The sequence below is a fragment of the Eulemur rufifrons genome, chromosome 7 (assembly GCF_041146395.1).
Source record: "Eulemur rufifrons isolate Redbay chromosome 7, OSU_ERuf_1, whole genome shotgun sequence".
Classification (NCBI taxonomy): Eukaryota; Metazoa; Chordata; class Mammalia; order Primates; family Lemuridae; genus Eulemur; species Eulemur rufifrons.
In genome coordinates, this window is record NC_090989.1 from 10,935,225 (window position 1) to 11,485,061 (window position 549,837).

Sequence of the window (549,837 nt, forward strand, 5' to 3'; positions counted from 1 at the left end):
TCCAGTGGGGATTTGAGTCATGGGGGGACAGGAGCCCAAAATGGAATTAAGAGTCCAGCTTTGCATCATCCTTCTGAGCTATTTGCATTACACGGCACACACCAAGGCTGTGGGGAGAATTTTTGTGGAGAAAGGAGAGTTTGGAAGAGGAGTTCTATTGGCCTCAAGGACTGGATTTGAGCCTCAGTGGAAAGTCGCAAGAGCTTTCTAGTTTTTCATAGATGGGGTGAGGCTGGGGGTAATGGGTGAGACAAAGGTGACAGTGGGTGACACAGGTCATGTTGAAGACCATGTCATCCCATTCTAACAAGGACGGTGCAGCTTTGGTGCTCCCTGGACTCAGGGACACTTCTGATTGGCCATCCTTTGCACATAACTGTCACCTGTGATTAAAAAGCTCCCTTCTCCCTCAGACCATAGTCAAGGCCCTCCTCAAGTGTCACCGCCTCACAAGACCTTTCCCAGACCCACCAAAAGTGAACCTCCATACACAGTCCCACCCCGTGTACCTGGCTGTACCTCCTGACAGGGCCAAGCACAGAGTCTGAGGACCTACCTTCCGATTCCAATTAACCTCGTGATTTGTGCACAAGGTATGTCTTCTTTTTGGATGTGGGGATAAGAATTTTTTCCAGAACTGTCTCTCAAGGCTGTTAGTTGTGAGGCTAGAATGGATAATAAGCGGGAAAATGCTTGGCAGCTATGATGCCCTGGGTGATTGTCAGGTTTTATTGTGACCAGGTTCTAGTTTCCTGAGGGCCCAGGGACAGGTCTTTGCTAACTTTTGCAATCCCCATAGCACTGAACACCCGACCTGCTCAAAATCTGGACCCCAGAGTCCAAAGCCCCAGAGGGCAGTGAGCCCCGGAAGGTGGGGAACGCGTATACCTGGCATTATGGGTTGACTTGTGTACCCCCCAAATGCATAGGTTGAAGTTCTAACCTCCAGTACCTCAGAGTGTGACCTCATTGGAAATAAGGTCATTGCAGATACAAGTTAAGAAGAGGTCGTATCCAGTATGACTGGTGTCCTTATGAAAGAGAAAGTTTGGACACTGACACTCACACGAGAGCACCATGTGAAGATAGAGGCAGAGGTGTGGGTGATGCTCCTATAAACCAAGGAAAGCCAAGGATTGCCAGCACCGCCTGAAGCTGGGGGGAGCCTAGAACAGGTTCTCCCTCACAGCCCTCAGCAGGAGCCGACTTTGATCTTGGGCTTCTGGCCCCCAGGACTGTGGGACAACACATCTGTGTGGTGCAGCCGCTCAGTTTGCGCTACTCTGTCTCTCGGCCCTGGGAAACTGACACACCTGGCAGCTCCCGTCCTCAGAGTCCCCATTTGCCACACACGGAACTGGCAGCAGGTGAGGGGAACCCTGGGAAGGGCTGTTGGACTGTTCCTCCGGGGGTTTGAGCTCCCCTGAGGAGCTCCGTGCAATACCCTGCAGGGTGTGGTGAGTAGTGTGTGTGTGCATGATGTGTGTGGTGTGTATGTGTGATGTGGTGTGATGTGTATATGGGGGGGTGGTGTGTGTGTGGTGTGTATGGGGTGTGTGTGGTGTGTGGTGTGTGTGGTGTGTATGGGGTGTGTGTGTGGTGTGTGGGGTGTGTGTGGTGTGTGGTGTGTGGTGTGTGGTGTGTGTGTGGTGTGTATGGTGTGTGGTGTGTATGGGGGTGTGTGGTGTGTGTGGTGTGTGGTGTGTATGGGGGGGTGTATGGGGTGTAGGGGGGGTGTGGGGTGTGGTGTGTGTGGTGTGCGTGGTGTGCGTGGGGTGTGTGTGGTGTGTATGGGGTGTGTGTGGTATGTGGGGTGTGTGTGGTGTGTGTGGTGTGTATGGGGTGTGTGTGGTGTGTGGTGTGTATGGGGTGTGTGTGTGGTGTGTGGGGTGTGTGTGGTGTGTGGTGTGTATGGGGTGTGTGTGTGGTGTGTGGGGTGTGTGTGGTGTGTGTGTGGTGTGTGTGTGGTGTGTATGGGGGTGTGTGGTGTGTGTGGTGTGTGGTGTGTATGGGGGGGTGTATGCGGTGTAGGGGGGGTGTGGGGTGTGGGGTGTGGGGTGTGCGTGGTGTGTGTGGGGTGTGTGGTGTGCGTGGTGTGTGGTGTATGACGTGTGTGTCTGGGGCAGGCAGGGAGGGGGCAGGGCGTGCCCTGGTAGGGGGATCGGAGACAAAGCTTCCCCTTCCAGCCTCCTCCCCCAGGGCCCCACCAAACCAGGCTGCTTTGATTTAATCCCTGTCAGCCTGGAGCAGAGAACTGGAGAAGGGAAAAGAAGAAAAATATTAACCCTTCCTGGGCTCCTCTCCACTTCTTTTTCCTCCCCTTCCTGCTCCCCAGATCTAGTGCCAAATGTCAACCCGGAGAGTCTCTTAGCAAGCACTTCAGGTCTGCGCCGCGCAGCAAAAAATAGACATCTGTCTTCATTGGCTGAAAAAAAAAGTTGGCAAGACATTACATTTTTTAAAAGAGGTAAAACCAGAAGATTCGGCTGCCCTCCCACTCTTTAGAACCCCTGCCCCTCCCAGACGGATAACTCGGAATAGAAAGTGCTTCCGAGCCACAGCACAGCTTGGGAGATGGGAACAGAATTTCCACGAAGATGAAGGGCACACCTTGTCCCGCCTGCGCGGGCACTAGAAGGTATCCTTTGCCTTGGACTGTGCAGCCCGCACAGACCCCACAGGCGGGGAGAAGGCCAAAGGTCAGGCCTGGAGGCAGATTGCTACACAGACAGGCAGGCGCCCAGCGGACACCTTGACAGGGGCCTCGAAAATTATGCAGCCTCATGTGCCACGCGGGTTTCGCTCATGCGCCCGCATATTTTGGGCCTTTCCTTAGCGGATGGGGACGGCTTGCATGGAATGACCCGGTGCTGCTGGGTCAGGGACAACTTTGTTTTTGAAAACATCGTTTCCTGTAATAGGTTGTGAAGAACTAAAAACCAAAAATGGAATGGAACCGGGTTCCAGAAACTCTCCGCAGCACCTCCCCGTCAAAGACGATGCTTCTCCCCGGACAGTACCGTCTCCTCAGCCTCTTCCTGCGCCGGGGCCCATCCCCAAAGGTGGTTTGGGCCAGGCACTCCCAGAATGCGTGGTGGTCTTCAAATGACATCCCCCGTGAAGAGCAGGGGACTACTTTGGTGGTCCCAGGCAACTGTGCTAAGACATGGCAAGGCTATTCCAGTCCCCACCCCCCAGGATAAAAATGCTGCCACGTGACAGAGGGTGCCCAGGCACGGCTTCTCATTCAACCCCTCCCGGTGACACAAAGGCGTGGCTCTACTGGAGTTTCTGTCCCCATGTAAGAGAAGAAGAAAAGGCGATGGGAGCCCACTGTCACACCGGCAGACTGGGATCCTTTGACCCCACTTTTTTCCCGGCACTCCAGAACATTGAGATTAAATAATACATTTACTGAGATAATTCATTCTGGTTGGTTGCATATAAATGAGTTATTGTGGATTACATGTGTGACTTATTATGAGTTCAAGGCCATGTGTTTGAATATAAACTGGGATGCCCTTTCTTCTCACCTAAGAGATAATGGAATGTTCTATGAGGATCAAAGAGGTGTAAGAGCCAGCCCAAGGTGGGAGAATAAGGGGTGTGGAGTAGAAAGGGAGTGGGACAGTGTCTGGGAAACGGGGAAACTGGAAGCACCAGCAGGCCCATTAAGGCAGGGCCAGGAGTTGCCGGAAGACGTGGGCTCAGAGCAAACAGACCCCCAGACACAACTCCTCAGACAGAAGCTCCAGGGAGGAGGTGAGGAAGACAGACTTGATTCAGAGCAAGTCCAGGAACCATGGGAACTGTCCCCATGCTGACCAGAGCTGTCCTCTGACTCCGTGACTGCCTGAGAGATGCCAGCCACTGCCTCCCCATGTCCTTACTGCCAGGGCCAGCACCAAGGCTCTAGAAGACCTGCCTGAATGCGTGTCCATGGTGACCCACCAGGAGAAGTCACCAAGGGGATCAGAGCGGGTCCCCCTGCCTGCTCCCAGGGCCTCTGACCGCAGCAGGAAATGAAGAGAGCAAGCGGCTGGCTGGCCCGGGACACCCAGGCCAGCCGCAGGAGGGGATGTTGCATTTAATAAACCAAGTGTTAAAACATTACCCAGGAGAAATTGGAAGCTTCATACACTGTTGGTGGCAATGCAAAATGATGCAGCCACCGTGGAAAACAGTTTGGTGGTTTCTCAAATAATAAAACACAGCACCACCATAGGACCCAGTGATTCCACTGCTAGATATATACCCAAAAGAATTGAAAGCAGATGTTCAAACAAAAACTTATACAGGAATGTTCATGGCAGCACTATTCATAATAGCCAAAAGGTGGAAATAACCCAAAGGCTCATCAGCAAATAAATAAACAAAATATGGCATATCCGCACAATTGAGTAATTATTCAGCCACAAAAAGAGAGGAAGTATTGACACATGCCACAACAGGGACGAACCTTGGAACATTGTGCCAAGTGAAAGAAGCCAGACACGAAGACCACATGTTGTACGATTCTATTATGTGAAATGTCCAGATCAGGCAAATCAATAGAGACAAAATGCACATTCGTGGCTGCCAGGGGCTGGAGAAGGGAGTATGGAGAGATGAGGAGTGGCTGCCCAATGGGTATGGGTATTCTGTTTGGGATGATGAAAAACTTCTGGAACTCGAATGTACTTAATGCCACTGAATTGTACGCTTTGAAATGGTTAAAATGGTAGAGAGAGACCCCAAGAAATGTAACCAGCAATTTTCCTCCTTCCTTAAGTTCACAAACTTTGATTTATTGAAAAGGAACTTGATCTACATCCAATTGAAAGCTAGGTTTCCAGCTTTTACTCATTCCGTGATGTCAGGTTTGCCTCATCTGGAAGCACCGTGTTGGAGGCTCTGCTCCGGAGAGGCTGGTGCCAAAGGAGAACAATCCGATCCTCTGCGAGCCTCATCCAGGTTACTGTCCAGTGACGTCCCTTAGCTCTGTGGAGGGTTTGCCAGGGAAGAGGCCTCACTGTTTACCTGTCAACCTCGCTTCTACACTGTGAAATAGACGGGGCCGTGAGTATTTCCTTCCTACAGAAGAAGAAACTGAGACTCTTGGGGATGAGGGCAAATGACTTGCCAAAGGTCACACAGCCTCGGTGTGGAAGCTTCCAGACTCTGGCCCGGTGCTCCTCCTCCCATGAGCACCTCCGTGTGTCCTGACACATCATCTCTGGCCGAAAGCCTCAGTATCGCTGGCGGAAAACCTCAGCCCGACACTGTGAACCTCCCCGGTCCGTTGCCTGAGCTCAGTGGTGACATCAGAGGGACTTGCATTCTTTCCCCAGTGCTGCCCCTAGAGAGGCAGCTGTTCTGCCCAAAGGCAGAAGGGAGCAGTGAGGAAATAAAGCACAACTCAGGGCCTTAAAACTAATACTAGAGGGTTTTTTCCTTTTTTCTTTTTTTCTTCTTTCCCTGAGATTAGTCACCTGGCCATGTCCTTTAAAAAAAAAATCTTAAGGACCCAAGTACTCTTAGACTGAACCATGTGAAATCTGTGTGCTTGAGTTAATGGGTAGAACTTCATCCTCCAAAAAGATATATTCACGTCCTAACCCCCAGGCACCTGGGAATATGAACTTATTTGGAAACAAGGTCTTTACAGATGTCATCAGGTTAACAAGAAGTCATACTGGCTTAGACTGGCCCCTAATCCAATGACTGATATCATTATAACAAGAGCAACATTTGGACACAGAGACACAGAAGAGCCCAGGGATGAAGGCATGTGATGACAGAGGCAGAGACCAGAATGATGTGGCTCTAAGCCAAGGAATGCCAAGGAGTGCGGACAACCGCTAGGAGGTAGGAAGAGACAAGGAAAGGTCCTTCCCTAGAGCTTCTTTGGCAGCACGGCCCTGCTTACACCTTGGCTTTGGCTGCATCCCCTCTAGGACTGTGAGAGAATACATTTCCATTGTTTTAAGTCATCTGGTTTGCAGTAAATAGTTCTGGCAGCCCTAGGAAATTAATATAGTATGGAAAAAGATGGTTGGATGTCAGCCATTCCACGTGGCTCACGGTGGGTGTGCCTGGTCTGGGACAGTCGACTCAGCCAGCTACAAGGTGCTTAGCCGGCCCGGGGGTGGCAGCCAGCAGCCTCGTCTTGGCACCGTCTTGGCACCCTGGATTTACAGACTGTTGCTGACCCATGACGAGCCCTGGCCAGATGTTGTCCCTACATCTCTTCTCTTTCTTCCCTCGTGACTCACTCCCCAGGCCAAGAGCCACCCAAGTGTCCATAATGGGGGTACAGAGTTCTGGACATTGGTTGCACGACAATGGCAATGTACTTAACACCACTGAACTGTACACTTAGAAATGGTTAAGATAGGCCGGGTGTGGTGGCTCAGCCTGTAATCCCAGCACTTTGGGAGGAAGAAGACTGGAGGATCGCTTGAGGCCAGGAGTTCCACAGCAGTCTGAGCAACATGTCAAGATCCTATCTCTGCAAAAAAAAAAAAAAAAAAATAGAAAAATTAGCCAGGTGTGGTGGTGGCGCCATAGTCCCAGCTACCTGGGAGGCTGAGGCAGGAGGATGGCTTGAGCCCAGGAGCTCAAGGCTGCAATGAGCTATCATGATGCCACTGCACTCTATCCTGGGCAACAGAGGGAGATCTTGTCAAAAAAAAAAAAAAAAAAAACAAACAAAAAAAAAACAGTTAAGGTAGTAAATTTTACATTCTGTATATTTTGCCACAATTAAAAAAAATCCAACTCTTTCTATGTTCTCTGGCCCCTCTTCCATGTCCGACCTCGTGTCCTTCAACTCTCCCTACTCCCTCAGCTCTGGCCATTGTGCCTCCTGGTTGACATCCTCCTTTCCACCCCGAATGTTCTTCCTCCAGAAGTTCTCATATCTTACCCTTCCACGTTCTCAGGCCTCTGTGCAAGGAGACTGTCCCCAAACACCCTTTCCGGAATGGCAGGCATCCTCACTTTATTCCTCCTCATGGCACTTCCCATACTTGACACCGTGACACCGTAAGTGCCATGGTCTGCTTGTTTACTCTTTCTCTGTCCTTGCGAGGCAGGGGTTTTGTCTGCTTCGCTCACCACGTAGCTCCCGGCACATGAGAGGTGCTTGCTAAATGCAAATGCAGTGTGCTGAGAGTGACTGTGACCCCAGAGCACAATCTCCATTGCATGACAAGGGCAGGGGCCCAGGGGCGTCAAACCACCCTCCTACTGCTCAGTAAATCCAACTTCTTCCCTGGACAACTAGATCCCCTCAGATGCCTCAGAAACTGACATGGTAAATGACAGGATGGCATATGCATAATACTGACAGCTCTTAGAGAAAATAGTTACAAAATGTGTAACAACCGACACATAGCAAAGCTCACATCTGTGGAACGAAGATCTTTAGTACGGGCATGATTTAAAAATTCAAACATAACCTGTTTTTCCATGTTCTCCAACCACATGTAAGGCTGCTGGTCTGGGGTCAGGACACCTAGGCTGGTGAGTCAGGACACTTGGGTGACCAGTGCCACCACTCACTTGCTGTGTGACCTTGGGGAAATCACTATCCTTCTCTGGGCTTTAGTCTTCTTTTTGGTCCTGTAAAAGGGCCAGGTTGGTGTCCTATAGGTCCCTTCCTACTTGAACATTCTAGCAACTTTGAAAAGTTGTAGTTCATTCTCTTTTAAGATGTCTGGGATTTTAAGTTCATCCCAAACTGCTAATTGATCTGATTCCTTTCCTACTCTTCCATCAGCTGCAATGCAGTAACCGTACAGAAACAGTTCTGCCCAAGAGTAAAACCACAATGATTCATGTCATGTCTAACCTAAATGCCATGGGCGGGGAGATATGCAGAAGAATAGGGAAATTTACTCATTCTTGGAATAAGAAGGAGTTTGAACTCAAAACTGCACTATTCACCGTGGCATCATTCATTGTGACAAGCTGCTGTTTTTCTCGGGATTGTAAAATGTAATTTGTCAGGCATTCAGATGATATTAGAACAACGGAGTCTCATCCTCTCAATAAAAACGGAACCAATTCTGTCTTCAGAGAGGCCGAGTGTGCCTTAAGGGAAGGGCACAGGGAACGAAACTGTTCCCAGAGCAGTTCCTGAGGCTGGGACAGAAAGCGCTGGGGTGGGGTAGGGGGGACTGGGCATCGGGCCCAGAGACGCTGGGTTGGGGGTGTGGGCGCCCCGTGCCTCCCCGCCCCTCCCCACAAGCCGCCTTGGCTCCCCGAGCAGGAAGCAGAGCCAGCAGTCCCTGGGCCCCACAAGCTCAGAGGCAGGCAGGAGGGCAGCGGGGACTTTCAGTGTGTGGCCGTAGGAAATTTACCAAGTGGAACAGGGGACTCTGAAAGACTTCATGTGCTTTTCCGAAGAAGGGCCCGAAGCTACTTAAGCCAAAAATAGATGAGTGAGTGTGTGTGTGTGTGTGTGTGTGTGTGCGCGTGCGTGTGGCAGTTCTGGTAATCTACAAAGACAAGGCTGTGGCTCTCCGCACCTCTGTCCCCATCCTCTTCCCATTGAGTGTCTGGCAGGGTGTGAGGCCAGCCCTCCAGGAGCTTATCTGCAAGGTGGCTCAAGCAGCCGCAGAGGAGTATTGGAAAGGAAAGTTAGACCAACAAGTTTGGCCACCCTCCGGAAAAAAAATCTGCTATCATCAAAGAAAAGGGACCGTTATATTTACAGCCTACCCTGACCTCTGTGGCCAGAATTTGTCTCTGTGGGGTGTAGCCAGAGACGTTACAAGTAAAAAAGAGGAAGTTGTTGTTTCACTTAAAATATCAAAAACTGTAAATATAAAAAACTGTAAAAAACAATATTAAAAAACTGTGGCTCTGGCAGTTTAGGTGCCTACCACTGCCACTGTCACTCAGGCAGAGATGGCTCTGTGGCCTTGGTTTTCGGAGAACCTCAGAGGATGTGGGATCACTCTGGCCCTCTGAGAACGCCTTATCGCTTTGGCTCTGTGAACACGAGTGGCATTGGTCATCTGACGAAGTCGCAATGACCAGGAGGAGACAACCTCTGTTGAAGGCGAAAATGAGAGGGTTTCTCGCAGTTCTGAAGATGGCTGAGAGTCACAGGGCAGGAGAGGAAGACCATGGCCATGCCCTGGGTAATAGTGGACAAGTTATGTTCACGAACACACGTGGTTGCCCTCTGGGTGTGCCCAAAGATAACTGGAGTTGGACATATTCAACGACAACCAGACATCCAAGAAGACACGACACCATGAGTGAGAGCCAGCAGACAAAAAAACAGGCTCACAAAGGCTTCAGATACTTGAATCATGAGACACAGACTAAAACAATTCTAGCTACTGTATTCAAAGAAATAACACGTTTGAAAATTTTAGCAAGGAACTGGAAACGATAAGAAATGTCACAGTCAATACAAAAAAGGACTAAAAACAACTTCCAGATGTGAAAAATACACTAACTAAAATTAAAGACAAAATAAATGGCTTTAACTACACTTTGAACACAGCTAAAGAGAGAATTTGTATGCCAAAATTAAAGCAGAAGAAATTATCAAGATTGCAGTATAAGGAGACAGAAAAATTAAAAAGAGAGGGTAATAGACTTAGAGCATACAGTAACTAGACCTAATATACATTTAATTGAAGTATCAAAGAAAGTAAAAGAGGGAAAGGCATAGAAAACATATTTGAATATATTAATGTAATGATGGGGGAAGGAAGGAAGAAAGAGAGGGAGTGAAGGGGTAGGGGGAGGGATGGGAAGGGAAGGGAAATTTTTAAAACAGCCTGAGGGAAAAAAGAGATTGCCTTTATAGAAGCCATAGATAAACAGTCAACTGACTTCTTAAAAGCCACAATTGAAGCCAGAAGACTGTGCAATCATGTCCTCTATTAGCCCAAAGAAAAGCCCAGATCCTCTACCCCTGGAAAATAGCCTTCAAGAATGAAGGTGTGAGCTGGTGCGGTGGCTTGTGCCTGTAGTCCCAGCTCTTCTGAAGGCTGAAGCAGAAGGATCACTTGAACCCAGGAGTTCAAGGCTGCAGTGAGCTGTGATCACACCGTTGCACTCCAGCCTAGGTGACAGAGTAAGACCCTGTCTCTAAAAAAATAAATAAATAAAAAGAAAAGAAAAGAAAGAATGAAGGCAAAATACAGACATTTGGGACAAGAGAAAACCCTACAAAACCCCAAGAGCATTCACCACCAGCAGATCAGGTTGGAAGATTAGAAGTACAAGAAGGTGCCGGGACCGGTGGCTCATGCCTGTAATCCTAGCACTCTGGGAGGCCGAGGCGGGAGGATCGCTCGAGGTCAGGAGTTCAAGACCAGCCTGAGCAAGAGCGAGACCCCGTCTCTACTAAAAAAAATAGAAAGAAAGTAGCTGGACAACTAAAAAAAATAGAAAGAAATTAGCTGGACAACTAAAAATGTGTGTGTGTGTGTGTGTGTGTGTATATATATGTATATATATAATTAGCCAGGCTTGGTGGCACATGCCTGTAGTCCCAGCTACTTGGGAGGCTGAGGCAGGAGGATCACTTGAGCCCAGGAGTTTGAGGTTGCTGTGAGCTAGGCTGACATCACGGCACTCTACCCCGGGCAAAAGAGTGAGACTCTGTCTCCAAAAAAAAAAAAAAAAAAAAAAAGGAAGTACAAGAAGCAAAGAGAATTGAAGAAATGGTAAATATCTTCACGGGAAAAAGTGACTGGATTGTCATCAGATCAGAAGTGTCTTTGTGGGTGGGGAGGAGAAAAAAAAAAAGAAGTGTGTTCGGAGCTACCTAAGCTCACTCCAGGCATATGAGAAATTGACTGTCAGGGGCACTGGGCAGACTCCGAGAGGGCTGGCGAGCAGCCATCCTCCGGGGGTGGAGGCTGAGCTCCCCTCTCCAGGAGACTGATCAAGAGGGTGCGCCCTATCCAGTGAGATTCACAGGAAGCAAACTGGGTTTCCAAATAGGAGCCACAAAGGAACCATCATGAGGACGCTAGCAGTCTAGGCAACAAAGAGTTTGCAACAAAGCTGATTCTCTCATGACACTACCTAGTGAGCCCCAGGGTGACAAACTTCAAGGATCTGTTTATTTAACACCGGGTGAGTAATCACCTAGTCCATCGTATTCAAAGAAGAAAACTACTATGCAGAGTTAAAAACAAATTCTGTAAAGTCATACAAGTGGGAGGTGACGTTGGCTTGGAGCAGGGTGGTAGCAGTGCACCGGGAGTAGAGTGAAACAAAGCTCAGCTGCAAATGAATGGGACAGGAAGCCTGGGGGTGAGTAGATCAAAGATTACTGAAAAAATCTAACTTGAGAGACTCAGGGGTGCCTTTTACTGAGATGAGAAACACACAGAAAAGAGCACTTAAAATTTTTTTTGCACTCCAGCCTGGGTGACAGAGCAAGATCACATCTACAAAAGAAGGGTGGGGGGAGAGAGAGAAGGAGGGAAAAGGAAAAAGAAGAAAAGAGAAGAAAATTGGAGGACAGGAGTGAGGAGAATGTAGATTCAAGATTTCAATTTTAGGCTTTTTGTTTGTTTGTTTCATTGGTTAGTTTATTTTGAGATAGAGTCTTACTCTGTCTCCCCAGGTAGAGTGCAGTGGTGTCATCATAGCTCACAGCAACCTTAAACTCCTGGGCTCAAGCGATCCTCCTTGCCTCAGCCTCCTGAGTAGCTGGGACTACAACTACTTGAGCCCCTGTTTTCCCTGGGGTTGCATTCGCATTCCAGGAGGCTTTGTGGTGCCAAGGCCTGTGTGGGGGTCCATCCAGTTCTCACTGATGTCCACGGTGGTTGGTCCACACAGGTCACCAAGGAGCAACTCCCCTGCTGGAAGCTCTGAGCAAAACATCAGCTCAGTGTTCCGCACTGTCTTTGGTGCCACACTCAGGACCCGGGGACCCTGCCACTGCTTCTGCCCACAGCAGGGGCCAAGGGCCCTCCATCCAGATGCACCTGGCTGTTTTTCCTCCTCTGGGTCTGGGCCCCCTCCTTTGCTCTCACACGGACAGAGAGGCCTGGGAAGCTGCCGCCATCAGACTCCATTAGGGGCTTGGCCCAGCACTTGGTCTGGGGCGGGGGGAAGGCCCTTCCTCCTGGGGCCCACCAGCACCGAATGGCCCACTGCTTCCCTCTGGTCCTCTTCCTCCTCCCATTCTAGGAGGACCTTACCTAGACTGGGTGTTCTTCCAAATCTGTCATCTGGGGATGGTCTTGGTCCTTTCTACACCCCTTGGGGACTCAGAAACTAGAAGACATTCTGTTATCACATCCCTTTGCTGGGCAGTGGGCCTCGAATGGCCTGGCTGCTGCCTCCAAAGGTTGGAGAGAAGAGAGGGCAGAGGAGTAGACGGAAATCATGGGCAAGACCACTGTTTGTTATTCAGTAATAATATCCTGCCATGCCATACATACGCTTATATATGGATAATTAAAATTCTGGAAGACCGAAACACCTCATTGTAAATGTGATTTCTCTTTTTAGATGATGGACTATTTTTATTTTCTTCTTTTTAATTATCTATATTTTCAAAATACTTATACACATTCCTGTTAAATGATCTCATCCAAATCTGTAGCTTTACATACCATCCATAATGTGCTAATAATTCCAGTATTTATATTTATAGCCTCAACCCCTCCTCTGGGCTCCAACTGCAGACAGGCTGTCTCCACGTGGAGGTCTCACAAGCATCACTAATTTAAAAGTCTAAAATTAGGCCGGGTGTGGTAGTTCATGCCTATAATCCTAGCACTGTGGGAGGCCGAGGCGAGTGGACCGTTTGAGCTCAGGAGCTCGAGACCAGCCTGAGCAAGAGCAAGACCCCGTCTCTACTAAAAACAGAAGGAAATTAACTGGACAACTAAAAATATATGGCAAAAATTAGTCGGGCATGGTGGCGCATGCCTGTAGTCCCAGCTCCTTGGGAGGCCGAGGCAAGAGGACTGCTTAAGCCCAGGAGTTTGAGGTTGCTGTGAGCTGTGATGACACCGCTGCACTCTAGCCTGGGCAACAGAGTGAGACTGTGTCTCAAAGAAAAAAGAGTCGTGTGCCAACCAGAGAATGCAGACCAGACCTAGCCAATCGTCCTTACCTGCTCTAGACAGGTGAGGAGTGACCAACTCATCCCACTTTGCCCAGGACATTCCCAGTCTTAGCACCAAAAATCCCACTAGCCAGGAAATCAACCTTCAGTACCGAGCAAACCAGATGGCTGGTCACCTACACTTCAACAAAAAGATCCTGAGGAACAACAGTAAAACGAAAACTATTAGTACCTTCAGAACAAGTAGCTCCCCGACAGAGGGACAGAAGCGGGCAAATTCCTGGTCCTCGGTGTCACGATCAGAGCACTGGACTCGGAGTCTGACCACATTTGCTTGTGACTCTGAGAAGTCACTCAGGCTCTCTGTTCCCAGTTCCCGTAAAGCGGAGAGTAAGACCCCCAAAGTTACATCTCAGCCACGCCCTGGGTTCCTAGAGGAGTCTTCAAAGGGGAAAAGTCCTTAAAGCACCTCCGAAGGCAAGGAAAGCCACACAGAGGCCAAGTATGGCCACGGCCTCAAGTCACTCTTTCAAGTGACTGAAAGAGTATCAGTTGGGCTCAAGCAATTAAACAAATGGCAAACACACCGTGATGTCACAGACACAGGTGAGAAGGAGCCCAGCAGTAACTCCTCAGGTTGTGAGTGGACTTAGGGGTGCCCTAAGTTCCTTGGGAGACCCCGTATCTATGTCTGGCCCCCTCTGTTAGCTTCTCCTGCCAGGAGGCACCTGCACAGACCGTGGGCTGTGAGTTCCTTCGTCCTGGCTTCTCTCAGGTAACTCCCAGCGCCTCTGTGCCCAGCGGTTGCCCCCCAGAGGCCAGAGGGGCCAGCGATGATTCCAGAGAAGTGGCTGCACACACAGGCCCCAAGCCCACCACCGCCCTAAGGGTATGGAGAGGAATCTTATCCCCGGGGAAAACAAAACTTTGTGGAGAAGAGGGATGAAGTAAATATTAATACTCTCTGGGCACGTGACCATACTGCCTTCTTGAAAACAAAGGACAGCTGCGTGTCTTCTCTTTCTGTGTAACATCATAACTACCAGTGAATATCCAGCTCAAGGAAAAAGCAAACGCTATTTGCTGCTGTTGCTAGAGCTGAGGCCCCAAATGCATTAAGACGTTTAAAGGGGGAGTTGAGCCGGCCACATCCCAACATTACAGGGGAACCAGGCACTATCAGATCTGTAAGTGGCAAAAATAATTTTCCCACGTAGGAGACATTAATCCACATGCTCAAATAGAGTCCTAAAGTGAGGTCGTCTCCCCCTGTCGTGAGCATTCAGGTGCCTTTTCTCGAAGCATCTTCCGCCTTGCTCTGGGCCTTGCTCCTGGGGTCAGCCTTTGGCCAAAGCTGCTGGCACCTGAAGCCACCTTAGCCTCTGAACATACCTCAGCCACACCCGTCCTGGCTCTGTCATTCCTCGTTGTGTCCATCCGGGCAAAGGCCAGCGAGTGGGAGGTCAGACCACCCCCCTCCCACTTTCACAAATTTTACCTTCTTTCATTTTGTGCCCTTTAGGGTAGGAATTACTAGCCCTACTTAATTGATGGGCATGGTAGACAGAATAACGGCCCTCAAAGATGTCCACACCCGGATCCCTGGAACCTCCGAACGTTTCCTTCTATGGCAAAAGAGACTTTGCAAGTGCCATTAAGTCAAAGATCTTGAGATGAAGATATCATTCCGGATTATCAGGATGGGCTCTGAATGCAACCACAGATGTTCTCCTACAAAGGAGGCAGAGGGAGATATGACAAAAAGAAGGCAATAAAACAAGATGCTACACTGCTGGCTTTGAAGATGGAGGAAGGGACCACCAACCAAGGAACACAATGAACACAGCATAGTAGCTGGAAAAGGCAAGGAAACGGACTCTACCCTAGAGCCTCCGGAGGGATCTTGGCCCTGCAAACATCTTGATTTCAGCCCAGCGAAATTGATTTCAGACTTCTGACCTCCAGATCGCTAAGAGAATAAATGTGTGCTATTTTAAGTCAACAAGTTTGTGCTAATATATTACACAGGCAACAGGAAACTAATAAAATGAGTAAACCAAGAGGTTTAATGACTTGCTTCATGTCGTCCAACAGGTTAAGTAGAGCTGGAATTCATACTCTGACCTTTGGATTCTAAGCCTCATAGTCTGCTACACCATGCTGCTTCTGACTCTGCAGCAACTTGGGGTACAATAATTGGAAAACAGATAAATTAGGTAAACATCACGTGTGCAAGTGTGTGTGTGTGCGCGCGTGTGTTAGCAAGAGGAAAGAGAAGCATGAGAAAGAGAACATATCATTGAATTGTATTTATCCCTCAAACTATCCAATGGAAAATTGAGATGCACCAAATATAACTTCTTTTTTTGAGACAGAGTCTCACTCTGTCACCGGGTATCATAGCTCACTGCAACCTCAAACTCCTAGGCTCAAGCGATCCTCCTGCCTCAGCCTCCCAACTAGCTGGGACTACAGGGACATGCCACCATGCCCCGCTAATTTTTTTCTATTTTTGGTAGAGACAGGCTCTCAATCTTGCTCGGGCTGGTCTCAAACTCCTAAGCTCAAGCAATCCTCCCACCTTAGCCTCCCATAGTGCTCGGATGACAGGCGTGACCCACCACGCCTGGCCCCAAATACAACTTTTAAAGAGATGTCATTAAGCTCACTTTCATGCCTCTGTTTTCTCTAGTCACACTGCCATCGGTCTTCCTATTGCAATACAGGGTGATGATCTTGTTCTGTCCATGTGTTCACCTAAAGTGGTGGCCTTATAGAAATGCTAGAAAGAAAACAAATTACTGTCCCTCGTGTGTCCTATTAAATAACAGAATGTGAATAGAAGAGATACAAGCCAGGCTCAGGTCCTGAAGGCCAAAGTTCAGTGGATGCATTTCCTAAAGGAGACCCAGGATGAGCACATCCCTAATGGACACTGGTCGCTTTTGTGCCAGAGCCCATCCTTAAGGCCTTGCTCACCTGGCACATGTTCAATTTTCTTTCACATTTAGCTTCTCAAAAAAAAAAAAACCTAGAATTGCAAACTGGGAAGTTACCTCATTTAACTTAATGAAGAATCTGAGGCCCAGAGAGGTCAGGGGCAGCTCAGAAGCTGCAGGTTGTGTTCGCAATCTGATAGATCACCAGTACTTGCAGGGAATGAGGAAAGCTTCTCTCATTTTCTTAAAACTCTGGATGGAAGCACTACAAGTATCTCTCGCTTTATCATCTTCTGAGAAAGGACTTTGTCATGAAATCCTATCTGTTGCTGAGCTGCCCGGTGCTCTTTTACATATGAAAACTCCACTGTGCCCTACTCCCATTGATATAAAAATTTTGATCTCACCTGGCTGTTTATATATAAATACATCTGGTTAGTTATACATGATGCCATAGTATTATCTGAGGGGTCACAACACATTTCATGTCCCTGTTTGGAAACAGAAAAATAAGAGCACAAGCCCCCTAGCCAGAAGATGGTGGCATGGAGGCAGGAATTTAAATAGCATGGCAGGGGAAACCTGGAGCCATCATAGACTCTGCTTCCCTGAACCGGTGGATTTTGCTGAGGGACACAAGCTTATTTGGTCAATAACATCTCCTGGCAGAGAATTCCAAGGCCAGGGAAGCAGTAGGAGTTCCCACAGGCGAGGGGGAGCCCCCACTTACTTTAGCACATGCACGGTTTCTCTTCATAATCAACAGCGTGGTGGCATTAGACATCATCTTCTACAATGACATCTCCATCCTCACCTTTCTGTTTCGAGTCATTCTCTTGGGAAACTCTGCTCAAATTTTGAGGAGCTGAAAATGCACTACCAGAGCTTAACATTATGGAGCTTTCGTTTCTATTTTGGGCACCTTTAACTTCTTAGGCAAACATTCCATCTAACAAACACCGGGGACGTGTAAGTGGGAAAAGTCCCTCTAGTTTATTAAATTCCCTCATTCTTTTCCAAGGCTCTCCCCTAAAACTCTGAAATCCCCTTATCAGCTCTCATAAAAACAACAGAAGGAAACGAGCATTTTCTAAGCCCTTAATCCCACTCCCGCCTAACCTCCCTCACTGTTTCTGCTCAGGCTTCCTGTTTCTTTAAAACTCAATCCTCATCTCTGATTGAAAAGCCACTAACACCTCTATTGTTGCCAGGAATTTCCTCTAGCTGGGACCCCCCCCCCCCCAGTCTGCTGTTTTAATTAGGAGATGTGGCTGTCTGAAGCCCACCTGGAGGGATCCGTGTAGAATCAGGTAGAAGATTCCTGATGGCCAGGTAGCCCGTCCTCCACCTAAACAGGTCCTGCCTACACCATTGAACTGCCCAGTGTGCCACCGCACTGTGACAAGATGTGTTGGTGATCTCTTTCCTCAGGGCTTGCACCTTGCACGCTGCAAGTACTCACAGTTGCTGACCCCATGCTGGATGGGAAGGCAGGAATTTAAATAGCATGGCAGGGGAAATCTGGAGCCATCATAAACTCTACTTCCCTGAACCGGTGGGTTTTGCTGAGGGACACATGCTTATTCCGTCAATAACATCTACTGGCAGAGAATTCCAAGGCCAGGGAAGCAGCAGGAGTCCCCACAGTCAAGGGGGAGCCCCCACTTACTTTAGCACATGTGTGGTTTCTCTTCATAATCAACAGTGTGGTGGCATTAGACATAATCTTCTACAATTACATCTCCATCCTCACCTTTCTGTTTTGAGTTGTTCTCTTGGGAAACTGTTCAAATTTTAAGGAGCTGAAAATGCACTACTTTAAATCCAACTAATGCTGAGATTCCCAGATTTGCTTTGAGGAAACCACTGGACTGATGGTGAGTTGTTGAAAATTCTGCAGCTATTCTATTAGGTCCAATTCAGCAAATAGTTAGTTACTGAGCGATTGCTGCTGTAGCCAGATTCTGCCGAGCTGGGAGTCTACTGGTTGTTGGACCTCATGGAGCAACCAGTCTAGCTGGGAAGACAAAGTTGAGTGGTGATGAGCATTGCAAAGTGCACTATAAATAGCAAAGGGATTCAAACTAATCTAGAGATCCAGCTGTTGCTGCTGCTGCTGCCACTGCAGCAGATTGAAGCCAAAAAGAGAACCAAAGAAAATGCAGGAAATGTGCCTGAAAAAAAAATAATAATAGCATGGTGGCCACACACAATGGTGATTAAGTTTTTTTCCAAGTTCCTATGAAACATCCATTCATTTTTATTTTGTGAGATTGAAGCAGTAATAGCTGGGTGCACAAAGAATTTCCTGTAAATTAATATGAAGCTGGAAGGAGTTGATAGACTTCAGCAGCAATTTGGGCTATTAATCCAAGCCAGTCATTCATTAACCCTCAGGAAGTTTTCTGTGCCAAAGTCATTATTATTATTATAAACTAAACCCCAAGCCCCAAATGGGTGTATGGCTACTTTTCTCTCCAGGATGCTGAGGGTGTGAGTCAGCCAGGGAGACTGAATGAATCATTTCCTAAATTCCCTTTTGGTTCATGAGGAGTTTGGCTTTGTACAATGCACTTGTTCCTGAGGGAATCCAGGGAAGAGCCCTTTTGAGAAGTAACTATCACTCTTCCCTTTTCTCTGAGGTCCTGAGTGCCTATGGCAGGCTGTTTCTTGTCCTCCAATTTTTGTTTTTCTATTTTTGTAGTATAAATGTTAGCTGGCAACATGGCTGTCTAGCTAAAGACTACATTTCCCAGCCTCCCTTGCAGTAGATGTGGTCACGTGACTAGATAAAGTTAGCAGACGTGAGGAGGGTCACGTCTCGATCTTGCCCTCTAAGAATTGGTGGTATAATTGACCCCAGCCCTTAGTCCCTTTCCCCCTTTCCACTACTAGAAGGAGATGACAAGAATTGGCGTCTCCCTGGATGCAGAGATGGAAAGCACATGTTAAGGGTGCAGAGCTGACCTGGCAGCCCTGAACTGCTGACCTCTAGACTGTTACATGGAAACAGATCACAAGATCAACTTGTATCTTGCTAAGTCATCGTATTTTTGGAGTCTTTTTGTTACAGCAGCTAAGCTGGGTCTCCTACAAACACAGGGCCTACCAAGCAAACCCTCTGGTCCTAGTTCTGGGCCCCTTCCACGGCCTAAATCATATGCTAATGCATCCAGACAGTAGCGTTTATTCCAAGCATAAATAATGTGGGACACAGACTATGTACCGAGTGGTTTCTATCCATCACCTTGTTTAATACTCCCAACAGCCCTCTGTGGTTGGTATTACTGCTGTTCCCTTTTAAAGATGAGGAAACTGAGGCACAAATATATCAAAAAACTTGCCCAAGATCCCACAAGCAAGCAGGTGGTAGAGGAAGGATTCAAACCCAGCGGCGTAACTCCAGCTGCCTCTCCCCAGTAAGATGCCATGTTCACATACACAGTCCTTTTGGGGCCCAGGTAAACATGTACGTCAGGTTAAACGAGTCCAGACACCCACATATCTTGCCTTTCTAAAGGCAGCATTGATCAGCGCCCTCAAAAGCTCTGCCTGGTGGTTCAATAGTTCAGCAGCTCCACACTGATTGAATTCCTATTGTGTTCCAGCCATTGAGTTTGACACTGGGGACATAAAAATGGATAACACATGGCCCTGAGTCTCAAGGAACCTGCTGCCTGATGGAAAAAGAGAGAGAGAAAGACTTAAATGGATGATTTCAGCATAATGAATGTGGCAAGTGATAAGGTAAGTGAATGCACATGGTATCACTGCAGGCTGTCACAGTTTGCTTTTCCAAGGCTGGAGGGGTAATGAATTACACAGTTGGTACTTGAAAGGGAAAGTAAATGAAAGAAAATCTGCTGAGACCTGTGCTATTTGGAAAAACATGTTACTTATCTAACTCTTACTATAAAACTAAGAGGGGTATAATTTTATGCCCATTTTACAAATGGGGAAAGTGAGGCCAGCTGGACCTAAGTAATGTTTCCAAATTCCTACTCTCCCCAGCAGAGGCAGGTTTGAATCTAGGATTGTCTGACTTCAGAGCCCACATTTTACTTATTGCTCCCAAAATAAGAAAGAAGCCGATCCTTGGGCTGGGAAATTTTTCTTCCCCCAAGCATTTTGACTGGAACATGAAACACCTGGAATTATGGAAACAGCTGAGAGAAAGGGCAAATTATAAGACAGTGCTTTGTATCAGTCTCAGAAAATGTCTCTTGTCAGCACGGAGAGAAAAGCGAGATTACAGGCAATTGCTGTTTCTGTTTCCTGTTTGTGGGGGAGCTGCCTCTCCCCAGTACTGATGGGATTGGTTCTGCGGGGCTGAGGCAGTGCCTGGCCCCCTCAAGGCCTGGTCAGTCAGACTACCCCACCCCTCCTGCCAACTGGGAGGCCTTAGGGAGGGCCGCGTGACCAAGCAAGGCCAGTGTAAGCTCATCTGTGATTTGACTTGGGACTGCTGGGAGAAAAGGGAAGCTCCCTTTGCCCCTCTGGGCACTAAGCCGGAGGCCTGGAGGTGAGGCCCTGTGTTCAATCACAGAAGCAACCAATCAATCAATCAATCAGTCAATTCCCCGCTGTCCTGGGCTGAATTCAGTTTCTTTTACTTAACCAATTAAAGCATCCTAATAAGGTACGGAATGTCTGACTACAAAAAGCAAGCTCACAATGTAATTTCAATTCTCACATTCCTTATGTTCATTTCTGACTTAATATATTATATTTTCTATGCATTATATTCATTATAATATATTTATTATTATTAATATATTCATTTTAGTTTAATTGCATTATATTAATATATAGTAATGTGATTAAATAATTATATTAATCTAATTATATAATTGCTTTATGTTTTGTAAAGTAATTATATGTGTGGCATATTTATATGTAAGTAATATGTGTGGCATATTTATATGTAAAATATATATGTTTTATATATAGAATATTATATTTAGATATTTGTATATTTATTATATATTTTTATATATTTCTTATATTTATTATTTCAATACTTAGAAGTTCTGAGAATTTCAGGCACCCCACCATTTTCAAATGAAACCACAAAGACAAATGCTAAGGTCAAGTATTTGAAATCACCAGATTTTTATGTGGCTCCTATAGCAATGGTTTTTCATGTATTTCTTTTTTTTTTTTTTTTTTTTTTTTTTTTTTTGAGACAGAGTCTCACTCTGTTGCCCAGGCTAGAGTGAGTGCCGTGGCGTCAGCCTAGCTCACAGCAACCTCAAACTCCTGAGCTCAAGCGATCCTCCTGTCTCAGCCTCCCGAGTAGCTGGGACTACAGGCATGTGCCACCATGCCCGGCTAATTTTTTCTATATATATATTTTTTAGCTGTCCATATAATTTCTTTCTATTTTTAGTAGAGGTGGGGTCTCGCTCTTGCTCAGGCTGGTCTCGAACTCCTGAGCTCAAACGATCCGCCCACCTCGGCCTCCCAGAGAGCTAGGATTACAGGCGTGAGCCACCGCGCCCGGCCTCATGTATTTCATAAGTAAGATCCGGTCCCTGTTTTTATCTTATAAGTTCCAGAAGATGCAGACAGTAACTTCTGATTTAATCACCAGCTCCAGCCCATGAGATGTCAGCTGTGCATACTTAAGAGTTGTTAAATTTGTGTTTCCACCTGAGTTGCCATCTTTGTCTAACAAAGTTTACCCTGTGGTTAGCTACTTTCATTTTTTCTTCTTTCTTATAAAAGGTATTGCTTAAAGTGGCTTTCCCAAGCATTTTACGGCTTTCTAGAATCTGTGGCCTAAAGTGGGACTATTTTCCATTTCTATTCTCAGGGCCTGGCCTGATGTGTAGGCAGATTTAGTGGCACCTACATGGGGTGTCTTCAGGGCTTCAGGGTCCCTGCCTCACCCCAAGACCCCAACACCTGGTACCTGAGGTCTGAAAGTCCTTCTCCTTGGAGCACTGCCTCTCATTTCTCCTTAGAGATGACTTGAAAATGCAGTTCTGCCTGGGAGAGGTGACACATGGATAAATCCACAATAAGAAATAAATAGCTTTCTAATTCTGCAAGGAGAAAAGGGTGAAGTGAGAAAAGGTGGGCAGAGGCTGCCTGAGCCTGGGAGAAGCAGCCCACAAATGGGGAGCAATTCTGAGGGAGAAGGCTGAGTATACAGGAGCTGCCCCCACAACTCAGCCAGGGCATGGATCACTCACCACATGACCTTAGGCAATGACTTGACTTCTCAGCTTCTCATCTGGAAATGGGGACAGTCATACCTACCTTATACGACATTGTATTCCTAAAATACCTCAAGTCTGTGAAGTGTCCAGCATAATGAATGAGGCTCACCATCAGTGTACAAATATCTTAATTCCTAAGGATATTAGGTAAATATTTGTTGAATGACAATGACTGAATGAATGAAAGAATGATCAGCCTTCCCTCCATTTAGTTGACCAATCAGCAATCATTTATCGCACATCCACTTTGCAAACCACCACATTCAACATTCACCCAACAAATTACTTACTGAGTACCTACTATGTGCCTGGAAGTCAGGACCAACTACCTAATTTGCAGGATCCAGCATAAAAGGAAACAGGAGAGGCTTGTCCAAAACTTATTAAGGATTTCAAGACAATGACAAGAGAGCATACAGCTGGCCATGTAGTCAGTGTTTTAGGAGCTGGGTACACAACAGTGACAAAATAAACAAGCACGTCTACCTTTGTGGAGTTTACACTCTAGCAAGAGGAGATAGACAATAAACAAAATAGGATTTTTTAATTTATTTTCTGCTTGGAGGATCTGTCCAATCCTGTCAGCAGGGTGTTGAAGTTTCCAGCAATTACAACATTGCTGTTTATCCCTCAGTTTAGATCTAGTAGTGTCTGCTTTATGGACACACCTGTGTTGAGCACATAAATATTTAGGATTGCTGTGTCTTCTTGATGAATTGTTTCTTCCCTTTATCATTATATAATTACCATCTTTGTCTTTCTTTACTATTGTTGATTTGAAGTCTATGTTACCTGATATGTGAATGGCTATACCTGCTTTCTTTTGATTTCCATTTGCATGGAATATTTTTTTCAATCCCTATACCTTGAGTCTAAATGAGTCCTTGTGGGTTAGATGTGTTTCCTGGAGACAGCAGATACTTGGCTTGTATTTTTTTATCCATTCAACCAGCCTATGTCTCTTGAGTGAGGAATTCAAGCTGTTCATGTTTATTGAAAGAATTGATAAGTGGATGCATTTCTATTCATCCTGTTGGGTAGAACCTTACTGCTTTATTTTTTTTTTTTTTTTTTTTTTAACCTCTTGAGGATTCTAGAGCAAATAGGCCTAACAGTCATTTACAGAACATTCTACCTAAAAACTACTGAATATACATACATTCTTCTCATTGGCACACGGAACATTCTCTAAAATTGATCACATCTTAGGCCACAAAACATGTCTCAACAAATCAAAAAAGCAGAATCTTTTCAAGCCATAGTGGAATAAAATTAGAAATCAACTCTGACAGAAACACTCAATTCTACACAAAGTCCTGGAAGTTAAACAACCTACTGCTGAATGATTATTGAGTCAAGGAGGAAATTAAGGTGGAGATCGAAAGATTCCTCAAACTAAATGACAAAGGGGACACAAGTTGTCAAAATCTGTGGGATTCAGCAAAAGCAGTCCTAAGGAGAAAATTTATAGCTTTAAAAATGCCTACATCAAAAAGACAGAAAGATCACAAATCAACAATCTAATGAATCATCTCAAGCAACTAGAAAAGGAAGAGCAAACCAATCCCAAACCCAGCAGAAGAAAAAAAAAAATAACTAAGGTCAGAGCAGAACTAAATGAAATCAAAACAAAACAAAAATACAGAAAATTAATTAAACAAAGAGTTTGTTCTTTGAAAAGATAAACAAAATTAATAGACCTCTCACTAGATTAACCAGAAATAGAACAGAAAGGACCCAAATAAGCTCAATCAGAAGTTAAAAAGGAGATATTACCACTGATACCACAGAAATACAAAATATCATCTGTGAACACTATAAAAATCTTTATGCACATAAACTCAAAAACATTGAGGAAATGGACAAATTCCTGGAAACACTGAAACTTCCAAGGCTCAGTCAGGAAGAAATAGAACTCCTGAACAACAAATTACAAGCAACAAAATTGAAGTAGCAATAAAAAATCTTCCAACCAAAAAAAGCACAGACCAAATGGTTTTATCTGAATTTAGCTGAATTTTATCAGAACTACAAAGAAGAATTGGTGCCCATACTGCACAAATTATTTCATAACATCAAGAAGGAAGGAATCCTCCCCAAATCATTTGACACAGCCAGTATCACCTTGATACCAAAGCCAGGAAAGGACACAAGAAAGGAAAACTACAGACCAATATCCCTTATGAATATAGATTCAAAAATACTCAATAAAATTCTAGCAAACTGAATTCAGCAGCACATCAAAAACATAATCTACCACAAGCAAGTGGGCTTCATCCCAGGGATGCAAGGATGATTCAACATATGTAAATCCATAAATGTGATTCACTACATAAACAGAAGCAAAAACAAAGATCATATGATCATCTCATTAGATGCAGAAAAAGTATTAGACAAAATTCAGCACCCTTTTGTGATAAAAAACTCTTAACAAAATAGGCATAGATGGAACATACCTAAAATTATAAAAGCCATATATGATAAACCCACAGCCAATATCATACTGAATGGGGAAAAGTTGAAAGCATTCCCTGTCAGAACTGGAACAAGCGTAGGATGCCCACTGTCACCTCTTCCATTAAACAAAATGTTGGAAGTACTAGCCAAAGGACTGAGAAGGAAATTAATGGTATCCAAATGGGGAAACAGGAGGTCAAACTATCACTCTTTGCTGATGATATGACCTTATATCTAGAAAACTCCAAAGATTCTGCCAAGAGACTCCTGGAATTGATAAATAAATTCAGCAAAGCCTCAGGCTATAAAATGCATGTACACAAATCAGTAGTATTCCTATACACCAACAACAGTAAAGTTGAGAATCAAATCAAAGATTCAATACCTTTCACAACAGCTACAAAGAAAATAAAATACCTAGGAATATATTTAACCAAGGATGTAAAAGATTTCTACAAAGAGAAGTATGAATCACCAAAGAAGGAAACTGTAGATGATTTAAATAAATGAAAAAACATATGCTCATGGATCAGCAGAATCAACATTTTGACAATGTTGATTTTTGGACATTTTAACAAATGTCTATACTTCATCATTGGTCTCTGTTCTTGAAAAAAAAATTGTCCATACTACCCAAAGTGATTTACAGATTCAATGCAATCCCCATCAAAATACCAACATCAGTTTTTACAGGCCTAGAAAAAATAATTCTGTACTTCATTTGGAACCAGAAAAGAACTCAAATAACCAAAGCAACCTTAAGCAAAAGGAACAAATCTGGAGGCATCACTTTACCAGACTTTAAGCTATATTTCAAGGCTACAGTAATGAAAACAGCATGGTACTGGCACAAAAATAGAGACATAGACCAATGGAACAGAACAGAGAACCCAGATATAAAACCATCCATGTATTACCATCTGATCTTTGACAAAGTAGACAGCAATATACACTGGTGAAAAGAATCCCAATTCAATAAATGGTGCTGGGAAAATTGGATAGCCACATGTAGAAGATTGAAACAGGATCCATATCTCTCATCACTCACAAAAATTCAAGATGGATAACAGACTTAAATCAAAGACATGAAACCATAAGATTCTAGAAGAAAATGTTGGACAACCCCTTCTAGATTTCAGCCTAGGCAAAGAATTTATGAAGAAGACCCCAAGGGCAATCACAGCAACAACAAAAATAAATAAATGGAATTTGATTAAATTAAAAAGCTTCTGCAAAGCCAAGGAAACAATCAACAAAGCACAGAAAAAACCTACAGAATGAAAGAAAATATTTGCATGCTATACATCCAACAAAGGGCTAATAACCAAAATCTACAAAGAACTCAAGCAAATCAGCAAGAAAAATTAAACAACCCCATTAAAAAGTGGGCAAAAGACATGAAGAGAAGCTTTTCAAAAGAAGATAGACGGATGGCCAATAAACATATGAAAAAATGCTCATCATCACTAATCATCAGAGATATGCAAATCAAAACCACAATGAGATATCACCTAACCCCAGTGAGAATGACTTTTATCAAAAAGTCCCAAAATGATAGATGCTCGTGTGGATGCAGAGAGAAAGGAACATTTATACATTGTTGGTGGGACTGCAAAGTAGTGCAACCTCTATGGAAAGTAGTATGGAGATTCCTCAAAGAACTAAAAGTATAACTACCATTTGATCCAGCAATCCTACTACTGGGTATTTACAAAGGAAAAAAGGTCATTTTATAGAAAAGACACTTGCACTAGAATATTTATTGCAGCACAATTTACAATTGCAAAGATGTGGAATCAACCCAAGTGCCCATCAATTCATAAGTGGATTAATAAAATGTGGTATATGTACACCATAGAGTACTACTCAGCCATAAAAAAAGAATTAATACCTTTTGCAATAATCTGAATGGAACTGGAAACCATCCTCCTAAGTGAAATATCATAAGAATGGAAAAACAAATACCACATGTACTCACTATTGAATTGGAACTAACCGATCAGCACTCGTGTGCACAGAAGGAAGTAAGACTCAATGGAAATCATGCGGGGGGGCGGGGGGGGGGAGGAGGAGGAAGGGGATGGGTGAAATCATACCTAACAGGTAAAAAGTACACTATCTGGGTGGTGGGCACACTTAAAACTTTGACTCAAGCAGTACAAAAGCAATCCATGTAACCAAAAAATTTGTAGCCCTGTAATATTCTGAAATAAAAATAAAAAAACAAAATAGTTTTGTTTATTTATATTAACATTAGAAATATATATATAAATAACTCAGAAAAAATATATAAGATGCTAGAGGGAGATTAGCATCTATGGGGAAAATGGATGAGGAAGGTGGGGTAGGGAATGGAGGGATGGAGTTACTTGTGATTTTAATTAGGATGATAAGGGAAGACCTCATTAAGAAGGGGAATCTGAGTGAGGAGTAAAGGGGGCCAGGGATGAGCTGAGCAGATATGTGGGGGAAAGTCTTCCCAGCAGAGAGAACAGCAAGTGTAAAGTCTCTGAGTAGGAGCATGCCCAGTGTCTCCAAGGAACAGCATGGGGCTCAGAGCAGCAGAAGATGAAGTCAGAGAGGTAAAAGGTCTGGAGGACTCTGTCTGAGGCTACTGTGATTATCAAGTGACAGTTATGGTGGCTTGAAGCTTAGTGGGACGGGGAGGTGGTGAGAAGTGAGCAGATTCTGAATTTATTGGGAAGGTAGGGCCAAAGGATTTGCTGACAGACTGAGCATGAAATGTGAGCAATGGAGAGAGGTTAAGAATGTCTCCACAGTTTTTGGCCTGAATGATGAGAATTAAGTCTGCCATCAACTGAGAGAAGTTGGGGGGGGGAGGAGCAGTTTTGGGGGTGTCGTAGGAGCTCAGCTTGGAACACATTAAGTCTGAGATGCCTGTTAGTTGTTCAAATAGAGGCGATGAGTAGACAGTTGGAGATAGGAATTTTGGAATTGGGGGCGGGGTACAAGCGGGAAATAGAAATGTGGGTGTCATCAACAGCAGTGTGGGACGTAAGAGGAGTGAACCTAAATAACAACAGAGAGAGACAGGCTTTCCTGGGAAAGAGCTTATTCATTAATAGCAGGGAATTGGGATCTGAAGTCCTCATGCTGTGATGGATCATTGGCATATCCGAAGAGGTTGGAGCTCAGAGACAAAACACAGTTGTGGGAGATTTTGGAAAAATTTTATGTAAAAAGTTATCCAACCTCCTTTTTATTTTATTTTATTTTATTTTTTGAGACAGAGTCTCACTCTGTCACCCTGGCTAGAGTGCAGTGGCATCATCATAGCTCACTGCAACCTCAAACTCCCAGGCTCGAGTGATCCTTGAGTCCCAGATAGCTGGGACTCCAGGCGCACGCCACCACACCCAGCTAATTTTTTCCGTTTTTGTAGAGACAGGGTCTTGTTCTTGCTCAGGCTGGTCTCAAACTCCTGACCTCCAGCAATCCTCCCGCCTCAGCCTCCCAGAGTGCTAGGATTACAGGCGTGAGCCACCACACACAGCCCTCCTTTTATTTTTATTATGAATATTTTAAACAAATAGAATGTAATAGCAAGTAATAGAATTAACTCACATGTATCTACCACCTGCTTCTATTTGTATTTGCTTCATAGTGTTTCGACCTTTCTTTTTTTTTTTTTTTTTTTTTTGAGACAGAGTCTCGCTCTGTTGCCCAGGCTAGAGTGAGTGCCGTGGCGTCAGCCTAGCTCACAGCAACCTCAAACTCCTGGGCTTAAGCGATCCTCCTGCCTCAGCCTCCCGAGTAGCTGGGACTACAGGCATGCGCCACCATGCCCGGCTAATTTTTTCTATATATATTTTAGTTGTCCAGATAATTTCTTTCTATTTTTAGTAGAGACGGGGTCTCGCTCTTGCTCAGGCTGGTCTTGAACTCCTGACCTTGAGCGATCCACCCGCCTCGGCCTCCCAAAGCGCTAGGATGACAGGCGTGAGCCACCGCGCCTGGCCTCATAGTGTTTCCTTTTTCAATCTCTGTCATTATATTTAAACCAGGTTTTTGTAGACAGCTTATATTTGGGTCTTCTGTTTTATCTAATCTGACAATTGGTTTCTTAAGTGGTGTGTTTAGATCATTTACATTTCATGTAAATATTGGTTGATATGGTTGGATTTAGGTCTATGATTGTATTATTTGTTTTCTGTTTGTCCCCTCTGTCTTGTGGTTCTATTCCCTCATTCCTGCCGCCTTTTCAATTATTTGAATTTTTTCAGTATTCCATTTTAATTTATATACATTGAGAATCTATCTACATTGAGAAACTCACCATTATAATTTTGCTTTCAAGAATCATACATATTTAAAGAACTTAAGAGGAGAAAAATAAATCTATTATATTTACCCAGATATTTACCATTTCTGTCATTTACCATTTCTGTCATTTACCATTTCTGTCATTCCTGATGTTTCAGGTTTCCCTCTGTTGTCATTTACCTTCAGCCTGTAGGATTCCTTTTAGCATTTATTTTATTTTTATTACTCCCTTCCCTCCCTCGCATTTATTTTAGAGCAGGTCTAATATCAAAGAATTCTCTTATTTTTCCTTAATCTGAGAATGCCTTTCTTTTATTACCTGACATAATATTCCTAAAGGATATTTTTTTCTAAAATATAGAATTCTGGATTAACAGTTCCTTCCTTGAAGCACTTTAAAGATGTTATTCTACTGTCTTCTGGCCTCCATGGTTTCTGTTGAGACATTCTCAGTCAAATGAATCATTGTTCTCCTGTATATAATATATTATGTATCTCTGGCTGCTTTCAAGATTTTTCCATTATAGTTGGTTTTCAACAGTTTATGATGTGTCTGAACATGATTTCCTTTTAGGTTATTGTGTGTGAGACTTGCTGAGCTTCTTAAATCTGCAAATTTATAGTTTTTTAACAAATTTAGGACATTTTCAGCTATCAATTCTTCAAGTTTTTTTTCACTCCAGTCTCTTTTCTCTCTCCTGGTGCTCCAATCACGGGAATGTCAAACCTTTTGATCTTGTCCCACAGGCCACTGAGTCTCTATTAATTTTTTTCCAATCATTTTTCTCTCTGTCCCTTAGACCAGATAATTTTTATTGATTTGTCTTGAGATTCAGACTCCTCTGCCATCTCCATTCTGCTATTGAGCCCATGCGATGAATTTTGTATTGTAGATATTATAATTTTTATTTCCAAAAGTTCCGTTGTGTTCTTTTTTAATAGTTTCTATTTCTCTGCTGAACCCTTCTTTCTTTCCATTTAAGGATGTTTACCCTCACCTTGTGGGCTTGGTTTAAAGTATTGACAACATACGCTAAAGTATGTGTTAATTTCAATGTCTGTGCCATCTCGGGGTTAACATCACTGATTGCTTTTTCCTTTGAGAAATGGTCACATTTTCCTGGTTCTTTATATGTCAAATAAGTTTGGATTGTATGCTGTACATTTGTAATATTATTGTGTGAAACTATAGATCCTGCTTTAAAAACCTCTAGAGAATGTTGGTTTGGTTTGGTTTAGCAGGCTCTCAACCCAGTTGGGCTCAGATCACAGGTTGTGTCTTGCCTTCTGTTAACAGGGTTCCAGTGTCAGGTCAGTTGTTGAAGCCTTTGCAGTATTGCTTTTAGGTCTGTCCTGGGTGTTATGCAACCTCGGGCAGAACTGAGGGATCCCTCTTCTCCAGCACTTTCCCTGCTCTCTAGTTCCCAGGGACCCATTTACTCAGTCCTCTGCCCAGAAAGAAACAGAGTTTCTCTCGGGATTTTAGGTCCACAGCTAGGCTGCTCTCAGATCAAAGGTGGTAAATAAAAGAGGGAGAAAAATGACAAACTCAGTCCTGAATGGTTCATTCTTTAAGCTTTGACTCCCCTCCCCAATCTGCCTGCTATGGGTTTTTGGAGTCCTCAGGTAGTTGCCTTTTTAAAGCTTTAGCTATGCCAGGTGTGGTGGCTCAAGCCAATAATGTCAGCATTCTGGGAGGCCAAGATGGGAGGATCCCTTGATGTCAGGAGTTCGAGACCAGCCTGGGCAACATAGTGAGACCCTGTCTCTAAAAAAAAAAAAAAATTCTAAATTAGCCAGGCATGGTGATGTGCACCAGTGGCCCCAGCTACTCAGGAAGCTGAAACAGGAGGATCGCTTCAGCCTGGGAGTTCGATGCTGCAGTGAGCTATGCTGACGCCACTGCACTCCAGCCTGGGCAACAGAGTGCAACCCTATTTCAAAAAAAAAAGCAAAAGTTTTTATTATAATCAGTGGGAGAGATAGGATTAGAGGGTATACTTAGACCAGGACAGGAAGCTGATCTTTTCATCTAAGTTTTTTTTTTTTAAGCACTACAGATACTATTGAGGCCCCCTAATATGTCCCTCCCTCATGCCCTTTTCCTCCTTCCATCTACAGAAAAACCTATAGCCTGAATTTAGTGTTTATTGCTCCCATGTGTTTTACGCTTTTATGAATATAATATCTATAAATATGGTAAAGTATAATTTTATAAATTTTTAAGCTTTACATAAATGACCTCATGATACAAATATCTAGTACATGGTCTAATTCTGCATATTTTCTGTATTTGCTTAGAAAGAATGTATATTCTTTAATCATTAAGTGTAAAATTACACATACAATTATTGTTCAAGCTTGTTGTATCATTCAAATATTCTCTAATCTTACTAATTTTCTATGTTCCTGGTTTATCAGTGAATATGAGAGGTATGTTAAGATCTTTCACTGTGAGTGTGGATTTGTCAATTTTTCTTTCTAATTATGTAAGTTTTTGCTGTATATATTTTAAGGTGATCTTGTTAGGTGCAATGGAAGTGGATGTATTTTAATGAACTGTCCCTTTTATCATATGTAGTGACTATTTTTCTCCATAATAGTGCTTTTATATTTAAAATCTATTTTGTCTGATATTATTATAGCTGAACTAGCTTTCTTTTTGTTAATATTCTCCTGGTATATATTTTCAACCTTTCTATTTCACTCTTGTGAAAAACAGACATGCTGTATTGTGTGTGTTTAACTTACTCTAATAATCTCTGTCTTTTAACTGAATAATTTATTCTATTTATACTTATTATGATTACTCATACATTTAAGTTTATTACTGTTACCTTATTTTGTACTTCCTACTTACTCTGCCTTTCTTTGTTTCTTTTCTCTTTTTCTCCTATTGGGTTGAGTTTTACTGATTTCTCCCTTTTTGCTCTATACTACAGATGTATTTTTTAACATTCTGCTCAGAACTTATTTGGCTTCTTGATTTTTAGGATTTTAGATCTTTAACACATTGACTGCCACATTAGAAAAAAAAATTTTCCCTGGGGCCATGGTGTTTTATTAAAACAAAAGGATCCTTTCTAATTTGTTATTTTTTATTGTTTTCTGTACATGAGTTATATGCAACACAATCCATATTTTTAGAATTAAATTGTCAATATTAATTGTAACAATAAGGACATCAACAGGTAAGATTTTTATGAAACAACTGCAGGATTTTGCTTCACAAGGCCCCCAGCTCAAAAGTAGCCTGAGTTAAATACAACTCACATGGTAGTCAATGTGTTAGTCAATTGTAAAAATTTCTTGGCCATTATCACTTTGAGTACTTATTCTTCCCTATTATCTATATTCTTACCTTCTGAAAATCCCATTATATGTACATTGGAACTTCTCATTCTGTCCTTTTTGTCTCTTAACCTCTTTCTTATTTTCCATCTCTTATTCTCTCTAAGTTGCTTTCTATAAAATTCTATAAAATTTCCTCTGCCCTAACTTCTAATTCCTTAATTCTCCTTCAGCTGTCTCTAATCTGTCCACTGAGTTTTTAATTTTAATGACTATATATTTTCATTTTTATTAATATTATATTATTCTTCAAATCTGCCTCTTTCTTTTTTAATAATGTCTTATTCTCTTTATATACTTGCAATGCTTTCTTTTAAATCTTTAATCAAATCACTTTAAATATGTTTATTTTAATTTGATAGTTCTATTATCTTAAGTTTTTGAAGTATAATCTGGCAGTTGCTTGGTCTGCTGACTCTTGCTCATGGTAGGTTGGTTCCTTGTATGTTTTGTAATTTTGGATTTCAAATTCATATTTAGTAGGACTCTCTCTGTTTGTAGTAATCTCGAGCTGCCTGGATTGAGGGCCTGTTCCTCCAGAGAGGATTTTTTATTTGCTTCTGATAGATGTTGCAGGAATATCACCACTGCTTGGGACCACTTCTATATTAATGTTTCAGCTTGGGAATTCCCAGACCAAATGGATAACATAAATTGGAACCGTGCACCTACATGAGGAATTTACAGTATGTTGTAGACTGAATATATGTCCTTCCAAAATTCACAATGTTGAAGCCCTAACCCCCAATGTTATGGTATTGAACATGAGGTAATTAGGGTTACATGAGGTCATGAGGTTGGGGTCCTCATGATGCTATTAGTGCCCTTATAAGAAGAAACATCAGAGAATGTTCTCTCTCTCTCTCTCTTTCTCCATATACACATACAAAGAAGAGGTCATGTGAGCACACAGCAAGATGGTAGCTACCTGCAAGCCAGGAAGAGCCCTGACCAGGAACTAAATTGGCTAACACTTTGATTTTGAACTTCCCAGTGAGAAATAAATTTCTGTCATTTAAGCTACCCAGCCTATGATATTTTTTATAGCAGCTTGAGCAGACTAATATGTAGTAACATCAAAAACCTACGTATTAATGTAATGGAAGTTGTATAAGAGTTCTACCATTCATATATTCAAAGGTTTAATATTATAAAGATATAAACTCTCTACAATCTGACACATCTAGAGATTCAATATAATACTAATAAAAATTCCAGCGGATTTATTGTAGATGGATGTGGAAATTGACAAGCTGATTCCAAACTTTGTATGAAAATACAAAGGGCCAAAAGAACCAAGACAATCTTGAAGAAGAACAAAGTTGGAGGACTTTCTATTTGGTATCAAGACTCATTATAAAGCTAACTAATGGTATACAATATGATAATGTCACAAGGGTAAACAAATAGACCAATGGAACAGAATAGAATTCAGAAACTGACCAATACCTATATGGTCACTTGATTTATGACAAAGGTGGACAATGCAGTATAATGGGGGAACGAATATTCTTTTCAGTAAGTGATGTTGAATCAGTTGGATATTTAGATGTAAAAAAATTAATATCAACCTCTACATATCAGAAAATCTATAATTATAAAATATCAATTCCAGATCAATTGTTGATCTAAATTTGAAAATGAAAAATGAATAAAGCTTCCAAAAGAAATTATTGGAAAATATCCTTATTACTTTGGACTAAACAAACATTTCTTAAATAGATCACACAAAGTAATAACTATAAGAAAAAGTCAGATAATAGGACTTTAATAAAATCAAGGATATCTGCTCATCAAAAAACACCATTAAGAGTGAAAAAGCAAGCTAAAGAATAGAAGATATTTGCAACATTTATCTGACAAGGGTTTATATTTAAGTTATATAAAGAACTATAAATCAATAAGAAAAAGACAGATAACCCAATAGAAAAATGAGCAAAATCCTTGAACAGACACTTCACCAACACATATACCAAATTGCCATAATACTTATGAAAAGTGCACACTCTTAGTAGTCATCATCCAACCACGGTGACTAAAATGAGCCTAGGAAAAAGAAAATATAAATTGTTGGGGAGGATATGGAGCAACTAGAATGCTCATACACTGTTATTTAAAATAGACAGCCACTTTGAAAAACTATTTAGCAATATCCCTCAAATCTGAGTTTATACATAGACTAATCATTTTTCTCTTAGATATTTGTCCAACAGTAATATCTTATGTTTGACTAAAATTCACGTACTATGTACAAAGCAACACTATTCACAAATCCCCAAACTGGGAACCACGTAAATGTCCTGGATGAACTTTCAAACCTAAGTGCCCAGGTTACCAAAATCAGCCTGTACACCCCCTACGCCACCACCGAGAGATGCCAGCATATGAGTCATGTACTTGATGCCCTGACTTTCAGTTCCCTCTTCATGTGACCCCTGGAAATTTCCTTTACTTTCTTATGAGAAAAGGCTGTATGTGACAGTTCATTCTGAAAGTCGGAGGTCTTGTAGCAGAAGTATTACCAGGTTACACGGTTCACAATATGCCTCATCATCTTTCTATGTCCCCATCTAGATGTGAAGATTCTTCCTGGCACTGTTTTTGCAGAATAAAGGTAATATTTGGTTGTAAAGGAAGAGGAGAAAGCAGAGAGGAAATAGAGAAAATATGTTCACTTAACTCCCTGGCTGTCCTAAGAGTCCTTCTCTGGTCCCATGAGGCTGGCACCTACTTCTGGAGCCTCCCACCACCCAGCCAAGTAGCTCTTCAGCTCTGTCAGGCCTTGGGTTGCTCTGTACAGGGCTGGGATCCAGGCTGCCACACACCACCCACTGGGATGTGCTGAGAATGGGGGTCTTAGAGAGTTGCTCTCACCTTCCGCCCTGTCGCTGGCTCCTGCATGGACTCCCCTTCAAGATCACGCTTCTCTGATAGAAGAACCAGTTTAATCACCAGGTGCAGCTTGTACTTCTTGTGTCCTAGTTTTAAAATAGCCCATGAGGCCCCAGTGCTCTGCCCCAGACCACATGTTGGCAGGCAGGGGACAGAGTGTTCCCCCCAAGAGCTGTACATGGCCATAGAGGTCCTGATGGTGAATTTTCTGCTGACTGCTTCTCTGTGGTTGAGTAAAAAGGCTTTCACATTTGGGGATAGAATTGGGGTTTCTTAGGATCCACTGTCACCTCCAACCTCTGGCTAAAGAACAAGCGCTGGTGAACAGAGAGGTGTTGAGGCCATAACAACAAAAAAGAGTTGACAGTTACGGGGTACCCTACATGCCCGGCACTGTGCAAAGTGCTCTACATGGACTAGCTCATTTCATCGTCAAAACAATCCTAAAGGTATGTATGTAATTACCCCCATTTTTCTGAGGAGCAGCTGAAGCTCCAAGAGGTTATGTCACTTGCTCTAAGTGACACAGCTCAGTGATAAAGCCAGGACGGAAACCCAGCAGGCCTGGCTTATGTCCTGGACCTCTGCTGGTCCCAGACTCTAAGTCATCACTCTGCATGGTTTAGAGTCCCAGGGAGCCCTTTCGTGGGGACAGGGGTGGGAGAGGGGTTCACAGGGACTCTCCCTGGCAGGATCTCCATGAGCCACTTCTCATTTCCCTCTTCTGGGCCAACGAGGTGTCCCTCTGCCATCCCTTGTAGCTAAGGTCTCCTCCGTGCAGTGGCCTTTCTGTCTCCCTCAAATTCACTTTGCCCATCAACCGGTGAGTGTCCCCTCCTGGCTCTGACCCAGAGCAAACCTAGACCTGGCCCCTCGTTCCTCCTCTCAGGCTCCTAATGAGGAGTCACATGCCCAGCGGGACCCTAAGGACGCAACAACCTCATGCTAAAGCTGCTTCTTCCTTCACTGGGAACCAGAACAGATGTTCCTCCGGGAGGAGTCGGTTTCTCTGAGAGGCAAGGGTGTGCATTCTGCAGGCACCGACCATCTTCAGTGGTGGTGGTTTAAAACCCAAAATAAGAAAGTCCCCTTCAAATAAGGCATCCTACATATCTCCTGTTTAAGAACTCAGCTTTGACTGGGCATTAGCTGTATCTCTTGCGTAATGGCTCAGCGCAGCAGTAGCATAAAGCATGACAGAGACGGCCAAGGCAGACCTAGCAGAGTCATCCTGCCCCACTCCTGCGGCACATCCTTCAGCTTGGCCAGGCCTCAAATCAAATTCCAGGTCTTGACCACCAGAAAAAGCCTGCTGTCAGCCAAAGGCTCCTGCTAACTAGCCTTGTTGGGTTATTTAAGGAGGAACATCAATCTACTGTAGGCCCCAAAGCCAAGGGATAATTTTAAGAAAGGAGGACAGCAGATATCATAATGGGCCCAGAAGAAGGACCACTGGGCCAGGAGTCTGAAAACAGTGCTTACAATCCAACCCTATCACCAAGCCTCGACTCTGCGCAGACTCCGGCCATCCATCCGAAGCTTGCCCTGCTTCCCCCCAGAGAGAGAGGGGATTAGAATTCCTTGTTGGGCTGAACCAGATGACATCTTAAATACCCTTCGAACTGGGACTCAGCTGTGATTCACTCCATCCTTGCAATATCTGCCATTGAATAAGCACCATGGGTGGCCACACTGATGCACTGTCACACTGTCCCAACAACCCACTGAGATTGTTCTTATCAACACCCTAAACGGGGGCAGTAATTTGCCAAGACGCCAGAGCGGGCTGGGGGAAGAGAAGGGCTTTGGGTCCAGATCTGTGTAACTCCCACACGCTCTGACACGCTACCAGCTCACACAGCCTGCTGCCTCTCAACAGGAAGTGGAAGGCACACACAGACGGTGCCCTGGTGGAGACCTGCCCAGAAAATGGGCACTTCCGGAGCAAAACTGCCACAGCGACAGGCCTGGTAAACAGCAGCCTCCAGCCGTTAACCACAGAGCTGTCTCCCCTCTAGAAATAGGCTCCCCTTTCAACTGGGGTGTGCCCACACATCCCAGTACGCAAACAACAGCTCCATCGCCAGGAGACCACAGAACAAAGGGAGCGAGAGAGCCAGACAGAACAGGGCATACGTAAGGTGCTGTTTGGGCAGAGAGAAAAAACGATTTAAAAGCAGAGCACAGCAGGATGTATTAGAAAGGCATATTCGACATGCAGGCTTTTAAAATTATGCCCACCCTCCTTATGTGAGCAGTGTATACAAATGAGTCTGTATTTTCAACTACGTCACACACACTGCCTTGCAACCAAAAACAATATTTGTGCTTCGTGTGCTGCACTGGGCTGTTTTATACACAGAATCACCTGGCACGGCTCCTGTCCCCAAGATGCAATTTAATGTTTTCATGGGGGGTGGGGAGAGTTGGAGGGGAGGCGCGGGGGAGGGGAGCAGTGTGCTCTGCAGGCCACACTCAGGCGCTGACATCGCTGGGCATGATGGATGCTGCCAGTGCTGTTGCTTAGCAACGCAATACCCTTCAAGAAAATCCAGCAGCCTCGCTGGCTTGCAGAAGCAGGCAGGGCTGTTCAGCATGGCACTGGGCATGGAAAGATAATAATGGGTTTTTTCCAGTTGTTAATAATCATTCTTCCTGATTTCCCGTATAGATCAACATACCTGAGGGTACCCGGAGTCCTACACTAGATTGGGGCTGGAAAAAGCCCAGGGTTTTTAAATTGCCTCCCAATTGGCTTCAGAGAGTAGTGGAATTTTACTGGCTGGTCCCGTGACACTCCTTCAGTCCCAGGCCCACACCGCAACGTAAAGGCTGATCTCCACGGCGTGACTCACCAGCGTACCTTCAGATAGTTGTTTTGTTGGCCCTGTCATGAGTCATGGTTTCTTCAGCTTTCTTTTTTTCTCAAAACTGAAACACTTGACATTTTAGAATGGGGTTGGGGGAAGGTTTTTAATTCTTTTTAAAAGACATTCTGTGGCTTTGTGTGCAAGTGTGGAGGTGTGTGGGAAGAGGTGAGTAATGGCTGTGTGAACAGGTAAACATGAGTGAGGTTCTCCATCAATCGCCTGGAAAGCCATCAGAGTTGGAGGAAGCTGTCATTTGTGTCGTGGAGGAATGGGAAGGCCCCTGGGCTGTATATCCTAGGGGGGACAAGGTGCCGGCCAGCATTCTGCCCTCCAGCCTTTCCATCCCAGCAGCGTAACCCTCCCTCCATCCCCCAGCAAAGAGGTCTGCTTCATTCTGTGCAACATGATGACATTACCATGTAAGGCTTTAAGAAAAATCCTGCAGGAGTTATAAGAAACAAAGAAAACTGGGATTTAAGATGAGAAAAGAGCAGTGGAACTGCCACATGGAAATTGTGCTGGACCAGACAGCTGGTGGGTCCCTGGGTTTGGGTTCTGGTCTGATATAAATCGGTGGGCAATGAACTTCTGCTTATTTGCGTGGGCCAGCACAAGCCTCATCCTCTCCAGGAAGCCCTCGACCTTTCAGATTTATTCATTGAGACAGCACAGTCTTCCCCCCTGGAGTGTGAGCCCACCCAAGTCAGGCACTGTTTTATGTATCTCTGTTCATATTAATATCAACCCAGCACCACATCGGATATATGTAATAATAGATGCTCAATGCATGCTGCTTGTTTGTATGGAGAGATGGATACATGAAAGAATTAATTAACTAAATCCAATTAACCTCTAGGAATCCTTATTTGTTCCCATGCTTAACAGGATGGATTTGATATGCCCTGTCAACTCCCAGAAAAGTAATGAAGATCTAGGGGTTGATGCAACTGAAAGCATTCAGAATGTTACACAATACCGCACCATTATATGAAGCATTATTAGAAAAGGTAGTAATTATCAAAAGTGTCCCCAAAGTCAGGGATGAGGACCAATTCTATACATGGGTAAATTAGGGAAGAAAGTTCAAGCTGATACAAAATATTTCCCCTATCAGATTTGGGTAATGCCTGAAATTTCCACAATATTTGCTTCTTGGATTAAGACACTGAAAAATCCATGTTAAAAATGTGAATGCTTTCTTGCAGCAGCAATTTATTAATCCATTATCAACCTCAGGTGCTTGAGTTAAATTTATTAAATCTGCTCCCGGGGTATAAGGGATCTAGGGGTTGAGACATGAGACAGGTAATTATTTTTTTTACTTTTTATTATGAAAATGTCCAAACCTATACAAAACTAGAGATAATAGCATAATAAACCCCTATCTGCTCAACAGCCAGCTCCAACAATTATCATCCTATGACCAATGTTGTTTTTTCTACTTCCCCACCCCACGTACATTGGATTATCTTGAAATAAATCCAAAACCTCACAGTATTTCATTCATACATAGTTCAGTATATAACTCTAAAATATAAAGACTTTTTTAACATAAGCACAATACCAGTATCACACCTAAAAAATAACTATAATTCCTTAATATCAAATATCATCAAATATCTGATCAGTAATCAGTGTTCAAATTTTCCTGATAAAATAGTTTATTTTTTTTAAATTAATGGACTTTATTTTTAAAAACAGTTTTAGATTCACAGCACAATTGAGCAGAAAGTACAGTTCCCATACACCCCATCCCCACACATGCAGAACCTCCTCTGCTGTGGATATAGGGGTACACCTGTTACAATGGATGAACCTTACATTGACACATCATAATCACATAAGTCCATAGTTTACATTGGGGTTTACTCTTGGCATTGTACATTCTGTAAGTTTGGACAAATGTATAATGACATGTATGCACCATTATAGAATCATACAGAATAGTTTCATCACCCTAAAAATCCTCTGTGCTCTGCCTATTCATCCATCCTCCCCACAGCCCCTGGCAACCACCATTCTCCATCATTTTGCCTTTTCCAAAATGTCATATAGTTGGAATCATACAGTATGGGACGCCTTTTCTACTTAGCTTCTTTCATTCAGTTAGTAATACGCATTTGAGTTTACTTCATGTCTTTTCATGGCTTGATAGCTCATTTCCTTTTAGTACTGAATGATGTTCCATTGTAGGGGTGCCCCACAGTTTGTTTATCCATGCACCTATTGGGGGACATCTTACTTGCTTCCAAGCTTGGGCAATTATGAATAAACCTGCTATAAACATCCACGTGTAGGTTTCTGTGGGGACATAAGTTTTCAACTCATTTGGGTAAATACCAATGAGCACAATTGCTGAATCATGTGGTAAAATACATTTAGTTTTGTAAAAAAACTGCCCAACTCTCTTCCAAAGTGGCTGCACCCTTTTACATTCCCACCAGCAAAGAATGAGAGTTCCTGTTCTTCCACATCCTTGCCAGAATTTAATGTTGTCTGTGTTTTGGATGTTGGCCATTCTGATAAAGGTGTAGTTGCATCTCTTGTCATTTTTATTTGCAATTCCCTAACAACATATGATGTCGGACATCTTTTTATATGCTTACTTGCCATCTGTATATCTTCTTTGGTAAGGTGACTGTTCAGGTCTTTTGCCCATTTTGTAATCAGACTGTTCCTTTTCTTACTGTTGAGTTGTAACAGTTGAGTTTTTAGGTAAAAGTGGTTAGACCCAGAACATGGCAGGGGCTGGTCCTAGGAGTACACCCAGAGGAAGAAGGTATGTGAATTTCACCTGCTTCACTGTTTTGTTTTCTTTTCCAGTTTCACAATCACTGAGAGCAGTCCTCACCTGGGGAAGGACGTAGATGTGGAAATGAAACTATGAATTGCTCTTCCTAAGAACACACATCAGCTTCCCCCAGCTGTTATAAAAATAATAAAGATCTGGGTTTTCTTAACCTGGCAGTAGCAGAACTTGATTATTTAATCCTGTTGTCAACACCACCTGATTGTAGATAAGCCAGACATACTTGTCTAAGCCTCAGTTTCCTTGTAAAACGAAGATAATAATAGGACCTACCTCATAGAGCTCTTAAGAGAATTAAAGAAGATAATGTATGTAAAGCACTTAGAAAAGCTCTTGGCACTCAACACCCATAATGAACATGAACTAGTGTGTTGTTCCTCCCCGGTCTCCCTGGAAACCAAAGCTGTGGGCAAGTTGGCTCGGGGTGCAGATCCTAATGGCCTATCGTGGCATGGCCTCCCCTCTGTTTGACAAAATACCGAATCTGAACTATTTCAAGCTGGTGTTCCTCAAAGTGTGGTTTTCAGACCACCTGCATCCAAGTCACTCTGAACAATTATTTAAAATGTAGATCACTAAGCCCTAGGCAATTCTTAAGAACACTAAATTTTGAGAACCACTGCCTTAAGCTCACCTGAATGGTTGTGGAGTGACTTAACCAACCAGAGAGAAAATGGGGTGCTGAAACTGAAGTGTAGCAGTAGGGACCCAGGTCCCAGCTTGGAAGGCTGTCAGTGGACCCTGGCCATTCATTACCTGTGGAATGCAATTCATAAAGACTCCGTCATAGAGCCACAGCTGGGCCAAATGAGATTCCCCAAGATGGGCAAATAGGCTCCATTGATCAATGAATGTACCATGTTACTTGTATCATTATTATTCCAATTCCAACAACCTAAATTTAGAATTCCTACTTGGTACTTCCAAAAGAAGACCATGTGGTCTAATGATTTCCATAACAAAGGACATCGCTTCTGAGAGTCTGATCCATTCATTCATTAACAAATATTTATGGGGTATCAATTCTTTGCCAGGCACCATGCTGGCAAAAACCAGGGACCAAAGCAGTCACATTCCCTGTTCTCTTGTGTAAAGTGCCCTGAAATATCCAAGGACAAAGAAAGCACTGGGAGAAATTTAAACAAAGCTCAAAAACCTTAGAGCTAGAAAAGGACCTTACTGGGCACTCTCTCCAGTTCCTTTACAGAACTGGTGAGGACCCAGAGCCAACGAGGTGAAGTAGCTCCACACCCCACCATGAGTCAGTAGCTAGAAAAGTACTTGTTCCTTAGTTCTCGGAACTCTTCTTACCTTGTCTGTTGTGCAAAGAAGCAAAGCAAATATTGAGTTGCTCTGTCTGTGTCATTGGAATGAATCTCTTGAGTTGACGTCAACAGAATTCTCCCCACTTACTGCAGCTCTATTAAATCTTGATTTTTCATTTAATTTAAAGTAGATTACAAAACAGTATAGAGCATGGGATCTCATTTTGGAAACAATATGTATGTGATGTTTACCTGTGCGTAGAAAAATGGCTGTACAAATCCAAGATTATCAATACACAGTTCCTAGGAGTTAGGATTATGGGAGCTTTTGATTTTCTTCTTTATATTCCTGGAACTTTCTCAGAATTTTCTAAATCTATGATGAACACAAGTTACAGTACTTCTATAATGAAAGGTTATTTCAAAAATAGTGCTTGGCTCTTTAAGTCAGTGTGTTTTGCCTTTTTGATACTACATCCAATCTCATAAGAGGTTTCTAGAATCTTCTTGTCCAGGTTACTCCTAAAAATTAAACTCAGAAGAGATGCAGCACAAAACAGTGACTTGTTACCAGAACTCCTCTAAGATATTCCTGGGTTTATCCACGCGAAGACTAGCTATGGTCTTGAATGGAAGCAACTAATCTACAAACACTTCCGGATCCCTAACAAGCACAAGGAACTGTACGGTGCTGGGAGGCCTAAGTCACATAAGATATGAGCCTGGTCTTCAAGAAACTTGCAACGTGGCTGAGGAACAAAGGTTGAGGAACACATGCAAAGTTTATTAACCAGACATGCACAGAAGTGTGATATTAGGAAGCACCCTGTGTGCTAGACCAGGAGATGGAGGTCTAGCTCCTGGGTGTTTTGGCAGGGCAGTGACATGATGAGATCTGCGTTTCAGAAAGATTAGGTCTGTGAAATGTACAATCCTATTGGAGCAGGAGGAGACTAAGCAGAGGGAGGAAAACAATTTCAATAAACACCCAGTGAAAAGCACACTGGGTTTCAGGCCCAGCTCAGCCGCCAAGCAGCCCACTCTGGACGTGTCGCTCCTACTGCGTGGGACTAGCTGCCTCACCTGACGAGTGAGAGAGTTGGGCTAGAATCTCTAAGGTCCTTTTCAGCTGTCAAAATTCTTTAGTTCCGTGACCCAAGCAGGAGTGCTAAAGGCTCGAACCAGTGTGTTGGCAGTGTCGGGGACTGGGATGGTTTTATTTCATAAATGCCTTGCCGAGGGAGCTGCTAAATCATCTTCAACATAGGTACCAGCAAAAGAAAGTCAGATTTTTGTCTCTTACTCTTATTTTTAACCCCTTGGCAGGCTTTGCAGCATTTGCTTTTTACTTTTTTTTTTTAATCGAGGTGTAATTTACATATTATAAAATTCACCCTTTGAAAGTATAAAATTTAGTGTTTTATAGTATAGTCACAAAGTCATGTAACCATAGCCATGAATTCCAGAATATTTTCATCACCCCAAAAAGAAATGCCTTACCCATTAGCAGTCACTCCCTATTTCTCTCCCCCTGGTCCCCTGATACCCACTAACCTACTTTCTTCCCTATGGACTTGCCTTTTTGTGGATATCTCATATAAAGTGTCCTTTTGTGTCTGGCTTCTTTTACTTAGCATCATCTTTTCAAGGTTCATCTATGTTGTGGCATATGTCCACACTTTATTCCTTTTCATGGCTGAGTAATATTCCATTGCGTGGATGTGCCACATTTTGTTTACTCGTTCATCCACTGATGGGCATGTGAGTGGTTTCCACTTTCCTTCAAGCACACTGAACCTTATCCTCTAGTTTACCAGAGGAAAGCTGTCATGTAAGATTCCAATATTTGAATTTAAAAAGTAGAACTTGGGGGTGAAGGAGGGTATGGTCACTCCTGGACAGACGCAATCCTGTCTTCATCCGCACTAACATTCATTCTGGTAAGTCTCACCACACATACTGTGGGGGTAACTGACATATCTCTACCTCCAAAGGCTGTGTGACTCTAAGTGAAAATTGTTGAGCCCCAAAGCCCATTCCATGGATTAAAACATGCCACAGGATTAGGGGATAATCTTTAGCTTTCATGTTCTGCCAACAAGAGGGAATTGAGTTTGTAGATTCCCAGGCACAAGAGAGGCCGAATCCCAGCCTATGTGTGACCTGCTTTTCATTCTGTAAACAACTAACTCAGACCCGTGTGTAGCAGAATTTCAGCTTTACTTCTTCTTTTCCCACAGTCCAAGCTGTGAATTTCCTCACTGTATTTTTATGAGCTAGAAAGAGATGAAATATCACTGAAGTATCATTGTTCATGTTACAATAAGACTCGAGATGTCCTTGTCTTTTCCTAAATCAAACTGAATTAAAAATAAGGCCAATAAAACATTTATCCAATTGACATAAGACCTCTGAGTTTAGGCCTTCCTAAATGGGAGGGAGGGGGAAAAAAAACTCTCTATATAAAACTCTATATTATCTTCTTCTAGTCATTTAACATAATTTTAAAATTATCATACAGACCAGAAAAAGGGTGGAGAGTCTTAAAGTTGAGAAATTTCATCACCAAGAAAAAAATGTCCTAAGTTACCTACTGTATGCCAGGAAGAGAAATGAGTTCTGTGGTCTCTTGTAATGTAATTGAAAAGATATAAGCATTAAAAATCATCAGAATTTGCCAGGGGCAGGAGGGAGGAGGAAGTGGGAGTGACTGCTAATGGGTGCGAGGTTTCTTTGCAGCTGATGAAAAGGCTCTGGAATTAGACAGTGACGATGGCTGCAGAACCTTATGAATATATTAAAAATTATTGAAATGCACACTTTAAAAGGGTACATGAATTCATGGTATGTGATTTATGTCTCAATGAACAAAAAATTAAAATAATAATGACACATCCTAATATTTTTTAAAGAGTGAAAACACACGCCTGGGGGTGGGGTACAGCCGCTACTGAGCAAAATCTCTGTCTAGTTCATTTCCTTGCACTGTTGTCACGACCCAGATTTGTTGAGGCTCCCCCAGCCGTGCCCACTGCAGGGCCCAGCGGCAGGGCCCTGGCATCCAAGATCCCCTGATTTCCCTGGTTCAATGGACACCTGAGTCCACAGACCTCGGTGGAAGGTCTCTTAACTGCTTTGCCCCCAAGGATGTGTGTTTCGAGAAAACGCTGGCTGGCTTACAAGGTGATTTGGAAATACGCTGCTGGCTGTGTTTTATGCGTTTTATCAAGTGTTTTTAACTTCGCGCTAGCTGGGACCATGAAGGGCACAGTTTTGGAAGGTTGAAGTTAAATAATTTCACACCAGAAAACGTTCAGCCGGGGCGGCCAGGCAGCAAGCTGCTGGGCACTGGTCAGCATTCTTGAGCCCTGGAGGCAGCCTCGCTGAGCTGCTGGTAGAGTTTTGGGCTGGATAATGTAGTAGGCAAGCCCAGGGTCTTTGGAGACAAGCCAACTGACTGGTCAGGTAGTCTTGGGATGTTCATTAACCTCTCTAAAAACCTCAGTTTCCTCATCTGTAAAATGGGGGTGATTTTATCCATAGGGAACCGATGGGTTTTGAGAGGATTACATGAGTAAATGAATATAAAGTGCTTAGACAGTGCTTGTGAAGTGGCATCCGCTGTTAGAATTATTATGACTTCCTGTGCTGTTGTCTTCTGACTGGTAAGGAAGGAAGGAAGGTGTTAACCACAGCTAACAACTTTCGAGGATGGTGGCAACTTCCTGGCTGGGTATATTTTGATTGTCATCCCACTTAGACACATCACAGTCTAAAATAAGACAGTGCAGCTAAGGAACATGTGTCCAGGGACATTCAGGGGAACTTAGGTGAGGTTCCATGATGGGACCAACAAACCGGTCTTCACAGTCTGCCAGTTTTCATTGTCTTTAGCCTGTAAGCAATTTAAGCCTAAGTTCCCACTCCTCACAGATTCTCAGAGAGCGGCGCCGGATGGTTTGTCGGAAACACGGGGAACACTCATTTAAACTAGGAACGTCCGGGACTGTTTCCCTGGAGCCTCTCGGGAGGGAATCTGCATTTCAGTGAGCTCGTCACTGCCTCTTCCGCCTCCTCTTCTTGTAAGAACTGCAGCCTGCACTTGGGAAAACTGGCCTCTACAGCCCAGTGCCGGGCACGTGGCGAGTGCTTAAGATATTTTTTTCTAATAAATAGAAAAAAATATATAATAAATTAATGAATAAATTTTTAAAGGCTAAACAAAAATCATGAATGAATGAATGAATGAAGCAGCCACATGTATCTAGTTTCTTTGCTCTTTCTCCTCATGTCCCCAAAGGGGACATCATTAACATTTATAGAGGGAATTTTTCCTCAGTACAAAAGCAACATGCGATTGATGCTTAAAACTTCAAAAACACAGAAAAGCACTAAGGAAAAGACCAGCAGAAATCACGGCTCAGAGACTATCACTGTTGACAGTTTGTGAGGTTCCTTTTGGCCTTTTCTGTGATGTATTTGAGTAAGTGATTATTTAACAAAATATCATCATATTGTACACTGAATACTCTTTTTTCAGGCTGCTTTTTTTTTTTTACTTAGCAGTACATTGTTAATGTTTTCTCAGATCAACAAATTCTGCCTCACCACAGCTTTCAATGGCAGCATAGTGTTCCCTCACAGATATATTATGATTTATCATGGAACACTCACGCTCAACAATTAATTCAAAATAAAGTGTACATGGCAGATTCTAATTCCTAAGTCTTCAGTGGACATCTATCATTTTTTAAGTTCTACAGTTGACTTCAATCAGTAGCCAGGATTGATGGCCACCATGAAAGACTACTTCTGGAATATTCTCAGGATACCTTTGGAATTGAAACACAAATAAGGAAAATTTCCAGGCCTCAAGAACATCTGTAAATCTGGGTTATATAAACTGTTGATTCCAAGGTGAACTGTACCGTCACAAATCACAAGAGGAAAGAACACTGGTCCTCTTGTCACTGTCACGAGTGGACCAGTCTAGAATTTCTGATGAACCACCACTTTGAGACCTATACAGTGAGGCTCTGCCAACTGGAGTGACTTACTTTTATTATTTTGTTTTTCTCTTGCTTGCTGTCTTTTGAGCTCAAATGTAGAAGGAATTCCTACAATCTTAAAACTATATTTAAGAAAGCTCAGAGTTTATGAAATTGTGGGCAATTTTAGTTTGATAGTCTAAGGCCCCTACTGGTTTCTCCTTGAATGTAAAACAAAGAAAAGGTGATTTTCAAAAGTTAAAACAGATTCAAAGGGAGCTGGTGGAAGGTCGTTGAAGGCAGGATCATTCTCGGCTGCCTTCCTATTCCGGGCAGCGTCTCTGGTGATCTCCAACAGGCCGGGAATGTAGGTTCAGTGAGTTCATGCCTGCATGAATACGTGAGCAAATGAAGGAATGACTTAGGGGATGGCCTCTATCCCATTTCAAGCCATCCAATAGAAACGGTCTGAACTACCCTGCTTTCCTGAAGATTTGGCCTCGGTCTCCAACGACCACCCCAGTAATAGCCCCTCATTGCTTGAAAAATCAAAATAGATGGTGCTCTTTTCCAGCCTTGCAATTCTATCCACAGAACCAAAAATCCACAGAAATACGCTGCCAACCCAGTCTCTCCCCAGGAGGTGCTCAGCAAAATGAAAAGCGTGGCATTCTTCACCACTCGCCGGTGGGAGGGCCATCGGCAAGGTCACGCTAATTTATTCGCTACGGAAACTGTGGCTGCCTTTAAACCCTGGGGTAGAAAAAGCCTCCTTTATTTTCCAGTCCCGTCGTCTACACACCCCTCGTCTACACTGTTCCCAGCCTCTTGGCTCCGTGGGGTCAGCGGTGACCCCTTCCTTGGTACTAAACTGCATCCCCCAGAGCTCCAGCCTGATTTACCAGGAACCTCAAAGCAAACGTACCTCCCTGTGTGTTCTCTGCAGATAAAAATAACGAAAGGATTGCTCTGCCACTGAGTTTTGCCAACAATTCCTTGGGCGGCGCGTCCCACTGTGGGGTCCAGGAAGATCTTATCACCGCGCTAGGGCATTTCAAAATCGCACTACGCCATGTGCTGTCCCACATCTGGGAGCACTTTTCCAAGTGTGTGAATGTTTTCCTTGCCTGACTTTTACTTTCACTTTTGCTATGGCTAGGTAATTATGTAAAGAAAAAAATGTATAATTTCCTTTTTTTAATTATATAATTTCCTTTTTCACGCTGAACCACAAAACCTCAGCTGTTCTCACATTTTTGTTTGTACCAAACATAAATACTCTTTTTATTTTTAAACTTTTACAGATTTAGGGGGTACAAGTGCAGTTTTTTTTACGTAGATACACTGCGCAGTGGTGAAGTCTGGGCTTTTAGTGTACCCGTCCCCTGAATAGCGCACATTGCATAAATACTCTTTTTCTGAAAAGTAAATCATGCTCGATGCTTGCTTGCTTACCAGTGTGCCTTCATTGCTGCTTGTTCCAAAACCACTCGTGTGTCTTCCCTTATAAACCTGAAGACTCATGAGGACACCCACTCCTGACTTCCCTAGCTGGGGTGCCCTGTGGCCACACACCTCCAAAATGGGGCTGGGGTTGACAATAATCATTTCCCAGGTTTCAGAAAGAGATCAGGGAACTCTGTGGTACTTTCTGAGCCACAGCTCAAGATGAAACAAAGCATAACATTCCGGAATGAAGAATGCTGCATGTTTGTGTTCATCCTGCCTCTGCAGAAAGACAATACTGTACGTAGAGGGACCGCATCTGGAGGATGACAGGAATAGCTCAAGTTTACAGTGTGCTGACTACAGCTGCTCTGTGTTAAATGCTTCACAGGCATTAATGCACGATACCTGCGGTTACTATCTCCATTCTCCAGGTGAGGAAACTGAGGCAGGGGCCAGGTGACTTGCCCAAGGCACACAGCAGCTGAGGAACAGCGTTGGGATTCGAACCTGGGCCTCGGGGCTGCTGCCACCTCTGCAGGGAACAATTGGATCATAACCAGGCCCCCAGGCCCGGTCTGACCAGAACTGCTGTGCCTTCCTAACCTCAGGTACAGTTCACTACATTCACTGCTCACCGAAATTTACAGTCCATGTTTTGATTCACATCAACGAGCAGAAGAACGTTCTGCAGTTTATCATGTGTCCATTCCTTCTGTCGTTACTGCCCTCCAGAATAGGGGACCCATTTAGTGGCATAACTTTCCCCTGAACTGCCCCAACCCCAAAAGAAAAAGGACTTTGATAAAAAGTCATAGATCTGCTCCAACCCAGCAGCATTTTTCTGTGAAGGCAAATGTCAAAACCTGGTGGAGATGACCCAAACCTGGGTTGCCACGGGAAGTCTGAGGGCTGCCCGGAGAGGGGCTGTGGAATTAAACATTAGAAGGGGTTGTTTCTAGGGGTTTCTAAGGCTGACTCCGGCCTGGAGGCTGTGGGGCCAGGGGACAGGAAATTGTAGCTGTCTGGGCCCCGAAACACCAGGAGCCTGGATGACGGCTTCTTCCGGGGATCCCTTTTGTTTCTCGATCTCACAATACTCCGATTCTTTCTTGCATATATGAGCACCGACACCAAGATTTGGACGGGAAAAGCTCTAGAAAGAAATTGATCCCGACGCCAGAGGCCAGTTCACAACGTGAGGAGATGGCGCCCCCTAGTGTGCGGATGGTTCTTCAACAACCCGGACCAGGCAGTGAGCGGTGACCTTGAGCGCTGAGCGGGCGGCGTGACCCACAGCCCAGGAGGAGGGGCGGAGGGGAGAGGCCTGTGCCGGGGGTGGGTGACCAGTTCCCGCAGCAAAGGGCCCTCCCTCTGTTGCCAGGAGTTCTGTGCTGCAGACCTCCTAATGCAGCTTTCTCCAATGACAAAAAAACCACCAAGCCATTTTTTAATGTGTTTTATTTGCTCTTTTCCTCTGTAGCAGAGGCACCAAATCCTAAGGATAAACAGTTTAAAGTAATGTGGTCACAGTACCTGGAGTCCCACTGTCCATTTTTGTCAACATTTTTTCTTGCTTGGAGCCTGATCAGTTCAGCCCAGCGACCTCTGCAGATGGGCAGGACTGCCCTGAATCCCCTTTAACAGTCAAGTGCTACAGACCCTTGCTGAAAGCTGCCAAGGTCATTATTCCCATCCTTTGGGTGTAAACATAAAGACCAGCTGCACGTAGAAGCCCTGCTCTAAGTCAGGGCTACCAGCCTGTGACCCCAAGACAGCAAGTGGCCCCGGTCTGCTAGAAAAGATCCAAGTACAGTTCTTAAAAAATAAACTCAGAGGAGAAAAGAGCAAAAAGAAAGAAAATTCAAGAATTCCTCCAAGATGAACAAATACTTGAATAATGCAAACATTTCCCAGGTCCTTTTGGTGTAACAAAACTTATAGGGAAACGTTATTACCACCCTCTGTCCTGAACAGATAACATCCTTACTGTGTGTTCTGCAGAACTAAAGAAAATTCCCCAGGCTGGTGAAGTCTGCATTGAAGCTAATCTTAGGAAGGAACCTAGGAGGTCCTCTGGTTCAACTCAACCTTTCATGGAGCTCAACTTGAAGTAACTGCCTTTCACGTCAAGGCTGAGTGTCATCAGAAACCACAGCAGTTGTGTCTCTCCCTTAAGGGGCACAGTAGTTAACAAGTGAAAACAAGTGACAGAATCATGTCATCCTTTTTTTTCCTGATTATAGTAGTGACACATGCTTATTGTAGGAAAACACAGGATGTGGTTTGTAATCTTTTCCTCATGTTATTAAATATTTTTATGTCATTAAATACTTTTTAAAATCTCATTTTAATGGCTGCATAATATGCCATTTTAAAAAGCCATTTTCTTATGTTCCCACACGTGTTTGCAATTCTTTGCTGCGTTAAAGTGAGTGCAATGAACATTTTGCTCATTAACCTTCATCCAGATTTCTGATTAGTGTAGTTGGAAGGGTTCTTTCTGGGTAAAAGGGAAAGTCACTTCATTTTATAAAACACATGCAGTGGAGGGTCCAATGCTGTCACACTGCTAATTTCTACCACAGCACATGGTTTCTTTGTAAAGAAAATAAAACAGTGAGCAATAATTGTTTTGAATGGAATCAGCATAAACAAAAAGGTCAAGATTAGATGTCTGGGTTTTGCTCCCTCTGGCCCTGTGCTGTGGCCTTGGGCAAGTGTCTTTGACTCCATTGGCCTCAACTGTCAAAATAACTGGTTTTTAAACAATTTGAGTGTGTGCAGAGGGAAAGCACTATAACAGCAGAGTGCTAAGTCTTTTCCTTGCTTCTATGGGACAAAATTCTTTTTTCCTTTCCACGTTCTCGGTTCCTGCACAGCAGAAGGTATGGCAGTCACACAGCTGGGAAATTGCTGCCAATTGCCAATTGCCGTCATGAGACTTTGCAATATGGGGCCCTAGCCTGTCATTGCAGTGATTTATTTGCCTACAGGGGCCCAAGAATTCAAGAGCAGGCAGAAGGGAGGTTTGAATGCAGAGGCATCAGGCTTCAGGGCTTCCTCTGTGTTTCTCCCTTTGCCCACATCACCAAAATACACTGGCATCAAAACCCCATCCCCAGAAATACATCCTGAGGAATTCACTCATTCACTCACCCAGGGCGGTGGAAAGAGACTGGACTTGGTGTGGGGTGCCAGGGTTTGAGACATAGATTGCCGGCTCCTAAATGAGCTGCCTAAGCAGAATCTGAGAAGTTTCACCGTCTATGAAATGGGGGACTACCAGGCCTACATACATTTTAGAGTTATCCTGAGTCTGAGAGTAAAAATGAAACCGTATATGTGCCCCCACTTAATAAACCCTAAAATTAAAACAACCATAAACTACTATTTTGGAGATATACCAGGGGCTGGAGTGGAATGGGGTAAATACAAAATAAACAGAGGGCATCTCCCTGCTGCTATACAATTTTACAGTTTACTTGTAATTAATTTTCAGTGCCATAGAGAGGATCTAGAGTTTCCCAAGTGTATGTGACCCCAGAACTTTTGATTTGCATTATATCTATTAACACTGACGTTTTAGGAAACACAGGTTTTACAGTTTGATTTCAACTGTAAGGTTGATAAGGGCAAGCACTTTGTCTGTCTTGTACCCTGCTGTATTTTCAGGGCATAGAACAGCTGCCTGTACATAATAGGTGTTCAATAAAATGTGTTAAATTATGTGTTGAATACTTTTTATCAGGCTTATTTGAAAATAGTCTCTGAAAATAGTTTGCAAAGTGAAGTAAAACAAGGGTTTTCATGCACTGCTACTAAAAGTAGAAACTGGTTAAAACTTCTGAAAAACAGCTTGGCCTCATGCATCAAAGGCTCTTAAAGTGCTCATACTCTCTCATCAAATTGTGCCAGTTCTAGAAATCTATTTGGAAATTATCCAAATATTTTTTAAAAAAGTGTTTCTAAAGATGGTTAGGAGATTCAGTATTGTTTAAAATGGGGAAAAAAAAGGAAATCATCTGAATTATGTTCAAAAATCATGGAATGATTAAATTACATAATATTCACTTGATAGATTATCTTGCAGCCATTACAATGATGCTTATGAAAATTTTATAACTTGGAAACATGTTTATATTGTATTGTAAGCATGCATTCACAACTTACATGTTGTATCCTTTTTTCTTATACTAATATTGAGGAAAAAGGCAAGATACTAAATTGTATACAGATTGTGAATCTGTATGTATAATAAAAGCAAACAAAAAACTAACATTATTAAGTGCCATTCTGTCAGGCAGTTCTTCTAAGTACCTTATAAATATATTAATTTCTTTATTTTTTTCTAACAACCTATAGGCAGGTACTACTATAACACAAATTTTAGGCCGGGCACGGTGGCTCACGCCTGTAATCCTAGCACTCTGGGAAGCCGAGGCAGGTGGATCGCTCGAGGCCAGGAGTTTGAGACCAGCCTGAGCAAGAGCGAGACCCCGTCTCTACTAAAAATAGAAAGAAATTATCTGGCCAACTAAAATATATATAGAAAAAATTAGCTGGGCATGATGGCGCATGCCTGTAGTCCCAGATACTCGGGAGGCTGAGGCAGTAGGATCGCTTAAGCCCAGGAGTTTGAGGTTGCTGTGAGCTAGGCTGATGCCACGGCACTCACTCTAGCCCGGGCAACAGAGCGAGAGACTGTCTCAAAAAAAAAAAAAAAAAAAAATCCATTACACATTTTATAGATGCGAAAACTGAAGCACAGAGAAGTTATATAATTGGGCCAAGGTTACAGAACCAACTGGGATTCAAGCCTGGGCAGTTCAGGCTACAGCCTAAAAAATATTGACAAACAATATCCCAAAACATTGACAATAGCTGCCTCTGGGAGGTAGAAAGAGGGCAATTACATCCCTTCTACTTTGCTGCATTTTTAATAGTTTCTTGTAATGATAAGAAAACTGTACTCTAAAAGAGTAAATTAATTAATCTGTGTTCCTATAATAAATCTAAGCAGAAAATTTTTCTAAGTTGATCATAGAACCCCATTATTACAATCAAGAACCCCATCCCTTGTTCTGTCAGCCAATTCACTTCTCTACAAAATAGAAAGTTAGATGGGAATGGGTCTAAGATGGGTTGTTTTTATGAATGTGGAGAAACTGACAAAGGCTAGTGTCCAGTTCTTAGTTTCAATATCACATTTGCTCAAACCCAGTTCTACTATTTTACGTCTGATTCTTGGATGGTCACTCTACCCTACCCAGAACCAAGAATTTAGGCACCAGATCTCACATCCTCTCAAAAACTAATAGGTCAGTTCTGCAGTCAAGTGTGAAGAGGGGAGCATAATAGAGGGTGACAAGGATTCCTTGCTTGGCCAAACTTTAGTCAGGCTTCTGACCCTTCTCCTAGGCCCATCTGTGCACTTCCTTGTAAAATCCAGTTTTAGCAAAAGAACCCTGCTAAGTTAGAACCCCCATCCTTGATATTTGATCACTATCAATACCTGATCAGGTTCCTCATCCACCACCATTCCCCGGGTGATGTCTGGTCACCCTGGCCTGTTTTCAGCAAGACTCCTGGTAGGTGGGTTTAGCTAAAACCCCTCTTACTCCTGATGTTTCCTCTTAGTAATTTTCTATCCACTGACCCCCTACCCTGCTCCGTGGCTACAAATTCGCACTTGGCCATGCTGTCTTGGGAGTTAATTAGCCCAGTTGCTTTCCCCCACTGCAAGACCCTGTTGCAGTGGTCCCTATACCCATCTGGATGCTCCTGAATAAAGTCCCCCCTTGCCCTGCTTTAACACGCATCATTGAATAGATTTTTCTTTAACAAGGGGCAGTCACGGCCCAGGTAAGAGAGAGGTTGTGTCTATTCCCGGAGGTGTAGAGCTCCTGGGGGTTTTGTTTGTTTGTTTGTGGTTTTCGTGTTTTTAGTTTTGTATGCAGCATGAGAACAACCACTGATGCAGGCTTTGGCATGCTAGGAAGGAGTAATGAAGCCTGTGATGCTGGTAATGACCGTGAAATAGAACAAATATCACCATATTTATCTAAATGAAAATTTTAAAGAAAGGAACAGCAAACCCTTTCTACAACAAGAGCCCTTAAGTCAGTAACTTAAAAGATTTCATTTTCAGGTGCAATCAGCGCCCGCTAGCTCCCAACGCAGCCCGCTGGGTCTGGCCCTCACCAACAGCTTCTAAGAACTACAACTCCCAGCCTGAGGGAGGTCACTGCGCATGCGGCATGATGACCTAGGCCTACGTTTCCCAGAGAGCCAAGCAGTTACGCCAACGCGCGCGTGCGCTCTTGCGCGCTTCTCTCTTCCTACTTGGGTTTGACCTACAGCCACCCGGGAGAAGATGGCTGCCCCATCAGTGTCCGGCCTCTCTCGGCAGGTGAGAGAACGGTGGTTCGGAAAGACAGCGGGAGGATCCCTCCTGGAGTGACTGGTACCAGACCCCGAGCGCCAGGGTGCGAGGCTACGATGGGGGAAGCCTGGCCGTCGTTCAAGGTCGTGGGGCCCAGCTAGTGGGGGCCACGTAAAGTGACCTAGCTTTTGTCCCCCTGCCCCCGTCTATTGGGCAGTGGGCGCGGGGCTGCGCGTGCAGTGACCTTGGCGTCCTGTCCTCTGAGCACAGCCCCGGAAAGCAGCTGACTGGAGGGACTCAGGAGAGGGGGTTAGGGCTTCCCTGGACTCCCAGAAAAGGGCACTGGCTCGCCCCGAAATCAGCTTCCTTTGCCATTGTGGTAAAACCTGTCAGTGATTATTAGTAATGCTAAGGAATATTCCTAAAGCGCATTTCACTGTTTTATAAAGAAGATGATACAGAAAAGTTTAAGTGACTTGTCCTTGGCTGCTCAGCTAATCAGTGGTAGAGTTGACATTTGAACCCACAGTCACGCAGAAGATGGAGTTGGAAAATAATTTGTGCTCTTACTAGTGCATCTCACCATGGTGCTTTAACATATCATGACCCCTTGCAGCTTATGTAATTTTAATGCAAGTGCTAAAAAAATCTTTTAATCCTCACAACCAGTTTTGGTATAGTACATTCCAGATCTAGAAGTATTTGAAGGTGACCTGTGCCCTTGTAGGTGCTTTTTAAATTATGGATTACAACTCCAAAGTTGGATGCCTTTTGATAGACAAGACACCGTCTCTCAGAACTAGAGCCTCTTGTCAGGTCAAACTCTGTTTGCTGCAATACCCAAAGAATTAGTCTTTTATTTTCTGACAGCATTGGAATCCCTAAGAAGGTACATCTGTTGCAAATCATGACTGGAATCCTTCCACTTTTATTGAAATCCTGCTCAAGGGTGTGGTAATATTAATGCCAAAAATTTTGTTAAATATTTTTGAAACGTGCACTCCCTGGAACAGAGTGTTTCCTCTCTCATGAGTGCGCTGGCCTCAGCCCATTCCTAGCAAACTAGGAAGTTGGTGGGAAGGTGATTTCCCAAGCCACTTGGGATGATTCTCACTAGGGAAATTCACTCCTAAGTAATAAAGACCAGCTCACCCTCATGTAATGTATGTGATGATACAAAGAAACGTACAAAACTAATTCTTTAAAAGTCATTAAACATTTTTTTTATTAGTAAGTTAAATGCAGAAATCCTTCAAGTAATCTCATTTGATCTGTTGTCCTTTATTTCAAAGGTGCGATGCTTCAGTACCTCTGTGGTCAGGCCATTTGCCAAGCTTGTGAGGGTATGTTAATTTTTCTTTTATAATTGTAAAGCAGGTGAAAGTGTGAATCAAACAGCAATACAGTTACGGCATGGGCTTTTGTGTAGTTACTGTCTAAATCTGCACGATTTGTGGTTCCCAAAACGTGATATGTGCATGGGATGGAGAAAGAAATGATGTTGAGTGCTTGCTGTGCGACAGGCCCGTGTATAAGCTTTGACTGTGAGAACTATTTTTTTTAATTATTTGTTTTTCCATTAACCTTCCAACATAGGCAAGCTAGTGTTTACTTATTTTGTTTTAATGAAAGAAATAAGTGCAACAAAATAAAGCGACATGTCCAAGTTCTCACAGTAAGTTATTATTAATACAGGAGTTGATGTTGAAATCGAGTTATCTCGGTTTCTGTTAACAATCCTGTTGTAACTCTCTGTTCCATCTTGCCTTCCACCTAACTGGTAAGAAATAGTCACACTCTTTACACCCTTTCTCCAAAGAAAATCAGTGCTGTCAAAAGGATTTCTCCACTGGGTACCATAAAGACTCACTATTTCAAGGATCTGCCAGTCCCTTGCTTTTCAAACCAAAAGTAGTCTAGTTTATCCCTGGTGAAGAGGACTATTAGTGGTAAATAAAAAATGGAGTTCACCATGAAGGGCACAGAAGTGATACACGGCTAACAGCCGGTAACAACCCTATTGGAACAAGAAGTTTGACTCCATTTCCATGGGTCACTTTGTCATTCTTTCTTTAATTATTAGTTCTTGTATGACAGAATTAATTCAACTCTGAGCAGGAACTTCAGTTGGCCCACGGTCCAAAGATGCGCTGACCTGTCTATCCTGTCTACCCACCTACCGCCCCCTGCCCCCTAGTCAACAGTGAGCCAGTCCTTCCCTTGGCAAAATAGTATAAGGAAAAGATCAAAATACCAGATCTATGTCCTTAGTGAATTACATCAGATGGAATTTGGAAAAATAATTCTTACACTTCCACCCTCATTACCGGCACCAAATCTCTCAAAACCATTAGTTTTATCCTTCATGTGAGAACTTAAGACCCCCAAACAGGGATAGGGAATAGCTAGTCTTCCCATTTTACAAAAGGGGAAACTGGGGCTCAGGAAATTTGCCCAAGATTACTCAGCTTAGTCTTAGAGCTGGACTGGAACTAAATCTTTCTCATTCAAAGCCTAAGCTTTCCCACTACAACATACAGCGCCACTAAGCATATGTAGCCATACACTGATGGTAGTGTGTAGAAAAAGGTCTGTAGTTTATTGTGAAAAATAATTCAAGCATCAGACACTTTGTAAATTGCTAAAGGGCTCTATTAAGTTGAACATCGATGGGGAGGCTCTGTAAGGGGAGACTTACAGTATCACTATGAATTGTATAAAGGTATATTTGTATGTTTCACAAACACCTGTTTTCCTGACCCTAACATGTTCATAACGGCCTGCTTTCAGTGTTTAAAACTTCCATACGTAGAATTGAACAGTTACTGAGTTCAAAGGAAGCATAAGCTCATCTCAAAATAAGTACAGGTAATTGAATTGTAGGTAGGTGGAGCTGGAAGGGACTTGAGACATTATTACTAAAGCCCCTCATTTTACAGATGAGAAATTGGAGGCTTAAAGATCGAATGACCTGGCCAAGGAAACAGCCTTAATTTGTTTGTGAATTGCCATTTAGGACAGCTCTTTGATGACATATTTAAACTATTTTGTGTTATAAGATATATTTTTTAAATTATAAATTTGTAATTCTGCAGTATAATATTGTCTTAACTGATTTTCCTTTTTTCCTTCCTTCCTACCCCACCCTTTTTTTTAAAGCCGCCCGTTCAGATACACGGTGTTGAGGGTCGCTACGCCACTGCTCTTTATTCGGCTGCATCGAAACAGAATAAGCTGGAACAAGTAGAAAAGGAGCTGTTGAGAGTATCAGTAAGTAGCTTTCCTTTTCATTACATATTAAATTCCTCTTTATATATTTTTTGCTTTAGTTATTTGACTATGCCTTCCTAATGAGGTATATCGTATGAGAAAAAGACCTGCAAAAAACTTTCTGTAAATACTTTGTTAGTGATAATATTGGGTTTTATTTTGAAACCTATAGGAACAGATACATATAAGGATGTTAATATTATGAACCAAGATTCCAGGCTGAGGTAGAAATATAAGATAAAAATGTAATGCAGTAATTTGAGAAAAATTACCATTTCAGAAGAGAATTAAAAATTCACCTTCAAAAATCTATGCTAATGGTCCAGGTATTTCTAAAATAGTCTTTAGAATATATTATGGTTTTGTTTTACTGAGAATTTATTTTCTTCATGAAACCTTTTCCTTGATTTTAATTATTATTTTGTTCCCAACATGTGAGGGGAGAATGACTGAGCAGACATGCTGGGCAGCAAAACTAGTAAAGTGTGTGTGAATTTCGCAATGATAGTAGAGAACTGACGCGGAAAGACTGGGAGGCTGCCAGGGGACGTTTATTTTTACTTTTTTTTTTTTATTTCCATGAAAAGAGTAAATAAACTGAATTATCAGAAGCCTACAATGTAACTGAAATAGAATCTCTGCTTTAATTTTCACTGTGTTTTCTAGTTAACGAGTTTCCCTCTCCTTTTATTTTCTAGTTGCCACCTGTGGCAGTAAGGTCTGCATTAAAGAAGGAAGGGGAAGGGGAAAGACAGTCTAATTATAGTCTCTTCAGATAAAGTTTTGTTCTTTCGTGAGTTTTTGTGTTAAGAATACCTTTCATTTTTTTCATCTACATATTTGTAAGTTATTTTATTTAGAAAAACAACTCAGGCTAATTGTATAGAATAATAATACTTAGTTAAGTATTGTTCTATGCTCCTTATATTTTGTTCATTTTTCATTTTGAGCTTTTATTGGAACCTTTGTCCTAACAGAATAATTTTAGCTCTTCATTCCTTCCTTTATCCAGTGATCTCTGCAGATAATGCTTAAGGTCTTAGCTGGTGTGATAAACCTGGTGATCCTCAGAGAGCCTTAGGCCCAGCCTCACTGTTGGAGACACGTGGGGGAGGGTGTGCAGGAGCAGACGGGATCTCATCCGGGCATTTTTGGAGGTGGTGATGACTGTCTGCTACTTGTCGGTTATGCCCACTTTAAACCCAAACAGTTGTGTTCACAACAGAGAATGACCTGGATTGTGGACGTTAGAATGGGGCTTGACCAAAACCTGGAAGTTGGTCAAGACATGAAGAAAAAGGAGGAGGCAATTACCTTAAAACTCCTTGTAAATCAGCGGTTTTGTCCCTGAGGGAAGTGTGATACTATAGAAATGTCACAATAAATGTCCACATTATGATGCCGTAAAAACAGATAAGGAACATGAAAAACGAGCGAGATTCCAGAATGCTTTTAATTTGCATATACCTACAATTTTTATGGAACAATGTTGTTTCTATGGGACCACTCAAGTGGAAATGTTAGCGTTGGATAGTAGTGTGTGAGAAGAAACCTGGCCCAGAGACAGAATTCTGGCCCATAGCCTGGGGAGGAGATGCCAGCAGAGTAACTGAAAGGCAGATAGAAGTATGAAACCAAAAGACACCTGACTGGAAACAGCTGGTGTTGGTTCACAGGAACTCTGGCCTAACACTAAGGGCAGCACAGTGCTGGAAGCTGCACTTGCTCGCTGAATTCGGACATTTGTGATACAACAAAATGAAGGCTAAGTGGTCTCCCATGGTGGTTGTGCTCCCATGTTTGTCACTCTGCGCCCCCAGACTCTCTGAGGCTGCTCAGGAAACAGCAGAGGTCTCACAGAGTTGGTGGGGTCTCTGGAGGTCTGTAAGGGGCAGGACAGAATCAGGGTTGGCCTGGGACAGGGAGGCCCCTCCCAGGGAGTGGCAAGGAGCTCTCCTGTGCAGTCACGACACTTACCATAGGTCTGCACTTGAGGAGTAGCATCTCTAGAAAAACCAACATATCACCTATATTAAACACATTAAAATATACAGTGAATTGAAGCTGTTGGCTGCTTAGTTTTTTATAATCTTTCTTGAAAAGTAAAAATAAATTTAAGCAACTACTTAAAGTATTTTTAGATTTTTTTCAAGGAAATCACTGTATCCTGTATAAAGTCATGGTGCAATGTATTCTTAAAGGCAGTCAGAGAAGATTGATTGTAAACTTCATGTGTTCTCTGAGAGTGTTAATTTAATTCATACAATACCTAATTCACAAGAAAGTGTGTGTACGACAGATCCTTCATGCGCTCTAAAGAATTTAAGAAATTATTTTTTTGTCACTTTTAGCAACTCCTGAAGGAACCCAAGGTGGCTGCTTCTATTTTGAATCCCTATGTGAAACGTTCCGTTAAAGTGAAAAGCCTCAGTGACATCACGGCAAAAGAGAGGTTTTCTCCCCTCACGTCCAACCTGATTAGTAAGTATTAGCATCTTTCCATTTGAAGTCTCTTAAAACGTCAGGGCCGTAACGTGGTCCGTGGACAGGGAGCATCGGCATCACCCGGGAGCCTTCCGCAGAGAAGATGCTCGGGACTCACGCAGCCTGCTAAATCAGAATCTGCACCTCAGCCAGCTGCCTAAGTGAACTGTTCGCACATTAGAGTCTGAGGAGCACGGGCTAAAGGATACTAAGATGTAAGGACGTCTAATTGCATAGTTGGCAGTTTCACCCCATGGGGGAGACCGGTGAGATTCATACCAAGAAAATGGTTCTTGGTCAGTGGCTGTACCTCGTACCTTGAAGACATTTACATCCTTTGGTACATTTGGATTTGCTTTTCAAACCCTCATGACCAACTCAAAATAAGAGTTCCAAAGAAAGTGTATGCATGTCATCATCTTTGAATGTAGACAATATGTTAATTTGTAAATTTGTAGCCAAACATTGGGATCTGTAACACAAATATGAAAATCAGATTGCAAGCTGAGTGTAAAGTCTGTTGCAGATCTGTGTGGGTGAAAACCACCCCCCTCCCGCCTTACTAATTTAAATGCTTCTTGGTACAGTCTTTTTTTTTTTTTTTGAGACAGTTTTGCTCTATTGCCTGAGCTAGAGTGCCATGGCGTCACCCTAGCTGACAACAATCTCAGACTCCTGAGCTCATGCAATCCTCCTGCCTCAGCCTCCTGAGTAGCTGGGACTACTGGCGAGTACCACCACGCCTGGTTAATTTTTTCAATTTTTAGTAGAGACAGGGTCTCCCTCTTGCTGAGGCTGGTCTCGAACTCCTGACCTCAATTGATCCCCTGCCTTGGCCTCTCAGAGTACGATTACAGGCATGAGCCACCGTGCCCAGCCCGGTACAGTCTTTTTTTTTTTTTCTTGATAGATATGTTTTTTAAATAACAACTTGTATCTTCTCCATTTGCATTCTTAAAGGACATTGAATATAATGTTTTAAGGACATAAATCTAAGTTTGCTTTTGGGGTAAATCATGAATAACCTGTTCAGATCAGTTTCATGTTACTAAGAAACCTTCACTTTCCCAGATTTGCTCGCTGAAAATGGTCGCTTAACCAATACCCAAGGAGTCATTTCTGCCTTTTCTACCATGATGAGTGTCCACCGTGGAGAGGTGCCTTGCACAGTGACCACTGCGTCTGTAAGTAACAGGTGGCTGCTGCTGCACTGCCCCTGACGTTACATGCATCACCTTTTGCAGAAAGAAAAGAAAAAACAGGGTAAAATCAAGAAATTGGGAAAGGTGACTTGTCATTTGGGGTGTTTGTTTCATTCTTGCATCAGCCTGTGTGACCCTCTGCTTTGGAAGGGTCAGTGTGTATCTTACCAGCACTTCCACAACCAGCGGTTATTCATAAGGACCGGGTTAAATATAAAGACCATCAAAGTGTGTTTGAAAATAGTGGTTTATGCTCCATTCTAGGTTTGAATTATTTTGTAAATAACGACATGAAGTAGTTTACTGAAACAAGAGTTTCTGATCTTTTATCTTTTGTGGTGGTGAATGGGAAGGAGTGGGGTGGGTGATGGGCCCTTTGAGCTTTTTGGCTGGCTGGAGAGGGCTATCATAATTAGCCACCATTTATTGACCCCTACCATATGCTGTACTTTATAATTTATTATTTTATTTTATATCAAAAGATCTGGCCGGGCGCGGTGGCTCACGCCTGTAATCCTAGCACTCTGGGAGGCCGAGGCGGGTGGATCGCTCGAGGTCAGGAGTTCGAGACCAGCCTGAGCAAGAGTGAGACCCCGTCTCTACTAAAAATAAAAAGAAATTATATGGACAACTAAAATATATATATACAAAAAATTAGCCAGGCATCGTGGCGCATGCCTGTAGTCCCAGCTACTTGGGAGGCTGAGGCAGTAGGATCGCTTAAGCCCAGGAGTTTGAGGTTGCTGTGAGCTAGGCTGACGCCACGGCACTCACACTAGCCCGGGCAACAGAGTGAGACTCTGTCTCAAAAAAAAAAAAAAAAAGATCTGTGTGGGGTAGAAGTATAATTATCCTTATTTTACAGGTGAGGAAACTAGAGCCCAGGGAAATTAAGTGGCTGGTCCAAGGTCATACAAGGTGTGGGACCAGGACTCGAACACAGGCCTCTTTGTCTCTGAAGTCCATGTTCCTTAAACTATACTACATTGTCTCCCCAGAAATAATTTTGTGTCTTAAGTATGTATTTTCTTCCTAATGTAGTTCAGTCAATACAGGAAAACAACAGAGTACAATAGTACAATAGTTACGCGGCACCCGACCTTACCTAGATTAATCGTTGTTGTGTTTTAAAGACGATCGTACTCTCCAAAGAGCACAGCTTGGAGAGAGGCACTTTGCACATGATGCCTATTTGCACGTTGGTAGTTCGGTAGTTGGTGCCCCCAAAACACATCCCCGGGTGAGAATCCTAATGGGGAGCCCACTGTGACTGCACGGGTTGTCCCTGACAGCACAGATGAGGTGTTCGCCAGCCACACCATCACCTGTCACCGAGCACTTCAGTGAATACAGGACATTATTTTTTAAAGAATGCTTGTTTTTGCAAAACTTTTTTAGAACCAACTGTTATTCTTTCAATGTTGATACTCTTAGGTAAATAAATTTCTACCATTTGGGAAATAAAATTATACCTTGATGACTGACTAAGGGCACAGGCTTTAGAAATACACAGAAATAATATTGGTGTTAGTCTTCACTTCCTGATGTGACCCTAGGTGAGTTTCTTAACCACTCTGAGCCTCAGTTCTCTCATACATAAAATAGGGTGATAACCACTGGCCTCTTGGGGTTGTCCAGATCAGGGGAGATGGTGGGTGTGAAATGCCTGGCACAGACAGGCACTGGGCACTCGTACATGCCTCAACGGGAGGTATGTTTATGGTTCAGAATTCTCTAACAAATAATGTTTCAACAAATAATGTTTTGATTGAACACTGGTAGACTTTGACCATCCCCCAAAAGATACTGTTAGATCTTTACAAAGACAGAAATGTTTTTTGCTAGCTTTTGGACTCTTGGAGGAGTGAGTGGGGAGGTAAGATTGTGACAGGTTAAAAAGGGCTTTGCTTTAGCAACCTTTTTCATTTTCATCTAACAACCAACCAGGAGTAAGAGTTGGGGCAAAGGGGAGAGAATGCAGTTTGGATATTTGGGGTGCTTGCTCTGTACGAGCAGATTATGGAGCAGTACTGACTTTAGGAAAAAGCCACCTGCTCCATGATCTCTCACTGAGGTTCAGAGTGAGTGGCATGCCAGGGCTCCAGGTGACCAGGATCTGGGGAGACAAACAGCCAACAGAGCGGGAAGACTTAAAGATTATAGAACCAGGTTAGACTGCAGCTTTTCATCCAAGGAAGTAGTAGGTGCGTGCTGTAACCACGGGGCCACACAGAGGAGCCCTGCATCTCCTGCACTGGCAGGCGGGCATCTTCAGGCATTGCAGATTTTGAGGCTTTTCCTTCAGAGGTTCCGAGTTGTACTGCTAGTACCACGGAGCAGAGGCAAAGGAGGAGTGGCATTTATGGGCAGTCCCCGAGCTGCCGAACGGGAGCTGCCCAGGTGTTCTGTGAGGCGGCCCTTCTCCTGCCCCCTGAACCACTGGCCTTGTCTTCCCTTTTAACTATGGAAGTTTCTGTTTTGCTAAATTTAAAGGATGGTTTTGGTATTTTTCAGCCTTTGGAAGAAGCCACTCTCTCCGAATTAAAAACAGTCCTGAAAAGCTTCCTAAGTCAAGGCCAAATATTGAAATTGGAAGTTAAGGTAAGTTTTTGATTATTTTTGATATGTTTCCTTGGGTTATTTGAAACTTAAAATGGCTATAAGAAAGTATGAGTGAAAAATCATATCTGATTCTTTACCCATTTTCCTATACTAGGAATTTTATATTTATTTTAAGTTTAAATTATTATGAGATTCCATACAGTTTCACTTCTTCCTTTTGCTCGATGTAATTATAACATCTCACAATTGTATAGCACATGTAGCCTTTTCAAAGCACTTTTTCATCTACCCATTTGATTAGTGGAGTAACATCGATGCGTTTTCACATTTCCAACCTGTTTTCTTTCCTAGACTGATCCGTCAATCATGGGTGGAATGATTGTTCGTATTGGAGAGAAATATGTTGACATGTCTGCAAAAACCAAGATTCAGAAGCTGTCCAGGGCTATGCGAGAAATTATCTGAAAGTGTTGATTTTCTATCAGTGAAAATTCTTAAACTTGAAGCAACAATAAAATGCTTCCAGAACAGACCATATTATGTTTACTGTCTTTTAAAGTAGAATACAGGGGGCCTTATTTTTATATTTTTCTTTCAGTTTAAAGGCCAAAAAGCCCTCGTGGCTAGAGAATTTGGTTTGTGTAGATTATTCTTAGGAATTGATTGATTAAACGCAGCACCTGAGACAGTCACTCAGCAAAGCCCATCTGGTACTGCCTACCAGAATCTCATGCCTTGAGGGGGTTGTTCAGATCGCCAGGTCCCTAGAGTCAAAAGTCTATTCCTGCTCTGCCTATGCCCTTAATCCTGACGTGACACACCTAATCGTAGGATACTGTGTAGTTTTCAAGGCCATTGCATGTACATCTTTCTTAAGCTTCATGACAACCTTGTGATACAGGTGGGATGTGTATCACGTGCCTGGACAGTTGGTGGGGCCATGGAGCCCAGGCCTTCACTCCACATCTTGTGCTTGTCCCACCAGGTAACTGACACCGTGCCCTGGCACACTGCTGGAGCAAACAGGCAAAGCTACTCCTAGTAAGTCCCATGCTCCTTCCCACTTCATCCCTAAGATGCCCCCGATTGACCAAAATCAGCGCCCAGGTCAGGTCTTCCCTTCCCCAGGCAGCAGCCATCTCAGGTACCTATTCTTTGGTCACCTTGCTTTTGGCCAACAAATCAATTCCCTTCCCAGAGCTATCCCTGGTTGGGCAGAGGCAGGACCACTGGCACTCGGAAGTCCCACAGGGTAGTGACAGGGCCCAGGGCGACTCCCTGCACACTAGTTTTGCACCAGTGTGTCCTGCACTGGCACAGTGTCCTGGATGTCATGCTTGGCTTAAACTCTGGCTTCCTCCTGGCAGCTGTATGATCACCTAACATGATAACCAACAGACACTGTTTGGAGACCTCTTAGAACTTTCCCAGAACCAGGAGTGTTGAGACTGCTGGTTGACCAGATGTCCATTCACCTAACTTAGGTGAGTGTGGGGACCACATGGCTGGAAACCACGTTAATCAGCCTTTCTTGCAGCACCTGACCATGGGGCTAAGTTCTAGCAAATGGGAGAGGAGAGGAAGTGATGTGTGCCCTTCCTGGACTGCTCCCTGGAGCAACAGGCGTGGATTCTTCTTGGTCCCTCTGGCTATGCAGACGCAAAGGTGGGAGCTGGAGCAGCCATGCCAACGGCAGAACCACCCTGCCAGGCCTGAGCGCTGCTCCCTGACTTCTCACTGAAGCCACGAGACAGAGTGGGACACCCTGTCTCAGCAGCTGAGTCTGCACCTAACCATATGCCAGGCTCCCCGAGACTCGGGCCTGCCCGGCCTGCCTCCCACTCTGCGCAAGGTCACACACACTGTACGACCACAAAGCTCCTGCACAGGTGCATGGCGGCTGACGGACAGACCGCTTTGGGGAAACCCTCTTGCTGGTGCTACTGCCCAAATCCTCTAGAATCAAACTCCCTGTTGATTAAGCACATAGAAACTCAGGGAAATGAAATGCTGCAAATATTGCCTTGTGAGGTCGTCAGAGAGAACCCAGAGATCTGTGTGCAATGGTTTTCCTCACAGCATTTTTTTTTATCAAGGTGAAACTTTTAAAATAATCTAAACGTGGCCATTCAGGATTGTTTAAATGAATTAGGATACAGTCAGACAATGGGATACTATACAGTCCTTAAAAATTAAGCTGTGGGAGAATATAAAGAACTGATTTAAAAGGCAGCAATCAAACAAAATGTGAGATTATTTGCATAAATCATGTAATGGAACAATGCCTTATATTTGGCATGTGCTCAATGCATATTCATTATTAAATAGTACCAGAGTATTTAAAATGCACACACCCATAGGAAAAAATTACAGAAATGAAGCACATCAAAACTTTAACCTTTATTTTTGTGTGAAAGAATATCTTCATTAAGTGATTTTTACCTCCTTTGCATTTTTCTGTGCTTGCCGAATTTTATTTATGCATTAACAAGCATTACTTCTGTAATTAGAAGCAAAACAATAAATATTCCAGAATAAAATAGTGGCTTGATTATGCTGGCTACTAAATGTGGTTAGGTAGGTACCTATTACACATGTTTTCTACCAGTTACTCCTCCCATCCCCTAGGCTGTGCAAGGGAGACCACATCTGACTTGGAGAGAACTAGGTGTAGTTTGGGAATGTAATTTATTTTTTTTTTTTTTTTTTTTTTTTTTTTGTTGTTGAGACAGAGTCTCACTTTGTTGCCCAGGCTAGAGTGAGTGCCGTGGCGTCAGCTTAGCTCACAGCAACCTCAAACTCCTGGGCTCAAGCGATCCTACTGCCTCAGCCTCCCGAGTAGCTGGGACTACAGGCATGCGCCACTATGCCCGGCTAATTTTTTCTGTATAGATTTTTAGGTGTCCATATAATGTCTTTCTATTTTTAGTAGAGACGGGGTCTCGCTCAGGCTGGTCTCGAACTCCTGACCTTGAGCAATCCACCCGCCTCGGCCTCCCAGAGTGCTAGGATTACAGGCGTGAGCCACCGCGCCCGGCCTTATTTTTTGTTTTTAATGACATTTAATTTATTTTTAAAACTTCAAATAACAACTGAGAAAAGGGCATAGAATCTTTACATTTATCAAAAATGGGGCCTTACTGGTTTAAAAAAGGCAAAGATACACTGCTTTAGGGTCAATTTTTCAAAAATGTGCTATAACAATTTAACTAGTGTCCAAGCTAGCTAGAGAATTTAAAGGACTTAATGATAGTCTGTTAAATCGGTGATGAAAGTGGGAGGAATTGCCTTAAAAGCAGGACAGAAGGAAACACTATAAATAATCCAATAAAATACAGGTAACAATAAAATTCAGTGTTGGATTTGCTAAGGGCTCTCAGAATTAAAAATCAAAGTTCTGAACATGTGGAGTTGCCTGTGCTAGAAACTTCTTCCTGGAAATCCAGAATGATTCTTCTGAATCTTAGCTTTTTGCTCTTCCGCCAACCTCCCACGGCATTTCTCACACTGTGTGACACAGAACTCACATTCTCAGAAATACTTCATTCGGGGAAATCTAGTTCCACTTGGTGCTAATAACATTTATCCGAAGAAGCCATACGAGAGTTGAAAGGGTTGTTGGTTTGTTTCATTTTGTTTTTCAAGTTTATTTTTGCATAATTTTCCTCGTACAACTACAGCCAAGGAAGAGACACCATTTGCAAGGCTGTTAACTTTCTGTGTGCTCAGAAAGGGGGTAGGGCAGAAAGAATCCAAAATAATCCACGGTAACAGGGTTGCCTTTTCTCATTTTATTCATGAACTATTTGAATTTAAACCATACAGGTCAAAATGACCATAGAGTTGTTTTGAAGAGATTGTTCTTTTAAGTTCAAGATACACAGGAATAGCAATTTGTACTGATGTTGCTACTGGTTTAAAGAAAAATAAAAACAAATCTCAGTTACCATAATCTGAATCGGTAAAATTTAACATTTCACACATAGTAAGTTGCCAAAGGAACACTCAAACAGCAAAACTAACCCCAGCTTCTTTTAAACGGAAAAACTTAAATGTTTTGGCCCTGTTTCATCAAACCTTAGACAAATACATAATTCTACAATTTATAATAGTGTCTAGTAATTTTTAGAATTTCATTAACATTACATAGCAGACAATATAGTCTCTCTTTTATGGGAAATTAAACATTACCATTATTTGGCAACAGAAGTATATTACAATCAATAGCACATCCATCAAGGGGGTGGCCTGGTCCTACCCCTGGGCAGGGCTGTGAGGGAGCAACATGCCACCAGCACTGTGGCCCACCCATCACTGGAAACACAAGGTCATGATTGGTTACATTCTTTTCCAAACAAGCAAAAGCTAACTGGGAGGGCTTGCCAGCATGACTGGGTAGGGTGCCTGGTTCTGGCTTTTTTTGAAACCACCAGGGCCCAGGGCACAGTTGACTGCCCGACTCATTCCCATCCACAGTCTATTTCCCCCCCAGGCAGACAGCAAACCGTTCTAAGGAAGAAGAGTCAGGGCCTTAGTTGTGTGGGTGGACCAGAGCCCTCGCCTTCTACTTGCTGGCCCCGAGATGGCCTTCCCAGGCAACACCTGAACAAAGAGATCGCTAAACGGCTCCATCTTTGAGAATAAAGCCAGTCTGGACCACATGGACAGTTCCTCAAGGCGATTTGCAGATTATTCATATGCCTCAGCGGATTCCAGAAATCACAGCTTCCCACACTCCAAAGTCCAGCAAGTCACTTGGACTCTAGCCTTACCAATGTCAGGCCTATCAAAAAAGGGACTTCGGCTGTTGATTGGCAGCATTAAGATGCACACGGCTTATTGAAAGAAATGTTGAAGAGCTAACACACACTGTCCAGATGTCCTTTCAAGCCACTGGCCCTGAACTTTCCACAAACAGTGATCGCTATGCAATGCCCCCGAATCACCACGAACCAGCTTTTCTCATTGCTGTAGTGTCTCCAGCCTGCTAGACGAGGCGGGATTCATGGGGTTGCCCGCTCCTGACATACTTCTGAATGCATCTCTCAGAGGTTTAGACACAGAGTTTCATGGATCCTCTTTGGGTGGCCTATAGGGACATTTCTGGTGGCCGAGTGTAGAAGGTCTGTGCCCCAGAAGCAGCCTGAACTTCTGAAACTTTTCTGGGAAGGGGAAGGGAAAGCGGAGGAAGGTCTCTTGCCCCTGGGGTCTCCATCGGGGACACTGCTCTGTGCTGCCTGTTTTGCCTGCCCCAAAACAGCCTAACCCAGAAACCCTAAACTTCATGCATCCACCCACTGGCCGTGCAACAGTTAGAGATGGTGAAGACGCACCAGGAAGTTTCATGGACAATGCAAACACTAAAGGGATATGCTAATCCATCCAGATAGAGAAGTGGAAAGGGTGACCCAGAAGTCAGGGAGTGGCCTCCCTGAACTCTCCTGAACGCTCTAGTGGGACAGCTAGGTCAGCCGCACATTCCCAACTAATCCACGAACCCAAGGAAGTTTCTGTGCGCATGGATCTCATACAAATCAGGCTCTCAAGTCTCTCCTCCTTCCCGATGCAACCACCCTCCAGAATATGTTATCTGTATAAATCAGTTTTTAACGCAACACCAAGGTCTCATCCGCTGTTATAGCTATAGGAAACTTCATTTTATCACACCACCCATTTCACTGAAATTCATCACATTCCCTGCAGGGGGAAAAATGACTCTTTTGCATTTCTAACATATACAACTTGGAATTTTTTTTTAATATAAGAAATTTAGTTGAGTTGAACCCAAGTAATCTGATTAAGCATTTTCTACTCCTGGAATAGATTTAAAATTTGTTTCTATAGTTTTATGCACTTAAATTAGATTCCTAAAATACTCTCATATACACACAGAAAAATAATCTCTCAATGACAAATCACATTTTACAGTAACAAGTTAAATATTTTCCACTACAGAATCTGTGTTAGTTTATGCAACATTTGACAGCATAGCCTCTTACGTACCATGTATACATTTAGTCATGGCCATTCCCAGGAACATAACGGCAGAGATTTCATGACAAACCACTTAAAGAGCACAACCCTTTCCCTTTATATAGCAGGATTCTGCATTTTTTTTTTAGCTGCAAACAGCATAAAATGCAGAAAACCAGATGCCGAGAGCTGATTATCATACACAGAACATTTTTTGTTGCAGTTTCTCATCTGTATACAAGTATTTACACATATGTTCACCACCTATACAAAGCTTACGGGGCTAAGGCAATACAACAGGAGGGGAAGGGGCCCGACTCCCCTGTCTATGCGGGGGTACGAAGGGGTAAGAAGAAGAGGATGCGAAGGGCACAGACTTCGGCTTGTGGGGCTACAGCAGACAAGATCTGGGCTTCATTTCACAGTTCAAATATACTTAGGCTATTGGCCATCGATGTTTATGCATGTCTAAAATTAAATATCATTAACATAGATCTTGCTAGAATATCTACTTCCTGACACAGGGAATATTTACCAGATGACATTTTAAGGATGTTGATTTATAAAATGTGCCTCAAAATGTTCATTCATTAAAACGAATGCTGACACCATATTGATTAAGTGTCCTTAGAGGACACTTTCAGAACCTGCCGTAGTTTGGAAGATTGCATGACGCATGGAAACCAAGCTATCATTTGCTATCTCATTCAAGGTGATGCAATCCAATCCATGTGAGATGGGTTTGCAACTCCTGTTTGACCTTCTGTCAACATTTTCACCAAGCAAACAAACATAATCCCAGACAGAACCAGGAAACATAGTGAGGATTATTGCTCTGTGTATAGAAATAGGACCTAGTTGCAAAAAGCAAGTGGAACTGCAAGAGTTTTGGAGCTTCCAGGCAGTGAGAGCAAAAGCTTGTGAAAGAAAGCAACAAGCACACGGCAGGACCATCAACTCCATGGTCAGCTGCCTCCTGGGAGTCGTGGTCTTTTAGAGCTGAGGCCAGTGGGTTCTTTTCCCTCTCCTAACATCGCCCTACCTAAAAGCCATACGTAGGGTCCTCTGGGAAGAATGCAGCTGGGAGGTCACAGCCTCGTAGAGGCAGGCTCACTCCCAGACACCTGCAGACATTTGGAAAAGTACATCCACCCAGCTCCCTGCCAGGGAGACCTTTCAAAGTAAGATGACCTAAGATGAGCCCACCTGCCTCAGAAACCAACCAAGAACACAGTGTGTGGCCACGGGTGTGTGGCCTGTGCAGTCACCCCGGGGTGCCACACTCAGAAGGGCCCCGAGCTTGGCTTCATGCTCTGCTGTCACCATCTTGAAATGCTTCATCATTTTGAACAAGAGGCCTCACATTTTCATTTTGCACTCAGCCCACAAATCACGTGGCTGGTCCTGACTATAGGATGGTTGGAGCCACATGGTCACTGTTTCCCCGTCCAATCCGCACAGCCATTCTCCCCCAGCCCAGTGCACACTCTTACACACACCCCCATACACAGAGGAAGGGGCTGCATCCCACCAACAAACAGTTCTCTCCATTTAAAATTCCAGAAGTCTGAGTCTACGAGTAGAGACTCTGTTGTCCATTCCAAGTAGAACAGACTTGACTTCTAGGACCCTTGTTGGGGACAGGGTCCTCATCAGGCACCTGCCCTAAGGATGCCTCCAGTGCACACTTGAGGCATCCACTAAGCAGAAAAGGGAGGAGGGCTAAGGACCTACTAGGCACAGGCCTGACTCCAGCAGCAGGGAACACAAAGCCTAACCAGCTTCCTTCGCTCTCCAGCCTCTGCCTGTGCCTCCCAGGCCCACATTCCTAGCTCTGAGTCACAGTTTTCCTGCCCTCCCTCCACCCCACACAACCACCAGCAATTTCTTCAGCGCTTTGCACAAGAGCAATGCCCCGGAGCTGCAGCAGGTGGAGCAAGCACCTTGGGATCGCCAGTGGGATCAGCAAGTTTCCGACAGGGAGACGCCTCCACCCCAGCGGTGACGATATACAGAAAGGCAGCTGCTGCCACTCAGCCAGACGCCGCAAAGCCACCACCCTTTCTTTGGTTTCTGTCTGCCCTAGACCCCCATTCTCTTTAGATACAGAGACGGGAGGAAATAAGAGATTTGAGTATAAGAGGAGAAATGCAAAGGAACATAGTTTTAGAAGCAGTCACATAGGAATGTTATTCTTTTAAAAGATAAAAGTAAAAAACCAGAATTCCTGGAAGAAGAAAATATGCATTCCTACCACTTCATAAAAAGAAACCTTAGCTACCGGTTAATTCTCAGGAAATATCAGAGAAACACCGGATTTTTTTCAAGGCTGACCAAATAAGCCCACTTCTGAACACAGTTTTATTTGGTGGGCTTTGAAGACTAAAATATCCATATTAGGCAGATAATATTAATAGCAACAATATAGGCTGGTATAGAAAATAGAACAGAATCCTATTAAAACACAACTCACAAAACACCCTGACATATGGTAGGGGCAAACTGACCCTGAAATATGACAACCACACACAGTGTTGAAAAATTATTATGTGAGTGTTATCTGGTTCCCCCAAGGCCAGAGTAAAGAAGGATCCTTTGAGTAGAGGAACTCACTGAGGCTGCATGAACCGAAATAGTTATTTGGAGGTGGACATGAATTTTTATAAGCATTGGGTATTATTTCAATGACTTAAAATTTGATCTACAGTTAGGGTCGAAAGCCACAAAGGCAGGCCCATGCTTGCTGCCCACCAGCCCTCGGGCGGTGGCCTAGATTAGGATGAGGACGACTCCCTGAATGAACAATGCACTATGATGATCCTACTGAGAGATCACAACCCAGAGATAAGACCGTGTGCTGTGTTGTCGGCTGGGTTTTAACACTCCCAAGGTAGAGAGCTGTTGGATGTTCTAAGTTTCCATGCTCATCAGGAATAGATTCTTTTTTGGCTCCTACAGACAGAAGGTTAAGCACCTTACTGGAAGCCTGATGACCTGCAAACATAACCTGGATCTGTTATCAGGGTGAAGAAATGGGAGTTCTAGAACTTTCCTTTCCTCTAGCTCAAACACCTGCTTTCCCAGTTCACAGGAGCTGGAGCTTTACTCAGAAAGAGGCAGATGGGTGGTCATTATGCTACCTAACCATAGAGGTCGTCATTGTTTCTTAGAATAATCCCATACAAAACAACATTAATCAGAACCATTCAAAATAGAATCAAAATACACAGGGGGTCATGGGAAACACCCACTCTAGAAGGCTGGTCCTGGTCTAGGGGCTACTGCCTAGGAAGGACAAGCCACGGTGACAAGGACAGCAGAGACAGAGCCACGACTTCATCAGAGACGGGGCTGGTGAGCCCGTGGGGGTGGCAGAGGTTGCAGATGGGTCTAGGGCTGCTTCCCCTGGAGAGGTCTGACCTGCGGGTTCTCTCCTCCAAGGAGGGAGTGAGCGCTCGGCCCCCAGGCCAGCTCTCCCCAGGCTCTTCTTAGCCTGCAAGGCCAGTCTGCCCAGCTGGAGCAAGCTGCTGTGTTTTCTTTTCACCCTCAGTCTTTCTGATGCTGCTTTACAGTATCACCTTGCAAGTGCGGCCTGATGGACGATTAAGGGCTGCCTTCCTCTAGAAGGGGGCCCAAGGCAGGGAGGCATTGCAGTGTAGTTGCAAAAAAGAAAAGAAAGAAAGAAAATGCCTCCATTTTATCAACACTGAACGTCCCTAGAGGGAACGGTTTATGTACGGAAGGTAGACAGAGGCTGATGGATCAATGTCACAGTTCCTATGTTGTAATTCCTGCCCCTCCCGACTCATCCAGGGAGGTCAGGGCTGTTCTAGGGAAGTACTCATCATTTGTACAAGCCCATTTCTGTCCCTGAGATCTGTCTCAGAACATGGGCTGGCCAATCAACCCTGACCTGACCCCAGCCTTCTCAGAAAAGGATCCATCTTCTGTGTGTTCTTAGAATGAATGAATCGGAAACAGAGAGAAACACAAGCATTCGGTCTCACCGGGCCACTCCAGCGGAGAGGAGAATGAACATCCCAACGATATTTACACAATACTAAGTGGCTCCTACAAAACATGCCCCAGGGCACTGGCAGAGGAGTCTTGGCAGCCGACCTGGGCCGTTCCGGCAGTGAGGGGAAGGCCCTGGCAGGCATTTCAGCACCCCAGGGTGCAAAGAGAAGGAAGTGTGAGTTTTACCAAATGCTTCTTAAGATGGATCAAACCATACTGTCTGAGGGCTTCACCGTGCCACTGGTGTCTGGGGCTACCTATTACGCTCCTGTCTGCTATGAGCTAAAGCTGTTACCCTAAAAGGAAACAGAAACATCAAGGTACGGTTGTTTTCATTTCCTCACTTTCTGGCATAGGATGCTCTAAACTTATAAAGCATAAGTGTATCTGGACCAAGCAGCCCCATTGCTAATCTCACACTAACCTCAAGCCTGAAATGACCCTGTTATAACTAACGTACACCACGTGTCCACGGAAAAGTGCTCGAGTCTACTATAAAGCATGTCTCCAACCTTGAAAGGAAAGGGAGAAGAACAAAATCAAATCAAATCATACTTCCTGCTTCCAATGGAAATTCTTACAGTCGTTACACGAGCAAAGCAAATTTTCTTCTTATGAATCAAAAAGGCCCAAACAACTAGAAAACACTACATGGAGTAGAGATAGAGAAGTCTTTTTCTCCTCATACAAGCTATTGGCAAACTCTAAAATACACTCCAAGATCTCCACCTTTCAAAGAAAACCGGAAGTCCCTTATCTATTTCTCCTTAATCTCCAGCCTCATCGGATTCTAGAACACGCTCTTTCTGTATGGTCAGTGGTTCTGTGTTCGCCCAGCCAGCTCCTGGAGAGAAAGCCAGTCGGCCTGGCCTTGGAAGACAGACCTGCAACCGTCCTCCCCCAGTGGCCCTAGCATCTAACCCCCCGACCTCCAGAACACACCCCTGGGGGACACTTGTGGATTTGGCACCAGGTCACTGAGATGAGATATTTTGCACGTGGTCAATTTGCCCATTTTCTATGGTTCCAATTTTAGTATATGTGCTGCCGAAGCGAGCACTTTATCCATTTTCTAATGGAATTTTTTTTTTTTCAATTAAATTCAGGGCTACTCAACCAGATGAAATCGATTACTATCATATACTTAGGTCAGACTTTAGGTTGTTCAAAAAGCAGAAAAGAAAAAAAATGTCCTCTCTTACATTAATGTTCTTTGGGAGCAGAGCTTTCACCTCTGCTAGCAGAGGATAGGGACATACTATCCAATGAAACGAGGGACTCTGGCTCCAGTTTCTCAAGCATTCCTGGTGACCCCAGCCTAGCAAGGTCCCTTTTCCCAGGTTAGGCCAGGCTGGATCTGAATGGCCCACATCTTGTGGTTCTCATGGTCACAGCAGCCCTGGTTCTGGGAGATGCTGCTGTCTATCTACCCGCCAGGCGCGGCAGCAGCCAGAGAAGCCCTGCCCCAGAGGACCAGGATGTGGCCTGTCCTTGCGGGAGAGCTGGTCTATAAGGAGGGCCCATCCCAAGGGCTCCTGTCCTCAGAGACCCCAGAATAGTTCTCAGGGACGACTGAGGGTCAGAGCAGAGCCATGTAACCAGGAAATCCCGCTCTCGGGTGAGAGGACGTCAGAGTGTGCAGGAAGAGCTGGCAGTGTGGCTCAGAGAAGAGCCACGCTTGCAGGGGGCTCTAAAAGGGTGGGCACAGGACGCCAGCATGCAGTGGCCTAGAGAAACTCTATATTTAGAAATCAAAGAGCTAGGAGACAGGCTCCTTATTGACAAGAAATCATATTCTGCATATTTCTATGAAATACAGCCCTCATGGTCAAGAAGGTAGCAGTGAAGGAAAGATGCCCAAGGGTTTGAGACTCCACGTGTCACCCACGTTCCCCCCATCCTGTTGACACCACCGTGAGCTTCACAGCCGGATCCCAGGCCCAGCCTAACTCATCCCTCAGCGCAATGGGTCACATGACAAATTACACCAGTAACTACAAGGACATGAATCCAGAGCCTGCTACCCCGGAGGAGCATCCCAAGGGTGCTCACTAGAGTCATTTGGGGAAAAAGACTCACATATTGCTTTTTCATGCTACGTTAATTGCAATAATGGGACACTATGAGTGGGTGACCTGGGACCTAAAGGTCATGCTTGTCATTGTGCATACCACACCCTACGGACGTGAACAGTGATGTCCAACATTGACACGCAAATAAAGTCAATGAAGAAAAGACAGAGTAGAAAAAAAGAGATTAGAATGATGACCCATACTCCTCCCACTTACACATTTAATACTATTTTTCCTATCCTGGTAATATGTTCTTCATAAATATACTGAACAAGCTCTATTGGTTATAGAAATAGGAAAGCATGAGTTGCATGTCTATTTATAGGTTTAATTTAAAAGTTTCTTAACAATGTCAAAAAAATATAAACTTAAAGTATTTTAACCATGTTTTCTGCTGGGAAGTGGTAAACAAATGCATGCCTGAAGTTAAACTTGGTCTATAACATGTTCTGTTGAAAGTTTCTAACATCTGCTTGTTTCAAAAAATACTTATGTCTGTTATTCTCGATATAAAATTCTACACTATCTTCAATAAATAAATAATAAAGTATTTCTTAAAAGTATGAAATGTAAACTTTGTTGTCCTTTCCAACACACACTTTTTAAAAATTGCTTGAAATGTGACCGGGCTCTTATGGGAAATTAAAACACTACGCATTCAGGTCCCAGCAAAGTGAGTACGCTGCCACTGTGCTGGCGCTGTCATTTAGAAAGCACTTCTACAATCCTAATTAAATTCTAAGGACCTACGATCAAAGCGAACACCATCTAATGCAGGAAAGCTAGACTCTGGTACCAAGAGAACGTGCAAAGAACGTTTCATGACCACAAGAAACTGGGATTATGAGAACATTAACATGCGCACAAAATACACAGCCCACGCTTTTCATTAGCAAATCAAGTTACTATCTAATTAACCAGCCTGTCCCCGGACACTGAAGGGGGAAAGAAATCAAAGAACTCAAACCAAACAGCTTGGCACATGGTGCTGCCCTCCTGACTCTGGCAATGGGCACGTGCCTCTCCCTTACTGAGAGGGTGGCGTGTGCACGGCCAGCATGGGAAAGAGTCTGCCATCTTCCGCGCCAGGTGGGCGAGGCTTGCGTGCTGCTAGGGCTTTCCCTCCCCACATGATGGATTTCCTTCCTTTTCTTTCCCCACCTCCAGCTTGACATTTTTCCTTTGTACACCTTTGGGATCCAGAACACGGCTTTTGGGGGAACATACCAGCAAAGACAGCTGTTGAAATTTCCCACGGCAGGCGGGATCCAGCACATTGGAGCACAGGATAGGCTTGGAGTGGTTACCAGTAACTATTCTCATCACAAAACATCACAGGGCTCTGAGCCAAAGGGGAATTTTCCAACACGGACCCAATGACATCCCAAAGTTGCCTCTCCGGTGACCTGCAGGGATCTGATCCAGCAGAGACTAACTGTGTCGACAAAGAGCTTCTGTGACCATACTCTAAGCACGCTGGGGTCAGAACTGACTCACGCAAAGGTGTGCCGGCGTGTTTTCATCAACATACATCGACACAAGGCCTAGAGCGGGGTGGAACGGCTATCACAGCACACATGCTGGAACTTTCCTCAGACCAGCTCCTCACAGAGCTAAGCCAGGGCCCAACCAGGAGACCACCACGCCAAGGGATCAGCCCCAGGGCAGCACCCCCCTGTGTGGGTGGGATTCAGAAGCAACCACGGGACCATCATCATTGTTTTCAAACATACACCCAGGACCGAGCAAGGAGTCTACTTGGGGGCTGATGGAGGTAAGAAGTAAAAGGGTAACATGAGTTCTCCAAAAATACAGACATTGCATTTATAAATCTACTTTGTAATAACCAGACCCATCCCTCAAACTGAGGGCCGGGCCAGACTTTCGACAGCACCCCCTGGGGGCCGTGGGACTCAGACACCCCAGGAGCCACGATGAGATCTGCAACGAGGACAGAGGAAAACACAGTTTGTTTCACAAAATGGGAAACTCTTTGGGGGGTGGTGGAGAGGATTGTCGAGAATTATTCCTAGAAGCTTTTAGGGGCCTGTCATTGCTGTCCCATATCCCCACGGCTGAACACCCAGCAGTGGTTTCTTAGAAGAGGAACACGATTTCCAGACGGCAGGTGCCGCCTGGGGCTGGAGCTCTGCCGAGCACATGCGCGCCCGTCCCCTACGGCTCATCAAACAACTGCAGGTCCAGGCGGACCACAATCTCTCCTGTGGGGACCTCGTGCAGCAGGAGACACTTTGTGACGGGCCCCTTGGAGCCCTGGTCCTTCTTGATGTCTGCCACACGGATCTCCGTCCGGCCCAAAAAATCTGAAAGGAGAGCAAACACACTCTGCTCAGAGAGAGAATTCCTTCTCTGCAAGGCATGCGTTTGGCATATTGGGAATCTCCCAGGGAACTGCTATACTCTCCCCTCTTCTCTGGTCGCTCATGCGAGACCAACACTAGGATTTCCAACTTACTCCCCAACAGAGTTGTCACTGCGTCATGATATTTCATTTAAAAAAAAAAAACATCCAACCCCAAATCTTCATCTTTCAGAATTAGAAGCTGACAGCAAGCATAGTGGTGAAGAACCCAGACTTGGGGGTCACATTCTAACATTTAAACAGCTACGTGACTGTCTTTGGGCAAACACCAACAATCCCTAACTCATGGTGAGATAATTCATATAAAAAGAACTAAAAGCCAAAGGCTTCATGGAGCCATTTAAGCCTCACGCAGATGATACCAGGATCAGACCCTCACTCCCAGCACTTACATTCCTTTCACTATAATTAAATTGAGGCCATAATCTTTAAACTTACTCTCTGATTTTTACTGGTTTGGGGGAGAGGAGAGGGATAGTGTCTTTGGGTGGTTGGGCAGAGACTGTTCTTCTCCAGGCTCCAACAGAAACGGAAAGCTGGTTGAAGGAATCGTACAGCCAGCACAATTGCATCCCTTTGCCTAACCAAAAACGTCACCCAAAGGGCACTGATTGATTCTGCTGCACCTGTCGTGGGCTAATGTTCTTCTTGCTCCATTTGCTGGTTTTATGCATTTCCAGCATGGCTTTTTGCCAAGGATTGAAGAACCACGCTGAGGCTCTTTGCAGTCACCTGCTTTGGAAAGACTGTGTCTGTCCAGGGCAGCTGGCACAACAACAGACCAAGTAGGCTTTGGCCACACTAACTGAGACGCCCCTGGAAGGCTTCTCCGGGGGTGCTGAGTCTTGTCCTGTGCCAACCTCCTCTCTGGGAGGGAAGCCCAAAGAACTCTGGGTGCCAAGTTCTCAGGTAAGAAAACATTTATGCACACAGCCAAGTGACAGGGAAGGAGGAAGGGCCACAGGGGCCACATCCCACTCACCATCTGGTGAGAACTGGTCCCTCTCGAACACGGTGATGCAGAGGACCTCCTGCTCCAGGTCTCTGATGAAGAACTGGCAGTTGGAATTCCACTTGGGGTTCAGAGTGTCCTGGATCGTCTTGGTGATGTGGCACTGGGAGCCCATGGTCACCTCGCAGTACGGGTTGCTCTTGCCTGGAGTGAACAAAAGCCTTTGCCGGGCAGGAATGACACTTCACGTTGATCCCCCCTTTGTCACGCTTAATAGGTGGCATTAAATAGAGCATCTCAGCGAAAACTCCAATTCAACATCACACTTAAACTAAGAACAGATAGTTAGACAAACCGCGTTTAAATTAGGCCCTGCCTGTCTCCTCACTTTGTGTCACATCTACTGTGGATGCAGCCACTCAGATCGCTCTGAAGAGCACAAAGGTAGAAATGATAACAAAAAAAAAAAAAAAAAAAAAAAAACCTCCAGGTTTTGAGTAAATGCTAGAAAAACCGATTCTGAAAGGAAATTGGGGAGTATGGAGACAGGACATTTGGTTGAAAGCAGGTGGGGTGTTGGGAATGAGGCTTCCAGCCCCACAGCCTGAGCTTTAAAGGGGGCTTCTTGGGGCCTTACCGTGTGACCGACAGGGTTTCAACTCAATGCCTTCAACCACATTCACCATCAACCTTCCAATGCCTGTTGCTCTTTGGGAACGAACTATGATGGCAAGAAAAACAACACAAAATACTTTATTTGAACATGACTCCTGTCCGATCTCTGTCTGCATCGCAATCCATTTTATGTTCCTGTCCGTACTCAAAAGTAATTCTCCCCTCCTCTCCTTAAACTCCTGCTTCCCTGCCCCTGGACTGTGTCCTCCATCTGCCGTCTGCATCCCACCCCACGCTCACATCCATCCCGCCTCACGCCCTGCTCTGGGCCGGGGGAATCTTCTACCCCCAGGATTCTGGGTCCAGCCAAATGGTCCCCTGACCCCTGCTGTGCAGGGGACCCAGCTGTGCTGCCGAGGGACACGTTACCTAGGTACGCCTTCTCCCGCTTCTTTTTCTCAGTCTCTATGTAGAGTTCAGAAGCAGCTTTGATTTTCTGCACCCAGGCAGTCCTTGGACAGAAAAAGACAGGAGGTTGCCAAACAGAACTCAGGAAAAAGGCTTCAGGTCTGTTAAAATTCTGTTTCCAGGACTCTATTTTCTTTGTTCCTTTGCTTTGAACAACAAAGACTCACGAAAGAGTCTGATTTTTATGTCACAGGATGCTAATACTTATTCCTACCATCAATAAGAAAGGCATGAAGGACATTTTTACGTGTGTACTCAAGACCCGCATTCATGTCCCCGTAGAAGAAAATCTATGATAGAAGCTGACTTGGAAGAGATGGCACACGCCTCCTCTTCCTCCCTTGCTGAAGAGCATCACAGATCAGCCTAACCCCGTAAGGACAGAGGGATCTCTCTCATGAAATCACCCAAGGGAGGAACAAAAACCTTTTCCCAGATTAAGAACCACTTCATGTGAAAGAGCAAAGCACCCGCGCCCAAGAGGAAGCATTTGGGGATGGCGTCTCTCCTTCATTTTTTCTGAGAACCATATGCACGATAACTTTAGCCAATTTTCTTGCTTGGCACAAATGCTCTTTGGAATGTTGTTGGCCTCGTGTCAAGTTCACCCTTCAGAAAATGATCTATTTCACTTGGCTCCAGGGCAGAGTCTTGAAGACACGATGGAAGCCAAATACCCACAGCTCTGGGATCCAGAATGCCTGTCCCAGTGAGCCAGGGAAGGAGGGGTTCAGGTTTGGGTGGTCCTGTTAATCCCCAAATCACTTCTTTATTGGCCTCTGCCACCTGGGAAATCCGGGAAAACTTGAGATGCCCCATTTATCTCAAAGAATGCTGAAAATTTCTAAAAAAAAAAAAAAAAAAAAAAAAAAATTTCAAGCAAAATTAGTTTCAATCCATTTTATTTTGAAAAATTCATGCCATGTGTCAAACTTCTGAGAGGCTCTAGAAGAGAGTGTCATGCCCCCCCCCAGGGGTTATGGCATTGCAACGGGGGAATATTGGGACCTGCTGATTTATCAACTGCCCCTGATGTGTCTTAGACCTGGCGGAAGCCCGGGGCCCAGTGCCAGGAAGGCAGCAGGTCTTACCTTTCGTTTATGCTTTCTGCTCGGAGGGTGTAGACTCGGTCGATGTGGGAAATGTGGAAGATGGGTTCATCTCCAGAAGGGTCGGTGGGTAATTTTACCAGAACCTCATTTAGGAAGATAGGCTGGAAGGTGATGCACAGGCGTTACAAACGTAGGCTGCGGCTCTGCGTGTTCCAGTACGCTGTGAGTGTGTGTGCTTCCGTGACCGTGTCCTAGTGAGCGAGACTGTGTGTGTGCACCACATGTGTGTTTCAGTAACCTAGACTGAGCGAGTGTGTGTGTGTGTGTGTGTGTGTTTGCAGGTGTTTTCCAGTAAACCAGACTACAGGTGTACGTGTTTTCCAGTAAGCATCAGAATAATGATTTTGTGTTAATATCGACTTTTATATATTGCAAATTATAGATATGAATTTCCGCCCCGCCCCCCCCGCATTTTGCAAGTACTGTTAAGTCCTTCCGAAAAAGATTCGACTGGCCTGTGTTTCCCAAAGTACATCCTAAACAGCAAACAGTCTCAATTCACTCTACCGCTACATCCAAGCAAGTCCCTCCAAAGATTTTCACACAGTTTCTAGTAACAATCTGTATAAATACATAGCTCTTTTTCCCAAAATAAAGCTAACTGCTGCTTCAGAGAAAATTCTTCTGTAAGAACATCTCCACACAGACAAACTTAGAAAAACAATATCCCATGACTCAAAGACACAAAAACACAGCCAAGCACGTATGAGCAGACCACATAGACAGTTTAGGGAAATTCTCCACACCTCGACTGTTTAGAGAGGCCTTTGCTGGAAACGTGAGAGGCACAGACGTTGCAAGCTACCTGGAGAAGTTTGAGGGGGGTGCTTTGGGACCATTTGGAAGGTGACGTGGGCAATTGAGTTGATGGCATGTGAGTGTACCTCTACTCACAAGCTTTTTCCTGCCTCATCTGTACACTAGACTGTAACCTTTGTCACATCCCAGGGGACCCACGGCAGCCATTTGGGAACGAATAGATGTTCCATGAATCGAATTGTGTGTTATTGGAACTGCCATGGGACTCATACCATCCCCCACTTGGGTCACCCTAAATCCTTTGCCTTCTGCTCCACACCACAGCCCAAAACCCTGCTAAAACTCTGGCTTCTTTTGGAAACTTTTTCCTCCCTGAACAGGTCAACCCTGATAGTACAATGTAGAATCGAACTTACTGTTTTGTACATTTTATACTGCAGATTGGATTTGGGGCTGAAGACCTTGTCAGTGCCAGAAGACCCCAAGGGCTTCGTGATTTGAGTCAGCAGGAGGAAGTCGTTGAAAAGGAAACCATACAGCTCCTTGTTGCTCTTGGCCTTGTAGAGTTTCCCGCTGTGCAGAAACTTCCGTGGCCCCAAGCAATTGGTCACTGAATTGAACACGAGTTGCTGAGAAAGGAAAACAAAACCCAAAGAAGACACGCTGTTTTGGTTTCTCTGTAGCTGAAAGCCTGGGCTCCAGCAGAACCTGAGGCCCGTGTCTTAGGCACAGAGCAAGGACAGCTCTGGGGACTTCAGGCAGTGCCTTTTGGTGCCAAAAAGTCAAAGTCAGTCAAAACCGTGGTTGTGGGGGTTCCGAGTATCAAGAGGAGTCTCGGTTACAATGCCGAAGGCTCTCCCCCCAGGGCTGTGCTAGTGTCTTGGGGTGCGATTGGTGCGCTTTGTTATTTACTGGGGAACCTGGGCAGCAGGAAGAAAAGGGCCCAGTGGGCTCCCGACTTGGGGGCTGCCTGTTCTGCGCAAAGCGCTGTGCTGGGGTGCTGGGAACCGGCTCCAGCGAGAAGGCCCCACACAGGCACAACAGTCCTTTGCTCTTCTAGAAACAGCGGGGACTCTCCGTGTACATTGCCATGGGACAAATGCTGCTTTCCAAAGTGCAGTTGGAGTCTAGGCCCCTAGCACAGGTGTGACTGCAAAACTCAGTGGTGTTTAGTGACACCTCGATGCCAAACAGAACAGACACTGTACTGTGTCTCATCTGAACCACTCGTTTGGACAATGCGAAGGGGACAGCTGTGTCCCTCCACTTACCGACCCTCACTGAGGGCCGCTCTGACATCTTCCTGGGGTCTATCCCCTCATGCCAGCAAGTTCTGAAGAGGCAGTGGGGGGCTGGGGTGCAGATAACCCACGAAGGCCCCTTCTGGACAGCAGGGGGGAGACCGAGGAAGGCAAGGCGAGGCTGTGACCCAGGCAGAGGCCAGACTCTCACGGCCCCACCTGCCCACACACCTGGCCCAGGGGCCGCTCCACCCAGCAGCCCTCAAGGCCAAGGTTCTCTCCTGAGCTACAAGCTCTACAGACTTCTCTGAGGAGAGTATTCGTGAAGGGTTGATGGGTTCACAACACGTGTCCTCCCAGAGATGCTGGTGGCCACCTGTCACCTCCTCCACCTCCAATGTGGGAGGAAGATTCAGTGGCACCTCTGTGACTGGAGACCTACAGGTGACAAAGGAAGTGGCCACTGCCCTCTGCTCTCAGCCACAAAGAGGAAGGACGGCCTCTCACCTCCCAGAGAGGCTCTGAGGACCCGAAAGACTGAAGGCAACACTACAACGGGGGCCTCAGAGTATGTTCTTCGCCCCTTGCCCTCTGAACCGGAGCCTGCAGACCAGTCTAGCCCTTCCTGCTTGTCAAGAGAGGGTGCAAGCCGCTTGGGGACAATGAGTCAAGAGAAGGCAAGTGTCACTGGATCCAACGACATGAAGGATGACATGAAGGCCAGGACAACACCGAATATATGTGAGCTGGAAATAGCAGTTACATTTTTCTATCTTCAGACAAGAATGCCAAAGACAGCAGTTATTGAATCACTGGTGTGTGTCCCAACATGGGCCACCCGGGGTCCATACTGTGATCGTAAGTCAGGAAACAGAAGCCAGCGTGGCCCTTCCCGTCACCATGCACACCATAAAGACAAAACCGAAGCAGGTGCCAAATAGCTGGGAATGACCAGTCAGTAAAGAAGGACAATAAAAAAATCGGATTTCAAAGGGAGCACATAAGCTGAAAAAATCTAAGGACGAGAACTTGTGAACATCGTAGGATGAAGACCTCAGTCCTACTGAGTCCCTCTCGCTGTAGCTGTCAGACGCAGGGGAGGAAGGGCCCCTTCTAAAGTGCATGTGGCCACCTCAGCATTCCTGCCCGGCAGCTCAGGAGCCACTCGGGTCCCTTGTCTCAGGATCAAGTCATAATAACATCGCTTTGAATGACACATGGGCTTTCCTTGCCGGGCCTCAGCCTGCCCCATACTCCTGCCCTGTACCTACGGCCCCGTCGTTGCTCTCCGTTCCTCCCCGATACCCTGTTCAGCGTGGGCCCTCCACACCTAATGCTCCATGCCCCAGCCTTTACTGGAAGGCCATCTGCATCCTGCGACACCTGGCCACCTTCTCCAGGGCTCCCTGAATACCCACCCCCTCCCATCACCTGTTCCCACAGCGCTCGGCACCCGGCTCGGCCTCATCGCTCTGCACGTGGTATCGTCAGTGTCGGTTTAGCCCCCAGCTTCCTCCAGGACCAAAAGCTCCCAGAGAGGGGGGGGTCGTGTCTTACTTATTTTTACGTCCTCAGGGTTTAGCACCGAGCAATGGTACAGGAATGATGGCACGTGGGCGGATACTCAACAAATGCTCGTGGGATGATTGAACAGCTGAGTGAATCCGTGAGCCCGTCCACCAAAGCCTGCCCCGGACTGCACAGCACACGGCAGTCCACAGAGGGGGCCCCCCGGCCATCGCCTCCACGTCCACAGTGCTGCTTCACAGCTCTGCTCATCCCACTGCTACCAAAGGTGGACGAGAGGTGGGTCTGCAGAGGAACCAGGGGTGGTGACGTCCCCAGGCAGTGACTGTCTTTGAAGCTTATGAGAGGGAAGAAACCACAGGGCGAGTGGACGAGGGAGACACATTCTCCCTGAGCATTTGGGATGTCCTAGTGAATGGGGGGTGTGTGTGTGTGTGTGTGTGTACATGCCTGTTTGTATGTGTTCGCGTGTGCACACATGCATGTATAAACAGAAGCACAGAGAAAAAACAGGCAGAAAGAATGAATGAGACTGGAGGAAAAGTTAAATGACAAGAAGAGAATTAAAAACCAAAGGAGAGACTTCTGTTTCTGGAAGTATGCTGGACTAGATACTTTGAATGACTCACCCAACAAAAACTAAAAAAAAAACAAAAAAAAACTGAGTAAAATACAAAGATTCTGTTTTGAATGCAAGCAATCTGGCCATAAAATAAAACAAAAGAAAAACAGAGTAAGAAATTTGCAGAAGCCAAAAACAGAATGAAAATGGGAACGTTGGAAGATAATCGAGCGCCAAAGCCAGCTGTGGCTCTTCGGGTCTCTCTTGAATCTGGTGATGTTGAACTTCCATTTTAATGGCTACGCAGGGTGCAGAGACAGACGTATCCAGGACCAAGGTGAGGGGTCTAATAGGAGATTTCCACAAAAAGCTGGAGCCAGAGGGGGAAGGACAAGTAAGCTCAAGCACAGAAGGAACGAGCAAGAAACTGTTCTGGTTTTGGCCTTGGTGCATTGAAGGAAAATATGCCCCTGAGAATCTGTGACCACCAGGCAGCTCTCACTCAAGTTTATAACCATAATGCACACAACTGGCGTGATCTCCCCAAGCCCCTCTAAGTTAACTTAGGGTGACCCTGGTAGCAATCCTCTCAGGAGGAATGCCACTTCAGACAGCAAAGATGCCCACGGGTACAGTTCCAAGGAACACTTGAGTTCACAGTCAAAAATCGCAATACATGGCCAGGTGCAGTGGCTCACGCCTGTAATCCTAGCACTTTGGGAGGCCAAGGTGGGAGGATCGCTTGAGGCCAGGAATTCGAGACCAGCCTGAGCAAGAGCAAGACCCCCATCCCTACAAAAAATAGAAAAATTAGCTGAGTGTGGTGGCTCACACCTATAGTCCCTGCTACTTGGGAGGCTGAGGCAGGAGGATCACTTGAGCCCAGGAGTTTGAGGTTGCATTGAACTATGATAAAGCCACTGCACTCTAACCAGGGCAACAGAGCAAGACCCTGTCTCAAAACAAACAAAACAAAAATCACAATACATGCAGAGACACAAGGCATGTTGAGCAGAAGCTAGCAGAAACAACAGGCAAAAATATGAGACCCATAAGTTTAGGTATTGTGATTATCAGATGCGGAGTATATAGGAATATGTTTAAAACGTGTTAAGAAATAAATAAGAAGCATGAACATTTTAGCAAAAAATAAGATACAAGAAAGAAACCAATAGACAGGAGAAAATAAGTAGAACTTCTGGCAATGGGAAATAATATAATTGAAATAAAAATCTCAGTGGATGGATTCAACAGCAGGGGAGAAACTGCTGAAGGGATTGGGAGCTGCAGGCTGGATCAGGATTTCTCGTGTCCTCTTCCAGGCTGGCTGCCCAGGCTCAGCCAGGGGAGGCCGGGTCCCAGCCCGGAGGCGGCTACCTCGGACAGGCCTTCACACTGCACGTGGGCTTGGATCCACTCCAGCCGGTCCGAGTTCTCCTTCTCACGCACTCCTTCGTTCACCTGGGAGCACAGCTCTTCCGCCTTCTCCAGGGCGTGCTTCAAGTGGCTGTGGTCGGGGTGGTTTTCTGGAGTGTTCTCCAGGATCTACATAGGAGAACACAAAACAAGCCCCTCCTTGTCAGGTCACCCTCTTAGGCAATGAGGGTGGGCCTGGCGTCCGCTGTCCTGGAGGAGCAGGCCCGGCAGAGGCAGGGCACAGTTCTGTCCTGAACGGTGCCCACTCGAGCAACCGCAGCTCTGAGCGCCCACCGTGGCAATGACACGGGACGTGAGGGCTGCTTTTTGTTGGCTCCAGTGGGTGGCCTTGCAGGAAGCCTCTCCTCTTCGTTGGCCCACTGGGGGCTATGCCTCCCACCAGTAGGCAATGGATAGTCCCACTCTCAAGGCCTCAGCCTAGCCCCACACTCCTGAATGTCCCAGGGCAAGCTGTGTGACCTGTCCTGCAAAACACTAGCATCCCGGGATGACCCCTAAACCCACACACACACTCGCAGCATCACAGAGGGTACCTATAACCACAGAGCCAGAAGGGCCCATAGAGTTGCTCTTTGAAAATCTTCACCCTGTTTCACAGAGGAAGAAACTAGGCCCAGAGACCGGGACCAGAACCCAGGCATCCCTGTCCCAGTTCTGTGCTCCTTTAGCACCTGCTCACTCACCCGGGGGAACTTAACAATTCAATTCTGGTGTTTGAACTGATGGTGTCCCATCAACCCATTGATGAGGGTCTGAGGGCAGCAGGGTGCCGCATGCTGGTTAGCATTGGCATGCAGATGGGGCACGAGGGGAGCAGTGGCTGCAGCAAGGGCAGTGGGCACCCTGCACAGATGTCCCCTAGAGACTGGCTTTTTCCTGGGTCCATGCACAGCTGCAGGCATCCGTGCACCTCTGGAACTGCATGCAGACAGACACATCGGAGCAAATGTGTGCTTTTCTGAGCGGACCTTCCCAAGCCAGCAGTGAAGGGTGCTAGTTCTGAAGCTAGACCTCCTGGTTACAGTCCCTTCCTAGCCACAGACCAGCCAGTATTTGAGTCAGTCACATAAATGCTCTGAGCCTCGGTTTCCGCATATGAGCAATGAGGATATTAATAGCACCTCCTTTGTAAGGTTGTCTGAAGGACTAAATGACTTGGTACAAGTGGAGCACCTCGGCAAAGCACCTGGTCCTTAGAAAGTGCTCAATAAGTGATAGCAATTTCCATCAGATTTTCAAAGGCTTTTGAGGCCTCTAAAAATAGTCATTACCCTGTCCTCTAGAATGTACTCTAGAAAAGACCCTAAGCCACCTTTGAAATGCACCAGGAGAGTGTTGAGGACATACTTCCCCAGGCCTTGTCCACATTCAAATAATTTAAACAAACCTTACCCTAAATAATACCTCATCTCAAAGTTATACCCTGATTTAAAGTCCTAAGCAGGTGCTCAAACTGAGCAAAACACACACTGGGTCCTGTGTGTCCACCAATCAATTTCAAGCAACACTCTCAACCTCCAGACCAATCCTGAGTGCACATTAGAATCCCTTTGGAAAATCTGATGCCTCATCCCCGACGGTGTCAGAATCTCTGGAGGTGGAACTCAGGCTTGAGAATCTTCTAGAATTCTCCAGATGACTCTAAAGTGTAGCCAAGTCTGAGGACCACCACTCTGACTGGGAGCCCACACTGCTGGCTTGTGTGAACTGATTCATTTTGTTTCAAAATGAAAACAGGTTTATTGACATTTCTAATTATAAAAGTAATAGTGTACAATGTACAAAATTTACAAAATTCAGAAAGTTATAAAGACCCTAAAAACCACCCATAATCTTCTCATCCGGAGAGAACCTGTATGTATATATTTGTGAATACACTTTGCTAAATACAATACATATATAATTTTTTAAAAATAAAATTAGGTCACGCTACCATTTGATACACTGTACTATTTTGTACACTGCTTTATAACACATCACTTCATGTCCATTTCCTATGATTCTATACTATCATACCTAAGGGTTCTACAATGTATCATTGCAAGGGTGAACCTCAATGCATTGAAATAGTTCCCTTTTCATAAAACTTCATATTGTCTTCAACTTTTCAATATTCCTCAAATTATTTCCTTAGAATAAATTCCTAGAGGTGGGATTGCTGCACCAGGAGAAAGGGCAGTTTGATCTATATGTTGCCTCCAAAAGGCTGTACCACTTTACCTTCCACCAGCCTCCCTGCCAACACTGGGGACCCACAGTCTTTCCAACATATGCCAATCTAGAAAGCCAAAGTATTTTCTTGTTTTGTTATGCATTTCCTTTATTACCAATGAACTTGAACTTTTTGTACATAAGTATACTCAATGATAAAGCTAACATGTATATACTGCCTAGTATGAGCTAGACACTTCACATATATTAAGTCACATATATTAATTCTCACATCACTATGGGGTAGGTACTATTAGTGTCCCTATTTTACAGACAAGAAACTGAGGCCCAGAGAGGTTAAGCAACTTGCCCAAAAGCACACAGCGTTGGTATGCAGATGCAAACCTAGTCAGTTTGGCAGCAGTCTATGGGCTCTTCACTGCTCTACACTGCCTCTCAGCAACTTCCACATATATATTTCACCTGTTTTTCTATTGCAGCATTTGTCTTTTTTTTAGTTGTAAGAGTGCTTATAAGAGCTATAGATACCTATTTATGTTTTGGTACATATTTATGTACAGTTAAAAATGTGTATATCCAGTTTATATTTGTCATTTGTCTTTTTATTTTTTTTATTTCTTTAATTTGAGACAGAGTCTCACTCTGTTGCCTGGGCTAGAGTGCCGTGGCGTCGGCCTAGCTCACAGTAACCTCAAACTCCTGGGCTCAAGCAATCCTTCTGCCTTAGCCTGCTGAGTAGCTGGGACTACAGGCACATGCCACCATGCCCAGCTAATTTTTTGTTTCCATTTTTAGTTGCCCAGCTAATTTTTTCTATTTTTAGTAGAGACGGGGTCTCGCACTTGCTCAGGCTGGTCTCGAACTCCTGACCTCAAGTGATCCTCCCGCCTCGGCCTCCCAGAGTGCCAGGATTATAGGCGTGAGCCACTGTGCCTGGCCTGTCATTTTTCTTTTAACTTTGTTCATTATATATTGTTGTACAGAAATTTTGAAGAAAAATGTTTATGCAAATATATTAACACATTCATGATATGCAAGATTCAATCAATTCAGAAGTATGCAAAGCAAATGTGAAGATTTAGCCCAGAGGTATAATGGCTACCAATAGACTGAAGGACATTCCTTTAGATGCTCTTTATATATTTAATAGTCACGTGAAATTTTTTCCCTCTTTTTGCAAAATGGACCATATTGTAGGATTGCTTGATGAGTTTAGTTTTGCTTTTATATGTAGATATCTTTCCATGCTAATAGAATAGAAGTTATCCTCTATCTTTTAAATTTTTTATGGTATAGATCTACCACACTTTATTTAACCATTCCCCTTAATGAACATCTAGATTGTTCCTCAGAATAAACAATTTTTTAGGTTGCTCTGACTGTAAATCCTTTAAGGTTTGTTTTTGATAACACACTAAGAATTTCTCCACCTCAGTATTATAAAAATATTAACTCTTAGTATTTTTGTGGTTTTTCATAGGTAACTTATAACTGACCACCTCTTCCAATTCTCTTCTTAGCTCAGCTCATTCTCCTGGGTGCTCTGGGGCAGCAATCGTGTTTCTGCAAATAACGGTAGCTTGGTTTTTTCCTTTTTAATATTTATGTCTCTCAGTTCCTTTCTTGTTTTTGTTTTTCTCCCCATTGGCTAGATGTAGAACACCTATTTTAAAAGCTTGTTTCCAGCTTCAATTTGCAGTTAAACATTGGGAGAAATAAAGTAAGTATTGAGCTAATTAAACAGTCACAGTGGCATTGGAGGAGAGAAAACAGTGGGCTGGAAGCTTCTTTCTAATCTTAATTATTTAACTCAGCCAAAGTGTCCCTGGTGGGGTCGAGCTGGGGCTGGACTGAGGACATGGCTTCTGTGGGAGGCAGACGTGTCCCATGGAAGGAGACTGAACAAGTCAGAAAACATGTTGAGGATGATGAAAGCCAGGCTCCTCACAGAGTAGGAAGTTACAAACATAACAAGGGGAAGGCTGGAATAAATTTGCAGTACTGGATTGGAATAGCAGGTATCAGTGTGAATTCATGGGTTTCAATATATGGGATAGGCTGATCTAGAAATAGATACAAATATGTGTGTATGTACCTATGCATATGTAAATATGTGTATATGAATAGACATACGGATAGTTCCCGGCTCTGCTGCTGAGAAGCCCAAAAGGCAGAAACACCTCAGTAGCAATAAGCCCACCAGTGCCCAGACACAGGTTTCTAAATACCATTTTCCGCTAAATGGAACCAAATCTGAAACCTCTGTCCAGGAGCTATACTCCTACGGTTTCATAATCACAGGCTCAGAGGACATGTAAGTCTGCTCTCTCGTTTTACAGAAAGGGACACTGATACCCTAATTTTGTTATTTTCTTTTGGTATTGGCTTTCCTGAAGCAACAGGAGAAGAACAATCATCTAATATGGACACAGAGTATCTCACGATGGCCTTCTGAAGGTGGGTGGTAGGACTCATGTTTCTTTCTCTCTTTCCTGCTAGGGAAATCAAGGCATAGAGGCACTGTCCCTGTCTTTAAAAAAAAAAGAATCAAGAACTGAGCTCTCATTTTCTGACTTCTAAGGCAGACACCACTTGGTCACACAACTGAAGGCTGTGCATTATTAGCTTTTTCCATGATGAACCTGTTTTTCTTTCTGAGTTACCAAGCAGACATCCCCCACAGCCTGTTGGCATATGCTCTCTACACGACAGCCACCAGGTGTGCTGGCTGGGGACATGCCTGTGACCCCAGCCCCCTCTGACACTGAGAAAGCATTCCTCTGCTTGAAAAGGCAAGACGGGTACTTACATTTTTAATGATCAGTGGGTATCTTGTGACCCGTTGCATAGGCTTCAGAATAAAACTAGAGAGGGGCATCCCTTTGCACCGAGGGTCCATTGCCAATCTCTGAAATAAGAGATTTTTTTTTTAAGGGTACTTTAAAAATCTGCAAAATCCCACGTCAGTGACATCAACACTAATGTCATTTATCTCAATTATCCGGATGACAGCTGAGGGGCCTGGGTTTGGAAGAGCCTGCCTAGTGACCCAGGTCCAGGAGGAAACGGTTCCGGATGGGGGCTGGGCGCCCCCTTCTCTGCATCCCCCACACCTCCCAGGGGACACGTGCTTCCTTACTCACAGAGATACACTTCTGGCTTTGCAGAGAATATTTCTTCTGCAAAGTGATGTCTGCAAAAACGTTATAACATTCCCGGGAACAAGAAAGTCACAAGTCTATATGGTCAGAAGAAAAATTCCCCTAAGTCCTAGCAACGACAGAAGGGCTGAACCTCCCAGTCTAGTCCCGATGCAGCCAGCTCTCACCTCTGGGAGTGCCGAGAGGGGAGCAAGAGGTGTGGCTTGTCCCCACCCGGCTCCCTGCCTCTTTCCTCCCACTACGTTTGCCCATTCTGTCAACCCTCTGGAGGACAAGAGTCTGCCCCCAAAAGGCGAGTCCTATCTACAAGTCACAGGGGTTCTCTGGTGACTCAGCTCTTGAAAGCTCTGGTCCTGTTTCATGCCTGAGAAATGGGCAGCTGCCTTGGGACCTGCCCCAGCTATGGACATCATCATCCCAGGACACTTCAGAGCTGGAAAAGGAGAGCCACCCCCACCCAGCTGAGGCAGGAAGAGGTGAAGAGGACAGGGGCGGGGAGGGACAAGCCCCTGCCCAGGGCCAGAGTCAGCACTTCCCTGAAATTCAAGTGCATCCAATGATGGGGCCCCTGGTACCTGTGGCACCCAGCAGCCCAGCACCTGCTCTCCCGTCTCCACCTACTCCAGGCCTCTTTCTTAGCAACCTTCCTCTCCTTAGAATGACCTCAGAGTGCCACGTTCCTTGACCAGCAAATCTGAGCTTTTGATGCAGAGAAATGCTAAGCTTATGTGAGGCTATGACCAAAAGAGGTCATATTTACACCTTATCTTGACGATTCAACAAGCATCACTCTCGAAGGTGGGCACAGCCTGCCCCCAAAATGCATACGGTCCAAAGAAATGCCTATTACTATGAATTTGCTGTTTATTCATCAAAATGTACCTGCTTAATAGAAGCTATTTTATTTTCTTCCTATTTTTTTCCTCTAGGAGAGGTGGGGCCTGTTTAAATGTCCCAGCGTGGCCAGCAGGGACCCACCCTGGCTCAGGGCCTGGGGCCTCCAGCAGTGTTGGCGCCACCTCCCCCAGTGTCCCCTGGTGGACAGAGGTCCTGGCATCCCACGCTGACTCCCACGGGCTGCCTAGAGCTGGAACCCACCAAGCAGAGACAATTGGGAGAGGAGCAAAGGGACCCCGGGGGCCCCCAGGCCACTCCCTCTGTAGGTAAAGGGCCAAGACCACAAAGAACTGAGGGTGCTGAGATTAAACAGGGCAGGAAACCTGAGACCGCCGTGGGCCTGGCGAAGGAGATGAAAGATTCAGACGTGTGTTCAAATAACACCACTAACACCTGGAAAACAGATCCTCAAGGACACTTAAATCTTCCAGGCCTGGGGCTGGCCCCTATTCTCCAAGCCCAACCCTTTGGTGACCTGCCCCAGCTGTGGACACCATGTGGTTACATCTGCCAGTGAGTGCCAGGCCCTGTGGTTTAGCCAAGACCTCAGGCCCTGTCGGCAGAGATGCGCATCAGCCCCTCACACGCCCAGCTGCCCAGAGGTCGCCACTCTGGGGCGGGGTGTCACACAGCCGGGCTCCTTACTTTGACGAACTCCTTGAAGTCAGGGGCCTCGTCCGTCTTCTGCTGGATCAGGGAGGCGCCGTTGAGCTGGCAGCTGCAGAAGCGGATGTAGGGCTGCATGTGTGGCAGCTGGGCGCTCAGGATGTCCCCGATCATCTTCACGGGCATCTTCTCCCCCGACATCTTCTTGCGGACCCTCAGCGCTCTGCACGGAAACACGGGAGGTGAGCCCTCGCCTGCACGCTGTCTGACAGCCCACCGCGCACTTCTGGGTCGCACAGAAACTGTGTGCGTGAGGGGCCAGACCCGAGGGCCACTAAAGGATCTATTCGGGAAGACGACGACGAGCGGAGAAAGAAACAAGTCTGGTGCTACAGAGAGGTATCGCCAGGGCGTTTTTTTCTTTGGCCTGGTGGCTGTTTGCCGCCATTTTTTTCCTTGTGGAGAAACAGGGAATCCTTTGTTTAACTCAGACAGGATCCCTGTGTTGATGTCTCACTTCACAGATTATCTGTGGTGAAGGCCCCAGGCTGGCGTGGCTCAAGGGCTGAGCCTATTTCTGGGGTCACTGCCCCCCAAGGGAAGTTGCTTTCCCGCCAGAGGATAAGGAGGCTGATCTTCAGGCTAAACAGAACACAATGAAGATGGCAAATCAACTGCCATCCCGTTATGTTCACCAAGAGCCAGGTGGGAATGACTGTTGGACTGTCTCTGTGGTTCACTGCCTCATTGCCTGTGGCTAATTTGAAGTCGACTAGATTAAGAGGGGTTCTGAAAACGATCAGCGATTCCACCTCAAGTGGAAGCCCTCGTCGGGGGAGGTCAGCACGGGCTGCCGGGGCTGTGAGATGTGGCGGCGGGGTGTCCTCAGCACCAGCCCAAAGCCTCTGCCCAGTGACAGGCTGGTGTGGAATATCCCTCAGCATGCAGAAATTTGCTCAAGGGTAATGCCACCAACAATTTGGGGGGATGAGAGCCCTGACTAGCCATGTTACAAATTGGCCATGGATGGAAACAAGGAGAAATTCTATCATTCCATCATTTTCCTACGAGGAGCATTTTTTTTTTTTTTTTTTTTTTTTTGTGAGAGGATAAAAGTACTTTCACCATCCTCCCTTTTTTAAAATGATGGGGGAGACAAGAAAAAAGGAAAAGAAGAAAGACTAGATGCAGTCATTGGCGAAAGTGAAAGCAGTTCCGGGTTCTGGAGGCCACATCCGTAGCCTGGCGTTGCCCGCCCAGGAGGCAGGCCTGACATCAAGGCCTGATGGACTACGGACCTACGTGGTTCCCTTACAGGTCCCCTTCCGGGTTGTCCCACTGCACAAGCAACACTTATGAGGACCACAGCGTATTACTGGGGCCACGGGTCATGTGACTCCGTTGTTGCAGCCACAGCCCTGGGAGTACCCGGTCCTATGGTGAGCTGCTTTGCAATCTCACAGGAAGGTTTACAGATCAGAGGCCTTGAACTGCAAGGGGCAATCGCTCAGCTAAAGAACATTTCAAAAAGGGCTCAATGTTTGCTGAATGCACAAGTGTCCCTGACCCTCTGAAGTCTGCAGACCAAGTGCACAGTCATGGAGCTGGCATTTATTAATGCTTCTTATGTGTCTTCATATATATGTATATATATATGCAGACTTATCTACATATATATAAACGTATTATCCCCATTTCCTGTTGGGGAAATTGAGGCACACAGAAATTGGGTGACTTGGCCAAAGTCCCACAGCTAACAGGTGACAGAGGTGGTCCTTGAACCCAGGTCTGACTCCGGAGTCTGCAGTTGGGACCACAGGCCCAGGGGCCCTGCCACACCTCCCTGCCTGAGCTGCTCTGGGCACCGGCCTGTCTTCCCAGCAGCAGCTGCACTGCGTCCGCCACCGCGCCCTCCCGTCTGTCTCTGCTTCTCTGAGTCTCTGAGTCACAGCCTCCGCCTCCCTCCCCGCTGTCCTCTCCTCCGCCGATGCTCTCTCTTCTTCCCTCTTCTTTCTCCCAACCCACAGTTCCATGTTTTCTTCTTTCTCCCTATTCTGTCTTTACCACCCAACATATACTTTTATTTTTTAATTTTCTTTTGTTTTCTGCTTAAACAAAATGGTGTCCATTCTTTTTAAGTGAAAAGGAAGGTGAGTGAGATACTTCCTATTTAAGAAAAACACTTTTTCTGGGGAGAAGCTCTTTCATTTTTTTTCTTTCCAGCAAGGAGACGGGAAAGGATCTTGATAAAAAACAGTTCCTGATACCGGGGTTGACCATCCCCCTCACCTCTGCTATCACTTCTGACAGCTGCCCTGAGTGGCCCGCACCTGGGCTCTGGACATAAAAAGGTTCTAGATCTTTCTGCCCTACCCTCCTTATGAAAGGTATATTTCTCAGCTCTCAGCCTCCTAGCAAGAGAGCCAATCATTTGTTCTAACCCCCAGTGGGGCATCATTAGTAGGAAGTCCCTGGGTCCCAGTTGGCCACTTCTTCTTCTTCTTCTTTTTTTTTTTTTTTTTTTTTTTTTGAGACAGGGTCTTGCTCTGTCACCCTGGCTAGAGTGCAGTGTCATCATCATAACTCGCTGCAAGCTCAAACTCCTGGACTCCAGTGATTGTCCTGCCTCAGCCTCCCGAGTAGCTGGGACTACAGGTGCACAGCACCACATCCATCCGGATAATTTTTCTATTTTTAGTAGAGACAGGTCTCCCTGTTTGCTCAGGCTGGTCTTGAACTCCTGGTCGCAAGCGATCCTCCCACCTCAGCCTCGCAGAATGCCAGGATTACAGGCGTGAGCCATGCGTCCAGCCCCAGTTGGCCACTTTTAATTTTCCTTTTATTTATGTATTTGTTGATAACTCCTATGCTTTCCCCCCCAAATACCAGGGGGGTGTCCTTATCCTTGGATCAGGAGTAGCAGACACGTGGCTGCTCACTGGCGGCATTCCACGGATGGCTCCCTTCAATTCTCTTTATCCCAAAGCACCTCCCTCTTCCAGGCTGCCAGGAGCCCTCAAACCTCTCCGTTGCCGGGTTCTGACTTTGCATGAAGAATTATGTCTGTGTGGCCAAGCAAACACAGCAAAACGGTCCTTGTCCGATTTATGATGTGGGTGTTCACTGTGTAATTCTGTCAAGTTTTCTGTGTATGTTAGAAATTTTTCATAATACAATATTAAAAAAAGAAAAAGAAATGAGGTCCCCAGAAGGCTCCTATTAAATTACAAGTATTTTATCTGGAAGATAAAAACATTAGCGAGTTAGCCCAAACTAGCTAATCAGGTAACCAGAGAAAGGGGCGGAGGACAGGGCCCTGGGGCGGGGAGGGGGCCAGCGACACACGTGCACCTCTACACAGCCATCGACAGTGTGCCAGTGGCCCTGCTCCTGGGACTGCCCCTGCGTGGTAGGCAGGCCAGGTACCCTGACTGCAATTCACTACAACAAAGGGTTGGAGAGTTCCCTGTCCAAGCTAATTGCCCCAAACAAGCTAGAAAGTGCCAGAGCCCTTGGGACATCAGCCTCCTGGTTCCATGTTCTTTCCATGGGAGCAGGACTGGGTGGAATCACAGTTCAGGGACCCCAGGATCCTTCACAGAGCAGTCCACCTACTGTGTGACTTCGGGCAAGTCACTTGACCTCTCTGAGCTTTCCCAGCTGTAACAGGGAGGTGGAGCAAGTCAGAGCTAATAGGCGGAAGCAGCCTGCAGGCCTGGCCCCAGTAGACCTCAAGAAAGGGGCTGCTTCTCCCCCCACAGGGCGAAAAGTGGGAAGAGAACAGAAAGGCTCCAATGCCAGCCCTCAGTTACCTGGCGGGAGGGAGCAGCCCCTCTAAGGGACACTGGGAAACTGACACACACCTCCCACCCCCACTGATAACTGCCAAGGAGCGGGCTTTCAACTTAGGCATGTATTTTCAATAGAAAACCTTTGTGTCTATTTCAAAACAACACATCTCCAACACTTTAGGTTTCGTACTTGTAGGTTCAGGGGTTAATGACCCCCTTCCCCCAGGTGACAGGGCAGCGGCTCTCCGAGGCAAGGGTGGGTGCTCAGCATCTCCCAGGAGTGTCCCCAGCACCCCGCCCAGCCCTCACTGTGTACCAGGCAACCACCAGGCAACAACGCAGGGACCACATCTAGGAAGTGGCGGCTTCCCAGTGGTGACCGTAGAGACCGGGAACAGATGCAAAGTTGGGGCGGCTGCGCCACACTCTTGGCGGGGGAGACAGCGTCCCTCCCTCCCAGCTGGGTGTATCCCAGGCCCTGCACGCTGTGACTTCATCTGCTGTCCTAGCAAGTGATGCTGGATGTCAGCCTGGTGGATACAGGTGTTGGATTTTGATTTTTTTCTTTTTTGAATTGGAAGGGGCCCCTGTGATGATCTAACCCAAGTCTCTCATTTTACAGATGGGGAAACTGAGGCTCAAAGAGACAGGGCAGTGAGTCGGAAGCCAAAGCCAGGTCTCTGGACTCCTGGCGCTGCAGCTGCCTCTACAGCTAAAACCGGAGCAAGACTTAAGCGGCCCCAGGCCAGCGCCTCCCAGCTCTCCCGAGGAACCGCGCAGTCGGCAGGGAGCAGGCCCACACTTTTCCACCCGCAGGAGCCAAGAACGCTCAAAAGACCAACATGTCCCCTGGGATCCCCAGTCTGAGGGAAGGGGCAGGGGAGTGAGCGGCCAGCGAGCAGGAGCCAGAATGGGCCCAGCCCTGGGACTTCTGGAATCCCAGGAAGATCGGAACGGGGGGGGGGGGGGGGGGGGGGGCTGGGCGACTCGCTCTCCACAGCGAGAGATTTGGGGGCGTTTCCGGCAAGCGTGAGGGCACAAAGCGCGATGGCGCTTGTGAGCGCGGTGAGCAGCGCAGGCAGGACACGCGGGGAGGCGGGGCGCGGGCACAGGCGACACACACAAGCGCGAGCGGCGGGAGTTAGAGGAGAGGCTTACTTCAGAAGTTTGATATTACACATAATCAGCTCCTTCCAGTTGACAAAAATCATAGCAACCTCTTTCTCTGTCAGCAGCTCAGACTCCATCAGGGGTTTCTGAAAGATCTACAGGTGCAGAAAACGAAGCGGTTCAGAAGCAGACAGTGAGCCTGGCGCTGGGCACACGCACGCGCCCCCTGCTGAGCGCGGGGGAGGGGGCCCTCCTGCTCCCACAAGGAAGGCGGGTGGGCGGAATTCTCTAGGGGACAGTAGGAAGCAGGAGGCCAGCACCAAGTGTCACCTGCCCACTGGGAGGAGACAGGCCCAGGCTGGAAAGTGGGGGCGAAGATGCACGTGGTGTGGGCAGTCCCTGCATTCTCTCTGGCAGCATCTGCTGCAGGGACAAGCCTCGGGCACCCCGCCCAGGGCAGCCCCGGCTGCAGGGCCTCTAACAAGCAGTGACTGACTCCGAGGCCCTGTCCACAGCCTCCTGGGCTGGGCCCGGACTGAGCCAGCACTGGCAGACGGATTACAAGGGGGGGTGTGCTGCCCTTTCCTGGGCTCTACAGAACACATGAGCCCCTCCCAAGCTGTGTGCTGGGACCACTCAGTAAAGCACAGATCTCAGGGGAACCCACGGGCTTGAGCCCCTGGGCTGCAAGGAGGTCAGTCGTTACCTGCCGTGGGAGGCAAGAGGCTCTTCTGAAGGTTCGTTAGGGATGGGGACAGCCTGTCTGTGAAACAAACTTGGCTGGGCTGCGGCTGGTCCCTGGTAGCTCTATTCCACATGAGTCCTTAAGCCAATGTTGAATCTGGCATATGCCAGGGCAACCACATACGGTTGTACATTTTGTGCACTGCACAAAGGTGCTGTATCTAAGGGGTGACACTCACATCTTAGACATCCTAAACTGTATATTTAATAATGGTCAAATGCCTTGAGAAAGGGGCACCTTTTTAAAATTTGCACCAATGGTTCCTGTGTATTGATGGCAGTCTTGTGGGCTAGCAACCCCTCTGTCCTCCTCTAGAACTGGAGGCCCCTCCAGTTTCCTGGACGTTAAGATGACCAGACGAGATGGTTTCACAACTGTCTGGTGTGGTCGTGGTGGTGGTTTCCAGACTATTATAGCACTGTTCAAATTGTAGGGTGGCCCTCGGCTCTGGCTCTGTAAATCTCTGCTTCCTAATACAGCAGCTTCCCACGTAGATGAACGAAGAGGCTCGCCACGGAAAAGCAGGAGTGCCCAACTCTGCACTCCCCATCTTTCTAGACAGGTGGCCAAGCCCTGCAAAGTCTACCTGGGAGGACAGATAAGATGCGGCATCGCCCCAAGCCAGGGGGTTTCATGGGGACCTGGGAGGAAACATCTTCATTCTCGGTGACAGCTTTTTCTCATGGGTAATATGTAACACTGGGAATAACTGGAGCCATCAGCCAGATGGCCGCCATGTTCCGATGCCAACACTGTGGGCAGGGAGAGGATGGGGCTGGCACCACAGCATCAGTGTGCTGGCACCATGGCATCAGCATGCTGGCGGCTGAGCTGCAACTTCCTCTGCCTAGAGCCGAGACTCCCAGTTCACGGCCCACATGTCTCCAACCATCCACTCCTCGGGGACTCATGTGCCCCTTGGCATGAGCGATCTCTGTCCCCCATGGGCGTGACTCAGAGTTGGCCACAGATAAGAATTTAACCGTCTTCTCTGGGGTAAAACTCTCCTGTGTGACGGGCCGTGTAGATGCTCCCACATGTTGGAATCAGGACTCGGCTCCCTGGACAGAGGCCCTCCCCCTCCCTGAGCCCTGCTGTCACCCCCCAACACACCGCCCCCAGTTGCCATTACCTCTGTGACCAGCTGCAGGTCGTTCACGTAGTTCTCCTCAGTGACAATGAGTTCGTGGATGTAACCTTGTCGCTTTCTTTCAGTTGGAGTCAACATATCCAAGAGATGCAAGTCTGAACACCCTGGAAAACACAACCATTTGGGACAATTCAGGACAAGTCTGGACACTGAGATCCTTATGGCTGCTGGGCCCTGTGTCCTTGCTCCACCCCAGCATGGTCGTGGGTCGAATTGTGTCCCCAACCAGACATGTTGAAGTCCTAACCCCTCAGTACCTGTGAATGTGACCTTATTTGGAAATGGGGTCTTTTCAGATATAATCAAATTAAGATAAAGTCAGACTCAGTTAGGGTGGGGCCCTAATCTGATAGGACAAGTGTCCCTATGAGAATAGGATACAGAGACAGACAGGCAGGGGTTGGAGTGAGTCATCTACCAGCCAGAGCACAGCAAGGATTTCCAGCGACACCAGGAGGCAGAAGGGCCAGAACAGATGCTCCCCTGGAGCCCTCAGAGGGAGCGTGGCCCTGCCAACATCTCGACTGCGGACTTCTGGCCTCCAGAACTGTGTGACAATAAATTCCTATTGCCTTAAGCCACCCAGTTTGCGAAATGAATACAGGCAGAACACTCCTGCTTCATCAAAAACACTAAAATAATGTTGAGAAAAGACTTCGCAACAGTTGGCCAACACTTCCTGAGGGCTCACACCAAGCCAGGTGGTCGACTGCATTTAATGCTCACGTGTTATACTAGGATTATCCCCCCTTTACAGACGAGGAAACTGAGGCCTGGAGAGGTGGACTCACCCCAGGGCTCTCAGCTTGGTGGGGGTGTAGACGAGAGCCGAACCCTGAGACTGACCCCAGGGGCCGTGCTCTACCCCGGACACTACTGTGGACCCAGGCTCTGAGAGGCCGGCTTGTGGAGGATGAGTGTCTGTGCTGAGGCTCCTGGTGGCCCTGGGGACCAGGCAGGTGCAGGATACATCCAGACAGTGCTGGGGAAACCGTGCGGGACAGGGCCACCGCCCGTCGCTGTGATGGCCGAGCAGCAGGCAGACAGGGAAGCCCCTCTAGCTGCCGACAGCCCAGCACGAGGCCACCGCAGAGGCCAGGGCTGTCTGAGGGCAAGGGCCACTCTGCTGCCCTGAAGTGGCACTTGCACGGGAGGTGGACTCGCCCTTGAGCCCGCTCACCTAGCCTGTTCTGTCCAGGCTGTCGGCAGAGGTGGCCCCTGCCGCAGGCATAGTGGAATGAGGGGTGCAGAGGCTCGGCTCTCCGGAGCACCCCACGAGCAGGCCTGAGCCCACTTATCAGAGTTCTTTAACCACAGAAGCCAGACTTGTAAGACAGCCTGGGAGGCGCCGGCTGGGTCCCATCCCTTCCTCTTCTCAGCCCCTCTGCTCCCCACAAGGGGGCGCCCTGGAGCACAGGGTGGAAACGCGGCCGGGGACCAGCGGCTCTCGGAGTGTGGTCCCTCCGCCCCAGCATCAGCACTGCCATCGCCTGGGAGCTTGCTAGGGATGCAGTTATCGGCTCCTGCTGGATTGGCTCTGGGGTGTAGCGAGCTCTCCAGGTGATTTTTCAGGCACGCTGGCGTTTGAGAAGCCTGCTCTGGACCACCAGGGCTTCCGCAGTTTCCATCTTCCCCCACGGGAGTTACCTGGGATCATGACTGATCTGGTCTACGTGCTGGAAGCTTCTGCAAATAGAATGATCCCTCTGGGGCAAATGATACCATAGACTTCGCTGCTCTAGAGATTAACTCTAGGGCTGGGGTGCTTCCAGCCCTCGGTTTTGTCCCCTCTCCTGGCCAACTGCCCTTTCTGGGTGCTGTAGCTTCTCTTGCTGGGACAGGAACATCCCAGGACAGGCAGGAGGATGCCGGGGAGCAGTAGGAATGAGCTGTCATTATATCAACACCCTCCACGTCCTTCCATCCTAGACCTCACTCAGAGCCACTCTCGTACCATGGAGCTGGAATTCCATGGGGCGCAAGGTGAGCATGAACCTCCGCAGGCACGTCTGAGCTTGGGCACCCTGCCCAGCCACCAGTTTGGCCCAGCTGTTCTTCCTGCCTATGGGTGGTGATTGTCATTTATTAAAACAGCTGCATCAACAACGAACTCTCAGGAAGGAAGCGAGCCACCGTCACTCACTCATTCGGCTTAGCCCACTCTGCAGAGCGGCCATGTGAGCTCAGGATTGTGGGAAGCTGAGTGATGTCACCGAGTTCTTTGACTTTTATTAGGAAAGTCACCCAGGAAACGGGCATCTCTTGTCCCTGCCCTATTTTTACCCCATTCTCCTGCAAATGAGTCAAAGAGCCCAGGACTCAGGCCATTTCTTGTCAGAGGGTCACATGCAGCCCTGGCCTGATGGGACTTGTGTGTCGCCTCTGCAGTAGTCAGGACGTTCCCTTGTTCAGGGACACTAGAATATTGGCACAGAGCAGTAGTTCTAAAAGTCACCGTACGCTGTGCACTGACAGTTGTAGTGACACAAACATCAGGCTCGCAGTGGAAGCTGGTTGGACCAGTCTCTGGAATGTCCCTTGAGAATGTCCTACAATTCCCGTGCAAAATATGATGGATGCTGTGGGCTCTTGCCCCAGTAAACGCACAAGTGCAACACACACAATATACACACTCATTTAGTGCACAGTCTTTCCGGGTTCGCAGGTCCTCTTGAAGCCTGTTGGTGGATCTCATTCATTCATTTGACAACTATTTATGGATGTCCTACCAGGAGTCTATCACTAACTACGCTGGGTACTCAGGACAGAAGAGGAGAGATGCCTGCCCCCCAGAGGACAGCTAAGGACCTCAGGTCAGGGTTCAGTGATCCTCAGCTGTGGGTGACACTGCCGCCCCACTCTCCACCCAGGGCTGGGAATGAGTGCGCTCTTGCTCCTCCCAATGATGAGATGACTGCTGGAATCCGGGGGGCTGGACCAGGACTCTTAAATGACCTGCAGTCTACAGGACAGAGAAGTGCCCACCCCAAGTGCCAATACAGTAGCCCCCTGCTGAGAAACAGTGAGACTACTTGAAACTGACCACCAGACCAAGATTTATGCTATGCAACAAGGAGTGTCAGTGACCAGAGGGACCAGAAGACACGCTTAGAACAGCGGAGGAACTGGAAACAAGGACCTATGGGGAAAGATGACTGGCTTGCTTTGGATTTCAGAAGTTCTCCTAAGGCTTCAAGTTTTTCCCAGTGCAAGTTGTGAAGAAGCTCCAAGCCGGAGCAACAGAAGAAGGTTCAGGGTAAATTTGGGCCATTGGCCTGCGAATCCCAGGAGCCTGGGGCCAGCTTGGGACAAGTTGGAGGGCTGCTGCGTGGCCTCCTGCTCCGGGCAGCTCTGGCCTCAGGCCCAGACACCCTGCAGGGCCCATGGCAGGGCTGACGGAGCCGAGAGGTCGGGAGGAGGCGCTAGGCGAGTCTGGGCTGCTTGTCCCAACAAATTCCACCCACGCAGGTCCACCTATCAGCCTGCCCAGAGACGGGGGATGGCCCTGATAACCCCTCCAGAACACAATGAAAGGCAAAGGTTTCATGGAGAGATTTGCCTCTGCATTATGTGCCAACAACGTTGGCTTGGAGTGGTCGTCTCAGCCACTAAACTGTCCCGCGGGATGCCGTTTTAAAAATGCTTGCTGGTGCATGCCAGACCAAGAGAACCATTAAAGACTTGAAACAGGCACTTTGAACTCAAAAATATCCTTCCTTTGAAATTTTAATATTTAGAAAAACAAGACAGCTTAAAGCCTCCATTATTCAAGGCAGGGTAAATGGAAAAGACATTTCAAATAAAAGAGTTTTCTTTAAGGGTGGAGGGACGTGGCCCCTCTCTCCTTTGGGTACCAGGACAAACACGGTTTGCTGGCCTCCTTTCCCAGTGCTGAACGAGAGGAGAAAGCACAGCAAATGATTTTCCATGAACATCTTGCTGTGATGAAGGGATTCTCAAAACTAAAATCCACTCACAGCTGAAATAATATTGCAAGTAACTCCAGGCGGTTAAAAATGATCCCCCATTACAGCCCACATAAAATTCCCAATGTATGTGCTGTCCCTTATAATTTTGCAAAGTTAGACACATTTACGGAATGGAGAGAGCCGTGGTGCCCCCTGGAAGGATTTGAGTTGGGGGCGCAGGAGAAAAGTATGGGGGAAAATCTTACTCAAAACAGGTCATCTTGTTCCCCTCCACTGATAGTCACATGAACAGCATAATTTCAATAATGTGTTTTATTACAAAAGTAATACATGAACACAGGCTTCTTGTAAAACGTCAAAGGCTACAGAGCATTTACGGTAGAAAGTGCCTTCCGCCCCCTCCGCACCTCCGAGCATTCTGCCTTTCCCAGCGAGGAGCTCAGCTTTGAAAACCAAACCAGCCCCACAGCAAGCTGCCCATTGAGCAAAGGAAATAAACAGGCCTCGTTCCTGTTATGAAAGGGCCAAAATATACAGTAAGTTGGTCAATAAATATTTATCAAGCTCCTGTGAAGTCCAGGAGACACAGAAATAAGCAAGATACTGTCCTTGTCCTCAGGGAAACTTGCAACCTTGAGGGAGACTCGAGGGGAACACTGAAATCAACACAGCAAGAATTAAAGACCGGCGAGAGCCCAGCTGATGGGGGTGGCAGGACCTCAGAGAGGGAGCAGCTCTGCGTGCTTGGGGAGGCTTCCTCGAGGGGCCCTCCTGGGTCTGGGTGTCCATGTGGGCTGGGAGGCTGAGGCCACATATCGGGGGTGTGGGCACCACGTTCGCCCAGATGCCAGGTAAACAGAGACGCCATGGGAGAGTAGGTGGGAAGGAGGAAGGGGCCAGATGACAGGGGTCACGATGCCGGAACCAGAGCTCAGAGACGAAATGCCAAGGGTCCAGGAGAGAGGGCAACATGGAAGCTCAGCGATGTCTTTTCACCATTAAGGGAAAGGATATACCGATGTCGCTGGGGACACTCAGCCTAAATCCTCTGGCTGAATGGTGCCTGGTCAGCAGGGTACATGCTACTTGGGCTCCTGAGGGTCCCATCTACTCTGCAGGCTGCCCCCTCATCTCCCTATCTCTCCGCCAGGTGAGCCTACGCTGCATTCACTGGATTCTCCTGGGAAAATGAATCTCTTTGAGCTTCCTGCAACATCCCGGGCAGAACCGCATGCGTGGGGTGTCCTGCCCTGCAGGAAAAGCACATGAAGCCCATGTGGGTGTGACAGGAAGAAAGTTCTCTGGTCTGGCACTGTGTCCCTCCACCCTGCAGCTGCTGCCTGAAGCCCCAGCGCTCTCCAGGCGGAGAAGCTGCGGCTCCCTGGGCTTCAGGGAGGAGCCGGGCAGGCTGGGTCCTTGTCCTGCAGGAGGCTGCTATCTGCTGACGGCTCGGGAGTCCCAGGCTGACTCTGATCCTTGCCGAGTTGCGGGCACCTCGTAAAGGACATCACTGCAAGTTGTCATCAGTCCTTGAGGCCTCTGAGTTGCAGATCCTTAAGATGTGATTTTTATGGGAGTCTGGAGACGCCAGTGGGCACGGAGGTGAGAGGCAGGGGATGCCACCCCCTGGCACCAAGACCCGGGTGGGGCCAGCAGAACCCAGACATCCCCCTCCTGCCTGGCCTGGAGACCCATCACGCCCCTTGTAGCTGGATCCCTTGGGGGGCCCCACTCAGTCGTAACCCAGGAGCTTAAAATGCCAACGTGCATTCCAAATAAGCCTTGTTTTTTCCCAGAAAGGGGACTGCAGTCTACGTGGGCTGCCAGGCAGTTTAATGGCCGTTGAGAAGTGGTAAAAATCAAATTCCTCTCAAGGATAAATCATCTCCTAATTTTCCATAAATATGCATGTTGGGGGAACGAAAGGGCACATCACTCATGGCTTTGCAACTGGAATTCCTGGCACGGCGCGACGTCCCCTGTGGTGTGAATTCTGCAGCTCATTCCAGGCCCCTTTCCGTCCCCACCCTGGATTTTCCTTCTCCCTGAGCTCCTGCTTCCCCGTGCCCCCCACCGTGGTATTTTAGGTCTCCTCAGCAGCTCTGGAGACCAGTCCTTTGGGGACCAGGGCGGGTCGAGGTGTTGCAATAGAAGCACAAGCACGTTTGGGCTGGACTCCGAGCCTCGACGAGAGGGATCTGGGAACGTCTGGCAGAGGGGAGGCCTCTGGACTTCAGCAGGCAATGCCGGGCGGGTGGGTGGAGGCGAGCGGGTCAAACAGAGGGAAGAGCTGGAGCAAATGGGGGCAGAGTGGACACCTGGGGCCCCGGGAGCGGGTGGGGAGTTGGAAGCTGATGCTGGGCTGATGTTGAACCATGCGTGTTAACACGGAAGCCGGGCACTGCACGTGTGCTAACGCAGTGAATCCTTGTCGGGATCCCAGGCGGGAGCTATCGCTCATTCCCCGTTGAACAGATGGGGAAACTGAGGCACAGAGACGGTATGTCAGTTAATAAACGGCAGAGTTCTGCTCTCCACCACTGTGTCCAGGCCTTGCTGGACGTGTGGTGCGTCCATAACAAGGTAGCGCGGACTGGGCAGTTCGAGCCACTGCCTTTTGTCACAGCTCTAAAGACAGCGAGTCCGAGTGAGGGCGTTGGCAGGGCTGGTTCCTTCTGAGGCCTCTCTTCTTGGCTGGCACATGGGTGTCTTCCTGCTGTGTCCTCACGTGGTCTTTCCTCTGCGTGTGCAAATCTCTGGTGTCCCTTCATGCGTCCCAATTTCCTCTTCTTATGGGGACACCAGTCAGAGTGGATTAGGGCCCACCCTAACAGCCTCAGGTTAACTTCATTACCCTTTGAAGAACTTATCGCCAAATAAAGTCACATTCTGATGTACTGGGGGTTGGGGCTTCAACATATGAATAGTGGGGGACACGATTTAGCCCTAACAGATGGGGAAGTCGAGTGGAGGAGGCCTTGGCTGCAGAGCAGGAAGGTCTTGGCTGTGTCTGGGGAGATCATGGTGGCAGCTGCGTGTAGGACGGCTGTGGGCCGTAGCCCTGGAGATGGGCTGCACACTGGAGTCACCCAGGGAGCTCTTAAAAATCCCAACTGCTGTGCCCCACGCCAGTTCAGTCACACTTGCCAGGGTGGGGCCCAGGGTCCATCATTTGGAAACTCCCACATGGTTCCAATCTACAGCCAAGAGAGAGAACCGCTCGATCAGAGGAAAGATGGCTTGGAAATGACGCCTGGCATGAAAAGGGAGAGGGATTTGGAAACCAGATCTGTTCGGGCACACGGAGCATGAGAATTGCCGCAACTGCTGAGCCAAATCCAGCCCTTGGCCCCCTCAAGCAATTGTCCATGGGGGCTTCATGGCTGTAACCACAGATCGCCCCGTCCCTGGGAGGCCAGCCACCGGCGGAGCCCCTGCAGCTGCCCGGGAGGCCACACTGCCACCACTGGCCCTCACCTCCAGGGCCGCGGCTTCAAAGGTACTCTGCTCAAGGCCGTCGTGTTACAGATGGAGCCGTGGAGCACAGAGCAGTACGGTGACTTCTCGATCAAGAATGAAACCCTTGCTGGTGGCATCTCTGGAAATGGGCCCATGGGGAAACCACCAGCTTTCAAAGCGTGGGCCGAGGGTGGTCCAGACCCTCTTCCCTCCCTGTAGATTCCTGCAAGATCTGGAGGACAGGATGTGCTTGTTCTTGGATCCAGGGATGTCAGGGGCTGGCGGCTACCAGTCTGGGGCAAGGCGGCCAAGTCTTCTCCCAACATGGCCCTCGGCTGACCAGTCCCGGGGACAGCCACAGCCCACGGGAAGCTCTGGAAGCCAGAGCAGCTCTGGGCTGTCCAGGGGCAGGTGTACTTCTCAGCCCAGAGGAGCTTTCTTCAAAGGGGTCTAAGCACACACAGCCGGGTCCCCGGGGTCTCTCCTAACCCAGCAAACTGACCCCGTCAGAACACGAGAGGCGGCCTGCGCCCGTGACGCGTCCTGCTCATTCTCGCCAGCCGCACAGACCCGCCCGGGCCCTGCTTCCACGGCGCTTCCGTGCTGGGGGAGGGGGAGAGGGAGACAGAAAACCAAACACAAACGTAAATATTGCAGATAGTGTTGAGGGTGGTCATAAGAATGATGAAGGAAGGAAGCTCATTTCCTGTTTTAGGGTCTTTACCTGAGAATTTGTTTTGACATAGGGATGCTGCCTGCCTTCCCAGGCTCAGGCTTGGAAGGGAGAAAGAACACTGTGCCGAGCTGGGGGGAAGGGCCAGGCCTGGGCGACAGGGGGAGGGCCCCCCAGGGCTGTCCGCCACGAACACAGGAGCGAGGTGCTACGGCGGGTGTGCAAGTGTGAGAGGGGGGTCTGGCCCTCTGATCAGCGAGGGGGGGGGGGACCGCGCCTGCAATAGGTCAGCTGCACAAGGTCAAGGAAGGTACCAGCACTGTTTCTTCCTGCCGCTAACTGCAGGTTTGATGGGGATGCAACAAACGTGATGTGGGCCTTGCCCCAGGGCACTCAGTCTAAGGAGAGAGGAAGGAGCATCTACACATTTATGTGTCAGTCTTTCTATCCGGTCATCTGAATACATGATAAGGAATTCAGGAAAGCGCTGGCTCATGGCAAGTTCATGGAGCAGGGGAGGTGGCAGAGAAACCAGGAGAGGTAGAGCCGTGTGGGCAGGGCAGGCGGGGACGGTGGGGCACAGGTGTTTCCGGCTGGGGCTCACCGGCGGCTTAAACTTGACGCAAGAATCCTGGGGCGGTGGTGAGAAGAATGTGGTGATAGAAGGTTCTGGAAGGCCCTGGACAGGCAGGGTAGGGCTGGATGATGAGGGGGAACATGGACCCAATCACCCACACACAACCCCTGACTGGACGGGGTGGGGGGCACACACAAGCCCTGGGATGTGGACGAGGCTGGCGGAGGTTGGGTCACGCTGTAAGGCTGGCGAAGGCTCTACGTCTACGCTGCCTGCGCCCCCCTCACTTCCTCCCGACGTGGGCCCAGTGGGACCCAGGTGTGGCTTCCGACTTCCTCTGGGGGCTCCCATGAGGAACATGAACTTTCCATAAAATGGTTTGGAGGTCAAAGGGGATGGTCTTCCAGAAGGCCAGTTGGAAAGCGATTGGGGCAACAAAAGCCTGGACTTTTGTGAAGGGTCATGACAGTGACTCCAGGCGGCTGAAAGAACTAGAAAGGACACTGGGCTGGGAGCCTGCAGAGCTGCTCTGTGACAGGCCCGGCCTGGGACTCCCCTCTGCAAGCATGAAGGAATGCAGGGGTGAGGGAAGGCTTCCCTGGGGGAGGTGATTAAACTTGAGCACAAATTTGTGCTCAAGTTTACATGAGGACGGGGCAGGTGAGAGGCTGGAGGTGGAGGCAGCAGATCAGGCAGGGCTAGCAGACCAGGTGGGAGATTTGGGTCTTTATCCACGAGGACTGGGAACCCCCTGGATGGCTTTAAGTAGAAGTTGTGTTTTCAAAATAGGTCCCTGCCTGCCACGTGGAGAAGGCTAGAAGGAGGTGAGAGTGGGTGCAGAGACTAGGATCGGCTCATTTGCCCCAGGGCCTTTGCACGTGCTATTCCTCGGGCTGAGCAGGCTTGATCCCCTAGGTCTTCACAGGCCAACTCCTTCTCTGCAGCCAGGGCGCCACCCCTATGGCGCCCCCTTGGAGGTGCCTTCCCAGGCCACCCCATCAGCCACAGCCCTGGCCCTTCGTCACACTCTTCCCTTTTCATCCATCACTAGCTGGAATGGCTCTGCTCACTTCTCTGCTGCTGCTCCCTGCAGGCGTCTCCTCTGCTGGTGTTGGCTGAGCACAGCCCTTTCTACCGCCAGGCTCCGTGCAGATCCCTCAGGAAACTCGAGTAGGCTGGGCCCCTCCCGCTCTCACAGGCCACACAGCAGGAGGGCGGGAGGGGAGGCGGGAGGGAGGAAAAGGAGGGGGAGGGCTGGCAGTTGCACTTCTGCCCCTGAGGATGGGGTGGGGTGAGGCTTCCGACTGGATACCAGTCAGTGGAGGGCCCGTTGCCGAGGGCTCAGATGGGTGGGGGCCTTCCCGTGGGGCCTCAGGGCTCCAAGGTAACACCCCAGAGAGGAAAGAGGCATTCCTGGCTTTGCCTCCTCTGCTGGGCAGACGGCAGCCCTGGGCGCTGCTGGAGGCCTGGCAAACAGAGGCGCCTGGGGGTGCACACAGACGCACTATGGGAAGCACCCCCGGCAGCGCATGCCCCTTATCCAGGCTGCCTGATCGCTTAAAAAACCCCAGCGGCTGGCATGTCTGGGGGCCTGAACGTTCCATTCTTTGCTGGCAAGAGAACACAAGGCCACAGAATGCCGTGATGAGAAATAAAGGACCCAGTGACTCAACGCGTTTGTGACAGGTTTATTGTGGAGCGCGGCATGGGCCTGCCAACACGGTCCAGACGTGACATTTAAAAGCGTCGCACATTCCATCTTCCCTGTTGGCCTCCCCACCGTTAGCGTGTGAAACACGGGCAGCTTGTCCACACCCACCGAGAGTCTGCTGAGTAGGCTCTGGTCTCAGGTCCAGAGAGGGTCCCTGCCCATCGCAGGAGCGGGGGGACGATGTTTAAAAAGCCGCTTGCCTCCACACAGGTGGCCTCCTGCTCGCGGAGGCAAAGGGGCCGAGAGTTCTGCACGGATTAATGGGGCAAATCTTGCAATGAGATGTCTGAAGATTTTTCAGGGAAGCTGTCCAATCTTTTTTCTCTGAAATCCCTGATCCATGAAAGCATGTTTTCTACTAAGTCTTAAAATGCACACAGCCCACCTGCTGTCCAGGTTTAATGCGAGAAAGCCAGCAGGAAGCCACCAGATTGCATTCTGTGATGCCCACTCCCCAGGCTCAAATGCCTTTTCTCTCCAGTAAGGACAGCAACAAAACTCATATCTATTGGAGCTTACTCTCTGCAAGCTGCTGTCATTCTCTCGCCACATGTAAACGAGGACACTGAAGCACAAAGAGGTCGGGTTTTCTTGCCCAGGAACGCCCCACTAGTATGTGGCAAAGCTGGGATTTGAACTTGTGCTCTGACCTGCCATCCCGGATTGCTTCTTAGCCTCTCTGAGGGTCCAGGATGCAGTTAAGTTGACTTTCCCCTCTGAATCTCTATCTTCCTATAGGCAGGTGGCCCATAGGAAAGTAAAATGTTCCAAAATTGTAAGAGAAATGGAGTGAAATATTAGCCTGGTAGAGAAGCTGCGTTTTTACATGGCACAGGGCTTTCCTAGCGGAGGCCAGCAATGAACACCGAGAGGCCACAGCAGCACATGTTCTTACGCTGGCACAGGGCGAGGGAAGCTCGGGCAAGCCTGTGTCTTCGGCAAACCTGCCCACAGTCAAGGGGAGAACAGCTGAAGGTTGAGGCAGGCCAGCAGCGAGCTTGTGCGTGGAAAATGTGCACAAGTGTTGGAATCCTTACCAACGGCTCCAAACTCCCACGGCAATCCCAGAGGTGAGTGAATCGCTCGAGGGAAGAGGGACCCCAATCCCCCTCTTTCCAAGGAGGCAGCCACCAATTCTATGCAGGCAGGGGCTCTGAGGCTCTGGGAAAGATAGGGCTGCTCTGCTCAAATGGTACATCTGGAAAGCGGACTAGCCAGGGAGTCGGAAGAGCTGTGAGGACATCACTGTGTCTCCCTAGACCCCCAGAGTCCTCAGCTATCAGGGCAAGGCTCGTGCCAGTGTTCTCTAAGATCTGGACTTCATCAAATAACCTGCACCCCACCCCCACCCCAGGCCTTTCCGCACTTCTAGGCAGGGCCTGAATACAACGCAGTGGATCATTGCGCATGGGTGTGTGGGGACAGGGACCAGAGAGGAAGGGGACAGCCTGGGACAGGAGGGGAAACCAGGGGCATCAGCGAAACTGCTTCCTTAATGAAAACCAGCAACTCAGAAGTGCTTTCCCGGCTCCTGGGTGAGAGTTCAGTGAAACTACATCAACAGAAGGAACTGGTCAACTTTTAAAAAATATGATAGGCTGAGTAGAAGGAAGGAATGCTTCCTCCTGAGGCTTGCAACATCGCTTGGAAACAATGTGCCAAGCACATGTGGCAATTGCAGTTGTCAGCCTCTGCCAGAATCTTCTATACAGTGGCATCTATTTGCTTCTGGCTGTACCCCGACCTCACTGTTACCAAGCTACAGATGCAGGCATTTAAGTCACCTGTAAGTCACTGTCTCACTGTGTCTGCCAGCCACACACACACACACACACACACACACATACACAGTTGATGCCATAAAGTAATAAAATAATAACATGGTAGCTTCTAAGAGGTAACATGCTTAACAGACAGAAAGTTGCATGAACACTATATATATGTAATCTTATAGCTGATGCTCATTTTTTTACAAATAAAACCTTAATTTTTGTGAATCAGGCCACATAATTTAAAAATGTCTGGGGAGCTTTCAATTTAAAGAATAGACTTCCTGAGAGGCTATGGAACCCTTTGAAATGGAATTGCTAGCTACCCATCAGGAAACATTCTGGAAGCGTGGTTTTCACATGTAAGGTTTTCTTAAAGAAGCGTCCGAGAGAACTCTCGGCTGAAGTGAAAGTCACATAAGGCTCTCGTGACCTTTGCCCTTATTGTGTTTCCCTGTCCTACCAGATCCAAAATATCAGACATTGTGAAGAAGGCGCTCTTTTTCCTTGCATTTTGGGGATCATGGACATTCAACATAGTTCTCAGAAAAGTTCTCTTGGGTATTTTTGGAACTAAAAAGAATGAATAAAATTTATAATTTTGTTAGAAGAAAAAAAATACTGTCTCAGAAATGATTTTGAGTTTTCCAGGAAGCAGGACTGACCGTGATTTGCTATGCGCGCCCCCACCGTTACCCGAGTGTGCGCTTCCCCCACCCCGTGCTGGAGTGGAGACTTGGCCCAGATGAAGGTCCCTGGTCCCCAGCCTCCTTCTTAGACCAAATAAGCAAGAGACTCAAGGGGCAGCCCCGTCCAAGGATACTGTTGCTTTTGGGAAGCTCAGGTCTAACGGGAAAGGAAACTGGAGAGACATCTTGGTTTCCTCTGAGGGTGATGTGGCGTGTCGAGAACTGAGACCCTGTTGTTTTGTAGACAGCCACTGGTTCATTTGGTCCACTCATTCAACAGGCATTTTTTAGTACCTAACCAATCATGTGCAGGTGATGACATATTGTACTAGGTTGAACCATATGAAATTGCTGTTTTTATAGGTAAGAATTGGCAATTTCGTATGGCTAAACTTACCATTTAGAAGCTTTTCCTAAGCTAGTGTTACTAAATTTTTCTTCTGATGGTATCAAAGGCTATATAGAGATAACCCAATTACGACCATTTGCAGTGGGAGTCTGGGTCTGCCCAGGTTCCCTTCCAGGAACAGGGCAGACACTGGTTTCTACCACCCACATAATGGTGTCATATTTTGTAACTTTACAAAGGCCTGAGTCATTGCTTTAGACCAGCTCCGCTCTGCAATGTGGAGTGACGGCTGACCCAAGGCGAGAGATTCCTAAGTGTACAATGACGACCATCTCGTTTGGACTCTTCTTTGCCACCAGAGCAAAACTGTATCCAAAGTGCAGCTGCAAATATATTTACACAGACCAATATGAAACTCAATGATTTAATGACCAGTTATTTTTGTTTAACAAATAACTAACAAGCAAACCAAACCTGACACCTTTACTCTCTGGGGCCAAAGGAGATACCTAGTATTCCTTCACTAATTGATTAGGAGATGCTTTCTTTCCCTTTTGCTCAACTTTTTGCTAACCAGATTCTCTAAGAATATGACTAAAGTAGTTTAATCTAGTACCAAAGTGCAGAGAGTGTGGAAGATAATCAAGAATAAGATTTTTTAGGCCGGGTGAGGTGACTCATGCCTGTAATCCTAGCACTCTGGGAGGCAAAGGCAGGAGGATTGCTTGAGGCCAAGAGTTCAAGACCAGCCTGAGCAAAAGCAAGACCCCATCCCTACAAAAAATAGAAGAAATAGCCGGGCATGGTGGTGGGCACGTGTAGTCCCAGCTACTCGCGAGGCTGAGGCAGGACAATCACTTGAGCCCAGGAGTGTGAGGTTGCAGTGAGCTATGATGATGCCACTGCACTCCAGCCAGGACGACAGAGTGAGACTGTCTCAAAACAAAACAAAAAAAAGATTTTGAAATAAAAAAAAACATCAAGGTTCTGGGATACGTTTTAATGCTGCAGATATACGATATGAGCTTATTAAGTGATTAAATTTACTCAACAGTAGTTGCCAGAGCAACGTTATTGGTTATGAGCAACCAGGTGAACCTTAACCACAGTGGCCAGGGGGGCGAGACTAGGATTTCTCAACCTCAGCTCTGGTGCCATCTGGGCCAGATGACTCTTCGTTGTGGGGCTGTCCTGTGTGTGTGGGATGTGGAGCAGCACCCCCTCTGGTTGAGAACCATTGGGTCAGATGGATGCTCTCTCATCAAATGCAAACAGAATGATTTGTGAGGAGAAAGAGCAGTTTCCTGGGAACAACCTGTGTCAGTTTCACAAACCCAGAAGAAAGGCTGGGGAGTGACCACAGAGAGATACTCGAGAGCGAGTTATGCAGAGTATTGTAGTATTACCCACCTTGTCAACCGTATTCCTTCCAGCCCAAGTCTAGACTGGAGAAGAAAGTCTGGCTTATACAGGTGAAGGGGTCCTGCGGAGCGGGGGCTTGCTGACTCGAATATAGCACCACAAGGGGGTGGGCGGGGGGACAGTGGGAAGGATCTCCTCTCTGCCTACCTCTGGGCCTTTGCACATCCTGACATCTCTGTCTACAGTAGCCATTTCTCTTCCCTGCTTCAACTGGCTCTTCCTTACCCTTCAGGTCTCAGCTTAAGTATCACTTTCTCCTGGAACGTTCTCTGATCCTTTCCCTGCAGTCAACATCCCACTGCCCCCCGCCCAGAGGGCGCTGCACGGCCTGCTCAGGGGTGCCTCATGTCCCTATTTCGAGCACAGAACTTAGCACCTCATCACACACACACACACACACACACACACACACCCCATATCTACTTATATAGACTGCAGGAGTTTGGTTTTCTGCTTGTTTCTTTCATTAAAATATAAACTCCATGAGGACAGGGACCCTGGACTGAGTACCACACTCTCATCAGAAGCCAGCAGGGGCCCCAATACGTGGTAGATGTCTTCCTAAAGATATCTGCTCAACTGATGAAGGAAATCACTTGTCAACTGAATGGCAGGGGCGGGGCCTACTAAGTGAAGTTATGAGGATGGAATCAAGCCCGTGGTCATCGTAGCAAACACCTGCATCCATGTGTACGCTGGGTAATTTCTGCAAAGGCAACAAGACTGGAGTGTGCCAGGCAGAAGCCAATCCTGAACAATATGGAAGAAGTGCCAAGTTTCTGTCTTTAGCCACATGTTTTTGGGGTGTTCACCAGCCCCTTATTATGATACATCTTTTGGACCAGTGTTTTGTACCCTGAGCCAAATCACACACCTTCAATGTGTCAACAACATATACCAAAAGCCCGATGAGATAGTTAATTGCTAAACTGGGTGGTAGAGTTCTAGGTTTCAAAACCGGCATTATAAGGAGCAATCGTTTCTATTGATCAGGGAGCGGGGAAGCAAGGGGAGAGGGAGGGCTGTTCAAGGAAGACTCCGTGAGACCCTGATTAGGTCTGTATCTCAAAGAGCACATGTCACAGTCGCCATGCGGGCGGCAGGCCACCTGCTGACATCTAGTCTGTTTGTTTCCCGACACCACTGCCAGGTTCCAACATTAAGAACACAGAGACATTTCCATCTAACTTTTATATGAAGAATTTAATTATCTATACACGTAACTAATTCAAAAGGTTGTATTACAGTTGTTAAAGCCGCAGGTTTATATATTTATATATTTTACATTCATATCCATGAAAATACTGAAGTGCAACTGAACGGGGAGGAGCGGTCCCCGCTTTCCGCACTGTGTGAATGGAAGAGGACCCCTCGCGACCGCCAGCACAGTCTCCCGAGGGGGACAGGAAACGGAAGGGGAGTACACATTACAAAGTCATTAGTAGGACAGCTAGATTGTGCTTGGGGCTCCCCCACCCCATTTCTGTGCTGTCAGCAGCGGGCATTTTTATTGAGAGCTTCCAACTAGGGTTTAAAAGACAAACAGGGCTTCAGCTACAGCACATCTAACACATAAACGGACCATGAGCTTCATTTCATATTAATCTGTAGAAATTCCACAGTCTAGTTAAAAAATGTAAACATTGGAAATTAATTGCAGGGAGACTTCTATACATTCTTTCTTGTCAAGAAAATTACTTGTTCGAAATATGTCATTCCATGAAAAGTAACTGGAATAAAACTTCATGTAACAAGACTAAAAAGAGATTGTAGATTTTGTTGATGGTAACAACCGTGATGGTGTTGTCTGCTTATTTTATGGCATGAAAACACGCGAAATTAAAAACCCAAAACAAAACACCAACTCAACCAGATAAATCTGAGACCAAACAAAAACACAGAGTGCTGTCTCATGTGGCTACAAGGTCACTGTGCAAAATAAAATTAATGCAATATGATTAGAGCATCATACAAGGTAATAGCTTTTGCCATGGAAAGAACTAATTTCTTATGTACAGGATGTATTACATGCTCAACAAGGTACATCTGATACAAACAAGCACAAAACACCTTCTGTTTAATTGGGCTCATTCTACATGTCTTTAAAACAAATATTCTAAACTCCTCTGAAATTCTACAGTGGGAGAAAAACCCCAAACTACACAATTTAGTTGGTAACACTGGACAAAATGAAAAAATACATCAAGTCTCAGATTTATGGACATTTGGAACAATTTTTAATAGCACATGCAGCATTCCTTGATAGTGGGTCTTTTTGCAAAACCAAGATAGCAAAGAAGTAATTTATTTATTTTGTTTATTAAAAGGCTAAAATATATATTTAAAAATAATTTTAAAACTATTGAAAGCACCTGTGCAAAGGTGGGGGGAAGTCAATTTGAGTAACTAGGAAAGCCACAAAAGGACCCACTACCCTGTGTAATTTTGTAATTTTTGCTCCTATCTCTGCAAGTAATAACTCAAACATTGCGATTACATGCAACTAAGGTAAAATGAGGTAAACTGCTCTGCAGTGAGTTCTTCTACTCAGAAGGCAGTAGGTGATCATGCTGGAAGTCACATGATCAAGGCTGCATCTCCCATCATCCCTCTGGGCAGTGATATGGGATAGTGGGTCTCTTTGAGGACTTTCAAGCCTGAGGGGGGGATGGACAACATATGATTCCTAGAAAAAGGAGGAAAACAACACATAAGCAAAACAAAACAATGAGCAAAATTCAAGCTAGGAAAATGAGTCAGGCATGTAAACAGCATGGTGCCAAAATGATTAAAAAAAAAAAAAAAGGAAAAAGGGGGAAGGAGAGGGAGGGGGCATGCTACAGAAGGAATGAAAATTAAAAAAAAAAAAAAAAAAACCCACAAGATAAAGTCTTGCATTACAGAAGGTCTTCAAAGAGACTGTTGCAAATGCAGCAGTGGTCTAGCTTTAAGTTCTGCAAACAAAGCTCAGCAGAATCAGAGCAATGCTGCATGTTTTACCGGAAGATACCAGAGAGGCGAGGCAACAGAGCCGCCAGGGCACTTACATTGCTGGCTCGGGTCCATGTCTGTGGTCAGCTTCACGTAATTGGACGGGAAGAGCCCCACTTGTCCGTTGACTTCTCCTTTCCACCAGTCGGGGTCTTCCTTGTTGAGGACGTTGATGATCTGGCCCTTGTTGAAGGCCAGCTCGTCGTCGTTTTGCGCGGTGTAATCGTACATCCCGATCACCTGGCACACTGCAGGAGACAGGGCTGGGTGAGCAGCTGCACACCCGCCGCGGCACGTGCGATGCCGCGAGGTTTTCGTGTATTATTTCTGTCCTTTCAGAAGAGGAGGAAATTAAGTGGAAGTGCTCTAATGGGCTTTTTACAACGTGGGCAATAGAGGAAGATGAAGAATTAAAAACCAAGACAACAGCAAAATTTTCACACTAAGTCTTTGGTTTTTATAATATCTTCCTCTTTCTCATGTTTACTAGTCAGCAGAAACTTTAGTGCTAGCTGAATGCCTTCATTTCGAGTCAGTGCAACTCATTTATAACGCTGACGCGGGGAGACCGGCACAACCCCCCACCCCAGGACAGCTGCACAGACGGGGCAGACTTTACTATAGTTTCTTTCTCTTTTTTTTTTTTTTTAAGGTGGAAGGTAATTATCATCCAAACATTCCAAACCTTAGTGAAAAGCGAAATCAGTGTTTTAAAAGATTATTCTGCCATATCCTCGTGTCTCAAAATTTTGCCTCAAAGAAAGAAATCTCCATGTGCACGAACAGTTTTCCTTCTCTCATTTTCTCTCAAGCCAACAGGAGGTAAAATTGTTCCCCTTCCTTGGCATTTCTACTTCAGATAAGTGTGCACAGTTAGGTCACAGTCTGCAGTTAATCTTTCTTAACCAGCCTATACATATATACACACACACACGTACACGTTTATGCTTTTCAAATCCTCCAGCTAATTCAATCACTTTGCCGAATGGTGTCAGTGGGTTTCAGCCAACCCAATGAGGGGTTTGCACACTAAGTGGGGTGGACACCACCAGGGCTCCCCAGGGAGAGCAGATCCAGCTGGCACCACACCCCTCCGCCTACACGAGGCTACAGGCTTAAGCAAAGAGGCTCAGCTGGGGTGGGGATTCGTCACAACAGTGGCCAATCCCTTAACTTCTTGCAAAGGCTGCCAAGTTTTAATCTTATTTCATTGGGGACATAAAGCGCAGACATTTAACCACAAGGTATCGGAGCAAAAATTCCACACTTTCCACAAATGCCACCCAAGAATTGGTGGCTTAAAGACCTACAGCAGAAATCTGCTCCCCTAACCTCGCCCCTCTCAGATATTACCAAAGCATCTAATTTAGTTCCTTCAATCAGAAAATAGCCAACCGGGTCAACTGCAGTGCTCTGGTCTTTCTCAGTCCCTAGGAAAGTGTGGACAACATCCTGCCCATTCAGCGAAGCCCCCTCTGCTCACAGAGAATGCGACAGAGAGTTATTTTAGTCTTCAGTGAACACACATTACAGCCAACAGACCCCCGTGGCCTCCAGCTCCATCTCCTAACCTCGTAAGACCCCGGCCATTTATTTTTAGGTGCCCCTTTCTGTGGTCTCACCCCCAGTCCAAATCCCAACTTAAATAGCTGGAAGGAAATCAAGAGAAAAATCTGGCTTCAATGCCACAGCATTCATGGCTCTGTAGGAAGAGCGTTCCAACAAGGGCTCTGTTGTACCCAGTACAGTAAAGCTACTTAGATATTTGGTCCTTTTGAAAAACATATTCCATATCACATTACTTGGGTGTCAGTTCCAGCAAGGACAAGAAGTGCTTACAGCACGTGTGAAAAAACCCGAGACATTTAATGAGAAAGTTGAGTGGAAAAACTCAAGTGCCACGCAGACCAGGTTCCAATTAGAGACTGCACAGTCCTTACCTGCCGGTAAAGCCGCTGACTTAGGTGGCTCTGTTGGAGTGATTTTGCTTGTCCCGGGGCTTAGAAGTTTTACGTAATTAGCTGGGAACCAGCCTATCTGGCGCTTTTTCCCACGTGCCTGATAAGAAAAGAGTTATATCAAAAATTTTGAAAGGTTCATGTTCTCTTATAAAACAGTTTGCTTGGTAACAGAGCACTTATGCAAAGTTTACATATAACTGAAAGACAAATGGTACTAACACTAACAGTAGAATCTACGGATTACTATGTCACAACAACAAAATACTGTACCTAAAATTCAAATTGTGGCAGTCATTGGTTAGCAAAGCCTGGAATATTTTTGCATGGGCTGGATTGGGTGGGTCACGAATTCAGGATATACTGCAGTGTGTCTAGGACAGGAAATCCTGCTCGTAACATCGGTACTTAGCTGCTAATCTCAGGTAATGTAGAGATTACGGTTAATGCCAACATTATATGTGGGTTTTAGGAATAAAAATAATAATAGCTATCAACACTTTTTATGAGCCAGGCCCTGTGCATATATCCACACGATTCCAGAAGGATAACACTATTACTATTCTCTATTTCCAGATGAAGAAAGTGAGGCTTGGAAAAGTTGAGTGACAGTCCCAAGGCCACAGGCTCATTAGTGGCAAGCTGAGATTCACTCACTTGTCTGTGCTGTTCTTTATGGGTCATGAACAACCTTACATGCAAGGTAACGTATATGCAGATACACAGAACACAGGGAGTCTCAACTTGACACTGTTTTAAAAAACTGTCAGGCCCACCCATGTGACGGCGACAGCCACAGTTTTTACTGCCGTTCCCTTCTCCTTTACTTCAGTCTGACTCAACACAAGATCCATCTATGGAGTGTTTGCATGCCGAGTGCTGTTGGAAAGGGACAGCAGATGACAGGGAAGAATTGAGGAGAAAGTTGGTGAGCTGAGGCTTGCAGCCATTGCACGATCCCATGAAGACTCAGTGCAGGGCTCAGGAGAAGGGCTAGTCTACCCTTCTGCACCCCACCAGGAAGAGAGACCTCCGACACCTGTGCGCGAACATGTGCACCACTCCCACGCACTCACAGAGCATGTTTGGAAACAAAGCTCTGATGAAAACAGTTGCCTATGGGGACAGAGGTGGGAGGGAGGCATGTGTATTCCCTTTCGTAACTTTTGAACTTAAAACCATGGGAATATTTTACCTATTCCAAAAATAAGGAAGTAAAACTCAAAGAAAAGAAAACTTCCCCTGCCTCAGCCCTGCCCTGCCACCTGCCAGTCTATCAAGAGGGATCCCTCCGGGTCACTTGAGAACACAGATCAAATGTCCTTTCCTCGTGGTCTGACAGATATGCCCTTGGCTCGAGGACTAAAGTTTTTTACATTTTTTAAAAGTTGTATATATTATTCACTTCAAAGCTTCAAAGGGCAGTCCAGAAGGACTAAAGCTTTGATGTTCACAGTGAACTTGTCGGTGGTTAAAGCCATTTGTTTACGAGTCTCCACGTGTTTATTTACCTCACACACAGCCATCTGGCTCAGGCGGCTCCACTAGTCCCCCCGCAGCTGTACAGGACAGAACATGGTCATTTCCTCGTCCACACCGAGAGTCACTGTGGGGATAGTGCCAGAAGCTAACCTGTGCATGGCAACTCACCCACTTTATCACAGGTTCTAAGAACCATCCAAAACTCTCTTTTGAGCTGGGTGCTAGGTGCTCGAGGACTGAAAACCATGGCTGCTGCCTTCAAGGAGCTGATCAGCTACGTGAGGAAATAAGAAATATGTGTGGGAAGCTAAGCAACACAAAATACTAGCGAGTGCCCATGGAGCTCAGGGGATGGGGGCGACACAACTCCACATGGGGAGAGGGACCTGCAGGTCAAAGGGCAGGCATGTTGACAAGAGGAAGTGGATTTCTAGGACTCCAGAGGTCAGATTCCTGAGCCAGGCCTGAGGTTTTATCTGCCCACTCCTTCTGGACAGGGTTTTTAGGGTGGCTGCCCACCAGCCAGCTCCCCAGGAGAAGCTTTGCCTTTAGCTAGCTCCAGGCTGTTCCATATGTTCAGCTCACCACGGTGTGGCTCTTCCGCTCCCTGCCCCAGGCTGGCCTAGGGAACAGTGAGTAGAGGAAAGCACATGGCCACAGGCCCTCCCAAGCAAGTCCTTCCTCCTTCCCAAGGCACGTGTCTCCTGCTCCTGCTGTTCCAAGCCCCCGTTCCTAAGCACCCCTGGAGGGTCCATCTTCCATGGCTAGCTCCACGCATGGCAAACGTGGCCTGCCTCCCTCCTCCTTCTCAAACATACCTAATGCCCACACAGTCCTGCTCATGGCCAGACGAGAGCCAGCTGGTCCAAGAGGTCAGTCCACAGGCCCACTAACAGACACCAAAGGGTTACTACAGGCCCCTTCCTCACGAGGCAGTTCTAGAAACCATTCCTTCACATATTCGGCCCATCCTTACAGAGGCCCTGGTGTTAGGCAGCAGGCCCTGTGCTCGACTCTAAAGGAGGATATCGGCTCTGAGCGCCCTCCGCCGCATGGGCCCCTCCTGCACGAAGGCCAGACGGCCGCTGGGAAATTCAGCCCTCAGCAGGCCCCCGTGGAACACCCGTGTAGGTGGGCCACGGAGGACACGGCCGTCCTTCACTTTGGGGGCTGGCAGAGGTCGCGGGGAAGGAGGGAGACACGCTTCCTGGGTAAGAGTCAGTCGGCGCTATCAAGTAATTGCTGCAGTAGCAACTTTTTAAGGCAACTTTTTAGAAATAATTTCAAACTTACGGAGCAATGGCAAGGATAAGAAAAGCACACAGACCGCCCACACGCCCTTTACCCAGATGCACCTATTCTTGACACTTTGCCCCGGCGGCGTCACTCTCGCATTTTCTCTCTCTTCCCCCTGCCCCTTCTCTGTAGTTTCTTTTTCTGAACCATCCGATTACAAGTCGCTTACATCCTGGCTCTATACCCCTGAATACCTCAATGTGTATTTCCTAAAAATAGGAATATTCTCTGATATAACCATAGCACAGCTATCACTTTTAGTAAATTTCACACTGGGACAAGGATTTGATCTAATCTAGTGTCCTTATCCCAACTTTGTCCATTATCCCAGCAGTGTCCCGTAGAGCACGGTTTTCTTTCACACAGCATCCTGTCCAGAATCAGGTATTGCCGTCAGTTCTCATGTCCCTTCACTGCCCTTTTTACAGGTTTCTTTGTCTTTTACAATATTAACAATATTGAAGAATACAGTCACTCCCTCCCCTCTTTCTAATGGAACACTCCTCATTTTGGGTTTATCTAAAATTTCCTCACAATTAGACAGAAGAGTGTGTAAGTGCTATTGTGTCCTTCTCAGGGCAGTGCTTTTGCGTTTGTATACTGTCCACTTGTCTCCCCACTGGGGATGATAATTCTGGTCACCTGATGAAGGTGTTGTCCTAGTTTTCCACTGTATAATTATTGCATTTTCTCCTGCAAATAATAAGCAATTTGTGGGCAGTCACTTTAAGACCATGCACATTTTCTGCTCCTATTCAAATATTACCCTTAGATTTGGCATCCACTGATGATTATAACAATCTTTATTTGCCAAGATGGTTGCATAATGGTAACTTTTTTTTTGAGACAGGTCTTGCTCTGTCGCCCAGGCTGGAGTGGGGGCGCGATCACAGCTCACTGGAACCTCAAATTCCTGGCCTCAAGTGATCCTCCTGCCTTAACCTCACAAGTCACTAGGACTATAGGCACACCCCACCATGCCTGGGTAAATAGTAACCTATTACTATTTGCTAAATAGTAAGCTTTTTAAAAGCATCTTTGTCTCTGGGAATGAGATTTTATGAGACTGACATGCTGCCTACTGCTCTAAGGAGGCAGGTTGGAAATGAGACTCTAAAGATGTATCTGGAATGGCAAAATAAATAACAAGATGATATGAATAACACACACACACAGAGGAACTAAAAATACTGTGATATACAGATGTGGCTTTGAATGCAAAGAAACGTGCTATTGTAGCACATCTAACACCACTGACGAAAAGCTCCACTTCTGCAATGCCCTGACACTTAAGGGTGACTCTGAACAGGTGTCGCTCATCATATAAATTCTCACCATCCCAACATTCACTATCCGAACTCAGGAACGCAGGGATGAATTTTCAGACGAGTCTTTAGCTCTGAGAATTCTGCTACCTGCTGTCTGAAGCTTAGGAACCAGACAGATTCAGAAAAACGTGGTCTCTCTCATTATCCAAATGCAGAATTTAGGCAGTGAAGGGTTATTTATACTTTGCCGAAAAATAGTGTCCCTTTGAGATTTTGCATATTCAAACTTGGATGGAGAATTTTAAACAAATGAAAAAGACACTAACTTGCAGCTCTCCTTCCCACCATCCACCTGGGTTCTTTTTTCGGATCAAAATCAGCTGACCAGGGGCCAGAGTAAGCTGCTCGGGACCGGTGGCGCTGTACGATGCGATGACCTGGGCTATTTCTGAAAAACAAGATCAAACATTGTGGTGCACTGTGAGAGGCAGGAGAAGCAAAGTCTAAGAAGACACAGCCACCTTCCAGGTCCACAGATTAACATCATCAAAACCAATGTATTGGGCTGGTTTTCTACTAAACGAACAAAGCTCCCTACATTGCCCCATCTCCAGAGCTACACTGCAAATGCAGCGTTCAGGGGCTTGGCTGACCCTTTTGTCCTGGCTGATCTGCTGTAGGACACCCTCATCATCTCTCAGAACTTACCATCTTCCCTCCGTGAAGTCCCCTCCTTGTCCCACTCCCTGCACCTTCTGCCACATCCCTCCCACGATCGCTGTGAATACCTCCATACCAAAGCCTGGGCTTCATTCACGGCCCCAGCCCCAGCACTGTGGCACTCAATGACGGTTAAGTGGATAAAGGACTCAAGGGAAGCTTTTCCACCTGCCAAGTGAAGTAGGAAGAGAGAGTCTAGTTTCCTCAGAAACCACCCGGAGCCTGGCAGCAGCTCCTTTGTATGTTGTTGCTTCAGGTTCTCACTCCCACCAACATGACCGTGTTCTCTACTGCTCACATTTTGAGAGTGAACTCTGAATATCAGGTATGAATCATGGCAATGCAAATTTATTTTCTTTTTATTTCAAAGTTTAAGGAAGAACCTGGAGTTCAGAAGGGAATTTTATACAAAAACAATTCAGCACAGAGAAAAAAATGTCAACAGTTCTGTACTTTTTCTGAATGTTAAAAGTCTCATGGGAAAAATTCCAGCAGTAAGTACCATAGACCAGGCTCTGAAAAGTGCATTTCCACTGGCCAGGAGGTTGAGTATGAAAAGACAGAATCCTCCTCTGACTGCATTTGGGTGCATCTGCATCACCTGCTTTCTGAACTTCTAGAAGCAATACAGAACAAACTGTTCTATTCGCCTCCATGGAAGGGAGGGAGGGAGGAGAGGAGGAGGAGGAAGGAGGGAAGGAAGAGAGGGAAGGAAGGGAAGGAGGGAAGGGAGGGGAAGGAAAAGTAAAAAAGAACAAAAGGAAGGAAGGAAAGAAGAAAGATGGAATGGAAGAAAGAAGGCAAAAAGGCCCCATTCTCTGACTGCTTTTCTCTAAGTATTTCCTACTTTTCTACTAACTCCAGGGAATGAATACGATTCCGTCTCTTTAAAAAACCCCAATTACCCTGTTCTGCAATCAGGGTTGGTGGTGCAGGCCTGGCCCTGCAGGATGCTTCAGAGAGCTTGGGGAGGCAAGAAAGCCCAGAGCCCAGCTTACATACACCTTCCTTGGTTCTCACTGGGGGCTCTAGCTGGGAAATCTATGCTGCCAAGAGGACTGTCCTAGAACACACCACGGATTAGTTTTCAGTTTGGAGAAACACCAAATTAGGGTCCCATTTGGCATCAGATGTTCCTGCTCCTCAAAGGACCTAGTAAATGCAGTCAGCGAACTGCCCCAAAATTCTTTGCTGTCTTTTGTGGCCCTGAGCAGTGTGCTAGTTTCAATGCAAAGTTAAGCCCACCTGGGCATCATATATGAAATATCTGGACCCTTAGAATGACAAATGTTCAAAATATAGAAGGCTCACAGTTAAAACACAGATTTGACCGGGTGTCCCAATATCTGGAGTCTGACTAAAATCCTAGACAACCTGGAAGCCCTCTTTTCCCTGCCATGTAAGCCCATGTGGAGCTGAGCACCAGACAGACACACAAATCCCTCTGTCAGCATTTCAGTGACTGTTTCAACCTATAATTTTCTAAGGATATGATAGCATAAAAGCTCAAATGACCTACACCAGGAAGACGTGCCGTACAAAACATATTATTTCACATCTGCTTCCTTCTTCTCTTTTTCATGCTATTATTTATAGAACGTGTGATTTTGTTTAAATAAACTAAAATACTTGGAACTCAGAGGCCTGCCTATAATTTTGTACCTTCAATGTGTACCTGAGGAAAACCACCCAATGGCTCCTAAATGAATGAGACCTACACTGTGATAATATCTGTTGCGCCTCTAATCTCCTCCACTGTTTGTGTCCTGGGACTTAAATGTACTGTCAGAAAATGAAAAAGGGCTTCCTGAGCCTAGTGAGAACGTGACTGAGAAGCAGCTGACCTTGCAATCCCAGAGCGCCACGCATTATAACTTCTCACCACGTTGTCTGAGTTACTCCTGCACAGCCCAAGAGGACACTGTGCCCAGGAGCGTCCCCACTCCCCACGTGGGAAGCAACAGCCAGATTTCATAACCATGTATATACATTGCTAATGGGTTCCAAGGACGGGATCTACTCCGACCACTCTTAGGAAAGATTCTTTTGTCTTTATGTTAGGCTTCTGGCCCTAATAAACAAAGATTGGGAGCAACTATGAATTACATTCAAAACATTGAAAAATAAGCATCAGGGTTTGTAACTTACCAGGTTTTTTTCCTAAACTCCCTGTTTTCCCAGCAGTTCCAGAGCCCTTAAAACAGAGCAAAAGGTCTCATTTGCATGCTGAAGAGATTTGGTCATGCAACTTAAAAAACGATTAATGATGATACAAATCTGCTTGAACCCTCAGACCCCCCTTTTCATTCTGGGGAAACATAGCAGCACCATATAACCTGACATAAGGACATGTATCAGGAAAGCACGGGACAAAATAAGTCATTTAAAACAGGTCACTTTTACTCTTTAAGAGAGAAAACAGCAAAGTGTGTGGCCCTGTAGGATCCCAGAGGGCTCAGGTATTGACCACGTGTACCACAGGTGCACCCTGGACCCAGTCACATTGAACACGAGGCTCCATGCTAGGACCACTATTAGTCTACATCCTAAACACTGTGCTCATGCTTTATTTTCAAATGGTTAATTATGAAATACTTCATACATAAAAAGTACAGAGAATATAACAGACCATGAGCCTATCACCCATATTTAAGACATTAAAAAATTAATATTTTGCTATATTTGCTTTAGGAGCTTTCTTTTGTAAAGAACTAAAGCAGTACAGGGACAACTGGGACCTCCCTTCCCCCACCCCATTCACCGAAGTAGCTGCTGTCCTGTGCAGCCTTTCCACCCGATCGCACAGTGTTTGGACACTGAAACTTCCTGTCAATGCTGGAAGCACAGTCCACAGAAGCGGAGCACATTTCTTTCCAACTACTAAGTGTTCCAAAGTGCTTTGGGGCTGAATTCCTCTCATGGATACTCATGGAATTTTAAACCAGCTGAGTAAGCCAACAGAGACCGCCAGAGTTGGGGACTGGGGCCAGAATGTAATCTGTTGGTACAAAGTGCTTTATTCTGAATTAATTTACACCCTTGAGTCCCTATCTTGCAGTAAATTAAGTATTCCAATTAAAACAAAACAAAAGGCTTCATAAACTAAACAGGAGTTACTGAAAGAATAAAAATATGCCATTCATCTACCAGGAACACAACTTATCATAGGCCATTTGTTTTGGTTATTGAAATTTAATAATTATTTACCAGGAAAAGTTTTGGTTTAATTTTCATTCTGATTACGCTTTCTTTATTAACGAACAAAATTGCACAATGCCAGTCTCTCTTGCTATTTCTTAATAGGCTGTGTATCAAATAAAATATCAATGAAACAAGATTGCAGTGACCAGTTACATTCCCAGTACAGGCTTATAATATACTCCCTATATTCCGTAAAAAGAACAAAGCAATTGGCAATACTCAACAGTTCAAGTGGCTTCACTGCACTCCCTTTGAAAAACCACAGCCAGCACCACAAGCTAGGACATACTCAGAGCCAGGCTCTGTCTGCCCTGAACCTGTAGAAAGCTGCCCAGGCTGTGTGCCGCAACCTCCCCATACAGAGAAGAAAAGCAGGATAGGACAACTTCCCCTCGTGCTCAGAGGTCAATTCTGGTACCTGAAGCTCTACTTCAGATATACACAAGCATTTAGCTATACTATTTAAAAGTATAGTTAAATGTTTGTCTAAAAATCTTTAGTACTGTTAGTTCTTCTGTGGCCAATAATTTAAGACTGTGGTTAAGAAAGTACCTTACAACTCTGCTTACCTTAAAAAAAGGCATTGTGTATTTTTTTTTTTTTAATTTACTGACTCCAGATGGTTTTTTAAAAATAGAAAACTATAATTTACTAAAATACAACACAGGTAATGGCTTTTGTATTTTAACTGATCCAAAAGGTAAAGTTACTTTAAGAGTTTTCAGGCATGGAAATAGAAATAAAGTTTAGTTTTTAGTGTTTTCCCCAAACTCCCCTGAAGTATCATTTGTATGATGCTTATTGGATTCGATTTGCTGGCCTGGAGAAGAGTTTAATTCTCCCTCTCCAGGTCTAGGGAGTCCGATATGCCAGCTGTCTTACAGGGAAAAATTACTTTCTTCAGGCTTCTGTCAAATTCTCCAAGGGTGGGCAGACTTATGCAAATCCACCCATGGGAATTTCAGTAAGCTGCTCAAGGCCACAGCAAGAAAACCAAAAAACAAAACAACAATGATGACACCCCTTAGAAAAACAAAACCCTAGCAAATAAAACCATTTCTGGGAACTGCAGGGAAGGTGACGTGGCTGATGGTAGGACTACTAGCAAGTCACCAGGCCCAGCCTCACCCCAGGAGCAGCTCTGAGCACAGGGGCCTAAGGGGGAGGCTGATATACGACCTCCTAACTGGCATTTAAAATAGAGAGCGAGCTTTGTCCACTTGCTTACACCAAGAAAGCAGCCTCTATAGGGTCTCTGCCAGCCTTTTCTCTCTCAGTACCTAGGAGGTATGAGGAGAAAAAGAAAATAACTGTGAATTGACTGTTGATGCTTTAAAAAAAGAGAGAGAGTTTTTTTTTCATGTGCAATGGATCTGTTAAACAACTACACGTATATCCTGCAACTCTCCACTAATTTGAAACTGGTTATTATACAACAGGCCCCCATACTCTGTGGCAGTCCCAACCCACAGTTTCATTAAACTTGCATTATCTCAAGACTACAGTTTATGCAATCAAATTTTAGGGCTCCATTTAACAACAGTGGGAGCCATTTCCAACTTATAAGGATAACAGCATTTAAAATAAATTCAGTCCCTGATCAGTGGAGATACTAAAGGCCTAGCCCTAGCCCAAAGTGTACCAATCTCTCACATCTTCTGTCCTTATATTGTGTAGGCAAAAATATAAATTTTAAAAACTTTCTAACACCCAATATTCTGGAGCAAGTATCACCAGAATACTTCTGTTTACATGGGCAAAATATTGCTGTGTATCTTTCTTGGGGCATTTCAAAATCCATAACCATGACGAGATAATTAAGAAAGTTCATTCCAAATCCTAAGTCAGTTACATGCAGGAATAGAGATTAATACTGAACGTTATTATCCCAGCTGATGCAGACCAGCCCATCACACGCAGCCTCCACCGAGCCCCGGTGAGTTGTGCTTGTGGGAAGCCAGTGCTTACCCTGCAGCACCGAATGACAAGGTCAAACAATTACAGGTCACGCTGTATTTACTGTCACGTTCCAGAACTTAGCAAAACCCAACAAAGTTCCACTGTCAAACATCGTGACGCCCAACAAAGAGAATCACCGCACAGAAAGGGAGAGGAAACAGTTAATGTGGGTTTACCTCTGAATCTTTAAGCCTCACATAGTTAGAAGGGAAGACTCCGGACTTGTCGCCCACTGTTCCTGTCCACCAGTCACCATCTTTCTTGGTAACCAAAATCACATCCCCTTGCTGAAAGGTTAAATCTCCTTGCTCAGAACTCTCGTAAGTGTACATGGCAATAAATTCTGGTGGGGAGAAATATTGAGATACGGAGAGAGCTTGATTGTTTAAAGAAATCCCAGACAGCTTTGCAAAAGCAAGTTTATGAATAAGGAAGTTAGGGTAAGATCCATTCAAGAGAAAGGCTAGTCACCGATAAAATACGGAGCTGCAGGACACCGTGGGCTGCAAATTCCCCTAATTGCACATAAAAATTCAATAGCTGCAGACAGGGAGACAATTCCTGTGAAGACCCAGCCAAAGGGACAAAAAAAACCAAGTGCATGTCCACTGACACTGAGTACCAAGAGTGATCTGTGATTTAGTGTCATGATTTCTTTTTAAAGGAAAATAGTTTTTACATTTCATTTTAACTATCAATTACCTAGTACCTACTACTCTGTACTGGGCACTGGGTCAGAGGCATTCATCATTAGGTTCTTGGTATGCACATCAAGTATATGTATTTGAGTTTTGAGGGTATCAAGTCATAATTTTATTTTAGATAGAGTATATCCTTTATGTAAATTAGCCATATTTTTTTCATTATTCAAGTGCCTTAGTGAAAACTTATGTCCTATTGTGCCATATACACACATGGTAGGAAGCTATTAGAACACAAAAGAAAACATACTTATTTCTTAGTTAAAAATGGGCATCTACTTATTCAAGTGTATAAACAGGTAGAGTGGACTGATGATAAAAGGAATGTGTCTACCCAATCCCAGAAAATAATCAGGACTGTTTCAACAAGTTAAAAAGACAAAATCAAAATTTATTATATTTTATTATTCATATAGTTTAGTTTTAAAGGATAAGAACTCATGTTCATTAGTGTCTTGAATCTGAAGGGAGTGCATTCCAGTGGAAAATTTTCTTTTTAATTGTAAATAGAACTCTGCATCACTCTTAGTTGATTTCACTAAGGCTCGGCACCAAGTGACACTCTCAGAAAGATCACTAGACACAAAACCCTACACATTACACTAGGTACAGCATAAAAGCTCTACAGAAAGATGGACGTGTTTCTTATTTCTACTTTTTTTCCATTTTATCCTAGGCCTTTATATATATATTTTGAAGGCAATAAAAAAATCATTTACCCGAAAAGTTCATTTTTATGATGGATAATGTTTGTTTCTCACTAAAACTTCAGATGATACTGCTTTAATGCAGAGCCTAATGTTGATTAATGGCAGAAATGTAGTATGGAGAACTCCAGTGGCTAACTATAAGAGCCTCTTGAGGGGATACTAATGAAAACAAAAGCAAACAAAAACACAAAAGCTGCTAACCCCTGTGCTCATGTGGGCAGCCCCTAGAGCTCTACAGGGAGCCTCCTCGGCTTCACAAGGTCAACCTATACGTGCCAAGGCCAGCAGCAACTGCTGGTGGAGACTGCTGGACCCCACCGCAGACACAGGTCACCCAAACGTTCCAGGGAAAACAGAAGACTCTCTGTCTCTCGCCCCAAAGTGCTGGTAACACACACCTCCACAGTGAAAGTTGGAAAAAGGATTTCCCACACAAGGAAATAAATGTTTGGTGGCTTTAATAAGAGCATTTTTTTTTTCATTAATGGGCTTGTTTTTCTGATTTCTCAATATTCTGACCCTTCCTTTTTCACTTTTGCTCCCTGTTACTGTTCTTTAGTTCATATTTGGCCATTTAAGATAGGATCCTTGGCAGTCAGTATGTTTCCCAGTGATTCCTCAACGTAAAAGTCATTTTCCAATGGATCCAAATTTGAAGTAACATTCAAAATGCTTAAGAAACTTTAGAAACACGAACTCTGGCTGAACTTGATACTGCAGCATAAAATATAAAGGAGACGGGAGAGACTGAGGCTTGCCCTGCCCTGCCCTGCACAAAGGCGGCTGCGAGGCGGCTTCGGGGGTACAATGAAACTCAGAGACGTGGTGGTGGACATGCAGAGGTTTCTCATCAGTTTCCGTTTCTCAGGGGACACTTAACAGGACACTTAACAGAGGGCACTGGCCATTCCCAGCCAGAATTTTAAAACATACCTACTTGGGAAGCTCAGGTGGGAAGATTGCTAGAGCCCCGGGCAACGTAGCAAGAACCCATCTCAAAAAAAAAAAAAAATCTGTCCAAAATGATAATCTATTTAATCTGGTTTACAGTTTACTTTAAATTTGATTATGTTCAATCCAGTATTAACAAGAGGCTCCCTAATGTATGTAAATAGCTTCTGCCAGAATTTCAAATGCTAACGTCTTCCCACACCCCTCCACAATGCCAACAATCTTTCCTAATATTTCTATACCTAAGTTGTTCTAACATGGATGTCATAGATACCAGCTAAGATCAGAATTCAACTATTCCATTGCCCAATTTTAAGTATACATGTGGTTCATTTGTGACCTATTTATCGAGCCTCAAATGTCAAGGCGTCTGTATGTATTGCAAACCTAAACATCCCGGGAGGAGGGATGAGTAAATTCATACCTAATGGGTACCATGCACACTAACTACTGGGTGATGGGCACACTTATAACTTTGACTTAAACTGTATGAAAGCAAATTATGTAACCAAAATGTGTATACCCCCATAATATTCTGAAATAAAAAAACAAACATTCCTCCACACTGTAGTTTGATGAGAATGCTCTGAGCTTTGTTCTAAAAGCTTTACACATGTGATCACATAATTCTTGTAATAATTTCCTACCTCAAGGAGTGGTTCTTATACCCACTTTACAAACAAGGAAGTGAAGGCATGACTAGAATCATATGGTTGCTAGCTGGGAAAGCCAGACACAAACTCCAGCCCACCAGTGAGCCTGGATATAAGACACTGAAGTTTTATTTTTCATGGGGGGCAGATAATTTGCTTTTTACTATACTGACTGCATATATTGCCTCGTTCTCCTAACAGTGGCTAAAAAAATCATTAAGGTAACGAGAATGTATAGAAAAATCTGCTAATAATTGTTTTCACGGTAATAGCAAAACTTAGATGCAGTAAAATGCTGGATTTGTTTAGTGAGGATGAGGTTTTATAGTTAAACTAAAAAAAAAAATGTTTACTTTTAAAATTCCTCTTGAAAAAGGAATATGATTATGGTGAATCTGAAATACCACTAAAACGTAAGCCTTTGCTGGGCGCAGTGGCTTATGCCTATAATTCTAACACTTTGGGAGGCTGGGGTGGGAGGACTGCTTGAGCCCAGGAGTTTGAGACCAGCCTGAGCAAGAGTGAGATCCTGTCTCTACAAAAAATAGAAAAATTAGCTGGGTGTCATGGTGTGTGCCTATAGTCCCAGCTACTCTCGAGGAAGCTAAGGCAGGAGGATTGTTTGGGCCCAGGAGTTTGAGGCTGTAGTGAGCTATGATGACACCACTGCACTCTAGCCTGGGTGACAAAACAAGACTCTGTCTCAAAACAAAACGAAACACCTTAATCCTTGCTGTCTCCATTAAAACAACTGTTTTAATAATTCTATTTTTTATTAGGCAAAGTTTCTAAGGAATGCAAGAGTCTCATTATGGGAAGCAGATTAAATAAAACATTCCATCTTCATATAATTTATTTAAGGAACCCATAAAAAATTCTTATACAATTGGCTAGTTACGACATCTGCTAACCATAAACACTGTCCAGACCTCTGCATGGAGAGACTGTCTAACTCAGGTAGCACTCTTCAATTTGTGCTGTGATATTGATTGTGTTCAAAGTAGAAAAGACATGAGATTTTTACCATGAGGGCCTGAATTATGTAGGTTTTGTTTATTTGACATCTATATAATATTTAGGATTGTGCTGCAAAGTAGAGATAGGGAAAGAAAGCAATTAATTATTTATGTAACAAACACTCATAATGAAATTTGTAGGCCTAAATAATCTAGTTTGCCTATTTACATGGAACATAGAAAGCTTCTGTTTCATTTGGGATGGTACAGATGGCACTCATATTACTATTAGGAGATCTCTACTGTGGGGTTAGCTTTAAAAAAAATACTTATCTAGACAAAACTAGACTATAGTAGGGGAAGAAATGACCATAATTTAGCTATAGAGAGGCTCAGAAAACTCAGTCCTCAGTGAATTGACTCTTTCAAAAGTCAAAGGGCTCATGATCAAATATAATTAGTAAATTCAGTTTCTGATGATCAATAAACCTAGTAGTATTTTGTAAGTCTCCATAAAGAACTTTGAGTTTGTAAAGAGCGAAACTTTCATTCTACCTTAGAGTTTACTGATTATAAATTAATGTAGTCTATTTTAAAATGAAATCCAATGTCATCTCAAACTTTTACTGTTTGTATCACACAATGTTCTCGACTCTTCTGAAAAACGTAATACGACTCAGGCCCTCACCTTCTCCCGAAACGACCGGCTTGGCTGCTGGGGAAGCTACTCTCTTTAGGCTGGCAGGACTTTCTGAAGAACCAGAATCCATGCTGCAAGAAGGAAAAAAAAAAGAGTATTTTAACTTTTGTCTTAAAAGAAAATAGTACAAATGACACTAAGTCTTGTTAAAACTGCTTAACTTTTAAAACTTTGAACAATTCATAGCTGAAATAGTTGTACTTCGGTAAATTAAAGACACATACAAGGTGCTACAGAGGCACACAGCTCAGCTCACATTCTTGTTTTTCAGCACTTCGCTGTGCTGGACACACAGCCTGTGGTCTATTTCAAAGCTTGACTGAGAGATGCTCGTCTAATATTTTTGCTATTTTTATCTTCTTAAAGCTCATAATTTATTTTGAGTATCTATGTGGTTGGAATAATTAAACCACCATCTTGTTATGCCTTCATGCTATAAGACCCTAATGAAAAAGATAATTCATTCTTCCAATTATTGCCCCAAATGCTTTGGGCTTCTAAGTATTCACATAAATCTGGTACAATACTAGGTGCTAAGGATAAAAAGAGTCATGATCTCCAACCAATACACAAGAATGTTCCAGGTCTCAGAGTAAAATTCTTTCTCGCATAAAGCAATGAACAACAAGATGTCTAGGTTTCCACAAGGGAAGAAAAAATGACCACTTATCTGTAGGAGGATCCCTTTTCGTATTTCATATACTCTAACTTTTACAGTTAAAAGATCCAGAAGATAAAATAACTCTGAAACTCCTATCGGTGAGTCTTAACTAGTGCAAACAATAATTCAACGCTCAATATTGTTTTCATTGAATAGAAGCAGATAAACACAAAAATACCTTGTAGATTTCCTTATGGGCCCTGAAATGAGTTTCACGTAAGACTTGGGGAACCAACCCTTCTGACCTTGAACTTCTCCAAACCACCACATGTCTTGCTGTTCCAGGACGGTGATGACATCGTTTTTGTTAAAATTTAAATGGTTGTCTTTTTTGGCTCTCCAAGGATACAGGGCTTGCGCTTGTAGCCCCTCCACTTTTTCACCCTTGTGTGGAATGACATAAAGGACCTCTCATTACATTGCGGTTTGTGAGCAATCAAGGCAGACGTGAGCACTAGCACCTCCTCTCCATCGAGCACATGCACAGCCACAAAGGGCCCTGTGTCAGCACGGCATGAGTGCTAGACACTTCATTGTTTCTCAATAGTTGTTTATGTCTAAAAGTGCAGGCATAAACCTTCCAGCCTATTCACAAAGTCACTGTCTAGCCATCTAGAACTCTCTATTTAAAAAAGCCAGGAGGTCATATTCATTCTGTTGCACCTGGCTGTGTGCCTTTTATATTTTGGTTCTATTTTCACTCTCAAGTTGCCCAGGACAACTGCCCATTTCTGATCTCATCTGGATTTTGAGTGGAGGGTTAGCACCAGAGCAGAAATTTATGCAATTTCATGAGATAATTAACTGATATTTTGGTTTATGTGAACACAGGAAAATAGGCCCTGGCCCGGATTGTGCTTTAGTTCCTTTTTAGAGAAGCAGGGGTTTGGTTCACATAAATTCATTGTAATTACCATTTATTGTATATGTATATGCAAGGCGCTGTGAAATTACAAAGATTAAAAAAAATTGTCTCTGCCTCCCCAAAATAATTCAGGGTAAAGCACTTTATTATAAAGCACTATAAAAATGGACAGTATGATATTATCAGCAAGCAACTCACAAGTAATAGGGAAGAAAGAGATAAAAACAACCAAGTATACCACCTGGCAGAATAAAATATGCTAAAAAGGAGTTCCAACTATTCACTGTGGGAACAAAGAGAGCAGGGGGGTGAATTCTGGGCATCAGGGAAAATTTCACAGAGGGGCCAGCATTTGAGTCAGGCTTTGAAGAACGAGGATTTTGACAGCTAGGGCTTCGGAGGAAGGGCGCTTCGGGCTGAGGGCACAGCAGGGGCAAAGGCCTCAAGGTGGAGCATCGCAAGGGGTCCGGGAAGAAAAGCAGAGTCCGGGGCTGCGTGTGGCCTAGTCTCAGGGAGGGGTGCAGCACGAGATGACGCTGGAAAGGCAGGGTCAGGCATTTATTATCTTTTCCAAAAATATAGCATAAAACCATTAGAGTATCTTGAAGCATATACTGAAAAACAAAATGTCAGCTTTCAATTGTATACAAAATTGGACAAGAACAAAGGATAATACCCAAAAAGAGTTAATTCAGAACCAATTTGTACTTGTCTTTGTTATTTTTATATTGACATTAAATTATGATTATGTCTGATAAATGGAGTGTTTACAACAAACAGGTCAAACAGTTTCAGCGTCTATGTTGATAACCTCCAAATCCTGGACTGTGTGGGTTCCCACCTTCTTAAACATACAACATCCCTATTTCCTTCCATTTAGCTGGACACTCCTTCAAGTGCCTCAGAACTGAGGCGGTTTCTCTGGATTTCAAACACCCCCAGGACGGTACATTTGTGAACTTCCATTTTTCCCTCTCGCAGTGAACCTTACACCCTCACCGCTGCTGACCCCACAGTCCTACTGCACTGTCCAGTCCTCTCGGCCACCTCCATAGATCTTTCTGCCAACGGACCCCAGGGGCAGCCATTGCAACCATGCCCCTTGGTGGTTCCAAACCTCTCCCACTGCGAAATCTCCCCCATGCCCTGTGCACCTGTTCACGTGGATGGGCCCCGATGACCCCAGCCTGGGTCGGACAGAACACGCAAGAACACGCACTCTAGGTGTGAGTGCCAGGTCTGCCTCTTACTAATTTTGTGACCTTGACAATTGTTTAATCTCTCTAAGCCTCAGTTTTCACATCTGTAAAACAGAGATGATACTTTCTTCAAAAAGTTGTTAAGAAAGTTTCATAGATCTATGCATATTGCTATGATAGTAACAATAATAGCAGTGGATTACATATTACCGTATCATCCCTAGTCCCTAGCTATGAAGCATTGCTAGAGAAAGCTGAGACTCTGCAACGATCAATTACAGACTCAGGTGACAACCCTTTACTGCTCTTTGTCAGATTGCTGATCTGCCCACTCCTGGCTTCCAAACCCCTCCTATCCTTCGCAGGCCTCGGGGCTCACAGAGAATGCTGCTGTCACGCAGCCCACCCTGAACTTTCTCCACTTTGTCTTCTCTAATCCAGATGAAAAAGAACCCCTGTTCTTTTCTGTGCTTTTAAAGTTGTGTCCACCCCATACCAAATGCATCCTCTAACACTTCACTTTTCAATCTCCGCCTCCACCGACAACATGGTTGGCTGGTGCCTTGCCCAGGGGCCCTCCGCTCTGCTCCTTCTCTTTCCAGATCTTTCCACCTTCTCACCACTCATTTCCTTTTACGACCCTTGCAGTCTGGCTTCATCCTACTCCTTCCTAGGTCGCAAAGCAGTCCTACTGCCACACTGAATGGTCTCTTCTTTGCCTGACCACACTAACGTCCCCCGCACCCTATCACAGAGCCACCATGACTGAGCTTGTGACATGTGCTAAGTGCTGAGCTGGGTCAGATGCAAAGGAAAGTGACGATTCCTGCTAAGTAGCTGCTCCTCCTCCTCCTCCTCCTCCTCCTCTTCCGGGCCACAGAACACACACATCCGTGGACTTGCCATTTCCCCCGATACTGTCTCTCCTTGGACGACCTCCGGCATTTCCTTAGATAGGAGTATGTCCTGTATGGGAATGGCTCCATCCACAAGCCCAGTCTTGCTCTCTCTTCCACCTACAGATCCATGTCCCAACAGCCCGCCAGACGGACTACCTGGACGTCTCGCTTTCACCTTCAACTCAACGCATCTAAAACCCAACTCTTCCCTCTAACTAAAATCCATTTCTCTTTCTGTCTTCCTTGTTTTCCTTGAAGGTGGACCTGTTTTCCCTGCCCCAGCCCTTGTGTCTTTCCTTCGGCTCCCACAAGCTGTGACTCTGCCATCTTCACTCTCCCCTGCAGGCTCTCCCAGGTCCTCTCTGCTTCCACTTCCACCAGCACCTCCTGCTCCGTGAACTTCACTCAGCCAAGTCCAGGCCCTCCCCCGCTCTCTCCTGGACGACAGCAGCAGCCTCCTGCCCAGCGTCCCGCCCTGGGCCCTCCACTGCAATCTGCCTGTGCTTCCTCTGTGTTCCCAGATCGGAAACAGTCCTGCACTCCCACTACCTCCCAGATGGGCGTTTGCTGTTTGGCTTGATTGATTATTTATAGAAATTCCATTCCTTTATCTTCACTGCATTAAGCAAAAGAGAAATATTCAGAATAACCACCTTTATCCTTTCTTCCTTAGCAGGGCATTTCAGAGCTTCACATTAACCTTCAATTGGTCTGTCTCTTCTGATAAGTACTCAATGGTCTAGCCAAATGGAGTGACCTATGATTTTCCTTAAACTCTGATTTTCCGCCTTAAAGCCTCTCCCCTCCCAGCACTTTCTGTCTGATAGGTCGGCCCTCTCCATTTTCCAGTAAGATCTTACCCGCTGGTCAAGATGCAGCTCAAATGCCACTTCTGAAGCGAAGCTTCCCTGACCAACCCAGGCAGCAGGGTACCCCTCTCTGCGCTATGGCCATTCACTGCAGATTTCAGGCTCCAGAACCGGACCCTGCACTGCCGGCCAACCCCGACACACACGACAAGGCCAACTCCTAGGTGACATTGCCAACAAGCACTTGCTGAAGTTGTTGGTCCCAGACAGCATGCTAAGTCTTCACGCTCCCGCTGGCTGCCTTTACCTGGCCTAGCACAGGAGATGGGGAGGAGCCGGTGGCCGTGGCTGGGGTGAAGGCTGACCTCTGCCTTAACTGGCCGGCACCCGGAACGGTGAGAGAGGGCTGGGCTGCCCACGCATCCCAGTTATCCGTTTCCGGTTTATCATTCGTGCTGGTGGGCCACCTGCAGGGAAAAGCACAGCACCATAAATAGCAAGCACTTCCTAACACGCCAGCTTTTCACCCACAGCCCAAAAAAAAACCCAAGATGGCAATTTAGGAGCCTGGGCACCACACATCCAGTACACGTGTGTGGCTCTCACAGTTAAAGAACGAGGAGAAGAAAGCACTGGGCTTAGATTCAAGTCTGAGCTCTACACGCTAGCGACATGGGTAAAATGGGAACAACATTCTGCCACTTATGGTTGTGACAGTCACGTGAACTCTAAAGCACCAGAGAAACATGCTCATGACCATTGTCATAATTTGTAATAACAATAGCTAAATGAGAAAAAAGAAATAAATCATATGCCAAATATGAAAACGTGCCAGCTTGGCAGCTGCAGCTTCTCAACACCATTTCTCTGTCCCATCCATCCTACAGTGAGCACCCAGCCGTGTGCCCAGACACCATGGTAATGACAAGCGGCATCCTTACAGCAACCAGTTGCCCCGATCTCAAGGACGGCTCTAATTTTGTGATTTTATAATTTTAGACAAACACATCTGCATGAATGCAGATCTAAATGCAATTTACTTTTGACATCATTATAAGACATATAAACAAATTTGAAAATCAATATAATTCCTTTGTTAGACTACACATCCTGATTTCTGGGTTGGAAAATAGTTTGCCCATAATTATAGCAGGAAAACTGCACACCACACATTTCTTGAGGAAGAGAGTCATACTGACTTGATCCACGGCAAAAATAAATCCTGAAAACCATGGTATTAGTCTTCTATTTTAGCCTAAGCTTTAGTTTAAAAAGTCAAAACTTTTTAATCAAGATGAAAAGAGGAAGGGAAGCCGGGTGTGGCGGTGGCACCTGTAATCCCAGCTACTAGGGAGGCTGAGGCAGCAGGAACACTTGAGCCCGGGAGCTCCAGACCTCCTGGGCAACATAGTGAGACACCCCCACCATGATCTCTGCCATGTCTCTAAAAAAATTAAAAAAAGAAAAAAAAAATCAAAAGAGGAAGGAAGAGCTTCAACTTGGAAGTCATGCTAATGGAAGGCTTTTTTTTTTTTTATTTTGTTAGCAGAGATTAGATAGGGAGGACACTCTTTGGCACCTTCAACCTTTTATATGAAAATAGAAGTATGAAAAACTTGCTATTCCTCACATCCTTCCCTCCACTTCCTCCTGCCCTGGGTCATTATTCTCCTTTCTTCCCTCGTTCCATCTGATCTTTCTCCAGCCATATGTCTTGACTGCTTGCCTTCAATTTGTTTCTTCTGAAAGATGACTAGATTTGAAAAAAAATTTAAAACGCCTTTTATTCAAATCACTCTTACTCGTACCCTAGTATAAAATAACTTTAGACACCTGCACATCTAGGTCATGGCCCTATCACGGAAGGTCCGGACGGCGCTTTCATCTGTCATTACAAACCTCTGCTCACACACTGTTTTCACAGCGCCGTTTCCGAGGAACCAGGGCACAGCACTAACACAGCCAAGGGCATACACCTCTTCGCTCCCCTGTACATTTATACGAGACCAATGAAAGCCGAAAGCTTTAAAGGAAACAGCTTTCTATCTTATTCAAAACCACATGACTGCATTCAATTTCTGCTTCTGCCCAGCAAAAAAAGGTGCTATTTGCATGCAGGAAATGACTCTGAATATTTGCTGACTGACATGAATGTCAAAACAGATTATTAAGAAACAGTATTTCTCCATTTCTTCTACATGAATGAAAGGTACAAATAAACTACTGAACAAAACAGGATAACAGGCTTTATTTTGTAGTAGGGTAAACCACTGTTGGGCCATGATATCATTAAATCCAGTTCAGAGACTGTAATCTCCAATTTGTCAGCCGGAGAAAGAGATAATGAAAATAAGGCTGCTCCCTTGTACAGAGGGACAACCCAAGACTATAGATACATTTAGAGGAAAGAACAAAAGATTACTAAATCAGGATTTGAAAAATTATCAGAAAAAGCAAGGCTACACATACGTGGAGCTGAAGTCAGCCCAGTTGTTGGGGGTCGTGGAGGGCTCTGACGAAGTCACGGCCAAAGGAGCAGGGGTCTCACGCAAAGCCAGTTTGGGGGCAGGGGCAGATGTCAGATCAGTCACTGGTTTGACTGGAGCAGGAACCTCGTTTTCTGGGATTTTCTCTGCATAGTTTGCAGGGAACCAGCCTGTCTTTCCCTTTAGTTCTCCTCCAAGCCATCCGGGTTCTCCAGTTTGGCTTTCATCCACCTGTGGGAAAGTCGTAACTTTAATTTAAGTGCAACTCAATAAACCCTGAATATACCCAACACCCTACCACAACAAAGCCCTAAGCCTCTGCCCCCTTCAGACTGACACACGGCATAGAAATGTCTTCATTTTGTCTGGAAAAATGGTCTCTAAACATTAAGTCTGGAAACATGGCAAGCACTATAATTCAAGTTCTGGCTCTTTGTATTTTTTTATGCTCTACCCTTCCCCCCCATGACAACAGCAGTTAAGACAAAGTGCCTGAAATCTTTGGGCACATGGTTTAAATTTTTAGAGCTATTTTGAATTGGAAAGTGACCTGACAGGCTTCATCACTCAGGAAGCCATGTAATTATTAAAAACAATTTGACTTAGGTTTATTATCTAAAGTTGAAAGCAAAGGGTACAATCAATATAAATTCAGTACTCCAAAAACCTCCAATAACTAAGTAGTAGTTATTCAGCACAGGGACAGGGAAGATAAAAAATACAGCCTTAGCAATCATTTCCAGGGGAAGCAAAGCTGACTGCTGCGTTTAGCCAAAGAGCTCTAGAGATACATGATGAGAAAATTAAGGAAGTGATTATTTATAGCAATAATCAATTTTATTAAGGTGCTATAGTTTTCTTTTGCACAAATTGAACTTTAATATTCACAAAAGTATACATGAGAACATAGAATTTTGCTGTTTAAAAATCTCAGGGCTATTTATTACACCAAGTGCTTTTAATGTTTGCATTTTAATTTCGACTCAAAAGGATCATTCAAAATGGCCAAAATGATTCTACTTATCTTTACAAGTAACCCCCACTATTTTAGGAGCAACAGGAGAATGACATTGGAGGGCCATCACAGTCATTATTAGAAAAAATTATTTTTATGACTGTAAGTCAAATAAGGTCTATCGGAGATCTTATCTAATTTTTACCCTTTCATATACTGCCTAAAGAGGTAAGACATTGAACACTTCATTGGACATTAACGTTGCCATGTAGAAATCACAGAAATGAGTGGGTAGGGTTATAAGCAACAATGATTTTAGAAAATCTAGCAAAAATACCACTTGTCTAATCTTTTCAAGTACTCAGTAAAAAATAAAGCAAAAAACTATTAAACAAACCAAATATCTATCTGTATTCAGTGCAGAGTGAGTAATAGGGTGTAATTCTTATTAGCTCATTTGAATAAAAAATGTTTGAGATAGGGGAGGAGAAAAGAGAATGCAAGGCTTACTTCTTAAATTCTGCATGTTATTAATATTTACAAAATACTCAGCAAGTAGGGGATGTCTGCTTGCTGCTCCACTTTAGGGAATCTTTATTTTCATGGATAAAAGCAATTTTGAAAGCTGAGAATTCTCCAAACAGCCAAAAAGGAGCTTCCTCAGATAAAGCACAATACTACTTCCAAAGGTTCAGTTTTTTGCTTCACACTTCCCTCCTCAGTGCTCACACTTACACCCATGTGAACACATTAGTCACTTTTCAGCCAACTCCCCCACATTGTTTTGCTCTTACTGTCCTTTATTCTGGGCAGCCCCAACTGTTTCTGTAGATGAGGATTTAGGATAACATTTTTTCCACTTGGATCTTCTTTTATGCTAAACTCAAACGGCCAGATGCCTTTCATTCCTTGTTGTTTAACGGGGATATCAAGGCACACTGTAGCTTTGCAGCTGCTCTGCACTGGAAACATAGCTGGTTCTATCTGAGCCAGGTTGTGCCAGGGCCTCCCCCACTTCTCAGCAGGTTCAGTAGCCAAGCTCAGCTCCCTCTATTCTAGGACCAAAGGTGATGTCTGGCAGAGTGATTGGGAGCTTGAGCCAAATGTTCAATAACTCAACATTAGGAGTACAAAGTGTAATGATCAAAAATAGAGCTCTGCAATTAGACTGCCTCAGTTTAAATACTAGTTCTATCATTTATTAACTGGTTGACTTTGGGCAAATTTAATATCTTGGTGCCTCAGTTTCTTCATCTATAAAATGGGGATAATAACTGTCTTGGAGTTATTGGAGATAGTGACTGACTTACAGTGATGCTAATTGTGAGGACTGATAAATATTTAGACCACTGCCTGGCACAGGAGAAGTGTTTAATGATAGACTTGTTTAAGCCATCTCTCCTGTTGTCCAGCCCTGAGTTTGTGCTGTTGTTCTCGTATTTGGGCTTTTATCTTGTTCTAAAAGCCCGTTCTCTACTTTACCCTTGTTCTAGGCAACAATCTCTGTTAGCTTCTCTGTACAGGGTTCCCTGATCTAGGAGCCTGCCTGTTGCTATCCTGGTCTCTCTGAGTTTACCTTCCTGCCGTAGCAATCTTTCAGGAGTTCAACTCAGTCCCTGACTACTGCCTCTCTGGAACTCCTAGGTCTGCCCAATTTGGACGGCTTCAAATGTCAGCTGCTTTACTCAATTATGTCCTATGATCCACTGTCAACCTCATGAGACACAAGGACATGTGGAATGTGATCTGAAGCCCTGAGGAAATGTCCCACCCTATGGGCAGGGCTAGCCTCCACCCTAGTTAACGGTTACGCCCAGCCTGTCCCCAGATAGGACAGAAAGTGCTGCACCACTGCCGGTGCTCTGTATAATTAGAAGTGGGGGAGGGGACCACCTCAGCCTCTTATCTCTCTCTGCAAACAAGAGCTTCCCCAATCCCTAAGGACCACAATGAAATCAGTATTTCACTTTTACTCAAGGAAATTCACTGGTCTCAACAACAGCCCAAACAAGAGTCTTAATTAGTTTAATTTAGTCATGCAGGGATCCATTAATTTTAATTAATTATTACATTTTAATTTTAAGGTTCATAGGATATAACAGAAACTCACTCTTAACATCTAAATTAAATTAACCATTTAGAAAAAGCACAAAGGTCAACATAGGAAAATGAGAAACACTTATTCCTGGATTTGGGAACCTTTAGCCAGAATGTCAATCCAATCTTAGAAAACATGAATATGGTAGACCAAGAAGTTAGGCACACAAACTTCTTTGTAACATGGCTGGCTAGAATGTGGACTTTTACATAAACTACATTCACTCACTAGTGGCTATCAAGGGGGGATTTTATTAGTAACAGTTTGTTTTTAATACAGTTTCATTTAAGCAGGTCCACTGCAACATCCCAAACTATTTGGGGTAGTTCTAGTGGAACATCATTAAAGTGAAGTAGAAATCCCAATATTGCTTACATTTCTGGGACTATGTTACAGAGCTTGTCTACAAAATGTTAGTAATTATATACTGTATATTACAGGTCACTGACGCAACAGTAAAATGTACATAGCAGCTATTTAGGTTCAAGTTCATTTGGCTAAAGCCTGATAATATTATGCCTCTTTGCTCAATGTTTATATTCTCAATGGCTGCCATCTTCATTAGGTAGTATTAATATTCCTAAAACCTCTGAATGTCACAAAGGAGGGAAACAGATTCCATCTTCCCTCACAGAGTATGACAAATTGGGAAAGTGAACAGCTTCAAACTGTGCACACAGACCGGCTGGTCATGGCTGCATGGGATGTGCCATGGAGTAGCAGCATGTGTTTCACGGATGTGCCAGTTTTGAAACACAAGGTTTCCCCCTAAACTCCTAGATGAGGATATTAAAATTCTTTTCTATTATTTTTATTATTATTATTTTTTTTTTTTATTTTACAGAATCAAAGAGTCTAACAGTATATCTTGTTAGATACAGTATGTCCTCATAATGTATACATTATTTCTTGTACAATGATATGAAATAATATGGGAAATATTCATGATAAATTATTAAGTGAGCAGTGCAAGTTAAAAACAATAGTTTCATATTTTTTTTCCCCACCCCCCTAAAATTCTTTTCTAAAGCTCTAACTTAGAGGTCCACAAATTGGTCCTCTATTGCAACTTCTCAAGTCTGCCACTGTAGCACAAAAGCCGGGCTGTGTTCCAATAAAACTTGATTATAAAACAAGCAGTGAGGCCGGGCGCAGTGGCTCACGCCTGTAATCCTAGCACTCTGGGAGGCCGAGGTGGGTGGATCGTTTGAGCTCAGGAGTTCGAGACCAGCCTGAGCAAGAGCGAGACCCCATCTCTACTAAAAATAGAAAGAAATTATATGGACAGCTAAAAATATATAGAAAAAATTAGCCGGGCATGGTGGTGCATGCCTGTAGTCCCAGCTACTTGGGAGGCTGAGGCAGGAGGATCGCTTGAGCCCAGGAGTTTGAGGTTGCTGTGAGCTAGGCTGACGCCACGGCACTCACCCTAGCCCGGGCAACAGAGTGAGACTCTGTCTCAAAAAAAAAAAAAAAAAAAACAAGCAGTGAGTGGGCCAGACTTGACCCACCCCTGTATTATATATTCATACTGGTCCCTGAAAATAGCAGTCATATTACGGCCAGTTGTTACTAAAAGAGCTGAGTTCATATGTTAAATTTATGGAAATCTAAGGAAGATGAAAAAGGTATTGTTGACTACATTTAAAAAAAAAAAACAAAAACAACTGTCCATCAAGAGAAGAAAAGGAAAAAGAATAAGTTCAAACTGTTACAAGAGTAACACTAAGAAGACAATTTCCAGAATGAATTGATTAGTTGATGGTGTGAGCTATGATGAGGCCACTGCACTCTGTCCTGGGAGACAGAACAAGATCCTGTTTCAAAATAAATAAATAAATAAATAAAAATAAACAAATAAATAAATAAAATAAGGTATTATTTTCTAGAAATGATTTAGGTTTAGCCCTGACAGGAAAAGGAGATTAGGTTAGATGAATGGTTCCTGAACCTGACTCCTTAACAGAACTGCCTGGAGAGACTTTTGAATACTGCATAAGGATTAAAAGTTCCCAGAATCTCTGGGGGTGACCCTAGGCATGGTTATCTTTTTGAAGCTCCCTAAGCAATTCAGATGCACTCAGTCCTGCACCAGCCCAAGGGCAAGCATTTAGATGGTCAGCCTGTGTTCTTAAGATAAACCTCAACAAAACAGCAGTGAGTAGAGGTCTTCTCATTTCTTTTGCTCTTCTAATACATTATGGGTGTCAAATTTGATTTATTCACCTTCCAAGTGTTAGGACCTCCAGATAAGGAAAGAGGCCATATATTTTCACAGCAATCAAGGTCAAACTCAACAAAAAAGCTTCCATTTAGAAGTCTTGGCTGGGCATGGTGGCTCACACTTGTAATCCTACCACTTTGGGAGGAGGGAGGATCTCTTGAGCCCAGGAGTTTGAGACCAGCCTGAGCAACATAGCAAGACCTTGTCTCTATTTAATTAAATTTTTAAAAAAAGAAAAAGAAAGAAATTTTTAAAAAGTAGTAGTCTTCCCTGAGGACATCAGTTCACACTGATTCCTTTCCTCTTTTAAATTCCTAGCAAAGTTAATGGATATTCATTGAGAACTTTATCATATATTGGCTTTTTAACGTATTTCTCTTGATTTTTCTAAAAAGATTTTAAGATATAATGACAGACATCATCTTATATTTCTTTGTGTTATCAACATTTAGAATAGGACTATATACAAGATATCACATTAAATTTTTGTTAACCATGAAAACAAGATATTTTTGGAGAAAACTGGGCTAATAATCAAGTTTTTCTAAAGCCAAATATTTTTAAGGATCCCGCCCCCAAGACTGCCTATATTAAAAAAAGGAACAATGTTGGTTTTCTAAAAATCTAACATATAGTTACCTCTTTTTCAAAGAAGTTTGAAAGAAATCTGAGAATCTGATGATTACTGTGCCCACAAAAGTAAAAGTGAACCCCTGATTATTCAACCAAGAGAGACTGACAGTAATGTTCCACTACACATTTTTCATGCTCAGGCTCCTTCATTGCAACTCCATGAAATAAAAAAAAAAAACCAAAAAACCTGTTGCTATTCATTACATGTCAATTTTAATCTTTTTGCACTGACTGCTATCCTCACAAAGATAATACAGTTGAATGGCACCTGCAGTGTCACAATGCACGTTGTAGTGCAAAACAAAGGCACTGCTAACCCTTCGACAGGCCAACAAATTATGCCTAGCAGTACATTCCACATTTCATTACATATTTGGGATGTCTGAGAGAAAGTAAACACCGCTTCAGTCCTGGGTGGACGTTCTCTGCTATACTTGCCCTTGAAGTTGGATTTATTTTTATTGTTTTATTAAAAATTACAAATGTGATACATTTATAAATATGAAAATAATATAGAAGTACATAAAATTCAACAGGAAAGCCTCCTCTTTACTGCCCCGTGGTAGCCACTGTGAACAGTTCGATGTATATATTTCAAGACTTTACACATATATAAACACTCACATACATACACAGACAGTTTTATTTCTGGCCAAAATGCAATTACACTGCACATATTGCTTCTGCTTTTTAATTGGAGATCTTATTTGTATATATAAATCTATATAATTTTTTAAACTGTATCATAATTTATTTAAACCATCCCTTTACTAATGGACATTGGGCTGTTTTCTTTTTTATGCTTTCACCAATAATACTGCAATGAACATCCGTGTGCACATATATTTGTGCATGTGCCCAAAATGGGCCTAGAGGAGGAAGAAAACAGAATTCCTGGGTCAAGGGGAATGAGGATTTTAAATGTGAATGGGCATTGCCAAACTGCCTTAACCAATTTATACAACGGTGCTGATGATATGATGTATACTATATCCACTTCCCTATACTTTTGACAAAGCTGGACATTATCAAACTTTAAACTTGCTCATTTGATAGAGGAATAATGCTGTCTTGTTTTTTTAAGTTGCATTTTCTGATCATCCATGAAGTTAAGCATCTTTTCGTTTATTTTTTAAATCACTTACTTTTTACTTTTTTTCATCTGTGAATGCTCCTTCCTACTCTATCCCAACATGTCTGAGGCTATGGGTCTCTTTCAAAGTAACTATTTGGAATCTTTATGTAATATGGCTAGTAACCCTTGGTTTTTATGTAGTTTCCAAAATAGAAATTTTAATTTTTGCATACTGTAAGATCTATTTTTTTTTGCCTTTTATGGCTTCTGGTTTTAATAGCTTAGAAAGGTCTTTCTTTGCCAGAAATTTATTTCAATATTCTCCTTTAAAAAAAAATATTTTCAGAATTTTATCTTTCAAGTTTAATCTACTTGGAACTCTTCTTATCCATGGCCTGAGATGGAGACTTGACCTAATCACTTGCCAAATACAGAGCCTTTGAGTTAGTCCTTTTTTTTTTTTTAAATTTTATACATGTGTGATTTTTTTTTTTTAAGGCTAGTCAGAGTTAGTCCTAAATGGAGCATAGTAAATAGAAACTCAGTACACAAACTCAGAAGATTTACAACTTTCTTTTATTCTTTTAAAAAGAACAACCTACTACACAGCCTCAAAACATATTTTTACTGCCACGACAACACCCAAAGATATGTGTAATCACATGGAATTGAGGTGATTTAAAAGAACAAAACATTAAATAAGATGCAGACTTCCTGACAGTTAGGACTTACCCATTCCCCTTTAACCTCCACCAGGAAAGCAAAGTTTTGAAAGCAAGGCAAAATATATATTTAATGAAATGTTTTATTCTCACAGCACATCTAAACTCTACTCATCGAAACAAGATGCTGGTTAACTAGCCAATTTGAGGAAAAGGATTCAATATCACTAAACTGGACTAAGATTACAGGGGCAGGCCTGAATATGTTCCAGAAAAAGAGCAATACTTTCTCACTGAAATATAGATCACCTGAAACATTTCCTTATTATAACATTTCATAGTATTTCCTCATTTTAAATTAAGAGCATTACTTTTCTGCACCTTGTGTTACAAAATCCAGTTTCAAAAAACATTAGGCTTTTTTTTACAGTGTCAAAAAAATTTTGTAATGAGGTCCTCACTGATGTCAACTTGTATTTTCAGAAATTTTAGATTCCCGCTACTGCATGGTTATTTATATATTTTACAATTAAGCTGTTTTAAAAGACATGCTATTTCAAATATGAGGCAGTATGAGTAAAGAAGCTTCAGGCCATTACGAACCACAGTGCAGGAAACGGGAGATGGTGAAAGTCAGAAGAAAGAGGACTAACACCACGGCTGGCTCAAGTCACTGTTCGTGTGCACAGAGCGGTGTGTCCAAACTTAAGAGAATCCCACAGTTCTTTCTATAAAGACTGAGTGAGGCTGGCACCCAGCACGCTCCAGGCATTCAGTAACTGTGTGCTGAATGAAGGCATGGAGTATACTTGAAGAGGTTTTTGTTACTGTTAAGGTGATTTTGACTACTAAAGATTTGGGACCTTTGGCCTCGATTCTTCCAGCCCATGGTAATTACAGAGGAAGCAGCTCTCAGAAAAACAGGTGAGAGGGATTGATTTCTCTGAGTGCCGAACACATTGTTCTTTCTATGTATTTTGGCCCATACATTCTACACAAAGAGATATGATGTGTACATGCAATACGAATGCATGAGTAATAGTTTAATGACCCAACCAACATTTTATACTTCAAAGACATATCGTCCTTGTGTGAGAAAGAGGTTTATCTCAATTCTTAACTTTCATAGTTCTTTAAAAATTCTAAACCATTCCCATCTTTAAAAAAACACTAGGGGGTGACACAAAGTTTTACCAATCCTAAGATTCTTATTCTTAAATGAATAACTAGACAAAGTAACTATTGTTTTCTCTTAGAAAATAATTTACGTCAACCACATTGCTTTATATTCTTTTTTAAAATGGTTCCTATAGCTTTAGTCACCATCCTAAGATTATTGTTATAGTTAAAGGCAATAAATTACAACAAAGCAAAATCCTGAACTTTTTAATCTTTTAATTTACAGAGTAGGAAAGCAGATTACCTGTATTTAATTCATTGCTTTTTAAATAATTCAAAGTTCACATAATTGAAGAAAAAAAAGATGCTTTGACTCAAAGATAAAAAGTTATTGGCAATTATGAGAATGATGATAGAATATTTTGCAGTTAAAACTATTTCTTAAAGACTCATAATATATATTATATACTCATAGTGTATATAAGTAGCAACCTAAACTTCAAAATTACCATTTATACAAAAATACGGTAAGAACACATCATCTTTACTGATTCTGTTTTAAATTGATGTGAGGATACGTTTTTTAAATATTCTGATAGAAAATGAAGAAGATTAAGTTTATATTATACTTCAGAAATCCAGATGCTGGATTATTGGGTTTCATGATCACTGATAATTTCACAATTGTCAAATAAGAGCAAAAAAGAGGACAGATGCCAATCATCCACAGAAATGACACTCTCACTGGAATCTTTCTTACCATGACTATGTCTCCAGGCTGGATAGTGATTTCATCATGACTTCTGGATTCAAATGGGTAGAGCGCTCGGTAATACACCACTTTTACATTGTCCTGTGCGGAAATGGTTAGTGGACCCTTTTCTGTTTACAAAAAGGGTGGAGATGGGGAGAGGGAACAAAAATAAATCATTACAGGGAACACAAATGTATGACAACAAGCCAAACAACTGACATCTCCTCTATTGCCTACCTTAACATCAGAACTATTTCCATCCCTCCAGGGATTTCTGAAACACACACTGAATACCAAAGGAGAGCCAAATCTGACGTCAACAACTCAAATCCATCAGAGAGTTCACTAGCAGACTCTCTCTAAACAAAGGTCATTCCAAGGCTGAGTGCAGTCAGGCTGCCTAAAGGTCCCTTGTCTCTGCCTCTTGGCTTGGGTTCTAGCATACACATCTGCAAAGCATCAACACCCCCCTCCCTCCCCACTCAGAATGCTGAGCACAATGTAGCAGTGAGGATATGACCCCAAATCTGAATCAGCCAAGGAGAAAACTTATTTGGAAGGGGACAGAGCAGCACAACTTTCCATACTAAAAGACATGGAAATGCTGATGTTTTAGGCACTTAACATGGTCATATAAAACATAAGTGCTGACTTCACCAAGAGCGGCTATTACTGAAAATCCCCGGTGAAGTCAGTCTTCCCTACGTTTTTTAGGGAAAAACATGAGCCTAAGTATGGATCCTAGATGGAAATTATTTAGATTTTAAATAAAATAAAGATTTTAAAGATGTTTTCAAGCACAAGATATTTTGGATTCTAGTTAACAATAACTAATAGCCCTCTCTAAGCTTTTTTACCCAAGAGCTACACGTATTTTGAGACATATCTATTTATCTGAAAAGCAGTGAGGGAGACATATTATCTCCATGTAATCTTGAATTGTATGATATATAACACAAAATTTACCACTGACCAAAATGGAAAAAATAAACCCTCATTTTACTATTTTTTTTTCCTTTCTTTTTTTTTTTTTTTTGAGACAGTCTCACTCCGTTGAGTAGAGTACCACGGCATCAGCCTAGCTCACAGCGCGCCTGGCCTAAACCCTCATTTTATACTAGGAGGAAGCACAAGGAACTTAAATTAACTGCCTAACATCAAATAATAATGTAATTATTTTCAGATTTAAAAAAAAAAAAAAACATGGCTGGGCATGGTGGCTCACGCCTGTAATCCTAGCACTCTGGGAGGCCAAGGGGAGGATTGCTTGAGGTCAGGAGTTTAAGACCAGCCTGAGCAAGAGCAAGACCCCCATCTCTACTAAAAATAGAAAAATTAGCTGGGCATGTTGGTGACATGTGCCTATAATCCCAGCTACTTAGGAGGCTGAGGCAGGAGAATCGCTTGAGCCCAGGAGTTTGAGGTTGCTGTGAGCAAGGCTGACACGATGGCACTCTAGCCCAGGTGACAGAGCGAGACTCCGTCTCAAATAAATAAATAAAAATAGAAAAAAAAAAGCTATCAAAAAATAAATTGGTCCCTCCTATGACACGGTCGCTATTGTGCAGGCCTGATGACTTGTCAGTCTTTGCCCCCGGACTGCATGTGTCTGCAGGCAGAATGGTGCCTGGCCCAGCTCTGCACCTCACTCCCATGCCTGCCCACTGCGCAGGCGGGGAAAGAGTAAACCTTTATGGAATAGCTTGAAAGTGTTTTTCTTTCTGTATGCCACAGCACTAAAAAAAGCACGCTGGTGATAACATTCTTAAAAATTGATATAATTTACCACACAAAGAAAAAGTGATCACTTTTTTTTTTCAGCTGAGTATTATTTGCAAAGCTGTACAATATTATGCAACCACACAAGAACTTTAAAAATACACGCTACCTTGCATCCGATATAAGGGATAGCTTTCTGAAGCTATTGCAATGAGATTGATCTTTCATGTATCTATTTTTTAAAAAAAGAGGCAAATTATGTTCAAAGGGCACAATACCATCACACTTTTCAAAAGGCAAAAAACAAAGGTGTTCTGCAGAGTGGACTGGAGACAGTGAATGCCACATGTTGTAGGCAAGGGGGAAACCTGCTGCCTCCTGTTGTAAAACAGCTTAGAAATTCCCAGGGAAAATAAACCAGAGAAGCAGCAGGTTCTTTTTGCAGCATAGGTTAAGAGCTCTATGTGGAATATAGGTATATGAATGGGGTTTGCTAATGGAACTTCATGCCGCTTTTGTTAACGCTGTAGAGGACTCCTGGATGCCACAGTAGTGGGGGCTGCAGGTCAGCACGGCGGTGGAAGAATTAAACAGATCTCGAATAATCCTGGGGCGTGAAGAGCTGCCCTGCCCCAAATCAGAGACTGACGTTCTCGTCTGTTAATGCAGCCAAGCGAGGGTCTGATTAGATGTGGGCATTTCTTAAGAGGATCTGGGAGAGAAGATGACTTATTTTTTAGATTTCTGGGTTCTAATACCTGCGGTGGACCAGGGTGCTTGGACAGCCGGCTTAGCTGGTTCCTGGTGTTGATGGAAAAGCCGACCCAGCTTGTCTTGCACTTCCTGTTTGCCTTTTTCCTCACCATCCTTCTTTTTGATGCTCTCTTCCCTTTTCTGTCTTTCCTCATCATGGAGTTTTCTCGGCCTCTGATGTTCCTCGTCCTGCTGCACGTGCTCCAGCCACTGCCTGTCCCTCTCCTGAGCGCGTCTGCCAACAAACAGGCTTGATTACAGCAAGGAAGCAACTCTAATGCAGCACCAGCGTCGCTTCTTTTCACAGAAAGCTCCAGCTAGTCAATGGGATGATAAACATCAAAGGAATATTGTTCTTCAGATGAAGCAACTGAATCAACGAAACAAAGGCCTTCCAAGCAAGAGGAAACCACAAGATTTAGGAGAACACAGAAAGAAAATTTCTGATGTATTTTATAAAGTGGTTGTAAGAATAAGAAAAATACTTCTTAATGTCAAAACTGGCATTAAACTGCAAAAAGCAAACAAAAAAGCCATAAAACATACACAAACATAACTTCTGTGAAAATAAAGTACGCCCAACACTGCAAACAAAATATTGTTTAAATAAGTCCGTGATCAATCAGATCGTTGAAATTCCTCCCTAGATAAGGGTGCAGCACATTTACATGAACACGTTACTCCCCAAACTTGAAGTTGAAAGCAATAGATTATTTTACTGCCTTCAACTATTGTGTTTTTGTTTTTCAAAGTAGCTAACACAAATAGATAACTGCAATTCCATCTAGGCCTTGAAAAATATTATGGCCTCAACCTGAAAAGACTGGGAATGATTTTTCTCTCATTCCATAATACTTTATAAAATCAGAAAATATTTCAAGTCAAACTAATGTGCAGTAATAAATGATAATAACAACTAGCTCTCCATATTATTACCTCCTTTAATCTTCACACCAGGTAGATAGGCCCCATATTATCCCCATTTTATAGATGAGGCAGCTGAGGCAGAGAGTAAATGACTGGCCCAAGTCACTCACACAGCCATATGTGCCTGTGGTTCAAATCCAGGCAGCCTGGTCCCAGGGCCTTTACCCTGAACTGCTATCCTGTGACATAGTCAATGCACAGAGGTCATCGGATGGAATTAAGAAACTGTCACCAGAACATAATGGAAACAAATTATACTTTTATTCTCCATTGTCAAAAAAATCATATTTATTTCTACTCTGTATGAGTGAAAAATTTTAATGCAAAATTTTTTAAGACTTAAATCTTAAACATTTTACTTATAATTTTTAAAATGTCTTTTAAGAAAACATAAAAACTCACCATTTTTGGAAGAGTAGGGATGTTCATTGTTATTCATAACAAAAAAACATTACAAAAATTACTTTAAATTTTCTGCCAATAAAGGTCACCATATGTATGTATAAGCAACTAATTTATGAAGTTAAATTTGGGGTACTATTTACACATGTAATTGGAATATGTATTATATATCATATTTGTATTATGTTATTTTCTGTATTATGATACTTTATGTTTATTTCTACTTTGTAGGAACATAAAAGGTCATGACGTGCAGTATAGTGTGAATAATAAAAGTAGTTTATAAACTCTGAAGGTAAGAAAAGGATGGAGTTGTAGTTAGTCAACACATCCAAGGAAGTAATCCTTAGTCCCACCCCCAAGAAAACCATAAAATAGTCTTCGAAATTGGCTTGAGACCCCAGCCACCTCCCCACTGACATTGAAAACAAAAATATAAATAAAGAAACAAACAGACACACTCAGAAGACTGTATATACCCCTAACAAAGCATGCGCAGCTCTGAGCAGTTTAACTGAACTCAGCCCTCTACCATCAATGCCTTGCCTCAAGTATCTGTTTCTTCATCTTTTTAGCCTAATTTCAATCAGCAATTTTTATAATTTACAGCATATCATTGGGACATTTTGTCACTTTTGTTTTTTGGAGTCTAAAATTAACAGAAAATTTAAAAGTAAATACCCAATAACAAAATCAGACACACCATAAGTTAAAAAACTTCTATAATTGACTATAGAAAGTTATATGTAAAAATAAAAAACACAAACATTCAAACAAAAACAGACAAAAATGTGTTTGTATCCTAAGCAGCAGTGGCAAATTTTCCCCTTTTGTATTCAAGTTTAATTTGTGGTTGAAGAAAAGAAGAAAGAAGATGGAGGGGCACACTCTGGGCCTGCTGGAGAAGCCCTTGGGGGGAGCTAGGCCAGCAGCCTGGATTTCAAACCAGGCTCTGACCACCACTGTTGTTAAAAGGCTGTGAACTGGAAACGTATTTCGGTCATTAGCATGCAAATGAGCATGCCAAGTGTCCCAATTTCCCTGTATAATTCCATTTATCTACATAGTAGGAGCTTGGGAGAGCTCTGGGAACTAATCAAAAACTTCAAGGGTATTTATATATGTAAAGATTTATACATATGTGTGTTTGTGCTTGCGCACACGTGCACACACACAGCACACTTTCAAAGACGGGAGGCTCTTTCTGGTGCAGTAACTACTTGAAGAAACCAGGCAAAGAATAGTAAATCCTCAAAGTTCCTTCCAGATGGGTCCACAATCTGCTGAAAAGACTCACCTTTGGGCTTCTTCTTTTTGTTTTTCTAATTCTATGATCTTTCGCTCTTGTTCTTTCTGTTTCAGTCGTTCAGCCTCTATGGACTTTTGCTTCTGGAGTTGCTGCTTATTATGGATTTCTCTTAGTTCCTATAAATAATTGAGAAACAGTTCATGTAATGACATGAGGTGACAGGCATTTCAACTGTTTATCAGCATGCAACATTTCATAGCGGGGAAGCTTGGGACACTTAGGAGACAACATTTCAGAGTTGGAAAATGTCCACTTGGAAAACTAAAATCACTCTCATTTTGACATGACTGATTTCCAAGGGCTGCTCAAGATGACATTCTAGAGAACCATAACGCAATATCCCATTTTCCATGGTTTGCTCTAGAAGAAATTTGCTAGTAAAGGGCAGGAGAGGAGCAATACTGCTAAAGGCTCTGCGATAATAATGGAATGTAACCAGTTTTAAGATATGGCGATGACCTTGAGTAAAACCTCAAGGTTCTGATAATCTATCGACACCAGCCTCTACTGGCTCTGAAAAGACACACACCTCGCCACACACTCCCTCCATCAAACCTCACCTTCTCATTATGATATGCTGCCTGAGGACAAATGGACATCTCTTTGCTCCATGACCTTGATTCTTCCCCCCAGGGTCTATTTTTCTTCAAATCATACCTCTTCCAGAGCATCTCCTCTAATAAATCCATCCATGAATTTGCCAACTGCCCCAAACTAAACCAACAATCAGGTTGAAAGCAAAAAACTATAATTTGATGATGACTACACTGGACCCAATTTTCTCACTTGATACTAGCTGCAGGAATGTCTGTAATTTCTTTAGCAGGCTACTGAAAATAAAACGTATTCTATGACATTTAAAGAACTTCAAATACCCAAAAGCATGAAAAACAAGGAAACGCCTGCTGAGGAGGAAACTCTCTGATTCCATAAGAAGCAAGTTGTCACTAACAGACTGAGTCACCAAAACTCCTCTCACTTGGGTCAACAATAAGTAGTTGAGTCAAAGTGCCCAGTACAGGCAGAGAGCATTTCCAGTTGACTTCTCGGTCTAATTAGGGCTGGTCCTCCCAGTGGGCAGCCCAGGGGTCTCTATGGGGAGATTTAAGGACTAAGGCCTTCCCTGCCTTCTATCACCTTGCTCACTGGCAAATCACCAGATATGCAAGCTTCTTCCAGGCTCTAAATTCCTATCTTTAGATTCATTCAGAGATTGAACAACAAAGGTAGAGGGGTTGAAATGCACTTCTTATTAGAAAAAAGCCCTAAGGGTTAGGCTAACCTTTTCCTACTAATTAGACCATGCCCAGTTTAAGGTCAAACTGCATATACAAGTGTTTTGTAAACTGTAAGTGATCACTGAGAGGCCCTAAAAGGAACAATGAGATACAAGAAAAAGTTTAACTGGTGATTAGGGGGTTAGGGGAGGAAACTATTTTGTGGGGTACATTGGAGGGAAGGGAAGGAAGAGAGGGAAGGAAGAGCATCAGTGGGGAACACAATAGATGATGCTGGGAACATCCAAGCAGGACATAGCAGGAAGAGGTGACTTTTTAAGGCACAAATTAGTGGACTATTCCCTGGGCATGTGGCTTCTAAATCAGGAAGGGCACTTGGGGCAACAGCTTGGCTAGGGGGGTAGTGGAGGGAGCAGAAAACACCAAGAATGAAGATTAGAAAGTAGTGACAAAGCCTCACTCTGACGGTTTAAAGTTCTAACAGAGCAGAAAATTAACACTAGGGAAAACGAATTCCACCTTTCATTATCTTTCTCACTGCCATACCGTCAGATGTAAAACTTAATTTTAATATGTTAAAAAAATCAGTAGTATTGGTTTTCAGGGTAATTTGGAATCAAGAATAAATAGTAGTCACTAATAACATGAATGAAAAATCTTGCTAATATTTCAGATTTGATATTTCAGAGACAAAATGGAATAACGGGCCAGTTACTGTAACAGTATAATCTGCACTCTGGGCTCACATATGTATCTTGACATGAAATGGAAAACTGCAGCGGAAAGATACTAAATCAAACTCTAAGTGTCCTAAGAGATGGACCAGAGCCCCAAAAGCCAGCACCACAGACAGGGACAGCCTAGGCATTAGCCCAGTGGCAGAGACCCTTTAAAAGGAAGGGTAGAAAGAGACTGATTTATATTTTTTTTCTATTTTCAATACCATCAAATGCTTAAACAGGTTCAGAAAGCACAATAATTTCTGGCAATTTTTAAAAAAATTAAAAGATACAGAACTAAGCTAGTAATGTGTTAGGAGGCACTGTAAAATGGAAGGCAATACAAAGTAAATTTGAAGAATCTACCAAAAACATGCCGATGAGATAGATTCAAAAACAATTCTTAAGTGTATCAAATACATGAAGAAGATACTTAAAAATTAAAACACATTTATTTTTGAATGTAGCAGCCTTACGGTTGAACCAATCTTTGTAACTAAGTTGCAGCTTCAAATGCCTCCAAGGATGGAGCTTGCAGGAACCATAAAATAACAGATGTCAAATAAGGTAACAGAAGGCGGTGGCATCTTAGGATCCAGATTTCAATCCTGCAAAGTTTTTCTATCATTTCCTTTATCCAAGTCAAACACTGCTGAGATACACAATCAATTGTAAGGACATCAAGATGTTGCAGGCAGGCATCCTGGTCTTTTTCTGTTTTCTTGGACTTGAGTTTAAGATGGTATGAACAAAAATAAGCAAACCATGGATGATTTCTAAGTTGATAAACTTTTAAAAAGTTGAACTTCCGAGAAGGCAATGTACAGAATGAAGGAATACTTACTAAGACCTAGTGAATGACTTGCTTTCCTTTGCCATAACAAAGCCCTTATGAAGCACAAGTCCCTTCACATAGGGGAGCGGATGGCTGCACTAGTCTCTCATTCTTTTTCAATACTGTTAAAAAGACTCATGTACAATTGCAGTTATGTAAAAGTACCCTTTTAATTCTTTCAGGGAAGAAAATATCAAGGTGACAAACAAATCTGATGTCATTAAATTCTTTATTTACTGAGGAAATGAGTGAAGTATTGGGAGAAATGGCCAAGAAAAACTTCACCATGCCAAATATATCAACTTTTCCTGGTGGGCGACCTGATTAAAGTGACCCTGCAAATTCTGTTAAATACAAATGTACTTTATCACAGTTATTTCTCTACTATGACAAAGATAAAAAGAGAACAACTAAGAACTACTAAGCATCAAAAGTCAGTATCTCACTTGTGCTCTTCCTAAAATTATTTCTAAAATCAATAACTCTACAATCACATTTCTTGGCTGGATATTTACCTAGCAATAAGATACTGAGTGTATAACTTTGTTGACTTTTCCTCTATGAGTTCTATTCAAGTATATGATGTTTTACAGTAGATACAGTGTAGATAATTCAATATTATCTCCCAATAAAGCATAATACTTTCATAATAAATAAGTTTTAGCTACATGTTACAAATATTTACATGGGAGAAATAAAACTATAAAATGTGTAATATATGTAAATTAAACCGATAACATACACAGAATTCTAAAGATATAGAGCAAAGTTTCTCAATCGGAGTCCATGAATGAGCTTTGGCCCTGTGAACACTAGGAAACTGCAATGCAAACTTCGGGTATTTGGGCATTTCTCTGGCGGAGAAAGCTCATAGCTTTTATTAGATTCTCAAAGGGGTTTTTGATCAAACACAGATCATAAACCACAATAAAAAATTATTGGTAAAGATTTCGTTTTGTATTAGTTAAATGAAAATCAGCTTGCTTTTAATTTTCTTCCCTAGACCAAAGAGGGAAAAGTCACTTATTTCCCCTAAAGAACTAAGACATTTGAACCATAAAACATCTTTGGACATCCTATGGCATACAGCCAAAGTATTTCAAATGCAATAAGCTTGACAAACTGAATACCCAAAAGATCCAACTATTTTTCCACTGAAAAACGTGGCTCACTTTTAAGTTTACTGAAGATGGTTGTTCTACTGCTGTGCTAAAGGTCACAGAATTACTTGATTTGATAACTGTGATTGTCTCTCCTTCATTTGGTCTGAGAGACACTCAAAATAGATGTATTATGTGACGTTATATTACTCAAAATATAAAGAAGCATTCACCTTAACACTATGTATAGGATTCTTTCTCATAAGCATTACTTTGTATAAATGCTTATGAAGAGAAAAAAATTAACTAGCAACAGGGGCATAGGAAAAGAGACTAGCAATTAATGAAAATTTATTTGCTAATTAGGACATCCAACTTCACTGAAGGATTATTTTACTTTTGGTTTATACCTCAGTCTGTCTCTTAGAAATGAGAGACAAAAACAAACATACCTTCATTAATTTTGAAATTCATGCACTCAACACCAAAAATCAAAATAAAATTGTTTAGGACACATATCATACTTATCATTTTTATACTGGTAATATTAAATTGACCTCATAAGAAATTTATCTAGGTACCAGCATCAGAAATTTCAGGTGTAGGCCGGGCGCGGTGGCTCACGCCTGTAATCCTAGCACTCTGGGAGGCCGAGGCGGGTGGATTGCTCAAGGTCAGGAGTTCGATACCAGCCTGAGCGAGACCCCGTCTCTACTAAAAATAGAAAGACATTATATGGACAACTAAAAATCTATATAGAAAAAAAAATTAGCCGGGCATAGTGGCGCATGCCTGTAGTCCCAGCTACTCGGGAGGCTGAGGCAATAGGATCGCTTAAGCCGAGGAGTCTGAGGTTGCTGTGAGCTAAGCTGACGCCACGGCACTCACTCTAGCCTGGGCAACAAAGTGAGACTGTGTCTCAACAAAAAAAAAAAAAAAAAAAAAAAAAGAAATTTCAGGTGTTTGGGCCAGTCATGGTGGCTCATACCTGTAATCCTAGCACCCTGGGAGGCCGAGGCGGGTGGATCGTTTGAGCTCAGGAGTTCGAGATCAGCCTGAGCAAGAGCGAGACCCCGTCTCTACTGAAAATAGAAAGAAATTAGCTGGACAACTAAAAATATATATAGAAAAAATTAGCCAGGCATGGTGGCACATACCTGTAGTCCCAGCTACTTGGGAAGCTGAGGCAAAAGGATTTCTTGAGCCCAAGCATTTGAGGTTGCTATGAGCTAGGCTGACACCACGGCACTCTAGCCCGGGCAACAAAGTGAGACTCTGTCTCAAAAAACAAAAAGAAATTTCAGGTGTTTGCTTTATCTATAATATCTATAAAAAGTCTGAAGTGCTTTTTATATAAATAAACATTATTTCACACCTAAGGATGATATGTAGCACACAGTATCAAAATTTATAAAAGGCCTGTTTTGTTTTATTTTGTTTTAGACAGGGTCTTGTTCTGTTGCCCATCATCATAGCTCACTGCAGCCTCAATCTCCTAGGCTTGAGCGATTCTCCTGCCTCAGCCTCCCAAGTACCTGGGACTATAGGTGTGTGCCACCATGCCCAGCTTTTTTATTTTTTTGTACAGACAGGGTGCGTCTTGCTCCTGCTCAGGCTGGTCTTGAACTCCTGGCCTCAAGTGATCCTTCTGCATCTGCCTCCAAAAGTGCTAGGATTACAGGCATCTTTTGAGTTTTAAAATACATTAACCTTTTCTGAATTAAATGGTTGTGAAACAAATCAAAAGCTATTAAAGAAAGTCAGTCAATAAACCCATTAAGGACAGAATTTGTCCCTATGTGGAAAAATTTAAAACGTAACTATTTCAAAACATAGAACTTGTACTACATCAATGTAAACTGATATTCTATTTATCACAAAATCTATTCACTCATTTTTAAAATTTATTTATGTTTTTTAGAGATTGCTATGTTGCCCAGGCTGGAGTGCAGTGGCTATTCACAGGCACGATCACGGTGCACTGCGGCCTTGAAATACTGGGCTCAAGCAATCCTCCTGCCAGAGCCTCCATAGTAGCTGGGACTACAGGTGCATGCCACTGAACCTAAGTTTATTCATTCTTGATGTATTAAAGTGAGAGGAGTATAAAAAAAAAGGATATATTGATTAGTTTTTTAAATTCTGAGTAGGAGTATACTAATGGTTAAAAACACGTTTAAATATCCTAAATTAGAAGCCAATATTTAACCAAATAGTAAGCCACATTTCCCATGGCACAAAATGGTAATCAAAGTATTCTAAGTGCTAGAGAAGATTGGGGAAGGGTGTGTGTGTGTGTGTGTGTGTGTATGTGTGCATGTGTGTGTGTAGAGGCATAGAGAAAAGAGCTAGAAGATCCTGTCTCCTCTGCAACAGGAATAGGTTCTTCTCCCATGAGGTTTTGGGAAGTACCCTTCTATAACCAGAAAGAGAAAATTGACTCCAGTTTGTCCTAAATATCTCAATCTTCCCGCAAATGTCTCAGCTTTATTGACAAAGCAACATTTTATTATTTTAAATGCATGTCATTTTCTAAAGGGTAAAGTGGTCAGAGGTTTGGCTAAACAAGAGAATCAAAAAAAAAAGAAGAAAATATCTTTTCAAAAGATTGACTTCTGCTTCTCTCCTTTTCCCAAATCATATTTTATTAAATTTTTTTTTTTTTACAACTTAGAAAGAAAAAACCCACACTATAACAAAAAACTCAACCAACCAACCAACCAGTCTACTGGTATGGCATAGAATCTAATATACAACATCTGTTAACTGTTTTGAGTCTTGGGAGTGCTCTACTTGTCTACATTCAAGGAATCCGTATAAAGTTTCCACAATCACAAGTAATGAGAGTTAGAATGAGAGTCAGAGGATTTTATTAATTCTATGCAGAGGTATTTTCCAAAGGATTATACAGGTAAAAATAAAATTTTATCTTGAACAAAATAAGATAGCAAACCATGAAACAGCCAAAGATTATTCCACTAATTAAGAGAAAGCAACGTTGCTATTTGAATTCACGCTGATTTCTCCTGCTGTCTCTGTATCTCCTCTTTCTGGATCTTTCTTTCCTCCATTGTTTCCCTTGGCATGCATTTTTTTCCTGACTTCTCATTCTGTTCTGTAGTTCTTTCTCCAGCTCTTTTCTTTTCTCCCCTGGTTGCTAAACATTTTGCCTTTCACTGCCTTCATAATGAATGAGCCTGCCATGAAAGCAAGTGTCTGAAACCAAGAGCATAAAAGCCTCAGTTAAGCAAACAAACTTATTTACTATAACTGGCATTCTCATTTCAATATCCATTTAGTTCTTAGGAACAATTTTTAGAACAGGTATCATTACTGGCAGAATTTATACTTCTAATAGCCCCTTGTATCTAATTTAAGAAGCCTGGATTTCCCAAGTATATTAAGAAATATAATTCTTATTTCTGAAATAGTCCTAAATATTCAAATTTTGCTAAGAGATAAAATATTACCCACTTTTGTAATAGTATACTGACCATAATACTATCTCCCATATGATGGAAATATGCACACAGACCCAAATAATAACCAAGTGCTGTCTTTCACATTTTTGCAGACAAGTAGCAAATTCAATGATCTAAAAGACTTGTTATACAGATGAGACTACAGTATACAGTACCTTGTCCAGCTTGTAATTCAGAGCTTACCCCATCACACACACAGCTTGTCAAGAGGAAAAATCCAATCATACTCCACAATAATAATAACTAATCATTATTAACTTTTACAAAGAAGGCTTAGTAATTCATGGTAAATGCTATCTTAGACACTGAGCACTCATCTGCGTAGGGGAAACTGAAGCACAGAGCTGGAGATGGTTCATCATTCTTAGTCTGAGAAAGATGTGCATTGCCTGAGTAAGGCATGGAGACCTTTAGAAAGAAGTCTAAGTGGATGACGCAGCCCAGGAGAACTGCCAGGCACTGCAACACTGCCTCCTCCATTGCCACTGACTGGAAGAAAGAAATGCTCAAATGTAAACGGCCATTCACATTAGGACTTGTCCAGCACACACTGACTAGACAGGAACCAACAAGGACTCAACTTTTCAACATGAAACACAAAATCTTGCCTCTGTGGGTGTTGGGGTCTCTTTATTTGGCATACAATGCAAACCATAAGCTATACATTATGCTGCTGCTGGGTGTTACAGTGAAGATATTAAAACATAGAACATTAGGCTGTGAGTGCCAAGGAGAACTCCTACAGTAACTGCTAATGTTGCCAAGGGCAAGGTGAAGTCAAGTGCTACTGTCCAAAAAATCCTTATTAGTAATGTTATTTGACACTTATTAGAATCATAATTTTACACCTATATGTAAGCCCCATATGTAAGAAAGACAATTATCAGAATGTCTCTGTGTGCCTTTTAGGCATACAGATTCTCCAAAAGAGTTGAGTGTTTTGATTTTCTTGTAAACTGAGGTATAAAGAAAAAAATCATAAATAATCAATGATTTTAAAGTGATGTTTCTGGGACATGAATTTGAGAAGCCTGTTGATTTCTTAACAAGATAAAATATCTGTTACATATAGACTGCATTTTAAAAGCAGAAATTTATTGTGAATAAATTTGATACACAGAATTAAAACTACTTTAAGAATTATTAATTCACACTAGCAATATTCACTAACAAAATCAATTATTCCTGGTTAATTTATTGGTTGAATATTTCATTTGATCACCAAAAAGCTAAAATTTACAATTCAGATCAAAGGCAGCATAAGTACAAAGGCTGCCAAATGGGGAATTTCTAGCACAAGAGCTTCAATATCTCAAGGTGCTACCATTTCTCTTCTTCTTCCACCTCCCCTTTTTTATAGACATATTTAAAAAACAAAAGCAAAGTTTATTCACTATAGTAAGATTCGTCTGTTTCCTTTCTCAAGTAATTCTTGGCTTGGGGTGATACGTTAGAAAGATGCTTACATCTTAGGATCTTTTTTAGAATATATAAATATCACACCTATAAGGTAAATGTCTAGTAAAGTGCATGGAAAAATAGCCTTTCCTGAAAGGAAAGAATAAGCCCTCAATTTCTGTGAGCTCAGATAGAAACTTACAGGTCCAGGACTCTAAAGACCTTACTACTGAAACTGGAGCCGTTTACAACAGATGACTGTAATTGTAAGCACGCTTTGTATTTTCAACATGTGGCTTCCTGTGCGAAACAAACGAATACCTGCTAACCTGACTACAAGAGTAATTTTTTTCCTCTTTAATTAATCACTTGAGAATTTCCATCACTGTTTATCAGGTCTTGAGTAGGGAAGCCAGGAGCATAATTCTTCCTGAACTGAAGAAAATGGGAGAAACCCACAAAAGAATGAATCTGAATTAGATATTCTGGAGGAAAGGAATAAATCAGATTGTATGTTTTGTTAAAGAGAAAAGAAGAAAGAAAGTGATAAAATATACTTATTCTCTAAACTCCTTCTCATTCAAAAAACTAAGTATACTTGTATTTCCCAATCACTGTCTTATACCTCAGAATCCGGGCTAGACCAGGGTATGATTATTCTCTAGCTTACCTTTATACCAAAGAAACTGGACATGACTGTGAGTGAGCATCAAAGTAAGTGAATGACTTATCGTAACTTTTTACCAAAAATAAATAAAAATAAATAAGAATCAGTTTTTGCTAAATGTTATCCTCATTTGTGGAGCCAGACATTTAATATCGATTTAGTATCCTGGTCAACTAATTTTAAAATTTTGCCCTCTGAAAGGTACATCCCCAGTGTCACTGCACTAATGTACTATAAGGAGGGAATTGCATTTTCTTCTTCCAGGTGAACAATCTACATGAACATGAAATACAAATGCTAAGTCCTAATTTCTTGCCTATGCTCTCCAAATGGTTTTGGGAAAGAGAGGTTTAGGAGCTAGCAAAGTCACACCAGCAGGTTAGGAATGACTGGACAATGCCAATTTCACTCTGCAGGTAGAAGTAATTTTTGCATCATTAGTATGAATGGTCTAAAAAGGCAGTGCTGTATCCAGAGAGGCAGTGAAGAAATCCCACAGGTCAGGATGCTGGCTTTTCCTGGTCTATCTTATCATCTAAGAAATTATAGTTGCTAATGAATATATGCTTTAAAGTCAGAAAAAAATGCTTCATATTCTCCAGTGTGGCTACAACAAAGAAAAGTAGGTAGAAGATACTCAAGAGACTAAATATTAAATCATCCTCAGAGTTACCTCAATCAAACCACAAATCTTTGATTCTTCAATTTAACTGTTTCTGTTTTGATTTCACTAGGCTTGAGAATATAAGAAATAATAATTGTAAGAAAACATAACATACTCACTAAGTCCTCCAAATGGGTGTTAAATAACAAAATAATAAAGCTATACTGACTTGGGATTCTTTTATTCACGATATTAATTTAAACTAATAATGGAAAAACAAATAAAAATTAAAAAATCAGAAAGAAAATAAGTATATTTGGAAAAAGGGCTAGAGGAAAAAGGGCTAAAATCAGCCTTTGTATGCTAAACTCTGATACTGAAGGCAGCATTAGTCAACTAAGCACAGTAAGAGTGACTCACACCATAGTTTAAGGGTGTTCTCTTTAGCAATGGTAACAGTAATTCAATTGCCAAAATTATTTAATCCACATATCTCCTAGGCATTTATCAAAAGTCTCCTATTAGTGTATCATTTTCTGATACCTGAACCTTGTTTTGGGAGACAAATTTCTAGAAAAAGGAATCTTAAAATTAAGGCAGGAATCAATACTACTGCCTGGGTTCAGAAGACAGTTGAATACTTAACAGTTTATCTTCCAAGAGATTATTAAAAAGCACTACCAGCTTGCAACAGTGTTATATTCTTTTTGCTTAAAACAGTGACAAGTCACAATGAGAGTTAAAGTGAGCATTTGTATCATACTTATTATCCTAGATATGGAGAACTTACAGCTGTACTTCTAATACTGACAGACCATACATAAATGTATACATATGAATATAGAACATATACAGTGTATACACACACACACACACACACACACTGTGTAAGCATGAAAGCAAAGTGAAGAAAAACACTAAATTAGCTTAAATATTTCCCCTGAGAGCACTTTCCTGGAATTGTACAATTGAGTAAAGATCATTACCTAATACTCTGAAAGAACAGCACAAATACCTCAAACTCAGATGTCTAGACAATTTGGCTTAGAATCTCAATCCAAAGGTCAACTGAAAGTTTCAAATATGCTTTCTAATTAAAAAAATTTTTTTTTTAGTAATTAAGAATAGGAGTTGTACTTCTCCCTATGTTAAAAGCTAAGCTTGCCAGAGTCAATATAAAGAATTCTAAATTAGAAAAGGAAAATAAATATTTTGGGGGAAAAAAAGTACATGACATCAAATTTCTTATAAGAATATAATTGATAAAAACATCAACATCTACTTAAATCTAAAGTAGTACAGGATTATTGTTTATAAGAAATGAGCTGTTTGCATTCTGGTTATTATAAGAGTTAACATTCTTAAGATGATAAAGTTAAATCGAAAACACCAAATCAGAAAGAGGCTGTGATCTAACTATTGTATATTCTCTCAGAGCTTTGGCATTTTCCTGTGCAAATGTAACAAAACCATACACCACTTCTGCCACAGAGACAAAAGCAATTACTCCACTAAACAATAAAATTTAAAAATGTGAGGTAAAAAAAATAAAGATCTACAGTTAAGGACAATCTTGAAGGTAAAAAGTGGCAGAAAAATTCTTAGTTTTAAAAAAGAAAATAATCCCTTTTAGTAGTCTTCAAAGAACACAAGAAAGATAAAGCTTTTGGAGCCTAGCTTTTGGAATTCAACTTGATGTGCTTATAAATAGACAAAAGGATGGAGATGTACAAAAATACGATTCAGGTTAAATAAAGATGTCATGCTGGGGCCACTCACTCAGCCCTAATTTACAGATGCCAAATTCATTTTTACATTTTAAAGGAGAAAAATGCAATTTAGATTGTACAATGTTCATCTATAAATGTGAAGGCTTTCACAAAGGCTGACAAAGCAGCATAATAAATTTTTCTGCCTGGGGTTAAATATCAACTAATCATCTGGACAGTTAGAAAAATCAAAGGGTAAGACATACACGTAGGCACACACAGAATAGTCACCTTCAGCTGATTATTGAAAATATCAATCTCCTGTAGTTTTGATCTTGTTTCTTTCTCGACTTCATCCAGTTGGTCTCGTAGCTGCTGCCGAGCTAGTTCTTTTGCTTCTAAGGCTCTTTTAAGCGTAAGAAGTGAATCTCCTATTTTAGGAAAACATTGTAAGACAAGAAAAAATTTAACTGGCAGTGAGGAAAGTGTTTTTTAATGTTCTCTTTTCACTTAAGGAAATTCGTGCCAGTAAAAAAAGAAAAAAAAAGAAGAGGTCAACTTTAAAAATAAAACACCTACTGTGCAAACTGTTTTGCTGAACTTGTTTTAATTGGTCATTGAGTATCTGTTTTTCTGGAATAAGTCTTCCAAGCATTTGCTGAGATTCCTGGGAAGGAAGAAGGAAAACAACAGTGAAGGACAGGGAAAGTGACCATGTCTACATTAACACCAGGCAGAGTTTACATCTGTTATCTCATCCCTCAAAGACTCTTCTAATCTCATCCCAAATTCTTTACAGTGAAGCTGCATTTAATTGCTGGTCAGGGTAGCTCTTGCTTTCTTGCCAAGAAATTAACTGTTTGCCAAATGCTTTTCTTTAAAATAAAGTTAAGACCGTCATAGCTCCCCTGATATTTCTTATATTTTTGTTGACTAACTGGATATTTATAAGTTTTAAAGAATGTACTTTAACTACAACTCCATAGGGAGAAAAGTGAAGCAATGATCTCTCAGTGGCACCGGGATCGAATGCAAATGCAGTGACCCTCTGTAAACTCAATAGTTTAAATAAGAACTATAATTCTATTCTGAACTTTGATACTTAATGAGGCTGAATGTACGTTTACCATATACCAGAAGTTGGAATAGAAATCAAAGAACAACCAGAATCTTAGCTGTTACATATATTTTTTTATGACACTGGATGGAATTTTAAACAGATTGAATAATTGATGCTTAAAAAAAGAGAATTTTAAACAAGTACCCAAAACTTTTGAACTAACAATTTTTAACTGACACAAAAAAGTTAAATCACACTGTACAGGCTATTTGGAGTTTGTGTGGGTAATTTCCCAAGTACAGTATTTGCTTAAGTGCAGCAGAAATTAGCCTGTATAGTTTCTACACATTTCAGTAAAATGGTAGCCTTTCCGGTTATAATCAGGAATATTTAACTTTTATTTCTACCTTGATAAAAAATTATCTCTATGTACTGAGTTTTGGTCTGAAAAAATAAAAATGACTTAATTAAAAATTTTCATCAGATGTTAAGAACCAGTTTCTTTTGGAACACAAACCGGCTTAAGTGGAATAAATCTTTGCGTAATAGATGTCCGAAAGGTAGAGAGATTTAGCCCAACAGTAAAGATTTAGAAGCATCTTCTCTTATGAATAATCACACCAAAAAAAAATTTTTTTTCAACAAAACGGGATATACAAATCAGATAGTTTTCCCAAAAAAATAGCTAACTCAAGTTTCTCCTTCTCTTATTCTTCTCAATATTTTAAGGCATGGCCTCTTACCTAATCTGTTTCTTTTCTTTCTTTCTTTTTTTTTTTTTTGAGACAAGGTCTTGCTCTGTTGCCAGGCTAGAGTGCAGTGGCATCATCATAGCTCACAGCAACCTCAAACTCCCGGGCTCAAACGATTCTCCTGCCCCAGCCTCATGAGTAGCTGGAACTATAGGTGCATGCCACTTCATCTGGCTAATTTTTGTATTTTTGTTGTAGAGATGGAGTCTCGCTATGTTGCTCAGGATGGTTTCGAACTCCTGGCCTCAAGCAATCCTCCCACCTCAAGCCTCCCAAAGTTCTGGGATTACAGACATAACTCACTACGCCCAGCCCCCAATCCCAGTTTCTTTCCTGTATCAAGACAATGAAATATCAAGAGGAAGCCTGGCTCAAATCATTGAAACTGTTTTACTTATGTAAACATTACCTTAAAATGTATAACTTAAGTTTCCACAATAGGCCAAACCAATATAATGGGCTACCAGACTCATCTGCAAAGCAAATATTTGCTAATCCCTATACAGAAAGGGAATCTAGAATTCCTAAAAAGTAGTGAAGTAAAAAATAACACATGGCCTACTATGTACCCTTCTTTCTTCAAGCCATGTATTATTTTTTTACTTCACTACTTTTTAGGAATCCTAATTTTTATTTTATTACCAATAACTGAATAGTCTAAGCATCAATCTTAAATAATAAAAATGTGTTTGGTCATACAGCATTCAGTGATAATACTAAGATAATAAATAAACATACAGTCTTCACCCCTAAATTTTCCAGGGGAATATTTTATGAAACTTGTCATCAGTATTTAATGAAAGACACATAAAGAGAGTTACCACATAGAAGATTATACTTTGCAAAGGTACATGCATTTTTCAACTTTCTTTCTTTCTTTTTTTTTTTCTGAGACAAGAGTTTCGCTCTGTCACCCCAGGTAGAATACAGTGGCATTCTCATGGCTCACTGCAACCTCAAACTCCTGGGCTCATATGATCCTCCTGCCTCAGCCTCCAGTTAGACTATAGGTGTGTGTCACCATGACCAGCTAATTTTTTCTATTTTTGGTAGAGACAGGGTCTCGCTCTTGTTCAGGTTGGTCTTGAACTCCTGACCTCAAGCAATCCTCCTGCCTTGGCCTCCCAGGAGTGCTAGGATTACAGGCATGAGCTATTCTGCCTGGCTGCATTTTTCAATATTTTAAAACAATTTTCAGCAATGAACTTCTGGTACTTTTTTATATGTTCATATTCTAAAATATCAAATTGAAAAGAACTTTCTTATGACTTCAAAGTACATGAAACAACAACTGAACAGAACTGAAAGACTCTCTCAGTAGCTGATAGAAGTCACAATATCAGTAAGGACACAGGAGACTTGAACACCACAATGAATCACCTTGATCTAACTGACACTTAGGGGGCACTCCACCTAACTACAACAGAGTGCACATGCTTTTCCAGTACACACGGAATATTCACCAAGATAGATCATATGCTGAGCCCTAAGTGTCAAGGAATGTAAAAGAACTAGAAAAAATAAAAGAATAAAGGAAATACAAAAAGATTTTGAATTAAATATGAAAATGAAAGTCATCAAAAATTTGTATTATAGAATACGGCTGTGGTAGTACTTAGAAGGAAATTTATAGCTTAAAATGTTTATAACAGAAATGAAGAAAGGTTCAAATTCAATAATCTAACTTCCTCCTATGAAGCTTGAAAAAAAAAATCCAAAATAAGTAAATGGAAGGAAGCAATAAAGAATATAAATAAAACAGAAAACAGACAAACCACAGAGAAAAGTCAATAAAGTAAAGAGCTTGTTAAAAAAAAAAATCCATACAACCAATAAACAGCTGGATTGATGAAGAAAAGAGGAGGAGGAGGAAGGGGAGGAGAAAAGCGGGGAAAAAAGGAGGTACGGAGGAAAGGTGAGGAAGGAGGCAAGGAGAGAAAGTAAGAATGAAAAGACAAATTACCAATACATTAAGAATGAAACAAGTGACATCACTATAGATACTACAGACTTGCAAGGAATAATTAAAGAATATTATAAATAATTTTGTATAAATAAACTTGATAATTTAGATGAAATAAATTCATTCAAAGATACAAATTATCAAAACAGCATTGCTGGCTCCCTGCCTAGAGCTTGTTCTGCCAGATATCTACAGAGCTTAGCCCCTCATCGATTTCAAATGTCACCCTCACAGAAAGGCCTGTCCTAACCACCTTTGTTAAAATCACAATTCTTCCTAGCCCCAGACTCTATATCTTCTTCCCTACTCACATTCCATAGCACTTTTTAATCTTCTAATAGAGTACAGACTTTACTTACTTAGTGCCTGTCCCTCCTGCCAACAGGGTAAGCTCCCTGAAGGTAGGGCTCTCATCTCTCTCATTCACTGCCGTAGCCTCAGCAGCAGTGCTCAACAAACCTCTGTTGCGTTTATTTACTTGACAGCCTCCTTTTCAGGCAAGGACCCTTGTCTACTTCATCTTTGCTCCCCAGTGCCTGGTACATGGTAGATGTTTAATGTTTGTTGACTAAATAAATTAATTAAATGAATTCGAGAAAAGGATGTAGGCCTAAAAGCTTCCAAGGGACATATTTTCTCACCTGTAATTGTTGCTGTAGATGGGTGATTTCAGCAATTCTCAACTCTCTGGATTTGTTTGTACTCTCAATTTCTTGCCTTTGCGTGGTCAATCGACATCTGATATCTTGAAGTTTTCCTTCCAGTTGATGCTTTTTATCATTCTTTAACAAATGAAATAATAGGAATTATTACCATTTTTAACGGTTCCATGTTACTGTATTTCCAATGCATAATCAAACTTCACTCACTAGAGCTTCTAATTCAAATTCCAAAGTCTTTTTCTTTGCTTTCAGTACAACTATGTCTTCTTGTTCTTTGTTTCTTTGATTGAGCAGTTCTTGCCTTCGATTCCGTTCCCACTCGAGTTGTCGTTGCCTTTCAAGTTCCCGTTTTGCAGCCTGTGACATTTACAGACAGTTTGTTAACAATTTTTCAGTTCTTACACTATACAATGTCTCTTCACAAAAGTGACATCTAGCAAGTCTTTCCTTTTAGGGATGAAATATTATTAGACATTATAAGAAATCACATTACAGAACAACAAAAAGAATTTTATAAAAATACATTATTCCCTCTATGGAAAAGGGAATACAGAGAACTATTGTGCTTACATAAAATGAGAACTGATAGGATTATTTCACCATTAGAATTCCATTTTTTTAAAAAAAATTTTACTGACATAAATATATACACATTTATAGAGTACATGTGGAATTTTGTTACATGTATAGAGTGTGTAATGATTAAGTCAGGGTATTTAAGGTGTTCATTACCTCAAGCATTTAACATTTCTGTATGTTGGGAACATTTCTAGTCCTCTGGTCTAGGTATTTTAAAATACATAATACAGTGTTGTTAACTATAGTCACCCTACTCTGCTAGCAAATATTAGAATTTATGGAATTCCATTGTTTATGCCTTCAAAAATGCATAATGTGCTAAATAAAAATGCTCTTTCTTATTTACTGACTCAGAAAGAGGAAGGAAAATTTCTTTATCAAGTATACTAAAACTAATCCTCCCAGAATTAAAACAAACAAAACTTGGTTTTATTCCCTCAAGAGAAATTATTATTTATCCTTTTTTTAAAAAAAGTCTGTTTTAAAAATCTGTGACTTCCACCTCCCTAATCATTCATTTCCTTTTTACCACAAAGCTTCAGTAATTTCTCTGGAACTGTCAGCTCTCCTCCCCACTGATTCTGCTGACTGCTTGTTAGAGTACGTATCAGAGTACCTGGCATTATTTATTAGAATTATCTCTGACTTACAGGTCTTACAACTAACTACACTATAAGGTCCTGGAGGAGTATCTAGTCACAACTGTATCTCCAGGGACAAATGAACCCCGGCACATGGTAAATGTCTATTAAATAATTCTGAATAAATACTCTAAAATGTTATTTTTTTCACACTGAAGAAGAGAAAGCTTCCATTTTTTGGTTGTCCATTCCTGAAATTAAAATCTTGTTAGTATTTGTGTGTTTCTGCCTAACCAAAAAGCAGCTGATGGCTACAAGCTTTCTAAAGCAATCAGTAGGAGATGAAAGAGAAGTATTATTTTCTTATAAAGAAAAATTCCTCATGTTTATACTTCCCTCACATGAGCGAGTCATACTTGCTTCTGTAGCAACACGCTAAAATTGGAAAGGCAGACAAGAGATTAGCTTGGCCCCTGTCCAGGTATGGTACCAAATTTATGAAGCCTTCCATAGAATACAGGGAGGATTTCCCAGACATATTTTTAAGAGTGTAAAAAAAAAAGTTGCAGAACAATATAATTGGTTATAACCATTACAGTAGCTTAAAAAAATTAGACAACCTCCACCCTCCCCACCATATAAACCTTTATATTTTTATACAGGTGTGTAAATACAGAGACAACAGTCTAGAAAAACACTTAAGTGGTATCAGTGATTTGCAACAAGACTGTATCATCAAAAACTTGTACATGAATGTTCATAACAGCAATATTTATGACAGCCAGAAAGTCGTAACAATCCAATGCCCATAAACTGATTAATGGGTAAATAAAATGTGGTATATTTGTATACTGGAATATTATTCAGCCATAAAAAGGAATAAAGTTCTGATTCATGATACAATGTGGATGAACCTTGAAAACATTATACTAAGTAAAAGCCAGACACAAAGGAACACATGCTGTCTGATTCCACTTGTAAGAAATGTCTAGAATAGGCAAATCTGTAGAGATAGAAAGTAAAGCAGTGGTTGCTCGGAGCTGGGGGAAGAGAGGGAAGGGAATGACTACTTCATGGGTAAGGGGCTTCTTTTGGGGGTGATGAAAATATTCTGGAATTAGTGGTGACAATTGCACAACTTTGTGAATATACTAAAACTCCTACATTGTAAAAAGGAAAAAAACCCACTATTATTTAATAATAGATCACTGGAGTAACTCTGAAGGTGGGGGGAGCTTGAGCACTGACCACCAGATAGATGCTCACCTCCCGCCTCTCGATCTCCTTCCTCCTCTCCTCTTCTCTCTGCCGCTCCAGCTCCCGCTGCTTTTCCAGCTGCTTCTCCAACTCCAGCTGCCTCTTGCGCTCTTGCTCCTGCCGCTCACGCTCTTTCCTCTCCTGCTCTGCCCGCTCCAGCTGTGCCAACCGCTCTTGCTCTTTGCGCTGCTGCTCCAAGAGAGCTTGTCTTCGTTTCTCCAGTTCCAGATTGCCACGTTCAAAGTTCTCCCGCTTCTTATCTTCAAATGTTACTTTAAAACAGGAACAGATCAATTATGAAAAGTCATGATTTTCAACATACTATTTCCGAAGGAGAAATTCCCTGGTCCATATAAAACTTGTACAAATCCAAACCTGGAACTCCCTAAGCTTCCTAACTGTTCCCCGTGTTAGCAGGCACTACGAAAATGTCCTCACCTAACCTCTCTGCTTACATACTCTCCCCTCCACACCAAACATTGTTTCTAGAAAAATCTTCTTCTAACAGTTCCAACTCATCACCCAATCTCTTTTATTCCCCATTCCTCTGTCCCTTCCCTTCTCCATGACCTTGTTTCAGCAACTGACCCCCTATCTCTCCAGGACCACGAATCTCTCTCTCTCCCTCCTTCTCCTTAGCTTGTAACTGTGCTGACGTGTCTTCTAGTCTAACAAGAGGATGTCTCAAAGCAGAGGTAGAAGGTGAGCATTCCCTGTTTCCTACTGAAGAATAAGACATGCCCTAATCATTATGTAGATCAAAATCAGTAAATAATTTTTTCTATTTGATAATTCAGTTTCCTTCTTTGATAACACTATGAATTTTAGAACAATTACCCAGTTCTATCATTTTTTTCTCTAATCCTTGCCAACTCTTTGTTTATATTCATTTTACTATTAATATATCCCTTTTCTAAAACACCATCTTCCATGTCCCTTACTAACTTTGGCAGTGTCTATTCGATTTTGTGTTTGCCTCACATGCTTCTCCTTGGTACCAACTAATACCAGCCGAGCGAAGCTCTCACTGCCAGCCTGTGTAGCATCCCTTCCCATTGATCCAACTCTATTCAAGAACTGTCACTTCTAACTTTGCCTTGAGATCCGTAGCTGTGAGTACCCTTCCTTGGCCTCTTCCCACATTCCTGTTTGGACTTTGCTGCTTTAGACAGACTTCCCTCACATGCTGTAGTCAGGGATTAGAGACCAAAGATGGCAAGTCTGTTTTAGTTTTCTTGTTCTTCTTGTAAGAACAAGATTTGTTGATTTCAGAGGAGGCAGCATCCTCTTTTTTTCTGATACCTTAAAACTGAAAGTCCCTCCATAATGGAAAGAAATCAAGTAATGATCCATGCTACGAGATGAATAAATATCAAAAATATTGTGCCGAGTGAAAAAAGCCAGACATAAAGGGCCCCATATTGTATGATTCCATTCATATGAAATACCCACAATAGGTAAATCCAAAGAGACAGAAAGCAGATTGGTAGTTGCCAGGGACTGAGGGGAAGGGAGAGTGGGGAGTGACTGGGTAGGGAGCTTTCTTCTGGGGTGACAAAAATGTTTCAGAACAAGACAGAGGTGGCAGCTACACAACATTGTCAGTATACTAAATGCCACAGTTATGGATTGAATGTTTGTGTCCTCCCACAAATTCATATGTTGAAGCCCTAATTACCCCAATGTGATAGTATTTGGAGATAGGTCCTTTGAGAGGTAATTAGGATTACATTAGATCATGAGGCTGGGGCCTTCATGATGAGATTAGTGTCCTTATAGAAAGAGTGTCCTGTATTCACACACCAAGGAAATGCCACGTAAGGACATGTGAGAGAAGCCATATGAGAGAAAGCTGCTGTCTGAAAGCCAGGAAGAGAGCTCTCACCAGGAACCAAACTGCCTGGCACCTTGATCTTGGACTCCAACTTTCAGAACTGAGAAATAAAGTTCCACCGTTTAAGCCACCCAATCTATGGTATTTTGTTATGGCAGCCCAAGCCCCTGAACTGTACACTTTATATTATATGAATATCATCTCAAGTTAAAAACTCTGAAAGTCTTTACATATTTTTTTCCAGGATCTGGCACTATTCCTAGTACGTAGGAGGCACATGATAAATGGCTGTTGAAAGAATGAATGTACAAATGAAATATTCTGATAACGCTGCTTCCTGTTCAAAATTTTGAATGAATGTTTACTACCAACAGAATAAGAAAATTCAAAATTCTAAGAATTCTTGTCCTTATCTGCCACTGAGACTTCATTCCGATTCTTATCAAAACCTGAAATGTTCCTCACTTCCAGGTGTGGTGATCCTATTCATCTTCAAGTCTCGTCAACTGTGACCTCTTCCAAAGAGATTTAATTCCTCTTGTCCCTCCCAGTCTACACCAACCAACCATAAGTAAGGTCTGTTGTGTATCTGTAATATTCTTGAGTCATTTATCCTATTTATGTACTCTGCTTAAATGATTATTTATATAGGTGTCTTAAATACTCTATTAGAAGTTTTTAGAGGGTACGGACCATGTATTATTAACATTTAGGTTCTCTCTTGTACTCAACACAGAGCTTTGCACACAGAACATCTGCAGTAAGTATTTGATCAGTGACGAAAAAGTAATTTAGCTTAGAGAATAAACTGGGAGGGCTAGTGACCAGGGCAGACCAAGTTAACTGCTGAGCACTTTACATGCAGCAAAATGACAGTGACAAAGTATTTAACATAAAGAGAATCCATAATAAACTTCATTTGCTTCTTAGTATCATTATCATCTCATCATTAAGAATTCATAGCCATCTTAGAATATTTTAATAGTATGATGGGCTTATCATTATAAACGTAAAATAGGTTCACATTAAATTCAAAGGAGTTTCCTGCTAATAAGAAGTTGCCAATTCTCCTACAATAGGAGAAAATAACAGTAGGTGATTTTCTTTTCTGTTTCTGCACAGGTGGTATTAAGCAACCACCTTAAAACTTATTAGTTTTTAGTGTTCTATATTCTATAGATAACACAAATTTTTGCTTAGCAGCAAGTGATTAGATTTTGAGTTAAAAGTTAGAACAAGGGTACATTAACAGAGTATATAATGTTCTTATTTCTCAACAGAGATATAAATCTAAAAGTATATTAAAAGCATCTCTTTCTGACCAAGGTCGTTTAAAGCAACATAGCAAAAATGTCAAAAGCTAATTTATTTTTACCTCCATCTTTGCCTTAGAGCTAGAAAATCTCTAATTTAGTTAAATCGAAATGATTTAACTCAAATTTGAAGACTGCCTTACCAGGTAATTTCTTTTCTAATTGTTGCTGTTCATCTTCTAAAACTGGTTCCTCTGGTAACCTCTGATCTACAGATGTTGAGCTTATGACAGATATACCACTGCCAGATCGAACTCTTCTGCAATTGGGGGGGGGGGGGGAGAAAAAGAAAAGGAGTTTCACACAGAGCTGTCTGGTTAAAACTGGACAAGTTATGAAAAAGAATTTTAAAAGATTATATCATGTAATGGAGCAAATTTCACTTATCGTGAAGAAAAAATAAAGATTTACTCTTTTCTATTTACAAAGAGTTTTTTGAAAATGAATATTTGAACATCATCAGACTCTGAGTGCCAGCCTTGTTCAAAATGTTTAACAGTGCCACCAAAATTAGGACAATTCCAAAGGACTGAATTAGTTAATAATCATAAAGTGGTTAGATCAATGCCTGCGACAAAGTGATCACTCAGTAAGCATTAGCTGCTATTTCCATTGCCCTTTCAAGTAACTTTAAATTCCTCCAAGGGAAGATCAGCATCTCAGCTAATTGGGAGCATCTCTTTTCCAGTTACAAAGTATCTCCATTTCATCCCTTAACAAACACATGCAATGTCTATAGTTCTTAAAACAAATCATTTAGTTTACTAATTTGTTTCATTGTAAACTTTTAATTTTGCTCTGTTAACTCTGCTCTATATCCTTTTTATGCTTTTATTATCAGCTTCAAGCTAAATGTCTTTCCTAGTGATTGTTGCAGCTATGGGATTTTACAGGCAAACTGCTTCAGCATTTGTTGCTTTCTACACAGTCATAGTTTCCTCAGCTTGCTCCTATACCATGTATGTGCTGACAGTGACAGCTCTTTATCGCTCCATTTTAGGGGGGGATTTTGCCCCAGTCTTCCTTGAAGTTTAAGGAATTAGGACAGAAATTCTTAGCTTTATTTCTTTCGTTTTTCTTTGACCTTGTGAGACCTCATATTCATTGTTCATGTTTAAAGCCAGGAGATGGTGCTGTCCAGGAAAGAGTGTACACACATGTACATGTGTGGGTGTCTGTCACAGCAGATTTCTCCCAACTTGACCTTGGGGACTCTTGACATCTCTACTGAGACTGTGTTTCAGACCAAGATAATTGTCTCTATCTTCCTGACTATAATTGAAGGTGGGAGAGAGAAGTGGCTTGCAGCTGTTATTCCAGCTACTTGGGAGCTGAGGCAGGAGGGTGGCTCGAGGCCAGGAGTTCAAGACTAGCCTGGGCAATATAGTAAGACTCTGTCTCAAAAACAAACAAATTTCTACATTGCCAGCATTTTGTTACTCTTGAATATGCAGCACTTATAGGCATGATTTCCTTGTTTTATTTTCTTTTTCTTTTTTTTCCCCAGGGACAGGGTCTCGCTTTGTTGCCCAGGCATGAGGGCAGTGGCGTGATTATAGCTCATTGCAACCTCAAACACCTGGGCTCAAGCGATCCTCCTACCTCAGCCTCCCAAAGTGCTAGGATTACAGGCATGAGTCACTGCACCCAGCCTGCTTGTTTTATTTTCTATAGAAAATAAAGCGCATACTGTTTGTTTTCCACTGCTAGCATCTGTTACTAAAATTTCTAGTGAGCTTTGATTACATAGGTTGGTACAAAAATCAACAATCTTTTGATATTTTATTTCATTATTTCACTAATATACTATAGGTATTCTGAAGAACAGAATGGGCTCAGGATTAACACAGAACCTGAATAAGATTCTCTTTAATTCATGGATATTTCATTTACTTGCCAGGAATGAAAAGCACTATAAGATACATAGTCAACAAAGCCAAGTTTGGAATTCACATACTCTGAACACAATCTCTTACAAGAGCCAAATGTTCTTTACCTAAAGGAAGGTGGAATGTATTCTGGAGGCAGGACAGGTGGCAGTGGTTGGCCAGACATAGCTACATCAATTAGGTGCATAGCCAGGATAAATTCTTCTGCTGTGAGTTTTCCATCTTGATCAATGTCAGAAAGATTCCTATTCAACAAAAAGTTCACTGTAATCCAGTTTTATGAAAATGCATGCTTTTTGCCATTCATGAGCAACTTAAAAGTTCTGTTTTTGTATTCTGACCTTAGGCCAATTGAATCTTTCTGTGCTTCAATTTGTAAAAACAATACCTATTTTGAACTTTTGCAAAGATAAAATTCCATATAGTTGGGATGGTGTTCCGTATCCAACAAATGCCATGATTATAATGATACTCTTCTCAATCCTTGCAAGTCTATTTATAATATAACATATTCATATTCTATGTATCTTTAAATGCTATGTCTTGGACCAGGGATTGACAAAATATCAGTAAAGGATCAAGAAGTAAGTATTTTATGGTTTGTCAGACATAGAAACTCTATCATACTGAGTCTGTCCTTTCGGCAGGAAAGCAGCTATATAGGCAATATACAAATGAACGGGTGTGGCTGTTTTTACAATAAAACTTCACTTACAAAAACAGGTGCAGGCCAGATTCGCCCCACTGGTCATAGCTGGCCACCCGTAATCCAGGCCTACAGGGTTACATCTTTATGGCCTCCAGCCATACTCAAGCTGTTTCCTCCTCCACAATCTCCAGATTCAATCTCCACAATTCATTCTTCCTAATGAATTTGCCCAAGTAGCTAATTACAGCAAACAGATTTTCCTAGCAAGTCCAAGAATGTGATTTTACTTAAGGAATTCTGGACACCAAGAGAAGAAATGACACATCTGTTTACTAGAACATCAACTGGACAAACGCTACATTAAGAAACTGGCTTTGCCAATGCCAAAAGTTAAGAAACTTTCCATTTAATTCTGAAATTTCTTTAGGTGCCATAAACATTTTTTTATTAAAGTATAATTTGCATACAGTAACATTCACTCTTCCTAGAGTTCAATTTTGCAAGTTTTGACAAATATATTCAATTGTGTAACTACCACCACAGCATCACAACCACCAAAAATTCCCACATGTTATAGTCAACTCCTTCCTTTCCCCTTTGTCCCTGGCGGCCGCTGATCTCTTTTCTGTCCCTCTAGTTTTGCCTTTCCCAAATACTAGACACACATTTTTATATAGAACAGAAACGCAAAGGAAATGAAAACCCCCTGCCTGCTCTTCCTTATTCTCTTTTCCTTCTCATGGCTCATCACTAGTGACTCCTAGGTAAATTAGATTAGAAGGCAGTTGGAATTTATATTAATATTTGTTTGTTCCCCATACTTGTCTAAGTTATTTAATTAAAATATTTTAATTAAATTATTTTTCAGTGTGCAGGAGAATAATAACATTCAAATAGGAGAAGCCTCAAGTATTTTTTCCAAAGAGGGCAAGTTATAAATGAGAAATTTAAAATAAACATTTTAATACAATCTGGTATCATGACAACAACCTAATAAACTGTCACTCGACCTCCACAAATGTTAGATCTTAAGTTTACAGTTCATAGGGCCCTAGGATACTGGTACATACCCAAACTTAAAGAAGTCTGCATATGTCAGAGATACAAGATGCTTATTAACTGCTCTACTCTAGCGCCAAAGCAGAATGGAAGAGTAAGGGCATAGGGAGCTGCACGAGACCTTGATCACTTGTGAAGCAACTACACCAATGTGCCCTGCAGGAAAATCATGAACTTGCCATGTGAGCAGTGTAGACCAGGTTTATTTTCCAGGCATAATCATTAACACATAATCATTAACACATAATTAAAAGATGCAGACTTCTTAAGAAACCATCTTGGTTAATATTTAAATGTAAGAAAATCTGTAGGATCTAGGCAATGCTCATCAATGCTATTCAAAAGCATTACAAAATAAAGAAATTATGTGTCACCTGATGAAAGTACACATTAACATCTCTGGCAAAACAAACAAGCAAAAAAAATCAAACTTGAATCTTATCCATGCTTCTTAGCCAGGGATGATTTTGTACCCTAAGGGATATTTGTCAGTGTCTGGGGACATTTTTCATAGTCACAGCTGGGTGTGACTACTGGCATCTAGTGAGTCAGGGCCAGAGATGCTACTAAACATCCTACACTGCACAGGACAGTTCCCCAAAACAGATTTACTGAGCCCAAAATGCTAATAGTGCTAAGGTTGAGAAACCTTTCTCTAGAGCTAATTACCAATATGCAGGAAATACAGGAACAAATTAAACAACACCATAGGGAAGCAATCACCAAAAGTTAGGCCAGTAAGAAACTATAGGACAAATGATCTGGTTGGTTTTTATGGGGTTTTTTGGGGGGTGGTGAGAGAAAGAAGTAGAGAACAAGATAAAGGGGACTTTATTGATTAAAGGAGACTTAAAAGATGTATCAATAAAATATTACAAAGTAGACATTTATTTCAGTCCTGATTTGAACAAACTATGAAAAATTTTGAGGCAATCTAAGGAATCTGAACAATATTTGATTAATTTAATGATAAGGATGACTACTAAAATTTTTAGGTAGACTATTGGCATTACGGTTATGTTAAAAAAATCCCTATCTCTTTTGAAGACATATGCTGAAATATTTGCATAAGAAATAATATAACAACTGAGATTTGGCTTAAAATAATTGGACAAAAGGAAGAGAGAACCAACACTGGTCATTAGTCGAGAATGGTTGTGTTATGAGTTCTTGAGAATTCATTGTATTCATCTCTCTGCTTTTGTATTTTTCAAAATCAATAAGGGAAAAGGTAAGAGGCAATCACTACAACTCAGTGAAAATTAAGCATATTCTAAATATAATCCTATAAAAATTAATCTAAAAACCCATGAGGCCATACCAATCTAAGAAATAAAGTTTCCATTTTATCCAAACCAAGGAACTTTTCATTCCTTACCATATTGAAGCCAGCTGAGCCTGTGGTAAACTTGATTGCATAAGAATAGTTCTTGCTTGGGGACCTAAACAGAAACCAAGGAAAAGATATACAGATGAGTCAGCAAACACTCATTGTACAGGAAGACCAGGGTTCTGTGCACATGCACTACGCAACCTCATGCAATCATAGTGCTTTAAACATTTGCTATTACCCTAGGTGCTTTGTAAAAAGGAAATTAAGCTCCAATGAAAAAGGGAAGAAACAAAAAGCATAGCATAGCATCTGACACATACTTTGTTAAACATCCGTTTAACAAAGAATGAGTGTGTGAAAGAACAGAGTTTCAAAATATAACCTGGCATTTTGTCTGGATTACCATCTCTATTTGTATTGGGCTTTATTTACAAAGCTGAAACTTATTCTGTCTAAATTTAACATCTTCTGCCACTGCCCCCACCTGCTGCCTCCACCATGACCATCATCAGACAAATTCAAGGAAGATTCAGAGAATCTTAGAGGAGGAAGGGATCTCGGAGAGATCTCTTCAGTTTCATTGTACAAATTTTAAAAAGAAAAAAAAGGGTTGATTATTCAAGGTTGCACAAATGGCTAATATCACAGCCAGGATTAGAATATGTTTCCCATGTTAGCAAAAAACAAAAACAAACCTTTAGCAAAAAATTTTAATTTACTCTTGTAACAATTTTCCCCACTTCAGAACTACATAAAAGAACACTAATATTTTATCCACTCCAGATCAAAAGGGTAACAATAAATGTGAAGAACTAGCTGTGCACCTGCATATTAGGAGACTTGGATTCCAGTCCTGACTCCATAATGCCAATGACATTAATAAAACTACTTGGCTCTCTAAAATGAAGTTTGGCTAGGCTGGTGGCTATTGTCTGTGATCCTAGCACTTTGGGAGGCCAAGGCAGGCGGATCACTTGAGGCCAGGAGTTTGAGATCAGCCTGAGCAACATAGTGAGATCCCGTCTCTACAAAAAATAGAAAAATTAGCTGAGCATGGTGGCACATGCCTGTAGTCCCCAGATACTTGGGAAGCCCACACAGGAGGATCTCTTGAGCCCAGGCATTTGAGGTTGCAATGAACTTAATATGATGATGTCACTGCACTCTATCTCATGCAATACAGTTAGACCCTGTCTCAATCAATCAATCAATTAATAAAGTTCCTTCATCTGTGAAATGAGAAAAATAATCTAGAACACAAACTGGTGAACTACAGCCAACAGACCACATCTGGCCCACTGCCGGTTTTTGTAAATAAAATTCTATTAAAATAGCCATGCCCATTCATTTAAGCATGATATATGGCTGCCTTCGCCCTACAATGGCAACGCTGAATAGCTGCAACACAGAACACACGTCTTGCAAACCTAAAATATCTACTATTTTGTTCTTTACAGGAAAAGTTTGCTGATCCCTGCATGGAAGATCACAATAGTCTCCTACGATTCTAATATTTGACTATATGTGCTAAAGCAATGTTGTGAAACGGTAAAAATAGATCAACAACAGCTAAGATAGCATCCTAGCATAACAGAACAGCATAAAATTGAGCTTTAAGTGCTCAGAATTCTCCTATGGAAACCTATGCATATAAAGGGATATTGGTTTTGGAATACTGGCATACAAGGAGATATTATGGGATAAACAGAAATCTCAGGTTCACAAACTCCACTATAGCTGTCTATGTTTGGGTAGGAAAGTATGACTGGAAAGGAGATAAGCATATGGAATTAATGCTTTATTTCAGACAATGACTAAGACTTTAGCTTTTCTGATTAATAGATGAATAACCAAATAGCATACTCATTGTTTCAGAATGTAACAAGATAATAAAACACCTTGGTGACAAGAGGAGCTAGCATTAACAGGATTACCAGAATTCTAGAGCTTCTTACATGACCTTAATTAAAGAATGGGCCCTATTTTATAAGGCTGCCCCGTTTAAGAGCATGCAACAGCATACACATCGAGTTGTGAAGGAAAATGGGTGTGTCCACCTAATCAGATGTACCAGCTAAATCGACCCAGATTATGAATGGGCTAAATAGTGCCACTGCTGGGTTAGCCTTGCTTCCTCTAGTGATATCACGAGATCATAGGTTCTTGTCTTCTTCTGGTGGGACCAATAGATGCTCACAACACACACTTACAGATGCAGCCAGATGTGACAGCATCCAAAAGAAGTATGTGAAAATAAATCACAATGGTAATCAGGCATCCCTCTAAGTACCAACAGTACATTAACAATGGGCGTGTGTTAGAAGACTACATGTAGTTTATGTACAATTCTTGGAGAGCTAATCATAATTCCACCTCCCTCCAAAAACATATGTGAATGCAAGTAATGATAACCAAGATTCTCTTCTAATTTATATCAAAACAAATTATCTACAACTTCTATACTTTAACTGGTATTCATAACACTAGGATGTCACAACTCCAATTGTAGTTATGTTCATGTTGTAAAAATGCTTTTTAGGTCCTTTAAAACAAGAACCCACAAAAAATAAAATCAAGAAAGAAGAAAAACAAGAGATTAAGAATATTAAATTATATATTTCGCTTGGGCTTCTTTATATACTTGGACCCTTTTTTGACTTTCTTGATACTCCTCTTATCCATTCTGAGTTCATTGAATTATTTCTATAGTTGTGAGCAAGACAATGACCCGTGTATTTCATCCATCTCAACAAATCAGCTCTGCTTCCATCAACAGTCTAGTTTAGCCTAAAAAACACTCTATATTTACTCCTGAGTACCTAAAAGGAAAACAAATTAAAGTTCCTTTATTTATTCCCATCGTCATGACTACACAAAGGTCTGGTTTCAAAGTAAAACTTCCACTTTAAATTCTTGCTGGATCAAAGTAGTAATAAATAATGCAGATAAAGAAGCAAAATCTGCTTTCTTTCCAGTATACTTCAAATTTTACTTTCTGCCTCAGATATTTAAAAGTTCTAAAATGTTCAAGTGCCTGTGCCATTCATTGTATCTGGGATGTAGATAATGCATTTCATTCATAAAACACACACCTGACCAAGAAAGAATTTCTCAATCAATGTCGCCATTTGAATACTATTTTATTTTTATTTATTTTTTTTAAAGGCATGCATGAGGTGAAATTTATTGAAGGGGAGCAAGATAGGATTATAGAGCAAGAGCAAGATATAGGTTTACAAAGCAAGATACATACACCACAGATGGTGACCAGACCCCTTGTCGTAGCAAAAAAGTGAATACTATTTTAACTAACTCACAGCAAACACTGACAATGTTTTGAAGAAATATTTTCAGATTTGTTGGCAATGTAGTTCTGAGTTTGTATGGAACACTGGTATCACCCAAACCGTGTAAAACAGTACTTCAAACTATACTATCAAATATTCCTTCAGTGCCTGCATAAGCTAGAGTGGTTTTACATACTATGTATAAAAATGACAGCTACTACTTAGCAGGGAGTGAGTGTGATGTACAAAGAATTTGTCTATATTTACTATTCAGCCCTTCAGATACAAATACGTGCTTATTTGAGGTGACTGGTGAGATCCTTTATGGAGACAGGGTTAAAGATTAGATCAGAACCCTTCAAAGTCTCAGCCAACTCTAACATTTTAAACATAAAAAGATTTTGGGGGGGAATTGAAAATTGCAATCATAATAGCAGGAAAAAACCAAGGTAGTAAGAATCAGAATGTAAAAGTGTTTTGTGTTACATATCATTGCTTCCCCACCCCGGGAAAATTAACCCTTTTTTCCCTGCCTTTCATATTTGTTAGACAGCAGTTACAGTTTTCCCTTTAGCATTTAATGTTCATATCAGAGGTCTCTGTTTTCCTTTATTAAAGCTATACATTTCTTAACAACTTTCTAATCAGTTTTAAGTGTTTAACCTTTCATGGAAGAGATTTCAAATAATATCCTAAAATTCTTCTCTACACTTCTGATAGATAAAAGAATCACTATTTAAAAAAAAAAAAAAAATCCACTGAGATCATAACTCTGGCCTTTTATAGATAAGTAAGATCCAAAGTGGTGAGCTCCAGTTAGTCAGCAAATGAGTTATGTTCCAAACTCCCCAACTGGTTACCTTTCACCCTGCATATTGCCTCAAACCCTGACCTGATGAATAGGCAGCTTCAAGTTCATCTAGAAAGCTGGGCTTCAGAACTTGAAGCCAGTTTTTATTCACAGAAGTGTTACTTCGCTAGTGCCTTGGTTTGCATGTCAGTGGCTTTCATCATACAGGAGGATACCTAGTCTATGTTCCATTTTGCCAAGGAGCAATTGGGCAAAGGCATGAGGCAAGGGAAAATAAAGTAACTATCGAAGGAATTGCCAGTAGATGCAAATGCAAGATAACAGAGATAATGAAAACACTACTTAAAAATAAGGAAATAGAGAAAGATATTTGGAAAATATCTTTGACCCAATATCTAGAAACAATTTGGATTTAGAACAAAGATCCTATTTCATTCAATTAATTTTTATTTGTAAATACCTGTTAAGTGTCCACTCATAGTTTTGTCATGACTATTGAATAACTGCCTGTATTTCAGTCTTGATGACTGAGGAACAGCCCATTCCGCCACTGGAGGAGCACTGTGAGGGAAAAAAAAAGGAGAGAAAGTGGATTATCCATAAGGAATAGCCTACTGAAGGTCTTTAAATCAGTAAACTAGGAACTTCTCTAGATAACCATATATAACTTTAACATTTTATTCATTTTCTAATCACTATTTCTGAATTTCCTGCCATGAATATTTCCCATTTTTAAGGTTATAAACATTTCTCTCAAAATAGATAAGCTCATTATTTTTCTAGAATCCAGGGTGAACACAACAGACCAAGTGGCTGTTTCAAATTAGTATATACAATTTAATAATTTAAAGGTTCTATAAAAGTATGAAAAATCTCCTTAAAACTGAGGTGATCTAATAGTGTCCACGCATTTCTAATTTCTGGAACATTTCTCTTTTGGTTAAAAAGGAACGCTGACAGCAAACAAGTAACTACCTAATTCTCCAAAAATGTGTAACTTTCTGTATATCAAAATATAGGATCCATTTTTTAATGAAGATTATTTCATTCTTGAAAGTTTAAATTCCTTCCAAATGGAGAGTTTCCCAAAGAGCAAACAGAACATTTCCAGGGTCACGGCAGATCAGTGGAGCACTAACCGACAGAGCTCCGCTTTCATGACTACATTGCAGTGTCAACCTCTCCTTGCCAACGTGCCACAACCCCGACCTGAGGAAACACCTGCCAGCAGTCAGTCTGCGTCTGGACATTCTTAGTAATTAGCTCCTCAGATGCCACTGCCCACACAAGCATCACACTGGCACCAACGGCTTGTGAAGGGTCTGATACATAAATCGAGTAATTTAAACACAATGGCTGACCTGACAGTAAAAATGGCATTCCCCTTCCAGGACAGATTACAAGTAATGCCCTTTCATTTCACCAAAAATGTCTATTTCAAACTGTATTAATAAAAGCAAAATTTTAATCACACATTGAACCTTGTAGTCATCATTTATATGTTATCTATGTACTTATTAATATATACAGTTCATTGAGCATAGGAAACAGCTCCCAAACCCTTGAAAAGTACCTATACAAATTTACCTTTTTCAATTTTTATGAATTTCTTTTTTTTGAGACAGAGTCTCACTTTGTTACCCGGGCTAGAGTGCCGTGGCATCAGCCTAGCTCACAGCAACCTCAAATTCCTGGGCTCAAGCAATCCTGCCTCAGCCTCCCGAGTAGCTGGGACTACAGGCATGTGCCACCATGCCCAGCTAATTTTTTCTATATATTTTTAGTTGTCCAGCTAATTTCTTTCTATTTTTAGTAGAGACAAGGTCTTGCTCTTGCTCAGGCTGGTCTCGAACTCCTGAGCTCAAACGATCCACCTGCCTTGGCCTCCCAGAGTGCTAGGATTACAGGTGGGAGCCACCGCACTGGCCTTTATGAATTTAATAAAAAATACTTACCATGATCTGTTCTGTTGTGTGTACTTCTGTGACAACTCTCTCATTTTAAACTAGCATTTTGCTGATTCCAGCTCCTGCCTATTCATTAAGAAGCTAACTATCTTGCTACTGCATGTCAGGAACGTTGAGTGTTACACACAGAAGTTGTCCCAGATTACACTTATCAACTCATAGTTTTCTGCCAAATTTCTGAGAATTTAAATAGACTGAACACTCATTAATATGTTACCCAAAAGTTATATTGGGTAGATTGCATTTCCAAAACTGGCTACAAATTTAAATGACTGAAAAGACAACTACTAACATAAAAAGCCCAGTTGTGATAATAGCATGAATGTTTGCTATAACTCATTGTTTATTCATTCTAATGTCACAAATCACTTTTAAGGCAGATTTCAAAATCCCTTCTGCAAAGTCAGAGTAAACTCAAAACTTCAACATGGTATAGGAGAAAGAAAAAACAAAGAAACTTAGTGTGGGATGATATAAGTTTAAATCTCAGCTCTACTATGTTCTAAGCTGTAAACTATGGGTAGAGAATATAATTTCTCTGGGCTTGCTTCCTCATTCATAATCTTGAGATAATTGCATAGGTGGTCGTGGGTTGAATGGGATTAATGAGATGCCTGGCAAAGCAGATACTCAATAAATGTTTGAGCGTCTTAAGAGTAAAACCTTGGCCAGGTGTGGTGGCTGGTGCCTGTAATCCTAGCGCTTTGGGAGGCCGAGGCGGGAGGATTGCTTGAGGCCAGGAGTTTGAGACTAGCCTGAACAAGAGTAAAACCCTGTCTCTACTAAAAATAGAAAAAATTAGTCAGGCGTGGTGATGCACAACTGTAGTCCCAGTTACGTGGGAGGCTAAGGCAGGAGAATCCCTTGGGCCTAGGAGTTTGAGGTTGCAGTGAGTTATGATGACACCAGTACACTCTAGCCCAGGGGACAGAGTAAGATCCTGTCTTAAAAAAAAAAAAAAAGAGTATAACCTTAATTAAATGGAACACAAGTACCTGTATACCATAATTAAATAAAGCTTTTTAGAGAAAACAAAATCAGGAAGAACTCAGTTCAATTCTTAGCTCTGTCACTTATGAGTTATGTTCTCTTGGGCAAGTTACATGTCTCTGAGCTTGTCCCTGGTCTATAACAGAGAAAATAATAGGGTCATCTGATATGGAAGAATGAGTTAATGTGCATAAAGCTTTTGGCACTGTGCTTTTCAGGTTACTGATTTTCTTTAAATTATTTTTGAAATGATATTGAATGTATTACTGAATTATATTCGATATGCTCTTCTCTTTAAAGTGGGAAAATGACTTGATTCATTGTGATATTATATATTGGTTTCATCCACGATTCCTGGTTCATATAACTCCCACAGCCCTGTTATAGTAAACAGAATCCCTCTCTCTGACCTTTTCCTACCCTCCTTTCACCTGTCCAAGGCAGGACTATAATCTGATTGTGGGTCCCAAGACCCTTATTCCAGACAGGGTCCTGCCTGAAGAAAGGAATGCTAAGCAGAGAGGCTGGAAAGAATCTGAACAGACAGGCCTTGCTAGGTTTCCCCACTTAGTATGAGATCATACCCTTTTTATCCAATTATATTTCTACACAGTTGTCAGTCATGCCTATGTAATGAAGCCTCCATAAACACCCAAAAGGACAGCGTTCAGAGAGCTTCTGGATAGCTGAACACATGGAAATTCCTGGAGAGTGGCACACCCAAGGAGACCATGGAAGCTCCATGTCCCTTCCCCCATACATCACCCTGTGTATCTCTTCATCTATATCCTTTGTGATATCCTTTAAAGTAAACTGGTAAATGTAAGTGTTTCCCTGTGAGCTGCTCCAGCAAATTAATGGAACCCAAACAGGAGGGCATGGGAAGTGCTGGAGGCCTGGACTTGTGACTGGCATCTGGGTAGCGAGGAGAAGTTTTGGGAACTGAGCCCTCACCCTGTGGGATCTGATGCTATCTCCAGGTAGATAGTGTTGGAATTGAATTAGAGGACACCCAGATGGTGTCTGCTGCTTGGTGTGTGGGAGAAAACTCCTTACATTTGCCACAGAAATCTTCTGTGTTGATTGTTGAGGAGGGAGAGCAGAGAGGAAAACATAATTTGAGTGTTTTTCCTAAACATTCACTCAAAGATTTCTAATGAGGATTGACATAAGAAAAGATGGAATCATCTTCAGTTACATTCCCCTTCATTCCAAAAGTTTTGAGATGGTTTACAAAGAGACTTAATTTCTCATCTTAGTGTAGTAGAATGCAAAGACAATATTAGGGGTAGAAGAAAGTAAGAATATGAAAGATAATATGAAACCAAGGTTGGCCAAAATATAAGCAATAAGGTCACATGAGCTTTCCCCAAATTGAGCCACATATTTGATTACTGTGAACTATGTACTAATCTGAATTATTCATTTTATAAAATGGCCTTTAATAGGATTTTACTAATAATCCAGACTCCATAAGATTATCTGAGATAGAATTAAAAATAAGGCCAATTATGGCTCCAATCTTCATATAAAAAATTTTATACATAAACTTTTAAATGATTAACACAAAACAGTTCATTTATTTTTCTTCTTCCACCCCAGAATTCTATTTTACTATTTTAAACATTTTACTACTCCCCAATTGTTATCCTCTTAGGAAACGTCATATCCTTGATTTCTGTCATCTCTGTAACACATTAATGATGAAATCTAGTGATATTATCCAGAATTAAGAAGATTATTATTAGCACTCTACAAAAGTCTACTAAAAAGAAGATAATAAAGAATATAGTTAACTCTTGTTCAAACTTGTAAGTTAATCAGATAATGGTTTTAACCAACCTTCCCATTTAAAAACAAACAAACTTACCTGGCCACATCAAATGATTGTGCCTTCTGTAATTTAGTGTTTAATTGTGACCCGGGACCAGATCTACTAAAGGAAGAACTCTTTGGCAATGTGGCTGCTGTAAAAATAAATAAATGTTGAATAACTAATTCTACAAAGATAAATTTATTTATGAAAATTAGAATGCATAGTCATCAAATCTGAAGCAGAAATAATTCCTCTTTTCTTACCAGCCTGGACTTAAAAAGACCTATTCTCTCCTTACTTTCTATCCTCCTGCCAAAAATGTTTCTACATTTACTTTTTCTACCAAAAAATCGCCTAAGTAGTAATGCTGACATCCATAAAATTTTACTTTTCATTAAATATTTAGTATCACATTTTATAGGACCTGTTTCAATAAAGAGGTAACAGCTTAAATATATAAAATAGCATATTCTTAACAGCACACTAAAGGAGCTGAAGTGTTAGTTTCAGATGTAGGAGTCAAAAAGTCACAGACAGCAGTCTTGGCCAGATAACATGTGATGCTAGGGAGGGTCAGCTTTTGTGTCTGATTCTCATTTGAGCTGGTTAACTGTGTAAGAAAAAAAAAACTCCTAGCCTCAGCCACATTCCCTCACCCTCGCCTGCCATCTTGCAACATTTGCGACTGGCCACAAAAGAAAACAAAACTCAACAGTGTGTGGATTCACTGACACTTCTGGAAAATCAACTTCACACCCTGTTTTAGCTGCCAACACATCTGCAGTTGTGGTCATATATGACAGATGGACTACATGTGACAAGAAAATCTAAAAAAAAAAAAAAGGAGGTACATTTAGATTCTCTGGCTGTAACTTAGAGACATATCCTGATATATATAACAAATTTGGGGGCTACAGACACAGAACTGTTTCAGATATAATGCTATTGAATTTACTCAGACATATTCAAAGTACTTTTTAAAAAAATATTTTCCATATTGATATGAATTCATTAAGATTTGTTAGACTAAGCCTACCTACATCTATAGTTTATGCTTTCTATTAACTAAAGGAAAAAAATACGTTGAATAAAGTCTCAAAATGAAATTAACTAAGCCAGGAACTGTTAAATCCTTTCCTTCAATTAAGCAAAAAAGGTAATACTATAAAATAGTATAAAATGTTCTTTTTTCTCTCCCCTACTCCACATATAATTCTATTCCCAGGGGATTGGCTTGCTTATTAGCAATTCATAGCAGCTAAAGAAAAGTAGTAACTGATACATAAAAACACAAAATGTTCAAATACTGTTTAACTTCAATTGCTCCCATCAGCCTTTAAAAGGAAATTATGCCCTTGGCTTCTACCGTTGAGTTCACCTTTGTCCACAGTGGTACCTAGAAATCTATAATTTCATTCCCTTTCCCTCTTTCTACCTTATTATATCCCATTTAATATGTTGGGAAAAAATGAGAAATTAAGTAAAAAAAAAAAAAGATATTTTCCTCTGGAATAAAGTATCATTTAAATATAATCAGAAAGTGAAGACAAAAGATTTAACAATAATAAACAGCAAAATACAAGTTGTAAAAATGCAGTGTATGGTTTCAGCAAGTCACATACCAGGATGAGCAAATGCAGGCAGAGGTTGCATAACAGGGGGAGCCCCATTAGCCAGGGGAGGCACTGCTGCTGTGGGAACAGAAGATACTAGGGATGGAGACATTCCAACAACTGGAATGGATCCCATTGGCACTGGAGCAACAGCTGTAAGCGGTGGCATGCTGGCGATACCTCCTATACCTATGAAAAAAAAAATTCCAAGAAAATTCACTTCCGATCACGTTTCTACATTTAATGATAATTGACCTAGTACTGCTTGAAGAAGAAAATCACTGTCTGGATGTAATATATTCCCATTTAAAACATGGCTCAGAGAGCTGGATTGTTGAACGCATACATGGAATTGCTGGGAGGGTCCTGCCTGTAGAGGCAGTGTAAGTTCTTCATCCTCCCTAGTACTCTAGACTATGCCTCTCCTCCATTTGGCTATAATTGAGTTGTAACCTTTATAACAAGCCATTAAAGACAAAATAAATAAATAAATAAATAAAATATGGTTTCAGATTAATCGTTTTGAAGAGTGTCAAAAATTATGTCAAGGATCATCACATCAAAGGATTCAAGACCCAACTTGAAGAGGAATCAAACAGATGAGGATCAATGAGAATAAATACAGTGGACTTAAAGGCATCAAATATAATTAAATCCATTAATTCAAAAATGATATTTAAAAACAAATAAAATCCCAACTGGTCACCATGGGAGGATGCTAGGCAATCAGTTTATTATTTTTTAAACTAGTAAATGAAATGTGAGGAGACAATCACACATTCAACCTGCCTTTCCTATATATACTGTACCTCAGGGTAATCTAACATCTGATGGCGGGAAGCATCTCTTTAAAAAAGTATTCTAACCAATAAGTGAAGAAGAAATGATAAAATAACAAAAAATGGTTCCTTTCTTTTTTATTTCTTTGTCTCAATTTTTAAAACTTCTTTTGTGTTAAGTAAATATATTTTAGTGTTTAAATTCTTCTGTTAATTTTTTTTATTATTGTTTAAAAGTAGCTTTCTAAGTAGTTGTTCTAGGGATTAAAATCTCCACGTCCCATAATGAATGCATCATAACCTACTTCTAATATGGGCAGGACATAGAAACTTTGCACAAATATAGCTCGGTGCCCTTTCTCCTCTGTGCTATTACTGTCACACACTTTATGTCTATATATGCTATAGGCCCAGAAATACAGGGTTAGAGTGATTACTTTATATACTCTTATATCCTTTAAAGTTGAGAGAAAAGGAGAAAAATAGATTTATAGGGTTTTTAAAATTAACCTACATATTTATCTTTTTTTTGAAACAGAGTCTCAGTTGGTTGCCCCGGGTAGAGTGCAGTGGTGTCATAATTCACCGCAATCTCAAACTACTGGGCTCAAGCAATCCTCCTGCCCTCAGCCTCCTGAGTAGCTAGGAGTATAGGCATGTGCCATAATGCCCAGCTAATTTTTCTGTTTTTGGTAGAGACAGGGCCTACCCTCTTGCTCAGGCTGGTCTCAAACTCCTGAGCTCAAGCAATCCTCCTGCCTTGGGCTCCCAGAGTGCCAGGATTACAGGCGTGAGCCACTGTGCCTGGCTCATATTTATCATTTTTGATGTTCTTCCTTTCTTTTGATACATTTAAGTTCCCATCTCCGATGATTTCCTTTCATCCTGAAACACTTGCTTTAATATTTCTTTTAAGGTAGGTTGGTAGCAATGAATTCTCTCAGTCTTTGTTTATTTGAAAATATCATCATTTCACCTTCATTTTTAAAAGACAGTTTTGCTGAATATAAAATTCTTGGTTGGCTTTTTTTTTCTTCTTCTTCATGAGTTGTTTTTCCCTTGCTGCTTTCAAGATTTTATCTTTGTGTTTGGCTTTCATAGTTTAACTCCAATGTGTCTAGGTATGGATCTCTTTGTATTTGCCTATTCAAGGTTTGTTGAGCTTTTGAATGTGTAAAATAATGCTTTTCACTGAATTTGGGAAGTGTTTGGCTTTTATTTCTTCAAATATTTTTTCTGTGCCTTTCTCTATCTTCCTTCTAGGATCCTCTCGACATGTATTAATAATATATTGGTATATTTGATCTTTTTCCACAAGTCTGTGAAGCTTTGTTAATTACTGTCAATCCTTTTGTTCTTCTTTGAATTGAATAATTTTTATTGATTCTGCTTCAAATTCACTGATTCAGCTTTCTGCTATCTTGAATCTGCTATTGAGACCCTCTAGTAAATTTTTCATTTTGTTTATTGTATTTTTCAGTTCTAGAATTTCCATTATTCTTTTTTGTAATTTCTTTTTTCTTTTTGAAAATCTCTATTTGTTGATTCATTGTCATAGTTTCCCTTAATTCTTTAGTTTCTTTAGTTCTTTGAACATAATTGCTGCTTTGAAGCCTTTGTCTGCTAAATAAATCTGACAGCTGGATCAGAGATAGTTTCTACTGATTGCTTCTTTTCTTGAGTATGAGCCATACTGTCCTGTTTTTTAAAACATCTCATAATTTATAGCTGAAAATGGACATTCTAGATAATGTATTTTGGTTACTCTGTCTCTGATTTTCCCCCAAAGGAAAATCAAACAAAACAACCAAAGGTTGTTCCTATCTTTATTTAGGAACTTACATGGGCTAAATCTGAAAACTCTATCCTCCCCATGTTGTGCAGCCCCTGATGGCTCTGCTCAGTTGGGATTTTACAAATTATTGTTTCTATTTTTAAGGCTGCCTTGCTTGGGTTTGCCCCTGTATCTACATAGCACAGTGATTGGATGGAAGTTGTACTCAAACACCTGAAGCCAGTAAGGCTTTCTTTCCCTGTCAATCAATCTGTAAGTCAACACAAAAATGTACTCAAAGTTCAGACCATTTTAATGTCTGCCCCAGCTTTTGTATTTTTTAGGGCCATTTCATATATCCTCCATACATGCATGTAGCTTGAGGGTTGGTCAGGAGTTTTGGCTAGCTTGGGCCCACCCTGGTGTTAGCCTCACATGTGCACTGCGCCTCAACCAAGAATATACACTCGCCTAGCCATGACCACAACTAACAGAGCTACCGGCCCTACCTGCTCATCTGCTGCCAAGATCGTCACTTCCACTGCCAAAGCTGCTGAGCACAGGTATTATTTCCACTCCAAAACAAGTAGGTCCCCTTCAATAACAGTAGCAAGGCTGCTAGTATTTCCAACCTGCTCCTCCATATTAACCAAGTTGAAGGGTTGGGAGTAGGAACATGCCCAGGAAAGAATGCCATAGACTTCTACTTTTCCCACTATTCATACCTGAAGCTCAGCAGCTTTTCAAGCACAAATGATTTTCAGATAGTTATGTATCTTTGTTTGACCTCCAGAGCACTGAAATGGTTATTTTGTCAATTTTGTCCAGTCTTGTAGCTGCCCTTGGGGGAAGATTTTGCAGATCTCACTCAGGCATGGTCGGAAATCCCATCACTGAAATGTCTTTCAGGTTTCTTTTAACCTATAGGCCCCTCTCCATGCCTTTCTTTTCCTTACAATTTAACTGCTGAAAGACCTGGGTCACATGACCTGTAGAGTTTCCCAGTCTGGATTTTGCTGATTGCATCCTCAGGGTACATTTCAACATTTTCCTCTATCTGTATTTCCTGCAAATAGGCAGATAGATTTGAAGACTGGATCAGACTCGGGTTGGATCTCTTTGGTAACACTATAGAAAGCACATAAAATGTAGTTGTTTTTTTGTGATCTTGGCAGTCATTGATGCTTAATGCCTATATTTATTCATTTATGGAGAGTTGCAAAATAGTGATGTTCTAATCTTACCATCTTTTTGTCATTTATTAGCTGGAATACTTTTATAAAGAGGTGCTTCTAATGAGAATATGTTAGTTGGCTATTTGGTTGTATAGCTCATGCAGGAAAAGTATGATAAATGCTTGGTTCTTTCTCTTTACCTGTTTTCAAGATAATGAATTGGTTCTCTATGATCCTCCTAAGGTGAATTTTTTAAAATAAATATCATTATTGAGTCATACATTTAAAAGTATTTGAGTTTTAATCCATGGTACTTATTACCACTTTTGAGGCTCAAATTATCCTGACTTGTGCCAATGTGAGCCTCTTCAAGTTAGCTTCTGAGAACTTCTGATAACACCCTACTATTCTTTGATAGCTTCCTTGCTGACCAGTATTACAAGATGAGTCCTTCCAAACTCATTATGCACATTTCATACTGTAGACCAGGATTCAGCCATTTCTCAAAAAAATTCTGGTTTCTTTTAGTGAGAAATGGTATTTCAAGTTCACAATCTGGGCTCACTGCTTTGCTGTGGTAGATCATTGTTTCTAGGCTTTTCAGTGGACAGAGCTACGAGAAGAAGGGATGGATACATGAATAGGCAGATGGGGGAGAGGAGAGAAGCCTTATGAGTTCATATTGATACTTCCAATTTGATAATTCAAATCCAAAACCATACAGCTTTCGTTTAACATTTGATACTCTCTACTACATTGGTATCTCATTCTTCCATGCTTATTCTTTTTTCTTTTTGTAGCTGCCAGGGATACTGTGTTGAGAACTTCCACACTTAGAATACAGATTTTCAATGTACATAATAGAAGGGAATGATAGAATTAGACTATTCCATAATTACTCGTTTGTTTTATCACATATTTAAGATACAACAGTTTCAGAACAATACTAATACTACCACTAATATAATTTCTGAAAGCATTAAATCATTTTTTCAAACATTCCTGCCCCCCTTATATTATATAGTTTTATTGTATCTACACTGTCAGAGCACATAGGAATTACATCTTATACTCTCTCCTTCCTGACTTCATTTAGGTCTCAGTTCTACAGGTAACTATATATTTAATGCTCATCACCAGTCCTAATACTGATGTATCTCTAGCTATTTTTGGTTGTCTGAAACTCATTCTCTAACAGATTCCTCAAGAAGGTTCATGTTAATATTCCCTGAGTCCTTCCAAAATGATACAGTTTGTCTATGTTCTTTCTACTTGAAAGTCAGTTTTTCTGGACACAAAATCCTTGGCTCATTCTTTCTCTGAGAATTCTAAATATGTTACTCCATTTTCTTCTGGCATAAAGCACTGCTGTTGAAAAGTCTGAAGATAATCTAATTTTTTCCCCTTGTAAGCCATGTGCTTTCTTTTTCTACATGCCCAAATAATTTTTTTTAAATAGAATATATCTTAGTGTTGGTCTTTCTAGATCTATATTCTCAGCCATATGATACTCTTTTTTAAACATAGTTTCAAATCTTTTATTTCAAGACAGTTGTCTTGAATTCATATTTAGCATCTGTTCTATCCTCTTGGCTTTGGTTTTCTTCTTCAGGGACTCCTATTGACCATAGAGTCAATAGTCTTTGCCTTAAAAATTTGTTACTGTTTCTCAAATCCTTTTTTATTTCTACTTTTCCATTTCCTTTTACTTTAAACACTTTCCTCTTCCTATAATCTATTTCACTTCAGACAGTACCTCTTGTGGTGCTTCCAGTTTAGTCTTCATTTCTGAAATGGATTTTTCTTTTATTTCTCATTTTTTTCCTCAATTCTGTCACTTTACTCCTGACATTTTTAAAATTCTGATTTATACTGGGATTTCAAGTCTTCTATCATTTCCATAGTAGCTTTCAGCTTGTTTTGAAGTAGTGCATTGCTGGTGTACCTTCATTGTCTATAGGTGTTACTTGGCTCTTTATTCTCTTTTTTCTAATAGTAACATTGTATTACTTGACCTTGTTTGATAACTTCTGCTGTGGATTTGCCCTTGCTTGAAACTTTCGGTTGCCTATTTTTAGTTTAGCCCTGCTGCCTGGGATTTCTTGTCTCTGTCTTCCTCCACCACTTTTGTCTGGACCTTCTCTTTCCTTTGTCTCCAGGAGTACTGCTCAGTTTTGATTCTACTCCCAGTCACTTCTCCTCAGTATGGGGCCCTGTCCCCAAAGGAAGCCTTGTTGTCTTGAGGATTCATAGGATATAGACTGCTCCAGACTTCTTAGGTCTTCTTATCCTGGGCCCTTTGTCCTCAACCAGTACTGCAGAGAGTTTCAGTTGCTGCTTTCAGTCTGCTCGGTTGAGCTTTCAGCTATTTGGGGATTCTCCTGTTCTCAAGTACACTGGATACCTTATTTCTTCCTTCCTCCTCCTGCACCATTACAGATTTCCACACTTCTGTTTGTATTTCTTTTTACTAAGAGCATGTATTACTTTAATAAAATTTTACAGAGAATGTTGTTGAGCACAATGGTTGTCCCTGAGTAATAGAATTTAAAGTAATTTTCACTTTTTTTCCAAGTCTTTTTGCATTGCTGATTTCCAATTGGCATCTACTGTTTATACAATGAGAAAAACAGATTATTTATTTTGAAGAACAATAACAATGTTTATAGATACTGAAAATCCAAGGACAAGAAAAAAACTCTAACCTGGGTTTTACTAGGTGAAAGTACATAACCATGCATCTCATTTGGATCAGATTAACTTTGTATATCAACATATATCAATATGTATCAGATTGAACTTGTTGTTAGTTTTAGAATCCCCAAATTTTATAAGTAAAACAATGATTTGATGACTATATTAAATTATACTCCTAATCACGGTTTTGGCTTAAGTAAGAATGTCAATCTACTCAAGCAACAACTAAAAACAAATAAAACAAACTAAAAACCTTTCATGAACTATCATTCAGATTTTCAAAAGGCTTGACAATGGATATTGTGCAAGCCAGTTAACCTTCAAGATACCCCATCTGTACTGCAGGCCCCTAAATCTTAAAAGCAGACTTACTACAAAAAGACACCGAGAAAGACGACTTTGAAATACCTCAAATTAATTGGCACCAAATGAACAATTTAAAAAATATTGTTTAATCAGACTGGTAAAAGGATCTTTTAATCTCCAAATTTGTTAAAATCTTCTCTTACATCATAATTTTTCCATTTTAAGTGACCCACAAGGCTTTTAAATAGCCACTACAAAGACTATCATCCTTTTATCAATTGACTACCTTTTCTGAACAAATGATTTTCTAAATAAATACATCTATATTCTGAATGCCATCACCTCTTACTGTGCTAAGTCTTAATTCTTGAAATTCTCCCATCTCCTCTGAATCACCGAGTTTTCCCTCTCGACTCTGTAAGAACGTGGGAGCACTTCGGCTGATATGCTCCTCCAGCTGTTTCTCTTCACAGTTCAACTCTCTCTTCTCTTCCAAGCCTCCAGTCAGGTTTTTGTCCCCACTGCTTCACTGAAACTCCTTGTCAAAGTCACTCACAAGCTCATCATATCAAATCCCATCACTTTTCTGTCTTATTCTAACTCAATCTCTCAGAAACAACTCAAACAATGGAGGATTCGCTCCTACTTGAAACACTTTTTCTTGGCCACTAGGACACAAACCTTCTCCCATTTCATTCTTGTCAGTCTCAGTTTCTAGCTTCTTCCTTTTTACCAGACCTTTAAGAACTGTCACATCACACCAAGACTTAGCTCTACATCAGCTGCTCTTTGCTAGCTAAACTTTCTCCCTAAGATATCTTAACCACTCCTGGGGCTTTCACACTATCCATATGCAAATTCTCCCAGAGTTTACTAATCCCTTCTCTGAGCTCCAGGTCAGTAGTCATCCCACTCACCTCAACTTAGAAATCTATTAGCCCCCTTAAACATGGCCAAAACTTTTTATTTCCCCTCCCAAACCATTCCTCTTCCTGTTATCCCCACCCTCAGTATATGGTTATACCATCCATCTAATTAATCGTGCTAAAAACCTTAATTCTCTTTCTTCACTTTTTATTTCCAATCTATTGACAAATCGTTTTTATTTTTTCTTCGAAACTATAAGCTACAATGAATCTAATCTGTCCTCCACAATGATTACCACCAGCCAGATCTAAATCACCATTACCTCTTGCCCATAGCAAAAGCTTCCTAACTGGTCTCCAGAATTCCATTCTCCTTCCCTACAATCTAGTCTTCACATAACCCAGATTTTTTTCCTAAGGGTCTATCAACCATGTCACTCCCCCACTTAAAAGCTTTCAACTGCACTTGGGGGAAAAAAACCCAAAACCCTAACTCCTTAATATGGTTTTTAATATTAGGCCCTAAACCCTCTGGCTCCTGCCTTACCTCCCTGTGCTCATGGCCTACTCATACTTCAGCTACAAGTTGCTCCCACACCTGGCAAAGCCAAACTCATTTTAGCTTAGGATCTTTGCAGTTGTAGTTCCTTTTGCCTGGAAGGCTTCTCCCCTAGGTCTTCACATGGTTCTCATCATCTAAGTCAGCCTAAAAGTCATCTCCTCTGAGAATTCTTCCCTGGCCACCCTGTCCAATCTGTCTCTCTCTATCCTATTACCCTGTTTTAATGAATTGATTGAACTTATTCCTACCTGGAACTATTTATTTATTTGCTTGCCTCCCCCACCTTGAAATAAGCTCCATAGCCGTAGGAGCCATGATGTCCTGCTCACGACCACGCTCCCAGAAACTAAGATACACAGGTGGGGCTTTAAAAAATAACTGGTTTAATCCAGTAAAACCATGTACTCTGGCAAAATGAAAAAAAAACAAGAGAAAAGTAAACTGCTCCTGAATAAGGTAGGTGCAGAGTAAAAGAAGAATCATGCTATGTGCAAACACACCAAGAGAGAAGAAGGAAATTTTACTCATAGACTTTCCTGGAATTCAGCTGGATGCCCTTAGGCAAGTCATAATACCACCGCACCCCAATTCCCTCTTCTATAACATAGGGGCGTTGAACAAAATGATTGCTCAGACCCCTGCCCGAGCCTTAATTCTACAGTGTGTTAATATCTGCATTTAAAGTACATGCAGTCGAGGAACCCTGGAAGAGTGACACTGCACGTCACCCAGCTGGTTTGGTGTTAATGAAGGCAGGAGGGAGAAGGTAACCTAGAGCCCAGAAAAACCGTGGGTTTGGAAGCCTCTACCTCCTTTGTTAAATTGGCCTTAAGATAATTGTTCAACTTCTTAGAATCTCAGTTCCCTCATTTATGTTACAGGGCTAATAATTTCTGATTAATTTGGGGGTTATTGTAATCAAATAAAATACTGTATGTGAAGGCACATACTATATCTAAGGGCTAAGAAATGCATAGTCAGATAATTTTTAACATTAATTAGAAAATAATGATAATAGTAATAAACTATTTTATTCTCAAACAGCTGGAAAAACTATTTTTAAAAAAATTACCCTAGTTTGAACTGAGAGGTGGGACTAACAATACTAGTAAAGAGCAGATCTTCGTGAAAACTTGGGCAGACTTGATTAGGATCACATACTCGTAACTTCTCCTGTGTCCTCATATTCCCTCATGGCTTATCCTCTTGAAAGTCATTTACTGAGAATGTTGATGTGATGAGAATAAGGTGAGGAAAGGCAGAGAGAAGGCTGCAGAAAGAGCTATGGGCTGGCTGGCAGGGTGTCAGGTCAGCAATCCCGGTGGGTTCCCTTCCTAACTTGTGGCAAGTTACTTAAGTGACTGTAAAACCTTCTCAACAGTGAGGCCACAACCTCCCTGAAACTAAATCAGCAATATCTCCACAGTTGAAATTCCCATAGCGGAATGGAACAAGAGAAAACAAATGAAATGTTACAGGAAAAATTACTGACCCCCAGGTTTGAGGGGAAAAAGAAGAAATGGGATGCCTCTGGCCATCTGACCCTTTCTCCACTCTGAAGTTTCTTCTTGCAGCACTGGAAGGAAGCCAAAGGAAAACCAAATACCCTTTAACTATTTTAACACATGGGTCCTGAACAAAAATTGGTTACAGGGACCTTCAGAGATTCAGAGCAATTTCCACTTAAATAAGCTGGTTAACTAAAGGTTAATCACCGTGAACACACAATGGACAAGACAAACAAGTGCCCTGGTCACACAGAGCTACTGTACTCTTCACTTCTGCTCCTCCCAGCCTTTGCTCATACATGAGTTTTTCCTTATTCTCTTGAACCACTGTCCTACGTGTCTAAAATTCTTCCCCAAACCTGTATCTTTCCGCTTACAAAAACTAGCCTTGTGGCTAAACCTCACCAACAGAAAGGTAATACATTGTTTGTTTTTAATAGGAAATCTAATGATAAGTAAAACCAGAGTATTTATTTGTCTAAGCTTATCATTAATTGTATCAGAGACAACCTGAATTACTGCTGATTGCCCCTCCCAAATCTAATTCACTTTATCACCTATCATCAGCTATATCAGGATGAAAAGAGGGAAAAAACTCTAGTCGAAATTTTTGTGTTTTGTTTTAAACTGTTAAAGAAGCTCCCCATGAATCAGATGTTAGCTCTGATTACTGTGATCTTCAAATCAACCTAAATAATTAAAGTCTAGGGTGAAACAGAGAAGAAATCAGAACTGTTGATGATCTCAGACAATCAACTAATTAACGATTAATTTATGAGAAAAATACCTGGCTGAAAGATAACTTTTTAATGGAATTATGTTTTTAATCATGATACCAATGTTGTTTTTATTTTCCATTCCGTTTTGTTCTAAGAAAAAATTGAATGTGGCTAATTGACCCAATACTGTAATTCAAAAAATATATTTCTAGATACCATAATCCAAAGGAATTATTTAGGCACAAGGAGAAATAGACATTATGGAAACAGAAGCCAAAAGGAGGTATGTGACAACATGAAGGGTCAATGTGAAGAGCAAAAAAGGGGGCAAAGATGCAGCAGACCACAAAGCTGTTCCCAACTGACAACCAGCACCTTCACATTCATTGATCACTTTCACATCCTAGGGAACATGCTCCTTCTACTCAGCACTATCTGCCTGCCCGGGGCCATCATCTTTGAGACAGAATTTCATAATGCTATGAAATTTGAGACCTATTTGAGACCTCCTAGAATTTCATAATGTTATAAACTAAGAGGGGAATAAAAGAGAAACATTTATTTTTAAAATACACAATGAAGTATAGGAACCAATTCATTTTCAGACTTACCAAATGCTGGTGCACTAGAAATAGCAACTGGTTGCTGTTTCATGACAGGGGGAAGTGAGGAGGGGAGCTGATATCCTTGCAGCTTTAGTTTGATAAGTTTCATAGCTATGGAAAACTCCACTTGATCCATTCTTCCATCATTATTCATGTCAGCTAGTGCCCTGCAAACCAACAGCATGAACTCAGAACAACTGTGACCATAAAAGAACCTTTCCAAAACCACCACTCCCACTGACACAAAAACAAAATCATTAGCTCTCTTACCCCCAGGGAGAACAACGCAAAACAAAATTTGTTTTCCAAGCCATGGGGAATAGCCTGTAAATACTGGCAAGGTCTTATTAACATAAAATATCTTTTACTCTGCTACTTTTTACTTATATTCTACCTCAGGTTATTTTCAGCCCCAGTGTGAGGATTTGTATTTTAGACATCAAAAGGCATTTCTTATTGGAGTTATGAAAATGTTCTAAAATTAGATAGTGGTGATGGTTGCACAACTCTGTCAATAAACTACAAACCAATGAATTAGACATTTTAAACTGAGTGGACTTTATTATGTGATTTATGTCACAATAAAGCTGTTGGGGAAAAACAAGGATTTAGAAACTGAATGTCATGGCTACAGATGTTTGGTTAGATTGCATTAACTGCTCTGTGGAGTTCTACAAACCTAAACATGGGAATACGACTTGCTATGCTACGCTATGCTACCCTATGCGATGGTATACTATACAATAATGCTAGTATTCTTCTAAAACTCTTAAAACTTTTCTTTAGAATCCTCTCCTGTACCACCCAACAACTCTGTAATGGGCTTACAAACATGCTTGCTGTTTGAAAATTGTACTCAATCATACATGCTCCAAGCACAACTTATAATGAGCTTCAAGGCAAAGTATTTTCTCCCAAACAAGAGTAAGCAAAAGGAAGAAATTTTGTTCTTGGAATTAGAAACCACATTATACAACCCAAATTGTGCATATTCATGACTTAACCTCTTCTGCATAAAAAATGTTTATTAAGATTTCATTTCTTTTTAATTGAGATATTAAAAGCATGAATATTTATTCATATATTTGAAACCAATTTTATAAAACTGTATTTGAAACATCAAGTAAGACCAGCTAGTTCAATTAAAATGAATGACTAGCAATCTTTTAAAATGAGTTACATCCAGATAGTGTCTATAAAAGAAAATAAAGTTACATAGAAAATAATCCCATGTAGTGTCAGTTAAAGAAAGAAGATATGTAACAGAACAAAAAGCATGGCATATAACAAAGATTAAAAATCTCTAAAAGTGATAAAAATTGTATAAGCACAACTATTTTGGAAAAGAAAGATTGATCATAAAGCAGGAAACAGAGCCCCATGGCTACAGGAACCTCCCCCCTCTTTCCTCTCTCGGGTCCTCTTGCAGTCATGACCCCTTCAGCAAACCATGCCAGTGAACTCCAAATTCCCCTTCCCACTAGTGAGCTTGACCATCACTTTTCGGATATTTTGTGGTCATTTGGGTTTGTACTTCTATGAAGTGCTTACTTATATACTTTGTCAAGTTTTCTGATGGATTCCAGGTCTTTTTCTTGTCAGCTTATAAATTCATTGTCTGTAACATGTTAACTGTTTATCTGCAGATTTTTCAAAGATTTTAAAAAATTCGATATTTGTTATTTTCTATATAATATACTTACTGTATAGGAATTCTAGATTTTTATACAAATTTCTTTTCCTTTTTTAAGACACAGATTCTCACTCTGTTGCCCAGGTTGGAGTGCAGTGGCTCGATCATAGCTCACTGTAGCCTTAAACTCCTGGGCTCAAGTGGTCCTCCTGCCTCAATCTCCTGTGTAGCTAGGACTACAGGTTTGTACGATCATGCCCAGCTTATTTATTTATTTTTTTAAATTTTTTTTGGAGAGATGACATCTTTTTTTTTTTTTTTTGAAGAGATGACATCTTGCTATGTGGCCCAGACTGGTCTCAAACTCCTGGCTTCAAGCAATCCTTCCCCCTCAGTCACCCAAAGTGCTGGGATTACAGGCATGAGTCACTGTGCTTGGACCGATATTTCTTTTATTATATAGTTTGTAGGTGTTTAGTCCTTGATTTTCTAAGATTGTATTATTTTATTACATTTAAATCTTTAAACCAACTATAATTGCATGGGGTGGGGAATGTTATCCCAGGGTTCAACCATATTTCATGGATTCCTCACTTTTCCAGCAATATTTATTCCATCCTCTTCTCACTGAACTAAAACACATTTTTGTCATGTATTATGTGTTCATATTAAGTGAGATCTATTTCTGTATTATCTCTTCTGACTGAACAATTCCCAGGTCAATATGACAATGATATGATCACTCTGGCTCTCAGGGACATTCTGATATCTGGCAAGGTTTTATTAAAACTTTTCTTGGCTATTCATGGATGTTTATTTTTTCCCTATGAATTTTAAGATCAGTTTACTCTACAAACAACCCTACTGGGATCCAAAAACTGTATTAAATTTAGATAATAATTCTTGGCAAACTGATAAATTTGTTATAGTCTGCCCACCAAAGAAAATAGTATCTTTCCATTTGATTGATTCTACAAATTAATATTTCCTTTTTAATAAAACTGTCACTTTTTTCAAATATGCTTTTTCTTGTTAAATGTATTCTAAGAAATTTTATCATTTTTTGCCAGAGTATTAAATGAAACATTCCCCCCATTTCCATTTGTAAGTGCTTATTTCAAGCATAAAGAAAAACTTTAATTTTTAAAAAATTATTTATCCTGTATTTAGCATAAATACTATAGAAGTTACTAAATTTCTGTGAATCTTAATTTTTTTAAACTATAATCTCTTGGGTTTAGTAAGTATACAACTACATAACTAGCAAAAAATTAGCATTATCTTTTTTTCCCAATATTTGTGCCAATCCTCTTCTTGCTTCTAGACATTGCTAATCTAGCAGTCAGGAAAAAATAAATAAGATACCACTGAATGCCTTCCTGCTCAGTTCTGAGTTTAAATGAAATGGATTTAGTATTTCAATGTTTAGAATATTTGGTACTGATTTTTCAAAATGCTCTGACATATTTAAAAGTAGTTCCTTTTCTACTTATTAGAAATGGTTACTGTATTTTTTATCAAATGCCTAATCTACACCTGCTGGTGTGATCACAAGTTTTCTTCTTTTTATCTGCTGAAATAAAGACAAATGTTGATAGAACTTCTTAAGAACCAATCTTGTACCTCTGGCATAAACTCAAATTGGAACTAGTGTGTTATTCTTTTTATACATTGTAGAATTCTATTTACTAAGATTTTGTTTTGATTTTTTGCATCTATATTCATAATTGAAAATGGTCTCTGGTTGCTTTTTGTACTAACTTTCAGGTTTTTGCTTTTGTTTTTGGTTTTTGGAGACAGACTTTCACTCTTGCCTAGGCTAGATTGCCATGGCATCAGCCTAGCTCACAGTAACCTCAAAGTCCTGGGCTCAAGTGACCCTCCTACCTCAGCCTCCTGAGTAGCTGGGACTACAGGCACATGCCACCATGCCCTGCTAATTTTTTCTATTTTTTGTAGAGATGAGGTCTCAATTTTGCTCAGGCTGGTCTCAAACTCCTGAGCTCAAGTGATCCTCCTGCCTCGGCCTCCCAGAGTGCCAGGATTACAGGCGTGAGCCACTGTGCCCAGCCAACTTCCAAGTTTTATAAAGGAAATTAAGTAAATAAAATGAAATGGTGAACTTACCTTCTTTTGCTGAGTATTTTCAAAAAGAAAGTCAACTATTTCAAATAGCTTTCAGGGGGAAAATACTCCCTCTAAGACAACCTCAACAGATATACTAAAATCAACCAATCAATCAATCAGGCAGATTCTCCCTCCTTATTCCCCACCCCACTGCCCCAAAAACGTGTTTTCTAATGAGAAACGGAAATATCCAATGTGGAATAATAGTGGGTTAGAGGAGAAAAGACTTTCTAGTAATAGCTTAATTAGAATCTAGTGTTTCTCTAAAAACCTTCTTATTGAAGTGCCTCCACGGGTGAGAAGAAGAAACATGTAATCATTAGGTTCTAGGGGCTTAACTTGAAACCACTCACTATAATCCCAACATCTGGTTGAAAATTTTGTGGTTCTCAAAAAAACAAAACAAAAAAAAAATCTCAAAAAACAAAACAATTGTGGGGACTCCCTGGTAATGAAAATTCAAAGGAATTTATGGAAATACAGTAGTTACTCCTACAAAGCCCAGCTCTCCAAACTTTCCCCGAATACAATAGAGTTGGCATTGTTTCAAAAAGCTTCTCTGCAAAAAACTGCTTCCCCTCTGCCATCCATTTCATTTCCCCTGTATAGTTATTTCTCTAGTTTATCTGTTTCTAATAATCCCCCCAAAGACTAACTATAAGTCTGACAATACTGAAATTAAATTCATTTAATTTCCAAAGTAAAAAATACACTAAAAACAATGTAAGTCAAACAATTGCTATATATGACTCTTGAAACAAAGTCATTTTAAATACAACGTTAACCCTTATATTAAAATCTGTATATAACCACAGGCAGAGTTGAGTTGAGAAAGAGAACAGAGGTATCAAGCTTTTTGTTTGATTTGTACAAATAAACCACATATCATTCTTATACACTGTTGGTTGGAAAAGTGTTGCGACTCCAAAAGAGGGAAAACTAAGTTCGTATTTACCCCTTGAACCAGCAACTGCACACCTAAGAATTTACCCTGGAGACACGCTTCCAATAATACAAAATCCCACATACACAAGCTCATTCATTGCTGTATTATTTATAATTGCAAAATATTAGAAATAAACTAAATACATGTATATCGGAGATTAGTTGAATGAACTATGGTATATCCTTCACAATGAATACTATGTAACTATAAAAAGAAAATGAGAAGGATCTCTGTGGAATGATATGAGTGATTTCCAGAATATGTTGTTAAATGAAAAAAAGCAAAGAACAAAAGAGCATTTATAAGAAGTTCCCTTAATTTATGGAGGAAGAGGAAGTAATGTAAACATGAATACACACATTATACATTATGTTTCTGCTTTTTTCCACAAAAATAAACAAATCAAGGATAACAGGAAATTAATAAAGTAGGAGGGAATAGGTATAAAAGGATAGGAGAGGGAGTGAACTCGTCTGAGTACACATTCTTGTATAGTTTTGGTCTTTAGAACCTTGTTAATGTGTTAACGTATTCAAAAAGTAAAGTCCACCAAAATGAAGAGAGACACCTAAACTAAGTAAAAATGAAAACAAACCTAATAGTATTTTAAATAAATAACATATCCACATGGGAGGAAAAAAATTAACCCAAGTAACTTTTTAACACATAGGTCCTGAGTTCAAAAACAAAAAAAACTATAAAGTAACCTTAAACTCTACTTGATAGGTTTGTGGTTTGTAGTGGCTATGACTGTAGCAATTGCGAAACTACTTTGTGTATATCACAGGATTAAGGGAAGAGGCCAGTCTCCTCTTGGCCACTTTCATTTACTGCACCAGGGCTGACGCCTGCAAATTTCTATAGGAGCCTAGCCTGCTCATATCCCATTCGGTGCCCTCTAAGCTGGAGGTAAAACCAAGCAACAGCACAGATGAATTCAGCCTAGTCATTCATTCACTAGGCCACCTAATGAGGGCTAGGCACTATCTAAGAATTGGAGTTAGAACTGTGAGAAAGATAGACAAGGTTTCTGCCCTCACACAGTTTGTATTTTAGTGCAAGCAGACTCTAAACAAGAGAAAAAATCAGACTGATCGATGTGGTGGTAAGTGCTATCGAGGTAATGAGAAAGAGAAGACAGAAGGTAGGCACAGGGAACCACTTTAGACTAGCTCATCAGGGAACACCTCTCTGGGGAGGTGACACATGAAGTGAAGAAACCTAAAAGGTAATGAACCAGCTATGTGAGGATCTAGAAGAACTGTATTACAGGAAGAGGAAAGATTAAGTGCAATGATTATGAAGCAAGAAGGAACCTGGCCCATTTAAAGAATATAAAGTCAGTGTAGACAGAATGCAGAAACTAAGTTATAGGCTGGGAGCTCACTCCTGTAATCCTATCACTTTGGGAGGCTGAGGCGGGAGGATCACTTAAAGCCAGGAGTTTGAGACCAGCCTGAGCAAAATTGAGACCTCATCTCTACAAAAAATAGAAAAATTAGCTGGGCGTGGTGCGATGGTAGTCCCAGCTACTTGGGAGGCTGAGGCAAGAGGATCGCTTGAGGTTGCAGTGAGCTATGATGACGCCACTGCACTCTACCCAGGGCAACAGAGTGAGACCCTGTCTCAAAAAAAAAAAATTTGAGGAAGAGAGTGATGCAAACAGGAAGGGAATAAAGCAAGAGCCAGATCATACTGGGATTTGTAGCCTTGGTAATGACTTTGGATTTTATTCTCAATGGAGAGTTTCAAATGGATTTACTGTTTAAAAAGATCATTCCAGCTGCTGTTTGGAGAATGGAATCTAAAGGGAAAAGTGTGAGATTCCAGTCCTGATGCTCAAACAGTGGCCCCAGGGGAGATGACAGGTTACGACGGGGGCAGTGGCAAGAGAAAGAAGTGTCCAGATTAGGGATAAAGTCTGTAAATAGAGTCCAGTTATATGCTGATGGTTGGATGTGCAGGATAAAGAAAAGAGGAATCAAGCATGGCTCTGGGTATTAGTTTGGGCAGCTGGATATATAAATGATCAATGCCCTGAACTGAGATGGTGGAGCCTCAAGAAAGACGGATGGGAGAGGGTGGCTTTTTTCTTTTTGTAAATTGAGTTTGGCAAATTTATTTTATTGGTGGCTGTAGGCCCTTCTGACATAAACTCAGAAGTGTCCTAAGATAGTATAAGTTACATGGCTGTTTGCCCTATCACGTTCCCATCTTTGAACCAGATCACCAAGCTGTTCCAATCTTTGCCTTTAGGTCTCTGGCTCCCTTCTTTTCTCTCAGGGCCCATTTCCAGGTGGTGCTCCCACCCTGCCCCTCACTTCTCTCCATTTCTGTGGGCCCTCCTGCCTCAGAGTCCAAAGTTCTCATCCAGCCTCTTGGTCCCTTTTTCTTCCCTGTACCTTCTGGCTCTTGTCTGCCCTCTGCTTCCTCCTTCTCCCCCTCTAGGGCAAGGATGAAACAATTTAAAGCACTTCAATTGCCAAAAGGCTATCTGCCAGTTTCCTTCCAGTTCCTTATTAGTAAGACAATTTCTAGGGAGATGTATCATATTTGGCCACTGTTATAATTTGGCATTAAACACAATGACTTGAGTCAATCCTCTGAGGACTAGGGTTTTCTTGTATCCTTAAGTAGAAATCAGATTACAGAGACAAGTAGTCCCCAAAGTATTAACAGGTTACAGTCCAAAGTTCTTAAATTGGTTAACTGGAATATAGTTTCTACATGGGAACAAAGTGTCATAAAGGTTTCCACCATATACTCCCCATCAGTCCATATCACTCATATATTTGAAATGAAGTCTAGAACAAAGAAAGTAAAGCAGAAAGAGAGAGAGAGAGAGTAGGGAGAGAGACTCAAAACAGTTCCCAATTCTCAATCCAAGACTCTCTTCTTCCCCAGATGACCGACATAGGTACATAATACATACGTAACAGGATACATAAAATTTCAGAATCTAACCCATTCCTCTCTCTACAAAAAGGAGCAAGGACCTACCCTGGCAACTTACCAGAAAAACAATATAAGAATACAAGTTTAGTATGAGAGAGGAGGAGAGGAAACTATTTAGTTAGATCAGCTGTTATGACTTGTAATTTTAAAAACCCAGTCTTGAGGAGGCCAAGTATTGCCCAGTGTTACTACATGAATTGTATCAAAGCCAGGTTGAAAGATCTTGCTCATACTTTGTACTAAATTATTCCATCATCTGAGTAGGACATCTGTGGTTTATGAAATTTCAAATGACTCTTCAAAGAAATTTCTTTTGGGAAAAGATAATTTATAAGACTTTTTTGATTTTTGTTTTTTCCTACTAATAGCAATTCTTGACAAAAGTAAAATATGCAATCACAAAATGTATTTAATAAAATGTTAGAAAAAAACTCAAGACAAAGAAAACTTCTGATTCAACCTAGGATTGCCAAATCACCATTTTTAGTGTTAACAAAAATTTTCACAATAAAAATAGTAAATTAGTAAAAATGACTTTGGGTCATTCAGGTAAAAGTTTGGAAAACTTTCTTAATAGAAAAAAGTGAAACTCATTAGATAATACTTTACTTTTCTCCATAATATTTATTACCATAACAATTTTTATGCTGCTATTAACTGTCTCCTTCCACTGGACTGTAATGTGAGTGAAAGCGCTGATTTTGTCTATTTTCTCTGTTGCTGTATCCCTAGCACCGACAAAAGTTACTGGCCCATAGTAGACATCAGACAAATATTTTTTCAAAGTTGAATGAATAAATGTGGAGTGAAGTTTTACTGCAGCAGAGTAGTCATCTTAAGACTGCTTCCTAAATGAACCTTCAAAAATTAGGAATACAATATAAAAGCACAATTCAGTGGAGGAAGTTAACTCTGGGAAAAAACATTCTAGCCAGAGGTCTTGATGATGGCATAAAACCAATCATGTACCAGGATTCAGAGCAAAAGCATCTTGTTATAACAGGTGCACAAGTCTCTTGCAACAGTGTTCCTGTGCTCACATGCGCATGATTTCTTGTTCACATGCTCTTTTTTTCCTCTCAGCCTATTACTTTATTTTAAAAGTAATTCCAATATCACTTGGTTATCTGATTTTTCAAGCTCTAGTAGATCAGAAGTTAGAACTAGAATGGCTTTGTAGGAGCAAGCCTCACTAGTTGAAAGAGACAGTCTGGCAGCCAATATGCTAACAAGCAGGAAAAAGAAAATAAAGCAGACACTCCAGAAAGCACAAGAATCTGGTATCATTCTGCTTCAATTCAAATATATCGGAACACACCCCCCACAACATATCCCATGAAAGCTTTGCTATTTCAGAACACAGTCAATGATTTTTCATAATGATAAACACAATCAAGAAAGGCTTAAATTGTGTTCTATACAGTCTCCTTGAAAATAATGATAAGCTATGTTGATCCATTTCCATAAAATTAGGTTATTAAGTATGAAATGTCCGATTTCCTTAAGTACTAAGTTTGACAGTTGATATCTCTCACATTTCACTTTGACAATTCTTGTTTTATTTTTGTTGTGAAAGTACATCCTCAGTCTTCCAAATGCACAATTTGGCTTGTGATTATCTTTCAATTTTTTTTGGAGCAACTTTTGTGAAACCATGGATAAGTCAAAAATTCATGTTATTTTTGAATATGAATCCTGTTGTAGAACTAATTCTGTGCAGACAGTTCAAAATATCAATGAAGTGTTTGGGAAGAATTTGGCTAATGAACACACAGTATGTAGATGGTTTGAGAAGTCCTGTTCCAGTGACTTTAATCTTGAAAATGAGCCATGTGGGCGACCAGAGACCAAGGTGGATAATGATGAGCTGAAAGCTAAGGTGGAAGTGAATCCATCCCAACCTATGCATGAACTAGCAGCAAGGTTTGATGTTACTATTCCAACAATATTGGACCATTTGAAACAAATGGGCAAGGTAAAGAAGCTGGATAGATTGGTTCCTCATGAACTAAACAAGCATCAGAAGAGAAGCTTGCCTTTCTTTGCTGTCACGACATAAAGTCAAACCATTTCTACACTGTATTGTGACATGTGACGAAAATGGATTCTTTCTGATAATCGCAATGGTTGGATAAAGATGGAAATGCTGAAACCCAGTCCAAAACTGAATAGTCATCAACAAAAGTTAATGGTGTCTGTTTGATGGTCCAGCGCTGGTATCCACTACAGCTTCACGAAACCTGGTCAATCGATTACAGTGGATGCCTACTGCAGCCAATTAAATGAAATGATGAGGATGCTTACAATTAAGCAGCCGAGATTGGTCAATAGAGATAGGCCAATCCACTTGAAAGACCACATGTGGTACAAACAATGCTGTTCAAACTACAGCATTTGGACTTAGAAATGCTCTGTCATCCACCATATTCACTAGACCTTGCACCAATTGACTGCCACTTCTTCCAGGCTTTGGACCAATTCTTGCAAGGAAAAATATTCAATTCTCAACAAGCTGTGGAAAATGCCTTTCTCGATTTCATCACCACTCACTCTCCAGGCTTCTTCGCTGCTGGCATAAACAAGCTATTATTAAGATGGCAAAACTCTGTCAATAGTTTAGGCGCATACTTCGATTAATTGTACTGCTTCTTGTTTGAGATATAATAAACTATACTTTTGATTCGAAATCAGATGACATTTCATATTTAACGACCTAATATAAATATAAGAGGTTGGTCATTTAAGAGGACAAGTATTAATAATTAGTTGGAAACTTGTTATGTGGAATACCAGCCCCTGCAGACAATAATAGCTACCTTTTTTGGGTTTCAAGGGCCTATTGTGTGCCAGATTCCATACTAATTCCTTTATGTATAGTTTTTCTGTGAATCCTCTCAACAGCTCTGTAATGAAACTATAAGCATTCCCATCTTCTAGAGAACTGAGGTCTAAGAGGATAAATGTATGTTCCAAATCAGAGAGACAGAAAGTGGTGCTGGGGGCCGGGGCATGATGGCTCACGCCTGTAATCCCAATACTTTGGGAGGCCAAGGCAGGAGGATAACTTGAGTCCAGGAATTTGAGGTTACAGTGAGCTATGATCAGGCCACTGCACTCCAGCTTGGATGACAAAGCAAGACGCTGTCTCAAAAAAAAAAAAAAAAAAAAAAAGAAAGAAAGAAAGTGATGATAGGATTCAAACTCAGGTATGTGCTCTTTTCATTTTAGCGAGCTGCCTCCATAACACTAATAAACTCAGGGAAATGAATGAAATATTAAGCATACTTTGCAAGAAAATACAGCTTCTTACAGGACAGCAGAATTCATCATGACTCCCCAAAGCCATGATCCTAGAATCCAAAACTGTATTTTTACTCTTTCTTTCTTGTGGCTTCAAACTATTGACACTTATTTCTGACGATGACTTCAACAATATCTATTATGCATTCACCACTAACTTTCAAATATTTTCTTTTCCTTTTATTCTTCAGTCAATGAAAGATAAAGAACCATTCCATTATAAAGAAAGAAATGTGGACTTTCAAAGAGTATGGGTGATGTGGATGATGCAAAAACAAACTGGTGAGAAAATATCAAAATTTAAATGTCTCAACTGAAATTCAAATTCAACTTTGACAGAGTACTATCATTCAAATGGTACTATTTTTTTTTTTTTTAGTTCCATATTAGGAAGGCATTTTTCAGAAGTATTTCTCTGGTAAGAAGTAATAGAGTATTTCAGGCTAGAGATATATATTCTTCTTCTGTAGTATAAGAAATCATATTACCAAATAGAACGGGCTAATATTTAATTTTACCTTCTGCTTATGTAAAATTCCAACTTACCATATCTGTGCTAAAACAGGTTGAGGTAACCCAGATTGAAAAAAAAAGTTTCTAGCTTGATCACCTGTAAATTAAATGGAAAAAGTTTCAGAAAAAAACAACAGCTGACAGAATTCTTCTTATAGCAAAATTACAAAATTAAGAAAGAGACTGGTAATCCTATAAATACCAAATTGAATACATAATAAAAATCAAATGTTAAGCTCATAAGCAATAGTAGAATGAGTCCAACAGCACTGACTTTAGAACATAACACTTAAAAATCATCTCAAAAAGGCCCAACCATTTGCTGGGATGGATTGCCCACTTAAATTAATCTGCTATTAACTAAGAAGTTAATGGCTACCCATTTTGCCACAGCACATTTATAAGAATCCTACGGAAACTGATGACCCATACTGCTCCTTTATTTAAAAAAAAAAAAAAAAAGTTCTTTGCCATTCCCAATACTTTTACTCCAAATTCTGGGTCCTTCTGATATATTTATGGAGAAAAATTAACAATGATTTTAAAAGAATCATATCAATGACAAAGAATTAATAAAGAGAACTATGATACAAACACATGCAAAAGTAATTCCCTAGGAAATCTAGATCCCATTTTTTCTACAGTGAATTCCTAAAGAGTGATCAAATGGGAAATAATTAAAAGGCAAAATACACACTCTGGGAGGTTGAGGCGGGAGGATCCCTTGAGGTCAGGAGTTCGAGACCAGCCTGAGCAAGAGGGAGACCCCATCTCTACTAAAAACAGAAAAAATTAGCCAGGCATGGTGGTACATCCCTGTAGTCCCAGCTACTGGGGAAGCTGAGGCAGGAGGATCACTTGAGCCCAGGAGTTTGAGATTGCTGTGAGCTAGGCTGATGCCACGGCACTCTAGCCCAGACAACAGAGTGAGTCTCTGTCTCAGGAAAAAAAAAAAAACCACAAAAAAAAAGGCAAAGAACAAAAGGAACTTTAGGGAGACAGCAATGAAAACCATCCCTTTTTTTTTCCAAAGTGCTCAGAATCTGTTAATTGACTGAACAGTTTCCCAAATCAGTTCAAGACCAGAATTAAGCAAGTATTTTAGCTGAAGGGTCACAGTCTAATCCTACATTACCTAAAGAATGTGGTCCTTTGATCTTAACTCCCATCAATGATATGCCTAAAACAAGTGGCTTGACGTGCAATGAGGATTGCAAACAAGGTATGAATGTATTACATGAAAAGCAATTGTAAAAATACAGGCTCAAAGTTAAGGCAAAGTAGGTAAAATGTTCCCTTGGTGGTATGTGCCCACCTTAGCTTTGTGTAATAGATTTTCCACAGATATATGCACTAATGATAAGTAAAAATGTAAAAATACTGACTCCGATTACCAGTAATAAATCCAGATATTGGCTTTAAACTATGGAACTGCTGATCATGCTTCGCTCTTTCCTCTACAGTTATGGCCCAGATATCCAGGCTGCCTATAATCCAAAGAAAAGACAAATTATTCAGTGAGAAAAGAAAAACAAAGTGCTCTCACACACTATTTCTATAGCACTTCAAGATTCTGTCCATGTGTTATCAATCATTTGATCAATTAGCATCTGTTTATCCTTGGAAATTATGCATATAAAGTTAGAAAATTAAGAGTAAAGCACGACAAAGAAAGCAATAGAGAGAAAGAGAGACAGAGAGAGAGAAAAGAACAAATTCCTTTTTTAGAAACTTGCCCTACGATCCTATAGTTAGCAGGATTATATGAAAACACATGAGTTAATAATTTACTTATGTAAATCTAAGCAAAAGACTAAGTTAATATGAACTTAAAATTGCACTCTTAGGTGCCTTAAATGCCACAGATGAAAGTTAGGAAAGAAGCAGCTGAGCCTCATAATTAGTATCCTGTATGATTCCATGAAAATCTTTTTTGAGGTGATAAAAATATACCAATACTGGGTTGTGGTGATGGTTGCACAACTCTGCAAGCTTACTAAAAATCATTGAATTGTACAGTTAAAACTGGTAAATTTTATGCTATGTAAATTATACCTCACTAAAGCTATTTTTAAAAATGGGTATCCTGATAAAAAGTAATGGCCAAAGAACATGGGATTGAGGTTCTCCTTCAGTTTCAGTTCCTAGACTGACCAAATGTCCACTCACTACTGAGATCTTCCTCTCTTTAGTCCTAGGTCTCCTCAAACAAATTCACTAAAATAATTCTAGATTATACATACAAAAACCTTTCAAAAGTTCAGACACTTTCCAAAAAGGTGGGAACACACAGTATGCATGTTTCACACAAAATGGGAGTGTGCCCTGCACACAGCAGAATGTCTCAACACTGTATCTCTTTTCTCTGTGGGGTCTGGTGTGACACAGACAGGTAAGGTGGGAATCCATTCAGTCACAATAAATATGGAAAAATATTTACTATAGGGATAAAGTGGTGTTGGAGGTAGACATGACCCCTTCCCTCACATGCCTTACAGTCCTGCAATTTCTAGAAAGGATTTTCATTGCCCTGTCAGAATTAATCCCTGGAAATATAAACAGAAGGAAAACCAAAAACCAAAATTTGTATAGGAATTAAGAAAGGGAACAAAAAAAACCTCCACAAAATAAAACAGAATAACTAATGATTTTGAAAAGTCTGCAGATCTCTGTACTGGAATCCCACAGAGACTTTTAAAGATAGGATCAGAGGATGGTGCTTTGTGCCTCCTAACTCTCTTCATGACAACTAGATTAGACAGCTGCCAAGAGTAATCTGTTAATATGCTATGCTCTCTTTTGTTAAAAAAATACTTGGCCAGTAAGCAAGAACATTTAACAATTTCCTGGTAAGGTTAGGAAAAATTACCTGAAAAACACATTTTATGCAGATTGATATGTTTCAAACAGATAGACTAAAGTAAAACAAACCAAAAATGGCATGCTTCAAATCTGGGCTTTGAAAAAGTATAAACAATCTCGTCACTTCAACAGATAAATTGCAAAGAAAATAAGGGGGCAGAGAGTTCTTCATACTAAGAAGACTTAGGAGACACATGAACTATTTGCAATGCATGACCCTTATTGAGATCCAATTTGAACAAACCATAACAAAAAATTTCTAGAGACCATCAAGGAAATTTTAACATGGACTAGATATACCAGAAATTTTATAGGTGTGATAATGGTATAGTCATTGTCTTTAGATGTGTTCTTATCTTTTAGATACACATACTAAAATATTTATGGATGAAATAATAAGATGGCTGGGAGGTGCTTCAAAAGAATCCAGATGAAACAATACTGGCCATGAGTTGATATTATCGAAACTATATGATGGAGTACATGAGAGTTGATTATATCATTCTCTCTACATTTTTATTTACAATTTGCCATAATACCAAGTTTTAAAAATCTGGCCCCAAAGTACATCGAAAAGGGGAAATTTCTGAAAACTTACCACCAAAAGGTGTTGGAAACTGAGCCATGGTTCTGTTACTTTTACCTTGCTAATTGATGCCTGTAATTGAAATGCAACATTTAAGTTTATGAAAACTTCACTCCTGTATACTTATAAACACACTAACATGCTGTCTTTAATTACCACATGACCAATACTAGAGCTAGAGTATAGATCTACACGTGAAAAGTTACAATTAAGGGGTTCATTCATTTATTCATTCTCTATATAGTTTTGAGTGCCAGATACAATGATGGGCACTGAAGAATGCTGATGAAAAACTGGCAACAAAAAGCTTTCAGTTTAGTGAGTCATGACAACCTACTTACTATAGCATCAATGTTGTAAATGTTACTTTTTAAATACAGTTGTCCCTTGGTATCCCAGGGGATTAGTTCCAGGACCTCCCATGGATATAAAAATCTGAGGATGCTCAAGTCCCTGATGTAAAATGGCACAGTATTTGCATATAACCTACACACGTCCTTTTATAAACTTTAAATCATCTCTAGATTACTTATAACTAGTACAATGTAAATGCTATGTAAATAGTTGTTATACTATATTGTTTAGAGAATAATGTCAAGGAAAAAAGTCTGTATATTTAGTACAGATGCAATTTTTTTTTCCAAATATTTTCGGTCATGGTTGGTTGAATCCATGGAGGAGGAACCACAGATATGGTGGGCTGACTGTACCTTTTAATTAACCCTCTATATATACCAGTCCACCTACTTGATGGTTATAATAATCACTTCTCTTCATTGAGCACGTAGCATATGGTACTCATGGTACTAGATAGGTCTTATCTCTTTTAATCACAATCACAGCCCTATGAGATAGGTTACTATTATAAACACCCCATATTACAGATGAAGAAAATGGGAATCAGAAAGGGTGACTGGAGCAATACCACTCATTTGATGAACAAGTTGCGACTTGAGGCAGGCAGCTAATTCCACAGCTTGTGTTCCACCTATGAAAAACACTGTCTGAATTGCTGCTTAAAGATTCTGAGAAGGACTGTAAAGAATGCATATTACACTAATGTCTGCCCAGAACACCAAACACAAATCTAATGCTCAAAAAATCCCCATCAGGCATTATTTGTTCATGAGCAGGCAATGTGAACAGTCAATCCTCTTCCCCAACTAAAAAAAGAAATCTAGATTTAATGAATATTTTTCCTTATGTTTAATTTTAACAAATCAGTAAGTGTACATGATTAAAAATGAGTACTAAATACAGATTAAAATTTTTAGATACATTTAGATTTAAAGACATGACAGTCTCTTGCTCTAATACTCATCAATTTCATCTTCCAATCTGTCCATGGAATTTTTTCCAACTATCATACTTTTAAATTTCCAAAAGCACTTTCTTGTTCTCTACTACATTCCTAGTACTCTGTCCTTTTTTTAATAGATACTTCAACTTCTGATTTTTTGTTTATTTTGCAGTTTAGTTTTCTTCTGTTTTTTGCATCTTTTGATTCCTCCCAAGTTTCTTTTTGTTTGTTGGCTGCTGGACTGGTTTGGTGTCTCTCTTTGACTTTTGAGGCTTTCCTTACATATTTAGTGATCCCTGGATGCTCCTTCATATTTAAGAGTGAGGCACTAAAAAATGGCAGGCTGATGGACTTCTCTGTGAGAAAATCAGGTACACTGAGTCGCCTTTTCATTGGGAGACCTACAGGTTCAGGATGTGGAGGTTTTTTCATTGAAGCTGTTCAGTTTTGCCAGACAGAAAGAAATGTTGGGTAACTCACCTAGGTGCTGGCTTGGGGAGGAGTGCAGAAGGGAGAAGGAGGTAAGATCCCACACTTCAGTGTGCAGATTTGTCCATGACCCCTTCATTTTCAGTGTCATGCCTCCCCTCTCTAGTCTGGAGCAAGCACCTCTGGTTGAAGTGCTCCTCCCATCTCCCCAGAAAGAAAGGGACTGAAGCAGTCACCCATCTCCTGGGATTTAGGAGAGGAAGATCCAAAAGATCTGGATATAGACTTTTAAAGAATTCCCATTTGGGGCTGCAAAACTGACTTCTGCCTTTGGAAATGCCTGGAGCCCCCAAGTACCTGAAAGCCTCTCAAGATATCTCTGGGGCCAGCCAACTTATGTATCTGCTGTTTATCAACCTGTGTAGGTACTTAGGTTGTATCTTCCTCTGTGAACTCAGTTACCACTCCTGCATTCACTTTCTGTTTCGCAAAAAACTGTAAATTTCTTTTGTCATTGGCTTCTCTGCTGTTATTTTTTTTCCTTATGAGTTAATATCTTTTATGCTTCCTTTGTGGTTATGGCAGACTTCAGGAGAAGAGAAAACACGTGTGGTCAAGGTACCATATTTAACCGGAGGTCTGTGAATCAGTTTTGAAGCAGACTATTTTTCACTGCCAATTTCCCTCAGAAACTGCAGCTCCTGTTCTATTCCTCCACTATTTTTCACTCAGTATATTATGTAGCCAAGCTTGATAATTTTTCAAAAATTTTTAATGTGTTTAATCTCAATCATCATAAAGTTCTTTTGAAATTGACATGTCATACATCTTTTCATTGAGCTTTTCAAAAATGGTAAACTTTGAATTTTAAAAGATAATAAAACAAATTTTAATATATCTAAGATAATAATACATTCTATTCATTTACTTCTATTTTTACTATTGCCCCCACCAAAAAAACTTATTGATTTCTCTTCTTTGTACCCAGCTTCTTTACCACATTTTCTTACTGGTGCTAGTAGTCTCTCAGATGAGTCTCTTTTTTTTTTTTTTTTTTTTTTTTTGAGACAGAGTCTCACTCTGTTGCCCAGGCTAGAGTGAGTGCCGTGGCATCAGCCTAGCTCACAGCAACCTCAAACTCCTGAGCTCAAGCGATCCTCCTGCCTCAGCCTCCCGAGTAGCTGGGACTACAGGCATGCACCACCATGCCCGGCTAATTTTTTTCTATATATTTTTAGCTGTCCATATAATTTCTTTCTATTTTTAGTAGAGATGGGGTCTCGCTTTTGCTCAGGCTGGTCTCGAACTCCTGAGCTCAAACGATCCGCCCACCTCGGCCTCCCAGAGTGCTAGGATTACAGGCGTGAGCCACCGCGCCCGGCCAGATGAGTCTCTTAAGTTTTCTGTATCTATATCTTCTAGAAATAAAGACTCAAATTATTAGATAAGCCAAAACCAAAAAAATTAAGTTATATAAAATCATTGTGATAACAGTAATTTTTGTATTGTGTCTAATTTTCATAGCGATAGTTTTGGTATTTCATATTTTAATAGGTTTGTTTGCTATATTTTGAAGTCTTTAACATGTTTAGGTAGTTTCTTTCTATTCCTATTTTACTTAACATTTTTATTAAGGAATGACTGCTAAATTTTTTTCAGAAGCTTTATTTTTTAGCATCTAATGAGAGAATCATGTATTTCTCCTTGAACTAAAATTTTAAATTATAGGGATATATTTCTTAATATTAAATTATCCTATAATTTATGTAATAAACCCAATTCAGATATGCATGTTATTCTTTTATTACACAGCTAGGATTGGTTTGCTAATATTTTCTTTAGACTTTTTGCTTAAGAAAATGTTATATTCGGCCGGGCGCGGTGGCTCATGCCTGTAATCCTAGCACTCTGGGAGGCCGAGGTGGGTGGATCGTTTGAGCTCAGGAGTTCGAGACCAGCCTGAGCAAGAGCGAGACCCCATCTCTACTAAAAATAGAAAGAAATTATATGGACAGCTAAAAATATATATAGAAAAAATTAGCCAGGCATGGTGGCGCATGCCTGTAGTCCCAGCTACTCGGGAGGCTGAGACAGGAGGATCCCTTGAGCTCAGGAGTTTGAGGTTGCTGTGAGTTAGGCTGACACCACGGCACTCACTCTAGCCTGGGCAACAGAGTGAGACTCTGTCTCAAAAAAAAAAAAAAAAAAAAAAAAAGTTATATTCTATGCAATAAACTGGCAAATCTAGAGGAAATGGATACACTTCTCCCTCCCTATAAATTTCCAAGGTTATATTGTAAAAAGGTATAAAACTTTAACAGAATGCAGAAATAATTGGAAATGTAAAGATATGACATTAAAAAATACCAAGAAAAATGATTTTAGAGGTGAGTTTGAATTAAATTTCAAGGAATAATACCTGTTACCAAAACCATTCCACAAACATCAAACACCCTCAACAAAATAATTCCCATCTTGTGTGAATCTCTTCCCCCAAATCCTTCACCTCACTATGACCAACATGAGACTAAATTTATCTCCTGGCCCTTCTAACATACGTCTCTACTTCCCCTTCATCTTACATCTATTAAGTGACAACCAAATTGACTGCTGACTCCACTTCCTCTCTCTTTCCCTCCCTAATTAAAGTCCTATTCCTTTAGTGTCATTAGTCTCAACTGGATATTAGTAAGGAAACTATTAATACCTAATAAAAATCAAATCACTTAGAGGTATGAATGAAGATGCACCTTCTAGGCTTATTTACTAACACAATAGCCAAATGTTGGTTTAAGGATGAGGTCGGAATGTTCTCACATATCTTTCTTCTAACCACAGGTCGTTCAAATGCCATTCACAGCTAGGTTCTCCTCAGCTCCTAGGGAACCCCAGATATGAGTAGTAACATGTAGATGGAGCAACGGGATAAAACCATCCAATCACATCTCCTATTCAGTTCTATGCTACCTAGACAAGCCATGGCTTAAGGTGTTTTGTTCCTGCTTTTGTAAACATTTGTTGTATGTAATACTATACTTTAAAAAAATAAAATAATTTGTAAAGGGCCACAATATTGTAAAAAAAAAAAAAAAAAAAAATCACATATTCAAGACTTTAAAATGTCACAAACCAGAGCTCTGGTTCTGCTACATAAACCCACTACATCCTCTCTGTCCCACTTATCAAAACTAAAAATGGTGGACAAAACACAAAAATATTACAACCTGAGGACAATAAGAAGTAAACAAAGTATGAAGGTTTTAGAGGGGAGTCAAAGGTTTCCCTCTTTTTTGTTCTCTTTTCTCTATCAACTTTGCTGCAAGAGTGACACAGGCAGGGAACTAGGAAGTGAGGCAGAAGGACAGAGACTAAATCAGCCTTTCTGGCCAAAGGAACTAACAAAAAGGGCCCCTGTGGGCTGTATAGTACAGGGAAAACCAGAGAGAAAGCTGGAGAGGGGACCTGAAATTCTGTGAATGAACTCCCACTAGTCGCAGGCTCACACCTGAGCTGTGGATATGCAGGACAGGCCCAAAGTAGCACGGCAACAGTCTAGGGAACTGAACTGAGAATGGAACCCCTGTCCAGACAGCAGACAGAATTTGGAGTCTGAACCTAACCAGGTTAGATACCTGCTGAAGCACACAGCAGCATTCTGCAGATACAGCATACAGAATCTACACAATATGAAATTCACAATATCCAGGATATAATTCAAAATTTTCATACAAATAAGAAAAATTCTCAAAAAAATTCAATCAACAGATGCCAACTCCAACATGACAAAAATATTGACATTATCACACAAAGACTTTAGAGCAGCTATTATCCCTATGTTCCATGAGGTAAAAGTAAACACAAATGAAATGAATGCAAAGATACAAGTTATCAACAGTGAAAGAAAAAGTAGTTTAAAAAGAATCAAATGGAAATTTTAGCGAGGAACATAACTTTAGGAACAAAGGAAGAACAAAAGAAATGGTAAATATCTGGGGAAATATAAAATTATTTTTTCCTATTGAGCTCTTCAAGATATGCAGACTATTAAAAGCCCATATTACAACCTTGTCTAGTGAGGTTTTCAATATAAATGTAACACATGTTACAACTATAACATAAAGGTCTGTGGGGGAAGAGCAAAGAGACTTACATGGTAGCAAGCCCTACACGTTCCACTTCAAGTGATACAATACTAACTCCAAGTAGATTATGAAAGGTTAAATAAATGCATTTAATCCCTAGAATGACTGCTTAAAAAAAAAAAAATAGAAAGAGATATGGCCAAAAAGTCAATAGATAAATGAAAATGGAATGTTAGAAATCCAAAAAAGTCGGGAAAGGAGAAATAGAAGAAAGGAAGAAAAAGAGTGGACAAACAAAACAAATAATAGGATGGCAGATCTAATTACAGCAATGAATAATTATATTAAGTGTTAATGATATAAACACTAAAGTAGAAAAAACCTAGAAAAAGATGTGTAAACCAAAAGTGAGAAGGAAATGATAAAGATATGAACACATATGAAAGAAATAAAAAAACAGACAATAGAGAAAATTAACAAAACCAAAATCTGGTTCTTTGAAAAAAAAATTGACAAACCTCTAGCTGGACTGTTATGTAGGGGAGAAGAAGGGAAAACAAATCACAGAAATTAAATAAGGGTAAGCCCCATCAATTCTACAAACAATAAAAGAGTAAGAAATACTACAAGCAGATAATATTGAGTCTTGTTATATAATAGGGATGTGGTTTTGCAGTGGAATTTCATTATGATTGGAGTTTCAAGGGATGTCAGTGTTCATGTGATTTCTCCAGTTCCAAAATAGTTCTATTCCATTCTAGAAGTCTGAAATATGTAATTTGAAGTCCTTAATAAAATTTGGATTAAAAAAAAAAGACATACTACAAGCAACTTTATGCCAACAAATTTGGCAATGAATAAGAAATGAACATGTTTCTTGGAAAATAAAGCTTACTAAAATTGATACAAGGAGAAACAGAGTATCTGAATACTCTATATATAATGTATTAAAGAAAGTAATTTTATAATTAAAAATCTTCCCAAAAAAGAAAGCTACAGTCTCAGACGGTTTCACTGGTAAATTGTATCAAACATTCAAGGAAGAAATAACACAAAAAATTTTCAAACAAAAGAGGGATCACTGCTTACTTCATATTTTGAGGTACATTCATTTCAATGCAACCCCAACCAAAACTGCAGCAGGTTCTGTGTTAGAAATTGGCAAGCTGATATTAATATATACATGGAAATGCAAAGGACCTAGAATAACCAGAGCAATTTTTAAAAAGAACAAAATTGGAGAATTTACCCTGATTTTAATATTTACTATAAAACAACAGTAGTAAAGACCTTTTGGTATTGGTGTAAAGATAGATCAATGAAACAGAAAAGTTCAGAAACAGACCTACACATCTGATCAATTTATTTTTGGCAAAGTTGCAAAGACAAATCACTGGAGGAAAAAAAAAAATCTTTTCAACAAATGATGCTGGATCAATTGGATATCCAGGTGGGAAAAAAAAACATTGACCTTTACCTTACATAACATACAAGTATTAATTCAAAATGGGCCACAGGTCTAAATGTAGAACCATATAAGCTTTATATAAAAATTTTAAAAGATTGGAGAGTATCTTCATGACTTTGGGCTAGACAATTTCCCAAAGCACAAAGAAGTATGATGTATAAAAGAAAAACCTAGTAAAACGGGCTTCATCAAAGTAAAAAAAAAAAATCGGCTCCTCAAAACATATCATTGGCTGGGTGCAGTGGCTCACACCTGTAATCCTAGCACTCTGGGAGGCCAAGGCTGGAGGATCACCCTGAGCAACATTATGAGACCCCATCTCCACAAAAATATTTAAAAATCAGCCAGGCTTGGTGGTGCATGCCTATTGTCCCAGCTATTTGGGAGGCTGAGGCAGAAGGATTGCTTTAGCCCAGGAGTTTGAGGTTGCTGTGAGCTAGGCTGATACCACGGCACTTTAGCCTGGGCAACAGAGTGAGACTCTGTCTCAAAAAAAAAAAAAAAAAAATTAGCAAAATTTTCAAATGTTAACAATTGAAAAAAATGTAGGTTTTAACTTTCAAGTCAGAGCATTAGTACATTAAGTATCTTTCATAGTCTTCTCCTTTATGATCAGATTATCAATTGTTTAGAGCTTACTTGAAAATAAACCTTTATACCTTTCCTAGGTCTTATTAACCTACTTGGGAAAAGCTTTTATTTCCATATGCAATACAAAGCTATATTGATCCAATATATTATGTAAGCAACAGGCTGGTTTCCGGGATTTTTATCTCCTTAAAGCATTTTAAGATTGTCTTAAAAGCTGACTTCTAGGTCCTTATTTCATTCAAATGACAACTTAAAGTTCTACTCCCAGAATCAAAGATAATGGTCTACATTACGCCAAAATAATGGAGTCAGCTTCGGTTTTACTGGCACAATCCTTGACATTAAGAACTTTATAATTAAATAGGGAATAGAGAATACACATCAAAAAGCTTGTGTGTTTCTGTGTATGTGTGTGGCAAGAGGGGGAGGGGGAAGGACAGAGACATATAAGCAGCAAATAATACCAAAAACTGCAAGCACTTACTAGTATACTTGACCTGTATTAGCCAATTTAATCCTATTAACAACCATATGGGTTAAATAACATTAGTATTCCATCTTATGGATGTGGACACTAAGGCACAGTTTATATACTTATTAAACGATAGAAGAGGGAGTCAATCTGGTTTCAGCACCCACGATCATAACTTCATACTTTCAGGAAAGGAAAAAGAACTTAAACAATCATGAAGTAGTTAGCCTTGTAAACCAACCAGGTGGAGCTGGGGGGTGGGGATACTGCTCCACGCAATAAAGACATTGGGGAAAAAAAGGAGGAAGAAAGGGAAACCAAAAAATATGTTTTAAGTGTGATAGCAGACCACAAAGGAAACCAAATGGGGAAAATAAGATTAACAGAATGTTCACATGTAAGTCCCAAGAGCTGCTTCTTCTTGCACAATAAAAGGAAAGCTTCTTGAAGTGTAAGCATTTATCGTATGGAAGCTGGAAATCATATATTTCTTAAAAAATCTAACAGAAATCCTAGAGCAGTTAAAAAAAAAAAAAAAGGTGAAGGCAGATCTATTTGCACGATAGGATTTCAGAAGCATAATGTAGGTCACCTAAACTGAAAACAAAGAGAAATGCAGAAACCTACCTAGAGAAAAGCAAGGAAAGGCCTTCTCTCAAGGTCCCTGGCCCTACCACCTGGGACGAAGGGAAGCCGCGAAGCGGGACTGTTATCCCAGGAGTGCAGAAAGATCAGCACTGCGCAGAGCAACACAGAGCAACACTTGCGGGGTGAGGGTCTGGAGTTCTTCCTCCAAGCAGGAGACAATACAGAGAAAAGCAGCAACCAACTAGGCAAATATGCCCTGCCCCAGTTACCATTTACCATGTCTTCCTTCTGGAATATTTCTAGTTTACAGCAATGCCTACATCCATAAGTGTTCACATTTTTAACCTTTAATAAAAAAGGTTATAGATGACCATTGTGGTAAATTTAGAGAATTGAAAACACAGAAGTGGTGAAAAATTCATGATTTCACTATCTGAAGGCAACTTCTATGAACAGCTTAGTATTTATATTTCCTTTTAATCTTTTTCCAATGACTGTACAATGGTTTCCTTCTTTTGCACACTTTACATAATAATATATACTTTCAGCAAGTTTTTACAACCTTTCATAGACACGTTGCTGGACTTAGATATTAATCTTTACACTGAGGCAAACAATCCTGTATTTACATACAAACAGACAGAAAAACACAGAGACTAAACATTGGGCAATGAAGAAATAGGTAAACAGTTTTTTTAAAGTTTGGATAATGTTAGGCTTTTTTAAACCAAAGCTAGAATATGTTTGAGAAATCTTTCATCTTTATTTTACCTTCAGAAAGAAAAGCTAATGATAGAAATACAAAAGAATAAATCCTTAATTTTGGTATTTACATTAAAATCCCAAATGTTCATACATTTAGAAGACCTCTAGAAATGCATATTTGTAAAATAGAATGACCACCTTAAAAGAGTATTTACTAAAACGACATTTTGCATGACAAAATATTATATTGAAACAGATTTGTTATTTGATTTCCAATGTTTTGCTGTCATAAATACAGAGAGATTATTCAGAAAATATAATTTCAAAAAATAAAAATAAAAAATATATACAATTAGGGATTTTGGTTTCTAGCACATAAATACTAAATCTAGCAGTTTTAAAAAGGCAAAATTTACTCATGAGTAGTAAAATTTCCAAAGTGTAAATTATTGGCATAATTAAAAACTTTAAACTTTACATCAAATCATTAAACTGTATAATTAGTCTTTAAAAACAAATTTGTCATTGTGCTATTCTTTTGACTTTCCTAAAGGTTTGAAAATTTTCAAATTTTTTTAATTAAAAGGGGAAAGCACATTTAAAGAACAATTATACATGATGAAACGAGGTAATTCAAACATATACCTATTCATAGAAAAAAGAATCTTCAACAATTATGTAGTTCAGAAAATCAGCAGATTTCTAATATACCAAAACAGCACTAATCTAGGCTTACCGGCCTAAAAAATACAAGATTATGAACATACATTATCTGTTTTTCACTTAATTATTGACCATTCCCTCACAAAAATCTTACAATCCTCTTATATTAATAAATAAACTGGGTTCCAACAAGTAGCAACAAGCAAAGGTTACAGAAGGGGAGAGGAGAGCCCAGGATCAGACTCCACCTATCTATGTTGCTGGAGTCACAACCAAAGAACCCTAGTCTCAAAAGCTAAGAACCTACCCTTGGTAGAAAAGGTATTTTGTATATAATGGAACATTTATAAGTGAATTAGGCTTATATTCTCCCTCCTACAATTTACAGTATTCCAGAAGTTATGGAATATAGACAACTAAGTTTGTGTTTCTCAAGCCCCCAAAAAAGGCAAGATGGCCAGAAGGCATTAGAACGCAGGGGATAAGGATAACAGGGACCTGTTCTTCCTCATATTTAAAATACAATTCACTGTGGGCTTGCATTTTAACAGTTCTGTTGTCTAAGCCCACTTCATGGTATCCCTTCCTGATCTTCAGCCTCATTTATTTCAAATAGATTTTCATGGTACTAAGGTAATAAACTTAACTCATCTCTTATAAAGAAATAGTTTTTAAATTTTCTTTCAAAGTTGCTCAAAAAGTTTAGTTTTAGGTTACACAGAACCTACGGATAGCAAGTACAGAATAGAAAATTAAAATTGATAGAAATTTGCCATCAATGAAACATTGAAGGGAAAGAAAGAACGCCCAAAAGTGCCCAAATGTGGGGAAAAAAATGAAAATAAATGTATATTTTAAATATCCTAACGAAATATCCTCAGGAATATAAAAAATGTCTAACATACTCTATCCATATCATGATATTATCTGATACTTGAAAGTTGTGGGGGTCTGGGTTAGGCTATTATTCTATCTGTATTTATTCTTGATCTTAAATAAAAATTAAAAGAAATCACAAAAAAATATTGTCCCCATATATTTTCCTTTTGGAGGCTTTGCATCTCTAAAAATTCAAAATCAAAAAACATTCTTAAAAATTCAAGGAAATTTTTTTCTTATTTTTAAAAAGAAAAGTCTGCAATAAATGAAAACAATCTAGAAGAGTCTACAGTCCTATTCTATAAGTGAGTCTTATACCAAATTCCACTCCTGTGATGACTGTTTGAGCAGGAATGAACAAAAAGCAGAAAATTGCCCTGTAAGATTACACATAAAGGCAGGAGGTACACAAAGCTCTTTTGAAACACATTGAAAAGGTACTGAAAGCCAGACAATAAACAGACAAAGGAACTGACAAATCCCAAACATATAGCCAACATGATCAATGCCCTATTGTCATGTCTGAAGTCCTGAGCTTTAAATGTGTCTTCTACATGGGCTGCTACTTGAAGTAGAGTAAGATGACCTAAAAGGGATATGCCGCTTGATCACAAGCAGGATTTTAAAACTGCATGAAGGATAAAGAACCTGATAAAAAGGAGAACCTTATTAACAAGACTGAAAAAGTTCAGAGACATTATCAACATTCTGTCTGAAAAACTGTAGTGATCACTCAAGTTGTCCTCTAAACAGGGGACTGCATTCCTCCCAGAATTTTCCTTGCTGTGTTGGCGGGAGTGGTGGCAGGAGATGAGCGATGAGAAGGGGACAGGCAAGAATGATCAGTGTCCAGCAATCATTGTCAGGTCCAGCTGTCAGCATATCACTTGGCAACACTCACTGGCATTTCAGAGGATTTGTCTCTTTACTCCTGCTTACTTTCCACAAAGAGAGATGTCAGGGTATCTAGCCTAGAGAGTTTCAGTAAACAGATTTTAACCTTAGTCCTAAATCATCCTTACTTTAATATTTGCAATAGAAGAGAATTCATTAGGGAGCAATAAACCAAAACCTAGCTATAATACAAAGGAGAAAAATGAGGGGTAGCAATGAGAGAGACAGGAAAGGAATTCCTGTTTAAGAGAGAAATGGAATTAATACTCCCCTCTTTGAAGCTCTTACTTCTACTTCTAGAAGAACTAACTGCAAAGTAACATCTGAAAAGTCATTATCTACAGTTTGTCTAATTTGTTTTGAAAAATCGAATTGTAAAGCACTATAGCTGCAGATAGGACAGCCATTCATAAAGCTCGAATAAAGTAACTGAGGGACTTTATTTCTTCTAGAAGGTTCCATTTTCAAGTGGGTCATTAAGAATAAAACATTATATTGAGGTACTGAAAGCTGAAAAAGTAATTCCTGGAAAAAGCATATAACTCAAAACCAAATAACAATTATTTTAAGAGCCACTGAGTGAGAGAAGAGCATTTCAAATCAAAATTTTATTTTAAATGTGAGTTACAGAAAATTTCAAGATTGACAGCTTAATTGATAATGAGATTGTATAAGTTTACCCTATTTTCAACGTACATACTTCTCAGTAGTCTCTCAAATATCAATTAATAAATGATGGAAAAAACACTGAAAGTTTTCAAATAATTGTAAGCACTAACTTTGTCACATGAAAAAAATGTAATGAACCAGGTAAAAGGAGAACAAAATGCTGTCATCTGTGTAATGTGAATGTATACAGTCACTGAAGAAGAGATGATCGAAAGGGTTTCTTCTAAATAAAAACTGAAGTTTCAACACATTACAAACTACATGCATACTTAAAAGAAAACATTAAAATAAACTTTCACGTTGTAGCATAAGAACTCATATCACACTTAGTCTTAAGTCAACAAAGTGTACTAATTTACTACTCTCACCTTTATTTCTAGGTAATTAACTTGTATACCTCTAAATACAGCCAGCAACCAAGCCTGGTATTATCAGTTCACCTGCATGAACGGTGGTCAACCCTAGGCAGAGAAAAGTTTTAGAAAGATAGCCTTCAGTTTTAGGAAAGAAGTCAAGAAATGACACAGAAAGCACTAACTGTGCAAAAAAACACTGCAACACTGAAAAGAGCAAGAAAGTAGGAAGGCTTCCTGCCAGATTTTTAAGTCTGCTTCAACAAAATAGTACAACAGCTGCAACTGGATGAATTAAATATGGGCTGATAGACTGTAGTAAAAGGAGAAATGAAATATGTACATACCATATAAAAAACCATGAGCCAGTAACTATAAAATGCTCTACATTCAGATATATTCATCAAAATTAAACTGGCTATGGGTAATGAGGACACAACTGAGAATGCAGAGAGCATTTCACATCTTTGACATCTTCACAGATGTAGTGCCACAATGGACACCAATGACAATTAGACAATCAGCCTGTCCAATACAACCGACTCCTTCTGCCAGTAAGAGCAAGGGGAAAACTCAATGAAGATATGTTTTAATCTCTTAGAGTCTTTGCTAAGGACTGTTAAGTATTTGCCCAATCAGAAGATAAAGGAAATCTGCCTAGGTACATATTGATTATTCTGATCAGCACATAGATGCTGGCTGCCTCCTGCTACAGCTGAAGATTATTTACCAATGTGTAAAGAACAGGCGAAGCCCAAGAAAAAAGCCTTACTGAAACATCAATGAAAAGTCACTGGGTATCATGAATGAGAACCAAGGACAATGTAGTCATTAACCAAAACCAACTGTACTCTGCTAAGTGACCTAGAGGACTTCTATGCACAGCAAGATTTATCACTACTAGAAATTTTAGGACTAAAAACCATTCAATAACATTAGCATCACTAAAACACAAAATAGACTGCAGCCAACAGAAAACCAGAACATTTTAGGATGCAATAGATATATGACTCAAATATTTAATTTCACTTCACTTGATTGAGATACACAGAAATATACTTAAGCCTGAGAAAACAGAGGCAGGCTGAAAAGAATCCTGCTGCTTGTCATCTTTAATGGGGATTTCATTCAATTTCTTTAAGTGGATCTGTCTGCATCATTAAAGTACACAAAAAGAAGTTTGGAAGTTTCTATTAAAAATCATAAATACACTGTGATCTGAAATAAAGGAAAAAGAAGAAAATCCTAGGTTTTCTCAATTTTGTATTTTCTTTAGAAAGGTTCAACTTCTTATAATATTAAAAAAAAACTTTGTAGAAGCCAGTTTATACTCAAAATTTGCTTGAATTATAACCCAATTTACCTAGAATTCTAGTGTAGGCACATTTGCACACTCAAAATCAATTGCATTTTAATTTTACTCTTGTGAACTCCAGTAGAGCTATTAAGCTTTAAAATTCCAAATAACATTGAGAAGATTTTAAAAGGATAACTATTGTTACCAAAGGGAAGAAAAGTTAATGCACTCAATACGTACTTCACTGAGTAACATTCTTCTTGATGTGGACATTATAAAACTAACCCTTTCATTCCCTCTCTAACAAAGCTTTTCTTATTTCCTCGACACTCCAACTTTTAATAAGTTTTCGTCAAAGGGAAATTTTATTTGGGAATCTGAGCCAATTTACTAAAGGTCAACCTAGTTTGGAAAGTTCAGCACAAGAAATGAAGTAAGGCCTCAAAATAAATAAGTTAAATGCAAATTTACAATATTAATAATAGTATAGCAAGGAGGGCCCTGTCTCACACTGCTCATGGCAGGGCAAACTATTACAATTTCTCTTGAAAACAACATGACAAAATATGTAACAAAGCAGGAAAAATGTTCTTACCATTGTACCCAATAATTCAACTCCTGTGAATCTGCCCTAAGAAAATAATCCAGAATACAAAGATTTATGTCCAAAGAAAGACATTAACCGTGACTTTATTTTTTAACAATTAAAAACAGAAATAATCTTAAATGTTCAATAGCACAGATAAATTATGATATATCCACACAATACAATTTACAATTAAAAATATAGAACTTTATGAGGTATTATGTCCACCATGTTTTTAAAAAATGCAAAGAAAATATACCAAAAAATTAAAAGTTGGATAACGTGTTGTAAATATTCTCACATAAAACTTGTACAAATGATTCAGTTACTACTTCTGTATACATTGTATCAGATGAGATAATCCTGTGGCCTTCCATAGGATTGTGAAAGCCCAGAGGAAAAAAGCTACCAACTCTGACTGAGACACTTTACGGAATAGCAATGTGTATGATTTAAATTAGGAGCACTATATAGATACAAGAGGGAACAACATTCTAGGCAAAAGGACAGCCTGAAGGGCATGAGCAGCCCACCATATTAAAATATAAAATGTATCCAAGGGCTAGTCCTGAACAGCAGGAATGCAAATAGGGTGAGAGAACATAAGAGATGCTGTACAGAAGAAAAGAGCCCAGTAGTAGAGTAGCCTCCAGAATGCTGCTATCTAAGGAAATTTATCTTTTTGTGAAGTGGTCTGCTTCTTAAGATAGACCACAGAAGCTCAAGAAAACAGGCAGCTATACAAGCTATTTGTTTTGATTTTTATTTTTCTTAGAAAATTAAGTAAAATCACATAAAAAGTTATCATATTTCACTTATTACCATTTAGAAAACAGCTGATTCATAAAGCTTACAGGGTAAACTCACATATATTTGAGGAGCTTTCCACAGAAATAGATTACTGATCAATGTTTAAAATTACCTTTTGTGTTCAGAAGATCTGAAATTCTAATTTTTATATTTTCTTCCTTCTACATTTAATAGGATATAGAAATCTGACTGAAAAAAATGTTATTCTGATAAAGAAAATAGAATGCATATAGATTAGCTATTAATACTATTTTAATTTTAATAAAGCTCCAAACATTTTAATGTCATCCTGAGCTGGGTACAATGGCACGTACTTGTAATCCCAGCTACTTGGGAGACTGAGGCAGGAGGATCACTTGCGGCCAGGAGTTTGAGACTAGCCTGGGCGACCATAGCAAAACCCTATCACAATAAAAAGAAAAAGAATTTCTTTTAATGTCACCCTGCATTGTAACCTGAGTATGTTGTTCTAGTGGAAATCACAGGCTTCATGACAGCACTGACAGCAGCAAGACCAGCGGCTATTCTAAAATAGAGACAAACTTCTATTGATTCTCACGGCAGGTTAGCAAAAATGAATTTAGCCATCACACAGTTCAGAAGATAATCAGTAAGGTTATCAGACAGAAAGCACTCCAGCAAGCATCTAGCTTATGGCTGTGTACCTTGTATGAGCTGCTTACCCTCTTTCTAAGCTTTAAATTCTTCTTCTATAAAATGCAGGTATAAATAGTACTTAACTTAAAAGGCTCCTAACAACGACAAAGATTTTCTCCTCAACTAGCCTTCAGCCAGGCTTCTCTAAGCCCTCTTTTTGAGTAAGCCTCAACTTCCCCCAATCCCCTTCCTGTCTTTGGCCTGCCTGGCTCAGTTTTACAAAGAATCCTGCCAAGTCAATTTAGGGAGAATCCCCCTACCCTTAATATCTGATCACTCTTGATATTTGATCAAGTTCCTCATCCCTCACCTTTGATGTATAAGGTCTTGGCCTGCCTTCAGCAAGAATACTGTTAGGCCAATGCCATGGACTGTTTGTGTCCCCGCAAAACATATATGTTGAAGCACTAACCCCCCAAGGTGATGGTACTTGGAGATCAGGCTTTTGGCAGGTAATTAGGTCATGAGAGTAGAACCCTCATGAATGGGATTGGTGCCCTGTAAGAACACACACCAGAAAGATGATTTCTCTTTCCACCATGTGAGGATACAGGAAGAAGGTGGCTATCTGCAAACCAAGAAGAGAGGCCTTACTAGGAACTGAATCGACTAGTGCCTCACTCTGGGACTTCCCAGCCTCCAGAACTGTTAGAAATAAATTTCTACAGTTTAAGGCATTCAGTCTATGGTATTTTGTTACAGCACCCCAAGCAGACTAAGATAGTCTACTTTATAAGCATCTACCCTACCCTCAATGTCTTCCCTTAGTAATTTTCCATCTACTGACCATACTCTGCTACTTGGGTATAAATCTGCCCTTGTCCTTGCTAAATTCTGAGTTGAGCTTGATCTCTCCCTGCTATTGCAGCAGTCTTTTTTTTTTTTTTTTTTTTTTTTTTTTTTGAGACAGAGTCTCACTCTGTTGCCCGGGCTAGAGTGAGTGCCGTGGCGTCAGCCTAGCTCACAGCAACCTCAAACTCCTGGGCTTAAGCGATCCTACTGCCTCAGCCTCCCGAGTAGCTGGGACTACAGGCATGCGCCACCATGCCCGGCTAATTTTTTGTATATATATATTTTAGTTGTCCATATAATTTCTTTCTATTTTTAGTAGAGACGGGGTCTCGCTCTTGCTCAGGCTGGTCTCGAACTCCTGACCTCGAGCGATCCACCCGCCTCGGCCTCCCAGAGTGCTAGGATTACAGGCGTGAGCCACCACGCCCAGCCCAGCAGTCTTGAATAAACTCTTTCTTACTATTTTAACAAGCATCAGAATTTTTTTCTTTAACAAGGATAAGTAAGTTTTAATATAAGGAAAGCACTTGGAATAGTGTCTTGTGCAGAGTAAAAAGCTCAAAAATGTTTGCTTTTGTTCAGACACAATTATCATCCAATAAATGTAACAAAATGTTTAAATGTTACATTGCTCAGCTTAAATCAAAGATTGACTATTCAGCCGGGCGCCGGTGGCTCACGCCTGTAATCCTAGCACTCTGGGAGGCCGAGGCAGGTGGATAGTTTGAGCTCAGGAGTTCGAAACCAGTCTGAGCAAGAGTGAGACCCTGTCTCTACTAAAAAAATAGAAAGAAATTATCCGGACAACTAAAAATATATATAGAAAAAAATTAGCCGGGCATGGTGGCTCATGCCTGTAGTCCCAGCTACTTGGGAGGCTGAGGCAGAAGGATTTCTTGAGTCCAGGAGTTTGAGGTTGCTGTGAGCTAGGCCGACGCCACGGCACTTTATCCAGGGCAAAAGAATGAGACTCTGTCTCAAAAAAAGATTGACTATTCATTAGATGACAGTTATTGTGATAAACATAAAGATCCAATGACAGACACAGGTCCTGCCTCAAAGATCTCACATTTAGAACAGTAAACAAACAATTCTGGCACGGTGTGTTTCATTCAACAATGGAGAGGAAGGAGGTGAAAGTATAAAGGCAGCAGAGAAAAGAAACTGATGAACTGAATGTGGAGGAAAGGCCACCAGTGTCTAGACAGACTATGGAGGATGAAGAGAAGTTCACAGAATTGCTTTCTAGGTGAAGGGTGAACACTAAGGAGGATGAAATCATGCCAAGGGCAGGCATGTAAGAGTAGAAATGGGACTCCCATTGGAGCAAGGGAGCCACTGAGAGATTTTGAACAGGAATGTGCCAGGACCAGATGTACCAGATGTACCTTTTAGAATGCTCCCTCTGGGGCAGCACAAAGCTGGCTTTTGGGAGGTGGCAACTTAAACCTAAATAGACACACATTATGTAATTGTCAAGAGACTGTAGACACTGCCCATCAACAAGTTCAAAATTGAAAAGAAAAACTTGAGCACTGGCAAGTTTGTAGAAACACACCAAGGGAAAGATATTCAAAATTAGTATGTCAACATTAGGCAATTCTAAACATTTGATGTACTGTACAACTTCTACAGATTGGTAACTATGAACTGGAGAACTATTCTTAGAATTAAATTTACACTTTGCAGAACACTGCCTGTGCTCCCTCTCTGTCTTCTCTCCTCTTGCCATTCTAAAACTGGGCCACAGGTCCTGCTTGGACCCTAGAATGGTTTCAGTGGATTTCCTCTATTGATCCCTTCGCATGCTCTAAGCCTAGAACTAGATCCACTGTAAAGTGATGTTCACAGTCTGTTTCTTTTTTTTTTTTTTTTTTTTTTTGAGACAGAGTCTCACTCTGTTGCCCAGGCTAGAGTGAGTGCCGTGGCGTCAGCCTAGCTCACAGCAACCTCAAACTCCTGAGCTCAAGCGATCCTCCTGTCTCAGCCTCCCGAGTAGCTGGGACTACAGGCATGCGCCACCATGCCCGGCTAATTTTTTCTATATATATTTTTAGCTGTCCATATAATTTCTTTGTATTTTTAGTAGAGGTGGGGTCTCGCTCTTGCTCAGGCTGGTCTCGAACTCCTGAGCTCAAAGGATCCGCCCACTTCGGCCTCCCAGAGTGCTAGGATTACAGGCGTGAGCCACCGCGCCCGGCCCACAGTCTGTTTCTCAGACAAGACTATGGTCCCTTGAGAGTAAGGACTGCATTCCCAGCATCTGTCACAGGGTTTGGCCCATAAAAGGCACACAAACCATGTGTACTGAATGAATGTGTTTTAGAATAAATGAATGAGTGAAGTGGTGAGAAATCCCTGTGATCACTCTTCCACCTTCAGTGGTCACTTAGTTCTCACCCACATGAATTCACAACTAAACAAGGAGTCTTTCTTTTCTCATTCAGATTCTTGCTATAGGGCAGTCCCAAATGTTTGGGAACCAGTTTTAATTCTCCAAAGAGACAAATACCAAAGCAAAAAAAAAAAAAATGATTTTAAAGTTGATTTTAATCCTAAATATTCCAAGGAAAACAACAGAAGTGAGCCACTAGTTTCCTAAACTTCATGGTGTTATATTAGCCATATAATTTTTAAGTTAGTCAGAGTTCTGACAGAAATACCTAAAATACATGCCTTTTCAAGAAAAAAAACAAAGCAGGCAATTAAAACACTGATGGCTTTCTTTAAACTTAATATTCTAACATAGGCAAGGCAGCTTTTTTTTAGATAAACTAGGTAATCGTATTTTGGAAATGTGCTATTTTGGAAGCAACAATCAAAATTCTTACAAAGTTTCTCTCTATCTGCACACAGCACAGGTTTTTCTTAGAAACAGTCTTTGTTTATTTGGCCTGAAAATCTAACAAATTCAGCCTAACATCAGAGGTTTTCTTGTTTATTTTATTTACTCAAGTATCAAAGTATTAATATGTTATTACTGGTTTTTAAGGAACTTTTAAGAGCAAGGTTGCTGAGTATAGTGGTTCACACCTGTAATCCTAGTACTTTGGGAGGCCAAGGCAGGAGGATCACTTGATGCCAGGAGTTGGAAACCAGTCTGAGCAACATTGGGAGACCCTGTCTACAAAAAATACAAAAATTAGCCGAGTATGGTGGCATGAGCCTGTAGTCCTAGCTAGGGGGACTAGCAAGGTAGTTGTCAATGGATGCCAATTAAAGCTGTATGATATGAGAGCCATTTTCCAACATTTCAGAAGCTACTACCAACGGTCCCTACCTATATATTTGGAATGCTGCCCTGAGCAGTCATCTCATTTATTCCTAAACCTTAATTCATTTCCAAACTTACAATGACTACCCCAAGATAACAAAAGAGACCACCATGAGAGAAAAAGAAGTGCCCTAAAAAAATTACTTCCCCAAATCCTTAGACCTTCAAGTTCATCTATATTATAAACATCAAAACCCAAATACAGATTATCTCATTATGTAAAAAGCTCATACCTATAAGCATCTCAGTGAGGCTGGAAAATTCTTTAACTATTAGGTATAAGGTGGACCAGCTATTGTTAGGACCAAATAAAAATGACCATTCTGTAAAATATATATGAAGTATATCTAAATTGTGTTGAAAAATCAACCATATTGGCCATTAACAAACAAAACAACCCAAACCAGATAAAAGAGAACAATTTAATCCGTAAACACATAATGGGAGCCCAGTAAAACTGGGGAGTCTGGTGACCCAGATCTAGCCTTAGATCTGTTCATTTATTAGTTCTATGATTCTCTAATTTATGCCACACAACATGAAGGATCTCATTTTGATAAGTAGATCATTCATCTTGAAATTTAAGACATAAAATAGTGGCGGGGGGTGGGGGGGAATCAGACAAAAATTGAACTTAAGACAGCCAGGCACAGGCGAACTGATTCAGAGCGCTCAGTTGCAGACAGTGAAATATGTCACTGTAAACAGTAACTCTACCCTGAAAGTGGAGAGGCCAGGATACACAGGCAAGTGCTTAGCACAGTTCAATTACCTTGCCATTAACTTAGCCATCTATCCAGACTCATCACTGTGCAATAAAAACAGGACACAAGAATGCTTTCACAGCATCCCAGCTACGAAAAGTGGTAAAAGAACAAATTTCCAAACATTTATCAGAATATATACCAGGAAAAGAGAAAAAGCAACATATATTTCTGGTGTCAAAAACACAAACCAAAATTAGAACATAACACCTTGCTTTTTTATATAGCACCTATCTGTGAAGCTTAAATATTACAAATTTTTAAAAAATTTAATTATAATAATTCTAACAGCATCCCTATGAAATAGGCAGAACATAAATATAATCTTGTTTTAGCTACTGAAGAAAAGTACACACATATTTAATCATGCTGCTAATTAGATTCCTGATCTAGCATAGTCCAGCACTTTCAAGCATACCATAGAGCTAAGTCACCAATTATCCTCTAAACTGTAGTAAAGTAAAATATAATCGTGAACCCTACAGTCTCCTATGTTCAAGAACTAAACTCTAACAATGAACAATTATGGCAAAATTGGATTTAGCTTTAGAAGGAAAATACTTCAAGTATTCTGTTTAGTCTGATGAACATACTTTTTTTAGAAGTAAAATTGAGAAACAATTGTTATGATTATCATTAAAGCTACTTGAAATATAGAAATTATAGAGAAGAGTGAAAACTCTATTTCCCACACTCACCAACAGGAACTGACAGCTTTATGCCTCCTTCAAAGGATAAAAGGAATTCAGTTTAAAGTGCAAGGTCAAAGTATACAAAAAGACACATTAGCCTGGGAAACCAATAGGTTTAACGACAAAGGAGGAGTGAAGCAATACTTGCAGATCTAGAGTACTTGAAGAAAATTTTTTTTTAATTTTATTCTGACTCAAAAAAGGAATTAATTTGTCCCACAGACAGCTAGGATCACCTGTAAGAGTTTTGGGCTTTTTCAGAGCTATAATGAGGTACCTTTAAAAGCTGGTATATTATTACAGTGTTAAGGGGTACTTCCTAAATATACCCAATACATCTAACGCCTTTCAAAGCCAACTCTTGATGAAATAAATCTTTCTTCCCATCAATACTATTTAGATAAGGACCCACCAAAGCAGTACAGGATGACTAAACCTGAACTTGCTACAGAATTTCCAAAGAGATAAGAACTTTGCAAACATGTCCCTATTTAAAAGACAAGAGAAACCCGAAGAAAGCCCCTGATACCCTGAACACTGAATATCCAGTAAAAATATGAGCTCCTTTCTCAAAACGTAAGCTATTCAGTGCAGAGACTGACTCCTTAAAATTTTATTCAGCACTTAGCATCTGTGCTAATGCCAAGACGGTAAATGTCTTCTACTGTCACTAACAAAAGCAACTTGCTTTAATAAAATGATACGATGTCTAGAATTTGCTTCAAAATAATCCGGAGTGGGAGGTGGTGGGATAGATGAAACAAGATTGGCCAAGAGTTAACAGTAGGTAAAGCTGGGTAATGGATACTACTCCCCTTTGTTTTGTAGATGCTGGAATTTTTCATAATAAAAGGTTAAATAGAGAGAGAGAGAGAGAAGAAAGCTAGTTTTAGAAAGTAAATGCCCCTCACCTTGACAGTTTCTCTAAGTTACTGAACCAAGATTTCAAAAGGAATATAATACAGCAATTTAACTTTTTAAATTCTTTAAAGTTGTAAAACAATTAGGATGACCCTACAGTTTTTTTCAGTTGTTCACACTAGGGGAAAAGCCGAATTAGGAAATTATCTACCTCTAGATTAATGTTTTCTTTCTTATATGTCATTGCAATTTAGCTTGATTTTAAAGAATGACTGGTCATTTTTTTCCTTCATCCGGATAACAGACGCTCTTTCTGAGATAATTAAAGGAAATTACAAGATACCCTAGGAAAACTGTTTCTACCCAAAATTGAGGCTTTAAATAAAGCTTAGCAAATTTTTAACTATCCCTTATATCAGTTTCTACACGCTAACCTTAGATTAAACTAAATTAACTATTTTTAACATAGTACCTTAATCTTAATAAATATTCTCATAAATCATGCTATTCTACATTTGGACAGTTTCATTCTTTCAGCACCTGCTAAGAATTACAACACAAAAGAAACACAAAGGAAATCAAACTCCTGTCTTTTCAACAGAATCAGTACTCAAATGAGTGCCATCAAGATCAATTTAGTCTCCAGAAATGATTTTGAGACACATGACACTCAAGATTAATGTCTGACTTGTGAGTTGACCTTAGTAATCAACACTTTTTAAAGGAGATGCATGGTAGATTAGATAAGTAGTAATATAGAAACTAAAGTTATTAGTGAATCACATTTCTCAAAGAAGTTATCAGCACTCTACTAATACAGAATTAATCAAAATGCTTTAATAGAACACAGAAAATGAAAATAAAACCTAGGATGGGAAACAAAGACTGACTTGCAGGGCTCACATTAGTCTCTAACAGATGGTACATGGTGGGTTCATTCTCTTCCTTTCTTAACCATTCTCCTCTTGGATCTGGTAGCTTTACTTACGGGCAACTGCTTCAACAGCAAACATGCACATTATTTAAACTGTCATTCTGCACACATTCCTAACCTATTTGGCAGAGTGGGTATTTCTAAAATGGAGAGCAACTACAAAAATTAAAATCAAGAAATTCATCAAAACTCAAATGAAAACTGGTCATGAGCTCCCTCAGCCTACATTTAATATTTCAGAAAATTTGGAAATTGTATTAAATACAGGAGTTATTCAAAAGAATTTAATAAATAGCTTGGTTAATCATGTCATCTATACCCTGAGCAGATCTCTTTGTAAAATGGACACAAAAGGTACCTTTTAGTAACATATTTACAAGGAATTCAATCAGTTCATTCCAGGAGACAAACCAGCTCTCAGATCTGTACTGAGAACAACAAATATTTCACACATTCACCTCAGCAGGGTGGATTTCTAGCACTGTGAAGAGCCAGATGACTCAAGACTCAGGCTTGGAGAAGAGATGATTAATGATGCAAAAAAAACAAGGCATGGGGAACTTGTACAATGGCTTGCTTACACAAAAGATCAGCTGCTAGCTAAAAAATGCTTCAACCTTTGATAAATAGGGCCCTCAACAAACAGGTTCAAGCAGAGGCTTGGGTTTTTGGTGGTTGTTGTTGATTTTGTTCTTTGAGACAGAATCTCACTCTATTGCCCGGGGTATAGTGCAGTGGCATCACCATAGCTCATTACGACCTCAAACACCTGGCCTTAAGTGATCCTTCTGCCTCAGCCTCCCAAGTAGCTGGGACTATAGGCATACGCCACCATGCCCAGGTAATTTTTCTATATTTTGTAGAGATGGGGGTCTCACTATGTTGTTCAAGCTGGGCTCCAACTTCTGGTCTCATGTGATCCTCCCCACTTGGCCTCCCAAAGCACTGGAATTACAGGTGTGACTCACGGTGCCTGGCCTTCAGTTCCTGAATGATTCATATTAAGCTTATCTAGTGCATCGGTCACAAAAAGACAGTAGATCTAAAAACCAACTCATTTATCATGTCCTCGACTTTTAGCTCATTGAAAAGACTGCACAAATATCGGGATATGAAAAGGTGATCTCTGAGTAAAAGAAGAAAAAGAAAAATGTGAGAGCTTGATTCCCCAGGAGCTCATTATCCAGTCTGAGAATCTCCAAGGCACTTTATTTTTCATGCCAGTTATCTACCTTTCATCAATCTGGTCCCTTCCATTCTTGCCATGATGAGAGAGGAAATAGGAAGAGAGCATAACTTTTTGATTAAGTGAATAGTTCATATGGAGGAGGAAAGGGGAAGAGAGAGAACAAAGGAAAAGTTAAAATTAATCTTATACTTATCTATTTCATCTATGACTCTTACAATTGTTAATTTGCAATATTATAAATTAAACAGTAGATACTACAAAAAAAAATAACAAAACTAAGTGATCCAATGTGATAATAAACATGGATAATGTTCAAAAACTACATGGAGGAAAAAAGGAAATAGAGGATATGTAATAAAACATTAGTAGTTGTCCTGAGTATCCAGATAGAACATAATCTCTACCTTGTGTTTAATGCATATTTTCCAAATTTTCTATAATGAATATGTAGGTCTTTTTAAAAAGCATACAATTTTTTGGTATAGCAAAATGACCCCCAAAAAGCACTTTTCATTCTATATATAAAAGATGCTGTTCATAAGGTTGTAAGAGGTAGATGATGATACTGTGGTCCCCAAACCACACAGTCATTAACCCACTGATTGCTTTGCCGTGTTTTCTCTCTAAAAGTCTGAACTTCAGACATTTGGAGCCTTCCTTAAAGAAACCCTGAAAATGTAGCACCAATGAAAATATTCCATAGGACACAAGAGAACAAATGTCCAGAACAATGAAACCTACTGTTTCTCTTTGAAATGAAGTAACTGGCTGTTATTTCCAAAAACTAGAAGGTATTTGCTTTAGAAACAATAAAATATAAAAGGACATTATATCTATTAAATAGGAATAAGCTGTTATGAAAAAGAAAGCAGGCCAAGCTAACTAGAAATACACCTAAAATAAAAATAGAGAGATTAAAGCTACTTGGGAGGCTGAGCCAGGAGGATGGCTTGTGCCCAAAAGTTTAAGGTTGGAATGAACTATAATAGCACCGCTGTAGTCTAGCCCAGGCGACAGAGCAAGACCCTGTCTCAAAATATTAATAAAGTAAATAAAGAACGAGGATCTATCAAAAAACACACAAAAAAACAAAAACCCGTTCAATTTAATAAAGTGTCATTTCAAGGCAAAAGCTATAAATATGATATAAATAAATTTTATTTTCATAAAATGTACAATCCATAATAAAAACAACACTTGTGAAACTTTATATTCCCAATATGACATGAAAATACATATAGCAAAAACTAAAGGCAATCACTTTGTATTTACTGGGTTAAATGTAGAAAGCAATAACTTATAACACTCACTGAGTTTTTAATTAACCAAGAAGCCTAAAACTAAAATACTGAAATTGTCCTAGGACAGATGTCACAAAATCAATTAATACTTAGGGAGACGTGACCTGGTACATATTGGAGCACCAATGCAATGAGGGAGTTAAAAAGGAAGCATAGAAGTCATAAACTAGAGTGTTTACAATAGGGAAAAAGAGAATACAAATACTATGCATATATATAGAGAGAGAGATCAAGGAAAACCTATGTTTATATGTATCACTAACACACCTGAAACATAAATATTGACATAATAAGGCTATATAAATGTTTTGGTTTGCAATTCAGGAAGTACTCTTTAAAAAGGGTAAATATAAGATGATAAAATCTCATAATCTCCCTAATTACAGTATAAAACAATCTATGGTATGCAATTCACCACGTAAAGTACTTTGGGGCAAGAAATGTTTAAAATCATTAAGCCATATTAATGCTTATTCCTTCAGGTTAAAAAATTAGGAACCACATCACCAATATATTTATGAAGTAGATGGAACACTCTAACAGAAACATCAAATTATAATCTTTTCTTCCTCATAATCCTTAGAATAAATTCTTATCTCCTAAGTAAATTATCTTCAAACTTTTGTCAACCAAGAAAGCTTTCTGTAAACAAAACCTCATACTGAAGCTCAAGATATAAAAGGTTTGGTACCAGTTGGATGTCTGGAAAAAGAAAAGATATAAAAGCTGAGCTGCTGGGATTAAAGTGTAGGTTGGGGTCATGGCATGGGGCTGAGGGTAGTTCCACAGACAGTTACCTGGTACCTACCACTAGACCATAAGCCAGGCACAGGGCTGAGTGCTAGGGATTCAGAAGTGAACAAAACAGAATCTCTGCCAACAGGGAGTTCACATTCTAGAATGGGAAGACAACTAATAAAGAAATATGATCAGTCTGTATACAGCGAGCCACTCTAAAGAAAATAAGGCAGGGTAACAAGGCAGACGATACTAGGGGTAGTATGTGGGGCTTCTTTGTGAGCCTGGGTAGTCAAGGAAAGCCTCTCCGAGAAGACATTAGGGGTTATTTCTGGGATGGATGTCCTAGAGGTGGTTCAGCCGGTGCAAAGACCCAAAGAAAGAAAAGAAAAGAACCTGTTCAAAGGATAGAAAGAAGCCAGTCTGGCTGGTGTAAAGTAGACAAGGGGAGTGTAGAAGGAGGAAATTGGAGAAGCACAGAGGCCAAACAAATGGATCTTTCACAGTAAGGCTTGGATTTTATTTTAAGTGTAATAGGAAGTCTTTGAAAGGTTTTAAGCAAGGGAATAACATGATCTGATCTACACTGTAGAAGCTACTGTGTGAAACAGACTACAGGCAAGCAAAGTGGAATCAAGAAAACCAGCCAGGAGACCACAGCAGACACACATGTGAGAGAGAGTGGAGGCCCGGACTAATGTTTTAACAGTGGAAATAATTAGGAACAGTCAGATTCAGGATATATTTTGGACAGAAAGCCTACAAGACTTCACAATGCAGCAGCTATAAGGTGGTAGAAGAGAGAGGAATCAAGGATAGCCATGACTGGCCAGTGGTTGCTTGAAGCGTCAGTTACAAATATGTTTTTCAGAATAGGATACTCTGTGCTTAAAACGGATGCTTTAAAATTACATCTAATGATATGAAGAGATACTGAACGGAAAAATTAGGTTATAAAACCATACAGTCAGGGTAATACAGATCAATGGATATATTCACATACAGGGATCTTTAATAATAAATTTCAGGACATTAACAGTGCTGTGCCTGGAAAGATTGAGTGTTCTTTATCATCTTTCTTCTTCTTTCATTATAATGAGCATATATTGTTTTGATACTAAAAACTTCATTTTGTGGAAAAACAAAAATACAAGTCCTACACATAAAAGAGACACTGAATGGAAATGTTCAAGTGATAAAGAATGTTCTGAGGAAATTTTTACTCTCTTCTAGAATAGAAATGTTTCTATATTTATGATACTTTCCATTATAAACATGTATTACTCTTACAATAAAAAAGGTAAAATAAACTTTTTAAATTAAATTATCTCCAAATCTCTTTTCTTAATTTTAAGGACCATTACAACTATCATATAGTATTTTCAAAGATTTATACCTGCTTGCCTTCTTTTCAGGTTCCAAAACCAGTTTTTCTTTACTGCTCTCTTATCTTTAGGGAGCACAAAAGGATTCCCTCCCCAAACACACTGGGCCCCAGATGGCCTGTCATATTATTACCTTTAGTTTTCTTCCACACTTTAGCCCAGTGGTTCTCAAAGTCTGGTCCTCAGACCAACAGCACTACCATTATTAGGGAACTTGTTAGAAATGCAAACTCTTGAACCCTGTCCCAGACCTAGTAAATGCATGCTAACGTTTAAGAATCAGGTTCTCAAAATTCTCATAGTGACACATTAAATTATTCCAAGAGACTAAGCTGCTATATCTCTAACAGCTGAAAAACTTCTAAAGGAAAAGAAAAGAATCCACAGTGAAAGAAAACCATACCTGTAGAGATGCCTTAAAGGTACCAAGTCCTAGTGACATCACTTCAAGCCTTCAACAGTTCTGAGAAACAACTGGCTTCCTCAAGGAACACACTAAATGTAAACTTACTTAATTACATACATCAAAAGCAGGGCTATACAAACATCCAATCAGATTCCTGAGTAATAACAATATTCAAGCCATCTCTAGGCAGAAATACAACAACCAGTTATGCAAAAAACTTCAGAAACACGTGTATCCTAAACAAATAAATGATCCCATTTGGGGCAAGATCTAAGGTTTGAAGTGGTAATGAATATGGTTGTTTACTTGTGATGGAAGTATAACCATGATAGACATGAAATGAAGTTTATTCACAGTCCAACACCAATAACAAATTTTCTGCCACATTCATTTTTGTTCATTGGATTAGTGAGCCAGGTACTAAACTAGTGCTAGAGACAAAAGGGTGACTGAGACATCCTTGCTGCTCTCCAGAAGCCTACAGTCCACTGAGAGATTAGCAGAGAACAAAGAGGGATTACCCCCACCCCGCAGCCTGGGTACACACTTACATGCAGTTGCTCTAATACATGTTACAGATAAGAAAACCGAGAGGTTGAGAGGTTAAATCACCTGTTCAAGGTCACCCAACTTCTTACAAGTCCATACTCTGCCCTTGCCCCAAACCAACATTCAGTATTTTTTTTTTGTTTATTGTATATACTTAAGATGTACAACATGATGTTTTGATAGACATATAGTGTAATTACTACAGTCAAGCAAAGTAATATATCCATCTCCTCACATAGTTACTGTTGTGTATGTGTGTGGTAAGAGCACCTGAAATTTACTTTTAGTAAATTTCCAGTATATGATACAATATTATTAACTATAGTCATCGTGGTATACATTAGATCTCTAGATTTATTGATTCTACCCAGCTACAACTTTGTATCCTCTGACCTAATCTTCCCACTTCCCCTGCCCCTGGTAACCATCATATTACTGTTTCTATGTATTTGACTTTTTTTAGATTCCACACATAAGATCATGCAATATTTTTCTTTCTGTGTCTAGCTTATTTCACTTAGAATAATGATCCCCAGGTTCATCGATGTTGTTGCAAATGGCAGGATCACCTTTTTTACAGTTGAATACTATTCCATTGTATATACATACCCCAATTTCTTTATCCATTCATCTGTCAACACTTACTAAATTATTTCCATATCTTACCTTTTGTGAATAATGCTACAATGAACATGAGAGTGCAGATATCTTTAGGAGATGCTGATTTCATTTTCTTTGCACATATGCCAGCAGAGGAATCGCTGGGTCATATGGTAGTTCTATTTTTAATTTTTCGAGGAAACTCCATATTGTTTTCCTAATAGCTACACCCATCTAAATTCCTACCAACAGTGTACAAGGGTTCCCCTTTCTCCACACCCTGGCCAGCGCTTGTTATCTCTTGCCTATTTGATAATAGCCATTCTAACAGGTGGAGGTGATACCTCATTGTAGTTTTTGATTTGCATTTCCCTAAGTAGCACCAGTTTCTATATTAAAAAGAGACATATGAATATGCATTGTTTGTCTCTTACCTGAGATTGTGCTCATTTTATGATCAAATCAAGAATAAAACTGATTTTGTTATAATAAAAAAAGACATGAATTAGGTAAAATCAAGCAGCATCAAGCCAAGTCTTTTTTTTTTTTTAAGTATTTTAATGATCCCATTTTTGAATAGGAAAAACTACAAAAGAACAAAAAAAAGCAAGATGGATATAGAACAAAATATTAATACTGATGGTGGTAAGATTCAGGTAATTATTGTTCTATTTTTAAATTCTTTTTAAAAGTTATTTTTAAAATGATCATCCAACTTAAAACAAAAAAACTGCCAAGATTCCATTAATCAGTAGTTCTTAATAGGTGTGTACCACTCTCTGATGGATGTTTGAAAATTTGTGGGGGTATTTTTGGTTATCTCTTTCACTGAGAGGCACTACTGGCATTTAATAGGCTGTGCAGAACAGTCCCACAGAAGGAATTGTCCCATATGACTTTCGAATGATTCTCTAGATATTCATGTAGGGGAAAACCCCATTTATAATTATTTGAGCCTAAAACTGAATTCCATTTCATACAGAAAAACCAAAGACTTTTTGCAGGTTCTACTACACATTCAATTCACTAGGAATGTAATTACCATATAAATCAAAAGAAGATTGCTTCAAGTCTTACCAAAAGTTGCTCACAATTTTAGAGATTGTGTCATTAACTCTAATGCCCTTCTTGATATTTGAATCACCAAGTAATGCACCTCTACCAGTGTGCATTTGCAGCCACTGCATTCTCAGTGAGCATCTGACCGCTTGTGTAGACTGTGCACTGACACACTGAACCACTATCATTTTAGTATAAATTACTTTTTTCTTTATAAAAAAGCAGGGCATTTCAATGATATTTTTGAAATTACGGGTACTGGCACTTGTATTACTGATGAATTTATTTTATGAGACTAAAGGAGGTACAAAAACTTTTTTTTTCCTTTTGTAAGGATTCAGCTTCAAAAACCTTTTAGATCAGAGGTTTTCAAAGAAGCGGGAAGGAGGGGCCACCTACTGACCTTTCACACATTTCCCTGGAACTCCTGTGTCAAGCACGAGGTCAGTGGGGTCACCAGCCTGCAAGGCTTGGAGTTTGCGCTGCTCTGTTGGGAAGGTGTGGGGCTGCCACCCGCAGTGCTGTGTTTTCCCTCCCAAGTTAGTTCAGGAGAGAGTAACAGATACAGTCACAGAGAAAGAAAATCCTTTGAAGTAAAAGCCTTTAACTGAAAGTACAACTTTCACTTGTACTGAAAAGTACTATGAGGCCCAATTTTATTTATTTATTTATTTATTTTTTACTTTCTGAGAAAGGGTCTCACTCTGTCACCCAGGCTGGAGTGCAGTGGCATGATAATAGCTCACTGCAACCTCAAACTCCTGGGCTCAGGCCATCCTCCTGCCTCAGCCTCCCAAGTAGCTGGGACTACAAGCATGTGCCACGATGCCTAGCTAATTTTTTTTTTTTTTTTATTTTTCCCAGAGACAAGGTCACGTTATTGGCCATGCTGGTCTCGAACTCCTGGCCTCAAGCAATCCTCCTGCCTTAGCCTCCCAAAATGCTAGGATTATAGGCGTGAACCACTGCACCCAGCCAGGGCCCAATTTTTAACACTAATAGAGCCTCTCCTTCACATATCCCCAGTGCCATCCCTCCTTCCCACTTCACCCCAGAACGGATCTGGGACCTAGACAGGGATCTCTGGCAGTAAGACTGATACTAAGAAGAGAAAATGGGAGGTAGGAGGGTACATCTTTTAGCCCCAGTGCAGACCTCTTGGCAACACTGCCTGCTTCTAGCCCATGGCTGGAGGCCCTGGCTTATTCCTCATGGCAGAGCCATCCTAACCTCAATGACGACAAGACCGGGGGGAGCCTACCCCTCAGCAGTGTAACCCTCTTAGAGAGGTTGATGTCTTTCATCCGAATTATATGAATCCCAAAGACCCCAATTTTACCGATTGGTTATGTTACTTTTTTAAGAGGGTATCTTTTTACTACTACCTCCCCCTTCAACTTTTTCTTTCACTTCTATTAATAGTTGGTAGTAAAAACCCTCAGTAAAGTTCAAATGGAATATGTGCTTCACTCAAGTACAGAGGTTAGGAGAAAAGTGTGAAAATGTATCTTGTTTCAAAGGGCCCCAGAGGTGGAGAGGTCCTATTATAAACCATAAACTGAGCCAACCTCTAGCAAGGAAAGGGACCAGAAATGCCCTGGGAATGAGGTTTGGGTCCCTATGGCTCCCCAGTCTCCTATCCTCGCTCTTTATCTCTCCCCAAACCACCCCTTTGCTGGAACCCCTGCCTTAGGCACCAGAACCCAATCCCTCTCCCAACTCCCACCGCTACCAGTGTAGTACTAAAATGCAGCAGAATGTTGGCCTTCCAAATGGAGACTTCACACATGTATTTCCAGGGAGCTATTAAGAAACAGTGTCCTCAGGAGAGGTGCTATATAGATAGCATGTGGGAATAGTACAGACCCTGGAGCCAGACTTCATGGATCCACACACCAGATCTGCTTCTTTTTTTTTTTTTTTTTTTTTTTGAGACAGAGTCTCACTCTGTTGCCCAGGCTAGAGTGAGTGCCGTGGCGTTAGCCTAGCTCACAGCAACCTCAAACTCCTGAGCTCAAGCGATCCTCCTGTCTCAGCCTCCCGAGTAGCTGGGACTACAGGCATGTGCCACCATGCCCAGCTAATTTTTTCTATATATATTTTTAGCTGTCCATATAATTTCTTTCTATTTTTAGTAGAGATGGGGTCTCGCTCTTGCTCAGGCTGGTCTCGAACTCCTGAGCTCAAAGGATCCGCCCACCTCGGCCTCCCAGAGTGCTAGGATTACAGGCGTGAGCCACTTCGCCCGGCCCAGATCTGCTTCTTGATAGCTGTGGGATAGCAGAGAATTTACTTAACTATTTTGTGCCTCAGCTGTAAAACTGAAGTCACAGTACCTATTCTGCAGTTGCCGGGAGGATTAAATGAGTCACTGCATGGAAAAAACACCTAGAACACTGCCTGCACACGGTAGCCACTCAGTAAACATTAGCTGTTATGTTGTTATCATTTTTTTCCTCTAGTGTGGACATAGAAACAAGGCTGTTATTATTATACTTCAAATACATTATGGATTTTAAAAGCTTTGGGAACTGATTATGGGAAAGTTAATCACCAGGTATATCATTCCTATTTTAAAATATGTTCAAGTTCAAAACTATAGACTTAACCAATAGCCAAAATCCTTTTCCTAAGTAGATTTACAGTGTCCCAAAAAGAAAACCTTGGTTCTATTAGGTCATTATATATGAAATGTCCGATTTCAAATCAAAAGTTTAGTTTATTATATCTCAAACAAGAGGCAGTACAGTTAATCAAAGTATGCACCTAAATTCCAGACACAGTTTTGCCATCTTAATGGTAGCTTGTTTATGCCAGCAGCAAAAGAAGCCCAGAGAGCGAGTGGCGATGAAATTGTGAAAGGTATTATCCACAGCTTGTTGAGAATTGAATAGTTTTACTTGCAAGAAGTAGTCCAAAGCCTGGAAGAAGTGGCAGTCAGTTGGTGCAAGGTCTGGTGAACACAAGGGATGACAGAGAGTTTCCAAGTCCAGCCGCTGAGTTTGAGCAGCATTGTCTGTGCAACATGTGGTTTTGCAAGCGGATTGGCCTGTCTCTATCTTGGCTGCTTAATTTCAAGCATCATCATTTCATTTAACTGGCTGCAGTAGACATCCACTGTAATGGATTGACCAGGTTTCATGAAGCTGTAGTAGATAGTACCAGCGCTGGACCATCAAACACACACCATTAGCTTTTGTTGATGACTATTCAGCTTTGGACTGTGTTTCAGCACTTCCATCTTTATCCAACCATTGCGCTGAACACTTGCAATTGTCAAAAAGAATCCATTTTTCATCGCATGTAACAATATGGTGTAGAAATGGTTTGACTTTATGTCGTGACAGCAAAGAAAGACAAGCTTCGAGATGATTTCTCTTTTGATGCTTGTTTAATTCATGAGAAACCAATCTATCCAGCTTCTTTACCTTGCTGATTTATTTCAAATGGTCCAATATTGTTGGAATAGTAATGTCAAACCTTGCTGCTAATTCATGTGTAGGTTGAGATGGATTCACTTCCACTACAGCTTTCATTTCATCGTTATCCTCCACCATGGTCTCAGATTGCTCACGTTGCTTATTTTCAAGATTAAAATTACCAGAATGGAACTTCTCAAACCATTGACATACTGTGTGTTGATCAGCCACATCCTTCCCAAACACTGTGTTGATATTTTGAGGTGTCTGCGCTGCATTGGTTCCACTATGGGACTCATACTCGAAAATATGAATTTCATACTTAGTAACCTAATAAATCTACTAAACTCTGAGCAGCAAAGATGATAAAAGCTAAGTGACAAAAAAGGGTCATATGACTTATAACTTATTTTCCTTCTGTTGTCAAAAATACACAATACAGGTATTTCATGTATATTTTTTCATTATTAGCACACACATTTACACTAAGGCATTTGGTTCTCAAACTTTTTGGCCTCAGGACTCCATCGTAAACTTAAAAATTATGGAGGACCCCAAAGACCTTACCTTAGAAAATTCTAAAAACAAAACAAAACAAAACAAAAAACCTACATATACAAGTACATAAACCATTAGCCATCAAAGAGATGATATCATCATCATACCTCACACACCATTAGCCATCAAAGAGATGATATCATCATCATACCTCACACAGCCTCTGGAAAACTATACTGTACACTTGTGGAGATTAAGAGTAAAAAAACCAAGTAACTCTCAACAATTATTATGAAAATAATCTGAACCAGCAGACCCCCAGGTGCTCCAAATTACACTTTAAGAACCTTGGCACTGGCTGGGTGTGGTGGCTCACGGCCTGTAATCCTAGCACTCTGGGAGGCCGAGGCAGGAGGACTGTTTGAGCTCAAGAGTTCAAGACCAGCCTGAGCAAGAGCAAGACCCCGTCTCTACTAAAAATAGAAAGAAATTAGCTGGACAACTAAAAATATATAGAAAAAATTAGCCGGGCGTGGTGGTACATGCCTGTAGTCCCAGCTACTCGGGAGGCTCAGGCAGAAGGATTGCTTGAGCCCAAGAATTTGAGGTTGCTGTGAGCTAGGCTGACGCCACGGCACTCTAGCCAGGGTGTCAGAGTGGGACTCTGTCTCAAAAAAAAAAAAAGGATCTTGGCACTAAAGGAAGAAGATGTATCTAAAACTCTCATGGCTTTCATGAAAAAGTTCTACCTTTTCTAGGTTTACAAGAGAATAATTATGATATATTTCATTGAAGTATATATGAACTGAAAATGATCCTATCCTAAAATTGCTAAAAAAATGGTTTAAGAAAGTATTTTGGCAAAATTACCACTCAGGTAAACTAGGAATAAATGTGATGTCTAACTTTTTTTCCTTTTTTTAAATTGTGTTATAATACATATAACATAATATTTACCATCTTAAGTATTTTAAAGTTTACAATTCAGTGACATTTAATATATTCACAATGTTGTGCAAACACCACCAGTATCTAGTTCCAGAACATTTTTATCACCTCGAAAAGAAACTCCATACTTTGTCCCAAGCAACTACTAATCTGCTTTATGTCTCTATACATACCTACTCTGGGTATTTCATATAAATGGAATAATACAGCACAAATTCTTTTGTGTTTAGCTGCTTTCACTTAGCATGTGTTAAGGTTCAGCCATGTTGTAGCATGTATCATGCAGTACATTTTATGGATGAATCATATTCCACATTGTCCACTGATACACAAAAGTTGAAGGACATTTAGGTTGTTTCCACCTTTTGGCTATTGTGACTAACACTGCTATGAACATTCATTTACAAATTTTTGTTTGAACACCTGTTTTCTTTTGGGTATATAACTTGGAATGGAATTGCTGGGTCATATCATAATTCTATATTTAACTGAGAAACTGAAAAATTATTTTCCACAGCAGCGGCACCATGTTACATTCATACCAGCAATGTATGAGGGTTCTGGTTTTTTCACATCCTCAGCAACACTTGTTATTTTCCATTTTTTTTAAATAATAGTCATCCTAATGGGTGTAAAGAAGTTATCTCATAGTTTTCATTTCCATTTCTCTAATGACTAAACTAATGATGTTGAGCATCTTTTCACGTTCTGGTTGACCATTTGTATATCTTCCTTGGAAAAAATGCCTACTCATGTCTTTTACCCACTTTTTAATGGGTTTTTTTTTTTTTTTTTGGTTGTTGAGTTGTAAGCATTATGTCTAATTATTTTCTATAAACAGATGAAAGCACTTTAAATCTATCATGCATCTGATCCTGTCGTCTCTTGCAAGCTTAAAATAGCAAAACTTCCAAGTGATGAAAAGAGTGACTGAGAAGTTAAAAGAGGTCACATAATCAACTGGCAACAAAACTATATATAATGCCTTCATTTCTGTCTTTAACTGGTCAATTCCAGGCTTGGATCAGAGATGATGATAAAATAATAATAACACTCATTTCATATATAGTGTTTACTATTGAGTAAGGCACTGTGCTATGTGCTTTAAGATCCTCAGCAATCTTAAGAGGCAAGAACTATAATCAGTCCCATTCTACAGATGAGGAAACTGAGGCACAGAAAAGCTAAATAGCTTGCTTATGGTTGTACAGTTAGTAGCAGCTATGATTTGTAAGTACCCATCAACTCTCGTGTTGAAATTTGATCCCAATGTTGGAGGTGGGGCCCAATGGGAGGTGTTTGGGTCATGTGGGCAGACCCCTCATGAATAGATTTAGGCCCTCCCTCTGGAGCAAATTCTTACTCTCAGTTCTGTCAAGAGCTGGTAATTAATGAACAGGGGACCTCCCCGGTGCCCCTCGCCTTTCCTCTCCGCACAGTTGGCTCCTCCTAGCCTTGAGTGGAAGCAGCCTGAGGCCCTCACCAGATGCCCACTCTTGAACTTTCCAGCCATCAGAATCATGAGCCAAAGAATCTTTTTTTCTTGATATATTACCCAGCCTCAGGTATTCTGTTACAGCAACACAAAACAGACTAAGACAGTAGCTGAACAGCTTAGCTCCAGAATCCCTTTGCTACACCGCCTGCCTCTCAAGCATGAAATGACAAGAAATTTTGCCTGGTTGCCTCACTGGGGACTTTTTTTTAAGAAAATGCTAGCAGCTACATTGCTGATAAGTCATTTTCAAGTTCTAGTCTCCACTGTCTACACAAATCTTTTATGTAACTCTTGGTTCTAGAACTTGCTTCTTTAATCAGGTTAGAAATGCCACAAAGAGGTAAGCCCAAAAGCAGATGGGTGAATGTCATTTTAATCATCCTGATTTAGATCTTTTCTAACATTTCTGAATCTGACAAAAGACTATCTGACTCAACAGTCCATTACCAAGAGCATCTGGATTACATCTTGACTGCAATCATAAGAGGTCACAGTTGCCACCAAAGCCAGGGCCTAAAGGCCCATTTAACTAAAACCTGTAATTTACAGTACAATTTTCTATCAGTTAATGGCTTTGTAAACTGAATCTAAACAAAAATGTATCTCACAGGAAGAAGAAACCTAAAAGGTAATGTATCTCATAATAAAACCAATATGAACATAATGCTAGAGTTTTACATATTTCATTTTCTAAGCAGTAATTACAGGCATAACTACCTGGCATTATCTAGCACTGCAATGCCTAAAGAGGAATTTGAAGGAACGTTAGTCCATATGGAGAACAATGCTTTACAAACAATTCCTGCTCCTTTTAAAATTAAAAGGTAGACTAAAGCCCTGGAATGTGACTACACTGATAAAAGCTCATGTATACCAAGTCTTGTTTCATAATGTTATAATGCTGCTATTTACTAATGTGGCAAGTCAAGAATTTTTTATTTAAGTTCAGCCACCCAATATGCCATTTGTAGTTTTCATTACTACACGTGGTAGCAAGTTTGAGGTTCTGTTTCCTTACATGTAACGTAAGGGTCTTACATCTATCTCACAGAACTGTGGAAAACAAATGTTAGATGGCATATGTGAAAGACTTGCAGAATCCCTGAAATGTGACAAGTACTCAGTACTCACTCCTGTGTATGTATGGGAGGATGTGTGAGCTGAGCACAACTCTGACCTGTCCTTCATCTAAACGTCATTTACTTGATGAACTCAGCAGCATAAAACCCAGAAACTAGATGACACCAAAAAAGCATCCAGATGAGGAAAATGGGTACCACTCAAATAGTGGTTAATCAGTTTATTCCCTGTGCTAGACCTAACTAGGTGTAGTTACATTTCTAAGGGAGCAGGGAAAAAAAAAAAAAAAAAAAAAAACCCATCATCTATTTGCTCACGTTTCATTTAATTAAGGATAAGAAGGTTCAAAATGTAAAACATTAGCATGTATAAGTTTAAGTCACAAGAAGGATGTAAAAGGCTTTCCTGTTATGATGGGATTAGGTAAATTAACAACTGTAAATCGGAGATCCCTAGAAAATAGATGGATAGAGGTATAACCAAAAGTTCAGGACTAGGAATCAAAGGGAAAATGACTTGTAGCTGGGAGAAGTATAGGAGCTTTCACTTCAGTGACAGCCAGTTTGGCCTAAATGATAAAGTCAGGGACAGACTAAGGGAGGCTGAAGGAAGAAAGAGGGTTAAGGAACATGCTAGGTTGAGGGAAATAAAACGTAAAGGTGACAAGGACATTTTGAGGTACAGGTGGCCGAAGTGGGGAATGATGAGGTACAGATGGAAGAGAAGAGGAAAACAGGAACGTCAAAAAGGACAGAGCATAAAGCACTTTCATTCATTTGTAGAGACAGGATCTTGCTCTGTCTCCCAGGCTGGACTGCTGTGGCGTGATCAAAGCTCACTGCAACCTCGAACTCCTGGGCTCAAGCGATCCTCCGACCTCAGCCTCCCAGGTAGTGGGACTACAAGGACACACCACCACATGCGTCTAATTTTTTTAAAAAATTTTTTTTTGCAGAGACAGCATCTTGGTATGTGGTCCAGGCTGGTCTCAAATTCCTGCCCTCAAGGGATCCTCCTGTCTTGGCCTCCCAAAGAGCAGGAATTACAGGTGAGAATGCCTGTAACAATGGTGGGAAAAACTGCTGCCATATTAGCAGTGGCACCAAATTGTACTAGTGTCGTCTTTATATTCTTCACTGCTGTACACTCATATTAAAAACAAAAAAAGCCAGTTTCACATCAGAATGTCCTTGATGAATCATAAAAAATTATTACTTTATTAAATCTCAACCCTTGAGTACATTTAATACTTTTATGACCAAGTACTCATAAAGCAATTATACTAGTGCACCAAACTACAATGTCTTGAGGAAAAATACTTGTGCAATCATTTGAGTTGTGAGCTAAACTAGCCACTTTTTTCATGGAACACAATTTTTATTTGGCAAAACGATAACAGAAAAAACTATGGTTTTTCAGACTTGGGTATTTAGCAGCAGATTCTCAAAAAAGAAGTAAGCCTGTTGCTACAAGAAAACAACTAGCACTATTTTTTACTAATAATAAAATTGGAGCTTTGGATGAAAATTAGAATTTTGGAAAACTGTTACCTGCCATTTGAGCTAGTCTGCTTCCCAACATTTCAAGAATGTTCTAATGAGTGGTGATATTAAAAAATGGGATTTTGTAATATTATTTAATGAAGTATGTCAACATTTGGAAGATCTACATAAATCGGTGAACCATTATTTTCCAAATGACCAACACAGGATGTTATAAAAATCATACAGGGATAAAATATCCAAAGCGCAAGACGGATAAACAGATTTTATTGTAACAGAGTATGAAAAGTTCACTGATATGATTTCAGATTCCACATTGCAACTAACCCTTAAGAAACTACCAGTGTCAAGTTTTGGTATAATATCACAAAATAACCATAATTTTCTATAAATGCTATTAAGAGACTCCTGCTTCTTCCAACTATGTATCTGTGAAAGGCCTGATTTTCTTCTACTTCAACCAAAATAACATTTCGCAACAAACTGATTGCAGGAGCAGATATGAGAATCCAGCTGTCTTTTATTAAGCCAGACATGAAAGATTTGCAAAAACATGCAAAACAATGTCACTCTTCTGAATAAATTTTTTTGGTTTTGTAAACAGTTTTCATAAAAATGTTATTTATGTTAACATGTAATGGGTTTATTATAGCTATTTTAAATAAATATTTTATAAATTTCTCCATTTTAATTTCTAATCTGACAAATAGTGATTGACAATAACCCACATGAAAAAGAGCTCCTTGGGGTCCTCAAATCACTTCACAGTATACAAGGGTCCTGATACCAGGAAGTTTGAGACCTGTCACCTTAGGAGATAAAAATCATAGGGAAAGATTTCATTGTGAGTCAACACATGAACAGACTCCTCCGGCAACAATGTATATGTAAAATAAAGTAAAATAGGGACACCAGACCAATCAGGAAGCAGCAGCCATTAAGAGCAAAGTAGTAAAGTGAAAAATACCAAACGCCTGGGCTAAGACAGTGGGTGGGGGGTGGAAAGGGATGAATTCGAAAGATATTTCGGAGGCAGAATTAACAGAATCAAGCAACCAACTGTAGCAGCAGATAGAGTCCAGGCTGCCAGCTTAGTCCATGGCTAGCTTACATGTCAAAATTATAACAGCCTATCCACCTATCTGGTTTAAGGGCAGGTACTAAGACTATACTATAAAGAGATACAATACATAGACACTCTATAGACAGACTGATTTCTAACAAACGTTCTCTAACATCAACTGGGTGTCCCACATTCAATCCAATTCTGACACTACTAAAGTTAGTGCAGATCCCACAAGTTAAGGGCTTAGTCCCAAAACACTGCTCCTACTTCAGACACCAGCCTCAAGTCTTGCATATGCCCAATCTGCCACCACTTACATCAGACTGACTACAAATTTAGAGGTTCCCGTGATCCCCCTTCAAGTTCAGTAAATCACAAGGAAGACTCACCGAACTCAGGAAAGTGCTATGCAACTCAGGAATAGCCAAATGGAAAAGACTCATGGGGCAAAGTATAGCGGAGGGGAGGTGCACACCTGCCAAGCCCTATCCTCCTCTCTGGAGTACAGGTAGGTGCCTACCTCTCCACACACTAATATGTTCACCAGCCTAGAGGCTCTCCAAACCTCATGGCTCCAGAGTTTTCATTTGCAATGTCATTATGCACGCACGACTGATTAAACCATTAGCCATGTGACTAAGCTCAATCTCTAATCCCTCTCCCTTCCATGGAGGAGGTGGTGATGATGATGGTGGTGGAGGGCCAAGCCCCTAATCCAGTGATTTCCTGGTTGATTCCTCAAGACCAGCCCCATGCTGAGGTTGTCTAGCCCGATCCCCAAGAACAACTTCATGAGCATAAACTCAGACAAGATCCAAAGGGGCTCATTATGAATAACAAAAAACACTCCTACCACTCACACACATATATTTTATTATGTAACAGTGTATCTAACATAATTATTGATACATCGTAGGTAATCAATAAATAATTGTTGAAAGAATAAACAAAAGGATAGACAATACCATTCACCAAGATGGGATATACAAGCAGAGGAAGAGGCGGGTCAGAAGAAAGGTGGTAGGTGAGCTATGTTTTAGACATGTTGAATTTGAAGTGCCCCATGGATACAGTAAGTACTCCGGTCTGTGCATTGAGTATGCTGTCCAGTCAATGACAGACAGCATATACAATAGTGGTCCCATAAGATTATAATAGCATATTTTTACTGTACTTTTTCTATGTTTAGATATGCAAATATCACTGTTCCAACTGTTTACAGTATTCATTACAGTACCATGCTGTATAGAGGTTTGTGGCCTAAGAGCAACAGACTATCCCATACAGCCAAAGTGTATAGTAGGCTACTCCATCCAGGTTTGTGTAAGTACAGTAGACCCTTGGGTGCTGTTGTTACTCACCAAGTGAATGAACCCAGATCTTCCAAGCAACGCTTTGAACTGCATGGGTTGACTTATATGTGGAATTTCTTCCATCTCTGTCACCCATGAAAATGCACCACCAACCCCTCCTTTTCCTCAGCCTACTCAAGAAGATGAGGATGAAGACCTATTTGGTGATCCACTTCCACTTAATGAATAGTAAATATATTTTCTCTTATGGTCTTAATAACATTTTCTTTTCTCCAGCTTACTTTATTGTAAGAATATAGTATATAATACATATAAAATATGTGTTAATCAACTATTTGTTATCAGTAAGGCTTCCAGTCAACAGTAGACTATTAAGTTTTGGGGAAGTCAAAACTTTTAGATGTGGATTTTTGACTGCACAAGGGGGTTGGCACCCCTAACCCCCACCTTGTTCAAGGGTCAGCTGGACATTCTATGATGTTCCCACAATGACAAAATCACCTAACATATTTCTTAGAATGCTGTCATTAAGTGACACATGACTGTAGCTAGATATAAAGGGTTAGAACTCAGAAAAAGGAAACAAGTCTGGGTGTATACAGATAATAGAGTGGAAATGACTGTTCTGGAAGACAGTGGAAGGCCAAAAGGGGGTAGAAAAAACAGCCCTAAGACAGCAACATTTTAAGGATAAGAAGTCCTAGATATAACAGGGCAACACAGCAAGGAAATGGCTGAAATGACCCACTCTGAGGTCCCAGCTGCATATGGAAGGAAATGAAACTAAAGAGGAAACTGACAATCAGCGATAAAAGGGAGAAGGTCAAGAAAGTTTCTGGATGGGGTTGATGACCAGGAATTGTTGTAATCAGGTGTAAAGTATCTATAATGCAAAAAATAAATGCAACACATTTCAAGATACCATAAGCTCTTACCATCTACTTTTATCAGTCTCTTAGAACAAAACAAGCAACAAATCTCAAAATTAGGCCCATGACTTTCAGAAAAAGGTCGAATTGCTTCTTTCCTGGAGTCTAACAAGAAAAGCAGATGGCTAAAGAAAGAATATCACTTTCCAGTTCCTCCTTTTCCATAACATACACATTTTTCCAGCAGTTGCAGATGTACTATAAGAAGCCTCTAAGTATGAGCCAAAAAGAAATGCTAACACACCTTTAGGCACTGTAAAATCTGAGAAAATTTACAATTATAGAAGTAGTCAAACTGGGGAAAACGATGTCCACAGTTCTAAATTAAAGGTGACCTAACCAGATTCCGGATGAGTCTCCCAAACTCATTCTATATAGATCAGAATAGTAAAGTAGATTTTGTTTTAAAATGAATAAGAGTGCTCGCTTTGGCAGCACATTTACTAAAACTGTAACGATACAGAGAAGATTAGCATAATTAAGTAAAAATAAAAATAAAATGAATAAGAGACAACACAAAATTCTACTATGGGTAGTATATCGAGCATTTAAATTTAACAAGAAAACTTTATTCAGAAAGGTCAAATATATTAATACTTTTGGTTGTTTTGTTGTTTGCATTGCCTTATTAAAGGTTATCATTTAAAAGAAAAAAAAGAGGTCACCATATCCGTTTCCCATAAGATCACTGTAATATGAAGACTGTATTGGCCATCTGTTTCAACTGCCAAGCACTTGACTCCTTCTCCAACAGATCCCACTTCTCCTTTACCCGCTTCTGTTAATTCCAGGAGTTTAGGTACTAACCTCACCTACTGGGGCAAAAGGTAGATCCAAGGCCCAGGACAGGGAATGAGAGTACATATTCCCCTGCCTGTATGATCGGTTCAGGCACACAATCAAGCCACGCCAGTCAGAATCCTTGGACTTGACAGTATGTGAGTCAATATATTTCTAGTTTGCGCTTCTACCATTTGCAAATGAGACAGGTCAGACAGATACAAAGATAAACAAAGAAAATTGTGGCAATGAGGCAACCTTCCTTTGTCTTCCTTCTTTCTTCTAGAACCCTTCTTTTCTTCTCTTCCTGTCACTGTTTTTTCCCCTCCCTACCCAACTCCTTTTATAAAGTGGCATACTTAAACTTACCCCTGGCTTTTTAAAAAGTTAAGGATTCTTGACGCATGACGTCACCATGAGACAGAAAGCTAAGAACTAAGCCCAGCCCCAGGTAAACTATTCTGTGATTCAATTTCTTGGTATTTAGATATTACAGTCAGGAGCCTTGTTTCGGTGGCTGCACACTCGGACAGACCTCAAACTCACCCCTTACGTAGATGTACACAATACTGTACGCTGTGAATGTCTCTAATATCTTTTTTTTTTTTTTGCATGAGGTCAACATTTTATGTGTGTGTGAAAGGAAATAACACCACTGAAATTCTAGGACATTTAAAAGTAACCAAAATCTCTTCCTTCCTGTTTTCCCTGGGTTAGAGATCTACACACGTTTAAAACAGGTCAGAGGGAGTGTCCACATTTGTGAAATAATGTTTCCAATCAAACTGTGATTATCTCAATTAGATTAAATTTGGTTACTTCTGTTTTCTTGCTAGCCTTAATTTTTGATGTTGTTATATATTTACCTAGACAATAGTCAAGAAATAGAAGAGGTAAGGTAGTATGATAAAAAGAATATAGTACTGAGAACAAGAAGAATGTTTAGATCACAGTAGCAGAAACCAACTCCAGCTGGGGGTAATCTTAAGAACTCAGGAACAAGAATGCAGCTGGACCCAGAAAGGCCTGGAAGAGAAAGGCTTAAAACTGTCAGAGACTTGGGTAGTGTCCTTCTGCTTCTCTCCAGATACTTGCTTTATTTTCTCCATCCATAAACCACCTTTCTCAGGGCCAGACACAGAGGAACATAACAACCTATAATGCCTACAACTTTACCTTATGGCCCTTGAGCATGTTAAGGCCAAATTTCTCTTTGGGGCCTAATTTCAAATTTCCAGAGAAGAGACACTGGGCCAGTGTGGTCTTTGTGGGGAGGAAGAGGTTGGAAGGGATTGGATGGGTAGGTTAAAGGGCAATTAAGGGATCTGTAATGGGGCAGGCAGATATTCCAAAGGTTCCCATTACATAGTCCCACCTTTGTACCTTGGGTGTCACAATCAAAATAAGGAATCAGTCACCTAAAGTTCATTCTAGACTCTTGCTAAGAGTCTAAGAGTTTAACAGAACTTAAGTTGAATTTAAGAAATTAAAGAGTGACTAGCATTCACCATTTTGGGGGAGTTCATGCCAAAAGAGAAATACAAGTTAAAAAATAACTTGGTCTACATGAAAAACCCAAGAGAATTTTTAAAAAGCATAAAGCCTTAGAGGGCTGAGATTCTGTCTTGGTTCAAGGCTACACACCTATAGCAATGCCAAGCACACACAGCATGTGCTCAGACATTCACTGAACAACTAACTAAACACAGAAGTTCCCAACCATAGTGCTCTAAACGGGTTACAGGCATGCTCCAGATACTGCTGCCCTCAGCTTTGGGGGATGACACCTGTAATTTGTACTAATTATATTACTGCTAATGGAGTACAATATTATCTGACATTTCAGAGCTTGAAAAGCATTGAATACATGACCAAAACAGTGGTGGAACTAAGGGCAAGATGGCTGGTCACCAAATAAATTTGTATAAGGCCAATAGGCACTAAATAAACATTCACGCTCATCCGTAATACAAAAAATAATGCAGGTTAAACACAGGTGCCTAAGATTTTTTGAAAGGGTTTTACCCAGTAACAGGAAATAGGTATATTTCACACTATAAGGTAGGTAACAGGAAATAGGTATATTTCACACTATATGGGGAACACATAGGAGGACAGCATGCTGGGAAAGCTTTGGAAAATCTTTCCGTGCAAGAATTTCACCTGTCTTGGCCGGGCGCGGTGGCTCACGCCTGTAATCCTAGCAATCTGGGAGGCAGAGGCGGGAGGATTGCTCAAGGTCAGGAATTCGAGACCAGCCTGAGCAAGAGCGAGACCGCCGTCTCTACTAAAAATAGAAAGAAATTATATGGACAGCTAAACATACATATAGAAAAAATTAGCTGGGCATGGTGGCACATGCCTGTAGTCCCAGCTACTGGGGAGGCTGAGGCAGGAGGATTCCTTAAGCCCAGGAGTTTGAGGTTGCTGTGAGTTAGGCTGATGCCACAGCACTCACTCTAGCCTGGGCAACAGAGCAAGACTCTGTCTCAAAAAAAAAAAAAAAAAAGAGAATTTCACCTGTCTTTATTAAAGCAAAAAAATGGAAAGAATCTAAATATATCTGGCAATAAGTGACTGATTAAATGTATGATACACATCAAAAAAAAAAAAAGGCTGCAAATATATTCACAATATATTAAGTGAAAAACACAGGCTATAAAACTATACATACCTGAGGTTACAAACTGCCAAGGCCAGAAAGACTGAATTCAGCCTTCAGGTATGCTTTGCTTGAACCCTAGTGTGTTGTTAAAAATCGTGGCCCATGTAAAAATCCGAAGATTTCATATTAAATTCGTAATTCTAGATTTCCAGCTTCTCTTGAAGGTGTAGTAACACCAAAATGCATCCTTCCAGGGCCACAAAGATCTGGGCTGCCCGCCCTCAGCTGCCCCTGTAATGAGACTACCGTCAGTGCCCATAGCTACTAAAAGGCTGTCAGATTTGTCGGACTGAGCAGCTTCACACTAGGCACCTGCTGGATAATTCACCTGTTGACCCTCACAGGTATTAACAGTCATTAGCACTAGATGGTGAGATTCTCAGTAGGCTCTTTGTCTTCTTTCCTTATCTATATTTTCAAACATTTTCTTCAATAAATATCTATTGGTTGTGTAGTGAGAAAAAACGTTATTTTTTAATTACCAAATCACAACTGTATAGTATCACTTCATCTAACATGATCAAAACAACTAAAGATAACACATAATGACTGTGATTTAAAACTAATTGAACTTAGAAGTAATGTAAGGTTACAATTACTGCAAGACTTCCCTCCCTTTGATACTAATTAAAACTGCAGATTGGACAGACAACAGCAGCATTTCACAAAATAGACCTTCCTCAAAGAGAACAGCTTCTATAGACATTCAAATCTAGCTATTTTAAGGATTCATTTGCATACATTTAAGATTTCTTTCACCAAGAAAAGCAAACAAAAATTTCTATTAGAAACTTATATTCATAACCTCAATTAACTTAATGTTTATAAAGTTAAACAATTCTTGATTTTTACTTTACATGGCTATTTTATTTGATCAATAATAATAGTAGTTTTATGGGGTTCTCTTTCCCTCAGAGAACTTCACCAAGTTTACATAAATCACCATTCATCTCACACTGTCTCCGAGGCCTCAAAGAGTAAATCACATTATCCTCCTCATAAAGATAAAAGTACAAGGCTAGGGAGAAATGTCAACATCCACAGAGAACTGACAGTAGAGTCAACGCCAAGTTCCTCTCTAACCTGCCTCCAATCCACTCCCCACAAGACGTCCAGAGGCAGCTTTTTAAACAAAAGCAAATCATGGACTCTCTTCTTAAAACTTACCTTTAGCTCATTAGCTTCCTACTTCTCAGGGACTCTGAACAAAGTACAAACCAGGCCTCTCTCCTTGTCTTCTCCCCAATCTTTCAACACAAAACAACTAACCAGTTGGGTGTCCTCTAGGCAGCTACTCTAGGCACTGCTCTAGGGCCTGGGAACGAGGACTTGGACAACACAGACACACTCCCTGCCATCGTGGAGCTCACAACCTGGTAACCCTTCTATCAAGTTTTGTCCTCCTCGATTTCTCTAATTATTTAAAAAAATATTAAAATAACAACTGTAACAACTATATCTGAAGGGGCCTAAAAATAAGCAGTACTACTTAATAGATTTATTATCACCTACTGACTTTAATATTAGTTCTTTATCGTAAGTGAAGGAGGGAGAAGAAATAAAGGGGGGACTATTATTCATTGAAACCTGCTGTATACCAAGAATCCACTAATTTTCTTGTCAATTTCTCAAGGTTTCTCTCATTACTAGCTATATAGCTTTTATTCGTCAGTGGCCAAAATATAATATTCCAGTTCTGCAAAAATGGCGTAGGTGAGTTTCAAATAATTTCAGAAACTGCAAAATTACTTGCTTTTAAAATCTATTTTAAGTTAAACTGTAGAAATGAATTGATTTTTATAAAACACTAGATCTGCAATGAACAAACTCTTATTATAGATAATATACAGGAATGGCGTGTGTGTTTATACAATGGCTTATAATATGACACTGTGCTCTTGTTAGAACCATAAAACTGCTCAAGAAATTTGCCTTGGAGGCCAGGCCTGGTGGCTCACGCCTATAATACTAGCACCCTGGGAGGCTGAGGCCGGAGGATCGCTTGAGGTCAAGAGTTCCCAGACCACCTGAGCAAGAGCAAGACCCTGTCTTTACTAAAAATAGAAGAAAAAAAAAATTAGCCAAGCATGGTGGTGAGCACCTATAGTCCCAGCTACTCATGAGGCTGAGGCAGGAGGATCCCCGAGCCCAGGAGTTAGAGGTTGCTGTGAGCTAGGCTGATGCATGGCACTCCAGCCTGGACAACACAGCGAGACTCTATCTTAAAAAAAAAAAAAGAATAGAAGTTTGTCTGGGAGAGAAGTAATTAGCCCCGCATGCACACAGATACACAGACAAATAGGTAGACACACACACACACACACACACACACAATGAATGGTTTCAGTGGCATCTTGTTTTAAGGTTTATCTTAGTCTGTGTCCTCTTTAACTAGGTTGGTTAAAGCCAGTTGACTATCTTGCAAATGCATGCCACCAGGCACCAGAAGGACTTCCAGATAAAATGCAAGAAGGGACAAGTCAAATGCTCACCAAAGTGACAGAAGATCAAAAGCACTCTCCTCTGCTATTAAGAGAGGATGTTTAACTTTAACCACCTTTGACCACCTGCTATGACCTTGTTGTTTTCACATTCAAATTCAGTTGAATCCAAAACTCTGCCACATCCCTCAGTTCAACTCCTGGCTCCAGCACTCAATGAAATGAAATGCACTCAGTACCACTCCCACGTGGCCAGGTAGAGCCCACACCACACAAGAGCAGTTTTGGTGACCAACTGAAAACTGAGCCACAGAAGTCCTACCTAGCTAGGCAGCACAGACAAATTCAGGCCAGAGAGCTGAAGCCAAAACAATTTGACCAATGTTTTCTCTGGGCAGCAAGCTACACAGGCAAGCTACCTATCATTAATTCTACTAAAAAAAGGTTAAAAGAGCAGTGATGAATTCAAATAGATTAACTTGTTGACATTCACGTAGAGGGCTACAAACTTTACTAACAAAACTTTAATAATATTCTACTGTCACATTTATTAATAAAAGTTTTGTTGTTTACTTTTTAATGACCTCCCAGTGGACCTGTGACATCTCTCTACACTGAGACCTTTGCATTCCTGAAGTGAACTTCCACAGGCCACTTCCAATCCCCAAACTGGCCAACATGGAACCATCTGGCCAGACTCCCGGCTGTCCCACTCATCACACTTCCGTAGAGTCTTGTGGTTCTAAGCCAAGTACACACCACAAGTGAACTGCCTTTTCAAATTTTACTAGTCTTCTCTAGCACTCTAATCTTGTTTTTCATGGAGGGGTACTTTAGGAAAACCACTACAGAGTACAGGATAGCAAGACTGCTTTGAGGGATGAATGCTGCTGTGCAGTTGATGAGGCTTATTTCTGAGCTAACTTAATGCAACCAACTCTTCAATGAAAGGGATTCAAATTTGTGCCCCACCTAATTTATACATTAATATACATCAGGAAACCTCCAAGTTACTCTACAACAGAAAGTAAGAATGTAAAAAATGCCAGGTGCAGTAGTACAAGCCTGTAATCCCAGCTACTCAGGAGGTTGAGTGAGGAGGATTGCTTGAGCCCAGGAGCTTGAGGCAAGCCTGGGCAACATAGCAAGACCCAGTCTCATTCATTCATTCATTCATTCATTAATAAGAATGTAAAAAGTATCCAAATGCCTATAAAACATGCCCAGAAAATAGGCTAAGAATTTTGGACTCTATAGTTAAAAATCTGCAGCCACTTTTCTGGCCCTCTAACTACTGGTACCTCAGTTTCTAAGGCATCTGTAAGATGAGAGTTTTTGTGAAGGTTAAGTAAGTTAACGTATACAGAATGCTGCAAAAGGACTTAATAAATGTTAGCTATCGCTATTACAGGTGCACGAGTTTTTGGACTTTCCATATCACACCACTGAACAGGTTATACTAACATCCCATTCTTCTTCCTTAAAGTAGAAATTCACTACATTTGTCACTGGTTAGTTAAGTCACTCCAAAAAAGGGGAGTAGGGGGGAAGAAGGGAAGACAGGAACTCTCATATTATACCATAGTCAAAGTATAAATTGCTACAATCTTTCTAAATGGCAAATTGGAAGTATCAACAAACTTAAAATTTAGCATAGCCTTTGATGCTGCAATTCCCAGAAATTTATCCTAAGTAAAATAATCTCACAAGTATATATAGAGACACATGTAGAAGGATAGTCACTGCAGGGTTATGGGTAACAGTGGAGGGAAAGAAGAAACAAACCAATGTCCAATAAAAATAAATTGATTAAATTATCACAGATCCATAAAATGGGATATTACTCAGTTTCTAAGACTTATAACTGACAACATAGCCATGGGAAGACACCATGATAAGATTTAAGCAAAAAAAAAAAAAAAGCAAGTTAGAAAACAATCATATGTATAAGAGGATCCCATCTTTGTTACCAATAACTGTGTATCAATAGCTACATGCACACACACACAAAAAGGGTTTAGAGATGTATATGCAGGTAGTAGACTTTCAGGTATTTTATAAGTACTTAGAAAATACCAATTCCAGAGCCCTACCTCCAGTTGTCTGATTCTGAGGTGAAGTGACAGAAACCTGTATTTATAACAAATACCTCAGTTAATGCTTATGTATTTTATGGCTTTCTACTTTTTACTTTTCTGTATTTATATTTTTCCACCGTAAACATGCAGTTAGTTTTTTAAATGCAAGAGATATTAGCTGATCATCATAAACTGATTATCTGATTGATTCTAAAATAATTAAGTTAGCAAAAAGTGATTGCAAGATGTAGCTTTAGTTTTAAAACTTATATTTACATATTTGGTAATTTATTTTTTATTTTTTTTTTTGGTAATTTATTAAATATTTTTAATGTTCAGTCTAGTTATCCAATTGAAAAATTATATAAACTTAGTACCAAGAAATTACTGCGACTTCTTTTTTAAGTAATAGATGTCTATTTACTACCATAAAATACAATGGTTCAAAAATTAAATGGTTTAGCTTTTGAGTTTTATAGATTTTTATACATCCCAGTTCTTTATCATCATCATAACTAACACATTTACTAAATAGATGTGTCTCAAAAACTTATGAAAGCACTTAGAAGTAGTTAAGCTTTATCTACTATCATTATTCCCATTTTCAGCTGAGAAAACTGAGGCACTGAGAAGTTAGATCAAACTCACAGATTATGTGTGGTCAAATCCAACTTTCTCCAGAGATTATGCTCTTAGCTATCCAGCACTGTTAACTACATAATAAGTTATTTGTTATTTATGGTTATTTATGGTGCCCTGTGGTGGACTCTAGAAAAAAGGAAGTGAAGGTCAAATTTTATTAGCATGAAAAGTGAAATTGGAAAATATACCAACTTTCTATATTTTTAGAAACCAATTTTTATAGCAGTATGTTGGGCTTAGCATAGCTTATAAAATGGTATTTTGATATAATGATAATAAAATGATTTGCCACTACACTGTGACTTAAATTTATATTTTGAGTCTCTAAGCAAATATTTTCCTAGGAGTCTTCTTTTCAGCTTATCACCTTGAGCATGCTATGCCTGAGAAACGCTCTCTCCTTCCAAAACTAACCAAACTTACAGAAGTGGCTGAGGTATAGTGCCTGTGGCTCCTAATTTATAAAATCAGTGACTACTAAGTGATGAGATTAATTGGACAAGTAAAGTTTCAAAAAATTGGCTTCAATACAATCACTCAACATTTTATCAATTTCCTCCAGGCACTATTTTAGGCACTGAGGATAAATTGCTGAACCAAAGTCTCTGCACTTCCGAAACATGTATTAGGGGTACAATTACATATCTGAAGGTCATAGCCAATAGTTTTTAACTAGCAGCCTACGGTATAAAACTTATTCTGCCACTTGAAACAATTGGTATTCACTTCAGGAGCTAGCCCTAGGAGATGCTCAGGGAAAAAATCACAATGCCAGTGGCTCTCCAATTTTCCTGTGCAGGAGAAATTCCTGAAGAACTTGTTGAAAATACCAATTTTCAACCAGAACCCTACCTCCAGTTGTCTGATTCTGAGGTAAAGTGACAGAAACCTGTATTTTTAACAAATACCTCAGTTAATGCTTATGTAAGTGATCGGAGGTCCAGACTTTGAGAAACCCAACCAGTAAGTGGAACCATTCAGAAGAGAATGATCATTTAGAAGGAAAAATATCTAAGGCAGAGGAATTTGAACTGAATAATATAAACCCAACTTCATGTAATTAATTCTTCATAACTCTTAAATTTAGCAAATGAAAAAGATGAGTAAGAGTAGAGGAATTTACCAGCACCTCCTCCTTAATCTCTTACAGCTTTGAGAGTTTAGCCCAATCTAGGCATTTGGGGAAAAGATAAACTCAAGCAGAGTTCTACTACCAACATGAGAGATAAACATTAAGAAAAAGAAAATTGTGAGTCAACTGCAGGAAAAAAAAAAAAAACGCTATGAGGGACAAACATTTCAGGGAACTAACTAACTTGCTACCACTCATTTTATGCCCTATTTCACAATGCTTAGTATCTGAACAATCCACAGGGTTCCAAAGTACATTAAAAATTTGTTTATTTTCTCTCTCAGGCAGAATAATAATAGAGTTTTGTGACGGTATCATGTGCCTCAGCAATTTCAGCAGATACATTCTTTCTTTTTTCTTATTCTCCAAAGTGCTTCAGGAAGATACATTCTGAGATAATGAAATTCCAATTTCTTTAAATGTACTATGAGAAATGATTCTTACTGGACTACTTAGAGGCGTCTGAAATAATCTTCACACCATCACTAAATTAGTGTCTCTCATTTCTTAATTTAGATAATTTAAAAGTTCCCGGGGTTCTTTACAAACCCTCCTGCAGAAAGAATTTCTCTTCTGTACGTAAATTTTTAACGTTTTTAGTTATAAGCAAACTCCCATTAAAACGACATAAATGTTTCAAGCAAACTAGTAAAAAAAAATTATAACAAAAACATAATATTTTGTTCTCAGAGACAGACAAAATAGAAATAACTATGAAAGGTGTTTAAGCTTCTGAACTCTCAACCTTAAAGTCATCTAAAAATAAAGGTATCCCAACAAATACATTCCTCCTATTTGCAGGGTTCAGAGTGGCACCATGCAAACCAGCTGGCCTGCTAGTTCCTGCCCTCACATCCGGTCCACTACATAATCATGAGATCTCACTGGCTTTCTCTTCATCCGTTCAACAGGATTAGTAAAACTGCCTCCCCGCTGACAGAATTGAGGTTTTCCAGATGCATTTGTTTGTACGGCATTTGCTTTTATTATCTATCCTTTTTATTGGCCTTGTTTTTATTATCTATACGTTCTGACCACGGGAATAGCCAAGAGAAGGATGCCAATAGACACGCACAAAGAAACGCATCTGGCCGGAGTCTGCATATACTGAAATGTTCAGAATAGCACGGATGATGACAAAGTTCTAAAGGAAACTTTCATATTGAAGAGGCTATCAAAAATCCCCACAGCCTCCAACTCAACAGAAAAGCCGCTAATCTATTTCTTCAAAAGCAAAAGCCTCCTTTAGTCCGAATCACAACAAAAGATTGCCCATAGGAGATGAAATCTACGAAGTTGCCTTCTAATCCTAAAACAACAGAAGTGAAGGAAGGTGCAGCCTATTCCTCCTTGCTTTCCTTTTCTTGGGAATTCTGAGTACATGTCCTCGTTCCAGCGAGAGACCGCAATTGTGCCTCGGGTCCACACGGGAAATCGCGTCGGTGCGAGAAGGGAAGGAGAAGCGGCAGACCCCGCAGACGCGCTCACAGGGCGAGGGGCGCCGCTCTCTGTTAAATACCATCACAGGCGGCCCGGCGGCACCACTTAGGGCCAAACGGCATTGACTGCCCTTCACTGACAGGAATTTTGCAGGCACGCGAGAGAGAAGAAAAAGGGATGAACCGGGGCTCCACGCTGGGGAGAGGCGGGCGGCGCGCTGCCGCTCCCCGCGAGCTCGGTCTCCCGGGAGGCGGGCGAGACTGGGCCGGCCCGTCACACTCCGGCGGCCGAGGGCGGCGAGGTCAGCCCTAGAAGGGCCGTCCGCCCCGGAGTCCCCCTCGGGAGTGAGCGAGCCGGCGCGGCCGGCCGGGGTGCAGACGCCCGTTCAGCCCCGAGCCCGTCCCACGGCCTCCCGGCGCCGGTCAGCCGACCGCCCCGCCGCCGCCCCCGGGAGGAGGGGAAGGACGAGGCGGGCGGCGGCCGCGCCACCCGCGCGCGCGGCACGGGGTGAAGGGCGGCCGGGGAGACGGGCGCCTCGGGAGGCCATCGCGCCGACCCCCGCGCCGACCCCCGCCGCCGCCGCCTCCTGCGCCCAGGCCGCCGCCGTCCAGCCCACTCCTCACCTCATCTCCAGGCGGGTCCGCGCTGCCGCCCCAGGGACAAATCAATGCAGCTCACACGCCGCGGGGAGGGACGCAGGAGCCGCAGCCCCGCACACCATCCCCGCCCGCCTCTCCGTCCGTCCCGGGGCCCGCTCGGGATTCTGCCTCGCGAGCCGCCGTACTACGGAGCAACCAAGCTGCGCTCCCTCCCCTCGCTCCTCCACTCCTCTCTACCTCCGTCGCTCCCTCCCTCGCTCCCTAGCTCCCGCCTATCTCCTCATCTCCCACCTCGGCCTTCCCCCGCCCCCATCTCCCCTCCGTCTCCGCCCACCGGTGGGTGGGGACAACAGCCTACCAATCGGAAGGAAGGGCCTGCACCTCCTCACCGCCCCCCACTACTGGCCCCGCCCACCGCCGGAACCAAAGCCGGGGGGAGCCGAAAACCTCACAGGGGACGGAGTGACAGACGAATAAGCCAATCAGGAGGTGGGGAGGGGGCGGGACTAGACTCCCTCCTCCCCACCCCCCCCTTTACCCGCCCCCTAGGAGGCTTAACAAGAGGTTTCTGGTCTGGGGTTTCCTTATCGTGGATTTTGGTGATTTTGTTCTACAATTTCGTTGTATCTGCCCGTTGCCGTGAGAGGCACTAGATAGGATACATTCACCTAACTTAGTTACGGAAGGTTTTAAAGGAAAGAATAATGGGGAAATGAAAAGGGAGGTGGTAAGGTATTCGATTGGAATGAGGAAGGGTGTGGCCTTTAGCTGAAATCTGCATAAAACGGAACCCATCCTAGGCGACTCCAACTTCGCCCCATTTATCGGTCGCCCCTGGGGCGGTGCCTCGTCTCTCCCCCAGCGGAGCATGCCGGGAGGAGTAGTTCCGAGGTCGGTTGCTATGGCGTTCTCCACAGCCTCCCGGAGGCCGACCCCGCCCCACGGACTGACAAGTGGCCTGACCAATGGGGGCAGCCCCTGGGCTGAGGGGGCGGGTTCTCTGCGGAAGGACGCGGAGGTGGCGGTGGCGAAGGCTCAAGCCGTTGGGGCCGCTCAGAGGCAGGTGAGCCCGGGGATAGGCGTTGTGTGTCTTGGGCAACAGGAGTTTGGGCGAAAGATCGGGAGACGCACCACGTAACCGTCCGGCCCCGGGGAGGAGGGTGGTTCGCGTTGCATCCCAGCCTGAGACTCGTTCTTGCCCGGGCCTAGCTTAACTGAGGCCGCTGAGGGGCGGGTAAGGCTAGATTTGACGGACGATTTCCTGGCCCTTTGCAGGTTTGGGTTGTAGGTTTTATCTTAATTTGCATAACCCGCCACTTTTATGGAGGCAAAAGTCTGAAAGATCCTTTCTCCTTAATCTCCCAGGTTGAATTCCCCCCGCCCCCCGGCTTATTTTTGTTCCTATAATTGGAATTTCTTTTTCTTTCTTTAGTACTCCTTCGCTGCCACCTCTTTCTTCCCCTTCACGTTTCTTTTTCGGAAAGCAGTTACCTAAAGCAGTCGTATTCACATTTATGTGGCTTTTGGGCCAGATTGCCCTCTTCATTAAGCTAACTAGCGGAATACTCTGTAAGAATCACGTTAGGATCATGTTAAATCTGCAGATACTGATTCTGTAGGTCTGAGCCTGGGTCTGCATTTCTAATAAAATCCCAGGTGTTGTCCATCCACGTTGTAAGTAGCAAGGTTCTACGCAAGTCCAGTGCAAATATAATGCTAGCCACTTATGTAATTTTCAGTTTTCGGGTGACCACATTAAAAAAGTGAAAAACATGTAAAATTAATTTTAATTATATGTTTCATTTAACCCAATAGGTCCAAAATATTATCATTTCAACACTTACTCAAATATTTAAAAATTGAAGTGTTTCATATTCTTTTTTTAGTATTAAATCTTGGAAATATGGTGTGTATTTTACACTTAACAGCACTTCTCAATTCTGACTAGACACAGTTCTAATGCTCAGAAGCCACCTGTGGCTAGTGGCTACTGTTATTGGACAGTGCAAATCCACTGATATAATGGTCTACTGCAGAAATTAAAAAGCGTTGAAAGTAAGATTGCAGTGACCAAACCTTTCACTGCTCAGTGAGATGGGCTTCAGAACTACTTTAGAGGTTCTCTACCCAACTTACAGAAATAATAGTAAAAATAGCTAACATTTATTGAAAGCATGGTGTTGTGCTGAGTGCTTTGAATGTATTATATAATCCTTACAGCAACTCTTTGAAGTAACTACTATTATCCCTATTTTATAGGTACGGGATCTAAGGCCCAGAAAGGCTAAAATTAAGTAGCCCAAAGTCATACAGCTAGTTAGTAGGAGAGCCAGGATTCAAACTGGTTCAGTTATGACTTCTGTATCCTATCCATAGATCACTGCAGTGTAAAAATTACTACCTTTTATCACTAATTTCACTTCGTTGATGCCTCTGTTCTAGCGTATGGCAGGGGATAAATGTTCAGATTTGTAACTGAGAGGTTTCCCCATACAAGATCAATCTGCCAGTCATATGCAATCAAATATTTTGGTAGTTTTACAACTCTCCGGGCTGTGCATTTCAAATCAAAGTTCTGGATTGAAGAAGAGAGTTGAAAACCTCAAGGAGATACTTAGGCCTCTGGACCCTGAGCAATAGTGAGTCTTTTTTCATTTGTATACCTCCTGAGGGAGGAGGGCAGGAAAACGGTTGGGAATTCTTAAAGTGCCTCACTATAGAATCATAGTGGTTTTTGGTTTTGTTTGTAGTGAACTTCTTTTCGTTGTTAAAAATGAATGTTTTCTTAACCTTGTAAGCATGAAATATTTTAAAGACAACTGTATACTTTTTGTAGGCCCAGTGAACAGTAGTACTACATTGAGCTAAGGAGAGTTTTATGAGTAGAAAAACAAGGATACACATATCCACATATGCTAAAATATGGTATTTTACAAAATAATTTTTTCCATTTTTATACATAATAAACAATACATCTTATAAAATTATTTTTTCTTGATTTTGAATTTATTAGTAAATATTCAATTAAAATTACAAATCATATTTTTCATTTGAAGCAAGAAATGGTTTCTTTAGAATCCTGTAGTGAATTAGAAAATTAAATAAGCATTTACAAACTGCAATAATGTTAGTAGGTCGAAAAGATCAGTTAAATCAGTTAGAGGGGAGGGAGTATAGTATAGTAGTGTTTAAGGAGGATTCTTCATTGCTTGTATTGTTTATATTTATAGTGACCATGACCTTCACCTGCATTGTTCCAGTGTCACATGATTAAGCAAGCATAAAGGGAATACTCATTCATCACACCATTGGCTCCCTTGTTCCCCAGTGGTATAATTTGGGAAAATACCATGTTAATTCAAAAATATGAATGAAAGTTAAGCTTCTGTTGTTCCTAGATCATGCCGTACACTGAATAGTAACTGGACCAGAGATTTCCAGTCTTTGGGATAATGACCATCCCACCCCACTTCACCCCACTCCCCACCCCCACCTCCAGAGATACTAGTAGGAGAATGCTCATGTAAGAAATCCTAGACTCTTAAGTTAAAATGTATTCTGAAAATCAGCAGATAATAAAAATAAAGCTTTCATGGAGGTGGGATAGGTAATCAAAAATTCTTTTGAGACTCAAAAGAGGTCTTTGTTGAGAGACCGTGCTAGATAGGCACATGTTGGAAACCACTAGTTGCATAGATAAGCAACAATTTGACATCTTCAAGCAAATGTCTCCCTCCCCCCCCCCCCGCCTTTTTTTTTTTTGCTTATACCTAAAGACTATATAAAAAAAGAAATAATTTTTCTTTTCTGCTTCTTTATCTAGCTTTAGCTCTCAGGTTGTATAAGATGTAGAGATATGCCACATATTGCCTACGGCCATACCTCCCTGAATACAACCGATTTCATCTGATCTCTGAAGTTAAGCAGGATCGGGCCTGTTTAGTACCTGGATGGGAGATATGCCACATATATATAAATTCAATCGAGTATGTCTTGATAATATGCATTGAAATCTAGATTATCATAATTAGAAGGGACCTTAATGGTTGTCTGATCCCCATGTCTCACTAAATTGATGTTTGAATCTCTCTTAAGAAGCCCCCATAATGTGTATCCAGCCTCCCGTTTTAATCCCTCTAGTGATAGGGACCATGTAACATCGTGCATTTTCCATTTAGTTTTAAAAAATTATGTGTCTGCAGTTCTTATAACACATGTTATTAGCTAGAATTGCTTTCCAGGGGTTAGCCAGGTGTAAGCCACACTCATGCATCTCGTGTGCCTATCTTAATATAACACACAGAAGAGCAGTGCAGTTGTTTGCAGCAGATATCTGTGTGTTTGCACATTGCTTATGCAGAGTGCTCTTTGAGTATACAGATTTCTGGAGACTGCTGCCTACACCGTGTAGAGATGTCCTACAACTGTTCTGACCATGCATTCACCACCCACTTTAAGAACCAGAGCTGGCCCATCTGGTTAGGACTACTATTTTCCATAGCCTGTATAGTACAGTATGTTTACCAAACCTCCCACTACTTACTTACGGTTATGCTGACCATGTTTCTTAGCTAAATATTTGGGCATGTGATTTGACATTTTTTTCTGACATGAGATGTGTATGAAAAGTCTCACAGATTAGTAAGAACATTGTTGAAACTTAATTCACCTCTTTCCAAATGATCAAAATAAAACTGAATATTTCCCCCAAGAATCCAGCTAGTGTTATAATACTGTACACAGGTCCTTACACAGGATGAGGAATAGAGCATTGTTTACCCACACAGCCCAAGAGAGCCTGGTGTGGTGACCATATGGAGGATGTGGAGCCATGTTTCAGAGTTGACTTCATCTGTTTTTCTGTAGCCTAATTGCTTGACAATATATCTTTGCTTTCCTTAAAATAAAAACAAGGGTAGGTTTGAACTCTGAACCTGAAGTGGCCATAGTATTGCAGAGTTTGTGTTGGGGAATAATAAAAATTTGAGCATGTAAGAAGAGTTTGGACTTTCAGAAATTTAGTTGGCCACAAGATAACAGTTGGATTGGATGAGGGAGAGAAATGAAGACATTCAGCAGCCTGGGGCCATAGCCCAGGCCTGAGGCATTCAGGTGTTTGCATATCACCTGTGCCAAGGTGGTGGCCCTTGAAAATGAGCAGGCCAGGCAGGACATCATAAAGGAAAAGAATCTTTATGGCTGATAATACAGAAAGAATTATGATTGAATCTAAGATATCTCTGATGACTGAAGATTACAGCAAAATTTTGTTTGAGGGAAAGATGAGTCTCGTTTTATCTCTGTTGAATTTGAGGTTGATCTGGTAGTTGGGACACTTTTGTCCTGAAAGTATAGGTAAGGAATGATCTGTAGAGGTTTTTTTTACAGTTATTAATAGATGAGCTCCTTAGGGGATTGAGTGTAACAGAAGAGCAAGTGGAATTCATGTTGCTGGTATAAAAAGGATAAAACCATTTGAAATTGCTTACCATTGAATTTTTAGAAATCTCTTAACAGATCAGTACCTTTATTAACCACTTTCTTAAAGTGTTTATAGTCAAGTGTCTACTTTATGCAAAGTCGTCTTTCTCCTTTTACCAAAAGTTATTTAAAATAGTTGTCTTCTGAATTTTTGTTTCTCCAGATTTTTTAATAGGTGTAATGTGTAGCCATTATAAAAATTTAAAGTGTTACTAAACATAATCCTCAGTTTGTGGATTAGTTCGACTATTTTAAAATTCTGATATATTTGATAAATCTTTATGCTTTTTACAGGCTGTGGCAGCCTACATTTTTAAACGGGTTTATTGTCATTAAAAAGTTTTATATAGCACCTTTTTGATATAGCTAAATTTATAATAGAACATTCAATTTTGAAGTTACATGACTTTCTTAGAAATGTGGTATTATAGATTTTAATTTCTATTTTTATTTTATAAAACGCTTATTTTCTTGTGCAAATGTCTTTAAAGTTAATAAATAAATTATTAAATAATAGACTAAATGTTTCAATCTGCCTAGGAAACCATGTGGGCCTCGAATATTATTTATCCATTCTACCATTTTCTTAGTATTAGGAATTCAGTATTTCTTTTTTGGGTTTGCAAAACAAGTATTTCCTCACTTTTATTCTGGACACTTTTGTAAAAACACCTCATTTCTTTACTTTGCAATTTAAAGGATATTTGTATTCCCACACAGTTAACTGGACTAAACATTACTTTTTTCATCAGCCGAGGCAATTTTCACCTAATTTAGAGGAACTATTTAGGATGATCTGACTAAAACTGTTGGCATTATTATGTATACAGTACTTGCTTTAGGGGATTCTAGGGTACTAGGGGTACAAACAAGCAGTTTTCTTTCAGGGTCTTTGAAGTTGGGGCACAATATAAGGCCCATGTGACTGCTGATCTGGGAGACATGCCGTATGTTTTAAGATTCAATAGGCAGAGAAAACAATGGCTTCTGGAATTACAAAGGGAGATGCTTTGAAATCAAGGTGTTGATATATAATTGTTCCACTTCTCAAAAAGGCAACCCTAGTAAGTCTAGACTGAGTAGGAGCAGAGATTTATTTATTTAATAATAATGGATATTGATTCTTCCTAGCAATCAATGGCTGAGAGAGCCCACTAGTTAGTAAATAAAGCAAGGTTTTGTTTGTTTTAGTATGTAACAAAATCTAGAATCATGGAACAGATGGAGTAGATTGAATGTCACTGGGGATGATTCCAGAGAGGGTGTAGGACTTGAGTTTTATTTACGTAACAGAACTGTAGAGTAAGTACAGCACGCTTTCAGAGAACAGGCCATGCCTAGAAGCCCTGAGACAGGGGATAACCGTATGGTGTGAAGTCATACTGACTAGATGGAACAGAGGGTATGTGTTGGAAAATTGTTGGAGGAGTAAGGTAGACTAGGTAGAGTGGATGTGCGTTTTAGAAAGCCTAGAAATCTAGGCAGAAGAGGTTAGATTTAATGTTGTAGGGAATACATAACTGCTGTAGCTCTTTCCCCCACCCCCCCCCACAACAAACACATTGATAAAAATGAAGACCTTCTGTAACTAAAGGGTTAGAATTAATCATTTGACCTAGTTTACTATGTTTTTATATATTTTACTGATATATGCTACATCTATAATTTCTATGTATGTCTTGAATGTGTATTCATTTGTTAATTCCAGTATTTTATTATCACATCCTAGAAACCAGCAACCATTGCACAACTACACTCAGTAAAAACTCTTTACATATATGGCTCCAGTTAGATTCACTAAGATTCAACACACAGGTCTGGCTTTATGGCGTGTGACCTATGCAGTCTTACTGGGCCTCACACTCAGAAGAGTCCTGTGCTTGGTTTAATGCTCTGCTGTCGCTGTCTTGAAATTTTAATACATTTTCATTTTCCACTGAGCCCTGCAAGTTATGTAGCCATTTCTATCAACAAATACCTAATAATCATCAATCCTAAAGGATAAAGTATTCTACTTTTAACTGATACATCTAATGTTAGCAGCTAAATAGGAAATCATTAAATATAATGGCCAATTAAGAGTAATGACTTTGGGATTGGTAGCACCTGGTTTATATCCCAGTTCTAGCACAGCTGGTGCTGTAAGACCCCATGTATGTGTTTTAGCCTAAGATTCAATTTCTTCATTCATAAAATAAATGCAATAACAGTACTTTCATCAAAAAGTTTGTACAAGAATATTCTTCTTTTCTTTTTTATTTCAGAATATTATGGGGGTACAATTTGTAAGAGCCTCAAGCTGGAAACAATTCAAATGTTTGTCTATAGTGGAATGGATAAATAGTAATTTGTTCGTACAATAGAATACTGTATAGCAGTGAGAATAATGGACTACAGCTATAAGCAACAACATGAGTGAGACTCACAAAAATAATATTGAAAGAAAGAAAACAGACATAAAGGACTATGATTTCATTTATATAAAGTTCAAAAACAGACAAAACTACTCTGTGATGTTAAAACTTAGGGTATTGAGTATCCTTAGGAGGGGGTTGTGATAGTGACTAGAAGAAGTCACAAGGGAGCTTCTGGAGTTCCAGTGATGTTATATCCCTTGCTGTGACATGGGCATATTCACATTGTAAAATACATACTTAGGATTTGTGCACTTTTCTATATGTATTTTATACTTTTTTTTTACATTTAAAAAATTGTTTTGCCACATGAATACTGTGAAAATTAGAGAAAAACTGTGGAATCCTTAGAGAAGCTTCAGGAAGTTCACAAACTACAGGTTTAAATACTTCCATTAAATGGTTTATAGACTGATACAGAAGAATTTGGGCCACAATTTCAACCAGGGTCTTGGCTGTCCACTTTTTGCTTTTTAATGATCTTTAAGACTTTGAAAGTCTTTAGTAAAGTTTGGTAAATTTAAAGGTAAATTTTATTTACCTTTGTAAGTAAACTTGAGCTTCTCTGGCCATCATAAGGTTTCTTTTAAGTACATCTAGTATTTTTTATTGAATAGGAAAGTGAAATTAAGAATATGCTTGCCTTTGTAATAAATTGAACTATAAATCCATTCTCAGTGAAACATGTATGCAGATTGTTGCATATTCTCTTATTTGATCATTTTATGAAAGAACAATTATCTAACCTTACTTGCTTGAAGACTATTTATAGTTGTCATTTTATCCTTTGCTAGCACTATTTTTCAATTTTTGCTTTTATTTGGTCTAGAAAACTTTTTTTTGTTTGTTAACTTCGTGTGTCTGTGTCTGTGTGTGTATGTATATATATTTTTTTTTTTTAGGTGACAATGAAAGGCTTATATTTTCAACAAAGTTCCACAAATGAAGAAATAACATTTGTATTTCAAGAAAGGGTAAGAAAAATTATTTAATTATTAAATGAAACAAGGTAGTGTATTTTCCATATGTCATAGGTCCACTTTTAAATGACTTGTTATGTTATTTTGAGTGGAACTAAATGAACAAAAATTACTTAAATGAAACTCCTCAAATTGTATTAATTTCCTTTAAGCTTTATGTGAAATGGTAGTTCATATTGTAGTATAACTTTTTTAAAGTTTTATTTTGCTTTTAATTGACACATAATAAAAATTGTATGTATTTATGGGATACAGTATAATATTTTGATATATATACATTGTATAATGATCAAATCAGGGTAATTAGCATGTCTATGACTTCAAACTCTGTCATTTCTTTGTGGTAAGACTATTCAAAATTCTCTCTTCAACCTATTTCAGGATATACATTATTGTTAACTGTAGTCACCCTACTGTACAAAAGAACATCGGAACTTATTCCCCCATGAAACTAACTTTGTACCCATTGCCCAACCTCTCTCCCCATGCTTCCTCCCTCTTATTCTCTCCATCCTCTGTAAACTGATGTTCAACTCTCTATATCTATGAGGTCAACTGTAGGTTCCACATTTGAGTGAGATGATGCAGTATTTGGCCTTCTTTGCTTGGCTTATTTCACTTAACATGTCCTCTAGATTCATCTATGTCGTCACAAATGGCAGGATTTTATTCTTATTTATGGCTAAATAGTATTCCATTTTATATATATACCACATTCTCTTTATGCATTGTTGGATACTTAGGTTGATTCCATATATTGGCTATTGTGAATAGTGCTGCAATAAATATAATGGTGCAGATACCTCTTTGACATATTGATTTCATTTCCTTTGTGTATATATCCAGTGGTAGGATTATTGGATCTTATGGTTGTTCTATTAATGAGGAACCTTCAGAGTTGTCCATAATGGCTGTACTAATTTATATTTCCACCAACAGTGTATAAAAGTTCCCCTTTCCACATCCCCTCCAGCATTTGTTACTTTTTATCTTTTCGATAATAGCCATTCTAACGGGGTGAGTGAGATCTCATTGTGGTGTTGATTTGGATGTTCCTGATGGCCATGATCAAGTGGGATTCATCCCAAGGGATATAAGGATACTTTTAACATATGCAAATCAACAAATGTGATACATCACATTAACAAAATGAAGGACAAAAACCATATGATCATCTCAGTAGACACAGAAAAAGCATTTGATAAAATGCAACATCTCTTCATGATAAAAACCCTAAATTAGGTATAGAAGAACATACATCAACATAATAAAGGCCATCTATAACAAACCCACAGCTAACATCATACTGAACAGGGAAAAGTTGAAAGTTTTTCCTCTAAAATCTGGAACAAGACAAGGATGCCCACTTTCATCACTTCTATTGAACACAGTACTAGAAGTCCCAGAGCAGTTAGGCAAAAGAAAGAAATAAAGAGCATCCAAATTGAAAATGAGGAAGTCAAATTGTTTGCAGACAACATGATCTTATATACAGAAAACCCTACAGACTCCACCAAAAAACTGTTAGAACTAATAAACAAATTCAGTAAAGTTGCAGGATACAAAATCAACATGTAAAACTCAGTAGCGTTTCTATAACTGTAAACTGTCTAAAAAAGAAATTAAGAATACAGTCCTATTTACAATAGCTACAAAAAAATAAAATAAAATACCTAGGAATAAGTTTAACTAAGGAGGTACAATATCTTTACAACTATATGAAAAACTATAAAACATTGATGAAAAAATTGAAGACACTAATAAATGGAAAGATAACCCATGTTCATTAGTTGGAAGAATTAATATTGTTGAAATGTCCATACTACCCAAAGTGATCTACAGATTCAATGCAATCCTTATCAAAGTACCCTGTTGTATATCAAAACAACCCCCCAAAAATGACATTTTTCACAGAAATAGAAAAACAATCCTAAAATTCGTATGGAACCACAAAAGACCCCAAGTAGCCAAAGCAATCTTGAGCAAAGAGAGAAAAGCCAGAGGCATTTCACTACCTGATTTTAAATATATTTTAAAAGAATTGGCCGGGAGCGGTGGCTCACGCCTGTAATCCTAGCACTTTGGGAGGCCAAGGTGGGCGGATCATTTGAGCTCAGGAGTTCGAGACCAGCCTGAGCAAGAGCGAGACCCCCATCTCTACTAAAAATAGAAAGAAATTATAGGGACAGCTAAAAATATATATAGAAAAAATTAGCCGGGCATGGTGGTGCATGCCTGTAGTCCCAGCTACTTGGGAGGCTGAGACAGGAGGATCGCTTGAGCTCAGGAGTTTGAGGTTGCCGTGAGCTAGGCTGACACCACGGCACTCTAACCGGGGCAACAGAGTGAGACTCTGTCTCAAAAAAAAAAAGAATTGCAACACAAGAGTTTTTGGTTCCTCAGGATGGTGGTGTGAAAGGTATTAGAAAACAAAACAAATTTAATGGTCTTATATGTTGCAAAATTAACCCAATTTATTTTTGAACAGCACAATAAAGTAAGTTTTCAAAATGTATTTATATTTCAGGAAATACTTTACACAAATTTCAGAGTTTTTCAAAGTTACCTCATTCAGTAAGCTTTAAATGTTCTCTAGTTTTTATTACCTTGAGCATAGATAGTAAAATTTTCTTATACAGTATTGGTGATTTGTGTGGCAAGCCAAAATCATTTCACTGTAAATTTTGGATGAAAAGTAAGTGCTGTATGTATATCGGTATTTCATAGGAATAATAAGAATTTTTGGATCATGAACACAATCCAATTTTTCTTTCTTGTCTTTTACTAACTCCAAAAGCATTTAGGTCAGGAGTCTAAATCTCAAAGAGTGCTTGGCCTCTACCACTGGGTCAAGTAGCTATTCTTGGCCAGTTTTTGATCTAATTTTAGACTTACAGGGGTTGAGGAGAGTAATTTAATTATTGGTGCCAGTATGGTTAGAGGAGGTGATACTATATTTAATAATATAGGTGGATGACATAGGGTGTCTGAATTTGGAATATTTTTTGCCTTTGAAGTTACATCTAGCTGTGGAATTTGAGGGGTAATTATGTTCCATTAATTTGTATTTTGACCCCAGAATCCCACGGGGCATGCTGAAATGTCCAAGACAGATGTTAAGGAAGCAATGAACAAATGACTCTTGGAGAATTTGAAAAGAATTGCATTTATAGCATTAAGAAAATTCCAAAACTTAGTAAAGGCTATATGTTTTGTGTGTGTGTATGTATGTATATATATATATATATATATTTAAAGATATCCCTGTAAGTGGGAAGATCTGATGTTTTGAGATTATTTAGGTTAAAATAAAGTACAGTATTTGTTCTTCTTGTTTGTTGTCCTAAGTTTATTGTCTATACATATACCCACATTGGTATCTAAGTGTTTTTCAAAATATGTACCCTAAAGCTTTTTAAAACGTATACCCCAAATTCCTTTATTCTTTTTGATTGTATACTGTTGGATAATTACTTGTAGCTTTTTAAATTGTTAGCCATAAGATTTGGGAACGGTTTAATTTTGTTCAATTATATGTGAAAATTTCAAAGCATAAAGGCATGTTCCCATGGAAATGTGTAACATATTTTTATCATTTGGTTCTAGGAAAATCTTCCTGTTACTGAAGATAACTTCGTGAAACTTCAAGTTAAAGCTTGTGCTCTGAGCCAGATAAATACAAAGGTATTGGTTTTGTTATTATGGCCAAAAGTCAAATGAAAGTTTCTTAGTATATTTAAAGTACAAATATAATAACTGACTTCTGAGTGCCAAGAAATTATCATCCTTAGAAGAATAGAACAGCTAGGGAAAAAAATTTAATGTGCATTTATATATTTCTGCGTTGAGGTAAATTATTAGTCTGATTGAAGTCATGTATATCATTATGTGAAAATATTTTATAAACTCCTTTACTTTGTAAAACACTGGGAGTTTATAATTTGTTTTTGTTGTTATTGTTGTTGTTTTTGAGATAGGATCTCACCCTGCTGCCTAGGCTGGAGTGCAGTGGCATGATCATAGCTCACTGCAGCCTCAAACTCCTGGGCTGAGGCAACCCTCCTCAGCCTCCCAAATATCTAGGACTATTGGCATACACCACCATGCCAGGCTAATTTTTTTTTTTATTTGTTGTACACATGAGTCTTGCCATGTTGCCCAGGCTAGTCTCGAACTCCTGGCCTCAAATGATCCTCCCACCTTGGCCTCCCAAGCCTGGAATTACAGGCTTGAACCACCACACCTGGCCTGAGAGTTTATAATTAGTAAGGCGTATTAATAAGGAAGAAGTTACCTTTATAAATACAATAAAGATAGGAACTAGAAACCTAATCAGTTAATTTATTAACGACCAATTCCGTAGATATTTCTAGTTAATGTCTTTAGATGTGGTTCATATTATTCTTGTCATTTCTCTGTCTCCCTTTCTCTCATAAACACACATCTCTACCTCATCCTACCCTGTAGTAATCTTTTATTATTGACTATGAAATACATGGAAAGTTTTCAAATGGTAAATAAACTCCAGTTAAATGTGACATGATAAATAGAGCAAGTCTATTTACTCAGTTTTTTAGAGATTAATACCATAGCTTACTGGACCCTTAACTTATTGGATTATAATGTCACCATAATTTTAAGGAACCTAAAAGTTTTCTATGATGAAGTCACACTTAGGGAAATTGCAGAACGTGGTATAGGCTTCCACTGAACAACTCTGTAACATGACCATGATTTGAGCAATGAATTAGCGAGATCCCTGAAGTCTTTTCACCACAAATACTAGTACTAGACCTTGTCTGCAGACTTCTGTATTCAGAAAATACAGTGGTGTGGTGGCTCACGCCTGTCATCCTAGCACTCTGGGAGGCCGAGGCGGGCAGATCGTTTGAGCTCAGGAGTTTGAGACCAGCCTGAGCAAGAGCGAGACCTCATCTCTACTAAAAATAGAAAGAAATTATATGGACATCTAAAAATACAAATAGAAAAAAATTAGCCGGGCATGGTGGAGCATGCCTGTAGTCCCAGCTACTCAGGAGGCTGAGGCAGAAGGATTGCTTGAGCCCAGGAGTTTGAGGTTGCTGTGAGCTAGGCTGACACCACGGCACTCTAACCGGGGCAACAGAGTGAGACTCTGTCTCAAAAAAAAAGAAAAAGAAAATGTTCTTATTAGAACTATGAACAATCTATTGGAATCCAAGTGTAGAATATAATCTCCCTGTTTAACTGAAAGCAATGATAAATTATGGTAAAATCAATTGAATGAAATATTGCACATCTGTTAAACATGATGATATGAAACTGTGTAGTAATATAAGAAAATGCTTATAATAAGTGAAGGAGGTAGGATACAATTGCTAAAACCATGATTATAATCTGGAAATGTTCATAAAAGAAACACTGTAAAACACCCAGTATTTTTTATAAGAATGTCATATGAACATAGGAAAAGTTAAAGTTCTATGTTGAAAAAAAGACTTCTGACAATCAAGTATACATACAAGAGATCAAAAAAGTGAAAAATAAAGGAAATAGAGAAGGTAATTATTTCAATTTCTTTTTATTTACTGTTCCTTAAATAAATACTGTGATATCTACAAATATGTGCAACATCTCTCGTATTATTATAAATGGCAGGAACTTAAATTGCCTTATCTTAGTATACTCTGTTACTTCAAAAGACAAGTACTTATAATTAATTTGGTCAGAACCTAACAAGATACTAATCTCTTCAAAATAAAAATTTAGCCTTAAAAAAAGAAACTTTAATCACCATGAATCTGAAATACAGTAATTTCCCTATGAATATCCATCACTTCTTCCCACCTGGTCCCTAACCCAAGACTTGTGAGAAAAACTTAGGTGATTTTAAAGGATGTGGGAATAGAGAACCTTCTGTTCCCATTGGCCACAACTTCCTTATTTAACAATATCCTCTCCATTACCCTCACCACACTCGAATAAGGTGACTGATAAACAGTGTTTAGCCAACCAAGAAATGTTTGGGCCATAATTTGCCTTCATACTTGGCAGAGTAAAGAAGTTAAATAAAGGATGTTAATGGTAATTGGAATAATAACACTCATTTCTAAGTCCTATATATCAACTAATTCCTCAGCAAACTCTTGGTTTCCTACTCTATTTGGTAAAGTTATTTGCTTTGTCTTAATTCGAAAAATTGAGTCATATTTGCTCTTTCTGTGGTTTGATTTTTGCTCTTGATTTCCTCGTGTATGAGAGAGCCTATGATTTATTCTTGACAATAATGTGTTAACAGCCTTTGTCATGATTTAGCTTCTGGCAGAAATGAAGATGAAAAAGGATTTCTTTCCTGTTGGGAGAGAAATTGCTGGAATTGTGTTAGAGGGTAAGTTGATGGATGTAAATATCTATATTTATTTTCTTTTTTTCCCTTATATTTATTTTATTTTATTTTATTTTTTTTTTTTGAGACAGAGTCTCACTCTGTTGCCCAGGCTAGAGTGAGTGCCATGGCGTCAGCCTAGCTCACAGCAACCTCAAACTCCTGGGCTCAAGGGATCCTCCTGTCTCAGCCTCCCAAGTAGCTGGGACTATAGGCATGCACCACCATGCCCGGCTAATTTTTTTCTATGTATATTTTTAGCTGTCCATATAATTTCTTTCTATTTTTAGTAGAGATGGGGTCTCGCTCTTGCTCAGGCTGGTCTCGAACTCCTGAGCTCAAACGATCTGCCCACCTCGGCCTCCCAGAGTGCTAGGATTACAGGCGTGAGCCACCGCGCCCGGCCTATTTTCTAAAGTAAAAGAAATTTAATGGTAGCTAATTGATTTACCAATACAAAATATTATACTTACCCCTTCAAATATAAAATTTAATTATGCAAAAATATTCTTTTTTTTTCAAGAGATGAGGTCTTACTGTGTTGGCCAGGCTGCAGTGTAGTGGCTACTCACAGGTGTGGTCATAGCTCACTGCAGCCTCAAACTCCTGGGCTCAGACAAGCCTCCTGCCTCAGTTTTACCAAGTAGCTGGGACTACAGGTGCACACTACCATGCCTGGCCTCTTTTCTTTTTTCCTTAATTACAAAGAAAAATAGGACCGAATTAGTATTTTATAATTGAAGAACTTATTACAGCTTAGTAAATATTTAGGAATTATATATTTAAATACACAGATAATCATATATTGAATAGAATGACAAATATCATCCTTTTTATGATGTTTACAAACCAGCATAAATTACTTGTGTAAGTTAGCTTTGAACCAAAATTTATGTAACAGTCAGTAACTATGTCACCTTAAGTTTTTAAAACTGCCTAAAATTGAGTATTTAAAAGTTAAGCAGTTCATTCTAAAAAATGGGAATTATGGTTTCTGAGGAGAAATAACCAGTGAGATTTTATCATTGCCTTAAAATATATTTTTAAGTTTTATTTAATAAATAATGATCTTAACACACAGAACAGTAAGCCTAAGTATTTGATATAATTTGTTTCTAAATAGACCTACACTTAATATTCACTGCTAATAGGTAGTTCGTGATTAGCCAGCGTATGTTCGCTCTTACTGTATATGTGAATATATTAACATGGATTAGACTATATTTGAGTTATACCTGTGATTTTAATCTATAATATATTTGATAGTCTTTCTCAATGTAATCTTCTGATGTAGCTAAATGATAATTTTTTCTCCTCTCCTTTTTTCTGCTCGTGCTGCAAAAAAAGTGAAAATAATAACCAAATGATCATTATTCATTTATTCCACATTTAATGAGCACTTGCTACATGATTAGTATATGAATACGACAGTCTCTGCCCTTAGAGTTCACTAGCTAGAGGAGAGGCAAATAAGTACATATGAGCAGATTAATGAACGCTCCAAGGAAAGCTGCCCAACCCGACCAGAAGAAACAGGAAGGACTTCTTGGAGTAAGTAGTCCAGATAGTAAGGGGTGGGAAGGTGGAGAATCACACTCCACAGAGAGGATATCATGAGAAAAGACAAAGAAGCAAGTAAAAATGGGATGTATATAAGAATTACAAAGAGTTTGGTGTTGCTAGAGCAAAATAAATTTCTGGGCAGGAGTCAGAGGCAAGATACTTTGCAGGAGATAAATATTTTGTCAAGAAAATTCTCCTTCAAATTTTGCAGAATAAAAGATATTGTACAAAATATTTTAATGATGATATGAACACTAATTCCTTCCTCCCCAAAATGAAGCAGGAGGATAGGCAAGGGACCAGACCTTGTGCTGAACCTCATGTATCAGATTGGATACTTCAGATTATTAGAGTAGCCATGAAGAAAGGGTAAATGTGAGGCAAACAGGTCTATAGGCAGGAGGACTGGTTAGATATAGACCAACAGGCAAGAGGTAACAAAGTCCATAACCTAGATATTGGTGGCAGAGGTGGAGAACAGGGACAGATCCAAGAAATATTGAGGAAATAGAAACACAATGTAGTAATTGATTGGAACTGAGGAATTGATAACATAAGAATGAGGAATGACATACAGAATTCTGCTTAATGCATGAATGGGTACCCCTGGTTGATAAAGGAAGAGGATCCAATTTGGAGGAAGATGGTGAGTGCAGATTTATACTTTTGAGTTCAAGGTACTTAAATGACATCTCACTGATTATATCTAGTAAGCAGTTACGTGAGTTGAGGCTTAAAGATGAGAGACCTATGCTGGAAATGTATATATTTGAGAGTTGTCAACATGTAGGTTGTATTTGAAATAGTACAGTTGATGAGCTCACCTAGGAAGCAAATAAAAATGGAGGAGAGATATAAACATAGGACTTTTCGGAATGCCACTGTTTAGGGTACAACGAAAAGGAGTGTGAAGTAAAAAGAGTCAGAGTGATCTCAGGTGGACAAGGATCAGCAGCAGAAGGGAGAGAGAAAAGTACAATGACTCAGAAGCCAAAAGGATTGGGAAATGATGGCACAGGAAGGATTCAGAGAAGAAGCAACTGCAAAAGGAGGACTTGAAAAGAAGAAAGCCAGACTTAGAGTTACTTGCTGAGTACCAACAAATGAATTATGGGGCCATTTTGCTGGCAGAGCCAGCCAAAGGGGCCACTTCAGATTTCAGGCTTTCACCTTACTTCACTGCTTCGCCTTGGTTTCCTTGTCTGCTAAATGGGAATAATAATACCTACCTCATGGGTATATTGTAAAGATTAAATGTGTGAACATACTAAAATGCTGGACACAAGTAGGCATTTACCAGTGTTTGGGTTTTTTCCTCCCCTTTCCTCTCATAACTCTTGGAACAAATATATTCAAATGAATTGACTGATGGTAGAGGCTTTTTCTCTGCTTATGCAGAGAAAATGTAACAAGGTCATTTCTGTAAATTTCCAAAGATTTCTTGGCACCAATCTGGATTTATTTTCCAAATCGAAATAATTTACATGTGATTCTTACTAGAATTCTCCATCATAGTTTCTGACCAGCCTGGGCAACAGAGCAAGGCCCCGTCTCTACAAAAAATAAAAATATTAGCTAGGCATAGTGGTGTGAGCCTCTGGTCCTACCTATTTGGAAGGCCGAGGTAGGAGATCACTTCAGCCCAGGAGTTCGAGGCTGCAGTGAGCTCTGATTGCACCACTACACTCCAGCCTAGGCAACAGAGCGAGACCCTATCTCTAAAAAAAAAATTCTTGTTGTGTGAGATTCTGCAACTAAAATAATTGTAAAAGATTGGGCTAGCCACAGGAGGGGTGGAAAATAATTATTATAGTATTATAGAATGGATTATTTTCCTTTACTTCTTTATCTTTAAAGTTAGCTAAATAGGCAGAGAGAGACATACTTCAGTGTCAACAATCATGGCCTAGATTTTTCTAGAGAATCCAGATTTGAAGTGCTCTATTCTATAGTACTAATTAACCATCAAAATGTACTAGAAGTTCTTGGCTTTTTCTCCGAGTTAGTGACATTTTATAAACCCATGGATTGTTAAAATTTATTTTAATAGTTAAGGATTATATTTAATAATCATGTAATATTAACTATTAATTTTCTTCACTCTTTAGTTGGAAACAAGGTATCATTCTTTCAACCAGATGATGAAGTAGTCGGTAAGTTATAGTTCATAGTCCCATTTCGAGTCACAGATTTTATTGTCATCTCTATTTTTTTCCTGTACAATTATTAGTGTTCATTGTGACCTTGATACAGAAATACTTTCCTGGGAGGGCATGGTAGCTCATACCTGTAATCCTAGCACATTGGGAGGCTGAGGCAGGAGGATTACTTGAGGCCAGGAGTTTGAGACCAGCCTGAGCAAGAGTGAGACCCCTTCTCTACCAAAAATAGAAGAATTAGCTGGACATGGTGGCGATTGCCTCTAGTCCCAGCTACCTGGGAGGCTGAGGAAGGAGGATGACTTGAGCCCAGGAGTTTGAGGTTACAGTGAGCTATGGTGATGCCACTGCAGTCTAGCCTGGGCAACAGAGTAAAACCATGTCTCAAAAAAAAAGAAATACTTTACTGATTTTTGGAATTTGCTCTCAAATATCTATCAGTGATGAAAATTGAGAGTTTAATCCCAACAGCAGAACATTTAAAACTTTTCACTATTTGGCTGTGGAACAATTTTTTTTTTTTTTTTGAGACCAGGCTAGAGTGCAGTGGCATCATCATAGCTCACTGCAACCTCAAACTCCTGGGCTCAAGTGATCCTCCTGTTTCAGCCTCCCGAGTAGCTGGGACTACAGGCATCTACCATTGTGCCGGGCTAATTTTTCTATTTTTAGTAGAGACAGGGTCAGGGTCTTGCTCTTGATCAGACTATCTCAAACTCCTGACCTCAAGCAATCCTCCTGCCTCAGCCTCCCAGAGTGCTAGGATTACAGGCGTGAGCCGCCTCACCTGGCCAGAGCAATTTTATAGATAAAAAGATAACCATAGTTATTACCATGCTTGGCCACAGCCCTTTCCTGGCAGGTTCCCAGTCTGTGGCCAGACTGAAATCTGTAGAGAAAAGTAAAGTCACAGCTGACCGAGAGGGCCATATAGTAACTCTGTTCTCCATTCCATTTTGAATCATATACGGCTTCTTTCTTGCTATTCCTGTAAAACTAAAAATTGCCTGGAAACATTTAATTTATTGCATTTTTTAAAAAACCCATAACAAGTATTTTTGCAAATATATGTATTTATACATGTATCCTAGACAGTCACACAAAAATGAATAGCATATGACTTTTGTATAAGTCTTTCGAAATTTTCATTCCCCTGTGGAAGATACAAGTTCAGAAAATATGTATATAAATTTAGAATATGTTTAGCCTTACCGCATGCCTCAAGCTGTTGAAGAATGGATTTGGAAGAAATTTTTCATCAGCTTTTTATAGTATTGCCTTTGACTCAGGTATTTCCCTGGAGAGTTGATGATTTCTTTCTTATCTTTTTTTCTGCCTAAGAAGTCAGTGACACCATGTATTACTTAAGATACTTTTTGTAAGAGAACAAAAATAAAATCAGACTAGCTTAGGGGAAAAATGGAATTTTATTTTATTTGGAAGCATACTGAGGTATGTTATGGAAGTAAAGTATGGAAAAGTAGTCATGCATCAGGGATAATTTTAACAGGGAGTCCAGGTGCGCCCAAGACTTTGACTTGGTTCTGTAACATTGGCCATCATCTTTATTGTCACTCAGAGGTGAAAGAAGAGAGAGAAAAAGAAAGAGAGATCACAAGTGTTCACGACAGAAAATGAGTAGTCCCTTCCCTTCTCTATTTCTGAAGTCTCTCCCTTCTCCATGCTAGTAATTACTGGAACTTTCCTCAAAATTCCACTGAACAAAATTTATACTAATACTAGCCTCTCATTAGGAATGAATTTATTTTGGCCCCATTTCCCTTAAATTTCTTGTTTTAATTTTTAGGAATTTTGCCTCTGGATTCTGAAGACCCTGGACTTTGTGAAGTTGTTAGAGTACATGAGCACTACTTGGGTAGGTGACAATTCAGTCTTTTGGAACTCATATAAGTCTTACTTCACTGATGTATGGTATTTAATAACATTTTAATTTCTTTGACTCTACCCTGAGTGGTGTACTTAGTAAATAAACATTAACTGGTCATGTACATAATAAATAACTGTTGGCTGTTCATGTGACTACTTCTAGCTTATAATTAGTATTCATAAAAATTCATATTCAGATTAAGTAGTATATAGACCTTTAAGCTTTACTAACATTGCTCATGGCAAGATCTTTGAAAAGTGGTTTCTCTCTTGGCTCTGAAATTATCTCTAATCAGAAATTTTAAATTTCTTACTCTTGGTTGAAACAAAATATGTACAAAATCTGGACAATACATGTAGAGTCTGAGACAGGAAAGGATCAAGAACATTCATCTTTGGTTTCTATTGCTAATTATCTTTTGACAACTGTTAGTTTAACTGAAATGTTTATTTCTAATTTTTCTTACAGTAATTTACTTTTTGAATATTTAAATTAAAAAATATATATACACACATTCTTCATGAAACCACAGTAAAAAGATGCTGCATCTCCTAAGTAATCAGGGAAAAGCAACTTAAAACTGTTAGAGATACCATTATATACCTTCTAGATGACAAAAGTTAAAAAGTCTTTCCACCCTAAATGTTGGCAAGGATATGGAGCAATGGAACCTTTGATGCACTGGAGTATAAGTTGGTACAAATATGGTTTAAAAAATCAGCATTATCTAATAAAGGTAATGGTGTATATACCCCAGACCTAGTAATTCTACTTATAGTTATGTACCCTACAGAAACTTGATGTGCACCAGGAGATATACTGCATAAGAGTTCATAGCAGCATGATTTGTTCACAGTGAGAAAAACTGGAAACAGCCCAAATGTCCATCATCAGCAGAAAAAATAACTAAAGATATTTATAGAATGAATTTCCACTCAGCAATGAAAGTGAATAAATAAGAGCTAAGCATATCAAAATGGATGAATCTCACAAATAGGACTGAGTTGAAAAAAGCAAGTTGCAGAAGAATACAGTCTGATAACATTTATTTATATAAAATTCAAAAACATATAAAATTAAGCATATATTACTTAAAGATCTACAGAAAAGGCAGGGGATGCAAAGTTACATGGAGGTTACCTATGTGAGCAAGGGAGGAGGATGTGATCAGAGTAGATGCACTAGTACTGCCAGTGTATATTTCTTTTGCTGGGATTCATTATGTTGTTCTTTATACCATATCTATAAGGCCAAAATATATTCTTTTATGTTCTTGAGCTATTTAAGGAAATTTTTTCTATCTTTTTTCTTCAATAATATAATCCCTAATCAGACCTTTTGGGGACAGGCTAATTTGGATTTTGTTCTACCAAAAATACTGCACTTATTCAATTTAATCCATATGGCAACTTCAGTTAGGCTAGCAAATCTTTGATGTTTCATTTATGAAGTTATAAATTTTAAGTAATTTTTATTTAAATTAATATTTGCAGTACCTAAAATTTATAAGTAATAATATATTATTTGATTAAAAATCAATTTTCAAGGCCAGGCGAGGTGGCTCACTCCTGTAATCTAGTACTCTGGGAGGCCGAGGCAGGCGGATCGTTCAAGCTCAGGAATTCGAGACCAGCCTGAGCAAGAGCGAGACCTTGCATGCAATGAAAGTCTCTAATCCATAGCTAATTTTTTTTTTTTTTTTTGAAACAGAGTCTCACTTTGTTGCCTGGAGTAGAGTGCCATGGCATCAGCCTAGCTCACAGCAACCTCAAACTCCTGGGCTCAAGTGCTCCTCCTGCCTCCGCCTCCCAAGTAGCTGGGTCTACAGGCGTATGTCACCTCGCCCAGCTAATTTTTCTGTTTTTAGTAGAGACGGGGTCTTGCTCTTGCTCAGGCTGGTCTTGAACTCCTGACCTCAAGCGATCCTCCTGCCCTGGTCGTCCAATTAAAAAATGGGCAAGAGACCTGAATAGACATTTCTCAAAAGAAGAGATACAAATGGCCAACAGATACATGAAAAAATGCTCAGCATCACTAATCATTAGGGAAGTGCAAATTAAAACCACAACGACCAGCCTTAGCAACATAGGGAGACCTCATCTCTACAAAATATTTAAAATTATTAGCTGGGCATGGTGGTATGTGCCTGTAATCCTAGCTACTCAGGCGGCTGATGTGGGAGGATGACTTGAGCCCAGGAGTTAAGGTTTCAGTGTGCTATGAGCGAGCCACTGCACTCCAGCCTGAGTAACAGAGTGAGACCTTGTCTCAAAAAAATTAAAAAAACCACAGTGAGATATCATCTCACACTTATCAAAAAGATGAAAGATAAGTGTTGGCGAGGATGTGAGGAAAAGGGAACCCTTATACACTGCTCGTGGGATTGTAAATTAGTGTAGCTATTCTGGAAAGACTATATGGAGGTGTTTCAAAAAACTAAAGATTAAATTACCATATGACCCAGCCATCCCACTTCTGTGTATTTACCCAAAAGATTTGAAATTAGTTTGTCAAAGAGATGTCTGCACTCCTATATTCATGGCAACACTATTCAACACAGAGCAGTTATGGGAGTAACCTAAGTGTCCATCAACAGCTGAGTGGACAAAGAAAGTGTGGCATATATGCACAGTGGAATACTACTATTCAACCTTTAAAAAGCAGGAAATTTTGTCATTTGTGACGACATGGATGGAATAGGGAGACATTATGCTAAGTGAAATAAGCCAGGCACAGAAAAACAAATACCACATTTCTCACTTATATGTGGAATCTAAAACAATCAGGCTAATAGAAGCAGAGAGTAGAATGGTGGTTACAGAGGCTGGGGGATGGGAGGAATGGAGCGATGGTGGTCAAAGACCATAAAATCTCAGGCAGGAGCAATGTTTTTCTTTTAGTTCTATTGTACAGTGTGGCAAATATAGTTAATATTAAAGTATTGTACGTTTCAAAATTGCTAAGAGCATAAATTCCAAACATTCTCAGCACAAAAAAATGTTAATTATTTGAGTTGATAGATATATGTTAACTCATTTAATTTAATTATTCCACCTTTTATTCATGAATCATAGCATCACTTTGTACCCCATAAATTTATACAATTATAAATTGTCAATTTACAATTAAAAAAAAAACAATGACCATTAACAGAATGATCTTTAGGCAAGATCCTAGGCACACTAACTACATCTATAAATCAGGACCCTGAACTAGGTAACCTCTAAGCTCTGTCATAGCTCCAGCGTATTGTGAAAGAGGGAATCATATCAGTATGTTCCCTGAAACTGCAGAGGAAAATTTTCAGTTTACTACAACTCTGTTTTACTTCCTATTAATTCTTTGGTGATTGTTTAATGAGAGCTTAGCACTCAGTCACCTTCAACTCAAATAAGTATTTTCTTTCACCAAACCAAAGAACTAGGAACAACCCCCCAAATGTGTATGTAATTAATCCTGTGTACAACATTGACAGTAGAGTTAAAAAATAAAGAAATTCTTCCTACTTTCAATTCTTTTTTTTTTTTTTTTGAAGACAGAGTCTCATTCTGTTGCCCTGGTGTCAGCCTAGCTCATAGCAACCTCAAACTTCTGGGCTCAAGTGATCCTCTTGCCTCAGCCTCCCGAGTAGCTAGGACTATGGTCATGTGCCACCACACCCCGCTAATTTTTTCTATTTTTAGTAGAGATGGGGTCTCGCTCTTGCTCAGGCTGGTCTCCAACTCCTGAGCTCAAGGAATCCTCCTGCCTCAGCCTCCCAGAGTGCTAGGATTACAGGTGTGAGCCACCACGCCCAGTCTGTGCTTTCAATTCTTAAGCCATTCTGTCAAATATAAAAATAATTTTATTTTTCACTCAATTTGGCACACATTTTCAGTGTTGTTCTTTTATTCCTTTTGACCTAAACTAGAAAGAAATGAAAATTCTTGGTTTCTGATATACCGTTATTATTGATCTACATGTGGCTCTCTTTTATTTATTCTAGTTTTTATAACATATTAAACACCTGTTGACCACCAAACACAAAAGCAAGGATCTTGACATTAACCCACATCTAACCATACAATTTTAGAACCTTTGAAATTTTTTTTTTTTTTTTTTTTTTTGAGACAGAGTCTCACTTTGTTGCCTGGGCTAAAGTGCCGTGGCATCATCCTAGCTCACAGCAACCTCAAACTCTTGGGCTCAAGCGATCCTCCTGCCTCAGCCTCCCGAGTAGCTGGGACTACAGGCATGCGCCACCAGGCCCGGCTAATTTTTTCCATGTACTTTTAGTTTTCCAGCTAATTTCTTTCTATTTTCAGTAGAGACGGGGTCTCGCTCTTGCTCAGGCTGGTCTCGAACTCCTGAGCTCCCACCAATCCACCCGCCTCGGCCTCCCAGAGTGCTAGGATTACAGGCGTGAGCCATCGTGCCTGGCCAGAACCTTTGAAATTTTAAACGTAGTTTTATTGCAGTTAGCATTTTTTAAGGACTGCATGATTGATTTTTTTATTAAAATATGGCAGTTCAAATTCTTATGACGGCAGATATTCCCCCAAAGAGGCTGGTAAGTAAATCACATGTAGATTAAGCATGCCCTATTAGACTAGATATACATTCACCCTAGGAGCTATATGGCCTTAGACAAATGGATTTATTATCCGTAAGCCCATTTCATAATCAGTAAAATTAGAAGAATAGCTATCTTAAAGAGTTTTGTAAGGAATAAAAGTACTGTATGTGCTATTATCTGCTGCTTAATGTGTTTTTACTGTTTTAATCCCCTGCTTGTCCCCCTGAATATTTTCAACGTGTATGCTTGAATGCTCCGCTTCCCCACTAGATGGCACTAGTTTGTTGTTAACTACAGTGGTGACTACCCTATGGTTAGTCCTTATGAATCTATTGCTATTAGAGGAAATATATTTGAAAGAGCTGGTAAAGACTATAAGTGTTATAAAGTTGATTGTAAATAAAATGAGAAAGAATTTCTTGTGCTGTGAAAAATAATCACATCAGTGTACAACATAAACACAAAATAAAAATTAAATAGTGAAACCTATTATGGAATAATAGTTTAATGGTCAGGTTGTGTAGAGCTTTTTAAACTATATTAGGACTTTGCATTTTGATTCAAGTGCAATGAAAGCTACTATTGATGCATTTTAAGCAGAGAAGTGTTAGTATATTATTTATATATTTATGTTTTTTAAATATTCTGACACTTTATTTTATTTTTAAGAGACAAGGTCTTGCTCTGTCACCCAGGTTGGAGTGCAGTGGTGCAATCATAGCTCACTGTAACCTCCAACTCCTGGTCTCAAGTGGTCCTCCCTCCTGAGCCTCCCAGAGTGCTGGGATTGCTGGCATGAGCCACTGTGCCTGGCCGACACTTCTGTTTTTCAAAGACACTGTTAGGCCACATGCAGTAGCTGACACCTGTAGTCCCAGCACTTCGGGAGGCCTAGCTGGGAGGGTCCCTTGAGCCTAGGAGTTTGAGACTAGCCTAGGCAACATAGTGACACCTCATCTCTACAAAAAGTTAGAGAAAAAAAAATTTAGCTGGGCATGGTGGTGTGTTCCTGTAGTCCTAGCTACCCTAGAGGCTGCAGTAGGGGGATCACATGAGCCCAGGAATTGGAGGTTACAGTGAGCTATGATCATGCTACTGTACTCCAGCCTGGGCAACAGAGCAAGACTCAAAAAATTAAGACACTGTTAAAGTGATTAAAAACAGAGGCATAAAGTTGAAAATAATATTTACAGTATGTAAACAAATGACTCATCTAGAATATACAAAGAATTCCTATAAATCAATAAGTAAAAGACAAAATAATAGAAAAATTGATAGACTTGAATAGTCACTTCACAAAGGGAATTTCAGATGGCCGGTAAACTTAGAAAGGTGCTCAACCTCTTTAGTAGACAGGGAAAAGCAAATTAAAACCACAGTGAGAAACCATTACACACCTACATGATTGGTCAAAATTTATAAATCTGATGATACCAAGGGTTTACAGCAACAGGACACTGCTGTGAGAGAGTAAGTTGGTACAACTACTGTGGAAGTATGTAGTTAAATGAAACGTAATATACTCTGGGATTTTCACTCCAAATTAAATATCCTAGGGAAGACTATGCATAGTGTAACAGTATCTTTTATACAGGAATGTTCTTAGCAGCATGGCTTGTAACTGCCTAAAACTAGAGACAACAGAAGTGTTCATTGGTTGGACAATGGACAAGAAAATGAAGGTGTTTTCCATATAGTAAAATACCATAAAACAACAAAAATGAAAACACTACAGCGGCCTCGTGCACAAAAAAGATGTCTTAAAAACATTAAAAACATAACGTAGAGCATATAAAGCAAGATAGAAAAGAAAGTATATGGTACGATTCCATTTAGATAAAGTTCAAAACTTAAGGAAAACTGAATCGTATTATTTAGGAATGCAAACTTGAGTGATAAACTACAAAGACGAGTAAGAAATTGAGTTAGAATTGTAGCGACCGCTGGGGAGAGAAAAGGCTGCTGGGGTGATGGCTGTGTTCTTCCTCTCTACCAGGATAGTGGTGACTTGCACATTCAGAAGCAGCTGGAACTTTTTATTTATGTATCCAGTTGTACATTATGTTTCATGTACTTTTCTGCATGTGTTTTGTTTCACAGTTAAAAGTTTAAAAAAACAATAGACACACACTGGTTCTATGTGGAGAGTGGATTATGTATGGACCATAATGGAAATAGGGAAACCATAATGTAGGTGAGAGATAATAGTAGGGCTTGGACCAGGGCCTTGGTGGTAGTAGAGATGGAGAGAAATAGATCCAGGAGGCAGGACTAATGGGACTTGCTAACGGATTGTTTCCTCTTGTTCTTTTTGGTAGTTCATAAACCAGAAAAGGTTACGTGGACAGAAGCAGCTGGAACTATTCGGGATGGAGTACGAGCCTATACAGCTCTGCATTATCTCTCTCATCTCTCTCCTGGAAAATCAGTGCTGATCATGGATGGAGCAAGTGTAGGTGCTAATGCTGTTCAGAAACAGACCAACATACAGTTAGCTTAGGAAATTTAGAAATTAGCTAATATAATTTGCTAATATAATTCCCTGCTGATAGCTTACTCACTGATTTCTGCATCAACTTCCTATTTTGTCATAGGAAGCAGCTTGTCGCAGTAGGAGATAAACGTTAGATTTAGTGCAATTAGTTTCTTATTACTTTGAATCTGCTAGGGTATTAAAGCAGACAAACCATTTTTATTCATTCCTGTTACACAAAGCCTGAAATAGCTCATGAGTCTTTGAAGTCCATACTCCAGAACTTTCTACCAGTTTTGTATCGTATTTCCCACATTTACACTTTTCTGAATAAAGTGTTGTCATTTTATAGATGGATCACATATAAGACCAAAATGTGCTAATTTAAACATATTACATGAATCATCCAAAAAAATAGTTCAAGACAACACTAAAATACCTAAAAATATTATAATCTAAAAATGTTGAGATGAATTTATAGTTTTATTTTTTATCTGGCTTTTGATGAAAGTGCTTTCTCCCCTGCTTTTCTTTGAAGAAAAGGCAGAGCTGTCTTCGGCATTGGCTTCAGCCTGATGTCCAACATCAGGATAGTAATGTTTCCCCGAACTTTCCCCATGGGTCGGAAATAGGATGGAGCTTTTGAAGTGCTTTGATCTTCAAAGAAAGGTAGCTGGACTCCCATATGTACTATATAATTAGTCTAGACCATCATGCTGACAAAGCCCTTAAGGCCCATTCTTCTCTTTCCAAACCATGTGTCTGGATGTGGCCCTCCATCCTTGAAATTAAGTGCTGTGGTCAGACTATGGGTGAGACCATGTGACTTGTGCAGCTTTTCCACCATCCCTTCTGAAGAAGAAGGTCAATCAAATATTTCCCCTTCTAGTCTGTATTTTTTCTCTTTTCTTATTAGATAACATTTAAAAATATACTAAAGTAACAATAAAGAATATACTTTATTAAATAATCTATAAAATAAATTAGATATGGCATCTGCTCTATAACTATAAACCCATTGTATATTTTTTTTCCACACAGGCATTTGGTACAATAGCTATTCAGTTAGCACACCATAGGGGAGCCAAAGTGATTTCAACAGCATGCAGCCTTGAAGACAAGCAGTTCCTTGAAAGACTTAGGCCTTCTATAGGTGGGTAATATTACTCAGCAGACTTTAAAAATGTAATTATGAAGAGAAATCACCTTAAAAACTGCACCTGTAAAATAAAGTACAAAGTCACAAATGAAAGTCAATATTAAAATGCACTTGGTATCTGTGGCCGAGTCCAAATTTACTTAAGCGATAGTTTTAATTTTAATTATTTAAGTTTTTTAAACCTACATTTTTCAATGTTTTTTTCTCCTTTGCCCCATTGTCATCAACAACTTACCCAAGTTTGAATTAGGTAAACTTTGACACAATTTAGAAATACTCAATGCTTCTTTGGTTTTAGTCAATAAATCAATATATTTTTGCACCATTTTGTATGTTTCTCAACCTCTTTTACCCTGTAATATACCGCTAATGTCTATTTTCCGTGATAGACTAGGAAGGGAGTGATCCACTTACACGGAAACACAGGTCATCAAAACATATAGTTTATGATGATCAGGACATGGTGGAGGCTGGTGAGCTCTTGAAAAGATTGAACCTATCCAAACAGCAATGAATATGGAGAGGAGGAAGAAAATAGAGACTGAAAATAATGAACAAGGAAAAGAGAAAGATAGAAACAAAAACTAACAGATGATGAGCAAAAAGAAGGAGCAGAATATTAGGTGAAGGGCAGGCAGGAAGGAAAGTAATGTTCATTGAGTGCTAATAAGGATGTCACCTCCTGAAGTCTTTAATAACCCTGGGTTGGCCGACCAGGAAATAGTATCTCAGAGAATTTAACTAGCATGTCCAGGGATATACAACTAAGAAAAGAACTGGAAGGAGATTTGAACCCAGGCCTGTCTAACATTATAACCTATGTTATTTCCATTGTTACATTATGCTTCTGGGCAGAGATAACCAAGAAATGGAAGGAAGATAATGCAGGGACTAGAGAAAGGAGGAAAGAAGTCAAAAAAAGAGATTTGAAAATAGAATGCAGAAAGAGAGCACAAAGGGTCTTCTGGAAGGGAAATGTTTCATATTGGTTAATTCTGCCCCTCCTGGATTTCTTCAGTCCCCTTTCTCTTGTGGCCTCCTCCTCCTCTCCCCTCCCCCAAATCCTAGATTACTATGGGACTGCACCTCTATTCTGAGCAACACTGAGAATTCTCTTCAACACGAAGGTGTTAAGAGATACAAAAATGAAATATAAACGTCTTGATTTGCCAGTTCAAAACAGAATTTTTTAATTCTCTCAATAATTTCTATTTTTCTATTAATATAATTCTTTTATTAATATAATGCTTTAAAGCAACCAGTTAAAATTAGCTTAATTTTCACTTACTGCTAAAAATCATAATGTTTCTTTTCCTTACCTTCAGGATTTTTCTTCATTTGGGGGAACAAAAGGGGAAGTAGGAGGCATTTCTGTGACTGAGAAAGGATTAAACAGCCTTTAGTAGATAATTACCATATTGCCTGAACACAGAAGGTCCCTGACTTACAAATGTTTCTACTTACGATTTTTTGACTTTACAATGGGTTTCTTGGGGTATTAAATGCGTTTTCAACTTAGGAATGCATTAACAATGGGATGTAGTCCCACCATAAATTGTGAAGCATCTGTATATTTTTGCACTTTTTAGCTCTAAATGGTATTAAATATGAACATACTCAAGAAACTGCTTATCGGTTCTCTGCCTTTTGTCTAAGATCAAGTGTAGTATCTGTTCTTATCAGTTGAATATCTATACGTCCTCTGTCTGAGGACAATATATTAAATGGATTTTTGGAGCAGGGAGATGGATTAGGAGCTTGCTCGGTCCACTCTGTACATCGACCTGGTATTGCAGTACCTCCGGGAATGGTGTACCAGAAAAAAAATAAAGAAACTGCTTAATCTTCCAATTCATGTCTCAATATATATGTATCTCTGTGTTTTCAGGTTCTCAGTTCTGGCTACATATCCTATAGGTTACAGAGAATACTCCTCTGTGTCAAAAGATCAGTCTTGTATCACCTTATCCACAAAATGTTCATATTTTTATTTTATTGAATTTGCTAGTCCCTTCATTTAGATTGATCCTTACCAATACTGGGTTAGATGAGAAAAAGTATAATTTCAATTGACTTTTTCCTCCTTAAATTCAGTAACTGGGCTGGGCGTGGTGGCTCACGCCTGTAATCCTAGCACTCTAGGAGGCCGAGGCGGGCGGATCATTTGAGCTCAGGAGTTCGAGACCAGCCTGAGTAAGAGCGAGACCCCGTCTCTACTAAAAATAGAAAGAAATTATTATGGACAACTAAATATATATATATAAAGTTAGCTGGGCATGGTGGTGCATGCCTGTAGTCCCAGCTACTGGGGAGGCTGAGGCAGTAGGATCGCTTGAGCTCAGAAGTTTGAGGTTGCTGATGCCATGGCACTGTAGCCCAGGCAACAGAGTGAGACTTTGTCTCAAAAAAAAAATAAAAAATAAAAATTAAAAAAATTCAGTAATTGTTTGAATTGCTTAACTCGTTTCAGAGAATAGATATTTATTTGCTTTTCTTTTTCTTTTTCCCTGATTTGTTTGTATTGGTCATATAGAGAACCATACAGTTGCCTTATTTCTTGTCCTTTACAGCCCGAGTGATTGATGTATCTAATGGGAAAGTCCATGTTGCTGAAAGCTGTTTGGAAGAAACAGGTGGCCTGGGAGTAGATATTGTCCTAGATGCCGGAGGTTGGTACCTTATGAAATCAGTAGACTGTGTAATATTTTTAGTTTGATGAATTTGAGAAAAAAGATAACCAGGGAATAATTATTAATGCATTTATTAATTTGGATGTTTAGTTTTGGGTTTTGTTTTCAACTAAAGACTTACTTAAAATGGAGCCTCTTCACTTTACTCCCATTGTAAGCACTGTCTCTCTGGAAGAGAGAACATGCTTGTCTTTTAAAGCATAGGCATTACAGTTCGAGTAACAGATGACATATCTCTACAAAGAAATCTATGAACATGATCTTTAGTGATTCCCAGATAATATACATTATCCTCCAGATGCTTATTCAGTCAGCAGAAATGCTTTGTGTGGCTGCCTTCTATTGGATGGTTGACTTCTGCAGTCTCTATTTGGAAAATGTACAATGTTTGTTCCAGTTTCACTTTTCTTAAACTTTTTTAGTTTAACCAATATCTATTTAACACCTACGCTGAAACACTTAGGTAATACCATCCCTCCTAAAGGATAGGTTTTATAAGGCTGCAAAGTACTTATATTTATACTGTTAGGTTTTATCTTCTAACATGAGAAGGATACATAAATATGGCTATGACTATCATGTGTGATTTTTTTTTTGAACCAGTATTTCAAACATTTGAGATCAACCTAGAGAAAAATCTTTCAGTAAAAATAAACATATACTTCACTGACATCATTTTTTCAAATGAGCACTTCAATAATTATGTTAAAGTATCTTGATTGTCTCTGGTCTCAAACTTCTGGACTCAAACAACCCTCCTGCCTCAGCCTCCCAAGTAGCTGTGACTGTAGGCGCAGGCCACTGAGCCTAGCTAATCATGACTATCTTGAGTCTGTGAGTTCTTTAATCAGAAATCAACTCATCCCAATATATTAAGCCATCAGTGTTTTGATTAAAAATATCAGACTCATGTGTTATGTTACTTTGCCTGGTTTTCACATAAAGATAGATTTTTTATCTTTATATATTTTACTTATAATTAAATCTAGAGAAAATTTTATGACCAGTTTTAATGCAAAAAGTATATTTTAAGGTATCTGAATATACTGTATATTGCATTTTTCTAAGAAAAATGTTTCTTCATCTCTACATTTAAAAAGGAAAGAAGGCAATATATGTAACCTAAACGTTTGTACCCCCATAATATTCTGAAAATAAATTAATTAATTAATTTTTTAAAAAAAAGAAGAGCAGCACACAGTGGCTCATGCCTGGACCAAAGCTGGAGGACTGCTTAAGCTCAGGAGTTCTAGACCAGCCTGAGCAAGAGCAAGACTTCCTCTCTACAAACAATAGAAAAATTAGCTGGGCCTGGGGGCACATACCTGTAGTCCCAGCTACTAGGAAGGCTGAGGCAGGAGGATCGCCTGAGCCCAGGAGTTTGAGGTTGCAGTGAGCTACAATGACACCACTGCAGTCTAGCCCTGACAACAAAACAAAACTCTGTCTCCAAAAAACAAAAATAAAGAAAGAAAGAACCGGGCATGGTGGGAGGCTAAGGTGGGAGGAACATCTGAGTGGAGGCTAGTCTGGGCAACATAGCAAGACCTTGTTTCTAAATAAGTAAATAAAAATTTTAAAAAGTAAAAAGAATTTATTTCAAGAATAAATTTCTGTCATATTATATATTTCTTCTCTCTCTCTTTCTTTTTTAACCATTCCCTTGCAAGTGAGATTGTATAGTAAAAATGATGAACCAGCTGTAAAATTACAACTACTGCCACATAAACATGATATCATCACACTTCTTGGTGTTGGAGGCCACTGGGTAACAACAGAAGAAAACCTTCAGGTATTTTCAGAAACAATAAAGCATTACTTTTACTACCATTACACAAAAGGAGTATAATTAACAATCACGCCAAAGTCTTTTTTGAGGCAAGGTATGGCTAAATTATTATAAATTTATATGTTTAAAGAAATGTAGCTTTTTTTTTTTTAATTTTAGGTATATGTTGGCCAAAATGTTGAAATATTGCCTAATAGAGAAGTTCTTTCAACTAGAATGAATTATAATTTTATTTAATGATTTGGAAGTAGTGGCTTATGAGTTTTTTAATAGCATTTCAAATGGCATTTTTTTCCTTAGCAATAAATATTATTTTTGACATATACTTACCAAGATATTTCTATATAAAATTACCACAATTTCCTAATTATTAAAATTAGAACTACTGTATTATATGTATGTAGGTATCTCCCAAAGTTATGTTTTTCAGCAGAATTCTAATTAAATATTTATATCATGGCTGATATGCAGATATCATAATTCTCATATATCAGTCTGCATTGATTTTCTAACATCCTCATGAAAGTGACTGGTAAGTAGTGGCCAAAAAAGACACCCCCCCCCCCACTCCACTTAATCACCAGGATTCTAGGTGAATCCAGGATTCTGCCATATACTTATCACCTTGCTATTTCATCATTTTGAACCATGAAATAGAGAAGAAAACATTAGGCCAGGCATGGTGGCTCATGCCTGTAATCCTAGCACTCTGGGAGGCCAAGGCAGGAGGATCGCTTGAGGTCAGGAGTTTGAGACCAGCCTCAGCAAGAGTGAGACCCTGTCTCTACTAAAAATAGAAAGAAATTAGCTGGACAAGTAAAAATATATAGAAAAAATTACCTGGGCATGGTGGCGCATGCCTGTAGTCCCAGCTACTCCAGGAGGCTGAGGCAGGAGGATAGCTTAAGCCCAGGAGTTTCAACTAGGCTAATGCCACTGTGAACTAGACTGATGCCATGGCACTCTAGCCCAGGCAACAGAGCAAGACTCTGTCTCAGAAAGAAAAAAAAGAAAAGAAAACATTATACTTTACATGTTGTTATTAATTAAAGTTTTTATGCTGATTATTTGTGACTTGGACGTTGTCTAATTTGTATGGAAGTTTTTCTGTCTCAAGATACCAATCCTTCTGCTGTTCAACTCACAGTAATTGATAGTCTTTGTTTATTCTATCCAAGTTGGATCCTCCAGACAGCCATTGCCTTTTCCTCAAGGGAGCAACAGTAGCTTTCCTTAATGATGAAGTTTGGAATTTGTCAAATGTTCAACAGGGAAAATATCTTTATATCCTTTTTATCTACTGACTTCAGTTTCTGGCTTGAAATTTACCTTGTACTCTACTAATAAGTTCTTTCATTATGATAATAGGAAATAATAATAGCAATTAACTTTTATTGAGTATGCCAAACAGTGTTCCAAGTACCTTGCAATTATTGATTCATTTAAACATTAAAACAACCCTTTTAGATGTAAGTACTATCATTATCCCTATTTCATAGGTGAAGAAACAGAAGCATAGAGAGGTTAATATATATTGAAGGACACAGCAAATGGCAGAACAAAAATCACACCCAGGCAGTCTGACTCCTTTCTGAATAGGGGATAAGCCATAAGATACATGGATGATTTTGTTTTGTTGTGTTTGTAACCTGACATTATGGAAATTACACATCACCTTGAGTGGGTTGCACACTTCTGTGATGGTGCCATTGCACAAAACATTTCAGAATATTTATCTAAATTAAAGAGTTTGTGGGGTGTTTTATAAATACCAATGCTAAGAAATCTTCAACAAATGAGTATGGTGGGGATGAGTTTGATTTTTTTTTTTTTTTTTTTTTTTTAGAGGCAGGATCTTGCTCTATTGCCCAGGCTAGAGTGCAGTGGCCGGGTTATTGCTCACTGTAACACTGTAACTTTGAACTCCTGGGCTCAAGAGATCCTCTCGCCTCAGCTTCCCAAGTAGCTGGGACCATAGGCGTGCACCACCACACCCAACTAATGTTTTGTTTTTTGTAGAGAAGGGGTCTTGCTGTATTGCCCAGGCTGGTCTCCAACTCCTGACCTCAAGTGATCCTCCCACCTCATGATTTTTAAAAACAGAAGTCATTCAGAGATAAATCTGAAAAATGTAGCCAAATCAGTACAGTTTGGTAAAAGTAATAAAAAGTTTTCCTGTGAGAATGTAAAAACAATTCTAAAAAGAAAAGGCCAAACCTCTTTAGAGCAGGGTTACCTTAAGAATTCCTATTATTTCAAAAATGAATATTTTAAAGGCAGCTACACTTGATAAAAATTTTAATATATTGGATAAAAAATAAGTCCTCATAACTTAATAGAGTATAGGTGTGTATGAAGAAAGATTTGTATACCCTACATTTGTTTCCACTGAATAACATACTTTATTCACATTTGTTAAATGTATGTAGTTATATATGTATACGTATAAAGGCTAGCCCTTTCTAGGAGGAATGAGACTTAATTCAAAGCTTTAAAATAGTAATATGTAATTAGTATATTGCATGTGTTGTGTTTTAAGGAGATTTCAAAACCCCTTCATGTCGTAAATGTATGAGTTTAAACTATTTCTGATTAAATATTTTCCTTTTAAATTTGGAAAATACACTTTTAACTTTCGAAAAGAATTTTTAATTAATTTCATTTTTAAAAACTTATATGTCCAATAACATTGTAAGTATCAAGAATAATGAGTTCCGGCCGGGCACGGTGGCTCATGCCTGTAATCCCAGCACTCTGGGAGGCCAAGTCGGGAGGATCGCTCAAGGTCAGGAGTTCGAGACCAGCCTGAGCAAGAGTGAGACCCCGTCTCTACTAAAAATAGAAAGAAATTATTTGCACAGCTAAAAAAAAAAATATATATATATATATGTATATATGTATATACATATATATATATATATAAAAATTAGCTGGGCATGGTGGTACATGCCTGTAGTCCCAGCTACTTGGGAGGCTGGGGCAGAAGGATTGCTTGAGCCCAGGAGTTTGAGGTTGCTGTGAGCTAGGCTGACGCCACAGCACTCTAGCCTGGGCAACAGAATGAGACTCTGTCTCAAAAAAAAAAAAAAAATAGAAAAATTATATGGACAACTAAAAATATATATAGAAAAAATTAGCCAAACGTGGTGGCGCATGCCTGTAGTCTCAGCTACTTGAGAGGCTGAGGCAGGAGGATCACTTGAGCCCAGGAGTTTGAGGTTGCTGTGAGTGAGGCTAATGCCACGGCACTCTAGCCTGGGTAACAGAGGGAGACTCTGTCTGGAAAAAAAAGAATAATGAGTTCCTAAAGTAAAGAACATAATATAGCTATTAGAAGTAACATTAATTAGCATGTTTGCAATCTTATATGTTAGAAGCGAAACTAACTGTTTTGTATGTGTTGTTGTATACCTTAATTATCTCAAACCCCCTCTCTCCATGAGAAGGTGATTTTAACCTATTTGACAAATCCCTGGACCAGGTTGAAACATAACATGTTTATGAACTAATGTTAAATTTTCCAAAATTGGAAACATACACTATATTTTCTCTCACACATAGACACACACACACAGATGGCAGGTTCATTAACAGAAGTAGAAAGAGAACTTGCAGAGATGTGAATAAGTGAATTATTATAATATTCCTTAGGTCCCTTTTTTAATTTTTAAAATGATTTATGATCACATTTTCTAATTTACTTTTCTGAAGTCCTGAATTGGACTTTAGTTCTCACTTGTTCAAACCCCCTTCAGTCAGTTCATACATGAGCTAGTTGCTGCCTAGACATCTTCCTACTGTGTGATTCTAAGCCATAAATAATTCAAGAGTACTAGACTCTTGATCCCAATATTATAATTCAACTTACATAGACTCTCGATCCGAATATTAGAATTTCAGTTAAATCACCAAGATAGATTTTTTTTCTTAATTTTTACATCATTTTCTGATTTTGTTAGTGACATACAGTTGGGCCTGTGTATCTGCAGGTTCCACATCCACAGATTCAACCAACCAAAGATCAAAAATATCTGGACATAAAAAACAACTAAAAATAACAATACAGCCTCTGTAGTCTTACCTACTTGGGAGGCTGAGGCTGGAGGATTGCTTGAGCCCAGGAGTTTGAGGCTATAGTAAGCTGTGATCATCCCATTGCACTCAGGCCTGGGTGAAAGAGTGAGACCCCATCTGTAGCAAAAAAATAATAATACAACAATAAAAAATAATACAAATAAGAAAACAATACAGTATAATAACTATTTACATAGAATTTACATTGCAGTAGGTATTATAAGTAATCTAGAGATGATTTAAAGGGGGGTGTGTGTAGGGTATACGCAAAATCTGTACCATTTTATGTAAGGGATTTGAGTATCCACAGATTTTGATATTCTTGGGGGTCCTGGAACCAATCCCCTATGGATGCCAAGGGACAACTGTATGTCATATACACCATTTATTAACTTTTCTGCAAATAAATTTTGAGCCTGTTATCAACCAGATTAATCAATAAATGTACATGTAAAAGTAAGAGATAAAAATGCTAAAATTGTTTTTAACTAAAAATGCCATATGTAGTGTAGAAATGAAAACCAGACACTATTCCATTACCATCCATTGGGATAATGGTGGTCATCACTTAGGACAGGCGCTAGGCTTGCTACTCTTACCATTTACCCTTAGAAGTTTAGGCTCTATTACACCACCAGCTGTCTCAAATCATTTCCCTGTTTTAGAGGTAAACTCAACAGCCTATAGAATTTCTGTAAGTAAATATTTTGAATCTCTAAGAGGGTAAAACTTCAGGGAAAAAAGTGACCTGCCTAATGTCTTCAGCTTATTGAACAGTTTTATTAATATTTAATCCTCTCTCCTTTGCATTGGCACCTTAACAATCTTTCCAGCTACGTATCTTAAAAGATGTGATGGAGAAGTTATCAACTGGTGTTTTTAGGTATGCTAAAGTAACCAAATCATTGTTCTTGTTTATTTTTCTATTCTCAAGGAGATAAGATGGATATTTCCATTTTTGTTTCAGTTCTCACAATATATCTATTACCTCCATATTTTATTATTTGATTTAAATAGCTATTATTATTTGGTTTAAATAGCTATTCTTTACTATTTCTCAAAGTGTATCTGATGGTACACCAGTATTCCCAAAGACAGAAGAGGTTTGTGAGTTTTCCTCACTCCATTCCATACTGCTCTTCACTGTGCTTTTCCTCATCACCCCTTCCAAAGCAATGTAAAATGACCCCTAGCTTAAAAAGAGGAAAATGCTGTTTTTTAAGTTGGATCTGTTTATCACTCATAAAAGAGGGAGTGGATAAAATAGGTATTTTTCCCTTCAAAATTTAATCACTTTAACAGTGGAAATACTAATGAATATTTGAATTATTTAAAGTAATGGAATTGAGCTATAGCAGCGGTCATCTACCACCCTTTGGGTTCTACTCATCTTTAACTAGACCTGATATTTCTAATAATTTCCTTCTTCCTCAGACCTCAATTGGATGAACCCATTCCACTATATGAGGCGAAAGTTTCCATGGAAGTTGTTCAGAAAAGTCGAGGAAGAAAAAAGCAAGTCGTTCAATTTTAATTTTCTTCTTTCTCAAAACTTCAGTTGGATGACCCCATCCTGTATTTGAAGCTAGAGTTTTCCTTGGAAATTGTTGAGAAAAATCAAGGAAGATAAAAGCAAGTTCTGGTTTTAAGCATGTTTTCCTGCTGTGTAAGACAAGATGCTCAGATATATGACACGTTTGAAAAGTATTTGAAAAATTATTGTGCAGACGATCAAGATAATTCTATAACATCTGAAGGGATAGTCTAAAAACCTTTTTAGTTATTGTTTCTATACATTTTGCCTCTGCTATAACATTCTTTCCATGAAGAAAACTGCTGCTTTCAGCAAAAGCCACACTACTCTATTGATAAAGCTGTTACAGGCCTTTGCTAAACTATCAAAATAACGTTATTAATTTTATATCAGCTCCGTTCTCAATACCTTCCTTTCTTAATGTGCATTTGCTGTCATAATTTAAGCATTTGAGCATATGTTCAAGTCTCAAAGGATCTAGCCCACAGGCACTTAAATTTTGTTTTCAAATATTCGCTCACTCTGAATTTCCCTAGGATCAAACAAGAGGATCCTAGTAACTCATCAGTGGCAGCAGCAGCGTGTTTGCGTGGAGGGTTGGGAAGGCCAGGCTTTAGGGATTGCAGGGAGGCTGTGCTTGCATAGCAAGCAGGCCGATTTCTTATCTGAGTTCTTCATTTTGAGGAGTTTCGGGGAGGAGGTCGAGCCCCCGAAACATAGCCATTGCCCTCTCTAAATTTACTGAAGCAGCAGCCCATCACCGCAGCTCAAGTATGACATTTCCTTTCCATCACGGCGCCACACTCCGGGCTGATCACATCCCTGCTTCGGGCTTAAATAGCGATCAGCTATTTCGGTGCCCAACGGAGTAGTGCACACCGGTACCCTGAGCCTCATGCTTCTCAGCCTCGCCACAGCTGGGGACTGGACTATGGCCAAGTACCTGGCAGCAGCGCCAGGGCGGGGTCACGACTGGACCAGGGGGCGGTGGCGGCCTCCGACGAAACCGGCCGAGTCTGGGGCCTCGCGCGCGGCCTATCGCGCATGCTCCGCCAGGCGGCACGTGGGGCGGGGCCTCGGGCGGCCTCCGCTCGGTGCTCGGCGCGGCGCCACGTCGGGGGCGGGGCCGGCCCGCGCGGGAAGTGCTTGAGGGGCGGCTGGGTGGCCTCAGCCGCCGCGCGTTATGGCCCTGTCGGTGCCCGGCTACTCTCCCAGTTTCAAAAAGCCGCCCGAGATATTGCGGCTCCGACGGAAGAGGGCCCGGAACCGTGGGGCCGCCGTCTCCCCGCCTCCTGAGCTGCCCGAGCCGGCCCCTCGCCGCGCGGCTCTGGCGGCTGGGCTGCCCCTCCGCCCGTTCCCGGCCGCAGTGGGCAGAGGCGGCGGCGCCGGCGGCCCCGCCGCGGCCCGAAGGAACCCCTTCGCTCGCCTAGACAATCAGCCGCAGGTCGCCGCCGAGCCCCCCGACGGGCCGCCTGGCGGCCAGCAGGAGGCGCCGAGCCTGGTGAGTGTTCGCGCCAGGCAGCGGGGGGTTCTTGTCTTTCGTGGGTTGACCCAGCTGTGAAGTCGGGGATGGAAAGGTCTCGCGTTCGAGGCAAGGAAATGGGCGCGAAGAGTGTCAGCCACCCCGTGGCCTTGGGTTGCCTCACCTTGGGAGCGGCGTCTCTTCTGAAAGGTCGGATTTGTGGGCAGTGCGTCCCGCAAGCCGCCCCGCTACAGGATATGCTGACCTGGCGCGTCGTCGCGTTCGTGGGGAAGTGAAGGGCACCGGAGTGGGCCACCCACACTGGAATCCAGCTCGTAGCCCTCTTTTACAGGGCTTAAAGATAAATTGGAAGATAGGTGAAAAATTCCTTGAACAACCCATCCTGGAAGGCAGCTGTTTGATGGGCAAGTTACGAGACCCTGCTTTCCCACCGTGATTCAGGGGCTCTCTTCTCTCATTCAGGATTATTCTGGGATGGAAGAATTTTGATTCATGGGGGTCAGAATTTACTAGCATTTTCCTTTCCCCAAAACTTTTTGGATCTTTCTTTTGGTTTGAAACACCGGCCCTTTTTCCCTTTAATTTTGATATTAAAGTTCAGACACAGGCCGTGCACGCTCACGCCTGTAATCCCAATAATTTGGGAGGCGGAGGCCGGAGGATCGCTTGAGCCCAGGAGTTCAAGACCACCCTGGGCAACATAGCAAGACCCTGTCTATACAAAAAATAAAACTAGCCAGGTATGGTTGTGCTAGCTACTTGAGAAGCTGAGGTAGGAGGATGGCTTGAGTCCAGGAGGATGAGGTTAGGGTGAGCTATAATCTTGCCACTGCACTCTAGCCTGAGTGACAAAGCCAGACCCTGTCTCTGAAGTTCAGGCACAAAACCGAAGTGAAACTCTGTTCGATTAATTTGGGTGTGTATGAATTTGGTTCGTTTGCATTTACTGAAAAACCTGCATGCCAGATGAGGCTCTGTACATGTTGAAAGCAAACTTCAGCGTCGTTTAAGTTAAAAAAGACAATTTTTTAACCTCAGTTTTTAGAGTCTAATCAAGAAAATGATTTGCTGTGGGAAGAGAAGTTTCCTGAAAGAAAAACTGTTACTGAAATACCCCAGGTAATACTTTTTAAATATCATTAGAGTGTATATTTTTATAAATTTGTGTTTCTCAGAAGCATTTTGCTTGGAAAGTGGTTTTACAGGGAGGCTTGAGAGTGATCATCTCTACAGGGGATGAAAAGATGGCATCAGCCAAGGTAGAGGACTTGGAATGGTACAGTAATGATGTCTGTAATGGCAAGCACCACTAAAGGAGGCCTAGCAGATGTGCATTTTTCCTTCTACCTAACAGTTTTTAACACTCTTCTTTGGGTAATTGACTCCTCCAGCTCATTACTTAGAGTCAACTCCTCCAGGTTGAACTACTTTTTGAACTTCGTCCTTTACCAGATCTTTAAACCAAATCCCCAGATGACCACTACAAGTTGTGGCGTAGCACTGAACTTCATTCCCTTCCCCCAGCACACATATGCACACACATATGTTTCTATTCCAAGTACTTCTGTTGTGATACGTAGTTTGATAAATGCATAGTTTGTCCTAATGGGAACAGGCTGGAAGAGTTCCTAAGACCCATTCTCCCTTGTAAATAATGGTCTGTTGGAGATAGTTCCCCCTTCCCTGATATTTTGTTGTGATGTTATTTAAAAGAATCCTTGTAGTATGTAGAAAATTGACCTGAAAGGACAGCAAACAGGTTGAGGGAAAATATTTGAGGTCTGGAAATGTTTCTTAAATGTGGCCTTTATATAATGGCCATTTGGTAAAAAAAAAAAAAATATATATATATATATATGGCCTTTAAGGGCCCTACCTAAGTTACCTGCAGAAGGTGCAACTTAGTTTTGCTTCAAGAGCTTAAAAGGCCTAAAATGTGCTTTTTTTAAATACTTGGAAGATTTCTACTTTGATAGCAATATCTGTAGTACTATAAAGAACAGTATAAACTAAAAAGTGAAATGTGCCCCTCTGTTCCTACCACCCCCAACAACAAATTCCTACTTCCAAGAGGTAACCACTGTGAAAAGTTTAGTGTGGCTGCTTTCAGTCTTTTTCACAATGTGTATAGTATATTTTTAATGTTGTTTATTATATAGTTTATATAATTTTGACTTTTCGTATGTATTAGTATCTAATGAAATCTTTAGGTTGAAGATTTTTCTTGGTACTCTACTAATTTTTGTCGTCTTTTTTTTTTTTTTTCTAAAAGACTCCCCACATATTCTCCAAATCTGATACTCCATCCTCAGAAAGTACTGAATTACCTGTGGATTGGAGTATTAAAACTCGACTCCTTTTCACTTCTTCTCAACCCTTTACCTGGGCAGAGCATGTGAAAGCACAGGAAGAGGCTCAAGGACTTGTCCAGCATTGTAGGGCAACAGAAGTTACTTTGCCTCAAAGTATACAGGTAATTTTGAAATAAAACAGCTATGTGTTAAAGTAACAAATGTTGTTCTTTGCATAATATCAGAGATAGTGCTTTCCGTTAAGTTTTTCTTCAGACATTTAAAGGTACAAAGACTTGGGAAATTTTGTTTTTCCAAAATAGTGTTCTCATACAGCCTTTTATGTAATTAACTGCCCATTAAATTTAGAGACCTGTCCTGAGAATTAATCAGTGTTGCAGGCAGGAATTGTTTGAACTAAACCATTCTTTTCTAAAGCTTTTTATGAAAGAAAACACAAGGAAAATAAATGAAAAGCAGTTGAGTAGGATTGCAAGAACAGAAGGATTCTGCTGATTTTCTTATATATACTTTGGTTTTTTTTTTTATACGCACTGATTCTTGCTACCTCCATAATGGTCTCGTAAATTTAGTGGAGGTAGTGAGTTATAAAATGGTTTTAGAGAAATACAGTGCAATTACTTTGAAGTATCACCTCAACTCAAACTAGGTTAAAAAGGATTACCTAAAAGAGGTCTTGTTACATACATCTTTTCAATAAATAAATCAGGATGATTTGTGATTCACTTTATTAGTGTTTGCTGGCTACTTTTGAAACAGTGTTTTGGCAGGGCAGGGGCGTGGGGAGTGGCGGGGTGTTAAACATAATGATACCAACGTGCGCACGCGCACACACACACCTCATGATAAAAAAGATAGTCATTGTTCTCAAGGATGGTAGAGGCCAGGGAGTTCCCATCTGTGTTTAAGTGTTCCTTCTGACACATGGTTTAACAGACTAATTTCCGGCCAAAAAGGAATTCCCAAATAATAATCTACATTTTAGCCTCTATAGCAGTTGTTAATGATTTCCTGTAGAAAGTAATAAAGATTCTTAGACTAACTGTGTGGTATATTCATTGTCCCTTTAATGAACTTCTATGTTTCTCACGGGGCAAAAACCGCCCACTATCACCTCTGGATTTTAGGATCCCAAACTCTCCACTGAGCTCCGCTGTGCCTTCCAACAGAGCCTTATCTATTGGCTCCACCCTACCTTTCCCTGGCTTCAACTGTTCCCTCGTATTGGAGCTGACAGGAAAATGACTGGAAAGACAAGCCCTTGGTCAAATGATGAAACATTGCAACACATTTTAATGAGTGACTGGTAAGATAAGTTTAAAAAAAAAAAAACTTGTGTAATCCAACAGCGAATTTTCATCTTAGCAGTATTCTCTGCTTATCATATTTTGTGATGTGGATATGTGCATAGCAGCAGAAGGATATCTGTGTCCTTCTAAATTTTATCTGAAACTGCTCATAACCAACATGTAAACTGTTTACTTTTTTTTTTTAAAGCTCTTAACTCTATCCAATCATCAAGTATATATATGAGTTTCATAAATCTATACAAACATAATTCTTTAAGTGTCTTCTTGTCAGTGACTGTTTCCTTTCTCAGTCAGCAGAAGTTGCTCAGAGAAAGTCAGCAACCAGTTATCAATTAAGTTTTGTTTAAAGTAAAAATGATAAGTGTTTAAGTAGTAAACACTATTTGTTAAAGTATGGAGAAGTCATCACATCCCCATTACCAATTTCAGTCCTTTACAGCTAAATTGAATGTAACCACAAAAACTTAAACTAGTATCTGAAATGTTTGTCTTGTGTTTTAAAACAGGTTAAGTATTAAACTGAATTATACAAAGTCATATTTTAAACATTGATTTAAATCTGTGGTCCCCAACTCCCAGCCTGTTAGGAACTTGGCCACAGAGTGCCACCACCACTGCTCCCCTCCCCCCACCGTGCATGGAAAAATCACCTTCTGTGAAACTTAGGAATAGGGAGGTGGGGAGAACAGGGAGTGGGGGACCACACAGCAGAAGGGAAGCTTCATCTGTATTTACAGCCACTCCCCATTGCTTGCATGACCACCTGAGGTCTGCCTCCCCCTGCCCCATCTGTGGAAACATTATCTTCCGTGAAACTGGTCCCTGGTGTCAAAAAGTTTGGGGACCGCTGAGTTAAATGTTTAATAATTGCTAAAGAATATATATATATTTTTTTTTTGCTTCATAGGTCTGTGAGCTTTACTTCTCTATATAATCTGCTGAAGACAAAACTTTGCCCCTATTTCTACGTTTGTACCTATCAGTTTACTGTCCTGTTCCGAGCAGCAGGATTAGCAGGAAGTGATATGATCACAGCTCTCATATCTCCTACAACTCGAGGTTTAAGAGAAGCTATGAAAAATGAAGGTAAAAGTTTAGGTTTAGATTTACCAGACTATATTATAAACTCTTGCCTTAAAAGCTGAAATTTGAGTTGTCTTTTACCAATTGATTACCAATATTATTTTAAGAAATGTATTATTTCTTTATTTTGGGTTTTTGTTACTTAAGCTGTTCCTAACACATAGCTTTAAGTTAATGGTGTTCCCTCCTCTGATCTCTTAAATAAAACATATTAGTGGATCATGAAATCTATTTAGTGGGTCCAATCAGCACTTTTTTAAAAAGTGAACTGGAATAAAATATAATAGATGAAAAGATATCATATGTATGTAATGAGTGTATATATTGTGTCCTGAACCTTTTGTTTCTAGGAGATGTCTGTGTTTATAGGTTTGTGTGTTGTGCGCTATTAAGAAAGCTTGAAAACTACTGCCTTCATAGAGCAATTGTAAAAACTCACATTTCAGATGTTTTACACTCTAAAAGTAGGGCACATCTGTTAAATACTTTTTTTAAAAAACTCAGGTAAATTTTTTTCTCTCATGTAGGTATTGAATTTTCTCTGCCTTTAGTAAAAGAAAACGGCCATAAGAAGAGAGCATCTGGAGCAAGCTTGGGATATGGAGAGTATGTGATTAAAATAACTTTTTACATTGTCTAGTGATTTATAGACTCAGTGAAATAGATTTGTAGAGTTAACAGCTTTGTGAAATGGGGATTCTAACTATAGCGATTTCCTAGGGAGCAAGTAATCAGTGATGAGGATGAAGAAGAAAGTTTTTCCTGGCTGGAAGAAATGGGTGTGCAAGATAAAATTAAAAAACCGGACATACTATCTATCAAGCTGTATCCTTTCAGTTGCTATTAACTAGAATTACATTTTGTTGAATTAAGTTAGTGAGGAATTTAACATTGGCTGGCTATGCTATATGAATATAATCTCTTTTTGTTGTTGTTGAGACAGAGTCTGGCTCTGTTGCCCAGGCTAGAATGCCGTGGCATCAGCCTAGCTCACAGCAACCTCAAACTCCTGAGCTCAAGCAATCCTTCTGCCTCAGCCTCCCGAGTAGCTGGGAATACAGGCATGCGCCACCATGCCCGGCTAATTTTTTCTATATATACTTTCAGTTGTTTGGCCAGTTTCTTTCTATTTTTAGTAGAGACGGGGTCTCACTCTTGCTTGGGCTGCTCTTGAACTCCCTACCTTGAGTGATCCTCCCGCCTTGGCCTCCCAGAGTGCTAGGATTACAGGCGTGAGCCACCATGCCTGGCCTATGAATATAATCTTAAATTCTATTCAGATTGTATTAAAACTGATTCTCCCTTGTAACATTAAAGTAACAAGCCGGTAAGTATCAACAAACCGTGAACTATTAAACTGTTTTTTTAATGAGAACATTCAATTTTGGTTAAATTTGTGGGAACACAGGTATATTTTTGACTAGAGAAGAAATATTTTTATTTGGTATTGTTTTCTAGCAAATTTAGATGGTTAACATTTTGATTCAAACATATGCCTTATGATTGTAGTGAAGAGTCATAGCATGAGCATTCTATTTTGTTATGGAGAAAAGGGGTCCTATGTGATTCAGAATTGAGATAACTGCCTTCCACATTAGTGTGGAATTTGCTTTTGTAATTTCCTTAATTGTCACCTCCAGACGTAAAGAGAAACATGAAGTACAAATGGATCACAGACCTGAATCTGTCGTGTTGGTGAAAGGAATCAACACTTTTACGTTGCTCAATTTTTTGATCAACTGTAAGAGTTTAGTTGCTACCTCAGGTCCACAGGCAGGGTTACCACCAACCCTCTTGGCACCTACAGCTTTCCGAGGTGCCACAATGCAAATGCTGAAGGTAATAAAGATATTCAAAACTTCACCAGTCTCTACAGCCTAGTTTTTAAGTACTTTACTTTTTTTCATAGGGTAAATTCTTGATTTTTTTTTTTTTAAATAACTCCTAGCATTTAACTTGCTACATATTTTAATTTTACTTGCCTCCCTTAAAAGCCCACAAAAGGTTTGATATAAGATAATTATTTCAAAGACAGTATTTTTCCAATATTCTACAGTGACAGTGGATTACTAAATCAAGATGCTATACAAAAAATTGTATTCTCTAGAGCAGCAGTCCCCAGCCTTTTTGGCACCAGGGACCAGTTTGATGGGAGTTTTTCCATGGACTGGGGGCTGTGGGGATGGTTTCAGGATGAGTAAAGCACGTAACATTTATTGTGCAGTCAAACCTCTGCTAATGATAATCTGTATTTGCAGCCACTCCCCAATGCTAGTATCACTACTTCAGCTCCACCTAGATCCTTGCATGCACAGTTTTCATAGGTTTCAGGCTCCCATGAGAATCTAATGCTGCTCCTGATCTGACAGGAGGTGGAGCTTTTGCAGTGATGGGAGTGATGGGGAATGGCTATAAATAGAGATGAAGCTTCACTTGCTCTCCCGCCACTCACTTGTCGCCACTCACCTGTCGTGCTGCCCAGTTCCTAACAGGCCACAGACCAGTACACACCTGCAGCCTGGGGATTGGGGACCACAGCTCTAGAGTATACTTCAACTCAAAATCTCATGTGTTGGAGAGTGTGCTGGAGATTTTATTTACTAAACATTTTTACTCACGTAACATTGTTTAGATGTCTTAGAAAAAAATTTTTTACGACTTTAACATTTTGTACTTTAGTTTTTTTTACTTTTTGTAAAGGCAGGGTCTCAATATGTTGCCCAGGCTGCTCTTGAACTCCTAGGCTCGAGCTATCTTTCCACCTTGGCCTCCCAAGGTGCTGAGAATACAGGCATGAGCCATCATGCCCAGCCAGAAAATACTTTTGTTCCGTAACTATTAAAGAGAACTCCAAATGGAAATAACTGAACACATTTTTAGCAAGGGGAGAAAAGCTTGAGCGATAGTGATCATAATTTTCTTTTTCTTTAAATTTTCACGAAGGCACGAAGCGTCAGTGTGAAGACACAAGCTCTTTCTGGATATAAAGATCAGTTTAGTTTGGAGATTACAGGTCCTGTCATGCCTCATTCCCTACATTTTGTGACCATGCTACTCAAATCTTCACAGAGTGGGTCTTTCTGTGTAGGACTGTATCCACACGAGCCAACGGCTGTATTTAATATCTGCCTGCCAGTGGACAAAGTACTGCATAAGGTAAGTAGACACCTATAAACATACTATTTTACTTGTAGCTAGTTTCCTCAAATTAGCTGGAGGAAGTGGGTCACTTTTATGAGTCACTTTTGTATTTCAAGTTATAGAACTGTTACTATTTTATCAGTTATGAATTACTAAGAGGAAGGAATGTCTTCTGTACCTAATTTTTGAGAGGTAAATTTTAGTCAGTCCTTTGTACTTCTAACAGTGACTACAGAACTTCCCAAACACAAGATAGTATTTTTCATTGTCCTCCGAGATCCAAAACATAGTAGTTCCTGATTGCTTTATAATTTAAGGAAACCTTATTCACTATAGGTATTTACTTAACTGTATTTGCCTTTAATTTTGAACAGTTTTTATTTAGAGAGTTACACTAAGACTGAAAATTGTCTCATACTCACCAGTTTGCAAGACTTTCTTTAAAAGTAACCAACATCAATATTTTGGGATTCTGGCACTGCAGAAATTCTTAGGATCAACTTCTATCAATAGGACGAGTTATGTGAATGAGCCATTTATTTGTCAAAGTCTCCATGGTAATTATTAAAAAACTCTTGAGTGTTCAAAGACTAATGTGCTTTTTACTGAACAGGAGGTTGTTCATAAGGAGCTTGTTAACTGTGGTTTACACCCTAAGACCCTGGAGCAACTTAGTCAAATACCATCACTGGGGAAATCATCTCTACGCAATGTGGAAATGAGAGACTACATTTATAATTGGAGATCCTGAACAGCAAAGTAAGCCTAAAAGGAATCTTTGAGGAAAAAAGCCTTCTAGCAAGGAAATTCAAGATTCTTGAAGTTAAAGAAAGGAATATACTTAAAAATATGAAATGTTTATAAACATTAACTTTTTATTACATGCACTGAGCAGTAGCATTAAGGTTTTAAATCATTTTCTGCCTTTACTATTTTCAGGTAAGATTTTCAGATGTGATGATAACTCAAACTTTTTTCCAAAAAAAAAACTTCAAATAACTTGAATGAGAAATCTACATCCCTACAACCTAATTGTAAACTGAGTAGAAAACTGAATTAATGTGTTACCTTGCATATGGGAAATTGAGACTAAACCTGTAGCAATTATCTCATGGCACTGTGACAACGAATAGCATCAGGGCAAAATTATGTTACTTTAATATTTACCTAATACTATTAGCAGGTTGTTTTATAAAGATAGAAAATAGACACTATCTGCTGAGCTGATTGTTGAGGCTTCTACCTTAGCATCTTTCCTACTGATTTATAATTCCTCTATTCTCCAGTATACTTAAATTTGTCTTTTTAAATGCATGTTAATTCAGATAAAAGGGTATTCTGTATTCCACATAGAATAGTTTTAAGAGGAGTTGTAAAGTCTGCTTAGTTGTCATGGCAAAGTAGTATTTAATGTACTTATGGGCGAGTGTGCGTGTGTATGTGTGTGTGTGTAATTCAAATTTTTTTTTAAATAAAAGTGCTTAGAAATCAAAAGCATTGGGTAAAGATATAATAGTATTTAAGTATGTATTCACTTTATAATCCACAAAATAAAAACACCACATTTATTCCAGAGAAGTTTGTATTTGGGCCTTAAGCTTTTGAAAATAAAGTTTAGAGACATAGCATATGAATACCACTGTAATACACATGAAATATTCTATAAGACCCTAAAAATTAACATAAACTTAAACTTTCTCTCATAGTCAACAAAATAGTGGCTGGTTGCCAATTTTATTAGATAAGTTGGTTACAGCATTTTAATTATCATTTTACGTCTATCTAGGTGTAGCTGAAATTCAAAATGCACATCAAAGTAAAACTATATCACAACTCAATGCCATACTAAATGTACTTGGCCTCTGCAGAATTCTAGTCAGACTTCATTTTTGACTCCCTTATGACCCAAGTGGCTTTAACAGGAATGCAGGACTTTCAGTGCTGATCATCACACAACATACCACTTTCTTTTTATAACCTCTACAAAATTTTAAGGGGAGATGGTGGCATTAGCCCTGTGGAACAGATCTTGCTTGATTACCTCAATAACACTGGCCCAGTATCTGTCCAGCAGAACCCATTGTGAAATAATAGTACAAGGTGCACAGCCCTTCTCTGATTACAGGCAAGTGTTACAGCAGCCTAGCCATAAGGAAGGGGAGTTACATCATAGTACAAAATACAGTATAAAAGCGTTATTTAACATTCCACACTGAAGATTACTGATGCCTTCAAACAATCGTTTGGATGTTAGCCACTTAAACAAATACATCACTAAGGTAAACAATATAAACATACCAAAACCCTGTATGGTTAAATACAATTTCCATGGTACAAAAATCAAAGCCTGGAGATGTTTGTACAGATTGCTTTTTACACAATGTCTTAAATTGCCAAATATTTACAACATTAAAGAGGAAATACATTGTGATGCAGAGTAAAATTATCTGAAATGATTATTATAAAACCTCAATCTATCTACGTGAGGCACTCCTGAAGCAAGTGGCATTAGCCATGAGGTCCTTTGGTACAAGGCCCATTGCTTGAAGAACCACAGTAGCTGCTGTGGCTTTAGCATGCTTCTTATTAGGGCTGGCAAAGCTGGGCTGGTAAGCGCTTCCATTTATCAATACCTATTCAAGAAAAACATACAATTGGGCTGGTAAGGGCTTCCATTTCTCAATACCTATTCAAGAAAAACATACAATAAGAACAGCATCAAACTTTAATATCTATTAGCTTTGTATTTTTTCACTAAATGCTAGAAAAATAATTTACAAAAATATAAACCCATACTATGTAAGTCAAATTAATTTCAACCCAGAAGCAGTAAATCATTTGGGAAAAGGGACTGCAAATTAAGAGCAGATCTCCAAATTGAAAAATAAGAATAAATCAATACCTGATAAAAGTACTAAACAGATTCCCCACATTCCACTAGAAAATATCAACAAATCGTGTACCAGATTTTGCCCACAATTTCCCTCTAGTTTTTTAAAATAAGATACTCATACTCACAAGTCATATTAAAGCACCCTTCTGTGTTTTAAAACCCGACCACTCACCCACACATGAAACCCCACCCACAAACAGAATCTTAATCTTGTGATCATGTTTAGCCCTCACCCTCTAACATTAAATTATCAAATTAATATATACAATTAATGAAAAAATTCATATTTACCCTAAAGAGAAAATGTTTGCGATGATCAGGGCCACTATCATGGACCAAGAGAAATTCTGGTGGTTGCCACCTTCTCTTATTACAGATTTCCATCAAGGCAGACACAGGATGCTTGCCTGCCCAAAAAAAAAAAAAAAACCTTGTTATAAATTATTTCCAACAACTTTTATAACAAATTATGAATTTAAGGTGGGGGTGGAACAAGAAGGAATTCAAAAATGTGCTCTCACCTGACAGATCTTTCATTGCTGCAGAGAAGTTCCCAGACCTCTTTTGTGCTCTTTCTCCTACTGCAACAAGACCTTTAAAAAAAAAAGGGGGGGGGGTGGGGGGCATCATTCACTAAATAAAGCTGAAAGCATCATTTTAAATTATAATATAGAAAAGCAAAGCCTCCTTGTAGGAGCCTGAACCTAAATCCATGCCTTCAAATAAAATCAATTTCCTACTACACTTGATTTCTACGTCAATTTTAACTTCTCTTGTTGTTTCAATATATAAATTTATATTTTATGTTCATATGCCTTAGTATTAGAAATAGCAAATGTCCACAAAATACAAGAATTTAATATATGAATATGTATACAATTACATATTCAAATTAAATGCCATGTAATTATGAACACCTCCATGTCTGTTTCTTTACAAGTTTAAAGTAGTGGCTATTACAAGTGATTTCTGCAGGTTTACTGTCTCAAAAAATACTCAGTTATGAGTATGTTCCCAAAAATGTTAGGACTTTATACCACCAGAAAAAAGGGTGAATAAGGCAGTTGTCTAAAAGGATAAATAGGTCCTCCCTTTTTCCCCAGGAAACACTCCCTTTCTTAACAAATGTGAGATGTTCTCAAAATATAAACGTAACTTCTCTACATAACCTCCTCCCCCCCACAGGTCTATTTCAAAGAGAACTAACTATATTACTAACTCAAAACAATGCTTTCCCAATTTCTATATAGTTTGATTATTCCTTATCCAAAATGCTTGGGACCAGAACTGTTAGATTTTTTCAGATTTTCAATGTCTGCGTTATACTTACTGGTTGAGCATCCCAAATTCAAAAATCTGAAATCTAAAATGCTCCAACGAACATTTCTTCTGAGCCTTACCTTATGTCAGTGCTCAAAGTTTTGGATTTTGGAACATTTCACATTTCCAGATTTAGTATGCTCAACCTATATATTACAGGAAAATTTTTAGCCACTCCTTTGCTAATTAATTCCTGCTAATACGTGTGCTGTTCTCCTGAGAACTCACCCAGACCAATGTTGCACAACTCCAACATGGAATTTTGCAATACATATTTGGTGCAAAAATAGTTTATTTCCTAAAACATTATTCCAAGGGGTGTTGTCTGTGGGAACTAAGTATATATTTAAATACTTGACAACTACATACAGGCTTTATAGATCCCCCTCACTCCCCAAGTGTCTGAAGATAGTAGGAAAATACAATCAGTGCTAAAAGTTCCAAAGTGCCCTAACACAAGACAGTTAACAAGGTGAAGGCTGTTGTCGGCAGTCGGTCTACTATTTTCCAACCCCAACCCAACTTAACTATTAAGCTTAAAAAGAGAGACAAGCAAAAAAGTTTATGAAGTAAAGACAAAATAGCACTCTAATAGGAAATAATGAAAATGTGTAAAATATCTGACAAAAAATAAAAAAGACAAGCATAGTCCCTTGTCATGAGAAAACAAAATCGAAATTCCATTTATGAAATCTAGTTACTTTTGTAATCATATAATTAGATATATGCACATTTTCCTAATAATTAGCTCTTAAAAACTCAAACTAGTGTCTCCATCATACTGATATAAAAATAAGTTGCTGTGTGTGAATATGGGTTAAAGTTTTTTCTGACAAATAGCTATACATATACAAGAAATAACTCCAGTTCAGGATCACGGGGATTAAAGGAATGTATAAAATGAAACCCTGAATGTTAAAGGAGGTATAATAAACATTCTAAAAGAGAACTTGTTACCTTTTCGGTCTGTCTTAAAATCAACTAGGATGGGTTCCTTATTTCCTTCTTTGTTTTTTCCTAATCCTTCTCCTTCTCTCCAGCCCATTTTTCTCATCAAAACGGCTCCCATTCCTCCAGTTACCGGGGCTGCTCTTAAGAACTGATCCTATCCAAGGAAAAGAAAGGTAAAATGTCCCCATTTTACAGTTAGAACTTGACTACAGGCTCACTGGTTACTTTCTAAAAAGAGGAATCTTATTTTGCTTCTAGATCTGTTATAGGTATAGCAATTAAATGTAAATGCTTCTATACTTAATACATACTGTAGTGTATGTTCTAATTATTTTCACATTAACATATTATTTTGAAAGTCAAATCAGACAAGTAAATGGCAGTTTTAAAACAGTAGCCCTCATGCCCCCCTCCAAAAAAAAAATTAGAACACTCCTGTTTTCGTCCACTATTTAGGTTCACTGGTATCTCTTCTTAGCTTGCAAAATAAAAAGAAGGCAATGTTAAAAACAGTCAATAATATTGTCCCAGGTGTACCTAGTTTATGAATAAAGCCCAGAAATCATTTAGAAATAATTTGGACACTGAAGAAGCATACTGTTGTCATCCAAAGTTTTCTTCCCCATTCTACTATAAAGCAAGTATAAATATTTTACTTAGAAAATCCCTATGAAGCAAAAAGATAACTCTTTAAAATAAATATATGCAGTAATAAATAGAAGAGAATCACATAAAATGCCCTGTAAGTACACCAAAATGAATTTGAATTCCTTTAAAACCTAGCTTGATGTTAAAAGACTTTTAAAAAACTCCTTAAATGTTTACATACCTAGGCCTCGGTAGCAGCAGTGTTGTGAATAGTACGGCTGGCACTGACCGGGGCAAGAAGACAGCTACAAGGATTTGGCCCTGAAACAAGTTTCCATACAGAGGGGTGAAAGTTCACAGGTTATTCTGTGAACAATCATCTCTCTTGTATCCAACCCACTGAACCATAATTTCCATCAAAGCAGCAAACCACTTAATGTCCTAAGATGCACAACTATATATCCATTAGCATGAACAGTCTGTTTTTTTCACATGTTAAGAAATATTCAATGCCTCTTTTTAAAGGGCATCCATGTACATATAACAATATTGAATTCCACTGTTGATCGTTAAGGCCATTTTTTAAAATTTAAAACATTATCTCCAAATCATGCTTTATTTCCCCATTTGGCCATTAAATTTTAGGTTTACATTTGCAAATATATAGCAAAAGTCATTAACTTATCAACAGAGGGAGTCAAAACCTTTGGTAGCTCAGGAAATAGTATGCATTATAATTTCCTATATTGATAAGTTAATACTAAATATAAAAAATCCTGTTTTTACACAGTAATAAAACTGTATAATCTCATTTATTTCCCAGCTTTATGATTAAATGCTGGGGAGAAAACATGCCAATGATGTGTGACTAGACATTAAGTTCAACAAGGTGCTCTGATGGAAGGAGGCAGCTGTGGAGGTAAAAACATACCCCTGGTTCAGTTCCTTATTTGGTGCAGGCCATGCAGTGTAGATGTATAAAGAGAAAGGTTAGCTGATGCTTGGATATCAACTGCCTTGATGCTACACACCTAGAATGACTTTTACTTACTTCCAGGTTCATCCGCCCCTCTTTTCCAGGGAATACTCCTAAAAAAAAGGGCAACTGTGCACAGTACAATATGTAACCCCAAATAACCCAGGTTTCCAATTTTGTTTCCATTCTCTAATATCTTCATCTGTTGTTTCTCTACCCCAGTGTGTATGCTGTTTACAAAAAAAAGCCAATCTAATGAGACCGTATTAATAACCAATATTTATCAGGTCATGTCCAAATCATTTCATTCCAGAAAATGAAAGGTCTTTTAAATCAACAACCATTTGAAATGTTTTACTGACAAACGAGAATACTGATAAGACTTCTCTTTTTTAATCTAAAAATACCCTGCAATAATCTAAGAATCAACACAGAGAATGTTGGCATTCCATGTGGTTTTTAACACATAAGGAGGATGTTAGGCTATATTAAAGCAAGAAAAAAGCCAAAATCATCATTTGAGCAAGTTTTCGAAACACAACTAAACATTTAATGAGTAGACAGTATTTGTGATGTTTAACAGGGATGACATTTTAAATTTTCAGTTACCTATTGACTTCTACATGTTCTGGCCCATTTTCATAAAAAAAGAAGTTCCTCCTTTATAGCAGCATCAAATATTCTTCGGTAATTCTATACAACTGGATGCTTTCCTGAAAGTGTTGCTTTTTCTATAATTTAAAAATTGGTCTGACAAACACATATCTTACGATAATTTAACAAAATGATTCACTTCCCAAAGTATATTTTACATAAAATATAATGATGAAATCTTTTTAAAGGTCCTACTAAACATCTTAAATTATTTATTTAAAATCTGTGAACTGCCTATAAGATTGAAAATACCAAAAATTATTTTAGGGGATAGGGGAAAGCCAATTGAATTAGTAAAAGATTCACTGTGTACAAGTTACTTGTGTTACCATGTCATGATGATATTTAAAAGTATACAAATGTTACGGATCAGCACATCATTATACCGATAAAGACTAAAATTTTGCAATGGAAGCACATATTCAGAAGTTTCTACATAGCAATGTACATGAGTGTGTGTTGTACGTCTAGTTAAACACCCATGAACTTCATGTTTTAACTTCCTGAAATATTGAATACTCAGCTTCAAGACTAAATAATATTAAAGAATCAAAACAGTAAAGAATTAGATGTACTTTTATAATTCTTCCCACTGATAGATGAAAGGTATTTTTTTAAGGACTGCATAAATCGTTCTATTTTTAACTGCAATATAAAATAATAATATAAAATTAATCCAAACTTTCAATATTTTGCTAGATTATCACTTTTTCCAACACCACCCCTCAGCAAGCTACATTGTAATTTTTCAATGACTCTGAACTCACTGTACACATAATAGTGCAACTACTGCCCCAAAAAAGGGAAGCAAAATGAGTATGTATGTTTTATATTGATTTGTTAAGAGAATCAACAGAGATAAAACTATCAAAACTGAAATAAATGTTATGAGACTAAATTGTCCAAAGCAACCAATTATCTCACTTTTTGGAAATCTAGCTTTGGCACCCAGAGTAGCTCTCTCTAGGTAACCATCACACTGATTACCACTCCTGATGCAGTAGTAAGGACTTGTCTCCACTTGACACTTGGGAGACTGAAATTCCAAAGAATTACTTGCCCATGATCACACAAGGAACCAGGTGTACAACAGGATAAAGAAACCTTCCCAGTCCATTAGAACACGCAGCCTCCCAGTTTCAGCACTGTTATGTATGCTGCAAGTGCTCCTGAAACAAATTTCCCATCACTGATCCAACCAAGATTCACCCCTTCACCAGAACGTATTTCTTCAGAATGCCCTTCTCAACCACCTAAGACTCCCCCAATGATGAGGCAGCCGTAGATGGAGTTCACAGGTCTCATTGCAGGAATCTGAAACCAGGTGCACCTACATCTTCATAGCGCAAGGTGTCCGTCCTCTCCCTTGATTTTACGTCTTATATATGTTTTTTTTTCCCTGAAATCAGTGGTTCTCAAATTGAACCTGTGGATCACCAGAGGCCACCAGGGCCTAAATGGTGGTCCACAGATTAATCTCCATCCCCATCCCGCCCTGTTCACCACCCTTCAGCATGGCCCACCCAACTCCAGCCATCCTCCCTCAGCCTTCCAGTACCATAGCAAGATCACCACATGCAGTGCTAATAGTAGGGCCCCCCAACCACTTCTGTAACCAGCAGCTGACCTGGGGCTGGAGGTCACAAGAGGAGAGGAATAGGGGCCAAGGTATCTTACAGGAGGGCGCAGGAACTAATGAAGGGGTAAGGATAGAGAAATAGACCAGTGGAAAATTAGGGTGGTAGAGGGCTCTCGGGGGCAGTGATCCACCAAAAACAAACCTGTAATAAAGTATCCCATGATGAAGAAAAATTTGAGAATCACTGCTTTGAAATGATTACGTTAGTAGTCCGGCAGGAACTGTGGAATATTCTGAAGAGCACCTAATATGCTATTAGTATTGAAACCAGAGTTAAATAAAAATACCACCCCCTGACCAAAATCAGCAGCAGCAATTTAGAAAACAACCTCAGGATATAAAATGAGTGGCTCTTGAGCCATATTTATACATTTGCCATTGTCTCATGAATCCAGTCCATCTTCAGTGTCCATCCTGGAGCATATACACACAGCAAATTTACTCAGGAACTTTGGTTAGAGTCACTGGCCTCTTCATGCATTTTTAATAAAACATTTTCCAAAAACTTTGTAACTTTGTACTTCAACACTTTTGTATGTGCATATATTGTGTACCTTTTTAATCCAGGCTTGAGCACCAGTATTAGCCAACTGTTCTTGTGTTAGAACCTGTACGCCTGTACTTCCTGTGAACTGGCCAGGAATAGAGTTCAGCTGAGCCCAGGCATCAATCTGAAGAAAAGAAGCCACCTCAATTAACTAAATAAAATTACTTATTTGATTAAAATGCCATTGGTAATAATTTAATTCACTAAACACAAATGTCTTAATAACAGACTTAAGCACTTAACTTTAAAAACAACATATTAATTCATACATATTTAAAATTAAATATTCTGCTAAAGTTAAAAGAAGCAGTTTGTTAACATTCAGTGAATCCCATTAATAACAAGATTTGAGATGTATATCTAACTAAAAAGCATAGCTATACTATTTTCTTCAAAATATCACAGAAACATGAAAAATGTACAAAACAGCTCATATAACAAGGGATCCCCACCCTCCTTCTTACCTATCTCATAAAAATGCATTCTAATACACGTCATGATAGCCTGGATTTTTAATTACTTCCTTTGAGATATTATAAATCAAGAATAAATTCATGACATATGCTTAAAGAGTAAAAAACATAGGATACTATCCCACTCAAACACATTAAAAAGCTTTTTAAAAAACTGTGTACTGCATCAATCACCAACATTTTCTCTGACAGTTAAAGAATCAGCTGTCATTTATTCAAATTGTTTTTCCTGAACACCTGTACTCTCATCAATGTATTTCCTGTTTGAACATGTACTTATTGTTTCTATATAGATTTATCATAGAAAGAGTAGAAAAGAAATGGAGAAGCTGTCCATTGTCAAAAGCAGACTATGGATTCAGATTGTGTTGGAATCCCAGTTCCCCCACTTACTAGTTGTTTGACTACAGATTTCACTCAACCATTCTTTACCTCAGTTTTCTCAATTGAAACATGGGAACCAGTAATACCTAACACATCTCATAGGGTTGTTGTGGGCACTTAGCTATATTTATATAGCAGACTGTAAACTCTATGAGGGCAGGGAATTTGTTCTATTGTGTTTGCTCAAGAAATAGTTCCTGCCACATAGTACACAGTAAACATTTACTGAATCATCAGACCTCAAATCATTTTCATTTAATAAGCCAGCTAATTTAAAGTAAATGATTATGTCACAATTTAACCATCTAGTTAGTGAAATTCCCATTTAGACATTAAAACTGCTACATACCCTTTCCTGAGCTCGGTTTAACATGCTCATGGCTTCAAGGTCAAATGCGTTCTCACTGAGTCTTTTCTGAGCAAGTGCCCGTTCACTCATTGCTGTAGAGATGTCCACAGGCTAAGAAAGAAAACATAGATAATTATCTCAAATTACCAGCACTCCCTAAATTCTGAAGAGTGCCTGTATCTTTAGTTGCTACATTTCAAAAACAAAATAATACCCTTATATACTAATAATCTTGTTAAGGAGAAGACTCAAAAAAAGTAACATAACCTTGGAAAGTAGACAAGGATTAAGGTAAATTACAAGGTATCATAGGCATCATCATAGGCAGCAGAACCATTCAGTATATTTTCTACTATAGCAAACCATAATCGCAGAATGTTCCATTAAAAATTTCTAGCCTTCGTTAACAAAAAGTTATTTATAATAAACTGGGAATTATTTGAACCAAATTTTATACTCCATAGCAGTTTTTATTTTACTCTCACTTGTTAAGCATTAACCTTCAGAAGCAATAACTAAAATTCTTGAATAAGCAGAAAAGCATTATGATCACTCCTTTACTCATCAGCACATCTCTTTCATCTTCTGTAGTTGTGCATGGGTATGGTTTGGTCTTAAGAACTCAATTTCTTTAAAGAATATGTTCAGGATATAAATAAATGAACCTTTTGTTTTCAGTTTATATAGATTTATTATCGAAATTAAAATATTTCTGTGGAAGTCCGTAATAACATCAAGTGAAACAGTTTTAAATGTTTGAAGTCTTAGGTCCTCCTCAAAGCTCATATTACTACCTTTTAAAACTCTATGCTAAGCAGATGTAAATTTTATATTTTAACTTTTCTAAAAAAGTAATCTTTGGAGGAAATTCTCAATTTGTCAGATTTGTGGAAGGTTTAACTACAGAAGGAACATCCATCAAGTAAGTATGTGATATTTTTTCTTTTAAAATTAAGAAGTCAAGTTGATTTGTATCAACTCACTAATTCATGACTTTTTTCTTTCAATACCTCTTATACTATTTTCTAGTTATCTCATGCAAAAAAAATCATTTTTGTAAAATGCTTATCTGACATGGAAAAAATTTTGCTGTTTTCATGTACAAAAAATGACAAGTACTGCATGACCATGACAGATATAAGTCAGTAAAATCACTAACAGTCTAATGTACCTTTAGATAAACCAAGGTTTTTCTTCTACAAAGCAAGTATAGATTTTTATATAATGCCTTCTTAAAATGAAGGCAAAATTAAACTGAATTCATTCTGTAATTATTTATTAGATTGTATCAATGTTGTGAATTGAAAGATCATAATCTCCTAAATCAACTTAGAAAATCATCCACACAAATTAGAGTACTTCTAAGGCCTATCAGAATTAATCTAAGCAAAATCTGACTGGAACACTAAGAAACTTAGTATGTTCACCTTTCACTTCTACTGTATTTCTGATCAATTCCTGGGACTTTAAATGGGAATGCAGATATTTCAGGCCACAATTTATGTCCCCTAGGCCTACCTTCCATGTTTCCTGAAATTGTCAAGTAGGATTATCAAGGTGACTTTTGAAGGCACACTAAATGAGACATGTACTGTCCCATTAACCTTGCCAGACTTACTTCAGTTTTGACATCAATCTATAAATCTAAGTGTTAGGGTGCTTAGTCATAAATAATAAGGTTTTTATTCTGAAAAGGCTAAAATTGATACTAGGAAAAACATGTCTACCCATCATCCCAAAGCCTGATCCCCAATTTCCAACTATAAATTAGCCACAAAGATATATTTAGAAGGCTCTGAAAATGCTAACTTTCCTAGAATAAAACTAATTCTTTCCAAGTGGAAAGCAAATGAATATACCTATGAATTCATTTTTGTAGAGATTATATCTTCATATTTTTCCTCTTTTAGCCTTTATTAAGCAAGTAATAATGCCTGCTCATTTATCCCTAAAATAAACTTCCTTCATATCTCAAGAATGTTTCACATTATATTCACATCTTACTCTGAAAGGAATATAGCAATTTGATATTTACTTTAGATAAAATTACAGCTATTATTTCCTAGGGTCGTACAAACTTCATCTATTCTTCAACAGGCTTACGAATGAGCTTGCAAAGTTCATGTCAAAAATTACCAAATAATTTGCCTATTTAATTTATTTTTAAATATGAAAAGATATGCTCAAAATAGAATGAATCAAGGTTATCTTAACATCTGATCTTCAAGAGTTTACATCAAAAGCCTGTTTCCAGCTTTTCAAGGTAACTCAGGTTATGCAAGAATGCATAAAAAGCCAACTATAATACCCAAACCAGCAATATTCAAGGGTCAGACCAGATATTATGTACCCATAATAAAACTCTCATAATATGCCACAGCTACCCCTTAGAGCAGCACTGTCCAAGAGAACCTTGTCTGCAGTCATAGGTGCTTGAGCACTTGAAATGTGGCGAGGGTGATTAAGAAACTGATTTTTTCAGTGGCTGGTGACTATGATATTGGACGATCAAGCTTTAGAATCTTAATCACCCTTTACTATTTAGAAACCGGAAATGTGGGAAAGGCACCAAAGTGAAGCTGAAAGCCCTTCTAAAATTTAGGAAAAAATTTTAAATTCCTAGGATACTATTAAGTTGTAGTAACAAACCTGATTTGTTTCCACTGATAAACTATAGATTAGCTTGCTACCTAATATATAAAAAACGATTGTGTAGTAATAGTGTAGGTAGTATAACAGGGGAAATGTTTAATTTCATTTTCCCTCAGACCAGTTTCTAAAAGGTGAAATTTTAAAGTGTCCTGAATTGTAATTTTCATGTTAATGAAAATTGACCAAGTTGTTTAATCTCCTTACCATAGCAACAATGTAGATTATCACTACTTCTAAAATCTACAAAGGTATCTCAGGTGTAATGAAATACATAATGGAACTGGCACCATGTAACATGCATTTCATGACCTACATCATGTGTGGGCCTTTTATATCTCCATTTCTCATTTAAAAAATTCTTCTAAGTCAATTTACTCCCCTTTTGTTAACCCAACTATTTACATAAATAGAACAACCATCTTAAGAATTTCTTAGAGTATCAATGAAAGGCTATAAAAGATCTAAAGATAATTGTTAGGATGGGGTGAGTCAGATAAGGAAAATGACTCCTACAGCCAGAAAACGGATTTTCTACATAGGTATCTCAAAATTAAAAGAAGGCTAAAAGGAAAACTTTAATTATAAGAAAACAGAAATAAAGAAAAACCATCTGGCCTGTCGACAAAACATGATTTTAAAATACTTATTAAAAATTGATGAAATATAAAGAGGTTCATATGTAAAAGAGCAAAATGAGAACTACAAAAACAAAGCCACAGTAAATACAGAATGTCCCAGTTATTGTGTTTAATTGGTTTTAAAAACTGAATTATGAATCATTTTATTATATCATTCAAAATTCTCTAGGAGGTAATTCTTACATAAATCTAAATGAAGTATAATGTGAAAACCAATAGATAACCTGTTAAATGGCTGAGAGAAATTCAGTGTTAACTACCTAGAGAATATAGGGAGAAAAGAACAAATAAAGCTGTACATCACATATTTTAGCAGTGCTAGGACCTATGTGTTTAATTTCCAATTAAAATCTTCATTTTACTCCAAGAAGTTAGCTTTCCTAATCTTTATACATTTAGAGCTTCTACATTTAAGAGAATTTTAGTTCCAATGGAATGTAGAAATATGATTCAATAATACAAACTAGCAAACTGCTTAAGATAAGGATGATCTTAACATCTAAGTAATCACTAGACCTTAACAGAGCTGGACACCTAAAAAATTATTGATACTAAACCTATGAAAACTCCACACTAGTAGTTATAAATGGAGTCATCACTCTACTTATGTCAATGATTACATTCAAATCTTCTACACAATAAGGCTTTCCTAACTTTATTACCAATAATTAATGTCCCTGAAGACTATTGTAAATATTAGTTTTTCAACATATTTTATTTCATTGTTTATAAATCAGATTTTCACAAGTATGGTCAAAGTTTGTAGTCTCTCCTTACTGAGGATGACGCTGGCTGGTTTCTGAGTAGGAAGACGATGCTATGGCAGTAGGGCAGTCTGAGGAGTTGTTTTACCATATGATATGGATTTATGCTGCTCCATCCACAACGTCTATCCATTCATACTTATGTGTCACAGAGCACTCATATGCCAGACAACTGGTGGGGTTAGGGATTATAGCAAAGCTAATTCAGCCCTCATGGAGATAAAATCTGTGATCTTTGCCTGAATGTTTTATGCTCAGGACTAGAGAACCATAAACTTCATTTATATTTATTAAAACAAAAAAGACTGATAGATAAAACATTAAAAATACTATTCAGTTAAAAAGTTGGCCATTTAAAAGAACTTTCTTTTTACTCTAGAAAGCCTTTATTTCACCAAAAATATTTCACATTGATATATGGAACATTAACTTTACAAATATAGTAATTTAGATGGTAGCTCAATAACTAGAACTAAATATTATATATTGTGAACATCTCTTCTACATATCTGACATTATTACTGCTTTTACAGTACGAGATTTGAAAGCAAAACACAATCCTGTCTTTCCCCCCCAATATTTTTGGGGTTCTTTTATTTAGCATTAAAGTTAATCTATATATTGTTCGAGTCTAATTTTCTAGTTCTGATATCAAATAATTATGTATATTTTTCCACAAGAGACACCATCTGCTTCATTCATTTAGCTCTCTGAGCAGAACTTATTTTTCTTCTATTTTAACAAGTTTTAACAAGACTCCTTTACACAAATAATTTTATAGTTATTTAAGTACACTTTCTCTATCAAGCATTCCCCCCCCCACCCCAGATATCTTACTAGTTCTCAACCTTTAATTAAAGTCTGACAACTTTTGATGACAGGTAGGGCTAAGCCATCACACTTTCAGTGTTGAGACTGAAAATAGCTGAGTACCAAATTTCAAACATATATATACACACACACTCTCAATCAAAAAAGTGTAATTATCAAGATTTACTAAGCAGTTTCCCCATGTTTAACTGAAGAAATTCAAAATAATTATGGTCAGTTATCTTCTCAAGAAAATCCCTTGGAATTTTGCCGTCTTTATTGTCTTCACTACACTGGAAATATTTCACATGTAAAAACTCTCCCCAGCTATGTTTTGTACAACTCTGTTGAATGTTTAATCTGCAAGAAATTAGTTACTAAAAGCATATGTACTGGGATCTGTAAATTAAGCTTGTTCAGCCTTCTTACCATCATGGTTTACACTGAGCTACCACAAGAAGATTAAGTCAGCTGCAAATGTCAGTTGGCCTTTCCCTCTTGAGATGTGCAGGTAGCCTGATTTGGGGATTAACAACTGAGCTACTCAACTGGTCTTACTAAATTACTATCTAAACCAACTATCCCTCCCTCACTGGTGATGACATAACTTGCTTCAATTGTTGAACCCCATGTGAACATAGATCATCATCTGTGACTGTAAGTTGCATTGACTAGTAATCATGACCAGCACCAGCTTCACTGTATAGAATTTGTTTCCTTTCAAAATGCCACAGGTCCCAAAAAAAAGGAAAAAAGAACAGTGAAAATGTCGACTTTGAATACCTGGGGGGGGGGGGGAAACACTGCTATCAAAACGTTTCTGATTTGGGTTCTGTTCACTTTCTGATTTTATAAATAGGATTTATTTGTACAATTGGAGGTGTTTACTGGAAGATGATGATATGGCCAATGGAACCTGAAGTGAAGAGTACATACAGGTCTCTCTGACCTACATATGCCAAAACTGCAAGAAAAAGGAGTCCGTGTGGGCATCAGATATATAGTCCAGTCCTTGGACAGTTGTCTGGGCTTTGGAAACCAAGGGCAAGAGGTAATGACAACTAATCTATGGTAGCACTGAAAACTCCCACCCCCCTAGTAATTCTCCACCCTCCCACATCCCCCAAGCGTGATTTTGCACAACAAGTTAAATAAAAGTAAACTGTTTATTAAAAGATACAGCAAAGGTACAGATACAGAGATACATACAAAGATACAGATATATATATATATTTACATATATATACAGTCTTGCTGTTTTCATGTGCACTATATTTAGCAGCACATATTTAATCAGGCGGCATTTTAATGGGGTTGTTTTGACACTTGGCATTATTACTGCGTCATTTTGACAAGATACAACTATAGCCTTGTGGAAATTTCAAGGTGTGAATTCCACTTCTCCAACTTTTAATAGTAGCAAAGAGGGGAAGGAGAAGGGAATAGAGTACCAAGGCTGAGCATTAGGTTAAACACAAGAATTCAAAAGGGCCAAGGTAGCACGGGGAAGGGAAAACGATTAAAATTAAAGGCTATCTGACAAACAACCCAGAGAAATAGTAAAAAAAAAAAAAAAAAAATCATTTAAGGGCAATGGGCTATGTACCCAAGACTGCTCACATCAGCCTACAATGACCTTTTCCAATCCAGTTCTTGTGTTGAACCTGAGGATCTGCCTCTCTCCACTCGATCCCTCCACCCAGTAAATTTGCTACCACCAAAATCTAGAGCTATAGAGCCTTGAAGCAAAACGGGAAGCTAAATAGTTGTACCTTGGGCTACCTTCCCACAAGTGCAAGGAGGGCCCAATGTTGGGTAGGGTTGTGATAACACTGTTCTCTGCAATTCGATGCTTTTCACTTTGTGGCTTGGTTCCACAAAGTGAATTGCATCGAGTTACTGTCAAATGAGAAGCTGCGGGTTGTTTCATCTGTCGTCTAACCCGGCCCTGCCGTTTAACCCGGCCCTAAGAAGAGTGAAACAGAATCCAAATCAGATATAAAGTAACAATAAAATGGCAGATTCAGGTATAAAAAAGGAAAAAAAAACATAATAATTCCTCTTACTTACCTCTGAGGGCAAATTGCTGCTGAAAACATTATCATCATCTTTGTTTTCTTCACCATTTTTTTCTACAGGAACCCACTCTCCATAAACACTGTCAGCTTCTTTTTTCCGATGTTGAGATCCAGATGACACGGGAAATTCTTTTGTTAATGTTACCTGGCTTTTTGGTGGAGTTGGCTTTGCTGCAGCAATCTAAAAAATAAAGTATTTCTTAATTAAAACTCAGTAGTATAACAATCACTTACATTAAATGGTTTCTGAAGATTTTCAACATAATCAGAAAGGAAATAATTTGGTTATTTCTCACAGTATTTAAACCAAAAATTAATAAACTAAATTCTACTTGGGTTTTATTTAAATAGTTCCATAAGTTGTGCTGTTTTACTAATCCATAAGCACTAATACTCACATTCAGATTGAAAAAAATGGGTTTGGGTTCATTGAGTTTAAAGGGATGATGATAAAAAGGAGGTTCTTCTTCCTCTTCATCCGAAACATGAGGTTTATTCACTATTACATCATCATCTTCTTTACTCTGTGCGATCTGTTTGCATTTCTTTAAAAGTAAAAACAAACAAAAATAAATCTTAAATGCTTTACGTAGAACAACATGTAATTTCTTAGAATCAAAACCACGTAAAAGTAACTTTCAAAACAAACTAACTTATCTATCTATAGATAGATATCTGGCTTATTAGCTATTACTTAAACACACTCTGGCTGGTCAGTCAACAACATTTATTGAGCACCTACTATGTGCAGAGCACTGTACTGGGCACTGTCTGGGGAATACAAAAAAAAAAGTAGAAGACGTGGTCCCTGCTCCCAAGGAGCTTACAATCTAGTACAAGAGACGGAATACATATACATGAAATAATTGAAAAACGCTTTTACAGAGCAACACAATAACAAGTGCAAACTGATATAATACAAACTGATTACATAAGTGCTAAAAGAACAAAGGCTTAAGAAAGAATAGAGTCAGGCAGGGTTAGAGAATCAAGGAATATTCCTTGAAGAGTTCTAAGCCAGATTTTCATAGTGAAGAACAAGGATTGGTAGAGAAAGGAAAAATCATCCTAGTCAAGTGGTGGTAAAAAGGTGAAAATAAATTTGTTAAAAGGGACAACAGGGCTGAAGATGAGGACTAAAAACAGCAAAATACTAAGTGGCCATAGCGTTTTGGATAAGGAGCTTGGACTTGATAAGTAAGCAATGTAAGCTTTACAAGGTTCTTAATTTTTTTAAAAAAGAACTTATGATTCATATTATAATAAATCTAAGTGAGGAAACAAATTAAGAAGCTTTACGATCCTCAAATGTATGGCAAAATAAAAGATCTAAAACATTTGCAGAATTATATAGTAACATGTCTCTCCATTAAATGTTTGTAGGTTGAGTCTCTTAATGAACAGAACTTAAAGATGGAAAATAAGGCATGATGGAGAGGGTACAACTGATGAGGTCTGACACATAAAGCAAAGTCAATTCCCTCCTGAGAAGCAAAGGAACAGACTCCATTACCTGGCTTTATAAAAAGGTCAGAGTAAATTTGGATAGACCTGTCTCTATACAAGCAGTAGAATTCAATACATCTATCATCAATTGAAAATATTACAATAGGATAAAAAGCTCATTTAGCCAAAAACACAGAGTATATCAAGCTTGTAACCAAGGGGAACAGAATATATATTGACAGTGGCAGGCTGGCATAAGGCTAGCCAATAACAAGTTTCAATATATGAAACAGTGTGGTATTTCTGGATTCTAGCAGCAATATTTCAGCATCTTCCCCCCAAAGAAAAAAAAGTAGTAATAATAAAACAAAGCCCCCAAAAAAGCCTCAATTGGAAAGATCAAATTTTTAAAAACAAAAATAAGTATGTTTAAAATATATATGTTACTGCCAAAACCCGAACCGCAGGAAGAACTGATAATGGTTGGCCATTATCGCCAATGGCTGGTACCAAACAGCCAAAACCCGAAATGTTGATGCGAAAGAAGTTCCTTTTCAGGCAATGGCCAGCTATTCTTATTAATTTCCAAGCTCCGGTGGCAAAAGATCATTTCTGAAGATTGTCTGTGTCTTTGCGTATATGCAGTACACTCGTGGCGATCAGTGAACACGTCGTGAATGGAAACGAAACTGTAGGCGAGCTTCTGCGTGTTGCTCACTCAACACCTCCTCCATTCAAACGAACCGTCCCACTCCTCAGTCAGTTTGGCTTCTAAAACTGGAAAGCAAAAGTAATGGGAAGTAACTTTTAGCTAGCGGAGCTTAGCCATCCCAGATAATGGCCTGCTAAACAGAGCTTCTGCCGCTGCCACATCTGTATTTCGGGTTTTGGCCACTCGGTGCCAGCCATTATCAGTTCAGCCCACAATTCGGGTTTTGGCACGCTCCAGAGTCAACATCACTGGAATAATCCATTTAAGAATGAAAACAAATTCTGTCTAGCTTACCTCAGTTAGTTCTTCTATAGTAGCTCCTCCTGACTTTTTAGCAACTTTCTCTTCTATTGTAGGTGGAGGTGCAGGCTTTAGGTTTGGCGGTAAAGGAACACCAGCCTTAGCACACATGGCAGCTGCATTAGCTTTGGCTATTTCAAGTAATTGAGCCTTATCTGTAAGAGGAAAAATATAAGAAGCAGTTTTCCTAGAAGGCTGTACATTTTTTATTACCAAAAGTCTTATATACTAACAAAACTAAAGGCATCAATTTTCCGCTCTAAGTTATATCAATAATCAACCTACTCTGGCTCAAAGTTTTGAGCAGTGGATGCTTAAAGAATTAAGTCCACAATGAGCTTCCAATTCAAATACTACACAAAACAGCTGACTCACCATACAACTATGACAGTCACGCTACCACACACTCTGAAGACACAAACCTACCAAAGCCAACTTTACTTCTCTGAATTACCATAACCCAAAATTACTCTCCTCCTAATCTGACATCTTAAATCACTCTTTGAGTCCAAGTTCAAGAGCCACCTCTTCTAACAAGTCTCCATTAGGTTAGAATTAACACTCCTCTCCACTGTGCTCCTCAAGTAACTCTTCTATACTAGCACTACAATAATCATCACATTCTGTCCTTTTTGGCATTTTTACTATTTGGTAAAAAAACATACGCATTTTAACCATGTCTTCTCTAACTTGTCATCACTTTTGGAATTACATACTGTTCCTCTGCTTTGAAAAAGAAACAACTCAGAAAACTTCTGTTGAAATGAATGCAGAGTCTCCCATGTTACTCTTAATGTCTTTTTCTTTAGACAATCTTGACCTGGAAATGTCCAATATACTGGGATAACAATATATTATCCATATTTATTGCAGATAATCATCCATTATCCATCAAGTTTTAATCATCTCTAAACACTACTTAAAATTTGAGGTTTTTTTTTTCTTTTTTTTTTTGATAGTATCACTGTGTCACCCGGGGCAAGAGTGCAGTGGCATCACCATAGCTTACTGCAACCTCAAACTCCTGAGTTCAAGCCATCCCTCCTGCCTGAGGCTCCCAAGTAGCTGGGACAAACCACAACACCCAGCTAATTTTTCTATTTTTAGTAGAGACGGGTCTCGCTCTTACTCTGGCTGGTCTCACTCCTGACCTCAACCAATCCTCGCGCCTCGGCCTCCCAAAGTGCTAGGATTACAGGCGTGAGCCACTGCACCCGGCCAAACATTTATTTTTAAAGTAAAACAGATTATTAAATATCACTGATCTAATAAATTTCACTTACTTTACTTAGCTAGTATCACCCAACCAGTTAAATAACTCCCCCCATGTCCAAAATTCCCTACTCACTCTCATTATCAACTGTAAAAATCAGAATTACCTTCACAAATATTTAAGTCCTATATGGCCATTTTTTTATTAAAAAAGAAACATTATAATTTTAGGCTTATTTGCAAGGATGTATGTTGAAATACATAAGATAACAATCTAAACATATACTGGCCTTGTTTTTCATGTAAATGGACTTCCACATCTGCTTCTGCTTTCCATTTTTAGTCATGGCAAGGTGACCAAAGCAAAATAAAACAACCAAGTATGGAAAAACCTTGATTCTAATTATATTCCAAAACAAGTCTTTCAACTCCGATTACAATATACTTATCTCTATACTTCCTTTAAATGAGTTTTTAACCATAAAAATTTAAAGATAAAAATATTTATCCTAAACCAGTAACCCAAAATATTTCATTTGACTGAAGATCAGAAAAAACTCAGGTTTAAATCATTCTCTATTACAATCCCATTCAATTATAATAGAATGACTCACCCAAATCTGTCAGACGTTTGGGTGATCTGCCTCTTTCAGAAGACCTAGATCTTTTACGACGGATAGGAGATCTACTGAACCTTCTTCTCAAGGGTGTTCTTGATCGCCTCAATCTGACAGGGGATATACTGAAGCTTCGTCGTCTTCCCACAGACCTTGATCTTCTTCGACGGCTGGGGGTGCGGCTCCTGCGACTTGGGGTGCGGCTCCTGCGACTTGGGGTTCGGCTCCTGCGGCTTGGGGTGCGGCTTCGGCGGCTTGGGGTGCGGCTCCTGCGGCTAGGTGTGCGGCTCCTACGGCTAGGCGTACGGCTCCGGCGGCTGGGGGAAATGCTAAAGCTCCTTCTTCTACCCACAGATCTAGACCTTCTTCGACGACTCGGAGTGTGACTCCGACTCCGACGACTTGGGGTGCGACTTCGAGCTCTAGCTGTTTTCCGGTTATCCCTGGAGCTTGATCTTTTTCTTTTCCTTTCCCTAGACTTGGATCTGTGCTTTGGAGATCTTTTGCGCTTCTCTTTTGATACAGATCGTCTTCCTCTAGACTTTGATCTTGACCTGCTGCTCCTCCTCCTACGTCTTGAACGTGACCGTGAACGTGTTTGAGAGCGATGAGACTTGGACTTAGAGGATCTCTTCCTTGCCCTAGAACGAGATTCACTGGTTCGCTTGCGTGATTTGTGTTCAGAAGACTTGGAACGCTTACTTCGAGATCTTAATGAAGAATCTCTTTTCTTCTCTTTCTCACCTTTGTCGCGGTTCTTATTTTTCTTGCTTTTTTCATGTGTGTCCTTAACTTTTACAAAAATTTCATAATCATCTTTTTCCTCTGAAGAAGACTCTGAAGCTCTTTCTGTCATACTCATTACAACTGGACTGGCAGCAGATTTGTCACGTTCAACTTCACTTGCTAGCAAAGGTCCTTCAATACCAGCTCTAAGGCTTGTAAGACGTTCCATGTCCTTAGGAAGTAATGGTCTTACTAAATCTGCTTCATTAATATCCTCAATGTTGGCAGAAAATCCTGAATCAGATATCTCTTTAGTAGGGAGAGGTACTTCTTTTTCAACTCCACTCATTTCTTTAGGGCTGAGAGCTACTGCAGATGTCTGGTCACTCTCTTTTAGAGTTAATGGTTCTTCTGTATCCTTATTAACAAGGTTATTACTAGATGGTAAATCAAGATGAATGTCTTTAGCAGGCAAAGGTCCTTCTATGTCAGCTTCACTACCACCACTGGGGCTGGTTGAAATTACCATGTCATGTTCAGTGTCTTGAGTAGCTAAAGATACTTCAACATCATATTTATTAACTGAACTGAGAGTAGATGCTGTGATAAATTCAATACCCTTACTAGTTCCCATTGCATCAGGTTCCAGAGCTAGAGGACCAGTAGAAGATAGAGTTTCTCCTACATCTGCTTCACTGACACCAGGGTAAGTACCCAATACTTGGCATTGTTTAGTCTCATCGCTGGGTAAAATTTTCTCTTCACCAATTTCACCAACAGAACCAGTGCTAGCAGCAGACACTGTGTTATGTTCCATTTCTTTACCAACCAAATGATTATTTATATTAAGGTCTATATTTATTCCACGTTCACTTTCATAAGAGTCACTTTTCAAGTGTCCTTCATGGGGCTCTTCACCTGAATGCAATGGAATCTCCTGCATGCCAATCTCTGGAGCAAGATTTTGATCACCACATAGAAGAGTCATTCCTTTCATAACATGTGATGAGGACATAACACTAGATTCCAGTATCACTGGTGTAGACTCCATAACCATTTCAGTTGATATTACTTGAGTCTGCTCCAAAACAGTCACAGCAGGCTCTGAAATTGTCACAGTGGATTCCTGGACAGAAACAGATGGTTCTGAAACAATCATAGCAGGTTGAAGGACTGACACTGCTGGTTCCAGGACAGGCACAGTAGGCTCCAGGGCAGAAACAACTGGCACAGGAATGGTAACATGCTCTGGTTCAGCCACAACCGGAGGCTCGGGGATGGCCATGGCAGGAGGCTCCGAGACAGCCATAGGCAGAGGCTCTGGGACAGCCATGGCTGGAGGCTCTTGGACGGTCATGGCTGGAGGCTCTGGGACAGCCATCGCTGGCGGCTCCAGGATGCTGCTCTCTGCTGGTTCTGGAATAGTTACTGCTGGCTCCAGCAAGGACATAGGTACCTCTGAGGCAATATGCCCTGAAGCTCTCGTGGAATCAAATGTTTCTGCTGTCTCTGACGTAATAGGAGGCTCTGATATTAACATCGTTGGTTCAGCTGACATTATGGGAGTTTCAGACACCACACACGTCACTGGTCTCTCTGGAATAATTTCATGTTCTTCTGCTACTACCGTCGACTCTACAGGTGTTGACATAACTGAAGATTCTGGCTCTAGCAGTGGTTCTGGAACAGTCACGGCAGCCTCTGATGCTGCTAACACTGAAGGATCTGATGCTGACAATGAATAATTAGCAGGCACTGCTGAAGACTCTGAAATCTCACTTTGACTCACAGGAGGTTCAGCCTGCGATACAGACTCTTCAGGAGGTAATGATGGCACCTCTGTAGGCCAAGTATTTTCAGCTGTTAATGCTGACTGCTCAGTAGGTAAACCTGGACCCTCTGGTGGCTCCTCAGGAGGCAATGGTGGTGTCATCGGTGGCTCCTCAGGTGGCAATGGTGGCATTGTTGGGGGCTCTTCAGGAGGCAAAGGTGGCACCATATATGCCTCCGTGTATGTATCAGTGTAAGAATCAGTATAAGAATCAGCAGCCATAGACATCATTGAACGATCAGCAGTGTAAGATGACATCATAGATCGGTCAGCTGCAGAGTACGATGACATCATAGACCGGTCAGCAGCAGAGTATGACGACATCATAGACCGGTCGGCACCCATGGACATCATCGATCGATCAGCCATTGGGGACATCATGGAGCGCTCATAGGCTGACATCATAGAGCGTTCATAAGCTGACATCATAGAGCGCTCGGCCATAGGGGACATCATAGAGCGCTCATAGGCTGACATCATAGAGCGTTCATAAGCTGACATCATAGAGCGCTCAGCCATAGGGGACATCATAGACCGCTCATAAGACATCATAGAGCGTTCGTAAGATGACATCATGGAACGTTCTGCAGCATAGGACATCATCATAGAACGTCTAGATGCTAACATCAGGGGTCTAGGTGCTAACCTGTATGGCCTGGGTGCTATTCTATAGGACCTGGGTGCTATCCTATAGGGTCTAGGTGACATCCTATAGGGATCAGGAGTTAGTCTGTAGGGATCATGGCCTAATCTATAGGGGTCCTGTCCTAACCTGTAAGCATCATGACCTAATCTATAGGGGTCGTGACCCAACCTGTAAGGATCCTGAGCTAACCTATAGGGATCCTGAGCTAACCTATAGGGATCAGGAGATTTTGAACCCAGCATAGCAGAATCTTGGGTACTAGACGCTAACATCTGGGCATCCATGGTACCAGACGCTAACATCTGAGCATCCATGGTGCCGGAAGCTAACATTTGAGAGTCCATAGTGCCAGATGCTAACATCTGGGAATCCATGGTGCTGGTTGCTAACATCTGGGAGTCCATGGTGCTGGTTGCTAACATCTGGGAGTCCATGGAGCTGGTTGCTAACATCTGGGAGTCCATGGAGCTGGTTGCTAACATCTGGGAGTCCATGGAGCTGGTTGCTAACATCTGGGAGTCCATGGAGCTGGTTGCTAACATCTGGGAGTCCATGGAGCTGGTTGCTAACATCTGGGAGTCCATAGTGCTAGTTGCTAACATCTGGGAGTCCATGGAGCTAGTTGCTAACATCTGGGAGTCCATGGTGCTAGTTGCTAACATCTGGGAGTCCATGGTGCTAGAGGCTAACATCTGGGAGTCCATGGTGTTGGACGCTAGCATCTGGGAGTCCATGGTGTTGGACGCTAGCATTTGGGAGTCCAAGGTGTTGGATGCTAACATATGGGTCTCCATGGTGTTAGAAGCTAACATATGGGACTCTTGGGCCATCAAGGGATCCACTCCTACTGTTACAGAAGTCTCCCCCACTAATGTAGTAGGCAGCTCCTGTGCTACCGTATTATAGGATTCCAGCGCTGTCGTCGAGGGCACCTCCAGGGACTGCGACACGGTCATCGTTGACAGCTCCGATGTTGTCACCACAGACTGAACAGAGATCTCCAGCGCCACAGTTGCCACAGGTTGCCCAGGCAACTCTGGCGCCCCAGGTTGCCCTGGCAACTCCAGCACCCCTGTTGCCAGAGGCTGCCCCAAAAGCTCCAGTGCTCCAGCTGCCCCAGACTGCCCCGAGAACTCCAGTGCCCCAGTTGCCATGAGCTGCCCAGGCAACTCTAGTGCCCCAGTTGCCACAGGCTGCCCTGACAACTCCAGTGCCCTAGTTGCCGAAGGCAGCCCTGGCAACTCTGGCACCCCAGTCACCGAAGGCTGCCCCGGCAACTCCAGCGCTGTCGTTGCCACTGGCTGTCCTGGCAACTCCAGCACCATCGTTGCCTCAGACTGCCCCAGCAACCCTGTTGCCGTTGTCACCTCAGGATGCCCAGGATGTTCCACCGTTGTCATCCCCACAGGCTGCTCCAACTCTGTCGTCGTCACAGGTTGTTCGGTCAACTCCATTGCTACTGTTACCGCAGGCTGCTCTGGCAACTCTACTGCTGCTGTCACCACAGGCAACCCTGGCAACTCCTGTGCCATCACAGGTGGTTCTGGCACCTCCTGTGGTGGCTCCAACCCCATGGATGGTGCTGGAAGCCCTGGCAATTCCTGTGACAACTGTTGCACTGGTGTCACAGAGGGCCCCAGCAACTCAGGCACTGCTGTCGCAGGGGGCCCTGGCAACTCAGGCACTGGGGTAGAAAGGGGCCCTGGCAACTCTGGCACCGGGGTAGCAGAGGGCCCAGGTAACTCCAGCACTGGAGTCACAGAGGGCCCCTGCAACTCCGGCATGGAGGTCGCAGGTGGCCCCGGCAACTCCATCGCTGAGGCCACCGACGACTCCGGCAACTCCAACGCTGTGGTCTTAGGCAGCTCCATCAACTCCTGCGGTCTTGTCATGGATGAATCTGCAATCTCCGATGGTACTTCTTCGGGCTGCTCTGGCAATCTTTGCGCTTCAGTTGCAGATGACTCTGGAAAATCCATTGTTGTTGATGTGCTTGGCTCAGGGTACACCTCAGTAGGTGTCTCTGATGATACCACAAGGGTTTCTGATGGCTCTAATACTTTTACTACTGGGGGCTCTACCAACATGATCTTTGATGGCTCTGGAGATGTGCCCTCCAAAGATTTCAGCACAGACTTCATCTGATACTCCGACATTGTTACAACTGGCTCAGATGACTTCAGCACCACTGTCGTAGTAGGCACTGGTGCTGCTGCAAAGGAATCCAGAATCTTTGTCATGGATGGTTCCAGCATTACTGTCACAGACTGTTCTGTGATTACTGATGTAGATGCAACTGACAGTTCTGCAGTTTGTGCATCTGGCTTCAGAGTTTCTACGATGTGCGGCTCTGACACCTCCATTGATACTATAGGAGATTCTAGCACAATTGCAGGGGATTCACTGGTCTCAGATAGGACAAATGCTCTTGTAGTATGCTCCAGTGCCATTGCTGAAGGTTCAGAATCAAACTTTAAAACGGAATCAGATTCTAAATCTATGTTCCCATCATGATGAGATTTCGGCTTTGACTCAGATTCTTCTGGCTGTCTTTTATATTTTTTTTCTTTTTCTTTCTTCTTTTTCTTCTTTTTGTTTTTGTGCTTTTTATGTTTCTTTGACTTTTTGGTGGGAATTTCATCAGTAGGATCTGTTTGTACAGATACACATCTACTTTTTCTGGAGGCCTCTTTCAAGTCTGAAAGTAACAAATTAATTTTGTCAGACAGTCCCCAAAGTAGATTTAAATAAATCATATAAATCCACAATTACATTCCATGTTAACACAACGTAGTATAATACCTCTTATTAAACAAAAAGTTATCAAATAAACAATTTTTCATAATCCATTTAATCTGACTGCCACTTTTCCAATTATTTCTTTCTACACTAAAACCTAGGTTAAAAATAAATACTAGGCCGGGCATGGTGGCTCATGCCTGTAATCCTAGCACTCTGGGAAGCTGAGGTGGGTAGATCGTTTGAGCTCATGAGTTTGAGACCAGCGTGAGCAAGAGGAAGACCCTGCCTCCACTAAAAATAGAAAGAAATTATATGGACAGCTAAAAATATATATATAGAAAAAATTAGCCAGGCATGGTGGCGCATGCCTGTAGTCCCAGCTACTTGGGAGACTGAGGCAGGAGGATTGCTTGAGCCCAGGAGTTTGAGGTTGCTGTGAGCAAGGCTAACGCCACAGCACTCTAGCCCAGGCAACAGAGTGAGACTGTCTCAAAAAAATAATTAATTAATTAAATAAATAAATACTTAAGTTTATCACTAAAACTTACTTAGAATTACATTATGTTTCACTTAATCCTATTAAAATCATTATTTCCTCCAGCTCTCAAATTATAGCAAATTACTTTTAAAATATGTTTATTGATCAATATATTTCATGTTATTAGTTACAATTCCTATTAAAAATACTCACGTTAAATAACTTTTGTGATTATTATATTAACCCCCTCTATACAGAAAGCAACATGGCACTGGCTCTGGAACAGACTGCCTGCTTTTAGATCCTGAATCAATCCATCACTTACTAGATGAATGACCTTGACCAAATTACTGACACACTGTGTCTTCCAGAATCAGAGAATGAAATGAGTTAAAACATGCAAAGTCCATCGAACAATGCCTGCCAATCAGTAAGCTTTCAGCAAAAGTTAGTGATAGCTTTTAGATAGTATACAAATACCTGAACAACAAATAAAAAAGCATCAATAAAGAATTCAAGTTTTATCTTATCACACCTATGTTACATGCCAATAAAAGTAACATCTTTCCCCCATACTCTTCAAAAACTACTACAAAATAAATTTTAAAATGTTTCTATTTTAGAAAATAATAAAGTGATTTCAGGGAGGAAATTCTTACAGCCCTTAACATGTAACTTCATAAGATTTCAATAAGCATCTTCTAAAGAGAAGGTAGTTTATATTCCACTTTACAAGCAGATGGGATTTACTCTAATGCCAATATCAAATTAGATAAATCTTAGGGATCCTAGAAAAAGCTGATCAGATATCTTAGCTATTAAGACTATGGAAAAAATAAACCAACACACAAGACATATGCCAACGCAAATAATCACTTTCTATTAATTGTTTACTTCATAATAACAAATTTAGCTAAGTTATACCTCAATCAAAAAAAGATTGTTAGATTGCCTGGATTACTTGACTATCCAGATTTAAAAAAAAAAAAAAAAAGAAAAGAAAGAAAGGTTGTTAGAGCCATGACTCTAAGCATGGCTAAAGTCTGTGCTTTTTAAATCACACCCTATGAAAGAGAAAAACCAACCACAAACCTAATTCCATAACTAAATGAAGATAATGAATGTTATTTTTGTAGCTTATCATAAATCCTTCATTTCTAAACATCAATTATATAATCAATTCCAAAAAAGGTAAATATCCAAGCAATGATTGTCCTCCATTCATTGCACTTTTAAGTGGGGTGAATGCAAAAACAAGAGAACCTCTAGGATTGGACTTTAAAATAAAACCTCCCAAGGTATGTTTTTAAAATCACTGGATTTGGTCCAGGCTAATATACCTTCCAAAATTGACATTTACATAATTGTTCAATGAAAACCCCCATTCAAATTCCTGGTATTGAGAAACTGAGACAAATAAACTGAAACTCAATCAAAACTAAACCAGATAAAGGTAAAAATTATATTCCACCAACAAAGCAAACAAGTAACATCAATGTTCATGTTTCAGCATAATTATACATTCAAACAAGTATTTAAACAAGAAAGACTTCAGTAAATCAATTAAACAAAAACTTATATTTACTGAAGTTTTAGATTTAATGAACATTTTAAACGTTCAAAAAATAGTATCATTGGCCTTCAAATTAAAAAAAAAAAAATCTTAAAATTTTGAGACCACTAATTATCTCCAACTTACCTGGCTTATATCGTAGTTCGGTATCTAAGACCCCAGAAAGTACTTCCTCTATCTTCTGTACTATTTCTTCATTTGGCAGGCTCCTGGCAGAGGCAGCAGCATCACCCGCAGGGTTTCCTTCAATGGGTGTATTTGTTTCACCATTCAGCTGGCCTTCATTCCTTCCACTTGACATGAAAAGTTATCAAACTTCATTAATATTTTATCACACCATACAATAAATCAACAAATTAGTATTAATAAACCAATTAATTGAAATAATCATGTATTATATCGTCCAGACATTTCACCCTTTCTCTATTTCAAGTATTTTCTGCTAATGATGCTTCCTCAACACTACTTATATTTAGGACATTTTCATCTTTACACAATTACTTAATAGTTTTCAGAATTGTGAAACCTAAGTCTTTAAAAAAGGTTTCTAAGTATACCCTTTTTTAAATAAAATAATTCCAGAAATCTAACTTGAGGCTTTTTGGTTACCTATATATTGGGAGAAAAATTAATAAGAGTCCAATCACAAATCCAAAGAAAAATATACGACCTAACATTATGGTAGAAAGCATGGCCACAATAAAGCCACACCTGCGCATAGGCCACAATCATCATCTGTAGTTATCAAGGAACACAAAAGTTGGCTACAGGCACATTGAGTAAAATGCGTAACTTGTAACCTCTGTTCAGGTACAGACTATTACTGAAATACCATAAAGTATAAAAAGAAAAATATATTGATATAATTTTTAACGAATTATCAAAAATCTTGGCATTATGAAATTTCTGGTGTTCAAAAAAACTCACACAGACTTGGACAAGTGGCAATTCATTTATACTAACAATAAAATGATGGATGGCTGTTAACACATTTTCGATTTACAAGGCCAGGAGAATCTTAACATAGATAAGAACATGTCATTCACGTAGTCATTTTTACTATTTTTGTGTAAATATGCAAAATTGTAAAAAATCAATTAATTTCTGCAACAGCCCAAATTTTAACGTCAATTTTAGCTAAGTAAACAGATTATGCTCCAATATCTGATAAATCTATATGATCAAACACACAAAAAAATCAGTAGTTAATATTATTAAGGAATATTTGGTTTTCTAATACAATGAATCATGTAAAATAATTAACATGTATTGACTAACTAGTGTCATACTATTCTACATTTTTAAAAACTCATTTAATCCTAACAAAACTTTAAGATCACCACTATTATTCTGATTTTATAAATGAGGAAAATGAGGCACAGACAAGAAACTTAGCTGCTGGTCACATGGCTACTAAGAGGTGATGGTGGTATTCAAAACCACAGCACATGCTTTTACCACCCACATACAATACTTAAATAATTTAACTATCTAAATATCAGCCTCATTTCCCACACTAATTTATGTAAAAGGAGATGAGAAAAAAAGAAAAAATAGCTCACTGAAAGGGCAAATAATCAAAAATTTGTTTTTAGACTGATAATGCATTACATGTTGTTTTAGGAGAAGCTGCACATTCCTCTAATAATAAACTGCTTTGGGGGCCAGGCGCAGTGGCTCATGCCTGTAATCCTAGCCCTCTGGGAGGCCGAGGTGGATGGATCGTTTGAGCTCATGAGTTCGAGACCAGCCTGAGCAAGAGCGAGACCCGGTCTCTACTAAAAATAGAAAAAAATTATAGGGACAGCTAAAAAATATACATATAGAAAAAATTAGCTGGGCAAGGTGGCTCATGCCTGTGGTCCCAGCTACTTGGGAGGCTGAGGCAGAAGGATTGCTTGAGCCCAGGAGTTTGAGGTTGCTGTGAGCTAGGCTGACGCCAAGGCACTCTGGCTCGGGCAACAAAGTGAGACTCTGTCTCAAAAAAAAAAATAATAATAATAATAAATAAACTGCTTTGTCTAATATTCTTCTTAGGCAGTCTTCCTAGAGCACTTTAAACTTAGGCGCTTATACATAAACAGTTATCACAGCTTTAAAAATCAGAAAAGTAACTATGAGTGTGAAAAGTGAGTTTACAGGGAAGTAATCATGATTCCATCTCAAAGCTATCACGATGTTAACTACAATTACCGAAAAGCAATAAAAATTTCAAACTATCAAAATACCCAACAATGGAATTCTATACAGCCATGAAGAATGTCCACTGAGACTGTGATGGACAAACATCAGTTGGAAAAACAATCAATACAAAACAAGTGATCACATTTCACATAACACATAAACACGTGGAAAAAATTAGAACATCAATAACTGGTGGTTTTTTGGTTTTCTTTTCTCCTTACTGTATTTTCTAAATTTTCTACAATAGAACTCATTTTCTAAAAGACTGGCTTTTTAAAAAGCTATATAAACAAAGCTTATTAAACTAAGCAAACACAACTACTTATTACACACAACTATTTTATATCATTGCCCTAAAAATCCTATATTACTCTTGGGCACTAAGTTTACAACTGGTTTTCAGCCTCAGCCGATTTTCAAATTCACGTATTGCTCTTGCTCTCAACTTTTAAAATACAATTAGCAAACAGCTGAACTCGGAACAAATATTTATGTTCCAAAATCTGTTTCCTACCTCTGTACTTTAAAGAAATGAGTATCTCATACAACATGAAAATAAAGACAACGAACACTGAACAATATGACCCATACTATTTTCCTTTCTGAGAAAGCAACCACTTCTCTGAAAAATCTCTTCCCCTTCAAATTTCGTGGAACCAAGGACAATCTATGTAAAGTCTAGCAGAAACGGCAAAAAATAGCAAGTGTTGGTCAAATTTGTCAACTGGAGCAGGGGCAGCAAGAAAAATGGACCTACAAAGTACGCTTTTCACTGGCTAAAATTAATCATTAGTACTTCAAAGTCCCCCTCCATCCTCAACTCAAATATTTTATCAGATAGTGACTATTAATTTGAACTGTTTTAATTTAAATCTGTAATCTACTAGAATGCTATCTGGTGGAAACCACAGAACACTAGGGCCCGAATAATCTAATTAATGGATTCAGACCCCCAAACGATCATAAGCTTGCAACAATAAAGCGGATTTAAGATTACCCAAGAAACGGCCGTTAGAGACCCTTTCCGGTCATAGGCACTGGCCGGCGAAATCCGCGGAGGCGGAGAGGGGGAGGGGAAACGCGGCGGAGGAGGAGCTGAAGAGGGAACCAGGCCCGTCCCCGGTGGACAACCAGGCCTACAAGTAGCTAAACAGTAGGGGGGGACCAAACGGGAGAGAAGGGTGAGCATCTTAACTCGGTTCTAAAACAGAGTCCGGAGTTACCTCGGGAAAGGCGAAGTTCCTTGAGGGGGAAGGAAGGGAGCGGACGGAAGGTTGGGGGGGGGGGGGCCGGAAAATGGATACCAGGCCCAGGCGGGGCCGTAGCGGGGCCTGAGCCGAGGAACGACAGCGTCTCTGAAGAAAGGCGTCATGGAAGGCTAGATGGGGCCCTAACGGTCCGTTGGGAGCAGAAGAGTCTGGGAGGCGTTTACCTGGAAAGTTCCTGTTGAATTTCCCGGAATTTACTGACCACGAAAGACCTAAAAATCTGCTCGATGTTGGTCGCCATGGCGTCCGCTCCGTTCTCTCAACTCCTCCTCGCTAGTCCTCCAGGCTCCCAGCATGCCTCAGAAGGCGGCGCAGCAGCCAATTCAGTCTCTCTCCTTCCTGATTGGCTCTTATGGGAGCGTCCGGACCGGCACGCTCCACAGACGGGCCAATCAGTGAGCACGGCCCCGCTCTCCTCCGCTGTTTCTGAGCGGCTGGGGTAGAGGTGCTGACGTTTGCGCCGCGCACGACTATGTCCGCCATGTTAGTGTCTGACGCAGGCGCCATTACAGGAGAAGTCTCTCTTCAGGCGGCTGTGTCCTCTTAAGTTGTCAGTTCCCAAAGGTGGTTAGGCGATTTAAGAGCATTACTGTAGCGATTGACCGCCTAAGATAAAAGGCCATGAGGAAAGGGAGCGAGATAGGCAACATGGTGTTTGACACTAGGCTTCCAAGTTTGCGGGTGGCGCCAAGTTCTGTTTCGTCAAGGAGTTGCATCCGGGGAAGAACTAATCAGCCCAGCCCACCCCGCCTCCCCCGCACTGTGGTTCGAATACTAAGCACACGTTCTTATCCCGTGTCTCTCCCATTGCATCCTATAATCGGCTTTTTTTTTTTTCTTAGCAATAGGTCAGAGGTCCTGAGAGACCAGCGTTCAAAGACTGGTGCGTTTTAGTTTTGTCGGGACCCAAGCGTGTCACGAGATTTTGCCCGCAGTAGCTGGTCAGTTCTGACCGTGAGGAACAGCGCACCATTGGTTAACCATGGCTTTAGCATTTGGGCGCTACCACTCGCCAGCGCTCGGGACGTTACGTGGCACCGCACACTACTGTTAACATTATAAACGTGCCAGGGCTTTGGTGGCTTTGCTGGGGAGCAGGCTCCAGCCGCGCCCGAGGGCGGGAGGGAATCGCGCCGGTCGCCGGCCAACGGGGAGGCGGAGCTCGCGGCGGGGCGGGGCGGGGCGGGGCGCCCGCTGGGCCGACTTCCGGCGAGTGGGCAAGTGCGAGTGGTGTGGCCGACTGGGCCGGTGCGTAAGCCCTCTCCGCTTTTAAATGAGTGCGTTTATGCTTTGCTTGGGGGATTTAATATCAGAAACTGAATGAAACTGTAGGAACCGGTTTGACTGTAGAAATTCTCGTCTTATTTTTAGATGTGGTGGATGGGGGTTGGCCATGTGCTTTTCACTTCTTACTATTTGATCTATCACTTTCCCTGCTTTGTAAGCGCTCAAGGCGTTTTGTGTCTGTATGCTTTTTTAGGCCATAACCCTAAATTGGTGTATTTATATTTTTTCCCTGGGTCCCCATTGTCTCTGGCAGATTATTTGATCCACTTTTGTCATTGATCTCTATTTTATTCACCAAATCTTTGGAAATGGCTTTACCTGGCTCTTTTTCTCTATAACGTTACCCATTCGGATGACTGAGGCCCAAGGAAGTCAGTTTAAGTCCCCCAAGGTCTCCCTGCTAATATGGGGCAGGGGCTCAACCCAAGCCAAAGCACTCTGACTCTAGAGCACAGGCTTCCTTAGCACACCTGATGTAGATTCCCTCAGCCTGGTCAGTAATGCTATTTCAGTGATCCACTAGAGTAAATAGGAAAATTTTCCTACACTGCTGCTCTTATTCAAACTAAAGATGTAATGTTTGCTCTAGACTTATTTCAGATATATATTTCAAGTAAATGTGTTTTCCATTAAACTAAAATTGTTTTTCCTTCTTATACTATAATTTAGCAGTGTTTTATCCTTCCTGAAATTTTTAATAATCATTTCAATTGTTAAGAGAATCTGCACTCTAGGAAGTCGAGGCAGGATTGCTTAAGGAGTTCCAGACCAGCCTGAACAAGAGCAAAACCCCATCCATACTAAAACTAGAAAAATTTGCCTGGAGTCTTGGGGCCTATAGTCCCACCTCCCCCCAGAGCTCCTCCAGAGGCTGAGGCAAGAGGGTCACTTGAGCCCAGGAGTTGGATGATTATGATTAAGCCACTGCACTCTACCCAGGGCAGCAGAGCCAAGAATCTGAAGCCAAATAGCACTGGTTGGAATTCAAGCTCCACCTACTCTTAGCTAGGTGACCTCCTGCAAGTTAACCTAACTGGGCCTCCATCTCTTATCTGTAAAGTGGTGATAGTAACAGTATCTACCTCAGAATTCTGGTAAAGATTACATGAGGTAATTCATGAAAAGAATTTAGAATAGCACCTGGCACAAGGTAAGTGCTCGAAAAATGTTTTATATATTATCAGCTTAAATTTTTCTTTAAATATGTAATTCTAGCATTTCACAGGAAGTTATGGATTTTCTGAAAGTTAGTAAATTAGTGTAACAAATTGTTCATTCCTTTGGCTTTTTTTTTTTCCTATTAAAATAATGACTTGAGAACTTGTTTCTATCCCTTAAGTATGAATTTAGGTAAAAGTAAAAATAAGATATAACAAGTTAGCATTTACTACTGCTGAGTGCTAGGAATTGTACTTATTTATAAAAGTCATTTCAATTAATCCTTACATAGCCAAGGTCACACTGCTAGCTTGAGTGGAGAGATAGCTGTTGTATCCATCCTGCTCAGACTCAAATGCCAGAACTAAAGTTAAATATGTTCAAATTTTATTTTTGTGTTCTCTACCAATGTTCTAATGTATCGTACTACTTAAATCAGCAGTCAGCAAACTATGGGCCACATGCCAAATCCTTCTGCCACCTACCAACCAAATAAGAATGGTTAAAAAAGTAAAAGGAAAAAATAGTGTTTTATGGCACATGAAAATTATAGAAAATTCAAATTAGAGTGTCCACACATAAAGTTTTACTGTAAGAGAGTCTTGCTAACTTGTTACAAACAATGATCTCTGGCCCACTGCCTGTTTATGTCAGTGAAGTTTTTCTGGACATTTCATCCATTTATGTGTTGTCTACGGCTGCTTTCATGCTTCAATGGCAGAGTTGAGTAGTTTTGACAGAGATCATATAGCCATCAAAAGCTGAAAATATTCTTTATCTGACCCTTTACAGATAAAGTTTGCTTAACCCAGTCTTCAATATTTCAGTTTATGATGTCTTTAAAGTCTATTATCTATCAGATCCCATGGTTTAAGAACAGATATTTTAAATTTTGGGTCTAAATTTAAAACATCAAGATTCATTTTTTCTCAACTAGTGCTTGATAATTATATCTTCTAAAAGTGAAGCCCGAAGAAGGGAGATTATTCATAGGGTATTATTTAATCAGATAAGGAGCTAAGTCACCATTTGACTCCATACCCTAGCTTTGTAGGTCAGTCTGCCTTCTTTTTAAAATACCTCCCTTGGCTGGGCATGGTGGCTCACGCCTATAATCTTAGCACCCTGGGAGGCCAGTGCGGGAAGACCGCTTGAGCTCAGGAGTTTGAGATCAGTGTAAGCAAGAGCAAGACCCCATCTCTACTAAATATAAAAAGAAATTAACCAGACAACTAAAAATAGAAAAAATTAGCTGGGCATGGTGGCACACACCTATAGTCCCAGCTACTTGGGAGGCTGAGGCAAGAGGATTGCTTGAGCCCAGGAGTTTGAGGTTGCTGTGAGCACTCTAGCCTGGGCAACAGAGCAAGACTCTGTCTCAAAAAAAAAAAAAAAAAAAACCCCACATAAAATACCTCCGTTACCCTTATGACTACAGTCATACATCACTCAAATTATGATTCCCAGTTTTTCAAAAATGAATCACCAGATGAAAATATCCTTTGTATGAGTACAAATGATTACTTAAATCATATTTAGAAATCATGATTTCTAAAATAATATACATTCTAAACTGTGGTTTTCTTTCTGCAGGTTTTTTTTTTTTTTGCTTTTGAATTTCTGCTTTACAGACAGCAATGGCAGCCCGAGTACTCATAATTGGCAGTGGAGGAAGGGAACATACACTGGCCTGGAAACTTGCACAGTCTCATCATGTCAAACAAGTGTTGGTTGCCCCAGGAAATGCGGGCACTGCCTGCTCTGAAAAGATTTCAAATACTGGTAATCATATTTTAAAGTAGGGAGTGATAAGGCCGGGCACGGTGGCTCACACCTGTAATCCCAGCACTCTGGGAGGCCGAGGCGGGAGGATCGCTCAAGGTCAGGAGTTCGAGACCAGCCTGAGCAAGAGCAAGACCCTGTCTCTACTAAAAATAGAAAGAAATTATATGGACAGCTAAAAATATATATAGAAAAATTAGCCAGGCATAGTGGCACATGCCTGTAGTCCCAGCTACTCGGGAGGCTGAGGCAGGAGGATTGCTTAAGCCCAGGAGTCTGAGGTTGCTGTGAGTGAGGCTGACGCCACGGCACTCTAGCCCAGGCAAAAGAGTGAGACTCTGTCTCAAAAAAAAAAAAAGTAGGGAGTGATAGTCATTATGTGTTAGTGTTAAAACTGTCAACCACGTCTGTCCTTTATAATAATGAAGGTAGATTGCTATTAAGTGTGAATGCTTTCCTAAACCTTAAAATTTATGTGGTAATTTGAATACTTGCCATATGTTATAAATTTAAGGTACCCTATTGTTCAGAATGTGGCATTTTTTTATCTTAGATTATTTTAAACTTTATGAAACATCTGTTGGAAAAATAAGTGCCTAATACAGGTTAAAAGCATTTTGGTGTTATTTTTGGAAATGAAAAGTTTGAACAGTGCTATCAAGTGTAAGTCCTAACAGTTCTGACTCCATAATAGATTTTAACCCTTAACCTCTTTAACTGGTAAAAATTAAAAAGTGACCAGTTCATACACTACATTAAACTCTTTGGTGGTTTCCATTAGTGCTTAGAGTAAATTTTAAGCTCCTTACCATGCCTTACAAAGTCCTATGTGCAATCTGTCTTCTGCCTGCCTTTCTAAGAGCCTGATCTTTTATATCCTTTTTTTCCTCTTTTCACTGTATTTTCTCCATGCTGTCCTACCAATTTCCCAAACAGAGATAGCTGCCTTGGATTTTGTTTTTTTTCCAGCCGCTACTGTGATTGGCTCCTCATTCTTCATTGTCCAACTTAAATGTCACTTCCTCAATGAGGTCTTTCCTAAAGTTTCTGACTAAAGCAAGTGTCCAACCCCCATTTCATTTGTTTGTTGTCATGAAGCATTGTCTGTGTTATTTATTTTTACTTTTGTCTATCTCCTATCTTCCTTTCCCCCACTAGAATATAAGCTCTAGATTGTAAGCTCCATTAGGACAAGAAACTCATCTGTCTTGTTCTGCATTGTGTGCACAGTGCTTAGTTCCCCATGTGACACGTGGTATTTATGGAGAGAAGAACATAGACCCAGCAAGTCACAAACTGGGAAGAGATAGTTGTATGTATGTAAGGCCAAAAACAATAAGAAAAGGGCAAATTAGAAAACATCTACTTTCCTGGGATCTTAGCTCTAGAGTGAGGTATTGTATCTGTTTATTGAAGAATTGGCACATCTTATCTATGTACAATTGAGGTCCTACAGGAAAGGCCATAAAAATCTCCTAAGACTGTCATGAGACTGCTACCATGTGCAGCGACTGAGGTTAGGTGTGATCTCTTGTTGCCGTCTGCTTTACTGATTGGCTTGGCCCTGCTCGGCCCGTTTGTGTTTGGAGCTCCTTATCATATGCAGGCAACAGCCATAAATTGAGAACTCTGCCCTTTCTGAACTTGGACCCTATACAGTAGTTCCCCCTTTTGGGCAGTTTCACTTTTCCACAGTTTCAGTTACTTGCAGTCAACTGTAGTCCAGAAATATTAAATGGAAAATTCCAGGAATAATTTATAAGTTTTAAATTGCATGCCTTTCTGAGTAGCGTTATGAAACCTCATGCCATCCCACCCAGGACACAAATCATCCCTTTGTCCAACGTATCCATGCTGTATAGGCTACCCACCCATTAGTCACTTAGCAGTCCTCTCTGTTACCAGATTAACTGTTAGGTGTCTCAGTGCTTGTGTTCAACTAACCCTTATTGTACTTAATAATGGCCCCGAAGCACAAGAGTAGTGATGCTGGCATATAGTTAAAGTTGTTCTATTTTGTTATTAGTTATTGTTAATCTCTTACTATGCCTAATTTATAAATTAAACTTTATCACAGGTATGTGTGTATAGGAAAAAACATAGTGTATATATAGGGTTTAGTACTATCTGCAGTTTCTGGCATCCAGTGGGGGTCTTGGAGCATATCCTCTGAGGATAAGGAGGGACTGCTGTACATCATAAATACCACATCTTGCCACCCTATACCCATGTGCACAGTGATTGGAGACTTCAGCTGAGTTTAGAACAGTGGTCTAGATACAGAGCACCTGTAGAGCCAACCCATGTTTAGTATGTAGTTAATCCTACTGCTAGTTGCTTAGAACTCCATAGAGAAAGAAAATTTACCTGGGTCGTGGGTTGGAGAAGAGAGCTGCATCTTATTTAAAATCATCATTTAGTTTTCTTAGCTTAAATAGCTCTGCCTCAAAGAGGCCCTTCCTGACTCAACCAGAAATAGCCTCTCAATTCACCTCCTATCAAATTTGGTTATTTTTTTCATGTTTGCTATTTTTTGTTTGTATATTTATTACCCAGCATTCAACACTGGTGACATGAACACCATAGTCAAGAAGGTACTTTCTGGCCCTTTGGGAAGTTTGCTGATATTTTTATCTAACTGGCTACAGTGATAGCAAAAAACTAAGCTTTGTTGGTTAGCTGAATGCACTCTACTCTGAATTTCGTTTGGTGAAACTATCATCTGTATCAATAAAAGAAAACCAATAGTTAATAGGTGTACTAAAGTATGGTACTTAGTTTTTAGCAAGACATTTAGGTAAACAATGTTTGTTTCTGTTCACAGCCATCTCGATCAGTGACCACACTGCCCTTGCTCAATTCTGCAAAGATGAGAAAATTGAATTCGTAGTTGTTGGACCAGAAGCACCTCTGGCTGCCGGTAAAGTTCATTTCTGTTTATTGTTACAGTATATTCAGTGCCAACAGGAGCTTAGGGATCATCTAATCCAATTCATTCTATAGATGAGGCCTTGTAATATACAATAATATGACATTGGGAAAAAGAGTTTTTACCCTCTTGAAATTTATGTATTCTAGCTCTCCCCACCCCCACCGCCCCAAACATCAGTAATGTGATGAGTTAGAGATCAAATTTGCAGCCGTGGGAAACATTTTATGTGTCTTTATTGTGCTCTAGTTTGGTGTCTATTTAATAATCCATATATTCAAATATAACAAATGTGTATTTATATAACATGTCAGTAGCATTTTGTTTATATCCAGTAGACAACATGAAAACCTTACTATCGTCTGCCACCAGTCATCTGCCTTGTCTAGACATAGATATAGTCCAGTGCTAATTTGTTTTAAATCTGAAAAGCCCCAGAGAGACCTTGATTCACCTGAGGCTACTGTTTGCATCAATAGGAATTGTTGGGAACCTGTCATCTCTAGGAGTGCGCTGCTTTGGCCCCACGGCAGAAGCAGCTCAGTTAGAGTCCAGCAAAAGGTTTGCCAAAGAGTTTATGGACCGACATGGAATCCCAACCGCACAATGGAAAGCTTTCACCAAGCCTGAAGAGGCCTGCAGCTTCATTATGAGGTAGGTAGAAGTCCACCTGTGAAGGGCAGTTGTTTTCTTGCAGTATTTAATTGTACATGATAACTTTTATGTTGAAAATATAATTCTAGGATCTGAGGCTATCACGAGTTTATAGTAAGATAATTACAGGGAAAAACATTTTAAAAATTCTCAATAAATGGGTAGGTCGTCTTTTTCCAATACCAAAATAAAATGGTATTTCTTTTTTTTTTTTTTTTTTTATCTTACTCAACAGTTCCATTTACTGAATAAAAGGGTTTTCTATGCATATGATCTTGTGGTCTTGCAAAAGGATAAAATTTTTAATATTTACTACTGAGTAGTTCCTAGGGAAAAAATACACTTGGTTCTGCAGTTGTGTACTCTTTTCACAGCCAAATTGACAAACACAGTGGCATCTTACAACATAAAGTATATTGATTTTTGTCATAAATAATTAACCAGAGTGAGGAATCATCACTTGGTCATCTGCCACCACTACTCTAATTCTGAATCTTAAAATTAACGTCCTTTGTTCTCTATTAGATGGAAAACATTGAGCAGTTAATGAATGTTAGTAGATACATGCCTTTGCCCTTTTTTTGTCGACACTTCTTCCTGCTACCTGGTATGTTTTCCTTCCAGTTGGGTCAATTTCATTCTTTATTCATTCTTCGTCCTACAGGGTTTCTTAGGCACTGAATATTATTATTTCCTAGTAGCCAGATGCCTTGGGTAAGTAACAGTTTTGTTACTTACTTTGGGTAAGTCTCTTTCCAGATCCCCTGTCCCATTTGATAGTTTCTTATATGTACTTCCAGAACCGGTCTGTGTCTCTGTGCTTACGTTGGTTTTATTATACAGCTACATCTACTTGAATGAGAGTACAATTCACTACTTTGTATCTTAAAGATTATTTCATATCTACTCTATACATTTGTTTATTTGTCCAAAGATTTTTGCCTGTGTGATCTTACAGTAAGCAGAAAAAGCAAAATTGTGTAAAATGTACTGTATGATTGCAACTATAAAGCAATTCATAGGGGAAAAAAACTTTTGGTGGGAAATACATCAAAATGGTGTTGGAATAATCAGTAATTTTTTTTCTTTCTGCTTTTCATTTGCTGCGATAGCATATCATTACAAAATCACAAAGCATTTTAAAATTTTGAGTTGTAAGGGTTTATTAGACATTGAAGATTGCTCTGTCTTCACAGTGCAGACTTCCCTGCTTTAGTTGTGAAGGCCAGTGGTCTTGCAGCTGGGAAAGGGGTGGTGGTTGCAAAGAACAAAGAAGAGGCCTGCAAAGCTGTACAGGAGATCATGCAGGTAGGTGGATTCTTCTGAAAAAGTTTAGTTTTCTATTCACACTGGCTAAATACTCTTTTAAGTTAACAAAATACTCCTCAAGATAAGGAAAGCCTATCTTGCAAACACACAGGTAAGTTATTTTTCATAATACATATTAAAATCCATCTCAAAAAAAATGGTTATTACAGATCTACATCGATGACTAAACCATTCTTCTATTCTTTTAAAGTAAATTCTAACATCCTTTGTTGCCTGCTACTGAAAGGTAGAAAATCCTCAGCCTATAGAACATATAAATAAATTCTCAAACCATACATGAGGATGGAAGTATTTGTCCCATGTGTCCCATGTGTCCCATGGCTAAAAGAAGTAAAGCAATGAATGAATATATCGTGTTTTTCTCCTGTGATCCATCTTGGTTGTTGTGTAGTTTCTCCTCTCATAGAAATCTACTTTCACAGGCATGCTTTAAGGTAATTATTATAGGCAAACATATGTAAGGATTAAATGGTGATGGTGAAAACATCTGTTTTCTCTGTACCTTATTTGAAACTGGAAAGCCAAATTCTCAAGAGAATATTAGTAATGTGTTCATTTCATCTGTGCCAGGGCTACATCATTGCCACATTAAAAATAAGAAATACTAGGTTGGGCGAGGTGGTTCATGCCTGTAATCCTTGTACTCTGGGAGGCTGAGGTGGAAGGATAGTTTGAGCTCAGGAGTTCGAGACCAGCCTGAGCAAGAGCGAGACCCCATCTCTACTAAAAATACAAAAATTAACCAGGTGTCATAGTTCACGCTTATAGTCCCAGCTACTCAGGAGGCTGAGGCAGGAGGATCACTTGAGCTCGGGAGTTTGAGGTTGCAGTGAGCTATGATGATGCCATTGCACTCTGTCCTAAGGCAACAAAGTGGGAGATTCTGTCTTGAAAAAGAAAAAAAATATTTATGCTTCTTTGAGTTTTTCAGAAAGGGAAAGAGAAGTGACAATACTCGCATACTGGTTCATAATACAAATGGTGGACAGTGACAGAAGTCAACTACGTAAATAGTAAAAGCTTACCAAGCCTCTGTTTTTCAAACCTACAATTAGGAGAAAGCTTTTGGAGCAGCTGGAGAAACAATTGTCATTGAAGAACTACTTGAAGGAGAAGAGGTGTCTGTATGTATAGCCATCTTTTTGGCTTCTATAAAGCATAAAAAGCTTTTATCTCATATATATGCCCCCCAAAAGACTTGATTTATTCTGTTTGGTTCATCTGAAAACATAAGCCCAGCAGTTACAAAGGAATTTGTATACAATTAGTATTTGGGATGCAAATGAAAAAAGAATTCATCTTCTTTTAGTCATCACCAGTGTATTAGGGGCATTCGGACTTATGTCACACATTATTAAGATTCTGGATTAATTCAGACATTCATGTTTTTTATTTAAAATTCAGTTTATTATATAATTAGTTGTGGAATAAAGTCACTTTAAGTCAAGTTTTAATGCCTGGGAGCTTAAATGTTTTACTTTGACAATAGCTTGATTTATCAAAAGAGAAGGGTAGACTCTGAAGGAAAAAAAAGAGAGAGAGAGAGAGAGAGAGAGAATAGCTTGGTTTTTACATAACCTATCTCAAAAGTTACAAATCCTTCAGAAGTTGAGTATATAAGATCTTATGATTCTTGATGTATGTAGCTTGAGGTTATTGATGTTTCAATTCATTTTTCTTCAAAAAAAATTTTCCTCAAAGAAGAGTTAAAGTGTATCTAATTTGCCTTAGTAAATTATTTTTTTTTACTTTTTAGCATTTAACATAGGCAGACTATTTTGTATTCTCTATAGTGTCTGTGTTTCACTGATGGGAAGACTGTGGCCCCCATGCCCCCAGCACAGGACCATAAGCGATTACTGGAGGGGGATGGCGGCCCGAACACAGGAGGAATGGGAGCCTACTGTCCGGCACCTCAGGTACTTCCCAGAGGCTCTGCCGATGTCTTGTGGTTATTGTTCGCTCCTCTCAAAGAGCTCTTAAATGATGCTTTTCTAATTTTGTTTTTTATTTATTTCTATAAATTATATTATTAATCAGGAATTTGATTTTTGTATGAAATGAAAAGTATCTCTTCTGGTCTCTAAAACTAGCCTTATCTAAAAGCCTTTGAAGAACTAAGTTAAGGCTGGACATGGTGGCTCATGCCTTAACTCTAGGGGCCGAGGCGGGAGGATAGCTTGAGCTCAGGAGTTAGAGACCAGCCTGAGCAAGAGCTAGACCCTGTCTGTACTAAAAATAGAAAAATTAGCTGGGCAGGGTGGCATGCACCTGTAGTCCCAGGTACTTGGGAGGCTGAGGCAAGAGGATTACTTCATTGCAGCAGTTTGAGGTTGTAGTGAACTATGATAACACCACTGCACTCTACCCAGGGCGACAGAGCAAGACTCTGTCTCAAAAAAAATAAAGAAAGAAAGAACTAAGTAAAGCCAATCTAAAGTATAGTATGGATTGAACAGATCCTCCCATACCCTTCTCCCTACACCCAGTTTTTAACCCATGGGAGCCTATTACAGTCTAAACTCTGGACTGTAATAACTCTAGACTCTAGAGTTATCATGTATTCATCTTTGGATATCCAGGGCCCAGCACAAAAGTGCTTTGTGTTTGATGAATTGAGAACCAAGTCAGATCACAATTTGTTCTTCTGATCTTTCTACTTCATAATGCATAAATAGTATGTTTCCAAACAATTTCTGGAGAGTTTTTGTAAGAAATCTGCATTGTTGCAGTATATTATAAGTAGGTTGGCACTCCAGAAAATCACCCATTCTTTTCATTGATGACACAATCATTTCTGCTACTATAGTGCTTTTTACATATTTTTCTTTTTTAAAAGATTAAAAACAAACCAAACTTCATTTTTTTAGACTTTATAAATGTTGAAACTACCATTTGGTAATAGTGATTTTAATATATAGAACTATTTCTGTGTCTAATTTTTACAGTTAAGTTTATAAACTCACATTCATAAGTATAGAGGCTTATGAAACATGCATAGAGTATTCTGGAAGGATACAAAGGAGCCTCAGGGTGGGAGAGGACTTTTTTCATTTTTATTATATTTCAGAAAACTATTTTTAGCAAGCTTTTTAAAGGGTGTATATTTTTGAAATCACAGAGCTAAAATACCTACTTGGTGGGGTCATTGAGAGGGTTTTAAAAGTTTAAATCCTTCAAGTTCAAAGTGCTCAGCCTATCTCAGAAAGTAAAAAAAAAAAAAATTCTCCTTGTCCCATGCAATACAACTTAGATGATTTTTAAATGAAATATTTCTGTGTGTTCCCCAGGTTTCCAGGGATTTGTTACTAAAAATTAAAAATATGGTTCTTCAGAGGACAGTAGATGGCATGCAGCAGGAGGGGACCCCATACACAGGTAAGCACTTTCATATTATTGTGGACATATTTATTTATAGAGTAAATTTCCACTTTTTTTTTAGATTTTTTTGTAGTGACAGGGTCTTGCTATGTTGCTCAGGCTGGTCTCGAACTCCTGGTCTCAAGCGATCCTCCCGCCTTGGCCTCCCAAAGTACTGTGATTACCGGCATGAGCCACTGCACCCAGCCTAGTTTTGATAAAACTTTTCCATTTTCTCTTTTTTTCACTGCCGCTTAATTGACCACTGTTGTAATGTTTATGATTTTTCCAAAATGTGAGTAATAGAGGTTAATATGGTAGATTTTATAATCATAATGTCTTAATTATAGATTTCTTTTCTCTCTCTCTCTCTTTCTTTTGTAATAAAGGTATTCTCTATGCTGGTATAATGCTGACCAAGGATGGCCCAAAAGTTCTGGAGTTTAATTGTCGTTTTGGTGATCCAGAGTGCCAAGTGGGTAACAATAATTAAAGATAAAAAAATACTCCTTTTTGAAGATGTGTGTTATTTTAAATAATTACCTTTGGGAAATACATGCAAGTTCTGTTAGTACCCCAGTGAATAAAATGTCTAAGGAAAACTAAAATTTATGTCAGCTGTATGTTGATTGTGTTTTTCCAGGTAATCCTCCCACTTCTTAAAAGTGATCTTTATGAATTGATTCAGTGTACCTTAGATGGTCTTCTCTGCACATCTCTGCCTGTCTGGCTAGAAAACCAAACTGCCCTCACTGTTGTCATGGCAAGTAAAGGTTATCCTGGAGACTACACCAAGGGCATGGAGATAACAGGTGAATGTCAGGGAATAAGAGGTTGATTGCAATGTAACAAGTGACAGTGCCACAGCAGGCCTCCCCCTTCCCATGCTAAAGCCTTTTCCTATTATGGGTGTGAGGCCATCAGAAATCTTTCAGGGGGTCTTAACATAACCTCGTTGTTTGTTTGATACGTGTGTTCAAATATCCACAATTACTGTATTTAAAGAACTATCCATTTCCCTTCCTGCACAACGAAGACATAAGTGACCTAACCAAGTTTCCAGAGTATTACCCAGTGCACCCTTTCACTTCCACCCTCTTGGAGCCAGAGTAATAATGGGGCTGTGTGCGAGGCAGAGGAACATTAGTGTAAACTACGTCAGTAACATGTTTTTAGAGGAAAGATGTCTAAGTGATCACAAATGCATACAATCTTGTGTGGTTTGACACCCCCCCCCAGTTTACCTATGGGGTACAGTGTACCCCATAGTCACTTGGATGGCAGAATTCAAATAGTTTCAAACGTATATCCTTCCCTTTTCCTTTTCTCTTTACAGGAGGTAAAACATCTAGTTAAGTTATGTCAAATCAAACTGTTTAAAAATGCCAAATAAGTTCCAGTGCCAGCCGGGCACGGTGGCTCATGCCTGTAATCCTAGCACTCTGGGAGGCCGAGGTGGGAGGATTGCTCAAGATCAGGAGTTCGAGACCAGCCTGAGCAAGAGCAAGACCCCATCTCTACTAAAAATAGAAAGAAATTATATGGACAGCTAAAAATATATATAGAAAAATTAGCCAGGCATGGTGGTGCATGCCTGTAGTCCCAGCTACTCAGGAGGCTGAGGCAGTTGGATTGCTTGAGCCCAGGAGTTTGAGGTTGCTGTGAGCTAGGCTGATGCCACAGCACTCTAGCCTGGGCAACAGAGTGAGACTCTGTCTCAAAAAAAAAGAAAGAAAAGAAAAGTTCCAGTGCCATAAGTCTAAAGGAAGACCTCTATGACCCCTACCAGGCTATAGTTTAGCCTCTCCCAATACCCCAATAGTATGTTTGATTGATTGCTTTTGAAAATGAACAGAGATGCAATAGAACCAAAATCCCTTGTATTGGTGAAATCTTCCTAAGATTGAAGTGACAAGTATAATAATCATTTCTACCAGAGCAATATTGAGTATTACCAATACCAGCAGGTGTAGTGGCCGTTCAGAGCCACTGAATGGTTTTGTGTTGTAAAAACACTGAAGACATATATTAACAAACTACCAAATAGATAGCTAGAAAAAGAAATGGAGACGGAAAAAGAAAAAGACAAACTGGAGAATACTTTTTTTTTTTTTTTTAATTAAAAGGAGGGGTTATCTTGGTATAAACTGCTGCAGTCATTTTAGAATTGACAAAATATAGTCTAATAAGGTTTAAGTGTAAAGTTATATCTGAGAGCTTAAAAATAATTCAAAAGAAAATGAAGCCAGGGATTTGGGGCTGACCCCTGAGTTAATTTAAATCAAATTTGTCTTGAAATTTTACAATCGTTATATTAGGGAAAATAAAACTTAAGGATGTTTTGCATTGCAGTGATCTTATTGTTTGTTTTTAAAAGAGAGCAAGCAGCTTTACTTGAATGACTATGGTAAAAAGAAATTCCTTTACTCTTAAGTAAAAGATAGGTGTGATCAAATTCAGGATTTATTGATTGGTGTTTATTTGTTTTTAACTTTTAACTTGTTATGAGGAAGAAATAACTTTGTACTTTTAAGTCTCAAACTTTTCAGGCCTTATCTGCTTTTTTCCTCCCTCATTGAAATAGTTGTTTTTATAATGAGATTTATGATATTATGCGATTTTAGGAATACATTTGTTAGCCTAAAACAGAACGGATGATTCTTAGGAAAAAGGGTCTATTCGCTATTATATTTCGTTAATTCCTGCCTGATAGGACTCTTGTATTTAACTGAGATAAAGATTTAAAACTTTTCTAAAAACTTGTGGAAATCATAAATTACTTCAGTGAGAAATACTGTCGTTATTTCAAATCATATGTCAAATATGCTCTCTTACAGGGTTTCCTGAGGCTCAAGCTTTAGGACTGGAGGTGTTCCATGCAGGCACTGTGCTCAAAGATGGCAAAATATTTACTAATGGGGGTAGAGTCCTTACAGTAACAGCCATCCGGGAGAATCTCGTATCAGCCCTTGAAGAAGCCAAGAAAGGACTAGCTGTTATAAAGTTTGAGGGAGCGATTTATAGGAAGGACATCGGCTCTCGTGCCATAGCTTTCCTTCAGCAGCCCAGGTAAAATTTCATACTGAAGTAGGTACAGCACAGTTTCATAACTGGCTTAAACGATTATGTAGAAAATGTCATTAACCCTACGCTAAGTCATTCTGTGTTCTTTTCTCTCTGTGGGATTGATCTCATCTTGGTTTGGATTTCGTTTGAATCAAAACTGGTTAGAGCAATATTCAAGTTAAGTGGAAAAAAATTCACAATAGCTTCTTCTGTTTGAAAAGTTTACCAAAATACAGAGATATTAAGGATTTTTGTTTCTTGAGTTATCACAGGTAAAAATTGTTATATTTGAATTATAATTTGTGGTTTTGTCAAAGAACTCACGATGAGAATATTGGTCAGCTAACTTTATAACTTGATTTAGTTATACTGTGAATTTTGGCAGTCTCGTTTTATTACTATATTTGTATCTATTACTGGAATGTATTTTTTGACCTCTTATTGATTCATTTGTTGCCATGTACAACTATTCTCTTGTAAGATCAATAAACTTCTAGTTGCAGGTGTGGGTGTTTTGATTTCTCTAAGAATATATTACATTTACTGTTCATAAAGTTCACCTATGGGTGATAAATGTATTTTAGGACAAGATGAGAAATGTTTAGCAACTTAATTGAAGCTGTCTTGTTACTGAGAGGCCAATTTTTAAAGTTTAAACACTAGAATGTTTTAAGAATCAAAAACATTAAAATGCTAAAAATTTATTTTTTATTTAAAAATGACTAGATTCCTTTGAAATGACCAATTTCAAGAGACTGCAATCTGAATTCTGATCTGAGTTCTTTAAGTTAAAGATGACGGAAATGAGATGCCATAATGTTAATTGGTACCTGAGAAAATTTTTTTGAACCAATAAGACTTGGTTTCCTATCTGAGAGTAACCATGGACTGCTGACTCTATCAGTTAACTGCCAATGCTGTCAACTCTAATTGTGACCTGACTTGTTTTAATAAAACTTCACATATTTCTTTATGTATCCCTGCATCCCAGTGGGCCACAATTTTCATTTTTGCAAGGCAAGACTACTGAATCAACAGTGTCATTCTCAAGCTTATTCTCTAAATGTACAGCTCCAAATTGTTGGCCCTAGATAGAAGGAAATAATGCACTGAATATCATTACCCAGTTCTGCTATTTTCATAGTGTTTGATATTGTTTCTTACTGTCCTCGGTTATAAAGGATAGTGATACAGTTATATATCATTGCAGTAAGAACTCAGTTTGAGGCCTGGCGTGGTAGCTCACACCTGTAATCACAGTGCTTTGGGAGGCCGAGGTGGGAGGATTGCTTGAGGTCAGGAGTTTTTGAGACCAGCCTAAGCAACATAGTGAGACCCATCACTACAAAAAAAATTAACCCGGCATGTTGGTGTGCACCTGTAGTCCCAGCTACTCCAGGGCCTGAGGCAAGAGGATCACTGGAGCCCAGGAGGTCAAGGCTGCAGTAAGCTATGACGATACCACTGCACTTCAGCCTGGGCAACAGGGCAAGATCTTGTCTCAAAAAAAAAAAAAAAGTCTGATTATTTAGGGATATTTGCATACAGGTTTTATAACACTAATTTTCACATTTTTTACTTGGTTTTGGCACTCCTTTCCTGCCCATATTAAAATGGAACCAAGATAGATGGGGGCAAAATATCAGTATATTTAAAAGTAGGCTGGGCAAGGTGGCTCATGCCTTGTAATCCTAACACTCAGGGAGGCTGAGGTGGGAGAATTGCTTGAGGTCAGGAATTCGAGACCCAGCCTGAGCAAGAGCGAGACCCCGTATCTACTAAAAGTAGAAAAATGAGCCGGGTGTGATGGTGTCGCCTGTAATCCCAGATACTCTGAAGGCTGAGGCAGGAGAATCGCTTAAGCCTAGCAGTTTGAGGTTGCAGTGAGCAAGGCTGATGGCCATGGCACTCCAGCCCAGGTGACATGGAGACTCCGTCTCCAAAAAAAAAAAAAAAAAAATCAGTGTATTTAGGAGCCTGTGAGAAGTACTTCTAGAAGAAATAAGTGATTAAGCTAGAGCAGTAGTTCTCAATGGAGATGACGGCAACCAAATCACCTGGGGAGGTTGTTTAAACACATTTCAATTCCCAGGGCCTGCCCTAGACCAGTTAAATCAGAATCTCCAGGAATGGGGCCCAGGCATTGACTTCTTAAAAAATTTTAAGCACCTTAGGGGATGTAAAAACCACTTGGGATGTCTTCTGCTTTAAATAATATTTTAAGATTAAAATAATTTTCTTTGGCATTTTTTTTTTTTTTAATTCTTTAGGGGCCTGACTTACAAGGAATCTGGGGTAGACATTGCAGCTGGAAATATGCTGGTCAAGAAAATTCAACCTTTAGCAAAAGCTACCTCCAGAGCAGGTAAGTGATCCTATATTTTGTTAATTCATTAACTTTGACATACGTTGTGAATTAATCGGGCTTTATTGACAGGAGAATTTTCCGAATCAATGTGAGGTTACTGTAAGTCTTGCCCTACTTAAGCCAAACCCATAGTGTTCTGCTTTCTTGTGTCTTATATTAAGGAAAGCATTTCTTATATATGGTGTCAAGCTCAAAAGGATATGTATGCTTTTTTAATATTTACTTTCTTGATCAATTCTTTGAGCACATGGTGCAGTCTCCTGTTCTCAGGAAGGGCATTTCTTGTTTTAGCCATTCTTAGGAAGAAGTAGTATGTATATTCATGTATAAATAATCTATTTAAATGCAGCATGTAATTAATTTCCTTTCTAATAGGCTGTGAAGTTGATCTTGGCAGTTTTGCTGGTCTTTTTGATTTGAAAGCAGCCGGTTTCAAAGATCCTCTTCTGGCCTCTGGAACAGATGGTGTTGGAACTAAACTGAAGGTAATCAGACACATTTGTAAATAAAGGCCTTTTGTGAAAAATAAGGAATTTACTGTATATCAAGTATATATTTTTCCTCTCTTGACATATATGAGCGAAAAAGAACCATACCAAATGACCATATACTATGGTCAAAATGTCTGCACATTTCTAACAACAAATTAGCGTTTAGGTTATATTTGGATCCAAGGGTACTTTAGGGGAGAAAAGAAAAAAAGGGTGGTTTTAGACTGAGTAGCTTATCAGAATTTAGTGTTCTTTTGTTTTAGGTGTCAAGAGCAGCTATCTGAAGTCAGTGATATTTGTTAGCCTCTCTTTATAAATTGACAAGGTAGAATTTGGAGCTTATTCCCTCATGTAGATGTTTGTATTATTCTTCTGTAGATTGCCCAGCTGTGCAATAAACATGATACCATTGGTCAAGATTTGGTTGCAATGTGTGTAAATGACATTCTGGCACAAGGAGCAGAGCCCCTCTTCTTCCTCGATTACTTTTCCTGTGGAAAACTTGACCTCAGTACGACTGAAGCCGTTGTTGCTGGAATTGCTAAAGCTTGTAGAAAAGCTGGATGTGCTCTCCTTGGTATGATCACCCATTGTAATCATGTGTCCCTTTTCTCACTGTGTTTTAGTTCTATGTATAAATATAATCAGTGCCAATATAGCTAGCAAAAGAGGCTATATAGTAAGATGCAGCAAATAAAATACAGATAAAAGTACGTGGATCAGGCAAAGTGGCTCATGCCTGTAATCCTAGCACTTTGGGAGGCTGAGGCAGGAGGATTGCTTAAAGTCAGGAGTTTAAGACCAACCTGAGCAAGAGCAAGACCCCCCATCTCTACAAAAAATAGAAAAATTAGCCAGGACACAGGAGGATCAGTCTGAGCCCAGGAATTTGAGGTTGCAGTGAGCTGTGACGATGCCACTGAATTCTAGCCAGAGTGAGACCCTGTCTCAAAAACAAACAAAAAAAACCTACATGAATTAAACTTGGTGCTCTCAAACCCCTGCTCAAGGATTTGTCCCTAGACCCATACTCCTACACTGTCAGGTAGGCCTTATCTTTCTCCCCAATCTTTGGTACCTTTTATGTCCCCGTCTTTCCTCAGTAGCTTCCTCAGCAGACAGGCCTAGGGTTTATTTCTTCCTTACTGGCCCTATGGCAGAGGCAGATGGGTTCATGGCATTCCAAATATTAACTTAAGCCGAATTTTACCATAGAAGTGACATAAAGAATAAAATGTACCCAGGTCTTATAGAAATATTGCTTAACTATATATGAGATATTTGAGCAAAACCTATTTGTAGGTTGATAAAGGGACAACACTACCTCTTTTATGTTACCATTTCTGTGGACAAGTCTGTCCCAAAAAACAATCGCCTTTCAACCACCATTTAGAACACAGTTTCTAATATGGAGTCTGTCTGCCTATACCTTCTATCTTTACATAATATAATTATAAAATATACTATGTTATACTTTTAGGCTAGGACATTTGGGCAGTCCCGATTAAATCGCTTCCTTAAGCTTATACCATTACCTGGAAAATGGAGTGATTATAAAGATCAAAAATATATGTGAAAGTATTTCTGAAACTAAACTGCTATAGAAATGATGTCATATTCAACTGAGCATTCACCTTTGAAAGTAGTGATGTTTGAAGGCTACATACATACTTGTAGGGCTATGAACTTATCTCACCCTTTGTGGAAATTAGTGCTATTTCCCCTGAAATCGTGCTTGGTTGAAAGTTCTGTTAGGCTGCTAATAGATAATAGATTACATTTTATTGAATGTTTACAGTATAGCCGTGTGTGTAATAGTTCATGTTAAGAGTAGCTAGTGTCGGTATTTCCTAGGCAAATTTATAAATATCATGTGATTTCTTTGCTCTTGTCTTATCCTACCAGGAGGTGAAACAGCAGAAATGCCTGACATGTATCCTCCTGGAGAGTATGACCTAGCTGGTTTTGCAGTCGGTGCCATGGAGCGGGATCAGAGACTCCCTCACCTGGAAAGAATCACTGAAGGGGATGTTGTTGTTGGAATAGCTTCATCTGGTCTTCACAGCAATGGATTTAGCCTTGTGAGGAAAATTGTGGCAAAATCTTCCCTCCAGTATTCCTCTCCAGCACCTGATGGTTGTGGTGATCAGACTTTAGGTAAACTCACTCACATTTTAACTGTCCTGCTTAGAAATGTCTGAGCAACCACTTATTGGTTTAGTCTCTCATTACTTAAAGCTAGAATGGAATGAAATACATTATGCTATGGTTTTGCTGGTTGGACATTATTATAGAACTGGTATGTTTCAGAGTAGTCTTTTTATGTTTTTGTTTTATATTCATAGGCTAAGTTCTTGCTTTTCTCGTCAATATACAGGGGACTTACTTCTAACTCCAACCAAAATCTACAGCCATTCACTGTTACCTGTCCTACGTTCAGGACATGTCAAAGCCTTCGCCCATATTACTGGTGGTGGATTGCTAGAAAACATCCCCAGAGTCCTCCCTCAGAAATTTGGGGTGGATTTAGGTAAGATCACTAAAAGGAACTTTTGTTCAGAAAATTGTTAATGGAAAAAAATACATTGTGTGAGAAAACCCCATGGATAGTTGATATACAAATGATTATACATAGAAAATTCTTAATTATTGAGGTTTTTGGGGGGGCAAATAGGTTGACCTTTTTCACCTCTTTTTGCTTCATTATCTACATTTATAAGGCATAACATACTCTCATTTAATTGGCTTACATAAAGATGAAGTGCTACGAGCAGATCCTCCAAGGGGTTGGTATTTCAAGCTCTATCAAGATGGAACCCTACATGCCCAAGAAGGGAAATGCTGGCTATTAAGTAGTCCACACAGGAGATAAAAGGCATAAAGAAGGCCTGAAACAAGACATAGAGAAGGGAGACAGGTTGGAGAATCATTTTATGCTTAGAAGGAAAGAAAAATCCCAGGTTTCTAGTTAAGCAGGTGAGTAGATGGTAACATCAGTAACACAGGAGGAAGAGTATGTCTGGCTTAGGAAGTGGGAATACCTTTTTTATAAATCTTCAATGTGTTTATTGCACGGTGACTAAGCCGAAGTTTAGAGCAGGCTGAAGATAAGTTGGGTGGTCATATGCACATAGTATTGGTTATAGCCCAGAGAATGGGGGGCGCCAAAAGCCTGTTTCTTGGAGGTAGAATGCTGAGGACAATTTTAGCAGGGAATAAACCATGTGAAAGTATTGTGAAACCCAGGCAGAATTTTAACGTGACACTGATTACATGTCAGGTGCAACACAGAGAGCTAGGATAAGGACAAGAAGAGAGACCCACGTGTTTCAGAGTTAAGTCAAAAAGCATCTTGCTGGACACAGATGCCACCCACCAGATTATTGTGGGGGGAATGGGTAGCAGAGATGTATAGACAGTGGGCAGAGATTCCTGTTTCAAGAAACTTACCGGTAAAAAGAAGGGGTATAATTTTATGCATGTGGCAAAAGTGAGGGACAGGATTTTCCCTCCCTATTTTTATAGGATAAAGAGACAAAGTCAGAGGAACTGTTCCAGCTGTTACAGTTAACAGATATACATTGGTTTGAAGGGGGTAGAAACTGAGGAAATTCATGTAAAATAACTTTCCAGTGAAATATTAAGGGCTTGATGAGATGACCAGGCCTAGTGAGGGAGTTGAAGACAGGAGTAAATAATAAAGAAGCCAAGGTCAGAAGCAAGAATGAGACAGCAAGTGGACTGAAAGCACAGGTGAAGTTGAAACTGGTTGTATAGTTTTTATCCCAAAGTAAGCATGTATAGCCTTGAAACAAGAACAGAAAAAAATAGATCGATGGGGTCGAACCAGTTGGGCTGAGCAGGTATTCAGTTATTCATGAGGGAGATGCAGTTGTGGATAGAGGAGAGTAGATTCGATGAGCTGACCCTAGAGTCAGGATGTGAATCTGGGACAGAATCCAAAGAGTCAGAAATAGGTTGTGTAGGAGTGAGGACATGGGCCGCGCAAGCTAGGAGAGTGCTCAAATGGGGTTTCAGTCTGGTCAGGGAAGCAGGCGGACAGGCTGGTCCGGGCTGAACGGGAATCTTTTCCAGATCTGTGGAATGAGCGTAGTAAGGAGTCGAAGGGTTCATAGGAGGGTTAAATTAGTGGTTGAGACATTCCTTGGATAGAGTGAGCATAAACAAAAACTTTAAGAAATATCTCCTTCGTCATCCTCTTCAGATAGTTAAGAACAGTAGGCTGCTGATGAATGGGAGAACGAGGCAGGACTGGTGTGTACATTTGCCAGTTTCTGTGCTGTGAATAATCCCACCATAGCCCATTTAAAAATGGCTGTTGGGGCCGGGCGCGGTGGCTCACGCCTGTAATCCTAGCTCTCTGGGAGGCCGAGGTGGGCGGATCGTTTGAGCTCAGGAGTTCGAGACCAGCCTGAGCAAGAGCGAGACCCCATCTCTACTAAAAATAGAAAGAATTATATGGACAGCTAAAAATATATATAGAAAAAATTAGCCGGGCATGGTGGTGCATGCCTGTAGTCCCAGCTACTCGGGAGGCTGAGACAGGAGGATCGCTTGAGCCCAGGAGTTTGAGGTTGCTGTGAGCTAGGCTGACGCCACGGCACTCACTCTAGTCCGGGCAACAGAGTGAGACTCTGTCTCAAAAAAAAAAAAAAAAATGGCTGTTGAGCAGTCCATACATGCTGGCTCTATCACACCACTGGTTAATAATAACATAATGGTCACCTCATTAGGAAATTAAAAGTTGATACAGCCAGATTCCTGAAAGCCATTGTGTTTTGAGTTATAGGAATGTCTATATCCTAATAAAGGATTTATTTTTGCGTAACCTCCTGCATCTAAGGTTTCTTCCAGGAATCATACTTTGACAACAACAAATTTACGTAAGGAATTTTCAACATTAAAATTAAACTTGTGTTACGCACAAAGTACTTGTTCATTTGTAGAAACCAGGTTCTAAGCCTATCAGTCTTTTCTTCTCTAAATAAATACTTCATAAAAGTTTTCACAAAAGTGAGATCATACTTTGGTAGTCTGCTATTTGTCCTGCCATTAAAATACATCATCAGCATCTAGTTATCACAGTAACATCATTTTTGATGAAGAGTATTCCATTTTATGGATGTACCACTACTTGATTTTAAGTTGCTGCTGAGTTTTAACTATTGAGAACACAGTGAACAATTGTGATCTCTAAATCTTTTGAGCTTAACTTTTGAGAATGGACATTTCCTAGCTAGTAGAAACATAGTTAAATCTGATAGGGGAGAAGATTCTTTTGATGCTTTTGGTTTTTTGGAGACAGAGTCTCACTGTGTGACCTGGGCTAGAGTACAGTGGTGTCGTCATAGCTCACTGCAACATCAAACTCCTGGGCTTAAGTGATTCTCCTGCCTCAGCCTCCCAAGCAGCTGGAACTACAGGCCACCATGCTCAGCTAATTTTTCTATTTTATAGAGACAAGGTGTGTTCCCCATGCTGGTCTCAAACTCCTGGCCTCAAGTGATCCTCCCACCTCAGCCTCCCAAATTGCTGGAATTACAGGTGTAAGCCACCACACCTGCCCTATCATAAGTAATTTAATTCAGAATAGTTTTTCTAAATCAGATCCCATAATTGTAGATCCCAAAGAACTATCCAAATTCTTTTATTATTGAAGAATTTTATGTGTGTATACATGTAGGCCTTTACCTAGAAAATTTTATTAGAGATTTTTATTTTATTATTTGTGATAATAGAGGAAATATCCTTATAGCAAGCCTCAAAAGTCTAAATTTTAAAATAGAGTGCCAGGGTGGTTGATCTTAAACCTTTCATGTAGCATAAAACTTCTTGAATGATAAATCTGCATATAAGTCATCTAGTTTTGCGTTGTACTTAGGGTGCATTTTGGTCATCACAAAGACTCAGCTAAACATTCACAAAAGGATGGTATGCCAACTTCATTGGAATGTAGCTACTAGCACGTCTAATCCATTAGGGAATTTCTAAGGATCTAGTTAGTTAATGCAGCACAAAACGTCACTGATTTGTGAACACTGGCCAAACGTGTCAACAAAAAAGTGTTCTTAATGTCTGAGGTACAAATGGTTCCCAGAAAAAAAGAACTTTGGAAAAGCCAGTTTATAGCTTTACCCTGTGTAAGACAGCAGAGCTTATAATTTCTGTATCTTTGTATATTTGCATGCTTTTATATTTGTGTGAGACAACAGGTTAACCCAACAACTCTTGCCTGTTTTCAGATGCCCAGACCTGGAGGATCCCCAGGGTCTTCTCATGGTTACAGCAGGAAGGACACCTCTCTGAAGAAGAGATGGCCAGAACATTTAACTGTGGGGTTGGGGCTGCCCTCGTGGTGTCCAAGGATCAGACAGAGCAGGTTCTGAGGGATATTCAGCAGCACAAAGAAGAAGCCTGGGTGATTGGCAGTGTGGTTGCTCGTCCTGAAGGTAATCGCTCCTTATTTGGTTTTTAGGTATATAATCATATTAATAAATAAAACTGAGCCCTGCCTCACAAGCTTTTCGCCCACCTTTTATTCCCGCCATTGCTATGGCAACTGTCTTTACACACCCACCCCAGTGACACCACGTATCTCTTAATTTCTGCCTCAGGACTCTGACAGCTCTGTGTGGCGTTCACATATCCACAATCACACCCCCCAGAATCACCTCCCAAAGTAATCTCTCTGCACGCAGAACCTCATGGCTCTGCTTTGTGGTCCAGCTCAACTCAAGGAATAGTCAGTAAGGACCCTGACAAGTCCTGTGCATGAGTTGACACTCTGCTAGAAGTGCGAGAACTTGGCAGAGTGGCAGAAATCCACTCAGATTAGCTGACAGAAATGTCAGAGCTTGTTGACTTTGCCTGTATCTCCTTTCTTTCCTCTATTGTGTAGGATTCATCTTCAGGCAGGTTCTCTAAATACCAGAAAGATACATCCTTTAGCACACATTACAGTAAGAAAGACCTTCTCTTTCTCAACGTCCCATATCACGTCTTTGAATGGTTTTGCCGGGTCACATGCCTACCTTTGAGACCAGGAGGTCATGGCACTATCATGGATTGTCTCACTAGGAAGATTAGGGGAGTGAGGGCAGAACACTGGCAGGCAGTAGTATATCCACAGTTTGCCTCAACATAGCTGTGTGCTCTATAGCTCTTAGTCAAAGTATATGGTTATGTTACAGCCACATTCAGGAAGTTCTTATGAATAAGTAATGTTAAGTGATACAAACCTGTTATTCATTTTAATCCTTGCATATCTTATTTTCAGAATAAAATGTAGTATTCTCAAGTTTTCATAAAATATTTTTTCCATTATTCCTGTTAATTCACAATTGTTCTTTACTTATTTATGGGTATGTTTGAAATGCAGGTTTCCCTCGTGTGAAAGTCAAGAATCTGATTGAGAGCATGCAAATAAATGGGTCAGTGTTGAAGAATGGCTCCCTGAAAAATCACTTTTCTGTCCAACAAAAAAAGGCAAGAGTGGCTGTCTTAATATCTGGAACAGGTGAGATGTGGCTTTCTCTTCACTGCAGAGCTATAAGGATGCTCTTCCCTCTTCCCTACACTTTCAGATTGTAAGGATACTCTCAGCAGAGGCTAACGGGGGGAAACCATTAAGGAGTGTTATCTTTTCAGCATCCTTAGTCTTTCCACTCTTCTTGGGAATTTGAGACAGCTCCCAAAGGAAAAAAATAGAGGATGTCAGAAAGGTGGTTTACGAGAAATTTCAACTTCTTTTGTGTCATAGCTTTGTTATTGATAAATCTTAAGACAGTTGAGGGATTTTTATTGTTAGTAGTAGTAAGAATAAGAGATTTATGTTTGATCTTTGTAGATAGAGGGGTAAAGTAGTAAGAGCATTATATTCTCTCAGATGGGTATAGCATGATTTTTTTTCTCTATTATAAGTAACATTGCTATAAACATTTTGGTAAATATATAATTTGTTCTTAAATGCATATCTGATTATTTCTTTAGGATACATTCCCAGAAGCGTAATTGCTTTACAAATCAATTTTAAGTTTTCAATATATTTTAGGCCCAAGTTGATGGTAAAGCAAAGAAAGTATTGTAAGGGCCATAGTGGTTTATTATTATTATTTTTTTTTTTTTTCCTGAGATAGGTTCTTACTCTGTCACCTGAGCTAGAGTGCAGTGGTGTCATCATAGCTCACTGCAACCTTAAACTCCTGGGCTCAAACAATCCTCCTGCCTAAGCCTCCCAAGTAGCTGGGACTACAAGCACACTCCACACACCTGGCTAATTTTTCTGTTTTTTGTAGAAATGGGGTCAGGCTGGTCTCAAACTCCTGACCTCAAACAATCCTCCCGCCTCGGCCTCCCAAAGTGCTAGGATTATTGGCATGAGCCACTACGCCTGGCCCATGGTGGTTTATTTTTAAGAGTGTTGATTCTTCTTGCTTAATTAAACAATTTATTTCTCATCAATCAGCTTTAAAATCATGTTCTATGGTTTCTACTGCAATGCTAGATCATATTTTGCAGAAGAAATTATATGTCCTAAAACAAGTAATACCTGTGGTTTTCACAAGCTATTGATCCATTAACCCAACAGGAAGGGAATTTAAATGCCTCACTTGTCACCAGTCTTTTTCAAGACATATATTCAGAAAGCCTGACTGTTCCCTATTCAAAATGGCACATATCTCTTTTTAAAAAGTGTAAGCTCACTTGTGTTTTTCTCCCTTTTCAGGATCAAACCTCCAAGCCCTCATAGACAGTACTCGGGAACCAAATAGCTCTGCACACATTGTTGTTGTTATCTCCAACAAAGCTGCAGTGGCTGGGTTAGATAAAGCAGAAACAGCTGGTATTCCCACCAGAGTAAGTTACCTGGAAAAGTATCCTTCCTGCAAGCAGTATTTAAACTCATAATCTGCCCTCACAGGCCCTGGGTCTGTGGGGCGTTTGTTCTCTGGACTTCTGCATTTGGGGTGGGTGCTGAGCTTACCTCTCTACTTCATCCTGTCCCTTCCTGAATAATCTCTCTATACTGGGTTTGTCTTCACAAGGAAGTGAAGTATGGTCCATGTAAAGGTTGAGTTTTAAGTTATTTTTGGTAATTCATTGAAAAAGATTGTGCTTTTTTTTTTTTCTATTACAGGTAATTAATCATAAATTATATAAAAATCGTATAGAATTTGACAATGCAGTTGACCAAGTCCTTGAAGAGTTCTCCACAGACATAGTCTGTCTTGCAGGATTCATGAGAATTCTATCTGGCCCCTTTGTCAAAAAATGGGATGGTAAGCAAAAATTGTTTGACATCACAAAGACAGTACTTCATCTTCTGAATACATATTCAGAAGACCTTTTCTTACTTGTTTAGAAGCAAGAGAAAGTGATTCCCTATATTCCAAAATGAGGAGTCCATCCTCTCTTTAGGAAGCATAGACCATTGCCAAAAGTTGGCAAGGAAGGCATTGTTGCCAGAAAACATATGCTGTCTTGTGTTATTGCCCTTTTCCCCAAAGCTTTGACTGCATCCTATTTTCCTTTTTTACATACACATTTGGATAATAAATGCATTTTCCCTCCAAACAGTTTATGTTTTCTTAGGTGACTATAGTTAGCACTTGTGGTATAATATAAAACAGCAATGGCTTTGGTGACAAAAGGCACACAGAACTAACTAATCCATCATCTGGCTGGTGGACATGTCACTTTGTGGTTAGAAATCAAGGACATAGTGGCCGGACACAGTGGGTCACACCTGTAATCCCAGCACTTTAGGAGGCCTAGGAGAGAATAGACATTATGCAAGAACCTCTTGCCTCTTTCTACTAGTATGTGCCAGCAACAAACTAAAGTTTCTTCAGGAGCCCTACCATCCAGCTTGGACCCCTCACCCACTTCCCCATCGCTGCAGGTGCCTGTTCAGAGCCCCCCAGTGGGCCTTCGGTTGGGCAAGGCAGGCACCTGCTGCTGCCAGGGCCTCCTTGAATGAGAACTTACTTCTCTTTACCTCATTTGGCAAAGAAAACGCCTATTCCAGAAATCCAATTCCTATTTGACTTCTGATCCTAGTCAGGAAAACATATATTCCTTTTCCAGAATACACAGGATTTTTAAATTCTGACCATTGTGCTTTTTTAATTTTTAGGAAAAATGCTCAACATCCACCCATCCTTGCTCCCTTCTTTTAAGGGTTCAAATGCCCATGAGCAAGCCCTGGAAACTGGAGTCACAGTTACTGGGTGCACTGTACACTTTGTAACTGTGAGTATGTCTTTTTCAACCAAAACAGTATTAGTGTTTAGATGTAAATTGCACTGGCTAGAAGGTAATGTTCAAAACTTTGGTTTCCTTTTCCAGGAAGACGTCGATGCCGGACAAATTATTTTGCAAGAAGCTGTTCCCGTGAAGAGGGGTGACACCGTTGCAACTCTGTCTGAAAGAGTAAAATTAGCAGAACATAAAATATTTCCTGCAGCCCTCCAGCTGGTGGCCAGTGGAACTGTACAGCTTGGAGAAAACGGCAAGATCCGTTGGGTCAAAGAGGAATGAAGCTGCCTAACTCAGGAATGGAGCCACTTGTGAAAGAATTATTTGCTGTTTTCATGGTGGCTTTTTCTCATGGACTCAGCCCAAAAGAAAAACTGTTTTAAAAAAAAAAAAAAAAAAAAAAAGACCTCACCCTTACCTCTTTGGCCATTTTTTAATGAATAAAGGACTCGTTAAAAACAAGACCAGTGCAGCATATCTAAGACATACGAGTATCCTTTCCCGTGATCTTTCAGGTTTTACCTGTTCAGGACCTTCATGTTCATAAGCCAGAATTCCTTTCACTTTCAGCCAAACAAGATACCAAAACTCTTAGTCTTTTTGTCTTCTTTTTCTGACCAGTATGACCTCCATTTTTATGAGTTGTATGTTTTCTCATCTTCGATCATATATTATAGTTTTAAAGCCATGGCTGATGGCTGTAATGGGGCAAGGAAGTATAAGGACATGCCCAAGTATGTCACCTGGATTCCTATTCACATTCTTACTACTCCCAGTGTGTAAAAGTAGCCCAACCTCTGTCTGATCAGGGTCAAGTGAATATCTCTTCCTTATATTGTATATCTGTACTGATTTGAATTGAGACTCCAATTATCCTAATCATAATTTGATGTCATAAAATTTCTGGGTAGCTCCCAGAGGGATGGTGTCCTTTATGCTTTGATGTATCATTCCTCTAATTATTGACAGTTTCTGTAATACCTGGATTTTAGTTCACAGTTATCCTATAGTTTATAAACATTATTATACTTTTATAAATCACTAGAGGATTAAAGGGAGAGTTTGGTGGCTTCTAGATTCAAGCATAAGACTTTAGGCACATGGCTCACCCTCTCTGTCTCAATTTCCTCATCAATTAAAGTAGGCAAATGCCTATCACAGTTGTTTTGATAACTAAATTTAATACAAGGGAAGTGCTTAAAACATTGTTTGGTACAGAGTAGTCACTCAGGAGTTAGCATTTATTTCATAGTTCCAATTATAAAACCTATTGTAATTCACTATTCACCAAATACATCTTGAGCATAAAATCGAGAACAGTGATAAATGGAATATTAGAAGTGTTGGTTGGACATGGTGACTCATGCTTATAATCTCAGTGCTTTAGGAGGCTAAGAGGATCACTTGAGGCCAGGGTTTTGAGACCAGTCTGGGCAACATAGACCCCACCTCCAGAAGATTAAATGAAAATTAGCCAGATGGGGTGGCATGTGCCTCTAGTCCCACCTTTTTGGGAGGCCAAAACAAGATCGCTTGAACACAGAAGTTTGAGGCTACTGTGAGCTATAATCTCACCACTGCACTCCAGCCTGGGCAACAGAGTAAGACCCTACCTCTAACAGTGCTAGATACTGTTCAGGAGGCATGCGGGCAAGTAGAGGCCAATCTACCCAGACAAGAGGTATAATGGGACTGCTTGTATTCCCACTTTGGTCATTTTCCATCAGGATAAGCAATTTTGGAAGCGGGTGTTCTAGGCTGACATACTAGACACATGCACACCAAGCTTAACACCACATTTTTCTGCTGAGTAAACAAGGAATGGCCACCTGGCCCAGAGGCAGCCAGCAATCCTTAAACTACAGAGCAGCCTTTAAGATGGTGTGGCATAAAAACCCTGCCGGTGCAACAGAGTGCACCTTCCTAGAAGGGTACCTGGAGGCCACACTCACATCCTCCTTAGAGTTTAAGTTTGCAACTTACCAAAAGACACTTCCAGTAGTTAATATACAGAGGATGGTAAACCAGCCTTAAGACAAAATAGTAGGGGGGGCAAAAGGAGTGGAGCAGAGCTCTAACAGAGACCTGTTTTGCCAACAGACCCAAATCACTGCCTCTGGTAGAAGTAGGGCCCCCCAGGCCTGGGAAGCTGGCCATGATCACCCTTCCTCCACTCACTGGTCAGCAACCTCCATCAAATGGAAATCCAGGTGCTATGAAAATAATGGACTCTAGTTCTGGAGCGTTCACTCAGCATAATTAAGCAACTATTACGTATATACTAATACTATCCTATGAAGTTTATACAAAGTTAAAAGATGTAAATGAAAATTATTGGTTGATGAAATCACATACTGCAATAAAAGTAGAGGCTGGTACCCGATGGTAAATGGAAAAATCAGTGTGAACTTATAACCTCAAAAATAAATTTTCCAGCCCTTTCTTTAATAGTAATTTCACTATAAGGAACCTGCACTCTGTAAAGAAGCTGATTTCATATCCTGAGCTAGGAAGAATCAAAATGTGGAATATCTGGTTGCCAGAAACCAAAAAAACACTTGAACATAGCAGGTATGGTACTGAAGGAACTAAGGAGTCCATTTAAAAGGGGCTCCTATTGTCTAGTTCATGATAAATTGAGTATTATTTGCACACGTTGAGTCTGAGCAGCCACTAGTTTATAATGGTACTCAAAAGTAATTTAAATTCTGAAAAAGTTTTTATTACTGTAATAAATATATGTTTTATTATACATGTCTCTTGGTTTTATTTGTGTAACCAGGAATGAAACAGATCAGCCCCTTGATCACACGTTGTGTTCAGGTAGAATGATGTAGTGGAATGGGAGTATCTGTTGAACAGCACTGCTGGTTACACAACAAACAGAAGGGATCCAATTTCCAAAATGATAAGCCAAATTTTCCAAAGGGGAATGTTACAATTTTTAAGAAACATTTCATGGTCTCTCAATGTTCCTTCCTTCTCAATTTTTTAATTACTATTTTTTTTAACTACCATACATACTTTTTAAACTACTCAAGTACAATGTACTATTTAATTATAATAAGATTTAATAACTGGGGCTGAGTGTGGTGGCTCATGCCTGGAATCCTAGCACTTTGGGAGGCCGAGGAAGGAGGGTTACTTGAGCTCAGGAGTTTGAAAGCAGACTGAGCACAAGCGAGACCCTGTCTCTACAAAAAATAGAAAAATTAGCCAGGTGTGGTGGCAAGGGTCTGTAGTCCCAGCTGTTTGGGAGGGCTAAGGCAGGAGGATCGTTTGAGCCCAGGAATTTAAGGTTACAGTGAGCTATGACAATGCCACTGCACTCTAACCCAGGCAACAGAGACCCTGTCTCAGGAAAAAAAAAAAAAAAGTTTAATAGTTTAATAACTGGCACAGCTAGTCTCTCTCTTTCTTTGCTTTGGTTATTTTGTTGTTGTTGTTGTTGTGTTTGTTGTTTGTTTGTTTGTTTGTTTTTGAGACAGAGTCTCACTCTGTCTCCCAGGTTGCTCACAGCAACCTCAAACTCCTGGACTCAAGCAATCCTCCTGCCTCAGCCTTCCAAGTAGCTGGGACTACAGGCACATGCCACCACACCTGCCTAATTTTTTTTCTGTTTTTAGTAGAGATGGGCATCTCACTCTTGCTCAGGGTGGTCTCAAACTCCTAACCTCAAGTGATCCTCCCACCTCGGATTCCCAGAGTGCTAGGATTACAGCTGTGAGCCACCACGCCCGGCCAAGTCTCTTATTTTTTTCACCAGAATTTTCTTGGCTGTTCTCATCCACACGTTTTTTTCCTTAGGCACTTTTAGATCAGGTTATATGGTTTTAATATACTGTGACTTTTTGTTTTCAAAATTTTTTTTGTTTTCAAATTTATAATAGACCTTTTCTTAATGAATATATACTTTTGAATTTTTGATTGAGTGTAACATGGTAAAAAATGCACATGCCAAAAGCACACCGCTCCAATTTTCACAAAATGAACACACCTGAGAATGAGCACTAAGCTAAAGAAACATTGCCAACATTCCAGAAACTTCTCTCTTACCCCTTTCTAGTCATAACTAATCCCCTGTTCCCACCCCCAAGGGTGATCATTAGTTTTGCCTAGTTTTAACCTTTATATAAACGGAATCCTACAAGATACACTTTTTTGTGTCTGGCTTTGTTTGCTCACATTAGTTTGGTGAGATTCATATTGTTGCACATACCTGTAGATCAGGCATCATCATTCCATGAATGAATATACCAGTTTATCCATTCTATTGATGCCAGTTTGGTGTTTCTGGTCTAGGGCCATTGTTATTACTGCTGCTGTGAACATCTTTGTACACGTGTACTTGGTGAGTTTATCTTCACCTTTTTATTACATGGATACCTAGGAGTGGAATTGCTTGGCCATCAAATATTCATAGTTTCAGCTTTAGTAGATGCTGCTCAACGTTTTCCCAAAGTCATTGGACTGGGCCAACTTACACTCCCACAGGCCGTACGTGAGAGTTCTCCTTGCCAACACACAGTATGGTCTTCCCCCGACCCTCATTTTAGCTGTTTTTGTGAGTGAATAGTGCTTTCACATTGTTGTCGTTTGCATTTCCCAGTTCACTTATGAAACTGAGACACTTTCTTTTTTTCGTTTTCTTTTCTTTCTTTCTTTTCTTTTTTTTTTTTTTTTTTTTTTTGCGACAGGGTCTCACTCTGTTGCCCAGACTAGAGTACAGTGGTATCATCATAGCTCACTGCAACCTCAAACTCCTGGGCCCAAGTGATCCTCCTGCCTCAGCCTCCCAAGCAGCTGGGAATACAGGCGTGGACCACCATGCTCAGCTAATTTTCCTATTTTGTTGAGATGAGGTCTTGCTCTCACTCAGGCTGGAGACACCAAGGCACTTTCAATGTACCTTGACCTTTCTCAAATCTTTGTCAGCAGTACCGCATTTCAGATAGCCTTAAGTTTGCTGATTTATGATAAGATCCATGTTCCCCTCCCTCTGAGCTTCCTCCCAAGGTTTATTTTCCAGGCTAGAATCTTCTTCCTGCTGACTCAAGGAAAATCTTGGAGGGACCTGGTTATTAAGAAAGCCTTTAACTTCGATGTATAAAAAAATCTCCATCTTGCTTGCTATGTATTTCTTATAAACAGCCAAATCTTGTTTTTCAATTCTGAGTCTGGAGGATTTTACACATTACATGAGTTAGTAAATTCCCATTTTTTGTTTTCAATTTATTTTACTTTAGGTTCTCTCACTTACAATCCCAAGAGTCCTGGTAAATGCGAAAAACAACTACTACAGGAGGTATTCTTGGGGCATCAAAGTTAACAGCAAAAGAAAGTTTTTGCCATTATCTTTCTTTTTTTTAGAGACAGAGTCTCACTCCATTGCCTGGGTAGATTGCAGTGGCATCACTGCAGCCTCACACTCGGGCTCGAGTGACCCTCCTGCCTCAGCCTTCTGAACAGCTGGGACTACAGGTGCATGCCACCATGCCCGGCTAATTTTTCTATTTTTAGTAGAGACAGGGTCTCGCTCTTGCTCAGGCTGGTCTTGAACTCCTGAGCTCAGGCAATCCTCCCACCTCGGCCTCCCAGAGTGCTAGGATTATAGGCCACCACGGGTCATAATCCTTTTTAACATCTTCCAGCACCCACCACTGGTCGTCAAATGCCCAGAAGGGAAAGTGCAGGAGGAAAAGTTAGGGTATCATCACAGGGATGCAGCTGGAATACTGTATATCATACAAAGACACTGAGATCCCAGGGCGGGGTTCAAGTCCTGAATTCCACTTAAAAGCCAAACAAATGTCCCTAGGTAAGTCACAACCTCCCCAAACCTCGATTTGTTAATCTATAAGAAGGAAACCATCTTTACCTCTGGATTTGGAATGAGGAATGAAAAGGTCAACTATGGACAGGAACTAAAAATAGAGTAAGGGCGAGGAAATTCTAACAGGCTGGGCCCCCAAAATAGAAATCTTCAGTCCTTAGAAGTATCTTCCAGTATCTCTCACCAACTACCCTCACTGATGTTCACCATTCCCCAGGGCTAGCACAGTACGTGGCTCTCACCATGAACCTAATACAACAGTATTTGATGTTTGAATCAATGACGAATGCATCAGCTCGGGGCCAAAGGAGTGGGGGATGGGACTCAGCCCTGTCACAGGAGGGCCAGGAACCACAGGCCAAGGACTAACCTCCTACTACATGTTTTATAATTTCTCCGTGTCTGTGCTCTGTTTTTACCTTTGTTCAATTATCTCACATTGCTTATGGTACAGCCCTTACCAATCACTGTGCTCATTTTATCTTTGGAAGCCACCAGGTAAGTGGAGCCCTGAGGCGGCTTCCTTCTCCTCAACCCGGGTTGAGACAGAAGACATAGTTCTTGTTTCAAGAGAGACCACGAAGTTGTTTGGGGCGTGAAACCATTTTCTAGCCATTACAAGAACCTGAATATGATGTTGATAAATTTCTATATATTAAGAAATATAGGCCAGGCACGGTGGCTCACACCTATAATCTCAGCACTGTGGGAGGCCAAGGCAGGAGGACTGCTTGAGTTCAGGAGCTCAAGACCAGCCTGAGAAAGAGCGAGACCCCACCTCTACAAAAATAGAAACATTAGCTGGGCATCATGGCTGGTGTACGTCTGTAGTGCCAGCTACTCAGAAGGCTGAGGTAGGAGCACGGCTTGAGCCTAGGAGTTTGAGGTTGCAGTGAGCTATGAAGACAATGCCACTACACTCTAGCCCAGACAACAGAGCAAAACACAAACAAAAAGAAATATCTAGCAGCAAAAATCACTTTAAATGAAATATTCAGCTGACAAATCTACTGGGTTTTTGTTGAAAGCCAAGTGTTGGAACCCATCCAATTTCATCCTAAAGGATTGATTTCTCTTTCTCAGCACCCTGGGTCTGCCTGGGCAACAGAGCGAGACCCTGTCTCAAACAAACAAATTCTAAGCCTCACACTGACTGGACAGACCCTCTCTTGGCCAAGGGGACCCCAGAGAAACCTTAAAACTGAGTTCTTCACCATGACAGATGGGAGATCAGACATGCTCACTATTCCCCCCCACCTTTCAGGGTGTAGACACAACTGACCGGCATTAATGTGGTGGGGTTTTGTTTTGCCTTTTTTTTTTTTTTTTTTGAGACAGAGTCTCATTCTGTCACATGGCTAGAGTGCCGTGGCGTCAGCCTAGCTCACAGCAACCTCAAACTCCTGGGCTCAAGCGATCCTTCTGCCTCAGCCTCCGGAGTAGCTGGGACCACAGGCATGTGCCACCATGCTCAGCTAATTTTTTTCTATGTATTTTTAGCTGTCCAGATCATTTATTTCTATTTTTAGTGGAGACGGGGTCTCGCTCTTGCTCAGGCTGGTCTTGAACTCCTGACCTTGAGTGATCCTCCCGCCTCGGCCTCCCAGAGTGCTAGGATTATAGGCATGAACCACCTCGCCCAGCCGTGATTTTTTTTTTTTTTTTTTAAGTTGACAAGGCACTGGAACTTAGCAGGTTGGCAAGGGAGACAGTAGGTCATGAAGATAATGGGAGGACACTGGATCTGAGAGCCCTAGTGAGGTAAGAAGGGAGGAGCCAGCCAGGTGTGAGACCAAGTGTGAGTGGGCAGGGCAGTAGGGGCCCAGGAGAGAGGCATGCCACCGAAGCTTGGAGAAGGGTGTTTCAAGAAGCAGGGAGTGAGCTCCTGGTTTCTCTTAGAGGCCAAATAGAGCAAGCCAAGAAGATAACCACGGCCACCCCACATGCACCTTTCAACAGGCCAGAACTCCCAGGACCTTAAGTTCAAGCCTTTGGATGGAGAGGCTTTGGGGCCTCGAGCATGCCCCACCGAAATGCAAACATCCAAGGTGGTGGCATGGTCCCAAAGGAGCAAAGTAGGAGGCAGCAGCCCAAAGCTGGACCTGCAGGACAGGGTGCATCCAGCAAGAGGGAAAGGAGGGGCAAAAGCTTCAACTTGCTTTTAGAATTTTTCATCTGGTAGGAAAGGGTTGGAGTAATACAAACTCCTGGGGTCTACTGAAGAAATGCATGCGGGTCAAAGAGATCCATTGTATTGGTTTGCTAGGGCTGTTGTAACAAAATACCACACACTGGGGGCCTTAAACAACAGAACTTTATTGTTTCACGGTTCTGGAGGCTGGAAGTCCAAGATCAAGGTGTTGGGAGGTTAGGTTTCTCCTGTGGCTCCTCTCATTGGCTGGCAGATGGCCGCTGTCTTGCTGTGGACTTTCCTCTGTGCTCACACATACCTGGTGTCTCTGTGTCTAACTTTCCTCCTTTTATAAGGATATCAGTCAGATTGGATTTGCATTCTCAAATACGTTGGTGGTGCAAATTGGCTCATCCTTTCTTCAGTTTTTAATTTTTCTTCACATTTTTTTTCTTTTTTCCTGCGGCATTTTCAGGAATAATCCTTTCTTGAAGATACTTTAGCAATACCCATTTACTCACGAAACACAGCAGCCACCTTTCTATGGCTGTACCTAAAGAACCATGCCATCCTTTTCACAGGCTACAGAGTATGGAATGTTTCTTTTTTTTTTTGAGACAGAGTCTCACTCTGTTGCCCAGGCTAGAGTGAGTGCCCTGGCGTCAGCCTAGCTCACAGCAACCTCAAACTCCTGGGCTCAAGTGATCCTCCTGTCTCAGCCTCCCGAGTAGCTGGGACTACAGGCATGCGCCACCATGCCCGGCTAATTTTTTCTATATATATATTTTAGCTGTCCATATAATCTCTTTCTATTTTTAGTAGAGATGGGGTCTCGCTCTTGCTCAGGCTGGTCTCGAACTCCTGAGCTCAAACGATCCGCCCACCTCGGCCTCCCAGAGTGCTAGGATTACAGGCGTGAGCCACCGCGCCCGGCCTGGAATGTTTCATAATCTATTTTCCTAACTCCCTGCAATTTGATTGTTTCCTTTTTTTTTTTTTTTTTTTTTTTGAGACACAGTCTCACTCTGTTGTCCAGGCTAGAGTGCCGTGGTGTCAGCCTAGCTCACAGCAACCTCAAACTCCTGGGCTCAAGCGATCCTACTGCCTCGGCCTTCCAAGTAGCTGGGACTATAGGCATGTGCCGCCATGCCTGGCTAATTTTTTCTATATATTTTTAGTTATCCAGCTAATTTCTTTCTATTTTTTTAGTAGAGACGGGGGTCTCACTCTTGCTCAGGCTGGTCTCGACCTCCTGAGTTTAAACAATTCGCCCGCTTCGGCCTCCCAGAGTGTGTTTCCTTTTTTTTTTTTTTTAAGATTTTCAGAGGCAGTTATTAATAAGATCTCAAAGTTTGTGTGAATCATTCTTATGCTCCACATGCCCTCTAATTAATTAATTAATTAATTAATTTTTTAAGACAGGGTCTCACTCTGTCACCCAGGCTGGAGAGCAGTAGTGTCAGCACAGTTCCATGCAACCTCCAACTCCCAGGCTCAAGCGATCCTCCTGCCTCAGCCTCCAGAGTAGCTGGGACTACAGGCATGCGCCACCACACCCAGCTAATTTTTTTTTTTTTTTTTGTAGAGACAGATCTCGCTGTGTGGCCCAGGCTGGTCTCAAACTCCTGGCTTCAAGTGATCCTCCTGCCTCAGCCTCCCAAAGTGCTGGGATTACAGGCTCCTGGCTGCCTGGTGGCTCCTAATGGAATCTTCTCATGTGTTCTCTAAATTATCTTCAGTGAAATGTCCATTTTTCACTGATACCTTATACAATGAAGAGAAGGGCCCAGGCCTGCACCAGGAGTGCTGGAGGCAGGCACAGAAGGCTTTCAGGAATCCTGCCGGAAAACGATTTCTTATTCACAGCACTTTTGTCATCTGATGACTTGAACACAATATATATACGTATATATATACGTATATATACACGTATATATATGTGTATATATACATACATATATATATATATATATATATATAAAAAAAAATTTTTTTTTGGGAGACAGGTCTCGCTCTGCCAGGCTGGAATGCAGTGGTGCAATCATAGCTCACTGCAGCCTTGAACTCCTGGGATCAAGCGATCTTCCTGCCTAAGCCTGCCAAATAGCTGAGATTTCACATGTGGGCCACCATGTTTGGCTAATTTTTTTTTGTAGAGATAGGGGTCTGACTATGTTGCCCAGGCTGGTCTTGAACTCCTGGGCTCAAGTGATCCTCCTGCCTTGGCTTCCCAAAGTACTGGAATTACAGTCATGAGTTCTATAGCAAACAGTGTTATTGACAGTTTTAATGTAATTAGAGTTTTGTTGCTAAATCTTTGACAATTGGTGACCAATCAGAAAAAGAAAGCAAACACTGTATGTCCTGGTCTTTTTAATTTATCAAAACATTTTGAAGGGTGAGAAAAGCACCTGACCGTATTTTAAAAGAACCAAATAGAAATTCTGGAGTTGAAAAGTAAAACTGAAATGAAAACTTCACCAGGGGACTCAACAGTAGATTTGAGGTGGTAGAAAAAAGAATCGGTGAACTTGATGGTAGATCAAATAGAGATTATGGAACTGAGGAACACAGAGAAATAAGAATCAAGAAAAATGAACAGAGTCTCAGAAAAATGTGGGTCACCACTAAGTGCATCAGCATATGCATAATGGGAGTGCCAGAAGGAAAGAGAGGGAAAGAAAGAAACAATGGGCCAAAACTTCCCAAATTTTATGAAAAACATTAATCTGCACATCCAAGAAGCTTAATGAACTCCAAGTAGGATAAATGCAAAGCAATCCACACCCAGACGCATCACAGTCAAATGTTGAAAGCCAAAGATAATGAATGTACACAGTAGCAGATACTAGGGCACAGGCACACTGGGTACCATTAGGTATACCCAATACACAGGAGAAAAAGAAAGTAATGGATTTAACTTTAGATAAAAATGCTTTACCTAAAAATGAAATCCCAGGTTTCCCAAGGACTGATAAAGTCTCTCCACCCTGCAGGTGGGATCCCATGTCTGTCCATAAACTCACTGGCACACTTTTTGCTAAACTCTACCCAAGCTGCCCTGGCTGTAGGGCCAAAGCACCTCACTCTGGTGGACATGAAATAAACTCTTGATTAGCTCTGTGTCCAAGTGCTGAGCTGGTAAATATTTAACAACAGGCTGTCCTGGGAATAAAAACTGACTATACCACTTGCTGATTTCCATAGTGTAAATATTCCCACCATGACTGAATTCAAGCTACCAGTGTGTTATCACTGAATGTGGAGCTGGCCCTCAAGAGCCAATGTGAGCTGGCTCCACCCCATACATCACTGGCTCTGCCAGTCTGTACATATTGGGAAAAGGGCAGAGGAAGGGTCAGATGTGCTGTACACCTTTCCTCATTGTCTGTATCCAGCTTCTTATAACAGCTGTCACACTCAAGTGCTGTTTCTTTAAAAAAAAAGCTGCTCTTCCTCCTAGGATGTAAGTTGCACCAGGGCAGCTAAAACTGCATGACTTTGCTTATCTATGTATTCCTAGACCCTCGTATATGCCTGGTACTCAGAGAGTATTCTTTTGTATTTTTTAAAAAATAATGTAAAAAATTTTACTAAAAGGGTTTTAAAGAACAGTTTCAGGTTTGCAGAAAAATTGAACAGAAAGTACAGAGAGTTCCCATATATTCATTCCCTCTCCCCACTTTGCCCTCCCCCGCCCCTCAGTTTCCTCCATCCTTAACATCTTGCGCTAGTATGGAACACTTGTTATAACTGATGAGCAAATATGCATACATTATCAACTAAAGTCCGTAGTTTACGTTAGCGTTCATTCCTTGTGTTATATAGTTCTATGGGTTTTGCCAAATGCATAATGTATCATTTATACCACCGTTTCAGTTAGGATACAGAATAATTTCGCTGCCCTAAAAATCCCCTGCATTCTACCTCTTCATCCTTTGCCCATAACTACCCCCAACTCCTGGCAACTACTGATTTTAAGAAATCCAATATCATCTCACCCTGAGCTCCAGGTCTTCCCGAAGAAGCCCTGAAGTGAAAGGGTTATTCAGGGGCAGCCCTTTGGTGGTGGGAGTTTTGAATGGAAGCACCCTTGCTTCTCATTACAAAGCTATTCTTGGAGTTAGACTGGTCTTAAAATCAACTCTCTCTGCTAAGGCATCTTGGATGGTTCTAGAGCAAATACTGTTATTGACAGTTTAATGTAATTAGAGATTTGTCACTAAATATTTGACAATTGGTGAGCAATGAGAAAAAAAAAAAGCACACACTCTATGTCCTGGGCTTTTTAACTTATCAAAACATTTTGAAGGGTGAGAAAAGCAAAGAGTAGTTGTGCTGCAAAGTGGTGATTTCCATAAACATGCTGGATAAATGTAATATGGGTTGGAAACAACTCAAAACTTGATTCCCAGGCAGCTGATGAGCATTTGTTTTCCTACCAGAAGCCTGCCATTAGAGGGCTGTATATACATTATTCATAATTTCAAGAAACAGAAAGTGGTATAGGTCAGCACCAGTCAAATGCAGATAATTTAGGCTCAAATGACAATAAATCACTTCAAAGCTAGAAATGACAATTAGACAGCCTGGGCGGGGAAAGGCAGTTTACCATTAGCAAAGTTCCACAAATCCTATTTATGGCCCTTATTAAACCACCTTAGAATGGCTCAATGACTGGTTAATCCAACTAGGAAGAGGGAAAGGGCAAAATATCCAAATGAGTATGAGTCTTCTCTTATCCACAGTAACTTTTTCCCAATTCCCCTTATATTTTAGAGTATTCTTATACTACTTACGTTAATCAACCTTTCTTTTAAAGCTGACATTCTCTTTGTAAAATTCTTCCTCAGATAGAGTAAAAAAGGAATTGAAATGGTACGCAGAGAGGAAAGCATATTTGTGGTGCTTCTTGGAATTATAGCTCCAGATGATAACATCTGCAAATGTCACTGGACAATGTGTAGTTTTATTTAGAGTGTAAAGTGCACTTAAATCAATCTCCAGGGAGGTGTGGATTTTGGTTACTGCGGCACTGTGATTTATTGGAAACAAGTCAAATTCTCCGCAGTTATTACAAAACCAGCAAACAAAAGAGAAAAGAGAAATGGATTAAAACAGAGCCCTCATTTGCTTTAGTCAAAGTGTGAAATTACAAGACATCTGAAAGCACAAAGAGAAAAAAGCGTTTTCTTTTGTAGAGCCACACTTCTTGCAGTATCTCAGTAAATATCTGATGTAACTAGAAAGTAATCTGTTTCTTAGTAACCTTAAAAAATCACACCTATTCTCTACCCATTCAGTAACACAATTAATGATTAGGTTTTGGTGTGCTAACTAAATCTGTGCCAACTATCTACTCTCTCCTTTGAAGGGGAAATCTGTTTCAAAGTACGAGAGCTCAGAATCATGAAAAAGATGTTCTCAATTAGGAAATTTCACATACATTTAATCCAACATATTTTCATTTGCAACCAGTCCTTTTGTGTGTGTGAGATTACTGATAAACTAGAGGTAATAATTACCAGCTTTGTAAGAAATGATAGAGATTCAAGCATGTTGTCATTTTTTTGTTGTTGTTTGTTTTTCTTTTGTTTTGTTTTGTGTTGAAACAGTCTCACTCCATGGCCATGGGTAGAATGCAGCGGCATTATCATAGCTCACTACCTCAAACTCCTGGGCTCAAGCAATCTTCCTGCCTCAGCCTCCTAAATAGCTAGCTGGGACTACAGGCACCAGCCACCACGCCCTGCTAACTTTTTCTGTTTTGTAGAGACAGGGTCTTGCTTTTGCTCAGGCTGGTCTTGAACTGATCTCAATGGATCCTCCTGCCTTGGCCTCCCAGAGTGCTAGGATTACAGGTGTGAGCCACCACACCCAGCCCAAGTATGTTGATTTTAATCATGACATAACCTTAAAATGGTTAACAATGTTATATTGAAATCTGAACATGTTTTTTTTTTTTTTTTGAGACAGAGTCTCACTCTGTTGCCCGGGCTAGAGTGAGTGCCGTGGCTTCAGCCTAGCTCACAGCAACCTCAAACTCCTGGGCTCAAGCGATCCTCCTGCCTCAGCCTCCCGAGTAGCTGGGACTACAGGCATGCACCACCATGCCCGGCTAATTTTTTGTATATATATATTTTAGTTGTCCATATAATTTCTTTCTATTTTTAGTAGAGACGGGGTCTCACTCTTGCTCAGGCTGGTCTCGAACTCCTGACCTCGAGCGATCCACCCGCCTTGGCCTCCCAGAGTGCTAGGATTACAGGCGTGAGCCACCGCGCCTGGCCGAAATCTGAACATGTTTTTAAAAGAATCTACGGAGTTTAAGCAAAGTAACATCATAATATCAAAAATGCTAGTAAACCTGAGTGTTTGATTCTGACTCTAAATTTGATCTTTTGACAACATCTTAATATAACCACTAGGGCAGGTGACTGCAAGTGTATAGCAATCTTTTTCTTTTTTTTATTCGGTAGAGACGGGGTTTCACTGTGCTCAGGCTGGTGTCAAACCCCTTAGCTTTAGCTATCCTCCTGCCTCAGCCTCCCAGAAAGCTAGGATTACAGGTGTGAGCCACCGTGCCTGGCCGTAGCAACCTTTTTAAAAGGAAAAAAAGAACCATATTTTAAAATGATATACTGTTCCTGTCCATAACTAAACTGTACAAGAATGCTTTGGTTTATCACTCATTTGATGTGATGATTAAGAGTTTATGAGTTGGGCCAGGTGCGGTGGGTCAGGCCTGTAATCCTAGCACTCAGGAAGGCCAAGGCAGGAGGATTGCTTGAGCTCAGGAATTTGAGACCAGCCTGAGCAAGAGGGAGACCCCGTCTCTATTAAAAATTAGCAGGGCATGGTGGTGTGTGCCTGTAGTCCCAGCTACTTGGTAGGCTCAGACAGGAGGATTGCTGGAGCCCAGGAGTTTGAAGCTGCTGTGAGCTAGGCTGGCGCCATGGCACTCTAGCCCAGGCAATAGAGGGAGGCTCTACCTCAGGAAAAAAAAAAAAGAGTTTATGTGTTGCTCTGAAGGACATCATTAGGTCAATTAGTGAAATCGGAACACTGTAGATTAGATAATATTGTAAAACTTGCTGGATTTGATAACAGTACTGAGGTGATGTAAGAGAATGTCCTTGTTTTGAAGAAATAAATACGAAAGTTTTTTGGGGTAAAGGGACATATATGCAATCAACTTTTAAGTTTTTCAAAATAAAAGGACATATATGGAGAAAGACAAAGAATGGTAAGGCCAATGTGTCAACTCTTGGCAGCTGAACCAATACCAGCAACTGCTCACCTCCACGTTTCCCGTACATGAGAAAAATAATCCAAGTCAGTGTTAGCTAGTTTATACTTTGTAGTTGAAAGTGTTCCTTAGGAATAACTCAGCCAACTTCAATTCTCTTTCTACATGTACACAATATCATACTATAAAATTGATACTCTGAAAAAAGAAGGTGATCTAAGAGTTCTAACCCTTGATTCACTATTTGCCAACCTAACCAAGCCACTAACTACAAGACTAAAATATAATTATTAGTAAGATGCAGACATCAAAATGAGATTTGTGATGAGCACTTTGTAAAATGCCAAGCGCTACACAAGTGTTTTGTTATTTTTAAACTGTGTTTTTTCTTTTATGCTGTTTAAGATGTTGACTAGAAGAGTTAACATTTATAGAAACCCTATTTTCTTTTGCACAGGAGTTATTTTATGTTAATTGCCTGCTTATAACTAAAGCCCTCTGAATCAGAATTTATACTGTACCTTTTTTTGTGCACCACATAGAAGGCAATAAACGATTATATTGTTTGTAACTCAGAAGCTTAGAAAAGTTAGTACCTATCTATTTCTGTTTCCTTTTAGGAGACACAGTCATAACAAAAAAATATTGCATAAGTGCCGGGCACTGTGCCAAGTGGTTTTTTTTGTTTGTTTGTTTTTGAGACAGAGTCTCCCTTTGTTGCCTGGGCTAGAGTGCCGTGGCATCAGCCTAGCTCACAGCAACCTCAAACTCCTGGGCTCAAGTGATCCTTCTGCCTCAGCCTCCCGAGTAGCTGGGACTACAGGCATGTGCCACCATGCCCAGCTAATTTTTTCTATATAGTTTTAGTTGTCCATATAATTTCTTTCTATTTTTAGTAGAGACGAGGTCTCACTCTTGCTCAGGCTGGTCTTGAACTCCTGAGCTCGAACGATCCACCCGCCTCGGCCTCCCAGAGTGCTAGGATTACAGGCGTGAGCCACCGCGCCCGGCCTCCAAGTGGTTTTTATACATTGTCCAATTCACACACACACACACACACACACCAATGAGTTTGATGCAATTATCTCATCAGATGTAAAATGGGGACAATAATAACACTTATAGGACTGTTGTAAAGATTAAAATACACATAAAGTACTTAGCGCAGTGCCTGGCAAATATTATGTGCTAAATACAAGTTTACTATTTCCTGGTACCCTCATTTCACAGACAGACACAGACAAGTATCTTGCCTAAGGTCCACAGCAAGCGGAAAAAACAAGACTTTCAATCCGGGTCTGAAAATTCCCAAGCCTCTGCCTTTTCTTTCTTTTAACCTTTTTCTTGCAACCTCCAGGCCCTGCGCCCCTCCCCGGAGGCGCAGGCGCACAGCGCACCTCCCCCGCAGACTCCACTCCCACAATCCCACTCGGCCGAACCACCTCCGCTCGGGGCGGGGGCGGAGGCGGAGCTGGTCGCCCCGGGCGGGACTGAGCCTCCGAGCTGTCCTGCCTTCGTCCTCCTGGGTAAAGTTCGTTCCAAGAGAGATTCTCAGTTGCCCTGGTGAGGCAGGCCGCCTGACCCAGTCAGGTACGATTCTGCGCTCCGCACCCTCCGGGTTCCCCTCAGCGAAAAGCTGCGGATGGTCTAGTCCGGCGGGGACACCGGGCGCCAGCCGCGGCGGAGGCGCTGGGGAGCGGAGGGCTGCGCGCGCTCACGGCGCAGACGCGCAGCATGGGGGCGGGCGCCCGCGGTCACCTTCCTCGCGTCTGTTATGGTGAGTAGGGGGCGGGGCGTGTGCCAGGTTGGGACTGACCTCCCTCCCAGGGGACGCCGCTGGCATCACCACCACCATCCCAGCCGGTTCTAAAAGCCGTTGACCCCAATTATCCGGAAAAGGGGCAGGGATCCCAGGAGCTCCGTTTTAGGGTTTACATATAAAAATCCCACTTCCAGTATTTCACTGCCATTGTCTGTGTACACGTGTTTTTCCTCTACTAGATGAATGGAAGGGCTCACCATTCATCTTGGTTTTCCCAGCACCTAGCAAATAGCTCCTTCCCGACGAGCTATGGAGATTAAAGTCTTTCTTCTTCCTTCTTTTCTTCTTATTTATTTTTTTATTTTTGAGACAGGGTCTCGTTCTGTTGCCAGGGCTAGAGTGCAGTGGGTCATCATAGCTCACTGCAACCTCAAACTCCTGGGCTCAAGCGATCCTTCCACCTTGGTCTCCCAAAGTGCTGGGATTACAGGTGTGAGCTCACCAGTGCCTGGCTACTTAAAGTCTTTTGGACACTTGATTCTATTCAATCCAGTATCAGCTTGGGCATATACTTTGTAATATTCGCCGTTTCATGTGCTTAAGTCTTCTTATGAGAAGACTCCTTGAGAAGGTGAAAACTACAATACAGCAATTGAAGAAATAGTTATGCTGACGAAATTTATAATCTTCAGGGGATACGGACAATTAAAGAAAAGTCCTTATCATTATGCCCCAACCCTAATCATTTTGCTTGCACCTTGTTATGTGACTTAGTTAAGTTGCTTAACCTTCTGGACCCATGTTTTCTTGTAAAATGAGAAGATTGGATTAGATGATCTCTAAGAACTTTCCACCTGTAAAATTCTGTGGTTAGTAGTATCCAGATCATATCACAATATGTTAATGCTAAGCTTCATCAACTTCCATTTCTTTGCTAACATCAGTGAAATACACCTACAAGAATTTTGATGGCAGTATTAGTACTGCCCCATGTACTTGTAGAAAGATACCCTGTCATCTTCCTTATTGCTGAAATTTAGAAATTAACTGATAGCACAACTTTGTTCAACCTTTATTTGTTGTTTTATAGATCTTTGCTAGGAAGAACTCTGGGTACAATAATGAACACAATATACATCATGATGCCTCAAATCTTAAGATCTCATCTGATAAATGCTTCAGTGATTCCCAGTCGAATGAAAATGCTTCCATATCTCGGTGTCATTAGAAATAGAATGATGTCAACCCATAAATCCAAAAAGAATATCAGAGAATATTATAGGCTGCTGAGTCTGGATGAAGGATGCTCTGCAGACGATGTCAGAGAATCTTTTCGTAAGCTTGCCAAGCAATACCATCCAGACAGTGGCTCTAACACCGCTGATTCTGCAACATTTATAAGGATCGAAGAAGCTTATAGAAGGGTGCTTTCCCACGTGATAGAACAAACAAATGCCAGACAGAATAAAGTTGAAGAAGCAGAAGAAGAAGAAGAAAAATTCAAATATAAAACACCTCAACACCGGCATTATTTAAGTTTTGAAGGTATTGGTTTTGGTACTCCAAGTCAACGAGAGAAGCAATATAGGCAATTTAGGGCAGACCGTGCAACTGAACAAGTGATGGAATATCAAAAACAGAAACTACACAGCCATTATTTCGCTGATAGTGTAACTGTTAAAGATGTAAGACAGAGCAAAGAACAAAAGATAACTCAAGCTATAGAGCGTTTAGTGGAGGACCTCATTCAAGAGTCAATGGCAAAAGGAGACTTTGACAATCTCAGTGGGAAAGGAAAACCTCTAAAAAAGTTTTCTGGCTGTTCCTACATTGATCCTATGACTCACAACCTGAACAGAATATTGATAGATAATGGCTACCAGCCAGAATGGATCCTCATGCAAAAGGAAATAAAGGATACTATTGAGCAACTCCGAGAGGCAATTTTAGTGTCTAGGAAAAAACTTGGGAATCCAATGACACCAATGGAACAGAAACAGTGGGCCCAAGTTTGTGAGCAGTTTCAAGAAAACATCAGAAAACTAAACAAGCGAATTAATGATTTTAATTTAATTGTCCCCATCCTGACCAGGCAAAAAGTCCATTTTGATGCGCAGAAAGAAATTATCAGAGCCCAGAAAATATATGAGACTCTTATAAAAACAAAAGAAGTCTCAGATAAAAAACCAAATAACACTGATGAAGGAGGAGAGAAAACACCTGGGGTCAAGACAGGTTTTTTTAACTGGATACATCTGTGGAAATTTATTAAAATATGATCATTTTGATGTTCACGATCACAGTACTGCCCCAAGTCATTTTCAGTACCACTGAGAGGCTGAGAATTTAAGAACTGTGTGCCTTTGTTTTTCACAAAACTAATCACATCCCAGTGATGTGTGTGAGAAATCTATCAGGTTTGCTCTGAGGACATAGCAAGAAAAAAAGAGAACTTGCTTTTGAAGAAAACAGTTTAATCCATCTCAGAGTTTAAATGTCAGTTATCAAGTGAAATGAGCTAGGACTGGGTCTCAGACTTGGGAATCATACAGGGTATTCCAAAAGTCTTAAGGAAGCTTTCAGTTCTAATAACTTAAAAGCACTTACTGTTTGCCATTTTCAGACACAGGTACTTAACAACAACAAAACTTAAAAATGTTTTATTAGGGCCAGGCAGGGTGGCTCATTCCTGTAATCCCAGCACTTTGGGAGGCCTAGGTGGGAGGACCGCTTGAGGCCAGGAGTTCAAACTAGCCTGGGCAACAGAGTGAGACACTCATCTCTACCAAAAAAAAAAAAAATAGCTGGGCATGGTAACGCATGCCTGTAGTCCTCACTGCTCCAGAGGCTGAGTGGGGAGGATTGTTTGAAACCAGGAATTCAAGGTTACAGTGAGCTATGATTGCACCCCTGCCCTCCACCCTGGGTGAAAGAGCAAGACCCTGTCTCTAAGAAAATTATTAAAAAAAAGTATTATCAAAAAATCTCAAAACTGAAGAAGTGTAATGAAATTTAACCAGGTAAACCTCCAAATGATGTATGTTTTTTGCAAGTTGGCTACATTTAAACTCCTGAGCTTATTAAATCGCAAAAGTGTTCTTAAGATTTTTGGGGTACCCTCTATATGGGTGGAAATGTTAAGAATAGGAAATTAGCCTACTGAAGTTACTGCACTCTTTTTACAAGGGCCTTCTCTGTGGGTACTGAATACAAAAAACACCAAACATTTAGACTGTACTTTTTCCTATCTAACTTCTTGATTTATTGGCTACAAAAATTAATCAGTCAAGCTAGTTGATGTATCAATTCTAGAAATAGACTCCATTGTCCACTTTAAAAAAGTTTGAGTGTATTTTCTGATTTTCAGAGGTGATAAAAATCCTTGGGCTCAATGGCAATGTAAGATTTCACTTTTAGCTCCATCTCTAATCAGAGATTGAAATGTTAGGTTTCCATAAATCTACCTTAAGCCTCTCTGTCTTCAGTCAGACTCCTCAGATACTTTTCAGTGATATGAAAATCCTAACTTAGGGACCCTTTAATAGACAAAGACAAGATGTCTGAATTTTGTATATCTGCATCTTTGGCAAATGATGAGATTGACATCCATGAGATTATTGTGTCCCATCCACTTTTCAGAGAGTCTGACTTGGCCGGGTGTGGTGGCTCATGCCTATAATCCTAGCATTGAGAGAGGCTATGGCAAGGGGATCGCTTGAGGTCAGGAGTTTGAGACCAGCCTCAGCAAGAACAAGACTCTGTCTCTACTAAAAATAGAAAGTAATTAGCTGGGCAACTAAAATAGAAAAAATTAGCCGGGCTTGGTGGTGTGCATACCTGTGGTCCCAGCTACTCAGGAGGCTGAGGCAGGGAGGCTGAGGCAGGAGGATCGCTTGAGCCTGGGAGCCTGGGAGTTTGAGGTTGCTGTGAGCTAGGCTGACACCTTGGCACTCTAACCCCGGGCAACAGAGACTCTGTCTCAAAAAAAAAAAAACAAGAAAGTCTGACTTGTTTAAGTTTGGATAATTGTTCCGACCATAGAATTAGGTAACTAGAAGGATGTGGAATGTGGTCAAAAGAGCCGATGTGTTTCCTTTTTAACCCAGAGTGCTGTATTATGGATGTGGTTCAGAAGCATGGCACTCACCACTCTCAGCTTGGAAGATCAAGTTATTTTGTAAAGTGCGTGATAGTTAAAAAAAATAAAACTACACCTTCAAAAGGAAATTTTGGGCTTTTCTGCTCCTACATGCTAGGGCTTTAAATGGCATAATATGTGATCATTTTATTGAATGAGTTATCATTTGGCTTCTACAATGATAGTATTACTCTAAAAAAAAGTCAACTGTATGAAATATAGCTTAATAATAAAACATAGTTCCCAAAACAGAAAGAAAGCTGTAATTCTGTGAATCTTGTTAAAAATGGGAATGAGATGTAAAAGGCCTAATTGCATTGCAGCAACATAGACAAATGGACCATTTTCAATATTGATCAATGAGAAGGTAAGATTATCAGAAAACTATAAAATTCTTAATTTTAGCACAGTGCACTTTATGTTTGTAAGTGTTGTCTATATTAATAAAGTTATTTTAATGATTCAGTGTTCCATTCTTGTAATAGTAATAATCATATTTTTGGCTGACCACCTAAATAAATGGGTTTATTTATTTATTTATTTTTTTGTTTTGTTTTGTTTTGTTTTTTTGAGACAGAGTCTCACTGTGTTGCCCAGGCTAGAGTGCCGTGGTGTCACCCTAGCTCACAGCAACCTCAAACTCCTGGGCTCAAGCAATCCTCCTGCCTCAGCCTCCCGAGTAGGTGGGACTACAGGCATGCACCACCATGCCCGGCTAATTTTTTTCTATATATTTTTAGTTGTCCAAATCATTTCTTTCTATTTTTAGTAGAGATGGGGTCTTGCTTTTGCTCAGGCTGGTCTCAAACTACTGAGCTCAAACAATCCACCCGCCTCGGCCTCCCAGAGTGCTAGGATTACAGGCGTCAGCCACCATGCCCGGCCATAAATGGGTTTTTTAAATCTTTTTTTTTTGGACACAGAATCTCACTCTGTTGCCCAGGCTAGAGTGCAGTGGCATCATGATAGCTCACAGCAACCTCAAACTCCTACCCTCAAGTGATTCTCCTGCCTCAGCCTCCTGAGTAGCTGGGACTACAGGCGTGCACCACTATGACCAGCTAATTTTTCTTTTTCTATTTTTTGTAGAGACAGGGGTCTCACTCTTGCCTCGGGATGATCTCGAACTCCTGAGCTCAAGTAATCCTCCCACCTCGGCCTCCCAGACTGCTAGAATTACGGGCATGAGTCACCTCACATGGCCGGTTTTTAAAATCTTTTTGATTGATAATACCAAAGCTGACTGTGACATAGATCCTTCTAGTCAAGAGGACAAATTCACTTATATAAAAACAGATTCGTTTATTTAACCAAATTCCAGGCCAGAAAGAGGATTTTGGACAGTTTATCAGAGTTTGTTGAATTGGAATTTGACACTTACTCTCTCTCATGATGCAGCAGATTGTTGACCTTCTAATGTTAGTGTTCACCTTTTGTCAGCTTTTCAAGTGTAGTGGTAATTTATTGAGATTTCTGAACTCACTAATAGGCACATACCAAACTCTGCCCAGTTCCCGGGCTTTTCATGGCTCCTGTCTCTACACCCCATTCCTCAAACTCTAGGACCAGGGCTCTGGCCCAACACCTGGTGGAGAGAGCCTCAAATCACTGTGCCTTGTTTCCCTGCTTTGTGAATTGGTTCTTGCCCTTCTATATGTCTGCATCTTGGTCTTAGTAGCTTAACTGGCACCTCAGGACTGAAGTTTGAGTCCCTTGAGAGAACAATTGCATTACTATCCATTTTTTGGATCATTGTGTCCCCAGGACATAGCTCTGCTCTTGGGGGAACCCCTCTCAGGCATGGGGTCCCCTTAACCTTGTCTCTGTGCTTGGGCCTATTCCTTCCTGATGTACTTCCCTGCTACCAACTGTCTGGGTCCCCGTCACTGGGCCTCAGCCACCTTTTGGGGCATTCCAACCTCCCAGGGACTACTCATGCTGATTTGCCTCTTCCTAGAAGTATTGCCATTACTTTTTGTTCATTCGACTTACATTTATTGCAGTCCTGAAAGGGAATCCACCACTCCACCGTCTGCATTCTCAGAATCTATAACTGAGGGAGAGCAAATGGACTCCTCAGCCTCAGAGGTAGCACCCCCAGATATTCATGTTGCTTGGTGTTACCGCTGCCACCACCACCCTGGCTTCAGGCAGGGGACACTGGGCCCCCTGTACCTCTCTGGCCTAAGGGCAGACCCACAAATTCCATAATACCCCTTGCCTGGCTGAGACCAGATTGGAGCCTCCAAATACCATGTTCCTCAAGGCTCAGGGTTGGCATAGGGAAGGGAAGACAGTCCCTAGGATGGGACAACCTTGCCTGTGGCCCTCTCCAGTTAGCCTCTCAGCCCAGTTCCTAGCTTGCTGTGGAGTGGCAGAGCCCACCCATTCTCCCACCCTGGAGGGGAGCTCCCCAAGCATCCTGAGCATGCCTCCACTTCCCCAAATCTAGACCCTGGAAAGTAAGGCCCAAGGATTTGCTCTCCTGTCAAGACCCACATCTTCCCCAGATGGTTGATGTGTATGCCACTGTCCCCAAAACCCCCTAAGAGAAGAGACAGACCCTACCCGAAGGTCTCAGCAGGACAGATACATCCGAATACACCCCAGTAAGCTTAACATTGTTACCAGAGAGACCTACTCAGAGTTGTGGGGAGGGGGCCCACCTGGTGTACAAACATAAAGAGAACATCTGTGCCCTTGAGGACCTTCTAGCAAGGAGCACTTGGTCTGGTGGTGACTCTGCTTTGGCATTTATTTATAGCTGGGTCTATACATCCCCCGTGGCTAAGCCTCATTCTGTGGCCTCATCCTCTCAACCCTTCTGTTCAGCCACAGTTTACACCACAGTTTGCTCAGTTGAGTCCCAGGATTCTGAGTGAGCTCTGCTTAAATGATGTCGTGGACAGCTGCAGTGCTTTTGGCTGCCTGTAATCTTTCAAATGGCCCATGCTGACGGTGGCAGGCATCATTCATCAGGGGAAGGTGTGGTTCCTTGCACAGGAAGCCAGACCTTTGAGGTTGGTCTTGGCAGGAAAGAAAAGCTCTCATTTTCTTACATATGCTCAGAAATGGGCATGTGACCTAGGCTGTGCCAATGAGACTTATTCTTCGGAGACATGGGTTCAGTAAGAGGCAAGGGAAGCAATACATAGGCTCTTTGTGGAGGTTCTACTTCGCTGGCGCAGGAAGGTGGTGGCTGCCAGGCGGAGCTCCTGGCAGAGAAGCAGCATCAGTGCTCGTGGCGGTGGCAGCCAGGTTCCTGGCTTTAAGAGTGTGGTGGCCACAGTAGTGGTGGTTTTCTCACCAGTTCTTCAGTGTGGTTGTAAGCATTGTTCCTGGAACAGGGGCTGTCACTTGCAACTAAGAACGGTGACTGAGGCAGATTACATCATGAGAATCTCGTAGATCTGGGATAAATGAGAGCTATAATCTGGATTGTAGCACATGGCGCACATGGGCTCTGGCTAGAATATCAGCTCTGCCACTTTGTGTGTGTGCAATCCTGGGCATATCACCAAACTTCACTGACCTACAGATTCTCATGTGGAAGTTGGAATAATGATCAGTATTATGAGGGTTAAAAAGACATTATGTGTAGAGAATCCAGCATGGCTTCTGATATATAATGACCACATAATTTAACACTAAGTATTCAATTATGTATTCTCTTGTGCTAATATAATAATAAATAGAAGTTCTTATTATTTATGATTTTTTTAAGTGTTTCATAGTTCTTTTGGAAAAGACTTGATTTCAAAGCCAATCTTGCCAGTTTCAATCGATTTCCTGAATTTACGGAAACTGCTATCATGCCTTCAGCTAGCAGAGGACTTTAAAAGAAAATATAGAAGCCAGTGACCAAAGGCCACATATTGTAGGATTCCATTTGAATGAAAAGTCTGGGCTAGGCAAATCATTAGAGATAGAAAGTAGATTAGTGGTTGCCTAGGGCTGTAGGAAATGGGGAGTGACTGCTAATGGAGCTGAGATTTATTTTGGGGGTGTTAAAAATGTTCTAAAGTTGGTTGAGATGTTCTAAAGTTGCCCAACTCTGTGAACTTACTAAAAACCATTGAATTTTATGTTTTATTTTATTTTATTAGTCAAGTGAAGCAGTGTAAGTGGAGGAGGAACAAAGGAATCTGTAACTGGTCGTGATCAATTAGTTGTAAACACCACTGCACTTGGACTAGCTAGAATTATATATTTTAAATGACTGAATTTTATGGTATGTGAAAAGCTGTTTAAAAAAAAGAAAAAAGGAGAAAAGGAAATGTCCCCAAATTTGGTAGGTCAATTGCCAATTTTCAATAGGCAAGAAATGTCTTTGGAAGCATAAAAAAATAAGAGAACTTTTTTTGTTTTGTTTTATTTTGTTAGAGACAGGATCTTGCTCTGTTGCCCAGGATAGAGTGCAGTGGTACAATCATAGCTCACTGTAACCTCAAACTCCTGGGCTCAAGCGATCCAGTCTTAGTATGTTGCCCAGGCTGGACTCAAACTCCTGGGCTCAAGAGATCCTCCTACCACCTCAGCCTCCTGAGTAAATCCTGAGATTACAGATGTGTGCCACCACACCTGGCTCAAGAATTTAAATTTAGGTGCTTTTACATCTATTGCGAAAGTTAATTATTATGTAAAAATTTCAGGAAAAAAAACAGAAACAAACTTTGTTAGTATGCCCAGGCATCTACCACTGAGTCTTTCTTGCAACAGTTACTCATAAGAAACTGAGTAGTAGCCTTACATAAACAAGAATGCTCAAAGTGGAGAAAAGCTGGATAAAAGCAAATGCATATCTTAGAGAAATAACTGAGAGAAAATGGTTTTTAATTACATAGACCAAACTTTTTATTCTAAAACATGGCAGGTGAGCAATGGCAGTAAAGATGTCAATTCTTGGCCGGGCGCGGTGGCTCATGCCTGTAATCCTAGCACTCTGGGAGGCCGAGGCGGGCAGATTGTTTGAGCTCAGGAGTTCGAGACCAGCCTGAGCAAGAGCGAGATCATGCCTGTAGTCTCAGCTACTCGGGAGGCTGAGGCAGGAGGATTGCTTGAGCCCAGGAGTTTGAGGTTGCTGTGAGCTACTAGCGGCTGACGCCACGGCACTCTAGCCCGGACAACAGAGCGAGACTCTGTCTCAAAAAAAAAAAAATTAAAAAAAAAAAAAAAAAGATGTCAATTCTCACTATATCCCATTATACCTCATGGTGCCCAGAGCCTAACAAGGAGAGGCTTAAGGAGCCTGCCTGCCCTCCTCTTTCTTCTCTCCAGCACCCAAGAGAAGTGGCCCTGAGAAGTCATGACTCTAGCTTTGTGGAATTAATTGCTCCCAAGTTATCAGGGAGCTGGCAGAGAGGAAAGAAAAGTGCCTGTGCATGCCCTTGGGTTCCACTCTTACACTTGAGTATTTTGAAGAGTTTGGGAGATGCCTATTGTAAATTTGACACTTATGGGCCTGCCTGCCAGCGGCCCCACAGAGGTAAAACCCAAGGGCAGTGGATACATCAATTGGCTGGTAAAGTGTTATGTAGCACAACAAAGTAAGCTGATAAATTAGATTCTTTATTTTGGAAAAAAACCTTCTATTATGAAAATTCACATACATATCATAAAAAATTCAATCAATGCAAAAGAATAGACAATGAACAAATGAGTTAGTTCCCTTTTACTCCAGGCCCCCTCCCCAGATCCAGACCTCCTGAATCCATTTCCTAGATGTAATTGTTGGGTCAGCAATCTTGTTCTCAGTTCTTGGTGTGGCAGTTGCTGAGGGCAGGATTAAGGTGGGGCAGCACCAAGATGGGGCACCTGCTCTTGTCCTTTTCCCCAGATGGAGCAACTGTTCAAGGCAGCACCAAGGCAAAGCACCTGCCTTTGTCTCTAGGATAGCCAGAGGTCCCTTGCTATCTACCTAACATAATCACCATCAATGATTTCTTGTATATTTGTATTAGTTTTCTATTGCTGCTGCAACAAATTACTACAAACTTAGTGGCTTAAACAACACACTTTTTACCTTACAGTTCTGGGGGCCAGAAATCCTAAGTGGATCTCACTGGGCTAAAATCAAGGTGTTGGCCGGGCTATGTTCCTTTTGGAGGCTCTAGGGAAGAATCGGTTCCCTTGCCTTTTCCAGCTTCTAGAGGCTGTCTGCATTCTTTGGTTTGTGGCCTCCTTCCTCCATTTTCAAAGCCAGCAATAGCAGGTCAGGTCCTTCCCATATCACATCGCTCCAACTCTGCTCTGCCTCTCTTCAACTTTTAAGGACCCTAGTGATTACACTGGACACACCCAGATAATCCAGCATAATCCCTCTATTTTAAGGTCAGCTGATTAGCAACCTTAATTCCATTTGCATCCGTAATTTCCCTTTGCCACATAACACAACGTACTCATAGATTCCAGGGATTAGGACATAGACCTATTTGGGGGACCATAATCCTGCTACCACAATATCCTTCCAAAAGTTTATACATATAATTTATATATACACATACTGTCTCTCTCTTTCTCTCTCAAAAACATGCACACGAATGTGAACACAACTTTAGCCACTCTTTTATACCTTTTTCTTCACTGCCTATTAATATATCTTCAAGATCTTTCCAAATCATCAGATATCATTCTATGTCATTTGTTAAGCCTGCATGGTATTGTATGATCTCATGGAAATTAGAACTAATCGATACTGAGCAAATGAAATAAACAGCAGTGTAAATAGCATTGCAAGGCTACATACAAAGAGAGACCATGATGCATGGAGAGGGAACATGCAAGCTGAAGATATGAAGAGTAAGGAATGAGAGATGGCATACTAAGGAGACATAAGGCATGAGGTACAGAGAAGGTGATAAGAGCTCATCATTTACCCTTTCTTTGCATTGACTCATTTAATCCTCACAAGCACCGTATGCCATAGGTACTCTCATATTAACTCTTTTTTTTAAGAGATTAGGAAACTGAGGCACCAAGAGGTTAAGTGACACCTTGGGTCACACACTAGCAAAGTGGTAGAGGTGGGATCTGAACCCAGGTCATTTGTGGTTGGCTTGATTTCAGTTCCCTGTTCTTAACTAACACTACCCTATGCTGTTGGCAGGTAGGGGACCTGAACAGATCACATTATGACAGCCTCTGGAGTGGAGATTCAAAAACTACATTCACTGAGGTTCCTGGGGCCACCTTGGATTCAGTGTTTTCTAGTTCGGCTATCATTCTTGTCCATGATTTTCCAGGAGATCCCTGCCTCCCTGACGGCCCCTAAATATCAATGAGCTGAGGCTGTGTGATGTAGTGGAAAGGAATGGGCTTTGAAGCCAGGGAGATTGTAAGTCAGATCCAGGTTGTTTTTTGTTTTTTCAGGCAGAATCTCACTCTGTCGCCCAGGCTGGAGTGCAGTGGTGTGATCATAGCTCACTTAAACTCCAGTTCCTGGGCTCAAGCATAGATCTAGGTTTTGCCACTCACTGGCTGTGTAACCTCCCTGAACTTCAGTGTTTCCATCTGTCCAATGGGTATAATCAGACCCAACATGCAGGATTGCTGTATTCCTTAGAGATGATGAATGTGAAACGCTGGTTGCAGGGTGGGGTCCTGACTGGTAAATCAGTAGTTCTCAGCAGAGGTGTTACTGTTGCCCAGAGGACATTTTGGAAATTTGTGGGGGACTCTTTAGTTGACACAATGATTGGAGGGGCACTACTGTCAGACATTTTATTTAGCTGATTTGCACCAGTACATTGTTCTGACTGGCATCCCTTTGATTGGTTGGTAAGTCCATGCCATCCTAGCTGTATATTCTGAACATCATCCCTGACCACAGGCATTTAGGAGGTGAGGCCAGGGATGCTGGGAGTTTTGCAGTGTGCAAGGTAGTCAAACACAATGAGAAATTGTTCTATATCCTGCCCAACTTACAGATGTCCCACCAAACATTTGTGGGTGAAAAACCTGCTTATAATCATCCAAGCCTAGAACAAAATTATATTTTACATATAAATACAACATACCTGCACAATTTTAAATACAGTAATATTTTCACAAATACAACTACTGTGAAAATTTGTGAGAAAATTTTACTTTATTTCCTTGGGAATTTTACCAAGGGTTGTACCCCATTTCAGAAAAACACTACTGATGGCACCATAGCTTATGGTTTTTGAGTTACCAGTATTACACACCAATTACAGTTTGTATTTGTAGTGTTCAGTGCAAATGTGTACCAGAGGAGACTGGAGATCCCTTTTAATTTAGAACTAAATATGACTAAATTAGGGGTGTGGTAGCCAGCCTCCAAGATGACCCCCAATGATCAGCACCTTCTGATATTCATGTTTTTCTGTAGTGCCGTCTCATCTTGTATCAGGGTTGGTCTTTGTGACCAATAGAATATAGAAGAAATGATGGCATGTCACTTTTTTTTTTTTTTTTTTTTTCTTTTTGATCAGCCTTTGCCTGAGGCATGTCACTTCGGAGAGAAGCCTCCTTCTCGCTCTCTCTGATCATTCACTCTGGGTGAAGCCAGTCGCCATGTCTTGAGGCAGCCCTGTGGCAAAGCACTGAGGCTCCAGCCAACACCCATGTGAATGAGCTTTATTCAGACGACTTATTCAAACCTTCAGACAGACGACTGCAGTCCTGGCTGACAGCTTGACTACAAGCTAGTGGGAAACCCTAAACCAGAACAACCCACCTAAGCTGCTCTCAGACTCCTTACCTTAGAAACTGTGTGAGCTGTTTGATGTCTTAAGTTGCTAAGTTTTGGGGTAATTTGGGGTAATATAACAGATGATGAATATTTATTGAGCACCTAGATTCCAGCATATGTATAATAAGCTCTATAGGAATAACATTTTCTAGGATGGCATTTTGTGATAACTCCATGACATAAAACTTTTTACTGCGTTATACCGCAGATAAAATGCTTTTTAGATTCTCAATGATAACACCTCAACTACTTTCCCCCAAACAACTACATGGTTATGGGCATTTCTGTAGGAAATTTAGACAGGGCTTCTAAAGGCTGTTGAAGCCATGCTGAAAATTCAAGAGGCTGAAACAGACCTGACTGTAAGTATAAAATCTGGGTGGATAGATGGGAAAAGCATCAGGGCTGAGTAGTTGTGCTGGTAACTTCGGGTGAACAGTCTTAGCTGGGTAGCCTTGGACGAGTAACTTCACTTCTCTGGGGCTCCATTTCTGAATGGAGGGCATTAGAAAAAGGCGCCTCTAAAGACCTTCAGATCCAGAGACCGCCCTACTCCGGGCAGCTCGCGGACTCGGCTGATGGGCCTACCCGCGAAGGAGACCCTGTCCTGCGGCTCTGCGGCACCCCGCACAGGATCTCAGCGGTGCGGCACTTGAAGTCCACGTTCAGAAATGCAGCAGTGCGAGCCTGGTAGCGGCCGCCCACCAGAAGAGGACATAAAGGTCCTGGTCTACCCCGCCGCTTACCGTAAGTTGCGGGGTCGGGACCGCAGCTCCGGGAGGCTCGCAGAGCAGCGGCGTCCCCACGCATCCCCTCGACGTCCCGCCCCGCCCCTCGGAGCTCCGCCCCGCCCCTGGCCGGCCACTTGCTGCATGCCGATTGGTCGCTATGGAGCTCACTGCGCGGCGCCGCGTCCCGCCAACGCCCTCGCCCCAGCCCCTCGCGCCCCGCCCCGCCCCCGGCAGGTTACTTGCTGTGCGCCGATTGGTTGCTGCGGTGCGCACGGCGCTTCGCCCCGCCCCACCGGCGCCGTAGCCTCCCGCCCGGCGTCTGCTGCCAGCTCCCGGGACTGAGGTGGAGCCCGAGGACGCTAGTCTTGCCGTGGCGCGGCCGCCCCCTCCCTGCGCGCGCGCCCCTAGTCGGCGTGGGCATCGGAGGAAGCGGGTGAGTGCTGTCAGCGGGTCCTCGGCGCCAGGGGACTCCGCGGGGCTCGCGCCCGCCGCCCGCGCGTGTGGAGGTTCCTCGTCGGGGCCGGCCCGGCCTGCGAGGTGCCGCGGCGCCGCCCAGCCCGGTCTACCCAGAGCCCAGCGCCGGACGCAGAGTCGGGCCGCGGAGCACCCGTCGGCCTGTGGGGCGGGGCTTCTGCCGCCTCTTGCGGTCCCAGCCCGCCTCCCCTCGGGCCGACCGCGGCCGTGACCCCAGTCAGCCCGGCCGGCCGCTCCACCGCCTTGTCTCGCCGTCAGGTTGCTTTACTGGACGGACTGGAAAGGTCCTATCTCGTGCCTGTCAGCCTCTCAGGGCGACTGGGAGGGGAGGGAACAACCGACGGGACATTCTGCGGCCGCCGCGACGTCCTCTTAAGGCCCGAAGGAGTGTCCAGGGGTCACTCGGTCCCTTCTTCGCCCCTCCGGTTTGCTCGGAACCATAGCTAGGAATCTGCCAGTGTCCTGTGGACTTTTTTGACTCTGTGCGTACCAGAGTCAAGTACAGAGAGGTGGGGAGGGGAAAGGGAAGAGGAACAACATTTTTTTGAGAATTAGTCAAGCGTTGAGTGTCCTTTTTAGATAAGTAACAATAGAGAATTGTCTGTGTAGCAATGGTAGTCGTGGGTAAGATCATTTGGGTTTTTAACTAATAAGTTGGAAGGTGCTTAAATCTGAAAGGTAAATATATGTCCTTTTAAAACCAAAGCAGTGAGGTGGACTGTGACGGGTTGCACCTCTCTGCTAGAGCTGGCTGGGAGGAGGGGGCCCCGGAATTGAAGTCTTGGATTGGATTGATGGTGTAATCAGCATTATTGATCTCAATGACCTGAATTTCTCTTTTCCGAGTGTCTCCACCTCATCTCTTAAACTCTCTACCCTACTTGTACTGTGAATCTTTATCTTGACATTCTCTTACTCCCAGGCTTCTCACCTTTTTCTTTCATCATTTTGAGTTACTTATTTGTTTTATCATCTTTTAAACTTGCATAAGTTTCAAACGTAGAGCAAACGTTAAACATTTTTACTGAGAATAGTGTTGCAAGACTGTTCCTTCTTAAAATGAAAACCAAAAGTTATATTGGTGCTGAAGGAAAAGCAGGTTTAATTGGAGCAAGGTGAGGATGTATTTTTCCTCTTCCAGAGACACTCTTCCCCCACCCCCACTTCTCCTCTGCCAACTAGGATTAGAGCCGCCTTAACTGCCTAGTCTTTTCTGAATTTGCTTCTGGGGGTCCTGGGGGCCAAGGTAAAGAATTATCTTATTTGCCTTTTTAATTTTTTTTTTTTTTTTTTTTTTTTTTTTTTTTTTTTGAGACAGGGTAGTTCTCTGTTGCCCAGGCTAAAGTGTAGTGGCATCATCATAGCTGACCACAGCCTGGAACTCCTGGGCTCAAGCGATCCTCCTGCCTCAGCCTACCCTGGAATTATAAGTGCACACCACCACACCCGACTAATTTTCCTATTTTTTGTAGAGCCCGGCTCTTGTACCCCTGGCCTCAAGTGACCCTCCTGCCTTGGCTTCCCAAAGTGCTGGAATTACAGATATGACCCACTGGGCTGGCTAGTTTTTTTTTATTTGTTAAAAAAAATTTTATTTGTTTATTTTAGAGATAGGTTCTTGCTCTGTTGCCTAGGCTGGAGTGCAGTGGTGGGATTCATAGCTCACTGCAACCTCCGCTCTTGGGCTCAAGTGATCCTCCTGCCTCAGCCTCCTGAATAGCTGGGACAAACTGGCACACACCACTGCTGCCTAGCTAATTAAAAAAATTTTTTTTCTTGTAGACAGGAGTCTCTCTGTATTGCTGAGACTGGTCTTGAATTCCTGGGCTCAAGGGATCCTCCTGCCTCAGCCTCCCAAAGTGCTGGGATTACAGGTGTGAGCCATTGGGTTGCCTTTTAAAATAATAACAGTAACATTCAGGTTAAAAAAATTAAACATTGCAAAAGAATATCAAGTAAAAAATTCAGACAGCACAGAAGTATGTCAAGTGAAAACTTGAAATTCCATGTTTCTTTACTCTTCACCCTTTACATCTGCAATTCCACTTCCCAGGGGAAGAATCATAACCGTAATATTGTTCAGCAACTGAGAATAATATAAGGACACATGTCAGTACAAATGGAACTACCTCATTTAAAAGTGCTGCATAGTATACCATTATTTGGTTGTACCCTAATATATTCTTTTGGTTCCTTATTGATGGACATTTTGGTTGTTTCTGGGTTTTAGCCATTAAAATCCTTTTGGCATTGTAGGATAAGTTTCAGGTAAATAATTTAAACAGATTATTGCACTTCAGTGTAGTTTTATTTCATGAGGAATCTTTTTTGTAATTTAAGATTTTTTTAATTTAAAGGCAGTAGCTAAATCTTTTTGAATTAAATGCATTTCTTAGAATCCATGTGTTCTTTTGTATTTGGATACTGGATCGAAGAAAATTTTGAGGACTGTGTTAAATAATGGTGAATTTATTTATTTTAAGACAGAGTCTCACTCTGTTGTCCGGGCTAGAGTGCCATGGCGTCAGCTTAGCTCGCAGCAATCTCAAACTCCTGGGCTCAAGCGATCCTCCTGCCTCAGCCTCCCCAATAGCTGGGACTACAGGCATGCACCACCATGCCTGGCTAATTTTTTCTATATATTTGTGTTGTCCAGCTAATTTCTTTCTATTATTTTTTTTAGTAGAGATGAGGTCTCGCTCTTGCTTAGGCTGGTCTCCCAGAGTGCTAGGATTACAGATGGGAGCCACCGTGCCCGGCCAGTGATGGTGAATTTATTAACCTTGTTACTAGTTAGTGGTGTTGACCTTGAGATTATATTATGTCATTAATTGGTTGGCAGAAATGATTAGAGAGGGCCTTCAGAAAGAGAAAATGTGAACAGACATATTTTGTGTAAGTACCATCCTGTGGTAATCCCCTTGAGTATCCAACAGTAACAGAAATGTTTGTTCTTTTTAAAAATTTATTTTGTTGCAAAATGTATCTCAGGTACAAAAAAACTGTATACAACATAAATATGATTTAAAGAGTACTATTGCAGTGATCATTATTGTATCAACCACCAGATTAAGAAACAAAAGGCAGAGGGCATGGTGGTTTAGGTCTGCTAATCCTAGCACTCTGGGAGGCCAAAGCGGGAGGATTGAATTGAGGTCAGGAGTTCCAGACCAGCCTGAGCAAGAGCGAGACCCCATCTCTACTAAAAATAGAAAAAATTAGCCGGCCACAGTGGCATGTGCCTGTAGTCCCAGCTACTCATGAGGCTGAGGCAGGAGGATTGCTTGAGCCCAGAAGTTTGAGGTTGCTGTGACCTAGGCTGATGCCACGGCACTCTAGCCTGGGCGACAGAGCAAGACTCTGTCTCAAAAAAAAAAGAAACAAAACGTTTGTATTTTCCTTCCAGAAATAGCCTCCATCCTGCTTTTTGTGCTTATCTTTCTCTAGTGTTTTAAAATAAGCTTTACACATATATACATAAATTCACATGCATATGTTTATACATAAATATTTACACATATATACATAAATATGCACATACCCCTATATCCTGACCTAAACAGTATATTTCATTCAAACTATTGAATGAATAGTGTTAAAAACAAAATTCTTATACAAATATTATAGATAGAGGATCTGTTTCAAAGTTTTATTTAACCGTTATTGAGAGTAACAGAAAGAGCTGGTTTTTGGAGGATTTCAGGAATAGGTATATTTATGTAGTTTGTAGAGAAAGGACTGTCTCAGTATTGCTAAGTTAGATATAATCAGTTAATGTTCCACAAGGCAACAAAATCATAATACCTTTGGGATTAATTTTCTCTACCAGGCTATAAAATCATACACCTCATTAATTTCTGCAGTTAAACCTTACAGGACTATAAACCGTCTGAGTCTTTATTAATAGTGGATTGTTCATTAAATAGACTGTGATAACGCAGTTTTATCCTTCAGAGCACAGATAAGGTTCAGACAGGCTTATTAGAAAATGCCAGAGCTTTCTAAATTTGGGATTGAAATTTTGTTTCATAATTGTAAGGTCAAACTTGACTGTATAAGGAAAGGTCAGTATTGTCATTATGAGATGAAGGCTTTTAGGAGAAGATGAGCTGAACAGAATGGCTTCAGCTTCCCTGACTGTTTACAAGGGCCCTTTCTGAGGAAGTCAATGGTCAGTGTTATGAGTGAGTCCTCGGAAACGGGGTTCATCTCAGTCCAGGTATCTGGAGGATTCTCATGTGGACCAAGTACTAGAAGGACAGCAGAAATGGGATCAGAGGGAGAGGGCTGCTCTGCATTTCCTGCTTAGCTCACCACGGCCTACCTGCAGCTAACAGGGTAGGTCAAAGCAGAACCTCTCTATGCGGGAAGGGAATGTCCTCTGCTGATGCAAGCTGCAGGGCTTGTAGGAGAGCAGAAACTGCATCAGCATATGTTCAAGATCAAGCCATTGAGTGCAGATAGGAATCTGGGCCAGGTTCCTAAAGCATTCGGTCCTCGGGTTAAAAAGCTGCTATAGCAGCTGGGACGTTATTTCCTTAGTTACACTGCTTCAGTCTGGTCTGGTTATCCTCTGCTCTGGGGCACAGCTGGATTCGCTTTAGCTTCCATATGTTGGATCTTTCCTATATCCTGTATTTTCTTTTATTGATTTATTCTCTCTGGTGAAGCTCAAAATCTAGCAGCTTCTTGACAAGAAGAGTTACATATTTTTTGGTGAATTTGCGTGTCTGAATATGTTTTGATTCTGTCCTCATACTTGATTGATATTTTGGCTGGTAATATACTTTTAGTTGGAAATAATTTTCCTTCAGAGTTTTGAAGTTATTGCTCTATTGTCATCTTGCTTCCAGTTTTGTTGTTGGGAATTCTAAGTTACTGTGATTCCTGATCCTTTGTTTGTGACCTGTGTCTGTGTATGTTTTTTTTTCTGTCTGTGAACTTAGAGAATCTACACTTTGACCTCAGTGTTTTGAAATTTAAAATGATGTATGATATGGTAGGGTTTTCCTGTAGTCTCAGCTACTTGGGAGGCTGAGGCAGGAGGATCAGTTGAGTCTAGCAGTTTGAGGTTGCAGTGAGCTATGATGAGGCCACTGCACTCCAGTGTGGGTGACAGCAAGACCCTGTCTCTAAAATGAAATAAAATGATGTATGCGTCTGTTTTCATCCATTAGATTAAGTATTCAGTGGACTCCTTAAATCTGGAAATATAAGAACTTTTATTCTGGGGAAATTTTCTTGAAATAGTTTGTTGATTATTTTCTCCCTTCTATTTTCTTTGTAGTCTCTTTTCTGAAACACCTGTTATTAATATGTGGTGAACCTTTTATATTGGTCTTCTAGTTATTTTTTATTTTTTTTGAGACAGGGTCTTGCTCTATTACCCTGGGTAGAGTGCAATGGCATCATCATAGCTCACTGCAGCCTCCAACTCCTGGGCTCAAGCGATCCTTCTATCTCAGCCTCCCAAGTAGTTGGGACTACAGGCATGTGCCACCATGCCTGGCTAATTTTTTCTATTTTTGGTAGAGACTGGATCTTACTCTTGCTCAAGCTTAATTATTGTTTTTCTTTTAGAGACAGGCTGTAGGGCAATGGCTTCTGGGCTCAGATAATTCTCCCATCTCGGCCTCCCAAGTAGCTGGGACTACAGGCATATGCCATCACACTGGGTTAATTTTCTTTCTTTTAATTTTTTGTAGAGACCAGATCTTGCTATGTTGCCCAGGCTGGTCTCAAACTCCTGGCCTCAGGTGATGCTCCAGCCTGGGCCTCCCAAAGTTCTAGGATTATAGGTGTGAGCCACCACTCCTGGCCTGTAATTTCTTACATATTTTCTGTCTTTTTTTTCCTACTTCTGTTTTCTTAACTTTTATTTCCCAACCTTTCTATTTGGATTTTAAGAAAGTTTCTACTATCATGTTTTTAAATTCCAAAGGCTATTTTTGAGTCTCTCAGTGTTTCTTATGATAGCATCCTATTTTTGTTTTATAGGTGTAATATATTCTCTTATCTCTGAGGTTATAGTGATTTTGTTTCAGGTTTTTTCTTCCTGCATGATTTGTTTCCACCAAGCTGCTTTTTTTCTCTGTGTGTGTTTCCGTATTAAAATTTCCTCAGATGCATAGTAATCCTTGACTTTCTGCTTATGATTAAGAAGAGGGGACTAAAAAGGTAATCGAACAGCTCTGAGGACATGGATGAGGCTTGTCAACTGTGTGTTTCACTGCACAGTGATCTGGCCGGGCCATCTGTTAGGGGGAGCCCTGATATGCATATTTTTAACCATGTTTGCTTCTTAAGCTTGTTAGTTTCTCCAGAGAAGAGTTTTCCTGCCTGGATGGTACACCCCACTCAGCATACCATCCCTTATGGCCAGTTTTCAGTGTGGTACCCACATCTTTCGTTGTGTTGGATATCCCACAGTGCAGAGCACAAGAGATAGGAAAAAACCCATGGCCTTCTCTCCAGATAAGGACGAACAGTTGCCAGCATCATGAGAGAAGGGACAGCATCTGGGAATCTGTTTTCTAACCACTTCCCCCTAGTCTTCGCTGGGTTGGTTCCCGGCTTTCCCTGCTGCTGCCTTGGAATTTGGCTTTCTTGGGTGTGCTAAGTCACTTTCTATTGTCCATTTGCTTTCCAGCTTTCAGACTTTTATTCTTGTCTCCTGTTATTCCTATTATTCGTAGTTAATGATTTTTTAAAAATTCCCTTTACCATATTTTTATGGGGTTTCAGTAGACAGCAAAATGAGATGCTTGTGTACAGACTGCCATCTTCACTGAGAAATAGTAATAGTTTTCTCAATCTGAGAGAAATAGTAGTCTGCCAGGAACAGAATGCCCTCTACAGAGCAGTCACACGTATGTGGGCCATCTTTGTGGTTGGTTAACAGGCTTGAGTGGTCACATGTGCACTTAGTTCTCATTAATTCTCACTTTCTCAGATACATGCTGCTGTTACCCTAGTTTACACATACCAGAAGACCATATCCTAGGAAGGTTTAAAGCTCAAATAGTGCCTGGCACACAGTAACTATTCCAGGAAGATTGGTATACATAAATGAACCTGTCCAAGTAGGCACAGCTGGGAAGAGGCCGAATGTAGGGGTGAGCCCAAGTCAGTGCTAACTCCAAAGCCACTGCTTTTAGCCGGCTCTCTGGTGGCTAATACTGGAAGATGTTCCTCGATACTTTAAGATGTCTACTTCCTTTGAGCCCTTTAGAGGTAGTCTTGCTATAGGCTTTTTCTGAACTCACCTTAATGCCTTTGCTTTGCCAGTACTGCTTACCAGCAAGCTTCCCTTTCACCTGTGTGGATTGAAAGCTGTGACCCTGTAGCCAGTTTCTCTAAACGGGAAGTAGGGCATTTACCAAGCAATTCCAGAGGTTGCGAAGATGACTAAGCGGGGCTCCTTCTGGGGAGCCTAGGTAAAGATGGCCTCAGAGAATGAGTGGATTGTATGGCTAGATCAGCTCTTGGATTGTGTAGTAGTCATCTGTGTTCATGTGGCAATTCATGATAGTGTGCCTGTTTTTTTCAGCTTTTCATTACAAAAATTTTTAAACACAGAAAAGTTGAAAGAGTAGATTCAACGTTGTTAACATTTTGCCATATTTGATTTATCTATCATTATTATTTTGTTTAACCATATGGTGGTATGTTGCTGACATTGATACTTCACCTCTAAATATGTGAGCTTGCATCTCTTGGTCCTTGCTAGGGCTTTTGCATTCTGGGCTTGTGATGGGGGTATAGCCCTGATGATTTCTGAATTGCCTTTTGAGTCATTCCTCCATTGTCTTGATGGGTAACACCTGGCTTCTACGATGGCTGATCCATACTAATCTTATTAAAAGGTCACTTGCGGCCGGGCGCGGTGGCTCACGCCTGTAATCCTAGCACTCTGGGAGGCCGAGGTGGGCGGATCGTTTGAGCTCAGGAGTTCGAGACCAGCCTGAGCAAGAGCGAGACCCCACCTCTACTAAAAATAGAAAGAAATTATATGGACAGCTAAAAATATATATAGAAAAAATTAGCCGGGCATGGTGGCGCATGCCTGTAGTCCCAGCTACTCGGGAGGCTGAGACAGGAGGATCGCTTGAGCTCAGGAGTTTGAGGTTGCTGTGAGCTAGGCTGACGCCACGGCACTCACTCTAGCCTGGGCAACAGAGTGAGACTCTGTCTCAAAAAAAAAAAAAAAAAAAAAGGTCACTTGCCACACCCTTGTTCTCTCCTGAACAGGATTTCAAATTTTTTCTAATGTAGATAGAGAATTTTAAGTTCTGCTTCTCTCTCTCTCTCCTTTTTTTTTTTTTTTTTTTTTTTCTTGTTGGAGACAGGGTCTTACCCTGTTGCCTGGGCTAGCTAGAGTGCAGTGGCATCATCATAGCTCTGCAACCTCAAACTCCTGAGCTCAAGTGATCCTCCAGCCTCAGCCTCCAGAGTAGCTGGGGCTATAGACACATGCCATTGCACCTGGCTAATTTTTAAATGTTTTGTAGAGATGGAGTCTCACTATGTTACCCATCCTGGTCTTGAACTTCTGGTCTCAAGCATTCCTCCCATGTCAGCTTTCCAAAGTGCTGGGATTACAGGTGTGAGTGACTTCTCACAGACTCAGTCTGCTTCCCTTTTGATTAACAATTTCATCTTCAAGTAATTTCTGTCTTCTAGCATTTTAGTATAAGCACTCAAGAGAAGCCAGGCTACACCTTCACTTTGTTTAGAAATTTCCTCAGCCAAATATCCAATATCATTGCTCACAAATTCTGCCTTGCGTAAAACACTAAAATAGGACCATAATCCAACCAAGTTCTTTGCCATTTTATAACAAGGATTACCATTCCTCCATTGTATAATAACACGTTCCTCATCTCCATCTGAGATGTCATCAGAATGGCCTTTATTGTCCGTATTTCTACCAACATTCTGTTCACAACCACTTAGATATTTGCTGGGAAGATTGAGGCTCTTTCTACAGTTCTCCTCTTCCTTCTGAGCCCTCATCAGAATCACCCTTAACAATCCATTTGTGGCAATGTGGGCTTTTTCTACCATGCACCTTCAGATTCTTTCAGCCTCTACCCATTACCCATTTCCAAAGCCACTTCTACATTTTTAGGTATTTGTTACAGTAGCACCCCCAGTTCTTAGTACCACTTTTCTGTCTTTGTTTGGGCTGTTACAACAAAATACCATAAACTGGGGAGCTTATAAGCAACAGAAATTTATTTTTTTACTGTTCTGGAGGCTGGGAAGTCCAGGATTAAGGTGTTGGCAGATTTGGTATCTGGTGAGAGCTTTTCTAGTTCATAGATGAAGCCTTCTACCTTTGTCCTCACATGGTGGAAAGAGTGAGGGATCTCTCTCTTTTATAAGAGCACTCTTATAATCCCATTCATGAGGCCTCCACCCTCATGATCTAATCACTTCCTAAAGGCCCACCTAATCTCATCACTTTGGGGGTTAGGGTTTTAACATGAATTTTTAGGGTGTGCAAATTTTCAGACCATAGCAATGTATCTCCTAAAAATAAGGCCATTCTCTTTACTGAACCACAGTTCTACCATTGTCACATCCAATGAAATAGTTTTGTAGTATTTTCTAATGTCTGATCTGTGTTTAGATTTCCCTAATTGACCCAAGACTACCCTTTAAAAATTTTTTGGTTTATACATTTCACTTAATTTGTTAATGGTATGTTTTTGACGTAGATGAAATTAATGATGAAATCCTCTGAAGTTTCTACCTCATATTGCACTTGGAGACTGCCTCATTACTGGAGAGATGGTGATGCTTAGAATCCTAGCAATGGAAGGGACCCTTGAGGTAATTTGGTGCAGTGATTCTCAGGTTTTGCTGATCATTAGGTTCCCCTGAGGAGTTTAAAAACTAGATTCCCTGTCCTTACTTCTGACTTTCTGATCTTTAGAGGTGGATCCCAATTACCCATTCTTTTTCTTTTTAATCCCCCCCCAAGTTACTGTGAAGTTAGTCTGGCACTGGTCCATGAACCTATGTTTGGGAACTACTAATTTAGTCTGTCCCCTTCATAGGGCAGCTTCACCCAGCTAGAGAACATCAGAGCCAGGACTAGAAGCAGAGCTTTCATGTTCATATTTGTACCCTTTGTCAAGCATACACACCACATAATTGCTCTGCCATATGATGTGCAATTATTAAGACAAACAAACAAAATCCCCAGAAAACCACTCATCAAAGCATTTAAGCTAATCCTGCCTGGGGAAGGTAATGATTGATGTGTGTCCTGAAGGTTGAATTGAAGTTTGCCTGTAGACAAGTAATGAAAAGGGCATTCCAAGGAGAGGGAACAGTGCATGTGTGTGTGCAACATATGTATATATTTATATATAAAACATTTAGCCGTTTGCCTAACAAACAGTAGGTGTTCAACATGTATTGGCTGCCTTCTCCCTTGTATCTTTTATGGCTGGAGTAGTGTGTGTCAAAGTAGTGGGAGGTAAGAAAGCTATATTAGGGGAAGACCGTATACGGTTGGCCCTCCATATCTGTGGGGTCTGCACCCAGAGGATTCAACCAACCTTGGGTTGAAATACTAAAAAAAAAAAAAAAAAAAAAAAGTAAATAAATAACAATACAATGATTTAAAAATACAGTATGACAACTATTTACATAGCATTTACATTGTGTTAGGTATTATCAGCAATCTAGAGATGATTTAAAGTATATAAGAGGATGTGTGTAGGTTATATGCAAATACTGTGCCATTTTATATAAGGGACTTAAGCATCTGCAGATTGTGGTCTCCTGGGGCTGGGAGTTGGTGGGGTGAGGGACTGGTGTGTTTCCTAGAGCAAGGGACAACTGTACTCTGTATATGTTGGACTTTATTTTATAGGCTGTTGGAAGTTTTTGAATGAATGGCATAATCCAATATGAGTTTTAGGAGAAAATGCTGGCAGCATACGGACTTGAGGAAGCAGGGAGGATGATTTTAAGAAATCATATGTTTGAATATGTCATCACAGCAGAATTTACTTTCCTCATGGAAATGTTGTTTTTCATTATCAGCTTTTGTAAATGGTCAGGTTATTTATCTATTGTGTTTTTTTGTTTTTTTTTTTGAGACAGAGTCTCGCTCTGTTGCCCGGGCTAGAGTGAGTGCCGTGGCGTCAGCCTAGCTCACAGCAACCTCAAACTCCTGGGCTTAAGCGATCCTACTGCCTCAGCCTCCCGAGTAGCTGGGACTACAGGCATGCGCCACCATGCCCGGCTAATTTTTTGTATATATATATTTTAGTTGTCCATATAATTTCTTTCTATTTTTAGTAGAGACGGGGTCTCGCTCTTGCTCAGGCTGGTCTCGAACTCCTGACCTCGAGCGATCCACCCGCCTCGGCCTCCCAGAGTGCTAGGATTACAGGCGTGAGCCACCGCGCCCGGCCTATCTATTGTTTTTAATTGACAAATCATAATTGTGTATATAAATTGTCGGTTTAAATAAACCTAGGTGTAAAGTTGACTTTATTTCTTTTTCGTGACAGAATGATGCATGTATTGTATTTCACATTTTGAAAGCTTTAATAGAGTCAGTCATTCATCATATATCACATTAGCAGGGTGCCTACTGTGTGTCAGGCACCATGCTAGCCTCTGGGAAAACTATGATGAACAAAATGGACTTGGACTGCACTTCCTGGAGTTTACTCTCCACTGAGGGAGGTAGATATTAATCAAATAATAAGATTAATAATGAAATAATAGGGGAATTAGATCTTATGGAGTCAGGAGGCCATGGAAGTTAGTATCATCTTTCACTATTTCAGTAGCTTCTTAACTGGTCTCTCTTTCCACTCTTAGCCCTGTAGTCTGTTTTTCCCACAGCAGCCAAAGCAATTCTTTTAAATGTAAGTTACGTTGTTCAGAACCTTCTTATGTCTCCATATTTCAGTCAGTAAAAAGAACAGTTTTCACAGTGGCCTGTGAGGCTTTATAGTGGTCTGTCCTTGCCCCATCACTTCTGTGATCGTATTTTCTCCTACTATGCCGTCATTCACTCCACCTCTGTCACACTGGTCTCCATGTTGTTCCTTGAATGCTTGGGCACTGCCTTAGGACCTTTGCCCTGCCTGTTCTCTGTCAGATCTTGATATGGCCAATCCCTCCCTACCTTCATGTCTTTGCTTAGGTGGCATATTCTCTTTTATTTATTTATTTATTTATTTGTTTTGAGACAGAGTCTCACTTTATTGCTTGGGTGAGTGCCGTGGCATCAGCCTCGCTCACAGCAACCTCAAACTCCTGGGCTCAAGCGATCCTCCTGCCTCAGCCTCCTGAGTAGCTGGGACTACAGGTGTGCACCACCATGCCCGGCTAATTTTTTCTATTTTTAGTAAAGACAGGGTCTTACTCTTGCTCAGGCTGATCTTGAACTTCTGAGCTCAAGCTATCCTCCCAGAGTGCTAGGATTACAGGCGTGAGCCACTGTGTCCGGCCATCACGTGGCATATTCTCAGTGGGGCCCACCTTGACCACTAGTTTGACATTTCAGCTGGCCCCACTACCACCTATTCACCCAAGCCCCCTTACTCTGCTCTGTTTTTTTGTCCCCTTGGCAGTTTATCACCTTCTCACATGTTATATGATTTATTTATTTTATTATGTTTATTGTCTCTTTCTCTTATACTCCATGAAATCTCCACATAGTGCTTTTTATCTGTTCATAGATATATCTTAAGTGTCTGGAACAGTGCCTAGCATATAGTAGGCACTCTAAATGTTGAGTGAATAAATGAATGAAGGGAAAGCTGATATTTGAGTTGAAAACTGACAACTAAGCTGATATCTGAAGTATGAGTGGGAGTTGATTAGGTGAGAAATAATGAGAAACCACTGTGACTAAAGGAAAACGACAGGAGGGAATTTGTTATAATAGGAAGGACTGAGACACTTTATAGAGTTTTGTCTTTATCTTAAATACGAAGGCAATTAAATGTTTTAAGCAGGAGGGAGATACCAGATTTGTGCTTTTTTTATTAAATCATTCTAGCTGTGGTGTGGAGAACATAGTGATGGGGCAGGAGTGGATGTGGCTAAATCAGTTGGGAAGCTACTGTAATGGGACAGGTGAGAGAATAGTACTCAGGTCACAGTAGTGGTGGAGACGGAGAGAAGTTAGACAAGAGGTATTTGGGAGGCATAATCAGGTGGTGGATTGGATGGGAGCTGTGAGGGAACAGTAGCAAGGATGACACCTGGGTTTCTGGCTTGTATAACTGGATGAATAGTGATTCATTCATTATAGGGAATCCTGGAACAGGATCAGGTTTGGAGTAGGAGATCGTGAACTTGGGTTTGGACACGTTGATTTTAAGGTGACTTTGAGACAGGATGCCAAGCAGGTGCTTGGATGTAGGGACCTTGGACTGAATATATAAATTTGTAAATAAACTTCATATAGAAGCAGTGGAGGGGAGGATTCACCAAATAATCCACATTTTGAATAATTAAAAGTTAATAAGGACATTACTGGGGGAAGTTATAAAGTTTTATTAGTACAATTTAAGTCTCTTTAAGAAGTCTATGTTTCCTATCCTTTCTTTGATTTTATATTTACATCTTTTACCAAAATTGGTGATACTTACTAAGTTGTATTCTCATTATATGTGATTTACAATTCAGAAGGCAAGTAAGCATTCCCTGAGATTAAATATGTAAAATGTCTTTTCCAGAAGTACTTAGATCTCTGAATAATTTATGTTGTTGGATTTTAAGGCCTATAAAACAGTCACACTGTGAGTGCCCAGACACCATGTTTATAGCTAACTCAGGAAGAAAACTGTATTCTCCAGACTTCTTTGGCAAGGTTCAAAACAGCAGTAAGAATCAAGGTCATGGTAGATCTCAGTGGACTGCTTTCTTCTATTTCCAAATGATCACAGTGTTCCTCTAAATTGAGGCTGTTTATCTTCTTATTCTTGTTCTTCTTGCTTTCTTCACCATAGGCAGTGGAACAAACAATAACTTTCTCTCCATGAAATGTGAAATGGAAGAAGTGCTGTGAAACTATGTATGATGATGGGTAGCAATATAGTGTAATGGTTATGGGCATGAATTTTGGAATCAGATATGAACTTCAGTGGGAAGCCTGGTTTTCTTTCTTGTTATCTGTGTGACCATGGCAAGTTAACTATTCTCTGAATCTTTTCGATAATATAGGGATAATAATAGTAACTACCTTAGCATGTTTATGAAGATTTAATGGAATAGTCCCTGTGAAGAGAATTTTTCTGAGGATTGGATGGAGCAGTTTGTAAAAAGCCTAGCATCTATAAGCACCCTATAACTAGTAGTAGTAGTAATAGTGGGGAAGATGTAGAGTCTATTTTTGTTTCATTTGAATCAACTTCTTTTGCTTTGGCCATGTAGACCTAATTAATCTACTGATTTTTTTGTAATAGATTTTTTTAATGATACAAATTGTAATTTAATTTTAAAAAGTGTTAATTGATTTCTGTGCTGTCACGTAAATCCCCTGATGATGAAGGATAAGTGTTATTAATATTTATTTTCCTCACAGTGCCTTGCTTATAGGAGATTTTATGTAAATATTCAGAACATGCTCTCTGGGAGTTAGATGTTGATCAAATACCATAATGTGTGTATGTAATGCCAGGCACGCAGTAATCCAGGGAAGACAGGAAATGAGTGGGAGATGAACACTGATTCTATACTCAGTCCTCTTTCATACTTTCTCCCTGTGATTCCTTAGCTGCCCCCATGACTCCAGTTACTACTTAATTACTGAGAGCCTCTAATCTGTATCTCTGTCTTATACTACTCTTTAAGATTTTAGCTGTCTCATGTACATCTCCACCTCCTTTAGTCATATCAAATACGTATACCCAAACTAACTCCCCTCTCCCAATCTCCCTTTTAGCAGTCCCTATTTAGATTAATGTTCTCTCACCTGCCACTGGGCACACAACCAAGAAGCCCGATAATCATCCTTAGCTCTTTCCTGCCTATTGCTAATACCACTTTAATATTTCTTAAATGAAAATCCTTTTCTTAGCTTGTACCACTTTGCCTTCAGTTTACGTCCTTATTCTATCCCTGTCTAGAATGACAGCAGATATCTCTTTAATATTTTTTAGTTCCTCCTCCACACTGCTGCCACCAGAATTGTCTTTCTGAATCACAGATCTGATCCTGTTACTTCATTGCCTACAAAGCTTTGGTGGTTTCCTATTGCTTAGAGCAAGGATCGCAAACTATAACTTGTGGACAAGTCTGGTCTGCTCCCTGTTATATACATTAAGTTTTATTGGAACACAGACATGTTCATTGGTTCATATATTGCACATGGCTGCTTTCATGCTACAACAGTGGAGTTTAGTAGTTGTGACAGAGACTGTATGGTCCACAAAACTTAAAACATATACTATCTGGGCCGGGCGCGGTGGCTCACGCCTGTAATCCTAACCCTCTGGGAGGCCGAGGCGGGAGGATTGCTTGAGCTCAGGAGTTCGAGACCAGCCTGAGCAAGAGCAAGACCCCCACCTCTACTAAAAATAGAAAGAAATTAGCCAAACAACTAAAAATAGAAAAAATTAGCCAGGCATGGTGGCGCATGCCTGTAGTCCTAGCTACCCGGGCGGCTGAGGCAGGAGGATCCCTTGAGCCCAGGAGTTTGAGGTTGCTGTGAGCTGGGGTGACGCCACGGCACTCTAGCCCAGGCAACAGAGTGAGACTCTGTCTCAAAAAAAAAAAACAAAACCATATACTATCTGGTTCTTTAGAGCAAAAGTGTGCCAATCTCTGGCATAGAGGCTAGAGTTTGGACTTGAGTAGGCTGAAAAATCCTTAAAGATCTTGTCCCAAGCAAATTAATCACCATCACTCTCTAAAATACCTTAAACTCTACCCTGTTCTGTTTTGGGCCTATGATTGTGCATATTTCATTTCTTTTTTATCTCACAAACCTCTATTCATGCTTCAAAATCCAGCCCAATTTGTTCTTTCTCTATTGAACTTTCCTCAGCTCTTTCTGGCGAGTAGTGTCCTATAACACTTTTTTTTTTTTTTTTTTTAAGGGAAATGCACGGTGTCCAAATAGAGAAAAAAGAGGAGGCTTATTTGATCTGATTGATGGATTGATTTTTTAGAGATGGGGCCTTACTCACCCAGGCTGGAGTTCAGTGACGTCGTCATTGCTCACTGCAGCCTCCAGCTCCTGGGCTCAAGTGATATTTCTGCCTCAGCTTCCCGAGTAGTTGGGACTCCTGGCACATACCACCACACCCTGCTAATTAAAAAATTTTTGCTATGTTGCCTGGGCTGGTCTTGAACTTCTGGCCTCAAGCGATCCTCCCGCTATGACCTCCCAAAGTGCTGGGATTACAGGTGTGAGCCACCACACGGGCCCCTGTAACACTTTTAAAAGATTTTTATTACAACACTTAAAAAAAAATTATAGCCCATAGTATATGTTTATTAAAGCACATATCATAATGCAATTATTGTATTTGTTCTTTTGACAGTGTCTCTAACCAGACTATTCTCTACATTGTTTTAATCATTTTTATATGCTAATTTATAAATGTATATATGTATTATGTATGAACATTACACTATTAACATTTAACAAGTGAAGAGATGGATAAACAAATATGGTTATTAAAGAAGTTTGATTAAATGACAAATTTCAGAATTAGATATGGTGTTTGGGACTCTGCACATGTACATTATTCAAATCATGTTTGGATGTTAAAAAGTATAATGATTTTTTCCTCTTGCTTTTTGGAAGTGTCCTTGGTTTCCTAAACTGAGTTTTTGAAAACGAAATTTTGACGGTTGAGTCACTTAAAATGCCCTCTGAGAAGAACTCGTATTTCCTTTTATAAAGAGTTGCCTCTCAGTAATAGGAATAATTGCTTTACTAATGTATTATAAGACTTGTGGGTCAGACCAGTAATCCATTAGTTCAGTTCAATAAGTCTTCTTTTTTTAAAAATTGATACCAGGGTCAGTTTTGTGGGAGAACATACCAATAATTTCCTTGACCTTAAAAAATCTTTTTAGATTTATTAAAAGCAGTTACAGACATATGACACTACTGTACAAGAGGTTTCTCAACAGGCAAAAAGAATGAGCAAGTTCATTATCTTAATTACAATAACTTTTTAAAACTTTGTATTTAAAAAAAAACAATTTATGCTCAACACAACAAACTTTGAAAATATACAAACAAAAAGCAAAACACATGATCCTACCACCCACATATGTAACAATATTATGAAAGTACTGGTGTTTGTCCTTCCAGTGTTTATATATATATGTGTTTTTACATACAAATACTGTTAATTTTTTTTCTAAAAATGAAATAATACTATAGATATAATTTTGTAATCTTTTTTTTTTTTTTTTTTTTGAGACAGAGTCTCACTCTGTTGCCCAGGCTAGAGTGAGTGCCGTGGCGTCAGCCTAGCTCACAGCAACCTCAAACTCCCGGGCTCAAGCGATCCTCCTGCCTCTGCCTCCCAAGTAGCTGGGACTACAGGCATGCACCACCATGCCTGGCTAATTTTTTCTATATATATTTTTAGCTGTCCATATAATTTCTTTCTATTTTTAGTAGAGATGGGGTCTCGCTCTTGCTCAGGCTGGTCTCGAACTCCTGAGCTCAAACGATCCGCCCACCTCGGCCTCCCAGAGTGCTAGGATTACAGGCGTGAGCTACCGCGCCCGGCCTAATTTTGTAATCTTTTTTCACTTAATATTAGTCATTACCATTTTCTTATTGCCATTAAATGTTTTTGAAAAATAGGTTTTTTAACTTTTTTTTTTTTTTTTTGAGACAAAGTCTCACTCTGTCACCCGGGCTAGAGTGAGTGCCGTGGCGTCAGCCTAGCTCACAGCAACCTCAAATTCCTGGGCTCAAGCAATCCTCCTGCCTCAGCCTCCTGAGTAGCTGGGACTACAGGCATGTGCCACCATGCCCGGCTAATTTTTTCTGTATATATTTTTAGTTGTCCGTATAATTTCTTTCTATTTTTAGTCTGTTTTTAGTAAAGACAGGGTCTTGCTCTTGCTCAGGCTGGTCTGGAACTCCTGAGCTCAAACGATCCACCCGCCTCGGCCTTCCAGAGTGCTAGGATTACAGGCGTGAGCCACCGCGCCCTGCCAAAAAATAGATTTTTAATGTCTGCATTAATCTGTTTTACTTAAACATTTATTCTATTATTGGACATTTAGATTTTATCTAGGTACTCTTTGCCTTTATTAAGTCTCCAAAGGCCCATCTTTGGTTAAATATTGCCTGTGTATTTTCCACTTTAAGTTAGGGAGCCAGGATTAGTGTTGTCAGTTGCCATTAAACCAAGACTGTGTCATGACAAAATAGGCTTATCTTTTGGTAAATATCAATAATAAAACCCTCATGAAAGTTGATCTTCCCAGTTGAGAGTGTTAATTCCTAGTATAGTAGTAACCCTTTCTGCTCTTAAATGTTTACCATAGTGTCTGGGCTCGTGGTGTCTTGGCCCCTTTTCTTCTCAAAGTTCTTAAGTCAGTTTCCCCTTTACAACTCAGTGAAACTCCAGATCCTTAATGAGGTCCATGTAATCTTTAAGGAGACTTGGCCCTTACCTGTCTTGCTCCATCTTTATTCAAGCCACTTGCTCCACTAAATTACTTTATCCTGACTTTTCTTGGTACCTGCTAATTCTTTCTGGCCAGTACCAAAGAAACTTAAGTCCTTTGTGTATAATTTTCCCTCTCCCTACTCTACTTGTTTCACTTCTCTTTTAATTAATTTTACTCAACTTTTAAACTTCAGTAGGTTTTTCAATTTTAGCAAATTTTATCTTTTCAGAGAGTCTTTCCCTAACTACCTATTCTAAAATAGGCCTGCTGATTGCTTGAGCCCAGGAGTTAGAGGATACTGTGAGCTATGGTCATGCACTGCACTCCAGCCTGGATGACAGAGCAAGGCCCCATCTCTAAAAAGTCAGTTAATCAAATGAAATCAAATCAAATATGCCTCCCCTTTATTCAGATCCTGTGAATTTCCTTCATAGCCATTATTTGTATAAATTTGTTTTGATGTTCCTTTGCCCCATCCCATCCCTGACCTACCCGACTGAAGCCCCAGGAGGCAGGAGACCAGGACTTATTTCATAAAAATAGCTATAGATTTTTGCTTATGGAACTATTTATAATAGGCTAATATATGGGAAGTAAATTTTATTTTGTTTTAATCTTCAGGCTTTGTCTTAGGTTCATGGTGACCTTCCCCATACTTGTTTTAGCCAGTTAATATTTAATCTTTCATAACAATTCATTAACCTGTCTGCAGAATATCTTGATAAAATGTGCTCATATTGCATTCAGAGTAAGACATTAGTACAGCTAAATCATATCTGAATAAGATTTTTAAAACTTTTTTTGGTAAAATGTACATACCGTTAAACATACAGATCTTAAGTGTACGCTTCAGTGACTTGATAAATGTATATACCTTTGTGACCACTATCCCAATCAAGATACAGAACATTTCCATCATCACCTCAAAAAGTCCTCACCCCCTATAGGTAGCTACTGGTTTTTTTTTTTGTTTTTGTTTTTTTTTTTTTGAGACAGTGTCTCACTCTGTTGCCCGGAGTTGGGGTGTCATGGTGTCAAGCTCACAGCAACCTCAAACTCCTGGGCTCAAGCAATCCTTCTGCCTTGGCCTCGCAAGTAGCTGGGACTACAGGCTTGCGCCACCATGCCCAGCTAATTTTTTTCTATATATATTTTTAGCTGTCCAGATCATTTCTTTCCATTTTTAGTAGAGACGGGGTCTCGCTCTTGCTCAGGCTGGTCTTGAACTCCTGACCTCGAGGGATCCTCCTGCCTCGGCCTCCCAGAGTGCTAGGATTACAGGTGTGAGCCACCACGCCTGGCCAGTAGCTACTGTTTTGATTTCAGTGACCATTGATAAGTTTTACCTCTTCTTAAGCTTCATTTAAATGGAATCATACAGTATATACTGTTTTGTGTCTGCCTTCTTTTACTCAAATCATGTTTGTGTGGTTATGTGTATCAGTTCATTTTTTTTCTATTCCTGAATAGTATTCTATTGTATGAATAGATATAATTTGTTTTACCATTCTTTTATTGATGAACACTTAGGTTGTTTCAGTTTTGGGCTGTTATCAATAAAACTACTACAGACTTTCTGGTACAAAGCTTTTTTGTGTGTGGATGTGTGTTTTCACTTCTCTTTGGTAAACTCCTAGGAATGGAATTGCTGGGTTTTACATAGGTTTATTTTATTTTATTTTATTTTTTTTTGAGACAGAGTCTTACTCTGTTGCCCAGGCTAGAGTGAGTGCCGTGGCGTCAGCCTAGCTCACAGTAACCTCAAACTCCTGAGCTCAAGCGATCCTCCTGTCTCAGCCTCCCGAGTAGCTGGGACTACAGGCATGCACCACCATGCCCGGCTAATTTTTTCTATATATATTTTTAGCTGTCCATATAATTTCTTTCTATTTTTAGTAGAGATGGGGTCTCGCTCTTGCTCAGGCTGGTCTCGAACTCCTGAGCTCAAACGATCCGCCCACCTTGGCCTCCCAGAGTGCTAGGATTATAGGCGTGAGCCACCGCGCCCGGCCTACATAGGTTTATTTTTAACTTTATAAAAAACTACCACCAGAAATGTAGAATTCCACTTGTTCTACATCCTCACTGATGTTTGGTGGTGTCAATTTTTTTAATTTTAGTTATTCTAGTGGATGTGAGTTAGTATTTCATTGTTTTGCATTTCCCTGGTGACTAACAATGTTGAACACCTTTTTAAGTGCTTACTGTCATTGTTTGTTCAAATGTTTTGTACGCTTTTTTTTTTTTTTTTTTTTTTTTTTTGAGACAGGGTCTTACTCTGTCTGCCTGGCTAGAGTGCAGTGGTGTCACCATAGCTCACCGCAGCCTCAAACTCCTGGGCTCAAGCTATCTCCCTGCCTTGGCCTCCTGAGTAGCTGGGACTATAGGCGGGCTCGACCACACCTGGCTAATTTTTGTATTTTTTGTAGAGACAGTGTCTCACTCTTGCACAGGCTGGTCTCAAACTCCTGACCTCAAGCGATCCTCCTACCTCAGCCTCCCAGAGTGTTAGGATTACAGGAATGAGCCACTGTGCCTGGCCAGGAGTTCTTTATATATTCTAGATGTAAGTCCTTTGCCAGATATTTGTTTGGCAAATATTGTCTCCCAGTACTTTTTTATTTATTGTACTCTTTTCAGATTAACAATTGGACCCATTACTTTAAATTTAAAGTTATCTCACTTAAAACTATATTTAAGCATATTATTTGAAAATGTAACTGACATACTGTTTAGAAATAAATTTATCTTGTAGACATTCTATACAATGTTGTAATTTTTGCTTTAAATGATTGTCTTTTAAATAAAGAGAAGAAAATGATAGTCTTTTATATTTATCTACATATTGAACATTTTTGCTACTCTTCATTCCTTCCTGTAGATCTGAGTTTCATCTGGTATCATTTCCCTTCAGCCTGAAGAATTCCTTTAGCATTTCTTTTAGTGCAAATCTTGTGATGAATTATCACAGTTTTGGTTTACTTGAAAGTACCTTTATTTTACTCTCATTTAAAAATAAAAGCTTTACTGAGATATATACACGGTAACATTTACCTGTTTTAAGTGTACAATTCAATGATTTTTAGTATATTTACAGAGTAGTGCAGTTATTGCCACAATCTAATTTTAACATCTTGTGCCTTTTTGTAGCCGCTCCCTATCTTCCTCCTCCCCATCCCTAGGCAACCATTATCTACTTTCTGTCTATAGATTTGCCTATTCTGGACATTTCATGTAAATAGGGTAATATAATACGTGGTCTTTTGCTTTTTACTTAGCATGTTTTTGAAGGTCTTCCAGGTAGTAACATCTATGAGTACTTCATTCCTTTTTATTGCTGAATTTGTTTGGATATACTGTATTGTATTTATCCATCTATTGATATATATTGGCTTGCTTCCTTTCCTTGGCTGTCAGTAATGTGGCTATGAACATGTATGTACAAGTTTTTGTGTAGATGTTTTCATTTCTCTTGGGTAAGTAGATAGGAGTAGAATTGCTGTCACCCTCATTTTTTAAGAATATTTTTGCTGGCTATAGTAGTTGGGTTTGGTTTTGTTTTGTTTTGTTTTTTGAGACAAGGTCTTGCTCTGTGGTTCAGGATAAAAAGCAGTGGCGTGATCATAGCTCACTGCAACCTCAACTCCTGGGCCAAGCAGTCCTCCTGCCTCAGTCTTCCGAGTAGGTAGGACTACAGTTGCGTGCCACCATGCCTGGCTAAGTGTTTTTGTTTTGTTTTGTTTTGGTTTTTTTGGTAGAGACAGAAGTCTCGCTTTGTTACTCAGGCTGTTCTCAAACTCCTGACCTCAAGTGATCCTTCCACCTCAGCCTCCCAAAGTGCTGGGATTACAGGTGTGAGCCAGCTTACCCAGCCTTAAAGCATTTTTTAAAATTGGCATTCTATTGTCTTCTGGCCTCCATTGTTTCTGGTGAGAAGTCAGCCATCATTCATCCTGTTCTTCCGCTGTATTTAATGTGTTGATTTTTTCCCCCATAAGGCTGCTTCAAGAGTTTTTCTTTATTTCTGGTTTTCTGCGGTTTATGATGTTTTCTTTCTATTTAGCCTTTTTGGGGTAAACTGCTTGGATTTGGCAGTAACATTTTTCACCAAATTTGAGAGATTTTCAGCCATTATTTATTCAAATATTTTCTTCTTCCTCATTCTGTCTCTTCTTTTTCTGAGATCCCAGTTACACATATATTAGGGCACTCACTATTGTTCCTCAGGCCACAGAGGGTCTGTTCATTCTTTGTTCTCAATCTTTTTTTTTTTTTTAATTTCTGTTCTCTAGATTGGATAATTTCTTTTGATCTTTAAGTTTACTGTCCTTTTTTCCTACTGCCTCTAAGCTGCTATTAAGCCCATTTAGTTACTTTTTAAATTCAAATATTATAATTTTCACTTCTAGAATTTATATTTCTTTCTTTTAAAAATTATTTATCTTTTTCTACTGAGATTCTCCATTCTGTCAATTATTTTGACCATGTTTTCCTGTAACTCCTTGAATGTGATAATAATGGCTGCTTTAAAGTCCTTATCTCCTAATTTCAATATCTGAGTAATTTTGGGGTCTCTTTCTAGTGATTGTTCTTTTTCCTCCTTAAAAATGGATCACATTGTCCTGCTTCTTGGCATGTCCAGTAATTTTTAAATTATATGTTAGACATTGTGAATAATGTATTATAAGATTCCAGATTCACTTATCTTCATCTGAAGAGCATTGCTCTTTGTTATACTAGGCAGGTAAAATATTGGCTGATCATCCTGAAATTGTGGAGACTTGGTTTTGTACTTTGTTAGAGTGTATCCCCAAAGTGTTTACTGATCTTCTCTGACTTGGTAGAACTCATACTCTAAAATGTCTCCCTTGCAGTGCACAGCAGCTAAAATCTCTGCTCAGTCTTTTAGCCTCCCAGCTACTTTTTTCTGCTGGGTTCCTTGGAGTCTCCTCCATGCATGTGCTTTTAGTGGGTTAGCCATATAGTTTATATATGTGTGTGTGTGTGTGTGTATATATATATATATTCTTTCTTTCTTTTTGGAGACAGAGTCTCTGTTGCCCACACGAGTGCCATGGCATCAGCCTAGCTCATAGCAACCTCAAACTCTTGGGCTCAAGTGATCGTCCTGCCTCAGCTTCTTGAGTAGCTGGGACTATAGGTGCGCACCACCATGCCTGGCTAATTTTTTCTATTTTTAGTAGAGACAGGGTCTTGCTCTTGCTCAGGCTGGTCTCGAACTTCTGAGCTCAAGCTGTCCGCCCACCTCGGCCTCCCAGAGTGCTAGGATTACAGGCATGAGCCACTGCGCTTGGCCAGGAATTTATATTAAAGTATTTAGGACTCTCTTTTGTGATCTACCCCTTTTCAAGATTTCCACCCCTCAGTTTCCAGCTGTTCTGATAGTCCTGAACTCCGTCCTCTGACATCTCAAGCCAATAAGACTGTGGCTTTTTTTTTTTTTTTTTTTTTTTTTTTTTTGAGACAGAGTCTCACTCTGTTGCCCAGGCTAGAGTGAGTGCCGTGGCATCAGCCTAGCTCACAGCAACCTCAAACTCCTGAGCTCAAGCGATCCTCCTGTCTCAGCCTCCCAAGTAGCTGGGACTACAGGCATGCGCCACCATGCCCGGCTAATTTTTTCTATATATATTTTTAGCTGTCCATATAATTTCTTTCTATTCTTAGTAGAGGTGGGGTCTCGCTCTTGCTCAGGCTGGTCTCGAACTCCTGAGCTCAAACGATCCGCCCACCTCGGCCTCCCAGAGTGCTAGGATTACAGGCGTGAGCCACCGCGCCCGGCCAAGACTGTGGCTTTTTGCTTAAGTTTTATCCACTCTGTGCCAAGGAGATTCCCTGGGCTAGGAGTGGGGGTTCCTCAGGGAAAAGTTGTATAAAAGTGCATCTCACTTATTGAATTTTCTTTCAAGGGTCAAGTCCTCTCAAGTTTTCTACCTGCTTTTCAGTACTTTCTGGTGCTTTCAAATAAGTTTTTTCTTTCTTTCTAGGATTTATGGTCATTCTGAATCATCTCATGTGGACATAATCTCTTTATTTTTAAAAATTCCCATAAGTATGATACACTTTTATCATTCTTTATCCACATTTCTCTTCTTCTTCCAGTTATCTATTGCTGGCAATAGATATCTATAACATCCAAACCCAGTGGCTTAAAACAGCCATTTTTATTATGCTTATTGGATTCTGTGGATCAGGAATTTGGAAAGGACACAGCCAGAATGACATACCCCCGCACCCTATATCTGGCACCTCACTTGAGAAGGCTTAAAGCTTGGGGGCGATGCTGTAGCTAGGACAGCAATCACCTAAAAGTGTCTTTACTCACATGTCTGGCAGTTGATGTGGGACTTCAACTGGAACTGTGGGCCAAAACATCTACACGTGGTCTCCTCACACCATGTTAGCTTTGGATTTGTTTACATAGTGACTCAGGACTCTAGCTGTTCGTGGTCCAGAGAACCAGGCAGAAGCTGCATTGCCTTCCGTGACCTAACCTTGGAAGTTGCAGAAGTTACATAGCCTCACTTCCTCTACTCTATTGGTCAACCAATCTTTATTGTTGACCCAAATTCAAGGGGAAGTACATAGATCTACCTCTCCATGGGAGAAGTGTCAAAGAATTTAGACGTTTTAAAACCACAGTGTTTGTTTGGCAAAGAGGAAGCTCCCCTGTGTCCTAGCACAGTTCTATATACATCTCAATCGGTACTTGTTGAAGTACTGAATTTTTTCTTCTTAACTATAGTAGACTCAGGCTGGTCTCGAACTTCTGAGCTAAAGTAAATTTGTGTTTAAAGCTTTAAGAAAGGAGTAAGATATTTTTCTTTTTAAAAAGGTTGATCAGTTTTTGTCTTTTTGTTTGTAGGAATACAGTGTTTGATGAAAAATCCATGCTTAAAGAGTAAAAATGGCAGGCTTCCTAGATAATTTTCGTTGGCCAGAATGTGAATGTATTGACTGGAGTGAGAGAAGAAATGCTGTGGCCTCTGTGGTGGCAGGTATATTGGTAAGTGAGAGAGCCTGATTGGTGACATTTATGCCTTATGTTTTGCCTTGGCAATTAATGTTGATTCCTTTGAACTGTGTATACCCTTCCAAAGCTCTTTATTGCACTGCTTTTTGTATACGTGGTTGTCCAAGTTCTAGATACTAACAATGTGCGGTAGGCTCTGGGTTTATCTGACTTTGTAAATTTGTTGAATTTAATATCTTTTCTTCAGTTCCAGTACTAATGCAATTATTATAGGCAGTAGCATTTTTAACTTAATGATACAATATGTATAAGTAGTTTAAGATTCTCAAAGGCTCAGAATTTGATGTAACCAAAAATTATTGTTTTGACTCATTGTAGCTCAGGATGTGTAGGCAACAGTAACAACCTTAGGCTGGCTGCATTAGACCTGAAGCCCTGCAGCTGCTCTAGAGAAGACATACCATCTGTTTCCCCAGCTGCAGCACTGGGGAGGATGTAAAAGGAAGAAATTTGTGGAGGGAACTATTGCTTTTCTTTCCATTTTTTCATAACTTTTTGTTATTGAAAATGATAGGCATATAAACAAAAGTAGAGAGAATAGTATAAAGGTCCTGTCTCCCTCCTCCCCTTGATGATAGGTACCCATGGACCTACAGGTGCACACTACTGTGCCTGGCTCCTGTTGCTTTTTTTTTCTTGAAGCAAATTTCAGTATGTTGGCTGGGTGTGGTGGCTCATGCCTGTAATCCCAGCACTCTGGGAGGACTAGGTGGGAGGATCACTTGAGGTCAGGAGTTCAAGACCAGCCTGAGCAAGAGTGAGACCCCGTCCCTACTAAAAATAGAAAAAACTTAGATGGGCAACTGAAAATAGAAAAAATTAGCTGGGCGCAGTGGCACACGCCTGTACTCTGAGCTACTCGGGAAGCTGAGGCAGGAGGATTTCTTGAGCCCAGGAGTTTGAGGTTGCTTGAGCTAGGCTACGCCACTGCACTCTAGCCTGGGCGACCTCCACTGCACTGTATCCAGGGCGACAGAGTGAGACTGTCTCAAAAAGAAAAAAAAAAAAATCGGTATCTTACATTTTAAAAATTCATCTCTTTCAATGTGCATATAGTTCTATACCTGAAGTCCAATAGAAAAGCCAAACAAAATGATATCAAGCAGAGCAGGAACGAAAGATAATTGCGAAGCACTCTGCATGTAGAATTCTTTTAGATGTTTGTGTTTTTCTTGTGCTTTATGGTCATCTCATCTACACTTAATTTACCTAAGAAATTCTTTAGCAACTTGTATACTTTAAGTCTGTTCAGCTTAGTTTACATAGAAACATTACATTTTATAAGCTCATGTTCAGTTGTACAATATTTAATTAAATTACATAATTAAAACTATAGCAAGCCTAAATCACTTTGGAGATGTGACAACTGACTCTTGGTAAGTATACAACTCATTTGTGGGAGCAAAAGTGCCTGGGCATATTAAAAGAGAATGTTCTCCACAGAGACGATAAGGCACATCAGGAAATCAGAGAGTTAGTTACATTGGAGGTTAGTTAAGAGAGTTTCTGCTGCATATAGTAATGGTGGATGAAAAAAGCAAATAAGCCATTCCCAAATAATAAATTTTTCAATGTGCCCTGAGGGCAGAACTTCAGAATCTTACACAGATTTAATTATGTTCACCTCATCTGCTATAAAGAATAAGTAAACAAGGAATTCTTATTTTTTATATTTCAGCAACTAAAACTTAAAGTAGAAATATTTTATGTTCCATTTATATATCTGTAGGAAAAAAAGGAATGTTAAAGAGAAAGCATTATACTAACAAGAGTTTCAGTGTTTCAATGACTTTGGCTGGTTCTTAAGTTTTTTACAGGCTGGTGGATAATGATTGATGCAGCTGTGGTATATCCTAAGCCAGAACAGTTGAACCATGCCTTTCACACATGTGGCGTGTTTTCCACATTGGCTTTCTTCATGTAAGTATCAAGGTAATTCTCAATTCAAGATTATTTTTCTAAAAATATTTTTCCTTTAATGTTCAGTGCTTTCTTGAATAACTTTTAGTTTAATTGATGGACTCTTCTTTAACAGTATAAATATATATTCCCATTTTATTAAGTGTTCTTTGTTTTTGTCTTTTACCAAAAATAGATGTGGAATTTAGTCAAATACCTTATCATCTACAAAGATTATCATGTGATCTTTCTTCTTGTATTTGTTAAACTGATCAATTAATATATTTTGTCAGTTCCAAGATATACTTTTTCACATATTAATATCTCTGAATGTTAGGATATATCTTACAGTCAGTTATATCTTAGAATTATAATTAATAACATTTTTCTTTCTTGGCAGCATTGAAAAATAATGGTGTATCTTAAAATTGATAGCATCTTAGATTTAATGAAGTATGTTACATTTCTACATTTTTTTAGTAGTGAATCAACTGTGAGTGTTGTAGTACACTAAACTTTTACCATGGAGTATTATTTTTTTTAAAATGTGCTCTTTGACTATGTTTGCCAACATATGGGGGAAGGCAGGATTAGCCTCAAATGAGATTGGTTTGTGGATTTTGTTTTTTATTAAATTATTTTCAGATTTATCGGTTACCTCACTTCATAAAAGTTTGGAAGCTTTTTATGGATGTCTTTTAGCAATTAAAAAATACATTAAACATTAAGATTACATAATTTTCTTAATACTGCTAGGAGTTTAAAAAAAGGTTATATTATGGAAAATGGAATTACTTAAATCCATTCAGGCTGCTAAGAAAATGCAATTTCTGCTACTAATTAATGCACCTTGCTCTAATAAAAATGGAAGGAGAAGCTGAATAAAATGGGCCTATTTATTATACATAGACTAAATATTTTCTCAGTTTAAGAAATGGGTCAGAGAAAATCACTTTTAACACAAAGAGAAACTGTTTAACTCTTGATTATAATGAAAACCTTAAAATGGTACAACCAACACTGAGTCAGTCATTCATGTATAAATGTAAAGTAGTCAAAGGAATCAGAAAATTGTTCCTTCTTTTATAATCTCTGGAGACAAGTGATATAGCAATTTCTTAAAATAAATGTTTTCTGTCTACGACCATATCACACCGAATGCGCCTGATCTCGGAAGCTAAGCAGGGTCAGGCTTGGTTAGCACTTGGATCGGAGACCACCTGGGACTATCGAGTGTTGTTCCCACAAAACTGTTTTTGGGGAAAAAAAAAAAAAAAAAAAAAGAAAGAAAATAAGAGAGTAATAAAGACAAAAACAAAAAAAGAAATAAAGATTTAAAAAAAATTAAAAAAAATATATTGGGTGTTGTAGGCTTTTTTAATACGATAAAAAAGTAAATAAAAAGGAAAAATATATTTATTTAAGTTTTAAAAAAATGTGTTTTCTGTGTGTACTTTAGGAAAATAATACTAACATAACATTTCTATCCACTAGCATTTAGGTTAAAAAGTACATTTAGTTATTCAGATGTTGATGTTAAATAAGAAAGAATCTGTTTCCCTTCTAAGTGATTTCTAAATACCGGAGTATTTTAACAGCATAAAACTCATTAGATGATTTTGTATTGTTCTAGGATAAATGCTGTATCCAATGCTCAGGTGAGAGGTGACAGCTATGAAAGCGGCTGTTTAGGAAGAACAGGTAAAGGCACTTTGCGCTGTTAATATATGTTGACAAAATAGAAATTTATCAACAGGAAAAACAAAGCCTCTCTTATGAGTCTTTTTTTTTTTTTTTTTTTTTTGAGACAGAGTCTCACTCTGTTGCCCGGGCTAGAGTGAGTGCCGTGGCGTCAGCCTAGCTCACAGCAACCTCAAACTCCTGGGCTTAAGCGATCCTACTGCCTCAGCCTCCCGAGTAGCTGGGACTACAGGCATGCGCCACCATGCCCGGCTAATTTTTTTGTATATATATATTTTAGTTGTCCATATAATTTCTTTCTATTTTTAGTAGAGATGGGGTCTCGCTCTTGCTCAGGCTGGTCTCGAACTCCTGACCTCCTGACCGCCAGCGATCCACCCGCCTCGGCCTCCCAGAGTGCTAGGATTACAGGCGTGAGCCACTGCGCCCGGCCTCTTATGAGTCTTTATTCAGAATGCATAATGATTCTATAAAATATTTTTTAATAACATTGAACAAAATTTAGTGTTTTTCAAACCCCTAAGAAAGTTACTGCCAGAAGTTACTATTTTTGTTATGTTATACTGCCCACAGTATAAATAAAATGTTACTATTCAAAATCAGCGGCTCTTGGACTCCAGGTTACTCTTCCAGTGCTAATGATGGATTTATTTTTATCCTAATTACTGAGCAGTAATGTTACTTTCATGATTTTTAATACCAAAGCAATGAACACATTAGGGAGTCAAAACTAGGACTGCAGTGTTTTCACATTTTAATTCTGTTCACCTGAGTAGCCACTCACAGACTACAATACAATTGTTTATGAGAAACATGCTGTTTATCTGCACTTTATTTTTGGAGTTTGAATTCTTTTGAATTGTCATCCAATAGTATTTTTCTTTTATTTAAGTTATAACACATTCTGTTAGAATCCAGAGGTTTGTTTTCAGTGGAATTTCAGTTCCCTTTGTAAAAGGTATAGAGCAGGGAGTCCTATTTCCAACCTTCAAGGACCAGGGAGGGTGATTGGTGGTTATTGTCAGAAATTTGGGGTAGGTGGGAGAGGAATTTTGAAGGATGATTAAAAATAATAGCAAATTGCTCGCTTCGGCAGCACATATACTAAAATTGGAACGATACAGAGAAGATTAGGATGGCCCCTGCACAAGGATGACATGCAAATTCATGAAGCGTTCCATATTTAAAAAAAGAAAGAAAGAAAGAAAGAATGAAAAAAAAATAATAGCAAATCCTTATAGGATGCTTAATGTGTCCCAGAAACTGTCCTGAGAGTTTTACATGTTAACTCATTTAATTATCATAAGAAGTGAGTGCTCTTATTGTCTCCATTTCTAGATAAAGGAGCTAAGGTAGAGAGAGCTTAAATGTTTGTCCAAAGTCACAGAGCAAGTAAGTGGTGGAGCCAGGATTGAACACTGACAGTCTGGCTCCATGCTCTTAGCCACTGTGCTGTGATTGTTTCCTTTCCAGAACCATATAGTACCCTATATATTTTTTTCTTTTCATCAGCTTGATTGAGTACAATGTATATACAATAAAATTCACCAATTTTTTTTTTTTTTTTTTTTTTTTTTGGGGAGACAGAGTCTCACTCTGTCACCCAGGCTAGAGTGCCGTGGCATCAGCCTAGCTCACAGCAACCTCAAACTCCTGGGCTCAAGCAGTCCTCCTGCCTCAGCCTCCTGAGTAGCTGGGACTACAGGCATGTGCCACCATGGCCGGCTAATTTTTTATGTATATATATTTTTAGTTGTCCATATAATTTCTTTCTATTTTTTTAGTAGAGACAGGGTCTCACTCTTGCTCAGGCTGGTCTCGATCGAACTCCTGACCTCGAGCGATCCACCTGCCTCGGCCTCCCAGAGTGCTAGGATTACAGGCGTGACCCACCTCACCCAGCCAGAATTCACCAATTTACAATGTACAGTTTGAGTTTTAACAAATGTGTACAGTTCTGTAACTGCAACCACAGTCATAATATAGAACATTTCCATTACCCCCAAAAGTTTCCTCCTTTTTTAGCTAATCCCCATTTCCTCACCTCCTGGCCAGCACTGATCTGCTTTCTATCACTGTAGTTTTGCCTTTTTTACAACTATATATAAATTGGATCGTACAGTAAATTCATAACCTTATAAACCAAATAAAGGAGCTGTGAAGAGCCTAGCTTTCTTTCCTACCTGATGCTTTAAATGCTGATGTAGATTTTATAACCTTACTTCTACTGGAATCCATGGAGAATTAGGGAGGAGGGTATGATAACAAATGATAGATAAGTCTAAGTTGAAAGTACAGGAAGGAGAAAATGGTGACAAATGATGGATGAGTCTAAGTTAAAGGTACATTCTGGTCTGGGCACAGTGGCTCACACCTGTAATCCTAGCACTCTGGGAGGTTGAGGCAGGAAGATCGCTTCAGGTCAGGAGTTCGAGACTAGCCTGAGCAAGAGCAAGATCCTGTCTCTACTTAAAAAATAGAAAAAATAAATTAGCCAAGCAACTAAAAATAGAAAAAATTAGCTGGGCTTGGTGGCGTGTACCTGTAGTCCCAGCTACTTGAGAGGCTGAGTCAGGAAGATCACTTGAGCCCAGGAGTTTGGGGTTGCTGTCAACTCGGCTGATGCCATGGCACTCTAGCCTGGGCAACAGAGTGAGACTCTGTCTCAAAAAAAGAGAAAAAAAAAGTGCATTCTGCGTGTGTGTGCATATGCACGCACGCACGCATGCATGTGTACATGTGAGCTCACTTTTTAGTCTGTCATGTGGCCCAACCTCAGCAGTAATGTCAGGAATGAGGGGAGACAAAGAATAAGAAATGTATTAGCAAATGAGAGTGTTGTGGTAGAGCACACAATAATTTACTTGTTTTTCTTTAAAGAATATTCCACAGACATGCTAGGCATGGTGGTTCACACCTGTAATCCCAGTGACTCTGGAGGCTGAGGCAGGAGAACTGCTTGAGCCCAGGAGATCGAGACTAGCCTGGGAAACATAGTGAGACCCCCATCTCAAAAAAATTAAAAAAAAATTTATCTGGGCATAGTGGCATGTGCTTGTAGTCTCAGCTACTCAGGAGTCTGAGGAAGGAGGATGACTTGAGCCCAGGAGTCTGAGGTTGCAGTGGGCTATGACTGCACCATTGCACTTTAGCCTGGGTGGCAGAACAAGACCTTACTCTTAAAAAAAATCCACAGACATTACTGCGGATTACGTTACTATTAATATTATCTATTTTTTATAGAGCATTTCATTGTAACTTATCTAAAGTTTTTTAGATTACAGGTAGAACTTGTGTTTGCCTTTGATCTGTCTGATTCCAAAGCCCATACTTTTTACCCTTACCAAGTGATTGTTACATTTTATTCCATGATTATTTCCTACTCAGTTAAAATCCACAATGCAATTTATATTTACATGTGGTGCATATAGTGCACGTTTTGTCTAGTGCTTCAAAAATTCAGGGCAAACTGTTTTATAGGCATGCTGAGACATTGCTACTTTAAGCTTTCATACTACCTAAATGGTTTGTTTGTGAACCATCTCCATTTAATTCCCAGAGAAATTTATAGGAAAATATTATCAAAATAATAAATATACTATAAATGAAACAGTTAAATAACAAAGCTATTAATATAAAAAGGAACAGAAACTAGGTAGAAAAAAATATCATTGTTCTTAGAATCTTGGACAAGATGGATGCTTTTAATTGTTCATTAGCCTTAACTCAGAGCTTCCTTGTAGCCAAAGCAAAAAAGGGAAAATGTTATTTTATTTTTTGTTAAACAAAAGCATATTTATTTTTCAAGAGAGATTTTTTTCTTGTTTAATTCTATTAGAAAGTTTAACATGTATGGACATCATAAAGAAAATGATGGAAAATAATTAAAAGGATTTTTTTTGAGACAGAGTCTCACTCTGTGTTTGATCAGTGCTTTTCCCTTGTGTCTAAAATATATGAATTTCTGTTCACTTAGTAACAGAATATTTGCAATTAAGGCAAATTTAGTTTTCTATTATGGAAATTGGCTAGGATTTTATTTTCACTTCAGTGGAACTTTGTTCCCCTTCTGCGGGGTGATGGGGTGTCGATATACTTGTGTACGGGGTCTGGCACAAGCGTTAACCTGATTTCCTAAAAAATATGTTGACTCTACTTGTGTTCAGATAATTACGTTATTGGGATTCTATAATTTCATGCAATACAGAGTTGAAGAGATGCTTCTGACTGAACTTTTCAAGGGTATGTGGTACAAGTTGGCTACCTCAGCTCTGAAGCCTCAATATACTCCTGAAGAATGGCTGCCATTTGCACCGTATTGAGTAATGGTGTGATTTTGGAAGCTTACCACTGATTAAAAAGGAACATATTTGTCCTTATTCATTTGAAGTCTCTCATTCTCATGCGGTAATGGCTATGTGAAATCTATTTTCTACTTTTAATGGAACAATTCTTTGATAATATAACAGGGTCATTTTTTAATTAGGGTATGAGCTTCTCTAGTCAGTAAAAGGATAACTTCCCTTTCCAGGTATGGTTAACCCCTTTTAGTTTTTGTTAGTTTTTTAAAAAAATCATGATTCAGTTAACTTACAGCAGATTTATGTAAATACCTGACTATCTTTGATATGTACAGTAGGTTCATAGTGTTTCTAGTGTTAGGGATTCCTAAGACATTATAGAGCTGCAAAAATGAGCAAAATCATGAAACCTCTTCTCCACACAGGTGCTCGAGTTTGGCTTTTCATTGGTTTCATGTTGATGTTTGGGTCACTTATTGCTTCCATGTGGATTCTTTTTGGTGCATATGTTACGCAAAGTAAGTATTTATTCTTCCTTTATTTTGTAGGAGAGATTCAGATATGTCTTTTATATTTGGCTAACTCCACCTGGAGTGAAATTTAGTGTAATTATTCAGTTAGCTTGAAGATATTATTCTGTTTGAAGATACATGAATTGTTTAATAAAACTTGTCAGTGGGGTCACTTAGTGCAATGGGGTAACCTTGACTAGGAAATCCAAGCCACTGACAAAGCCCCTACCTTTCAGCCCATCTCCAGAGTTTCTGATTTCCTTCCTAACCTTGGATAGTCAGCCACTTATACTAGAGGTCCATTTACTTGAGGTTGCAGTGGTAAAAGTGAGAAAACCAGTATGGGCCTACTGTCCCTGGTATGCAATTCTAAAATCCACAAAGGCTACACATTAAGTTTTTCATAACCAGTTTGGCAGCAAAACCTGATCTCAACTGACATGGGCCTCATTATGGTCTTTATCCCATTTAGTGTAAGTATTCAAATGTTTTATTGCAGGAATGAATATGGATGTATTTGATTATGGGATGCTTGTCCAGACCCAGCTGGCTGTGCTATGTTATATATATGTTTTATCTTACTGTTCTTAAATCTGAAAAATTCTGAATTCCAAAGCATACCTTGCCCCAAAGATTTCAGATAAGGGGTGTGGACCCTGATATCTTTCTTTTCTTTCCACTAATACCACCTCTGTCCAACCTAATCGTATAATTTTTAAGTCATAGGTATAAGGGGAGTTTTTCAAGGGCAGGACTGAAGATGTATGTATACCCTTCCTGCAGAGACGGTTGATGCAGTGGAATGAGCTCTTAGTACACCATTCTGGGTTTTCTGGCTGTGCCAGGCACCATAGCTTTTCATGCAGGGGGGTGTTGAAAAGCAGAACCCAGTCTCAGCAGTCTCTGCAAGTGTCAGAAGACTGTTTCACTGGCTCTCTTCCTTCACTCCAAAGATAGGAGTCAGAGAATGCAATTTACTCATCCTCTGACCCTTCTATTTCTGGAATTTCTTTGCAGTCTTCTTTGCTTAACTGTCACATCCCCTTGTCCTGACCCACAGCTGATTTTTGAATACTTTTGGCAATATCCTTAAGTCTCATAGTTTGATCAGTATAAGATCTGGGAATACCTTTGTCTTTCCTTTTTCTTTCAGTTGGCACAAAATAAGTCAGTACAAGAGGACCATGCTTGGCCAATGCTTAAATTACATTGCTCTCCAACTATTTCTAAAATGTGTTATTTTACTTAATTAAAAATACTAATAGAGCACACAGGTATGAAGGAAAGTACTTTTTAAAAAACAGCCTTATTGAGATGTAATTTGCATACCATATAATTCACCCATTTAAAGTTATCAGTTCAATGCTTTTGGTATATTCACAGAGTTGTGCTTCCATCACCACAATCCAGTTTTAAAATGTTTTATCACCCCCAAAAAAACTCTACAACCATTAATAGTCACTCCCCATTGCCCCTCTCCCCTAGCCCAAGGCAACTACTATGTATTTTCTGCTTCTATAGATTTTCCTATTTCATGCAAATGGAATCATATAGGAAAGTATATTTTAAACCCATTTTACTCAACTCTAAGAAAGGAAGGTTGATATCACTGAATTCCTCAAAAGCCCTCCAAATTCTGCTAAAAGAAAAACTTTAGACAATTAACAGTTTATTTGAGCAAAGGATGATTCACAAATTGGGCAGCACTTAGAACCAGAAGAGGTTCAGAGCACTCTACCCAGCAGCATGAGCAACAAGCTTTTATAGGTTGAACGAAGCAAAGTAGAGAAATCTTTAGATTGCCTATAGCTATATATTTGCCTTATTTGGGCTTGGTGTGATGAGGCTTTCCTTATTTGGGCATGATCTGATCAGTTGGCTGCCTGTGATTAGCTGAAGCTCAGCTGTTTGTGATTGGCTGAAACCCACCTATTTCTTACAAAAAATATACTCCCAAGTTAGGTTTCATTTTTCTTACATACTAAGTTAGATTGGGGTTTGTCACGGAGGAACTCAAAGTAGAGAGAGCCTCAGGATAATGGCCTGCTTATTTACCTTTGCAGTTGAAGCCACACACGAAACTTCACAGTTTCTATAGTGAAAATAGGATTAAATTATCATTCCTGTAAGGTATATACGGAAGTATTGTTTGTAAAGGTTGTGTACTCATTGAGTTTATATTAATCTTTAAAGAACTAGTACATATTGAGAAGTTTCTTGATTATGGATCTCATCTTACTATTTCATAGCATTGTTCATTATATATACTTTTCTGTTTGTAAAGTGAATATGCTTTTATTTCAGAGGATATTTCTAACACATTTCAAATCTTTTACTGAGCAGATTTCCTTGAACTATTAATATTCATAATAGCAGCTAACACTTATATACCACTTGTTGGGCCAGGTACTGTTCTAAGCACTATACATAGTCACTCATTTAATTCTCATACTCTGTAAAGTAAGTGGAGTTATAATGTCCATTTTATAGGTAAGGAGACTAACACATACTGAGTTTAAATAATTTGCCCAAGGTCATAAATTTAGGCACTGGTAGAATTAGGATTCAAATCTAGGGATCTGGGTCAAACTTGGAGCTCTTAACCATGCTGCTATATTGTTTGCTATTATATCAAAAGCTAAAAATTGAAGCAGTTTCTTCATCCTGTCCAGTGTTTTTTATTAACATAATTTTGCAAAAGTTAATTATCCACAAAAATTTAAGCGGTTTCTAATTTTTTGTTTTCTCTTCTTATGAAGATAGTAACCATTTCCTCCAGGATAGATTCAATGAAGGAGCATGACGATGAGTTGTAATGAATCTTTTTATATCTGTCACATTTGTGCAGTGAAACTCCTGAACTGAGAGCTGAGTGTGGTGGCACGTCCCTGTAGTCACAGCTACTCAAGAGGCTGAGGCAGGAGGATTGCTTGAGCCTAGGAGTTTGGGGCTGTAGTGTGCTATGGTTGCACCTGTAAATAGGCTACTGCCCTCCAGCCTGGGCAACATAGCAAGACCCCATCTCTTTAAAAAAAAAAAAAAAAAAACTTCCTGAATTCATGAAAGAAAATAAATTAACAGACTTGTTAAATAATCAAGAATTTAATTTGTGGCCGGGTGCAGTGGCTCACGCCTGTAATCCTAACACTCTGGGAGGCTGAGGCAGGTGGATTGTTTGAGCTCAGGAGTTCGAGACCAGCCTGAGCAAGAGCAAGACCCCATCTCTACTAAAAATAGAAAGAAATTATATGGACAGCTAAAAATATATAGAGAAAAAATTAGCTGGGCATGGTGGCGCATGCCTGTAATCCCAGCTACTTGGGAGGCTGAGACAGGAGGATTGCTTGAGCCCAGGAGTTGGAGGTTACTGTGAGTTAGGCTGACGCCATAGCACTCTAGCCAGGGTGACAGACTGGCACTCTGCCTCAAAAAAAAAAAAAATTTTTTTTTAATTTGTATCTTTCTAACATTTTGTGTTTCTATATTGGCCATAGGAAGCAACGGGACAAGTTGCTGCTTCCTCAGCAGTTTTGATGCAGCTAGAACCATAGCAGTTACTTTTACTTTAGACAAAAAGAAAACCCGATAAGTTCATTGACTTTTTTTCTTTTTTTTGAGACAGAGTCTCACTCTGTTGCCTGGGCTAGAGTGCCGTGATGTCAGCCTAGCTCACAGCAACCTCAAACTCCTGGACTCAAGCAATCCTTCTGCTTCAGCCTCCCAAGTAGCTGGGACTACAGGCATGCACCACCATGCCTGGCTAATTTTTTCTATATATTTTTAGTTGTCCGTATAATTTCTTTCTATTTTTAGTAGAGACGGGGGTCTCGCTCTTGCGCAGGCTGGTCTCAAACTCCTGACCTCGAGCCATCCTCCTGCTTCGGCCTCCCAGAGTATTAGGATTACAGACGTGAGCCACCGCGCCCAACCAAGTTCATTGACTTTTATCCAGATTAAGATCAATCCTTTGTTTTGGGAGAGTAGAATTGACATTTCCTTATTTCAATTTCATTATAGATGTCTTAGAGTTAATAATAGCAGTATAAGTATGTTGTAATACATAGAGCATGTCATTATAAATGGCACAATACTTTGTTACTGTCATTTGCCTATGTAACCCTCTAATCTGTTTTACTTTATGTGTGCAGATATTGATGTTTATCCAGGACTAGCGGTGTTTTTTCAAAATGCACTTATATTTTTTAGGTAAGTTGCCTAATTTCTTAACCATACCTGTAACATGCACAAAAATGTCCACTTTATTATGGCAGCATGTAAATAGAAACATGTGTAAATCCATTGATTAGTTACAATGATAGAACTTCTTTTAAATGGTAAAAATTTCACTATTACATAGGAGCATACATAGGCCATAAGAGCATATCCATAGGACTTTTAGTTAGGGATCCTGCTGTATACCAGAGTTTCAGCTGGATGTTTTATATATGTTACCTCATTAATTTCCATTTAATTAACTTAAATATATGTTGTATTTTATAGATGAGGATATGAGACTCAGAGTTTACTCTAGGACACCTAGCTGGTAAATACAGAGCTGGCATTTGAACCCAAACTGCTGTGTCCATAGCCTATGCTTTGTTAAAAACCATATTAGGTACAGTACCTTTATTAAAGAAAGAAAATAAGAAAAATCAGAATTAATACATAGTATGCATGTTGTTGTGTTTTTTTTTTTTTTTTGAGCCAGAGTCTTGCTCTGTTGCCTGGGCTAGAGTGAGTGCCGTGGCATCAGCCTAGCTCACAGCAACCTCAAACTCCTGGGCTTAAGCGATCCTCCTGCCTCAGCCTCCCGAGTAGCTGGGACTACAGGCATGCGCCACCATGCCCGGCTAATTTTTTCTATATGTATTTTTAGTTGGCCAGATAATTTGTTTCTATTTTTTTGATAGAGACAGAGTCTTGCTCTTGCTCAGGCTGGTCTCGAACTCCTGACCTCGAGCGATCCTCCCGCCTCGGCCTCCCAGAGTGCTAGGATTACAGGCGTGAGCCACCACGCCCAGCCAGTATGCATGTTTATACAAAACCTATTGAGGAATTGGGTTTTTTATAGAGTTTTTAAGATAAAATTAGTATGAAAATAGAACAATATAAAAAGTATTTTTTAGGGATAGTTCTTCTAAAAAGCCTCCAAAATAAAGCCCATATTCTGTACTTTTCAGAATGAATGTCTTTTAATGTCAACATAGGTATTTTAGGTATCCATTTATAAAATTATATCTGACCCCCAAATCATTAAGTAAAATCCAAGCCTTGAAGAACTTTGTTTTTGTCAGTGGTTTTAAACAGTTTGTTATGATGTACTGTGGTGTAGTTTTCTTCATATTTTTTCTGCTTGGTGTTTTTTGAGTTTCTTGCATCTATGGGTTTATAGTTGTCATCAAATTTGGGCTGTTTTCAGCCGTTATTTCTCCAAATAATTTTTCTGTCCACCCTCCTTCCTTCTGGGATTCCAGTTACATGTATATTAGGCTGCTTGAAGTTGTCTCACAGCTTACTAATCAGTTCTTTGTTTTGTTTTGTTTTCTGTTTGTCTTTTTTTTTTCTTTCTGTGTTTCAGTTTGGATAGTTTCTATTGTTATATCTTTAAATTCTCTAGTCTCTACTTCTGCAGATTCTCTAATCTCTACTTCTGCAGATTAATCTATTAATCCCATCCAGTGTATTTTTCATCTCAGACATCCAGAAGCCGGATTTGGTTCTTTTTTATATTTTCTATGTGCATCTTTAACATGCTAATGCTTTCCTCTACCTTCTTGAACATACAGAGTATGTTTGTAACTATTTCAGTGTTCTTGTCTAATTGTGTCATTTCTGGGTCTGCTTCTGTTGATCATTTCAGCTTCTATTTACTCTTCATTTTGCATCTATTTTCCCTTATTTGCTGCTCTGCATGCAATTTTTGGGAGCTGGATTTTTTGGTATTCCTTTAAGTGATTTTGAGCTTTGTTCTGGGATGCAGGTAGGTCACTTACAAATAGTTTGATCCTCTTGAGTCTTGCTTAAAAGCTTTGTTAGACAGGACCAGAGCAGCTTTAGTCTATGACTAATTTGTCCCTTTACTAAGGTAGTCATACCCTCTGAGTGTTCTTCCTGATGTTCCAGTTGATGTTTCATGTATTCTGAGGTTTCTCTACTCTGCTTGTGAGAATGTGAACTCTTTCCAGCCTTGTGGGAGCTCTGGGAACTATTCTTTCCAGTGGTTCTTTTCTTGCCTTGGGTAGTTTCTTCAATGTGTAGACTGATCAATACTCAACTGAAGACTCAAGAGGCACCCCCTGTGGATCTCCTGGGCTCCCTCCTTGTGGCTCTCTGCACTCTGGCTTGCAAACTCTAGCCACTTTGGTCTCCCCAAACTCTCAGAGAGACCACCATGCTCTGCCTGGGTTTCCTCTTGCTGCACTGTGGCCTTGAGATTCCTGGTTTTGAACAATGTTTGATAGGTTCTGCTATCTTGTATTTCTTGGCACGTGACTGGCAGCCCTTTGAGGGAACACTAAGTGTTCATGAAGATATTTTAGGCGATATATAGGGATTAAATGTAAGTTCAGGTTGAGCACTTTGTGGTGGCAGATGAATCTACATAAGTGACAATTGGATGAACAGAAACCTTATATATATTAAAAGGCCTGTGTTCAGGTGCACAGTGACAGCTACATCAACTGTGCATCCTGTCCAGAGGCTGGCAAGTTACCAGGCTAACCCGTGTGCTTCCGCTGTGCTGGGTCTGTTCTGAGCACCGGGTGCAGCCTGTTCTGCTTCATGGTCCCAGATTGCTCCATCTCTCTGCTTCTCCCTCCTTACCCCTTCTCCTACTTTGCTGACATAATTCTCATTCTTTTGGATTTTGGGTCAGTCGCCACTCCTCAGGAAAACGTTTCTTGACCTCTCTAACTAGATCAGATCCTATATTTCACTCTTATGATGCCATGCGCTGCTTCTCTATACATTTTTTTTTACAGTTGGAATTTTACATTTATTTGTTTCCCTATTAGACCCTTAACTCCATTAGGGAGCAAATTTGTCCATTTTGACTCACAGTCACATCCCAGCACTTAGCCAAATGCCTGGTACATAGCTATTCTCAGTGCATGGTAACTGTTCAAGGAATGAAGAATTGCAGTGTAGTCTGTTTTAGGATGCTTCAGTGAATATAGCTCAGATATGGTAGACTCCTAGAGATGTAGAGTGGCCTAATGCCTGCCACAATGAGAAATGTCTATCTGTCTCTCTCATAACAAGATTCCTATGTCATAACTTTCTAGGCTTTAAGAAAGAATACTTAAGCTAAGCCATCATGGTTAACAAACTGCTTTACAAAATAAGCAAATTGAGACCAACACTACCATGATGTTTAACTGAATTTTAGAAATTGATACGGAGGGATCAGTGAGGTACCTGTCAAAGCATATTTAGAAAATGAATTCTGTGTTGCTTTTTCCTTATGTTTTGTCCTCATAATTTGTTTTCCTATCTTTCTAGCACTCTGATCTACAAATTTGGAAGAACTGAAGAGCTATGGACCTGAGATCACTTCTTAAATTACATTTTCTTTTTGTTACATTTGATAAGTTTTTATCTCTCAGTACACATTGCCAAACGGAATAGATTGTACATTAAATGTTTTGTTTTACATTTTTATGCTCTGAGTTTTGACATAGTTTTATGAAAACTATTTCTGTCCCTTACTTTTCATTAAATAGACTGTTAATATGTACATAATACAAGACTATATAGATTGGATGATGAGTATCAGTTTTTTATTCCTGAGACTTAGAGCTTGATCTGTTCCCTGAGCCAGGGTTGTATCATCATGTCATTTTAGAGGTAACCACTCTCTTTCAGTATCTCTAATTTCTGAAGATGTGCAAAAAATATAGCTCTATATATATATATCTGGAATAAGCACCGAGCCATTAAAAGAAGGTATTTCAGGCCGGGCGCGGTGGCTCACGCCTGTAATCCTAGCACTCTGGGAGGCCGAGGCGGGTGGATCGCTCAAGGTCAGGAGTTCGAGACCAGCCTGAGCAAGAGTGAGACCCCGTCTCTACTAAAAATAGAAAGAAATTATATGGACAACTAAAATATATATAGAAAAAATTAGCCGGGCATGGTGGCGCGTGCCTGTAGTCCCAGCTACTCGGGAGGCTGAGGCAGTAGGATCGCTTAAGCCTAGGAGTTTGAGGTTGCTGTGAGCTAGGCTGACGCCACGGCACTCACTCTAGCCAGGGCAACAAAGTGACACTCTGTCTCAAAAAAAAAAAAAAAAAAAAAAAAAAAAAGAAGGTATTTCAGCAAGTTGTAATTTATTTTGGCCTAAAATGAGATTTTTTTTAAAGGAAAAATGTTTGTTCTTATGTATTAAAGAAGTGGACTTTTATATGAAGATTTTTTAAATGCCTGAAGGACTAGTTTGAATGCCTCTTTTAGGAATTCCTCTAATACGACTTTATTTAAGATGGGATAATACATGATCAAATAAACTCAGTTTTTTATGGTTAATGTAAAAAGAGCGTACGGCAGCTCAGCAACATGCTTCTCATAAAAGCAGCTTAAATTATCCACAGGGGTTATCTTTTGACAGCTTGCCATTATCTGATGTTACACAATTCAATAGCAAGCAAGTTTGAGACAACCGCAGTTGAAAAGCATGAACCATATAACAAAAAGTGGAATAATTAGTTTAAAGATAAAGCACGTCTTCCCAAAGGGAATTATCACTACCTAGTGAAAAATTAGGCATTTCATTCACTTAGTTACCGACTACAAGTCTCTCTTTGCTCTAGCTCTCAAGCTTTGGGTGAACGTTCCTGATAAATATATCTCCAACCAATCAAAAACTTCTTTTACTGAGTTTGAAATACTGTATTTGCACTGTATGTATTCCTGTGGGCCTTGCTGTCCTTTGTTACACAGATTTTGTGTTGCACTTTTTTACCTAGAGGAATGTGTTATAGAGCCTTTGTTGTAAGACAGAATAATACCATTGGTAGTATAGGCAGCTTCTAATGCAGGCCTTATTTGGCACCACTCCTCTCTCGGAGAGGACTTCATGGGCACAGAGTATGAAGCAGTTGCGGAATTCTGTGCCTTTGTCTAGATACCACCTTGTTTGATTACTTTCTTTTCTCGTTTTTTCCTGACAGTGTCAGTAACCTGTGTCTTGCTTCCAACAAATTGTAAGACTAATTACTTGTTACCACTCTCATAATCTGTTGCAATAAATATTACTTCTCACACATTCTAATATTGTTAAGTTTGTTGGAGAAAATGAACCATAAAAATTGATATGCTATTCATTTTTCAGTTACTCAAGTACACTCAAAGAAGCAGTTTATTTTTATAAAAGAGAAATAATATACTCAGGTTTGTAAAGGTCAATGAAGCGTTTTCCTGAAAACTGGAAATGGTGGCTGTTTTTTTTTTTTTTATTCTTGACTCTGCCATGAATTTTTTTAATTGTGAGCAAATCATTTAATTTCTTGTTTGTTTCCTTATTAAAAAAAAAGATAATCTTAGTATCCACTCTTAAAGATATTATGAGTAAGAGAAGCTAGAGTCTTTGGTAATCATTTAAAAATACTTGTGATTCCTTTAATAAAGGTCTCACTGTCATACAGTTTCAGTGGCCATTGAATCTGAGTGTCTTGTGTGTGGACCAATATTATCAGAGCATTCTATTTTTTTATTCTATTTCTATAATCCTTGTTGTATTTCTTGTGCTATTGCCACTGATTAAAAAACACAGAGGCTGCTGGGAGTGGTGGCTCACACCTATAATCCCAGCACTCTAGGAGGCTGAGACAGGAGGATCGCTTGAGGTCAGGAGTTCGAAACCATCCTGAGCAAGAGCGAGACCCTGTCTCTACCAAAAATAGAAAAAATTAGCTGGGCATGGTGCTGCTCCAGCTGTAGACTAACTGGAGGCTGAGGCAGGATGATCACATAAGCCCAGTTTGAGGTTGCAGTGAGGTATGATGATGCCACTGCACTCTGGCCACGGCAACAGAGCAACCCTGTCTCAAAAACAAAAAACAACAAAAAGATCCACACAGAGGTTAGATTTTTCCATTATATATTTTTTTCTGTAAATATGACATTGACATGCATCAACATAATGAAACTCAAAGACCGAAAGATTGATGATATCAAACCATAAAACTTGGCCACTTGAGCAAAGAACCCCAAGAGCATTTGACATAGAGTCATTCAAGTCATCTTGTTCTCTACATTTTTCCCCTATGGAGGGTTTTCAGTTATAATCTCAACTAACGGGCATTTGTGTTCTTTGCTCCTTTTTAGATTTAATTGCTTCATATCAAATAATCTCTGCCAATCTTATAATTTTATCCCAATTCTTCTTTGTACTCTCCTGTCATCACATTCATTTTGATTCTGCTGTTTAAAGTTTCTGAAAGTTTGGGGCTAACTTTTAGATATTTTAATCTCAAGTAATATCCTGTTAAACCCTGGAGGAGAAACATCTGAGGCTAATTTTATTCCACTCTAAACAATTAGTCACATTTTGTTGTTAAAAGATATTCAAGGTGGCTCATGCCTTTGCAATCCCAGCACTCTGGGAGTGGGAGACAGAGGATTGCCTGAGCTAGAGAGCTAGACACATCTCTACAAAAAACAGAAAAAAATTAGCTGGGCATGGTGGCTGTAGTCCCAGTTACTTGGGAGGCTGAAACAAGAGGATCACTTGAGCCCAGGAGTTTGAGGTTGCAGTGAGCTAGAATGATGCCATGGCACTCTAGCCTGGGTGACAGAGCAAGACTCTGTCTCAAAAAAAAAAAAAAAAAAGATATTCAAATTAAGCCTGTGTTGTTATTTCAGAGCAATCTCTGCTGTATTATCTGTTCAGACAGGAAAGATTAGAAATTGAAGTAGAAATTATTATTTGAATCACTTTGTTGATTGTTTTTCCTTATTTCTCTGACTGAAAACAAAGGAACAGCCTGATGAGTTTGAAAGGTTCAATGCTTTTCTGAAGAATTACTGAAGAAAATCAGGACGTGCTTATTTAATCCTGGAGTCATTTTTTACCTTGAGAGAACTGTGACACAATTTTTGTTTTCACAACCCATCCCCATTTTCCTAGAAATAGTCTCTATTATATTTTCATTTCATTAAAAATATACTAATTTGTATTTCTAGCTTGGTGGTTTAACATCTAGTGTCTTCACTTTTCTTATCCTCCTGTCTCCTGAATTTTATTATGACTAAGCCCAAAATATTTTGTTCTTTTTGAAGGAAACCAAAATATTTCACTCCAAAATATATTTCCTTGACATATTTCAAGCTGGCTATTCAGAAGGGCTGGAAATATAAGAATAGCTGAAAAGCTGTCTTGTGGGAGAGATTTGCATCTGTCGAGAAAAATGCACTGAGGCCGCCAGGCTTTCTCTGAGGCCCTGCACCTTGTCTGGATCTAGGAACGATTAACTGAGACTCTGACTCCTTAAAGGTCTGAAGGAAATATTTTCCATCTATTTTCTCTGAGGGCTGCTACCTGTGAGCTTTCATCTACCTAACAAGACTACATTTGCTAGCCAGGTCTTCTCTCCCTCCCATAACTTGTCTTGCCACCATAACCTTGTCAATGGAAAAGCAAAACTGTAAAATATTTCAGAGAGGTTTATTCTGAGCCAATATGAGTGACTGTGGCCCAGGGAAAACACAGACTCAAAAAGTCCTGAGAAAGTGCTCCTTAGGTGGTCAGACTGTAATTCTGTTTTATACATTTCAAGGAGGCAGAAGTTACAGGCAAAGTCGTAAATCAATACACGGAGGCTATGCATTGGTTTAGCTCAATAAGGTGGGATATCTTGAACCGAGGGCTTACAGGTCATAGGTTGATTCACATTCTTTAATTTGCAGTTGGTTAAAGGAGTAAGGCTTTGTCTAAAACTTGGAGTCAGCAGAAAGGAATGTTTAACAGTTTTGGCTTAAACAGACGTCAGTTCAGATAAGTTTACCGATAATCTTGTGATGACCAGAGTCAGGCTGCCAAGCCACAGCATACTGGGTCCGAATGGCCTGTTGAGCAAGACGTCTGCAGACGTGATTCTCCAAGCCCCTTAGGGGGGAATTTGGAGCAAAGAACGGTGGTCAGAGTTTAGTCCTCCACTTGTTTTTGGCCATGTTCTGAGCCCCCATTCTTTCTGTAGCCTCAAGATGGTATAAAAGCATGAACCATCTTCCATTTCTTTGAGATATTATTTCATAAGACTCCTGTGTACTTTAATAAATTTGTATGCCATTTCTCCTGTTCATCTGCCTTTTGTGAGATGAATTTTCAGCAAAACTTCACAAGTTTTCCCTTGTCCCCAACATCTTTTCTCTTTCCCCCCATACCTTAAACTTGCAAGCTTTCCAAATACAGTCAGTGCTGGTTATTCTTGGTAGGTTGGTCTTATAAAGTCACAGTGACCACAGAATTAGCAAATACTGAACCATCGTTGTCCTTGGAGGGCAGAAAGGGTTAGGGTCCTCAGAGGGTCACCACATTGTCCTCAACTGACCAATAGACAACCTTGCTTTATGTGTGTTTCTGTTTAAAGACGCATTTAATATAGTTGACTTGTTAACATGGAGTTAACACTATAACTCATGCCTGAATGAAACTTCCCTAACATACAGATTTTCTCCCTAAGGCACATCACAGATTTCTTACACTCTGAAATAATAGCACTTCAGCACTACATTGGGGGCCATTTAAAGTAGCAAAATCACTGTTACCAAACCCAAAAAGGGTCTGGCCTCAGTCTGGTTGCTTGCCACACAGAAAACCAGTTACTGAGGCAACTGGTATTGCCAGGGAAGAAAGGGTATTGATGTATTGACGTCAGCCGGGATATGGGAGTCTTATCTCAAATCCATTTCTCCACTGATTAAGGGCAAGGTGCTTTATAGCAGGCTGTGGAATGCAGGGCAGGTTGCATAGGGCTGAAGTCGTGAGGTCTGCAGGTGGTGTGATTTAAGAGTCAGCTGTTGGTGATATATAGTGAGGCAGAAAGTCCTGTGGAGAAGTTACTTAAGCAAGAAGATTACAATGTTCTGCTCATTAGGCTTGACTGGTCTGAAAGACCTAGATATTGGGGCGATAACAACAAAAAAATAATTTAGGGAGGGGGTCGTTTAGCAAAGCTGATTGCATCAACAAAAAGAACAAACGTGAAAAGCTTGGCACTAAATACCCCATGAAAGGGACACTTGTTTACAGTATGAGAGCTGAAACAAGAAGGCAGTGTCACCTTGTTCACGTCAGCTCATCAGGTGACTCAAATTATTCTCTGCACGTATCCTATCCCTGAAGGGTCAGAAAAGCCCCTTGAGTATTGATTCTGGGGTGGCAAATAAATGTTAGCAAGTAGACGAGCTTGCAAATACAGAATCTGTCAATGATGAGGCTCGACTGTAGCTAAGGGGCTCCTGTTGACGACCTTATTTCCCCTCTCACATAGTGTTATTTTTTCATTCCTATTCTGGTCCATCATTTCTTTTCCTCATTCAATACTCTACTGCCAGCTTAATCATCCAGTTTTAGGCCCTTGTCTTTTTTTTTTTTGAGACAGAGTCTCACTCTGTTACCTGGGCTAGATTGCCATGGTGTCACCCTGGCTCACAGCAACCTCCAACTTTTGGGCTCAAGCAATCCTTCTGCCTCAGCCTCCCAAGTAGCTGGGACTACAGGCATGTGCCACCATGCCTGGCTAGTTTTTTCTCCTATATATGTAATTTTAGTTGTCCAGATCATTTCTTTCTATTTTTAGTAGAGACAAGGTCTCACTCTTGCTCAGGCTGGTCTCGAACTTCTGAATTCAAATGATCCACCCCCCCCCCCCCAGCCTCCCAGAGTGCTAGGATTACAGGCGTGAGCCACCGCGCCCGGCCTGCCGTTGTCTTTAGAGTGCCATTTTTCTGCTTTGCACTGATAAGCTAAGATGTTTACTGAGAACTCTCTGTGTCTCATGTATTGTCTCATGACATTCTCATTACGTGGAGGCAGGAACTTTGATCCAGAGAGGTTAAGTAACTTGCCCACAGGTTGGGATCACTGCTCAGACTTTGTCCCGAAGCCCTGCTCTACCCTCAGCCAGCCTTTCCCAAGCTGCTCATAGAACGCTGGTATCTTTTCCTGTGTACCCCAGAAAAGTGGCATGTCAAAAAAGCTTGGGAAACCCTAGACTGAACTAGGTCAAAATATCTTTTTTTTTTTCCCCTATAAAGTTGTTTTTCTTAGGGCTTTTAAGAAAATGTGCATTGTATATTTTTAGGAGGGAAGTGTCAATTATTTGGTGTTTTCTGTACTTGAAACTTAGAAATTTATCTCCTAGAATGCTTTGGGAAATGTAATTTGGGGACACTGCTGCTCTGGTGGCTTTAGAAAAATAGACAGAACACAGGGAATTAACTATAGGAGAGGGAAAGGTTTAGGCGTAGGTGATGCTGGCTTTGGGAAAAGCCTGTGGCCAGCCTGATGAAGGAGAATAACAATAGTGGCGCAAGGACACAGAAGGAAGAACACTTGTTACTAGACAATTCTGGATTCTATGGAATTCAATTCCTATGGATTTATGTTTACATTGGTTTACTTCCCCCTTATTCTGACTCCACTCACGTATTAGGTATGTGACTCTGAGACTGTTTCTCTGTGTTTAGGTGTGTTTGAGAATGAACCTGAGGAAATGCATAGTTCCTGGAAATCGCTAGTGATTAATAAATGTGGGCCTTCTTATCTTTCCCTGATAACTCTGAAGAGATGCTTCTTTCCTCATCTGATGGTTTTTTAGCTTTTTGTCACTAGGTGGCGTGCCACGCCAAGAAGAAAGACTTCCAAGTCTGCTTTTTGTTATGCTTTGAGCCTGCTCGTGCTTATTTTTTGTTAGCAGTTTCAATACAGCTCAAGTCATCTTACATAAGGTTTTCAGATGACAGCACATGCCTCATCGATTCTTTTAGCTGTAGCAAATACGGTATTTTAAATGTCTCCACGTGAGGGTGGTGAGGCAGGCTGCCTTGGCCCTCATGGACCACATCCGTGTAGAGAGCACCAGATCTTTGACTTGGGGAGCATCTTGGCCTCTTCCTCACTCCAGAGGTCAAGACTGAAAACCAGACAACTCTTTGAAAAGGACATAAATCAGGTTTATTTTCGTTTCTTTCTTTCTTTCTTTCTTTTTTTTTTTTTTTTAGAGACAATTACGCTGTGTTGCCCAGGGTGGAGTGCAGTGGCTATTGGCTATTTATTCACAGGTACGATCATAGCACAATTCAGCTTCAACCTCCTGGGTTCAAGCGGTCCTCTCGTCTCAGCCTCCTGAGTAGCTGGGACTACAGGCATGCACGCCAGCAGTTTCCACTCCAGATGCCAAAAAAGTGATTCAGTCTGTTAAGTGTATTTACTTCCCACCATGAAAGTTGGTAATTTAAAGATTGATTAACTTTTTATTTTAAAGTAATTTCAGACTTACAGGAAAGTTATAAAAACAGCACAAAGAATTCCTGAATAACTCAGATTCCCCCAAAGTTAACATTTTACCACATTTGCTTTAGTCTGTTTTTTTATGAAATGTTTGACAGTATGTTGCAGACATGATGCCTGTTTACCCTGGAATTCTCCTGTGTATGTTTCCCCTAAAACATAACTGCAGTAAATACCCAAATCAGGAAATGAACAGTGGTACAGTACCATGTGCCTTATGCAAATTTTGCCAATTGCCCCACTACTGTGCTTTACAGTAAAGAAAAAATATACTTTTTTCTGTTCCAGAATCCAGGCCATGATCACACATTGCATCTAGTTGTCATGTCCTTTTAGTGTCTCTTAAATTTGGAAGCATTTAGTCTTAGTCTTTTGTGATTAGGCATTTGGAACTTTAATGGCTTATAGGGCTGGGCACCGTGGCTCACGCCTGTAATCCTAGCAATCTGGGAGGCCAAGGCAGGTGGATCGCTCAAGGTCAGGAGTTCGAGACCAGCCTGAGCCAGAGTGAGACCCCGTCTCTACTAAAAATAGAAAGAAATTATCTGGACAACTAAAAATACATATAGAAAAAATTATCTGGGCAAGGTGGCTCATGCCTGTAGTCCCAGCTACTCGGGAGGCTGAGGCAGGAGGATTGCTTAAGCCCAGGAGTTTGAGGTTGCTGTGAGCTAGGCTGACTCCACGGCACTCACTCTAGCCTGGGCAACAGAGTGAGACTCTGTAAAAAAAAAAAAAAAAAAAAGGCTTATAAATCAGGATTACTAGCAGTTGCTGTGTGCATTTATGTTCTGTTTAGGTACACAGCACTGCTGGGGTTGTGCAGTACACAACCTATAGGAACGTCGTGCTCATGGTCCTGACTACTTGTATTCTACATCTTTTGGTAGTAACATGGGGCTGGCCATTTGAGAAGTGTTTGGGGGACACTTGAAATACTCACAGTTGTACTACAGTTCACAATATTTCAGAAAGGAAATAGTCAAGAAACACATTGGTTTAATTGATTAATTGAATTTTGTGCCAGGCAAAATTTTGTACCTGCCCATCTACAAGGACCTCATGGTTTTACCCAGACTCATCAGCTCTTTAAGGGCTTATACCTTCTCTTATGCTTTTTTTTTTTTTTTTTTTTTTTTTGACACAGAGTCTCACTCTGTTGCCCAGGCTAGAGTGCTGGGGTGTCAGCCTAGCTCACAGCAACCTCCAACTCCTGGGCTCAAGCAATCCTCCTGCCTCAACCTCCTGAGTAGCTAGGACTATAGGCATGAGCCACCATACCCAGCTAATTTTTTCTATATATATTTTTAGCTGTCCAGATCATTTCTTTCTATTTTTTTTTTTAGTAGAGACGGGGGTCTCACTCTTGCTCAGGCTGGTCTCGAACTCCTGACCTCGTGCAATCCTCCCGTGTCAGCCTCCCAGAGTGCTAGCATTACAGGCGTGAGCCACCACGCCCGGCCTCTCTTATGCTTTTAAAGTATAAAAATATACTTATTGCCCACAGACCATATATCAATTATTTTTATTTACAGCAATAAAACAATACAGAAATGAAACAAGTTGAATTAATATTTACATTTATTATATATTGTTATTCTCATACTACTATTTAATTATGAGGAAGATAGTTAATATCTTTTGAAAGTGATTTTATGTTGTAACTAGGTATACGTATGTAAAGAAACCCCGAGGATCTGCCTCTGCCCCCATTTTTTGATAACTGAGGTGCCCAGAGAAGCCAGTGCTGCCTGTATTTCTAGACTGGGGTGGATGCTTGGGCTGCATCATTCTCAAGTCTTCCCCGAGTGCTGGTGGGTTGCCCTGACCAGTGCTCTCTCCAAAGCAATGGGCTGCCTCAAGGCCCCACGTCACTGGTAGCCACTCCGCCCCGTTTCCCTACCCTCCCAAGCACAGCCAGCTGTTTTCCCTCACCCTAGACTGGAAGATGTCACTTTCCCTTCATTCCCGTTAGCTTGCTTCCGGGGGGCGGGGTGTAGGTGGGGGGGCTGTGAGCAGCAGTGCAAGGCATGGAGGCCTGACTGCACCACTTGAAAATGCCTGGAGTCCTCCCCCCCAAACAGGAAGGATGGTTGGGGCTGTACTCATCTCAGACACAGACTATTTGACAGGCAGTCGATGTATTTTAGAGGGCCCTGGGGCACCTCAAAGAGATATGTGACTGCACAGTGTGAAAGTTGTCAGCATCAAAATGGAGTCACTCGTGTTAACAAACAACCTGACAATCAGAGCCGAAGAAGGCCAGGGAGAGAAGGGTTCTCGCGCACAGATGCCGGATAACAAGAACTTTTGTGAGAGACTATAAAACCCACAACCTTGCACAAAGACCATCACAACCTTACACAAAAATACTTCCGTGGGGATATCTGTCCAGCAACTGCCTATTCAACCTCATGCTGTTGTCACCCTTGTTATCGATCCTGGTGGTCAAAGATGATTATCTCAAAACAATTATGTAATCCTCCTCATTTTTCCGTTAAACACCCTTGACCTCCTTTACCCCTCTGAATGCACACATAGTTTACGTGGCACATGTGTTCCCATTGTCGTGCCCTATTCCCAAATAAATGCCTTTAAACGCTGTGGAGAAATCTATTTACCGTGATTAAAACACTGTGGACAGAAAAATGATTTAAGATGAAATGAACGTCACAGAGGTGGCCGACCCAAGCACGGGCTGGGGACTGAGCTGTTCCTCGTGCGGCAATTCCTGGGTGAGAGGGCAGTGCCGGTTCCTTCCGTGTAGCATCAGCGGGTGTCCTGCAGATACAAGGTCTCCTGTCTCTGCCCCTGCCGTGCCTCCAACTCTGCCCGGGGGCCTGTCCTTCCGCCCCCACCCATCAGCTCCTCTGCAAGCTTCCTTCTCCTTCGCCTTTGCGGGCCTGGCACCATCAGGTCCAACACGGGCTCAGCCAGCGGCTTCACCTCTCAGGGCAGCGGCGTCCTGTCTGCAGGCTACAGTGAGCACTGCACAGCCTCGGGGCGCCGTTCACAGGGCAGGCATGGGCCGTGTGTCTGTTTACTTAAAAATGTGTGGCACGTGAAAATAAAGCGTCTTAAAGATGGGCGCCTTTATCTAATTCACACGAAGGTCCTTACAGGCTAGTAGCGGCCTTGATCCAACTAATCTACTTCATCTCTGGGTGACCAATTTTTGGTATAGGGCCCACTTTCCTCCATTTAGCCACATACTCCTAAACTGTACCCAGCCTTCCCTAATAAATACTTAATAATGTGCTTTACAGGAGACATGCAAGAATTAAATACCTGCCCTGCCCCCTCATGATATGTAACTCCTGACCGCCGTGTCAAATGGGTGAACCTTCTGTAATTGCTTAAACCTAAATAATAGGGTGGGTCTTTTTCTCCTAACCAATGACCGCTTCATTGTATGGATCAGAGATCAGGAAACTCTGTAAACAGCCAGGTAGTAAACGCTTTAGGCTCTGTAGGGAACTGCTTAATTCTGCCTTCTAGTGCGAAAGCAGACATAGACAATATGTAAATAAATAAGCCTCCCTGGCTTCCAATAAAACTTTATGGACACTGAAATTTGAATTTCATGTAAGTTTCAGGTGTGACGAAATACTCTTGATTTTTTGTTTCCCGCTCTTACAAGATGTAAAAGTTATTCATAGCTCACAAGCTATACGAAAACAGGAAGTAGGTAGATTCAGCCAGCAGATTATGGCTTATGTCTTGTTATAGATGATTTATAAGATTGCTTCCAACTCAAAAATTTTATGATTTTGTACTGAACTTGACTAGAAATTAAAGTTCCAAGTTAGTATGAGTATTAATCCTGTTGAAAGTCATTTATTTTACAAAGTAGCACCAGGCATTTCCTTTTGGGAAATACTATTAAAAAGGGAGTGTCATACTTATTCAAATAATGCCTGTCCTTTCCCCCTGAGTAATAGCCCCAGGCCTACGGGGGACGTTTATTAAGAATGGGGAAGGGGGCCTGTAAAACTGGACCCCAAGGTGTTTCCACAGAGGCACAGACTGTTTGGATTCTTGGTAAACGCAGTTCAGCGTGTCAACCCCTCCCCTATAAGGGAATAACCGCTCTGTCCCATGAGAATCACCTGGGAATATCGCTGACCCTTAGGCTCTCAGTCTATCGCTGACTTAAACCCTGCTTTGAACCAACAGGGCTGCCTTTCTGGGCCTGAATCACAATGACCTCCTGCTCCAGGACACGAGCCGATTCCACCCAGATTCAGCCTTTTCAGCATCTGGTCCCCAAGGCCAGCCTGCTTGCCCCTGACAAGCTATAATAGATGAGCTTACTCTAACAGAATTGCTCTGTCCCCCTTCCTGCTGGGCTCAAATTCTCACCTGTTCTCTTTCTGCTATACACATACCCTCCAGTTCTAACTGGGCTTCATCCCATGGCCCAGCAAAGGAAGCTCTTCCACCTTAAATTTCCTAAATGATCCAAGGTAAGTCTTTCCCAATTTCTACCTACTAACTCTTCCTCCGAACCTTCCCAACTCGAGATGCACCAAATACACAAAATAGGTGCCTCACAAGGGACTTGCATGCGTGGCATAGGGGCCATGGGGGTGGGGGGGGGGGGTTGTCCTTTTAACTCTTGTCACCCTGGACGGCAGGGCACACAATGCTTAGCTGGAAAGTTAGCCAACTGCTTACCAGCAGTTACAGGGCCCCAGCAGAGGAGAAAGTGGCTCCATAAGCTAGTGCTAGAAGCTTCCTAAAGCTACATTTAGCATCTCCTCTTCCCATCGTCAGGATAAGACTGCCTGAAGGGCTTTTCCCTAAAGCAGGCTTATAGCTACTGGGTCGCTTTGTGTGGGAGATGGAATCCCATCCCATACACATCCATTTCCCACACGGTAAGAGTCATATAAATGGGTTTTAAATACACATCCTTTGCACAAAAGAGCCCACCGATCCTGGCACAGTCAGATGACTTGCACCCTCTGTGGGTGACACTGTCTATTAGCTCGTTCTCTTTATTGCCCCCAAACCCCTGGCTTGGTCAACACCGTGTGACTCGTCACATGTAAATGAAGTATTAATGCAGCTTCTGAAAATCCCCTCTATAACCTTTTGAGGAATCCAGTGACAGCTTAAGAAAGTTCTTGCTGAGTTCCCCAGCAGGCCTCAGGAGCTCCAGCAGGTGTTATTTAAGAGAACACAAGTTTACATAGGTAATTTTAAAAAGTTGAAACTACAGAAAATAGACCAAAATAAAGGTGAATTGTAGAAAAAAGACATCACAGGGACTTTTTAAAAAGTTTACAATCTTTTATTTCTAGCTTAAAAACAAAACTTAAATTACTAGGAAAATATTTACAGGATTAATCACATTTCAAGCCAGCGGACTGTACGTGAAGGGCTGCTCAGTGTCCTTCGCTGGGACAGGCTGGGACAGGTTTATGTGACCTGCCCGAGGTGCCGGGCTCATCTGCCAGAGTTGAGGAAAGGATCGGTTTCCTGACTGCTCATCTCAACCAATACTGAAAAAGATATCAGAGCTGTACCGTATCCATTTTGCTAAGAATAAATACATGCCTTTTTAGTGTTTAAGAGAAGCCTTAATTTTTCTAGGATATCTCCGTAGAATTGTATGATTTAGAAAATTCTTATTTTAAAGAAAAAGAAAACAAGCTTGTCTCCCCCATGAGACCTGCCATCTCTCACGAGGCCCTGAAGATGTTTTTGAGGCAGGAATGTGGAGCACCCGGTGTCTGAAACGCCCAGAAGGAATATTAGCAGCTTCACTGGCTCGACATCCTCTTCCCGGGAGCTGGCAGGCTGGACCAGTGCTTTGGTTCAAAGTGTCTGGACAACATCTTCTTGCTCCTTTTCTGGAAATATCACGATGGATACAGAGTCCCAGGCATCGTCCTTTGGTGAGCTGTTCTCATCCAAGGCCTCTAAGATGGGCTGAGCCGGGTCCTTTAAATACTTGACGGGGATGAAAACCAAAATTGCAGTTAGTTGATCAGTTCAACACACCAGACCTTTTCCTTTAGCTTTAGTTGGCATAGTTCCATTTTATCCAGGTGTAACTTTATACCGTATACCAATGACGCAACAACTTTTTTCTTTGTCTTCTTTCCACCAGTGAAATAACTTCTAATACCTGAACGCCCCTTCACCCCTCACCTCAGTAGTACCTTTAGTACTAATCCAAGGGCCAACCGCATTACCACGCCAAAAGCATGAAAGGGGAAAGCAAGTTCTTGCTTGGGGCCTTCAGTGCAGGCCTGTGGGTTTTCAGTCCTACACGTCCCTAAGGTAGTGTACAGCGAAGGGGGAAGTGGGAGCTCCCCTTCAGCTATGAGGGGACAAACGGGGAAAGTTCACAGCACTGTTCTTGGACCCCTCCTCCCCCGCTTGTTTCTACCTCATGCAACACACAACAGAGAGTATCTGGGGCCGGGGGCCTTAGGCGGTGCAGCCCCCTGGGGAGGCGGGAAGCCCAGGCCCGGAACATGAGGGGCTGTTTCTCTGCACTTAACTTTCCCATGTGCTCTGCCTGGCATTAGGCTTGGCCATAAGCTCGCAGAGTTACCAAGAACCTAGCGCCTAGTTCTTGGAAACGCTGCGAAACACAGAGCTACAGTAAGCTTACTACGGCCGACTAGAAGAGGAACCAAACCGAATCATGTGAACTTGTGAAACCTCAGAAGTTTAAGTGAAACATGATTCATGACGCTCATGTAACTTCAGAGACATTGGTAGGTATTTTCACACTTTGCTAGGAGAGTAAGTGCAAAGACTGTGTTTTATTACATTCATGCTCCGGAGGAACAACTTGTAAATTCATTCTCATTCCCAAGGGCCCAGCTGGTAGCTCTACCCTGAGAGAGAGGTTATTCACATTCTGAGACATTTGAAAGCTGCTATTTTGCGACAGTATCAACCAGAGAGGTTCTAGCAGGCAATTCAACACTTACATAATCCGTATAATACCTGTATTCTTTAAATAGATCATGACAAAGGGAGGAACAAGTGATTATAGTTCTTTCTAGAAGCATCACTATGTTTTTACAGACTTGGACCTTTATCTAACATATTCATTCTGGATGTAACAGAATGAGATTCTGTTTCCAATACCTTTACCTGGGTTTACTGAAGAATAATACAAAACCTCTAGAAGCAAATACTTTGAAATGTTCTTCTCAGCTAGCCTCTGATCCTAAGACTGTCCTGACCGCCACCTCAGAGCCTTAGGGGGCTTGGGCTGTGCAGGAAAACAAGGCTTTCCACAAGACCTGATCCATTTTTCCTTCTCAAGTCCTTCAGAAAGCTAATCACAGCCAGTGAGCACTCGGTGGGCAAGGCCTGGTGCTTACAGCTCTGGGCGTTTACTCTTCCCTGGAACCCTCCTAAGCGCACTGGCGGCCCCAGCACTCGTGTTCTTGCTTATCCTCTCTGCTGCCTTCTGGAAGGAGAAAGTCCAGCCCCCGTACCCTGCAGCCTGGCTTCACAGGGGGCATTCTCCAGGGGGAAGAGGACTAACTGCCTTGGAGAGGGACCCACTGCAGCCAATCTCCAGGCCAGGCCACCTTTTTAGCCAACCCCTTGCCATTCTTTTTAATAAAAATTTTAAACTGTGATAAAATACACATCACAAAATTTACTGTGTTAACTATTTTGAAGTGTACAGCTCAGTAACACCAAGTACACGCACACTATTGTGCAGCCAGCTCCGCCACCTCTGTCCCCAGAACTCTTTTCATCTTGCAAACTGAAACCCTGTCCCCACTAAACACAAGCTCCCTCTTCAAGCTGCCCCTTGGCCACCACCATTCTGCTGCCTGTCTCTATGAATCTGCCTGCTCTGGGGACCTCACTTGAGTGGAATCCGACAGCACTTGTGGTTTTGTGACCGGCTTACTTCACTTAGCATAATGTCCTCAAGGTTCACCCAGGTTGTGGCATGTGTCAGAATTTCCTTCCTTTTTAAGGCTGAGTAATATTCCATTGTATGGCTAGACCACATTTTGGGGATCCATTCATCTGTCAATGGATATTGGGGTTGCTTCTATCTTTTGACTCAATAATGCCACTAAGAGCATGGGTGTACTAATAACCCTGTACCATTTTTAACTGAAATCTCTGTGTCCACAGCTCTGTCCACTGCTGCACTCTTAGGGGCTGCCGGGGGCGGGGGCAGTGGAGCGCTGACGTGTCACCCATTCAGATGCCTGTGCACATACCTCTTCTATCTGTGACGGGATGCTGGGTGGAGTGTGGAACCAGTGTTTAACCAGACCTCTGTATTTCAGGACCAGGAAGAAACAGGCCCCTGCCAGGGCTAACAGCAACGAAAAGGTTCCCACAGAGATCAGGATGATTTGCTGAAGCTTGGTGGAGGCTAAAAAGACAATACGAAAGTGAACAAGATGCCACCCCACGCACGACGCAAACATCAGCTAATTTTCCATCGGCACTGCTTAAGGAGTGTTTCTGTCCCAGGAAAATGGACAACTCCCCCCGCCCCCGCCCAGTATGTTTAAGTTCATAGCTAGTAAGGGCGACCCTGTAATAAAATAGAGCAGGTGCTGGCTGCCTGGCAGCCTTCGCTACTACAGATCTCAGCACAAGCTCGTACCTGCAGCCAAGCGCTCTCTTCTCACCACCTCCCCGGGTCTCCCCGCCCTCCCAACTGCCACCTCAGAAGCTTTTCCCGATTCCACTATTTTAGGAGTCTTATTTTCCCAGCTCAGAAAGGACATAAGAAGGTATATTTCACCATCTGCTGTTGTTTTGTGGCAAGATATGTTGCTTAATTGCCCAGGTCTGATGATGTTTTTTGTCAAAAACAGCTGTGCCTCGACTCGTAAGCAGTATACTCTGAAGGGTTTTAAATCATCCAGCAAAATGGAGTTGCTCTTAAAAGGGCCTTTAACCTGTTTAAAAAAACACCACAACCACACTTGTAAGTCACCCGAATAGACACAGTCAAGCCACTTCTCCCTTTTCCACTGTTTGCTCAAATCCACAGTGACTGCCACAACCAAAGAGTAGCAAGATGCTGTTTTTAAAGAGTCACTGGCTTGCAGCCGACACGTGAGAATTGGCGAGCGTGTTAAGAAAGATGCCGATGGCTTCAGGGCTGTGTTTCTGGCTGTGAGGTCTCCGAGGGCCCATCGCAGCCCACTGGAATTTAGCAAATCCCAATTTCTAGGATGACATTTTCTCCTTTAAAATCAACATTTTGTGTTGCATGGTTAATCAGATCCAGATACCTCAAATTAGTCAACAAACAGAAAAAAATTAATCTAGGAAATAATGTTCCTTTTATTCCGAACCTTCTTCTAGTTCGAGCTGAAATGTGCTGGTTCCTGTACGAGAGGAAACTGCAGCCGGGGAAGCCGAGTGCCGAGGAGCTGAGCGAGCGCCAGGCGGCGGAAGCACAGTCTGGGCGCCTTCCTCGCCTTCAGCACAGGCTAAGTGAGGCTGGCTCCAGCGTCCTGGGGGCTGGGTCCTCCTGCACCGGGCGGCCCCGCCCGGCTCTAGGATGCCAATAGCAAGTCGCCCCCTGGGGGCCGATTCAGTGCAGTGAAGCGACAGACTCCATCATAAGAAAACAAAAGTATGGACTGGGGAAGGAACGCATAACCCGGTGCCCTCGGTCAGCAACCAACTAAAGGGTGGAGGAAAACGTGGCCAGAGCTTCCATCCTGTCGCCTGCATTTCCAGGACCATATCTGATCCCTACCAGAAGATGGACCCGGAAGAGGCGGCTGCCTCGCCCATCTGCATTCCCCCGGCTCGCTCTTGTCCAGCTGACCCAGATCTTGAGCTCTGATTTGGGGAAATGCTTATTTCCCTGTTCCCCAGATGCCAGGTCTGTCCTTCAGTGACTCGTGCCCTCCCCTGTTTCGGCTCACCATACAGAAAGGAAGAGAAAGTGGGAATATAAAGCATGTGGCAGGAAAATGTGGGTAAGAGCAGGGCCCTAGGCTGCTCTGCTCTGCCTGCTGCTGACCTGGGGCAAGTTGCCCAATGACTTGGTTTCTTTCCCTCTCTGTGAAACAGGTTGGTATAAAGATGAAATGAGATGAGGCATCTAAAATGCCGGCCCAGCACCAAACACAAACAAAGCTCTCCATAAACATAAGCTCTTGTTGTTATTAAAAATTACAATAATGTTGAATTCAGGAAATCAGACAGTTTACAAAGTTTTCCTGGGGTCACCCAAATATTTTCTGGAGGCCCCATAGTAACCGAAAAAGAATTACAGACAGCTGGGACCATTCGGCACTGGAGAGGATTCAAGACCATCTTTCTCGTACTGCCCAGGGCTGATCAGGCCCCTGTGACCTGACCCACCTTGTGAAGCCTGTCTCGTGGCTTGTGCTTCTGACTCATCTAGGCACCGCTATCTCCACACGTGCCACACCTCCTCCAACCTGCTGGGACCTCTCCCTGGCTGCTCCTCTCTCCTTCCCGTTTTCCCACCTATTTCACATAAGCTTGCTTTGCAAACTGTTGAAACGTTTGTATAGTTAAACTCCCAGACTGCACTAGCGGATACCTTGTTGCAGAAATGGGCCCAACAAAACCTCCTCCGAACTCCACCGTGTGGCAAAGGCATCACGAGCAAACGTACGAGCAAAGTCCGGACCCCAAACAACAGGAACGATGTGACATCAGAGAGGGGCCCTTCAGATCGATCTGGGGAGGGAAGTCTCAGCACAGTGGGTGGAAAAACAGGTCTTGCAGAGGAAGATTAGAACAGGCTCAGGGCTCAGCCTCTAAGGAGATACTGGCATACCCTGTTCTCCTTGCCCACGGTAAACTTTTCTTTCTTTTGCTAAACCAGAAATGCCAGAGACAAAATCAAAACAAAGAAATACGCTCTTGCCTGTTGGATTCCTGCTTTTTCCCAGTAATGGACGTAATATGAAAAAGAGGCCGTGGCAATATCGACATCAAAGGGAGGGGAGAAGCTGATGATGAGTGAGCCTTCTCCTGGGGTCAACCGAATGTTTTTTGGAGGCCCAACAGTAACTGAAAAAGAATGACAAACAGAAAACTATATATGTACATAGGGACACACACACACATACATACATAGATATAATACGATAGAATATATACAGTGTGGGTGTGTACACACACACACACACACACATATTTTTATATGCAATGGCACCTGTGCCCTCTGATCTCGCTTGTTCTGGTGGAGACGCTGAGTCCACACAATGCCCAGTGCAAAAGCAGGCCTGGGTCTCACCCACCACCAGCCAGAGTGACGTTCGCAGATTGGTGCTAGTGACAAAAAGCTTTTTCATTCAACCTACTCACAGAGGTGGGCACACTCGTTCTCCAGCTTCCCTTTCCCCAGCCAGGTGACAGGATCTGCAGAAGTACCTGCAGGGCCTGGTGCCAGGCACAGGACTCTCACCTCCACAGGATCATCCTCTGGGCACGTCCCTTACTGCTCGGGAGCATGGACACCAGCCACGCCTAGTCACTACACAGCTGAAAGGACAGTGCTCACAGACCCGCCCTTCTTAGGAAAGTCCCAGGCCTGGACTCGGATATCAACCTGATAAGCCTCTTCTCTAGAGGAGGAAGCAATGTGCCTTCTCTCCAAGCACGGAAGGAAGAACGGCTCAATGGAACAATGGAGAACCCACGGGGGCGGCTTCCGGGCATGCTCACTCAGAGCTGGACAACAGCCATGTAATGTTACCCCTATTTCTCAGATGAGGAAACTGGAGCCACAGGGACATTCCTTGCCCAGAGTGACACAGCCAGTTAATGGCAGGGTGGTCATAAACCCAGGCTGGTGTGATGCCACACCCGACTCCTCCAGCCACCATCTCATTCCTCCACCCAGTAAACCATCTTCTCGGTCACTGAATATAAGGCCACCAAAAGCAGGGACAGTGGTCGGTGTGATCTGAGAACACCACTGCCTCAAGCTTTACAAGCGGGGGCGGGAAAGCCCACCTAGCCAGTAACTAACCAAGAACATCACTGCTCGGCTCGTGTGGGACCCACTTTCACGACACATTCTGCTTCTGTTACCATCTCTCGTCCTCTAGGCAGTGGCAGTAACTATTGTTTCTTTCAGCTCACCTGGGTGCTGGTTCTCTACCTGAGGACAAGTGGCTTGTCCTCAGATCACCAGCCAGCAGGGACTGCCCTGTCTTCTGTTTCTGTCCCTCACAGCACCTAGCACAAACCACTGATTCTTTAAAAACGTTTTTATTACAGAAAATTTCAAACACATAGAAAGTAGAGAGAAGATCACAGCAAATGTTCATGTTCTCATCACTCAACTTAATCAGCCATCAACTCACGGCCAGTTTTGTTTCTTCTGTGCCCACACATCTTGTCCTTGCTCCTCCTGCTCTTTGGACTATCTCAATTATTTTGACTGACTCTCAGACATCACATCATTTCATCTGCAGATACTTCAGTATGTACCTTTAAAAGACAGGCTCCCTCTTTTTCCCCAATTTCTTTTTATTGTGGTAAAATATACTTAATACAAAAGTTACTATCTTAACCAGGACCACCCCTCCCTTTTAAAAACATAACCAAGATGCCATTATAACACCTAAAATGAACTAACCATTGCGCAATATTTCATCATGTATCTATACAGTGATCACGTTTCCTCAATTGCCTTATACTTTAGTTTGTTTGAATCAGGAACCAAGTAAGTTCCGTGTGCAGGAACCACAGACACTAAAGAGACAACTGGCACAGCCGACATGTGACAAATGAATCACTGAAGGAACAAATGTAGGAACCAGTATCTGAGGTCCTTCTGCCTCCTTCCAATATCTGGGGACACGTTTGTTCATTCAATCATTCGACAAATATTTACTGAATACCTACCACATGCCGGACTCTGTTCAAGGTTGAATGAAAGTCTTTCTTCAACATAAAAGAAGTTGCACCAGAACAGGTAAAGGTGATCAGTGAGGCCAGTATGCTAGCATCCTTCTAGTACAGAGGTGGGCAAACTTTCTCAGGAAAGGGCCAGAGTAAATTTAGGTTTTGCAGGCCCCAACAGTCCCTGCTGCAACTGCTCGACTCTACTGTTGCAGCATGAAAGCAGCCACAGACACACTAAAAGGTGAGCATAACCATGTTCCAATAAAACTTTATTTAGAAAAAACGGGTGGCGGGCCAGATTTGGCCTGCAGGCTGTAGTTTGCTGACCCCTGGTTTAGCAAGTCAGGCTCTCCTAGCATCAGCCTCCAAGGTCACTGTGTGCTCATTGAAGAGGCAAGTGAAGAAAGCCTGGAAAGTATAAAGGCAGGTTTATAATCAAGTTTTCTTACCGTTCAAATAGTGTTGAAACCAAGGCATTGTCACCCAGGCAGAATGGAGTTCTCCCAGCTCAGCTCGAAGGCGCAGAGCGATATTGAAATCCATCGGGAAGCCCTTGGAGAGGCCAGGCGCGGTGAAGTCGCACTCTGTCGCTGTGATCTGTGTACAGTTGACCCCTATGGACTCGGGGGTGACCTCAAACCACTCACTGGCAGTGCTGGGAAGGAAAACAGGATTGCAATTCACAGAATCCTCTCTTCTTCATATGTAACTGTTTCCTCAGAACTGATTTTTTTTAAAAAACAGATTTATTGAGACATAATTCACATACCATATCATTTTCCCATTTTTAAAGTGTACAATTCCATGGTTTTTAGTATATGCACAAGGTTATGCAACCATCACCACACCAATTTTAGAACATTTCCATCACCCCAAAAAGAAATCTGATATCTGGCCGGGCACGGTGGCTCATGACTGTAATCCAAGCACTTTGGGAGGCCAAGGTGGGAGGATCGCTTGAGCTCAGGAGTTTGAGACCGGCCTGAGCAAGGGTAAGACCCTGTCTCTACTAAAAACAGAAAAGTTAGCCGGGTGTGGTGTCACGCCTGTAGTCCTGGGCACTCGGGAGGCTGAGGCAGGAGGATCACTTGAGCCCAGGAGTTTGAGGTTGCTGGGAGCTATTATGACACCACTGCACTCTAGCCGGGGTGACAGAGCAAGACTCCGTCTCAAAAAAAAAAAAGAAAAAAAAGTCTGGTATGCATTAGCAGTCACTCCTCATTTTCTCTCAACCCTCTCTCCCTGCAAGTCCTAGGTAACCACTAATCAACTTTCTGTCTCAATAGATTTCCCTATTCTGAATGTAATCATACAATATGATCAGTCTTTTGTGGCTGGTTTCTTTCACTTAGCATGTTTTCAAAGTCCATCTATCTTGTAGCATATATCAGTACTTCATTCCTTTTTATGGCCAAATGATATTCCTTTTTTTTTTTTTTTTTTGAGACAGAGTCTCACTCTGTTGCCCAGGCTAGAGTGTGGTGGCGTCAGCCTCACTCACAGCAACCTCCAACTCCTGGCTCAAGCAATCCTCCCGCCTCAGCCTCCAGAGTAGCTGAGACTACAGGCATGCGCCACCATGCCTGGCTAATTTTTTCTATATATTTTTAGTTGTCCAGCTAGTTTCTTTCTATTTTTAGTAGAGATGGGGTCTCGCTCTTGCTCAGGCTAGTCTCAAACTCCTGAGCTCAAACGATCCACCCACCTCGGCCTCCCAGAGTGCTAGGATTACAGGCATGAGCCACCGTGCCCAGCCAATGATATTCCATTGTATGGACAAACCACATATTGTTTATCCATTGATTAGCTGGTGGACAGATGGATCATATTCACTTTTTGCCTATTATGAAGTTTTTGTGTGGATATATGTTTTCAGTTCTTTGGAGTATCTACCTAGGAGTGGAACTGCTGGGACACAGGGTAATTCTACCTTTAACTTTTTGAGGAACCGCCAAACTGTTTTCCAAAGTGGCTGAACCACTTTATATCCCCACCAGTAATGTATGAGGGTTCCAGTTTCTCTACATCCTCACCAACACTTGCTACTATCTTTTTTTTTTTTTTTTTTTTCTTTTTTTAGGGACAGGGTCTCTTGCCCAGGCTGGAGTGCAGTGGTGCAATCATAGCTCACTGCAGCCTTGAATACCTGGGCTCAAGTGATCGTCCTGCCTTGGCCTCCCAAGTAGCTGGGACTACAGGCGAGCACCACCCACCTGGCTATTTTTTTTATTTTTTATAGAGATGGGGTCTTGTTTTGTTGTCCAGGCTGGTCTCAAACTCTTGGCTTCAAGCAAGTCTCCCACCTCTGCCTCCCAAAGTGCTAGGATTATAGATGTGAGCCACCATGCCCAGACTATCTTTTTGATTGTAGCCATCCTAGTGTGTGTGCAGTAGTGTATCACTGTGGTTTTGATCTGCATTTCCCTATTGAATAATGATGTTGAACATCTTTTTATGTGCTTATCGGCCATTTGTATATCTTCTTTGGAGAACAGTCTAATTAAATCCTTTGCCTAATTTTGAACTGGGTTATTTGTCTTTTAATTGTTGAGTTGTAAGAGCTCTTTATATATTCTGGGTACAAGTCCCTTATCAGACATAAGATTTGCAAATACTTTCTCCCATTCTATCCCACAGCTGATTTTAATGCTTCAAGCTCAGTCTCTGCAGCCTATGTCTTAGGAATGAATGACAGTGTGTTAATGCAAACCCTATTCATGTTTCCTGCTAGTGAAGAGCTTGTTTTCACTCCATACCTGCCCATTTAAAGAGGGTTTGCCTCACCCATATGAAAACCCTGCCAAATACATGGCCACACATCCTGTGTAAGTAGCAGTACCTTTCCTAGAGTCCCAATGTCACACCCGTACATGGGACTCTAGTCCCCAGCTCTGACCTCTGTCCTTGTCCTAGGTGACAGACTTCAGAGAATCGAAGGAGGTGGCTGGTGGGAGCCTGACAGGGGCAGTGGGCAGTGTCTCATCTAGGATAGCAACTTTGGCCCAGAAAACAAGGCCCGGGGGACAGAGAAGATGAGGCTAAGGAGCCTTCCCTGCCCCGAGGCCACCAGCTTCCACACACCACACTTTTCTAACTGTACCTCTGACCCTGACTGCGCTGTGCCTGCCTTCAAAGTGGCAAGTGATAAGTCCCAAGGTGAAAGCCACTTCGCGATGGGGGCCACATGCACACAGCACCCAGCCCCAGGCTCACAGACCCCAATGGGGAGAGGGACCCCAGACCACAGGCCCTTCCTCTGGGTGAGGCACACTCCGGAAGGGGCAAGTGATTGCTTTATCGGGTATAAAGATACTTAAAGATACTCTAACCTCCTCCCTGCCTCACCCTGACAGCAAGGTGAGTGGCTCCTCCTCGAGGGCAGTGCAGACCCTGCTCACTGACACCCGTGCCACTGCCGTTGCTCACTCTGTCCCTGAGAGATGGAACACCGGCTGGGCACCTGTGCTACTCAAGAGCTATGTCCAGCCTCTGCTAGGTCACTTGCAAAAATGTTAAGTTTGTCCCCTTTGACCCAGCAACTACTCTTCTAGAAATGTAAGGCAATAAACAGAGATGACTCACGTACCACAATGTGACTTATGAGTCACAAGCTGTCAGCTATCTATGCCCATGAGCGGGGAAAAGTTAAATACAGCACATGTAATACTTCATATAATAAAATATACAACACAAAGAGTACACAGAAATAATTATATGAAAAAAACTCACACACTTAAGTATGTTAAGTTAAAAAGAAAAAAAAAAAGAGGAGGTAGAACCCAAAAGCGTGACTCCATTTTGGTTTGGTTTCCACACTCACACACACACACACTCACATTTTCTTTCTTTCTTTTAGAGACAGGGTCTTGCTATGTTGCCCAGGCTGGACTCAAAATCCTTGGCTCAAGTGATGCTCCCGCCTCAGTCTCCCGAGTAGCAGGGACTGCAGGCACTCGCCACTGCGCCTGCCTCACACACACATTTCCAAACAAGTGCGTGCATTTAGGAAAAAAAGGTCTAGCGATAAATACACTAAAATGAGATGACAGATTATTTTGGGGAGTGTAGAATAATAGGTTATTTTAATTTTATACTAATTTTTTTTGGTTTTCTAGATTTTCTATAAAGAACATGGATTGCTGTTAAAATCAGAAAAAAATCAAACTAAAAAAATGTTTCGGGAAGACGGGGTTGGGCAGGGCTGAGAGTGTGTGCGACCCAGAAGGGGTCCTGCGTCTGACTGCCTGCATTTTCAAGGAAGACCAAAAATCATCTTTTTTTTTTTTTTTTTAAGGTGAAAACTCCAGATTTCTTAATGTTGGCAACTAATTAAAACAAATTATGTACTGGGAGCCAAACCACCACCATCTGCAACCCCTGATTTAAACTTTAAATTCTCCCACAAAGTGTCCCAGGTAATTTGGCTTTGTTACTGTGACCGTCAAAAAAACAAAGGTACCTCCACTTATAATTATAGCACTGCTTTATCGTAGACAAAAAGGACTGAAATTTAAGTCTTGCAGGGCTCAAAATTAATACAAAGTCCCAAACATGTAAAAGTATCTAAAAACAAAACAAAAACAAAGGCCCTCTGCCATCATCAAATCTACAATTGGAAAACAAAAGAAAATTGGCCTCTCTTTTAGTTTTTAGTGACCTCCTCAACTTTTTCTAACAGGGACAGTCATTCACATGTACCGCAATCTCTGTTTCTTTTATTAAAACCACACTCTATCCCTGAAAAAATATCTACAAAATGCTTCCTGTAAACAAGACAAAGTGAAACAGGTTAGTTGATGATACGAAACTCTGTCAAAGTTTTTTTTGTGTGTGTGTTTAGCATTACTGGTAGTTATCATTTGTCAAAGGCTTTAAAAAAAATTCAATGAAGTTTTTTCTAGTGTTTAGAGGCACCTCCTCTGTCAACCCACAAACGTACTTCCCTGGTGAAGGCTCAGGAATGCTAAGCCTATAATGCAGCTCTCAGGGCTAAGTCAATACATCAGCTGTGACTTCTTCCACCGAAAGTTTCTTGTTTAGCTCTAGGACATTACTTCTACTGATGCTGAGAATAAGGCCAACTTCATGGCACGTGACCTGTCCAGTCACACCAGGCCCTACTCTTAGAAGGGTGCTTAGTTTGATGCTCTGTGGTCCCCATTTGAAAATACTTCATCCTGTTTGAACAAGGGATCCCACGTATTCATTTTGCACCGGGCTCTGCAAACTGTGCAGACACAGTTTTGGAATAATTTGTCCTAGCAAATTATTCCATTTGTCATAAGTAATTTCATGCTGGTAATTTATAATTACTGGTGATTTATAGTTATCGTGACAGTGGACCTTGAAAAATGAATAAGAGGGAGGCCGAGGAGGGAGGATCACTTGAGGCCAGGAGTTTGAGACCAGCCTGGGCAACACAGCAAGAGCCCATTTCTACAAAAAATTAAATAAATAAATAAATAAAATGAATAAGATGTTATCTGGAAACCCACTCTTTTAATAAATCACTGCCTATAATTTTTCCACATTATCTTTCTATTCTTGATCATTAAAGACATTCCAAATTTTAGACAGTTGCAGCTTCTACCAGATGACATATAATTATCTTTTTTAGTGGCTGCCTATTGGTCAGTGTGCAAGCATAAGTTAGCATGCCACAATTTGCCATTTTCCTACTGATGGATATCACACTTCAGTGATTCTAGTTTTTGTGTCTTTTCTTTCTGACGGGGGGGGGGGGGGGGCCTGGAGTGTCCGTTTAGGATAAAGTAATGCGGACATCTGCCTGACTCTTCAGAGCGGAGCAGAGTTACTTCCCGAAAAAGGCCGTGCTGATCCCTCCCGCGCCCAGCTGTGAGGAGCGACTGTCCGCCAACCCCATTCTCACCAGCACTGAGCGCGTCGTTTCTTTACATGTTGTTTATTTAGTAGTATAAAGTGACTTAGCCAATAATTTTACCTTTATCTTTGATTAACCTATTTAGCAAGGTAAACAAATAACTGAGGATTTGGACTCTGCCTGCCTTCTTCCTATGTGGGTTTAGGCGGAAATCAAGTGGGGGCCGACTCCAAAAAAGCTTGGCAAGGAGGCGAGAGATGGAACGAGGGGCCAGGATGACGCACAGAATGGAAAACCAGCGGAGAGACTGAGCATTCACCGTGATTAACTGAATACATTTCTGATCAGGCCGTATTTGGTGCATAAGGTTAAATAAATCAGATGTTTGTTTACACTTCAAGAAGATGAAGACTAAACATTGCCCTTCCATGACCAGAATGAAGCCTTTTTTTTCTTTTCTTTTTTTTTTTTTTTAACAACACTTCTCCTGAAACCAGTGAAAGAATAAACTTTCACCAAAGCTAGAAGCTGTGTGGTTAGACAGCAGAGTTCGCTGACTGTCATGTTGTTTAAGTCTTTGGATGAGTGGGAGGTTGTGAAATCTCTGTCCCGGAGAGACAGAGAAATACCAGAGAAATACCTGCTTCCCACGGGTTTGGTGACAACCCCGAGAAGGGCAGGCACCAGCAGCTGGCCCTGGGGTTCCCTGCGGCTCCCCCACAGCTGCCAGCAAGGCCCCAACAGCGATGCCCAGCTTACTATTTAAACTGCACCCGGTAGACCACCGGCCGCGCGCTGCCGCTCAGGACCACGGGCTGCCAGCTCAGCACCTGCTCGGCGTTGTACAGGCGCATCCTCGGGTGTTGGGGCGCAGGCAGCTGGGAAAGAGGGTCTTGAGAGGGATTGAGAATAAGAGAAGGTGGGGAGAGAGAGAGAAAGAGAGAGAGAGAGTCCAAAAGAGAAAAATCAATGGCAGAAATATTTAAATGCACATCACCAATGTCATTTGTACCACGCAGTTTTTGTCAAAGTGCAGAAATGGTATTACCTGTTCTCTCTGGGCATACGCCACTCCCAGCCCCACCTTTGACTACAAAGATGGCCCTACTGGCATAGTCAGTAGAAAGAAAAGAGGTGCCTGGAGTGGCCTTTTCACCTGCAGGTTCCAGTTACGATCTGATCCTGGGCCCTGGGGTCTGGCCGGACTGGGATCCCAGTCCCACCCCCAGTGAGTGAGTTTGACTCCGGGTGGGTTACTTAAGCTGTCCAAGTCTCAGTTTCCACTTCAGGATTAAGGGATCAATAACAGTAAACCCACAGGACTGTGGTGAAGGTTAAACTAGTGAATAGGTGACATTAGCCCCAGGTTTGGTCCCAAGGGAGTGTTTGGTGAGCCCCTACAGACACACGTGCACACACGCCAACACCCCACATCAGGTATGCAAAGCCCAAGGGGCGCATGGGAAGAGCACTGTCTTCTGGGCACCACCAGAGTTGCTGTGTTTCTCAAAGACGCCCCAGCATCACAATCACTGGGGTATGGGCTAAAATGCAGATTCCCAGGCCGTGGGCCAGACCAGGAAATCTACATTTTAAACGAGCTTTCCAGCTGATTCTTATGCACATTACAGTTTGAGAACTATAAATAATGAAATAACATACTCCCCAGGGAACACCACCAATATCAGAACCCTCTCTTTGGAGTGACCTGGAAGAAAGAAACAAGCCCAAGCCCCTCACAAGCAGATACTTCACGGAGGGGGGCCTCCCCTCCACAAAGAAAACACAACGAGGTTAACACTTTCTCTGAATGAAAGATTAATGAGAAATGCCCCAAAGGTGGAAAGAAAGGTTCGAAAAACATGCTGTTCCAGAATTCAAAGCAGGAAATTCAAATCACACATTTTCAGTAAATGTGTCATCAAAGAGCAGTGCCCAGACCAGCCTACAGCCTGGTCCCCAGCTCTTCCTCTGAAAGACGCATCACCAAGAGTCTGTAGCCACTTACAGATGTGCCCCCTCTCCACACCTGCAAGCTCTGGCCGGCCTTCATTCAGGCAGCTGACACTTGCCTCGATTCCTAGCAGGCCACACGATAACCTGGCGAAAGGCAGACAGGCAAAGTGGGGTGGTGGAGGCAGGCCCGTCTCACGGGGTGGGGAACCTGCGGCCTTGGGGCCACACGTGGCGTTCTGTGATCCTTGACTGCAGCCTTTTGACTGAATCCAAATTTTATAAAACGAATCCTTTTAATAAAGGGATTTGTTCTGTGAAGTTTGGATTCGGTTGAGAGACCGAGAGACTGCAGTCGGGGATCTGGAGGGCCACATGGGGCCTTGAGGCCACAGATTCCCCACCCCTTACAGGGAGGGCTGTGTAGCGCCCCACGGGGTGAGTGCCTGTCAAAGACTCTCAGAGACCTCCTTTCACTGCCTGTGTTAGGTTCCTATGGCTGCTGTAACACATCACCACCTAGAACCCAGGGCTAGCCGGGCACAGTGGTGCACACCTGTAGACCCAGCTACTTGGGAGGCCGAGGCAGGAGGATCACTTGTGCCTAGGAGCTGGAGGCTGTAGTGTGCTGATTGCACCTGTGAATAGTCACTGCACTTTAGCCTGGGCAAACCAGCAAGATCCTGTTTCTACAAAAAAAAAAACAACCCAGATTTATTATCTTACAGTTCGGAAAGTCAGAAGTTTGCAACAGGTCTCACTGGCTAAAGTCAAGTTGTCTGCAGGGCTGTGGTCCTTCTGGGGCCTCCAGGGGAGAATTCATTTCCTGGCCTTTTCCAACTTGCAGAGGCCACTCCCATTCTGTGGCTCAGGGACCCTCCTCCAATCCAGCAAGGTCTGCTGCCTCCTTCTCCTTTCTCCGGAGCTGCCCTTTCTGCCGCCCTCTCCCATCTCAGGACCTTTAACTTACTCACATCTGCAGTGTCCCTTGTGTCACATCAGGTAACACATTCTCGGGTTCCAGGGATTAGGCTGTGGACACTTTAGAGGACCGTCACTCTGCCCAGTGCACTGGTCCTTCACCATCTCCTATCTTTGGGGAGGAACCAGCAGGAACATTCTCGCCCTCCGGCCCTTCTTCTCCTGGCACCTGCATCTCTGCAGTCTAAACACTCAACCCCTAGGGTGACAAGGAAGGGCTTCCACCCCCACCAACAGACGGAACAGCAAAAAGGCATCCCTGTAACAGTGGGAGCTCCCAGACCAGCCTTCCACTTTCTTCAACTTCCACTGTACTGCGGTGTGAGAGGACCCACAGAATCCAGCTCTGCCTTCTGTCTGAGTCTCTTGTGACCTTACCGCACCTTTACAGAAGGAAAGGACTGCAGGCACCTCGAGGAAGTGCGAGGACTGACAATTCCTTAAAAAGCGCCCTGTAAAACCGCCCTCTTCACGTCTCAGAAGGCCTGTCCTAGAACAGCCTCCTTGTCTTTGTTCCAAGCCACGTCCCTCCTTGTTCCTGGGAAGTGCCCCTGGGGCAGGAAGGAGGGATAAAGGGGCTATGGCTGAGAGCTGCAGGGTTCACGCAGGTCACAGCTCGCTCGGCTTCTCACCGCCAATGGCCGATGAGCCACTGCCCCACTGTTGGTATATTTCCAAAGTTTGCTGTGCTGAGCATGAATTATGAATTATGAATTTTAAAATATGAGGTTTTTAAAAATTATTGTAATTAACATAACGTACTTGCTGATTCTTCTTGCCTGTTGAGAAACCTCTTGGATAATGTAACACATCTGTAACTGCTTTTAATAAACTGAAAAAGATTTCTTGCAGTCCAAGAACTTATTGGTATGTTCTCTCACAAAATTTACCCTAGGCTGGGCATGGTGGCTCATGCCTATAATTCTAGCACTTTGGGAGGGCGAGGCAGGAGGATTGCTTGAGGCCAGGAGTTTGAGATCAGCTTGGGCAACATAGTGAGACCACCATCTCTACAAAAAAACAACAAACAAAAAATTAGCCAGGCATAGTGGCACCCACCTGTAGTCCCAGCTACTCCAGAGGCTGAGGCAGGAGGATTGTTTGAGCCCAGAAGTTTGAGGTTACAGTGAGTTATGATGACGCCACTACACTCCTGCCTGGGCGACAGGGCGAGATTCTATCTCAAAAAACACAAAAATAAAAACAAAAAAACCCAAAGAAACAAAAACCTCTCACCCTAGTGCCAATTTAAAAAACCAGGATTATTGAACTGGATTAATAGATTACTTCTCTGATCCACAAGACTTATACATTAGATAGCAATTATTCCTATTACTGAGAAGCAACACTTAATAGAAGAAAATACGAGTTCCTTGAGGGGGCTTTTTAAGTAATTCAACTGTCAAAATTTCATTTCCAAAAAACTCTGTTTAGGAAACCAAGGGACAAAGCAAGAAGAGAAATAACTACACTTTCTAACATATAAACATGATTTGATCAGTCTCCATATGTATCAGAGTCCCAAGTGCCATATTTAATTCAGAAATCTGTCATTTCACCAAACTTCTAGAATACCATCTGTTTGTATACTACCTGGCTCTTTACAGAAAAAGTTTGCCCATCCCTGGCTTAGAGGACAGAGTTCAGACCTGAATAGGCTGAAAAACCCTTCCTGATCTTGTGTCAAACAGATTAATCACTATCACTCTCTAAAATGCCTTAAAGTCTACCCTGTTCTCTTCTGGATCTACATAATTTTGCATCTTTTATTTCTTCTTCTTTTTCAATCTGACAAACTCCTATTCATGATTCAAAACCCAGCTCAGTTTGTTCCTCCTTTATCAAACTTTCCTCAAGTCTTCCCAGCAAGTAGTGTTATATAAGTTTTTTCATATTTGTATTATAGTACTTTTTATTATAGCACATAGTGTATGTGTATCTATTATAGCACATATTGTAATGCAATTACTGTATTTGTTCTTCTGACAACGTCCCTGTTTTCTACATTGATTGTCTTAATCATTTTTATATGCTCAGTGCCTAACCCTAGTAGCATTTAACAACTACTAGTTGAAGTGATGGGTGAACAAACACCGCCTTCTTGACTCAACCTGCCTGTCACCTCTGACCCACCTTGATCCAGGTGTTTAAGACTTTATACAGGTCGGGTGCAGTGGCTCACACCTGTAATCCTAGCACTCCGGGAAGCCAAGGCGGGAGGATCCCTCGAGGCCAGGAGTTCGAGACCAGCCTGAGCAAGAGTGAGACCCTCGTCTCTACTAAAAATAGAAAGAAATTAACCGGACAACTAAAAATATATAGAAAAAATTAGCTGGGCATAGTGGCGCATGCCTGTAGTCTCAGCTACTCGGGAGGCTGAGGCAGTAGGATCGCTTGAGCCCAGGAGTTTCAGGTTGCTGTGAGCTAGGCTGACGCCACGGCACTCTAGCCAGGGCAAAAGAGTGAGACTCTGTCTCAAAAAAAAAAAAAAAAAAAGACTCTGTACATATTTAAGAATTGGATATCCTATATCTTAACGGCATAGTCTGGTTAACACACATCACACATAGGTAATAAAATTAAATCAAATTAAATCAGATTAACATTAAATTAATCATTTAATCTAGACAACTGAGGACTGACCCTTCAGGATTTTTCTGTGTGGGGGGCATTATGATGAAAACCAATTAGACGAGTATCAATGATCCCACCTCCAACACCCTGCAGATGAGAAGTAAAAAAAACATTTCCTGATTCCTCAGCCATAACCAGGAAGTTGCTCTCTTCAGGAAATGCTAAACATCAAGTTATTTATCTAGATCATTTGTCTCTTTCTACAAAGAATGGTTTTGCCTTTTTGGGAGTAAAACGGGGATATTACCTATGTCAAAAGAATGCTTGAGAAAATTAACAAAGATAATGTATATGAAGTGCTTAGCACCTTGTCTGACCGAGAGTAGTGGCTCAACAAGGGGTAGCTATGATTATCATTTATAAAGTTAGCCAAAAGCATTCTAGCCACATGATCCTTTCAATTGCTGAGATTAAGGATAAACAGGAGTTTACCTATTGTACTTTCATTTGCAATGGTTTTTATATTGTCAGAGATTTACTGTCTTTCTTAGTGGTCTTTAAGCATAGCAGCTTCAGCTGTGGCACAGTACACATCCAATCCACTGGAAAAGTAAGCAGCAGCTGCTACAGTTACAAATAGAAGCCTTAATTCTTCAATACTCAGGTAATTAAGTAACTAAAGAGTCAGTTGACTTACTGCACTTTTGAGCTGCTGATTACGTTTTCTATCTAGAGCAAATGGCCACACTTAACAAAGCATTGCTACAAATTGTGTCCAGTTCAATATTTTACATAAGCTCTCCTTACAATAACTCTAAGGGGTAGATATTGTAAGTCTCCTTTTTAAAAATTTGTTTCCAATATTCTTTTTCCCCCCTCTGACCATAAAAGCAGTTTCATGGTTACTGAAGGACACTTGTAAATTACGGAAAAGTGTGGAAACTTTTCTACTATCCCTTTAGCATATAACCATTATTAATATCGTCACTTTGGACACTGCTGGGGGTGGGGAAGAAAAAAGAATAAAATTTCAAAAAAAGAAAAAATATTTTCATTTTGTGTTTTGACTTAAAAAGGGTTTATCTTTTCTTTTCTTTTTTTTTTTTTTTTTTTTTTGGAGACAGGGTCTTGCTCTTTTGCCCTGGCTAGAGTGCCATGGTATCAGCCTAGCTCATAGCAACCTCAAACTCCTGGGCTCAAGCGATCTTCTGCCCCAGCCTCCTGGGTAGCTGGGACTACAGGCATGTGCCACCATACCGGGCTAATTTTTTCTATATATTTTTAGTTGTCCAGCTAATTTCTTTCTATTTTTTAGTAGAGGCAGGGTCTCGCTCTTGCTCAGGTTGGTCTTGAACTCCTGACCTCCAGCGATCCTCCCACCTCCGCCTCCCAGGGTGCTAGGATTATAGGCAAGCCACCGCGAAAAGGGTTTATCTTCAAAATAACCCAGTTAGGTTTTTTTTTTTTTTTAACTGCTTAGCATGAAAATTTTCAAAGAGCTGCAAAAATAGAGATTAGTATAAAGCCCTACTACTTGTCAAAGGATCTGTGGATCCAGTTTATGTCCAGTGCATCAGGAAGACCAAAACTTTTGGCGAATACAACAAAACTTAATCGTTAGAAAGATGGACATGCACCTGGATGCTATAGCAATGTCTCAACCTCTGGACCCACCACAGGAGAGTTACAAACAGTTCACAGACCGACCACCACTAGTCAGTGCCACACTGACCCGAAGCCTTACCACCTGCCGGCCACACAGCTCCGGCAATCTCCAAATTTCACCCGGAGCAGGCCTAGGGAGGGGCACACATAGGTTGCTCAAGACTTGAAGCTGGCGAGTCGCAGAGTCAGGATTCAATCTCATTTATTTGACTCCCAAGCAAAAACCGCTAATCATAAAAGGAACAAATCCCTAACACCACATTACTACTACTTCAAATGGGAAGAAACTTCTAACTTCTTGAGACTACGTAAGTGCCATTCAACCTATGATACTAGTCTGTCCATGGGAAAGAACCCGGCGCAACACAAACATACAGAGGCACTTCTATCTACATCTTCCTCCTTCCCCTCTTTTCTCTTAGTTTTTATGTTTGGCTTCTAAGTGTGGTCAGTTGGTGCCGAAATGAGAAGGAGGCAGAGCCCAGGGAAGGGGCTGTCTGGGTGGGGGCAGGGCTAGGATAAAAGCCTGGGTCAGCTGACACCCATCGCCCCCAACTAAAGGGACCCGGCCATTTCTTGGTGCTGCCCCGAATGCTGCTCCCCATGTATATGATTTGGGGAGCTATCCGGATTTCATATCCAGTATCAAACATGCCAAGAGAAGGTTTGAGTGCGGTCACATGTCCACGACGAAGGGAGGTCTCGGCCCCGTGGCTGCAGGACCTAGTCCAGCTTCTAGCTCAGCCACGGGGGTGGGCACCCAGGCAGGGGGCAAGTTCGGGATGGCGGGGTGAGCAATCTGTGGCCAGCAGAGAGGGCCCCCTCCCAAGCCCTGGATTCGAATTTTTCTTTGTTCATTTTGAAAAAGTAGGAGACTCGAGCCTCACTGTTTCCCCGCACGGATGGCGCGGGTAGGGGGTGGGTAAGAGGGGCGACAGTGTGTCCCGCTTCACGACGGCGCACTGTGAGTGTCCCCTTCCTGGGAGGGGTGTCCTCGGGGCCGGGCGCCGGGAGGGGTGAAGGCCGTCGCGCCGCTCCCTCCTGTGCTCCAGCTCCTAGACAGAGACTGCTGGAATTCCCCGCCGCGCACCCCACGCCCGCTGCGGGCTCGCTCCCCGCGGGACCCGTCGGCTCCCGCAACCCCGAGGACCTCCACCCGGTCGGGGCACCAGACGGACCCCCAGGCGATCGGGGAACCCCGTGGACCCCCCACCTGGTCGGGGCACCTCGCGGACCCCACGCGATCAGGGAGCCTCGCGGACCCCCACCCGATCGGAGCACCCCGCGGACCCCCACCCGATCGGAGCACCCCGCGGACCCCCACCCGATCGGAGCACCCCGCGGACCCCCACCCGATCGGAGCACCCCGCGGACCCCATCCGCCACGGCAGCGCCTTCCTCCGGCCTTTGGGGGCTCCAGGCCCGCCTTACCTGGAGGGGGCGCCGCGGCGCAGAACAGCAGCAGCGGCAGCCACAGAAGGGGCCACCGCGGCGGCGGCGGCTGCTGCATGGCCCCCCCCGGGCGCGCGGCGCGGCAGGCTCCGCGGCGGCTCAGGGCGCGGCCCGGCCGCTGCCTGGGGTCCCCCAAGCCGCTCGCGTCGCCGCCTCGGCCGCCATGGCGAGCGCGGGGCGCGCAGGGCCCGCCTCTTCCCGAGCAGCTGCGGCGCGTCCAGGCGGAGGGGAGCCAGCGCGGCCGCCCTCGCCCAGGCCCGCCCCGCCCGCAGAGCCGCCCCCGCGCCGCCCCCGCGGGACTTTCCCCTCTCCCGGAGGCCCCGGCTCCTCCCGGACCGCGGCGCCCAGCGCAGCCGGGACCCGGCCTCTGCGCCGGCCCAGCCCGGGCCCCACCGAGGCCGGTCTCCCCCAGCGCAGAGCGGGCGGCCGAGCCTGGCACAGAGGAGGGGCGGGGGCGGAACCCGCCAGGCGCCCACCTTCGGAGCGCCGCGATCCTTCTGGAAAGACCCCTGGAAACCCAACGCCCGGGTGGGCCTGGCGGCGTCGCCTGAGCCCCCACCTCTCCCCCTCCCCCGGCTACTCTGGTGCCTGGATCGCACAAATCCAGGATTCGGCCCTTTTGGTGCAACTTTCCTAATAGCAAAAAAACACATATTAAGCTTTTAACCCCATTTAAAAAATGGTTTTAAGGTACAGGAGGTAGCAAAAAGGAAGTGAAGGAAGGAATGGGGCTCTGGGGGATAATGGGCACAGAACAGTGGGAGAGAAAGCGAGAGAAACTTCCTGGTTTTCATCATCATAATGGCATGTAGCTTTGGCCTGAAGTGCAGAGGACATCACGTAGGAGCCGGGCAGGGACAGGCCTACTTTTCGAGCTGAGTCTGTTGGGAGAGGGAAGATGGGCCATATGGCCAGCTCAGCACGAAGGAAGGGGACAAGGAAGGGCCGGGGTGGAGGGAGACCAGGAATTAAGGGAACGGGTCACCGGGCCCAGAGGGGAGGCTGCCAGGCAGGTTGGCAACATGGTGTTACATAGACGTTTACTTTGGGACTTCCCGTATTCCTTTCTTTATTTCCTTTCTGTGTAACTCTTTTGAAATCAGTTACCCTTGTAAAAATAGGTGATGAAATACTTAGCAGGTATTTGGATTACGCTCTGTGTATTCCAAGACATAGATGTCTCTGTTACCAGCACTTGCCCACCAGGCCACATCAGAAGAAGCAGGACCAGTGGTTGAGAAGGAAAGAGAAATGTATTGCTTTGTTGTCAAAAGAGGAAAATGGTAGACTATCATCTCAAAATCCAAATTCCTGTACTAAAGCAGAAATACAGAGCTTTTAAAGGGAAGGCCCTCAGCAGCTAGACTATTTCCTTCCACTACAGTTAATGATTCTAATTATCCCATCTCTACTTAAGACCAAGCCCTGATCTCGGACCTCCACCCACCTGGGAGGCCCACCTGGACCTCAGCCAGCCAGGTGCCAGGCCTCCTGGTCCACCTCCTGCAGCTCAAGGAACAAAAGACATTCCCCTGCCCCTCCTGACTACAGGCCTGAGGCAGGGATGTAGGTCTCAGTTCCCAAAAAGAGTGGGGGAAGTTTTAAAGAGACAGAAAACATTTTTGCCATTTTTTTGTTTCCAGGCCATTTCCTCTGTTACTCTCAATTTTACCCTTCCGTATCTATGGGAGGAGGGGTGACTACTCTTACATATTTGTATGTTAAATGAATAAAGCAGGATATAAGTTGGAATCCTCTTTAAACTGATGCATTGAAAATGATGGGGAAATATGCCAAAATAAAAACATGAAATAGGTTGGAGGATTATGAATGGTAGCGGTTTTCTTTTTTTGTGCTTTTTTCCCCCCAATGCATCTTTACTTTTATAACAGGGAGGGGAGAATCATGTTAAAGAAAAGGGCAGGAGTCACCTGCCTCAGCTGAGAGGCCAAGAAGGACTTGTGATCTTCTTTTGTTACTGAAAGCTCAACACTTGTCCACGAGGCCAAATCAGAAGACCAAGGACAAGTGGTTTGAGGGGAAGAAAAGAGTTTTACTACTTTGTCGGCAAAGGAGGAGGATGGAGACTCCTGTCTGAAATGCCATCGTCCTAATAACAAGCAGAAATACAGCTTTTAAAGACTGGGTTCTCAGCTTCAGGCATTTCCTGTTCAACTACAGTTGATGACTCTGATGTCCCATCTCTGCTGAAGATAATCTGGTGGCCGCCCAGAACCTCCCTTTACTAGGTCCTGCTGGGTCATCTCCTGTTGCACAAATAACAGAAGACTTACCCTGCCCCTCCCAACCGCAGGGCTGAGGCAGGGATGCAGGCTTTAGATCTCAAAAAGGAGTGGAGGATGTTTTAAAGAGACAGAAAATATTTTTGCCATTTTTTCCAGGCCATTCCCACTGTTGCACTTTGAGATAGCACGTTCATGGGCAGCCACATTGAAGCCTGTGGCTTTGACCCAGGATGGTAAAACTCAGAGGGTGCTTCTTTCTCCTGAGCTGGAAAGTCTCTTTCCAGAGCTTTCTCTGCTAGCAGGTAGAGGGTTTATGTTTTTCCTACATAACTCCTTGGCAGAGTACTAAAGGAGCCCAGCCAGTTTGCTCCGCAGATGGGCATGGCACGTGCAATATCCCAATTGCAAGTAGTTGTCTCCCAGCCCTAAAGCAGTTTGCTCTGGAAAGGCCAATATCTCAGGGGTTGGCATGTCTGTTTCCTGTTCTTCCTGGCTGGAAGACTCTTGAAATCATCGATAGCTGACTCTACTTCCACCAAGATTCCCAACCGAAGAAAACAGAAGCTAATCCTATGGTTATTTCTTGTGGCAGGTGTCTAACATCTGCTGCTCTTAGTCTTTTTCCATTTCTACCTGCAGATCAGCAGGCAGTATCTCGATTATTGCATGTAAGCTCTTAAGTAAGTTCCCTCCTGCAGTTTCTCCCCTTTGGAGACAGATGCACTGGGAACCTGCTTAAACTTTAGTAGCCCCCACTTGCAGGGACAGGGCAAGGCTGTGGAAAGGCACTGTGTTCACATGGTCACATGCTTTTGTGAAATCTGCAAAGTAAGAGATTTTAGCCACAAATGCTCAGACCTCTGTCTCTTTCCTCTTTGAGTTTCCTTCCAACATACTTCTCATGTGGGGTGGTGTTGCACTGGCTGTGAGATTTTTGAGAAATGTCTTGACATTTTGCAGCATACATACATATATATATAGAAAGAGAGACAGACAGACAGAGAGAGAGGTCAACAACAAATGGTGAAGTTAGAAACTTTTCTGCAGTGTCAATAATTAAAAAACAGGTTTTGGTAAATTATCGAAGAGGAAAAACTGAATTAACCTTCTATAAAGAAGATTACAAAAGGTGGTCATGTACAGAGGCAAAGATGACAGTGAAAAATGTACATAAAGAGTATTACGGAGGTGTGTCAGGCAATTAACCAATACAAATATTGTTTATTTTTTGGATTTTGTGATGTTGGTGGCATTGGGCAGCTTTTAAAAATTTGTAACTTGTTATTTTCTCATTCTAAATAAATACTTTTGTGCCTAATTTTGTATTTAGTTGTATATCCTTTTACAAAGACGGCTCCACGTATATAAACTTCAGCCCTGTAAAACCTGAATCCACCCATTCCTTTCCATTAATTTGCTGCCTTCCTGAAACATTTCCCCCCTACTAACAGTCTAGAGGGGATCTCCCTCCTCCCTTGGAGGGTGGGTGGGGGGTGGCTGAAAGAAGCCAACATTTTTGGCTGGTCAGGGATGCTTCTCCATGTGCTCTCACACTCAGTCCTCACAGTTGGGGAGGCAGCAGCTGCCCCGTGAGGAGACAGCAGACTCCGTCTGCCCTGTGGTAGATGTTCCCTGTGCCAACTCTGCTAAGCTGTGACTGCATTTCCTAGAATTCTCCTCCCTGAATAGTTCCGAGGTAGCAAGGGCAGGGAGGGTGTTTTTGTGTGTCTTAGACCATTTTCTGTTGCTTATAACAGAATACCTGAAACTGGGCAATTTGTAAAGAAAAGGAATGTATTTCTTACAGTTATGGAGGCTGAGAAGTCCAAGGTTGAGGGACTACATCTGGTGAGAGCCTCCTTGCTGGTGGGGACTCTTTGCAAAGTCCCCAGGTGGTGCAGGGTGTCACATGGTGAGGGGGCCGAGTGTGATAATGTGCTCACGTCTCTCTTCCTCTTCTTATAAAGCCACCAAGGGAGTCTCACTCCCATGATAATCCATTAATCCATTAACCCAACTGTCTATGGATGGGTTAATCCATTTTCACGAGGCAGGGCCTGCATGACACAGTCACCACTGCTTGAAGGCCCCACCTCTCAATACTGCCACATTGGGGATTAAATTTCTAGCACATAAAATCTGGGGGACACATTAGAACCCTAGCAGTGTGCAAGACTTGGGGGAGGTGGGAGTGAAGGTGCAGCCATATTCCTTTACACTTGGGAGGTTGGCGCAGGGCAGCGTTGCAGCTCACAATGTGTGGCTTGTCTGCTGGCATCCTGGATGGCAGCTCCTGTGGATCCCATGTGGTTTCGTAAGTTGGAGATAAGGAAGTGGAGAGAGACTGAGGGGGGTTCCAGGCCAGCCTGAGGTTCCAGCCGGTGCCTGATTCCTCCACCTCTGTCCCCCTTCTCCCGACCTCCTGCCTTGAGGACCTCAGGCTCCAGCATCAGACAAGGACAAACTGTCTCCCCCGAGACAGTGCATGCATCTCTTGTGTTTTTGAGTAAGGTCAAATCCCTATAATGTAATCTCTCTCTCTCTCTCACACACACATATACATACACACACACACACACACACACACACACACACACGGATGTCACATGGGGTTCTGCTCCTCCAGTCAAAACCTGGCTGATCATGTCCCAAATCACACAGCCCATGAGTGGCAGTGGGGTCCTGTCCTGTCCTGTGCATTTCACGTCCTTCCATTCAGTTCTCCTGTAATCAGGCCACCTCTGAGCCTGATCCTATGCTCCACAGCTCCCCAACAGGACCTGCTATTCCCTCCGTCTTTGAAGCTGTACTTCTTTTTTTTTTTTTTTTTTTTTTTTTTTGTTGAGGCAGAGTCTCACTTTGTTGCCCAGGCTAGAGTGAGTGCCGTGGCGTCAGCTTAGCTCACAGCAACCTCAAACTCCTGGGCTTAAGCGATCCTACTGCCTCAGCCTCCCGAGTAGCTGGGACTACAGGCATGCGCCACTATGCCCGGCTAATTTTTTCTATATAGATTTTTAGGTGTCCATATAATGTCTTTCTATTTTTAGTAGAGACGGGGTCTCGCTCAGGCTGGTCTCGAACTCCTGACCTTGAGCAATCCACCCGCCTCGGCCTCCCAGAGTGCTAGGATTACAGGCGTGAGCCACCGCGCCCGGCCGAAGCTGTACTTCTTGAAGGTTATGTGGGCCCTACTTCTCTGCTTCTTCTGCTGCTGGTCGCCCCACCTGCTCACCCCCTTCCTGTCTCCACCTCTTCCCTTCTTCCCCCTCCCCATACCTACAATCCAGATTCTAAAACTCCATCTCTTTCCTGGGTTTCTACTTCCTGAGGACTTTGTCATCTTCCCTGATTACCATCTTCCACAGTTTGACATCAACTGTGTCATTCTTGTTCTTCAAGGAGATGGGCACCGCCAAAGGCAGGGCCGCCGACTGTGTGTGTGCTGGTAGGCAAGTGTCCTCCATGGATTCAGACAGAGCCACCAGTAGGCTCTGGATCATCGCCATGTGGGGCCTTGATTTGGGACTTGGCATCCTCTGTTCCAAGACATTCCAGGATTAAGGTCAGAGGGATTGGCACATCAGCAAAGGGACAAATCATCCTCTCACGTCTCCGGTGATGGGTTTTCTCACTATGTCTGTCACCGGCCACAGCCTTCTCCTTTGCTCACCCTACAAATGTCACATTTCTACTTCCCCAGTGGGGCCACCGTAAAACCTCATCCCAAAAATGCCTCGTCTTTTCCCAGTCTACCACCTCCTACCGGAGACCCTCGCAGGAGTAACTGTTACAGAATATGACATTCTACATTTCAGTCCTCATTTTAAGGAGTTTAATATTCTGAAATTTGTCAGGGAGAAGAGATAACAGGCAGAGAGAAGAGAAAATTCTACAGTTCCTCTTACCCCCTTTAAAAGGGGAAGAGATTCCTCCGTTTTCGATAGATCTCAAAGCTTAATGCTCCTGACCCTGGGTTCTCAGCGCAGCATTTATGAAATGGAACCTCTTGGGTTTTGCCATTCAGAGAAACTCAAACTGATCCCCGTTTTCTGGAAAGATTAAGATCATACCATTTTGTGTGTGTGTGTGTGTGTGTGTGTGTGTGCTTAAATTTGCTTTTTGGGATCCTGTAGATCTCCAGGAAAAAACTGGCAGGTGGGCAGGAATAGGAACAGTTCGTCCACAGAGACTGTAAGTCAGCGAGGCCCAGCCAGGAGGCCGACGGGGCGTCCGAGGAGGTGCCACAGCGCCGTCAGCACTCTGGGAGTTGCGCCCATCTAGTAAGATCCCACCCTATGCTGTATATATTGCTGCCGATCACATAACAAACCTATTAGGTAGGGGTAGTGGGTACTTATCTGGTTTTCTCACTGTCCAGCATCTTCTGAATACCCTTACTGTGTTTGGGGAAGTTTCAGTCTCATGAGGACCCCCCTTCCCTGCCATAAAATCCAAATTCCCAGCCTCCCTCGCAGCCAGGGGGAGTCGAGTTATTCAGACTGTGCTGGCGCCCCCCCCTCTGTGGGAGCCTCCTGCTACTGGGTAACCTTCCGTGCGCCAAAAATCACGAACAACTTTCCACCCACAGAACCAGCTGGAGCTCCCCACAGACCCCCAATTCCTCAACAATTTTCCATAAAGGAAATCAGCCCCGTATAACCAAGAATTTTATGTCACATATTCTAAAAGTTAAAAAACACTTACTTGTTCTCTGTTTCTTTGCAACATACATGTGCAAACATACAAACCTACCCTTTCAGATACATTCTTCACCTTGTTTTTTGTGACTCTCCTTGTTTCAAAATATACATTGGAATCTTTTTTCCAAACATATATTGTGATGACTGTTACTCTTTGTGTTTGGAAAATGTGTACTTGAACCTCTTGTATACTCTGGGTTTGTTCACCTGCAAGAACGGGAGCCTTTGTCTCCTGTGTGTGTGTGTGTGTGTGTGTGTACCTATGCCAATGTGTGGAAAAGAGCCCACAGAACAGAGATGTTAGGCACTGAAGAGACTACTATGTCACCTGGCTTCCGTCTATGGATGCTTCTTTCATTCCATGTACATTGTTAAGAAACAGCAGTAATCACAATTTCAAAAAAGTCTGTGCTTGTATTGGCACAGCATAATCACCCTGGATGAATCAGTTCCAGCTAATGCAGTCCCTGTACTACGACCACGCAGAAGTCGCCAGTTGGCGTCACTGGTGGCAGAACTGTGTTGCCACACCGAGGGAGTGCAACTCTAGCCACAAGTGAAGAAACTTGCTTTCTTTCATTCTCCAGGAAGCTTTCCTGGAGCAAATGAATGATTCCACAGGGCTTTCTGAAGCTCCGAGACCACTCGGGGGGGGCTCCCAGCAATGCGGGGAACCAGGCTGGGATGATCCAGTGTCCCCCATCAGTGCATGCTGTGGAGGCAGCCTGCCCCCCCCCCACCCCGCCCCTGGGGGCTCCATTGGTTTCCTGTTGCTGCTGTAATGCATCACCACAAACTTAGTGGCTTAAAACAAAAATTTATTATCTTACAATTGTAGAGGTCAGAAATCCAAAATGGATTTCTGTGGTCCTTCCAGAGGCTCTGGGAGAATCTTTTTCCTTTCCTTTTTCTGCTTCTAGAGGCTGCCCGTGTTCCTTAACTCCTGAGCCCTTGGTCTCCCTTCAAGCCAGCAGCGTAGATCTTCACTCTCTCACCCTTGTTTCTACTTCCATGGTCATGTTGCTCCTCTGACCCTCCTGCCGGCCTCTTTCCCATCGAAGGACCTTTGTGCTCACACTGGGCACACCCAGATAACTCCGGGTAATGCCTCCATCTCAAGATCTTTAATTTAGTCACATCTGCTAAGTCCCTTTTGCCAGGCAACGTCACATATTCACAGGTTTGGGGGGTAAGGTCATGGACATCTTTGGAGGTCATTGTTCAGCCCACCACAGGGAAGACACAGAATGACACGAGGCAGGTGGGTGGCTGCTCTCAGCATTTCTTCCTCGGGCTCTTTGCCCCACTTCCGTCTTGGACTGTCCCCTTCAGCTCCGCCCAGCACACATGCACACACCCCTCCCGAGCCTGGCAGCCCTAGGCCGGCCACTGCGTTCCCTCCCCTCTCAAGTCTGCGGCCCGTGGCCCTTGCAGGGGGCTATGTTTCCTGGTGCCGATATCAGCCCTTTCCTTGTTAAATTCAGTGCATTGTTAACTTAGCTTAGTCAAAGCCTGCCTTAAACTGAAGAGGGGGTAGAAGGATTCAAATTGTTTTCTGGGGCCAAGGAATTAGGGCCAGTAGGGGCAGGAAGGATTTGCTGCACCTCTTGAATAATCTGTCCAAATTCATTTACAGACAAGGCTACAACTTCCTGGTTGCAGAAAGGCCATAGTGGGGACCTGGCCTGGCCAGTGCCGGCCAGTCGGCCAGTCGTTAGGTCTGCAGTAGGGAGGGAGAGGTTACTCGGGGACAGCAGTGTCTTTAATTCCTTCCTGTCCACAAACAATTCTTTCTGGGTACACATTCCCCTTGCAGAGGCTTGTGCCAGGATGGAGGCTTCCAGGAAAAGCCAGTGTGTGGTGTAACAATACCCATCTCCTGGATCAACACTCTGGATTAGCCTGGGCAGCACCGAGGAAAAATCAACTGGATTCTACTACTCAGTAACAAAAAATGTTAACGCCTGCCTTGTTCCCTAGAATTCTAAAACAGCTTAGAATAATAAATGTATAGCCATTTGTAACATATGCTTGTGCTTTTTTAATGTAAAGATTTATAAATAAAAAAGAATATATGATATAAAATATTAGATTTAAACATTTATAAAAAAAAATGTAAGCCTAGGAAATTAAAAAGTCCTACAGGCCGGGCACAGTGGCTCACGCCTGTAATCCTAGCACCCTGGGAGGCCAAGGCGGGAGGATCGCTCGAGGTCAGGAGTTCGAGACCAGCCTGAGCAAGAGCGAGACCCCGTCTCTACTAAAAAAATAGAAAGAAATTATCTGGACAACTAAAAATATATAGACAAAATTAGCTGGGCATGGTGGCACATGCCTGTAGTCCCAGCTACTTGGGAGGTTGAGGCAGAAGGATTGCTTGAGCCCAGGAGTTTGAGGTTGCTGTGAGCTAGGCTGACGCCATGGCACTCTAGCCAGGGCAAAAGAGTGAGACTCTGTTTCCAAAAAAAAAAAAAAAAGTTCTACACATTTACTGAATTCAGCTCCCTAGCAACGAAAATAAAAACCGGATGTGTTATTTTTGCACTACAATGTGCCCCAATTTCTGAAGTAAGAGATGAACATTTACAAGCACACACATTTTGCTTCCAGTCTGACTTCTGCTACAGGCAATGGCTCTTACTGCCTTTGGAAGGACTTCTGCCTCACTTGGGGCCGTTAGTATGGAGGCTAACTGAAAATGGAATTTTGATGTATTTGGAACTTCTAAATTTAAATACATAAGCTTTTATTACTGTTTTTTTGTTATTATGGTAGTAGCATTTGCTCATTGTCATGAAATTATAAAACACAGAGAAGTATAAAGAAGAAAAAAGAATCCCATCAAAATTTCATACCCTAGAAATAGCCATAGTTTACATACTGAAACTTCTAAATTTTTAAGCACCAGTAACATGGCAAGGAGGTGGTATTATTTCACCGTTTTTGAGAAGATTATAGAAACCACATCCAGGACAGAAAAGGAAGAAATCTTTCGTTTCTCATGTGTTTCATGATTGTATGAAGGTCAGGTTGCCTGTAGTTTCAGGACATTCTCGACAGGTACAGTCTTGACTGTGCAAAGCCCTGAACGTGACTTGGGCCGGAGAAAAAAGAGATGCCAGATGTTCACTTTTCAGAAACCCTCAAGCTTAATTCTTTGGTTGGCTAACCTTTCCACAGACAATTGTGTTTACTCTTGGGCGCTGGGCAGTAAACCATCATGTCGAGGTTATCCTACATTTGGGAGCTATGCCTTAAATGCCTTGTGAATGTCACTTCTTTTACAGCATCTTCAACTATTGTCACCAAGAAATTTCTTTTTTCTTATTTTCTTAGAAACTCCAAACACCGTAGTCATGTGACTTACTGTGTAGCAATATAAAACAAATCAAAACAACACAAATTCATTTAGGCACATTTGTTGGTGAAGCAAGAATAGAAAGAGTCCAGGGACAAAGACGCATTTCAGAAAGCACAAGGTTGTTTTCAATATTGCGCCCTCCCCACCCCCCCTTTCTTTCCTTCCTTCTCTCCGTCTTTCATTCATTTAGCAAATATTTGTTGAGCGTCTACTCCGTGCTAGACCATGTTCTGAACACAATAGATAAAAACTCTGAGCTTGTGGAGCTTACATTTTAGTGGTGGTGACAGAGAACATCACAGGCAATTATCGAATGCAGCCGCTGGTGTCTCGGGCAATGGGGGACAGCTATGGAGAGGACGATGATGAGTGGATTGCGTTCAGTCCCAGGTGATTCTCTTGGGGTCTGCAGGAGTAGATTCTGCAGGAACCCCTTCTCCCTCTTCTGCTCCCGTGCTAGGGGTAGGTTCCCCAGGTGGCTGGACCCTCCGTGTAGGAGGTGGGGAATACCTGGCAGGAACTGGGGTGGCATTTCTGGCTGTGCCAGAGAAGTACCAGTCCACTCAGCTTTTCAACGTCCCAACAGCAGCTGTAGGGGAACACTAGCTCGGGCACCTGGGAGGTGTTCACCGAGTGGCAGTTCCTCTCACCTGTCAAAGGGCCTCACCCCCAACTCACAGTCCCACGACCTCCCCTGGCTTGGGGAGCCTCTGCCCTGCTAGGCTTGCCCAGGACATGCAGTGGGGAGGGCACCGTTTCTCCTGGCACTGTCCCAGTCAAATACCCAGGGGCCTGGGTGCATCTGCAAATGCCTCCTCATTCCCCCACGTGTCACAGGAGCATGTACACAAATGAAGCCCTAGAACCCACCTGGAAGATCTTGGTCAACATCCAGGGACACTCTTGTTTCCCAAATTAACATCACTCACATTGCCTCAGGAAACAGTCTAAAGAACTTTGGTTCAAATGAAGGCAACATTAATAAATAAAACATCCTGACACTGAAGTTTTGATTTATTCAAGTGTAGAAAGAGATGGATCCATTTACATTCTTATTCCTCAACAAATATTTATTGAGTACTCCCTAAGTGCCAAGAATTTTTCTAGACACTTGAGATATAATGGCAACCAAAGCATTATAGCTGAACTTAAACTTCAACATACCCTAAGACTTTGTTCCCTTCCTTCCTTTTTTTTTTTTTTGGAGACAGAGTCTCACTCTGTTGCCTGGGCTAAGTGCCGTGGCATCAGCCTAGCTCACAGTAACCTCAAACTCCCGGGCTCAATCGATCCTCCTGCCTCAGCCTCCTGACTGGCTGAGACTACAGGTGTGCGCCACCCTCCCGCCTCGGCCTCCCAGAGTGCTAGGATTACAGGCATGAGCCACCTCACCCTGCCCCACCTCCCTCCTTTTTTTAAATTAAAGATGAGGGTCTGGCTATGTTTCCCAGGCTGGCCTTGAACTCCTGGGCTCAAAGGGTTCTCTGGCCTTAGCCTCCCCAGTAGTTAGGACTACATTTGCACATCATCTTGCCTGGCTTTTAATTACTCAATAGTTACCTACCAGTAAAAAGTGTTGCTTAAACAGGAAGCAAGATAGATCAGTGGACAAAAACGTTCTGCACTTCCTCACCTAGATAAATTTTTTCATCAGCCTAAAGAGTGCATCTTTATTAAATAGCTGGGAACACCTATGCATTTCTTCACAACAGCATTCAGCAACAAGAACCAACACATCATTTTTGCTATCTAAATCAAATTAAATCAGGCTCCATGCCCAACTTCCCAGGGCTCTAGGGTTGGACAAAGCTCAGGAAATGTGGGGTGGGACGGCTGGCCTTGAAGCTGCTCTAAGCACCGCTGAGATGCTCAGCTGTTTATTCAAAGACGGTGGAGCTGCTTTTGGTGGCTCCAAGCATCCGGGTCTCCCTTCCACCTCCTGCCACTCAAGGGCCTGCCTTGCCCGAAGGCATCTCCCGGACCAGCCTCCTTGCCTGTTGGGCCACTCCCTTCTTCCTGGACAAGCCTGCCACCCCCTGGGTTTGGTCCTGGGAGCTCTCTGCTTGGAGCCTAGGACTGGGAAGGAAACTCCCACGTGGAGTTCAGGTGCAAGCAGAAAAGACTATTCCTAGTCCATGAATTGAATTCTTTGCTATCTTCATTTTAGAAGCAAATTAGCCTTATTTCCAAGAATAAAATGCCAACCTTCTAGTCAATCTTGCATTTAGAAATGGTTGCAGTTTGTAGGTAAAGGACACCACGGATGACAATGGAAAAGAATAAGAGATGATAAAACCAATTAAGGGGGAAAGGTAGCACTAGAAAGTGAAACGCCTTTTGTTGTTCCTTTTAAAAACTAAAATACAAAAACTATTGCTCGCACGTTATTTAGAGGTATAATAAAAATCTTCCTTTATCACAGCACCTGTGATAAAACATGGTTTCCCTACAGTAACTAATTTTATCATTGGGTTCTTTTTTAATATAAAGTTTATGGTTTAAATACAGTTTATGGTTTTAGATAATTTTAGATTCACAGAGAAGGTGCGGGGATAGCACAGAGCACCACAGGCCCCCGCCCAGCTTCAGTTTCCCGAGAGTTGACATCTTATGTTACTAAGACACGTGTCAAAACCCAGAAACCAGCAATGATGATATCTTAATTTTTTTTTTTTTGAGACAGAGTCTCACAGTGTTGCCCGGGCTAGAGTGCTGTGGTGTCAGCCTTGCTCACAGCAACTTCAAACTCCTGGGCTTAAGCAATCTTCCTGCCTCAGCCTCCCGAGTAGCTGGGACTACAGGCATGCGCCACCATGCCCGGCTAATTTTTCTGTATATATTTTTAGTTGTCTATATAATTTCTTTCTATTTTTAGTAGAGATGGGGTCTCACTCTTGCTCAGGCTGGTCTCGAACCCCTGAGTTCAAATGATCCACCCGCCTCGGCCTCCCAGAGTGCTAGGATTACAGGCGTGAGCCACCGCGCCCGGCAGATATCTTAATATTAACTAAACTTCCGACTTTATTTGGATTTCACCAGTTTCCAAATTAATGTCCTTTTTCTGTTCCAGGACCCAGTCTGAGTACCACAGTTTCATGAAAGGGCCACATGTGCAAAGCGACCCCCAAATGCAGCAGGAACTGAGAAACCAAAGAACGCAGCAGACAAATACAGTTCGTCAGTAGAGGGTGACTTACTGGGGACTTGGGGACAGAAGTGTGGTCTTTTGTGGCTGCAAGACAGATCTCACTGCTGCCACCATCCTAGACCCAGGGCTCCACCTTCCAGGAAAAGACAAGAATGCTATGTGCATCATAGCTTGTAATTTGCGTGATAACATCAAGGTTGTTTTGCCCTAAAGGCCGGCTTTACAGTAAATTCATGCTGTTACATATCTCCATAAGTGGAAATCTTAGAGGCAGCACAGAACTGGTGTTAATCAGAAGTCAACACACGGGTTAGCCTCGAAGGTAGAGTCACTTTAGCCTCCACAACTGCTTTACGTTACCTTGGATTCTTTTTGAAGTGACAGATAGAGGACAACAGATATAGTAGAATTTATTATAAGTCAGCCTGTCGGTACTACAGAATCTAGACCTTCTTTTGAGTTTAGTTTGCTTTTTAAAAATAAACCAGATCAAAAAGACAAACTGGATTAGCCCCTTACAAACAAGAGCTCGCTAAGGGAGAAAAACTTTTACTTTACCTTATAATATTAAAATCGTTTATTTTGAAATTGTGCAAAATGAGGAAATTTGGGAGGTAACAGATATTTATTATTTTATTGTGTGAGTGGTTTCACGCATGTAAAAACTCATCAAAATGTACCTTTCATATGTGCATGGCACAATGTATACCAATTACACCTCAATCAATCTGCTAAAAAATAAACTATATGTGAAGACCTTAAGTAAAGGGTTGCAAAATGTTTGATCGATGATTGTCATAGCAGTAGATCAATCTATATATTCCGTGAGTCAAATTCTACCTCTTAGAGAACCTCAAAAAGAGGGCATTTTAACTCTGAAGATATCCCCTCTTTAATCTGACTTGGGAATCCTGGGGTTTCCTCCCTTGGAAATCGGACCAGGACCCATATATATAAAAAATGCCTGTTCAGTGCTAGTGGCTCTGTCCTCCGAGGTAGTTCCAAGGCCTGGGGAAATGCCAATGTCACTTCAGGCTTGGAGATGCCAACAGCTTGGTGATGTCATGTGCTATCTGGGGCTCACCCTACCTTCAGGCTAAAGGTCACTGGGGCTGCTAAGAAGCAAAGATAAGCCAACTGGCCATATAACATTTTTAAGGCCTCAAATTACAAGACATTTCTACCCCTCCTCCCCAGGTCTGCAGATAAGGGGTTGTGTGCTGGTGCTGGTCACCACTCCCATCAAGTACACCTGTACTCCATGTTTGTTACCTCTGACATGCTCTCCACCCACTTGTAAAGAAGAGATCGGTGTCCCCTTCTTACCTGGGAGGAAACTGAGGCCAGGAGGCCTTGTGTTATGGTCTAAATGGGAAACAACAGAAGCCACCCCAGCTAGTTTAAGCAGAAAACAAATTTTATGGAAGGTTAGTAGGCAGTGGAATCCTTGAAAGAGGCAGAAAGCAGTCCGAGACCCCATGGCCAGGAAAGGCACGCAGGTCCCCTCCAGGATGGCTCTACTGGGCACATTCTTTCTCTGCAACCTCAAGGATTGAGGTCCCAAGGAGATTAAATTGAGTAATTTTTGCCTGTGAAACAGGCAAAAAAAAAAAAAAAAAAAAAAAGATATTTTCTTGTTTGATTTGCATTTTTTGACTGTGAAGTTGACCATCCTTTGTTTGTTTAATGACACTTGAATTTCTTTTTCTATGAACTATCTGATCAAATCTTTTGCCCTTTTTTGAGTGGGTTATTGTCCCTTTTAAAAATTAATTTATGGCCAGGCATGGTGGCTCACGCCTGTAATCCTAGCACTCTGGGAGGCCGAGGCGGGTGGATCGCTCAAGGTCAGGAGTTCGAGACCAGCCTGAGCAACAGCGAGACCCCGTCTCTACTAAAAATAGAAAGAAATTATCTGGCCAACTAAAATATATGTAGAAAAAATTAGCCGGGCGTGGTGGCCCATGCCTGTAGTCCTAGCTACTCGGGAGGCTGAGGCGGTAGGATCACTTAAACCCAGGAGTTTGAGGTTGCTGTGAGCTAGGCTGATGCTACGGCACTCACTCTAGCCCGGGCACCAAAGTGAGACTCTGTCTTAAAAAAAAAAAAAAAAAATTAATTTATATGTATGATGTTAGCCCTATTCAGTCATAGGTGTTACAAACGTATCCCCCATATTGTAGTTTGCCTTTTAAATTGGTTTATGGTAATTTTCCTGTACGAAATTGTAATTTTTATAAAAATTATATTTGTGAAATATTGTATTTATTATAATAATTACAAATTATAATAATTTTACATTAATTACATTTTTGAAATATTATGCAACTAGAAATGAACAAGTCCATGTCAAATGTGCAGATAGAGGTGGATCCTCAAGTTGAATTAAGTGAAAAATTGCAGGAGAATGAGAGTGTGTATAGTTTATTCCCATTTGTATTTTTATTTATTTATTTTTTTTGAGACAGAGTCTCACTCTGTTGCCCAGGCTAGAGTGAGTGCCGTGGCGTCAGCCTAGCTCATAGCAACCTCAAACTCCTGGGCTCAAGCGATCCTCCTGCCTCAGCCTCCCGAGTAGCTGGGACTACAGGCATGTGCCACCATGCCCGGCTAATTTTTTCTATATATATATTTAGCTGTCTATATAATTTCTTTCTATTTTTTTAGTAGAGATGGGGTCTCGCTCTTGCTCAGGCTGGTCTCGAACTCCTGAGCTCAAACGATCTGCCCACCTCGGCCTCCCAGAGTGCTAGGATTACAGGCGTGAGCCACCGCGCCCGGCCCCATTTGTATTTTTAAAAATATGCTGTACAGGCATTGAATATTTGTAAAGATACACAAGAACGCAATAACAGTGGTTCAATGCATGAACACACATTGTTTTTTGTGTATATATCCCCCTAAAAAAGACAAATGGCAGCATGTTATACACACCATCCAGGGAAGAAGGTAGAAAGGAGACTTACTTTTTACTCTTTACTGAAAATCTTTTTGAATTTTGTGATATGTGGAGGTATTACCTTCTCAAAAAGGTTAATCAATGGATTAATTAGTATAATTAAATTTATAATTATTTTCCCTTATGCTTCTATATGCTTTTTTTCTTAGAAAGAAAGGACTTCTGTAGTTTAATATTTATAACAGATTCATCTATGTTTTCTTCTAGGACATTTATTGTTTTATATTTGACCAATTTGTAATTTATATTCATATAAAGAATAAAGTTAGGACCCGAGTCTCTTTGTTTTCAAAGATTGAAGGTTTAGACTTTTTAAACATTTTAAAATGTCAACATTTAAAAGTGTTGGAATTTTAATTTGGATATTACTAAATCTAAAAAGTAATTTGGTAAGAATTGACATATTTTATAATAACAAAATATATCTCTTCATTTATCCCAGACTTCTTTTATATTGCTCAAAACAATCCCCTTATATTTGCTTACTAAATTTACTCCTTAACATTTCATCTTTTGATGTGTTGTTGCGCTATTGTAAAAGGGATCTTTTCTTTCATTATATCTAATTTAACTGGGTTTTGTTTCTATGTAGGAAATGGTTTCTTTTTATATATTACTTTCATAACGTGTCTTCAGATGGGAATAACTTGGCCTCCTGTTCGCCTGCCATCACTCACTATGTGGATGGAGGTTGTGATCTGGTGTGTGTTGTTGCTTCCTAAAAATACACAGACACAGGATGAGGCTTTGGTATTTATAAACTCAGCAGGACTGCATCAGTTGGCAGGTGTATCAGGGACAAGGCTCCAGGGTCATTGGTGTTGGTGTTCTTGTCCAGGAGGGCAGGGAGCTGGGTTGGAAGCCTGAGCAGATGCTTCCATACCAGAGCCTGGAAGGACCTTTGAGTGGCTTTGCCGCCAGTTAACAGCATGGGTTAGTCCCCTTAGAGCTTGCAGGGCAACCCCAGAGGTGTTGGGTATGTGAGCAATAGGACCCTCAAAGAGCCCCCACCGTCCCCTGGAGGGAGGAGCCCCTGCAAGGTGCTGAGACCAGTGGGAATGGGAAATCCACGGGGACATGTTTCTCAATGCAACTCTGGGCTCAGTTTCACCATCAACAATGGCAGAAAAACATGGGAAATCCTATTAAGGAGTTCAACAATTCCCCCACCAGGAGAGAGAAGGAGTCAGCTGAGAGGAACAACTAAAGGAGCAATCTTGGGTCTCAGCTGGTGGCCAAGGACATGGTGGTTCACTCAGGGGAATCACCCCAGCTGGGGCCAGAAAAAGAGGGGAATGAGTTTCCCAGCCCTGCCCCAAAGGTCATCCTGAGACCCAGAGGTGGGTGTGTGGGGCATGAGGTGGCCTGGCTGAGGGGTCATTTGGGGAAGGTAGACCTTCAGGATAAGGAGGGTCTGGAATGCTCCTTGGAGAGGAGAGGGAGCCTCCTCCAGAACCTGGCCTTGCTAAGGCCTCCTCCCTGGACACTTGATGCCGGTGGCCAGTCCCTGCCCCCAGCTCCCAACAGGGCGGGACTTGCCCTGCTGGAAGCAGTTCCACTAAGCTGGGGAAAGGCCAGAGGGCAAAGGATGACACGACTGCTGCTTGGGACGGCCGGATGCACACAAGGCAATAGCTTGGATGGCACAACGCCATCATCAGAGAGACTTCGGAAGCTGGGGTCAGCCCCGAGGCTGGCTTAAAACCGAAAAGAAAGAGGTGGGTAGTGGAGATTTAGCTTCTCCGAGTGATGTCTTTTGGCAAACCTACACTCAGCCCAGCCCCGGCAACTTTGCCATCAACTTTTAATTTGTGCTCAACCCACTTAGTGAGAAAAGCCACCTGGTTTACACAATACTTGCTGCTGTGCGGTTTATGTGAGAAGACACTTTTACCAGTGGTTAAAGTCCTTCGAATTCTTCACCCTTGACAGAGAAGACAAAGGACGTGTGGTTATTATGTTATAACCACACAGTATCAAAGGTTACTTAGCTAAGTGTGAAAGTAACGGCAAGTGGCTACGAAAACATCAAGGAAACTCAGGAAACGATTCCTCGAAGCCTTCTGATGACATGAAGCACCGCGTGAAAGTCACGTAGGTCCTCTCGGCTCAAGGTCATGCGCTCAGGTTGCCAGAAATAAGACTGTGGAGAATACATCTTCCTGGTACGTTCCGAGGTTCGTAGAAGAGCAGTTAGAGGTTCTTGGTCATTTAATGGAAGGAAAGAAAGCCTTTCCCCGGGATCCAGCGTGGTCTACGTGCACCCCGTCTCCTGGAAACAAGCGTGCACAAACAGCGCAGCTGGCTTCTCTCCAACAGAAGTTTATCGAGAACTGATAAGGCGAGTTTCATCGCAAAGGATGTGAAATGATAGGACAGACTCTGCCTGCAGGTTTTCTTCTTTTTTTGGAGACTGAGTCTCACTCTGTTGCCCTGGCTGGAGGGCAGTGGCCTCAGGCTCACTGCCTGCAGGATCTTGCAGTCAAATAGGAGAATAAGGTGGGAATACAGACAAGGCCAAGACGAGGCCACGAGGAGGGAGGCAAAGGGGTGCTCAAACCCTGCAGAGGAGGAGCTTGGACCAGAGGCCCCCTGTGGCTGCTGGGGCCAGCAGTGACTTTCAGAGAGCAGAGTTGGTAGAGCAGCCATCCGGGGAAGCCAAGCAGAGGAGAGTAAGTGATGAGTGGGTGTGAGGAAGCAGGGAACCGCGTGGTGATGAAGCTGGTGGTGAGCCAAGGAAGTGGTGGGGCGGGGGTGGCAACGAAAATCTGCGCCTATTCTGTTAAGTTGAGGGAGACGTGAGCGCGCTCCCGGGCAGAGGGGCAGGTGCCCATGGAGGTGGGAGTATAAAGGTCTCAAAGCTCCCTGCGTGTGTGTAAGGTGTGCAGATCCCGCTGTGCTGCTGTAGCACATTCAGATCATGCATGTCCTGTTGCTTGATGAGTATTGCTGGAGTTTTGTTTGTTGGTTTGTTGGTTTGTTTGTTTGTTTTAAGAGACAGGGTCTCGCTCTGTCACCCAGGCTGGAGTGCAGTGGTGTGATCATAGCTCACTGCAGCCTCGAACTTCTGGGCTGAAGGGATTTTTCGCAGTAGCTAGGACTATAGGCAGGAGCCGCCACTGTGCCTGGATCTGTTTGTTTTACAATGAGAATACATTAATATTTTATTTGCGAAGTTGAAAACAACAGCAAGAACAACCTTGTTTCCTGGAGGGGCTCAGGGCATTTTGAGCTCGGCTCAAACCTTCAAAAACCATAACTATGGATAAGCAAGATGTGATTGATTCATGCAAAGAAATATTATTCAGACATGAAAAGGAACAAAGTACTGATACATGCTACAGCTTGGATGAACCTCAAAAACGTTATGCTGAGTTAAAGATGCCAGTCACAAAGAACTGCATATTGCATGATTCGATTTATAAGAAATGTTCAGAATAGCCAAATCCACAGAGACAGAAAGTAGATTGATGATTGCCAGAGGCTGGGGGAGGGGGAGTGGGGAGTGCGTGCTCAGTAGGCACAGGGTTTCCTTTTGGGGGGATGAAAATAACTTGGAACTAGTACGGGCAGTGGGTGTACAGCATTGTGAATATACTAAATGCCCCTGAATTGTACACTTTAAAATGGTTGTTCATGTTATATGAATTTTACCTTAATAATTTAAAAAAACCACAATGATGATGGGCCCTACCCCTTGCTCAATTCTGCATCCTTCCTTCGAGGAATTATTACTCACTAGCCCTGCAACAGTGGACAAGTACGAGTGGGCTACAGTTTGCTGATCTCTAAATGGCAACCCTAGTGCTTGTGGGGCGGGTTAACCACCAGGCACAACAGAGCAGAGGTGGTTTTCCTGTTGTCTTCCTCACAGCTTGGATCACGGGGCACTTCCTAGAGCCTCCCTGGGGCTTGGACGTTACTCAACATTGTGGCTAAAGTACACCATGCTTTGCATGGCGATCAGCTATCTGGTTTGTCAGGGACTGCGGGTTTCCCCAAAAGTGAGACTTTCGGTGCAGAAACTGGGAAAGTCCGGGTAAATCAGAGGGAGCTCATGGCCCTATCCTGTGCTCTGGGTAAGTAAGACCTACAGAAGTCAAGGCTGCAGCCTCTCCGGTCCTGGGGACCAATCCCAGGCCCTGTGTCCCTTATGATCAGCACAGTCAGAGATGTGCACGCGGGGGTGGGGCTGGCACAGTCCTAGACTAGGGGCTGTGCCTGGTTCCTCCTTTCAGAGTGGAAGTTGGAATTTCCTTTGAGGTCCACTTTGAGGTGAAGGTCATGAGTGGCCCCTCCAGTTACACAGATGACTGACAGCTACCCAAGGATTATGCCCCTGGTGGTGGCGGGAGCTTGGCAGGACGCTTTTGGCCTGGGCTTAGGTGCAGTCGTTGGGTGAAATTAGGTGACGCCTCAACCTGGGTGATGCAAATAGACTGACTGGAGACTAAAGAGACTAAAAGGAGACTCCGAGAAGGAGTGACTGGGACTCTCTACTCTTTTGCTTTGAAGTTCAGTGTTACTGGAACAGGTCTGAGGGACGGGGGTGGGGAATGCTTGGCTGAGGCTGATGGAAGAAAGAAGCAGAGGCCTGGGTTCCCCCAAGGCCGCGTGCCTGGAGGGTCAGGGCTGAGGGGAGTCGGACTACGGGCCTGCAGCATAAGTCACTTGGGAGCAGTGCTGGCCTGGGTCAGCCCCTGAGCGACATGGCGGCCAACTTGCTATGGGGGCCTTCCCGAAAGTGGCAGCCAATGCACTATTCATAACAGCCCCAAAGTGGAAACAACCCAATTCTCCATCAACATATGAATGGCTAAACAATATGTGGTGTATTCGTATCATGCAAATTAGTCAGTAATTTAAAAAATGAAGTATTGATACATGTACACGATAATATCCATGAACCTCAAAGATGTGATGCCAAGTGAAAGATGCCAGTCACAAAAGGTCACATATTGCAAGATTTTCTTTATTTGAAATGGCCAAATAGGCACATTCACAGAGACAGAAAGCACATCAATGGATAATGCCAGGGGCTGGCAGGAGGGGCAGAGGGGAGTGACCACTAACGGGAACAGAATGTCCAGCTCACAGATGCTGGGCTTACACATTCCACCAGAACGTCCTGTGGGGTCATGCTGTTTAGCTTCTGTGTGCCCATCACCCAAGGGCTTTGTTTCTGCTTTAAGACCAGCTCCGTGTGGAGGAGTCCCTGACGCATGGGGAGGAGGGTGGGAGAAACCAGGCCAACTCAGCCAGAGGGAGGACCCAGCAGCCCCAGTGCTCTCAGCACCCATACGTGCCCCCTCTGACCAAATGTGGGTTTTCTGGATCACAGAGCTGGTTGTTGCCCTGGGGCTTTGGCTTCCTGTCTCTTGCTAAGCCTCCGTCTGCCACCCTGCTGGGTGAGTCAGAGCAAGTCACAGCTGAGGGCGTGGGAGGCCTAGAGACAGCCCTGCTGTGTTCTCAGAGCTCTGCTTGCACTTTAGAGACACCTGGCTTATGTTTAAAGACAAGCGTCGGTCGTGGCGAGTGAAACTTTCTCTCTACCCTCTGAAGGTTTAGTAATTAAGTCTATGAAATAAACCGTCAGTACACAGATTAGCAGGAGAAAAGCCATTTTTAATTATGTGTGTATGCGCAGGAGTCCCACAAAATCGGGGCAGATGATTGAAGTCTATACAGCATTCTGAGCTACAGAGAGGAACGGGGCTTGCAGCTTCTGGGGGAGGCGGGAGCAGTGTGGTGACAAGCTGGGCAGGGTGGGGGGAGTAAGTACACGGTGAGCAGAGGCTGTCCTGTGTGCAAAGTCTCCCTGGTAACAGAAGCTATCTCAAAGTAGCCCTCTTCGTGATACAGACACTTTTACACTTTTACTCACTGTTACACTTTTACTAAGGCAGGTTTCCTTTGTAGATGTCAATTTCCTCTACAAGAGGACAACTTTTCAGAGCTACCCCTCCGTCTGCAGTTTCTCAAAATAATCAGCTCAAAATGTCCCAAAGATAGTGCACGAGGACCAATTAAAAATAAAAGAAAAAACCAAAAAAACCAAAAAACCCAAAAATGTCTCAAAGAAATATATTTTGGAGTGAAGCATTCTGGTCTTCTATAGTGATATTTTGGAGTTACTGGTTTGTCCTGAGCCCCGACACTGGCCAATGCCTACACTCATCCCCATCATCTCTGATTCAGTTGGGGTGGGAGGTGAGGACCCTCGCCTTGGACATGCAGCTGCATCAGAGTCCTCTTCTGTAGAAAATGATAGGACACAATAAATCAAAGAGCATGCAGCCAGAAATGGAGAGTAAAAAGTATCACAGACATGTGTCAGGCCGTTAGTTAATACAAATATTGCCATTTTCCTAGATTTTGTGATGTTTCCTATTTGACTCCTTTTTGAGATTTGTAACTTGTAATTTTATTTTCTTATTCTACATATTCACTTTTGTACCTGATTTTGTATTGTTTTTCTTACAGAGGGACTCCCAATGTTGTATACGCTTTAGGCCCTACAACACTTGGATCTGTCCCTTGGCTAAGGGCTCACTTAAGTTCAGGGTAAACATTTTAGCGAGAATATGTCACAGTGATGCGTCTGTACTCCCATAATATCTGCGGGTCTCACGTTTCGAGCCCACTGGTTACGGTAGGAAGAGACAGATCTGCTCATTATAAAGGTCCATCTTCCCCACTGCAGTTGGTGAGCAGTCGGTGGCGTGGGATATTGTCATCATGCAAATCTGTTCCCCAACAAATTTTTCCTGGATGATTTTAATATCTATTGGTGAGCCTTCTCTGAGTCAATTATTGCAAAATGCCGCCTTTATGATTCTCTCATTAATTTTGCCTCTATCAGCTGGAATTCCTTGTGGAGAAAACTCTCCCTTGCCTGTGTTAAAACATGGAGATAAAACAAACAAGCAAAAACACTCTCCATCAAGTTCACAAGTGATTTCAACGTCAAGCAACCACGATTTAGAAGCACTGAGTTAGTCCAACAGCCTCATTGACAAATGAGAAATACTGAGGTTCAGGTAGGTAAAAAGATTTGCTCAAAATCACACAGTAACTAGAAGTAAGACTGTTTTTAATACCAAAAGAAAAATCTGTATCTTGATATTTCAAAATAAGAGGAATCGGATTGTTCCCAGCACAAAGAAATGCTAAATCCTTGAGGTGATGGTGCCCAGTTACCCTTATTTGATCACTATACACTGTATGCTTGTGTCAATATATCACACACGTATCCCATAAATATGTACAACTATTATGTATCCATAAAAAATTATTTAAAAAATCTTTACCTTGAAACAACACTGAAATACCAGAGCAGTGAATCCAAACTTCTTTTAAAGTACCTGTCAATGTTTCCTAGAATAGGACACAGCTTGGGAAACACGGCCAAGGTTCAGGAAACATTAGAAAGCTTTTTTTCTTCTTGTTGAGACAAAGTCTCCCTTAGTTGCCCGAGCTAGAATGCAGTGCCCCAGCTCACAGCAACCTCAAACTCCTGGGCTCAAGCAATCCTCCTGCCTCAGCCTCCCAAGTAGCGGAACTACAGGCACACACCACCATGCCCAGCTAATTTTTTCTATTTTTAGTAGAGATGGGGTCTTGCTCTTGCTCAGGCTAGTCTCAAACCCCTGACCTCAAGTGATCCTCCCTCCTTGGCCTCCCAGAGTGCTAGGATTACAGGTGTGGTGAGCCACCATGCCTGCCCTAGAAAGCTTTCTGTTTCAGCCAGAAATTAAATTCTGTCCCCCGTTCTCTCACTGCATGATTTAACATGGCTCTGAAAGTGCTGGCTAACAAAATAAGGTAAGAAATAAACATGAGGTATAATGATCAGAAATGAGGATACAGATTTACCACTATTTGCATATAGTCTGATACTCTTTTTAGAATAGCAGTTCCTAAATCTTTCAGTTTCAGGAACCCTTTACTTTCTTAAAATTTAGAGGGCCCCAAAGGACTTTTGTTTATGTGGGTTTTATATCTATATCTATATCTATATCTATATATCTATGTCTATTTCTATATCTTTACCACATTAGAAATTAAGACTGAGAAAAAAATTTTTAGTATTTACTTATTCATTCGAAAGTAACAAATCAATTACATGTTAACACAAACCACATATTTTTCATGAAAATAATTATATTTTCCAAAGCAAAAATTATTTGGTGATAAAATTGGTATTCTTTTAAAAGAGATTTTAAAAATCTCCACTTTCTGGCCTAGTGGGAGGAAGCTGGGTCCTTATGTCTGCTCTGCTCTCAGTAGGTTCAACATCACACGTGATGCAGCCTCTGGAAATTCAACATTTCACTGACAGAATGAGAGTGAAAAAGGCAGATCACCTCTTGGTATTATTATGAAAATAGTTTTGACCTTGCAAACTCCAGAAAGGATTTCTGGACTAAACTTTGAGAACTATTGCTCTGGAATATTCAAGAGACTCAGCTAAAAGTCTTACTAGTATCGGTTAGCTGGATCAAGTGGCTGGATAAATGATAAATGTATGAAAATAAATTGCTTTTCCATATACCAACATCTCTGGAATGTCCCAAGCTCCACTCAGTGTCTGTGCGTGTACTGTGTCACCTTTCTAGAAAATCTCAAATCTCAATAACCCAGATGTCTCTTAGTTCGTGTTGCTGGGAGTTCAGGCTTTTCAAGAGATCCTTCTCCCCAGCCATTCCTTTGAAGGGCTCCTGGATGGGGAAAGAAGGGCAGACGGGATGTGTCGGTGGAGGAGGAGGACTCACACACATCCTCAGAGCTGCACCTGCTGCTCTCCTGTGTCCTGTTGGCCCATTCCCCACTGTGTTGCTCACGCTGCTGCTGACTGCTCCAGACCTCTGGCCCTTCAGACAGTTCCCATAGTTCTTTCAGCATTGCCTTGACATTGCCATGGTTCCTGGGCACTGGGGGAAGCAGGTGACTGATAGAGGTTGGGCCAAGGGGTAGTTAGGTGTGGAAGGTTCTCATAGTCTCCAAAATCTGCCACCCTCTCCATCATCCTGGCTCGCTCACTGGAACTCTGCATTCGTGAAGCATTTATCAAAGCGGCTCTGCTTTCTCTCCCTGTAGTTAAGTTCCCTGGCAGGAACTGCCATCTGAGGGTGGAGTCTGTATAGATGGGTCCCTCGTCTTTGTGTAAGTAAGAAGGGTGACTGGGCTTCTGTGTCTGTGAACTCTCAGAGTCCAGGGGCTTTCAGAAGGGCAGGTGAGCATTGTGGGCGTGAGGGGAAACTTCACCTTTCCCCTGAAAGTTTGCTGAAAGATCAACTCACAATAAAGCTAGATTATTAAGAGAAATAGGTTTATTCACTGTGCACACAGGGAGAGTCACAGAGTGATCACCAAATATCCCAGTGTAGTCCAGAAATTTGTATACCCTCCTTTTATTTATTTAATTTTTTGAGACAGAGTCTCACTCTATTGCCCAGGCTAGAGTGCTGTGGCATCAGCCTAGCTCACAGCAACCTCAAATTCCTGGGCTCAAGGGATCCTCCTGCCTCAGCCGGGACTACAGGCATGTGACACCATGCCTGGCTAATTTTTTCTCTATATATTTTTAGTTGTCCAGATAATTTCTTTCTATTTTTAGTAGAGACGAGGTCTTGCTCTTGCTCAGGCTGGTCTTGAACTCCTGAGCTCAAATGATCCTCCCACCTCAGCCTCCCAGAGTGCTAGGATTACTGGCGTGAGCCACCGCCACCGCCCCCCCCCCCCCCCCCCCCCCCCCCCGCCTATACCCTCTTTTTAGAGGGGAGGATGAGATAAAGGATATAGGTAATTCTGTTTAGGGGTAGTAAGTGGCTGTTAGAAAGGATGAATAGATACTTGGGAGAAGGCATGGATGGGGGAAACAGATTGACTTGTAAATTAACCCGAGAGACAGGAATTATATTTGAAATGGTTTGGGCCAGGTCTGGTTGCATTCTCGATCTTCTTTCCTGTAATGTATTGAGATAACAGGGAGTGGAAGGGAAGTCAATTGTTCTTCTTGATGAGTCCATCTGGTTTATACTGATAGGGGACAAGCCTCTTCCAAGCCCTGTTGAACTCTAAGGGCCTTTAATTCAAAATACTCTTTACACCAAAGAGTCCTAGTTTGGGGTGAAATTGCCTAGGCTCCTTCAGCATACAGTGGCTGAGATGAGATGAGTCTCATCTCATACGTGTCAAAATAGTGTGATGACTCAGCTCAATGACTTGAGGATGGGAGATTTTTGATAGAATGGGGCGGGGAGAAAGATCCCATTTACTCTAAAAACAATAAGAAAAATTAGCAAAGCTGCAGAAGGTAGAGAAGGAGGCCGTGACAAGTAGAAAGAAGGAGAATAAATAAAAGAAATCACATCAAGAGTGATGTGATTGTTGGGAGAAAACAAGAGACCCAGAGGAGGGTAGGCAGTGCCCACTTCTGGAAGGTTTTTCCCCTAGGCAGGATGAGCTGGGCTGGAGAAAGACAAAGCGAGAAGGAAGCTCCTTCCTCCAGGTGCCTCTAGACGCCCAGGGCTGATGCCCTTCCGAGGATGAAGGGAGACTGTCGCTGTCACTGCATTTTAAAATACTTCTTTGTGCCTAAATCCAAAGGGTACTGTTTAGTCTTTTCTTCCCAAAGTAGTCAACAATTTTGGTGTCCTCCAAATTTACAGGAAAAAAGCGTGTTACCTTTGTAAACAGAAACAAAGTTATTTTTTAAAATAGTATTTTCTTATGTCTACTCAGGATTTTGCCTATAATACTATTTTTCAGGTGTTCCCAGATTTTATCCTACTTATGACGAGATACTGTGGAGTCTAGTTTTGTCTCAGGCCTGGAATTCTCTCTTGGTTGAATGTTTTCCACAAAATATAAATGTTTTTACATGATAAACTGCTCATGTATTGCCCAACTTTTTGAAAAAAGCTTTAGGTATAATTTATATGCCACTAAGAATTATTGAATTGTAATTCTTAGTAACTTTACAGAGTTGTTGTAACTATTACCATAATCTAGTTTTAGAACATTTTTCTTTTAACTCTTAAAAACACCTTAAATACAATTAGGGTTAGAGAAAAAAATATATGTCTATTAAGAAAAAAACCCTGAAATTTGAAAGTATTGTAAAAGTAGTGTATTTTTTTCTTTCAATGGCAATAGCTTCAACTAAGCCGTTTGAATTCCTATTTAATGAATCAATTAACCATTCAATCATTTATTGAGCATCACGTGATGTTAATTTTGTGTGTCAATGTGGCTATGCTACAGTACTCAGATATTTGGTGAAACATTATTCTAGATGTGTCACCGAAAACTCGGCCACTTGTCCATGGGCCGAATCAGAAGAATGAGGACAAGTGGTTTGAGGAGGAAGGAAAGAGAGTTTACTTTGCAAAGGAGGAAAAATGGTAGACCTTCTTGTCTCAAAATCCCAAATTTCCTGAACATAGGCAGAAATCCAGAGCTTTTTAAAGAGAGGGTTCTCACCTTCAGGCAGTTACAGTGTTAACTATTCTAATCATCCCATCTCTGTCAAAGACAAAGCCTGTGAATTCCACTCCACTCCGGAACAGCCGCCCACCTGTGGGGGCTGTCCACACCTAGGAGTTTCGACAAAAGACTTAACCCGCCCTAGGAATACAGCCCAGGCTTCAGTTCCCAAATGAGTGGGGAAGTTTTAAAGAGACAGAAAATCTTTTTGCCCTTTTATTTTTCAGGCCATTCCCTGTTACTGCTACATATTCCCCCCTCTCAATATTTCCCTTCCATATCTGTGGGAGGAGGGGCGACTACTCTGTTCCAGATGTTTCTGTGGAAGTGTTTTATGGATTGTCCCACTTTTCTGGGTGGTGGCTCAACCTAGATAGTAGCGGGGGAGGTAGTGGAGTGGTCTGATCTGGGATATCGTGGAGGTAGCGCTGACATGACTTCCTGACAGAGAGAATGTGGGGCACGAGACAGGGAGGAGTCAGGGGTGGCACAAGGTTCTTGGCCTTAGCAACTGGAAGAAAAGAGTTGCTGTTTATTGTGGTGGGGGAAAGACCGAGGAGTGGGACTGTCTGATTTGGTTTCCAGTTAGCATCAGTATCCCTCATTTTATAATGGGAGATTTTCTCTTTTAAGAAAACGTGTATGAAGCACATGATTCTAGAATCTTCTAGATAATACTGCGACCACGAATAATGTTAGAAGCTGCATGTCCATCACCACTTATCCTCATAATGTTCCTGTGACACTGGTGCTAGTGTGCCAATTTTATATTTACTACTGAATGCATTATGTAATCCTGAGCACTTGGGTTTTAGGCACAGAGAGGTGAAGTTGTTTGCCCAAGCTTGCACAGCCAGTAGAGGGCAGAGCTGGGATTCGAATTGGGCTGCGGGACCCTGGAGCCCCTATCCCTTCAAGATGCTGTTTTGTGCCTAATTGCAAAACTGAATGTTGTGCAGTCTCAGAAAGAAATGCTTGATAATGATTCGAAATTATCCATCCCCACACTCTAGGGTAGTGAACTCAGTAATTTATTTTTTCTTATGGCAGTTGAGTATTTGTTTTTTAAGTTCCACAAATGGAAACAATAAGCTTTCCCACACTGAAGAGGAAGTGTAACTAGACACTGCACGCTTTGCTTAGTCAAGAGGAAAATTTCAAAATAAAAAGCTTTACCCATTTGAGGAAGCGGGTCAACAGGCCAACAAAGAATCAGAGAAATGTGCACTTCTTCATCATAATTGTTTAAAATGGAAGGAACAACACAAAGGCAGCATTCATCCTACATTTGTACTTTGTCCAAGTTGATGAGCCTTGAACATGGTAAGGAAGAGCCGTGTGCGAGGCGCGGCAGACAGTACACGCAAAGGGTTAGTAGATGCGCATGGTCGTCTTCTTTCTCTCAACTTCCTTTCCCTGAAATGACAAATAGCAACGGAACTAGGAAGACCCAGGATTCGGTTCGTGTATTTATTCTTGATGACGATCATCGTAAAGATGTGAGTTGCAGGAAGAGGATAGTGGCTAAAGCTGGTGCAGGGCCAGTTTACAGAAGGGGGCTTTAAGGTAAAACCCCAGTTTAATTTTATAGGAAAACAAATATGCAAGGCAAATGCTTTTTTTTTTTTTTTTTTTTTTTTGAGACAGAGTCTCACTCTGTTCCCCAGGTTAGAGTGCCGTGGCATCAGCCTAGCTCACAGCAACCTCAAACTCCTGGGCTCGAGCAATCCTCCTGCCTCAGCCTCCCGAGTAGCTGGGACTACAGGCATGCACCACCATGCCTGGCTAATTTTTCCATATATTTTTAGCTGTCCATATAATTTCTTTCTATTTTTAGTAGAGACGGGGTCTCACTCTAGCTCAGGCTGGTCTCGAACTCCTGAGCTCAAACAATCTGCCTGCCTCAGCCTCCCAGAGTGCTAGGATGACAGGCATGAGCCACCGTGCCTGGCCAAGGCAAATGCTTTATTTTACAAACTTCTCTCTTTAAAAAAACAAAATCAAAACTCATTTATTGTTTTCCTTTCAGTTATGATTTTAATGAAATCAAATGAACTCTTTTTGCGCAGGGCAAATAGATACTTGAACTCCATAATCATTTCCAATGAATTCTCCTAATTTCTACGCAACTGGTCACCTGGCTACAGAGCTGCTCTCTGCCCCCTGTGGGCGCTTCCTGCCCTTTTCACTCCCCTTTGCCAGGTCAGTCAAATATGGGCCCAGAGCCCTACCTTCCTTTTCCGAGGAGAAAGCAGAGACAAGATTACAGCTTTCATATGGCATCCCTGAAGGCTGGAGGTAGAGGAAGGGAGTCATTGGTTAATGCTGCCCCATGGGGCCACTCTTGGGACCCACAGAAACTCCTTGAGGGACTTGAAGGGCCTCCTGTCTGCTCCCAGCCTCCAGCCTTCTCCAAGGGGCCTGCCGACCTCTTCAGAATCACAGTGCCCTTAGGCACATCTTCTCACCTGGATGACAGGTGCGCACACATCCTGTGATCAGAGAAAAGTCCTTCTGAATCGGGCTTTATGGCTGTCCCTCAAGTCTTCATTCCCTGGCCTGAGGTTCATTGTTCCCCAGGAGGATTGAGGCTCATTCTCATTTCTTTCAGGAGAAGCCTCCATACCCCACTCATAGGGCTCCCCTAAGACAGTCCTACCACACCCATACACCTGGGTGGTGCCCTCTGGAATGGTTCAAAGGGTCTCCTTTAGCGCGAAGTGAGGGCTGGGCCTGAATGTCCAGCTGCAGGCCTTGGGCTGCTGGCCTCTATCTGCAGTGACCAAATGCAATGCCACACACTTATTGGACCTCCCCAAGAATAAGCAATAATTTTTAATAACAGAAAACTCTAAATACTTCTCTCAAAGAAGCAACAAAGTCAGGGGTATGCACACTTTTGGGGGTTCCTGGTGGTTTTCCAGAAAGTGCCAGGAACAGATGCTTTTACGGCACAGTCTCTCCACCTGTGAGCACCCCTCTGCCCCCTAGCTTTTTCCTTCTCTCTGTTCCCTTTAAAATGCTAAAGGTTCGGCTGGGCGAGGTGGCTCACGCCTGTAATCCTAGCACTCTGGGAGGCGGAGGCGGGTGGATCGTTTGAGCTCATGAGTTCGAGACCAGCCTGAGCAAGAGCGAGACCCCATCTCTACTAAAAATAGAAAGAAATTATATGGACAACTAAAAATATATACAGAAAAGTTAGCTGGGCATGGTGGTACATGCCTGTAGTCCCAGCTACTTGGGAGGCTGAGCCAGGAGGATTGCTTGAGCCCAGGAGTTTGAGGTTGCTGTGAGCTAGGCTGACGCCATGGCACTCTAGCCCAGGCAACAGAGTGAGACTCTGTCTCAAAAAAAAAAAAAAAAAAAAAAAAAAAATGCTGAAAGTTCCAACTTCCCCTTTGGATAAACAGCCACAGCATGTCTGTTTTTCCTGGGCATGTCCTCAAAATCTTGGCTTAATAAACCTCCATTGATTGAGATTTTTGCCTCAGTCATTTGCTTGGGTAGACAGTGTCCATCACTTAGATTAGCAGCATTAAAATCAACATTTTAAACTTTCCTGATGCCTATTGTAGGGACCAAGGGAAAACTTCCTCTTCACCCTCTGAAGCTTCGCTGGAGAATCAACTGACGAAAGGCAGATTAATTGTAGAGAAAGCATATAAATTTATCAGTGCGCATGGGGGCAACCACAGGAGGAAAATCCTCCTTGAAGCTTGCTTTTGTTGTTGGCAGAATTCAGTTCCTTGCAGTCGTAGGACTGAACACCCCGTTTCCAGCTGACTGTTCACAGTGGCTGCCCTTAGCTCCTACGGACCACCCTCATCCCTGGCCACGTGGCTCCCTCCATCGTCAAGCCAGCAGAATCTCTGTACTTGAAATTCTGGCTTCCTCTTCTGTGAGGAGCCAGAGAAAACTCTGCTTTTAGAGGGCTCATGTGATATAGGTCAGGGCCACCAGGATGACCTCCCCATCTGGAGGTCAACTGTGCTAAATGATATAATCTAATCACGGGAGCAAAATCCATCCCATTGACAGTCCTGGAGATTATGTGGTGTTCACGCCAAAGGTGGGGATCTTGGGGACCATCTTTGAATTCTGCCTACAACACCCAGCTTCAAGAACGATCAACCCACAGCCAACCTCGTTTCAACTCATTGCACAATGGTTTCCCTGGGAGCAGGCTCCAACACGGAGGTTAGCTTGCAGGAAGTTTAATAGGGAGGGCTCCCAGGACCAACTCTGCGCAAGGGAGGGAAGGACGCAGGACTGGGGAGAGGGAGCTCTAGGAAATGGCCTCAGAGCTGTCCCGAGGTGGGGCAAGCCCTGATAGAGAAGATACTGGGGCCAGGTGTGGTGGCTCACGCCTGTAATCCTAGCACTCTGGGAGGCCGAGGTGGGAGGATCACTTGAGGTCAGGAGTCCGAGACCAGCCTGAGCAAGAGCGAGACCCCGTCTCTACCAAAAATAGAAAGAAATTATATGGACAGCTAAAAATACATATAGAAAAATTAGCCGGGCATGGTGGCACATGCCTGTAGTCCCAGCTACTCAGGAGGCTGAGGCAGGAGGATCGCTTGAGCCCAGGAGTTTGAGGTTGCTGTGAGCTAGGCTGACACCACGGCACTCTAGCCTGGACAACAGAGTGAGACTCTGTCTCAAAAAAAAAAAAAAAAGAAAAAAGAAAATACTGGGTGTGGGCTGCCGCAGGTAGGGCCTCACCATGGGCAGGCGAGGCCACACTCCTCAATGCGGAGCTTCCTGAAGACACCGACAGGTTATCTCTTGGCAAGGCTTCAGCAGGTGGGGGAATAAGGCCTTCACTGGTGACGGTGCATCACAGCCACGCATTGCACTGCGTTTCTCCAGCCCCCTCACTTCCCCTCATCCATTATTAATTTGAAGTAAATCCCAGATATCATGTCACTTCATCTATAAACATTTTGGCATGCATCTTTAAAATACAAGGAATCATAATATCATTACCTGGCCCCAAATAAATTGATAATCCATATTATAAAAATTCAGTTAGTGTTAAAATGTTTTGTTGTCTTGTAAATGTCATAATTCCCACCCCCCGCCACACACGCACATACACAATTGAAAATAGATAAACTCTCCTTATTTTTTCTTATGATGGTAAAAGGAAAATACAAATCCCAGGACTATCCCCCAACTTATGTAAAAGAGAAGGGAAAGGCCTCAGGCACCCGTGAAGAGCTGGCCCCACGGATCATTCATCAAGGAAATTCCTCCCATAAGCAATGACATGCAAATTGTAGCTTTAGGTCTGCAGGCTACGTTTAGCTCCTAAAACTAAAGTCTGCTCAGTTCCACACTAATAATAAGTTACAAGTTTATCCTTGCAGGTGCAGAACAGAGATAAGACACAATCAGACATTCTTCCACCTACCCGGGACATCTACATAATTGATGCTTCCTTCACTCCCTTTTTCTCTTCTAACATTTTCCTTATGTTATGTAAAATATGGATTTTCCTGGATCTCACAAGAATGTAACTATTTTGCCTCACTACACTTCCCCACCTTTTCTTTCCTTCTGTATGCCTTTAAATGCTGAAACTTCCAAATTCCCCTCCAGAAACACAGCCACAGCTTGGTCTGTGGTTTGTGCTTTTCCCAGGTGCATCCTCAACTTTGGCTTAAGAAACCTCCATTGATTGGGATTTTTGCCTTAGTCATTTATTTTGGGTTAACAAATGGTGACCACAAAGGGACACCTCAGAGTAGAGCCACTTTTGGCTTGCAGAGATTTCTGCCGTCAGGGCTAAGGTACCAACTAGAGATTTACTCTAACCGATTGCAAGTTTTGCCGAGGCTCAAAAGTGGCCCTCTTTCCCGAGATTCCTTGATCTCCCAAAATTTTTGGTTTGAGATTCAAGGTTTAGTTTGCAGGAAACTCCTCTAAGGAGATTTTCTTGCTTCCAATTAGGAAGGTGAGTTTCCCGATTCTGTTAGGTAGTTAGCAAGGGACTCTGGGTCTCCTAGGGATGAGAGTGAGCACTTGGCCTTGACGCAATTGCCCCACCTGGGATGAAGGACAAGGGTGGGCCCCAGGTCCCCATCTTGGTCCTGCCCCACCTTGATCCTGCCCTGAGCTATTGCCATACCTGGGGGAGGAGAGAACACCCTATGAATCTGCCAATCATAACTTAGCCCGTCTGCTGCAAGAGAATGCAGAGGACTCTCTAGCCCACAGGCCAAGCAGCATAGGTACCATAGAGTCTGGAAATTGACAACTTGCATGTGTAGTAATGCAGCTTCCAACTGTCCAATCAAAGTGGTTCCATGAGGATGTCTGAACCATGAGGGACGGCCCAATTCGGGCACTGTAAAACAAGACTCAGACCATAACCAACCCCTTTTGCACCCTTCCTTTTGCTTTCTCTTTGCTGCGACAATGGGTCTGGTTGTCATCTGTGGCGAACGTATCATGCTCTGTAAACCTACATCTTGCTCTTGTTCTATAATCCCATCATTCTCTCCTCAATAAACCTCATTTTTGTGCTTGCCTTACTTTGGCGTGTCTGGTCATTCTTCGGCCATGGGTGCACCAAGGACCAGCATTTCAGACTGAAACCTGACAATTCCATAATGATGGAGACCAGGCTCAGCTTGGGCCCCATATCCAGGTCAGGTGCCGGTCTGGGGTTTCATTTTAAAATTTGATAGCTGAAGATTAAGGTTTATTGTCAGCTGGCTATAACTTCTCTTTATGCTTACAGATATATATCTCAACGATACATTAATTGTGCAATTGCTTCTTCTGTTTTTTGTTTTAGTTTGCCTTATGTTAGATTTAACCAACTCTTGGTCAAAACTGACAGACCTCTAAATTATGGAAAATGAGGCCTCTAAAATTGATTAAAATCCCCACAAGCTGCAGTACACCAGCCAGTTAAAAGAAATCAAAATATTTTACCCCAAAATGTATTTCCTTGACATATTCTTGTCAAGGAATATGTCATTATTCTCAGCAATAATGCTACAAAGCTGTCTTTTGTGGGGGGAAATTTATAGAGAATGTCCATTAATACCCCAGGACTTTCTTTGCTCATCCAGGAAAGATTAACTGAGTATCTGATACCTTTAAAGGTTTGCAAAGAAACTTTTACCACCTATTCTCTCTGAGGACTAAGAACTGTGAGGCTTTATCTACATAGCAAGGCTGCCTTTGCTATTCTTTTCTCCTTTCCAAACCTGTTTTGCTGCTTTCAAATCCCCATTTTTTTTTAAAAAAAAAAAACCTCTGTTCCTCATTGAGAAGTTAAATTTTCATTCTAAAGGCTCTCATGTGTACATATTAAAAATTAATTTAAATGTCTTTTTCTCCAATTAATCCATCTGTCTTGTGTCAGTGATTTTTTGGCAAACCTTTCTGGGGAAAAGGACCTTACTCCCTGCAGTTTGAAACCACTCTTTTCTTCTGAAAAGCTGCAACAGAGAAAACCAAGAAACCTGACCGGCCAACAAAAAGGGTAAAAATCTCTTACCAGCCAGTCTCCTGGCCTCTCTATATACAATCTGGTTGAACAGAAAGTAAAGATCACTGTTTACAAGGTTTTGACTGATAGGAGAAAAAGGATTTGTGTGACTAGCCTTGGTATTATGCAAAAACTCTGGTATACTTTGGTACATTGTGGTATGATTTCAGATTGTTTGGTCCTTTCCTCCCTCCTCCCCAAATAGTGTTTTCATTTGTTCTGTCTTTCTGTGTTGTTCTGTCACAAAGAGCGGTATCAGATAAACTACCCTCTCATCTTGTTTTATGTCCTTGAAAACTTGTCTTGTGACCACACAGAATACTCTGTCTTGATCTTCACCATCTGGAGGATGTAATTTTGGGGTTAACATTATGATGGCCAGCATGAAAAATCACTGAGAACCCAAGATTTCTTTTTCCGTTCCAAACATGTCAAGTCCTTTATCATAAGAGTATTTATACTCTTTTGATACACTTTATTTGATATACTTTATTTTATCTTCATACATAAAATGTCTTTATCACAAGAGTATTTGTGATGAAAATTCCCATCAATAAGTGGCTTTTGCTGTCTCAAGCCGTGTTGCCTGGTTAGTGCTGGGAAAGTCCAGTCCTAGGAGGACCTGCCCAGTGTCACAGAGTAAGTGATATGTGATGGCAGCACCCCCCACAAATTTGTGGCTTAACACTATCCATCGGCCGGGCGTGGTGGCTCACGCCTGTAATCCTAGCACTTTGGGAAGCCGAGGTGGGAGGATTGCTTGAGATCAGGATTTCGAGACCAGCCTGAGCAAGAGCGAGACCCCGACTCCACTAAAAATAGAAAGAAATGATCTGTACAGCTAAAAATATATATAGAAAAAAATTAGCTGGGCATGGTGGCGCATGCCTGTAGTCCCAGCTACTCGGGAGGCTGAGGCAGGAGGATTGCTTAAGCCCAGGAGTTTGAGGTTGCTGTGAGCTAGGCTGACACCACGGCACTCTAGCCAGGGCAAAAGAGCAAGACTCTGTCTCCAAAAAAAAACAAAAACAAAAACAAAAACAACACTATCCATCCTCACCTGTCTGTGGCAGCAACAGTCTTTTGTTTTCTTAGTCTATTTCTGCAAAATGAGCGGATCTTTGGGATTGCTGCTTCTCTAAAGAGGCTGTTTGGATTAAATTTCTTTGGAATAAATACAACATTAAAAATTAGTGGCCAAAAGATAGATCCTTTAAATTAGAAATACTACTAATTTTTTTAAAGATTAAGTTTTAGAGATCTCTTATTCTAAACAATAGCTTTATTTGTATTTATGAGAAGATCAATTTTTTTTTTGAGGAGAAGGAAAGAGAAGTTTATCAATTTGCTGGCAAATGAGGTTGGCAGACTCCTGTCAAAGCACCGATGTCCTCCTCTGAGCAGAAGTACAGAGCTTTTAACGGTTCTGATTAATCCCATAGTCTCATCTTCCTAAGACAATCTTGACCTCCACCTGGGCAATTCCCCTGAGCCATCTCCTGTGGCACAAGGAACAAAGGACCCTCTCCTGCCCCTCCCGAACACTATCCTGAGGCAGGGATGTAGGCTTTAGTTCTCAACAAAAGTGAGTGGATTTTGAAGAGGCAGAAAACATTTTTACCCCTTTTCAGGCCATCCTCTCTGTTACATATTCCCCACTGTCAATTCTACTCTTCCATACCTATGGGAGGAGGGGCGACGCAGTCATCGAGCTACTTCCTGATGAATTGGGGCGATGTTATAGATGGAAGGTACGGATTATAAGGTGCAAAATGGCCTAAGCAAAACTGCAATCATGAGGATTGACAAGGTGAAATCGACTGTCGCCTTGCACACAATGTGTGATGCAGGACGCGGTTAGAAAAGAAACATGGGGCCTCTGAGTGCAGAGCTGCCAGTTGTACCTGGTAGGTGAGCTGGGAGACCGGCTTCTGCAAATTCAGAAATCATGTACAGATATGCTTGCACCAAACGAGGTTTAGGATAACACACCCAGCAGCAAGACAGATCAGCAGAAGAGGCAACAGCCCCCGGAAATCCTCACTGAGGAGTTGTCCCTTTATTCTATAGACCAGCAGTCCCCAACCTTTTTGACACCAGGGACTGGTTTCATGGAAGACAATTTTTGCAGGGACCGGGGTTGGAGGGTGGCAGAGTTCAGGCAGTGATGCGAGGCCTGGTTCCTAACAGGCCATGGGCCGGTACCAGGCTGCGGCCCGGGAGTTGGGGACTGCAGCTATAGACAGACCCAAAAAAGATTAGTGAAAATGTCAACATTTTCATTGTTTTCCTTTTTGTGAAACAGATACTTTAGATCGCCTAAGGCTGGCCCTTCCACTGGGTGCTACACCTCTTTACTTTGGTATGATGGATCTAAAGTTTCACTTCTGACCATTTTAACGAGGTGTGAGTTGCTAGATCCACTTCATAACCTCCCTTCCACTTCTCTGTTTCCAAATGGGGCAGGGACCTGAAAGAGGAAAACTCATGTATAGTGGTTAGCACCTGACCCACTCGTCTGACACATTATTTTACTCTATTCTCTTTTACTAATGGTTACATTACCATACTTACCTTAGGATGCAAGGAAGGGTCTCTCATAAACTATTTTTTTAGGGGCTTAAGTCTGTTTCTAAAGGGCTACCTTTATCCGGAGGAGGGCAAGCGGCAATATCTTATCCCACTTTAGATGGGTTTCCCGCATCAATTCCAGGATGCATTCACTTTCTTTCTTTCTTTTTTTTTTGAGACAGAAGCTTGCTCTGTTGCCCGGGTTAGACTGCTGTGGCATCAGCCTAGCTCACAGCAAACTCAAACTCATGGGCTCAAGTGATCCTCCTGACTCAGCCTCCCGAGTAGCTGGGACTACAGGCATGCGCCACCATGCCTGGCTAATTTTTTCTATTTTTAGTAGAGACAAGGTCTTGGTCTTGCTCAGGCTGGTCTTGAACCCCTAACCCCAAATGATCCTCCAACCTCAGCCTCCCAGAGTGCTAAGATTACAGGTATGAGCCACCTCTCCTGGCCAGATGCATGCAATTTCTATTCTAAGTGTAGGGCTTTGGTTGGTTTACCTCTGCTACAGAGGTGGGTCCATTATCACTCTTATGAAATGTCCAGGGCTCCTTGGAGTGTGCTCCTGGGTCCTGTTGACAATGGGGTGCCTGCTGACGCCCTTGCTGTAGGAGGAGGAGCTGCTGCACCATCTCTGTGGCTGTCTGTCCATGGCGACCATCCCCAGCATGCCATTCTCTACCTGCTTGGCCTCTTTCCCTGGACTGAACGATGTACAGGCTTGCTGAAGCCCAAACTTCAAAGAGCAGTGGCAGTCTCCTGTATACCTCACCAGTCCCTGGTATTCATCCAGCAGGAACTTGGTGCTGCCCCCTCTGGAGGTGAGCCTGTGTCGCTTCTGAAACAACCCCTGGTACTCCTGCTTGCCCAGGTCTACCTCTTGAGCCTGCTATGATGAGTTTCTCAGCCACTGCTTGTCTATGGCTGCCTCACTGCCACCTGGCTCCTCCCCTGCCACCCCCTGCCTGGCTTGCAGCTGGTGCAGGGATTGGCGAAGTGGCTGGGGGAAGCCCCCCACCCCCACCCCAAACCACATCTATTTACGTGGCTAGTGTCAATCGAATCCTCATTGTCAATTTTGCCCAGGGCTCCTGCAGGGATATTTGGAGGCAGGGGCTTCTGGGCTCCCTCCTTTATTCTCTGAGTCCTGGACTCTAAAAAAATGATTTGCTTTCCTGGGGGCTTCCTGTCACTGTAAGTCTTACAATTTTGGGCAATGTTCCTTTCAAAGTCCCTCTTTTTTTTTTTTTTTTTTTTACAAAAAGTCAGTCTGGGACAGCTTTTTTGCCCATTCCCTTTGACTGTCTCAAAAAACCCTTCAGCTGGTTTTGCACATTCAAGCCCCGCAATCTGATATTGCTGTAAATTGCCCGCTCTGGCTATGGGATCCCTCTGGCCCAAACTGAGTTTGCTTCCGGGGAGACCATTCCGAACCCCGAGTCATAATTCACTGGGCACGAGTCTGAAGAGTTAGTTCAGGCGGTGCCCTCCCTGGCCCCTTCCATGGTGTTAAGATGGTGGCAGCGGCAGGCCACGTGTGGCAGTTCTCCCTCCTGCCAGGTCTGCTCCCAGGCTGTGGCTCCACCTGGCGCCTTGCTCCGGCTGGCTGTGGAGGTCCTGCGGGAGTAGGAGAACCTCATTTATCAAAAATCCTACAAATGCAGATTATTTTGTAGACTACAAACAATGAGTTTATCTCAAGCAGCAAGCTTGAGACTCAACATTTTAAATCTGTAGTGGCAGGTCGACCATTTGAGCTCTGAATTTTCCTTGATATAATTTGCCCTTCAGTAAAAACTTGAGCACAAGAATTGGCCATTCTAGAAAATCTAGCATGTCTTTGAACCTTATACAAATACTTGTAAGTAGAGCCACCATAAATCAACTGGGATATGTGAAGGGTGTCATTCTCCTTGTCTTTTTTTATTTTTAAAGGATTTAAGAGGCAATGGAGAAGACCCTTCAGAATGCACCTCCAAATCAAAATTAGAATTCAAACAACAAATTCCTGGGAAAAGAACGAACAGCTCAAAATAAACCCAAGGACCATCAACCACCACTTTTCCTCACACTTCATACAAGCAGCACCACATTCCAAAACTCAACGGGCAAATGGTACAAAAGCTCACAAACAATTAAACATGAACAATATAGGGATTTCCCAACACAAACAATCTAAAATGTCATGGCCTATCAATCAAATGTGAATTTTCATTTAACAGCCTCTTTTCACACTCCACCATGTACATTGGATTACAATAACACTGCTCTCTTTACACCACTCTCTTTATAGGTTTGTAGCTATAAGTTCTTTCTTATGGTGTAACAAAACTCACGAATAACAAATGGACAATACAGGGGATCCTTAACACAAAAATGCCAGGCCCTATCAAACAAATGGGACTCCAGAGGGGACAAATGCCACCCCAAATGGCACTTCAGATGGTGCCTCAAATGCCCTGCTATAGGACTGGAAGGTTCACAAATGGGAATCCAAAGGGGATAAATGCCACCCCATCTGGAAGGTTCAAAACCTCCCTAAATGGGTGGCCTTATCCCCCATTCCCTGGGAAATCCTCCCCAAATGGTGGCCAAGTCCCTAGTCCCCCCATTCCCTGGAAACTGCAAATGAGCTCCTAATTCAAACCAGGTTACTAGCTCCACTCAACATCCTGACTTCTACACCCAAAAGGTGCCTCAAAATGGACAAAACCAACAGGAAGATCTGAAAACCCCCAAATGGGTGGAATCAGGGTCTTGGTGTGCATGCCAGGGAACTTACCAAATAAATGGCCGAGACTGTCCAGATGTTTCGAGTTCCATTTCCCTCTTCTCAACTCAGTTCAGGTTGTGGGGAGCTGCGTCTAGTTGGAAGAGACAGAGACAAGAGTTTCCTGGAGTTAAAACAGGCTCCGGCACCTGCTGGGGCCATCCCTTGCTCTCTCACCTTGAAAAGAAGTTTGCTTCTACCCATGAAGACCCATGGTTTTGACCCAGGGCTGCTCCCTGCCTCTTCCAGCAATTATGGGGTGCCATTTCACCGGGGCACTCATGGGCCCCACCCAGGGACACCAAATTCTGTTACTGAAAGATCAGCACTTGTCCCTGAGGCCCCATCAGAAGAGCAAGGACAAGTGGTTTGAGAAGAAGGAAAGAGAAGTTTATCAATTTGCTGGCAAATGAGGAGATTGGCAGACTCATGCCTCAAAGTACCAATGTCCAATTTTTTTTTTAAAAAAGGCACATAATAGTGTCATGGCTAGCTTTAAAAATTCTCTTGATAAAATTAAAAAGGAAAAATCTAACCTACAAGATAAAATCATTTGCATGCTCCCCCTCAGGAATAGCTGCCCCTGCAGGAATGATAATAAAGCTAATTCACCTTGTGGCCTAATGATTAAAATTCTGTGCTTTCATCCCAACAGCCTGGGTTCGATTCCCTGTCAGAGAATGAGTCTCTCTTGGTTTGACATTTAGTGTAACTTTTGACTTTTTGAGGTACTCATTTATTACTGATCCTTTCCCCTTACTTAGACAGGTTTTTTTTTTTTCTTCTCTGAGACGAAGTCTCATCTGTTGTCCTGGGTACAGTGCAGTGGCAGCGTCTAGCTCACCACAACCTCCAACTCCTGGGCTCAAGCGATTCTTCTATCTTTTTTTGTTGTTGTTGTTGAGACAGAGTCTCACTTTGTTGCCCAGGCTAGAATGAGTGCCGTGGCATCAGCTTAGCTCACAGCAACTTCAGACTCCTCGGCTTAAGCAATCCTACTGCCTCAGCCTCCCGAGTAGCTGGGACTACAGGCATGCGCCACTATGCCTGGCTAATTTTTTCTATATAGATTTTTAGTTGTCCATATAATTTCTTTCTATTTTTAGTAGAGACGGGGTCTCGCTCTTGCTCAGGCTGGTCTCGAACTCCTGACCTCGAGCGATCCACCCACCTCGGCCTCTCAGAGTGCTAGGATTACAGGCGTGAGCCACTGCGCCCGGCCCGATCCTTCTATCTTAGCCTCCTGAGTACCTATGTCCAAAAGACAGAAAGATCACAAATCAACAATCTAATGAATCATCTCAAGGAATTGGAAAAGGAAGACCAAACCAATCCCAAACCCAGCAGAAGAAAAGAAATAACTAAGGTCACAGGAGAGCTAAATGAAACCAATTCCAAAAGAATTATATGGAAAACTAATAAAACAAAAAGTTGGTTCTTTGAAAAGATAAACAAAATCAATAGTCCTCTCACTAGATTAACCAGAAACAGAAAAGAAAGGACCCTAATAAGCTCAATCAGAAATGAAAAAGGGGATATTACAACTGATACCCCAGAAATACAAAATATCATCTTTGAATACTATAAAAATCTCTGTGCACATAAACTTGAAAACATTGAGGCAATGGACAAATTCTTGGAAACACATAACCTTCCTGGGCTCAATCAGGAAGAAATAGACTCCTGAATAGACCAGTATCAAGTAAGGAAATTGAAGCTGCAATAAAAAAATCTTCCAACAACAACAAAAAAAGTCCCAGACCAGATGGTTTCACAGTTGAATCTTACCAGACCTACAAAGAAGAACTGGTACTGCAGAAATTATTTCATAACATTGAGAAGGAAGAAATTCTTCCCAACTGATTCTACAAAGCCAATATTACCTTGACACCAAAGTCAGGAAAGGACAAAACAATAACAAAAAAACTACAGACCAATATCCCTCATGATTATAGATGCAAAATTTCTCAATAAAATCCTAGCAAACCGAATCCAGCTGCACATCAAAAAACAAAACAAAACAAAACAAACAAAACACACAAAAAAACAATCCACCATGACCAGGTGTGCTTTATCCCAGAGATACAAGGATGGTTCAAAATATGCAAATCTATAAATGTGATTTACCACATAAATAGAAGCAAAACCAAAGACCATATGATCTTCTCAATAGACGCAGAAAAAGCATTTGACAAAATTCAGCACCTTTTTATGATAAGAACTCTTAACAAAATAGGCATAGATAGACCACACCTCAAAATTATAGAAGCCATACATGACAAACCCACAGCCAATATCATACTGAATGGGGTAAAATTGAGAGCATTCCTGCTTAGAACTGGAACCAGACAAGGTTGCCCACTGTCACCACTTCTATTCAACATAGTGCTGGAAGTCCTAGTAAGAGCAATCAGGCAAGAAAAGGAAATCAAGAATATCCAAATGGGGAAAGAAGAGGTCAAACTATCGCTCATTGCTGATGATATGATCCTATGTCTAGAAAACCCCAAAGATTCTGCCAAGAGATTCCTGGAATTGATAAATAAATTCAGCCAAGTTTTGGGTTACAAAATCAATGTGCACAAATCAGTAGCATTCCTATATGCCAAAACAGTCAAGCTGAGAATCAAATCAAAGACTCAATACCTTTCACAATAGCAGCAAAGAAAATAAAATACCTAGGAATATATTTAACCAAGGAGGTGAAAGACCTTTACAGGGAGAACTATGAAACACTGAGGAAGAAAATTGCAGATGATGTAAACAAATGGAAAAACATATTATGCTCATGGTTCAGCAGAATCAACATTATTAAAATGTCTATACTACTCAAAGTGATTTACAGACTCAATGCAATTCCCATTAAAGTACCAATGTCATTTTTTGCAGATCTAGAAAAAAATTATTCTACGCTTCCTATAGAACTAGAAAAGACCCTGTATAGTCAAAACAACCTTAAGCAAAAAGAACAAATCGGGGGCATCATTGTACCAGACTTCAAGCTATACTACAAGGCCATAGTAACCAAAACAGCATGGAACTGGCAGAACAGAAACATAGACCAATGGATCAGAACAGAGAACCCAGATATAAAACTATCCTCATATTGCCATCTGATCTTTGACAAAGTAGACAGCCATATACACTGGGAAAAAGAATCCCTATTCAATAAATGGTGTTGGGAAAATTGGATAGCCACATGTAGAAGACGGAAACAGGATCTACAACTCTCACCTGTCACAAAAATTAATTCATGATGGAAAACAGACTTAAATCTAAGGCATGAAACCATAAGAATTCTATAAGAAGATGGAGAAACTCTTATAGACATCAGCCTAGGCAAAGACTTATGAACAAGACCCCAAAAGCAATCACAGCAACAACAAAAATAAATAAATGGGACATGTCAAATTAAAAAGCTTCTGCACAGCCAAGGAAACAATCAACAGAGCAAAGAGACAACCTAAAGAATGAGAGAAAATATTCGCATACTATACATCCGATAAAGGGCTGATCACCAGAATCTACAAAGAACTAGAGCTATTCAGCAAGAAAAAGATCAAATGATCCCATTAAAAAGTGAGCAAAAGACATTAACAGAAACTTTTCAAAAGAAGATATACTAATGGCCAAGAAACATATGAAAAAATGCTCAACATCTCTAATCATCAGGGAAATGCATATCAAAACCACAATGAAATATAACCTAACTCCAGTAAGAATGGCTTTTATCAAAAAGTCACAAAACAACAAATGCTGGCGTGGATGCGAAGAGATAGGAATACTTATATACTGTTGGTGGGACTGTAAACTAGTACAGCCTCTATGGAAAGTAGTATGGAGATACCTCAAAGAACTAAAACTAGACCTACCATTTGATCCAGAAATCCTACTACTGGGTATTTACCCAAAAGAAAAAAAGACATTTTATAAAAAAGACACCTGCACCCGAATGTTTATAGCAGCACAATTCACATTGCAAAGATGTGGAAACAACCCAAATGCCCATCAATACATCAGTGGATTAATAAAATGTGGTATGTGTATACCATGGAGTACTACTCAGCCATAAAAAATTTGGTGAACTCATACCTCTTAAATTAACCTGGATGGAACTGGAGACCATTCTTCAAAGTGAAGTATCACAAGAATGGAAAAACAAACACCACATGTACTCACCATTAAATTGGAACGAATGGATCAACACTTATGTACACATAAGGAAATAACATTCATTGGAAATCAAAGCAGGTGAGAGTGGGGAGGAGGGGATGGGTAAATTCAAACCTAATGGTACAATAACTTTGAATCAAACTGTACAAAACCAATTTATGTAACCAAAATGTTTGTACCCCCATAATATTGTGAAATTAAAAAAAAATTTTAAAGAATTTTATTTTATTAATCCTTGCTGGAACATCATTGGATAATATAATGATTTTGTAGAAAATAAAGAAACATTTTTAGTCATTTCTCAAAAATTTATTCTTCTATTTACAGGTATGAATTGAGTGCTTGCATATTCCAGGAACTAGGCTTAGATCTTGGTATATGCTGGTGGATAAAGCATACTTGATATCTACCTCTTTGAGTTTAAATTCTAGTGGGGGAAACCAAAAAACTAGTAACCAAATAAATAAAAATAATGACAAATTGTGATAAGAATTATGAAGAAAATGATCTGGAAGTCAGATCAGGGATTAACAAGAAAGTCTATTTGGGGAGGTGACGTGAAAGCTGAGACCTAAGAGGAGACTGCAAGGTGACAATGGATAGGGAGGGGTGGTGGGGCCACCACTGGGGGCAGAGGTCCCTGTCTGTGCAGGCCCTAAGGAGGGAAAGAGCTTCAAGAAACAAAAAGGAGGCCAATCTGGCTAAAGTGCCGTAGTTAAGGAGAAAAAAGGCAAGAGGGGAAGGTGGGAGAGGCAGTTGGAGGCCAGGTCATGCTCCTTGAACAGCCTGCACAATAATATTGAATTGGTTTAGCAAAGGAACGTTCATGGGGCATGTCAAAGCCAATGTGCTTTGTTCAGAGAAGTGAATGAGAGTTAAGTGAGCTCTCTCTGACTCTGCCGTGCTCTCAACCAGGCTTAGACAAAATCGAGCAGTTCTTCTCCGGTTAAGCTCTCTGGGGAGTGTCTGAACAGTAGCTGGACTGTATGGGTGGGAGAAAAGAGATGCCAGATGGTGAAAATGAAGGACCTGACTCACGTTCTTACTCTTTTGAAAACCTCCCTCACATTCTTCCTGTCATGCGTGCAGTGAGAAGGGTCATAAACCATGCAAAAAGTCTTAACATAACTCTGAGCAGATTGCCAGTGAGATGCAAGGAGAGCATTTTCAGTAGCATAAAAGTTGGGCCTAAGATAAACCCTACAAGTAAAATGTATGGAGATTACCATTTCATGGTTTGTTGAGAAGAAATTTGGAAGAGAATTTTAGAGTATACCTAACAAACTAGTTTGCCTATCATTTTGGGAAAAGTTATATTTACTCTCTTGCATGTTCTAAAAGTGGCATTCACCATTGTTTTATATGGTCCCTGAGTTAACTAATTGAGATGAAAGCATTCCAGCCCAACCCTTGCAAAACCTTCCCATATGAGTTAACTGAACTAAATGCTTTACATGGTGCTCTGTGGAAAGAGGAGACTGCATAGGCCACTTAGAATAGGCCATCTGTTGAGTACAGTGGACAAAGAAGGAAGTAGTCACACGAAACATTGTCCCTACTCCACCCTAGCCATAGCCTCCAGTTGATACTTTGCCTGGTCTGGGCTCTCCCTGGGGGTGGACAGGGCAGGTGACAGTGATGTATTAGTCATCTCTTTTGGGCTGGACTCAGACTGTTCTGTATCCTGCCTTCAGCTGCTTGTTCAACAGGTGAGATTAACGGAGTGAGTCATAGCTTAATAAGTCATCCCACACAGCAGGGTGTGTAATACAGTTATCATACCCTGTGGCCAGGGCTGTCTCCTCTCAGGTCCGTCTCCATTCTGCAGCAAGGCCTACTTCTTCCCACCCTCTCCAAGGTGCTACTAAGGATGCGGAGCTTCCTTCTCAACAACTCACTTACTACAAGGGCCTATTCATTAAAAGACAAAGGTGGTAATAGAGGAGATGGTGTCTAGGTATTTGCTCAACTGCTTTATCTTGGTTAGGGAAACCAACCACCAAACCATTTCTGGGTCAGGTCATGGTGACCAGCACAAGATTCTTACTGTTATTTTCCTTTCCTCATTGCACAAGATGAGATAATCACAAAGGGAACTTTAGGAAACTCCCTGCATAAACATACTTTGAATATCTTCTGAGGCTAACAGAACCTCAGGATTCACACAGAGCCCTTCGGAAAGGGTTGAGGCACACCATCAAAGAAAATTCCAAGCCAGTGTTTTGCAAACTGCAGACTTAACGTGTGGGCTCCTTCCAGGAATTTAAAAATTTGCTTTCATTTTGATGGTAATCTTAAAAAATTAATATACGTATATTCTGGAATATTAGAATGAACCTACAGTGTGTTTGTGTTTAGGATCTTCCTGGGGCACAGTAGCACTATTTTGATCATTTCCAGGTATTGGGACATAAACAGAGACTGCCTTAATATGATCTGTTCCAGTCAAATGTGGCCAAATGATGTTAACTGTGTACTGTACAATAAGGGTCGACTCATAGTTTGATGAAAAAAAAAAGCAGTGGCTGAATTGGTTCATTGAGGGGCATGTGGTAGATAAGCCATGCTGAACTCAAAAGAACCTTCACACTGACCAGGTTCATTGTGCCAGTGGCCATTTGATTTCAATCAAATAACATTATTCTAAACATCAAATTAGCTTTTTTGCTTTAATTGTATTGTTTTGCAGTTTGCTTATAATTAATTTATCAATTAGATTTGGTTTTGTGGTTGTATCAGAGCTGCAAATGGAAAGTTATATTTAGTTTTAAATCCACACATATGTAAGTATCAATAATATTATAATAAAAATAATTTGTCAACACTCAGAGGTGCCAAAGAAATTTTTTTCCTTTAAAGGGGACCAACCATTTCTCAGGTTTGAGAAACACTCTGCTAAATAAACACATCTGATGGTAGAAGATTGTTCTTCTTGCTCACCTAGTTTAAGGGGTGTGTTCTGACAGTTCTTGACCCCAACTGTACTTCAGGATCAATTGAGAACCTTGAAAAAAATACCTACCCTAAGAGCATAGGAAAGGACATACCATGCAAACAACCACCAAAGGAGAGCTTCAGTAGCTTTACTAATATCAGACAAAATATACTTTTAAGACAAAAATTGTGACTAGAGAAAAAGAATGACATTTTATAATGATAAAAGGATCAACTGATCAGGAGAAATAAAAATTATAAGCATATATGCATCTACCAACAGAGCCCCCAAATATCTAAAGTAAACAAGCAGAACTGGCAGGAGAAATAGATAATTCAACAACAATAGTTGGAATATCAATGTTCCACTTTCAATGATGGATGGAACAACTGGGCAGAAGGCCAATGAAGAAATAACAGCCTTGAGCAACCATAAACAAATAGACCCAACAGACACCATAGAACACAACCACCAATAACAGCTGGATACACATTCTTCTCGAGTGCATGGAATTCTCCAGGATAGACCATATGTCAGGCCATGCAAAAAGTCTCAATAAATTTAAAATGATCAAAATCACCAAAGTATGTTCTCTGAGCCCAATGGAATGAAATTAGACATCAATAACAGAAGGAAATTTGAGACATTCACGAATATGTGGAAATTAAACAGCCTACTCTTAAACAACCAGTGGATCAAAGAAGAAATCACAAGGGAAATTAGAAAATACCTAGAAATAAGTGAAAATGAAAAAACAACATACCAAAATTTACAGGATACAGTGAAAGCAGTGCTCAGAGGGCAATTTATAGCTGTAAATCCTTAGTTAAGAAAGCAGGGTCTCAAATCAATAACCTAAACTTCCACCTTAAGAAACTAGAAAAACACTTTGGGAGGCTGATGCAGGAGGATTGCTTGAGGCCAGGAGTTCAAGACCAGCCTGGGCAATAGCAAGATTCTCTCCAACTCATCTCTAAAAAAAAAAAAAAAAAAATTAAAAAATTAGCCAACTGCTGTGGTGCATACCTGTCATCCCAGCTACTTGGGAGGCTGAGGCAGCAGGATTGCTTGAACCCAGTAGTTTGAGGCTGCAGTGAGCTGTGGTTGTACCACTGTAATGGGTGATATGGAGAAACCCTGTCTCAAAAAAACAGAAATGAAAGGAAGGAAGGAAGAAAGGAAGAAAAAGAAAAACTACAAAAAGAAGAGTAAACTAAACTGAAAACAAGCAGAAGGAAGTAAGTAACAAATATTAGCATGAAAAACAAATGAGATAGAGAATAGAAAAACAATAAAGTCAACAAAACCAAAATTTGGTTCTTTGAAAAGATCAACAAAATTGACAAATCTTTGGCTAGGCTGATCAAGAAAAAAAGAAAGAAGACTGACATGACTAAAATCAGGAGTGACACAGGGGACATTCGTATCAACCTTACGGGAAGGAAAAGGCTTCCTTACTATAAACAATTGCATGCCAGGCCAGGCGTGGTGGCTCATGCCTGTAATCCTAGCACTCTGGGAGGCTGAGGCGGGAGGATCGCTCAAGGTCAGGAGTTCGAGACCAGCCAGAGCAAGAGTGAGACCTCGTCTCTACTAAAAATAGAAAGAAATTATGTGGACAGCTAAAAATATATATAGAAAAAAATTAGCCGGGCATGGTGGCACATGCCTGTAGTCCCAGCTACTCGGGAGGCTGAGGCAAGAGGATTGCTTAAGCCCAGGAGTTTGAGGTTGCTGTGAGCTAGGCTGACACCAGGGCACTCACTGTAGCCTGGGCAACAGAGTGAGACTCTGTCTCAAAACAAACAAACAAACAAACAAAAAAAAACAATTGCATGCCAAAAAATTAGATAACCTAGATGAAAGAGAGAAATTCCTGGAAAGACTCAAACTACCAAAACTGACTCAAGAAGAAATAGAGAATCTGAGTAGACTCCAAGTAGAGATGGAATTAGTGATCCAATCCAATTACAATCCAACTTCCTGCAAAGAAAAGCCCAGGTCAGGATGACTTCACTGGTAAATCCTACCAAACATTTAAAGAAAAATTAATGTCAATTCTCTGCACACTCTTTCAGAAAATAGAGAAGGGTACTCTTCGCAATTCATTCTATAAGTCTTTATTGTCATTAAAAAATATTTTGTGTGTATTATGATGTTTTTACATCTTTAGAAAACTTTCCGGCTGGGGAGACACTGCCCCTCAGGGCTAGTTGATCGTTAGGATAGCAAAGGGCCTTCTGGGAGCTAGTCTTTTATATAGAAACTAATAAATGGGAGACATACCTCTTCTATCTGGCCTGTACGCCCAGGAGGCAATATTCCTCTGCCTTGATCATCCCAGGGCCAGGTTCCAGGCAATAGAGACCATCCCTATAGCCCAAAGCCCACTGAAATTATTCAAACTAGCCAATTCTAAACAGTTCCTCCTGCCCTGCCTTACCTTTCCTGCAGAGACCTGCAGAAATAAAGGCAGTGACTTAAACTTTTCCCTTGCACCTGTCTTCCACCTCCTGACCACCCTGGTGTCTTTCCTGTATGGCCCTGTGTGGTGTGCCATGCCTCCTGTCTATGGGACGTGTGCCTCTAGGACCTGGGCCTCTCCTGTGTCTCCTCTTGTGGCCACCCCTGACTGACCATCACATAAAAGAATACAAAACAGAGGCCAGCATTACCCTGATACCAAAACCAGACAAAGACATCAGAAGAAAACCACAGACCAATATGCTTTATGGATATAAATGCAAAAATCCTCAACAAAATATTAGCAAACATATGAAAAGGATTATACACTATGACCAAGTGAGGTTTACCCAGGAATGTAGGTTGGTCTAACATACAAAAACCAATTGATGTGGTACACCATTTTAATAAAATAAAGACCAAAAAAAAAAAAAAAAAAAAAAGATTATCTCAGTAGACACAGAAAAAGCATTTGACAAAAATCCAACATTTTTTTTTTTTGTGACTAAAAAAAAAAACTTAGAGGAATAGAAGAGAAATTCCTCAATCTGACAAAGGGCATCTGCAAAAAACCCTAACAGCTAACCTCATAGTTAATGGTGAAAGATCAGGGATAAGATACTCTATTCACTTCTATTGGACATCGTATTGGAGGTGCTAATTGGAGCAATTAGGCAAGAAGAACAAATAAAAGGCACCAAGATTAGAAGGGAAGAAGTAAAACTATCTCCATTTACAGATGATATCTTGTATATAGAAAATCCTAAGGAATACACACACACACACACATACACACACCACACCCCAAACTATTACAGCTAATAAATAAGTTAAATAGTTGCAGGATACAAGATAAATATACTAAAACATTTTGTTTCTCTTTACTAGCAATGAACAACCTAAAAATGAAATTAAGAAAACAATTCCACTTTTAATAGCATCAAAAAGAATAAAATACTTAGGAATAAATTTAACCTAAGAAGTATAAGTCTTATACACTGAAAACTAAAAAACATCATTGAAAGAAACTAAATAAATGGAAAAATAGCCAGTATTCATGAGTTGGAAGACTTAAAGTGTTAGTCTGGCAATATTCCTCAAATGCATCTACAGATTCAGTGCAATCCCTATCAAGCCCCAGCTGGCTTTTCTTCAGAAATCGACAAGCTGATCTGGAAATTCATTCTTTGTTACTGGGGGCTGTCCTTGCACCGGAGGACGTTCGGCAGCACCCCTGGCCTCTGCCTGCTGGATGCCAAGCTCACAAACCCTTGGGTAAAATGGGACTTGGGAGCCAGCAAAGGCCCTCAGGTGAGCAGTCACAGGTGCTGGATTTGGAAGTTCCCTCGTGCTCAGAAATAGTAAATGCCAAGGAGCTATGACGAGGCACTGAGAGCAGCCGTCCCCCCCCCACCAGGTGCCACTCAGAGACATAGTGTCCCATGTGAATTTGCTCCATGCCGATTCTTCCAGTTGGTGGATGGTCACAATGAAAAAAGAACTAAAAACCCTGATGACGGGGAGATGAGTGGAACAGCTCCAGCGCCTGTTCTGCAGATGGTCTCAAATCCGTAATAAACAGTCATCTCCCTCTTCTCCAGCCTTTCTTGCCTGGTGGGACAGCACGGACCTTTATCCCTGAGGGGTCTGTGCCCCATCATTGTGCCTCTGTCGGTCTGTGTGGCTGTAATTACCTGTTCACAGTCACACTTGGGATGGGAGCACCTGGATGTGCCCGTGAATCCCCCGGGTTCCAGATCTGCTCCTCCTGGCTGCATTATGCAGTTGTATCACCTCAGAATCATTGGCATGAATTTCCCCTGCGTGTACAGCCCCTCCTTTCTCTGCCTGCTGGTCTACTGGCACGAGGAACTCAAAGTCACACAGCTTTAGGGTTGGAGAGGCCCCTACGGTGCCCTTTGGCAAAGCATCCCTTTGTGCCGCCGTATCAGGAAACTAGGAGCTCTAGTCCCGCCAAACCTACAGTTGAGGGACAGAAAGTGCAATTCCTCGGGGGGACCCTGGGAGGGGTGGCAAGCGGAGCCACTGGACTTCCATTCCTTGTGTCCCAGATCCTTGTATTCCACCCGTCCTCGGAAACCCAGCACCGCGGCCCCAGGTTCACTCTCCAGCTGGTGCCTGAGCTATGGTGTTTCAGGTCATTCCTGTGTTCTATCAGGCCAGGAGCTTCTGGGTGATGTGACACACAGCAGGACTGCTGGGTCCCACGGTCCTGAGCCCAGTGTCGCATCTCCTTTGACAAAAAACGGGTCCCTTGGTCTGAGGCAATGTACCAGTGAGGGTTCAATTAGAGAAGCGGCGCCACTTTGAGTGATGCAGAATCAGGTATTACGGTCGGCAGAATGATACCCTCTCCCCCAAGGATGCCCACGTCCCAGTCCCTGGAGCCTGTGAATGTGTTAGCTTAGATGGCAAAGGGAGAATTGGGGTGGCAGATGGAGTGAAGGCTGCTGATCAGCTGACCTTAAGACAGGGAGACCATCCTGGATGTCTGGGTGGGCCCAGCGCAGCCACAGGGGCCTTCCATGCAGAAGAGAGAGGCAGTGAGGTCAGAGTGATGCCCTGTGACAGTCTGACCCGCCGCTGCTGGCTTTGGACAGGGAGGAGGAGGCCACAGCTGAGGAATGCCGGTGACCTTGGGAAGCTGGAAGAGGAAAGGAAACCGGTTTTCCCTGAGAGTTTCCGGATGGAACAGCCTTGCTGACAGCTTGATTTTAGCCCGCTGAGACCCATTTTGAACTTCTCAGCTGCAGAACTCACAGATCTGTAATACAATGTGTGTTGTTTTAAGCTGCTGTTTGTGGTAATTGGTTAGAGAAGCGGCAGAAAACTAACAGAGATATTTATTATGAGGATTAGACCGAGAGCAGTTATCGGGGTGGTGAGAGCACAAGGGAGACTGTCGCTGGTGCCGCCGGTGCAGGGCAGCGGGCCGGGAACGCAGAACTGAGCACAAGTCAGGGACAGCGAGGGCCCAGTGGAATGGGTGGGAACAAACTGAACCCCTAGGCAGGTGAGAACCCGCGTCGTCTCACCACTCTTCCATGCAACTGCACTCAGCCGGGGACCTGGGGGAGCCACAGCCCAGCGGCTGTGCCACGCCACCGAGGCCCCTGGCCAGCCACGATGGCAGAGCTGCACCCACACCCTCCACGCCTGGACACATTGCTCTCGAGATGATTGCTAACCTGGACCCACACCGGAGGACATTCCGGGAAATGGCGCTTCAGTTGAGCTAAGTTGACACAGTAAAACGCCACCGTGTACTACTCTGCGACCCCTTGGGTGGTGGTGGGGGCGGGGGCCCTGCGGGACATGCAGGAAATACTGTTAATCCCAGGAAAAATGAATTGCTGCCCCAGCAGGGTGGAAGGGGGCCGATGATTGCCGCATCCTTCGGTGGGCGAAGGATGTTCCTGCACAGGGCTCAGCCTTGTCAGCTGCTGTGGAGTTGTCAATCAGTCTTGGTGAGAGGGAGCCTGTCCTGCTGGGCCCGTGCAGAGCCTCTGTTCTGGCTGTCCCACTCCGGGCCATTGTGTAAATGACGAGGCTGAAGACTCCTGGGTGTCCCGGCCTGTCCACCTGGTGGTCAGCGCCTGCCCTGGCTCATCCTGTCTGGGAGCACTGTCACAAGGCGCAGGGACCTGCACACCGTGAGTATCCCACAGGGCCACTCATGTACCTCTTTGTTCTAATTTTCCAATTTCTCTCACTCCAGGCTCCAAGCATTTGCTGGGGTGCATTTGCAGGAACAAGTAAAGGCATGTGATTCATTCTTTCATTTAAAAACATGCGCTGAGCACCTAATTCACGCCAGGCACCCTGCTGAGTCTTGGGACCATCATAGTGAACAAGACCGTCCCAGTCCCTGCCTTCTTAGAGCTGACAGTCTAGGAGGCCCAAGGCCACTGAACAAACATTTCCAGGGTGACATGGAGGCAGGGGGTGCTGCAGCAGCTGGCGGTAGACTGAGCCCAGTCAGAGGGCGATGGCTGTCCCCAGGGGCAGGGAAGCATAGATATTGAGGTTGAGAACTTGGCCAGGGAAAGGAAAGAGGAGGCTTCCAGGCAGGAAGAATGTGCCATGAATCTGAGATGGCGAAGAGCGTGAAACACTCCAGAAACGGAGCAGGTCAGGGTGGCCGGGCTGGGGACCGCGTCAGGTGGGACAGCATGGAAGGGATCTGGGGCATAACCTGAGGGCAGGGGGGAGGCACCTGGTGTGTTCAGCACCTGGCCTTTCGAGGATCCCTCTACTCTGAGAGGAGAATGACATGGAAAAGGACAAGAGGAAGCTGGCGTGTGGCCACCCGGGCGAAGAAGCTTGGAGGCTTGAGCAAGGTGGGGGTATGGGGTGGAATGAAAGGGTCCAAGAGCTTTCTAGAACGTGGGACGAACAGGACCTGAAAGACTGGATCAGGAGTGAGGAAGCAGCAGCCAAGGACACCTCAGAGGTTTCCAGTTTGAGCAAAAAGATACACCATGGGTCCATTTACCTGAAGGGGAGGGGAGTTTGGAGGTTCATTTGCTTAGCTCAACGTATTGATTTCTTAGTAGGAGATCAAGAACTGTACGTGCTGAGGTGGGTAAAGAAGTGACTCAAGAGGGCACAGTCTAGTAGGCAACATAGAAATGGACACAAATAAATGCAATACAGCAGGATCAGACGTCAAAAAGTAATCCTACTCCTAGAGTTATCCGAAGGAAAGAACTCAAAGGAATCCTTTTTTTTTTTTTTTTTTTGAGACAGTCTCACTCTGTCACCTGGGTTAGAGTGCAGTGGCATCATCATAGCTCACTGCAGCCTCAAACTCCTGGGCTCAAATGATCTTCCTGCCTCAGCCTCCAGAGTAGCTGGGACCACAGGTGTGCGCCACCATGCCTGGCTAATTTCCTCTATTTTTAATCAGCTGGATAATTTTTTCTATTTTTAGTAGACAGGGTCTTGTTCTTGCTCAGGCTGGTCTCAAACTCCTGACCTGAAGCAATCCTCCCACCTTGGCCTCCCAGAGTGCTAGGATTACAGGCGTGAAACCCTGCACTGGCCAGAATCCATTTCAATTCAACAGACCCTTTATTGAGCAACTATTCACAGTACACCAGGCACCAACTGGCTTGAGGAACCCAAAATGAATAAACACAATTCCTGACCTCATGGAGCTCACATCCATTTTGAAAGACAAGACAAGCAGAGAAGTGATTGAAATATGAACCAACATGTGATCAGAGCAAGTGAGAGGGGATGAGAGGTCCGGCTTCTCGGAAAGGCCTGCGCGCCCACAGGGTGGAGATGCTTCTCTGAACACATTGTCCTTAGGACAGAACTATATTGCAATGGATTTATTTTTCTGACTATATAATGTTTACAATATTAACTTTCTTAACCACTTTAAAATTGTAAATACAACCTGTTATGCACAATGTAGTCAACATAAATTTCTGTATAAGGCATTATTTATACTGGTTTGGCAGCTTGGAGGGCCCAGTAGTACTTTTGAGGCTTAACATTACTAGGGTTGCCAGATAGAAGATAAGACATCCAGGTGAGTGTGAATTTCAGATAATGAGGGAATACTATTTTAGTATAAGACTATGTCCCAAATATTATTGTATGGGACATACTTACACTAAAAAATTGTTCATCTGAAATTACAGATGCAGCACAAAGATGACTTCTATGTTTATGTGGTAGAAGTAATTTAGAATATTTCAAAGAGGGAATGATATGCTCTAATACTAAAAAATTCACGAACATCTCTTTCTATAAGTAAAATGCCAGCATATTCAAAGCATTCTACAGCAATGAAAAAAAAGGTTAGTGTTAAGGCCCATGCAATATTTGAGATATACTGAAAAAATATTGTTTACCTGATATTCAAACTTAATTCAAATTTAACTGGGTGTTCTGTATTTTTATTTGCTACAT

At 41.3% G+C, this 549,837-nt stretch overlaps 9 protein-coding genes and 3 non-coding genes across 27 annotated transcripts; 9 read left to right on the forward strand and 3 right to left on the reverse strand.

The window, feature by feature from the left end:
- Nucleotides 1-54,900: 54,900 nt before the first annotated feature.
- ATP5PO (ATP synthase peripheral stalk subunit OSCP) lies at nucleotides 54,901-65,005 on the forward strand. The gene is made up of 7 exons (XM_069472326.1): nucleotides 54,901-54,982; nucleotides 56,248-56,298; nucleotides 58,115-58,225; nucleotides 60,577-60,706; nucleotides 61,781-61,893; nucleotides 64,426-64,512; nucleotides 64,825-65,005. The coding sequence occupies exons 1-7, from the start codon at nucleotides 54,947-54,949 to the stop codon at nucleotides 64,936-64,938; spliced, it is 642 nt and encodes a 213-aa protein (XP_069328427.1). The 5' UTR covers nucleotides 54,901-54,946; the 3' UTR covers nucleotides 64,939-65,005.
- A 13,568-nt stretch (nucleotides 65,006-78,573) lies between these two features.
- On the reverse strand, nucleotides 78,574-275,283 carry ITSN1 (intersectin 1). 6 transcript variants are annotated; one of them, XM_069474971.1, is made up of 40 exons: nucleotides 275,018-275,283; nucleotides 219,989-220,048; nucleotides 217,923-218,015; nucleotides 216,562-216,625; nucleotides 205,061-205,221; nucleotides 194,073-194,252; nucleotides 192,505-192,601; nucleotides 188,138-188,238; nucleotides 183,625-183,688; nucleotides 180,646-180,783; nucleotides 178,793-178,908; nucleotides 175,512-175,774; nucleotides 173,293-173,442; nucleotides 173,065-173,205; nucleotides 169,228-169,315; nucleotides 168,940-169,079; nucleotides 156,885-157,012; nucleotides 154,264-154,493; nucleotides 151,793-151,914; nucleotides 149,984-149,998; nucleotides 142,250-142,497; nucleotides 140,088-140,247; nucleotides 136,187-136,392; nucleotides 135,336-135,418; nucleotides 130,853-131,019; nucleotides 127,665-127,710; nucleotides 125,123-125,244; nucleotides 120,733-120,850; nucleotides 118,849-119,040; nucleotides 101,206-101,327; nucleotides 99,377-99,483; nucleotides 94,467-94,650; nucleotides 92,573-92,671; nucleotides 87,532-87,699; nucleotides 83,241-83,453; nucleotides 82,045-82,166; nucleotides 80,915-80,997; nucleotides 80,508-80,591; nucleotides 79,901-80,074; nucleotides 78,574-78,859 (listed from the first exon to the last, which is right to left on the reverse strand). In XM_069474971.1, exons 2-40 carry the CDS (start codon nucleotides 220,014-220,016, stop codon nucleotides 78,711-78,713), a joined length of 5,166 nt encoding a protein of 1,721 aa, XP_069331072.1. In that variant the 5' UTR covers nucleotides 220,017-220,048; nucleotides 275,018-275,283; the 3' UTR covers nucleotides 78,574-78,710. The 6 variants fall into 6 exon arrangements, with proteins under 6 accessions (XP_069331072.1, XP_069331073.1, XP_069331075.1 ...); XM_069474972.1 differs by lacking the exons at nucleotides 78,574-78,859; nucleotides 79,901-80,074; nucleotides 80,508-80,591; ... (6 more) ...; nucleotides 99,377-99,483; nucleotides 101,206-101,327 and adding an exon at nucleotides 116,986-118,487; XM_069474974.1 differs by lacking the exons at nucleotides 78,574-78,859; nucleotides 79,901-80,074; nucleotides 80,508-80,591; ... (7 more) ...; nucleotides 101,206-101,327; nucleotides 149,984-149,998 and adding an exon at nucleotides 116,986-118,487 and having other exon boundaries at nucleotides 194,073-194,141.
- On the forward strand, nucleotides 263,636-263,741 carry LOC138388901 (U6 spliceosomal RNA). The gene has a single exon (XR_011234359.1). It is a non-coding gene; the product is annotated as a U6 spliceosomal RNA (small nuclear RNA).
- A 715-nt stretch (nucleotides 275,284-275,998) lies between the features above and the next one.
- CRYZL1 (crystallin zeta like 1) lies at nucleotides 275,999-314,775 on the forward strand. Of its 2 annotated transcripts, XM_069474983.1 has the most exons (13): nucleotides 275,999-276,056; nucleotides 283,791-283,862; nucleotides 287,475-287,552; nucleotides 290,163-290,235; nucleotides 293,904-293,948; nucleotides 295,762-295,830; nucleotides 302,716-302,849; nucleotides 303,912-304,023; nucleotides 306,600-306,698; nucleotides 308,390-308,511; nucleotides 309,687-309,792; nucleotides 313,420-313,465; nucleotides 314,017-314,775. In XM_069474983.1, the coding sequence occupies exons 2-13, from the start codon at nucleotides 283,797-283,799 to the stop codon at nucleotides 314,114-314,116; spliced, it is 1,050 nt and encodes a 349-aa protein (XP_069331084.1). In that variant the 5' UTR covers nucleotides 275,999-276,056; nucleotides 283,791-283,796; the 3' UTR covers nucleotides 314,117-314,775. The 2 variants fall into 2 exon arrangements, with proteins under 2 accessions (XP_069331084.1, XP_069331085.1); XM_069474984.1 differs by lacking the exons at nucleotides 309,687-309,792; nucleotides 313,420-313,465 and having other exon boundaries at nucleotides 276,021-276,056; nucleotides 314,017-314,081.
- Nucleotides 305,661-305,850, forward strand: LOC138388660 (U2 spliceosomal RNA). Its single transcript, XR_011234184.1, has one exon. It is a non-coding gene; the product is annotated as a U2 spliceosomal RNA (small nuclear RNA).
- Nucleotides 314,776-314,848: 73 nt separating the features above from the next.
- Nucleotides 314,849-324,927, forward strand: DONSON (DNA replication fork stabilization factor DONSON). Its single transcript, XM_069474982.1, has 10 exons — nucleotides 314,849-315,617; nucleotides 316,638-316,718; nucleotides 317,872-318,072; nucleotides 319,039-319,217; nucleotides 320,129-320,307; nucleotides 320,832-320,910; nucleotides 321,025-321,129; nucleotides 321,945-322,143; nucleotides 323,248-323,460; nucleotides 324,059-324,927. Exons 1-10 carry the CDS (start codon nucleotides 315,300-315,302, stop codon nucleotides 324,194-324,196), a joined length of 1,692 nt encoding a protein of 563 aa, XP_069331083.1. The 5' UTR covers nucleotides 314,849-315,299; the 3' UTR covers nucleotides 324,197-324,927.
- A 73-nt stretch (nucleotides 324,928-325,000) lies between these two features.
- On the reverse strand, nucleotides 325,001-357,192 carry SON (SON DNA and RNA binding protein). Of its 6 annotated transcripts, XR_011233994.1 has the most exons (13): nucleotides 357,061-357,192; nucleotides 353,571-353,737; nucleotides 345,446-351,349; nucleotides 343,614-343,774; nucleotides 341,560-341,706; nucleotides 341,154-341,342; nucleotides 334,220-334,330; nucleotides 333,021-333,137; nucleotides 329,439-329,518; nucleotides 328,616-328,763; nucleotides 326,860-326,931; nucleotides 326,630-326,745; nucleotides 325,003-326,078 (listed from the first exon to the last, which is right to left on the reverse strand). XR_011233994.1 is itself a non-coding variant. In XM_069474978.1 (12 exons), the coding sequence occupies exons 1-12, from the start codon at nucleotides 357,135-357,137 to the stop codon at nucleotides 326,072-326,074; spliced, it is 7,269 nt and encodes a 2,422-aa protein (XP_069331079.1). In that variant the 5' UTR covers nucleotides 357,138-357,192; the 3' UTR covers nucleotides 325,003-326,071. The 6 variants fall into 6 exon arrangements, 5 of the variants coding, with proteins under 5 accessions (XP_069331082.1, XP_069331079.1, XP_069331078.1 ...); XM_069474978.1 differs by lacking the exon at nucleotides 329,439-329,518 and having other exon boundaries at nucleotides 325,003-326,131; XM_069474977.1 differs by lacking the exon at nucleotides 329,439-329,518 and having other exon boundaries at nucleotides 325,826-326,078; nucleotides 357,061-357,177.
- A 3,750-nt stretch (nucleotides 357,193-360,942) lies between these two features.
- On the forward strand, nucleotides 360,943-386,051 carry GART (phosphoribosylglycinamide formyltransferase, phosphoribosylglycinamide synthetase, phosphoribosylaminoimidazole synthetase). The gene is made up of 21 exons (XM_069472327.1): nucleotides 360,943-361,123; nucleotides 363,948-364,043; nucleotides 364,532-364,706; nucleotides 365,903-366,014; nucleotides 367,091-367,159; nucleotides 367,829-367,954; nucleotides 369,326-369,413; nucleotides 369,785-369,870; nucleotides 370,039-370,207; nucleotides 372,233-372,464; nucleotides 374,732-374,826; nucleotides 375,205-375,314; nucleotides 375,699-375,897; nucleotides 377,226-377,477; nucleotides 377,698-377,850; nucleotides 381,584-381,790; nucleotides 382,720-382,857; nucleotides 384,067-384,197; nucleotides 384,478-384,619; nucleotides 385,477-385,592; nucleotides 385,689-386,051. The coding sequence occupies exons 1-21, from the start codon at nucleotides 360,979-360,981 to the stop codon at nucleotides 385,878-385,880; spliced, it is 3,033 nt and encodes a 1,010-aa protein (XP_069328428.1). The 5' UTR covers nucleotides 360,943-360,978; the 3' UTR covers nucleotides 385,881-386,051.
- Nucleotides 386,052-402,523: 16,472 nt separating this feature from the next.
- On the forward strand, nucleotides 402,524-404,935 carry DNAJC28 (DnaJ heat shock protein family (Hsp40) member C28). Its single transcript, XM_069474985.1, has 2 exons — nucleotides 402,524-402,588; nucleotides 403,664-404,935. Exon 2 carries the CDS (start codon nucleotides 403,695-403,697, stop codon nucleotides 404,850-404,852), a length of 1,158 nt encoding a protein of 385 aa, XP_069331086.1. The 5' UTR covers nucleotides 402,524-402,588; nucleotides 403,664-403,694; the 3' UTR covers nucleotides 404,853-404,935.
- Nucleotides 402,568-459,972, forward strand: TMEM50B (transmembrane protein 50B). Of its 5 annotated transcripts, none has more exons than XM_069474990.1 (8): nucleotides 402,568-402,588; nucleotides 442,149-442,289; nucleotides 444,124-444,236; nucleotides 445,849-445,916; nucleotides 450,643-450,735; nucleotides 454,878-454,935; nucleotides 458,230-458,673; nucleotides 459,034-459,972. In XM_069474990.1, exons 2-7 carry the CDS (start codon nucleotides 442,191-442,193, stop codon nucleotides 458,273-458,275), a joined length of 477 nt encoding a protein of 158 aa, XP_069331091.1. In that variant the 5' UTR covers nucleotides 402,568-402,588; nucleotides 442,149-442,190; the 3' UTR covers nucleotides 458,276-458,673; nucleotides 459,034-459,972. The 5 variants fall into 5 exon arrangements, with proteins under 5 accessions (XP_069331091.1, XP_069331087.1, XP_069331089.1 ...); XM_069474986.1 differs by lacking the exon at nucleotides 402,568-402,588 and adding an exon at nucleotides 416,455-416,588; XM_069474988.1 differs by lacking the exon at nucleotides 402,568-402,588 and adding an exon at nucleotides 416,849-417,138.
- On the forward strand, nucleotides 446,997-447,103 carry LOC138388779 (U6 spliceosomal RNA). The gene has a single exon (XR_011234269.1). It is a non-coding gene; the product is annotated as a U6 spliceosomal RNA (small nuclear RNA).
- Nucleotides 459,973-471,543: 11,571 nt separating the features above from the next.
- IFNGR2 (interferon gamma receptor 2) lies at nucleotides 471,544-493,753 on the reverse strand. The gene is made up of 7 exons (XM_069474991.1): nucleotides 493,548-493,753; nucleotides 485,703-485,835; nucleotides 479,551-479,756; nucleotides 477,111-477,256; nucleotides 474,993-475,149; nucleotides 474,457-474,614; nucleotides 471,544-472,195 (listed from the first exon to the last, which is right to left on the reverse strand). The coding sequence occupies exons 1-7, from the start codon at nucleotides 493,624-493,626 to the stop codon at nucleotides 472,061-472,063; spliced, it is 1,014 nt and encodes a 337-aa protein (XP_069331092.1). The 5' UTR covers nucleotides 493,627-493,753; the 3' UTR covers nucleotides 471,544-472,060.
- Between the last annotated feature and the right edge of the window lie 56,084 nt (nucleotides 493,754-549,837).

Excerpts from the sequence above, each read along its gene's own strand:
- IFNGR2 (XM_069474991.1), bottom strand. The coding sequence starts at position 493,626 with ATGCAGCAGCCGCCGCCGCCGCGGTGGCCCCTTCTGTGGCTGCCGCTG. Across the intron at positions 475,150-477,110 it reads AAAAAGCAGGAATCCAACAG|GTTAAAGGCCCTTTTAAGAG; the intron begins GCAAGAGCGTAT and ends TTTTTTAAACAG. Across the intron at positions 472,196-474,456 it reads TCCCGTCACAGATAGAAGAG|TATTTAAAGGACCCGGCTCA; the intron begins GTATGTGCACAG and ends ATCCCCGTCAAG.
- DNAJC28 (XM_069474985.1), top strand. The coding sequence starts at position 403,695 with ATGAACACAATATACATCATGATGCCTCAAATCTTAAGATCTCATCTG.
- ATP5PO (XM_069472326.1), top strand. The coding sequence starts at position 54,947 with ATGGCTGCCCCATCAGTGTCCGGCCTCTCTCGGCAG. Across the intron at positions 58,226-60,576 it reads AGGAGCTGTTGAGAGTATCA|CAACTCCTGAAGGAACCCAA; the intron begins GTAAGTAGCTTT and ends TGTCACTTTTAG. Across the intron at positions 60,707-61,780 it reads CCTCACGTCCAACCTGATTA|ATTTGCTCGCTGAAAATGGT; the intron begins GTAAGTATTAGC and ends TCACTTTCCCAG.
- ITSN1 (XM_069474971.1), bottom strand. The coding sequence starts at position 220,016 with ATGGCTCAGTTTCCAACACCTTTTGGTG. Across the intron at positions 205,222-216,561 it reads CCTGTTTTAGCACAGATATG|GGCACTAGCTGACATGAATA; the intron begins GTAAGTTGGAAT and ends GTTGGTTTGCAG. Across the intron at positions 80,075-80,507 it reads GAAACCCTGTCGGTCACACG|GCAAGAGCAACCCGTACTGC; the intron begins GTAAGGCCCCAA and ends TGTTCACTCCAG.
- TMEM50B (XM_069474990.1), top strand. The coding sequence starts at position 442,191 with ATGGCAGGCTTCCTAGATAATTTTCGTTGGCCAGAATGTGAATGTATT. Across the intron at positions 442,290-444,123 it reads CTGTGGTGGCAGGTATATTG|TTTTTTACAGGCTGGTGGAT; the intron begins GTAAGTGAGAGA and ends CTGGTTCTTAAG. Across the intron at positions 444,237-445,848 it reads TCCACATTGGCTTTCTTCAT|GATAAATGCTGTATCCAATG; the intron begins GTAAGTATCAAG and ends GTATTGTTCTAG.
- SON (XM_069474977.1), bottom strand. The coding sequence starts at position 357,137 with ATGGCGACCAACATCGAGCAGATTTTTAGGTCTTTCGTGGTCAGTAAA. Across the intron at positions 341,343-341,559 it reads CCATTTTTTTCAATCTGAAT|ATTGCTGCAGCAAAGCCAAC; the intron begins GTGAGTATTAGT and ends TTTATTTTTTAG. Across the intron at positions 333,138-334,219 it reads TAAACCGAGCTCAGGAAAGG|ATTGATGCCTGGGCTCAGCT; the intron begins GTATGTAGCAGT and ends TCTTTTCTTCAG.
- CRYZL1 (XM_069474983.1), top strand. The coding sequence starts at position 283,797 with ATGAAAGGCTTATATTTTCAACAAAGTTCCACAAATGAAGAAATAACA. Across the intron at positions 293,949-295,761 it reads ACCAGATGATGAAGTAGTCG|GAATTTTGCCTCTGGATTCT; the intron begins GTAAGTTATAGT and ends TTTAATTTTTAG. Across the intron at positions 304,024-306,599 it reads AAGACTTAGGCCTTCTATAG|CCCGAGTGATTGATGTATCT; the intron begins GTGGGTAATATT and ends TGTCCTTTACAG.
- GART (XM_069472327.1), top strand. The coding sequence starts at position 360,979 with ATGGCAGCCCGAGTACTCATAATTGGCAGTGGAGGAAGGGAACATACA. Across the intron at positions 372,465-374,731 it reads GCTTTCCTTCAGCAGCCCAG|GGGCCTGACTTACAAGGAAT; the intron begins GTAAAATTTCAT and ends TTAATTCTTTAG. Across the intron at positions 375,898-377,225 it reads AGCTGGATGTGCTCTCCTTG|GAGGTGAAACAGCAGAAATG; the intron begins GTATGATCACCC and ends TTATCCTACCAG.
- DONSON (XM_069474982.1), top strand. The coding sequence starts at position 315,300 with ATGGCCCTGTCGGTGCCCGGCTACTCTCCCAGTTTCAAAAAGCCGCCC. Across the intron at positions 319,218-320,128 it reads CACATTTTAATGAGTGACTG|GTCTGTGAGCTTTACTTCTC; the intron begins GTAAGATAAGTT and ends TTTGCTTCATAG. Across the intron at positions 320,308-320,831 it reads AGAAGCTATGAAAAATGAAG|GTATTGAATTTTCTCTGCCT; the intron begins GTAAAAGTTTAG and ends TCTCTCATGTAG.